The sequence below is a fragment of the Leucoraja erinacea genome, chromosome 4 (assembly GCF_028641065.1).
Source record: "Leucoraja erinacea ecotype New England chromosome 4, Leri_hhj_1, whole genome shotgun sequence".
NCBI classification, from domain to species: Eukaryota; Metazoa; Chordata; class Chondrichthyes; order Rajiformes; family Rajidae; genus Leucoraja; species Leucoraja erinaceus.
The window spans coordinates 58,744,464-59,203,762 of record NC_073380.1 but is presented as its reverse complement, the minus strand read 5'-3'; the positions used below and the strand labels follow the sequence as shown (position 1 = coordinate 59,203,762).

Genomic DNA, 459,299 nt, shown 5'->3' with positions numbered 1-459,299 from the left:
CAGGCTCACAACATTGGCCTTTAAAAGACCCTCCCCTTGGCATGCTGAAGCAACACTAACTATGTTCTTACCTGGTCTGACTGGTGTCCATAAATGTAAAGTCTCTTAACTACGCCCTCAGGTGAGGGGTAACAAGAACATCATTAAGAGTTGGGATTCCCATCAAGAGCAAAATTCCTGAAGGACAAAAATTAAAGACACTTATCCAAACTTTCCAAGCGACAATCCAGTAAAACATAGAATTGGAAAGAGCAGTTTTTTTTTTTGTTTTGTTTATTTTATTAGAAGTTAATACAGTACAAAACAATACAGTGGAACCTAATTTTAGGTGCCAACTATGTCATACCGTAATCCATTCTATGTACAACCTCTAGTTTTATGTTTTGAGAAGGAAGTAAGCAAGACAAGAAAAAGAAAACAATGGAAAGGGGAAAAAGAGGAAAAATAGATGGTAGAGAATAGAAAAACGTGAAGTGTGTATATAAAAAAAAAAGTGGAAAGTAGAAATAGGAGAGAAGGCCCCTTAAAAGAGAAATTTTCAAATCTTTATTCCGAGATGTAGATCTATCCACGTCATGAACTGAAATCAGCAATCTTTACGGTACCGCTGCATCACATGATTCCAAAAAGTTGATGAAAGGAGACCAACTCCTTAAGAATTGTTCATATTTATCTATTAGTCGGAGTCTCATTTCTTCAAGGCGTGCTATGTCCATCATATTCCTAATCCACATTTTAACAGTTGGTATAGCTGTATTTTTCCAAAATTTAAGTATCAATTTCTTTCCAATTATTAATCCATAATAAAAAAAACGTTTTGGTCTTTATTTAAATTGGTATCTTCTACTATTATTCCAAATATAATCCATTCCGGTTTAGGTTCTATTCTTGACTTGAAAAGCTTTGTAAATATATCAAATATATCGCTCCAAAATGTATTCAGCTTTGTACATCCTACAAATGAATGTGTTATATTAGCGTTTTGAAACAAACATTTATCGCATCTGGGAGAGACGTTTGGGTAAAATTTATTCAACCTCGTTTTTGAATAATATAGTCTATGTATAATTTGAATTGAATTAAATTATGTCTTGCATTAATGGAACAATTATGTGTGTTCATCAGATACTTTTCCCATCTATCCTTCGAGATCTTTATCATTAGCTCATGTTCCCAATCTTCTCTTAGTGCTTCTGTTGAGGGTAATTCTCTATTTAATATATTATTATAAAAGTATGATATTAGTTTTTGTGAATCAGCCTTAATATTCATTGCTTCTTCTAAAGGGTCTAAAAATATAGTTTGAAATCTATGTGTATATTTCTTCATAAAGTCACATATCTATATATATTTAAAATATTGATTATCCTTCAGTTTAAATTTTAATTTTAAATGTTGAAATGATAACAGTTTGCCCAATTCATACATATCTCCCACTTTCCTAATCCCCAGTCTATCCCAATGTTGATATATTTTGTTGATGAGAGATGGTTTGAATGCGGGGTTGTTCAATAGTGGGGTTAGTACTGATAGATTATTTAATTTCAAGGATACTTTTATTTGTTTCCAAATTCTTATTGTATTGTGAATAATTGGGTTCTTCTTATATATTATACTATTCAATTTTATCGGTGAGAGCAAGATCGTTCCTATATCGTACGGATAGCACTCCTCTTTCTCCATTCTTATCCACTACAACTGCTGTGGAACTATCCAACCAGTACATTATGTTCTTAATATGCACTGCCCAGTAGTAATACATGAAGTTAGGTAGTGATAAACCCCCAACTTCTTTAGGTTTACACAAATGCTTTCGTTGAGTTCTGTGTGCTCTGTAGTCCCATATAAAATTAGTGATAGTAGAATCTAGTTTTTTGAAAAAGTATTTTGGAATATATATTGGGATCGCTTGAAACAAATATGTTAATTGTGGTAAGAAAGTCATTTTTATAGCGTTAATTCTACCTATCAATGAGAGCGGGAGCGTTTTCCAAAATTTAATCATATCATTCAGTTTATTTAATAGTGGCATAAAATTGGCACTAAATAATGATTTGTGTCTTCTCGTAATTTGAATACCCAGATACTTGAATTTTTCTGTTGCAATTTTGAAGGGGAATTTTAATAAGTGCCTCGAATCTTGAAGTGGGAGTCATTTGACAGCATTACTGCAACATTAACATCAAAACTGCTCTCAGGATTTCATTACAAATGCTGACCAGCAAAACATAAATAGCAACCAAAGACAAACTTTAGCACTATTTCAGGTTTAGATAAGTTTATTGTCCAATACACTAGGGTACAATGAAAATTTCTAGTTCACATGAAGTTCACAGTGTACCGAACCTTCCCTGCACATCCTGGGCAGCACAGTGGTGCAGCAGCAGAGTCGCTGCCTTACAAAGCCAGAGACTCGGGTTCAATCATGACTACAGGTGCTGTCTGTACAGAGTTTGAACATTCTCCCTGTGTCTGTGTGAGTTCTCTGGGTGCTCCGGTTTCCTCCCACACTCCAAAGACGTAGTTTTGTAGGTTAATTGGTTTGGTAAACTTGTAAATTGTCTCTAGTGTGTAGGATAGTGTTAGCTTACAAGGTGATTGGTGCAGTCAGTAGGCCAAAGAGCGTGATCCTGCGTAAAGCCTAAAGCCATGTACCTAACTAAAAGCTTCTTAAATGCCACCATCATATCACCACCCCTGGCAGTGCATTCTGGGCACCCACCACTCTGTGTAGAAAAACTTGCCCCGCAAATCTCCTTTAAACATTGCCCCTCTCACCTTAAAACAATGCCCTCTGGTCTTTTGACATTTCCACGCTGGGGAAAAAAAGATTTGACAGTCTGCCGTCATTTTGCCTCTCATACTTTTATATATTTACATAGAATCTAAGACTATATGGAATCAGATGTTCTGCTCACACCCACAGTATAAAAAGCTAAGACATAAAGGACTATTTTACAACCTTCCGCTTCCATTATTTGCTTAAGGTGGATAAATGAATGAACAAACGTACAACTTCGAGAAACATTGAACGCTCCCCTCTGCATGTTATTGTACCATGCCAATGAACTTGGTCAATGTCACACGCGAATAGGAATGCAAGGTGCACCAAAGCAATCTAAACTAGGTCAGTTGCTTGGAGAATTTCAAACGCATTACAACATTGTTTCAGGGGAAAGAGTACAGTAAATGGCAAGCCCTAAACAACAGCGATTTGCAGAGAGATCTTGAGGTCTAAATCCATTGTCACTGAAAGGGGCAACACAAGTAGATAGAATGGTAAAGGAAGTGTATTATAAGGTTGCCTTTACGTGTTAGGTGATCGAGTACGAGTCAGGAAATCACATTGCAGCTTTATAAAGCTTTGGTAAGGCTTCATTTGGAGTATTATGTGCAGTTCTGGTCACCCTATGACAGGAAGATTGTGCAAGTTTTGAAGAAGTGCAGAAGAGGTTTCCCAGAATGTCGCCAGGATCAGAGGGTATTAGATACAAGGAGAGTTTGAATACACTTGGATTGTTTCTCTGGAGTGCTGTAGGCTGAGGGGAAACCTGGTGTAAGTATATACAAGTATATAAAGGAAAGATAGGATATTTTGTCAGAAACTTTTTCCGCAGGGTGAAATCTCAAAGACTTGACAGTATAGCTTTAAGGTCCAAGAGCAAAATTTTAAAGATGTGTGGGACAAGTTTTTTTTGTTACACAGAGGTGTGGAAAGCACTGCCACAAGTGGCAGTGGAAACAGATACAATAATGTCAGATGTTAAGACAGACACACAACCTGGCAAGGAACTCCAAGATAGGATCAGGAGCAGGCAGAGTAGACTTCAGGAAGTCCAGAGGACACGCATCAACTCCACAATCAAAAAGGACGGAGGACGAACGTGCTTCTAGCAGCAGGTTCCTGGGAGTCAACATCTGCCACAGACCTCTCTTGGTCCACAATACTATACTGATCAAGAAGGCTCATCAGCGTCTCTTCTCCCTGATGGTCTGAAGAAGGTCCATCAGCCACCTCAGCACGACACCTGGACCGCTGCACCATCGAGAGCATCCTTCAGCTGAGACTGCATCACAGTTGGTTGGCAACTGCTCTGTCTCCGACAAAAGGCATTGAAGGGTGGTGAAAATGCCCACACCGGCAAGGGCCCCTCCAGGAAGCGAAGCAGGTAAGAGGGTCATCTCTGACCCTCACCCTGGCCACAAACTCTTTGAAGCCTTTCCCATCTGGAAGGCGACTGCAGACTGTCAAAACCGAACACAGCAGACATAAGGAACAGCTTTGTTCCGTCGGCAGTCACTCTACTCAATAGCCAAAAGTCTCGTAGACTGCCATTTTGCTCTGGTATTTTATTTCACACATATTATTATGCATTTTTTTTTTAATTATTCTTAATCGTAACTATGTCGCTCTTTACTTACGGACGAAGCTAAATGCAAATCGTTGTCTCTGTGTGTACATACTGGCCAATAAACTTAATCATTCATGAATTTAGGATCATTTTTGGCACAGTTTTTCTACAGGGTGGGCTCTCAAAGACTTGACAGTATTTTTTTAAGTGTTCAAGAGCATTCTTTTAAGATGTGCTTACAGTTTTTTTTGTGGAAACAGAGGTTCCGCTAATCGCTGCCACAAGTAAAAGTGGAAACAGAAAAATAATGGCAGAGTTAAGACAGACACATAAATGTGCAAGGAATCGATGGATATGGATCAGGTGCAGGCAGAGAAGATTAGTATCATAGGACATCAACTCCACAATCAAAAAGGCCCAACAGAGGATGTGCTTCCTGCAGCAGCTGAGAAAACAATCTGCCACAGGCAATGATGGTTCAATTCTATACCAGCCACAGTCTGTCATTCACCAACTTGCCATCATGTCATTCTGGTATTGGCTCAGCCACCATTCTTTCACCTCCAGCCTGCAACGAATCGTCTCAAAGCTGAGAAGGGAAGGTTCCAACCTTCCCCAAATGCGAGGAACTGTACACTGACGGGGCCAGGAAGCGAGCCGCTAGAATCATCTCTGACCCCTCTGGCCGCAGAGGACAAAGACTTGGTGGGCCGCCCTCTGCCACGGCGGCTGCAGACTGTCAAAACCGAAGAAGCCAGGCATAAAAACTCCTTGTACGGCAGTTGAAACTCAGAACCCCTGTAGCCTCATTTTGCTTAAGGTAGGGAGCATTCACTGTTTAAACTGACGTTTTAAGAGTGGTCTTATAGGAGAGGGACTGGGGTTTTGCCTCCATTGTCTTACTTTCAAGGTCGGCTGCAGGAGACGATGACCACATACTTGGCCAATAAACCTAATCATTCATTCATTTAAGATCATGTTTGGCACAGTACTGTGGGCTTCAGGGCCTATTTTTTTCAGTGTTCATACCATTCTACGCACAACTTTAGAGACTCAAGGTGGAAATCAACACGTTCCGCTAATCAACCATACTAAAAGTGGTTTTTATTTCCAATATTGTTTTCCTCCCTCCCCCTGAATTCTCTGGCACTTTCAACTTCTTTCTCTTTTTTTATTTCTACCTATCCCAGCCACAGCCTGTCATTCACCAACTTGCCACCGTGTCATTCCATTATTCCTGACCGCCATTCTTTCTCATCCAGCCGCCCACCTTTCTCAAAGCCGGAAGGGAAGCTTCCGCGATGATCTGCGAGGCCGTACAATGACGGACCCAGGGGGCCGCTGAGAACAAGGACCGACCCAGCTGGCCGCAGAGGACAAAGACCTGGTGGGCCGCCTACAGCCACGTGCGGCAGCGGACCTGGTTCACCGCTGCGAAGAAGGCCCGGCGGACCCCTCCCTGTAGGCTGAAACTCAGAACCCCTGGATACTGGCGAGTTAAGGAGGGAGCCGCTGTTGACACCAGACGCGAAGAGTGGTCTGATAGGAGAGGGAGTGGGGTTTTGCCTCCAGCTTTCAAGGTCGGCTGCAGGAGACGATGACCACCCCCCACCCCCCCACCGGGATACAGAGGTGGTTTGGAGAGGAGATGGACGTCAGGCCATGGGCCTGTAGCAGCCTGGGGATTACCTGGGTTTAGATGGATCGGGGGAGCCCCACTACTTCTAACATGCGGACTGGACTTTGGACTTTTTACTTGTAAACAGCAGCAAAATATGGCGGCTATGCATTTGTGGATTGTGAAAATGAATTTCACAATGCTGTGCATAAGTGACAATAAAGAACCATCAAACCTTTCTCTACAACTTTAAACTTTTCTTTCAATCTCTCATTGCTCCCACATCTTTAAGGATTTCACTTTAAAAATAATACGCTAATTTTCCCTCCACAGATGCCGAGTACTTACCAGCATTCTCTTTACTTTTGATTTCCAGAATCTACAGGAACTTTTCTGAAGACATTAACTTTGACTATGAATAAAATGTCAAGGGTTTGTAAATATAAGCTTTATTTTGTAGCAAAATATTTTATATATTGTAAAAAAAATTATAAAACAATCTCCATAGATTATGTTTTAATAAATACACACATTTAACGAGAAAGATGTACAATAGGATTTCAGCGTCTTGTTCGGTGAGAATTGGATTGGGTTTGAAAAGATACCATCCAGCAGGTGCCCATTAGGGAGGAGCAACAAGGAACCAGTTCCATTGCTGGCATCCACCAGCAGTGAAAGCAGCACCATCTGACAGCGCCGTGCATCAGAGAACTGAACGGTACTTGCATGCAAACATTATCCAGACTGCACAAGCAGACTCCGGGTACGGATACACTCGCACTCGGACAGCAAGTCGCACCTGGTCTCCCCGACAGCAAATTATTTCATCACAGAACGGAGATCTGAAATGGAAAGAGGGAGAAAGGATTAGTCACTCAACGAGTGGGGTGGGAGATTGCAACCTTTAGAATGTTTCAACTAATGCAATCAACCCGGCGTGCACAAACAAATAGATCAAGGTAGAACAACTTTAGGCTGTGCATGCCATACGCAAGAAGATTCAGTGAGTAGCACCTTTACCTATGTTAGCTTGTGTTCAAGTCACATTCAAGCTGATGGATTAGCTTGTCACATACACTGAGGTACGGTGCAAAGCTTGTTTTGATTGATTGATTGAAAGATTCAGTATGGAAACAGCCTTTCAGCCCATGCCGACCATTGATCACCCATTCACATTAGTTCGCATTTTCTCCCTACGCATTAGGGGTGATTTACGGAAGCCAGTTAATCTATCAACCCACCTCTTTGGGAGGAAACTGGAGCATCCGGAGTAAAACCCATGCAGTCACAGGGAGAACTTGCAAACTCCACACAGACAGCACTCAAGGCTAGGATCAAACCCGGGTCTCTGGTGCTGAGAGACAACAGGTCTGCCAGCTGCGCCACTGTGCCGCCCCCTTGTGTACCAAATCTAGGCTAATGCTCCAATTCCAGTGGATTGTAGAGTGCTGCATTGTGTAACATTGGTGCGGTATTAAAACCTTCTGAGAGATTGTAGGGTATGATTGCAGAGCTCCTCTAGGTGCCTTGGCCAACCAATGTAATGTAGATTATTTGGTAATGACCACACTTTTGTTCATGAGCCATGGATGAATGGTGCAGAAGGACAAGATCGATATTTCTGCTCCTTCTCTTTATCTCTATGGCAGCTCATAGAAAAGGCCAAAGATAGACACAAAATGCTGGCAGCGGGTCAAGCAGCATCTCTGGAGCGAAATAGGATATTCCTATAGGAAAGAATATTCTGTTTCTCCAGAGATGCTGCCTGACCCACTGACTTACTCCAGCATTTTGTGTCTATCGGTGTAAACCAACATCTGCAGTTTCTTCGAACTCGTAGAAAAGGCCCTTTCCCTCGAGCCCAGTCAGTAATATTGATTTATACATGGTTTGCCTTGTGACTTTCCTTTCTCTTGTTCGAGTTCAGAATTTTAACTACTTTAGAAATGAGGATTGGCACTCGGCCCTGTGAAAAGAGTCTAATATACTGATCTTCAGACAACACTGCAACAGTTTGGGAACAACTTTCAGTTCACAGGCTGTCAGATTGATTGACAATGTTCCAGGATTGGTCATGCAAATTACCATTTTTAGAATTTGTATCTAGTAATTAAATATTGCAGTCTTACTCCATGAACAAGCTACTGTTGTGCCAGTTTTTGCATATGGGCATCACATTAAACTTTTTTGCTGCTTTATCTCCAATCGTATTTATTAATTTTACTGGTCAGAAATGTTGTTATTACTGTAATCAGATGAATCTTAAAAGTCAGCTCAAGAGCACCCTGAACAGTACAACCCCTTTATTCAAAAATGCCAGAAATAAATCAAACAAATGGGTTAAAGTGAAGGTCAGTGGATAATCAATGGGACAAAGGGATCGCATGATACAAGTCACTAGAATCTAGGGTTAAGGTTAGTTAGGTGAGCATGTAAAACATAGCAATGAATCCCAACACTTAAGGACAAAGTGATGGAGTGACTCAGCAGGTCAGGCAGCATCTCTGGAGATGTTCCGAACCTACTTCCAGTGCCACCCCCCCCACCACTTTCAGTCTGAAGAGTCCCGACCCAAAACCTCACGCATGATGTTTCTAGAGATGCCGTCTGACCGGCTGAGTTACTCCAGCACTTTGTGTCTATCTCTGGAGAACATGGATAGGTGACATTTTGGGTTGAGATCCTTCAATCCACAGCATGTGATTTTGTTTCTACAGTCACAACACTTAGTATGTATATGATGATACCAAATATTGAAAGTAGGGATAGATCATGGAGTCCTTGTGTCTGCCATTCAATATCATGGCAGATTCTGTACCTCAACTCCATGGTCTTTCTCAACCCTTTTATATTATGTTTAAAAAAATGTTTTATAGTTTCTTGGAATTGTAAGACCTCAAATTTCAAAGGTTTCTGCCACAGTCTCGTCTGCTCTCACTTTACAGATGCGTGTCAGAGTGCATAAAACATTAACACTGGTGCTAAGCTTGGGCAGGGGTAGACACTTAACATTGTTTAATGCCCTCCCTGCACCAAGAAACAGATCTGAATTCAGAGATGGCCATGCGCATATGTTTACCTTAAGCACGTTGCAAAAGCTCTCCTAGGATTTCGATGCACAAAGTGAATTGGGAAACCTTTGAAGGTATGTCCGTCGGGCACCGCTCGCTTGATGGCATCTTGGAACTCCTCATTGCCCGTGGACACCCCAGTTGTGCGCTCAATCTCATACGCAGCAAGTGCCGGCGATAGCAAGTAAGACAGATGATCATCCCACACAGTGGCCAGGCTGAGATCCTGTTGAGGTGGAATCAGGACTAATGAAAGGTCACCGACATATTAAATGGCAAATGGCAACAATCCTATTATTGATTAAGATCTCAGGAGAGGACATTCTTAACATCATAATTTACTGATACTGTATTTGTAACTGATTTAGCATTTTCCTAGCTGTACTGCCAAAGAACAAAGGGTGGCACAGTAGTAGAGGTGCTGCCATACAGCGCCAGAGACCCGGGTTCGATCCTGACTACAGACGTCGTCTACACGGAATTTGTACGTTCTCCCCGTGACCTACCTGGGTTTTCTCCAAGATCTTTGGTTTCCTCCCACACTCCAAATACAGTACTGGATTTTAGGCCAATTGGCTTGGTATAAATGTAAAATTGTCCCTCGTGTTAGTGTGCTGGGAACGCTGGGCACTGCGGGCTCGATGGCCCGCTAATCTAGTCCAGCACTCTGTATCTTCTAAATTAGTTATCTTCGGCAAGTCCCTTTCAGTTCCCTTGGATTGTCCATAAGGGCTGCAGAAAGGCTAATGGGATGGCATTATTTAAAAGGGCAACTGGGAAACGGCAGGCATTTTAGCTTGAGGTGTTATAGGGAAGATGGTTGCTAGATATAACCAGAAATACATTTGTCCAGAGATTTACTGATGGAGATTTTTAATGTGAATTATGAAAAAAAGCTTAGACATTACTGCGAGGAAACTATCACAATGACAGAGTATTGAGGTCAAAGGCAAAAGGGACCTTTAGATACGATCTGTTGGAGGAGGATGGGAGGAAACACATGAAGATAAATGTCAGCAGTGACAAATTGGCCTGTCACAATAAGTAACATATAATATGTGCATAATATGTTATTTATTACAATAGAGCCCTCAGGAATTAGTGGTCAGATTTTAGATTTGATCATTTTTTTGAGGCAACTTTATGGACAGAGGCAGTCAATGACACTGGCTTTGTGTGCAGTTCTACAGGAGTAATATCAAAGATTCATCAGCGATCAGGGTGAACGCACTGGGGAAACTGCCCACAGGTCTGCAACTGAAAACAATTATTTGTGATAGTAATAAGACCTTAAACAGCAAAGCAATGTTATTGGCAAATTTAATACTTCTGACAGTTATTATTCAGTTTTAATAAATGTCGTGCTGTGCAACACGTGACAAACACGGAAACAGGCCCTTAACACTATCCTAGGGACAATTTACAATATTTTCAAGCCAATTAACTTACAAATCTGTATGTCTTCGCAGTGTAGGAGGAAACCGGAGCTCCTGGAGAAAACAGACACAGGTCACGGGGTGAACATACAAACTCCATACAGGATCAAACCCAGGTCTCTGGAGCTGCACCACCGTACCCATATGCACAGTGCCCTCTATAATGTTTGGGACAAAGACCCATCATTTATTTATTTGCCTCTGTAATTTAAAAAAAAAATCACATATGGTTAAAGTGCACATTGTCAGATTTTATTAAAGACCATTGTTATACATCTTAGTTTCACCATGTAGAAATTACAGCTGTGTTTACACATAGTCCCCCCATTTTAGGGAACCATAATGTTTGGGACACATGGCTTCACAGGTGTTTGTAATTGCTCAGGTGTGTTTAATGGTTTCCTTAATGCAGGTATAAGAGAGCTCTCAGCAGTTAGTCTTTCCTCCAGTCTTCCCATCACCGTTGGAAACTTTTATTGCTGTTTATCAACACGAGGACCAAAGTTGTGTCAATGAATGTCAAAGAAGCCATTATGAAACTGAGAAACAAGAATGAAATTGTTATATACATCCATCAAACCTTAGGCTCACCAAAATCAACTGTTTGGAATATCATTAAGAAGAAAGAGAGCACTGGTGAGCTTACTAATCGCAAAGGGACGGGCAGGTCAAGGAAGACCTCCACAGCTGATGACAGAAAAATTATCTCTATAATAAAGAAAAATCCCCAAACACATGTCCGACAGATCAGAAAACACTTCAGGAGTGGAGTTGTCAATGACCACAGAACACCTCATGAACAGAAATACAGAGGCCACACTGCAAGATGCAAACCACTGGTTAGCTGCAAAAATAGGATGGCCAGGTTACAGTTTGCCAAGAAGTACTTAAAGAGCTACTACAGTTCTGGAAAAAGGTCTTGTAGAAAGATGAGATGAAGATTAACATATCAGAGTGATGGCTAGAGCAAATTATGGAGAAGAGAAGGAACTGCCCAAGATCCAAAGCATACCACCTCATCTGTGAAACACAGTGGTTATGGCCTGGGCATGTATGGCTGCTGAAGGTACTGGCTCACTTATCTTCATTGATGATACAACTGCTGATGTTAGTAGCATAATTAATTCTGAAGTGTATAGACACATCCTATCTGCTCAAGGGGAAACAGGGACTATGTATAAACACTTCTACATGGTGAACCCAAAATGTATTAAAATGGCTTTATTAAAATCGGACAATGTGCACTTTAACCACATGTGATATTTTTCTATTACAAATCTAAAACTGCGGATTACAGAGGCAAATAAATAAATGATGGGTCTTTGTCCCAAACATTATGGAGGCCACTGCATATATGGGTACGGTGGTGCAGCTTCAGAGACCTGGGTTTGATCCTGTAAGGAGTTTGTATGGTCACCCCATGACCAGTGTGTGTTTTATCCAGGAGCTCCGGTTATCATGTATATATACCAATTTTTAACTTTATGACAATTGCAACCCTTTAAGGCAGCTTGAACAGAAAAACTGCTGGAGGAACTCAGCAGGTCAGGCGGGATCTGTGGGAGGATCAATTTGCTTTTTTCACCTTGTAGCCCAAAGGCAATTCTTCTTACGAGTAATCAACATCATAGAAAACCTTCCACTGTGGTTCATAGCAAATTGTGAAGCTTTGATCGGTTTCAAGGTTGTTCCTTGCCTCCTGCTATCAAATTATAGGCAACAAAATTTGCATCATATCTTTTTATTAAATAAAGAAAAGGTTATTGGAATAAAACATTTCCATCTCCGTTTAGTTAGAACTCCGTTTAAGAGGCTTTTAGATAGGCAAATGTATATTAACAGAATAGAGGGACTTTGATCACGTGCACGCAGATTATCGACATTATGTTCAGCACAGACATTGTGAGCCGAAAGGCCTTCCCCTGTGCTGTTCCATGCTGTACATCAGAAGGTGCAACTCCAGAGCCAATAAGATCATGGGAGACCCCTTCCACCCCTGCAACAGACTGTTCCAGCTGCTACGATCAGGCAAATGCCTCAGTTACCATGCTGTGAGAACGGAGGTTGAGAAGGAGTTTCTTCCCAGAGGCCATTAGGACTGTAAACTCCTACCTCATCAGGGACTAACTTTACTGTACCACTCTACTGTTTTTTTTTTAAATTGCTGTTTTTTTCCCTTTTTCATTCCTCCCACAATATGTAATATGTAAAAGAATATGTGATTCTGTTCCATTCTGTTTGTAGTTTATTTGTTTGTTTGTTTGTTTTTTGTACAAAGTCCGTGAGCATTGCCACTTTTCATTTCACTGCACATCTCGTACGTATATGTGACGAATAAACTTGACTTAATCTCCATAAAATAGTGCCATTCAATTATAGTGTGTGTGTGTGTGTGTGTGTGTGTGAATTGACAGAAATATGGTCACATTACTCTTTTTTGAGATCTCCCAAAAAAAGGGGGGGGGGGGGGGGGGGGGGGGGGTCAGTGGTGTAGCTGATGAAGCTGTTGCCTCACACCACCAGAGACCCAAATTCAATCCTGACCTCAGGAGCTGTCTGTGAGGAGTTTGCACGTTCTCCCTGTGACCGCGTGGGAGCTGCGCATTCTTCTCGTATCCCAAAAACACTCCCTTAAATTGTTCCTGGCATGTGGGGAGTAGATAAGAAAGTGGGATAACACAGAACGAATGTGGGTGGGTGGGTGATCAGTGGTCAGCTTGGACTCAGTGAGATGAAAGGCCTGTTTCCCAAACAAAACACATTACCTCCATTCATTTCCTTACCTTCCTATGCTCAGAAATCAGACCCCTCAAAACCAGTTCAATCTCATTGCTTGCAGCTGCTGCATCAATCACTGGAGCACACAAAGGTGGAAATGGTGGCAATGAAGTCGATGAGCCAGGAGCACACACAGATTTTATGGCCTCGGTACTCATGGGTTTCCACTTCGATTCGTCATTCAGGTCAAAGTGGCTCAGTTCAACTGTGTCAGATGGCTGACAATTTGCATAAAAGCTCTGGTGATTGAAGAGGCAGCCGATTGAACAATATGGATACGCTCTCTTCGGTTGCTCTACTAATGGTGGGTCATCAGGGTTAACTGGCCTGTGGATGTATCTATACAAAAACAGGAACAAAGTCTACTTTAGAAACATCCCTTGGTTTAGAAAAGGATTCTCAATATCAGCTTTGTGTTAAATGCATCAAACATTGACTAAATTTATGTTATACTTTGTGACAAAATGGTCGATGTGCAATTAAGAGAAGCAGTAGATATATTCAGCCAATGATTAATTTAAACAAATGAAGTCAAAATAAACATTGACAGAATCTAATGTTTCTCTTAATCTAAATGAAAAAATTATGCATCAACCACATTCTCAGAATTTGAATAGTAAGTTGTAAACAGTTACTTCCCACAGCAACAAAGAGCATAAGCATTAGAAACAAGGAAAGGCAATTAAGTCCCTCAAGCTTGTTCCATCCTTTGGGATTATGGCAGTTCTGATCCTTGGCTTCAAGTTTACTTTAGTGCAGGGTACAGAATTCTCAATCACTTGTGTTCAACAATGTATCCTAGCCTTGAATGAATCGGTATCCACAGCTCTCGGGAGTAAAGAATTCCAACATATCAAAAATCAGAAGAAATTCCCCATCACCTAGATCTTAAGTGGTCGACTAATTCCATGGCCCTTAGTCAGAGACATTGATCTCCAGGGAATATGTTACCCCACATCTACCCCAACAACCTTCCTCGTAATCATCAATAAGATCACCTCAGCAATCCAAACTCCAGGGAGTAAATGTTGGGTAATTCTGACTAGTTTTTCTCACAATGCAGTCTGAGAAGGGATCCAACCTGAAAGATGCTACCTGACCCACTGAGTTACTCCAGCACCTTGTATCTACCTTTGGTATAAACCAGCATCTGTAGTTCCTGGCTTCTACAACTGATCGCAGCAATCAACCTGGTACACATTAGCTGCAAAACCCCATGCAGTACTCCAGGCATGGTCTTATCAAAGTCCTGTACAATTGTTGCCAAACGTCCCCACCGTTGTACTTGATCCCTGTTGCAATGAACGATGACCAATATTCCAAAAATTATAAACTTTGTTTAATTTACAAGCTGTGTCAGTCCCTGAACACAGTTTAACAGTATCACACCATTTAAATAATATTATTTTTCTGTTCCATATACTAAAGTGGAAATTATCACCTGCCATCTTCCTGCCCACACACAAAGCCTCTGTAGAGATGGTGCACTCTCCACAATGTCTAATGATACCAATCACAATACATCCGCTAGCAGAGATATAATGAGCTTGATTCGGTCACGAGTCATTAATGTACATTGCAGTTAGTGAGACCACTGAACCAATCTAACAGATCAGTTAAGGCTTGAAAATGGCCCTTTTATCTATATTCATTGTTTTCTGCCTGAAAACCAATCCTCTAATCATAACACGTTAAACCAATGAGCCCTAACTCAAGCAGTAACCTGTATTAAAAATGAGCTGCAATGGCTGGTTTATACCAAAGATAGACACAAAATGCTGGAGTAACACAGCAGGCCAGGCAACATCTCTGGAGGAAACAGATAGGTTTGAAGAAACATCCCGACCCGAAACTTCACCTATCCAATTTCTCCAGAGATGCTGCCTGATCCGCTGAGTTACACCAGCATTTTGTATCTATCACTCAGCAACCTTTCACAGTTAACACAAAACAGTACACAATAGCAGGCCCTTCGGCACACAATGTCTGTGCCGAGCGTCATACCAAGTGCCGCCTATCTAAAACCCTATCAGGTTTCCACTCAGCCTCAATCAAGATGCTTAATGATAATAATCCAAGTTTGTCTAACCTCTCATAACTAATACCCTTGAATCCAGGCAGCATTATGGTAAAATTCTTCCACACCCTTTCCAAAGCCTCCACATCCATCCTGTTGTGGGGTGTCAAGAACTGGAATCTATACTCCAAATATGACCAAGCCAAAGTTTCATGCAGATGCAACATGATTTCCTGACTCTTGTGCTCATTTGGAAAGTATTAAAGTTCAGCAAAGGACAACAAAGCATTGAAAGGAAAAGGAAAAGGAAAACATAGAATAGTCTAGCATGAAACATAAAATACTCAAGACCTCAATTGCCTTGTAAAAAGGAAAAATATTAATATTAAAGTAATATTAGTTAATAAAAATATTAATTAAAGTTAATACTTATCCCTTACAGGATGGGATGTAAAATTATGTTGAGAAAATAGGAAAAATGCAGATAAATTAAACTCCTTTGGGTCTATCTTCATAGAAATCACATAAAACTTCCAAGAAATAATGGAAATATCCAAGTAAATATGGGTGGCCGAAGTTTGGTGGCAAAAAACGGGAAGGGACAGCAGATATGATCTAAATGGGGGCCGAGGGGGGGAGATGCAGCGAGACCTGGGTTCAAGAAATAATGGAAATATCCAAGTAAATATGTGTTCAAAGGTATTAGGCATTAATAAAAATAAAGGCATTGGAGAAAGTAATGAGACTGAAAGCCAATATACCTCCATTCTAAGATTTTGAAATAAATGTTTATGGAGATGAATTTGATGTAATCTTCCAAATTTCCATAGATTCTATACTGATTCCCAAAGATTTATACAGCAAATTTAACCCCACTATTTAAGAAAAGAGGGAGAGAGAAAACCAAAGTTAGAAACTGGCCTGGCATCTCGGAAAATGCTGAAATATAACCAGAGTCATACAGCACGGAAACAGGCCCTTAGGCTCACCTCATCCATGCCGACCAAGATGCCCCATCTAAGCTAGTCCCATTTGTCTGCATTTGTCTCAACATTTCCTATCCATGTACTAGTCCAAGTGTCGTTTAAATGCTGTTTTAGTACCTGCCTCAACTACCTCCACTGGCAAAGTTGCCCCTCAGGCTCCTATAAAATCCTGCCCCTTTCACATTAAAGCTATGTTGTCCAGTTTTTGATTCCCTGCTCTGGGTAAAATGCTCTGTGCATTTACCCTATCTATTCCATAGGAAGCAGTAGCCAGACAATCTTTTAAAATAATGCTAATAAAAATAATAATTATTATTATTAAATCGTTGAAAACATTAGCGACGCAGTGGTGCTGGTTTCCATCTTTTATAAGGTTCCACAGGGATTATTGAACAAAAACCAGTAAATGTATCATTTTCCATTTGGAAAGTTATGACTGATATTTACTTTCAAGGGCACCAGCTGTTTACAAGCTATATCAATGATTTGAATAAGAGGAACATAAGTAACATATACAAATTTGATGATGATGCAAAGCTGGAAGTGTAGACTGTGAAAAGGTTACAGAGTTATTTCAGGAAAGACGTAAATGAAGAGTCAAGGACATGGCAGAGGGGAAAATCGCATGGTTATCTCTTTCAGTGGAAAAAAATAGAAAGATGGAGTAATATCTATAATGGTGAGAGTCGGGTATTCATGGCAACTTTGATGTCCTTGTACACCTAACAGAGAATGAGCATACAGATTAAGCCATCAACTAGGAGGCAAATGGTATGTTGGCCTTTATAGCAAAAGGGTTTGAGTACAAAAGATGTCTTACTCAATTATATAGGATTGCTGATAGCACATCCAGAATGAATGTCACATATCTGACCTACCTTCCAAATGAAGAGTACATTTGAGATCAAGAGATTGTCAAAAGTTGACCAGACTGACTCGTTTTGTGAGGACTGGCCCCATACTGTCAAATTTAAGAGAAAGACTGTGGATGTCTTTAAAATGTACAAAATGGGCCATGACAGGAATAGATGTAGGGATGTTTCACCTGGCTGTGTATGGAAACTGTGCTCACACTTTCAAAATAAGCCAAGGTTGAATTTTCTTCTTCCTGAAGTGAGTGATCCCTTGGAATTCTCTATCCTAGAGGGCTGTGAAGCATGTTTTTTTTTTTGAAGAGCAACAACCGATTTTTGGATAATAGGAGAATTGAGAGATATGGGTTAGTGCAATTAAATGGCACTATAGTTAGAGATTAGTCATGATATTGTGGAATGAAGGAACATGCACGAGGAACTCAATGGCTTGTGTGTCTTTCTATTTCTGATGGTCTACAAAATTTGTAACTTGGCTTAAAGTTAACGATTTTCTCAAAACAAATAGATGAACACAACACTTAAACCAGTTAGAGCATGGTTCCAAGATGGTAAAACTTTAAGAGGATCTGGTTAGGGAGACTGCCTAAGCTCTCTCTCAGAATTGCACCTGAGAATCAGGATATAGAACACTGCGGTAGAAAAATACAATGGTAACACTGCATAGTTAAATGATGGATCGATCTGCTGTATGCAAGGCATTTTGTTCATTGTTCAGATTGCACACACATTGCTTTCACCTGTGTCCAGTTAAGCTCTCCCAGAAAACGACGTCTCCACTTGTTCCATGTGCCATCACCCAAGTGTGCGGCACCCTTCTTGCTTTTGTTCCAACACACACATAGGCATCCAATCCAAAGCCCAGCAGCAAACTGCACAGCAAGGTGGCATGGTCTTCACAGTCTCCCTGTGGGTCACCAACAGTTGATTATGCTGTTTCTCGACAATGGAAAAATCACTCACCTCAACCCATCATAGTGTAAAAACATTTATGTACACTAAAGTGTTTTTCTTTTGGCTCTTGCCCAATTTTATCTTCCCTTACTTACCATCTCACCTTTGATCAGTTAATCAGCAAAGGACAAGATGGATTCAACAGTGGCTGAATGGGAGATGCCAGAGAGTAATGGTGGATGGCTGTTTGTCAGGTTGGAGGCCAGTGATTAGTGGGGTGCCACAGGGATCTGTGTTGGGTCCACTGTTGTTTGTCATGTACATCAATGATCTGGATGATGGTGTGGTAAATTGGATTAGTAAGTATGCAGATGATACTAAGATAGGAGGGGTTGTGGATAATGAAGTAGATTTTCAAAGTCTACAGAGAGATTTATGCCAGTTGGAAGAGCAAACTGAAAGATGGCAGATGGAGTTTAATGCTGATAAGTGTGAGGTGCTACATCTTGGCAGGACAAATCAAAATAGGACGTAAATGGTAAATGGTAGGGAATTGAAGAATGCAGGTGAACAGAGGGATCTGGGAATAACTGTGCACAGTTCCCTGAAAGTGGAATCTCATGTAGATAGGGTGGTAAAGAAAGCTTTTGGTGTGCTGGCCTTTATAAATCAGAACATTGAGTATAGAAGTTGGGATGTAATGTTAAAATTGTACAAGGCATTGGTGAGGCCAATTCTGGAGTATGGTGTACAATTTTGGTCGCCTAATTATAGGAAGGATGTCAACAAAATAGAGAGTACAGAGGAGATTTACTAGAATGTTGCCTGGGTTTCAGCAACTAAGTTACAGAGAAAGGTTGAACAAGTTAGGGCTTTATTCTTTGGAGCGCAGAAGGTTAAGGGGGGGACTTGATAGAGGTCCTTAAAATGATGAGAGGGATAGACAGAGTTGACGTGGATAAGCTTTTCCCACTGAGAGGAGGGAAAATGCAAACAAGGGGACATGACTTGAGAATTAAGGGACAGAAGTTTAGGGGTAACATGAGGGGGAACTTCTTTACTCAGAGAGTGGTGGCTGTGTGGAATGAGCTTCCAGTGAAGGTGGTGGAGGCAGGTTCGTTTTTATCATTTAAAAATAAATTGGATAGTTATATGGACGAGAAAGGAATGGAGGGTTATGGTCTGAGCGCAGGTATATGGGACTAGGGGAGAATACGTGTTCGGCATGGACTAGAAGGGTCGAGATGGCCTGTTTCCGTGCTGTAATTGTTATATGGTTATATGGTGGCACAGCAGTAGAGTTGCTGCCTTACAGCAACAGAGACCCGGGTTCGATCCTGACTACTGGTGCTGTCTGCATGTAGTTTGTTGGTTCTCTCTCTGACCACATGTGCTTTCTCCGGGTGCTCCAGTTTCCTCCCACAATCCAAATCCAAAGACAGTTTGTAGGGTAATTGGCTTCTGTAAATTGTCCCTAGTGTGTAGGATAGTACTAGTGTATGGGGTGATCACTCCGGTATGGATTTGACGGGCCTGTTTCCACGCTGTATCTCTAACCTAAATTAAACTAATGGAAGAATAGAAAATAATTTGCCCGCCTACACAACAAAGATCAATCAGAAATAGAAAAACACACAAGCCATTGAGTCCCTCGTGCTTGTTCCTTCATTCCACAAAAGTAAATGCTTGGATATAGAAAATATGTTCAAACATCCCAAGAATATAATAAACTTGTTTACTTATTACAATACAGGGGGAGGTTATTCATTCCATTGGGTTCATGCCAGCTCTCACAAGCAATCCCTTCCACCCAATTCCCATCTGCTCTTCCCTGGGTTCCAGCAACATATGCTCCTTCATTTTCCCATCAACCCTCATATGATTCTATTGGCACTTATCTACACTAATGGGTAACTAACCTACCAGCATCTCTCTGAGATGTGGAAAGAAACCGGAGCACTCAACAGAAACTGCCACAGAAGGTGAAAGACATGCAAATTTCACCAAAAGCAAATAGAATCAGGACTGAATCCAGATCTCTGGAGCTGAGGAAGCAATGCTTATGGCAATACCACCATGCCATCCTTAAACTGCAGCATGTGCTAAACCTTTCTTATAATTTACAAATACCCTCAGAAGTTTGTCCCTAATGAATCTGTAAAATATTTAATGAAGTAGGTTGCAATTGCCAGATTCAGGAAAAGCTTCCACATTTATCAGATCACAATCTCTCATAAGCTTGGGTTTGCCCCCGATCTCCCGATCTCCCAATCTACCTCATTTCAGCCCTTGCGCTTTTAAAAAAATCTGTATTTTCTCCGTAATTATAATGCCATAATTTTATAACATTATATTCTGCTTCTAGGTATTTTTCTTTGTACTGTTGTACATGTGTATGGCTTGATTGTACTCATGTATAATACAATTTACTGGATAACACGTCATCCATGTTTTGCCACTATATCTTGATACACATGACAACAATAAACCCATTTAGTAGTGCTCATTCAAACATTTTCAAAAAAATATTGTGGGACCAAAACAAGATAAAGCAATTCTGGAATAAAAATGAGTGTGAATAAGAATTCCCACAGAAGGCTGTGGAGGCAGTTGATGGATATTTTTAAGGCAGAGATTGATATATGGATTCATTAGTATGGGTGTCAGGGGTTATGGGGAGAAGGCAGGAGAATGGGGTTGAGAGGGAGAGTTAGATCAGCCATGATTGAATGGCGGAGTAGACTTGATGGGCCAAATGGCCTAATTCTTCTCCTATCACATGAACCACATACTTAATGGTGATAAATTAGAAGTAAACTGGATACTGGACATCTGAAAAATGGGAATATTGGAAGCATTAAGCTAATCAGACTATCTGTGGAAAGAGAAACAATTAATTTTCAGGTTTATGATCTTTCTGGGAGGAATTTGAGATTTGGAATTTAAGAATGCAGAGGGCAAGTGGGGATAGAACTAATGGGTGGAAGATAGAAATGCTTAAATGACGAGGAGACAACATGGCAAGGTGGAAAAGTGACAAATAAGCAGCAAAAGAAGAAACAGATTTGTTGTCTTGGATTGAGAGTAAAGGGTAATTAGCCACGGGACAATAAGGGGAACAGTTTTTTAGTTTTGATTTAGAGACACAGTGTGGAAACAGGCCCTTCGGCTCACTAAGTCCACACGACCATCGATCACCCGTTCACACTATTTCTATCTTATACCACTTTCTCATCCTTTCGTTACACAGTAGGGGCAATTTAGAGGCCAATTAACCCGGATGTCTTTGGAACGTGGAGGGAATTCGGAACACCCGGAGGAAACCCATGTGGTCATAGGGAGAAAGTGCGAACTCCACACAGACCGCACCCGAGGTCAGGATCAAACCCAGGTTTGTGGCGCTGTGACGCTATGAGAATGATTTAGATTAAAATCTAGAATTCAAATTTCCAAGTCGCAGACAAACCCTAAACTTGAAGTGGTTGCAGATTGGGCGAGGCGGGGCATGGATGGCAAAGGATCAAAAATGACAAGAACTGTAAGAGATTACTATAGGTTTAGGTTAATTATTGTTACGTGTACCAAGGCACAGCTAAAATCTTTGATTTAAATGCGACCCAAATCAAATAATACCATACATGAATACAATCACATTAAACTCAATTACAACAGGTAGAGAAAAGGGAAAAATAGTGCAGTATATAGTTTTCAGCATTGCAGCACGATAAAATATGTTCGCAATGGGATAGAGGTGAATCAGACGGTGCTTATGGCATATGGAACAGGTTTTAAAAGGCTTTCCAAATGGGCAACTAGTTAGGAAATGAGCTCAAGAGAGATAACTGCACGGTTGCCTATTTTGTATGAAGAGAGTGGTAACTTTGAAGATGAAAGTCTTGGGAAAATACCAGAAATCTGAAATGAAACAAAAATGCTTGAAATGCTCTTAATCCATGACATAACATTTTTTATGTTTACGTGGAAGCTTGTCATATGCCTCGTCTGAAGCATAACATTTGCAAGCAAAATATAAATTAGAACAAACTTATAAAATCAAATAAGGGTCAGTGACGAGTCATTTTGACAAAATGTGGGAGTTATGAAATGGCTTGATACAAAATAAAATCAGATATATCATGGAAGGACAGTAATTTGAGGGGGGGTTACCCCAATGAGTGATGGGGTACAGGCAGCAGGAAACAAGATGTTTTAAGTTACAACAAGGGTGAAGGGTGGAAAGAACAACGGGAATTTGTTTGAAAGAGTGTGGATTGGGAGAGACTGAATGCACGTTTTTCTTAATGTGTCCAAAACATTAGGAGCATAATGGACACGTCTGTACATTTCATACAGGATTGGATGTGTGGAAGAAGGAGGAAAAAATTCACCCATTCTTGGATGATTACCCACCTTATCAAACATTTTCTCCTTTTCTCATTCCCTCCTCATTTATTTTTTTTAATTTCTAACTTTTACAAAGGAATAGTAGAATCTGAGCAGTTGATGAGAATGTGTTATAGGGAGATTTATTGAGGAATGGGATTGTTCTAAGAGCCAACAGACTCAATGTGCTAAAACCGACTCCTCTATGTCATAAAAAAATGAGAACATTCTAATGTAGACACAAAATGCTGGAGTAACTCAGCGGGACAGGCAGCATCTCTGGAGAGAAGGAATGGGTGGCATTTCAGGCCAAGATCCTTCTTCAGACTAATTTTGATTTAAAATATCTAATTTATCTTTAATCAATCACCTAATGAAGTTAGAACTGAAAATTAAAAGTAATGCGAGGGCTGTACCTTGCCTCTGCATAGAAAACTCAGGAGAGTGCACCATTGCTCTTGTTTGGATCCACCTCCAACCATGGCTGCTCTCTCATAGCCGAGAACATTAACAAATCTAGCAGCTTGTCTCGGTGTGTCCAAAAGCCTACCAGCTCGCAAGGGTCTTACGTAGGAGCATACTGGATGATTTACACTGTTTTCATCCTGAGACAGGAGAGGAAAGGAGAAAATGGTCAATTGTTTTAGCAAGTCAGTTTCTATTTCAGAAGTTTTTTAGCAAAGTGTATCACTCTAACTATTCTCCCCCCCCCCCACCGCGCCAAACACCCGTGTTTGATCCTGACTATGGATACTGTCTGTACGGAGTTTGTACGATTTCCCTGTTACCATGCAAGTTTTTTCTGGGTGCTCTGGTTTCCTCATGCACAGACGTACAGGTTTGTAGGTTAATTGGCTTTGGTAAAATTGTAAATTGTCTCTAGTGTAGGATAGTGCTAGTGTGCGGGGTTATCGCTGGTTGGCATAGACTTGGTGGGTCGAACTGCCTATTTCTGTTCTGTATCTTTAAAGTTTAATGTTAGTTATAGAGTAATACAGAACAACACAAGCCCTTCAGCCCATAATGTCCATGCTAACCATCGAGTACATAGCTTTACAAATCTCATTGAGCAGTCTTCTATGGCTTGGTAATTTAAGTGCTGGTCGAGTAACTTAATTGTTGTTAAAGCACCACCGTCCACTCAGGCAGTTCATTCAAGTTTTAGGTAGCATATAAATTGAGCCATAGAAACAGAAAATAGGTGCAGGAGGAAGCCATTCGGCCCTTCGAGCCAGCACCGCCATTCATTGTGATCATGGCTGATCGTCCCCAATTAATAATCCGTGCCTGCCTTTCCTCCATATCCCTTGACTCCACTAGCCCCTAGAGCTCTATCTAACTCTCTCTTAAATCCATCCAGTGATTTGTCCTCCACTGCCCTCTGTGGCAGGGAATTCCACAAATTCACAACTCTCTTGGTGAAAAAGTTTTTTCTCACCTCAGTCTTAAATGGCCTCCCCTTTATTCTAAGGCTGTGGCCCCTGGTGCTGGACTCGCCCAACATTGGGAACATTTTCCCTGTATCTAGCTTGTCCAGTCCTTTTATAATTTTATATGTTTCTATAAGATCCTCATCCTTCTAAACTCCAGTGAATATAAGCCTAGTCTTTTCAATCTTTTCTCATATGACAGTCCCACCATCCCAGGGATCAATCTCATGAACCTACGCTACACTGCCTCAATCACAAGGATGTCCTTCCTCAAATTTTGAGACCAATACTATACACAATACTCCAGATGTGGTCTTACCAGAGCCCTATACAACTGCAGAAGAACCTCTTTACTCCTATACTGAAATCCTCGTGTTATGAAGGCCAATATTTCATTAGCTTTCTTCACTGCCTGCTGTACCTGCACGCCAACTTTCAGTGACTGGTGTACAAGGACACCCAGGTCTCACTGCACCTTCCCCATGCCTAACCTAACCCCATTGAGATAATAATCTGCCTCCTCGTTTTTGCTGACAAAGTGGATAACCTCACATTTATCTATATTATACTGCATCTGCCCACTCACTCAACCTGTCCAGCCATTTAAAAATAAAGTAAGGATCCACCCTCACGTTGTGCACTTAGCCAGTTCCAACTAGGACAGCAATATCTATTGTGGGAGGTAGCAGAAGAGAAAAAAAAATGGTCATCAATGATTTTACAGGAAAACAACTATAGGGTCATGAGGTACAGAAAAGAGTCATTCAGAACAGAAATGGCCCTTTCAACCCACCACATCCATGCCAATCTTTTGCCCACCTATGCTAATCCCATTTGCCACATAAATCTTAATCCTCCTATAGGCCCTGCCTATTTAAGTGTTCAATTAAGCGGTTAGAAGTCTGTTCCATATCCATTCACCCACACTGGACAGTGTTTAGTTAAGAGATACAGCGGGGAAACAGGCCCTTTGCCCCACCGAGTCTGCGCCGACCACCGATCCTCGCACACTAACACTATCCTGCACACACAAGGGACAACCTACAATTTTACCAAAGCAAATTAACATACAAATTTGTACGTCTTTGAATTGAGAGGGGAAAACAGAGCACCTGGAAAAAACCCATGATGGTCACAGGGAGAACGTACAAATTCTGTACAGGCTGCACCTGTAGGTAGGATCGAATCCTCCACCGCTGCACCACCCTGCCGTGTTTGCAGATATTTATTGAGATGGAACACTTAGTTTCAGTTTCAATATCTTTGCAATGAAATAACCTGCTAACATTTGCTGCATTCATATTTAATTTGGACACCTTTTGCTCTTCCCTTATTAACCCACTAATTTACTTTAATGTATTTAAATAATTCAAAAGAAATGCTTCTAAACAAAGATCAACTCAGTTTGCCAGCATCCAACAATCAAATGGAGACACAAAGAACTGTGGATGCTTCTTTAGCAAAAAAGACACAAAGTGCTGGAGTAACTCAGAGGGTCAGGCAACATCCCTGGAGAAGATGAAGGTAGGCATGCAGGTGCAGCAGGAAGTAAAGAAAGCGAATGGTATGTTAGCTTTCATTGCAAAAGGATTTGAGTATAGGAGCAGAGAGGTTCTACTGCAGTTGTACAGGGTCTTGGTGAGACCACACCTGGAGTATTGCGTACAGTTTTGGTCTCCAAATCTGAGGAAGGACATTATTGCCATAGAGGGAGTGCAGAGACGGTTCACCAGACTGATTCCTGGGATGTCAGGACTGTCTTATGAAGAAAGACTGGATAGACTTGGTTTATACTCTCTAGAATTTAGAAGATTGAGAGGGGATCTTATAGAAACGTACAAAATTCTTAAGGGGTTGGACAGGCTAGATGCAGGAAGATTGTTCCCGATGTTAGGGAAGTCCAGGACAAGGGGTCACAGCTTAAGGATAAAGGGGAAATCCTTCAAAACCGAGATGAGAAGAACTTTTTTCACACAGAGTGGTGAATCTCTAGAATTCTCTGCCACAGAGGGTAGTTGAGGCCAGTTCATTGGCTATATTTAAGAGGGAGTTAGATGTGGCCCTTGTGGCTAAGGGGATCAGGGGGTATGGAGAGAAGGCAGGTACGGGATACTGAGTTGGATGATCAGCCATGATCATATTGAATGGCGGTGCAGGCTCGAAGGGCCTACTCCTGCACCTAATTTCTATGTTTCTATGTCTATGTTTCTATGAATAGGTGACATTTTGGGTCGGGGTCATTCTCCAGCAATTTGTGCCTCATTTTCCAACACACATTTGAGATGTAGTCATGCACTATATTGCACAGTGTATATTAAACACATTGTAATAGCATTGTACAAAACCATATGTAAGTTGGAGTTATTTGCAAAACCAGTACAGTATCTGAAATATGACTTTAAATAATAATTTAGGACCTGTCCTTAGAGACACACCTGTGCAAAGATTTTCACAAGTCTGGTGTTATGTGAAGGTCTGATCTGAAGATACTCTCTCCACCACTGTTTGGCATATATAAGGTACAAGCGTTCTTTTTCTGCAGTCTTTTGGCGTTCTAAGATTAGCTGCAAATTTCAAGATAAAAAACGTGAAGCAAAATATGGACACCGCGGCATGACAAATTTCTTACAGAGCAGAGGTATTATGTGCTATAATTGCGATTTCAATGTGGCAGATTTTAAATGTATTTGTAAGGTCACGAGTGTTTTTATTATGGCAATTTTATATTTCTTTAAAAAAAAAAGCAGCGATTCTTGCCACAGAAGATCACCATCATACACACTTCCTTGTCAATGTGATCGTGTTGCAAGAGTTCATTGCTGCCATCTCCCGCATTTTGAAGTGACAATCGGCTGCAAGTGGTGTAGTGAAGCCTCACATGTGCCTCGTTTACAGAATTCTAGTAATTCTACCCATTATTCAAGAACATATATTTAAGCTGGGTTAACAAATGACCTGGTATACATGCTGGATGGAAATTATGTTTTGGGATCATATTTTGGGAACAGTTGCGATGAAGCTGTAGATATGTGTCGCCATTTGCTGCGTCGTTTGTACAGCAGCAACATTCCATCGATGTTTAATTAATGGACAAGATCGGTGCCACAAGCTTCTGCCCATAAAATTCAAACTTCAGATAAACATGGAAAGCTGCCATTGGTTAACAAGAGGAAGACTTTGTCACATGTCATGACTTCAGGATCACTTTACATTTGTCTATCGTGAAGTTGCAGTGAACCACGCAACTGATGGTTCAATGGCGTTTTATTCGTCAAATGGGCAACTGCACAGTGAAATTCCTTTTGCATACTTACACAAAATTAAGCATTTTTGAACTGTAATCAGTGTTCTTGTACAGTAAACAAGACAGCAAGATCTCACAAACAAGTTGATTACATTTGGATGTAGACAAAAATGGTGGAGAAACTCATAGGGTGAGGCAGCATCTATGGAGAGAAGGAATAGGCGACGTTTCCGGTCGAGACCCTTCTTCAGACTGAAGGGTCTCGACCTGAAACGGCGCCTATTCCTTCTCTCCCTAGATGCCACCTCACCCGCTGAGTTTTTCCAGCATTTTTGTCTACCTTCGAATTTTCCAGCATCTGCAGTTCTTTCTTAAACAATTACATTTGGATAATCTGTTTTTTAAGTAGTCCAATATTAGTTAAGACACTGAGGAATTATTCTCATATAATACTACTTGGTCTCTTTCTCATATAATATCACTTGGGCCTTGGTTTAAGTCCTCATCCAAATAGTTGTTTTTTCCCCAGTCTCAGTAGAGATGGGTCCAAGGAACTGTCAGGCAGTAAGAGGCAGAAGCTCTCTCAATTTCTAGTTAATGAGCAGGCTGAGATAATCCAAACCAGGGCAAAAACTCACAATGTTACGATACCGTGAAGAAGTGTGGCACAGTGGTGCACGAATAGGGATGCTGCCTTAAAGCGCCAAAGACTCGGGTTCAATCTGGACTACGGGTGCTGACTGTACGGAGTTAGTACTTTCTCACCGTGACTTGCGTGGGGTTTCGCCGGGATCTCCAGTTTCCTCCCACACGCCAAAGACATATAGGTTTGTAGGCTGATTAGCTTGGTATAATTGTAAATTGTCTCTAGTGTAGGATAGTGTTAGTGGTTGGGGACGGGTGGCTGGTGGGAACTTGATGGGTTGAAGGGCCGGATTCCGCGCTGTATAAACTAAACACATTACTTGTCATCTTGACTTGTGCCACTTTATAGAGTCTACATTGTGGCAGTGAAGCAGGATTAAAGGAAGTGATATGACCAGTAAGGTGTCCATTGATCCAGTCACTCTCAATAATCCAGGATCACCAACATGGGAGATTAGCTTCTAATATAGGTATATTGTTTTGTTGTACAAGGAGTAGTTCACTGGAAAAAATATCTTCTGTTCATTCATTTATTCTTTCAAATTAAAATTTACAATCAGCTAAATTCACTGGAAAGCAATTGGCTCCATCTTCTGGACAAGCAAGAGAATCCAATGCAAAATCAAAATGTAGATAAAAATCAGACAATCTTGGCAAATGCCTCAGGCTGTGCTATCATTTAATAGTTGGTTGTCATCCTACTGTCTATGGGAGATGATGAACATTCAAATATCAATTTTTGGTCAGAGATTACATCATGGAACACATTTTGTTGATGATTATATAATCCAATTCTGAAAAGATTAGCCTGCTAATGTCAGGCAATGGTTCAGAGCCCTTGCTGGCATCTACTGGGGAGCCATTGAAACTATTTATAGCATGGCAGCAATATATATACACACACACACATATATATATATACATATACACATACACATATATATATATATATACACATACATATATATATACACACACACAGACATATACACATACATACACTTACATATATATATATATATATACACACATACATACATATATACACACACACACCCGACACCATAGCTTGCAGCTATATCGTCCTAGTTATTATTAGTGCTGGAGGCATTTATATCACTATTATAACATCTTTAATTGGATCTTTGGACATCCTCCTGGTCATTTATTTTTCATCCTGCATTGACCAAGAAAATGGATAACAAGGACGCTTATTCTATCCAAGGAGAGGATGCAAAAATTTAGTTTGACTGTCCAGAAAGACCTGCAAAAAAAACCCAAAACTATAAGGGAACTAATGCAAACCAACTACAAGAGTGTTGAAATGAGGTTACAAATCTGAAATCAAAGTGCTGTAAATGTGAAGGGATCTCTGGTACCGATGAAGGATGTTGACCAGAAATCTTAACTCAGCTTCACTCCACACCGCCGATTGGATCTACCAGAGAAGCTGGATGCCCAATTTCACCCCAGAACATGATATTCTAAATTGTGGCAATTGGAGATCATTAAATATGATCAAACTATTTAAGACGAGGAAGATGGAAACGAGCATCTACTATTTATTCAACCCAGCAATGATGGTAGTAGAAATACTGGAATCTATAATTAAAGAGTAATTATAGAACATCTCAAGAAAGATAACAGAGCAGAGCCACCATAGAATTATGAAGGGAAATTGTATTTGACCAATCTAATGGCGTCTTTGAGGATAAGGGGAAGTTAGTTTGGAATATCTCAGCTTGTTCATTATCTAGAGAAATGAGAGATTCTGCTCGTTGCTGCTTTATTTCCCTGGATCACCACCTTTATTAAGACTTGGAAGGATCAGCCTTCTGGATCGGAGCAATATATTGGTTCTGTCCCAGAACTAATTAATAAAAAGCAAAGTAAATAGGTCTCTCTCAGATTGGCAGGCTATGATTAGGGTCACGCAGCTGTGAACCTCAGTGTCTGAGACTCTGTTCGAACCTTTTCTGAACCTCAGTGTCTGAGACTCTGTTCGATGCTGACCTCGGGTGTTGTTTCTATGGAGTTTGGAGAAACGGGAGAACTCAATGTTCATACTGTTGTGCTCCAAGCAACTAAAGTGGAATGCGAGGTGCTGTTCATCCAGTTTGCATGTGGTCTCACTTTGGCAATGGAGGAGGCCCAGGGCAGAAAGGGTAATTTGGGAATGGGAGTTTAAAATGGTCATCAACTAGGACAATATATTTAACCAGCACAGGTGCACAACCTTTTATCCGAAATTCCAAATGACGAAAAGCTCCGAATAGCGGACATTTTTTCGGTCCTTGAAGACGTTCACCGAGGGCGGCCCGCAGAGGTGACAGCTATGTATCGTGAGTCTACCGTGGGAACGTTTTAACTCAGCGGGAAGGCAGCAGCACATTGTCGCTCCCTTCAGTTTCACCCCACCTACACCCCTCTGCTTCACGGCCATGTGTGTGACCCCTTCCCTCCCCTCTCCAGCTCCCCGCCCATTGCAGCGGCGCGGGGGCTTTGCACCGTTTTCACGTCGACGATGCCAGCAGGTCAGTGCCTGTCACTGGAGACGTCAGGACCAACGGGACACCGACTCCCAGGCCCACTGCAAGCACGGAGATCCCAGAGACCCACAGCCAGCAGCAACTCTAGCCCCGCCCCACCCCAACTCCAGAGGAACCCGGGTTGTGGATGAGGGGGGCGCAGCTCGGGCTGTGGGCAAACTGCCACTTGTCACCGTAGCGGCCCATCGGGGAGCGGGTTCCTGTTGGTCCTGACGTCTCCGGCCACCCCCCTGGACAGGAGCTGAGACTGGAAACTGTCCCGCCCTTGCCCCCTCCCTCTGGAACTGCAAACAACCCCACTCTCCTGCAAGGGCGGTACAGTTCCCAATCTCAGCTCCTGTACAGGGGGGTGGCTGGAGACGTCAGGACCACCAGAAGCCACTCCCCGATGGGCTGCTACTGTGACAAGTGGCAGTTCGCCCACAGCCCGAGCTGCGCCCCCTCATCGGGACACCGACCCCCAGGCCCACTGCAAGCACGGAGATCCCAGATCAGCAACTCCAGCCCAGCCCCAACTCCAGAGGAACACGCTAGGGACAGAAGCTGATGGTGTGCAAGGTACGTCTTGTTCTTGGGGTGGCGGATATTGCGTGGGAGGGGGTTCCTCTGGAGTTGGAGGGGGAGGGGGGTATTGTGCTGTTTGATCGCCCCTGCTATCCCAGGGACAGGGTGACACAGCGGCTTTTGAGAATGGTGGGCAATCACTTCAAAAGTTCTGACCACACAGTCAGTTACCTCTCCTACACTTGTCTCCCGCACTAAGATCATCTCGCAGATAATGATCCCAGCCTAACCCTCCCTTACTACATTGAAGACTCAAACTCGCGATCGAGTAACTGCCGGGATCGAGGCGCAAACTTACGACCTTGCGGATATGAGCTGAGCACTCTACCACTGAGCCAGCTGTTAAAATCTACGCCAAAAATCTTCCATTCCGAAAGCCGAAAAATTCTGAATTACGAAAAGTGTCTGGCCCCAAGGCTTTCGGATAAAAGGTTGTGCACCTGTACTAGGTATAAGATTTGCAAATATGACAAATGCTTATATTTCCACAAAATTATGGAAAGGAGGAGGAGGACTCAAATGCTTATATTTCCACAAAATTATGAAAACATTGGAGGAGGACTCAACCAACACCAATCACCATCAGGGGCACTGAGGTGGAGGTGGTTGCCAACCACAGGTACCTTGGTGTGCAGCTTGACAGTGAGCTGGACTGGAAGAGTCATATGGAGGCGGTGTATAGGAAGGGACAAAGTAGACTGTATTTTTTAAGGAGGCTAAAGTCATTTAATATCTGTCAACCCCTACTGTGCAGTGTCTACCATTCAGTGGTGGCCAGTGCTCTGTTTTTTGCTGTGGCCTGTTGGGGAGAAGGCGCCCGAATAGCGGACAAAAACAGACTGGATAAGCTGATCAGGAAGGCCGGCTCAGTGGTTGGGGCAGAGCAACTAACGGTCAAGCAGGTGGCAGAGGCCAGAACTCTGAAAAAACTAGGCTCAATAATGACCAACCCCACTCACCCACTCCACGCCCTGAAGGTGATCAAGTGCAGCATCTTCAGTCAGAGACTGATTGCACCAATGTGCAAAACGGAGAGACATAGGAAGTCTTGTATACCAGCTGCTATAAGGTTTTATAATGCACAAAAATTTTAACTTATTATGTATTGAAGATATCTGTTGAAATGTGTGGTGTTATGTCTGTCTTGAAGCTGTTGTGGCACTGTAATTTCCTATAAAGGATTATTAAAGGTTATTCTATTCTATTCTAGAAATAATCTGGATAACAATTTCTCCAAAATGTTGAACCAAGCAGCACAATAGCTGCCTTTTCTGAACTTTCTATTTTCACTGATTGGAAAATAATTAGAGCAGCATAAGCAGATTTTTTATATACAGCACTTCTGCACGTGCTCTTATTTCAGGGTTAGTTATCTTCCAATTCATTGTAAAATCAGGAAATTATACCCAAGTTTGTAATAGATACATTACCTGAGTGTCAACTATTTCTTTGCTCAGTGGCTGAGTCAGATGAGGATATATTTCAAGTTTTAGATTTAAAACTCCAACTGGAACTTTAGACTCTGTGCCTGAAAGAATGTGAGTAAATGGTGAGTAAACGGTGTCATAAGTGTGTTCCAAAGCTATGGTCTTCATACCAATTAAACTTTGGATTCATAAACAAAAACAACATACAATGTTATCATCAAGCCTCTGAGACTAAAAACAGATTAAGATGCGTGGGATAGGTGTGGGGTGCGAGACGGGGTGCGTGTAGGCTAGGTTTGAGACCCCCCCGCGATGTGCCAGTTAAACAAAACATGGCTATTTTCGCTTCACAGCACATCCAGGATCAGTGTTTTTTGTGCTAATTTAAAAGACAAGATAATGCAAATTCATCCTTCATTTTCTTTTGTTGCAGATATCTTCATTTATATAATGATATATGTCATATTCAAAGAATGTTTTTGTCACTAGTGAAATGTGTTCCACGATGGAGATTAAAAAAAGCCAAAGTGGAAATACCTCCTATATTACTTTCTTTCACGTATATAATCAGACTATTGGGGATATAGAGGCACAAGACAAAGGTGGCAACCATTCAACCGGCCAAGCCTTAACTAGCTTTATAAAATAGCTACCCAATTTTTTCCAGAACCCGGTGTACTTATTATGTAAAATGAATTAATCTACAATGTAATTGATCAGCAAATCATCCAAAGCCACATTTACACTGACTTTTCGGAGTCGTCCCAATTGATTGCAGTCTGTGCCAGCTCTATCGACAGTAAAAATCAACCCACAAGCTCTAGAATTGTTGCTTTTGTTATTTATCTATTTACTTTTTCATTAAAGATAACAACTCAAAAATGCAAACTGTGCGTTTCTGAAAGTTTAAACGTGCACACCAAAGTATGGGATGACAATGCACGGAATGGAATGGGATTTGTGAGGAGGATGCAGAGAGATGTCAGAGCTAATGGACGAGGAGACACAAATTAAATATGAAATGAAAAATAAGGTTATCCTTCTTGGCAGAAAACACAGAGCAGCAGCACCTGTGGTGGTAGGTTAATGACAAGATATAATTCCAATGGAAGCTTGGCTTCATAGTAGCTCATTCATTTGGATGAGAAGGTCATAGGTGGATTCAAGCCTCTCTCCAGTATTTGACCACATTAACTGGGTTGACACTACATTGCACCACTAAAGAAGTGCGGCATTGTTTCAAAGGGGGCAGATTAAGTTTCACTACCATTTGCTCTCTGAAGTGAGCACACACAATTCAAACGTCGTTGTCTAAATTACAACAGGAAGGATTTCCAGGTTAATATATATTCTTCGTCTTAAGACAGTGTGGATATTGATTGGTTATCTATTACCATTTGTGGTATTGTGTGTGTAAATTAATTGCACTCTGCCTAAAATAGTGAACAGCAACCACACTTCAAAAGTAATTCTTAGGCTACAAAGCTGGTTGGAGCTGTTCAGAGGAGAAAGGTGGTGTTATTGGAATACATTTCTTCTTTTAATGCCTCAACCATGGTAAATTCATAGATTTACATATGATTTGAATATTCAAATGATTCTAATTTTTTTCACAGGCCAAGTATATAAGTATACATGGGGAAGGAATCTAAAAAAGATATGTTAAAACTTTTTCAAAATAGTGTAATTCCTGCTATTTTGTCAACCATATTGAAATTATTGCTTGTATGCCATACAAGAAAAATGTTTGAAAAATGTTAAAGCCATATTCCGGTAGTTAATTATTTATACAGTGATCTCCGTGTTGGAATTTATGCCAGCGGGCATTGATGGGAGAGGCAAAGTTTAGAGAGATGTGTAGGACAAGTTTTTTTTTTACACAGAGGGTGGTGAGTGCCTGGAATATGCTGCGGGGGCTGGTGGTGGAAGCAGATACGTTAGTGGCATTTAAAAGGCTATTGGATAGGCACATGGATATGCAGGGAATGGAAGGATATGGGTAATGTGCAGGTATATAGATGATAGCCTTGGTATCATGTTCGGCACAGAAATTGTGGGCTGAAAGGTCTGATCCTGTGATATTCTGTCTGTTCTATATCCTTTCCTCTGGTCAATGAAGCACCTACATAGTAAAATCTGGTGGTGTCACACTCCATTTTTAACCAAACTTCCACAGAAATAACATGTCAGGGTGCCTGTCAAAGCAGATCCTGCGAGCAAGTGTACAGTTCAGAAATTGGACTAAAGAGCCGGACAGATTGTGCAATCCAACAGCAAGTGGTCCATTTAGACACTGATAAAAGCCAATCAAATATTAAATTAAAATATTTAATCAAAGTAACAAAAAGATCTTACCTACACCCAATAATTCTACAGATATGCTCATTTTTCCATCTGGCGAACTCAGCACAGACCGCCATTCCAAGTAGTGCGATGCAATCAGTGTTTTCTCACTAGAAGTATCTGTCTTTATAAGAACCAGGTGCACAGGATCACAGATTGATAATAAAGTTGTTGCATCAGCCATCCTACTGCCATCACCTGGACATGATCCGATAGCAAGATAAAAAGTCGGATCACATAAATGCAGGCCATATTTTCACAAAGTGCGCAGGTCATTTGGCCCATCAAATGTATGCCAGCACTCAAAGCAATCCCACTTTCCCCCACATATCCCTGTAATGTATTCACTCCCACATGCTCAATTCGCCCATCAGCCATCTACATTAGGGTAGACTTAGACTACCAACCCCCTTATCTTTGGGAATTGAGAGGAAAATGGAACATCCAGCGAAACCCAAGCAAGCACAGGGAAAATGTGCAGACTCCACACAGACAGTCCCAGAGGTCAGCATTGAACCTAGGCCGCAGGAGCCAAGGCAACAGCACTACCTGCTTCCCAGCTGGGACACTGTGTTACTGCAATAAGAATTGTGATTAATGTGAAGTAAAATCTGTTTTTATTACAGGTAGGATGTAGTGTAGACAACTTTTAAAATCTAATAAAGAAATCTGCAACTTAATAAAAACTTTCCACCATTAATAACTCTATTGTCCTCAGGCTTCTGCCATTCCTTCAAAGTTTGGAGTGTACTCTCTTTTGAGAGAGAGCAAAGTTTACAAGTTACAGCATCGGAGAGGGTGAAAGCCTAAGGAAATTCCCAGCAATTTCTTTGGATCCAAAATGAGGTACCAATGGAATTCTAAACACAAGGGGCAATGTTCACATAGGTTCACATGGTTTCCCCAGTTTAAAAGCACTTTTCATACAAATCCAGAAATAAGGTAGTGCTTTCAAGAGTAGAGAATTTTACTTGTTAAATCTTTCCACTATCACCTCCTTTAATGTGCTATTTGACTGAAAAAATCTTCAAAACAATTGGATATTGAGGATTTTTTCATATCAAGAAATATTGCTACAGATCATGAAATTATGAAACAGAAATGTTAGCTGGATTATTGAAAACATATCACAAGGAGCTGGAGGACCACGGTTTGTATTTTTATGGACAGTGTTATTGAAAAGGCATCAGTTTTGTTTTAGTAGAACACAAGTACTGGAGTAGCATCTCTGGACAACATGGATAGGTGACGTTTCAGGTTTTAGTCAAACAAAGTTGCCCCTAGGAATAGCAGATGCAGAAATCTTGTGTAAAACACAAAGTGCTGAAGTAACTCAGCGAGTCAGGCAGCATCTCTGGAAGAAATGATTATGAAGAAGGGTCCTGACCTGAAACACTATCTATCCAAAATCATCATGTTTTCAGAAAGCACTGACGCATAGTGGTGCTGTTGGTTAAGAAGAGCAGGCAGTTAGAACAGCAACCCTAACCAGCTTTCTTCTTGACTAATTTGGGACACTCGAACCTTTCACAGACTAACTATTACTCCTGTAGATACTTGACAACATACAGACCTTGCAATGTACCCAGGATCTTATGCCTACATAATTCAGTATCAGAGGCCCATTCATTAAACATGTGGCACACAGAAGAGCTGCTGCCTTACAGCGCCAAAGGCCCAGTTTTGATCCTGACTGTGGGTGCTGTCTGTAGTTTACATGTGCCCCCTGTTATCATGTGGGGTTCCACCGGGTGCACCGGTCACATCTCACATTTCAAAGATGTGCAGGTTTGTAGGTTAAACACATAATGCTGGAGTAACTCAATGTGACAGGCAACATCTCTGCATAGAAGGAATGGGTGACCCTTCTCCAGTCTGAAGAAACGTCATTCATTAACTCTATCCAGAGATGCTGCCTGCTTTTTGTGTCTACCTTCAGTTCAAACCAGCAACTGCAGGAGTTCTTCCCTACTGGTTTGTATGTTAATTTACTCTGCAAATTGTCCTTGTGTGTAGGATAGGAGTGTACGGGCAATCACTGGTCGGCGCAGACTCGGTGGGCCGAAGGGCCTGTTTCCATGCTGTATCTCTCAACTCAATTAAAGCACGAGCCAATGAAGGGAGCCCAACTAATTTTTTGTGGGTGTACTCCCCCTGAATAGATTATAAAAACTATATATATATATAAACAAACCTTTGGTATCACTCACCCAAGCTGTCTTTGTGAACTTCCAACAGAAACCCATCTTGCAGATCAGGTTCACAGGCACATGCTGCAGGCTTGGAACGGAAGCGTTGATTTCGGAAATGCAAGTAAAGTGTAAAGGTGGCGCACACTTGCCCTGGTAGCGGCAGCGGTTCCTGTAAATGCTCCAGGAATGCTCGACCACCCAAAACCTGAAGGTACAGGTTTCTTCTCGTGGGGTCAATTTTTGCTAAAATATGAATGGCAAAACATAAACATCTCTGCTCTACTTAAAGAATTTGCATTTAATTATTACCATTCACAAGTTCACAATGACACAAAGTGCTCCACAGCCAATAATCTAAGTTCAAAGTGAACTGTCATTGTATTGCCTTGTAATCCAAATCACTAGTCAAATTGCATAGACTGATATCATAAAATGCAATGAGATAATAAGCAGTTAATTTGCTATCATCTGCCTAAAATGTTATTTCTTTCCACAGATGCTGCTTGATCAGTTAGTTTTTTGTTGTTTTAGAGATAAAGCATGGAGATACAGTATGCCGTTCGGCCCACCGAGTCCACACCGACCACCAATCACTCGTTCACACTAGTTTTATGTTATCCCACTTTCACATCCACTCCCTGCACACTAGGGCAAATTTATAGAGGTGGGATGTGGGAGGAAACCCATGTGGTTACAGGGAGAACGTGTAAATTCCAAACATTCAACACAGAGGTCAGGTACGAACGGGGACTATGGCTCTGTGAGGCAGTGGCACTACGGTCTGTGCCAAGTGCTGCCCTCATTTTTATGTTTTGTTTTTAATCTAATGTTGGTTTGCTGAAAGATAATGGCTGAGAATATATGTGGGACATCTTTCCTATTCTTTTCTGTCCATTTGATATAGCAGACAATGATTCAGTTTAATGCCTCATAGTAAAGATGCCACCTCAGACAATGGAGCACTTCACCTGCACTGCACTAGAGAGCTAGTATAGATGTTATGTTCAGACCTCAGGAATGACAGGGATATAGTTACTAATGCATTAGCTTCCTTCTTTAAATAAGACATTCAACACTGTAACAGTACTCCACAAATCGTCTAGGCAAACCACCACCCTTGTAATAGACAATAAGATTCTATTAGCTTTACTAATTACTTGCTGCTCCTGCAGACTAGCCTTAAATCAACCATGCTCAAGGATTCACAGATCCTCCCCCATTCCATCTCAGAGCTCCTCAATCTACCACTTGAAAATGTGCTTCCTTTTAAATTGCAATAAATGACTTGTTTTCACGATGTAACTTCAAATGATTTAATGTTCTCAAATTCTGCCGCACTCAAAGTGGTCTAATTTTGACTTCTAGATCGTGTCCTAGAATCCGATTCTAGTTCTCTAGTTCAAAGTGCTTTAGAATCCGCTTAGCAACATTAGAAAATTAGATTACAGATCTTCTCTCAGTGCCCCTGTTGAAACTGTCAGAATGCATCCAAATCAGAGGCTGAGGGGAGACCTAATAGGAAGTACCGTATTTCCCGGCAATGAAGACGCACCTCCAATTTAAATTGCTAAAATTTGAGAAAAGGATGGCGGAACAGGATCAAGGGTTTGGTTTAGTCCAGGGGTCAGCAACATCGCCTGCGTGCCCCGGGACTAGCTGAAGTTCCCAGATCCCTCATGTCCCCAGGACTGGCTTCAGTTCCCAGATCCCTAGCTGCAGTCCACAGTCTATCTTTCTTGACTAACAACCTCCAAGACGCAGGTAAATTCTCGTGCCTTATTTTTGGGTGAAAAATAGCGTCTTCATTGCCGGGAAACATGGTATATAAAATGATATGAGAACATTTGAGGAGAAGGGGCAGGACAAAGCCTGGTGAGTTATAGGTGGATACAGGTGATGGGAGGTTTTGATAGGCGCATGGTTGGGCAAAGGTCAAAAATGAAAAGGCACAAGGTGAGAGATAAGGATAGAAGAAGTATGAAGCGAGAAAAAGGAATGTAGATTTAATGGAAGGCCGAGGAGAGAAACAGGTGCGCATCCAGGTGAGGCACAGGAAAGGGGGGAAGGGGAGGGGGTAGTGAGAAAGGGGTTTGATGCTTCTTGACCTAAATATTGGAGAATTCAATGTTCATACCATTAGCTCGTAAGCTCCCCAAGCGGAATACGAGGCTCTGTTCCACCAGTTTGCTTGTGGCCTCATTCTGATAAAGAAGGCAGCCCAGGACAGAAAGATTGGTCAGCAGGGAATGAGAAGAGGATTTATAATAGTTAGCAACCGGGAGATCCTGTAGGCGTCGGCGGACAAGGCGCAAGTGTTCGGCGAAATGTTTGCTGAGTCTACGTTTGGTCTCGTCGATGTGAAAGAGACCACATCAGGAGGTGAAGTTCAAGGAGGTGCAAGTGTACCTCCGTCACACCTGGAAGGACTCTGGGGTCCCTGGATGGACACGAGGGAGGAGGCATTGGAACGGGTGTTCCATCTCCTGCAGCTGCAGGAGAAAGTACTTGGGGAGTGGTTTGAGTGGGAAGTGATGAGTGAGCTAAGGAGTTGTGGAGGAAGTGGTCTCTGCGGAAGAGGAAAGGGGAGTGGATGGGCAGTTGTGACTGGTGGTGGGATCATGTTGAAGATGGGTGAAATGTTGGAGAATGATGTGTTAGATACAGAAGCTGGTGGAGTGTAAGGTGAGTGGACCATGGGAACTCTGTCCTTGTTCCATCCGGAGAGAGGGAGATCAACACATTCACCCCACATTCCTCCAATTTCAGATAATTACTCTCCATTTTGCCCTCCTACAGACTAATTTTTCCATTTCGTATTAACAGACATTTAGCAGACAAGGTTAGGGTTTTAATATGGCAAATAGGCAGGTAACCAGAGGTCAGAGATTAACAAGTAAAGAACAAGATGGGAATCAAGGTGGAATTTTGTCAGTCAGTAAGTCTGTGAAATTCTCGGCTGCACTACCCAAAACACGAAAAATAAATAAATTCCACAGCAACTTTCAAAATCAAACTGGATTTATGCTTCAAAACGTGGAATTCTAAGGGGTATAGAGTGGGAAAGCTGCGCAATGATATTAGACTGCTTAACTGCTTTAAGTCTTGGGACAGACACTATGACCAAAAATTCAACATTATTCCCAATTCAAACAACAATGAAATTAAATTTCTAATTACAAAGTTGTCTTTTTAATGTAAAGTGTTCAAATTAATAAAATACCAGAACCACTCACTTTTTTTTAATTCTGCTGGCTCTTTGTCTACAAAATGTGTGGCTGGCTTTGAACTGGTTGTAGCTTCTTTGTCCTGCACCTCCTGGAAATTAAAAATAGTTGCAATGCAATTAATTTCACATAAAGGAAACAGCACTGTACGATTTCCAGCTTCTAAATTGGAAATTGCTTTTTCTGTACGAAACACAAAGAAGGCAACAAAGATTACAGATCAGTGAGAATGTGATGTACACAATACGAAAAGGATAATGGAACATAAATTAGCAAAAACATTAGATGTCCAAGTTTCAAAATTGTCCACTGAATTTGCATAACTCGGTTTCACAGGCAGGTGACATGGGGCAAATTACTTAAGACAGATGTGCCATTCCAGTTAATGTTTTGAATTAAATTCATTCACTGAATTGTTTTCTTTCAAATAAAAAACCTCACTTGGGTATGAAAAAAATACATGGCTTATATAAAAAAAGAGACACTACAATATCCTCATCTTTGGTGTATTCTAGTATCCCGACACTAAAGCCCATGTGACCCCCCCCAAAAAAATATGTAGCACTGTTTCTCCAGAGCTGAAACAAGCTTAGTTTGGCCATTTAAACTTGTTCCTCAACTAAATAAAGGGCCTGTCCCACATGGGCGTCATTTACTCGACATCATTTACTCGTCACGACGCACACGTGATGCGCGCATGGCATGCATTACGCGCGCATGGTGCGTGGTGACGTAGGCAGTGACTTTCCAGGATTTTGGAATTCACAAAATCTTCGCTCGCCACCTGCGTGACGTGCAAATGACACCCAAGTGGGACAGGCCGTTAAGGCTATAGTTGATTTTTTTCATTCTGCACAATTTTCCTACATTCATCCCATTTTGCACTCCCCAAGTCTCTAAAGGTCTATCGAAAACTGTCATGAATATGTATAGTGAGTGAGCCCCCAGATCATAGCGTAGAAAACGCAAAAGATTCACTATCCTCAGAAGAAATGTTTCTATTATGAATTGCTAGCCCCTTAAGTTGTGAGAGTATCCTAGATACCCATGCCAGGGGAAACATCAATTTTGTGAAGCCCTGAAAGGATTTTGTACTTTTCAATGAGAATGCTCATTCTTCTAAATTGAGATAGCAAGGGTCCAATATGTCAAGGGTCAAAAGACAAATCCTCAAACCCAGAAATGAATCTGGTGAACTTTCATAGATAAAAGACCTGTTCAGTGCACAATATTCATGATTAGTCTTTACAATCGAAGCAAGGCATTTTAATCCTTGCTAATAATCCAACAAATGGTGTGTCTTAATTGCCTGTCGCACCTGTACATTGACGCTGCGCTTTGTTTACAAGGATCTCCATCTGCCTCTGAGCAACACCTTGCAATCGTTGAAAATACACTGCATGTCCACATTTCCTCTCAAAGCCATCCTTTTCTGCATTAAATTATATCCATTGAATTATCACTATTCTTGTCTATATATATTTGAAGCCTGGATTTGACGGGTCTCATCACTCGCCCCGCTGATACTTATGGCCTGTCCCACTTAGGCGACTTTTTAGGTCACTACAGGAGACTATGTGGTCGCCACATGGTCGCCAGGATGTTGCCTGTATGGTCGCGAGTAGTCTACTCAGTGGCCCAGAGTCGTAGCGTCTTTCTGGTCGCCAAATTTGATTTAACGTGTGGAGAGATTTTCACCGACAGTGGCGACCTTGGGTTTGATGCCAAATGAGCATAGCTTGACGTAGGTGCTATCGTAGGTTGTCGCCAGGTTAATGTAGGCAGTCGCCAGGATGTCGTCAGTTGTCGACGTTGCTGACTTCGATGAATTTCAATGTCATATTCGCCGGCAGTCGCCAAAAAATCGTCTAAGTGGGACAGGCCCATTAGCATCAGTAAAACACAGATATTATTACTTAATCCTCTCATCTAAGCCAATAATGTAGGTGTGAACGACTTGTTCTGAACACTGATCCATCATAATCCCATCATCAACGCTTCACGCCGCCTCAGAAAAACAACCAACATAATCAAGATGCTTTTTTACCCCAGTCATTCCCTCTTCTACCCTCTCTTTACAGGCAGAAGATACAGGCATTTGAAAGCATACATCATCAGGCTCAGGAACAGCTTCTTCCCCTCTTATCAGCTAGGGTGTAGTCCCAATCCTCCAACCTACCACATAGTCGACATTGGACTTTTTCCTCTGGAACTGTAATGGTACAATGCTACAAAACTATATTCTGCACTCTGGTTGTGTACATGATACTTCATACTACTCCTTTGCACTTGTATATGGCTTGATTATACTAATGTATAGTATTATAATGTATAGTATTAGTGATTCAATTGCATAGCACACAAACAAAAACTTTTCACTGTATGTTGGTACATGTGACAATAATAAACCAATACTAATGCTCAACATACATTTGGCTCATTTTCTCCTAATTTGTTTTTATGTTCAACCAATATACCAGCATATTATCCCTAATCCTGTGCTCAAATTTTGCTTATTCTGCTGTGGCACCCACTTAAAGGCAGCCTTCTGAAGACAGACCACGTAATCTGTTTTTCTTTATGTTTTTTCCATGAGTTACATCAAATAGTTCCAATAGCTATGTCAAGCATTATTTCCCTTTCGTAAATCTATGTTGACGCTACTTTATCTAATTTATATTTCCCCAAGTTCTTTGTTTACCATTTCATCAATAATACCCATCTTGTTTGGATTAATGTTTGTTCAACTGATCTGTAATCCCACAATTTCTCTCTCTACCTTCTTAAATAGTAAGGTTACATTTGCAAACTTCCAATCGGTAGGAACCATTCTAAAGTATTTCGTATTTTGAGAATTGACAAGTAATGCATCATTATCTCCAGAGCTATTCTTACAAAGCTTTGGAAGTAAAGTCATTTGGTGGGGATTTATTGACTTTTTTTTTGTTATCTAGTGTGTATTTCTTTGCACTCCTCATTCACTGTTTTCATCACTATGTCAGGATGTTTGTGCTGGCTGTGTGAAGACAAATAAACAATGTTTAATTTATTTGCCATTCTTTATTCCACAATATAATTTCACTTGTCTCAGGCTGTAATGGGTCCACCATGTTTAACTAATCTTTTCCTTTTTAAATAGCTTAGTTTAGTTTAGAGACACAGCATGGAAACAGGCCTTCGGCCCACCGAGTCCATGCCAACTATCGATCACGTTCACACTGGTTCTATGTTGTCCCACTTTCTCACCCATTTAGGGGCAATTTACTGAGGCCGACTAACCTAAATATACATCTTTGGGATGTGGGAGAAAACAAATGAGGGTCACAGAGAGAATGTGCAAACATTTTTTTCATTTTATTAAACTGTACTGTGGTCATTACAGTTGGGAGATTACAATATCAGGATTTAATATCTGAATAGTCTGAAGGGTCTCGACCCGAAATGTCACCCATTCCGTCTCTCCAGAGATGCTGCCTGACCCGCTGAGTTACTCCAGCATTTTGTGTCTACCTAGGATTTAATATCCATTCGTTTATGTACCTTTGACATCCCGACTCTTCAGTAATCTCATAGAATTTCAACTTTTAGTTTGCCATCATATCACAGAGAAGTGTTAAGAAACTGAAATACCTCACAAATCAATATCACAGCACTACAAAAACTTGGCAAGGAACCAAATCATAATGTAATTAACTTAGCAGTCATCCACTTTAAAATAAGGCATTCTATCATGATCATTTTTGGAAGCAAAATCAATCAAAATGGCTTATGATCAAACAGTTTCACAACAACCTTGCGGTTTTACTACCGCAATACTCAAGGTGTATTTTAGAATCCCGCAGAATTACAAAATTGAACCCCTTAACAGAATCATCCATTTTATTCGCTGCTCTCTCCTTGCAATTTCTGACATTTCCTCTTTCTAGTATTTACCTAACCTACCACTCGTGCGAGCTTCACAAATACATTTGACAGTGATTTCCATCAGCTTCAGGATATACGATTATCACCATCGTTTTTCTTATTTTTCGCTTTCCTCTTTCATCACTGTCTGCCATTCATCAACGCTTTTCCCACACCCGAATTTTAGGAAAGTTTTATTAATTTACAGTGACAGAGACCCAGGTTCGATCCTGACTACGCTTGCTGTGTGTACGGAGTTTGTACGTCCTCCCCGTGACCTGCCTGGGTTTTCTCCAGGATCTCCGGCTTCCTCCAACACTCCAAAGACATACAGGTTTGTAGCATAATTGGCTTTGGTAAAATTATAAGTTGTCCCTAGTGTGCAGGATAGTGCTAGTGTGCGGCATAATCGCTGGTTGGCACGGAATCGATGGGCCGAAGGACCTGCTTTCGAGTAGCATCTCTAAAACTAAACTAATTGTGATCAATTGAAGGTAGATAAAAATGCTGGAGAAACTCAGCGGGCGAGGCAGCATCTATGGAGCGAAGAAAATAGGCGACATTTTGGTTCGAGACCCTTCTTCAGACCAATTGAATGTAGTCCTAAACAATCAGCCGTTTCACATTTTATCGCTTAAATCTCTGTTCAGTCAAAACCTCACACATCTGTTGTTATCATGAATTCCATTTGCAATATATTTCCAGTGTTTGGATGCTTCCTACACTAACGGATAGCAGATGCTAACTATAGTTTAACCAATAATTACCACTGTCCTTTTATACTCGTACAGCCCAGTTCAGAAAAGGTAGGATCAAATATCCTAACACAGATTCTCCAGAGATATCACTATTATTTATCACGTCCACACAAGATCAATGATTATTATGATTCTTTTCAATTCCCTATTGTTGACTTTTACATTGTCACACTTCCTTTATTATCACACTCTTTAATTTCAGATCACCAAGAAGCATTTTACTATTCCCCCTCCCCCCCCAAATTTATCTTTGCTAAAGCATTCCCATTACCAATATGGTTACATTTTCATGAAAAGGTAATAGAAATATGCCCTTCAGCCCAGCATCTCCATGCCAAACATTAACATTCTACACTAATCTCGTTTTTGAGAATTTGGGCAAAAGCGTTCTATACTGTGGCAATTTAAGTGGCCATCCAAGTACTCAATCAATGTTATGAGAGTTCCTGTCTCCACCACCCCATCGTCACTGCAATCCAGTTCAAGCAAAACATTGAGTGAAAATATCTTCGTCAGAACACCTCATATGTCTTACACTAAACCCATGTCCTCCAGTTGTAGACACCCCAGCAATTGGGAAAAATCTTCCATACATCTACTGTATCTCTGCTCAGTTTTGTGTACCATTTTCACGTTTCCCCCCTCCTCCTTTGCCCCACCCCCCCCCCCCCCCCCCCCCCCCCCCCCCCCCCCCCCCCCCCCACCTCAGCCTCCACTGCTTCGAGAAACAACCCATCCTCTCCTCAACTGAAATGTTCCATCCAGTTAACATCCTGGTGAACCTCCTCTGCACCTTCTGCAGTCCAATGGCAAGTTCCACTAGGGCGATGAACAGAACTGTTGTCCACCTGCTGTGGTTTACCTTGTTTTATAAAGCTGTAACACAATCTTTATATTCTCTGCCGCAGCCAAGTGAGGTTTTCTTCACCACCCAATCTACCTGTGCAGCCACCTTTTTTGTTAAAAACAATTATGCTATTTGCTCCTTATTTATCCAAAAATAATCAAAAACTATTAAAACTATTAAATAACTTAAAAATAATCAAAAACTAAGACTAGCTTAGTCTTTCCAGGTGAGGCAGAGGTTCACTTGCACCTCCGCCAACCTCATCTATTGCATCCGCTGCTTTAGGTGTCAACTGCTCTCCATCGGTGAGACCAAGCGCAGGCTTGGCGATCACTTCGCCCAACACCTCCGCACAGCATGCATTAACCAACCTGATCTCCCGGTGGCTCAGCACTTCAGCCCCCCCCTCCCATTCTGAATCTGACCTGGGCCTCCTCCATTCCCAGAGTGAGTCTCACCGCAAATTGGAGGAGCAGCACCTCATATTTCGCTTGGGCATTTTACACCCCAGCGTTATGAACATTGACTTCTCTAATTTTAGGTAGTCCTTGCATTCTCCCTCCTCCTCCTCCCCAACCCAGCTCTCCCACAGCCTCCGCCTCTTCTTTTCTTCTTCCCGGACCCCTCTCCCCCCCCCCCCATCAGTCTGAAGAAGGGTCTCGACCCAAAACGTCACCTATTCCTTCGCTCCATAGATGCTGCCTCACCCGCTGAGTTTCTCCAGCATTTTTGTCTACCAAAAACTATTAAATATCCCTTAAGAGGACACAACAGGTGATGAAAAAATAATGCGGTCTTTGTCATAATTTAAAAGAAACACTGTACACTAATAGCAGTGACAACAAATCAACAATGTTTTCAAATTTTAGTTTTTAAGTCAGACTCGTACGTTGTGTAAACAAGCACTTCGCCCCAACTTACCCACGTCGACCAACATGCCCCATCTACACTAGACACTAGCCTGTGTTTGGCCCACTAAACCTATTATATCCCTCTAAACCTATTATATCCATGTGTCGGTCTAAATATTTTTAAACATTGTGATATTACCTGTTTCAACTACCTCTTCTGGCAGCTTGTTCCATGCAACCGCCACCCTTTGTGTAAAAAATGTTGTCCCTCAGGTTCCTATTAGATCTTTCCCCCTTCACCCCAAACTTAAGTCCACTGGTTCTAGATTCCACAACTCTGGGTAAAATACAATGCATTTACCCCATCTATTGCTCTTATGATTTTGTACACCTCTATAAGATCACCTCTCCTCCTCCTGTCCTAGCCTGCTCAACCCTCCCTATCGCTTTGGTCCTCAAATCATAGCGTAGAACACACGTAGAAATATTTTCTGTACACTTTCTAGCTTCGCAACATCATATATTTTGCTCAGATTAAATATGCCATTGGTTGCAGTAAAATACTCACTGTTAAGAATTTGAGTTCCTTCATGACATCATCTACAATGCCCCGGCGTTGTAAAGCTTGTATAAGATCTGCCTCAGACAAACCTTGCGAATTCTTGCCCAATTCCTCCCGGACTGACTCCGATAATATATCCCTGATTTTTCCATGGACGTTCATCTGGTGAAAAAATATTCAGCAAGCTACTACCATAGGACATTTTCAAATCTGATTCCCAGTTTAAAATTAACATTAAAATGAACGAACAAGAAGTACGTTATCTTTCAAAGCTTCTTCAAAAATGTCATATCATGACAAGTATACTCTTCCCAATCTACAAAAACTGAAAAACAAGCACTAGAAAGGCAAGTAAGTGCCAACGCCTCCCTCTGCGTATTGTGTATTTGTATTTACAAATGTCACAAAGGAAGCAAATACATAGTTTAGTTTAGAGATACCACGCGGATACAGGCCCTTCCGCCCATCGAGTCCGCGCCGACCAGCCATCAACCGTACACTAGCACTATGCTACACATTAGAAACAATTTACCATAGCCAATTAATCGACAAGTCTGCATACCTTTGGAATGTGGGAGGAAATCGAAGCAGTCTACGCAGTCACGGGGAGAACATACAAACTCTGCACAGGGAACACCTGTAGTCGGGTTCAAACCCTGGGTCTCTGGCGCTGTAAGGCAGCAACTCCACCGCTGTGCCAGTACTTCTACTATGGACCTCAAAACCTGACCAGCCCGTTGAAGCGAGAGAATAACTTATTTCTAGTAAATTTCAATCCCAAGGTTACTGATGTTTAAAATCACCTTGTGGATGCTTCACTGTCTATTCTTTCACATCTGAAACGTCCTATCACCAACTAGGGGGTGACCCTGACGTTCCATCTACCTCATTGGAGAACCTCGGACTACCTTTAATCAGACTTTACATTTAGAATAGTTTATCTTGCAGCAAAGTGCTTACATTACACATCCAAAGGGACATGGATAGCGTTAGTAGGTGGACATGTAGCAGATGGGCTACAACACCCATGATGGGCTAAAAATATGGAATTATTCAGTTTGGAAGATAGAATGAAAAATAAAACTATTTAAAAAACTGAAAGGACATAAAGCGCTGGAGTGACTCTGCAAGACAGGCAGTATCGCTAAAGAATATGTTCTCCAGAGATGCTGCATGATCCGACGTTCCTCCAGCACTTTATTTTTTTCCTCGTAAATTAGCATCTGCAGTTCCCATGTCTCTACTTTTTAAACTATGCAAGATAACAAAATATTGTGGTACATTGAGATTTTATCCCTAAGAGCTCAATCTAATTCCCCTTGAAAACATCCAGTGAATTGGCCTCCACTGCCTTCTGTGGCAGAGAATTCCACAAATTTACAACTTTCTGGGTGAAAAGGTTTTTCCTCATCTCAGTCCTAAATGGCCTACATCTTATTCTTAAACCGTGACCCCTGGTTCTGGACTCCCATAACATGGGACGCATTTTTCCTGTATCTAGCCTGGCCAATCTCTTAAGAATTTTATATGTTTCTATAAGATCCCCTCTCATCCTTCTAAATTCCAGTGAATACAAGCCCGGTGGACCCATTCGGTCATCATATGTACAACTGCAGCAGGACCTCCTTGCTCCTATACTCAAATCTTCTTGCTATGAAGGACAACATGCCATTTGCTTTCTTCACTGTCAGGGACAGGTGTACAAGCACACTCAGGTCTCGTTGCACCTGCCCTTTTCCTAATCTGACAGAAAATTCAGATAATAACCTGTCTTCTTGTTCTTGCCACTAAAGTGGATAAACTCACATTATATTGCATCTATCTGCCCACTCACCCAATCAAGTCACCCTGTAACCTCATAGCATCCTCCTCGCAGCTCACACTGCCACCCAGATTTGTGTCATCGGCAAACTTGGAGATGTTACATGTAATTACTTTGTGTAAATAGTTAACATATATTGTAAATAACTGATGTTCCAGCACTGAGCCTTGCGGCACCCCATTAGTCACTGCCTGCCATTCTGCAAAGGACCCGTAAATTCCTACTCTTTGCTTCCTGTCTGCCAAGTGCTCTAATTTTGCACAGTAATCTCTTGTGTGGGACCATGTCAAAGGCTTTTTGAAAGTCCAGATACACTACATCCACCGGCTCTCCCTTATCCATTCTACTTGTTACATCGTTATATACATGATTAGACAAAATCTGGAGAAGGTTGGAGTAACTCAGCGGGACAGACAGCCCTCATTCTCCAGAGATGCTGCCTGAGCCGCTGTGAGTTTCCAGAACTTTGCCCCAGTCCCTCTGGCACTTTTCTTGCGGACCCCAGGCTCGGCCAGGCGGCCGACAGCAGCATCGGGGGACGGGTTCACCTGCGATAGCTGGTTGCGAATGATCTGTTTCAGCTCGGAGGCTTTCTCGGGCGGCAGCGCCATGCCAGCCAGCGCGCGGCCTTTGCCCGGGTGTAGCGGCGGCTCTGGGCGGGAGAGGCGGCGGCGGCGGCGGCTCCACCGCGTCTCCACGGCCAACAGGCCCCGCCCCCGCTGACATCGTCGACCCCTGAGGCCACGCCCTCCGCACGTCACGGCCCTTCGTCATCAAGCCCCGCCCATATCCCCCAAGACAGGCCTCCGCTTTGACGTCACTAACCCCCTTCACCAATCGCACGACGGCGTGCCAGAGACCACGCCCCTCTGCCGAAGTTACACGTCGGTCAGACGTCATCAGGCCCCTCCCCCAAACGCTCGCCGCTGCACAAGCCACGCCCCTCCGCTAACGTCACTGCCCCCCCGTGCGTCACTCTCACGTGACGTCAGGACCCGCCGCTCCCAACCGTCGCGTGGTCTCGCTCCGCGTTCAAAACTGGCGCCAAAACCGGGCGGGAACCGCCGCTTGCAACGCCTGATTGATTCGTTTAGTTTAAATTAACCCAAATACACCCTCGGGATAAAATCCGTACAGAATCACCCCCTGAATCTCACCTGCATATCAGCCCCTGAATAAATGTCGTCAGGCAGGGGGAGTAGGGGCCCAGAGCGGCGCCGGATAGCCTGAGGTCGCCGGGTGCAATGACAGGACCGCGGGCGCGTCATCAGGGAGCGACGGGTCGTCAGGATGTCGCCGCTGTTCGTGGCGCGCGGGGCCGCCGTTAACCTGCGGGGCCTCGTGCTGGTCATGGTCAATATACGTTATATTATATATGTACCCGCTCACCCCCTCACCCCCTCACCCCTCACCCCCCCCCCCTCACACCCTCACCCCCCCCTCTCACACATCCTCACACCCCCCCTCCACACACCCCCCCCCCTCACACCCCCCTCACACACCCCCCCTCACACCCCCCCCCCCACCACCCACCTCCCCCCCCACCCACCCCACCCTCCACACACCCCCCCCCACCCCACACTCCCACCCCCCCCTCCACACCCTCCCTCCCCCCCCCCCACACACCCTCACCCCCCCACACCCCCCCCCCCCAACACCCTCCCCCCCCCCCTCCACACCCTCACCCCCCCTCCACCACCTCACCCCCCCCCCCCACACCCTCATCACACCCTCACCCCCCCCCCCCTCAACCCCTCCACCCCCCCCTCCCCACACCCTCACACCCCCCTCCACCCCCCCTCCCACACCCTCACCCCCCCCCCCCACCCCCCCTCACCCCCCCCACCTCCCCCCTCCACACTACCCCCCCAGCCCCTCCACACCACCCCCCACTCCCCCCCTCCACACACCCCTCACCTCATCCCCCCCTCCCCACACCCTCACCACCCCCTCCACACCCACACCCCCCCCCCCACCCCTCACCCCCCCCCTCACCCACACCCCCTCACCCCCCACCCCCCCTCACCCCACCCCTCACTCCCCTCCTCCCACCCCCCTCACCCACCCCCCCCCCCCCCCTCACCACAACCAAACCCCCCCCACCCCCCCCCCTCCACACTCCCTCACACCCCCCCTCCACACCACCCCACCCCCCCTCAACCCCCCCCACCCCCCCCTCCACCACACCCAACTCACACCCTCACCCCCTCCACACACCCTCACCCCCACCTCCCCCCCCTCACCCCCCCCCACCCACCCTCCCCCCCCACCCAACACCACACCCCCCTCCCCTCACAACCCTCACCCCCCCTCTCTCCCCCACCCCCCCCCCCTCCTCACCCCCCCTCCACCCACCCCCACCACCCCCCCCCACCACACACCCCCACCCCTCCCTCCACACACCCTCACCCCCCCCCTCCCTCCCTCACCCACCCCCCTCACCACACTCCCCCCCCCCCCCCCCCCACCCCCCTCCCCCCCTCCACACACCCTCCCCCCCCCTCATACCCCCCCCCCCGCCTCCCCCCACCACCCCCAAAGCCCACCCTCAACCCCCCCCCTCCCCCCCTTACCTCACCCCCCCCCCCCTCCACACCCTCACCCCCCCCCCCCACCAACACCCTCACACCCCCCCCCCCCTCACCCCCCCTCCACACAACACCACCCTCCCCCCCCCTCCTCATCCTCCACACGACCCTCACCCTCCCCCCCCTCCACCCACCCACCCCCCCCCCACACACCCTCACCCCCCCCACCACACCCCCTCATTCCCCCCCCCCCTCCTCACCCCACCCCTCCACCACACCACCCCCACCCCCCCCCCACACACACCCTCACCCCCCCCCACACCCACCTCCGGGTCCCCCCCCCCCCACACTCCCCCCCCACACACCCACCCCCCCCCCCCTCACCCCCCCACCCCCCCCCCCCCCTCCACACCCCCCACCCCCACCCCCCCCACCCCACTCCCCCCCCCTCACACCCCCCCCACACACACCCCACCCCCCCCCCCCCACACCCTCACCCCCCCCCTCCCACACACCCCACCCCCCTCCCCTCCACCACACCCCCCCCCCCCCCCTCCTCAATCCCACACACCCTCAACCCTCATCCCCCCTCCACACACCCCACCCCCCCCAACACCCCCCCCACACACCCTCCACCCCCCCCCCCCACCCCCCCACCTCCCCTCACCCCACTCCCCCCCACCTCCCCCACCCCACACCCCCCCCCACCCCACCCCCCACCCCCGATCCCCCTCCACACAACCCTCACCCCCCCCCACACACCCTCACACCCCCCCTCCACACCCTCACCCCCCTCACACACCCTCCCCCTCATCCCCCTCACACCCCACCCACACCCCCCTCCACCCCCCTCCCCCCACTTCCCTCCACACACCCACCCCCCCCCACACACCCCCCCCCCTCACCCCCCCCCCCCCCCCCCCCCCCCCCCCCTCCCCCCCCCCCCCCCCCCCCCCCCCCCCCCCCCCCCCCCCCCCCCCCCCCCCCCCCCCCCCCCCCCCACCCCCCCACCCCCCCCCCCCCCCCCACACCCCCCCCCCCCCCCCCACACACAAACCCCAACACACTTTCTTTCCCCCCCCCACCCCCCCCCCCCCCCCCCCCCCCCCCCCCCCCCCCCCCCCCCCTCACCCCCCCCCCCCCCACCCCACACCCCCCCCCACACCCCACCCCCCCTCCCACACACCCCACCCCCCCCCCCACACCCTCACCCACCCCACCCCCCCTCACACCCTCCCCCCCTCCTCCCCCACACCCCCTCCCACCCCCTCCCCCCCCCCCCCCTTCCCGCCTCCCGTCCCCCCACCCCCCTCCACCCCCCCACCCTCCCACACACCCCCACACCCCCCCACACACCCCCACCCCCCCCACACACACCCTCACCCCCCACCACACTCAAACCCTCACCCCCACCTCAACAACCCTCACCCCCTCCCCACACCCTCACCCCCCCTCTCACCCACCCTCCCCCCCCCTCCACCCCCCCCACACACCCTCCCCCCCCCCCTCACCCCCCCCCCACCCCCCACCCCACCCCACACCCCCCCCCACCCCCCCCCACACCCCTCACCCCCCCCCACCACACACCCTCACCCTCACCCCTCACCCCCCCCACACCCTCACCCACCCCCACCCAACCCCTCACCCCCCTTCACACCCTCACCCGCCCCTCACACCCCTCACCCCCCACCCCCTCCACACCCTCACCCCCCTCTCACACCCCTCACCCCCTCCACCACACACCCCCCTCCACACACACACCACCCCCCCCCCACCTCACCCCCACCCACACCCTCACCCCCCCTCCACACACCCTCACCCCCCCCCCTCACCCCCACACACCCCCCCCCCCCCCTCCACACACCCTCACCCCCCCCCTCCACACCACCCTCACCCCCCCTCCACACACCCTCACCCCCCCCTCCACACACCCCCACCCCCCCACCCCCCCCACTCACCCCCACACCCCTCACCCCCCCTCCACACACGACTCACCCCCCCCCCACTCACACCCCTCCACACACCCCTCACCCCCCCCACCCACCACCCTCACCCCCCCCCCCACACACCACACCCTCACCCCCCCCCCTCACCCCCACACAACCCTCACCCCCCCTCCACACACCCTCACCCCCCCTCCACACACCCCCTCCCCCTCCACACCACCCCTTCACCCTCTCCCCTCATCCTCGTGCTGGTCCAGAATGCATCCGCCCGACTCATTACCCACACCAATCCTGGCACCACATCACCCCAGTCCTCAAAGAACTTCACTGGCTTCCCATTTCCCACCGGATCATCTACGAAATCCTGGTCCTCGCCCTACAAAGCCCTCAACCACTTGCCCCCCCCCCCCCCGATCTCACTGACCTCCTCTCCCCCTACCAACCCTCACGGTCCCTCAGATCCATTTCAGCCGGTCTCCTCTCCATTCTGAAATCCAACCTCTGCACTTTTGGAGACAGAGTCTCCCCTCCCCTCCCCTTCACCACCTCACTCTCCTTCCCTTCAACCCCCTCCTGGTCATGGTCAATATACGTTATATTATATATGCACCTGGTAACACCCTCAACCCCTCCCCCCCTCCACACACCCTCACCCACACCCTCAATCCCCTCCCCTCCTCCACACACCCGCAATCCCCTCCCCCCCCCCCTCCACACACCCCTCAATCCCCTCCCCCCCCCATCACACCCCCTCACCCCCCGCCCGTTCACCCCCTCCCTCCCTCCACACCCCCGATAGCACCCGCACCTTCTCCACCCCCCCTCACCCACTCCTCTCACCCCACCCCAACCCCCCCTCCTGATCATTTTCATATACATCCGTCTGAAGAAGGGTCTCGATCCGAAACCTCGCCCATTCCTTATCTCCAGCGATGCTGCCTCACCTGCTGCTTCATTCCAGCCTTTTGTGTCTACCTTTGATTTAAACCAACATCTGCAGTTCTTACTTATACATTATATACACACAAACACACCCCCACACACACCCCGGCCGAGAAACACCACCTCACAGACCCTCACCCCTTCTTCTTCTATATAGTGTTTTTTGGCGGTTGGCAAACAACTTTTTTGGTGCATTACCGCCACCAACTGGCATGGAGTGTGGATCAAACAACACCATTACATATTCTAATAACCTATATCCTTCCGAACAAATTGGTTACCCTAAGAAAAAGCATCAGGATTTGATAGCACTTATTTGAACTCCCTTGCAAAATATCTACCAAATCAAATTGTACTCCTTCTTTTCTGAACTGCTCACTCATCCGTTCTCTCTCCTCCTCATACCTCTCACAATGTACAATGACATGCTCTATCGTTTCCTCTTGCCCACAGTATTCACATCTGCCTGTATTATGCTTGCCCATTACAAAAAGTGTACTGTTCAGACCAGTGTGTCCAAATCTAATTCTTGAAATCACTGTCTCCTCTTCTCTGTTCTTTCCTGCACATCTCATCTCTCCCACTTTCCTCTGGACTCTGTAGAACCACCGTCCTTTCCGCTCTTCCTCCCATTGCTTTTGCCATCTTTCCTTCAGTCTTTGCTTAATAATGTCTTTGATTTCAGTTTTACCTATGTTAATACTTAAATCAATCTTACTTCTTTTTGTTACCTCTTTTGCTACCTTATCTGCCATTTCGTTTCCTCTAATGCCAATGTGTGCTGGTACCCATAAAAATATGACTGTAAGCCCCATCATTTGAATTCTGAATAGTGTTTGTTGTATTTCTATCAAAATGTCTGGTCTATTGCAGACCCTCACCCCTCCTGGTCATGGTCGATATATACCCCCGCTGAGGACCTCTGCCTCCCCCTCCCCACACACCCTGACCCCAAACACCTCCCCCCCCCCCCCCCCCCCCCCCAACCTTCCTCACCCATTGTTCCACCCCTCCTCTCCCCCTCACCCCTCTTCTCCACCTCACCCTGTCCTCTCCCCCTCACCCCGTCCTCGATACGATCGTGTTTGTGCAGCGCCCGTTGCATCCCCACTCGCGGTGGGAAAGGGTTGGCGGTCTTTTACACAGCAAGATCTCACCTTTTGAGGTCATCAGCAGAGACCAACAGCTCGAGGAAAGATAGACACAAAATGCTGGAGTAACTCAGGAAGAGGTGACGTTTAGGATTGAAAATCCTTCTTCAGAGAGTTAGGGGAGAGCAGACGAAAGATATAGTCGGTGATGTAGAGAGATATAGAATGAATGAAATATATGCAATAAAGTAAGATGATCAAGGAAAAGTGGAGCCCACAATAGTCTATTGTTGGCTGTGGGGTCGATGTTAATGAGCTATACAGACAATGAAGCTCACCAGGATGACATTGAAACTAGTATGACCACCCAGGTGGGAGAGGAATAGAGAGAGAGGGGATGCAGGGGTTACTTGAAATGAGTGAAATCACCATACACCTGGGTTGTAAGTTGCCCAAGCGAAATTGAGGTGCTGTTCCTCCAGTTCACCTACTCAGCAGGTGGGCAGCATCTGTGGAGGAAATGACAGAGGAGCAGCAAGGTGAAACTCGGTCCTTTGTCCACAACTGAGAACTAAAGAGGAAAGAAGAAGCACATGTAATGTAGTGTGCAGTTTAATATGCCAAAGAGGACTGTGTTTGCACTCGCATTTTATTGTTGAGCAACTGGAACTGTGCACAAGGCTCGGAAAGATGTAATTACAAGCTAAACACTACTTCGCTGCATATGATTAGATTACAGAAGGATTGATGCAACTGATAAAACCACCTCCTCAGTGCAATAGACCTGGGTTTGATCGTGATCTCGGGTGTGTTCTGTGTGGAGTGTAGTTTAGTTTAACGAAATGTTAATGGTTAATTTGCACATTTCTCTGTAACTGAGTGGGTTTCACCCAAAGAAGTGCAGCTTGGCCTCTTGTGTGAGAGGAATGGATGCGAACGTGGAGTAACAGAACTAGTGTGATTGATGGCTGGTGTAGAGTGAAGGCCTGATTCTATGCAGTATCTTTAATCTAGAAAAAAGTAAAGGGTTCCACCAATAACATTACTTATCCATTTCCCTCCACATATGTTGCCTGATCCGCTGAGCTCCTTCAGCACCTTTTTTTCAAGATTCAGGCATTTGCAGTCTCTCGTGCCTCCAAGATCACCTGATAACCTTGTGCTGTTTATTGGTGGGAAAAACGATTAGTTAGGACACTGAGAACTATCTTTTTCAAGCAAGTGCCATGGATTCTGAGAGGGCAGGCGAGTACAGGAATGTCAGCCACAGGAACGTCACCGACAGATCTGCCTTTCTGATGTTCCTGGGAAGTGTGACCCCAGCATCTAGTCCATGACTGCTGGGCCAAAGTTTAAGAAACATTTAGACAGTTGCATGTAGAGGACAGTTTTAGAGGGATATGAGCCAAATGCTGGTGGGTGAGACTAGTGTAGATGGGACATGTTGGTCACTGTGGGTAAGTGGGGAGGAAGAGCCTGTTTCCATGCTGTATGGCTTGTTCCTATAGTCTTTGTCTTTGTTCACACACTTTTCATGGAGCCATATACGTTGGGCTTGAGTCTAATGATATCCATAACAATATCTATCATTTTGTGAGGGGGCAGTGTAGGTTAAGGAGTAATTAGGATTTGGCTCCAAAGTAATTGCATAATACGCTGTTTTTCAAAGTTATGGTGAACTGATCTTTTGTGGTTGCAGCCAGTTGTTTCTGTGGGAAATGTTGGCCAATTATCAGTGGATCTGATCATCTCCACACTTGGTCTGCCACGGGTCGGTTATATCCACAGTGATGGCCTTGTACCAGTGGTGGGAAACGATCCGTATGCAACGACTTCTGAGAACTCTTCAGAAATGTGCACCAGCTGTGAGGGTGAGTGGAGTAACTTTCTGCATTGAAAAAAGCAAAGAGATTGTGGCCGATTTTAATGTAAAAGTTTGAGTAATGTGCCTGGAGAACTGGAAATTCTGGATATTTTAATACATTTTTTAGATTATGAAAAGGAAGACCGACATTGGGGCAAATTTCTTGCTGAGCACAAAGAGGCCCCATTGGGACCAAAGATCAGCTCTGCTCTATGACTTTGATTGGGACTTCAAGATACATTTATTTGTCACATGTGCCAGTTGGCACAGTGAAATGTGTGATCACCATACAGCTATACAATAAAAATAAAGAACACAACACATGATAGAGTTCAACATAAAACATTCCCACCCAGCAGAATCAAAAGTTTCCCACTGTGAGGGAAGGCACCAAAGTCAGTCATCTTCCTCTAATGTTCCTGATGTTCACCTGTGGTCAGGGCCTCCCGAGCCCTTCGCTGTCGCCGCTCCGGGCGGCCCGAATGCTTTGTAACTTTGTTGGCACCCTATACATAGCGACTCTGCGTACCTTGTGTACAAAACAAAGAATTTCACTGTGACATGTCATGTGATAATAAAAATACAAATCTGAATGAACAACTAAGCATATCTTGAATCTTATGAACGTTTATCTAAAACATTTCTCTCCCCACAGATGCTGCTTGACCTGCTGAGTATTTTAAACGTTTTCTTTTTTAAATTTAGATTTCCAGACTCTACTGAATGTGGAAGTCTCTGCTGCTGAGAAATAGTGTATTTGTGAGGTAGTTGAATGTAATAACTGGTCATTTCTTTCAAATGTATTAGATTACTTTATGAGCATAAATTATTTTTGAAAATAATTTGATTATAATTTCAAAACCTCACTATAAAAACGATAGCCTCATGTGTTGCTATTTTCATTTAACAGTTTATGCATCGGCAGACCGGAAGTTGGCTGTCCTACAGATCCGATCGCCAATTGTTCAGGTATTTAGAGCTATAAAATCAGAAAGATACAAAATGCTGGAATAACTCAGCGGGTCAGGCAGCATATCTAGATAAAAGGAATGGGTCATGTTTCGGGTTGAGACTCTTCTGATATAATCGGAAAGGTTGTTTGTCTTTGCTGAATTCAATCTGTTGAAATCTACAGGAAACTGTTCACCAATATGGAATTGGGGCCTAAGAGACACCCCAAATGACTTATTTGAACAAAAAAGTAGTTTTGATTCAAAGGGTTAGTTTTAATGTATACCGAGTGAAACATGGCATTCATACATTTACCAAGTCTTTGAAACCCAAGGACACCAGAGTGACTAATTGGAGTTGATTAAACTTCAGAAGCCTTTCACACCAATAAATTACGTTATTTTCTATCATTTTTGTCTTGAGATCCAAGCTCCACATTAAGAATAACTGAAAAATGAAGCAATCAGTTGTCTGGCAAAGGTCATTCCAAAATATTGTCATTTATCAATCTGTGAAATCCATAATAGAGAAATGTCTCCCCTTTGTGGATGAATTTACAATAATTTCTCTTTTTTCCACTGCTTCTAAGTGATGCTCTGTCTGATTTAAATTATAATCTGAGAGATGCACCACCCTCTCTGAGAAGAGATCTACCATGGACTCTTACCTTGTGCACCTGCCCTTTACGTGGTACCTTGTTCTTTAATCTGCTGGAAATCCACATATGCAGGTTTCCCTCTATCGACCCTGTTCCCAACATCCTTTGAAGAACTTCAGCAAATTTGTCAACTATAATTTGCCTTTCATTAGACCACATTGACTTGATTTGATTACCTTAAACTTTTTTAAAATTAAAAAGGCAAATGCTGTGTTAGCCTTTACAGTGAAGGGATTCAATACAAAAGGAAGGAACTTGATGTACATTTAATTCAGAGTGTGCTTGAATTTTGATCGCTGGACCCAAAGAAGGGTACATTTGACGGGTCAGGCAGCATCTCTGGAGAAAAAGGATGGGTGACGTTTCAGGTCGGATCCGGACCCTTCTTCAGACTGACAGTAGAGGGGAGGGAACTGGAGGTAAGAAAAGGTCTGACCCGCTGAGGTACTCCAGCACTTTGTGTCTATCTATGGATAGGTGATGTTTAGAGTCAGGACCCTACTGAGAAGGAATGACACTGTGAAATATGAGAAACACAGAAAATAGGTGCAGTAGTAGGCTATTCAGCTCTTCAAGCCAGTACTGACATTCAATATGATCATGGCTGATCATCCAAAATCAGTACCCTGTTCCTGCTTTCTCCCACATCCCTTGATTCCATTAGCCCTAAGAGTTATATCTAACTCTAACACATCCAGTGAATTGGCCAGAGAATTCCACAGATGCACAACTCTCTGGGTGAAAACGTTTTTCCTCATCTCAGTCCTAAATGGGCTACCCCTTATTCTTAAACTGTGACCCCTGGTTATGGACGCCCCCAACATTGGGAACATTTTTCCTGCATCTAGCCTGTCCAATTCCTTAAGAAGTTTATCTATTTCTATAAGACGCCCTCTCATCCTTCTAAATTACAATGAATACAAGCCCAGTCGGCCCATTCTTTCATCATATGTCAGTCACAAAATTGACAACTGATGATCAAAGAAAGGTGGAGCCCATAATGACGCATTGTTGGCTTGGGAAGAGGTGATAATGAAGGGATACAAGGGCGTGAACAGTGGAACTAGTAGGATAATTTGGGTGGGAGAGGGAGAGGGAATGGAGGAGGTACTTGAAATTGGAGAAATCAACCTGGGTTTGATCCTGACTACGGTGCTATCTGTACAGAGTTTGCACATTTTCCTTGTGACTGCATGAGTTTTTCCGGGAGCTCCGGTTTCCTCCCACACTTGAAAGACGTATAGGTTTGTAGGTTAATTGGCTTAGGTAAATTGCCCCTAGTGTGCAGGGAGTGGATGACATTCAACTAGTGTGAACAGGTGAACGTTGATCGATGCAAACTCTGGGCTGAAAGGCCTGTTCCCACACTATCTCCAAACTAAACAAAACTCCAGTGTGCATGTGTAAATTGACCTGTTTCCTTTTGAAATGTTGATGTTGCAGCCAGTGTTTCTGCTGCCTTTTGTAGGGGAAACAGCGCTCATTCCGACAGCAGATTCTATCGTGGATTAAGGAGAGCGAGTTCAGTCGGGTTGTTGTCCTGTCCAGCAGCTTTGCCCATCACCGTGTTGACCAGCAGCTCGTTGGGTAAGCTTGGCATCTTGCATAACATTTAACACTTGGGAACGCTAACATTAACCTTCAGTAGGCTCAGTGGATGAACAGTATCCTGAGCCTTGGAGCTCAGTTCTGATCCAAGCAAGGACTTTGGCAGCTTCACTACATCTCCGGCTGGATTCTGAAGGGTGTGGGTGACATTCTTTCCAAAAGGACTTAAAAGTCTGGATTTCTGGATAGGAAAATGGTTTTGAACATAGACCATAGAACAGGGCCTGTTCCTGTGCGCTTTACTTCGGCCCACATTGTTTGTGCTAATATGATGCCGTTAAACTGATCTCATCTGCTTGTACATGACGCTTATCCCTCCATTCCCTGCAGTTCCATGTGCCTTTTAAAAGCCTCTTAAATACTACTATCTTATCTACCTCCATCACCACACCTGGCATTGTGTTTCAGATCCTCACCTCTCCGCTGAACTTGAACTTGTTTAAAAAAAACTTGCCCCCGACATCTCCATGAAACATTTCTCCCTTCTGTAGAATTTTATTCGTCACATGCATCCGAAGGTGCAGTGAAATGAATTTGCCAGCAGCGATACACTTAAAAAGAACACACAATATACAATAAGATTTAACACAAACATCCACCACAGCATTCTGAACTGTGGTGGAAGGCAACATGGTTTAGCCAGTCCTCTTTAGTTCACCGGTGGTCGGGGCCATAACCCCTCCGTAGTCGCTGCTATGGACGGCCCGATGTACAGGCCCTCTCGTCGGGATGATCAAACCTCCGACGTCGGAAACACACTCCGCGGCTTGGAGGTCCCGAATTGGCACTTTCCTACCGGAGACCGCGGCTTCAGAATGTTATAGGCCGCAGGCCGGCGGTCGGAGCTCTCTTCTCTGGCGATCCCCGGCAAGGGATCCCAGACTCCGGATGGTAAGTCCATGCCCTGCCCGCGGCTAGAAGCTCCGCAGACCACAGCCTCATGATGTCAAAGTCACCGGGCCAGCGATCGGAGCACTCCTCTCTGACAACCCCCGGCAAGGGTTTGCCCCGCTCCGCGATGGAAAAGTCCACGCTGCGCCTGCTGCTGATGTTCCGGGCCCGATTCCGGGAAAGGCCGCTCCAATCCATGCTGTTAGGCCACGATGGAGGCGACATGGAAAAAGTCACCTCTCTGTTGAGGAGCTGACCGAAAGCGGACCCCCCTTCCACCCCCCACACAAGACACAATAGGAGACACCTAAACTAACTTTAGACATGCCCTTTAATGTTGGATATTCCACCCTGTGGAAAGAAGGTGCTGACTGTCTACCCTATCTATGCCTATGTTATTATGGAACTCCAACATAGTTTTAAGTTCTTGCACCGTTTCAATTACTCTTGGTGTTCAGTTTTAACCCTGAAGGCTAATACGGCAACACTCAATAATTTTTCAGATAATATCTACCTTGTATTTTTGTTTATTGATGAGAACTCTTTTTTGTGAGCACTTGTAAAAATATGCAACACCTGTTTTCCATAAATCTATTCTGGTTATAACCTCAAAACTCCAACAGATTTGTCAAATGTGATTTTATCTTTGGTAAATCATGCTGGCTCTGCCCATTCCTGTTATCTGCTCAGTGCCCTGGTGTCACTATCTGAGTAATACATTTCTGCTTTGCTATTGCAGTCACAGTTCATGAGAAACATTTAATCCTACAAACCTGACCTTGCAACGATGTTTATGGCTTGTTGACTTATTCAGTTCTGACTTTTTTTTTTAGAACAAACTGGGGATAGAAATGCTTTTAGTAAGAAACCTTTGCAATTACAAGTGTTCAGAGAGTTTATCAATTTTGAACCTTCAGAAGAGGTGATGGTGGGGAGAGGTTGCAATGCAGCTAAGGGGTTAAGATGTGGTAGTATAGACTACCACATCTTAACCAATAGTCAAGGTTGCTTGACTAGCTGCCAGAGTTCTAGGGCCTAGATCAGGATCTGAAGAAAGTAAACCCAAGTAGAGTCGCACCGCATGGAAACCGGCTCTTCGGCCCAACTTGTCCGCGTTGACCAAGAATTCTCATTCAAGCTAGTCCCATAGAAACATAGAAAATAGGTGCAGGAGGAGGCCATTCTGCCCTTTGAGCCAGCACCGCCATTCATTGTGATCATGGCTGATCGTCCCCAATCAATAATCCGTGCCTGCCTTCTCCCCATATCCCTTGATTCCACTAGCTCCTAGAACTCTAACCCCCTCTTAAATCCAACCAGTGATTTGGCCTCCACTGCCCTCTGTGGCAGGGCATATAGGCCCTGGCCCATATCTCCCAAAACCTTCCTGTCTGTGAACCCCAAATGTTTTGTTTGGAAAGGACAGTGCTGGAGTAACTCAGCGGGCTAGGCCACATCACTGGAGAACATGGATAGATGACATTTCAGAGCGGGATGCTTCTTCAGTCGATTGTCTTGTGGGAAGAGATGGGGGGGAGAAAGCTGGACGAGAGGTGGGGCGGGTAAATGCCTGGCAAGTGATAGATGTTATCATTTACGCAGGGTGAACATGCAACGGAGACAGAGATAGTCTGCAAACACTCCACACTACCACCCGACGTCAGGATCAAACCTGGGTCTCTGGGGCAGCAGATCAAACGTTGTCACTGTCGTGAAAATTAGCATTTGATTGCTGCTTGAATTTAGATGAAAAATCTGTGTGAAACTTAAAATGCTGTCATGCTGAATAGAATTTAAAATTGTCTTCCAACTTCTATGAAAGGAAAAGCAAAAATTAATGGTTTGTCTGATCTTGTATTAGAACTTTGAAGTTATAAGTAGAACAAATTTTAAGTAGCAGAAAAAGTCGGGTAAGCAAAGGTCAAAATGGAATATCTGAGAGGATGGAGCGGATCAAATATTTCAAAATCTGTGGAGGACTCAAAGTGCTGGAGTAACTCAGCGAGTTAGGTAGCATCTCAGTAGAACATGGATAGGTGACGTTTTGGTTTGGGACCCTTCTTCATTCAGAACCTGTTCCATCTTCACAGCACTCCACTACGATATTTAGCAACGCCTGCTCTGCAGAACATCATGGAAAATGAGTTCCAGATCCTCAAATGGAAAGAAATGGAAAAGGTGGCAGCCTTCCCGGGAATCAGCGAGGTGGAACAAGAGCTCTCTATCCCAGGCGGAGGGATCACAAAGTCACTCTATACTGACAGGTAGGGGATATAAATTCAAAGTGCTGAAACTGAGTTCTAACAGTGTTCACTGAGAGAGGTTCAGAGCCCAATTAACCTACAAAGTCTGGTATGTGGGAGCCCGGAGGAAACCATGCGGTCACAGCGAGAACATGCAAACACCACACAGCACCCGAAATCAGGGTTAAACCCAGGTCTCTGGTAATGTGTGGCAGCCTCTCTCTAAATGTTTACTGATCTTTGATCTCCATGCCAATGACTGGTACAATCTTCTGTCGTTTCTGATTGTAAAGATTAATTTGTAAAATTGTAAATCATAAGTTATTAACTTGCATTCTTGAGACGTTCACACTTGGAAAGGCGCAGTGTGTTCTGGCTGCTGAAGATATTCTCAACACTCCTAGGTTTATTTTACACAGAGGGTCTTTTGAAGAAAACTGGGAATCTGGCCAGGAGGGTTAGGAGAGGTGAACAACAACTTAATTGAGACAATGTGTCTACTTGCAAAGACAGAGTAGTGAATTAAAAGGATTTTGTGCAAAATCTCCAAATACGAAAGGAACTTCAAGCTGTCGCGGAGAGTGTTGAGCTGAGTTTAATTGTCACGTGTACAGACGTACAGTGAAAAGCCTTTGTTGTGTGCTAACCAAAGGAAAGTGAGCGGGCGATCGAAGGTCAGCATCGACTCGAAGGGCCAAAGGGACTGCTTCCTTGCTGTATGAAGAACAATGGAGGACCCGGCATGGAGGGGGCAGGACAAAGGAGGAGCCGGCTGGGGTACTTTGTAACTATGTCAGCACTGTATGTGGTGACTATTTGCATAATGCAAGCAAAGAATTTCACTGTGCCTTGTCACATGTGACAATAAAGTGCTCCATTCCTATCTCTCAAACTGAGAGAGAAGGGTGGTTGGGATACCAGTCAATGGGTTGAAGGGCAAGGATGCCACAGATGGACAACAGATTTGTAGGCACAGTTAAGGAATGCTACCACATAATGAGGAGAGGGAGACATGAGGAGCTACAGATGCTGGAATCTCGAGCGAAGCACGTGCTGCTGGAGGAACTCAGCGGGTCCGGCAATGTTTGTGGAGGGAATGGACAGGTGACATTTTTATTACATTGTGGGTTCGTTTGGTTAGGAGAGGAGTCTGGTACAGGTCATGTTTCATCGACTTTCCACAGATGCTGCCTGACCCACTGAGTTATTCTGTAGCTTGTGCTTTGTGCACTGTGGGGGGGGTGTCTAGTGCCGGTCAGGTTTGGATGATTTAGAATTTGTACATGTTTGACACTAAAATAGATATTTCAGAGGTAGTTGACTTGAGAGAGGTAAAGCTGTTTTTCAGTGATTGAAGACTTTTGATGTTTTAGAAACATGTAATCCTTGCAGTGGTCTGAAAAGTAGTTGAAAAGAGCACTAGGACTATAGCCTAATTCAGCCCATGTCAGTAGCTGCAGTTAATGAAGAAGGGGTTACATTTTTGTCGTGACTTTGGTCTCTTTCGCCAATTGTCAGAGGTTTTGGCTTCTGTCTGACAGGATGTTCTCATGTGTAGGAATGAACTGCAAATGCTGGTTTTACACCGTCGATAGATACAAAATGCTGGAGTAATTCAACGGGACTGGCATCATCTCTGGAGAGAAGGAAAGAAGAATTGTCTCGACTTGAAACGTCACCCATTCCTTTTCCCATTAAGCTAAGTTTGGCAAGAAGTTTGGTGGAAACGGAGGTCCTCCGAGATTTTGTTTTTCGGCCTTCGAGAGCTCCTGACCATTAGGTCAGGAATTTATAGAAAGCAAGATGTTAATGGTGGTCTCTCTTCTATTTAGAAATGGAGGGATATAGATCACGTGTAAGCAGAGGAGATTAATATAATTGACATTGTGTTCAACATAGACATTGTGGACTGAAGGTAGACTGAAGGTTCCTGTGCTGTAATGTGCGCTCAAGACTGCATTGTTTTGGGGCACTTCCCAGCTGGATCACCAGAGGGAGCCCTTTGTTACAAAACCTTTTAAGGGTACTACCACATTCAAACTCCTACAAGAGGGAATATTGACAGTTCCAAATAGCCTCTTTGGCCTGCTAAACATGGTATTAATTATGATTAAAGGGCTGCTTTACTTGGTTAGAACAAATAAATCTGCAGCAAGATGAAATATTCCTGCAGCTTGTGCTGATTTTCATGGTTGTTCTCGTTATCCAGTTGCGCTGAAGGTATCCCATTGGCAGTGCTGCTTATTTTCTGTTCCGAAGGGGATAATATTCCAGATGCATTGAAGCTTCTCAATTTCCTGAATGAGTGGATCCAGCTAATAGCAAAACCAGTAAGTGGTGTAGCTGCAAGTTACGACTCACAAGATTGTGTGCACATTATCAACAATTGCAATGTGTTATTTGTTACTTTTGTGTTGACAAATATTTAAGTTTAAAGAATGCTGTCCTCTCATACAAGGCCACTGCATGTAGTAAAAAAAAAAAATCTTTCTGGAAGGGTTTGGGCACAAGAGGAGATGAAGCCTGGGGCAGGTCAGCCATGGCTTCTTTGAATGTCAGGACAACCTACTCTTGCTCAAATCTTATGTTCCCTGATAGGCACAACACTGGCATCTACCCAAAAACTGGGTGGTAGATTGTATATGTATCCCAACTAGAAAAAGCAGGGCCACTCCTAATTTCTCTCTGATCATCAGCTTGATGGAAAGTGTGTTTTGCCTGGACCTTTAGCGTTCTGACCTCATCACAATCGGGTCTAATTGTGAAATGAAGAGCTGAATTCCTAAGGTGAGGTCAATATTTGACCAAATGTTGCAACAGTAAAACTGAAATTGGTGGCATCAAGAGTAGGGGAATCGAGAACCACAGTACATGGGTTTAAGGTGAGGGGGGAACATTTAATGGGAACTCAAGGGTAACTTTTTATTACACAAAGGGTGATGGGTATATAGAACTGCCGGAGAAAGTGGTTAAACCAGGTACTATCTCAATGTTTAAGAAGCATTTAGATGGGTACATGGATAGGATAGGTTGAGAGATACGGGACAAACGTAGGCAGGTGGGATTAGTATAAATGAGATATGTTGGTCAGTGTGTGCAAGGTAGGCCAATGATCCTGTTTCCATGCTGTATGACTTAAGAGGAAAATACTGCAATGGTTGGAGTCACTCTCTGCACAATGGTTGTTAGCGGTCAATCATTTCAGCTTTTGGGTATCTCTGCAGGAATTCATCTGGAGAGTATTCTGGGCCATGTTTAGCTGCTTCAATGACCTTCCTTTCAAGTGCAGGGATGCATTTGCAACTCTTCAGCATAAGAATCAGTTTATGGCTGCCCACAGCAAGGCAGACAACATTAACAACATGACTGATAAGTGGCAAATAACATTGTCCCTGCAAAAAATGTCAAGTGATGACCAATCCCATCTAGCCACCTAACTTTTGATGTTCAATGGCATTACCATCAGTAAGTTCCCCACCGTCTGGTCACTGGGGTTCCTGTTCACCAGAAACCCAACTGGACCAGTAATAGATTTACATGGATTTACATGGATAAAAGGACGTAACTTTTAGAAAGGAGATGAGGAATTTATTTAGTCACGGTAATGAACCTGGAATTCATTGCCACAGAAGGATGTGGAGGCCAAGTCAATTGTGTTTTAAGGTGTAGATTGATAGGTTCTTGATTAGTACGAGTGTCAGGGGCTATGGGGAAAAGGCAGACGTATTGGGGTTAAGATAGATAGATCAACTGTGATTGAATGGCAGAGTCGACCTGATGGGGTCCAATGGCCTAATTTTGTTCCTAGAACTTAAGAACATGGCCCCAGGAGGAAGTCAGAGGCAGGGGGCTAATTCACTACCTAAGCCTTTCCATGATTCAAAAAACACAGGTTCGTACACAGAACACTCTACAGTTGAGATCAGCCCCAACAAACCTGATAGCTTGCAGGATATTTGAATTTGTTTTACCACCAGTACATGTGGTTGGAGTATGAAGTGAGTGCTTTGTATGAAATGCATAAAATCACATTCTTCCATTGTTGTTGGGTTTAAAATTTGGAGTGCTCTACGCATTAAAACTGGGAGTACCTTCTCAAGGAGGATTTTAGCCGATCAAGAAGGTGCCTCATTATCATCATTTTGATGGGTAAATTGTGCTTGTCTCCAAGCAATATCCACATCCCAAGAAATCAATAATGGAGGTGTGGCTTGTGTCATTTATGAAGGAGATATTCACGCTAGCTCTGGGCTCTGGGCATGGAAGATGCTGCGCAAATTGCAAATTTTGCTTCTCTGCATGAATAGCATCTTGAACTTGACTTCATTACTTGACTTTCATTAAAATTTGCCGGATTTGCACACAATTGTCATGAAATTATGCTGAAAGCTGGTGGCTTATTAATGGCGCATGAAACCTTTTTTTATGCATGCACAATCAATTTTTGCAGACCAGAAAGAAAACATTCTAAACTGTTCTTACAGCAGTATTACAGATTTAAAAATCTTCTAAAAATAGTATTTTTTTCACTCTTTTTGGTTCATTTCTCAGTCTTATTTTTTCTCTGTCTTAACCTGATTATGAATTCAACTTGCTTATACTTCATTTCTCTTGTTCCTGAACCCATTTGAAACCCATTTGGTAACATGCTCTTATGGTGATGTCCCACTGTACGAGCTAATTCAAGAGCTCTCCCGAGTTTCCCCTGATTCGAACTCCGAGAATTACAGTAATGGCTGCTCGTAGGTACTCTGGGTTCTCGTGAACATTTTACAACATGTTGAAAAATCTTCACGAGTCTTCCCGAGCTTACCGCGTTTCCCGAGTACCTGCTGTTAGTGTTACGAGCCGCTAAGAGACATCCCGAGCGTCCCCACTCCGTACATTCTATGTGCTTACTTCTAGTTCGATTTTTTTTTTAAACTCGGAAGAGCTCTTGAATTAGCTCGTACAGTGGGACAGCCCCTTAAGTCATACTATTCACTAATATGGGTCTTTGTTTTGCCCTTCTAACTTTGAAGTATAAGCCCATTTTATGTAACTTGTCCTCATAATTCAACACTTTCAAATCCTGTACCATTTTCAACATATCTTTCCATTTTGAAGTAAAATAGATTTAAACTTCCAATAGTGGAGCCATTTAAACTGTTGTTCAACTCGCCTTATTGCTATTTACTCGGGCAAATCTGTGCCGTTTGCATATTTTCTTTATTCTCCCTTTGTTATAATTTGCCTTGCACAAATTCCTTGTATGTGAATACTTGGCCAATAAACGTATTCATTCATTCATTCATTATAATACGTGAGCATACTACTTTCACATCATGGATGATCAGCCATGATCATATTGAATGGCGGTACAGGCTCGAAGGGCCGAATGACCTCCTCCTGCACCTATTTTCTATGTTTCTATCTGCATTATTTTCCATTGTCTTGCATTCAATGTTGGATCTCATTTATTTGACAGTTGCTTATCTTGAGAAGATGTTGGGATGGGGTAAATACATTACTAGATAACACGCAGCAAAATTAATGCAGGTTAGGTATATCACAGTTTTTTTGGCTGAGGTTTTGAGATGAATGTGATAACGTTTCTACTTCCAGTTGTTGGCAACTGTTTCTTTCAGAACTTGAATGTTACTGAACCCACCAACTTTATTTATTTATTTATTTATTTGAGTTCTGTTCATTTGAAATGAATCACGTTGTCATCCACTCTTTGAGAATGCTTCATCCTAATTGTCAACTGTCAAACTTATCCTGTCACTACTAGGTAGTGCATTTGTTTTGCTAATGCTTGGAAATTTAATGCTGCCTTTTCAATTCTAAGAACTAAGAGCACAACATTCCTTGTGTTGGATGAGCAGTGGGAAAAAATATCTGCCTCAACAGATAAAATCTTGGAGTCAGTGGTCTTTGGATTGTTAGTTAACATTGGTTTAACATTTTTAAATTCAAAATGGGGAATGATTTGTTGTTCTGTTGTATATTGATTGGATGGAACTGTTTCATTAATGATGATGCTTCTCCCCTTCAGAATGATCAGCAGCCCATGTCTCAGCCGCAGTGGAAGATTCCAAGTTCTTGGCGATTACTATTTGGCAGTGGCATTCCACCGGCGCTCTTCTGATCTTGCAGATCCAACAAGTTGAGTGTGGATTACCCTTTAAAACGATGGTGGCTTCATGACAGAAAGATTTTAAATTCTGCGTTGAGGACTTATTTTCACAGATGATGATGTGAAGGGGCGATGTTCACTAAAGGCTCAGTAAATTACAGTTGCAGCACATACTTGGTTATGTAAGAAATGAGTTTCCAGAAGTACTAATAGATATTGTGTTTTTATTTGTGTGAATTTGGTCTTTAATTAAAAAAATATTTTTAAATAGTATTTTTGTTGCCAAAAAACTTTGTTATTGATAGTGTTCATAAATGTTGACTGAATTGGAGCATATCAATACTCATCTAACATACAAATATAAAAATGTGTAATACAGGCAGCAGATAAGTTGAATCCTGACTGGTGGACAGGGGCATTTCAAAAGGAAATCCTGCTTTTGGCCTGATATGACTGATACGGTGCCCTCCATAATGTTTGGGACAAAGACCCATCATTTATTTATTTCCCTCTGTATTCCACAATTTGAGATTTATAATAGAAATAAAAATCACATGTGGTTAAAGCGCACATTGTCAGATTTTAATAAAGGCCATTTTTATACATTTTGGTTTCACCATGTAGAAATTACAGCAGTGTTTATACATAGTTCCCCTATTTCAAGGCACCATAATGTTTAAGACACAGCAATGTCATGTAAATGAAAGTAGTCATGTTTAGTATTTTGTTGCATATCCTTTACATGCAATGACTGCTTGAAGTCTGCGATTCATGGACATCACCAGTTGCTGGGTGTCTTCTCTGGTGATGCACTGCCAGGCCTGTATTGCAGCCATCTTTAGCTTATGCTTGTTTTGGGGGTTAGTCCCCTTCAGTTTTCTCTTCAACATATAAAAGGCATGCTCAAATGGGCTCAGATCGGGTGATTGACTTGGCCACTCAAGAATGGACCATTTTTTAGCTTTGAAAAAACTCCTTTGTTGGTTTAGCAGTATGTTTGGGATCATTCTCTTGCTGTAGAATGAACTGCCTGCGAATGAGTTTTGAGGCATTTGTTTGAACTTGAGCAGATAGGATGTGTCTGTACACTTCAGAATTCATTATGCTACTGTAATTCCGGTCCTAATCTTACCCCCCCCTAGTCTGGTTCAGTCAAACACCGAATACGAAACATTGGAATCTAACTCTCTTTATTGCACAACACCAATACAATACCTAGTCCAATACCGTGGGTCCGATCCTTGTCTCTACTCATTCGAGCCCATCAGCCGCGTGCGAATAGAACAACTCCAGAAGATTAGCACACTTCAATGCACTATCTCAGAAGATTGGCCACCCCAATGTGCTCTCCCCTTTTTTATACCCTTGCAGACCCTTGGCACGGAAATATATGGTGGACGGAGGGGCAACCCCTACAAGCCAATTATCAATAAGGATTACAAACATTAAATGACAGTTCCCTAACCCAATCACAAAACATCACATAACATAGTTTTGATATGTGATATCATAGGTTTGCAGCCCAGGCCACCCTTGATTCTCACACGGACATTGATTCCTATACATCCTCTGTTCTGGACTTTATAAACTCCACCATCAATAGTGTCACCTCCCTCAAACAGGTGACCATATACCCGAATCAGAAGCCATGGATGAACAGCGAGGTCAGGCTACTGCTGAAAGCACGGGACACCGCTTTCAGGTCAGGCGATGCTCGAGCCTACAGTTCATCCAGGGCTAACCTGAAGAGGGGCATCAGGAAGGCCAAGCACTGCCATAAGCTCAGGATTGAGGAGCACTTCAACAACAACTCCGACCCCCGACGCATGTGGCAAGGCATCCAGGCCATCACGGACTACAGACCCTCCAACATCACCCCCACATCCAGCGACGCCTCCTTCCTTGAGGAGCTTAATCACTTCTATGGCCGCTTCGACAGGGACAATCTAGAGACAGCCATCAAGGCTGTGCTACCTGCCGATCACCAACCCCTCACACTCACCCCCTACGATGTGTACGTGGCACTGAGTAGGACTAATGCACGTAAGGCTGCTGGCCCTGACGGCATCCCCGGGCGCGTGCTCAGTGCCTGTGCTGCGCAGCTGACAGACGTCTGGACTGACATCTTCAACCTGTCACTTGCCCAAGCAGTTGTCCCCACTTGCCTTAAAGCCACCTCCATCGTGCCAGTGCCAAAACACTCCACTGCGGCAAGCCTCAACGACTTCCGCCCAGTTGCACTTACCCCCATCATCACCAAGTGCTTCGAGAGGCTGGTCCTGGCACACCTCAAAAGCTGCCTACCCCCCACACTGGATCCCTATCAGTTTGCCTATCGCAAGAACAGGAGTATGGAGGATGCCATCTCAACGGCACTTCACTCCGTCCTCTCCCACCTTGACAACAGAGACACTTATGTAAGAATGCTGTTCATCGATTACAGCTCAGCATTCAACACCATTATTCCATCAAAACTGATCACCAAACTCGGTAACCTGGGCATCGACCCCTCCCTCTGCAACTGGATACTGGACTTTCTAACCAACAGACCCCAGTCTGTGAGGTTAGACAAGCACACCTCTTCAACCCTCACCCTGAACAACGGCGTTCCACAGGGCTGTGTGCTGAGCCCCCTCCTCTACTCCCTCTTCACCTATGACTGCACACCTGTACATGGTACTAACACCATCATCAAGTATGCAGATGATACAACGGTGATTGGCCTCATCAGCAACAACGATGAGCTGGCCTACAGGGAGGAGGTCCAGCACTTAGCAGCATGGTGCGCTGACAACAACCTGGCCCTTAACTCCAAGAAGACCAAGGAGCTCATTGTAGACTTCAGGAAGTCCAGAGGCGGCACGCACACCCCCATCCACATTAACGGGACGGAGGTGGAACGTGTTTCTAGCTTCAGGTTCCTGGGAGTCAACATCTCCGATGACCTCTCTTGGACCCACAATACCTCTACTCTGATCAAGAAGGCTCATCAGCGTCTCTTCTTCCTGAGGAGACTGAAGAAGGTCCATCTGTCTCCTCAGATCCTGGTGAACTTCTACCGCTGCACCATCGAGAGCATCCTTACCAACTGCATCACAGTATGGTATGGCAACTGCTCTGTCTCCGACCGGAAGGCACTGCAGAGGGTGGTGAAAATTGCCCAACGCATCACCGGTTCCACGCTCCCCTCCATTGAGTCTGTCCAAAGCAAGCGCTGTCTGCGGAGGGCGCTCAGCATCGCCAAGGACTGCTCTCACCCCAACCATGGATTGTTTACCCTCCTACCATCCGGGAGGCGCTACAGGTCTCTCCGTTGCCGAACCAGCAGGTCGAGGAACAGCTTCTTTCCGGCGGCTGTCACTCTACTAAACAACGTACCTCGGTGACTGCCAATCATCCCCCCCCGACACTTTTTTTTTTTTTTAATTCAAATCGTTTGCTATGTCGCTCTTCAAGGGAGATGCTAAATGCATTTCGTTGTCTCTGTACTGTACACTGACAATGACAATTAAAATTGAATCTGAATCTGAATCTGATAGAAAACAATCAGCACAGATTTTCCGTATTTTGTACGGAAATGCAATTAGAATACGGATTAACGATTTTGTGTTGTTAATTACAGATTTTAAATATGGAGTTCAGTTCAGTCTGAAGAAGTCTCGACCAGAAACGTCACCCATTCCTTCTCCCCAGAGTCGCTGCCTGTCCCGCTCCAGGTTTAAACAGAGCACTGTTAGTTTAATGCGTGGGAATTTATATGAAGAGCTGTCGGCTATAGCGCTATGAGTTCTAAAAATAGCGCTACCAGCTGGAGCACTACGGGAGTTAAATATTGCGCTATGGGCATTACACATAGAGCTATGGCCACGGCGCTATGGGTCACAGACTGTTCAGGAAAATTCCTGTATAACAATGACTGGAATTCTCTTTCTCAGTGCTAGTTGAGCCTTTGATTATTTTCCAGGCAGTGGTAGAATTCTGGATACGCCTGGTGGTGAAAGGATTGCAGTTACATTGGGATTGGCCTTGATTTTACAGAACGGTGGGTGGGTTCAAGGGGGGAGAGGATGGAGGGAGGGAGAGAGGGAGGAAGGGAATAAGAGAGGGAGGGAGAAAAAAAGAGGGGCAGAGAGAGAGGGAGGCTTCCAAAATGGCTTCTACATCATCATCTCTTGCTAAAAGCAGGAAGCAGTCGTTCAAACAGCAATATACAAAGAGATGACAATGAATGCACTGTCAAGTAAGGTGCCTAGAAGACATGTCAATTGGTAGCAAATTTATGCATTCTTGTACTCTTGTATGACTGCACATAAAAACAACTTTTTTCAGCAAAATGACACTAAAAATACTGATTTCCTCAGCAAAATACTGATTTCAGGTACTAGAATACTAAAATGCTCTGACAAAACTTGGCAGCTCTGACAGTGGGAAACAATTCTATTAAGTAAAGAAACATTATACCAGGTGAAGTAAACAGTTTGGGCAAGGCCCTTCTCCTTGACCAATCACAAGTAACTGCGCGAAGACCATGCAACATTATTGTAACCCATTATTTCCCACCCAATCCCAAGCATGCATTTACAACAGGACCTAGCTCCTGCAAAACCTCACACATATTAACAATTAAAGGCCATCTGGACATCAACCTGCATTCAACCTCGTCCCAGGCTACAGACACTCTGGAGCCATGATCCTCATGGTCTTTGCAGCTTTTGCAAAAGATGACACCATGTAAAAATACTGATTTCAGGTACTAGAAATATAAAATACTAAGATACTGACAGGATATTCCCTAGGACGTTGAGGGAAGTTAGTGTAGAAATAGCAGGGGCTATGACAGAAATATTTCAAATGTCATTAGAAACGGGAATAGTGCCGGAGGATTGGCGTACTGCGCATGTTGTTCCATTATTTAAAAAGGGTTCTAAGAGTAAACCTAGCAATTATAGACCTGTTAGTTTGACTTCAGTGGTGGGCAAATTAATGGAAAAGATACTTAGAGATAATATATATAAGCATCTGGATAAACAGGGTCTGATTAGGAACAGTTAACATGGATTTGTGCCTGGAAGGTCATGTTTGACTAATCTTCTTGAATTTTTTGAAGAGGTTACTAGGGAAATTGATGAGGGTAAAGCAGTGGATGTTGTCTATATGGACTTTAGTAAGGCCTTTGTCAAGGTTCCTCATGGAAGGTTGGTTAAGAAGATTCAATTGTTGGGTATTAATGGTGGAGTAGCAAGATGGATTCAACAGTGGCTGAATGGGAGATGCCAGAGAGTAATGGTGGATGGCTGTTTGCCAGGTTGGAGGCCGGTGACAAATGAGGTGCCTCAGGGATCTGTGTTGGGTCCACTATTGTTTGTCATATACATCAATGATCTGGATGATGGTGTGGTAAATTGGATTAGTAAGTATGCAGATGATACTAAGATAGGTGGTTGTGGATAATGAAGTAGATTTTCAAAGTCTACAGAGATATTTAGGCCATTTGGAAGAGTGGGCTGAAAGATGGCAGATGGAGTTTAATGCTGATAAGTGTGAGGTGCTACATTTTGGCAGGACAAATCAAAATAGGACGTACATGGTAATGGTAGCGAATTGAGGAATGCAGTTGAACAGAGGGATCTAGGAATAACTGTGCATAGTTCCCTGAAGGTGGAAATTCACGTAGATAGGGTGGTAAAGAAAGCTTTTGGTGTGCTGGCCTTTATAAATCAGAGCATTGAATATAGAAGTTGGGATGTAATGTTAAAATTGTACAAGGCATTGGTGAGGCCAATTCTGGAGTATGGTGTACAATTTTGGTTGCCTAATTATAGGAAGGATGTCAACAAAATAGAGAGCGTGCAGAGGAGATTTGCCTGGGTTTCAGCAACTAAGTTACAGAGAAAGGTTGAACAAGTTAGGTCTTTATTCTTTGGAGCGCAGAAGGTTAAGGGGGGACTTGATAGAGGTCTTTAAAATGATGAGAGGGATAGACAGAGTTGACGTGGATAAGCTTTTCCCATTGAGAGTTGGGAAGATTCAAACAAGAGGACATGACTTGAGAATTAAGGGACAGAAGTTTAGGGATAACATGAGGGGGAACTTCTTTACTCAGAGAGTGGTAGCTGTGTGGAATGAGCTTCCAGTGGAAGTGGTGGAGGCAGGTTCAATTTTATCATTTAAAAATAAATTGGATAGTTATATGGACGGGAAAGGAATGGAGGGTTATGGTCTGAGTGCAGGTAGATGGGACTAGGGGAAAACAAGTGTTCGGCACGGACTTGAAGGGCCGAGATGGCCTGTTTTCCGTGCTGTAATTGTTATATGGTTATATGACAAGCAGGTTTTACAGAAGCAGAAATCCTCCATTTTGTCAAGCACCCAAAATGCGTGATATTATCATGCCCCTCTTTTATCCTATATGATAACATACAAAGTAAGGACACGGTTCCTGTTATACAATTTAACAATGATGGCGATGTAATTTATCAGAACTCTTAAGTAACTTCCCGAGTTTTCATGGACCTAGTTTCACGATTTCTGACTGACGAGTCTCCATCTCCCGAGTTTCCATGGGCATGAATCCTCTTTGTCCATCTTGTTAGCTTAATGTACTCTTGACTCTCGATGGGTACGATATTCCTATACCTAAGAAATTCCTTGACGAAAACAAGTTAGCAGCTCACTCTTCTACTAATACTCTTACAATGGTGAAGATGGACCCTTGCATTCCTTCCTTCTTACCTAACCGCAGTTGGAGTCATCAGGAGAACCTGCTAAGGTCCCTCCCACCGAGGCTCCAAACCTTTCCTTATCCAATTCTTCACTAGTACATAATCACGAGGCTTGACTTTAATGGAAGAAACCAAAGGAGTAATTCACTATATGCTGCTCGCACCATAGAATGCAATTCCCTTAGTGCCCGAGTCAAGGCCAGAACGTAATTGGTCATCTCCATAGTCATGTGATGGAAGCTTACGACCTTTGTGGCATTTTGGTTCCACGGGGTTCTTAAAGGATGTCCATAAACAATTTCAGCTGGGCTCAGTCTCGATTTCCCTGCAGGCGTGACACACATATAAAACGAAGCTATAGGGAGTAATTTGATTCAACTAATTCCCATCTCCGCCTTCAGGTTTTCCGGGTCTGATTTGTCCTTTTTGACAAGTCCAGCAGCCTGTGGTCGATAAGCACAGTCCAGTTGCTGTTGGATGCCCAGCGGTTCACAGAATTCTTTATTAATTTGCCCAATAAAATGAGGACCATTGTCAGAACAAAGCCGAATTGGGATACCGAATCTAGGGATAATTTCTCGCATAAGCACCTTGACAACAGTAGCTGCTTTGTTATCAAGTGTTGGATAGGCATCGATCCATCTGCTGAATACTTCGACAATAACAAGTACATATCTATATCCTTGGCACTTCTCTAGCTGGATATAACCCATTTGAAGCGTTTCAAAAGGACCCATGGGCAAAGGTGTTCTTCCATCTTCACAACCTTTCCCAGGATTATATTTCTGACAAATGATACAGCAGCTACTCACTTTCTGGGCCAATAATCTTGGGTGCCACCAAGTAGCTGAAAGAGCATCGCCGCACCACAGCGAAATGCATGCACTCCACAAACCAAACTGCAAGAGGATCTGACATACAAGTCTGCCCTGCCAGAGTAACCCACAATCCCGAAATGCAATCTATTGTACATCCAAGCTGTTTCCATAATCTTATATCCCCTTCAGAAGCTTCTTCCTGCAACTGAATAATTTCCTGGATGGTTGGCATTGGCTTTTCCGAGGGAGACTTGTTACTGAACTTTTTATCTGCCTCATCATTTTTGGCACCACCACCTTACGTTCTCCGGATAATTCCTTGGCTGCTTGATCAGCACATCATTCCCTATGTCTATCAGTGCCTGTCTCTTTGTCTGAGGGCTACACTTCATCACTGTCTAGGTAGCAGCAGAGCCTTCAATAGATCAGTCAACAATTGCTGCCGAGGTTGCTGTACCAATTGCTATTCCTCCACAGCTGTCCAAAGTCATGTCCTACTCCGAATGCATATCTCAAATCTGTATATGTTTACCCTTAAATCTTTCCCAACAATACATGCTCTGATTAAAGCGAACAGCTCAGCCTGTTGTGCTGAAAAGGGTGACTCAAAAGCAGCTGCCTCTACACTGTTCCCATCCTGGTCCACAATAGCGTATCCAGAAAATTTCTCTCCCTGGGGCCCAATGGATGCACTCCCTTCCACGTATAGTGTCATGTCTGGGTCTTCTATAGGAGCGTCTTTTAGATCCTCCCTTACAGATGTTTCTTCTTGTATTATGAACAAACAGTCATGTCCTGATTCTGACTGTTCCTCTGGAGGTGAGATGTAGAAAGATGCCGGATTAATAGTACAGTGTCTGAATTTGAGTTTTGGATTGTTCAATAGATAAATTTCATATTTGTTTTGACGAGCCATTGTCAGATGCTGAGTTTGCAGTTGTCTCAACAAGGCTGCCACCAAATGGGAACTGTACACGACTTTCTCCTGCTGATGGGTCAGGTTTGCAGCAGACTGTAGACTATTACAGATTGCTGTTAAGATCTGGGTGCATAGTGGGTGCCCCCTCGTTACTGGGTCGAGCTTTGAAGAATAATAAGCCACTGGCCTGTCCTTATTCCCATGTTTTGGGGTGAGGGCTGCAGCTGAACATTCAGAAAGGGTGTTACAGTAAGGTTGGAAGTGTCTATCGTAGAGTGGCCTTCCTAGTGCTGGAGCTTGCATTAAAGATCTCTTCAAATACTCGAAAGCTTTCTGAGCTTCTTTGGACAACTGAAATTCGCCCTCTAGGCTAGTATAAGGAGTTAATTCCTTGGTGTCTAGTGCAATATTAGAGATCCAGGGTCGGCAGTAGTTCACCGTACCGAGCCACTGTCTCACCTGCTTCGCCTTTTTTGGTACAGGAAACTCGCAAATTGGTTCAAGTCAAGTCTGCTGTATAATAAGTACGGTCATTAAAATTGGTAAAAATGTATGACGACAATCAAAGGAAAATGGGAGGAGTCACACTATGTAGTTGGAATATAAGGGGTATTAATAAACCTATTAAAAGGGGCAAGATACTAGCTCAGTTGAAAGCATACAACACGGACATTTCGTTCCTACAGGAAACTCATCTTAAACATCAAGATCAGACGAGATTGAGGGCTAACTGGATAGGCCAAACATTTCACTCTTCATTCACTTTTAAATCTAGAGGTACTGCAATTATTATCCGTAAAGGAATTCCATTTAAATCAAAGAATACTATTTCAGATAAGGAAGGGAGATATCTTATAGTAGCAGGAGAGATCAATAATATGCCAATTACGCTGGTAAATATATATGCGCCCAACTTTGATAACCCTCAATTTTTTAATAAAATTCTGAATAAAATTGCCGAATTTAATTATCAAAATGTTATAATCGGAGGAGACTTCAACTATGTTTTAGACCCTTATTTAGATAAATCGATACAAAAACAAAAAGGTAATATGAAATCTAAAACCAGTGAACTCTTACATACATATATGGAAAAACACAAATATAGCAGATGTATGGAGGATTGCAAATCCGACGGGAAGGGACTACTCGTTCTATTCAACGGTGCATAAAACATATTCACGGATAGATTATTTTCTTGTGGATACAAAATTAATTACACACACTATGAATCCTAAATACCACATTAATGCGATTTCAGATCACTCTCCTTTAACCTTTGTTTTAAAATTAGAAGGAATGTCTATGAATAAATCGTTCTGGAGGTTTAATTCGCAACTTTTAAAAGACCCACAAGGGAGTATATATCTAAAAAAACAGATGGACTTATTCTTTGAGATAAATGATACACCAGATATATCCCCCACGCTATTATGGGAATCCTTTAAAGCATTTATTAGAGGAGTCATTATTTCATTTCAAGCTTACCAAAATAAAAAGAATAAGAAAGAACAAAGACATTTAGAAGAACAAATAAAACAATTAGATACAGATAATGCTAAAGATCCAACTATGGATAAACATAATAAAATCCTATTATTGAAATTCAAGCTGAATAAATTATTGTCAGAGAAAGTTATAACATTATTCCAAGTTACAAAACAAGAACACTTTGAATTCGGGGACAAACCCCACAAACTCTTAGCACGCCAGTTGAAAAAACGGGAAAAAGAGAATGCAATACTAAAGATTAAATCAGATAGTGGGGAATTATTAACACTACCCAAGGATATCAATAAAAGATTTGCTCAATTCTACGAAAATCTATATACATCTAAAACGTCAATAGATAATAATAAAATTTCAGAATTTCTGGAAGATTGTAACCTTCCAAAATTAGAATTGAGGGAACAAGAGGAACTGGGAGCAATAATTACTTCTAAGGAGATAGAAGACACAATAAAAACACTAAAGAATGGTAAAACACCAGGACCAGACGGATTCAGTAGTGAATTCTATAAAGCCTTTTATGATATAGTTACCCCACGATTACAGAAAATGTATACACACGCTTTTAAAGAGCAAAGCTTACCCGAAACATTAGCAGAATCAACGATCACATTAATACTTAAAAAAGATAAAAACATAGAAGAACCAGGCTCATATAGAGCTATTGCTTTGTTAAATACGGATCAAAAAATAATAGCGAAAACACTAGCCAGTAGATTAAGCAGGTACGTTAGTAGATTAATAAATGGAGATCAAACAGGATTTATACCTAAGAGACATTCATTCAATAATTTGAGACGTTTGCTTAACATAATGCACTCACATAAACCTCACGACCAAGAGTTATCTATTATCTCACTGGACGCAGAAAAGGTGTTTGATCAAGTAGAATGGGATTATATGATTAAAGTATTGCAAAAATTCCAATTGGGAGAAAACTTTATCGCATGGATAAAACTATTATATAACAAACCTACGGCTAGAATATTAACTAATAATATCTTATCCTCGAAATTTGAACTATCAAGGGGCAATAGACAAGGATGCTCATTATCACCGCTGTTATTTGCTTTGGTAATTGAACCCCTTGCTGAAAAAATAAGAACACATCCGGATATTTATGGTTATAATACAAAATACTCAAAGAATAAAATATCCCTATATGCCGATGATGTACTACTGTACATCACAAAACCACAAATTAGTATACCAAACATATTAAACTTAATTGAGGACTTTGGATCCTTTTCAGGATATAGAATAAATTGGAACAAAAGTGAAATTATGTCGATAAAACCAAAAGACTCAACACAGCTTCGGAAATTTCCCTTTAAAATAGCCACAGAAAAATTCAACTATTTGGGAATTGAAATTACTAGAAATTACCAGGATATGTTTAAAGCCAATTATAATCCTTTACTCAAGAAATTGAATAATCTGATTAAATTCTGGAAAACACTTCCGATGTCCTTAATAGGCAGAATAAATGCTATTAAAATGGTTTTCTTACCACAAATTCTATACCTATTTCAATCAATACCTATATACCTCCCAAAAAAATTTTTCAAAAAATTGGACTCAGACATTACAAATTTTATATGGGATTATAAATCCCATAGAATACAAATAGCACACCTTAATAAACGAAAAGAGCTGGGGGGTCTAGCGCTCCCTAATTTTATGTATTATAACTGGGCAGTAAATATTAAAAATATGATTCACCTGCTGGACAATTCTGCACAGCAGGCGGACTGGATGGTAATGGAAAAAGGGGACTGCTCCCCGAGTAATATAGGAGCGACCATCCTCTCACCAACAAATTTGAATAATAAAAACTATAATAAAAATCCAATTATACATAACACAATAAGAACATGGAAACAAATAAAACAGACTTTAAAATTAAGAAACCTATCTCTTTTAATACCAATAGTCAATAATCCATCGTTTAAACCATCAATCATAGACAAATCATTTATACAATGGGAAAGAATGGGAATTAAAACGCTCGAAGATCTGTATGAATTGGGGAATTTACTATCATTTCAACAACTACAACTGAAATATAATTTGAAAAATAACCAATATTTTAAATATCTTCAAATTTGTGATTATCTGAAAAAACACACAAAAGACTATCATAATATGTCTTCCGACTTATTGGATGAAGCAATGAAGACCAAGGCGGAATCAGCTAATTTAATATCGTACCTATATATCATTTTAAACATAGAAATACCCACAACAGATGGAATTAGAAAAGATTGGGAACAAGAATTAGCTATAAAAATCTCAAAAGAGACCTGGGATAATCATTTACTACAGGTGCATAAATGTTCGATCAACGTACGACATACGCTCATCCAATTTAAAACATTACATAGATTATATTATTCAAAAACTAAATTAAATAAAATCTTCCCTAATGTTTCACCAATCTGTGATAAATGCCTATGTCAAGAAGCTACCATAGCGCACTCTTTTGTTTTTTGTACAAAAATCCAAATATTCTGGTATGAAATATTTGATATTTTTTCAAAATTGATCAAAATAAAACTGGTACCAAAACCAGAATGGATTATCTTCGGAATATCGGAAGGTAACCCTGAATTAAACGTGTTTCAGAAGAATTTATTTAATTACGGGCTAATAATGGGAAAAAAGCTTATACTTAAATTCTGGAAAAATGCGCCGACACCAACAATAAAAATGTGGATATCAAATATGTTTGAAACATTACATCTGGAAGAGATGAGATTCCTCCTAGCAGGTAAAGCAGACCAATTCCAAAAGACGTGGTCTATGTTTCTGGACCTATTACAAGTATGAGGTGCAATAGTAATCTAAAAAAAACAAATATATAAATAAGCGGAATCAGGACCTGGTAACGGGAGGTAAAATAACAAAAACAGACTTGGTTGGTAGTCCCCTTTCTGCGGAGTTTAATGTTATAATAGAGCGATTGTTTCTATTTTCTCTTTCTCTCTTTTCTAGGGTCTATTTTCTCACTTTACTTCCTTCTCTAACTTCTTTCCTAAGGGGCTTTCTTTTCCTTACACTCTTGCACTGCACGACTCTCTTGCACTTTCTTTACTTTCCTTACTTCTACCTTTTTCTTAAAGCTCAAAAAAAAAATGAAGCGGTACAAAAAATGTATTAAGATATATGTGTTGTGTAGTATTGTAATTTACCGTACTTCTAATAAAAATAAAATTAAAAAAAAAAAAAAAAAAAAAAAAAAGTCTGCTGTTTTTCTAGACTTCTCTCTGTAGCCAAAATTATTACTCCCAGAAATGTTACTTTCTGTTGAGCCATTGTTACTTTGGACTGAGAGACCACATATCCTAAGGGTTGCCAAGTGGTTCAATAATTCAGCAGTATCCTCACGATTGCTCTGCTCATCTACAATATCCACTAACAGTCCACACAAGTCATCCATATACTGCACTAAAGTGGATTTCCTTTTAAAACTTAAGGTGCTTAACTGTTCGTGCATACATTGAGAAAACAAGGTAGGCGAATCAATGAATCCCTGAGGTAGTCTTGTCCACGTATATTGTTGTCCCCTGTAAGTAAAGGCAAATAAATACTGGCTGTTTCTGTGCAGAGGCAATGAGAAGAAGGCATGTGGCAAGTCTACAATTGAAACAATCTTCACTTCCGCTGGAATCAAAGCTAAAATATGAGCCGGGTTTGGCACCAAGGCATGGAGCGGTTCTACCACTGCATTGACAGATTTAAGTTCTGAACCAGTCTGTACTGGCCCTCTTTCCCTGCCTTGGGCACTGCAAGGATTGGTGTGTTGGAAATAGATGGCACTTCACTAAGATGTCTTGTTCCAGCAATGCCCGATTCAGCTTGTCTAAACTAGGAATTGCCTGTTGTTTCAATGGTTACTACTGTATCGAAGGCAGTGCCACTCCTTTCTGGAGAGCTACCTGGATGGGATCAATGCGCACACATCCTACCTGAGTTGCATTTTCTGCCCACACTTGCGGGTTCGCATACTCACATACCTCACTCCCCAGATGCTGGCGTAGCTGGGCAACAATTGTCCTCTGGGTCTGATAAAACGTAACAGTACATTGGTTAGACAAGTTTTGTTATTCATATATGTTCGGATCTGCCAGATCAATTGCTTTTGGCACCATTGCTCCCAAGTCTTTCGTATTTGCTGGAAAATTCACCTTCATCATGATGTGTGGAGCAACCTCCGAAGCTCGTTTCCATATGTCTAGGGGGTATTTTAACGTACTCTGCAGTTCTTTCTTGTCCTGTTACCAGTGCCAAAATATTCACATTCCATTCATAAGGTCTGAAAAATGTTCCTAATTCTTTATTTTTGCCACTTCTATCATAAGCCAATGTAATATGAAGTGGAGGCTCTTTATCTAAGTCTAAGGACCCCCCATTGGTGTCACTGTTAAATAGCATTGCCTTCAGGAACCCATGGTGTCACTATTATTCCACCGTCGCTGCATTCAATTTTCAATGAAATGCGCAGAGCAAATCTCTAGCCATTAAATTGCAATCCAATCCAGTTTGTATTACGAATCTATGTTTTATTGCCTTGCTCCGATACACCTCTTCAATTGGCTTAGAGATGGGATACTCGCACACTTATCCCTGAAATCCGGACAGGCTCTGAAATTCATTAGACTGGGGAAGGTTATAAATTGATTGAAGAGATGACATGGGTGCCCCTGTATCGACCAAAAAGGTGCATATCCTTCCTTCTACTCGCAATGACATTACAGGTTCTTCATCTGATTTGCATCCGTTCAACACCAAGTTAACTAATCAGGATTGTGAGAATGGATGATTTTGAGAGAAGTTGTGTTTGTCTTCTCTGCCCCCGATTTCTTTTCCAGTTCCCTCTTTGCTCTCTCTGTTGGCCCCCTCCTTCATGTTGTTTTCATGTCGGGCACCCCCTACTCCAGTGACCTAATCCATCGCAAGTATAACATTGGTTTGGTCCTAATACTATTCCCTTTCCAGTGTTGTCTTGGGGAAATTGGTTCTAAGGAAGGTGGTTCTTCAGGGTAACCTGGAAAATCGGGTTCTGGCACCCTTGCCCAATCTGGCGCATCATGCCTTGCTCTTGCTGAGGACTATTGCATGAGTCTAAATTACATCTTGGCGCATCCTTTTTCGTTACATATTCAGTTTTTGCCTTAACTACGGGCTGGTTCTCTTGTTTTCTAATATCTTTCCAGTGACACCCAAATGCACAAGCCATTTGACTTGCACTGTTCTCTGACCAATCCATGTTGTTTGTCTTGATTGCTTCAGCTACATTAGTTGGCAGACAGTTTAACAATATTGCGACGTACTGAGGAGAATTCGCCCCATTACGAAAATTTTAATCTCCTGACTGATCCATATATAGTTCAGAGAGAACCTTTCTAAAAACTCATCTGCTCCCTCTCCTTTCTTTGGTCTAATATCCAGAATCCTAGCGATGTCTATTGGTTTTTGGAGGGTAGTGGCAAGGGTACACGAGGTGCTGGATATGGAGGTGGCAGATAGGGAGCACAAAGGGAATAAGGTTGAGGCTGCAAACTTCTCTTAATTAGAATACTCTCCCAATCTTCCAAATATTCTTCATCTCCCCCTTCGAAACCAAAGCCAACCAACGAGTCCCTCAACTCTAATTCTACAAGTGCTAGTTTCCCTTCTGGAGTCGTCTTTGTCTCCCGTTCCCTATATTCTTTATAAGCACATCCACATTCCTTCTTTAAGGTATCTAGAGGTTTGTTTCCTTCATCATCTTTCAATTCTATTCCAAGCTTCAAAGCTGCCTCCTGCCAATTTGACATTATTGCAGCCTCTCTGCATTCTCTTAATCCTTCATAATATTGTCTCCACAGCCCAATAAGTTCCTTTGCGACTTCACTTTGGCTACATTGCCATATAATCCTCTCACTATATCTCACACCCTCCAGGGTTCCAACCCCTCCTTCAGGCCACAACTCATCTAAATTTTTATTCAAAGTTCCTGAGAAATGTTTCAATCTTTCTGCTTCTTTAGGGAACTTACTGCAAACTAGTTTGTAAAGGAGACCTGTCTGACACACTGTAACTTTACTGAGTCTTTAATAAAAGCACATGTCAAACACGCCCCAGTACTGACTGCATCTAGTCTTCAGGCGTACTGGAACCGAGGGAGGAGCAAGGGGAAGATATCACAGTTATACTGAGTGGACTGGGCGTGGTTAGTGGTATTGAGGTAGCTACATTATAGGTTGCATGCATAAACCATCTACATCCTTTCCCTTAGAAATCTAAAATTGAAGTTAGAACAGTGGCAGTGTGATTATACAACACATGCAAATTTAAACGAAATCACCGTAGCGGACAGGAGGTTTGACAACCCGACCCGAGTGTGTGCGTATAGCACCATCACCCTCCCCACCAGATAGAAGAGGAGGCGGAGCAGTAGCAGCCGGGAAGGAGAAAGTCGACGGAGACCCAACCGGGAATGCGGGAGGTGACCCAACCGGCACGGGTGATCCAGGAGGAGGAGACGGGGGAGAAGGAGGAGAAGGAGAACGAGCAGGGGAGGAGATCATCTGCCCGAAACCAGGAAGCACAGAGGGAGGAGAACGCGGCAAGTGAACTGACCGGGGCATGCAGGGAGCTGTGGGGTAATTAGTAATGACAGGCTTGAAACGCAACGGAGGAGCGTAGGGATCCGCAGGAGGAGGCAGAGGCTCGTTAATGGCCAACAGGTGCTGGCGGCTCCGGCGGTAGACAGTTCCATCAAAGTCCACCAGGTAAGATCTCGGGGAAGTGTCCACACCAACAACGGTTGCGAGTCGGGAGAATCCGGTGGCTGTCTGCATGCGGACGACCTGGCCAGGCAGTAGTGGTGAGAGCGGGCGGCAGGACTTGTCGTGAGAGCGGCGCTGTACCTCATGCTTGTGAGCAATCCGTTGCTGGACGGCGGCAGGCTGGAGGACCTTGGGCACCAGGGATTGTTGGGCGATCGGCATCGGTGGGCGAAGCACGCGGGACATCAGACGCTGGGCAGGGGATCGCATGGTAGGGTCCCGTGAGATGTTGCGAAGGTTTAGTAGACCCAGGTAGAAGTCACCATTGGAGAGACGAGACTGCTCGAGCAAATTCTTGGCACTGCGGACAGCTCGCTCGGCCAGGCCGTTGCTCTGCGGGTATTCGGGGCTGCTGGTATAGTGAGTGAAGTTCCACTTCACAGCGAAAGCCTGGAATTCTGCACTGGTGAACTGACGGCCGTTGTCGGTCTGTAAGCGGACCGGGGACCCAAAGGTAGCAAAGTGTCTGCGCAGCTTACTGATGACCATTTCAGAGGTGATAGCAGGGAGAAGGTCCACTTCGAACCAGTTGGAGTATGAATCAACCAACACCAGGTAGTGCTTGCCTCGCCATTCGAATATGTCAGCAGCCAGCGAGGTCCAGGGCATGGCAGGCGCAGGCTGCTGCAGAAGTGGCTGGCGCTGCTGATGTGGGGCAAGAGTGTTGCATTCAGGATAGGAGGCTACTCGGGCTTTAATGTACTTGGCCATGCCGGGCCACTAGTATTGTTCTTGGGCATGTGAGACGGTGGCATTGGCTCCGGGATGCCCCATGTGGGCAGCGTTGTAGTACAAGTCGTATAGGGAGGCAGGGACGACCACCTTGTGACCCTTGATGATGATGCCGTCCCGGAGCACAAGCTCGTCGCGGACCAGAAAGACGGGGTGGGCCCCCGCAGGCAGCGAGGTGCGTCTGCTGGGCCACCCCCGCTGGATGACAGCAGCGAGCTGTTGCAGGTCGGGGTCGTTGGCGGTGTGCTCAACCAGGCACTGCAGCTGCTTAGAGGGAACAAAGTTGACAGCACCTGCAGATCCTCCTGCTAGTAGGGGTGCCTGTCACAGGAGGACCGGGGGGCCCGGGACAGCGCGTCGGCCACATGCATCTCGGTGCCCCTCTTGTACACAATCAGAAAGTCGAACCGCTGGAGCTGTAGCATCATGCGCTGGAGTCTAGCTGGAGCGATGTGGATAGGCTTATTGAGGATGGTCACCAAGGGTTGATGATCCGTCTCGACGGTGAACCTGGTACCGAAAAGAAAGTCCTTGAACTTGGAGCAGGCGAATACAACCGCTAGAAGCTCCTTCTCGATTTGTGCATAGCGCTGCTCAGTGGCTGTCATGGTACACGAGGCATAAGAAATGGGCTGTAGCGAGCCGTCATCATGGAGTTGCAGGCAGGCAGCACCGAGTCCGAAGCGGGAAGCATCACACGTAACTACAATTGGACGTTGCGGATCGAAAAATTTGAGAGTCGGGGTGCCAATCAGCTTAGTTTTGAGAAGGTCGAAAGCCTGCTGGTGTTGGGGAAACCAGGACCAGGCAATGTCTTTTTTCGTCAGTTGCCTCAGGGGTGCGCTCAACTCGCTGACGTCGGGGATGAACTTTCCCAAATAGTTGACCATGCCCAGGAAACGCTGCAGGCTGGTCACGTCGGTCGGGGCAGGCAGCTCAGAGATAGTGTTGGTCTTCTGCGGATCAGGTTTCAGCCCGTGGGCTGTGAAGGTGTGGCCAACATAGGGTACTTCAGCTACACGGAACTTGCACTTTGACGGGTTAAGTTTTAAGTTGATCTGGCGAGCGCGGTCTAGAATTCGTTGGAAGTTGTGGTCGTGCTCAGCGGCATCTTTCCCATAAACAAAGATGTCATCCACGATAATGGCATACGGCAGACCAGCAAACAGTTGCTCCATGGAGCGTTGAAACACTTCGCTAGCAGAGTTGATGCCGAACGGCATCCGCAAAAATTTGAATCTTCCGAAGGGGGTGCCAAAAGTGGTTAAGTCTGAGGAGTGTTTGTCTAGAGGTATTTGCCAGAATGAGCTCCTGGCATCAAGGACAGAGAACACCGTGGCCTGACCGACCTGGGCAGCAACATCTTCTACAGTCCTCATGGGGTAATGAGGACGTCTTATTGCCAGATTTAAGTCTTTGGGGTTGATGCACACCCGTATCTCGCTCTTACCCTTCTTCATGGTGGTGACCATGGTGGAGACCCACTCGGTGGGTTCGCTGACAGCTTCAAGCACTCCCATGTCAACCATGTTCTTCAGCATGGCATCGACCTTGCCCTTCATGGCAAATGACACCTTGTGTGGAGCACGGACCACTGGTACAACCGACGGGTCAGTTGCGATCTTGTATACAAGGGGCAGCTTACCCAGATCATCATCGAATAGGTCAGGGTACTCGGAGAGTGGATTCAGCATCACCTGCACTTCGTGGACAGTACGGTCAAAGGGCACCAGCCCGAGATCCTGACATGCCTGATTGCTCAACAGAGTCACACAGTCGCAGTCAAGAATGAAAAACGACAGGTCACGCGAAGATTTCTTCAGCACACAGTGGAAGGTGGCCCTCCCCACAGGTTTTAGCTCCTCTCCCCCATAAGCACGCAATATGGAGCGATCAGCAGTTAACAGCTCATTATTCCTTATCTTCCTGAACAGGGGTGTTGACATAACATTCACCTTTGCCCCCGTGTCCAGCTTAGCAGTGAAGGACTTGTTGTTGACAGTGACAAGCACAGAAGGATCGGGGAGGTGAGATTGATTATGAAGGAGAGAATAAACACTGGCATCTCCCATGGAAATACTGGACTCAGAGTCGATGGCAGTGTCGACAGAAGACTGGGAACCGAATTCGTTATCAACTTGTTGAAGGTTGTTTAAAACTTGTCTGGGAGCTGGAGGAACGTTCCCACGGGAGCGACAGGCAGCTGAGAAATGGTTCATCTTCTTACAGAAAATACAAGCTTTACCAAATGCTGGGCACTGCGACTGCATAGAGTGGACATAATTGCAGTCGGGGCACTTCTTGACAAGCGGGACCCAAGCGGCATAAGTCAGCCGCGGTGCAGGGCGAACGTTATTGCTTGCGACGGGGCATAGCAACACCAGTCAGATTAATAGCCCGATTGTCAGATCCCCTCTGCCCATATAGCGGGGCAACCACCTCAGCTATTCGGCATGCATGCATAGCCTCAGTCAGGGTGAGATCTGGTCTTCGTAACAGCTCTGCTCGTAGCTTCTGATCTAGCATGCCGGTGACCAAAATATCTCTGGTGAGCTGATCACGCATGTTCTCGAGATGGCACCGCTGAGCAAGGTAGCGCAGGTCAGCGATAAAACATTCAACAGGTTCATCAGGCTGAATCTAGCCCGCTCCAATATACGGTTGGAGGGCAAGTCACAAATCTCCGCAAACTTGCGTAAGAGACATACCGGGTCGTTGGCAGATTCCGCCGGCTCCACGACCTGGTCGTTGTCATCCAGGACCGCTGGATTATAAGTGAAAGCCTGAGCACGCTTCATAGCATCGGGACCGGCAAGGTTCAGCAGGAGTGAGACTTTGACTGCATCAGGGTCGTTTCGGTGCACGATGTTGATGAAGTGGTTGTAGTCCATCACGAAAGTAGCCCATTGCTCCGCAATGTCAGCATCAAAGACAAGGGGAGAGGGCTTGCGGCACGAGAATGCCATAGTAAATAGGGGATTAAACACTAGTAAAAACTAGGAGCAAATAAAACCCGATAAACAGTAGGCGCGCGTTTAACTTACTGACACCATGTAAAGGAGTCCAGTCTGATACACTGTAACTTTACTGAGTCTTTAATAAAGGCACATGTCAAACACGTCCCAGTACTGACTGCATCTAGTCTTCAGGCGTACTGGAACCAAGGGAGGAGCAAGGGGAAGATATCACAGTTATACTGAGATGACTGGGCGTGGTTAGTGGTATTGAGGTAGCTACATTATAGGTTGCATACATAAACCATCTACATAGTTGTAATGGGTTTTCGGGGTCTTCTACAGTAGAAGATCCCGAAAGCCCATTTGATTCTACAGTATCGATTTCAATTGGTTTCCCATTGTCACTTACAATGGAAACAATAGCTCAAGCTATTCATACTTCACTCGCAAAATTCCTAAGAACAAGTTCGCTCACAAAACAATGGCCTAAAGTTCTTCAATGCACTAGTAAGTCTCCCACACAATCAATCTCTCTCCTTTCAACCGGGTACCCAAGAATCTTTCACGCAAATCTCAAACACAGAAATCACACAAGCTTTTAAATCGGTAAACACTCTCAGCTCAAGGTGGGGACCACCTTTTCAACGGAAGAATCAAACACACTTCAGCAGCAAATCTCCTACACTTAAATACTTCAATCCAAACAAAAGCAGATACGGTAACACTCAAGCAAAATCACGCTTGAACAAGAAATAATACCACTAATAACTATCATGCAAAAACAATGGAAACAGGATGAACCTAACCTCAATTTTGAGTGTCATAGCAAAGTGTCTGAATACTTATGTAAATGTGATATTTAAGTTATTTCTTTTTAATTACTTAACACATGTTTTCGCTTCATTCTGGGGTATTGTGTATAGATTAATGATTAAAAAAAAAGAATGTAATCCATTTTAAAATAAGGCTGTAACATAGCAAAATGTGGAAAAAGCGAAGGGGTCTGAATACTTTCTGAATGCACTGTAAGTTAATCTTTGTCTCATCTCTCCACAAGACATTTTTCAAGAACTGTTGTTGCTCTTTGAAGTACTTCTTGGCAAACTGTAACATGGCCATCTTATTTTTGCGGCTAACCAGTGGTTTGCACATTGCAGTGTAGCCTCTATTTCTGTTCATGAAGTCTTCTGCGGAGAGTGGTCATTGACAAATCCACTCCTGAAGAGTGTTTCTGATCTGCTGAACAGGTGTTTGGGGATTTTTCTTTGTTTCTTTATGGAGAGAATTCTTCTGTCATCAGCTGTAGGAGCTCTTCCATGGCCTGCCAGTCCCTTTGCAATTAGTAAGCTCACCAGTGCTCTTTCTTCTTAATGGTGTTCCAAATAGTTTATTTTGGAAGCCTACGGTTTGGCTGATGTCTCTAGGTTTTCTATTACAAATTGTGTAACATTGTATCAGATTGTTGAGTACAGAGGCAACTAAATAAACGACGGGTCTTTCTCCCAAACATTATCGAGGGTACTGTATGTGTGCTTCAATTTTCCTTCATTTCCATTTTGTCCTTTGATCAGGAATGCCACCCATTGTGGCAGTACTTAAAGTTATAATAAATAGTATGACCTCTGCATTTAAATTTGCATTCAAATGTATAGAATAAAATCCATGCATTGATGGCACAAGTTTCTTGATGAAACAAATTGGGCAAGTATTTTGAGGCGGGGGGAGCAGCATAACTAAACACTACACAAAATGAAAATCTCACTTTAATACTGACAACAGAACATTTATTTGGAATTGCATGATGCTACACTTGCCACGGGGAAGGTGCAAAACTTAATTTCCCTCTCCACTGCAGTCATTCACGATTTGAAGAATCTAATGAGGCAGAGCTGGAATTTGGGATGCGCAGAGTACATGTAATGTGCCTTTGTGTCATATTTCCCCAAAATTAACATTATAAAATGTATTTGCCTTTTCAAAATGTTTACAGATTAAATCAATCTATTACAAAATCCTCAAATCCTGTAATAATTGAATTTAATGAGTCAGTTCTTCACAGGCATATTGTCAACAAAATGACATGTTAAGATGGGATCATGTGGATAGAGTAACATTTGAGTTTCATTCAACAAAAAATGAAAAGATAGCCAGAATTTATTTATTTTAATTTTAGCTGTGCTCTGATCACAGCACAGTAAGCGGAAAATATTTTTGACTTACAACAGCACTTAGCAACATGTTCTGTAAAGTATTGCAATACCAGACCTCGCGTCAATGAACTATGACACAACCATTGCTTAATTAAAAATAGGCATATACACAAGTTTTTCTGCGGATAGTGGTGATACAGAAATAAGTAAATAACTTTCTTTAAAGTATCCATACACAAAGTTTCCATTTTAAGTTACATAAGTGACTAGGTGTACAGTTCCATCGTAGTTAACCTTTCTGCCAGCATTCTTTTGTGATAAAACTCAATTAAGGACCATTCAACTAGTTGAGATATTGATGTACAAACACCATTTGTTTTGGTCAGTAATTAACGAAATCAGGGTATATGACGGCTTAAAAGTCACAGTACAATGTACTATAGCTGAGGCACCAATGCTGGAATAAAGCCTGCTATAACTCGAGCATCTAGCAAGCTGGCAGCTGTATTTGATCTATGCAGCACTGCTATGTTTTTTTTTAAAAACGTCTAAATATAAATTATTTTTTATTGTCTGCAAAAAACAATTAGGATACTTATTTTTTTAAATGCTAACATTTAAAGAAACTCGTTTATTACTAGGAAAGAACTAGAGATGCTGGTATAAACCAAAGGTAGACACAAAATGCTGGAGTAACTCAGCAGGACAGGCAGCATCTCTGGAGAGAAGGAATTGGTGCGTTTCGGTTCGAGACCTTTCTTCAGATTTGTTCATGTCAACAGATGGCAGGGTTTTAGTGTCAATTGCTACAAAATGTTCAAATGCAGTTATAACATTTCCTATATTTCAGATGTTTAATACTCCCACTGCATTTTGCATCAAATTTAAATATTGGGTATGAATACAAAAATCAATTGGTCACTCCTTTGGAAAGGCTTGTGCTGTTTCACCCTCTTCCAGACACATCTAGGGACTTAGAGGAATAATAGTTATTCCCCTCTCCCCTTCATCTGACCATTATGGTTTTGTAACTCAAGAACACAAGACCACATACAAAATAACTAATCCCCATATATGTGTAATTGTACCTGTAGCTCACTGTACTTGAAATAGATGTTTCGTAATTAAGTGTTTTGTGAATGTAACTGATTAATTGTTTTACAGTGGGCTGTTTTTGAATGTTATATTCTTTCTCTGCATTTAAAAAAAGCGTGTATCTTAGATTTTCCTCTTAGTAACTAAAAGAGCAAAGGAAATATAAACATAAATGATTTTTTTAATCAATTCTGGGTGGAAACCAAATGATAGGCAAAATAAATTGTGAATATACTATTGCGTTTTAATGCCGACTTTGCAAGTCTTCACGGAAAGATTACATTTACAACGGAGAATTCTACTGCATACAAACCACTAATTACCCCCAATTCAGGGGCCATTATCAAGCTTGTATTTTTAGCTTTTTACTTTAACATTACAGGATAATCATTTTTAGGAAAATAAACTAAGTAGATATTCTTTATGTATTATTTTGCAAACCTTTGTTTACAGAAAGGACAAAGCACATGGTAGGCATTCAAATTCTATGCCATTGTTAAAATTTGTCATTTATACATTATCATACATTATTAACAAATGTCTTTTTTCTACCCATTGGGTAGGATATGTGCATAATATATTCAAGTTATATACAGCACCTTACAAATAAACATAAAAGATACACAACAATAGAAGCACCATATTTAAGTGAGGCACAACAAAGGTGGGAGCTCAGAGTGCAAGGGATTCCTATATCTGCTCAAACCTGAAAATGAGGCACCTTATCTGTTCACATACTAGAAACATGCAAACCTCCTCAAAATATATATAGATCAGTTTCTACCAGAGCTGACAAAACAAGCCAAGATAGAAAGCATAAAGAGGCTACTTTTTGAACCGGGTCTTATGATATAGCACATGATTATTATGTGACATACAAATTATTGAAAGCAATAGCAGCAAATAGAAGCAGCAGCAACACCACGGTACAAGTTAACTGCCAGTCATTGAAAATCAAACAGCTTACATTACAAAAAAACTCTCAAGAACCAAGGAAACACGACTACTAAGATTTATCTTTCGTTCAGGAGTCATACAGGATACTGCAAGGTAAGAGGAAAGGTCATATATGAATTATCTTTTAAGTAGCAAAAGTGCAATATCGCCTATTTCTATTCCACCAGGGTTAAAAAAGTAAGATTGTTTGAGAGTACCTCATGCATTCTTAATTTGCGTCTAAGCAATGGGAGAAGGCTAGTTGGAGACACAATAGTTGGATCCTTCATAGCCCTTCAGAAAATGGGTGATTGATAAATTTACAAGTGATCGCATTAGTCTGTAGAATGTGCTCTCTCAAGATACATTACTTATTAGTAATACCTTTATAAACATTAAAAACAAGTCTATAAACTGGTGGGACAACTAGGGATTTGCAGGAATAACCAGTTTTAACCATTCACCATACAAATTTTCAGTTATCTACATCAATTATAATGTCTCACTTTAATTATGTTATTTGATAGAAAAGCTGCCTCCATATCATTAGCTAAGGCTTTCCCTTTATATTGCAAATGGCAGTGTATTAGATATTCCATGAGATACCAAATGCATATTTAGGCCAATATGTTGTCTACGGGCTAATGACCCATCATTCACATGGTCATGCTTGGTTTCACGGATGGCCCTTTCAAAGCACAACTTTGTATTGTGTGCAGTAAAGCTCTGAATTTGTGTTTGCCACATTACAGCTCCTGCAAGAGGAAAAGGAGGTGGGTGTGTAACAAGGATGGGAAAGTACGCCTTTATTGTGTGGATATACGCAAAGCACTTTCTGGTGCCAAAATAGGTCACTCACAACACTGCTGCTTGGAAGCTGCCATAAGAGAGCTGTGCCAAATTATTTGGGGGGGAAATTCCACCATAATCTGCAAGGGTTGCAAGTTATAATAATGGACGTATCTCACATGTTGTAGTTTGTTTTGAAGCCATCAATTATTTTATACAATTTTTATAACCAACTATGAAGTCCATATAAAAAAGTCAACTGCAAAATAAAAACTATTGTATTTCATTCACTACAAAGTTAATATCTTCTACTCTCATTGTAATATTCATCAGGTAATAATCTGTAACCACAGAACTGAAATATCTAAGCATTGCTTTTCGAATACATATTGCTTGCTGCTAAATATCATGTATCTCAAGATTCAGTCACTTTGTAAAAACAAATTCTGAAAGCAGGACTCCCAAATGTTCCAAGTGAAAACTTTTTCTGTATGTTTTCCATGAGTTGTAAAAGCACACAAATCAAGTAGTGAAAAACACTGCAGAAATTCCTGCAATTGTTGTTTTTAATGAAAACTTCCTGAAGGGCTAAGAAAAATTGACTGTGAAAGTCAATAAAGTTTCAAGTATTTAGTTTACAAGTAATTTCATAAAGTAGTTTGAAAACATAAAGAAATAAAATAATTTTAACAGTTTAGACTGAGGAATGCACTCAACAGGGTTGTACTTTTGTGTCACTATTGAAAACTCAGTGGCTTTCTGTACACCCATGGCAATATTTCATGTGATGTTAACTGACACATATAGAAATGATCACACTGAAAATAGTATGTTCAAAATTTATAGAAAAGGGCTTTAGCTTAAGTATCTTGCACATGCTCAATCTCAATTTTTGATCAAAATGGGCTGTAAATGTTCGAAATTTTCCAAAAGCAATAGGCAGTAAATAGCTGAAATAGCTAGATATTAATTTATATTTTCAGTTAAAAAAAACATCAGTAGATCCATGAATAAAAGTAACAGAGATCTTAGTCACTGCATATTTAGACTGAACTAGAAAGAATCTAAATTCTAAATTCCACCTCTGGAATTTAAATCTACACATTTATGTTTTCTCTACAGAAATGCAACTGGCCAGTTCCAACACATATTTGCAAATATTAAAAATTTACAAAGTACAAGAGTAACATATACTCTACATAATGCTTTTTAACTAATTGCAATGTACTTGGAGAGTAAGGGTTAATCAAGTGCAAATATGCAAAAATCTTTGAGCAGTTGTAAATATGAATCATTGTTCATTCTAAGCAGCTGCAAACTGGGAACAATTGAACTTTAAACTATCTTCCACCTGGCAGGCGTCTAGATCATCATTTTCATAATTATGGTATTCCTTAGATTTATTGCGATTACAGTTAACATTTTGTGTCCCTGCATTTTCCATAATATGTGTGAATAGGCATTAGGCTGGAACCAGAAATCACTTTGGAAACAACTCCATCCTCTGAAAATGCTAGTTCCCGACATCCTTGGTAATTCTGTTCAGTTCCACTGGTGTAAAGACAAAAGTTGGGTTACATTTTCCCCATAAAGCAATTTTCATTTTCCCTCCCCAAACAAGAAGATAGTGCAACATTTCAATTTTTCACAAACTAGTTAAACATTGCGTTTTTTTCTTCCACCTTTTTGTCGGCACTCAAGAGGGATTTCAGTTTGTTGTTTGACAATATCACAAAATTGGCCAAAAACACTTTTCAATTAAATGCCTTATGCATCCACCTTGGGTATCTCAGTCACTATAAAAGAATCTACAAGGCATAGATTAAATTTGTTAAGTCTCTTTAAATTGTTAGAATTAACATATCATGCACTCCCTTAAAGAAAACAACACATTTCATGTTTGGTTTTACCAACCAATTCCCACAAAGTAGCACCTTGTGCCACCAGAGTACAGCTCGATATTGCTGTACCTAATTCAGTTCAAGCATTCACAGAGACAGTCACACAATTTTCTCTGTATGCGAATCCTTTCCTTGAAATGAGATGGACCTATTGTCCTCATTGTTCTGCTGAAAGTGGAGTCTGTTATTGGCCTGTGAGGGTGGCATGTTCTGCTGATGATGGAAGAACGCTGACCCTGGGTAGTGACCCATAACTTCACTGTAAGTGGGCGGTGGTCCTTCCATCCTTCCATTGCTGCTATAATTAGTTGCACTAATGCCAGAATTGCTGCTTGGTGGCTGTGGTCCTCCATTATACACAGAGACGTCAATCAAATCACTATCAAAGATAGTTCTGTTAGGTGGAGCCCTGACAGACTCACGATTGAGTTCCATTTGTTGTTCTGGATCTCGAAGTTGCAATGTGCACAACCCCTGATATGGAGGAGGCTCCTCTCCATCTGATAGTGAAATGGTGGGAGGAAGATCAATTTCATGTTGTGCGTAAGGATACGTAGGTTGGAAGCGGCTAAAGCGCTCTCTCTGCATGAAAGATGGGGCTGAAAATCTGTCCCTCGATCTTGGAGAATACATCGGCTGAAAGCAAGAGAAAACGTTTTAATAGGGTTTTAACTAGTATTGAGTTTTTATATTGCATTTTTAAAATACAGTTACCATTTTATAACCATATACCCATATAACAATTACAGCACGGAAACAGGCCATCTCGACCCTTCTAGTCCGTGCCGAACACGTATTCTCCCCTAGTCCCATATACCTGCGCTCAGACCATAACCCTCCATTCCTTTCCCGTCCATATAACTATCCAATTTATTTTTAAATTATAAAAACGAACCTGCCTCCACCACCTTCACTGGAAGCTCATTCCACACAGCTACCACTCTCTGAGTAAAGAAGTTCCCCTCATGTTACCCCTAAACTTCTGTCCCTTAATTCTTAAGTCATGTCCTCTTGTTTGAATCGTCCCTACTCTCAGTGGGAAAAGCTTAATCACGTCAACTCTGTCTATCCCTCTCATCATTTTAATGATCTCTATCAAGTCCCCCCCTTAACCTTCTGCGCTCCAAAGAATAAAGCCCTAACTTGTTCAACCTTTCTCAGTTGCTGAAACCCAGGCAACATTCTCGTAAATCTCCTCTGTACTCTCTCTATTTTGTTTACATCCTTCCTATAATTAGGCGACCAAAATTGTACACCATACTCCAGAATTGGCCTCACCAATGCCTTGTACAATTTTAACATTACATCCCAACTTCTATACTCAATGCTCTGATTTATAAAGGCCAGCACACCAAAAGCTTTCTTTACCATCCTACCTACATGAGATTCCACTTTCAGCGAACTGTGCACAGTTATTCCCAGATTCCTCTGTTCAACTGCATTCTTCAATTCCCAACCAATTTACAAATTAAAGATATTTTTGAAGATGATTACAAGAATGCAACAGTTTAATGTATTTCATCTTTATAGGAATTAATATTAAGCACCTGTATGTTATGTTGAAAGCATAATTATAAAAATAGTAGATGGATTTAAAAGCATCAATACAGAAGTGGCTCTAAATGTGGGATATGTGAACTTTGAGATATGGCTTGTGCAAAATCACAAATCATAACCGGAAGAGAAAAGGGTAATCTCATCTAATAATAAAACCTACCAATTTGGGTTTTGCAGCCATGGTATTATTTGAATCTCGCAGTTGCACACAACACAGACTAACCCAGGATCAACATCTGCAATATTATAATGGTCATGCAGTAAAGCTCAGGCTAATGTTAAAATAATTTTAGGAATGAATTTCGAGTATTAACATATACCTGTAGTTAGATGACGTACAGGGCAAGTTACAGTACCAGAATAAAAATTGATTGAAATAGAAGGGTAAAATCATAAAAGATTAAATTTTCAAGCTACTGTGGTTGAAGTTTAGAAATATGTAGTTATTTTATTAAAAAAGTAAGCATATCCAGTTATTCCTTGAGTAAAATGACAGTGATGGAGTAACTTAGCATTGTTTAAGAAAGAACTGTAGATGCTGGAAAAATCGAAGGTAGACCAAAATGCTGGAGAAACTCAGCGGGTCCCCCTGTCACATAATATGGGGTGGTAGGAATAAACATGGCATTATTGGATTAGGGAAGATAATTACAAGAAAGCAAGAAGGAGGTGTTGGGCCCCATCCGCCAATATCCTATCTCAATGATTTGGATGAAGGGATAAATGCCATGTATCCTGACGAGATTAAGTTGTCTGTGGGCTGTAATGAGGATTCAGAGAAGCTTGAAGGGGGCGCTGACAGATTGTGAATGGGAAATGACATGGTATGTAGGATTGTCCATATTGGGAGAAAAAACATTTGAGTATGCTATAAATGGTGAAGGTTTGAAAGGTGTCCATGTTCAGGGAGTCTGAATGACCTCATAGATAATATGCACTGTGGCGGCACAGTGGCGCAGCGGTAGAGTTAATGCCTTACAGCGCCAGAGACCCTGGTTCGATCCTGACAATGGGTGCTGTCTGTATGGAGTTTGTATGTTCTCCCTGAGACCACTTGGGTTTTCTCCAGGTGCTCTGGTTTCCTCCCACACTTAATTGTGGGAGGAAACGTTTGTACGTTAATTGGCTTCGGTAAAAAACTGTAAATTGTTCCAAATGTGTAGGATAGTGCTAGTGTACGTTGGTCGGTGCGGACTTGGTAGGGAAAAAGGGCCTGTCTCTGGGCTGTATCTCTAACGTCTAAAGGTCCAGCAAAAATTAGGAAGGCAAACAAAATGTTGTTCTTCAGTGCAAGAAAATTTGAGAACAAGAGCAGAGGTATCTTGCTGCAATTATATGGGGAGCTGGTGAGAACCAAGAAAGAATGTGCACAATAGAGGTAGTGCAACAAAGGTTCACCAGATTGATTCCTTGTAAAGGGCCTGTTCCACTGTATGAGGTAATTCAAGAGTTCTCCCGAGTTTCCCCTCATTCGTACTCAGAGAATTACGGTATTAGCCGTTCGTAGGTACTCGGGGACACTCGTGGACACTCTCCCCACTGTTGAAAAATCTTTGCGAGCTTACCCCGTTTCACGAGTACCTGCCGTCATCGTTACGAGCCGCTAAGAGACGTCCCGAGCTCCGATGTACCCGCTACGTACTTACCACGAGTTTGATTTTTTTTTAAACTTGGGTAAACTCGTATAGTGGGACAGGCCCTTTATATGAGAAATTCATAAAACGGGTGGGGCAATACCCTCCATAGTTAAGGTTAAGAAGTTATTAATTCATATGAAACAGCATTGTTATTTGATCACAGCGAAAAACAGAAATGCCGGGTCTTCAACTTGGAATGTTAACTGGCATCTCTTCCTACAGATTCTGTTTGATTGGCTGAGTTCTTCCAATACTTAAGAGTCAGGAAGTTGTGTTGCAACTTTAAAAAACTTGGTTCAGCCACATTGAAGCACTGTGTGCAATTCTGGTCACCCATTACAGGAAGGATGTGAAGGCTTTGGAGAAGGTGCAGAAGAGGTTTACCAGAATGCCTCCTGGATTATCTACAAGGAGAAATTGGATAAACTTGGAATATTTTCCCTGGAACATCAGAGGGCGAGGAAAGACCTGAGAGAAGTTTATAAGATTAAAAGAGGCACAGATAGGGTAACATTAATAACATTATTTCTCAGCATGGAAGTATCAAAAACTAGTGGGCATAAGTTTAAACGAGATATGTGAGACAAGATTTCTTTTTACACGGTGTGTGGTGAGTACCTGAAATACACAGCGTGGGGTGGTGGTGAAGGAACCATATTCGATAGTGGTATTTAAGAAGCTTTTAGGTAGGCACATGAATATGCAGTGGACGATGTGATATGGATCACGTACGGGCACAGAAGATTAGTTTGATTTGGCGACATGTTTAGCACAGACATCGAAGGCCGAAGATCCCGTTCCTATGCTGCATTATTCTATGTTCAATATTATATTTCTGTTTCTGTTTCCAACTCGTTTTGCTTCCGACTTGTTTCTGATTGTGTGATATTCTGGTCACCTAGCATCAAGAAGGAGGTCATGAAGTTTGGAAGAGTGCAGAAGAGATTCACCAGAATGTCACCCCCACCCCTCCAAACTTGCAAACTTGAGTTATAGTGAGAGGTGGGATAGGCTGGGATTTTTTCCTTTGAAGCAAAGGAGACTGAAGGGTGATCTTAATGACGTGTATAAGATCATGAGAGGCATACAGTGCTCTTCAAAATGTTTGGGACAAAAAAACATAATTTATTTATTTGCCTCTGTACTCCACAATTTGAGATTTGTAAAAGAAAAAAAAAACATGTGGTTAAAGTGCACATTGTCAAATTTTATTAAAGGGTATTTTTATATATTTTGGTTGCACCATGTACAAATTACTGCTGTATTTATACATAGTCCCCTCCACTTCAGGGCACCATAATGTTTGGAACACATGGCTTCACAGACGTTTGTAATTATTCAAGTGTGTTTAATTTCCTGCTTAATGCAGGTATAAGAGAGCTCTCAGCACCCAGTCTTTCCATCACCTTTGGAAACTTTTATTGCTGGTTATCGACATGAGGACCAAAGTTGTGCGAATGAAAGTCAAAGAAGCCATTATGAGACTGAGAAACAAGAATAAAACTGTTATAGACACCAGCCAAACCGTAGGCATACCAAAATCAACTGTTTGGAACATCATTAAGAAGAAAGAGAGCACTGGTGAGCTTACTAATCGCAAAGGGACTGGCAGGCCAAGGAAGACCTCCACTGCTGATGACAGAAGAATTCTCTCTATAATAAGGAAAACTCCCCAAACACCTGTCCGACAGATCAGAAACACTCTTCAGGAGTCAGGTGTGGATTTGTCAATGACCACTGGCCGCAGAAGACTTCATGAACAGAAATGCAGAGGCTACACTGCAAGATGCAAACCACTGGTTAGCCGCAAAAATAGGATGGCCGGGTTACAGTTTGCCAAGTACTTAAAAGAGCAACCACACTTCTGGCAAAAAAGTTCTTGTGGGCAGATAAGACGAAGATTAACATATCAGAGTGATGGCAAGAGGAAAGTATGAAGGAGAGAAGGAACTGCCGCCAACTCATCTGTGAAACACGGTGGTGGGGGTATTATGGCCTGGGCATGTATGGCTACTGAAGGTACTGGCTCACTTATCTTCATTGTTGATACAACTGCGGATGGTAGTAGCATAATGAATTCTGCAGTTTATAGACATATCCTATCTGCTCAAGTTCAAACAAATGCCTCATAACTCATTGGCTGGCAGTTCATTCAGCAGCAAGACAATGATCCCAAACATACTGCTAAAGCAACAAAGGAGTTTTTCAAAGCTAAAAAATGGTCAATTCTTGAGTGGCCAAGTCAATCACCCAATCTGAACCCAATTGAGCATGCCTTTTATATGCTGAAGAGAAAACTGAAGGGGCTAGCCCCCAAAACAAGCATAAGCTAAAGATGACTGCAATACAGGCCTGGCAGAGCATCACCAGAGAAGACACCCAGCAACTGGTGATGTCCATGAATCGTAGACTTCAAGTAGTTATTGCATGCAAAGGATATGCAACAAAATAGTAAGATTAAACGAGAACTTACCAGTTTGAAGTTTGATCTTTATTTTATGAGGAGGAACGTTGAGGGAATACGTGAAGAACCCCGCTTACGACGCATGCGTGTCATCCTTCAAAGCAGCGGTGTGAGGTCACAGATACACTATAATGACCTAAGATAGTAAGATTATTAAAGAGATACCAGTTTAAGATATGACCATACGAGGGTGGGAGCGGAGGGCACGTATTCCCTCAATGTTCCTCCTCATAAAATAAAGATCAAACTTCAAACTCGTAAGTTCTCATTTAATCTTACTATTTTACTTCGGAGTCACGTGAGTGACTACGTGAAGATTTCAAAGCTCTGTGACCTCATGCCGTGGAACGAGTCCATGCTTCACAACTGCCTTGGTAGTTTGGGAGAAATTGTTAATGATATTCAAAAACATTCATACCAATTATTTAACGTAAATGATAAATAATATTTTATTAATTCAAATCATAACCCTTGTATTCTTCAGGGATAAATTATCATACAGAACTTAAAATTTTCCCGAAAACGTTCCTATACTCCTAATTGGTTTGTTATAAAATTTCTGAAACGTTTTCTCCGACGACCATCCTGCAATTCTGAGGATTTGGTCCATGGATCCATCAAGGCGTTTTGCTGCGGATGTAGCTGCAGCCCTGGTGGAGTGGGATTTAAATATGTTAGTGTCCACTCCCGCCTTTCTTAACCCATCTTTCAGCCACTGCAAAATGGTCTGAGTTGACACTCTACGGTACAGTTTCTTATGGCTGATTAAAAGAGCCATTTCCTTGCCTCTGATAGCCTTTGTCCTTTCAATGTATAACAAAATGTGCTTCACTATACAGAGGTGTTCGTCCTCCGGGTAGGCCATAAATTCTATGACTTGCCCCGCTGATCCTGGTCTATTTTGTTTGATAAGGTCCTGAATCACAAAAACCAAACTTCCTGCCGCCATAGTCAAGCGATCCAGTGTTAATTTTTGCAATGACTGGACCCTTTGCGCTGTGACCAGCGCCATCAGCATTACCATTTTTCTAGTTAGTTTGTCCAGAGTTAATGCTGTAGCCGGCGACCAATTCCTTAGCATGGTCAGGACCACACTTACATCCCAGATTTGGTTGTATCTTGTTTTGGGTGGCTTGGTGTTAAAGATGCCTCTTAAAAGCTTAACTACCAGAGGATGTGATCCCACAGACTGTCTTTCTGTTCCTTGCCACAAATAACTTGACAATGCACTTCTGGCACTATTCACAGTGCTGTAACTAAGTCCTTCATAGTGCAGGCTGGTGAGAAACTCTAGCACCGCCGGAACATCCTTATTTCTGTGGTCCAGATGGTTATTATGGCAGTAATTAGTCCATTTTCTAATATGACCTAAATACTGTTTTTGTGTAGACCTTCTTTGTGCTGCTGTGATCATGTCCACAGTTCTTTTTGATAGCCCCATGTCCCGTAGCGGGTCTTTTAGAGTCTGCAACCCAATAAATCAATATTTTTATGGCAGGGGAGGCTATCCTGAGTTACTGGATGCACTAGCAACTTAGGACTATGTCTTAAAGTTATACATGGTTCCAGCACCATGTCTTGTATCACCGAGAACCATAGTTGGGTAGGCCAATCAGGTACTATGAGAATCCCAGATGCCGAATCCTGTTGAATTTTCCTTAGTACCCGATTGATGAGGCAGAAAGGAGGAAATGCATAAATTAACCATTTCCCCCAGTGCAGTGAGAATGCATCTGTAGCTTCTGCCCCAGGATCTGGTTCCCATGATACATACCTCGGCAACTGGTGATTTAACCTGGATGCAAAAAGATCAATATCCGGCCTTCCATACTTTACTGTGATTTCAGCAAATACCGTTCTATCCAACATCCATTCAGTATTTTCATTAAAAGTTTTGTGACCTGGCGTCTGCCACTGAATTTAGTATCCCTGGTAGATACGTAGCCGATAACCAAATATTCCTTTGGACGCACCATTGCCAAATTGAGTTTGCCAATTCATCACAAGATGTTGATATATTTCCACCCATATGATTTATATATGCCACCACCGTGGTATTATCTATCTGCAATCTAACATGCTGCTGTTTCATTCCTGAGCAATAAGATTTTAGCCCATAAAACGCACTTAACATTTCTAAGTAATTTATATCCTTAGTGTTAAGTAGGTTAGCTTCTTGTATATTCCATCTCCCTCCACAGCTCGAGATGGTATCAGTTGCACCCCAACCAATTGCACTGGCATCTGTTTGTAATACCACAGACGGGTTGTCAATAACTATTGGGTTGGAGCAATACTTAACATTGTGTTCCCACCATTGTAATTCTTTTATGGCTTCAATTGTTAGCTCCATTGGCCGATCAAAATGGCCTTTATTAATTTTGAGTGCTCTAATTTTCTCTCTCTGTAAATTTTGGTAATGTAATGGCAGGAAATTGTATGGCAGGAAATGTGGCCACAATTTTTCCAATCATCCTGGCTACCCGTCTAATGGATGGTTTAAAGGTATTAATAAGCTCTCTGCAATCCTTTCGTAACTCTGTGGCTTTCCCTATTGGTAAAGTCACTAACATATTAATTGTGTTAATGGTGAACCCCAAGTAATCAATATTAGTTGATGGTGTTAATTTTGACTTAATTGGATGGATAATGAATCCCAGATCTTCAAACAATTGTTTTGTGGCAACCACTGCCTGACATGCCAATTCATAAGTTTTTCCCACAATAAGTATATCATCCAAATATGCCATTACTCTATGTTTTTGTTGTCGCAGTAATGCCAAAGCTGGTTTAAGAATTTTTGTAAATAATCTGGGGGCTGACATTAGCCTGTTTGGTAGCGCCTTATATTGCCAAAGCTATCCCATCCAGTTAAATTTCAAAAACCGCCTGTGTTTACCTCTGATGGGTATTGTATAGTAAGCATCTTTAAGATCAATAGTTGCCATAAAGTAGCCTGCTGAAACTAACTCTTTAGCAGTGCTAAAAGTATCCATTTTAAAATGAACATATTGCACAAAATTGTTAAGCGTTGATAAATCAATAATAATACGGCAAACCCCATCTTTCTTATTTCTAATAAATATGTTTGAGACAAATTCCTGTTGTTCATGTTTGGTTTTTCAATTACTCCTTTAGTGAATAATCTTTGTAGTTCTATGTGAGCTTTAGCTTGTTCCAATTTAGTAAGCATGTATATTCTGTCCGGTGTATGTTGTACTGGAGGGTTTTGTTTGTGTATAAACTCTACCAGATATCCCTTAATACTGCTAAGGATATATCTGTCCATAGTTATATTACACCATGCTTCCAAATGAAGTTGCAATGTCCCTCCAACTTCCGTGCTCCCTATTAATTCTTGAGCCCCAGATTCACCTACCTCCATGGTTATCGGTGGTAACCGAGTTATTTTCTTGTTTTCATTCGTGGTTGTGGAGGGCCTTGAGGTTGAGGTTGGGGTAGATGCTGAAGTAGAGGCTTTTGCATCTTCCACAGTGGTCGTCCCGGGCCAAACCCTAAAAAAGGACGCTGCTGCTGGGTACCTCTAGCCTCTCTCCACCAAATCTTTAACCTGTTTGGACAGGTCTCCCCCAAATAACAGGGTTTGAGATCTTATAGCCCTTTGCTTACACAGTATAGCAAACTTAAGATCTAGAGCTGGCTGAATGGCCCCCTTTCTAATATTATTCAGTTCAAACTGCACGTTGCAGAATAGTGCTAAGGCATCCTTGTGGTCACTAGTCATGTCCACCTTTTCTAACATGCGGGCCAAGGCTATTATGCCCGTCGTGAGACCTTTCAGGGCATTTCGGATTTTAATATCCTGACTCCTAATGGCTTGCCCAACATGTCTCCAAATGGACCGGTTGACACTGGCTACATTAAGAGCACCACAATTGCCCGGGGGTAAATGCCTTGCCAACACTTCAGCAAAAGTATTGGCTTGAAGTTGATGGGTGGACATATATTCAATACTGGCAGCCATCCTGGCCTCGAGATCCTTCCCAGTTTGTTCCTGCTGGAAGTACTGGCCCACCATGTCCAGCAGGTTGTTTTTCTCCCCTTCAATAGGGGAAGGTGGCTCCATCTCCTGCTCAGATTCTGACCCAGTCAGACCTTCAATACCCTCCTCAGAGGAGTATGATATTTCATGCAGCCCTTTATGGGAATCTGCTGTGGGACTTATATTTTGCCCACTGTGGCTATCCTCCATATCCCGGGTCCTGCCACTCTGGAGAATTTACTCCAGCAACCGCTCCAGCCGACTTTCATGCTCTCGGGCACTAGTCGATCGCGGGTGCTTTAAATTATACGACCGCTCCTGCCGACCTTGCGACCTCCAGTCACACGCGGTTTCTCCTGCAGCCGGTCCCCATGCCTAAGGGCACTGGTCGCTCCCGGCTGCCCGATATAATCATGCCGCTCCTCATGGTCCCGGTACTCACGGGCACCTGTCGCTAGCGGCTGATCATCCTCCAGCCACTTGTACCGATTTTCCAGCTCCGTAAAACTGGCCGCTCCTGGCTGCTCCATGACCACATCACTTTCATAGTGATGCAATTTTCACTTTACCTTCCTGCCCGGCCGAGAAGTAGATTTTGCCGGCGCGGGGTTTAAGTCGGGCACAGCTGGTTCCTCCATAGGAATCTCCTGTGCCGTCGGCTGCTGCTGCAGGTCCCCGGCTCCTTCCCGACTTACGTCCTGCACCTTCCTCACAGCCTTTCTCCAAGTTACTCTGTCCATTTCCTACAAAGGTTTGAAATGCAGAGTCACTTACCTGCCGTTCGTCGGCTATTTCTCTTCTCCCGTTCAAGGGGACGTCCTCCCCAGGTGTGACTCGTTGCAATGCGTGTAGCGATATGACACGCATGCGTCGTAAGCGGGGTTCTTCACGTAGTCACTCACGTGACTCCGAAGTAAAATACTAAATATAACTACTTTCATTTACATTACATTGCTGTGTTCCAAACATTATGATGCCCTGAAATGTGGGGACTATGTATAAACACTGCTATAATTTCTAAATGATGAAACCAAAATGTATAAAAAAACCCTTTATTAAAATCTGACAATGTGCACTTTAACCACGTGATTTTGTTTCTATTACAAATCTCAAATTGTGGAGTACAGAGGCAAATAAATAAATGATGGGTCTTTGTCCCAAACATTATGGGGGGTGGGACTGTAGATTAGAAGATTCTAAAACTAGAGGTTATAGGCTTAAGTTGAGAGGCGAGAGATACAAAAGGGGCCTCAGGGGCACCATTTTCACTCAGAGGGTAATCTGTATCTAAAGTAACTTGTCAGAAGAAGCTGTTAAAGTGGATGCAATTATTTTTTAAATTTATTTGGTAAACTATGTGGATAGAAAGGGTTTAACCATATAACAATTACAGCACGGAAACATGCCATCTTGGCCCTTCTAGTCCGTGCCGAACACTTATTCTCCCCTGGTCCCATCTACCTGCACTCAGACCATAACCCTCCATTCCTTTCCCGTCCATATACCTATCCAATTTATTTTTAAATGATAAAACTGAACTTCCCTTCACCACTTCCACTGGAAGCTCATTCCACACAGCTACCACTCTCTTAGTAAAGAAGTTCCCACTCATGTTACCCCTAAACTTCTGTCCCTTAATTCTCAAATCATGTCCTCTTTGAATCTTCCCTACTCTGAATGGAAAAAGCTTATCGTCAATTCTGTCTATCCCTCTCATCATTTTAAAGACCTCTATCAAATCCCTTAACCTTCTGCGCTCCAAAGAATAAAGACCTAACTTGTTCAACCTTTCTCTGTAACTTAGGTGCTGAAATCCAGGCACATTCTAGTAAATCTCCCCTGTAATCTCTCTATTTTGTTGACATCTTTCCTATAATTTGGCGACCAAAATTGTACACCATACTCCAGAATTGGCCTCACCAATGCCTTGTACAATTTTAACATTACATCCCAACTTCTATACTCAATGCTCTGATTTATAAAGGCCAGCACACCAAAAGCTTTCTTTACCACCCGATCTACATGAGATTCCACCTTCAGGGAACTATTCAGAGTTATTCCTAGATCCCTCTGTTCAACTGCATTCCTCAATTCGCTATCATTTACCATGTACGTCCTATTTTGATTTGTCCTGCCAAGATGTAGCACCTCACACTTATCAGCATTAAACTCCATCTGCCATCTTTCAGCCCACTCTTCCAAATGGCCTAAATCTCTCTGTAGACTTTGAAAATCTACTTCATTATCCACAATACCACCTATTTTAGGATCATCTGCATACTTACTAATCCAATTTACCACACCATCATCCAGATCATTGATGTACATGACAAACAACAGTGGACCCAACACAGATCCATGTGGCATCCCACTAGTCACCGGCCTCCAACCTGACAAACAGCCATTCACCATTACTCTCTGGCATCTCACATTCAGCCACTGTTGAATCCATCTTGCTACTCCACCATTAATACCCAACAATTGAATCTTCTTATCCAACCTTCAATGTGGAACCTTGTCAAAGGCCTTACTGAAGTCCATATAGACAACATCCACCGCTTTACCCTCATCAATTTCCCTAGTAATCTCTTCAAAAAATTCAAGAAGATTAGTCAAACATGACCTTCCAGGCACAAATCCATGTTGACTGTTCCTAATCCGACCCTGTTTATCTAGATGCTTATATATATTATCTCTAAGTGTCCTTTCCATTAATTTGCCCACCACTGATGTCAAACTAACAGGTCTATAATTGCTAGGTTTACTCTTAGAACCGTTTTTAAACAATGGAACAACATGCGCAGTACGCCAATCCTCCAGCACCATTCCCGTTTCTAATGACATTTGAAATATTTCTGTCATAGCCCCTGCTATTTCTACACTAACCTCCCTCAATGTCCAAGGGAATATCCTGTCAGGACTTGGATACTTATCCAATTTTATATTTTTGAGAAGTGTCAGTACTTCCTCTTCTTTGAATCTCATAGTTCCCATAGCTACTCTACTTGTTTCCCTTAACTCACATAATTCAATATCCTTCTCCTTGGTGGATACAGAAGAAAATAAATTGTTCAATATCTCCCCCATCTCTTTTGGCTCTGCAGATAGCTGTCCACTTTGACTCTCTAATGGACCAATTTCATCCCTCGTTATCCTTTTGCTATTAATATAGCTGTATAATCCCTTTGGATTTACTTTCACCTTACTTGCCAAAGCAACCTCATATCTTCTTTTAGCTTTTCTAATTTCTTTCTTAAGATTCTTTTTACATTCTTTATACTCCTCAAGCACCCTTGAAAACCATGGCTTTTTCCAATTATTACTATTTCCTTTCAACCGAATAGGGACATAAAGATTCTATACTCTTAAAATTGCACCTTTAAATGTCCTCCATTTCTCTTCTACATCCTTCCCATAAAACAAAATGTCCCAATTCACTCCTTTTAAATCCTTTCGCATCTCCTCAAAGTTAGCCTTTCTCCAATCAAAAATCTCAACCCTTGGTCCAGTTCTGACCTTCTCCATAATTATATTGAAACTAATGGTATTGTGATCACTGGACCCGAAGTGCTCCCCAACACATACCTCCGCCACCTGACCCGTCTCATTTCCTAACAGGAGGTCCAGCACTGCCCCTTCTCTAGTAGGTACCTCTATGTATTGCTGCAAAAAACTATCCTGCACACATTTTACAAACTCCAAACCATCCAGCCCTTTTACAGAATGTGTTTCCCAGTCTATGTGTGGAAAATTGAAATCTCCCACACTCACTACCTTGTTCTTACTACTAATATCTGCTATCCCCTTACATATTTTCTCTTCCAATTCTCGCTCCCCATTAGGCGGTCTATAATACACCCCTATAAGTGTTGCTACATCTTTCCCATTTCTCAGTTCCACCCAAATAGCCTCCCTAGATGAGCCCTCTAATCTATCCTGTCAAAGCAATGCTGTAATATCTTCCCTGACAAGCAATGCAACACCTCCACCTCCTGCCCCTCCAATTCTATCACACCTGAAGCAACGAAATCCTGGAATATTTAGTTTCCAATCACAGCCCTCCTGCAACCATGTTTCACTAATCGCCACAACATCATACTTCCAGGTGTCAATCCAGGCTCTAAGCTCATCCACCTTTCTTACAATGCTCCTAGCATTAAAATATACACATTTAAGAAACCCACCACCTCTTCTCTGTTTATTATCTTTTTCTTCTTTCTCCCCTACATGTTGGGTCTAAGTGCTTCCCTTCTCTGCCTCCTGCCTCACACACTGTCTACTAGCTTTCTCTATTTGAGTCCCTCCCCCCGACCGTTCTAGTTTAAAGTCTCCCCAGTAGCCTTTTCATATCTCCCCGCCAGGATATTGGTCCCCCTCGGGTTCAAGTGCAACCCGTCCTTTTTGTACAGGTCACACCTTCCCCAAAAGAGGTCCCAATGATCCAGAAACTTGAATCCCTGCCCTCTGCACCAGTCCCTCAGCCACGCATTTATCCTCCACCTCGCTCCATTCCTACTCTCACTGTCGCGTGGCACAGGCAGTAATCCTGAGATTGTTACTTTTGCGGTCCTTCTCCTTAACTCTCCTCCTAACTCCCTAAATTCTCCTTTCAGGACCTCTTCTCTTTTTCTACCTATGTCATTGGTACCTATATGTACCACGACCTCAGGCTCCTCTCCCTCCCATTTCAGGATATCTTGGACACGTTCAGACACATCCCAGACCCTGGCACCAGGGAGGCAAACTACCATCCGGGTCTCCTGACTGCGTCCACAGAATCGCCTATTTGACCCCCTAACTATAGAGTCCCCTATTACTATTGCCCTCCTCTTCTTTTCCCTACCCTTCTGAGCAACAGGACTGGTCTCTGTACAGGTGGCCCGGCTGCTGTCGCTACCCCCAGGTAGGCTGTCCCCCCCAACAGTACTCAAACCGGAGTAGTTATTGCCAAGGTGTACTCTCTAGTCCCTGCCTCTGCCCCTCCTCACCATGACCCACTAGTAGGCAAATGGGTCTGGTGTGCCAATTTGTTTGGCATCAACAAGGTAGGCCAATGGGTCTGTTTCCGTGCTGCATTGATCTATTACTCTCTCTAGGAATCCAGCATATTTTATCATTATTCTATAATTTACCTGTGATTTATACATTTCATTCAAAATATTTATCTCACATTCATATTATAGAACATTCAGTTGGTCCATACCTCTGAAGCACCGTGGCGTGATACTGTGCTGCTATCTGATGGACATAGACACCCTTCCTATTGAAAAGATAAGTAGTTTATAAATGAATAACATTTCACAAAAAAAACATACAAATTTAAATTTATTGTCTCCCTTTACAGTTTAAGTTTCCTAGGTTATGCAGTGGAAGTCCAAACATCAATACTGTATTTAGTTTGCAAACAATGCATTCAAACTACAACATCAAACACTGACTCAATATCAGGCACAGAGATAATTAATAAACAGATTAATATGACAAATGAAATGCATACTCTATGCATGGCATGGTGCCTTTTACACAAGTTTCTCTTGTAAAGCTAATTAGGCGCAAGTTCAGTGAATCAGTATCCCAGCACAATTGTCAATCTGGCTGTCTACCTTTGATTAATTTAATGCCATGCATGACTGCACTATGTTCCAAGCTCTTCAAACCTGATTTATTTTTAGGCATAGCTACTATTATAATGTTGAAAGGGCTACGGATATAAATCACGTTTTGTTTTGCAAATTTCTGGTTGGAGAGAGCGAGACATGGAACCAATGTAACTTTCAACTCTTTCTATCATTGGATGCATTTTCTCCCCTCCTCCCACCAGCATTCCCACCACTCTTCCATCCCTACCAATACGTGGCCTCCTTCACACGGCCCCAGCTATTTACAAGATGTATTAATGATTTGGATGAGGAGATAATATATTATAGATATGATGATATAAATAATATAATAATATAGGATGTAATACTGCAGCAGGATATAAACAGGTTGGTGGAATGGACAGATACCAGGACCCTGCAAACTGAAAGAAAAGCTCTGCAAAGCCCACGTCCATCTGTGTTGTGTTTTTCCAATGTAGAGGAGACCACATTGTGATAGCATTATCCAGACTGGAACAGGTGCAGGTGAATCCCTGCTTCAGCTTTGGTCTACACCATCAAAATCCCGGTCTGAGTTGATAAGGGAAGGAATGATTATTATCGTGTCATGTGTCCAACAAGAGATTGTATCTACTTCTCCTGAAGCACAATGGCGTTAATGTTGCTAAATCACCACAGGCAAGAACCCAGAATTTTAATTAGATCCACCACAAACAAAAACAAGAGCAGGATCGGAGCAGGGCAATGCATAAGTGAGTTACCTCTTCACTATCTACAATCATACTATCAACCTGTTACATTAGCAGTTGGGCGGAAATCGCTTTTAAAACATATATAGTGAGGCCTAACATCTAGGATAGGGGTCGGCAACCTACGGCCCATAACACAAAATCATCCGGCCCGCAGGCATATTTTTTTACAATTAGTTTTCGCGACCTGGGAACTACAGCCAGTCCCGGGGCAAGTGAGCCAACCTGGACTCTACTGCCAGACCTGGGGCAAGCGAGCTGACCTGGGAGCTACAGCCAGTCCCGGGGCAGGCGGGCCGACCTGGGAACTACAAGTCCTTTGACCCACCATGTCCGCGCTGACCAGCAATCACCCCGTACACGATCACCATCCGACACACTATAGGGGCAATTTAAAATTTACCAAAGCACTTAACCTACAAACCTGCACGTCTTTGGAGTGTGGGGCAGGTAAGCCGACCTGGGCGCTACAGTCAGTGTCACACTATCCAGGGACAGAGCAACCCACTCAAATGGGCTTTCGTCTGCACCCTCAAGCACTATGGCTCTCCAAAATTGGCCCTATATAGCTGTCTAACTGTTTTTGTCACCTGATCAAGGTTCACCAACTGAAAACATTAACTCTGGACTTTACCTCCACAGATGATGTGTGATCTGCTGATTTTTTATTTTTTTTTAATCACTTTTTTGCTTTTTGATAGCTGTAATATTTACCATTCCTCAAGATGCATTGCAGCAACGTTCCTGCTCATTAACTCCACCATCCAAAAGGACAAAGACAGTAATCACCACTATTTCCCATTTATATTCCAGATCTTCTGACAGAAATATATTGCTATTCCTTCATCTTTGCTGGGCAAAACTCCTGGAACTCTCAACCTAACATCACTTAGTACCTTTGCAACATAGATTACAGCGGTTTAAGTAGGTGGATAACTGCCACCAATTACGGATGAGCAATAGCTACTGGCCTTGTCAGCCATACCTTCATCTCATTAACAAACAAACTGAAAAGAATATCCGTGTCTATTTTAAAAATCTGGTCATAAGATCCAAGAACTTATTCATGGTACCTTCTCTCAAACATTTATGGTCAAACCAATCCCATAACCAAGTAGAATAATTACCTTGCATTCCAATGACTTCAAATATTAACTAATAGCACCGTTTATGTATCCTTATCAAATGCTTTTTGCGAGTCCAAACATTCCTGCATCCAAAACTGTAGTTAAATTTCCCCAAGTGCTCAGTCACTCTGGTCCTTAATTACACATTTTAGGAACTTCTCTACAATAGATTATAGACCAACGGATTTGTAATTAACACAAAATTAAAAGCATATGCAAAATCACACTCCTGCAGTACTGTTTAGTCAAAACAGTCAGGTTAAGGCATGGAAACAAAATTATAAGCACCAACAATAGCAATTATCCAAATAACTCTCCTTTTCCTCATGGGATTTGTTGGTTAGTAAAATATTTCTACTATTTAAGACTTAAAAACACATTTATTGTAAAAGTGTGACATCCCTTGCACTTGGTTTACTTCTATCAGATCTCGAATCGGCCTTTTCTAAAGTTAACTCGTCAGCCTCTATAAATTTTAATCATCATCAATTCATGTCTAAAATCCATTGATCTAAACAATCTAAAAATGTTTAAGTACTTGTGCGACTTTTAAAGAATAAGAATTAATTCCAGTCTAGATGACAGGTCTATGACCTGAAACGTCAATTATCGTTTCCCTTCCACAGATTCTACCTGATCCACTTAGTTTTCACCTCCTTTTTTACTTCAGATTCCAGCATCTGCAATCTTGTGTACATTAAAGAATTCATGGGGGTTTTATATTCAGATTTTCAAGAAGGTATGTGTGACATTTAGTTCAGATCTTCAGTGGGAAACCCAGCTTTACTTTGAGCAGGCTGCAAAGAAAAGGCTTTCAGATCATCTAACCTAAATTGGTACTTTTGCTCTGCATGAGTCCCTTGATTTCTAAACCACATGTATCTTTGCATAATGTTGAGCTTCTGCTGTTGGAATAACTTAAGTCATACACCATGATTAAGATCCAAAGACTATATTAACGTTACAGCATAGGTAACTTCATCATAGCACATTACTCTAAAAGTGAGAGAGTAAGGGCAGGGAGGCTTTCTGTTAAACTAGTGGGTGTAGCTACAAAGTGTGACGCATAACATCAGTCACTGACCTACATCCGCCCTCTTAAAGAATTCAATGTCAGTACAAAACCATTGACTAAATAAGGCATGCACAGCAATTGATAATAAGCTGGAAGAAAGTCAAACATAGCCCGGGTACTTCACGGTGGGCTTGCAAACACGACCAGCACGTGTGCGATATAAACCATCTCCATTTTCCCCACCGGGGAAAGAGCCGGTGGCTTCACAGGTGACGGAGACTGAACCAGCATTCCCGATGATGAAACGGGACTATGGCGCAGGCAGAGGGGGCATCGCCACCCACTCGCAAATAAGCCGTTGCAGAAGTGGGTTGTTGTGCTGGTGGAGGCGGATTAATGCTGCTGGACACGGACGGAAGTACACGTGTACTGTCTGGATAATACGTAGGTGGAGTGGCTCATTCACAGGCAGGATATGTTGTCTGTTACGCCTGTAGGTGCTGCCATCGGCACTGACCAGATATGAACATGGCTCAGAAGCAGTTCCAGAAATTACACCAATACGGTCATGGCCTTGGTCAGTCCGCAAACGAACCACCTGCCCCTTGGTTAATGGTGGCAGTAGCCTACTTGTTTTGTCATACCACTGTTTTTGAATGTCACGCGTTTGTTGTAACCTGGACTGGACTTCCGATGGTGGAACCACCTGTGGGATCAATACGTGATCCGCCACAGGCACCGTGGCTCGGGTCTGCCTCGACAATAAACGTTGAGCAGGTGAACCCAAAATGGGGTCATGGGAGATGTTGCGTAAGTTGAGTAGATCCAGGAACACGTCTGAATTAGCTCTGTACAAACGTTCCATGAGCTGTTTGGCACTCTTGAAAATCAATGTCAAACCATCCTGAATACGAATCGACAAGTACCAACTACTGTTTGCCATGCCACTCGAATATGTCAGTTGCCAATGTAGACCACGGGAGTACAGGAGCTGGATGTGAAAGAAGTGGTTGCTTTTGTTGATGAGGTGCCAAGCTGTTGCACACTGCACAGGACGCCACATTCTCGGTGATGTATTCGGCCATGCCAGGCCAGTAAAACATGTTTCTCGCCCGTAGGACGTAGGACGGTAGATTCAGCGCCTGGGTGCCCTGCGTGGGCAGCGTTTAAATACGTGCTGTGCAGCAAAGCAGGGACCACAGCCTTGTGTCCTTTTACAATAATGCCGTCCTGCAGCACAAGCTCATCACAGAAGGCAAAGAAAGGCCGAATTGGCAGCGGAACATTGTAGTTTTGTCAGGCTTACCACGCTTAATGACGGAGGCAAGTGACCGTAAAGTACTGTCAGCAGCAGTGTGGGCAACCAAGTCCTCCATGCTGGACGAGGGAATAAAAGTCACAGTCATTACGACAAAGTCATCATCTGGCGAGGGCAGACCCTCGCAGGTTTTCCGGGGTGCATGCACGAGAGTGTCAACCAGGTGCATATCCATACCACGTTTGTAGATCAGAACAATGTCATATTTTTGAAGCTGCCGCAGCATCCGCTGTAGGCGCCCTGTAGAGGCATGAATCGGTTTGTAAAAGATGCTGATCAGAGGTTGGTGGTCAGTTTCAATCGTGACCGTTTGTCCGAAGATAAAGTTGTTAAATTTCTTGCATGCGAAAACAACCGCCAGCAGCTTTTTCTCAATTTGGCGGAACCGCAGCCAGACCCGGGGCTCGCAGGCGACCTGGGAACTGCAGTTAGTCCCGGGTCTCACAGTCGACCTGGGCGCTACAGCTAGTCCCGCAGGCGACCTGGGAACTGCAGTTAGTCCCGGGGCTCGCAGGCGACATGGGAACTACAGCCAGTCCTGGGGCTCGCAGGCTAACTGAGCGCTACAGCTAGTCCCAAGGCTCACAGGCGACATGGGAACTACAGCTAGTCGCGGGGTAGTGAGGCATCTGGGAACTGAAGCCAGTCCCGGGGCACGCAGCCGATCTGGAAACTGCAGAAAACTAATTGAAAAACAAGTGAAAACTATTATTAGTAGTATGTATTATTACTAACTTATGTATTATTAGTATATATTATTATTAATTACTAATTTAGTTAGTATGTATTATTACCTCCATTTATTAACTATGGCGATAGATGTGGCCTGCCATCCGCTCACAAATATGCAATAAAGGTTGCCGACCCCTGGACTAAACCAAACCCTTGATCCTGTCCCGCCAGCCTTTTTTTTAGAAGTTAGCAATTCAAAATGGGAGTGTGTCTTCGACGCAGGTGCGTTTTCATTACCGGGAAATACGGTAAATTTGAAAGGGGCTAGAGCAAAAGAAGTACAGGTGCACAACCTTTTATCCGAACATCCAAATAACGAAAAGCTCCGAATAGCGGACATTTTTTCGGTCCTTGAAGAAAGGTCCTTGAAGACATTCACCGAGGGCGGCCCGCAGAGGTGACAGCGGAACCTCGGTCGGTCCTCGAAGAAAGGGGAACTAAATCCCCATTCATAAAAGAGAAGGTGTGGGTATATTGCGCGGGAGGGTTAATAATTGACAATCTGCTGCTGCCTGCCCGCTGAGTTAAAAAGTTCCCACGGTAGACTCACGATATACAGTGTATACAGTGTATCGTGAGTCTTGCGTGGGAACATTTTAACTCAGCGGGCAGGCAGCAGCAGATTGTCGCTCCCTTCAGTTTCACCCCACCTACACCCCTCTGCTTCCCGGCCATGTGTGTGACCCCTTCCCTCCCCTCTCCAGCTCCCCGCCCATTGCACCGGCGCGGGGGCTTTGCACTGTCTTCAGGTCGGCGATGCCAGCAGGTCAGTGCCAGTCACCGGAGACGTCAGGAACAACTGGACACCGACCCCCAGGCCCACTGCAAGCACGGATATCCCAGAGACCCACAGCCAGCAGCAGCCCAGTCCCATTCCAACTCCAGAGGAACACGCTCCCCGTAGGGACATAAGCTGATGGTGTGCAAGGTGCGTCTTGTTCTTGGGGTTGCGGATGAGGGGGCGCAGCTCGGGCTGTGATGTCTCCGGCCACCCCCTTGTACAGGAGCTGAGACGTCCTGTACAGGGGGGTGACCGGAGACGTCCTGTCAGCTCCTGTCCAGGGGGGTGGCCGGAGACGTCAGGACCAACGGGACACCGACTGCAAGCACGGAGATCCCAGAGACTCACAGCCAGCAGCAACTCTAGCCCAGCCCCGCTCCAACTCCAGAGGAACCGGGTTGCGGTTGAGGGGGCGCAGCTCGGGCTGTGGGCGAACTGCCACTTTTCGCTGTAGCGGCCCATCGGGGAGCGGGTTCCTGTTGGTCCTGACGTCTCCGGCCACCCCCCTGGACAGGAGCTGAGAGATGTCAGGACCACCAGAAGCCGCTCCCTGATGGGCCGCTACGGCCACAAGTGGCAGTTCGCCCACAGCCCGAGCTGCGCCCCCTCATCGGGACACCGACCCCCAGGCCCACTGCAAGCACGGAGATCCCAGATCAGCAACTCCAGCCCAGCCCCGCTCCAACTCCAGAGGAACACGCTCCCCATAGGGGCAGAAGCTGATGGTGTGCAAGGTACGTCTTGTTCTTGGGGTGGCGCAGCTCGGGCTGTGGGCGAACTGCCACTTGTCGCCGTTGCGGCCCATCAGGGAGCGGATTCCTCTGGAGTTGGAGGGACAGGGAGACACAGCGGCGTTTGAGAATGGTGGGCAATCACTTCCAAAGTTCTGCCCACACAGTCAGTACACCTCTCCTACACTTGTCTCCCGCACTAAGATCATCTGCAGAGAATGATCCCTAACCCTCCCTATTGTCTCCTATTCTGCAAGAAAAAACTACATTGAAGACTCAAACTCGCGATCGAGTAACTGCCGGGATCGAGGCGCAAACTCGCGACCTTGCGGATATGAGCCGAGCACTCTACCACTGAGCCAGCCGTTAAAATCTACGCTAAAAATCTTCCAATCCGAAAGCCGAAAAATTCCGAATTACAAAAAGTGTCTGGTCCCAAGGCTTTCGGATAAAAGGTTGTGCACCTGTAGTACAATTTCCAAGTTGAAACCTGGGATGAAAGGCAGGTCTGACACAGTAAATAGCTGCAATAAGTATTGCAACTTAAAGTAATAGTGTGAGATCTGTAGGATAATAAAAGACACATATACTGAGAAACTGTTGGAAAAATAAAAAAGATAGAGGAAGCAACCTTGAACTACTCTGCCATAACTCATCCCAGTTAGAAGAGATACCTAAAATGTAATGTAATTAGGGATGATTGGCGCCATCTGAGACCACTGGGAATGAAATTACAAGAGGATTGAAAGAATCTCTATGCACATACATTTTTAAAATAAACATATTAAAATAAATTATGTTGTATCATGCCAATACATACTTCTTAATCAGTATGTGGTTAGCAATATCATTATTAAAACGACTTCACAAAATTGTTTCCTGGTGTGGCTACAAAATACGGCTTTATATTTTATACTCTTCACTTTTAATCTCAGTTAAATATTTTCCACTTTCTCTTTTAAATTGTTGAGTACCTTTTATTCAAAAAAGCGAGCCAATGTTCTTGTAGTAGGATGCAATATCATTGTAGTGAGTAAAGGTGCATGTTGGGGCATGAGGTTTGAGAACTGCACAGATGAGTGGAGTTGTGTATGGTCAGTTATTTGGGACACAACAGATACTTCGTTAATTGCATAACAACGTTTTTTAAAATTTCATTGATGTTAATAGAACCATAGAGCTAAGCAGCACCGAAATATTCCCTTCATCCCGCCACATCCATGCCATGTTGCCTAACCGTGCTCGTCCTACTTGCCTGTGCCTGACCCATACCCCTCCAAACCTTTTCAATCCTATCTTTGTCTTATCTGCCAGTTTCTAATAGCACATTGAATAGAATTCATTCCAAAAAAATATGTTGAATAGAATTCATTCCAAAAACCAAAATAAATAAATAAATAAATATCTGTGCATTTAGTCTCATCTTGATCACTTCCTGTTTGCACTGCATATTGATTTTAGAAAAAAACGCTACCACTTACGGCTGCGATTTTTGGGCATCTTACTCAGAGTCCCTCTCCACCGCGCAGGACAAGAGGATTTTTCCCATCGATGAAAAATAAAAGACTTATTAATGTTTAAAAAATGTTGAGATTCTCTCTCCTGTCAATCAAGCCATGAAGGCCACGCCTCTTCCGGTGGGATGGACTATAAAACCCGGAAGTGTGGGCGTGGCTTAATCTCTGCAAGATGCGGGAGCGACAGGTCACGACTCGCTGTCTGATCTGTGAATCAATTGAACACATTGAATGTCTGATCTGTGAGTGTGGTTTTTATATGGTTTTGTGGTGTTTAATGTGTTTTTATGGTGGTTTCACCCTGCTTGAAATGGTATGAGATTGCATATGAATTTGGTGGCCTTGCAGCCTGCTTGAAATGGTATGAGTGCATTTGGATTTGGTGGCCTTGCACCCTGCTTAAAATGGTATGATACTGCATTTGAATTTGATGGCCTGGCATCCTGCTTGAAATGGTATGAGTTGCACCCTGCTGAAATGGTAATTTGGTGGCCTTGCACCCAGCTTGAAATAGTATTTCAAGGAATAGCCATGAGTTAACTGCCAGCCCACCAGCCGAGAGTGAGTGAGCTGCCAGCACACCAGGCTTGAGTGACTGAGCTGCCAGCTGAAGAATCCATTCAGCCCACAATGTCCATACTAGCCCTCTGGAAATGAGTCCCTTCAGCCCACAACACCCATACTAGCGCTTCAGAAATTCCCCCTCCCACTGGCCACCAATATTGGAATTGGTGGGGAGGTGGAAAATTACGTTGGGGGATCAGCCCCTTCCCATGTAAACATGGAACCCAACGGGTCCCCCTTAGTCTGGTATATATATATATATATTGTAAATGCTAATTAATGATTTTTTTGCTTTACAGAATCCAATCTAACTTCTTTTTTAGAACGTGACAACAGTTTAGAAATTCACCCTAGACACACACACACACACACACACACACACACACACACACACACACACACACACACACACACACACACACACACACACACACACACACACACACACACACACACACACACACACACAAAACACACAGGAGGCACACACACACCACATCAACGATTGCACATCTGATGCTGCCGTCCATATCGCTGCTGACATCAAGGGTAAGTACAGTGACCAACACTTCCTGATCCTCAGCAACATCTTTTTTGACTCTATTCAATCTAAGTTTTGTGGATATTCTGAAGATATTAACACATCCCGAAGGATCAAGAACATCTTATTCCATGTGAAATTTGAGACTGAGAGCAAGTATAGAGCCATGGTACAAACGGCTACCCCAACCCCAACAACTAGAGTAGCTGAACTACTATCTATCTACACCTCATTGGAGAATTTGTGCACCTATCCCCCCCCCCCATCTCCCTTCTGTTTTTTTGTTTTTTTTCTGTTTCTTGTTTTTTTGTGCTGAATTGTATGTATGCACTGAGTACGAGCAACCTATCTATCTATATCTACCTCCAGAATGAAACTGCTGGATTTGCTTTAGCAAGGTTAAGTAAGTGACCACAACATTTTTTTCTCTATTTTAAGTTTTGTGGATATTTGCAGAAAAACGTTATTCACATCTTATTCCTGTTTATAGTGTACCTACACTGTGAATGGCTTGGTTGTAATCATGTATCGTCTTTCTGCTGACTGGTTAGCAAGCAACAAAAGCTTTTCACTGTACCTCAATACACGTGACAGTAAACTCAAACTCAATTGTATTCCTGACAACTCCAACCACCTGAAAATGCCCAGTTAGTCAGGTGCAACCTGAGGAAGTAATCAATGAACTGCAGGTTTTTGCCAGCCAAATACCTGGAAGTGTGAGCTGCTTTCTTCTTCAAATGGTTAACCCTAAAATCGATAAATCAGCCTGTGGATAATCACGAGTTGACTATATTTCTTAATCAGCGCCATATGATTAATTCCTTGTGCAACTGATTTTTCATCACCTGCCTAAGCCTGTACCACATATTCAAAGAATTTTAAATTACACCTAGTCAATTCAGTTAAAAGTTAATTCAAATGACTCAAATCAAACAATTTCCTAACCTAGTGCATCCTATGATTTTTGTGATGTATGTTACCAAGAGGAACCTGAAGATGGTCCAGCAGCTTTATAGATTTGGATATGCAATTATGAAGTTCCTGTCTCCAGGAGTTTCTACATTTCACTTATAAAAGTTACAGATTTAACACAATGTCCATCATGGGTACTGAGCTAAGTTGCTGTCTCAAAAAGGCAGCCAGCATCATCAGAGACCCAACACCACACTGCCTACACTCTCATTGAAGGTGTAGGAGCTTGAAAACTAATGTCCAGGTTCAGGAGCAACTTTTTCACCCAACACCAATCAGGCTATTAAACGCTACCACTTCCAACTAAGCAAAATGGATGAATATTTTGCAAAAATGAAACATTTAAAAAAATCCATATACCTGGCACACTTAAGCTTCCTGAGAATTAAGCCAAGCTTGTGGGCATTCATTAACTTAATAAACCAATTCAACATCAGTGAATAAAGTAGTTAATAAAAACAAAGATCAAAATATTTGAAGGTTTTTTTTGATTGGTGCTTTAAACTATTTCTGTATTTTATTTTGCAAAAATAGTTTCCATTTTCATAAGAAGGGTACTAAATTAAACTTACAGGATGCAGTGTTTCCTCTTGGCGTCTAGCTTGACTCTGTCGATTTATGAAAGACCGTGTTAAAAGCTTGTAGTGGTTCAGCAGGCATATGATTACAACCACCATCACAGTCATTACTGCAACTATGATGATTATCTTGACAAATTCTTGTTCAGCTGAAATGACAAAAGAACAATGTAACTTGTTTAAAATGTTCAGTACCATTATACAACATTGATGCGATGAATCTAATTAGCGACTACCCTCAACATTTCCTTTGCTGTGACAATGGTTTGAGGACCTATTTTTAAAAATCTTGAGTCCGGCGAGTTTTGAAGCAGTTAAATAGTAACACATTTTAAGAAATGACTCTAATGCAAAACAGAACAGTCATATAAACTTTTTTTTTGTTGCACCTCTTCTCTAAAGAAAAACATCTCTTTCAACATTTCTGTTGAAATATCAAACCATCGTCCAATTTTCTGTTTCAGGAGGATGCAAAAAGTCCCTATTTTTAAGACCCGATGATTTCTCTCAGAGTTCTGGTCAATAATGAATAAAGATCACAGTTATTTGATCATTATCACATTGCTGTTTGTTGCAGCATGCAGTTCACAACTTGGTTGGCTAAATTGTCAAGTATTTCATTAGCTGTAAAACACTTTGGGGTATTTTGCGATTTTGAAAGATGCATGTAAATCAATGCAAGTCTTTGTTGTTCCTTTTACCTTTTCCCCAAATCCAGCCATTTGATTGCACAACCTTGACAGTGGTGACATTCATTTCATCATTCTGCATGATAAAACATCGATTTTACAATGTAGAGCCAGCTGCACTTGACCATGTTTCTTGAGGTGAAGTGACTTCAATGGTAGACAGAGAGAAACGGAACAGTGTTGTTGCACTGCAGATATCACAAGTACCCAGGTGCTAGACTTAAAGACAGCAGCATGATAACCATGAATCAAATGAAATCACTGGTAGAAAACATATGCTGTAGCAGGATGTTGCACGTGGAAACATAACCATTCTTAGCCTTGCTACTTTTGTTTGACAAAAGCTTTCTTGCCAATTGTTTACTGAAGTTAAATAAACAGGAAGAGAACTAGACACTTCAATTTGAATCCTTCAGCCAGTTTACCGCAAGGGAAACTGGAACAAACAGTGTGAGTGTGCTATGTCTAACAAATCGATGGGACAACACCCAGCAGATCAAGAGAGGATTTGTGCTTCTTGCCTTACTAATCTGGCTTTTAAAATATCATCTTGTAATAGATATTATCTTCACATATATTTTTGTTAATTTATAATGCAGTAGGATTCCTTTATTTGGAATTGAACTATATACACAAACACACAGATCCCTCCATGACATTGGGATAAAGACCCATCATTTATTTTTTTGCCTCTGCACGCAATTTGAGATTTGTAATGGAAATAATCACGTGGTTAAAGTGCACATTGTCAAATTTTAATATAGGCCATTTTTATACATTTTAGTTTCACCATGTAGAAACCACAGCAGACCCCCCATTTCAGGGAGCCATAATGTTTGGGACACAGCAAAGTCGTGTAAATGAGAGTAGTCATGTTTAGTATTTTGTTGCTTGGATGTGCTTGGATTTGTTGCAAGATGTGGCCCTTGTGGCAAAAGGTATCAGGGGGTATGGAGAGAAGGCAGGTACAGGATACTGAGTTGGATGATCAGCCATGATCATGTTGAATGGCGGTGCAGGCTCGAAGGGCTGAATGGCCTACTCCTGCACCTATTTTCTATGTTTCTATGTTGCATATCCTTTGCATGCAACGACAGCTTGAAGTCTGCAATTCATGGACATCACCAGTTGCTGCGTGTCTTCTCTGGTGATGCTCTGCCAGGCCGGTATTGCAGCCATCTTTAGCTTATGCGGGTTTTGGGGGCTAGTCCCCTTCATTTTTCTCTTCAGCAAATAAAAGGCATGTTCAATTGGGTTCAAATAAGGTGATTGACTTAGCCACTGAAGAATTGACCATTTTTTAGCTTTTATAAACTCCTTTGTTGCTTTAGCAGTATGTTTAGGATCGTTGTCTTGCTGCAGAATGAACCGCCAGCCAATGAGTTTTGAGGCATTTGTTTGAACTTGAGCAGATAGGATGTGTCTATACACTTCAGAATTAATTATGCTACTACCATCAGCAGTTGTATCATCAATGAATATAAGTGAGCCAGTACCTTCAGCAGCCATACATGCCCAGGACATAACACCTCCACCACCGTGTTTCACAGATGAGGTGGAATGCTTTGGATCTAGGGGGCGCCGTCCCGTATGGTATGGCTGCCCAGCCTGCAGCTGTCCGTTTTTTCTCTCTTTTTTAAAATTTTTAGTTAGTTGAGTTTTTTGTTCTGGAGTTCTAGCCTTTTTTATGTGGGGGGAGGGGGAACTGCTTTTCTAGGGTCCCTACCCGGTCGGAGAGGCAGCTTTTCTCCGGGCTGCACCGTCGACCCGTCCTCGTGGCCTACCAGCGGGCCTGGAGCGGCGTTTCCTGTCGGGGACCGCCTAGAACCTCGGCTTCAGCACAGCGCTGGAGCGCTATCGTGGAGCGGGCAATGCCCTGCCCGGGTCGCTGCGCTGGAACTCCTGTGAGCTGAGACCGCCGATAAAAACATCGTGGAGCTGCGGGTCTGAGGAGCGGCCAGCTGACTTTTCATTGAGAGCCTGGGATCTCTCAGCGAGATCACCAGTTGTGGAGCTCCATCCGGCGCGGCCTTGTTGGCTTCGGAAGCCGCGGCCTCCAGTACTGAAGCGGCTGTTCCAGGTGTCCCATGCCGCTGTGAGGATTCTCCCGACGCCGGAGCACCATCACCCGGCGAGAACGGCCTGGAACATCGGGCCTCCGTGGAGGCAACTGTGGAGGCCTCAATAGGCCCGACTATGGGTGAACTGGGGATGGGGACTGGATATTGTGCCTTCCCTCATAATGGGAACCATTGTGGGGGGATGTTTTTATGTTTAAATTTCTTTATTACTGTTATGTCTGTATTCTTTCTTTATGTGCTGCATGGCAAGAAACATTTCACTACACCTAGGTGTATGTGACCAATAAAATAACCTTTGATCTTTCTCACCTCCATACTTTCCTCTTGCCATCACTCTGATATAAGTTAATCTTCGTCTCATCTGTCCACAAGACTTTTTTCCAGAACTGTGGTTGCTCTTTTAAGCACTTCCTGGCAAACTGTAACCTGCCCATCCTATTTTTGTAACTAACCAATGGTTTGCATCTTGCAGTGAAGCCTCTGTATTTCTGTTCATGAAGTCTTCTACGGACATGGTCATTGACAAATCCACACCAGACTCCTCAATTGTGTTTCTCATCTGTTGGACAGGTGTTTGGGGATTTTTGTTTATCTATATTACTAAAAGTAATATCTTGACCACTTCCTGTTTTTCTGTTACATGATTTTTGAAAAAACGCTGCCACTTACGGCTGTGATTTTTGGCCATCTTACTCAGTCCCCTCCGCTGCGCAAGACAAGAGGATTTTTCCCATCAATTAAAAATAAAAGGGTTATGAATGTTTAAAACATGTTGACATTCTCTCTGCTGCCCTGCTGGTGGGTGGGAAGGGACTATAAAACCCGGAAGTCTGATACCTCACTCAGTCTCTACAAGATGCAGGAAGCGAGAGGGTCACGTCTCTCTTAGCTGTGAATAACACTGAACACATGTACACTCAACTGTGAATGCCCTTAATGTGGTTGCTTTGAAATGCTGCAATGCAAAATGGTTGTTGGTGGTGGTAACTGCTTTGAAATGCTGCACTGCAAATGGTTGTTGGTGGTGGTAACTGCTTTGAAATGCTGCACTGCAAATGGTTGTTGGTGGTAGTAACTTGACAACTTCCTGTTTGCACTGTATATTGATCTTAGAAAAAACGCTACCACTTACGGCTGTGAATTTTGGTCATCTTACTCAGCCCCCGTCAGCTCATCAGGTGCAGATAATTCTTCCCATCAATGCAAAATAAAAGTGTTATCAGTGAAAAATGTTGAGAATCTCTTGCCTGTCAATCATGCCATGAAGGCCACACCCCTTCCAGTGGGAGGGGGAGGGATTATAAAACCCAGAAGTGTGGGTGTGGCTCAGTCTTTGCAAGATGGGGGAGGGAGATGTCACGACTCTGTCTGAGCTGTGAATCAACTGAACACACTGAATGTCTACTGAACGGTGAGTGTGGGGTTTTGTGTGGTTTTATGGTGGTTTCACCCTGCTTGAAATTTTTATGAAACGGCATTTGAATTTGGTGGCCTTGCACCCTGCTTGAAATGGTATGAGGCTGCATTTGAATTTGGTGGCCTTGCACCCTGCTTGAAAGCATTTCAAGGAATAGCCATGAGTTAACTACCAGCCCACCAGCCGAGAGTGAGTGAGCTGCCAGCACTTGAGGCATTAACAGCACTAGCATTTGGAGGTCTTGCATCCTGCTTGATGTTTCATGAAACCGCACTTGAGTTTGGTGGCCCTGCACCCTGCTTGACGTGGTAGGAAACTGCAGTTGAGTTTGGTGGTCCTGCACCCTGCTTGGAGTGGTATAAAACTGCACTTGAATTTGGTGGCCTTGCACCCTGCTTGGAGTGGTATAAAACTGCACTTGAATTTGGTGGCCTTGCACCCTGCTTGGAGTGGTATGAAACTGCACTTGAATTCGGTGGCCTTGCACCCTGCTTGAAATGGTAGGAAACTGCATTTGAATTTGGTGGCCTTGCACCCTGCTTGAAATGGAATTTCAAGGAATAGCTGCGAGTCAACTGCTCGCCCACCAGCCGTGGGTGAGCTGCCAGCACACCAGGCTTGCGTGACTGAGCTGTCACCCCAAGAATCCATTTGGCCCACAATGTCCACACTAGCCCTCTGGAAACCAGTGCCTTCAGCTCACAATACCCATACTAGCCTAAGGTTTGCCTGATGTCTCTAACAGTTTTATTCTTGTTTGTCATTCTCATAATGGCTTCTTTGACTTTCATTGGCACAACTTTGGTCCTCATGTTGATAAACAGCAATAAAAGTTTCCAAAGGTGATGGAAAGACTGGAGGAAAGACTAGGTGCTGAGAGTTCTCTTATACCTGCATTAAGGAGGCAATTACACACACCCGAGCAACAGCAAATGCCTGTGAAGCCATGTGCCTGAAATGGGGGGACTACGTATAAACACAGCTGTAATTTCCACATGGTGATACCAAATATATAAAAATGGCCTTAAATAAAATCTTACGACTTCCGGTTGCGCCATGCTGGACTAGCAGTCGCAACTTTTAGCTCCGCTGCTGTAGAAACGTGATTTTTCGCGTTAAAATCTGGTCTGGAAGTCGGGACCAATTCAAAAACTCACCGGAGCCCCGGGACGTCGTGCCGATGACGTCATCAGTAAGCGCCGCAATTTAAAACGGAAGAAAAAGCACTTTAAATGAAAAAATCGTCTCCAGCTCAGAGCCCTCAGAGAAACATCTCAAAACTGCTGAAAACACAGAAAACTGAAGAACAGACCTCTGAGGTGGATTATGGAATGGCTACAAGATCTAAGACTGAGATGACTACTAAGGAGAAAAATGAAATGGAGGAGATAAAGAGCTCGGTAAGAGATTTGAGAAAGGATATTGAGGCTGGAAACTCAAAAATGATGGAAAATATGAACGTTAAATCAATGGAAAATATGGCAAACATTAATGCTGGTAATCAAAAAATTATTGACTGCATTGGCATTATACAAAAAGGAATTGAGGATGTGCATGAAAACCTAATGGGGAGAATTAAGAAAGGCGAAGAAGAAACTGAGAAGAAGTTTGAGGCTGTGAATGTAATTGTTTCTTCACATGGAACTGAAATAAAAGACATGGAAACAGTGGTTGAACAAATGGCTGAAGATATGCAGGGAATGAAGCTAGAACTAGACAGCCTCAAGAGTCAACTGGCGAAAGTCTCAGATAAATGCCTTGATCATGAAGCTCACTTACGATGCCAAAATCTACGAATATTGGGACTAACAGAAGGGGCAGAGGGGAACAATGCTCGTGAGTTCACTACCAACCTAATCAAACATGTACTCAATCTACCTGTGGAACCGGAAATCGAAGTGGCACATCGAATACCTAGTTTTAAGCCAAGATCTCAAGCAGATCCAGCCCACCCACGACAGATCATAGTCAAACTTCGGGACATTTCAGCACTTGAAGAGCTGATGAAAAAAATCAAATATGGAGGGAAAATGACCTTTGGAAAAGACACTATCAAACTCCTCCGGGATTATCCCTATGAGATCGTTCAAAAGAGAAAAAAGTTTGAACAGACAAGACAGATTCTCTATACAGTTAAAGATGTTGGATGTGGCGTTTTTTATCCGGCCAGAATGCGCATTACTTTCAAGGGAAAAGAGAAAACTTTCACTAACTCGGACGCATCTGATAAATATGCCAAAGAGATTGTGGCAGTGGCAAAAACAGAAGATTAACCACACAAGCGGGATGATATGGACAGTTTCTTGCCTTTTATTATCTCACAGAGAACACCCGAAGACAAGGGAAGAAATAATATTCACTAAAAGTTTAAAATGGAAGAAATTTTCCACGTGCGTTTGTCTAGACATTTTATCTCCTTTGGACGCCTTGGAATTTAACTCAAGGACATCCTTTGTTCAAAATGAAGGAAAGACTGATAAACTAAACCAAAGATGAACAGCAGAGCCGAATGTGGAAACATTACAGGGATGAATGGCGAATTAAGATTTTAAAACAGTTTTACAAAATATAGAGAATTAATAATAATAATAATAATAATACTAATATAGAAATATAATGGAAACTAACCTGAACTATATAATGGGTAAAATGTAATAATCTGCTAATAAGACTGACTAGCTCGTATATAGAGATGACACATTTTAGAATTAAAGTAGATAATACTGAAAGGTTAAGTGTTATGTAGTTCTTGTGAAGAAGGGAGGAGACTCAGGTACCTGGCATAATTCCAGGAGCCTGTTTCTGGTTAACCCTTACAGCTAACTGCTTACTTTTATCAAATATATAACTAACTATAAATAATTAGTAGATGATAGTGTTAGATAAATATATAAAGTGTTGGATAAATAAATTTCACAATAGTTGAACACAGATCGGATAATGTCTGAATGAAATATATATATATATATATATATAGATATATATATATAATGTAATTGGGTGAAATATTGCTGATTTTGAAATGGCACCGCCTTCTTAGGGATAGAGTAATAAAAGGAGCGGAGCTAACAATACATCATCAATTTCGGAAGTCGAATAAATGTCGGACCCCACAGACGCGTGGGACACGCATTAGTGTCGAATACTTCAGACACTGTAATTTTACCTGTCAAATTTTTTTTTTTATCACAATATGTCACTATTATGTGGTTTTTTTTTCAAGGAAAATCGCAAAAGGGATCTACCAAGGAAGGTAATAATATAAACGCCCCCCAACTATCCAGAGTCCTGAGGTACGGATGCACCGTAGTAAATAAAGGTACTAAAATCAGAGAAAATGCAAGATAACATACAAAAGAAAATGGGAGGAATCACACTGTGTAGCTGGAATATAAGGGGTATTAATGAACCAATTAAAAGGGGCAAAATACTAGCTCAGTTGAAATCATATAACACGGACATTTCTTTTCTACAAGAAACGCACCTTAAACATCAAGACCAGATGAGATTGAGGGCGAAATGGATAGGCCAAACATTTCACTCCTCATATACATCGAAATCCAGAGGCACCGTATTATTCGCAAAGGAATACCATTCAAATCAAAGAATATTATATCAGATAAGGAAGGGAGATACCTTATAGTCACAGGAGAGATTCATGCTACGCCAATCACTTTGGTAAACATATATGCGCCCAATTTTGATAATCCTCAATTTTTTAATAAAATCCTGAATAAAATCGCAGAATTCAACTACCAAACTACCTATAATTGGAGGAGACTTCAACTGTGCTTTAGATCCGTACTTGGAAAAATCGATGCAAAAACAAAGAGGTAATATGAAATCTAAAACTAGTGAACTCTTAAATACATATATAAAAAAATACAAATATAGCAGACATTTGGAGGGTCGCGAACCCGACTGGAAGGGAATACTCGTTTTATTCAATGGTACATAAAACATACTCACGTATAGACTATTTCCTAGTGGATTCAAAACTAATCCCTTATACTATGAACCCTAAATACCACACCAATACGATTTCAGATCATTCCCCGCTAACTTTTGTTTTAAAATTGGAAGGAATCTCTACGAACAAATCGTTCTGGAGGTTTAACTCGCAAATTCTGAAAGACCCACAAGGGAGTATATCTAAAAAAGCATGGATCTATTTTTTGAGATAAATGATAACCAGATATAGCGCCCACTTTATTATGGGAATCCTTCAAAGCATTTATTAGAGGAGTCATTATCTCGTATCAAGCATTTCAAAACAAAAAGAATAAAAATGAACAAAGACAATTAGAAGAACAAATCGGCCAACTAGATATAGATAATGCTAAAGATCCAACTATGGATAAACATGATAAAATTTTAATACTGAAATTTAAGCTAAATAAATTATTATCAGAGAAGATTATAAGATTATTCTAAATTATTAAACAAGAACGTTTTGAATTTGGGGATAAACCCCATAAACTTTTGCACGCCTACTGAAAAAACGGGAAAAAGATCATGCAATTTTAAAGATTAAATCAGACAGAGGGGAATTATTAACACTACCTAATGATATCAATAAAAGATTTGCTCAATATTATAAGAATTTATACACATCGAAAACGCTAATAGACAATAATAAAGTTTCAGAATTTTTGGATGATTGTAACCTTCCAAAACTAGAATTGAAGGAACAAGAGGAACTGTGAGCACAAATTACAGCTAAGGAAATAGAAGACACAATAAACACACTTAAGAATGGAAAAACACCAGGACCAGACGGATTCAGTAATGAATTTTATAAATGTTTTTACGACACAGTGACCCCACGTCTACAGAAAATGTATACATACGCTTTTAAAGAACAAGCCTAACCTGAAACACTAGCAGAATCAACGATCACACTAATACTTAAAAAAGATAAAGATAGCGAAGAACCAGGATCATATAAAGACTGTCAATATGTCAGTAAATTAATAAATAAGGATCAAACGGGATTCATACCTAAGAGACATTCATTTAATAACCTGAGACGTTTGTTTAACATGATGTACTCCCACAAACCTCAAGAACAAGAGTTATCTATCATTTCATTGGACGCAGAAAAAGCGTTTGATCAAGTAGAATGGGATTATATGATTAAAGTATTGCAAAAATTTCAAATGGGAAAGAGCTTCATCGAATGGATAAAATTATTATATAACAAACCCACGGCTAAAATATTAACTAACAATATACTATCTACGGAATTCCAATTATCAAGGGGTAATAGACAAGGATGTTCATTATCACCGCTGTTATTCGCTCTGGTAATTGAGCCTTAGCTAAAAAAATTAGAACACACCCGGACATTTACGGTTATAATACAAAATATTCAAATAACAAAATATCCTTATACGCAGACGATGTACTACTATATATCACAAAACCCCAAATCAGTATACCAAACATATTAAACCTAATTGAGGACTTCGGATCTTTCTCAGGATACAGAATAAACTGGAACAAAAGTGAAATTATGTTGATAAAACCGAAAGACTCAACACATCTTTTGAAATTCCCCTTTAAAATAGCCACAGAAAAATTTAAATATTTAGGAATTGAAATCACTAGAAATTATCACGGTATGTTTAATGCCAATTATAGCCCCTTACTTAAGAAATTAAATAATCTAATTAAATTCTGGAAAACGCTTCCAATGTCTTTAATAGGTCGAATAAATGCTATAAAAATGATCTTTTTACCACAAATCCTATATTTATTTCAATCAATTCCAATATATCTTCCAAAAAATGTTTTCAAAAATTACTCCGACATTACAAACTTTATATGGGATTATAAATCCCACAGAATACAAAGAGCGCACCTTAGTAAACCAAACGAGATGGGAATCAGTGCATGTTCCCTTAACCATAGTGACCTCCCCACTACTAACCACTCCCCATTGTCTCCAGTATAATTGTAGTGTCCCCACCTCTAGCTCGCTCTCTAGCTCCAGTGATGACCACGGACAGCTACAGCCTAGTGTAAAGTCTCAGTTTAATAAACAGTTACAGTAAAAAGACTTGTGTGTGCAGTAAGTCATTTTACATGGTGTCACAGCGGTAGACCTGCGTCTCCTGTTTATCGGTTTTTATTTTATTATTTCTTTCTCCCAGTCCTTCCCTCCGTTCGTTTTGTCATGTCCCACTCCTGTCGTCGACCTGACACGTTGGTTTTCGACACGGACATTGTCCATCGCTGGACCGTGTTCCAGCGCGATTTCGAACACTACATCGCTATTGCCCATCCTGATGCCACTCCTGCCATACAGGCTCACCTGCTGCTCAACCTCGCGGGACCTGCAGCAATGGATCAATATGCATCGTTCCATTTCGCCGCCGGAGAGGACCGTCATGACCCGGTATGTCTCATGGCTAAGTTCACTGCCTTCTGTGATATCCCCACCAATAACATTATAGAACGCTTTAAATTCTTCCAGAGGCAGCAGTTGCCAGGCGAGCATATCGACGCTTATATTGCTGCTTTGCATCACCTGGCTCGGCGCTGCCGCCTTGAAACAATCACCACAGAAGAATTAATTAGGGACGTCCTCGTTCATGGTCTCCGCAACGAAAGACTGCGTGAGCAGCTCCTCGTGAAACCCGATCTGACTGCGGGATGCAATGTATGCCGCCCGCATGTCCTCAGCCGTTGGTTCCGTGTCCCGACCGGCTTCCCAGGACATTAACTTTACCGGTGCAGCCGGTCGCCAGACTACACGACGAAACCCCGCGGCTTTCCCCATAAAGGTCGCCACCTCAACTGCCCCGCGCCGTTGCCCTAACTGTCATTTCACATCACATCCATCAAACGTTTGCCCTGCACAGGGCAAGATCTGTCTTTCCTGTGGCAAACTCAACCATTTTTCTGCCGCCTGCCGTTCCCGTGGGAAGCCAGTCCCGGCTCCGAGGAGGAGTCTAAACAACCTCGCAGATCTAAACAACCTTGCACTCCCTGATAGCGCTCTGCTTTCCCAGTACGAGCTGGAGGAGCTCCCAGACTCTGATGCAGCCTCCTCCCATGAAGATCCAACGGTGTTTTTCGCTTTTGGGTGCACCTGCTCTGATTACAGATCCCTCTGTGCATGTTACTGTGAACGGCCATTCCTTTTCTGCCAAGGTCGATACTGGCGCTTTCGCCAATGTTATGTCAATAAGCCTTTTCCAGCAGATCAGATCTGGTGAGAAAGTTCTTCCTGGTGACACCTGCCTCCATGCCTATGGGGGGGGCGTCCTGGTTCCCGTGGGAAAGGCAACTCTTATCTGTACAGTTCTAGAGACCTCTCGGCCCCTCACTTTCCACCTGCTGGACTCTGACAACGTCACCCTGCTGGGCGCCCGTGCGTGTCAGGACCTGGGGTTAGTCTCATTCCACCACAGCATTCACCTGGTGCAAGCCCCCATGGACCCCCTGGCCGAGTACCCCGACCGCTTTGATGACGTTCTGGGCAAGCTGCCCTGCGACTATAAGATTGTTGTCGACCCGAGCGTCGACCCGGTGATTCGGCCGGCACACCGCGTCTCCTTTGCAATGAAGGGCCGCGTGGAATCTACTCTGCGTGATATGGTGACCATGGGCATCCTCAAGGAGGTGAGCGCTCCCACCAGGTGGGTCTCCACCATGGTCGTCGCCGCCAAGAAAGACAAGAGCGAGATCCGGATCTGCATCAACCCCAAGGACCTAAACCTTGCCATCAAGCGCCCCCACTACCCCATGAGGACGGTAGAGGACGTTGCTGCACAGGTCGGCCCTGCCACTGTCTTTTCTGTCCTAGATGCCAAGAGCTCCTTCTGGCAGATCCCTCTGGATGAACGCTCCTCATTTCTCACTACCTTCAGCACTCCCTTCGGCCGGTTCCGTTTCCTCCGCATGCCGTTCGGGATCAACTCAGCTAGTGAGGTTTTCCAGCGCACCATGGAACAGCTGTTTGCCGGATTACCATGCGCCATCATCGTAGATGACATTCTGGTGTACGGGAGGGACGTCGCTGAGCACGACCTGAACCTCCGCAAAGTCCTGGACAGGGCGCGGGTGATAAACCTTAAGCTTAACCCGAAGAAATGTCGATTCCGGGTCCCGGAAGTCACTTACGTTGGCCATGTCTTCACGGCAGGGGGTCTCAAGCCCGACCCCCAGAAAACGTCGGCGGTCACAGATATGCCCGCTCCTACCGACGTCCCTGGCCTGCAGCGCTTCCTGGGCATGGTCAATTACCTGGGTAAGTTCATACCCGACCTCAGCGAACTGAGTGCCCCCCTGCGGGAACTAATCAAAAAGGACTCCGCGTGGGTCTGGCTCCCGCATCACCAGTCGGCCTTCGTGGCTCTGAAATTGAAGCTTGCCGCTACTCCGACTCTGAAATTTTTCGATCTGCACAGACCCATTGTCCTCACTTGCGATGCCTCCAAGTTCGGTCTCGGTGCCGCTTGTCTGCAGCTCTATGACGACCTTCAGCTGCCCGTCTCTTACGCTTCTCGCACCATGACCCCTGCCGAGCAGCGCTATGCCCAGATTGAAAAAGAACTGCTTGCCGTGGTCTTCGCTTGCTCCAAGTTCAAGGACTACATCCTCGGCAACTCTTTCACCATCGAGACTGACCACCAGCCGTTGGTGACGATCCTGAATAAACCCATCCATGTTGCTTCTTCCCGGTTGCAGCGCATGATGCTGCAACTCCAGCGTTTCACGTTCCAGATCGTCTACCGTAAGGGCAAAGACATGTTTGTAGCTGACACCCTGTCTCGTGCTCCGCTGCCTTCCGTTGCCCGTCACCCCTACGAATCGTCGGATCTTCTGGTACTGAACGTTAACATTGTTCCTTCACAGCAGATGCAGTCCCTGGTGCAACACACTGCTGATGATCCTGCCCTGCAACAACTTGCGGACGTTATCCGCCGTGGTTGGCCTGACCGACGCTCCGAACTGCCTGCTGGCGCTGTACCTTACTTCCTGGTTCGTGATGAACTGGTGCTGCACGCCGGCGTGGTGGTGAAGGGTCACAAAGTCGTTGTGCCTGCCGCTCTGCGGGATCATTACTTCCAGTCTGCTCACAGCGGCCACCCCGGGGTGGAAGCTACTTTGTCCCAGGCCCAAAGCCAATTCTACTGGCCAGGTATGGCTCAAGACATCCGTGACAGGGTCTCCGCTTGCGCTGCCTGCAACACCCTGCACCCCCATCAGCAGCACCAGCCTCTCCTGCAGCCGCCGGCTCCAGAGCTCCCATGGATGGCCGTTGCCACTGACCTATTCGAGTGGCGCAGAAAGCACTTCCTGGTCCTGGTGGACTCCTACTCCAGCTGGTTCGAGGTCGATCAGCTGACCTCCATCACTTCTGCCACTGTCATCGGGAAGCTTCGCCGCCACTTCTCCACCTTCGGCTCCCCGGTGACCCTCCGGTCCGACAACGGCAGCCAATTTTCCAGCGCTGAGTTCCATGCCTTTGCTGCCCGTTGGAACTTTCACCACATCACCAGCAGCCCCGAGTATCCTCAGAGCAACGGACTTGCTGAACGGGCCGTACGTAGTGCCAAGGAGCTGCTGGAACACTGCTGCCTTTTCCGTTCTGATTTCCACCTTGCCCTGCTTAACCTCCGCAACATTTCCCGCGACCCCGCGCTCGGTTCCCCTGCCCAGCGCCTCATGTCCCGCACCACCAGACCTCCCCTGCCGGTCTCTCAACAGTCCCTCAAACCCTCGGTCCAGAACCCTGCCACTGTCACTGAGCGCATTGTCAAAAAACAGGTCATCCAGAAGCGCTCCTTCGACAAATCCGCCCGGCCCCTTCCACGTCTGTTCCCGGGGCAGGTGGTCCGCATGCAGTCCCCCTCTGGCCATTACCGCCTGGCCGTCGTGGTCGGTGACGCCGGTTCGCCGCGTTCCTACTTCGTCGACTACGAGGGGGCTATCTACCGTCGCTCCCGCCAGCACCTGTTGCTCGTGAACGAGCCCACTCCGCCTCCCGCGGATCCTTCTCACCCCCCCATTCCTTCTCGCACTCCCGTTGCCCCGCCAGCCCCGACAACACCTCGCATGCCGCGCACCCTACCCTCCCAACTATCGGTCCCCCGGTCGCCGAAGCCCCGTTCCCCTGCCTCCTCGCCCGTCAAACCTGCCTCGCCTCAAACCAAACCGGTTTCCCCGCCCGGAGCCCCGCGATCTCCCCTCCTTCCGCCGCCCGCCTTTCCTGCCGATGCCCCGGCTGCTGTCCCTTCTGTTCCCGACGAAGAGGAGGAGGGCGGTTTACGCACCCGCTCTGGCCGGCTGGTCAAGCCGCCTGTCCGCTACGGGGAGTTCGCATAGTTTTATACTGTTGCCGGTGCGGTTTGTGTTCGTAGCGTATGAGCCGTGGTCACTCTGTATATTACCTGCCATGCTTTTATTTCTAAGAGGAAGGATGTAGATCAGTGCATGTTCCCTTAACCATAGTGACCTCCCCACTACTAACCACTCCCCATTGTCTCCAGTATAATTGTAGTGTCCCCACCTCTAGCTCGCTCTCTAGCTCCAGTGATGACCACGGACAGCTACAGCCTAGTGTAAAGTCTCAGTTTAATAAACAGTTACAGTAAAAAGACTTGTGTGTGCAGTAAGTCATTTTACAGTCTAGCGCTCCCTAACTTTATGTACTATAATTGGGCAGTAAATATTAAAAATATGATTCACCTGCTGGACAACCCTGCCCAGAAGGTGGATTGGATTGTAATGGAGAGAGAGGACTGCGCTCCGTGTAATACAGGAGCGACTCTCCTCTCACCAACGAATCTGAATAACAAAAATTATAATAAAAATCCAATGATACATAGTACAATTAGAACTTGGAAACAAATAAAACAGAACTTAAAATTAAGAAATCTATCTCTGCTAATGCCAATAGTCAATAACCCTTTGTTTAAACCCTCAATTATAGATAAATCATTTACACAATGGGAAAGAACGGGAATCAAAACGCTCGGAGACTTGTATGAATTAGGAAAATTATTATCATTTCAACAATTACAACTGAAATATAATTTGAAAAATGTTTTAAATATCTTCGAATCCGTGATTATTTGAAAAAATACACAAAAGAATATAACATGTCCCCAGACATATTGGATGAAGCCATGAAGATAAAGGCAGCATCAGCAAATCTAATATCATGCCTATATAATATTATTTTGAATATAGAAATACCTACAACCGATAATATTAGAAGAGATTGGGAACAAGAACTAGCTATAAAAATTTCAAAAGAGAGCTGGGATAAACACTTACTATATGTGCATAAATGCTCGATCAACGTACGACATACTCTAATCCAATACAAAACATTACATAGACTATATTATTCAAAAACTAAAATAAATAAACTTTTCCCCAATGTCTCACCCATTTGTGATAAATGTCAGTCACAAGAAGCTAACATAGCGCACTCTTTTGTTTTCTGTATAAAAATTCAAAAATTCTGGAACGAAATATTTGAAATCTTCACAAAATTATTTAAAACAAAACTGCTACCAAAAGCAGAATGGATCATTTTTGGAATATCGGAAGGTAACCCAGAATTAAATATGTTTCAAAAGAACTTACTTAATTATGGGCTAATAATGGGAAAAAAGCTTATACAGGTGCACAACCTTTTATCCGAAAGCCTTGGGACCAGACACTTTTCTTAATTCAGAATTTGTCGGTCTTCGGAATGGAAATTTTTTAGCGTAGATTTTAATGGCTGGCTCAGTGGTAGAGTGCTCGGCTCATATCCGCAAGGTCGCGAGTTTGCGCCTTGATCCCGGCAGTTACTCGGTCGCAAGTTTGAGTCTTCAATGTCGTTTTTTCTTGCAGAATAAATGTCTGTATGAAATGCAGTGTGTTGAATGAATTCCTGAATTTGTAAATGTGACCGCAGCATTGAATCACCTCTCGCACTCATATCACCCTAGCGGGGCTACATGCATGAGTCTACCGTGGGAACTTTTTAACTCAGCGGGCAGGTAGCAGCATATTGTCAATTATTAACCCTCCCGCGTAATCCGGTAGGCGGCGCGGCTCTGGCCAGCAGCGGCCTCTGCAGCCTGTCCGCGTTTTTATTATTTTTTGTCTGTGTTTTTATGTAGTGTTTGTTATTTTATGTTGGGGTGTGTGTGTGGGGGGGCGGGGGTGGGGGGAAACTTTTTGAATCTCTCCCTGCACTGGAGACCCGACCTTTTCTCGTCGGGCCTCAGTCGTCGTTGAGGCCGCAACGAGGAGCGGCCTCCAACAGGAAGAGACCGGGGACTCAGGTGTCGACTCACCGTTGCCGTCGCGGAGCTGGCCGGGTCCGGAGCGGTGGAGGAGCGCTGCTGCTGCTGATGCTGCTGCTGCTGCTGCTGCTGCTGCTGCTGCTGCTGCTGCTGCCGGAGAGTCGGAGGCTCTCTACAGGTCTGTGGACGACGGCGCCGGGAGCCCACGGCTCCCTGGAGGGAGACCGCTTTTCGGGGCATCTGCGGCGGCGACTTCTCCGGCCCGAGTTGCGGGGTCGAAGAGCTCCTGGAGCGGGGCTTGACACCACTGCCCCGCGCGGCTGGAATGGCCGCGGACTCTGCGAGCGCACACCGGGGGCTCCAACACCAAGACCCGGTGTGCGACCTCGCACCACCCGGCGTGGCTTTAATGGCCACGGGACAATCGCCATCGCCAGCCGGGGGCTATGACTTTGACTCTGACATCGGGGGGGGGGGGGGGGGGGAGAGTGCAGTGGAGAGAGAAGTTTATTTGGCCTTCCATCACAGCTATGTGATGGATGTTTATGTTAAATGTAATTATGTTGTGTCTGGGGTCTATTTGTGTGTAATGTATGGCTGCAGAAACGGCATTTCGTTTGGACCTCCAGGGGTCCAAATGACAATTAAATTGACTCTTGACTCTTGACTCTCTTGACTCTAATATACCTTCACCTTCTCTTTTATGAATGGGGTTTTAGTTCGCCTTTCTTCGATGACCGACCGGAGGTTCCGCTGTCACCTCTATGCCCTCGGTGAACATCTGTCTCCCTGTCCCTGGGATAGTAGGGGGTGATCAAACAACACAATACCCCCCTCCCCCTCCAACTCCAGAGGAATCCGCTCCCCGATGGGCCGCTACGGCGACAAGTGGCAGTTCGCCCACAGCCCGAGCTGCGCCACCCCAAGAACAAGACATCCTTTGCACACCATCAGCTTCTGCCCCAGAGTTGGAACGGGGCTGGGCTGGAGTTGCTGATCTGGGATCTCTGTGCTTGCAGTGGGCCTGGGGGTCGGTGTCCCGATGAGGGGGCGCAGCTCGGGGAACGGCTTCTGGTGGTCCTGACGTCTCTGGCCAGTTTGCAGTTTTCCTCTGGAGTTGGAACGGGGCTGGGCTGCTGCTGGCTGTGGGTCTCTGGGATCTCCGTGCTTGCAGTGGGCCTGGGGGTCGGTGTCCCGTTGGTCCTGATGTCTCCGGTGACTAGCGCCGATGCAATGAGCGGGGAGCTGGAGAGGGGAGGGAAGGGGTCACACACATGGCCAGGAAGTAGAGGGGTGAAACTGAAGGGAGCGACAATCTGCTGCTGCCTGCACGCTGAGTTAAAAAGTTCCCACACAAGACTCACGATACACTGTGTATCGTGAGTCTACCGTGGGAACTTTTTAACTCAGCGGGCAGGTAGCAGCATATTGTCAATTATTAATCCTCCCGCACAATATACCCTCACCTTCTCTTTTATGAATGGGGATTTAGTTCCCCTTTCTTCGAGGAACGAACGGAGGTTCCACTGTCACCTCTGCGGGCCGCCCTCTGTGAACGTTTTCAAGGACCTTTCTTCAAGGACCGAAAAAATGTCCGCTATTCGGAGGTTTTCGTTATTTGGATCTTCGGATAAAAGGTTGTGCACCTGTACTCAAATTTTGGAAAAATGCTCCAATACCAACAATAAAAATGTGGATTTCAAACATGTTCGAAACATTACACTTGGAAGAGATGAGACTCCTCCTAGCAGGCAAAGCAGATCACTTCCAAAAGACGTGGTCTGCAGTTATGGAACTATTACAAGCATAAGGTGCAATAGTAAGTTAAAACATAAAGGGTACCAGGATCTGGTAATGGGGTGTATAAAATAAATTTTTAATAAAAACATGGTTGGTAGATCCTTTTTTGTGGAATTTTGTGTTACAATAGAGCGATTGATTTTCCTTTCTTCTCTTTTTTTTCTTTTCTTCCTAGGGTCTTATTTCCTTTCTTTACTATCTTCTCTAATTCTTTCCCTAAGGGGCTTTCTTCTCCTAACACTTTCCTGCACCTTCACGATTCTTGCTTACTTTCCTTACTTCTTTTATTTCTATCTTTTTTAAAGCTCAAAAAAATGAAGTGGTACAACATAATGTAATAAGATATATGTGATGTATTAATGTAATTTACTGTACTGCTAATAAAAATAAAATTAAAAAAATAAATAAATAAAATAAAAAGCTCTTCTACATATTTTTAAATGTATTTCCCTGGCACGTCACTGAAGAATTTCGAGTGCTTAAGTAATAGTTGTTCAATTCTCAAAAGTCGCATTTAAATCTGCAGGCCAGTCACACAAGGGAATAAGCAGCATTTCCTCTTTCATCAACAAAGCCTTCACTCTGAGCAGTTCTGCTAGTATATAATCAGAATGAGGACTGTGAAGACATCTTTCCTGAATAAAAAATTTCTACGTATCTGTAGGAAGCAGATACTGAAATCATTGTTTCATGTTTTATATTCGCATGTTGCTAAAGTAGGTGACAATGGCAAGTTACAATGCTTTTGTCCCATTTCGCTTTTGCTGCAGTAATCATAAAGGATGCATAGGCCACAGTGATGCCTGTCACCATCAGGATCGTGGATGCTACCTTGGTGAAGTATGGCTTTGTTCGTCATTTATTTACTTTTCCTACATGCAGTTTTACCAATTTGCTACAGTTTCAGTCAGATACTGTTATGCTTAAATTACGTAACTGTATGATATTTAATTACATTAAATACAATTTGATAAGTCAAATTTTCTCACATAAAAATAATATAGTCATTGAATGAAATGAAACACGAACATGTTTTATGATACCATCCCGAACATCTTTGAGATTTGAGAGGAAGCTCATACAGTTATAGGGAGATATAATGCAAACTTTACACATCCAGCACTCGAGGAAAGGGTAGCTGGTACCAATCTCTGGTACTGTGTGGCAGAGGTCTAATAGCAGTGCCACTGCACGACTCATCTTATTTTCCTTTCCTGTTGGGTTTGGGTCCAAAATAAAATCAATTTAGAAGTCCTGGGTTTTGTTCCAACAGGTCATGGTTCGTTTAAGTTTTATTTTTTTCCCTAAGCAGATCTCTGATGGTTGGGTGCCTAACCAATGTTTTGTAAAGTCGCAACTCTTAGACATTTTATCCTGACCTATATAGGCAATTTGCAGTATGCCTTCTTTACCATCCTATCCACTGTAGCCACATTCAGGGAACTATAGACTTCAACCCAAAGGTTCCCCTGTTCATCAACATTGTCTGGAGTCCGTCCATTTACTGTGTATGTTCTACCGTTAACTGACTTCCCAAAATGCATCATCTCACATTTGCCAGGATTAAACTTCATTTTTCCATGTGTGCACTTAACTTTCCAATTTATCTACATTTAAAGTCTGTTGTAAATTGAGCAAAATCCTATTGCAAAGAAGAAAAGCAATTACTGTATTATGGAATCTCAAAGGATCCTTGGGATTCATTTCAACAGGAGGTTGTAATAAGGAATTGAACAACATAAGGATATTTAACATGCCTCAAATCCAAGCACATGTCCTGTCCATCATTGTTTGGGTAATTTAAGCATGCATTAAAATAAAGATTACAATAGTAGATGACCTATCAGCTAATAATTTACATTATTAAAAACCTCATAGCAATCCTAACCTGCCGACAGGTCTTCCTTCCATGCATTTTGCATTCCTACATTCTTTTGTCTATGTTTATTTAGAATAATTTTATTGTCACATTTCCAATACGTATGACAATTAAACACTCTTGATTTTGTTTGTGTTCCCACTCTCTAACTGCTCCCATTCACTCACTGACCAGATATAAAGTACTGTTGGAACAACGGATCGGGTAACATCACCCACTGAGTTGCTCTATCACTCTGTGTTTCGCTCAAGATTTCAGTATCTGCCTCCATTTTATAGCTTATCCTCATGGTCACCCTAGTTTTACATTACCAGATGCATTCTTACTTCCCTGTCCTTCCTGCAGTTTAACCAGTTCTTGTTGTCTTCCCAGTTCTGACAAAGAGTCTTCAACATGAAATGTTAGCTCTGTTTCTCCCCCCACAGATGTTACCTGACCTGCTGAATTTTTGCAACTCTCTTCCTCAAAAGCTGTGGCGACTTTGAATGTTTTTAAGGCAGATGTTGATATATACTTAATATCAAAGGGGTGCCAAGTTATCCTGGGTAGAGTGGAATTCAGAGTTGATCAACCATAATCTTAGTTTAGTTTAGAGATGCAGCATTGAAACGGGCTCTTCGGCCCACCGAGTCTGCATCGTACACTATTCTATCCTACAACCTAGAGACAATTTACAGAAGCCAATTAACCTACAAACCTGCTCATCTTTGGAATATGGGAGGAAACTGGAGCACCTGGATGAAACCCATGCAGTCACAGGGAGAACGTATAAACTTTGTACAGACAGCACCCAGGATCGAACCCAGGACTCTGGAGCTGTAAGTCAGAACTCTACCACTGCGCCACCAATTGAATGGTGATTCAATGAATCTCATTGAATGGTGGAGCATATGAAGGACTTAGTGACCTACTAACTACCTACCTACTAAGGACTTACTACCCCTCGTAATTCATGTTTTAAAATAGGAAACTAATGATTAGAATTATGTTTTACGAAGTATGTAATAAAATGGTAAGTGATTAGGGTCTAGAAATTTTGGATAAAGAGAGTTCAAGGATAGAAAAAATATGAAATATAATTCAATAAATTTGGTGATTTGAAAAAAAAATGCCATAACCTAGCTGAGGCCTCGAGTACGCGGAGACCACTCTCGAGCATGAAGGAGAGTTACGAAGACCTCCTACGACCTTGTGTCGACCATGCTGCAAGTCTGAGTCGAGGATAAACTCGCCAGAACTCACGGATTAGGCCGCCCAAGTTGGTCAGGCCCGTAAGGATGTCACAAAACTGAAAAGAATACAAAGATGGAGGGTGAGTTGTAAGGAGATGCTGGATAGGCTGGGTCTTTTTACCCTGGAATATAGCATGCTGAAAAGTGACCGTATAGATATTTATAAAATTATGAGGAGGATTCATCAGGTAAATAGCCACAGTCTTTACCCTTGGTAGGAGTCTAAACCTAGAGATCAGATTTAAGGTGAGAAGGACAAGGTTTAAAAGAGACCTGAAGGGCAAACTTTTCACACAGAGGATAATACGTATATGGAATTAGCTGTCAGGGTAACTAGTAAAGGCAAGTACAATTGCAGTCTTTAAAAGACATTTGGATAAACAGATGGATAGAAAAGGTTTGAAAGGATGTGGGGTAGGCACAGGCAAGTGGGACTAACTTGGTTAGAAACTTGGTTGGCAAGGATGACCTGGCCCTTAGAGTCTGTAACCATGCTCTAGAGCTATATCTACTCTGTAAATTATTAATTTTAAAGAATGGCATAACTTAGAATGTCGTCAAATTATCTTACAATATTCATCTTATCCAAATTGATCTGAATATTCATTATGGGTGATTATTTTTATCTCAAAATCATGGAGGTGGTGGAAGTAGTCATGTTAAATATTCACCTATAATGCAAATAATTATCTGAGTGCTCCTGTACACAGCAATATTGACATGGGATTAGCCACAAGGGGCATTAATAATTTTCATTTGGGTTTTCTTACCAAGCAATGACAAAGCAAAACTATACAGCTCCAGAGGGCTGATGTATTGGCTAGACAGTCAAGTATAAGACACTCAAACAGTCTGGATGTTATGAAAATCTAATTGTGTTATTGGCTGCTGTCTATGTGACAAGGCAGCGTAAGGCTCATTTTCATTCCACCCACAAGATCGTGTTTGTATTAGTATCTGAGTGGTTGGCATATTTGTCAGCTCAAACTCATCAATTATACAATTTTTACATTATCTATAGCAATTCATCAGGTAGTGCAATGCAAGGATACGAATAAGCAAACAGCCTGTGCAGATATAATCTTGAAATCTGTCAACCCTACAGAAACGACATCATCAGGAACTGTTGGAGTTTTAACAGTTTTACGTCTGTTGCATTTCCTTCAGCAATACCTAAGGAATTCTCTAATATAGGAAAAATCCTGCTATTATTGTTCTTCTTAGGCTGTCCCACAGGTGAGCCAGCAGAGCCTGATAGGATGCAAAAAGGTGTAGCTTGAGGGGCGCTGGTCTCTTTCCATCATTTATATTGAGACTTTGTTTGCCCTATAAATGTACATTCACAATGATTCATCTCCGTGTTGAGTGATCTTGTGCCACAGATTCCCACAGGTAAATGAAAATGTAGCATATTTTCAAAATGGTTTTGAGAATGTCCTCATTTGTTTTGTTTTGTTCAGTTGGTAATCTCACCCTATATGGTGTCAGCATGTAAACAATGTGGTCATCCCAGCAGAAGCCACCAAGCATCCATGTTCCCCTGAGATGCTGTCTGACTCACTGAGCTACTCCAGCACTCTGTCTGCATCAAGTATAAACACGGATGAATGATGAGCCTGTTAGCTTTGGAGAGGATGCTTTTATCGATTTGCTAATCATGGCTAAAGATTTGGTAGCCTCACTGTTGTATATCTCAGAAGTATATAGAAGGAGGATCATTTCTGCCAGGTAGACTATTAGCTTTGGGTTAGAGGTCTTGCTCTGTAAAGGCTCTCTCCGTCAGATGACCAATGTATATGTTGTTGCCTTGAAGGTGATGGTGAGTTTGATCATCCATTTCTGCTTTCACTGAGAGGTAGTTCCCAAAACATGAGCATCGACAGGTTATTAGAAGTCATTTGCCGTGTGGAAATAAGTGCAAGACATCCTCTTGCTGACTTCCATGAAAGAGTGAACAAAGATTAGAGCTCAGCCACTGAATGTAAGAATCTTATACTAATTGTAGCATGACTTACTAAGGTTGGGGTGATCTTTGTTGTGACGTTGAGATGAGTTAAATGAAACAGTTTCTCATTAGTCAAGCAGGTAGTTTCATTCCAATGGTAAATTTGCTGGATGTGAGGTGAAATAGTGCAACAAGAAACATTGAGAGAATGTCAGGGCAATGACGCAGCCTTGCTTGACATCAAACTGAGATTGATTCAGTTGATCAGAGTCATAGCTTTCATGACATATTGAAGCAGATATAAAATAGAGGGAAACTTTTACAGGCAGACAAATTTAAGAATTGTTGTCAATAGTCCTTTCCAAATAATAGTCAAAGTCGTTAGTGAGGTCGAGTACAGTGGTTGGTGTTGCTCCTGCATGTCTCTTGGTATTGTCACATAATGAAGGTCAGGTCCATTGTGTCTCTAGATGGACAAAATTCAGAATTCAATCCACCAAATGGTTGAGGAGGATCTTGACTCAACCTATTCATCATGGCTTGGCCACTACTGATGGACAAGAGATTGAAAAGGCTATTTGCCAGCTCTCAAGATTGGTGGTTCCCTTGCTGAAGTTATAAAACTTAAGAGTTGAATAACATTGTGAACACCTGGAAAGTGAAGGTTATTCCAGGTGAGCTCAATAATGTTGTAATCATGACCTTCTCCAGGAAAGGAGACAAACCTGAATGTGGTAACTATGGACAGATAACTGTGCCATCTCTGCCATAGAGTCCACCTCAACTGTCTTCTCCCTGTGACTGAATAACTGCTTATCTGGCATTGCCCATCAGTATTACAGGTGCACAACCTTTTATTCGAAGTTCCAAATAACGAAAAGCTCCGAATAGCGGACATTTTTTCAGTCCTTGAAGAAAGGTCCTTGAAGACGTTCACCGAGGGCGGCCCGCAGAGGTGACAGTGGAACCTCCGGTCGGTCCTCGAAGAAAGGGGAACTAAATCCCCATTCATAAAAGAGAAGGTGAGGGTATATTGCGCGGGAGGGTTAATAATTGACAATCTGCTGCTGCCTGTCCGCTGAGTTAAAAAGTTCCCACGGTAGACTCACGATACACAGTGTATCGTGAGTCTTGCGTGGGAACTTTTTAAACTCAGCGGGCAGGCAGCAGCAGATTGTCGCTCCCTTCAGTTTCACCCCACCTACACCCCTCTGCTTCCCGGCCATGTGTGTTACCTCTTCCCTCCCCTCTCCAGCTCCCCGCCCATTGCACCGGTACGGGGGCTTTGCACTGTCTTCACGTCGGCAATGCCAGCAGGTCAGTGCCAGTCACCGGAGACGTCAGGACCAACGGGACACCGACCCCCAGGCCCACTGCAAGCACGGAGATCCCAGAGACCCACAGCCAGCAGCAGCCCAGTCCCGTTCCAACTCCAGAGGAACACGCTTCAGTAGGGACATAAGCTGATGGTGTGCAAGGTACGTCTTGGTCTTGGGGTTGCGGATGATGCGGCGCAGCTCGGGCTGTGACGTCTCCGGCCACCCCCCTGTACAGGAGCTGAGACTGGGAACTGTGGGGTTGTTTGCAGTTGCAGAGGGAGGGGGCAAGGGCGGTACAGCTCCCAGTCTCAGCTCCAGTCCAGGGGGGTGGCCGGAGACGTCAGGACCAACGGGACACCGAATGCAAGCACGGAGATCCCAGAGACTCACAGCCAGCAGCAACTCTAGCCCAGCTCCGCTCCAACTCCAGAGGAACCCGGGTTGCGGATGAGGGGGTGCAGCTCGGGTTGTGGGCAAACTGCCACTTGTCGCTGTAGTGGCGCATCGGGGAGCGGGTTCCTGTTGGTCCTGACGTCTTCGGCCACCCCCCTGGACAGTAGCTGAGAGACGTCAGGACCACCAGAAGCCGCTCCCCGATGGGCCGCTACAGCGACAAGTGGCAGTTCGCCCACAGCCCGAACTGCGCCCCCTCATCGGGACACCGACCCCCACGCCCACTGCAAGCACGAAGATCCCAGATCAGCAACTCCAGCCCAGCCCAGCCCCGCTCCAACTCCAGAGTAACACGCTCCCCATAGGGACAGAAGCTGATGGTATGCAAGGTACGTCTTGTTCTTGGGGTGGCGCAGCTCGGGCTGTGGGCGAACTGCCACTTGTCGCCGTTGCGGCCCATCAGAGAGCGGATTCCTCTGGAGTTGGAGGGACAGGGAGACACAGCAGCTTTTGAGAATGGTGGGCAATCACTTCCAAAGTTCTGCCCACACAGTCAGTACACCTCTCCTACACTTGTCTCCCGCACTAAGATCATCTCTCAGAGAATGATCCCAGCCTAACCCTCCCTATTCTCTCCTATTCTGCAAGAAAAAACTCCATTGAAGACTCAAACTCGCGATCGAGTAACTGCTGGGATCTAGGCGCAAACTCGCGATCTTGCGGATATGAGCCGAGCACTCTACCACTGAGCCAGCCGTTAAAATCTAAGCTAAAAATCTTCCATTCCGAAAGCCGAAAAATTCTGAATTACGAAAAGTGTCTGGTCCCAAGGCTTTCGGATAAAAGGTTGTGCACCTGTATTACCAACTGAATTGAAATATCTAATCAAATTTAATGAAAATAAAGGATCTAAGAGACCAGGTAATTGACTTCCAAATTGTCTTGGGCAAAGTGCTATTTGACCCTGAGTGAATGAATAGTAATTTGCCAAGTTCTACCTACAAGCACATCTACCTGCACCCTCCATACCTTTCACCAGGGGGATCAAAGTGAATTTCTAATGAAACAATGTAATTAATATCTCAGTTTTCACAAATAATGGTCAATAAATCTATTTTCTTCCAGTTTCACTTTGATATTTAGAAATTGAATTTAAGATGCACATTTTTTAAAAGTGGCTGTTGTGTGAGATCAGATGGGAAAAAGCCCAAATTGTACATCATTCTGAAGGATTTTCAAACAACAATAAAATAAAATAAATTTTAACAATCGTTTTGCAGAATAAACGATGGATAACTGCAACTGAGCTGCAAAGATTAAAAAAAAAGATATATTCAGATGAAACTATTTTACTTCAAACAAATTCTGTGTAAAATTTAGATTAGTAGGCATAATCTCAAAAGACTGGAATCTTTACCAAAATTGATATCTTGATCCACCAAACATCTTAAAAGGGCTGTGCACAAAAAGGTTAATCAGATGGGAATTCTTAACAAATTCTTAGTTGATTCTTAACTGCCCTTTGAAGAGAACTTGTAAACTTTTCTGAAAATCAAAAAACACTCACCTTCTTAAGAACAAACAGCATTATCTTACCAGTGATATCCATAATCTACAAATAAATCAAATAGTAAAATTCTATAATACACACGGTATAAATGAAATGAGTGGAATTACAATATTACAGGACTATTTAATGAAATGGGGCAGAATCGTGTGTAAATTTACCCTGACAAAATGATAAAACAAGGATAAAAAACATAAAGATTTCAGCCACAGCATTTAACTGGACTGGCGTAAAGATCTTTGTGAGGATAGTCACTACTGGCAGCTCGCGTTTCTTCTTTTCAATTGCGTTGTTGCTTCTGGGATAGATACAAAAAGCTGGAACTCAGGCAGCATCTCTGGAGAGAAGGAATGGGTGATGTTTCGGTTTGAGACCCTTATTCGGACTAATGCTTCTGGGAAATACATTGTTCATGGACTAGAAGAAATATAAATCATTTCCACTCTTTTATAATTTATAATCTGCAATTATGTAAGAAATGTGGTAAATTTTCATATTTAATCTGATTGATCAGGTAGATCAGATTAGGATGAAATTGTTCAATGTAACATATTCTAGCAGAATCTGTTAGCAGTATTATAGCCTACCCTAATTAAATTGAGAATATAATAAACTCATTCAACTATCAGCATCTTATAGAAACTAATTTGCCTAGATGGCGTCAGAAATGTTATGTACATATATCGCTACTGTGAATAATTGTTCGATAATCAATGATATGAGTACAATATTATTAACAAAGCCAATGTGACAGTAGTATAACATTACAATAGCTGAATAGGATGAACAGCTGAACTTTCAACAGATGCACCAAGCATCAGTATGCTTCTCCAATATTGTCCAAACCCAAACATTTTTGTTGAAAGAGTTTGAAAGAAATGTATTTGTTCATAGCAAATATAATAATGCTATTTCCTTTTTGACAAATGTGCGCTAAACTTGGTATACAACTAGCTTCACCAATCATAAGCAGGAATGTACATTCTGCTGAAGAACAGTTACCATCATAACTGCTGGCACTTGTGGTTGCCCATCAGATTGCCAGAATCTCTTGCTGACAAAGCAGGTGCTATGCCACTGAACTGCAAGCAAGAAATCTATGAGTTTTTTTACCAAATGAGACCACAGGAGTGAAATGAATCTCAGGCTCATTTGGGGGTTCAGTGTGCAAATTTCATTATTAACTGAAATCTTTTAACAGATTTTAAAGATTTTCAAGCAAGACGAGGATCAGCATCTACCTTAATGTAGGCAAAGTTCTGAAAACTCTTTACCCCAGCACTTCCTATCCTGTTTTTCAACCAGCTTTCTCCCCATTATTCCATCAGTCTGAAGAAGGGTCCAGACAAAACATTTCCTTCCACAGATTCTGTCTGGCCTGTTAAGTTCTTCCAGTAGATTTGTCTTTTGCTCAGCAAAACATTAACTCTCTAAATATAAAAAATCAGCACAAGATGTTTGGGCAAAAGAAAGAGATTGTAAAATTGCTTCTGTGGAATAATTTAAGAAATATTACATACTGTAATGGTATTGATGTTAAAAAAAAAATATATTAATATAATATTGGCGTTGTGTAAATAATTCAACTGAGCCGCTGCAAGTGACTTTCTCTCTCTCTCTCTCTCTCTCTCTCTCTCTCTCTCTCTCTCTCTCTCTCTCTCTCTATTTGTTATAATTATTATTTCTGATTCGTCTGATGTGCTTTTGATGCCATCCATTACAATACTGTGTCAAGGATTACCATATCAAGTGATTTTTATGGACAAAATTTACTTCATGTCTGTAAAATCGGAATGAGTTCATTACCAGGAGATGGCCTGTAGCAGGAGGAAGCCAGGATGGATTATCCATTAGGCACTTCTGGCTGAACATGGTTGTAAATGCTTCAGCCTTGTAATTAGCGCTCGCATACTGGGCCCTGCCATCTCTTAGGATGGGATATCTTTGAGATCCCTTATCACATTAGCTGTTTAGCTGACTAGAGTAGTCCAACTCTATATACAATTGACATGGTGGGATTGCAGATCTTTGATCTGATCCACCATCTGATGAGCAATGGGTTAATAAATGTTCAACAACATTAACGGTATTGACCACAATGGTCACCTTGGGATCTTGCTGTTAACTGTCCCATGTTACAAAAGTGAGTATATTTCAGAAGTGTCTCACAGACTAAAACAATCTGAAGCCATGAAAGTGTTTTATAAATGCAAGTCTTTTCATTCACATTTCACTAACATGCAAATCTATTCATATTATTCTATTTAATAGAGTATGTGCAGATATTACAATCTTGCCAGATAAAAACGTCATTTTACAAATGAATTCCTATCTCATAATTTCACGGTCATCTTGAATTACCTATGGTACCAGACATCCTCTACTCTCTGACAGACCCTCAGATTTAAGGTCACACAGGACACCAACACCAGACATGTCTAGACACCTTGCATTTCAAACTTCTCTGTTTAATTATTTAGCATATATGTAATTATACTGACAAACCCAGGTCAGACCAGCTATTACTGAAGCAGACTTTAATTCAATACTCAACACCTTTCTATTTAGTTACTCCAAACTGATTTACAACGGCTTATAGGCAAGGATGGTAATGAATACAAACACAACAATTGCTCAACTGGAAAAGGGAAAGACTTTCCACCAACCTTTCTTAATAACATGCGATAAACTTCATCCATGATTTCACTCACAGAATTGAAATTGCTGGAAGCTGTAATAATCAACACAATTGTCTAACTTTTAATTTTACAATTCTAAGAATGAATCACAATTAACTTGCTGATTAAGGTAGACTGCTAATTAGATTATTGTTCAATAACTGGTATATTTAGGTCAGATACAATATAAAACTAAGCTATATATTATTTTTCACAAAGCACAGCGTGACTAAAATTACAAATCAACAAGGCTTGGTTTTTTAATTGTTTAAGAGGGAACTGCAGATGCTGGAGAATCGAAGGTTACACAAAAAAGCTGGAGAAACTCAGCGGGTGCAGCAGCATCTATGGAGCGAAGGAAATAGGCAACGTTTCGGGCCGAAACCCTTCTTCTGGAAGAAGGGTTTCGGCCCGAAACGTTGCATATTTCCTTCGCTCCATAGATGCTGCTGCACCCGCTGAGTTTCTCCAGCTTTTTTGTGTAACCTTTGGTTTTTTAATTACCTCACTCCAACTATAACTGGATGACAGAAGGCCAACTCATTACCCTACCTTCTGGTCTGCCATCTATTAGCCAATATAATTGATGAGCGCACAATTCTCCCTGACAGAGACTGTGCCTGTGACGATATTCCATGTTGACATCTCACCAGCACAATAGTGTAACATTTCCAGTCTTAATAACTAATTTTTCGTGCTAAAAACTTTAGAATTTTAAAATATAACTTTCAAAACATCTGAAAACATCAGAATAAATACATAAATTAGTACATCAGCACCAGAGTGGAAATTTGGAAGTTTTGTACATCAAGATGCGATCTCATAATATCAAAATATCAGTATAATTTGATAAATCAATAATTTATCAAAAACTTCCTTAGCAACAGTGTGCTTATTGAATGCACTGGTACAGAAGTTTTTATTGTTCTAAATGGAGTATCAAGGGAACAAAATAAAGGCTTAATAAGTTTGTAAAATTGAACAATGGATCAAGAACTATTAACAGAAAGTGCTGCAAAATTAGGTCAAGCAGCATCTGTGGTAAAAAAAAAGAGATAATGTTTTAGATCAAAAATCTTTAATCAGAACTGGGGACGCCCTACCCGGGTCGCCGTGCTGGAACTCCAGTGAGCTGAGACCGCCGATAAAAACATCGCGGAGCTGCGGGTCTGAGGAGCGGCCAGCTGCGGGTGGCATCACTGACTTTTCATCGGGAGCCTGGGATCTCTCAGCGAGATCACCAGTTGTGGAGCTCCATCCGGTGCGGCCTTGTTGGCTTCAGAAGCCGCGGCCTCCAGTATGGAAGCGGCTGTTCCAGGTGTCCCAAGCCGCTGTGAGGATTCTCCCGACGCCGGAGCACCATCGCCCGGTGAGAACGGCCTGGAACATCGGGCCTCCGTGGAGGCAACTGTGGAGGCCTCAATAGGCCCGACTATGGGTGAACTGGGGATGGGGACTGGACATTGTGCCTTCCCTCATAATGGGAACCATTGTGGGGGATGATTTTATGTTTACATTTCTTTATTACTGTTATGTCTGTATTCTTTCTTTATGTGCTGCATGGCAAGAAGCATTTCACTACACCTAGGTGTATGTGACCAATAAAATAACCTTTGAACCTTTGAGAGTGCAGGGACAGGTTGGGGGAGTGGGCAGATGTATGGCAGATTAAGTTTAATGCGGATAAATGTGAGGTTATCCACTTTGGTAGCAAAAACAGGAAGGCAGATTACTATCTAAATGGCGTCAGGTTGGGAAAAGGGGAAGTACATCGGGATCTGGGGGTCCTTGGACATCAGTCTATGAAAGTAAGCATGCAGGTACAGCAGGCAGTGAAGAAAGCGAATGGCATGTTGGCCTTTATAACAAGTAGAATCGAATATAGGAGCAAAGAGGTCCTTCTGCAGTTGTACAGAGCCCAAGTGAGATCACACCTGGAGTATTGTGTACAGTTTTGGTTCCCTAATTTGAGGAATGACATTCTTGCTATTGAGGGAGTGAAGCGTAGGTTTACAAGGTTAATTCCTGGGATGGCGGGACTGTCATATGCTGAGAGAATGGAGCAGCTTGGCTTGTACACTCTGGAGTTTAGAAGGATGAGAGGGGTTCTCATTGAAAAATATAAGATTGTAAAAACTTTGGACACGCTAGAGGCAGGAAACACGTTCCCGATGTTGGGGAGTCCAGAACCAGGGGCCACAGTTTAAGAATAAGGAGTAAGCCATTTAGAAGGGAGACGAGGAAACACCTTTTCTCACAGAGTGGTGAGTCTGTGGAATTCTCTGCCCCAGAGGGCGGTGGATGCGGGTTCTCTGGATGCTTTCAAGAGAGAGCTAGATAGGGCTCTTAAAAATAGTGGAGTCAAGTGATATGGGGAGAAGGCAGGAACGGGGTACTGATTGGGGATGATCAGCCATGATCACATTGAATGGCGGTGCTGGCTCGAAAGGCCAAATGGCCTACTCCTGCACCTATTGTCTATTATTTATTGTCATTGATGCTTTGTCTATTTGCATTATTGAAATTCATGCCTGAGAATTTCACCTCTTCTAGTTAAGCTTGCTTCATACTGGCAAAAAATGTTTTTCTGAAAACACTAAAGGATTCTGAAACACCAATACATTTTTCACCAACTGAATACTAGTTCATATTAAATATTGAAGTCCATCCTCATTACCGTCCTGTTGTCATCACACTTGTCAAAAATTTGCTCTCTCTCACTTGGATAGCTTGGAGATCTACAGAACACTCCTATGTGTGGTTCAATACCGAGGGGTGACGATTCATCAGCTGATATTGAATGTGGTAATTTTCAGAGGGTTCTTTAATGTTTTATCTGATGACATGAGGTTTTTGGGCTCCGTAATCAATGTTGAAGGCAACCAGGCCCCTACATCAACACTTGCAGACAATTGAGACACAATCTCTTGTGGTTCACCCACTAATGTGGCACAGCCAAACCAGAGACTGTGATGGGGGATATGAACTGTAAGGAACAACTTTGTTGAATGGCTTGATTAATCTGTTCTACAGCTCTTCCAATTTAAATACTTGTTCTAATGCTCCTGAGAGAATTTACAAGATCAACTGGGCTGTGAATGCATACAGGGCAATTTTATGTCATAGCCCTTAGCGGCAAAACATTGATGAACCATCATAAAGACCAGCTTTTATTTCTAATTTAATCACAGATTACTTAATTAATTGGACAAACTCCCTACATAGCATGATGTGATTTGATCTCATGTCTCTGAATCAATAGTCTGGATTCCTAGATTATTTGTTCAAGCCTCTTTATGATTAATACCCATATTTCAAAATGCATTACTTAGTTATCCCATAATCAGTTTTATTCTGAATTTTTTTATTGAGAAAAGTTATTTTATAAATGTCAAAGTGAACGACTAAAGAGAAAATTAAATATAGCCTTATAACCTATATAAACCACATGAACCATATGTATTTCATTTGCAGTAAGTTATTTGAAACTAAGCAAAAGAGTACCAGATAAAATCAGATAAGTGCAATAAATCTGAGGTTAGTGCATATATGATGGGCCAAATTTCATGTGAAATTTCTCTACATTTTTTTTTTTACATCAGTCACATAACACATTAGCTACAAGAGTGTATTACTGACCAGAAATCAGCATTTTAAAAAACTTCTTATGGGGAAAATGCAATTTATATATATTGTGAACCTTTAAATAGACAAAAAATGGGAAATAGGTTTTGTGATTGTTTGCAGTTTGTTTCTTCAAATTGATTCCGCATAAGGATCTGCCCAGCAGGTTTCCACTAGAAATAGATTTCAATCACGTACTTTCATTTATTGCATTTTAATTTGTGGCTCAGATTATAAACTCGTTGAAGAATAGTGATATAGAGGAGGGATAACTCAGAAAAGTTATTAAAGTGGTGTCAGAATTATGCTAAAACACTTGAGGTTAAACATGGAAATATATTTGAGGCAAGTAAAAACAACTTGAGTTTTGAGATTTTCCATATTACGCCAATTAAGGAAAAACAACTTATACAACAACTAAATTTTCACACCAATTGCCACAGACTAGTCAATTTCCAGGCCTTAAACAGTAATTTTCAATTCTTGTTGCTGTTTTCTCTTCAGTCATTCATTTTCACATTTTCATCATAAGACAGAATAGTCAGGGATAATGATCATAATGAAAACTAGATTAAGTGGAACCCGTTTGGTCCCATGTTCACACCGGAGGGCTGGTCCCCAACACAATATTCCACCTCTCCACCAATTCCAATATTGGTGGCCAGTCGGGGCGGGGACTAGTATGGGTGTTGTGGGCTGAAGTGACTGGTTTACAGAGGGCTAGTATGGACATTGTGGGCCAAATGGATTCTTGGGCTGGCAGCTCAGCACAGTCACTCAGGCCTGGTGGGCTGGCAGCTCAGTCACTCAGGCCTGGTGGGCTGGCAGTTCAGTCACTCAGGCCTGGTGGGCTGGCAGCTCAGTCACTCCGGCCTGGTGGGCTGGCAGCTCAGTCACTCAGGGCTGGTGGTTGGCAGCTCAGAAACTGCCAGAAATTCTGCCCAAAACAGGTGAGAGAGAAGGGGGAGAGGGTGGAGAATCAATTTTAGACATTTTTCATCTTTTTCTGCAGATCACAGAAGGAGGAAAGTCTATCCTGGCCTGGATCCCACAGGGAGCCAATGAAGGGAGGGAGAAAAATACTGGGGTGACGTTTAATATTTGCAGGGGGAATATTACTGATGGGTCGAAGGGACTCCTCCTGGGTGAGTACAAGCCTGATGGGTCAAAGGGGCTCTTTAAAAAAAAAATATGAGTGAAAGGCACTTTTTCTGGACTTTTCCTGGCCTGGCACGGGCTGTTTGGGCGAAAATGCTCCTCCTGGACTAATGCAGGCATTTGGGGCGAAAGAGACTGGTTTCTTGGCTAATAGGGGTCCTGTGGGCAGAAATTAGTGGTTTCAGTCAGGCCAAACAACTCATTCAATTTCAAGCACAGGGCAGGCCAAACAACTAATTTCATTTTCATTTCATTTCCATTTCAATTTCAAGCACAGGGCAGGCCAAACAACTCATTTCATTTTCATTTCATTTCCATTTCCATTGCAGTTTCAAGCACATGGCAGGCCAAACAGCTCATTGCATTTTCATTTCATTTCCATTTCCATTGCAGTTTCAAGCAGAGGGCAGGACAAACAACTAATTGCATTTTCAATTACTTTCCATTTCCATTGCAGTTTCAAGCACAGGGCAGGCCAAACAACTAATTGCATTTTCATTTAATTTCTATTTCCATTGCAGTTTCAAGCAGAGGGCAGGACAAACAACTAATTGCATTTTCAATTACTTTCCATTTCCATTGTAGTTTCAAGCACAGGGCAGGCCAAACAACTAATTGCATTTTCATTTAATTTCTATTTCCATTGCAGTTTCAAGCACAGGGTAGGCCAAACAGCTCATTGCATTTTCATTTCATTTACATTTCCATTGCAGTTTCAAGCACAGGGCAGGCCAAACAGCTCATTGCATTTTCATTAAGAGCTAACAAATCATTTATTGCAAGTACATTGCAGACTCATAGTTCAGTTGATTCATAGCTAAGAATCAGTTGTGGCCTCTCGCTCGCCATCTTCCAGAGTGACTGACTCATGTCCAGGCATCTGAGGTTTTATAGTTCTGCCAGCCCCCGGAAGGGGTGTTACCTTCACCATGGTGATTGACAGGCGAGGGGACCAATCAGCTGATCTTTCGATTTTTTAAACACTCATAACTTTTTTATTTTTCATCGATTGGAAACATCCTCAGGGCTCCTTCAGCGGAGGAGGACTGTAAGTAAGATGGCCAAAAATCATAGCGATATAGGGTAGCGTTTTCTCTAAAATCAATATACAGCGCAGACACGAAGTGGTCAAGATGAGACTTTTACTTATATAGATGAGAATGTTTACTGTACGTTAACAATGAAGTCAGATTTTCATGAACTTCTTTGCTCAAAATGTTCTGGAATTTGGAATATATTACGCATATAAAATAATTGATACCAAACTTAAAAATTCAAACCCTCCATTTTGTGAGCTGATTTAAAGTTATTAAAAGTTATTTTCTGGCTATAAATTTAATGGCCATATCAGATTGGCTCATTCAACGTAAACTATATTTTTGAAAACATAAATATTCCTAGTCTCAATCGCATCATAAAATATATTATTTGCCAGTAGAAACAAGGAACTGCAGATATTGGTTTACGCAAAAGGATACAAAGTTATGGAGATGAAGTTTCGGGTCAGCACTGGAGAAGGCTCCCAACTCGAAAAGTCACATCCATTTTCTCTAGAAATGCTGCCTGACCCTCTGAATTACTCCAGCACTTACTGTCCTTTTATATTATATGCCTGCAAAAAGCTCCTCTCTTCCGACAGTCATACCCACAGGACCACAGTCAGACTAAGTTTAGAATTTGATAAAACTATTTTCACTATTATTTTTGAGAATCTACATAGTAAGGCCAATGCTTCAAGCTTGAATAATTTTTTTTTAAAAAAGCTCCTTGTTGCCATCAATAGCGAGCAAGCAACATTGAATGTGCAATTAAGACATTGGACAACGTCATGCAGCACATTTAATGAAGGGTTTGCTAAATATTTTCCTTCCAATATTTTTCAATGAAATTAGTGTTAAACTTAATTGTTTTAACAGGTTAGCTAAATAAATATAAATCTTAATAAATATTGAAAGAGATCACTTGCGGCTTATTAAAAGAGGTCCAGTATCGAATAAGACATCAAAAAGAAAATTTTGTAAATGCCCTTAAAAATGGGTGGATCTGATCTATATACAAGAACTAAATATGATTGATGTCTACTATACCACATAAACAACAAAATATATAGAACGCTATCCAACAATCTTTCTGTATGTCCATAACGAGAAAGTCAGATTACCAAGACAGGAAAAATGTTCCCGATGTTGGGGGAGTCCAGAACCATGGGTCACCGTTTAAGAATAAGGTGTAGGCCATTTAGAACTGAGATGAGGAAAAACCTTTTTACTGAGAGAGTTGTGAATCTGTGGAATTCTCTGCCACAGAAGGCAGTGGAGGCCAATTCACTGGATGTTTTCAAGAGATAGTTAGATTTAGCTTTAGGGCTAAAGGAATCAAGGGATATGGATAAAAAGCAGGAACGGGGTACTGATTTTGGATGATCAGCCATGATCATATTGAATGGTGGTGCTGGCCCGAAGGGCCAAATGGCCTACTCCTGCACCTATTTTCTAATTTTCTAACAAATGATAATGAGTTCTGTGCAGACAAGTAATGCTTGATTTCACTTGCAAACTATTCTGAAAAAATTGTATGGGAATGGGTGCACAAAAAGACACTGCAAATTCAGAGCTGAGAAAATATTGGGGGGGGGGGTATATAGGGGGGGGGGGGGGGGAGAGGGTGAGGGCATATATACGGGGGGGGGGGGTAGAGGGTGAGGGCAGAGAGAGAAGGGGCAGAGACAGAGAGAGAGAGACACACACAGAGAGAGAGGAGGAAGAGGGAGAGGGGAGTGGAGAGGAGGAGAAGAGCGGTGGGTGAGGGGGGAAAGTTGGGGGAGGAGGGGAGGAGAGAGAGGGTGTGAAAGTGAGGGGGAGAGAGAGGGGTGCTGAGGAGGGGGGGTGAGGGGGAGGGGTGGTGGGGGGGGAGGGGGAGGTAGTGGGGGTGGGGAGGGGGAGAGAAGAGGGTTGGGGGTGTGGAGGGGAGGGGGTTTAGGGGGAGAGGGAGGGTGGGGATGGGGGGGAGGAGGGGAGAGAGAGAGGGGGAGGAGAGAGGGGGAGAGGGAGGAGAGAGCGGGAGGGGGGGGGGGAGGACGAGAGAGGGGGAGGAGAGAAGGGAGAGAGGGGGGAGGGGGGTGAGAGGGGGAAAATGTGGAAGAGAGAGGAAAGGGGAGAGAGAGGGTGCTGAGAAGGGGGGGGAGAGGTGGGGAGCAGGGAGGGGGAGGGAGGGTGGAAGGAAGGGTGTGGGGATGTGTGGGGGGGGGAGGGGGGTTTAGGGAAGGAATGGTGGGGGAGGGGAGGGGGGGGGGAGAGGGGGGAGGGAGGAGAGGGCGGGAGGGAGGGGGGGGAGGAGAAGGGGGGGAGGAGAGGGGGATAGAGGAGAGAGGGGGAGAGAGAGGAGAGGGGGGGAGGGGAGAGGAGAGGAGAGGAGGGGAGAGGAGGGGGGGAGAGGGAGAGGAGAGGGGGGGGAGAGGAGAAGGGGGGGGGAGAGGAGAGGGGGAGGGGAGGAGAAGAGGGGGGGGGGGGGGTAGGGGGGAGGGGGGGGGTAGGGGGAGGGGGGGGGGGGGGGAAGAGGGTAGGGGGTGTGGAGGGGAGGGGGGGGGGTTTAGGAGAGGGAGGGAGGGTGGGGATGGAGGGGAGAGGAGAGAGAGGGGGGGAGGAGGGAGAGAGGGCAGGAGAGGGGCAAGGGGGGGAGAGGGGGAAAGGGGGGGAGGAGAGAAAGAGAGGGAGAGAGAGAGGAAAGAGGGGGAGAGAGAGGGTGTGCTGAGAGGGGAGGGGGAGAGAGTGGGGAAGCAGGGAGGGGGAGGGAGGGTGGAGGGAAGGGGGGGAGGGGTGTGTGGAGGGGGAGGGGGATTTAGGGGAGGAATGGTGGGGAAGGGGAGAAAAAGAGGAGAGAGAGAAAGGGGGGGGAGAAGAGATGAAGGGGAGAGGAGAGGGGGGAGGAGAGGTGGGGGAGAGAAGAGAGGGGGACAGGAGGGGTGAGGTGGGGAGGGGAGGGAGGAGGAGGGAGAGGGGGAGAGGAAGGGGGGGGAAGGGAGGAGAGGAGAGGGCGGGAGAGAGGAGAGACGGGGGAGGAGAGGGGAGGGGGGGAGGGGGGAGAGGAGGAGGGGAGGGAGAGGAGAGGAGGGGAGGGAGGAGAGGGGAGGGGAGAGGAGAGGGGGAGGAGAGGAGGGGGGAGGGGGAGAGGAAAGGGGAGAGGACCTAAAAAACATTTTAGGGGGGGTGGGATAGGAAACATTTTAGAACCAAAAGAGAGGCAAAGGGGGGAGAACCAAAAAACATTTTAGAACCAATAGACACATTTTGCAAGCGTTTTAGAACCACTAAGGCCACTTACATTTGAGTAGACATGTGTTCAGTGTTATTCACAGCTCAGAGAAACGTGACCCTCTGCCTTCATCCATCATGAAGAGAATGTGAGGCACACTACTTCCTGGTTTTATAGTCCCTCCCCCCTGCCGCCAGCAGGGGCAGCAGAGAGAATGGGGAATTTTGTAAAAACATTAATATCTCTGTCATTTTTCATCGTCGGGAAAAGTCCTCGGCACACATACGGCGGAGGGGGGCTCTGAGCAAAGTGGCCAAAAATGACGGCCGTAGGTGGCGGCGTTCTCTCGGAAATCGCAGCACAGATGGCCAAATCCGGTCAAGAACAGATTGGGATGGGAAGGAGGAATACAAACAGAGATCTACATATTTCAGTTTTTGTATTGCTGAACTTCCTTTGCACCAGTAAAATACATATTATATATCAGCAGAAGAAGCATTCTCCATCAAACAGGTAAATTGTAATGAGAACTTCTGGTATACACGGTGAGCGGAAACTTTTGATATTCTTGGAGTAACATGTCAAGATTCCAATTTTCCCACCTTAAGCAAACAAAAGGAAATTGCTGGCCTTATATGTAAAATATAAAGGAGATTTATATGCCTCATAACCAGAGACTCTCTTTTATGATGCCCAAGGCAAATAAATTATATTTGAATTATCTGCTTGAATCACAAACTTTAGTATTCGCCTACCATTCAGCATACAATAGAAATGCCTTACTCTGCCTTATTAATTTGGTTTTGAATCAGCTGAGGCATAATTGCCATGCAGAACAAATTTAATGAATTGAAGACACAAGATACTGTGGATGTTTGCTTCAACCACGGACATTCCATTCCATCCATCTGCTCACTACCACGCTCTGCCCCCCCCTCACTCGCGTCACCCCCCATCCCAGCTGACCGCACGCACTGTCAACCGGGACAACCTCAGATCTCTCCAGCCTGCCCCATCCCTCCACCCTCTCATAATGCCAACTTTGCCCTCCTCAACACCAGGTCGCTCAACAACAAAGCCCTTGCCCTCCATGAACTAATCCTTGACAACACTCTGGACTTCCTTCTGCTCACTGAGACCTGGCAACAACCCAATGACTTCTTCTCTCTCAATCAAACATCCCCCCCTGGTTTTAACACCATCTCCAAACCCCGCCCCTCCCGCCATGGAGGTGGCCTCGCCGTTATTTTCAATCAGAACTTCCAGATCACAGAACTCACCTTCCCCCCAGTAGCATCATTTGAATTCCTCGCCTTCAAAGCCCTTTCCTCCATGACAGTCATCCTCATTTATCGGCCACCTAAACCAAACCCCTCCTTCCTATCTGACTTCACTGAACTCCTCACACTTGCCTCATCCCTCTCCCCACGTCTGCTGCTACTTGGTGACTTAAATATTCACATGGACTCCCCCACCTGCAAGCTCGCATCTGAATTTGCCTTTTTACTGGACAACTTCTCTCTCACTCAGCACGTCACCTTTCCCACCCATGACAAAGGTCACATCCTTGACCTGGTCTGCTCCACAAATCAACCGGTACTCGACCTCCATCCTTGCCTCTTCCCCCTCTCTGATCATAAGCTTATACGGTTCACCATCCCTTCTCTGACATCTCGCCCCCGCTTCCTCCGAGAAATCATCTTCCGTAATCTAAAATCCATTGATCCCCACCATCTCTCTGACCTGTTCTCCACCACTCTCCCCTGGACTCAACCCCCATCTCACCTGATGATCTCACAAACCATCTCAACTCCACCTTGTCTACCTCCCTCAACACTCTGGCCCCCCCTCAAAACAAGAACCGTAACTTTCAACACATCTTCACCCTGGTACACACCTGCACTTCGTAAACTGAAACAGACTGGTCGCTAACTCGAACGACTTACAAATAAATCATCTCTCACAGCCCACCTTGAAGCTTACAAAGTCCACCTCACTGACTACAAAGATGCTCTCATTGCTGCAAAATCTGCCTACCTCTCCTCCATATTCACCGATCCCTGCCTAAACCACAGAACCCTCTTTTCCACAGTGGGCAACCTCCTCAAGCCTCGAACCAACACTCTCCCTACCTCTACTCCGGATCTCTGCAACTCATTCCTCCACTTTTTCGCTGATAAAATCAGCACCATCTATCAATCCTTATCCCCTGTTCCCGACTCCCCAGCATCTACTCCACCACCTACCAAGGCCCCTCCTTTCAACATCTCCACTGACCTCCTTACCCCTCCTCCACACTGCTTCCTCTCCCAGTTTGACCTGGTCACCCTATTGAAATCTCCAAACTCATCAGTTCTTCCAAACCCACTACCTGCTCCCTCAACCCTCTCCCCACTCCCCTGTTGAAGTCCTGCCTCCCCGTTCTCTGCCCCTCACTAATCTCTTCAACTCCTCATTGTCCCAAGGAATTGTCCCCTCCGCTTTCATAACTGCTGCTGTTACACCAATCTTACAGAAACCTGATCTTGATCTCTCCTCTCTCATTAACTACCGCCCAATCTCAAACCTCCCCTTTCTTTCAAAAACCCTGGAGTGTATCATTGCGTTGCAACTTCATTCCCACCTCCTTGCGTATAACCTACTTGAACCCCTCCAATCTGGCTTTTGCCCCCTCCATAGCACAGAAACTGCTCTCCTCAAAGTCCTCAACGACCTCCTCACCTCTGCTGACACTGGTTCCCTCAACATCCTCATCCTCCTCGACCTGAGCGCAGCCTTCGATACAGTGAATCATAACATCCTGCTCACCAGACTCAAAGACCTAGGCATTGAAGGCTCTGCACTTAGCTGGCTCAGTTCCTACCTTTCCAACAGATCCCACTTCATCTCTCTCCACAACCACACCTCTGCTACAGCCACAGTCACTCAAGGCGTTCCCCAAGGCTCCGTACTCGGCCTCCTCCTCTTCATCATCTACATCCTCCCCCTTGGTCAGATACTCTGCCACTTCAATCTGGACTTCCACTGTTACGCTGATGACACCCAGATCTACCTTGGCACCTCCCCAATCCCCCACAGCCCCCCCCCCCCCCACCCCCCCCCCCATATCAACTCCTGTTTGTCAGCTATAAAAACCTGGATGCAATATAATTTCCTCAAACTCAACAGCGATAAGACAGAATTCCTCCTCATAGGCTCCAAAGCCACACTCAGCAAAATCAATAACCCCACTCCCACCATCGACGGCACCACTGTCTCCCCATCTCCCCAGGCCCGCAACCTTGGCGTGATCTTTGATTCCACCCTCTCCCTTGAGCCTCACATCCGCCATGTCATTAAAACCTCCTTCTTTCATCTCCGCAACATCGCCAAACTCAGACCCTCTCTCACACCGCCCGCTGCTGAAAGACTCATCCATGCCTTCATCTCCTCCCGACTGGACTATTGCAACTCACTTCTCCTTGGCATCAGCTCCACCTACATCAACCGACTCCAACTGGTCAAGAACGCAGCCGCCCGACACATCACCCATACCAAATTCTGGCATCACATCACTCCAGTCCTCAAACAACTTCACTGGCTTTCCATCTCCCACCGGATCACCTATAAAATCCTGATCCTCACCTACAAAGCCCTCCACCATCTGGCCCCCCCCATATCTCACTGACCTTCTCTCCCCCTACCAACTGTCACGGTCCCTCAGATCCACATCAGCTGGTCTCCTCTCCATCCACAAGTCCAACCTCCGCATTTTTGGGGACGAGCCTTCTCCAGGGCAGCTTCCAGGCTCTGGAACTCCCTCCCCCAACTGATCCGCAATTCCGTGTCCCTCACCATCTTCCAGTCCCGCCTCAAGACCCATCTCTTCACCTCTGCCTATCCTTAGCCCCACGTGCCGTCCCTTTTCATCTGTGCATTAATTGCCTCATACTGTGTTTTGTATTGAATTCTGTATTTACTTTGTGTACTAGTCATGTCTCTACTATTTATTTCATTCCCCTTACATGTTTTTCCTCTACCTGCTAAATTTTTGTAAGGTGGCCTTGAGACTCTTGAAAGGCGCCCATAAATAAAATTTATTATTATTATTATTATAGAGATCATGGGCAAGAAACAAAGTGCTAGAGCAATTCAGCAATACAGGCGACATGTGTGAAAAGAAATGGACAGATGCGTTTCGGGTCGGGATTCTTCAAATTGATGGAGAAAGGTGAGGAGGAACTTAACAATCTGTTATAACAATTCAGTCTAAGAGCTCAAAGTAGCAGCATTCTCCTCGAAAATAAATAATGGGTGTATAATTTCAGATACTCTCTACTTTTCTCAGAAAATCTCAGCTTCCTCAACATTTGAATTTAAAATAAACAAGGAAGTTATGTTAACCTTTACAATCACCAAGTAGACCTTAAACCAGTAAGTACTTTGTTCTATTGTGGGCACCACATTCTCGGAAGGACGTGTGAACCTTGGAAAAAATACAAATAAGATTTACCAAATAAATAAAGCATTAAGACTTCAATTGTCAGGGTGGCTAAAAATAATTCAGAATTATTCTCCTTAATCCGAATCCTGGACTCCAGCTCATTAATTGATGCTGCAGATACTTAATCTGCTTGGATTCCAATGGTTTTCATAATCTCCCACACACAACAAATGCAATGCATAACGTAGAAACAAAGAACTGCAGATGGAGAAAATAGATGGGTGACATTTTGTGACAGGACCCTTCTTCAGACTGAAAGTAGGGGGTGGGGTGGGGGGAGGGGTTCAAGAGCTCGAGCAGGAACAATCCGGGTCAGTCACAAATAACCTCCAGAAGGTTGGTGCCCTGGTAGGCCTATTGTGGGCTAGAGAAAGTGTGATCTCAAGAAGGATACAATGTGTAACTGGATAGGGTGGAGGAAGGAGGCAAGGGGAGAGGGTGAAGGGGAGGGGTGTAAGGTAGAAGTTGCTTAAAATTAGAGAATTAAACTTTCATACCGCTGGGTTTTAAGTTTCCCAAGCAAAATATGAGGTTTTATTTTGTCCAATTTGCGTGAGGCCTCATTCTGGCAGCGGAGGAGGTCCAGGACAGATTGGTCAGTATGGGAAGGGGAGTTGACATAGTTGTCGACTGCGAGATCCCATAGGCCTCGGTTTACTGAGCTTAAGTGTTTTGCGAAAGGTGATTAATATGGAAAGTGGAAAGGGGTGGGATTGAGAAGACTTGACTGGTGGTGGGATCACATTGAACCTGGCTTCTCTTCCCACAAATGTTGCTTGATCTATAGTTCTTTAGTCCTGCATGTTACAATTTAATATTCATTTTCTGTGTTCACGCCTTCTATATACCTAATTTCATAGCTTTTATCAGTAAAGAACTATATTCTTTCCTCCTAACTAAATGGACCAGATTACCTTCTTTACAGTTTACCCCAAGTGCAACAATGGCTTTACTATTGATCAAACTATCCCTCCCCCACTTTCCCTACAATTTAATACCAATTTATATTACTCCTTTCCTAGTTCCATTAACTCTGGTTCTCTTATCCGATGCTGCCTGGCCTTCTGAGCGTTTGTAGCATTTCTAATTCTAATTTATATTAACATGGGGAGTATTCTTTTCTAGCTTGTTGACAAACACTGAAACCAAAGCATATATATTTTGCATCTGAAGAAGGGTCTCGACCCGAAACGTCACCCATTCCTTCTCTCCAGAGATGCTGCCTGTCCTGCTGAGTTACTCCAGCATTTTGTGTCTATCTTTCATATATGTTGGACCATGTTCAGAGACAAGATTGTTATGGTGTGATCCAGTGGCCTGTTCATTCAGGAGAACATTGCTGCTAAGTATCGGAAAGAACTGCAGATGCTGGTTTAAATCGAAGGTAGACACAAAATTCTGGAGAGAGATGGAAAGCAAGGGCTATTTGAAGTTAGAGAAGTCAATACTGCTGGGGTGTAAGCTGCCCAAGCGAAATATGAGGTGCTGTTCCTCCAATTTGTGCTGGTCCTCCCTCTGACAATGGCGAGGCCCAGGACCGAGAGGGCAGATTGGGAATGGGAGGGGGAGTTAAAGTGCTGAGCAACTGGGAGATAACCATATAACAATTACAGCACGGAAAAACAGGCCATCTCGGCCCTTCACGTCCGTGCCAAACACTTATTTTCCCCTAGTCCCATCTACCTGCACTCAGACCATAACCCTCCATTCCTTTCCCATCCATATACCTATCCAATCTATTTTTAAATGATAAAATCGAACCTGCCTCCACCACTTCCACTGGAAGCTCATTCCACACAGCTACCACTCTCTGAGTAAAGAAGTTCCCCCTCATATTACCCCTAAACTTCTGTCCCTTAATTCTCAAGTAATGTCCTCTTGTTTGAATCGTCCCTGCTCACAATGGGAATAGCTTATTCACGTCAACTCTGTCTATCCCTCTCATCATTTTAAAGACCTCTATCAAGTTCCCCCTTAACCTTCTGCGCTCCAAAGAATAAAGACCTAACTTGTTCAATCTTTCTCTGTAACTTAGTTGCTGAAACCCAGGCAACATTCAAGTAAATCTCCTCTGTACTCTCTCTATTTTGTTGACATCCTTCCTATAGTTAGGCAACCAAAATTGTACACCATACTCCAGAATTGGCCTCACCAATGCCTTGTACAATTTTAACATTACATCCCAACTTCTATACTCAATGCTCTGATTTATAAAGGCCAGCACACCAAAAGCTTTCTTTACCACCCGATCTACATGAGATTCCACCTTCAGGGAATTATGCAGTTATTTCTAGATCCCTCTGTTCAACTGCATTCCTCAATTCGCTACCATTTACCATGTACGTCCTATTTTGATTTGTCCTGCCAAGATGTAGCACCTCACACTTATCAGCATTAAACTCCGTCTGCCATCTTTCAGCCCACTCTTCCAAATGGCCTATATCTCTCTGTAGACTTTGAAAATCTACTTCATTATCCACAACACTTTTTCACCCAGAGAGTTGTGAATTTGTGGAATTCCCTGCCACAGAGGGCAGTGGAAGCCAAATCACTGGATGGATTTAAGAGTGAGTTAGATTTGGCTCTAGGGACTGGTGGAATCAAGCGATATGGGGATAAGGCACGGGTTATTGATTTGGGACAATCAGCCATGATCACAATGAATGGTGGTTCTGGCTGGAAGGGCCGAATGGCCTCCTCCTGCACCTTTTTTCTATGTTTTTAAATGACTGGCCCCCTATTTTAAAGCTACGTCCCCTTGTTCATAACACTCCCAAGAGTGAAAACATCTTCCTGTTGACACTGTCAAGCACCCTTTGGATCTTATATGTTTGAATAAGGAATACGGACCTAAGTTTGCACAAACATGTAAACCCCCTGCTGTAATCTGGTTTTAAAAACTCAAATGCTTCCCAAGGTACAACACTGAAATTTACAGAAAATCTGTTTATGCATAAAATATGTAAATACATAAATAAAATGAGCACGAGGATATATGTTCATTGTACAACAAATGTCTCAGCGTTGTGACTGTGCATATTCTTATGTTATTTGGCATTGCAGTACATGATCAATCCACCCTCCCACCCCCAATATCTCAGCTTTATAATTCACAACCATGGGGGATGGAAATGCATCATTGACATTGGACAGATCTTGAATTTTTCAAACAGATTACAAATGCTATCTTTGTTCTTTCTACACGGTCTGTGACAAATCTACATCTTAATTCACACAATTAAAAACTGCTAGAGAGACAGATTTACATTGTTTCAAGTCAGTAGCATAACAGATTCCAAGAGGAATACATTACATGGAGACACAAGAAACTACAGATGCTGGAATCTTACTCAGGAATGCAAGTTTTTTTTCCAAAATACAGTATTTGTTGTATATTACGACAAAAGTTCAAACCAATCAATTCATATTTTTTATTAATTGTGTGAAATTGTGAGATTATTTTCATCTCAGTGGCCCAGAATATGAATTTCTCTAACTTCAGGTAGCCTCGGCATTCCCTCTCTCGCTATCCCTCCCCCACCCAAGTCGCAATAGCTTCTCGTTTTTACGTAACAAACAGCTAACAATGGCCTGTTTCCTTTATCATTATTACTTTGTTGCATATCTTTCATTCATTGTTCTTTATCTCTCTACATCATCTCCTATCCCTTTATCCCTAACCAATCTGAAGAAGGGTCACGACTCGAAACGTCACCCATTCTTATTGAAACACAACCACATGTCCATCGGGCTTGATGGATCTGGTGGCGATGATCCGGTGGCAGAGCAGACTGCCCAGCTTGTCTGGCAAAATGCCTCATCGCCAGAACTCACCAACAAGCACCAAGACCTGGCTTGGCTGGCGGTGAGGAGAGCCCTCCCAGTAAGATCCTTCCTGCACCGTCGGAACCTCACTGCCAGCGCACGCTGCCCTCAGGACAGCTGCTATGGAGAGGAGATAGTTGCCCACCTCTTCGCAGAGTATGGATTTGCAAAGAGAGTCCGGAAAAGTATGCAGGTATCTCTGGCACGCTTTATCCCGAACAGCTCCGTCACAGAGGACTGTGATTTACGGACTGTTCCCAGGGACACATTCAGAGACTGACATCGAGTGCTGCTGGAAGGTCATCAACTCGGTGAAAGACGCCCTTTGGTCTGACCGAGCGTTGTTCACCACCCGGCAGAGCGAGATGTCCATCAGGGAATGTTGCCGACTGGCCGGCTGCAGACTGCAGGAGTATATGCTGAGGGACGCACTGAAGCTCGGTGCAGCCAACGCCAAGGCTCGGTGGGGGAGGACCATAGTCTAGGGTTCTTCCGCTGCTGGAGGGGGGGGGGGGGGAGGGTGGTGGTGGAGATGCCCCTCAAAAAAAGGGAAGTCAATAGTCAAAAGTCAATAGTCAATTTAATTGGCATTTGGACCCTTGAAGTCCAAATGTGGGTGGAGGTGGAGATGCCCCTCAAAATAAGGGAAGTCAATAGTCAATAGTCAATTTAATTGTCATTTGGACCCCTTGAAGGTATCCCCCGCCAGGGGGCCACATGAGTGGCACGGGTGGGGGACAGATTCGTAAAATTTGTGCAATTATATAGACTGTATTGAACAATTTGTAAAGCCTCCAAAAATGTCGGATTAATTTTTCGCACGGTTCATGTATTGTATATATTTATTACCTGAATAAAGTCTATTTTGAAATTTAAAAAAAAATTCTTATTGATTATAAGATATTTAAGACATAAAAGATTATTAAGGTTTTGAACACGTTAGAGGCAGGAAACATATTCTCGATGCTGGGGAGTCCAGAATCATGGGCCACAGTTTAAGAATATGGGGTAAGCCATTTAGAACGGAGATGAGGAAATACTTTTTCTCACAGAGTTGTGAGTCTGTGGAATTCTCTGCCTCAGAGGGCAGTGGAGGCCGGTTCTCTGGATGTTTTCAAGAGAGAGTTAGATAGGGCTCTTAAAGATAGCGCAGTTAAGGGATATGGGGCAAAGGCAGGAACGGAATACTGATCGTGGATGATCAGCCATGATCACATTGAATGGCGGTGCTGGCTCGAATGGCTGAATGGCCTACTCCTGCACCTATTGTCTATTGTTATTCCTTCTCTCCAGAGATGCTGCCTGTCCTGCTGAGTTACTCCAACTTTTTGTGTCTATCATAAGTTTAAACCAACATCTGACACAGAACTGTATTCATGATGGCTGGAATAGTTCTGAACCAGCAGAATAAAGGCAACTGTTTAAGATATCATAAATTTTCACCATTGGTTACGTTTAATCATGTGTAGAGAGGAAAACAAATGGGTTAGACGGTAGCTATCATTAATGTTGCCAGTGGATGTTCAAATACTAAATGGACCGAGTACTCAATTTATGCCATTTCATTTTCTTCAAGCACAATTGTATGAAGTTGTGAGGTATAAAGTACAAATACAATAGATTTTATGACTGAAAGGTCACATTGGTTAAAATGCAAACAACAGCCAAATGGTTCCACCCGCATCTTCCACAATGCTTCTTTCTTCACTTCTCCCCCGCTGCCCACACCAACTACTCCCATTTCCATTACGGGGCTTGAGACAACACTGATCTGTTCTATGCCCAGAAACACTCACTTAACCAAGCCAGTACAGCTGCACAGACTAAACAGAGCAGAAATTTCCAGACAAGCATTTCAACTGAACCTAAATTGTCTGCTTTAAATGGTATTTTATATTTTGCTTTCTGTCTGCTAATTCAAATTTAGAAGTAAAATGAAATATTTCAGTGGCAAACCAGTTGCACAAAAAAGTTGTGCTGGTATGGATTAGTGTTTAAAAAAGTAGAGAAATGTAACAACTACAGTATAGATCAAATTTAGAGGCAAAGAGTCATACAGCTCTTGGAAATAGACTCTTCAGCCCACTTTACCCAGGCTGACAAAGATGCCACATTGATACTGTCCACTTGCAGCCCATACCCTTGTAAACCTTTCCTATCAATGTACCTGTCCATATATCTTGTGGATGTTATTAAATGTACCTGCCAGAACTACCTCCTCAGGCAGCTCGTTCCATATACCCACCACCCTCTGTGCGAAAATGTTACCCCTCATGTTCCTATTAAATCTTTCCTCTCTTACCTTAAACCTATGTCCTCTCGTTCTTGATTTCCCTACACAGGATTAACGATTCAGCGCATTCACCCTTTCTATTCCTCTCATGATCTTATACAACTCTATAAGATCACCTCGCACGCTCCTGTACTCCAAGGAATAAAGCCCCAGGCTGCCCAACTTCACCCTATCTCAGACTCTCAAATCCTGGCAAAATTCTTGTAAATTTTCTCTGCACTCTTTCCAGCTTTAACAACATCCTTCCTATTGCAAGGTTGCCACAACTAAACAATTCTCCAAATGCGGCCTCACCATCGGCTTATACAACTGTAACATAGCATCCCAACTTCTATAATCAATATGTTTAAGAAGGAACTGCAGATGCTGGAGAATCGAAGGTACACAAAAAAGCTGGAGAAACTCAGCGGGTGCAGCAGCATCTATGGAGCGAAGGAAATAGGCAACGTTTCGAGCCGAAACCCTTCTTCAGTCTGAGTTTCTCCAGCTTTTTTGTGTACCTTCTATAATCAATACCCTGACTGATTAAGACCAATGTATCAAAAGCCTACTTGACCACCCTTTCTACCCGTGATGTCATTCCCAGATATATATCCCAGTTGTATAGACTTTTAATCATATTGAGTTTTTCCACTGACTGGATAGCTTGTAACAAAAATAGCTTGTCACTGTACCTTGGTACACGTGACTAATTAGATCCCTTTTCTCAACGACACTCCCCAGGGGGCTGGCATTCATTATGAAGGTCCTGCCCTGGTTTGACATCCTAAAATGCAACCCCTCGCACTTCTGTATTAAACTCCATTAACCATTCCTCAGCTTACTAGCCCAATCGATCAAGATCTTGCTGTAATGTTTGATAACCATCTTTGCTATTTACGATACCATCCCCCTTTCATGAAGCCAATTCTCTATCCACGGATAGCTCTCTCTGGATACCATGCAAGCTAACTTTCCAGAGTAGCTGACCACGCGGAATCTCATCAAATGCCTTGCAGAAGTCCACATCATAGACAATGTATTTTCCCTCATCAATCTTTTTAAGTCCACATAGACAATGTATTTTCCCTCATCAATCTTTTTAGCTACATTCAAAAAACTCAATCAAATTCATGATTTCCCACATACAAAACCATGTTGATTATCCCTAATCAGCCCATGTTTTTCAAAATGCATATTTACCTTATCCTTCAGCATCCTCTCCAGTAACTTGCCGACCACAGATGTGAGATTCATTAGCCTATAGTTCCCAAGCTTTTCCCTAGTTTTCCCAAGTTCCCTGTTCTTCATCTCTTTCTCAACAGAGGAGTAATCCACATTGAGGACCTGCTCTTCTGTGGTTACACACAGAGATGTTCACTTTGGTTTCTGGGGCCCCATTCTCTCTCTAGTTACCCTCTTTCCCTTAAAGTAATAAAATATCTTTGGATTTTTCTTAATATTGTCTGGCAGACCTATCTCCTACTCACTTTTTGTCCTTCTGATTTCCTTCTTAAGTATGCTCATCAGTTCCCAAAGCTCCTTCATGTATACACTTGATCCTAGCTGCCTATATCAATCCCATGAATTATTTTACCTGGCTAGAGCCTCAATTTCTCTTGTTATCCAAGATTCCTTATTCCCACCTGCCTTGCCCTTCACGCTAACATGAACATGCATGCCCTTAACATGTCATTACACTTTTAAAAGCATCCCACTTTCCATGCGTTCCTTTGCCTGAAAACAGCCATTTCCCATCAACTTTAGATTTGTTTAATTGGATACACACTTCACCAATACTTACATGCAAAAATTTAATTCCACCAGTAAATCTTTATTTGAACCCAATTAACCCCTTTGTTGGGGTTATGGCATTAATTTTCACATCTTCTGTCCATGTGAATACATACATTTTAGGGAATTAATAACCATTTTCATGATAATATTCGCTGCTGAATTATGTCTTCACCAAGTGTATACTAGTTCCCTCTCTAATCTTCATCAGTACCCCCTTATTTTCCTATTCGTCTAATCAAGCCATCCCTGTACCATGCTGTTCTACCTTTGATCTCCACCTCTATTCCTGTTAAGTATTACGCGATTACGCGATCAATTACACCCGCTCTAATCCTTCCCGCTTATTGGCCATTAGCATTTCCTGCCCACAACCCGACACTCTGCTTGAGATTGTTGGCGAAGCTACCTCGTCTGGGCACTAACACAGTTGCAACATTCTTTCTTTCTTCCATTAGCTTCACTTTCATTCCATTCTATACCCTCAACTATCCATCACTCAATACTAGGGGACATGGGTTTAGGATGAGGGGTGAGGATTAGAAGAGTTTTTTCACCCAAAGAGTACTCTTGAGAGAGTTGTGTACGCAGATGCTTTCACTTTTTTTAAAAAACATAGAACATACGATGCCAAGTTAAACTGATCATTTCTGTGTGCCTATCCAAAAGCCTTTTAAACACTACTATTGATTTTGTCTCCACCACCACTCCTGGCCAGGCCCTCACCACTCTCTGTATAAAATAAACTTGCCCCACACATCTCCACTACTTTTCCCCCCATCACCTATGCTAGCTATGCGCTCTAGTATTGGACATTTCCATCCTGGGAAAAAGGTTCTGACTGTCTACCCTATCTATGCCTTTAATAATGATATATACTTCTACTAAGCCTCCCCTAAGCCTCCGACGTTCCAGAGAAAACAATCAAGGTCTATAGCTGAAACACTCTAATACAGTCAGCATTCTCGTAAACCTCCTCTGCACCCTCTCCAAAGCCTATATATCTATCCTCTTATGGGGCAGCCAGTACTGCACGCAATACTCCAAATGCAGCGTAACCAGTCTTATAGAGCTGCGTCATGAATTCCTGACATATTCAATGCTCCTAGCAATGAAGGCAAGCATACCACACACCTTCTTAACTACCCTATCTACTTGTGCTGCCACCTTCAGTGAGCAATGAACTTGGACTCCCTCTGCACATCAATGCTGTTAAGGATCTTGTCATTATATTCTCTCCTTACGTTCAACCTCCCAAAGTACAACACCTCACACTTCCTTGGGTTAATCTCCATCTGCCATTTCTCTGTCCATTTCTGTAGTTAGTTTGTATCCAAAAGTAGATTCTGACAGCATTCCTCACAGCGCCGCAAACACTCGCAAGTCCCGGCTCCTCGCATCTGTTCCCGCCGCTGGTTCTGCTCCCATCCCTCCCGCAGCCCCTGCTCTCCAACACCCGCGGACCAGGCAGTTTATCCGAGTTTTGAAATTTTCGTTGATCACAACATTTCTCAACACTGAGCGTGAAAAATTTCTGATGAGCGTGAGGGCGTGAGAGTTTGCTTGAGGGCATGAGTCTCACGCTCAAAGCGTGAGAGTTGGCAGCCCTGATCTAGGTCATTTATTTTTTATCACAAACAGTAGAAGTCCCATCAGAGATCCTTACGGAACTCCACTGGTCACAGATCTCCAGCCAGCATATCTGCCTTCTGCTATAACCTTCTGTTTTCTGAATCCATATCATTGTGAATCCTGTACATCTTAATCATCCGGATCTGCCTACTAGAGGGGACCTTATCAAAGGCCTTACTGAAATCCATGTATACAACATCCACCGGCCTGCCTTCATCAATCTCCTTCATCACATCATCAAAAAACAATCAAGTGAGACACAACCTGAAATGTACAGTTCTCTGGGACCTCACTTGTGGCTAAAGTAGAAACAAAGATCCTCGGCAAGGGCCCCACAATCTCCTCTCTTGCCTTCCTCAATAACCAGGGATAGATCCCATCAGGCCCTAGGGACATCCACCTTAATGAGCCGAATATCTGTACTTAATGGTTAAAAAAATGATTTAAAAGTGATAATATTGAATATAGTAGATCCTTCTCTGGGAAGGGCACGCAAGGAGTCACTACCCTCTGGTGCCATATTGGAGGCTATCTCATTGAAACATACAATTCTTACAAAAACATGATGAGTTGTTGCTATTTCTGATTATGATTTTGGAAACCTGGAATCACAGGCTCAAAATCAGCGGTGGCCATTCAAGACTGTCAATAAGAAGAAATGTCTTCATCCAGGAACTTTGAACCCTGGGAATATTCAACTGATGAGAAATGTGAAGTTCAGTTGCTCAATATATTCAAAATTAGCATTGATAGGTTTTTAAATTTTGGGGAATCAAGAAATATAGGATTATTATAAGAAATTAAACTGAGGAAAAAAGATCAATCATGATTTTACTGAATGGCAGAACAATTACAAGTGATCATGCAGCCTAGTCATTTCTATTTCAAATGTTCCATTCAAAGAAAACATAAATTATTCATTAACTTCCACCAAATACCTCATACACAGAATTAAACATCCTTGTGATTGGTCAGAGACTTTCAGTAGTGGACAGGTTCACTTACTTTTGCCACACTTTCTCAGGATCAGCCAACATTGCTGACAAAATCAACAACAAAAACAGCTCTGTTTTAGTAAGTAAAATGTGGGAATAACAGATATCAGTTAAAGACCAAGCTGAAGGTCTATCATGCTGTTGTCATACCTATGTTGTCATTCTATGCTCGCCAGTTATGGACTTTCCCTTACCCCTGACCAGTCTGAAGAAGGGTCTCGACCCGAAACATCACCCACAGTCAACCTGGGCCTGCACTTCATCCTCCAGCACCAGGAGACCTATGCAAGGATTTTGTTTGTTGATTTTAGCTCTGCATTCAACACCATTGTGCCAGAGCTACTACACTCCAAACTTTCCCAGTTGACTGTGCCTGAAACCCACTCTCGATGGATCACCAGCTTCCTGACAGACAGGAAGCAGCATGTGAGGCTGGGAAAGCACATCTCGGACCCGCAAACCCTCAGCATAGGAGCACCGCAAGGCTGCGTACTCTCCCCTCTCCTCTACACCAATGACTGCACCTCCACTGGCTCCTCTGTCAAGCTTGTGCGGACGACACAACCCTGGTATGGTCTGGTTTGGCTCAGCCACCAAGCACGACATGGCTGCAGCAAAACGTCCGATCAGCTGAGAAGGTTATTGGCTGCAACATTCCCTCCATTGACGAACTGTACACTGCAAGGGCTAGGAAGCGAGCGGGTAAGATCTTCTCTGACCCCTCTCACCCTGGCCACAAACTCTTTGAATCACTTCCCTCTGGAAGGCGACTCTGGACTGTCAAAGCAGCCACAGCCAGACATAAAAAACAGCTTTTTTTCCATGAGTAGTAGCTCCACTCAACAACCAAAAATCTGTAGCCTCCTTTAGCTCTGATATTTTATTTAATTCACATGTTCAATCAATAATGTTTTATTATTAATGTTTAATGTTTTATGTATCATTCCTAACTGTCACTGTATGTCATGTTGTCACTTGCGGGCGGAGCACCAAAACAAATTCCTTGTATGTGAATACTTGGTCAATAAAGTTATTCATTCATTCATTCCTTCTCGCCAGAGATTCTGCCTGTCCTGCTGAGTTACTCCAGCTTTTTGTGTCTATTATGGACTTAAATAATATGGATAATGCCTGGAAAAGGTATACATGCTACTTAAAAGACGTGCTGTCTTTCATATTCTGGCTTGAACACCTTGTCTCAGACCATTTAAACATTGGAAAGACGCAAAATACTGGAGTAACGCAACAGGTCAGGCAGCATCGCTGGAGTACATAGATAGGTGCCGTTTCGGGTCAGGACCATTCTTTTCACTGGGGAAGGATCCCGATGCAAAATGTCACCCATCCATGTTCTCCAGGGAAGCTGCCTGGCCCACAGAGTTACTTCAGCCTTTTGTGTCTTTCCTTAGTAAACTACCATGTGCAGTTGCATGTTTCCACATTTAAACATTGGAAAAGGTCTACTACTTTCTTTCCTGCCACCATCTTTCACAATATAAAAAATTTCTAATGCATTTTCCATTAATATTCAAATCCCAATCACATTAAATTCATCCAGCCATCTTTCTTAATATTCTAGTATTTTAACTGTTATTTATTTTCTGTTTCTTTTAATCTTCATATTTAGTTACTCTATCTCTTTTTGTTATATTGTCGACATATTAAATGCACCATTCCTTTCAGCTCATGACATACTTTAGTATACATTAAGTAAGATATTTGATACATATTTGTGAAATATATTAAATATAATATGTTAAGTATATTAAATATAAAGACTGGAGCAGAAATCTGGGAATTACAAAGAAAAATGCAAAAATTGGGCTGGAACGCTGAGAAATCTTGGCATTCCATAGTACAGGCATCATGATACTGCATTGATGCCTAACAGTGAACCATGAGTTTTCTACTGTTCCCCCACTTACACTGCGTGATCTGTCATCAACTCTGCAACAGGTGAAACAAGCAGCAAAAACAGTCGTCCATTCATTTCAGTGGAGATGAAAAACCTCAAGGATCAAAAAGTGGTATTAATTACTTTACAATTTTCCATTAATTAGTTATGTATTTAAATGCTTCCATTTTTTTAAAATTAGTTTTCATGTTTTAACTATTTTATGAATTTTTGTGTTTTTGAATGTTTCTAAACATCAGAAATTCAAAGCTAAACAATCGGCCCGAAATGTTGTCTATTTCCTTCGCTCCAGCACTTTTGTCTACCTTTGATTTTCCAACATCTGCAGTTCCTTCTTAGACAGAAATTCAAAGCTGGCTGGATGTGGCTATAACTGAAGTGCGACTTAGATGCTTTGAGGGTCAAGTTTCTTCGGATATGGGACAGAATTATATTGCACAAGGCCATATCGTTTTGAACCAGAATGGATTTGGATAGCAAATGCACTCTGGTGAAAAGATAAATTAATTTTAAGATTAAAATTAAGATTTATCGCAGTCGCTACATCAAAAAGGCTGGCAGTATCATCAAAGACCCACACCATCTTGGCCACACACTCATCTCCCTGCTACCTTCAGGTAGAAGGTACAGGAGCCTGAAGACTGCAACAACCAGGTTCAGGAATAGCTACTTCCCCACAGCCATCAGGCTATTAAACCTGGCTCGGACAAACCTCTGATTATTAATAACCCATTATCTGTTATTTGCACTTTACCAGTTTATTTCTTAATGTGTGTATATATTTATATTATGGTATATGGACACACTGATCTGTTTTGTAGTAAATGCCTACTATGTTCTGTGTGCTGAAGCAAAGCAAGAATTTCATTGTCCTATCAGGGACACATGACAATAAACTCACTTGAACTTGAACTAATATTTTCCATATAGGTCAACGGCAAGCAAGGACAACACTTGCTGGAAACAAGTTCTGGTATAAAAACCATGTTCCTCTTCACAATTATATTTTCATGATAATTAATCCTACATCCATTAAGAATATACAATTTAAAAGGTTTTGTCAAAAGGTACGATCAAACCATTCAGGTACTATGTCTTTTTCCATGAACCCAACAATGAACATTCCGTGGCACACCTTACATAGGATTAGTTTTAAGCCACTATCTGTGGCTGAACAACTAATCATCCAGGTATTTAGCTATTTATTTCTGCAAACTTGCTTAGCATAGAAATAGGATGTCAGCCGAGGATAATGAGGTAATGTCTAGGTTTCAAGCCAAACTGTAGAACTGGTAAAGACACTGCTGGGAAATATTGTCCTACAAATGGTGAAATTTACTTTATATAAATTCAATTATACATTTATTTTAAGTTTCCAGCTTACAACACAATTTTAATAATTTATTCAGTAATTCCACATAAATTAAATTACATCTATAAATTACATAAATGATTGAATTATTGCATCTGAGAGATATGATACAGCCAATAATGACATAAACTGAAAGTAAACCTTATTTTTCTTCAGTTAAATGCAAATTTTAATATAATTTTAATTTCCTCTTGAAAATGCCCTTTCTTCGTAGCATGTTTACTTCAACCCTCAGAAATATTACAGTGAACATGTGAACTTAAATGATAACCATCATAGAGGGATACAGCGTGGAAACAGGCCCTTCGCCCCAACTTGTCAAGTCAAGTCAAGTCAAGTCAAGTCCAGTTTATTTGTCACATACACATACGAGATGTGCAGTGAAATGAAAGTGGCAATGCTCGCGGACTTTTGTGCAAAAGACAAACAAAACAACCAAACAAATTATAAACACAATCATAACACACATATTCTTATTCATAATAAATAATGGAAGGAAAAACGTTCTGTAGAGTTAGTCCCTGGTGAGATAGGCGTTTACAGTCCGAATTGCCTCTGGGAAGAAACTCCTTCTCAACCTCTCTGTTCTCACCGCATGGCAACGGAGGCGTTTGCCTGACCGTAGCAGCTGGAACAGTCCGTTGCAGGGGTGGAAGGGGTCTCCCATGATTTTGTTTGCTCTGGAGTTGCACCTCCTGTTGTATAGTTCCTGCAGGGGGGTGAGTGAAGTTCCCATAGTGCGTTCGGCCGAACGCACTACTCTCTGCAGAGCCTTCTTGTCCTTGGCAGAGCAATTCCCAAACCAGATGGTAATGTTCCCGGACAAGATGCTTTCCACCGCCGCTGCGTAGAAGCACTGGAGGATCCTCGGAGACACTCTGAATTTCCTCAATTGCCTGAGGTGGTAAAGGCGCTGCCTTGCCTTACTCACGAGTGCTGAGGCGTGTGATGCCCATGTCATATCCTCAGAGATGTCAAGTCAAGTCAAGTCAAGTTTATTTGTCACATACACATACGAGATGTGCAGTGAAATGAAAGTGGCAATGCTCGCGGAACAACAAAACAACCAAACAAATTATAAACACAATCATAACACACATATTATTTTACATAATAAATAATAGAAGGAAAAACGTTCTGTACAGTTAGTCCCTGGTGAGAAAGGCGTTTACAGTCCGAATTGCCTCTGGGAAGAAACTCCTTCTCAACCTCTCCGTTCTCACTGCGTGGCAACGGAGGCGTTTGCCTGACCGTAGTGGCTGGAACAGTCCATTGCAGGGGTGGAAGAGGTCTCTCATGATTTTGTTTGCTCTGGAGTTGCACCTCCTGTTGTATAGTTCCTGCAGGGGGGTGAGTGAAGTTCCCATAGTGCGTTCGGCCGAACGCACTACTCTCTGCAGAGCCTTCTTGTCCTTGGCAGAGCAATTCCCAAACCAGATGGTAATGTTCCCGGACAAGATGCTTTCCACCGCCGCTGCGTAGAAGCACTGGAGGATCCTCGGAGACACTCTGAATTTCCTCAATTGCCTGAGGTGGTAAAGGCGCTGCCTTGCCTTACTCACCAGTGCTGAGGCGTGTGATGACCATGTCGTATCCTCAGAGATGTGGACCACCCTGGCAGCAGAGTGCTAGATCAGCCACCTCCTCCCGGTAGGCCCTCTCATCATTGTCTGAGATCAGGCCCACCACCACAGTGTCATCAGCAAACTTAATTATTGAATTGGAGCTGAACCTAGCCCCACAGTCATGTGTGTACAGGGAGTACAATACAATAGGGGGCTGAGGACGCAACCCTGGGGCGATCCTGTGCTCAGGGTGAGGGACTTCGATGTATTCCCTCCCATCTTGACTACCTGGGGCCTGGCGGTGAGAAAGTCCAGGACCCAGGCACACAGGGAGGTGTTGAGCCCCAATTCCAGTAGCTTCCCGGCCAGTCTGGTGGGGACTGTGAGGATGTGGACTCCCAGATATTTAAAACAGTTCACCCTATCCACAGGATCCCCATTTATCCTCAATGGAATGTACGTCCTCGGATGATGTGCCCTCCTAAAGTCCATGATCAGCTCCTTTGTTTTTTTGATGTTATACTGGCACCAGAGTCCACACCAGACAACATGCCTCAGCTACACTAGCCTGCGTTTGGTCCATATCCCTCCAAACCTGTCCTATCCATGTACCTGTCTAATTGTTTCTTAAACGTTGGGATCATAAAAATTAAAAAATACCTGCAGATATTGGAAATCTGAAATTAAAACTGAAAATACTGGAAACATTTAGCTGGTCAGGCAGCATCCGTGAAAAGAGAAATAAGGTTTACATTACAAGCCAGTGACACTTTGCTCAGGGATCATCATAGCCCACGGAAATACAATGCTCATCAACGTCAGATAAAAAGACACAGACATATAATTTTCCAGTATCAGTCACTGCATAGTTAAGCACGCAGGCGTTCTTACTCTTTCCCTTACCAATATCACATTTCCAGTCTAGTGGCACAAGACATTCATTCATTATAAATGGTGCTAAGGATGAGATGAGTTGCTCAAGCCAAATTTAGAAATTTTGGAAAGAGAAAGGTAGAAGGGAGATGGCAAAGGGTGAAAAAGGGAAGAGGAAATAGGCAAGGAGGGAAAAATGAAACACCCACGTATGGGTAAGTACAGAGACAGAAGAGAAGGGAAGCACAGAGAGCATGGGGAATGTGGGTGAGCAAGGTCCAGAGAGGGAGATTGGTGGGTATATGGAAATGCTCAGTCGGAGGAACGAGGTTCAGAGAGTTAGGGCTATCAGAGAGGAGCATGCGGGTAGAGGTTGTCAGGAAAGGAGGTCATAATGCATCTTGCTACTATGCCCTCATTGGATGTGTTCTGGATTCCAAGCAACATTTAGATTTAAAAAAACACCTTCTGGTTTTATTTCAGATTTCCAGCATTTGATTTATTTTGACCTTCATTTTGATAGCCTTTTATTTTGATCTTCATCACCATTTGCCAAATCCTGCCAGATGATATTGAAATTGTCCTACCCCCAATGCAGGACCTAGGCTTTGTGCCAAGAACCTGGGTTGGGGAGGGGGCGGGGGGTATAGAATGTGGCTGGATATCTCTCCCTGTGTTGGTGCAGACAATATAAACTCTCATTTTTAAAGCACACTTAAACAATGTTTTGTCACTGTGCCATTTAAGAAAGATGAGAGAGGGAAGACCAAACAGTGGTGCACCAATTAGCCTAATGCTCCTTAATCTGCTATGCTTAAGAATTGAGTAGTACCACACTGTTAAATTCTCCTGCCTATTGGGTGTTATTAGCAATTAATACCCCAGCACATTTTTAATTTACCTTTTTCAAGATGATATTCAGTATTGTAATACATTTTCCAGTAAACCAAGTAGAGTTCCCCGAACTCGACCTCTGCTACATCGACGACTGCATTGGTGCTACCTCCTGCACCCACACACAACTCACTGACTTCATCCATTTCACACTAACTTCCGTCCTGCACTCAAATGCACCTGGACAATTTCCGACATTTCCCTACCATTTCTAGACCTCACTATCTCCATCACAGGTGATTGACTACTGACCGACATCCACTATAAACCCACTGACTCCCGTGGCTATCTGGACTACACTTCTTCCCACCCTGCTCCCTGTAAAGGGCCTGCCCCACTTTCACGACCTAATTCGTGACCATTTTTAATCTTGGACATTTTTCATCATGTTAGAATAAACGCCCGACCTACTTGATGCCGTAAGTACCTATGACTAGCATCACGGCCTGCTACCACCTACATATGACCTCCTACGACCTCGTGATGACCATGCTGCGAGTATGAGTTAAGGGCAAAGTCGGCAGAGGTCGTGAATTGGGTCGTGAAAGTGGGACAGGCCCTTAAGGACTCCATCCCCTACTCCCAATTCCTCCGTCTACGCCGTATCTGTACCCAGGATGAGGTGTTCCACACCAGGGCATCGGAGATGTCCTCATTCTTCAGGGAACGGTGGTTCCCCTCTTCTACTATAGATGAGGTGATCACCATGGTCACTTCTATACCCCGTAACTCTGCTCTCACTCCCCATCCCCCCACTTGTAACAAGGGCAGAGTTCCCCCTTGTCCTCACCTTCCACCCTACCAGCCGTCACATGCAACAAATAATCCTCTGACATTTTCGCCACCTCCAACGGGATCCTGCCACCGGCCATATCTTCCCATCTCATCCCCTGTCTGCTTTCCGCAGAGACCGCTCCCTCCGTAACTCCCTGGCCAATTCGTCCCTTCCCACCCAAACCACCCCCTCTCCTGGCACTTTCCCTTGCAACCGCAGGAAATGCTACACTTGTCGCTTTACTTCCCCCCTTGACTCCATTCAAGGACCCAAGCAGTCTTACCAGGTGCGGCAGAGGTTCACCTGCACCTCCTCCAACCTCAACTATTGCATCCGCTGTTCTAGGTGTCAGCTGCTCTACATCGGTGAGACCAAGCGTAGGCTTGGCGATCGCTTCGCCTAACACCTCCGCTCGGTTCGCAATAACCAAACTGATCTCCCGGTGGCTCATCACTTCAACTCGCCCTCCCATTCCGAATCCGACCTTTATGTCCTGGGCCTCCTCCATGGCCAGAGTGAGGCCCACCGTAAATTCGAGGAGCAGCACCTCATATTTTGCTTGGGCAGTTTACACCCCAGCAGTATGAACATTGACTTCTCCAATTTCAGGTAGTCCCGAGTTTCTCCTCCCCTTCCCAGCTCTCCCTAAGCCACCCACTGTCTCCGCCTCTTCCTTTCTTCTTCCCGCCCCCTAACCTCACATCAGTCTGAAGAAGGGTCTCGACCCGAAACGTTGCCCATTTCCTTTGCTCCTTAGATGCTGCCTCACTCGCTGAATTTCTCCAGCATTTTTGTCTGACCACATTTTGCTACACTATATTCCATCTCTGCCCATGCTCCCAACCTGTCCAAGTCCTTCTGCAGAGTCCCTGCTTTCTCTACGCTATCTGCTCCTCCAGCTATTTTCGTATCATCAGCAAACTTTGCCACAAAGCCTTCAATCTCCTCGTCCAAATCATTAATATTCAATATTGTTTGGGTTGAAGTAAAAATGCACTGCAAATGGTTGTTTGGGTTGAAGTGAAAATGCACTGCAAATGGTTGTTTGGGCGGGTTTTGGGTTGAAGTGAAAAGACACTGCAAAGGGTTATTTGTCTAAACAAGACAACTTCCTGTTTGCACTATATTGATTTTAGGTAAAACGCTACCACTTACGGGTGTGATTTTTGCCCATCTTACTCAGTCCCCCTCAGCTGATCAGGTGCAGGGATTCTTCCCATCAATCAAAAATAAAAGTGTTATTAGTGTTTAAAAAATGTTGAGAATCTCTCTCCTGTCAATCACGCCATGAAGGCCACACCTTTTCCAGTGGAAGGGGGAGGGATTATAAAACCCGGAAGTGTGGGTGTGGCTCAGTCTCTGTATGATGGGGGAGGGAGAGGTCACAACTCTGTCTGAGCTGTGAATCAACTGAACACACTGAATGTCTACTGAACTGTGAGTGTGGTGTTTTGTGTGGTTTTATGGTGGTTTCACCTTGCTTGAAATGGTATGAAACTGCATTTGAATGTGGTAGCCTTGCACCCTGCATGAAATCGTATGAAACCATTGGAATGTGGTGGTGTTGCACCCTGTATGAAATGGTATGAAACTGCACTTGAATTTTGTGGCCTTGCACCCTGCTCGAAATGGTAGGAAACTTCATTTGAATTTGGTGGCCTTGCACTCTGCTTGAAATGGAATTTCAAGGAATAGCCGTGAGTCAATTACCAGCCCACCAGCCGTCAGCGAGCTGCCAGCACATCAGGCTTGAAGGACTGAGCTACCACCCCAAGAATCCATTTGGCCGACAATGTCCATACTAGCCCTCTGGAGCCCAGTAGTCCCTGCAGCCAACAACACCCATACCAGCTCTCCAGAAAGCCCCCCACTGGCCACCAATTGGTTGAGAGGTGGAATATTACGTTGGGTGACCAGCCCTCCCGTGTGAACATGGGACCCAACGGATTCCACTTAGTCTAGTAATCTCTAAAGCCACCTCTTTCAGAATCCTATGGTGCAGTCCATCAGGCCCAGGTGACTTATTCACCTTCAGCCTGCTCAGCCTGCCAAGTACTTTCTCCCTGGTAATAGTCGCTCCACTAACTTCCATCCCATAACTCTCTTGAATTGTAGGCACGTTGGTGGTGTCTTCCACTGTGAAGATTGATGCAAAAAAGTTATTCAGCTCATCTGCCATTTCTTTATACCCCATTATCACCTCTCCAGCATCATTCTCCAGCAGTCCAACGTCCACCCTTGCCACTTTCCTGCTCTTTATATAACTGAAGAAACTCTTGCTATCCTATTTTATATTATTGCATAGCTTACCTTGATATTTCATTTTTTCTTCCCGTATTTTCTTTTAAGGTACCCCTTGTTGTTCTTTAAAAGTTCCCAATCCTCTGGTTTCCCACTAATCTTTGCTATGTTATACACCTACTCTTTTGGTTTTATACTGTCCTTGACTTCCCTTGTAAGCCACTGTCTCCTCTTTCTCCCCCTAGAATCTTTCTTCCTCTTTGGAATGAAAAGATCCTGCATCTTCCGATTATTCCCTGAAATTCCTGCCATTGCTGTTCCACCGTCATCCCTTTCCAGTCAAGTTTGTCAAGCTCCTCCATCATGCCTCTTTAGTCCTTTGGCCAGCTGCAATACCAACAATCGGTGAAACTAAGCGTAGTCTCGGCAACCGTTTCACCGACTTGGGCCTCTTTCATTGTCACAGTGAGGTCAAATGCAAACTGGCGGAACAGCACCTCATATTTCGCTTCGGTAGCTTACAACCTGACAGTATGAACATTGAATTCTCCAATTTTAGGTAGCTAACCTACAAACAACCCCCCTTTTTTTCTATCCAAAATCTAATTTCAACAAAAAGATAGTTGTGCGTCTCTGTATTATATCATGCTTTTATAGAGAAACGTAATTATTTTACTATGCAGTTACACGCTTGTGCTTTAAATCTTTAAAAAATATATTTTACAGCAATTTAACAAATGCAACAGTAAGTAACAAGCTACCCAACGCTCATTACAACACAATCGGAAGCAATTTAAGAGGAATTCTGTGGAATTCTCTGCCTCAGAGGGCGGTGGAGGCAGGTTCTCTGGATGCTTTCAAGAGAGAGCTAGATAGGGCTCTTGGTTCTTGGTTCTTGGTTTCTTGGTCCTCCAAAATATTCCAAATGGAATTTAAACTGGAGGCCGTGAAGGGAGGGATTAAGCCAAAAAGGGTTATTGGGAAGAAAGAAAGGCTCTTAAAAATAGCGGAGTCAGGGGATATGGGGAGAAGGCAGGAACGGGATACTGATTAGGGATGATCAACCATGATCACATTGAATGGCGGTGCTGGCTCAAAGGGCCGAATGGCCTACTCCTGCACCTATTGTCTATTGTCTAAGAGGAGGTTGTGGTAGTTCATACCTTAATAATAATGATTTCTGCACTCTTGTGGAAGATTGTATCAATTAATTGATCACAAGGAACTATTGATCGCATAAAATAAATCTAGACCCCTTGCAATTTGCATACAAGAAAAATAGGTCTGCAAGACTAAGTCCCTTGCACTACAAACCTAAACTTTAGGACATTTGCCTTGGGGCCTCCATCACCAATTGGCTTCTGGACTTCCTGACCAGTAGATCTCAGTCGGTTAAAATTCGGCATAACATTTCTTCCACTCGGACCATCAACACTGGAGCCTCTGAGGGTTCTGTGCTCGGTCTCTTGCTCTATTCCCTTAACCATGTGGCCAAGAAAGTAAAATCGATCATTAAGTTTGCCCATGGTACCAGAATTGTCGGCCCAATCAACATCAACGAGACAAAGAACAAGAGAGTGAAAATGTTGTGTCGTGATGTCAGGACATCAACCTATTTCTTAATGTCAGCAAGCCAAAAATTGGTTGATAACCAAAAGAAACGAGGAAGTCAAATCAGCCCTGTTTTCATCAACAGAGCTACCGTAAAGATGATCGACAACTTCAATTTCCTAAACATAGGTATCACCAGCAGCCTATCAAGGTTCCTTTGTACTAATGCAGTGATCAAGAACATGCATCAGCTCATTTACTAACTTAGGTGCCTGAGAGGATTCGACATATCCTTAAGGATGCCATGCTGCAAAACATATTGATTCCATTGGATGCAACAAAGCAAGATCAATTAATGTATTCCCCATGCTACAAGATTTTTATAAATATCTAGTCCATAGTATATTAACTCAAATTGGACAAAGAGAATCTACAAATGCAACAATTGCCTGAGCTGCTTGTCTTTCTATGGATTCTGGCCAAAAAGTAATTTTGTGCAGCAGGGTATAGCTAATTAAATAAATTATCCATCAAGTAGCATGGCTGAGGGCTACAACGTATTTCAGATAATGCAAATCAATGATTGTCAGTATACATTACAAAGATAATACGCACCAAAAGCCTTTTAAGATTTCTAAATTGGATTCTGTGTAGAGGGGTTCCCTGGGTTACAGAGGACTTACCTTAAGGAAATGTGATTATGCAAATTATTTCATGAATCAGTTGATGTTCGGAAGTGCATGTTTTGTTAGGCTAACAAATAATATGCAAATGTTTTGTAGTGTTTGGTAGAAGAATTGTCTGAAAGTGCATGGACGAGAGGTTAGTTTCTGCAAACCATTCCCTCTCAAACTGAGGCCTTGCTGGACTTCAAACTTCAAATGAATTATGACGTATCAAAGAAAATCACTACTGTCTGATATATTTTCAGATTGGTCTTTGTCATGTTCATCTTACAGATGGTAGAAACTGAAACTGGCAAGCCATGGAAGTGTTATGCATTTTTTGTGACATCCAGTAATATCCAGCAGAGTGTATTACGGATAATAAGCCACAATAATCAAAATACACAGATCATTATGAGATTAAATATTTACATATTGTTGCAGGGTTTAATATTGGTCTCAGCTGTCAAATACAGGTGGTGGGTCACTGTCATCACCGATAAAATGGCCTAATATGTACAAATATTCCAGTTTCCGCTGCAATATTTATACAGGTCATAATCCTAATCAAAATTTATATGTCTCCTAAATCAATCAATTGAAATTTCAATAATCGCTCATTAGCGTTTTAATCCTTATACAAACAAATGGAATTTACTGTTAACATCACATGCTCACTTGGTTTTTAACATCCTATGAATGAATGAATGATTGTCATTGCACATGGTACAACAAAATTTAAAAGTCAATCCCACGGTGCGATTCACAAGAGCAATTTTAAATATATAAGAAAAGGTAAAAATATATACATATTTAAAAAAATTACAGATAAATAACAATAGCAGCTGAGGTCGAACCATTCAGTTGAATGTGAGTGTTATTTCTTATTTTGCATTGTTATGTTCACGTATGGCTATGGGGTAGAAGCTGTCCCTCAGTCTGTTTGTGCGAGTTTTGAAAGACCTGTACCGTCTGCCAGAGGGCAGCAGGTGGAACAGGTTGTGTCCAGGGTGGGAAGGGTCCTTCAGGATGTTGGCTGCCCTGCCAAGGCAGCGAGAGCTGAAGATGTCCTTCAGGGAGGGCAGTGGGCAGCCAGTGATTTTTTGTGCGGTGTTGATGACCCTTTGAAGGGCCCCTGTCCGCTGCAGAGCAGCTGGCATACCATGTGGTTATACAGTACGCCAGCACACTCTCGATGGAGCAGCGGTAGAAGGACACCAGCAGCTTCTCCTCCAGGTTGTTTTTCCTGTGAATCCTCAGAAAGTAGAGTCGCTGCTGGGCCTTCTTGACTGCTGTGGTGGTATTTGTAGTCCAGGAGAGATCCTCCGTAATTTGTGTGCCCAGGAATCTGAAGTCTGAGACCCTTTCCACACAGTCCCCATTGATGAATAGGGGTTTGGGGGCTGCACTGTTCTTACGGAAGTCTATGATAATTTCCTTTGTTTTTGTGGTGTTTAGGATGAGGTTGTTGTCTGAACGCTGCCAGTCTTTGGACTTCCTCCCTGTCTTATCAGCTGGATGGGGAAATCTAAGGAAAAGAGTATCATTTCTCAATCTAGAAGGGGAGGCCCAACTATTTCAGGCAGGTCAGGCAGCATGGAGAGGTGACAATTTGGGCCGAGACCCTTCTTCAGACTGGTTTTGGGGGAAATTATTTCTAACTTACAGTAAAATTGGTTTGTGGAGAGTTCTCAGGAATGGAACCTTTATGTACCTGTCGCTGATAAAAACGTAGCAGCAGAGAAATAGTAACTTTTCAGAGCACTGTGTACCAAAGATGTAACAACAACTGCTCAAAGACGTTGAATAAAGTAGGTAAGAGCAAAGATACTAGAGGAGCTCCTCTAGTATCTTTGGGTAAGAGTGATCTATCCAAGATTATATATATGATGATTTGTAACCCTAATCAAAAGGAAAATACATTATAGATTACACCCTTTCTGCCCATATGTCTGGTAAATCAATCCTTCTCCTGTGGAAACCCACATCATACAATTGTTGGATTTAATTGGAATTAAATACCCTTAATTATTTCACATATGATCAACAAACTTTACATCAAACCAGGATTCTAATACAACTTTCATTCACATCCACCAGCACTGGTTCAGACCTGCAATATTTCAATTTTAAAATTATCATTTGCAGATGTCTCTATAATTTACCCTCTAAAGGTGACGTAATTAACAATTTTGCTGTTCACATACTCATTTAAATCAAGCCAAGCCCCACTCATCCATCACACATTGTGTGCGGACGCGGCGCCGACAGACAAGAGGCCGAAACAAAGAAGCCGAAGCTAAAGAACCGAATAGAAACAAGGCTGAAACGCCAATGAACCGAAGAGTCCGAAGATGAAACGCCTACTAACCTGAAAGGATGGGACGCCTAAATGCAAACTAACCGAAAGAGCGGGACGCCTAAACGCCAACCAACCGAAAGGCTGCGTCGTCTAAAAGCAAACTTACAGAATGGCCGCTCAGTCGAAACGACACCTACCCGAAAGGCGGCGACGCCTACAGGCCAAAGGACCGACTGCCGCTCAACAGAAAAGTTACTTGACGTTGCCGGGGGGCGGGACTTGTCAGCGATTGGTCTAGACCCCCGCGTCCATCACATCACTGTGAAGGCATGAACATTGCCCCAAACCTCCGCTCCACCCGACCCGCAGCCCTTGGAGGGTGGCCGTGGGAGAGTGGGGGCTGTCCCGAGGAATGCACACCTTCGGCCGTTTTCAACTTGGTGCTTGGGTTCAGATTGCCCAGTCACCTATGGCTTGTGTGGGAAAATGAACCCCACGCTCCCGTATCCCCCTTCTCTCTCCTCTCTTCTCTCTCTCCTCCTCTCTCTCTCCCCTCTTTTCATAAAATCTGTGCTCTCATCCGAGCATCTGTGCTGACTCTCATCGCATCTGGTCAATCTCATTAGCCAGCTTTTCCCCTAAATCTCTGCAAATGTTTATCACCAAATTCTCAAATAGTTTACCTTCAAATATTTATCCAATTTCCCTTTGGAAATAGTTTACCTTCAAATATTTATCCAATTTCCTTTTGGGCAATTGATAATTTTACATTAACGTCAGACTTTGTGGAGTGGAGTGCTGCACTGGATAAGCATCACCAAACATCCCACATGGAGCACCTGAGCAGACCTAAAGAAGTTCCAGTAAAACTGAGACAGCAAAGCCACACTTCCATTTCTGCCCTATGTTTAAGAGGTCACGTTTTTGGTGGAGTGCTTCTGAACAATATTTAGGTGCTAGTTCTTGACCAATTACCTCAGACTGAGTAATATGTAAAGATGTCTTTGAATAATTAAAATAAAACATTCTGACAAAAAGAACTTGACCTGAAACATCAACCCACAGATGCTACATGCCTCGTTTACCTCCAGCATGCTCTATTATTTTGTTAAAATCTAAAATTTCTTATTGTGGATAATAACACCTGAAATTTGGTTGAAAATGATTGAAACAGTGCTCCACTGTAAAGAATATTACATTTGAACTGCACCATACATGGCAGTCAGTGGTGAATGAACACTTGCACCCACACAGAGGCAGATTATTTGAAGCCTTTCATTATGGATTCTGGAATAGCAGCACGCATCTCCAATCATGAAATTGTAAAACATTTAAAAATACTTTAAAAGTTCAAACCAGGAAACATAAATGTTCAGTGCATAAAGGTTCAGTGCAAAATATACAATTAGAAAAATGGGAGAAATTAGGCTGTAGTGGAGAGTTGACTTTTTAAAACTTAAATCTTGTGACTAAGTCAGTGTTGGCACTCCTTACTCACTGTTTAATGTATACATTAACAATTTGGATACAAATGTAGAATACAAAAATGAGCAGTTTTGTTGATAAGAGGATAGTCATAGGCTATAAGATGATATTGATCATTTGGTAAGATGGGCAGAACAGTAGCAGATAAAATGTTATCTGATAAGTGCAAGGTGATGTACTTCGGGAGGACTAATAAGGTAGGACATATAAAATGAATGTCAGAAAATTAGGGAGCACCTTGGTGTAAGTGTCCAGGATCCCTGAAGGTGGCAGCACAAGAAGTTATGGTGGTGAATAAAGCAGGGATACTTTCCCTTATTCAGGCATAAGAAAAGGAGTAAGAGGTTTTGAGGAATCTGAAGAAGATTTTTTTTCACCCAAATGATGTTGGAATATGGAATGCATTGCATTAGTGGATAGCAGAGGTAGGTAGTCTCACAATATTTAAGTATTCGGATGAAGATTGATTCACCAATATATAGTCGGTTCAAGTGCTGATAAATGGATTAGCGTAGACAAAGACATGATAGCCAAAGGACACGTTTCTGTGCTTTAAGATTCTCGGAAAAGAATAGTAAAAGTTAACAATGATCCTCAACAAACTGCAACAGGAGAGATTATACTGGGGAATAATGAAATGAATGAGAAATTGCATCCCAAGATTTTGAAAGTGGTTGTAATGGAGAGAGTGAATGCACTGCTTATCATTTTCTAAAATCACATGCCTGACAACAGTAGTTGGGAAAATAGTGAAATCTATCAAGGAAGAAGCAACAGGTGGCTTAGAAATTAATAACAGGATTGACAAAGTTAACATGAATTTATGAAAGTAATATGATGTTTGATGATTTTGTACAGAATTTACTGATGTTAAACTAGCAGAATAGATAAGTAGGGAATCAATGGACTACACAGATTCCTGTTGAGATAATACTTGAAACAGTGTGTACAGGTCTGGTCTCCCTGCATTCATAAGAATATCCTTACAATAGTTCAACAAAGATTTCAAAGATTGATTACTGGTAGGAAATAGGTGGGGATGGAATTATCCAACTAGGAGAAATTAAACAGACTGAGCCAATACTGTCTAGACGTTAGAAGAATGGGAGGTAACCACATTTAAACATACAGTACATGATCCTTATGTGGTTTTAGTGTGGATAAAGGAATGTTTTCTCTGGTTGGGTGGTGCAGAACCTGCAAGCTAACATTCGAAGCAGCATTCAAACACAATGATAAATGAAGTAAACAATTTAAAAATGTTTAAATTAAGACAATATAGGATTTTAAGCCACCTAAAAGCACTTTCTGTTTCATCTCCCTTTATGAATCACTTATTTGTTTCCCTTGATTTAACCCCTTGTATATCTCACTCTGAACTGTATGTTCAAATTTATCATTCCTGGTTTTACTTTGAATTCTAAGGATTGGTGAAGATTGGTTACCATTGATAAGGATTCTTCAGTCTATAGGGTTGAAGATGTTTGCTTAATTTGCCTTTAACACAAACTACAAAATTCCCTGTGGAAAGCTTCAGATTATATCAGTCTCTATTACTACAAATGTCAGCACAAGAATGTGTGAGGACATTTTATTCACTGCTAACAGCCATTGATACAGCCAAATTAAAAAGCAATATTAAAAATCAAAATATTGCAGATGCTGGAAATAAAATCATAAAATGCGTGAGACACTCAGCAGGCCAGGCAGCATCTGTTGAATGAGACAGTTAAACATTCCTTTTCTTTCACTTCCCACAGATATCACCCAACCTCCTGAATGTTTCTAGCATTTTCTGTTTTTGTTAAACTGTAGTATTATTTGCGAGTCAAACTGCAGTAGAGCAAAATTTCTGCTGCCATTTCCTGTTAACTTTGACCCACCTTCAGACATTCGCATTCACAACCACAATATGACGTGTATTTAAATTTTTCAATGATAAATCATTAAAAATAAAAGCATCAGGGAACATCTGTGGAAAAAGAGAATCAGTTAATGTGTCAAGTCAGGCTTCTTTTATCAGATCAAACTATGCAAACACATCCATCACACTCATTTATTGCAGTTGTCAAGAGTTTTGAAACTGGCTGATAAATATGTTGAAGTTTAAAAAAAGTAACTATGGACGTTCAAAAGATTTTGACCAAGATTCACAAGGGTCTATACAGCTGTTAGAATTAAGAATTCATTTTCGAAATTGATTTTTTTTAAATGTTCTGAAGATCCAGTAAACAATAAATAGGAGCAAAACTGGAACACTATGGAACAAGCTTGACAAACAAGTGACAAGATCAATAGCAAATCAAATTCAGTGGTCAGAGAAAGAAGCAAGTTCCCTCAAAGGCTTAATGATTGCCTTTGAATACTCTGAACACATTGGAGCCTAAGCTGACTCCATGCTCAATCCATGCAAAACAACAATCAACCAAGAATACTTGGGCGAGGAACTAATGAACAAAAGAGAAATTATGAGAAAACTGCGAGAAATTATGAACAAACTGCAACAGGTTATACCGTAGTCAAATTACACATTGAGAACTATATTTACATCATAAGGTCATAAGGAATAGGAGTAGAGTTAAACCCCTTTCTCACGGGGCGACTTGACGCAAGAGTCGAACATCGTGGAAACCTCTTGCGATAACCGTACGGCATTCGTGGACCACCGTGGCGCTAACGGCAGGTACTCGTGTAACTTGGTGACTCGGGAGAAAATTCAAACAAGCTTGAATTTCTCCAAGAGTGATTTGTACACTTGTGGTTGAACATTGCAACATTATATGCACACAGTGGCCAGTGCGATATCCGTACTGACTCTTGCGTGTACCGTGGGAACTCCTGCGAACGGTGAACCTGGAAGCTGGACAGAGGGGACAGAAGGTGAGTAAAAATTGTCTTCTGTGGGATTGAATTTAAAAAATAAAGATTTACATCCGCATATGGACATCAACCTATTCATGAGTTATGTTAATGAGATTCAAGAAAATAACTATAATCTTTAAAAGGGACTTTACTGAAAGGTCCCGCATTTTTATGGTCCGTGAGAAATTTTTCACATGTACTTCTTTGAGAGATACAGCTCGGAGTCATCGCCGACCAGCGATCGATGCCTTTCCGAAGCAGGGTCCAATCAATGTTCTCCAGAGACCCGTGTAAAGGAGTGAACTGCACATGCTGGTTTAAAACAAAGACAGACACAAAAAGCTGGAGTAACTCAGCGAGTCAAACAGCATCTCTGGAGAAAAATAGGTGATGTTACGGGACGAGACACATCTTCAGACTCAATTCCTATAAGGATGTCTGAAGAAGGGTTCCGATTCGAATCACCACCTATTCTTTTTCTCCAGAGATGCTGCCTGACACGCTGACTTACTCCAGCTTTTTATGTTTTTCTTCCCAGATCTGACTTACCTGCTGAGTTACACCAACATTTTGTGTCCTTTTGTGCATATTAACCAGCATCTGCAGTTCCTTTAGACATTACCTAACTTCAGATTTTAGAGATATAGCGCGGAAACAGGCCCTTCGGCCCACCGAGTCCGCGCTGACCAACTATTCTTATACACTCCAGGGACAAGTTTACAATGTTACCGAAGCCGAATAACTTACATACCTGTAATCTCTGGAGTGTGAGAGGAAACCGATGCACCCATGGTCAGGATCGAACCCCGGTCTCTGGGGCTGTTAGGCAGCAACTCTACCACTGTGCCGCATGTAGTCAAATTTAATAAATTGCTCGTGTTGCTTCCAAAGACAGAGGCACTTATAATATTAGATCAGAATTGCATCTTTCGGCTAATAGTCAATTATTAGTCAATTAATGATATAATCAATTATTGTTGGTGACATTTCACCTACGAATATCAGACTATTTTCGCAGAGGTAAGGGCCAATTAGGCATAGCAAAAGGTATGAACACTTTTAAAGGTATGAACACTTTTAAACACATTTTTTCCGACTATTTTGTCAAATGCAAATACAGGGAGAATGATCAAAGTGCTCACATGGCTCACTCTGTTAGAAGCGTTCTGAGTTTAAATGTTCCGTGTATTCCTTCTTAAAGTATAAATTTTTGTGTGGCCAGGGGTGCGATTGAGAACAGCTGGGAAAGGGCGGAGGGGGCGTCACGAATAACAGCGTTTCCCTGGCCATATTATGGCCCATTCCCCAACCGTAACATTAATCAAGCTCTGTCTAACTCCGCCTTCACACCATCCCCCTGTGACATGGGTTAGTCATCGCTGGGCGAGCTGTGGGCCGAATGGCCTGCCAACGGGAGTCAGAGACTTGACACTGAGATCCATTGTGCAGGAAGGAACTGCGGATGCTGGTTTTTACCGAAGATAGACACAAACGCCACCTGTTCATTTTCTCCAGAGATGTTGCCTGACCCATTGAGTTACTCCAACATTTTGTGTCTGTGTTCACTATGAACATTGAATTATTTAATTTTAGGTAACTTACACTCTCTCTCTCCCTCGCCCACCCCCTCCTGCCCCCCTCCCTCCCCCATGCAGTAAATGTTGGTTAACCAGTCCAAGGTTTGCAACGATGGTTCCCTCTTGGGATCACACTATCCCTAGCCAACAATTGGCCTATCAGGGAACCAAATATAGACATAAAGTGCTGGAGTGACTCAGTGAGTCAGGCAGCATCTCTGGAGGAAAGGGTTAGGCGACATTTCGGGTCGGGACCCCTCTTCAAAATACCCTGCTGAGGTCATCTGTTGTTGGCCCTGATTTGTCCCGGTCTTTTATTGCTTCCAGTTCCCCCCTACAATCATCCCGAAGAAGGGTCCCAACCAAAAATGGAATCTATTCCTTTTCTCCATAGGTGTGATAGAATTGGAGGGGCAAGAGGTGGAGGTGTTGCATTGCTAGTCAGGGAAGATATTACAGCAGTGCTTTGGCAGGATAGATTGGAGGGCTCATCTAGGGAGGCTATTTGGGTGGAACTGAGAAGTGGGAAAGGTGTAGCAACACTTATAGGGGTGTATTATAGACCGCCAAATGGGGAACGAGAATTGGAAGAGCAAATATGTAAGGAGATAGCAGATATTAGTAGTAAGCACAAGGTAGTGATTGTGGGAGATTTCAACTTTCCAAACATAGACTGGGAAACACATTCTGTAAATGGGCTGGATGGTTTGGAGTTTGTAAAATGTGTGCAGGATAGTTTTTTGCAGCAATACATAGAGGTACCTACTAGAGGAGGGGCAGTGCTGGACCTCCTGTTAGGAAATGAGACGGAACAGGTGGCGGAGGTATGCGTTGGGGAGCACTTCGGGTCCAGTGATCACAATACCATTAGTTTCAACATAATTATGGAGAGGGTCAGAACTGGATCTAGGGTTGAGATTTTTGATTGGAGAAAGGCTAACTTTGATGAGATGCGAGATGATTTAAAAGGAGTGAACTGGGACATTTTGTTTTATGGGAAAGATGTAGAAGAGAAATGGAGGACATTTAAAGGGGAAATTTTAAGAGTACAGAATCTTTATGTTCCTGTTCGGTTGAAAGGAAACAGTAAAAATTGGAAAGAGCCCTGGTTTTCAAGGGAAATTGGACATCTTGTTCGGAAAAAGAGGGAGATCTACAATAATTATAGGCAGCATGAAGTAAATGAGGTGCTTGAGGAGTATAAGGAATGTAAAAAGAATCTTAAGAAAGAAATTAGAAAAGCTAAAAGAAGATATGAGGCTGCTTTGGCAAGTACGGTGAAAGTAAATCCAAAGGGTTTCTACAGCTATATTAATAGCAAAAGGATAACGAGGGATAAAATTGGTCCATTGGAGCGACAGAGTGGACAGCTATCTGCAGAGCCAAAAGAGATGGGGGAGATATTGAACAATTTTTTTTCTTCGGTATTCACCAAGGAGAAGGATATTGAATTATGTGAGGTAAGGGAAACTAGTAGAGTAGCTATGGATACTATGAGGTTCAAAGTAAAAGAAGTACTGACATTTTTGAAAAATATAAAAGTGGATAAGTCTCCAGGTCCTGACAGGATATTCCCTAGGACATTGAGGGAAGTTAGTGTAGAAATAGCCGGGGCTATGACAGAAATATTTCAAATGTCATTAGAAACGGGAATAGTCCCCGAGGATTGGCGTACTGCGCATGTTGTTCCATTGTTTAAAAAGGGTTCTAAGAGTAAACCTAGCAATTATAGACCTGTTAGTTTTACTTCAGTGGTGGGCAAATTAATGGAAAAGATACTTAGAGATAATATATATAAGCATCTGGATAAACAGGGTCTGATTAGGAACAGTCAACATGGATTTGTGCCTGGAAGGTCATGTTTGACTAAAGAGGTTACTTTGGAAAAGTGGATGGTCTGAAAGATGACAAGGTTCAGATGGAGTTTAAAATGCAGGAATGCTGATAAATGTGAATGTAATGCTACACCTTGGAGGCAGGACAGTGGGGTGCCTCAAAATAGGACGTACATGGTAACATCAATGATCTGGATAGGGAATTAAAGAATACAGTTGAACAAGATAGGGGGTCTGGGAATAACCGTGCATAGTTTAATGCTTTGAAGGCTGGAACATCTCATATAGATAGGGTGGTAGGGAATAAAGAACAGCTTTTGGGATGGGAATAACTAGCCTTTATAAGGTGGAATCAGAGCATTGAGTATAGAAGCTTTTGGATGTAATGTTTATAAATCATTGTACAAAGCATTGTTGAAATTGTACAAGGCATTGGTGAGGGCAATTCTGGAGCATGGTGTACAATTTTGGCCGCCCAATTATAGGAAGGATGTCAACAAAATAGAGAGTACAGAGGAGATTTACTAGAATGTTGCCTGGGTTTCAACAACTAAGTTACAGAGATAGGTTGAATAAGTTAAGTCTTTATTCTCTGGAGCGCAGAAGGTTAAGGGGGGACTTGATAGAGGTCTTTAAAATGATGAGAGGGATAGACAGAGTTGATGTGGACAAGCTTTTCCCTTTGAGAATAGGGAAGATTCAAACAAGAGGACATGACTTCAGAATTAAGGGACAGAAGATTAGGGGTAACATGAGGGGGAACTTCTATACTCAGAGAGTGGTAGCGGTGTGGAATGAGCTTCCAGTGGAAGTGGTGGCGGTAGGTTCGTTGGTATCATTTAAAAATAAATTGGATAGGCATATGGATGAGAAGGGAATGGAGGGTTATGGTATGAGTGCAGGCAGGTGGGACTAAGGGAAAACAAGTTGTGTTGGCACGGACTTGTAGGGCCGAGATGGCCTGTTTCCGTGCTGTAATTGTTATATGGTTATATGGTTATATGCTGCTTGGCCCGCTGAGTTACTCCAGCATTTTGTGTCTAACTTGCTGATTCAGACAGTTTTTGATTATCAAGGATTCTGCGCTGACTCTTTACTCTGAAACACACGTTGGAAATTTAAACTTGGGCGCAACTAACATCGTCTTACTACCGTGGGAACTCTTTAACTCAGCGGGCAGGCAGCAGTTAATTGTTGTTCCCTTCAGTTTCCCAGGGGGTCGGGACGGGACTGGAGTTGGGAGGGAAAGGTGGGGGAGTCGAGGGAGAAGAGGGGGAGACAGATGGGGGTGTCTTCATTTACTGGCGGCGGGTGTCTGTCACTGCAACAGGCAGGTGAGATTTCACATCCACCTTGTGTGTGCCTCCCTCTCTCTCCCTCCCTCCCTCTCACACAGGCTGAGAGACTCTGCCTCTGTGAGTGTACGTCTCTTTCTCCCCCTCTCCCACACACAGTAAGACCGAGGTACTGTGCTCAGTCCATCTGTGTCTCCCACATACACAGTAAAACTCTGCTTTGTGTGTGTATATACGTCTCCCCTCATTTCTCTCTCTCCCCTCACCGCTCTCTTTCTCCCCCTCCCCCACCTCTCTCTTTCTCCCCCCCACACACAATAAGACCGATGTATTCTGCTTAGTCTCCGATGTATTCTGCTTAGTCTCTCTTCGCTCCCACACACACAGATCGACCAAGGTCATGTGCGCTCTTTCGCTTCCGCCAGTCACCCCGAAGTACATGACACTGCCTCTGTGCCTCTCTCTCTGTCTCTCTCCCCCTCTCTCCTAATGTGGCATCTTCCTGCAGTAAAGTCAAGGCATTAGTACAGGCCTGTCTCCAAATGAACCAATTCAACCAAGGGAGGATATTTATAGTGTGTGAAAAAAAAAAGTTACATCATTTGTGCCACGTGATGATTTAATTACACTTGACAGTTTACAATGTTCATTCAAGATTTAACGGGAAAGCTCGGGAGACGGACAAGTCACTCGCACAAATAATAGAAATGCCGAGTACCGTGGGAACTCTTTGTCTACCCCCCCGTTATATCGTGTGATATCGTGCTAGACCACGACCACTTCACTCTGGTTACATCTTGCGTCAAGTCGCCCCGTGAGAAAGGCCTATTAGGCCATTCAGCCGATCAAGTCTACTCCACCATTTATTCATGAACCCCATTCTCCTGCCTTCTCCCCATAAACTCTGACACATGTACTAATCAAGAATTTATCTACAGTGCATTCAGAAAGTATTCAGACCCCTTCACTTTTTCCACATTTTGTTACGTTACAGCCTTATTCTAAAATGGATTAAATTATTTTTTTTTAATCAGCAATCTACACACAATAGCCGACAATAAAAAAGTGAAAACAGGTGTTTAGAAATTTTTGCAAAATAATTAAAAATAAATAACTGAAATATCACATTTACATAAGTATTCAGACCCTTTACTCAGTACTTTAGTGAGGCACCTTTGGCAGTGATTACAACCTCAAGTCTTCTTGGGTATGACGCTACATGTTTCACACACCTGTATTTGGGTAATTTCTCCCATTCTTCTCTGCAGATCCTCTCAAGCTCTGTCAGGTTGGATGGTGAGTGTTGATACACAGCTATTTTCATGTCCCTCCAGAGATATTCGATCGGGTTCAAGTCTGGGGTCCGGCTGGGCCCCTTACGGACATTCACAGACTTGTCACAAAGCCACTCTTGCGTTGTCTTGGCTGTGTGCATACGGTCGTTGTCTTGTTGGAAGGTGAACCTCCGCCCCAGTCTGAGGTCCTGAACGCTCTGGAGCAGGTTTTCATCAAGGATCTCTCTGTACTTTATTCCGTTCATCTTTCCCTCGATCCAGTTCCTGCCGCTGAAGAACATTCCCACAGAATGATGCTGCCACCACCATGCTTCACCGTAGGTATGGTATTGGCCAGGTGTTGAGCGGTGCCTGGTTTCCTCCAGACGTGACACTTGGCATTCAGGCCAAAGAGTTCAATCTTGGTTTCATCAGGCCAGGGAATCTTGTTTAGGTGCCTTTTGGCAAACTCCAAGCGGGCTGTCATGTGCCTTTAACTGAGGTGTGGCTTCTGTCTGGCCACTCTACAATAAAGGCCTGATTGGTGGAGTGCTGCAGATATAGTTGTCCTTCTGGAAGTTTCTCCCATTTCCACAGAGGAACTCTGGAGCTCTGTCAGAGTGACCATCGGGTTCTTCGTCACCTCCCTGACCAAGGCCCTTCTCCCCCGATTGCTCAGTTTGGCCAGGCGGCCAGCTCTATGAAGAGTCCTGGTGGTTTCAAAGTTCTATTTAAGAATGACGGAGGCCACTGTGCTCTTCGGGACCTGCAATGCTGCAACAAATGTTTTATACCCTTCCCCAGATCTGTGTCTCGACACAATCCTGTCTCGGAGGTCTACAGACAATTCCTTTGTCTTCGTGGCTTGTTTTTTGCTCTGACATCCACTGTCAACTGTAGACAGGTGTGTGCCTTTCCAAATCATGTACAATCAATTTAATTTACCACTTGTGGACTCCAATCAAGTTGTAGAAAAATCTCAAGGATAATCAATGGAAACAGGATGCACCGAAGCTCAATTTCGAGAGTCACAGCAAAGGGTCTGAATACTTACGTAAATGTGATATTTCAGTTATTTATTTTTAATTATTTTGCAAAAATTACCAAACACCTGTTTTCGCTTTTATATTATGAGGTATTGTGCATAGATTGATGATAAAAAAAATGAATGTAATCAATTTTAGAATAAGGCTGTAATGTAACAAAATGTGGAAAAAGTGAAAGGGTCTGAACACTTTCTCAATGCACTGTATCTATCTCTGCTTTATAAATATCCACTAACGGCCTCCACAGCCTTCTGTGGCAAAGAATTCCACAGATTCACCACGTGTCATAACACAAGCCACTGTATAGATGGGGAGGGGGTTACGAGAGGACGTGGCTGATTAGTTATTAGAAGCAGAAGATAAGAGGTATGAGAAATAAGGAAATATTTGAACTTTTCTGTCTGGATTTAAGATATATTCAAATCAAAGTATGCAAGGTACCTGGCAGAAATGAAAAAGTAAATTTGGAATGTTTCTTCAATCTACAATGCCAGAGTACAAGAAGGGAAACTAGACTGAAACTAAAAATCATAAAATTAGACTTGATTCTTAATTAAGAATCACTAATGGTTTAAAAAAAACCCAGATAAGAGTAATCATCTAATTCTGAAGAAATATTTGAAATTAGCAAAACAGAAATGTTGGGATCTTCCTGCAGAATTGCTTTTTTTTTTAATCCACAATTTCTGCTCCTATATCTTATGAACTAGTTAACCAGTATCAGAAATTGGGAAATATGGAGATCTCTGTATAAAAATGTTCTTACAAAATTAATTTTGATGACTTGACAGGGGAAAGCTTATAGCAACTTTCAACATTTTCCAGAGCATTAAAAATGTCAGCTAATCATCGCTTCTAACCTTTTAACCAGAGATGATACTTTCAAGCAACTTCACTCCTTTCATGTAAGTTCTATAAGCATTTTAGAAATATGCGACCACCACTGATGGAAGTGAAATGAAACAAATGATCTTTTAATATTCCTTTTTAAAATGTACTAGACCAAGTGCAGACCCTTTGGGTCTGTTCCCCCAACGAGCGAGGGGGGTGGGGGGTTAGAGGGCGTCACACACACACACACACACTTAACCACCCCCCACACACACTAACTACCCCCCGCACACATGCGAACTACCCCCCTTGATATTATATTCATTTGCTCCTTTTACCCCATAACCACCTTATCCACTGACGCATAGCCCCCAACTCGCAGGCACGTCTAGAGAGGGATGGTGTGTTAGAGAGTGAGGGCAGAGAGAGAATGGGGGGGCAGAGACAGAGTGGGGAAGAGACAGAGCGAGGAGGGGGGGAGTGGAGGGGGGGGTGGAGGAGAGGGAGGGTGGGTGAGGGGGGAGGGGTGGGGGAGGAGGGGGAGCGGCGGAGGGGGGAGGAGAGAGAGGGGGGGGAGAGGGGGGGAGAAGTGAGGGGGAGAGGTCAGGGGACGGGTGGGGGGAAGGAGTGGGGGGAAGGGTGGGGGGAAGGGGGGGGGGGGGGGGGGGGTGGGGGCTGCCGCCATGTTCTACGATCGGACGGGGGGGGGGGACGGAGAGGATTCAGAAGCAAGCCGGTGGCCTCCGGCTGTGAGTGAATGGCTGTGAGCAATGCCTCAAGCCGCAGCCGTTGATAACTGCCAAATTACAACAGCCCTTTAAAGCCGCTAAGGCAAGACGTGTTCGCCCAGGAGCGAGCGTTCACAGCATAGAAACACCGGCTTCTGACTCTCTGGAAACCCACAGCTGGGGATTGGAGGGGAGCACAGGCGGGCGGGGCTTCGCGAGCTGCGCCAGCTGTGAGGAGAGAGTTCAGCGGAACTTATGAGAAGAAATTCAGCACGCGAGGAGTCACTGCCCCGAGATCTCTAGAACAAAGAAGCTATAGTGGAACGCAGCTGTAGAATCTATGTTCTGCAGAACTTTCTCGATATTTCTGCGCCTTTAATCCACAGCGGCGGGGGGACGGGGCCTGGAGGCAGGTGGGCCTGGATTGGTCGGCATGTGGGCATTGTGACGTCAGCAGCTGGTGAGCGCCATTTATATTTTAAAATTTGAGTTTTGTGATCAATTTAATTCAAAATTTGGGGAAATAATTGACCAAAGAGTGGATTACTGAACTCATGTTAAATCCCTACCGAAATGGCAAAAATCTCCACGTTTTTTGTGTATGGTTTTCGAGGAGATATGTTTCACATGTAAAATAACACACACACACATACACACATAGAGTTTTAAAAGTATACCAGACCAAGTGCAGACCCATTGGGTCTGTTCCCCCAACATGCGGTGGGGGGGGGGGGGGGACAGCATGCGGCGTCACACACATTAAGCACCCCCATCCACACACACACTAACTACCCCCCCCCACACACGCTAACTACCCCCTTGTTAATATATTAATATTATTAATTTGCTCCTTTTACCCTATCTACTGACGCATAGCCACCAACTCGCAGGCGCGTCTAGAGGGTGAAGTGGGCGAGCGGGCGTGATCCCGAGTGAGCCTGCGGGCCGCCAGTAAGGACGGCGAAAAGCAGCGGGGGGACCAGCCAATCTGTGGCTTCCGCCAGCGTGACAGAGCCGGGGGGGGGGGGGGGGGGGGGGGGGAGTGGAGGAGCGCCGGGCGGGCGCAGCAGCCGTTATCGTTGCGTGGGGCACGCGATGAGAAGTTGGCCAGCGGGAGGCGAAAAAATGACTGAGTGAAGGATTTCATTAAAAATGTGTACATAAAAATAACTAAATTTAATGAGGAGTGGATTTGCGAATGTAAAAGTAAAATCGATAGCGAAATGGTAAAAATCTCGGCGTTTTTGCGTCTGGTTTTCGCAAAGTAACGAATCAAAGGCAAAATGACATACACCCATACACCCACAGAGTTTTAAAAATAGACAGACAGACAGACAGACAGACAGACAGACAGACAGACAGACAGACAGACAGACAGACTGACTGACTATCAAGCCATAGAAGGAAATGACTGGCCAGGCACATCTGTTCAATGTTGAAGTTATCCAGCTCGATATGACAGTATTTTTTTTTTAACTTAACAAACCCTGCCTCATGATCAGAGTTTTCTCCACATCCTGTCACACCAAGCCACAATGTTCTGTCATTGGAATAACAAGTCAAGTCAAGTTTATTTGTCAAGTCAAGTTTATTTGTCACATACACAGACGAGATGTGCAGTGAAATGAAAGTGGCAATGCTCGCGGACTTTTGTGCAAAAGACAAACAACAAAACAACCAAACAAATTATAAACACAATCATAACACACATATTATTTTACACAATAAATAATGGAAGGAAAAACGTTCTGTAGAGTTAGTCCCTGGTGAGATAGGCGTTTACAGTCCGAATTGCCTCTGGGAAGAAACTCCTTCTCAACCTCTCCGTTCTCACCGCATGGCAACGGAGGCGTTTGCCTGACCGTAGCAGCTGGAACAGTCCGTTGCAGGGGTGGAAGGGGTCTCCCATGATTTTATTAAATGTAACATGTTACATTGTAGATCCCTTTATTTATTTAATGTAACATGTTACATTGTAGATCCCTTAAGTTATGGATAGATATGAAAAGAATTCCTGTAGTTTTCCTAAATGTAGTTATCTTAATCATCTCTTGGCACAAACATAAATCAAACATAAAAATCAAAACAACTTGTACATATGGAACCAAATAAATTTACATGCTGGACATTACAAGTCAGGACATTACTCTCAATGAATCAGCAGAGACAATTGAGTGCTAGAAAATGGAATAAATCAATAAAACAACCCTTTCCCAGCACAGGTAGTCAGCTGGAGCTAATACTTTTCGTTTGAAATTACACCACTCACATGTTTTCACATTTCAATTGTTTTTTCCTCTTTAAACTCAAGAGAGTTATATAATCATGTAAATCAAATGGATTTATATCCATTTATAAAAAAATAATACAATTGCTGCTCCCATACAATAGAGAAATTTTGGCAGAATTTTGTGAGGAAATGTCAATGTTTACACAAAGGGCTAAAGCAGCAGCCAAGCTTTCCAAGCACCTTTCCCCTGAGCATGCTTCAATTAACTAGGTTCCTTATTATTTGCAGCAATTCAGCACAACTTGTGGTGGGAACGTGGTTCAGGGACTGCTTCAGCATGGATTTCAACAGAGGAAAATGGCTACAGCAGACTAAATTATATATATTATGTATATATGTTTTAGTTTTGATAACTTTAACTGTTTTAATGTTTCAGCAGAAATTTTTGGAAGCTGGAAACTTGTAGTGTTTTTTTTAACAGGTTGGCACCTAGTAGATACAAAAGTATTTCAATAAATTTCAAGTTTTATTGAATGGGGGACATTGTTCTAGCACCCATCTACACAATCCCGTTACACAATAAAAAGCCCCTTCTACGGACGGGATCTCTTAATAAAATAACTGCACTTGAACAAAAGAAAAAAACATATTTTTCAGACCCAAAAACAAAGTGCTGAAGGAGCTCAGCGAGTCAGACAGTATAATTGGAGTGAATGCACACACAGCGCTTTGGGCCGACACCCTTCTTCAGACTGATGGAGTGGGGGGGGGGTGCCTGACAAGTGATAGGTAGAGATAGATGAGGGTGACTGGCAGAGTGGTGCAGTAAATGAAAGATTAGATGTAAAGAGGAGTCAAAGTGTCAGATGTGAAAAGAAGAGGTGTGAAATTTAAAGTCGGATATGGGTAGGGGACAGGGGTTAGGGGAAAGAGGGGGGAACAAAAGGAAATATGGGACTCAGGAATGGGAGATAAGGGTACAGGATGAAACAATGGAGTAAGGTGGCTGGGGTGGTTGGAGATGGTGGGGGAAATGGGTGCCTTACAAGGTGCGAGTGACAGGGGGAAGAGAGGTGGGATAGGGGGATATTACTTGAAGTTAGAGAATTCAATATTCATACTGTTGGGTTCTGTTATGCAAGCGGAATATGAAATGCTCTTCTTCCAGTTTATTCAGACACCTTTTCTGGAACTTACGCACCGCCCAGTACATCACAATTTTGGTTTTGTGCATGATTGTCAAAAATTTGCACTTAAAATTCATGATGAGATCCTAACTGCAAATGCGACTTTTTCTTCGGTCGTATTCCCCACCCCCGTCTCTGTCTACGCCGAGGCCTAATGGCGGAGCTGGCGGCATCGGAGCTGTAGCAGCGGCAGCAGCAGTGGCAGCTGAGACCCGGCTCGGCCCTGGAGCGTGGCGGAGGCAGCGGAAACCCGACTCGGCCCCGAAGCTGTAGCGGCGGCAGCAGCAGCAGTGGCAGCGGAGACCCGGCTCGGCCCTGGAGCTGTGGCGGCGGCAGCAGCGGAGACCGACTCGGCCCCGAAGCTGCAGCGGCGGCAGCAGCAGCAGTGGCAGCGGAGACCCGGCTCGGCCCTGGAGCTGTGGCGGCGACAGCAGCAGCAGCGGAGACCAGACTCGGCCCCGAAGCTGTAGCGGCAGCAGCAGCAGTAGTGGCAGCGGAGACCCGACTCGGCCCTGGAGCTGTGGCGGAGGCAGCGACCACCCGCGGCGTTTGAGCCGTCGCCTCGGCGCAGAGGGAGAACAAAGAGGGAAGAGACATAGACTTTAAGATTTTGCCTTCCACCATAGTGAGGAGGTGTTTGGTGAACTCACTGTGGTGGATGTTAAATTTGTGTTGATTGTGTGTTTTTGTCATTTTTTAAAATTATATGTATTACTGCAGGGAAACAAAATTTTGTTCAGACCGAAAGGTCTGAATGACAATAAACGAATCTAATCTAATCTAATCTAACCAGAGGAATCAAACAAATAACAGGGTTACAGACTACATGGGAACTGTGCAATAATTTTAACCAGTCTGTTTCCATCATGCAGGTAAGATTAAATTTGCGTTTTAATTTCAGATTTTAAAACAAGCATCTTAAGAACTGAATATTTAGTCAGAAGTGTTAATTACAGAATATCATCAGTTTGCAGACAACACAAATTGGAGTCTAAGTCAACATGTTATAATGTGCATTTTTGTTTGCTCAGAGCAAAATAATGCAAAATTTCAAACCAAGGTAACTACTGACCTGTTATATAAAACACCAAACTTTTCCCAATTCTAGGCTAATATATGCATTGATTGGCAGTGGATTAGATGAGAAAATGTCCTTACATTTCCAATTATCTAAACCAGCTCTCACTGTTATGTCCTAAGAGACCACAGTTTCACTTGGGCATAGTCTGTCTAGACAGTATTCATGATCATCCATCTGCTTGTACAGCCAGGATGATGACAAACACTATTAGAATTCAAAGACTTTCAGTGTGCAAGTCGGTAATCCTACTCTGAAAATTACTATCATTGTTCAAGCTCTTAAAATAGCATGATCCATTTCATTAACATCTGCACCAGACTACTAAATATTTAATGAACTTAATAAATTTCACCTCCACCCAAGCCACTGCATAAAAATGCAGAATCTAACCAAATTTATTCAGCTGGTTTCCTCATTCTTCAAAACCAGACTCTAGTGTTGATAAAATATTAACTATATCTATAAAATAATTTTATTATGCAAAGAACTTTCATAACCTCATGACATACCAAAGAATTTCAATGCCAATGACGAAGTTGAATACAGGCACCAAACAGAAATAGCAGCCAATTGTCATGGAGACATACATCATAGAAACAGGCCCTTCGGCCCACCATATCTATGCCGACCACCTAGTACCTTTCTAAACGAATCCCATTTATCAGCCCTTGTTCCATGGCGATTCAAGTGCTTGTCAAGACAGTTCATAAATGTGATCTAAACACATCAACCAACCTACTCAATCATGTTTTCAAGTCACAGAAATGTGATTTGAACCAATACATTTGATTCCAGAGCAAATATCCTACAATTATATCAGGGTTTTTACAGTTGGTTTGAAACAAAGCCATATCATACCAGTTTACCCAGGGGAACTGAGAAACGTTTGGAATAGGAATAGAAGTCTAGTTAACATATCCAGCTTGTTTCACCTATCAGTAATCTATATATTAACTATAAAAATTTGCCAAACCATATGTACATTTATATTTATAAAATTCTTGCGAGTCCTGAAGTTTTTAATTTATCAGAATAATTTTATGGAGCCTCCCCCACTTGGCTCCATCTGCCCACCAAGCCCTCATCTGGATCCACATATCGCTTTCCAGCATTTGCCTTATCCCTGCCCCTCAAGTAGCTATCTCCTTTTTACATACGTAGTCCTGAAGCAGGGTCTTAATCCATCCTTTTGCCTTCTCAGAGGATGCCTGACACACCAAGTTCCCCAGCAGCTTATTTCAGCAGCTGCAGTCTCTTGTGTCTCAACTTAATTTATTAGCCTTTTGAAAACCATCTTCTTCACTCCTTGGAACTTTTAACAACAAACCTTGAAAGTATAACTTACTATTCACGTCTAATTCATCTAATTGAATAGCTATAGCTCCAAAGTAGATCCCATTTAGTAACAATAGCCATATCCTGCCAATATGACTACATTCCCAAAAATCTTCACTAACCCCTAACACTTTGGCAATTCCCCAAACAGGTCAACTACTTGCATTCAATGACTTCAACTACAACCATTTCTAATGAGGAACCATCAAATTTCTGCAGTCAATCCATATAAATGGCTTTTCCCAAATTCTCTAACGCGCTACATCTTCAAAATATTTGGCCAGTTTTGTCAAGTCTGACTAAGCCTCTTAAACCCAATGCTGCTTCCTTTCAACAGCTAAAATAGTAAAAACTGAAAATGCTGAAAACACTCAGCAGGTAAAGCAATATATGTGGAGAGAGAAGAAATGTTAACCCACACAGGAGTTAACATTAAATTCAACACTTTCAGATAACCTACCTTTCTGGTTTGAATCAGATATGATAGGATAGTTTAGAGGGCCAAATGAGGCAGATGGTGCATGTTGGTCGACCAGGGTAAGTTGGGTCAAAGGTCCTGTTTCCATGTTATATGATTCTATAACAGACGGTCACAATTTTGAGGATTCTCTACTTTCTCACTGATGGTATAACCAAAATGAGAGCATGACCAGGGTAGAGTGGGTCTTTGATGATATTGGCTGCCATTTTTTCCAACCAGAGTCTCCTCTAGATCCCTTTGATAGTCGGGAAGTCAGTACCTGTGATGAACCAGGCAGTGTCCGCCATTCTCTATAAATTCCTTTGTTCCTGGCATACAAATTGCCAGGCCGTGATACAAGCAGTCATTGTGCAATCTATTGTACATCTGAAGATGTTCAATAGAGCATTTGTCAACATGCCAACTGCTCAATCTTAAGGAAATAGAGGCTTCGATGTGAAGGCTGTGGCAGAGATATTTGCATCATGATGAAGTTCTAAAAGATTGGAGGATGGCTGATGTTGTACTGTTATTTAAGAACATAACAAGAACTATAGGTCAGTGAGCCTGATGTCAATGGTGATAGGCAGGGATTGATTAGGGATAGTCAGCATGGCTTTGTGTACGTGGGAAATCACATCTCACAAATCTAAAAGTTTTTTGAAGAGGTCACCAGGATTATTGTGGAAAGAGCATTAGACATTGTCTATATGGACTTTAGCAAGGCCTTTGGCAAGGTCCCATATAGTAGGCTAGTCTGAAAAGTTAGATCACATGGAATTCAAGGTGAGCATGTCATTGACATTAACAGTTTGGTAACATGGTATCAAAATGACAACCTCTTCCTCAACGTCAACAAGACAAATGAGCTAGTTACTGACTCCAGGAAGCTGGTGTACAACACACCCCATTCAGCATCAACCCATTCAGCATATTGAAGTGGAGATGGATGGGAGCTTCAGCTTCTTAGACAAAAATATCACCAACAATTCATCCTGGATCAACCACACTGACGCTACAATCACACCAACCTATAACTGTAACACTAAAACGCTATAACATTATACTCTGCACACTGGTATTTTTCTCTTTGTATTACATGTTAAATGTGTATAGCTTGGTTGTATTCATGTATAATATGATTTGACTAGAAGCACTCAAACATTGTTTTTCACTGTATTTTGTTACATGTGACAATAATATACAATTACCAACTGGATTCAAAATTGGCTTCATAGTAGGTGTCAATGGATAGTTGTGGAGGGTTATTTTTCTGGTTGAAGGCCTGGTGTGCTGCAGTGCTTGGTTTACTGTTTGTTATCTATATTAACGATTTTGATGACAATTTAAGTAAATTTGCAGATCGGACAAAACTTGGTGGTATAGTGGACAGAGAGTAGGATATGCATGTTTTTAACAGGATTTAGGTCAATTGGGAAGGTGGTCCATCAAATGGCAAATGGTATTTAACTCAGACAAGTGTGAGGTGTTGCACTTTGGTGTTTCAAACCAGGGCAGGACTTACTCAGTGAATGACTGAGCCCCAGAAAAAGTTGCGAAACAAAGAGATCTGTAAATACAGTGGAATATAGTGGTTCGGATGGAACGGTGATGAAGGTATTTGGCAAATGTCTTCATTGGGAAGAGTTAGTTGGAACATCATGATACAGTTGTACAAACCATTATTTATACTAGACTTGGAGTACTGTGTGCAGTTCTAGTCGCCCAACTACAGGAAGGATGTCAACGGAGTTGGAAACAGTACAGGAGAGATTCACTAGTTTGTTACCTGGACTTGCGGGCTCGAGTTATAGGAAGAGGCCGAATAGGCTGACATTTTTTCTTGGGAGTATGGGAGGCTGAGGAGGTGACCTAATAGAAGTATTCAAAATCATGAGATGCATAAATAAAGCGAATGCTCAGACTTTCAACCAGAGAAGTGGATTCTAACACTAGATGTCTTAGGCTTAAGGTGAGAATGGCTAAACTTAAGGGGGACCTCAGAAGAACCATTTTTCACTCAGATGGTAGTCCGTATCTGGCTTTGTGGATCTTGGGTGAAAAGTAGTAAATAAATCAACACAAAATATATTTCTAACTCGTGTTTCTTGACGCATGCACAAATGACATGGCTTCATGTTACGGAAAAATCGCAACAGGCCTCATATTCTGGAAAAGCTTCCCCCCCCTCACGCATGAGTCATCTGTATTAAATGTAAATATACCATAGCTGTTTTAAGACACATGTTCATACAGTTGGACTGCTATCTAAATCAGAAACAATACTGAATGTCATATGGCCGGGTCTTGAATACATTGTTGAAGCAAACCAACTCAATCACACTCTAGAAACTGTTTATCTTTTAGACATGAGGAAGTCAGCTCATGCCATTCTATGTGAAAATTTCAATCAACTGAGCGGCACAGTGGCACAGCGGTAGAATTGCTGCCTTACAACCCCAGAGACCCGGGTTCGATCCTGACTACGAGTGCTTGTCTATACGGAGATCGTACCTTCTCCCCGAGACATGCATGGGTTTTCTCTGGGTGCTCTGGTTTCCCCCTGCACTCCAAAGATGTACATGTTTGTAGGTTAATTGGCTTGGAATAATTGTAAATTGTTCCTAGTGTGTGTAGGATAGTGTTAATGTGCAGGGATCGCTGGTGATTCGGTAGGCCGAAGGGCCTGTTTCCGTGCTGTATCTCTAAACTAAATTGAACCATATTACCTTTGCTAAAGAATGCATTCCCATTTATGCATTCTTCTACTTCACACTAGCTGCCCTGTGGCCAGCGGGATGAGTGGCATATCAAAAAGTCACTATGAATTTGAGCTCAGCTGTTATGGCAGCTGGTGCTAGTTCATACCAGTGTGACAACTGTAGTTTTAATAAACAGTCACATTCCATTCTGACTTGAAAATACTTTGTAGGTCCTTTATCATCACTGGGTTGAAATCTTCACCCCCTCAGTGTTGAGAGAATACGTCCATGAGAAGGATAGCAGTGTTTCAATGTGACAATTGAACATTACAATCTTGAGAGCAATTAAGAGTTCAAGCTGAAGTAATTTTGCACAAAACCAGGTTCCTTGACACACCATGCACGCAGCGCATATATTTAAGGTAATGGGTAGGAGGAGATATCTGAGAGTGATTTTTTTTCACCCAGAGAGACATTGAAATTTGGAATGCACTGCATGAAGTGAAGGCATAGACACACTGCATTTTAAAAGTATCTGCATCACAACATAGAAAGTTATGGGTCTAGTTAGCCTGAGATGGTGGATCGAGGGTCTTACCCTGGATAAAATGGAAATGGGTGAAAAAAGAAAAATACTCAACTTCTGATTTCTCCCCACCTCCCTCCTCCCCCCGGTGCACACAACTTTCGCCCACAAATCCCTTCACTGTTCCTTTCCCCTCTTTGCATGCATCTCCCACCCCGTACTCCATTCACCCATTTCTTTATCACCCCTCTTTATCCCCACCCCCCATCCCATCTCCTTCCACCCATATCCCTCTCTCTGGCTTTACATTTCACTCTTCCTTCCTATCTGACACTCTTTTTACTCCATTGTACCTCTACATTTTGTCATTATCTGCACCCATTTGCCAATCACCCCTCTGCACCTGTATCCACCTATCGCTTGCCAGGCTTTGCCCCAACCTAATATTTATTTTCCAGCTTTCCCACTCGCCACTCCATCAGGCTGAAGAAGGGTCACAACCCAAAACATCATCTGTCCATTCCCCTTCACAGATGTTGCCTGGCCTGCTAAGTTCCTCCAACACTTTATTTTTTTCATAAGATTCCAGCATCTGCAGTCTCTTGTGTCTCCAGATATGTAAAATAGTTTTGAGCTCTACTTCGGAAACTTAAGAATATTGTAATCTGAATAACAGACATTTCCACACTCTGTTTGCAAAGGGAACAAATAACATTCACAAGAGCAGAGATCAGTATAGAAGCTGGGATGTAATGTTAAAATTGTACAAGGCATTGGTGAGACCAAATCTGGAGTATGGTGTACAATTTTGGTCGCCCAATTATAGGAAGGATGTCAACAAAATAGAGAGAGTACAGAGGAGATTTACTAGAATGTTGCCTGGGTTTCAACAACTAAGTTACAGAGATAGGTTGAATAAGTTGGGTCTTTATTCTCTGGAGCGCAGAAGGTTAAGGGGGGACCTGATAGAGGTCTTTAAAATGATGAGAGGGATAGACAGAGTTGATGTGGACAAGCTTTTCCCTTTGAGAATAGGGAAGATTCAAACAAGAGGACATGACTTTAGAATTAAGGGACAGAAGTTTAGGGGTAATATGAGGGGGAACTTCTTTACGCAGAGAGTGGTGGCGGTGTGGAATGAGCTCCCAGTGGAAGTGGTGGAGGCAGGTTCATTAGTATCATTTAAAAATAAATTGGATAGGCATATGGATGAGAAGGGAATGGAGGGTTATGGTATGAGTGCAGGCAGGTGGGACTAAGATTTTTTTAAAGAAATACCTTTTACTAAATTTAATGTGCATAAAATGAGGAAACAACTAGTACGCTGGATTTTATGATAAAATTTGGATGGCATTTATTGCCAATGCAGCTGAAATAATAAAACTCTCCATTTTTTTAAGTGTAATCTTCCTAATTTATTTCTGTACCTATATGGCAATTTATTATTTTGTAAACAAGGACACCAACATATCACATAATCTTGCAAAAATTTGCCCACTAACTGAACCTATCAAAATCCATTTGCAAACTGTAACTTCCTCTTAAATTACTTTCAAATCTATCTTTATATCTATATTACTAAAACTCTGTTCTTGACCGGTTTCGGCTTTCTGTGCTGCGGTTTCCGAGAGTACGCCGCCACCTACGGCCGTCATTTTTGGCCACCTCGCTCAGAGTCCCCCTCCGCCACGTGTGTGCCGAGGATTTTTCCCGTCGATGAAAATTGACAGAGATATTAATGTTTTTACAACATTCCCCATTCTCTCTGCTGCCCCTGCTGGAGGGAGGGGGAGCGACTATAAAACCAGGAAGTGGTGTGCCTCAATCAGTCTCTGCAAGTGGTGTGCCTCAATCAGTCTCTGCAAGTGGTGTGCCTCAATCAGAGCTTTGAATGACACTGACAAATGTCTACAGCACTGTGAGTACCCTTAATTTGGTTTGAAATTGAAAATATGGATAGAGGTAAAAAAGCACTGCCTGCAAATAGTTGTTTGGGTTTGGGTTTGGGTTGAAGTAAAAAGGCACTCTCTCTCTCTCCCCCCCCCCCCCCCCCTCCCTCTCCCCCCCCCCCCCCCCCCCCCCCCCCCCCCCCTCCCTCCCCCCCTCTCCCCCCCCTCTCCTCTCCTCTCCTCTCCCCCCCCTCCTCCTCTCCTCTTCCCCCCCTCTCCTCTCCTCCTTCCCCCCCCCTCCTCTCCTCCTCCTTCCCCCCCTCTCTTTCCCCCCCCCTCTCTTCCCCCCTCTCCTCCTCCCCCCCCCTCTCTCTCTCTCTCTCTCTCCCCCCCCCCTAGCGTGAGTTAGCGGGGGGGGGGGGTAAGTTAGTGTGTGATGCTGCATGCGGCCTCCCCCCCCACAACCACACGTTGGGGGAACAGACCCAACGGGTCTGCACTTGTCTAGTCTATCTATTATATATTAAAACTGTGTGGCTGCCGCCTGCCTGGCGTCCGGCTGCCTTTCTGCCTTTTCATTCGCTGCTCCTTCCTATCAGCTTCCAACACACTTCAAAACAAAGTTGCAAGACAGGAACACTCTGAACTTTTCACCTAAATGGGATATCACAGCAAGTGCTTCAACAGGAGGGGGAGGGCCAATTGGTATTGCAATTGGAACTGCTGCAGCAGGCAGGGCAGGTGAAATTGGAGGGTTTTTTAAATCCACTGCTGAGGGAGGCAGGGGAGTGCTGGAATCTTACATTTGGGAACAGGTTCAGTTCCGTTAGAGGAGACGGGTGCATGGTGGAATATTGGGTTGGGGGATCACACCATTGGGGGAGCAGACCCAACGGGTCTGCACTTGGTCTAGTAGCCAATAAATGGTTATAATTCACTTGGCTCTTTTAAACAATAGACAATAGGTGCAGGAGTAGGCCATTTGGCCCTTCGAGCCAGCACCGCCATTAAATGTGATCATGGCTGATCATCCACAATAAGTACCCCGTTCGTGCCTTCTCCCCATATCCCCTGACTCCACTATCTTTCAGAGCCGTGTCTAGCTCTCTCTTGAAAATATCCAGAGAACCAGCCTCCACCGCCCTCTGAGGCAGAGAATTCCACAGACTCACAACTCTCTGTGTAAAAAAGTGTTTCCTCATCTCCGTTCTAAATGGTTTACCCCTTATTCTTAAATTGTGGCCCCTGGTTCTGGACTCACCCAACATAGGGAACATGTTTCCTGACTCTAGTGTGTCCAATCCCTTAATAATCTTATATGTTTCAATAAGATACCCTCTCATCCTTCTAAATTCCAGAGAATATAAGCCCAGCCGCTCCATTCTCTCAGCATATGACAGTCCCGCCATCCCGGGAATTAACCTTGTGAACCTACGCTGCACTCCCTCAACAGCAAGAATGTCCTTCCTCAAATTTGGAGACCAAAACTGCAAACAATACTCCAGGTGTGGTCTCACAAGGGCCCTGTACAACTGCAGAAGGACCTCTTTGTTCTTATACTCAACTCCTCTTGTTATGAGGGCTAACATGCCATTCGCTTTCTTCATTGCCTGTTGTACCTGCATGCTTACTTTCTGCAGTTCCTTCTTGAATGCTTACTTTCTTTCGCTGATGAACAAGGACCCCCAGATCGCGTTGTACTTCCCCTTTTCCCAACTTGACACCATTTAAATAATAATAATCTGCCTTCCTGTTTTTGTTACCAAAGTGGATAACCTCACATTTATCCACATTAAACTGCATCTGCCATGCATCTGCCCACTCACCAAACCTGTCCAAATCACCCTGCATTCTCATAGCATCTTCGTCACAGTTCACACTGCCACCCAGCTTTGTGTCATCTCCATATTTGCTAATGTTACTTGTAATCCCTTCATCTAAATCATTAATATATATTATCCAAATTGTCATCATATACCGCTTATGATTGAGGACCCAGCAGTAGTTATTCTTTGCCAACCTGCAAATAACCAATTTATCCTGGCCCTCTTTCTGTTATTTGTCAATCCAAGTTTGTTTATTATCTTCAGTACAATAAGGTCTTCCCTTCTGAGGTAATCTTGACGGGCAATTTTATCAAAGCCTTCTGGAAATACAAATGCACATTATCTACAGGTTCCCTTTGTCATTTTTCTCATTATATTCTCGAAGGACATAAGTTTACCACATAGACTATACAATAATACTGTATCATGATTTTCTGAATATCCTGCTGATTCTTCTTAAAAAAAGATACCAGCATGGTAAAATAACAGCAAACAGGCCAGCTAGATTATTGTTCCCTGCTTTCTGTCTCTCTCCTTTCTTGAATAGAGATATTCATGTATGGCTTTGCAATCTAATGTGTCCTGTGCAGAATCGGAGGGGGATTTTAGAAGATCAATACTAACTTAGATAGGACAGCAGCTCAGAGACAGCACAGTTGTTCAAGTAGTAGAAATGCTAACTCACAGACCCAGAAACCCAACTTTTCCATTTTTAATTGCTCATCTTCTCCAGGACCAGATTTTACCTTACTTCTTCTTAATATGATTATGCTGTCTTATTTTTAATTGTTTCTAGCAAGCTCATTCTCAATTAATTCTTAACCTTCAGCTTTTTTTAGTTATTGTTTGCTCGCTTGTAAAATGTTCCCAATCTTCTGGCCTCCTACAAATCTTCACAAGATCATAAAACCTGTTTTTCAAGTAGTTATCAGTCCTAACATCCAGAATTAGCAACGGTTGTTTCATCCTCGAGAACATTAGTTTCAGACTTGTTTTTCATTTACAAATTGGATATAAAACCCTACTGTGTTATGCTTGCTCTTCTCCAGAAAAACCTTTGCAAGACATTTCATTAATCCTGTCTTACTAAAAGTAACCAGATTGAAAATAGCCTCCGCCCTGCTTGGTTTCACAACAGCTCATGCTCAGAAAGGCCTAGACCAGGGATGGGGAACCTGCGGCCTTCTAGGCCATTAAGTGTAGCCTTTTGAGTGAATCCAAATTTTGTAGAACAAATCCTTTTATTTTTATTCATATGTTTTTCTTCGTCTTTATTTTAATCTTAAAATGAACGTATTTAAAATACCAAAGAGTAAAAGAAGATTCAACTAAATAATCCTCCCCTACTGACGGCAACAATTAAATTATTGTAAGTCATGAGGGCTATTTTAACACCTGTCTTGCACATGATTTAGTTCTAATGCGACTCTAGAATGTACGTTAACCTCCCTGCCTGACTGGCGCCACTACCGCCTAACCCAAATCAAAACGCCCTTAAGGTCACAAATGATGTATACCGATCTAGAAGATCAGCTGAAACTGCGTACCTCCATGTTGCAACCAAATATTCAAATGCTTTCCCACAAAAAGCCGTCACAACAAAGTAATCAAAAGGTTAGTAAACTTTAGAATTAACATTTTTTTTTCATTTTCTTGAAGTTAGTACATAGTAGTTAGATTTTTACAAGATAATGTACATTTTGAAGTATATCTAATTGAAGTTTCTTGGATGGAAAGATCCCAGTATTCAGCGGCATAAAGAACTGCCCAAGGTTTTGTCTTCTTGTACAATGACACTTATATTATTATACTTTACTTCCCCACCCCTTAGACATACCATATGAATAACCTTTGCCAATTTTGTTTGGAAGATGAAAGCTACCTGAATTTATTTTCATACTTTCCTTTTGTAAGATGGCCATTCCTTTTTACACTCGGCTGGCCAAGGCCTATCATTGCTCATTTCGCGTTTTTACCTTTACCCTACACCACTGGTATGCCCTTCTTTAACTTTCTAAATTTCTTCTCAATAGAACTCTCCTCCAATATCAAAATTAAAGCACTGAATGTAGCCCTAGTTGTTTCATTCATCAAGACACTTGTCCAAGGCCAGTTCAAGCAAGGCCCTTCTCCAATGGAAACGCAACAGTTGCCAGTGAGAGGTCATGCATTGCTGCCTCTCAAAGACTGAACGGTTCACTTGACGAATACATGTTTCCAGGGACACCCAGAGTGGTGCCCTTCTATATATGCCAGTCAATCAATCTGTAATAGGATCTCACCCTTTAGGTTTAAGCAGCTTCTGTACAATTCCATAACATTTAAAAACATTTAGCTTCCAGAAACACCTGGATTATATTTCTAATGGCTATTAATTTGTCTTTGTGCAGGATCAGTTTATGGAAATCCCGTATTCAAAAGAGCCTTTAGTTTTGTAAATACTTTACTTCACTTACACTGTAGCTAGTACAGTGGGTATTCCTTTCACACTCTGGCCATCATTGCATAGGACCCTGACCACTGTTGGGTTTTAACTTCAAATTTCCTCAATAGAACTGCTGAATGTAGACTTCATCAAGTCGTGTAAGTGCAATCAAGACACTATGACGAACTCCATTCCGACCAAATCAAACTTTGAGCTCAACATACTGACCTTGTTGAACATGTGCAACTCACGTGTGATGCAGATGGATTGGAAATAATCCAGAGGTTATCACCTGTGGATTCAACTTTTTTCCTCTGCGGAAACTCGTACTTCATCTACTTGCATCACACTTGCACCACAAGCTACACAACAACCGGATATTTACTCCCCTCACAAAATTCCTCTCCAGACATTTAGAAGATTGGGCCACAGTTTATGAATAAGGAGCAAGCCATTTAGAACGGAGTCGAGGAAACAATTTTTCTCACAGAGAGTGGTGAGTCTGTGGAATTCTCTGCCTCAGAGGGCGGTGGAGGTGGGTTCTCTGGATACTTTCAAGAGAGAGCTAGATAGGGCTCTTAAAATAGCAGAGTCAGGGGATATGGGAAGAAGGCAGGAAAGGGGACTGATTGCGGATGATCAGCCATGATCACATTGAATGGAGGTGCTGGCTCGAAGGGCCGAATGGCCTACTCCTGCACCTATTGTCTATAAGATGTTCTGAACACTGGCAGTAGACAGACATGGCATACTTTGGAATCCATACACATAGCTGTAGAGAACAGTTTCAGTGAAAAAAAAAATTCCAGGTTCAACCGCAAAATATTTTTAATTTGATAAAACTGAAAATTTCAAGCTCCATTCATCCTCATATGAATGACAAGAAATACAAAAAGAATCGTTGTTCTCCGTCTGTTCATGGCAATATAAAATATAAACAGGGTTCAAATTCAACACTTACAGTTAAAAATTGTTGGAGGTGGGTGTTCAGTTACGAGCAAACAGTTTTCTTCGTCACTATTATCGCCACAGTCATTTAGTTGGTTGCAAATCAAGTTTCCAAATTTCAAACAGTTGCCATTGTTGCAGTGGAATTTGCACTCTGCAAAAGAGCATATTATTTGCTTTTAAGGATCTTCAAAATGTCAGAAAGAACTTGCTAAATTAACGTTCATAGACATTTACACAAAATTTAAAAAAAAGTTATTTTCCACTTTGAATGTTTTGAAATATTAGTGGGTCAAATTGCAAGTTACTAATATGATGTTGTCCACAATTGATTACAAATAATTGTTATCCTTTTGTTCTTCCCTAGAAATGTGGTTACCAGTACGCAAGAAATTACCTGAACAATTTGTGTACAGAAAATTAATACAAAACAAACAAGGCCACATTATGTGAACTGGAACATCATCCCTTTCATTCATTGTATTGAGAAAGGCTCATGAAGCACAATGCCTATCACCATTCCTAGATTTGTGTTGTGAGATTAACCATTGTCTCAGTTAACAGTAACTGGAAAGGCAATTTCTGAAACCCATTGAATTTCCACTGAATTACTGTATATTTGAGTAGAAGGTTGGGGTGGGAGATTGCAACCTTCACGTGGTCCACCCTGTCTTGACAAATGCAATCAACCTGGCGTGCACAGAAGATCAAACAGAACAAGTTGTCTTACAACTTTAGGCTGTGCATGCCATACGCCAAGAAGAAAAAAAGCACAAGGTTAAATTCTTACCTTTTTATTTGAGGTAAAAGATGTATTTTGTCACAAAAGATGTAGGGATATTTTTTATAATTCTACAGAAAAGATGAGACAGCTTTCAGATGCCAGGGACCAAATCTTGGGCAACAAACCTGAGCTACATCCCCAGTTAACAGTTTATGATTTCTAAGTTTACGTGCTCATCTTCCTCAAGATTCTACCCACTGCAGTCTCTTGTGTCTCCGCTAGGTAAGTCACATAGCTAAATATGCACAGGATGGATGAAAATCATTTATTTTAATAACTTCCTCCACACCCTCACACCCATCCCCCATTCTAGGAAAACAGTACATGTTTCCTCCTGCTCTACCTCACTGTAATGTATCAGATTATTTGGCACCATCTCAAACAAATGAACCGAAGGTTCTTCCATTGAAGTAAAACATAAAGACATAAAGTAATTGGTGGGCATTCCATGAAATTTGCTAAGTTAAAACAATACCAGCAAAGTTAGTTTTAAAATCTATTCGTTAACTTACTCCCTAAACAGTTGGCTACCACATCAACTGCTACCATGCCACAACAATTTTCAGCTTGTCATATCTGCTACATTCATCTCAAACTCACCTCTTCCTGACATCTATAATTTATAAACACACAGAAGTATGATAGCTTCCAATTCAAAACCTCAATTAAAATCATAACCAGGCTAAGTACACCCAGAAGGGAGAACATTTTCATTAGTTTCCAATATTAATGCTGCTGTTCAAATTGACTGATTCGCCTTACCAATTACATTAATCAGCTACAATCATTCCGACTCATGGAGTCATACAGCACAGAAATTGGCTCTTTGGCCCACCATGTTGACCTTTTTGTCCATTTACATTAATCTCATTACACCATACCTTTCTTTGCTTTGGGGTCAGTGAACAAAGAGCTACCTTTTCCATGATCATGCAAAGGCCTCTTTTGTGATCCGAAACCCCATGCACATCCCCTCAGCCATGTCCCGCAGCAAATGTCAAGTTCCCCAATAGTTATTTCACAAAACCTAGTTCTGGAAATCACCATTGAGGACTTTGACAGTTACTGCATGGAGCAGTGCTGAGAGGACTCTGCTTCTGCATGATCTTCTTTGTTTCAAACTATATGTCAGTGACATAAGTTATGTTGATGCTGCCTGCCCAGAAGCACACATCATTGACTCAGCCAGGGGCAAGTTCATCACTAGAGGAAGCTGCGAGTTATCAGATCATTTGTTTGTTTTGTGTCCTTTTGAAACTGTTAAGACCACTTGTTTACGTCTTCGCTTGTAGTATGCACTAGTTGACAATTGACAACATCTCATCCATCTTTCCAGATTAACCTCGGCATTAATTGTCTGGCACTTATTTGGATCTTACAATATGTTTGACTTTTGACTCTTGCCTACTATTCGTGCTGTCTGCAGGCCAGACAAGGTCAGCTAATAACATAAGAGTACGAAGGAACAGCACCGGTTTACACTGAAGATAAACACAAAATGCTGGAGTAACTCAGAGGGACAGGGAGCATCTCTGGAGAGAAGGAATGGGTGGTTTTGGGTCGAGACCCTTCTTCAGACTGAGAGTCAGGGGAGAGGAAGTCTGGAGATATGGAGGGGTAAAGTGTGAAAATGACAGATCAAAGTAGACATTGATAAGGAAATGTAGAATGTAGAATGGTTCATTGTTTAGCTATGGGGAAGGTGACAAGGAAGCACACAATCAGTAAAATTAATCAGAAGCACCATGAAATTAGTCGTAGAACTAGGGGGGAGAGAAGGAGAGAGAAGGAAGGTAAGGGTTCAGAGAACTTAATATTTATACTACTGGGTTGTAAATAAGCCTAGCCGGACTGAGCAAAGATGTCCAGTGAAACAATCGCCGAGCCTGCGCTTGGAGTCCACATCTGGAACAGCGGATACAGTAGATGAGTTTGGAGGAGCTGCAAGTGAACCTGAAAGGACTGCCGGGGTCCTTGGATGGAGTCGAGGGAGGAGGTATAAGGGCAGGTGATTTATTTCCTGTAGTTGTAGTTGCAAGGGAAAGTACCTGGGGAGGGGATGGTTTGGGTGGGAAGTAATGAGTTAACCAGGGGGTTGCAGAGGAAAGGTTCACAGAGGAAAGGAGTGGAGATAGGAAGATGTAGCTAGTCGTGGGTTCCCGTTGGAGGTGGTGAAAATGTCAGAGGATTATGTGCAGCATGCGACAGGTGATGGGGTGAAAGATGAGGACTGGGGGGGACTCCGTCCCTGTTGCGACTGGGGAGAGGGGGAGCAAGAGCGGAGCTGCGTGATATTGAGGAGACCCATGTGAGGGCCTCATCTATGATGGAAGAGGGGAACCCCCGTTCCCTAAAAAATGAGGACCTCAGATGTCCTAGTATGGAACACCTCATCTTGGGCGCCAATGCGGCGTAGACAGAATAATTGGGAGTGGGGGATAGAGTCTTTGCAGGAGGCAGGATGGGAAGCAGTGTAGTCCAGCTAGCAGTGGGCGTTAGTAGATTTATAAAAGATGTCCGTCGATAGTCTATCTCCTGTGATGTAAATGGTGAGATTAAGAAAGAGAAGGAAGATGTCAGAGATGGTCCGTGAATTTGAGTGCAGGGTGGAAATTGGTAATGAAGTTAATGAAGTCCATGAGTTCTGCGTGGGTGCAAGCGGTAGCCCCGATGCAGTTGTCAGTCATAAACTTACCAGTTGTCAGTCGGAAAGCAGAAAGGTGTGAAGATGGGAAGATGTGGCCAGTAGTGGGTTCCTGTTTTTTTTTGTTGTTATATTTTTTTTGTTTTGTTTCATTCCGCTTACATGTTTTGTAATCTGCTTACTAAATTTTGTAAGGTGTCCTTGAGAGTCCTTGAAAGGCGCCCATAAGTATAATGTATTATTATTATTATTATTATTATATGTTAATAACATAATTATCTGAGAACTTAAAAAACACACGTAAATCTGAAATAAAAACATTAAAGTTGGAACTATGCAGCAGGTCAGGCAACACATATGTAGAAAGAAATAGTGTTAATGTTTTAGGTTGATGAATTTTCTCAGAACCGGGAAGATGTTGAAAATATATATGTTTTGAGCTGCAGAGAAAAGATCGACAAGTGGCGCTGGGAGTAGGTACCAAGCGAATCTCCCAGTAGACATCAATCTGCATCATTAAGATCTCTTGCTCTTCCTCCTATCACAGACATTCCCTTCACCTCCACCTCAATTGTAACTAAAATCCAAAGTTCTGAAAAAGGCTTGTCAATTTGAAACATGGATTAGAGTTCTCTCTCCGCATAACGTGCAACTCTGGTTGACCCATTGCATTGTGGGTAGTGGGAAAGAACTGCAGATGCTGATTTAAATTGAAGTTAGACGCAAAATGCTGGAGTAACTCAGCGGGACAGGCAGCATCTCTGGAGAGAAGGAATGGGTGATGTTTCGGGTCGAAACCATTTTTCCGACTGATGTCAGGAGAGTGGGCGGGACAGATAGAATGTAGTCGGAGACAGTAAGACTGGTGGCAGAACTGGGGAGGGGATGTAGAAAGAGGAAAAGCAAGGGCTATTTGAAGTTAGAGATCAATGTTCATACCGCTGGGGTGTAAGCTACCCAAGCGAAATATGATGTGCTGTTCCTCCAATTTGCACTGGGCCTCACTCTGACAATGGAGGAGACCCAGGACAGAAAAGTCAGATTGGGAATGGGGGGGGGGGTGTTAAAGTATTGAGCAACCGGGATATCAGGTTGGTCTCGCCGATATACAGGAGTTGACACCTGGAACAGCGGATACAGTAGATGAGGTTGGAGGAGGTGCAAGTGAACCTCTGCCTCACCTAGTGAGACTGTTAGGGTCCTTGGATGGAGTCGAGGGGGGAGGTAATGGGACAGATGTTGCTACTCCTGCGATTGCAGGGGAAAGTACCTGGGGAGGGGGTGATTTTGGTATGAACGGACGAGTTCACCAGGGAGTTATGGAGGGAACGGTCTCTGTGGAAAGCAAAAAGGTGTGAAGATGGGAAGATGTGGCCAGTAGTGGGCTCCCGTTGGTGGTGGCAAAAATGTTGGAGAATTATATGCTGTATGAGACGGCTGATGGGGTGGAAGATGGGGACAAGGGGGACTCTTGTTACGAATGGGGGGAGTGGGAGCTAGAGCGGAGCTGCGGGATATCGAGGAGACCTGAGTGAGAGCCTCACCCAAAATGGAAGAGGGGAAGCCCCGTTCCCTGAAGAATGAGGACATCTCCAATGACCTGTTTGGGCAAACCTCATCCTGGGAGCAGATGCGGGAGCATAGAATTGGGAGTTGGCGATGGAGTCTTTACAGGAAGCAGAGTGGGAAGAAGTGTAGTCTAGATAACAATGGGAGTCAGTGGGTTTGTAATAGAATGTGATGGAGACGGTGAGATCTCGACGGTAGGGAGATGTCGGAGATGGTCCATGTGAATTTGAGTGCAGGATGGAAATTAGTCGTGGAGTTGATGAAGTCAGTGAGTTCAGCAAGGGTGCAGGCAGTAGCACCGTTGCAGTCATCAATGTTGCGGAGGTAGAGTTTGGGGATAGGGCCAGTATACGCCTTGCACAGTGATTGGTCGACGCTTTCCCTCTCTCTCCATCCCCTCCTCCATCCCAGTTCTCCCACCAGTCTTACTGTCTCTGACTACATTCTATCTTTGTCCCGCCCACTCCCCTGACATCAGTCTGAAGAAGGGTCTCACCCCGAAACATCACCCATTCCTTCTCTCTAGAGATGCAGCCTGTCCCGCTGAGTTACTTCAGCATATTGTGTCTACATTGTCGGTAGTTCCAGCTTCTCCATTACAGGAAAGTGTAGGATTTGGAGAGTCTGCAGTAAACCTTTACCAAAAGGCTGCATGGATTAGAGGGTATTAGCTCGAAGGAAAGCATATGAAAAGCATAGACTGTCAGAATCTTTCTCCCAGCATGGAAATGTAAAAAATTACAGCATAGCCGTCAGATCAGAAGGAGACGTTTAGAATAATTGTGCAGAGCAAATGTTTTTTTGTAAACACAAGGAGTGGTAGATACCTGGGAAGTGCTGCCAGGATTTGTGGTGGTATAAGATAGGATAGTAGTGAATAAGAGACTTTTGGATGAACATATGAAAATATGCAGGGTAGGGAGCAATATGGAGCACATGGAGAAAGGATTAATTGAATTTGACAATATTTTGGGCAGACATCATGGGCCAAAGATCCTGTTCCTGTACTGTTCTACTACCCAACCCTTCACCTGAGGAACAGGAATAACGATAGCTTGAAATGGCTGGAGCAGAGATCATTACCATGGCTTTGTCAACCAATCTTGTCAAACTATCTGATTGAAATGTTTGAGGAATGTTTTGAGGGGATGTGTGCAGTAGGTGGGTATCTTACATGAACTTCAGTAAAATACCTTTGTCACTGCGCTACATGGGACATTGGTCCAAAAAGTTACTCAAGGAATCCTGGGAAACTTGGTAAAATGGATCCAAAATTGATTTGGCAAAAGAGGATGATGGAAGGTTTCCAGTGATAGTCATCAATGTAGTGGGCCAAATGGCCTATTTGATGCTGTATGACTATGAAATCATGTACCTCTAAAGACACATCTCAGCAAAGGCATACTTGGATGATGAAATGCACCATCACCTTTAATTCACCAACAAAGTCTTTGGTTGAATGAGGTAAAAAGCAATTGGAAAATCAAGGCCTCAAACCCTGCTGCAAAACATGGTTTACCATGCAGCTCTAATCCCTTTATGCTTCTGAGAACTGAATTACCTACAACAGGCGCAGCAAGCCATTGCAAAGATACGACCATCAATCTCTGTTCAAAATCCTCCAAATTCACCAGATTAAGCAAACTAACAGCAGTTTCTACTTCCAGACTGCACTCTCAGCATTGTTACACTCAGTTAGCTTGGTGAGCAGGCCACAACTGTTCAACTGCCCGACACCAGATATTCAAGCAATAGGAAGAGATTAACAGAGGAGGGGGGGGAGGGGAGGATGTAGAAGAAAAGATTCAAGTATGTACTCATTTCTTTGAAACTGTTAGAGATTATACATTTTCAGAACATAACTGGAATGGTAGAATAAAATGTGATTGTATTGTTTTAAAAGAAGCACATCATGAAAATTCAACCAACTACAACCTGCACAAACCACAAAAACAAAATGATAGTGAATGCGGTAGCCCATTCATGCAAGTATTTCACTGATTAATTACTACATTTAGTGAAATAAACACCCAATCAATACATTTATAGAGCAGCAGGGAACAACAATTGATAATGGAGAAATCAGCACTATAAAATTGAAACCAACAAGTACACCAAATCAATCACAAGGCGCCAACCAATTAACAAGTTAATAATTATATGTGAATTAATAAAAACCTGAATGTCTCGCACAATAAATCAATATGAATTTCACAAAAGATAAAGGGGTAGCAGGCACCCAGGAGTCAACAATAGTAGTGCAGTAGGCATCAGCGAATCAATAAATCAAAATGAATGGCACTGTGGGTTTACTAAGAATTTAATAGATGAATATCTTTGTGGAGCAGCTTACACTTCTAGGTCCAATAATGGAACAGTGGAACACCATAGAAATTAGTGAAGCAACAGGAACCTAAAATTAATACACAAATGGGGCCAGAGGCATTAAGAATTGATAAAAAAAATCATGGAGCAACATTAAAGTTTGGATGATGTGGCCACAAGGTTGCTTGTGAGAAAACAAAATAGCTAAGCATACAAGAGAAAAATATTGGCAAATGTCTGCAATGCTCTGCATTATAACACACCATGTAGTAGACAAACCAAATTAATGAATGTGAAATAGGGCACATAAATTCATTTATATTTAAATAATATAAAATAAAAATAATCTTATTTATATAGCACATTTTCAGTCAACTTGCATTGACCCCAAAGTGCTTCACATAATTACATTACATTACACACAGGCAAAGGTGGGTGAAGTGTCTTGCCCCAAGGACACAACGACAGTATGCACTCCAAGCGGGATTTGAACCGGCTACCTTCCGGTCGCCAGCCGAACTCTTAGCCCATTGTGCTATCTGTCGTCCCACCATTTATTTATTGTAAGAGTTTCTTTCTATAATAATTGAACATACATTTTTTTAATTGATTTTTTCCTTTCAGGTCAATGAGCTTTCAATTTTTAGAGATACAACATGGAAACAGGCCCGTCGACCCACCGTGTGGGAGGAAAACGGAGCACCTGCAGACAACCCACGTAGTCACAGGGAGACCGTGCAAACTCCTTCCAGTTGCACCCGTAGTTAGGATCAAAACCCAGATCTGTGGCCCTGTAAGGCAGCAACTCTACCACTGTGCCAGCCAGTCTTTTATTAACATTTATTAAAATTAGAAACATAGAAAATAGGTGCAGGAGGAGGCCATTCAACCCTTCGAGCCAGCACCGCCATTCATTGTGATCATGGCTGATCGTCCTCAATCAATAATCCGTGCCTGCCTTCTCCCTATAAATTGCTGTAAGTCTTTAGACTTTAGAGACACAGCGGGGAAACAGGCCCTTCAATCCATCGCGTCGACGTATACCCCGTAAACTAACACTGTCCTAAAAACCAGGGACAATTTACAATTTTACTGAAGCCAATTAACCTACAAACTTCACGCCCTTGGAATGTAGAAGGAAACCGGAGCACCTGGAGGAAACCTACGCAGTCACAGGGAGAACGTGCAAACTCTGTACAGACAGTACCTGTAATCGAGATCAGATCCAGGTCTCTGGCGATGTGAGGCAGCAGTTCTATCGCTGTGCCACTGTGCTGACGGGCTGGCTTGTTCAAAAAAATTACTTCCATCACTTCCTCAAGGAGGATACAAGGGGTTCAGGGATCCTCCCTTCCCCAGGTCACCAAGCAACCCCGTCTCGGCACCAAATCACTTTGCAAACTCTCCGCCCCCCACTTAACATCATACAGCATGGAAACCGGCCATTCTGCCCAACTCGTCCATGCCGACCAAGATACCTCATCTACACTTGTCCAAACCCTTCCTATCCCTGTACCAGTCCAATGTTGAAATGTTGTGATAGCACCTGCCTGAATCACCTTTGGCAGCTCGTTCCATATCCCCACCATCAGGGTGTAGAGAAGATTTATGACTTGAGGCCCTGAGCTATAGGTAGAGGTTGAGTAGGCTAGGACTCTATTCCTTGAAGTGCGGGAGGATGAGGTGTGATATTATAGAGGTGTACAAAATCATGATAGGAATAGATGAGGTCGACACACACAGTCTCTTGCCCATTATAGGGGAATAGAGAACCAGAAGACATAGGTTTAAGGTGAGGGGGGAAAGATTTTATGGAAACTCGAGGGCAACTTTGTCACACAAAGCATGAGGGGTGTATGGAACAAGCCACCGCACCGCAGGAGGCAGTCATTGACAAGAAAATGCTTGGTTTCTTATCCACAGATACTGCCCAATCCTCTGAGACTTTATAGCTTTTCTGTTTTATATCAAATTTCTGATGTTAAGTTTTATAGGAATTCCTAATTTTCAAGTACTGTAACAACTGTGTCAGCATATATTTTATTAATAAACTATGAAGTTTGTGATGCAGATACAACCACTTGAATTTGCACAGACACATTTGCACTTTAGACTGTTTTGACTGTTTTACTGTTCTTTTTATAAATCATGTTTCTCGGGGTATCTAAATCTAAATTTTATTAGTTGTTTAAGTTATGACATCGGATGGAAACTGCATACCAAATCTCGTTGCACATATGTGCAATGACAATAAAATATATTATTATTATTATTATTATCATATGAGAAAAAATCAGAATATTATTTGGCATATTTTGTAGTGTTGGAGGAATTGCAACCCTTAAATATGTGGATCATAACATAAGAATTCCAAGAACTAGTATATTCCTTACACGAACATTAGATATAGACTATGGAAGTTGTTAAGCAGTCAATTCATTAACAATGCTAATAATATTCAGCTGTTTTGTTGGATAAATGTTTACATCTTCACTGACTTAGTTATAAGGCCGTGTTTTACCCAACAAATGAAGTTGAGAAACAGCTCGTTCAGCCCATCTCTTTCGCCAGCACCATTAGTCCATGAGGTTTCTCATGTAACCCAATAAATGGGAAAGCAAATGGGTACATAATTAAGTAAAAGAGAGCTATCTGTCATAAGAAATGTTATAATGTTCCTTTATTTCAATGTTCTGCACGCATAGAATGATTTCAAGTGTTCATAGTACACCAAAGGAGTTTGTCATTCATCTCAGCATATTTCGATTAGTTTGTTCAAACAGTTATTCTAATAATCTAACTAAGCAGCTTATTCTTCTTTGTCCCTTTAAATGTTTGCTTTTAATGTAATATTTAATATAGGAGTAAGATAACTTCAGACAAACCTTTGAGATAAATATATTTCAGTTTGTTCTTGGTAATTTGACAATTTGTTTAATCCATGTTGGCTGGTCACCATCCATTTGTTAGCTGAGTTTCTTATGGACTACTCAGATTCAAAGTGACTTAAATTCAAAATGCAATCAAATGACAATGAAATCTCTCAATTTTTAAATAATTTCTTGTCCAAAAGCTACATAGACATTGTTTAGAGATATTTCAATGGGAAACTCTCCTATTATGAATCTAGTATAAATACATACCATTTAAAGCATTTGTAGCTTGAAAACCAGCTTCCTGCATACTGTTTTTCAAGCAATGCTTGCAATTCCAAATTCAACCTGCCCTTACTGGGCAAAACTGAGCAGGAAGCAGCCAGGACACCTCCACTTCAGGTCTTGACAATCCATTTCTAAATATATTCTGTGTCATCTGCAAACAATCTTTAGAAGCAAGTGTACAAATAAATGTTGATGATCCAAACCGATAAATATGCAAGTGGACAATTATCCACTAAACCACAAGAATGTTGCCGTTGTCAATTTGAAAGTCACAGTGGTAAAAAGAACCATTCCAATCGATGTTTTCAAGAAGTTATCAACATTGTCTTCGTCAAGATTTGGTAACAAGCATTTTCCATTCCTTTGTACTTTTGGCAAATTCCTGAAAAAAAAAAAAATTCATTACCTATGGATGTGAAAATTGATTTGAGAGAGTTATATTACAAAGCCCCCCCCCCCCCCCCCCCCCCCCCCTCCCCCCCCCCCCCCCCCAAAAAAGTAAATGCAAATCTCAAAGGCCATAATTTAGTTGACTTTGCCGTACCGGATAAATAATGGTATACTCACAAAAATGTCACCAATGCTTAATATTCAGTATTAAATGAATCATGTACAGCATGTACTATTTGAGTGGTTTTGGTGACATTATTTAGTGATATAATCAGTGCTTCAATTTATCAACCAAATTTCAACACTTAGAACTTTGAAATGAATGGCTTCTGCCATAGGAAAGTCTAATAGAAACATAGAAATCAGATGCAGGAGTAGGCCATTCGGCCCTTCGAGCCTGCACTGCCATTCAATATGATCATGGCTGATCATCCAACTCAGTATCATCCGTACCTGCCTTCTCTCCATACCCTCTGATCCCTTTAGCCACAAGGGCCACATCTAACTCCCTTTTAAATATAGCCAATGAACTGACCTCAACTACCCTCTGTGGCAGAGAGTTCCAGAGATTCACCACTCTCTGTGTGAAAAAAGTTTTTCTCATCTCGGTTTTAAAGGATTTCCCCCTTATCCTTAAGCTGTGACCCCTTGTCCTGGACCTCCCCAACATCGGGAACAATCTTCCTGCATCTAGCCTGTCCAATCCCTTAGGAATTTTGTAAGTTTCTATAAGATCCCCTCTCAATCTCCTAAATTCTAGAGAGTACAAACCAAGTCTATCCAGTCTTTCTTCATAAGACAGTCCTGACATCCCAGGAAGCAGTCTGGTGAACCTTCTCTGCACTTCCTCTATGGCAATAATGTCCTTCCTCAGATTTGGAGACCAAAACTGTATGCAATACTCCAGGTGTGGTCTCACCAAGACCCTGTACAACTGCAGTAGTACCTCCCTGCTCCTATACTCAAATCCTTTTGCTATGTATGCTAACATACCATTCACTTTCTTCACTGCCTGCTGCACCTGCATGCCTACTTTCAATGACTGGTGTACCATGACACCCAGGTCTCGCTGCATCTCCCCTTTTCCTAATCTTAATAGAGGACGCAGAGAAAAAATGTCTCTTAACAATAGAAACTGGAAAAAGGACGTGAAAGGAACATTCCAACGCCAACACAATTATATTCAGGATCTATATGGATCATATGCCCAATAATTTTGTGGTGAAGAATTTAATGAGGATATTTAAATTGTTTCAGAAAATTCAATGTGAAATAATTCAGTCAAATTGTTAAACTTGAAACAAACTAATGACTCTAATTAAACATTAACAAGGACTTTTTTAATAGGTTGAAATAGTTGAAAAGCCAACACAAATCCGACATAATCACAAATTCTCAGATGCATTCTGTGAGATGTAAATTATCAGAAAAAACTTCCATTGCTGCCATCTCTGAAATAATTTCCATCATGAATCAACAAGACAAAATAGTCATCAACTGTAATATAAAAGCTGCTGATTAGACAAAATTCAATTTTCCACAGTTGAAATGTAATTTTATATTATTTCATCAATTATTTTTTATTATCACAGCTATAGTTGAAGACTCTAAGAAGTGCTTCATGAGTGTTTCTGACAGTGCACAATATATTTTAGAGAAATAAATCTTACAAGCTTTCATGAATGCTAGTTTTTTTGCATCCCACACAATTACTTTAATTACAGGAGATTAATTTGTGAACAATGCAAGTTTTGCAAGACAGATAATTACACAAAAAGCCCACAATGTTTAAAAAAATATTATTTCTTTTCTAGCTGGATTCTCATCAGGGAGAACATTTCTTTGTAATTTCCCTAGTTTCATTCATCTTCACAGAGCAGTTTACCACATATAACATTATGGAGCAGTACAAAACCTTCCACCCGCCATTTCCATGCCAAATATTTTCCCCAACTGTACTTATTCCTATCTGACCAAATAAGGGCCGTCTCCTTCTACACCTTGCTATAAAGTTAGGTGACATTAAATATCAGAATACATTCATGATGCCAAGATCACTTTAGATACTTAATGGTGGTTCTGTACCTGTTACAATTTTTATATATTCTCCATTTCTTCTGTTCACATGGAAGATCTTTAAACTGAAGTTGAATGTATTATTCAACTGCTTGTAACAACATCACTATATTAATTCTGACAATATCCCTTAGTTACACAATTCTATTCATATTTCAAAATATAGAAGTGCTGTCTTACTTTTAGCCTAGTTCAAGACAAAGTAATGCCTAGCACTTTTACCAGTAAATATGGTAAGCGAGATCAGCAGTCTATCAGCAATTTAGAGACTTTCCATGTCTGTTCAGTGAAATAAAATGGAGAGGTATATTTCTACAGTTACAGAGCTAGTATATACTTCACTATATAAATCTGTGCATAATTCGTAAGAACCATAATATGGGCCTATTGTATTTAAATTTATTAAAATGCCGTTTTCTCCTGCCTGTCGGAGGTGGATTTCCTCAGGTTGCTAGTTGCCGAAGAATAATCGATCCGACTTCCGTTCCCAATATATATTTTTTAAATCGCGAGACAATTTAATAATTTGATTAAAATAAAAAGCGACTTTTAATGCCCTCAAGGCCTACAACGTGACAGATTGCAAGAACGGGACAAAACAAAGTGTACGTCGTCTATCTTCTATATTACTAAAAGTCTGTTCTTGACCGCATTTGGCCCTATGTGCTGCGATTTCCGAGAGAATGCCGCCACCTTCGGCCGTCGTTTTTGGCCACCTCGCTCAGTGCCCCCCCCCCCCCCCCCCTCCCCCGTGCCCCCTAATGTTTTTAAAAATGTTGCCATTCTCTCTGCTGCCCCTGCTGGAGGGAGGGGGGGGACTATAAAACCAGGAAGTGCTGTGCCTCACTCAGTCTCTGCAAGATGGAGGAAGCCATTTCTCTGAGCTCTGAATAACACTGCACACATGTCTACTCAACTGTGAGTGCCCTTAATGTGGTTTGAAAATGAAAATATGGTTGGTTTAAAGTAAAAAGGCACTGCCTGCAAATGGTTGTTTGGGGGGTTTGGGTTGAAGTAAAAAGGCACTGCCTGCAAATGGTTGTTTGGGGGGTTTGGGTTGAAGTAAAAAGGCACTGCCTGCAAATGGTTGTTTGGGGGGTTTGGGTTGAAGTGAAAAGGCACTGCCTGCAAATGGTTGTTTGTCTAAACTTGACAACTTCCTGTTTGCACTATATTGATTTTAGATAAAACGCTACCACTGCGGCTGTGATTTTTGGCTATCGTACTCAGTTCCCCTCCTCTCATCAGGTGCAGATGATTCTTCCCATCAATGAAAAACAAAAGTATTATTAGTGTTTAAAAAATGTTGATAATCTCTCTCCTGTCAATCACGCCATGAAGGCCACACCTTTTCCGGTGGGAGGGGGAGGGATTATAAAACCCGGAAGTGTGGGTGTGGCTCAGTCTCTAAATGATGGGGGAGGGAGAGGTCACGACTCCGTCTGAGCTGTGAATCAACTGAACACACTGAATGTCTACTGTGTGGTTTTATGGTGGTTTTTATGGTGGTTTCACCCTGCTTGAAATAGTATGAAACTGCATTTGAATGTGGTGGCCTTGCACAAAATGATATGAAACTGCATTTGAATGTGGTGTCGTTACACCCTGCATGAAATGGTATGAAACTGCATTTGAATTTGGTGGCCTTGCACCCTGCTTGAAGTGGTATGAAACTGCACTTAAATTTGGTGGCCTTGCACCCTGCTTGAAGTGGTATGAAACTGCACTTGCATTTTGTGGCCTTGCACCCTGCTCGAAGAGGTAAGAAACTGCATTTGAATTTGGTGGCCTTGCACCCTGCTTGAAATGGTAGGAAAATGGATTTGAATTTGGTCGCCTAGCACTCTGCTTGAAATGGAATTTCAAGGAATAGCCGTGAGTCAACTGCCAGCCCACCAGCCGTGAGTGAGCTGCCAGCACATCAGGCTTGAGGGACTGAGCTGCCACCGCAAGAATCCATTTGGCCCACAATGATCACACTAGCCCTCTGGAGACCAGTAGTCACTGCAGCCAACAACACCATACCAGCGCTCCAGAAAGCCCCCCCCCCCCCACCCCACTGGCCACCAAAATTGGAATTGGTGGAGAGGTGGAATATTGCGTCGGGGGACCAGCCCTCCCGTGTGAACATGAGACCCAACGGGTCCCACTTGGTCTAGTTTTACATGTAAACCTGCTTCTTGGGATGGCTTTAATCTAATTTTAAGTTGCCAAAATGTGATTTGGGCCCCATACGAACCAACAGTGTTTTTCCTGCCGATATGGGGTTCACATTTACTGCAAATGCAACGTTCCAATCGATCGCGTTCCAGAAAATCCCATTCGCAAGATTTAAATGCTTTTTTTTTTGGGACAATCATGTCATAAGAGCATCTGAATCATCTATATTTTGTGTTATTGTCTACCCATAGTCAATATTTTTATATTAAACTAGACCAAGTGCAGACCCGTTGGGTCTGCTCCCCCAATGGTGTGATTCCCCCAACTCAATATTCCACCATGCACCCGTCTCCTCCAATGGAACTGAAGCCGTTGCCAAATGTAAGTTTCCAGCACTCCCCTGCCTCCCTCAATTGCACCTCCCCTGCCTGCTGCAGCAGTGAAAAGTTCAGTGTTCCTGTCTTGCAACTTTGTTTCGAAGTGTGTTGGAAGCTGATAGGAAGGAGCAGCCGTCAACGAATCAAAAGGCAGGAAGGGATCCGTACTGCAGGCGGACGGACGGATTTGAGTTTTATATATTAACTAGACCAAGTGCAGACCCGTTGGGTCTGCTCCCCCAATGGTGTGATCCCCCAACCCAATATTCCACCATGCACCCGTCTCCTCCAATGGAACTGAAGCCGTTCCCAAAAGTAAGATTCCAGCATTGCCCTGCCTCCCTCAGCAGTGGATTTAAAAAAAATCCAATGGCACCTTCCCTGCCTGCTGCAGCAGTGAAAAGTTCAGAATGTTCCTGTCTTGCAACTTTGTTTCGAAGTGTGTTGGAAGCTGGCATGTAAATGGAGAAGCCATTTTATTTTTGAAATACTGGGGGGTGGGTAGGGGGGGGTGAGAAGGATTTGATTAAAAAACGTGTACTTCAACACGACGAAATGAAATGAGGAGCGGATACTTAGAAAGAAAAGCGAAATCTCTACCGAAATGGAAAATATCTCGGAGATTGAGCGTCTGGATTGGGCGTGGCAATGAATCAAAGGAAGAAATGCAGCCGGCAGCCGTACATGCAAATTAATCCATTCCGATTGGACATCTGCGAGCATCGGCCATTCCGATTGGACATCTGCGAGTATCGGGCATGAATCGAAAGGCAGGAAGGGCGCCGGTCGGCAGTCGGTCGGATGGCCCCAGAGTTTTATAGTTATAGAGATAGATATCAGTTTTAGTCCCATGTATTGTGCAAAAAGATTAAAAAAATGATTATATTGAAAGTGGATGTTTCCAGATTAATTTATGGGAATTAAACATTAAATTCCTTTCATCTGGCATGTAAATTCATGACTGTGAGATTTAAAAATCATGTTATATTGTAAATTCTTGTGTGAATGGGGTTAGTTTGTTATTTGGATACAGGCTAATAAAAACATATATCATTTTCTTAAGAAATTGAATCTACAGGACATTCTTAATGGGAAAGGCATGACAGAAAGGCATGTCATGTGTGGTTTGAAGAGCAAAAACTTGGAGTTTACAATGCCAAAATTGAAAGGTTGAGGAAAAACAAGGTGTACAGAGTTGTTTATTGATTACAATCTGAGGAGTATGGTGATGCTACTGATTATGATATGCCAAAGTACCAGCTGGCAACTGATCTTCATAAAGACTTGGTCTATTGCTAGAAATTGTAATTTATTTACCTATCTGTTATGGACTTACAGCATATAATACAATAATATTCAAGTTCTGATCTTGAGAATATCACATTTTTGAATTTTCATGGCAGTCTGGGTGTTTATTACTATTTCCGTCACAACGGTCAATTTTGTAATTAGCTACAATTAGGTAATTAACTAATTATATGCTTTAATTTCAGGTCATCCAAGTAAGATGTTTTATATTTGTTTCAGAATGCTTCAATCTATAATAAGTGAAAATTTCATTGAGTTTTCTTAATTTTTAAGAAAGTTATGGGCTTTTGACTGTCTTCGATCACAGCTTTTGTGTTAGGGAACAATAGTATTTTCATACTCGGAAATTAGCATCTTGTTCCCTATTGATTTTCTATGGACAAAACAAAAAAGCTGTGATCGTGGACAGTCAAAAGCCCATAACCTTCTTAAAAATTAAGAGAACTGAATGACATTTTCAGTTATAATAGATTGAAGCATTCTGAAACAAATATAAAATAATCTTACTTGGATGACCTGAAATTAAAGCATATAATTAGTTAGTTACCCAATTGTAGCTAATTTCAAACTTCAATTACGAGATCTAAACATCTATCCATTTCTTAATAAATGATTAACATTTTTAAATAGCCCAAGTGTCCAAATAATTTTCACAAATAATTCACAATAAAACATGATTTTTAAATCTCATTTACATCAATTTATAGGCCAAATGGAAGGAATTTAGTGTTCAATTGCTGTAAATTAAAGTCAATTTAAATCGGCTTTCTAGTGGGTTCCTGTGAACGCGCTGGTTTAGAACGTTCACATTGCGCTGGATTTGTGCCCTCAAGTGCCCAGAAAAATACTGCGGGATATAAAGAGCCCAAAATGAACTACTCGCTATAGAAAACTTTATATACAGGGTTATTAAGAAGCCCCATTTAATGTAAAAATAAGGTACATACCTTTAATTGTTTGCTTTATAAAACCCTGGGGCTGCGAGAGGTTGCGAGTTTAGAGAGTGATTTTTAAACTACTATAACTATTATACAAGGCCATAAAAACTAATAATACCTTTTGCGACGGGGTCTTTCAGCGATTTTCCGTTAATGATTTACTAGGCTGAACATTTTCGATTGCAACAGCCTAGTAAAAATCGCGTTTTAAACCCGCCCCCTCTAAACAGCGCCAAAATCGCGCACACGGGGTAGGGCAGATGCTCAGCCACGATTCAGGCAGGTTTTGTAACATACCTACAATAGGGAACAAGATGCTAATTTCTGAGTATGAAAATGGCCATAACTCTTTTAATACTAAAGATATGAAAGTGAATTAGGTGTCAAATTAAACTTCTTTTTATGCTTTATCAGATGGGCTGATGTTTTGATGTTTTAAATCTTGATGTTTTAAATCTCAAAATGTTGTAACGTTGCTACATTATGCTTCTTTAACCATATAACCATATAACAATTACAGCACGGAAACAGGCCATCTCGGCCCTACAAGTCCGTGCCGAACAATTAAAGGTGTTGTGTGCTGCTAACAAAGCCAAGCAACATGTCCAAGAGGCCAGGAAGACAAAAAAATTGTGCCAAAATAATGACAAGCAGGGCTGACCTCCGAATATGTTGGCTACATTAGCACTGATACAATGGTTTTTGTCACTCAATAATACTTTCTCCAGTTCTCACATGTACATTCATCATATTTTAAGGCCCACTGGTATGGTTTCTTCTTCATTACAACAGTTGGAAGTTGATTTATTATAGGTCTTCTGACTGTACGACCGAGTTCAATAAGGCAACAGCACACGGTGCTCGAAGTTATTGAGACTTCACAATGCTGAATACAGAAGCTTGGATCACCCCAACCAACTTTGCGATCTCTCGCTGTGACTTTGTACAATGTTGATTCTAGGTTATGATGTTTGGATTCATATCTATTTTGTAAATTACAGACAATAGATAATAGACGATAGGTGCAGGAGTAGGTTATTTGGCCCTTCGAGCCAGCACCGCCATTCAATGAGATCATGGCTGATCATCCCCAATCAGTACCCCGTTCCTGCCTTCTCCCCATATCCCCTGACTCCGCTATTTGTAAGAGCCCTATCTAGCTCTCTCTTGAAAGCATCCAGAGAACCTGCCTCCACCGCCCTCTGAGGAAGAGAATTCCACAGACTCACAACTCTCTGTGAGAAAAAGTGTATATTCGTCTCCGTTCTAAATGGCTTACTCCTTATTCTTAAACTGTGGCCCCTGGTTCTGGACTCCAACACTGGGAACATGTTTCCTGCCTCTAGTGTGTCCATGCCCTTAACAATCTTATATGTTTCAATGAAATCCTCTCTCATCCTTCTAAACTCCAGAGTGTACAAGCCCAGCTGCTCCATTCTCTCAGCATATGACAGTCCCGCCATCCCGGGAATTAACCTTGTAAACCTACACTGCACTCCCTCAATAGCAAGAACGTCCTTCCTCAAATTAGGGGACCAAAACTGCACACATTACTCCAGGTGTGGTCTCACTAGGGCTCTGTACAACTGCAGAAGGACCTCTTTGCTCCTGTATTCGATTCCTCTTGTTATAAAGGCCAACATGCCATTCGCTTTCTTCACTGCCTGCTGTACCTGCATGCTTACTTTCATAGACTGAAGTACAAGGACCCCCAGATCCCGTTATACTTCCCCTTTTCCCAACTTGACGCCATTTAGATAGTAATCTGCCTTCCTGTTTATGCTACCAAAGTGGATAACCTCACATTTATCCGCATTAAACTTCATCTGCCATGAACCTGCCCACTCCCCCAACCTGTCCAAGTCACCCTGCATTCTCATAGCATCCTCCTCACAGTTCACACTGTCACCCACCCAAATTGGTTGATATTAATTTTATGAATTGCTTGAGTTCCTCTCAAATGATGATGAAACAGTGGGGAGATGACAGGGCACTAGTGCAAGCTTGTTATTTTATCTTTAATTTATTTTGAATGTTATTGGTTTTGCTTTTGCTTTGTTTTTATTTCCAGTCACATGTTAAATCGTAGCCATCGTTGTTTACCATTTCATCCATACATTTCGCACATCTTTATTTGCATAATGTCCAGACCATCCTCATCCAGGTGTGTTCATGCATTCCATCTTCACATCTGATTCTTTTGTTGTTGCTCATTATTATTCCAGTCACCTCCCATTGCTTATTGGTTATTTTTGTAAATTAGGTTAATTTATTTCTGTTGGATTCCTCCATTCCCTTGTTCTGATTTGCTGCTGTACAACACTTATTATTTTTTTCTACACCAGCCTCTCCCTGTAGCCAATATTTCCTAATCATTCTGGTAAACCTCCTCTGCATCCTTTTCAAAGCCTCCACATCCTTCCTGTAATGGGGCGACCAGAACTGCATGCATTACTCCAATCACGCTATGTTTAAATGGAGTAAAGAAGGTTGTCATCAATGATGTGATCATTCTTTCATTTCTATTTTCTACCGTTAACGCCATACCTTTAGACACATCTCCATAATAACATTCTTTGGGAATAAGGACATGATTATGATCTTAGACTATAATAAACTGAACGTAGTTTGGAACGGCAATGCCACACCTAGAAATAGTGTATCTAAAGTTTTAGTTACAACATTCAAACAAAGAATAACCTTTAAACTATATATATGTGGGTACTATTTTTAAATCAACGTACAATAGGGAAATAAAACTTGCTTATTGTTCCGAGCAAAAATATTTAGCTGCACATTTAGAAAATATTGAATTAGTTTCTCTTTGCCACACCCCATCCCACCAGCTATCACCCCTCTACTCCATCTGGGTCCCAACCTGAAATATTGCCTGTCCAATTTTCCTCCGTAGATGATGCCTGACCTGCAGACATCCCTGAACCCAATAGCCAATAACTGAGCAGCTGCACCACTCACTAGTGGGCACATACATGTGAATATCAAATCATTGCTATGTGGGATACCAGAGTACTAACATAAAAGCTCCATCTCGCATATCATTATGCAGAAGTAGGTTATAAATTATATAATGTTCAGAACTTACCATTACAAAACATTGTAATTGATGGTAATTTCAGTTTTTGCAACCCTATGATTCATTTCATAATAAATGTTTTACTATAAATTAACAATTAATCTGGGATACAATGAAAATTAGCAAACTAGCTTGCAGAATAAAAGTAAGAAACCAAATAACATTGTCTGTCTAGCTTCCAGACACGTGTCAAAAGCAAGACATATCGTTCTCAGCATGTTTCTTTCATTTGGTAAAACTAACCATTTTAAAAACAGCCTTGTCTAGACAGAAATGAATAGTACAATTTCAGAAGATATAAGCCAAGGTAATGTCAAATCTTTTTTTTTAATTAACAGGTTGATAATTACCATTACTTTGGTTTTAGAATGGCTCCAACTATTATGCACATGTCAATGCAGTTGTACCAATGTTCTAATTGTTTCCATTTGCAAGTAATTTAAGTATATATCAGATCTAATCCCCCGATGAACCAATGTGCCGCAATGAGTACCACTTGGAGTTTGACAAATCAAGGCAAGTGCATGATAGTTTCCAACTTATTCAAAAAGCTAGTTTTTTGTATTGCCGAGTACAATATTTACATGAAAATATCTTCAAAATGGATTGTAACTGCATGCATTTTTTATTTACACTTCAGAGAAAAAAGTGCAGCAATATTGAATTTATACTCTCAGAGCTTAATACACTTCAAATACTCAGCACAAAATATTTTTTAAATGTGCATACAGACTAAGAGGCCTCTTAACATTCATTTTCTCTCATCCTTTACCATACAGTCATTTAAAACGATCTAAATCACAACCAAAGTAAAGAATATTTATGATAATGGTTAGAGACACTGAACATAAAAATACTTAACCCAAGATGATACTTCCTTAAATCCAAAGTAAAATATTTAATCATATTTTTAGCCATTACCCTGACAGAATCACTTCTGCATTTTAGTCAACTAAAATTACAGCACCAATTTGAAGCAACTTCCATTAAATTTCAACCATTCGGGGGAAATAAATGGAATATGCATTAATGTTAACAGTAAAGCTAAAATAAACAAACAGAGCTGACAGGCAGAACAAACGTACTGCATTAGTGTGAAAACTGAATGCTGGCACTTCCATTGAAGCCTCAAAGAAGAACTGATAGTGCAACACTGAAGTGGGCAGTTGCAAGGCAAGTAACGAAACAGAAGTAAAACATCAGTGGTAGAGACCTCTTTGGGGAAAATACCATGAGGTACAGGATTATATTATACTTGGAAAGTAAGGAAAAGTCAAAATCATCATGGCTTTATTAGAGGGAGATCTTCTCTGACCAAGTTGATTCAAATTTTCAAAGATGTTACAAAATATATTGATAAGGATATTTCAGTTGATGCAGTAAGGCCATGTGTGATTCAAGGCAATGCAACACATAATTCTCCAACAGTTCCACTTCTTTCAACATGATCTCACTTCCAGCCACATCTCCCGTCTCGACCCCTTCCCGCTTTCCACGTAAACTACTCCTTCTACATAAACGACTCCTTCCACATTTACTTGGTTCACTCATGCCTTCCCACCCAACCCATCCCCTCCCTACCAGCCATCTTATTCTTCCAAAATCTGGTAAATACAGCCCTAGTTGACTCAGCCTCTCTATATACAAATGTTCTGTAGTCCCAGGATTCAGTCTGAAAAACCACTGCAATCCCTCTTTTGGCTAGTTTATCCTTTCTTCAGCAACAAGACCAAAATTGCACAAAATGCTCCAGCTGTGGTTCACCACGCCCCGTACAATTATAGCAAGACATTCTTCCTCCTACATTATGTCATGTAATTTTGCCTTTTAACTGTTTGCAGTACCTGGTTGCAGTGATTGGTGCACAAGAACATCCAGAACCCATTGTAATTAATATTTCCCTATCTCTCATCCATTAAGTAATACACTACCTTTCTACTTTACTCACCAAATTAAATTATATCCTATTTATCTACATTATAATGCATCTGTCACGTATTTGCTTATTCACCTAACCATGTTCTCCAGGGATGCTGCTTGACCGGCTGAGGCACATTAGCACTTAGGCCCTGCTCACCCTTCGTGGATCTGAGTCGTCCCAAGCCACCGGCGTTGACGGGAACCACACCACCGAGAGCGAGATGGACTGGTGAGAGCATTGGGGGGGACCCGGCGATGTGCCGCAGAGAACAATGGGGGAACTGGCGGGAGGGGGGGGCCTGCTGCCACGTGCGGCTGCAGGCAGTAAATAAGACCGTTCAGTACTTTTGTAACTTTGTCAGCGCCAACACGTGGCGACACTTGTGTACTGCCTAGATTGAATGCAAAACAAAGCTTTTTACTGTACCTAGATACATGTGACAATAAAGTATCATTCATAAAGTATCATTCATTCATTCATTCAATTTGGCCTGAAGTCCCTTTGCATCATTCTCACAACTCACAATCACAATTTGTGTCATCAACCAACCAAAGTATTTCATCTGATTCATTGATATACAGAATATCTATGATCAAAGTACTGGGATCTTGTGGATACCCCACTGCCACCTAGAGAAAGTCTAATTTGTCAACTCATTATCAACCCCCGCACCTCTAAATCCACATTCTGTAATTCTGCATACTAACCTTTTAAATAGGATTTTATCAAAGACTTTCTGAAAATCCAATCATACCACATCTACTGGTCCCCTTTAACTATTTACCTTGTGCATCTTTAAATATCTCCCCAGAACTGCTAGAAATAAGCTTTTGGGATATATAAAGAAGCTGATGGAATGCGTGGATAGGTAGCAGATGAAATTTAATGTTCAGAAATGTGAAGTGTTACAGTTTTGTTGGAGGAAGCAAAATAAACTTGAGGACACAATTCTAAAAGGGTGCATAAACAATAAGTTCTGGGAGCGGGTATAGTTTGCAAAAGGGGGCAGGGTAGGTTGGGGAAAAATGATTAAAGTATTCTGAATTTCATAAATAGAAGCAAAGAATAACAGAGCACCTGTCACGAAGGACCTTTCTAAACACTGGTTCTGCCACAATTGGAATATCAGTTCTAAGTGTCACTCTTCATAAAAGATGTAAAATTTGCAGAGTACATTGCAGCTTTACTGAATTAATTTCAGCCTTTAGTCGTGTGGCTGAATGGCACAGCTGGAAATTTTTGCTTAGAAAAGATGAGGTCGCAAGGGATCACTGCTCTGGATAGAGTAAAAAACAAACTGCTGGAGGAACTCAGCGGGCCAGGCAGCATCTGTGGAGGGAATAGAAAGACTGTTTCGAGTCAGGACCCTTCTTCAGGCTGTCGATATTTCAGTATTCAAAGAATGGTACAGCACAGTAAATGGTCCTTCGGTCGACAATGTTTGTGCCACAAATTATGCCTGGTTAAACTGATCTCAACTGCCTATTCCTCTATCCATATCCCTCCATTCCTTGTACTTCCATGTGCCTACCTAAAAACCTCTTAAAGGCCACTGTCGTATCTGCCTCCACCACCTCCCCTGGCAATGCGTCCCAGCCCCCCACCACTCTCTGTGTAAAAAAAACTTGCCCCGCACATCTCCATTAAACTTTCCGCCTCTCACCTTATGGCTGTGTCCATGAGTGCTGGACATTTCCACCATGGGAAAAAGGTGCTGACTGTCTACCGTGTCTATTCCTCTCATAATTACATTTGGTTCTATCTTGTCTCCCCTTAACCTCTGACGGTCCAGAGAAAACAATCCAAGTCTACCCAACCTCTCCCTGAAGTTGAAACTTTCTAAACCTTCTATACAGGCAGAATTTTGGTAAACCTCCTCTGCACTCTCTCCATATCTTTCTTGTAATGGGGTGACCAGAACTGCACGCAATACTCCAAATACAGCCTAACCAAAGTCCTATAGAGCTGCATCCTCACAGCTGAGATGCCCGTCAAACTTTGTGTTATTGCAAACTTTTCCAGTAAACTCTTGCTGTAAAGGACCACACAAGGGGAGATGGTGCAAGTTATTACCAATTGTCCACTGTAACCGAATAAGGGGGTTAATATATACAGTACTATTGGAAAAACAGTCAATAAACATACACTACACAATAAACAGTAAAGGACACAAAATACACAGTACCTTGGGACAGCACAGTGGCGCCACGATAGAGTTGCTACCTTAAAGCGCCAGAAACCCAAGTTCAATCCTGACCTCAGGTGGTCACTGTGGCAGCGTGGGTTTCCTCCAGGTGCTCTGGTACACTGGCTTTATCCTAAATGTTGTGAGTTGTTTTAGTGTGTGGGATGGAACTGTGTGCAGGGGCGCCCGGGGGAGGGGGTCACTGGTCAGCCTGGACTCGGTGTTCACATGCTGTATCTCCAAACTAAACTAAGCTAAAATGGTTCAAATATATCATTCGCTCCAAGTGGTCATTTCATGAAACAATTAAGTTGATCTACAACAGATTCAGTCCGCTATAACCAAAATTGAATATAAAGAGGTCTGTTAAATATCAATATCAAAAATATTACTTATTAAGTAAACTCAATGCTAGCATTTATTTCAAGAGGGCTTGTATACAAAAACAGGGATGTAATGTTGAGGCCCTATAAGGCCACATTTGGAATATTGTGAGCAATTTTGGGCACCATATCTGAGGAAGGATGTGCTGGCTCTGGAGAGGGTCCAGAAGAGGTTTACAAGAATGATCCCAGGAATGAGTAGGTCAACCTATGATGAGCATTTTTCGGCACTGGGCCTATACTCACTGGAGTTTAGAAGAATGTGGGGGGACCTCATTGAAATACAGAATAGTGAAAGGCTTGGATAGAGTAGATGTGGAAAGGATGTTTTCACTAATGGGAGAGTCTGGGTCATAGCCTCAGAATTAAAGGACGTTCTTTTACGAAGGAGATGAGGAGAACTTTCTTTAATCAGAGGATGGCGAATCTGTGGAATTCTTTGCCACAGAAGGCTGTGGAGGCAGTTAATGGATATTTTTAAGGCAGTGATAGATAGATTCTTGATTAGTACAGGTGTCAGAGGTTATGGGGAGAAGGCAGGAGAATGGGGTTAGGAGAGCTAGATCAGCCATGATTGAATGGCAGAGTAAACTTGATGAGCCGAATGGCCTAATTCTAGTCCTATTCTTTATGACTTTATGATCTAAATCATGAATATACATTGCACATAGCTGTATCCCTACAGTACCCTGCTTGTCACTACCTGCCAGGATAGAAAAATACCCATTTAATCCTGCATTTTGTTTCTTGTCTGCCAACTGGTTTTCTACCAGTGACAGTACATTACCCCTAAGCCTATGTGCTTTATTTTCTGCATGCTAACCTCTGCTGTTGGACATTATCAGAAACCAGCAATCGCCTGTACACTAGTTCTATGTTATCCCAATTTCGCATTCTACATACTAGGGGCACTTTAGAGAAGCCAATTAACCTACAAACCTCTCCAGGTGCTCCGGTTTCCTCCCACATTCCAAAGAAATGTAATTTCTTTGGAATGTGGGAGGAAACCGGAGCACCCGGAGAGAACCCACATGGTCATAGGAAGAATGTACAAACTCTGTACTGACATCACCCACAGTCGGGTCTCTGGCGCTGTAAGGCAGCAACTCTACCGCTGTGGTGCCACTGTGCTGCCCAATAGAATAAGATGAACAAGGATGGAGGAAAAGACAAGAATTTAATTTAAAACTGCTACATTGTTTTAAAAACCATCTACTAACTTTCAATAGAGAGCCCTGCCAACCTTCTAGACTGTTTCTCTATGTGCCTACTGACCCACAGCAATATGGTTGACTGAAAGATCATTTAAAAGGCCCAGTATAGTACTCTATTCAGAGGCATTTAGATATGGGCAATAAATGCCAGTGATGCCCTCATCCCAAAATTGATAATAAATCCCAAAGGGTATGTGGCGCAGTGTTAAAGACATCCCCTCAGGGCTGTTGGGGAATTTAGTAGGAGGGTGGGAGAGATCTAGTTGTTATAGTCCATCTGACAACTAAGAACAAAAGACACGTGTGGCGATGTTAAGCAAATATGAGTTGACAGAATCCAAATTAAAAAGCAGAATCACAAAGATAATTATCTCTGGATCATTACGTGAGCCACTTGCAAACTGGCATTGGGCCAATCAGATCAGATAACTGAATGTAGCTTAAAGACTGGAATGGAAGTAGGTGGTTTTCAATTCATGAATCACTGAGACTGGGACTGGTAACAAGAATAGGCTTCATTTGAATCAGGCCACAGCCAGCGTCCTGCTGAATCAAATAAATTGGGTTGCACATAAGAATTTAAACTAAATTGACACAAAAACTGGAGATGCTGGAATACTTTGGAAATAGATATAAAAGTCAAAAATTAATTGGTTCAATCTGAAACCAAGTTACCATAGCTGAACAAAGCAAGGCATAAGAAGCGAAGGTACACAAAAAAGCTGGGGAAACTCAGCGGGTGCAGCAGCATCTATGGATCGAAGGAAATAGGCAACGTTTCGGGCCGAAACCCTTCTTCAGAAGCGAGTTGGGTATGTGTATTGTGTATCTTCAACGCGCTGGCTGTGGGCTGCCTTTAGCCGCCCCCGGCCGGGGGTGGGGCTCTCGGGGGGGGGGGGGGGGGGGGGGGGGAACACGGTCCAGTGGCGGTTCGGCAACGCTTGTGGCACCGGAGACACGGGTTCGATCCTGACTGCGGATGAGGCGCAGGTCTGTGTGCATGCAGGAGCCGAGAGTGTTTATCGCAAGTGACCTTTGACAAATCCCATGATTCCTTGCGTTTTTCGGAATACCGAACTTGCTTATTCTCTCAATCCCTTAACCAAAATCCTGTGAACGCTCTCAGCGTAAATGGTAAAAATATACTCAATTTTTCTTGTCTTTGCGCAAAACGAGAAAGAATGCAAATTATTTCCAAACAAATTTAAACTGCTTTTTTGTTTAAAAGTGTAGTCACATATTATGAGGCAGAGCCAGTCTGCACTATTTTCACAGACAGTAGCAACATTTCATAATAATATATTTGTTAATTAAAACATTATCTGGATGAAACTGCTCATGGTAAAAAAAAAAACTACAGTAGGGAATCTCCAGATATGTAACAGGAATTTCCAGAAGGTAGAAAAGTATACTTTGAAACAGAAGATGTCAAAAACATGGAGATATAAACCTTGGAGAATATGGATTGGAAGTTTTGGGTCGGGACCCTTCTACGGATTCCAGCATCTGCGGTTCCTTGCGTTTACATTCAACAATAAATACCCTATCAGAAACATTACAATCAACTGTCGTTGCCACCATTTCTAGCAGATGGCTAAATTTAAAAGATCAATGTTGTTTTGGTTATACTATATGCAATACTATATATATATTACCTCCAAATGTTTAAAAACATAAGCATAGATAACAAGGTTGACGTTTACTACCATTCAAAGGTAAATATAAGCCACCTTTAAGAAAAGCTGCAGTTTCTGTGGTGAACAATCTAAATGTTGAGAATGATTTCGATCCTGACTTATTTCCACATAGCATGAAATATGAAGAAGAATATCCAGATAGTGGTATTCCCAGGAGCCTGCATCATTGTTCTTCTGGGTGGTAGACAGTGATGATTTGGGAGGTTATTACAAATACCGTGACAGGTTGCAGGTGCAGATGCAGTGACAATGTACGGTGGTGACAAAAGTGAATGTTTAGACTGAAGAGAATGCCAAACCACAGGTTTTTAAAGATAGACACAAAAAGCTGATGTAACTAAGCAGATCGGGTCGAGATCCGAAACACAGGGCTGCCAACTCTCACGCTTTGAGCGTGACACTCACGCATTTCAGCCAATTCTCACGCCCTCACACTGAAGACGGAATTCTCACGCTGACAGGCTGTCGTCAGTCCCTGCACAGCAATTATCCTATAACGGAGCTCTGCGCTTCCGGCTGCCGCGGCAACCTCGCGCCCTCCCTCCCTCCCTCCCTCCCAAAGATCTTATAGCTCCGCTATAGGATCTTTGCTCCTGCCCTTCAACTCACACGGCAGCGGCAGCGCCACCAATCCACGCTACACCCTGCCCGCCAGACTCCCAATTGGGCGGCCCTGGAAAGAGTGGGAGGGAAGAAAGAGAGAGAAAGAAAAAAAGGGAGGGATGGAGGCAAAGAGAGACAGGGGGAGGGAATGTAGAAAGGGGATGAAGGAAGGGAAGGAGAAAGCAAAGATCCTATAGCCGAGGATCTTTGGGAGAAAGGGGAGAACGAGGAAGCGTGGGGAAAAAGAGGGAGGGTGAGGAAAGAGAGGGAGGGGGACGAGAGAGGGGGGAAGGAAAGGTGTGTGTCTGTTTCCCTGGGTGTGTGTGCCTCCCTGCGTGTGCCTCCCTGTGTGTTTGTGTGCCTCCCTGAGTGTGTGTGTGTGTGCCTCCATGTGCGTGTCTCTGTGTGTCTCCCTGTGTGTGTGTCTGTCTCCCTGTGTGTGTGTGTTTGTGTGTGTGTCCGTGTGTGTGTGTGTGTGTGTGTGTGTGTATGTGTCCCTGTGTGTGTGTCTCCCTGTGTGTGTGTCTCCCTGTGTGTGTGTCTCTGTGTGTGTGTGTCTCTGTGTGTGTGTGTGTCTGTGTGTGTGTGTGTCTCTGTGTGTGTGTGTGTCTGTGTGTGTGTGTGTGTGTGTGTGTGTGTGTGTGTGTGTGTGTGTGTGTGTGTGTGTGTGTGTCTCCCTGTGTGTGTGTGTGTGTGTGTGTGTGTGTGTCCCTGTGTGTGTGTGTGTGTGTGTGGGTGTGTGTGTGTGTCTCCCTGTGTGTATGTATATTCCTGTGTGTGTGTGTGTGTGTCCCTGTGTGTGTGTGTGTCTGTGTCTCCCTGTGTGTGTGTGTGTGTGTGTGTGTCTGTGTGTGTGTGTGTCTGTCTCCCTGTGTGTGTGTGTGTGTGTGTGTGTGTGTGTGTGTGTGTGTGTGTGTGTGTGTGTGTGTGTGTGTGTGTGTGTGTGTGTGTGTCTGTCTGTCTGTGTGTGTGTGTCTCCCTGTGTGTGTCTTCCTTTGTGTATGTGTCTCCCTGTGCATCTGTTGTCACATCCTGGCCTTAGACAGGGCTGCCAACTCTCACGCTTTGAGCGTGAGAGTCACGCATTTCAGCCAATTCTCATGCTGTCTTCAGTCCCTGCACAGTTGGTCTTTTTGCACCATATCACAACGATCTGTGTGGTCTGGGGAAGCGCGTCAGTTGGCGGCTTTGAGTGACGTTGCATCTCTTCTCTTCTTTCTTGGTTGGATGTGCAACCGCTGACAACATGAAGCAGCCGGAGATAAAACTAACCAGGTGAATCGGTTGTAAAACATGGGGAGGACCACAATGAGGCCAAACATCTAGGACAGGGTTCGGCAACCTACGGCACACGGGCTGAATCCGGCTCATAACCCGAAAAACCACTTTTTTTTCCAATTCGTTTTCGCAAGGGTCGGGGCAGGCGAGCCGACTTGAGAACTGCAGCCAGTCCCTGGGACGCAAGCTGATCTGGGAATGGCAGCCAGTCCCTGGGCACGCAGAATGCCAACTTGATCATTATGGACAAATTGGGCCAGCCACGTACATGTTGTATAACTCTGACTCTATGAAGATCTGAATGGGCTTAGAATGACCATTTAAGCAAAATTGCCCCCACTTTCCCCATTTTGATTCTTGAGATTAATATCCCTTTGCTCTGTTAACAGCGTTAAAGTACTTATGAGGTCGAGTCAGGAAAGGGAACATGTTATTTCTTTTTAGTTTGCTTTAATTTGTTAGTTGATTGTTTGTTGAGTGCCATCATTTCTGAAATAGTCTTAAAGTAACTTAACTGTTATAAAGCAGTAATAAGTGATTTTTGTCCAAACAATTGGAACTTGCATAAAATGTTTGCATTATTAGCAGGACTGCCAACTCTCACGCATTGAGCGTGAGACTCACGCATTTCACAAAATTCTCATGCTCTCACGCTGATCACAAAATTTCTCACGCTCAAATATCTGCGGGTGCTGAAAGTTCAAAATAAAGCAAAAATTGTTTTAGAGGTGAGTAAAAACCATGAGGGGAATATCAGGTGAATACATAGTCTTTTTCCCAGAATATGTGATTCAAGCAGGGCTATCAAACTACCGGCCTGCCGGATGATTTTGAGGGGATAAAAAGTAGTTTAGTTTCTCCCATGCAGATGTGATAGGTGAGACACAACCGCGGTGGTCCGAGCCCCCTTCCTCCCTGAGGCACGGCACACACCTCCCACCCTCACCTCCGGTGGCTCTATGTCCGTCGACCGCTCTGTCCACACCCCATGGAGTTTTAACCCTGGCCCGGAGCCAGGAGCAGACCGGGTGAGTGGGGGCGTTGGTGCCGCCTCCAGAGCCTACTATGGGAGGGGGAACACCCTCTCCCACACCCTCTCCCCATCGGTTGCTACGCTCTCCCTCGCAATTTCTTACTCTCAACTCTCACCCAATGTTGGCAGCCCTGGAAACATCATCTATTCCTTTTCTCCAGAGATACTACCTGTCCCACTGAGTTACTCCAGCTTTTTGTGTCCATCTTCAGTGTAAACCAGCATCTGCAGTTCCTTCCTACACACAGTTGTTTTAAACTCTATTTGGTGTCAAGCTTTTTGATTGTTGTGGAAATACAAGAGACTGCAAATGTTGTAAAACAAAATGTTGGAGGAACTCAATGCGTCAGAAAGCATCTGTGGAGGCAAAGGGAAATTCTATATTATGAGTCCTGATGCAGAGTAGAGAAACAAAATGACAACTATCTTTTTGCCTCCACAGAAGCTACATGACCCGCCATGTTCCTCCAGCAGTTCTTTCTTTGTTCTGGATTGTTATGAGAACTAACCCTTCCCTAGCAATTTGGAGGTACTTTTTTTATTTCTTATTTATCTATACAATGGTAACTAATTTAGAAATTGGATGATATTAAGCATAAATGAGGCAACTCCATGGGAAAGAAAAACATGCATCAAAACAATCAAACAATAAGTCAAAAGCCACACTTAACCAAGCTTTTAACTCACTAATCAGAACAAGTACTTTACTTCATCAATCAATATCCTTAAACACAGAATTGCAATTTACTCTTTGCAACATTTAATCTTTTTTTTTTTTTACAAAAATTGAAGATAAAATTCCTATTTTAGACAAATAAGCCTGAAAAAATTAAAATATTTCCTCAAATGCAAACTTATTTCACTGAACTTTTGTCAAAATAGAATTCTGACATTTGAGATTGGGATTAAAACAAATTTAAATTTGACATAAAATTGGTTAATAAAATATTTTCCACTGCAGATCTATGAGATCACTTCAATAAAGTTTTTAACAAGGAACTGCAGATGCTGGAGAATCGAAGGTACACAAAAAAGCTGGAGAAACTCAGCGGGTGCAGCAGCATCTATGGAGCGAACAAAATAGGCAACGTTTCGGGCCGAAACCCTTCTTCAGACTGAAGAAGGGTTTCGGCCCGGAAACGTTGCCTATTTCCTTCGCTCCATAGATGCTGCTGCACCCGCTGAGTTTCTCCAGCTTTTTTGTGTAACTTCAATAAAGTTGTTATGCTTACATAAATTTACAAACTCTCCTGAAAGGATGCTAAAATCAATTTTATTAAACATTAAATTAATATATGTCATGAAGTGTGAAAATGTGATGTTCCCATTAACTTTACAGAAAATGTAATTAATTCAATGGCATTCAGTGGGTCGAGCAGCATCAGTGGGTAGAAGGGAATGGTCAACATTTAGGGTCAAACCCCTGCATTAGAACCTGATGCAAGGTTCTGACCCCTAAACGTTGACCATTCCTTTCTACCCACTGTTGCTGCTCAACCCTTGGAGTTCCTCCAGAAAATATTTTGTTGCTCTAGATTCCAACATCTAGTTTCTTGTGTCTGTAGAAGGAACATATTTACAAACATTCAATGTAGATTTAGGAGATTCAGTTGAAGAACAATTAATTTATTGGCAAAATGTATTTTGTACAAGTTTTATATGTTAGCCCCTGTGTGTGATGGTGGAGGGAAGTTAAAATTTATTGCAATAGACATGGCAAACAAATTGGCTGCTTTGATTATTTGGTGACCTTTACTTGGATATGCACAAAGTCATCACCTGCTTCACATAACAACGTATAAAACTGTAGGAGGGAGAAGCCAATCTGTCCTTCGGCATGAATAAGGCATTTGATTCAGATTCAGATTCAGATTCAATTTTAATTGTCATTGTCAGTGTACAGTACAGAGACAACGAAATGCATTTAGCATCTCCCTTGAAGAGCGACATAGCAAACGATTTGAATAAAAAATAAATAATAAGTGTCCGGGGGGGGGGGGGGGGTGATTGGCAGTCACCGAGGTACGTTGTTTAGTAGAGTGACAGCCGCCGGAAAGAAGCTGTTCCTCGACCTGCTGGTTCGGCAACGGAGAGACCTGTAGCGCCTCCCGGATGGTAGGAGGGTAAACAGTCCATGGTTGGGGTGAGAGCAGTCCTTGGCGATGCTGAGCGCCCTCCGCAGACAGCGCTTGCTTTGGACAGACTCAATGGAGGGGAGCGTGGGACCGGTGATGCGTTGGGCAATTTTCACCACCCTCTGCAGTGCCTTCCGGTCGGAGACAGAGCAGTTGCCATACCATACTGTGATGCAGTTGGTAAGGATTCTCTCGATGGTGCAGCGGTAGAAGTTCACCAGGATCTGAGGAGACAGATGGACCTTCTTCAGTCTCCTCATGAAGAAGAGACGCTGATGAGCCTTCTTGATCAGAGTAGAGGTATTGTGGGTCCAAGAGAGGTCATCGGAGATGTTGACTCCCAGGAACCTGAAGCTAGAAACACGTTCCACCTCCGTCCCGTTAATGTGGATGGGGGTGTGCGTGCCACCTCTGGACTTCCTGAAGTCTACAATGAGCTCCTTGGTCTTCTTGGAGTTAAGGGCCAGGTTGTTGTCAGCGCACCATGCTGCTAAGTGCTGGACCTCCTCCCTGTAGGCCAGCTCATCGTTGTTGCTGATGAGGCCAATCACCGTTGTATCATCTGCATACTTGATGATGGTGTTAGTACCATGTACAGGTGTGCAGTCATAGGTGAAGAGGGAGTAGAGGAGGGGGGGGCTCAGCACACAGCATTTGTTGCCTATTCAATGAGATTATGGTTGATTATTTTACTTCAGCACCACTTTCCTGCACACACAAGATTACCTATACCATGTTACTTTAGACTTGAGAGATAAAGCGTGGAAACAGGTCTTTCGGCCCAACGAGTCCATGCTACCCATCCTATACACTAGGAACAATTTACAATTTTTACCAAAGCCAATTATTCTACAAATCTGCACGCCTTTAGAGTGTGGGAGGAAATTGGAGCACCCGGGTAAAACTCACATGGTCCAAGGGAGAATGTACAAACTGCGTACAGACATCACCCGGTCAGGATCAAACCCATCTCTGGCGCTGTAAGGCAGCAACTCTATCGCTCCACCACTGTGCTGCCCCAGGGGTCAGAGCTATGTACTGTTAGGGGTTATGTAACATGCTCTTGCAGGCATATTTTTCTGTGTAGAATTAGGTAAGTCTCTGGGCTATAACAAATTCCTCCCCTTCGCATCCTACCCAGGCCATTATTAAGATATCTGATGAAAGTAATGTCATGTAAGGTTAAATTCTCTCTTAGTATATTATTATATATCATTATTTGCACCATGTATCAACTCAAAATATCATCTGGGTTTTATTAAATGAGGGTGTGGACAGTGGCTAGGATAAGCCCCACAAACAATGGCACCAATGTCTTGGGTCCAATATTCCTAGCCTTCAGTAATAGGCACTGCATGAAAGTGTATTCCTCTCTTGTTGGTGCCATCACTTTGCAGAGCCATTAAGAATGCCAAGAGGGAATTCCGGACTAAACTGGAGTCTCAAGGCAAGACACAAATACCCATAGATCGTGACAAGGTGTGCATGCTATGACAGGCCACAAAGCTAAGGTGTGCAGTATCGCTGAGAACAGTAGGTCCCTCCATGATTAACTCAATGCATTCTACACCTGCTTTGAGCAGAAGATTAGTGGTGGAATGCCACCCCCCGCCTGTCTTGGATGCGCCCGTACCAAAGGTTATTTAGGCATACGTAAGATTAGCTTTCCTGGAAGCGAATTCATGGAAAGCAACTGGTCTAGATGTAGTCTCTGGACGTGTCCTCGGGTCCCATGCGTATCGGGTAGCAGAGGTATTCACCAGACATCTTTTACCTCTCATTACATTTCATCAGCAAGGCTTGGATAGACTGGATGTTGGAAAGGATGTTTCCATTAGTGGGAGAGTCTATGACCATAGGTCATAGCCTCAGAATTAAAGGACGTTTCTTTAGGAAGGAGATGAGGATGAATTTCTTTAGTCAGAGGGTGGCGGATCTGTAGAACGCATTGCCACAGAAGGCTGTGGAAGCCATCAATGGATATTTTTAAGGCAGAGATAGATAAATTCTAGATAAGTACGGGTGTCTGGGCAGGAGAATGGGGTTGAGAGGGAGATAGATCAGCCATGATTGAATGATGGAGTAGACTTGATGGGGCCGAATGGCCTAATCTTGCTCCTATCACCAAGGAATAGGCTTTTGAGTAACATAATCAAATCACATGATCGAGAATGATGGCTTTTGTAACAGGTATATAAAAAAACAAATGAAGAAAAATGGGCATGGAATTCCAAACTTTGGATCTGCTTACATGCATAGCCATCAGTGGTTGGGAATGGATGGAGTAAATAATATACAAGAGGCCAGTTAGAGGTGGAACATTTACAGAACGGTTAGGCATCAGGAATGAGAAAATATGATAAATAATTAAAGGACTGAAATGCAAGAATGATGATTTTATGACATTAGTGTATAGCTGCATGGAATGACTGTTATTCAGCGGGTGTCTTTCCAAACCAAAAACCTTTTCGGTTTTCATAGTTTAACTGTTGTGTGCTTGATTACAGTTTAAAATTAGCAAAAATAAGTAACAAATTAATTTTAAATTCCTGGGCATTGTGACCACATTTCTGCCTCTTTCCTCTTTTAATAAATGTTTTGCATATTTTTTTTTTAAACATCTTGAATGCTATATAAACTTGGTGGTGGGGTTATGTAAAGTCAGAGAATGTACTTAGGAGAAAGATCTTGTTAAATATAAGGATGGAATTTCCACTAATTATATCAGCAGAATCTGGGTGAAATCAGCTGGGACAGCAGAAGAAATGAGGGAATTTAAAACATACCCAAATTACACAGAATATATATCCATGTAACTAAAAGTCTCATCTTGACCACATCAGGTCTGAGCTACCCTATATCGCTATGATTTTTGGCCATCTTACAGTCCTCCTCCACTGAGGCAGCCCCGAGGATTTTTCCGATCGATGAAAAATAAAAAAGTTATGAATGTTTAAAAAATCTTGAGATCAGCTGATTGGTCCTCTCGCCTGTCAATCACCATTAAGAAGGTAACGTCCCTTCCGATGGGGGGGGCAGGGGGGGGGGGGGGGGGACTAAATAACCCTGGATGCCTGGACATGAGTCAGTCACTCTGGAGGATCGCGTGGGAGAGGCCACAACGGTGATTTTTAGCTGTGAATCAACTGAACTGAGAGTGTGCAATGTACTTGAAATAAATGATTTGTTATCCCTTAATGAAAATGTAGTGAGCTATTTGTCCTGCCCTCTGCTTGAAACGGCAATGGAAATGGAAAGGAAATGAAAAGGCAATGAGTTGTTTGGCCTGCCCTGCGCTTGAAACTGAAATGAAAATGCAATGAGCTGTTTGGCCTGCCCTTGCTTGAGACTGCAATGGAAATGGAAATGGAAATGAAAATGAAAATGCAATGAGCTGTTTGGCCTGCCCTGTGCTTGAGACTGCAATGGAAATGGAAATGGAAATGAAAATGCAATGAGTTGTTTGGCCTGCCCTGTGATTGAAATTGAAATGGGAATGGGAATGGAAATGAAATGAGTTGTTTGGCCTGCCCTGGGCTTGAAATTGAAATGGAAATGAAATTAGTTGTTTGGTCTGGCCTATGCTTGAAACTGCAATGGAAATGGAATGAAGTGAAAATGAAATGAGTCGTTTGGCCTGCCCTGTGCTTGAAACTGCAATGGAAATGGAAATGAAATGAAAATGCAATAAGCTGTTTGGCCTGCCCTGTGCTTGAAACAGCAATGGAAATGGAAAGGAAATGAAAATGCAATGAGTTGTTTGGCCTGCCCTGTGCTTGAAACGGAAACGGAAATGAAAATGCAATGAGCTGTTTGGCCTGCCCTGTGCTTGAAACTGCAATGGAAATGGAAATGAAAATGCAATGAGCTGTTTGGCCTGCCCTGTGCTTGAAACTGCAATGGAAATGGAAATGAAAATGCAATGAGCTGTTTGGCCTGCCCTGTGCTTGAAACTACAATGGCAATGGAAATGAAATGAAATGAAAATGCAATCCATTTGGCCTGCCCTGTGCTTGAGACTGCAATAGAAATGAAAATAAAATGAAAATGCAATGAGCTGTTTAGCCTGCCCTTGCTTGAGACTGCAATGGAAATGGAAATGGAAATGAAAATGCAATGAGTTGTTTGGCCTGCCCTGTGCTTGAAATTGAAATAGAAATGAAATGAGTTGTTTGGCCTGCCCTGTGCTTGAAACTGCAATGGAAATGGGAATGAAATGAAAATGCAATGATTTGTTTGGCCTGCCTTGTGCTTGAAACTGTAATGGAAGTGGAAATGGAAATGAAAATGAAATGAATTGTTTGGCCTGCCCTGTGCTTGAAATTGAAATGGAAATGAAATGAGTTGTTTGGCCTGCCCTGTGCTTGAAATTGCAATGGAAATGAAATGAGTTGTTTGGCCAGCCTGAAACCACTAAATTTGGCCCACAAGGCCCCTATTAGCCGAGAAACCAGTCCCTTTTGCCCAAAATACCCTTAATAGCCCAGGAGGAGCATTTTGGCCCAAAAGGCCCATGCCAGGCCATGAAAAGTCCAGAAAAAGTGCCTTTCGTTTTAAACCCCCTTTGGCCCATCAGGCCTGTACTAGCCCAGGTGGAGTCCCTTCGGCTCATCAGTAAGTATTCCCCCTCACCCCAGTATTTTTCTCCCTCCCTTCATTGGCTCCCTGTGAGATCCAGGCCAGGATAGACTTTCCTCCTTCATTGCTGTGATCTGCAGAAAAATATGAAAAATGTCTAAAATTGATTCTTCACCCTCTCACTCACCTCTTTTGGGCAGAATTTCTGGCAGTTTCTAAGCTGCCAGCCCACCAGGCCTGAGTGACTGAGCTGCCAGCCCACCAGGCCTGAGTGACTGAGCTGCCAGCCCAAGAATCTATTCGGCCCACAATGCCCATACTAGCCCTCTGGAAACCAGTCCCTTCGGCCCACAAAACCCATACTAGTGCTCCAACGGGTCCCACTTAGTCTAGTTTATTATGTTTAGTGCTTACCGTGATGTTTTATATCAATTCAAGATTTAATTTCACCTGATCAAACCTGACCCACAACCTTCAGTGCAAAACTGCAAGATTCTGATTATACTGGTTTGTGAAGAGTAAAGTAACACTTACTTTCTCAAGTAGTTGAAAGTACATCTTCCTAATTTCCACAAAGTTTTAAGTTTACCAACAAATTCCAAACAATTGTATTAAATTATTTCCCGAAGCTTTAAAACATTTTCAGAAACTTTAAAATCAGGTTATTCATGAAGGTGTTAGGAGAGGTGGACGAGAACAGGACAACCTAATTAAAATTGCTATTACTTGCTGATAAACCTATTTTCAGTTCTATTAATAAACTTTAAGTTATAGATATAATATGAAGGAAAAAAAACATGATGATATAGCCCGGATCATTCCATACAATTTCCAGTACATGTTGGCAATTTTTCCACTACATTGCAACCAATTTCACGAAGAGCAAATATGTATTCATTGTCTTGCGGAGATTTGTAGAACTTTTTTCTGTGCAATTTAGCAAGTATGTTTAAAAAAAATAGTAATCACACTTTGACTGTGGGCAGAGAATCAATGGGCTGACTGTCGTCTTAAATCGTAAAGGAACAAAACAAATTTGAGAACTTCCAAATTTTGCATAAAGTGGGAAACGTACCCCGATGTGTTTTTCTGTTTAAGACTTAAAACGGCGAGCGAAACTTACATAAACATGAAATAAAAACAGAAAATGCTCCAAAGACTCAAAAGATCAGGCGGAATCTGTGGGAAGGATAAAACTCAAGATTTTGTTGCGTTCCTTTTGAACATTGTCAAATATTAAAATCAACGACTGTTTTACATGGTTCCAATTTTGTCTCTATCAATGAAACTTGATAGATAAAACATTTTTATGAACACTATGGTGTTTGAATTTTCCCCACTTGTTGTTGCTTTCTTTTTTTCCTTCTTTAAATACAAAGGTATTTTTTACATGACTAATTGTGCCTGAACGTGGCTCTTGAAAATTGTGCCCTAGGTTTTCCACAAACTGTGTCAGAATAAGACACTAAAGTGCTGATGATGTGTTCTGGAATCTATGCATCATATTTTAGGTTCTGTCTTCAACGTCACAGTTCAGGGCCAAAATGTTAAATTGAATACCAAGCTTTTGAAAATTCCAATGTTATTGAGGAGTTAAAAGATACATTCATAGTTAATTATGATCTGATTAACATGAAATATTTTCAATAACACACTTATTAGCATCAATTACACTGGAAAAAGTTCCAAGTTAATTTAAAGAAGTATTATCAAATAAAAATGAACAACAAACCATAAGAACATATGAGCAAAAGAACTCAAAATAATAGATACAGCTTTAGGGCTGTCAATGTAGTGGACAGCACACCATCAATAGTGAAAAATAATGAGGTGGTCAGAATGGAAAAAAGAGCATTTTCAATGCCACGTCTTTTTTTCACTGAACCACCTTGGTCCTTTTAGAAAGCAATCAGTCGTTTAGTCAGTTTACAGACTTTTAGTTTGCGTTTTCCCCTTCTCTTCAACTTCAATGCAGTTTTTATTTTACATCAAAGACAGACCAAAATATTGTTTAAAGTGTGAAATTACAAAAACATCAATACTCTCACATGGGAATTGTTCACAATGCCAGTGGTACATTTTATATCAACATCAAAGTATGTAACTACAAGATGTCAGAAAGCAGCCCTAACATGATTCAGAGAGCCTACACTAACTCCACACGATTAAACCATCAGTGGTCAATCGTGCAATTCATGTCAGCCTTCCTTTAACCAAAAGACAACAAGATCTTTTTGTAGGGTATGTAGAACAATCCTTGTTCGAGGCGTACCGTGGCCCTATCCCCGAAATCTACATTGAAGACTGCATTGCTGCTACCTCCTGCACCCATGCAGAACTCACTGACTTCATCCATTTCACCACAACTTCCACCCGGCACTCAAATTCACCTGGACCATTTCCGACATCTCCCTACCGTTTCTAGACCTCACTATCTCCATCACAGGTAACAGACTACTGACCGAAGTTTACTACAAACCCACTGACTCCCATGGCTATCTGGACTACACTTCTTCCCACCCTGCTTCCTGCAAGGACTCTATCCCCCTACTCCCAATTCCTCCTTCTACACCGCATCTGCACCCAGGATGAGGTGTTCCAAACCAGGGCATCGGAGATGGCCTCATTCTTTAGGGAACGGGAGTTCCCCTCTTCGACTATCGATGAGGCTCTCACCAGGGTCTCTTCTATATCCTGTAGCACTGCTCTCACTCCCCATCCCCCCCACTCGTACAGAGTCCCCCTTGTCCTCACGTTTCACCCTACCAGCTGTCACATACAACAGATAATCCTCCGACATTTTCGCCACCTCCAATGGAATCCCATCACTGGCCACATCTTCCCATCTCCTCCCCTTTCGGCTTTCCGCAGAGACCGTTCCCTCCGTAACTCCTTGGTCAATTCGTGCCTTCCCACCCAAACCACCCCCTCCCCTGGTACTTTCCCTTGCAACAGCAGGAAATGCTACACTTGTCGCTTTACCTCCCCCCTTGACTCCATCCAAGGACCTAAGCAGTTTTTTCAGGTGAGGCGGAGGTTCACCTGCACATCCTCCAACCTCATCTATTGCATCCACTGCTCTAGGTGTCAATTGCTCTACATCGGTGAGACCAAACGCAGGCTTGGCGATCGCTTCGCCCAACACCTCTGCACAGTTCGCATTAACCAACCTGATCTCCCGGTGCTCAGCACTTCAACTCCCCCTCCCATTCCGAATCCGATCTTTCTGTCCTGAGCCTCCTCCATGGCCAGAGTGAGTCCCACCGCAAATTGAAGGAGCAGCACCCCATATTTCGCTTGGGTAGTTTACACCCCAGCGGTATGAACATTGACTTCTCCAATTTTAGGTAGTCCTTGCTTTCTCCCTCCTTCCCCATCCCAGCTCTCCCACACAGCCCACTGTCTCCGCCTCTTCCTTTCTTCTTCTCCCCCGCCCCCACATCAGTCTGAAGAAGGGTCTCGACCCAAAACGTCACCTATTCCTTTGCTCCATAGCCTCACCCGCTGAGTTTCTCCAGCATTTTTGTCTACCTGAGATAGTTTGTATCAATGGCTCAATCCTTGATCAGAAAGCACAGATTTAATTTATAAAGTATCTTTTTTTCCCAACACCTGATGGTCACAAGAAGCAGAGTGAGGGAGAATTACATACCTTGTTCCTATAAGCAGCATTGCTAGTTTTCTAAAACATTGCATCTCCAGGAGCAGAAGTAACACCTGACAATATTACACTTCAAGAAACATGATAAAATTGAAATAAAGTTTGTGTCTTATATTTCAGGAAAATGTAAAAACACAGATGTTGACATAAACCAGAAGAGAAATTTGACTGAAAGGGACAATAATTTTTTCTCTGGATATCTTTTATCTGAGACAGATGCAAAAAGGAATTACATGGTGCAGCTATTTAAAGCTATTCAGCACAGAAACAGATCTATTGGCCCATCATGTCCATGCTGACCAAGTTACTTAACTGAGCTAGTCCCATGTGCTTGCATTTGGACCATATGCCTCTAAACCCTTCCTGTCTAAATGCCTTTTAAATATTGTGATTGGATCTGCCTCTAGCACTTCCTCTGGCAACTCGTCCATATACACACCACCTTCTGCGAGACAAATTTATCCCACAGGTCCCTATTAAATCTTTCCCCTCTCACCTTAAACTTTACCCTAGAGTTTTGATTCCCCTAACGATCCTGTAACGATTCACCTTATCTATGCCCCTCATGATTTTACAGAGATCCGCAAGATCACCCTACAGCTTCCTACACTCCAGGGGAAATGCCTTTGCTTTTCCAGCCTCTCGTTATAACTCAAACCCTCCAGTCCAAATAACATCTTCGTAAATCTTCTTTGCACCCTTACCAATTTAATGACATCCTTCCTATCAAAACTGTAGTGCTGCGGACAGGAAGGCACTACAACGGGTGGTGAAAACCGTGCAGCACATCATCGGTGCCCCGCTCCCTGCTATGGATGCCCTCCACCGAAAACGGTGTCTGAGACGGGCTGGGAAGATCATCAAAGACCCCTCACACCCCAACCATGGACTGTTTGCCCTCCTCCCATCAGGGAGGCGGTACAGGAGCCTCAGGTCACGTACTAGTAGGATGAGGAACAGCTTCTACAACAACACAATCACATTGCTGAACTCGGAGTCCCGCCGATAGATTTCTCTGGTCCCTCCGTCCCCATTGTTTAATTATTCTGTATTTCTTGATTATTCTGTATCTTCTCTCTTTCTATTTTTTTTTTCCTTATGTACAACTACTACGGACTGACGCAAAACTGCATTTCGTTGTACTCATACTTGTATTTGTGCGATGACATTAAAGTTGAATTGAATTGAATCAATTGAATTGAATTAGTTTACCAAATGTGGCCTTATTAATGTCTTGTCCAACCTTGTAACATGACATCCCAACTTCTGTGTCACCACTTTCAAACTACCTCACATTTATCTGAATTAAATTATGTCTACTATTGCTCAATATCAAGTTGATCAAGATCCCATTGTAATCTTATATAACATTCTTCACTGTCCAAAATAACATAATTTTAGTGTTATCTGCAAATTTACTAACCATGTCACGTACATATTCATCCAAATTGTCAATAAAAATATCAAACATTTTACCCCTAAAATAATAATGTTACTATTATTCAATAGTATGATCCAGGCTATAATTTAAAAAAATATTAATACTGCCTTATACGTCCAACAACATAATGTACGCAGACACAAGAAACAGCTGATGCTGATTTACAAAAAAGGGTACAAAATGCTGGAGTAACTCAGCAGGCCTGGCAGCATCTCTGGAAGAGATGGATAGGCAACATTTTAGAGTTTAGAGTATGAAGAAAGGTCCCAACCTGAAATGTTGCCTATCCATGTCCACTAGAAACGCTGCCTGACCTGCTGAGTTACTCCAGCAAATGGTGGGGTTTTTTTTAAACATAAAATACTGCTTGGATGTGAGTTTGTAACTATGAGCTGACAGAAAAGAAACACCAAGTATGGAGAGAGAATTAATCTGCAACTAATATTTAATCAGAGTTTCACAGAAATCACTGCACATTTTCATTTTAACAAAACACAAAAGGAAACTCAAAAATTCAAATTCAAATTCTGCCCTTTTGAAACTTTAAGCCGATTTAACACAATTGTTTTAATTGCATATTCTATTTATCCCCCACACATAATGCAGTACAGCATTCTGCGGTTGTCCTTATTTGCAAAATGAAGTACAATAGTTGCACTGTGAAATAATTTCCTTCATCTATTTCAACATTGAAAAAATAGTCTGCGCAAAGATTAGTGCTTACTCCACCACTAACTTTGAGTTGTCCTTCACAGTTATTCCATTAACAAAAACAACTGATATCCAACATCATCTTCTTATCGAATCAAATGAGGTAAAAAAGGATATGCTCCCATACTGATTTGGGTGGTACAGTGGTGCAGTTGGCACGGCTGCTGCCTCACAGCACCAGAGACCCAGGCTCGATCCTAACTCAGATGCTGTCTGTGTTGAGTTTGCACGTTCTGTCATGTGGGGCTTCCCCAGGGTACTCCACCTTCCTCTCGCATCCCAAAGACGTGTGGGTTTGTAGATTAATTGGATTCTGTAAATTGCCCCATGTGTATAGGGGGTGGATGCAAAAGTGAGATAATATAGTCATCATGGACTTGGTGGGTCAGTTTCCATGCTGGATCAATGCTGGATGCAATAGGGCAGATGGATATATTATCTGGAATGATGTGTACTTCTTCCATTTGACCTCTATGCTCTTGTCATTTGGGCTTACGGTGTTTTGTGCTTTTCTAGATAGTCCTCTATTTTGATTTGTCTCTGTGCCAAGGATTCCCATACGGCGTTGAAGATGCTACGTCTTTTCATGTCCTTGCTTTGACATATTTCAAGTAGACAACTTCCACCACCCATCAGTCTGAACCAATTTTGTTAGCCTTTGCTGTCTCCTCCCCTTCCTCAGCCCTCGGGCTGTCTCCTCCCATCCCTCAGCCCTCGGGCTCCTCCTCCTCCTTTTTCCTTTCTTCTCAGTCTGAAGAAGGGTTTCGGCCCGAAACGTTGCCTATTTCCTTCGCTCCATAGATGCTGCTGCACCCGCTGAGTTTCTCCAGCATTTTTGTGTACCTTCGATTTTCCAGCATCTGCAGTTCCTTCTTAAACACCTTGTTTCAGGAGTTTGGTGTTAGAAACAAATAATGTGACCAACCCAGCAAAGCTGGTTGACTGTTAGCACTGGGAAACTGGTCTGGTGTACAACACTGACATTGGTTCACCAATCCTGCCAATGGATTTTGAGAATTTTCAAAAGACAGATGTAGTGCTTTGAGGTACCTACTGTAGGCTGTTTATGTCTCTAAAATATATAGAGCAAAGATCACAACTGTTTAGCAGACCATGAGCCTGGTACCAGATCTGTGGCCTTGGTTTTCAAAGAGTTTGGCTTCAAAGAGCCAAATGCTGTATCAGCATTGATGTCTTCAATATCAACGTAGTGTAAATAGAACCCAGGTTATAGAACACAATCCACACTTTCCAGTTTTCTGTCATGGATCAGCCATGATTTCATTGAATACAGTGGAGTAAATTTCGGAGGTCAACTCCTTCTCTTAGTGTTCTTCTAGATCTTAATTATTGAGGAATGGTGTTGAAAGGTCAATGGTATCTTTGTCTTTTAGATATTTAGCTTAAGATCCATTCTCAGTTAAATTTAGCAAAGGAATCAAGGATGACCATGCCAGAGTGAGGACCACCGTAAATTGGAGGAGCAGCACCTCATATTTCGCTATGGGTAGTTTGCACCCCAGTGGTATGAACATTGACTTTTCTCCATGGCCATAGTAAGAGTCACCGTAAATTGGAGGAGCAGCACCTCATATTTTGCTTGGGCAGTTTGCACCCCAGCGGTATGAACCACTTTGGTATGAACATTGCCCTCTAATTTCAGATAGTCCCTACTTTTTCCTCCCCTTCTCACCTGGCTCCTCCTCTTCCTTTCTTCTCCCCGCCCCTCACTTCAGTCTGAAAAAGGGTTTCGTCCTGAAATGTTGCCTATTTTCTTCGCTCCATTGATGCTGTCACCTGCTGAGTTTCTCCAGCATTTTCGTCTACAAAGGATCATTTGGAATTTGATCTCCATGTGTGCGAATGCACAATATGGATTGACACCAGCGAACTGATGATTGAAGGTGGTTTAATGGTAGTTCTGGAGTGGAAATGAAGGTTGAATAGTTTTCCATGCATCCTGGAGATCAACTCTACTCCAATGGAGAATTTATTGGAGATGCAGTGAGGTTTGTAACAACGAAGAGCCCCGAGTTATGGAGGAAGCACTGATTTGGATCAGTTTGCATATCATCACATCACAGACATAAAATGGAAATTAATCTCAGAAAGACGACCCGTCCTAAAGCACCCTCTGTCATAATTTACATTTGCAGCAACTCACTTATTTAAAAAATAAAAGTTGCACTCTTCATATATTGGAAGCATCACTTTCAAATTATAGCATTTAACGTAATCATTACACATTTCACGTCTTTTTTTTTACATTGTCCCGTTTACTAAGTAACACAAACTAAGTGGATGTAAACGACCCAAAATGTCAATAAATAAAATTCGCACAAACCTAGCTGAGCATAAGTAACTGCATTCAAGTTAGTCCCCCCTCCCCCCTCCCTTAAACGCTATAATACACTGTGCAACTACCAAAGGCGAACTTCCATACTTTAAATGGCTTTTATTTTGCTGTCACAAGGTGATTCGGTTGATGGTGTTAGGCTTATGTGATTTATTGTGCTGTTGACTTTAAACTTGGGCCTGTCTGGCCAGCGCACAGACAACACATTCTGTGTGACTGCCCCAGTCTAGCTGCAACTCTCCTCCCTGTCTGGCTTCTATAGGAACACAAAACACACGCGCTCTCCGCACCACACAAAAAAAAAGAGCCATTTCACAGCCATCCTGTTGGAAATAATAAATATATTTAAACACACGGGCAGAAACAACTTAACGTCCCCACCTCCGCTCCTAATCGTGAATAAATGACAGCGAGTCTCACTCACCCCCTGAGGCAATTGTCTGGCGCGGTGTCAGTCACCGACTGACTGTCTGGGCGGGCGACGCTCGAGCTCGATCTCGCCCCCTCCCCCCTCCTCCTCCCAACCGCCAACCGTCCGTCCTAACCGTCTCTCGCAGCCGCAGCCGCAGCCTCCGCGGCGCGGCCGCCGCCGCCTCCTATCGTCAATCCCCTGCCCGCTGCCCGCTCGAGCTCCATCCAGGCGGACGCACGGGACAAGAGCATTAGGATGGAGGGAGGGAGGGAGGGAGAAAGAAGAAGGAGGAGGAGGACTTCAGGGAGGCAGGGAAGCCAGCAACATATAAAGAAGAAAGAAAGAAAAAAACCCTCCCCGGGCTGGTGTGGCGCCTCTCGCTTTGCTTCGCGGCCGGCAGCAGCTCCACCTGCAGGGCTGCATGGAAGGCGGCTCGACGGGAGCAGCGAAGGCAAGATTCAAGTCAATAGTCAAGCGTGCTTTAGTGGAATATTGCGTTGGGGGAGGGGTACCCAACGGGTCCGCGCTTGGTCTAGTATATAAATAAATAAATACACACACAGACACAGACACAGAAGGGTCTCGACCAGAAACGTCACCCATTCCTTCTCTCCAGAGATGCTACCTGTCCCGCTGAGTTGTTGCAGCATGTTGTCTATCTTCGGTTTAAACCAGCATCTGCAGATCCTTCCCACACACATTTATATGCACATTATACATACACATACGCATACACATGAAAACAAACAAACAATAATAGTGCAAAAAGCCAAAACCAATGCCCCCAAGTCTATGTAGCTCAGAGTTTATTTGGAAGTTGCAGTGTTTAATAGCCTGATGGCTGTAAGAAAGAAGCTGTCCCGAAACCTGCACGTTTCAGTTTTCAGGCTCCTATAACTTCTTCAAGTGGAGAGGGCGTGGAGGAAATGAGCAGGGATTTGTTTTCCTTCTCAGTGTGAAAGGAAAGAAAGAGGGAAAGAGAGGGAGATCTCGATCTCTGGCAATTGAGTGCCGAACATTCTCCATACCGCTGCCATCGCCATACAGTCTAAACCCCCCTCAGACAGATGTCAAGCTAGCAGTTGTGGAATTGAGTGCCACGATCAACAAGCACAAAACAGCGTACCACAAGACCTTCCACATCATAGCTGGGGACCAGAAAACTATAACTACGATCAACACATCACCTTAAACACCGGAGGACTCAAAACACTCATCCACTGCTATACCATTATCAGGAATGGCAACAGCTCCATCTCTCACCCGCACTTCGTAAAGTTTTACCACCTGGCTGTGCTTCTTCAGGCATACAGGCATAGACTGAAAGGCATCTCACTAGCTAAGGGGATTGCAAAGCTCTGGCCATGAGAGGCGGAGGTACCCTTTCAGGACTACGTTGACTTGATGGACTAGGCTATTAGGTTCAAGGATTCATTAGCAGACCAGAATTAATATGCCACAATCGTTACCAACTTCATAAAGAAATGTGTGAATGAATGTGGACAGCACACCACCAATAGTGAAAAATAATGAGGTGGTCAGAATGGAAAAAAGAGCATTTTCAATGCCACGTCTTTTTTTATTTGGGACCTGGTCCAGTTCAGCAGGAACGTATTCATTGTCGCTGCCTCAAAGTTTGGTTTCATGCGACATGTGATTTGAATATAGGAGCAGGGAGGTTCTACTGCAGTTGTACAGGGTCTTGGTGAGACCACACCTGGAGTATTGCGTACAGTTTTGGTCTCCTAATCTGAGGAAAGACATTCTTGCCATAGAGGGAACCAGACTGATTCCTGGGATGTCAGGACTTTCATAGGAAGAAAGACTGGATAGACTCGGTTTGTACTCGTTAGAATTTAGAAGATTGAGGGGGGATCTTATAGAAACTTACAAAATTCTTAAGGGGTTGGACAGGCTAGATGCAGGAAGATTGTTCCCGATGTTGGGAAAGTCCAGAACAAGGGGTCACAGTTTAAGGATAAAGGGGAAATCTTTTAGGACCGAGATGAGGAAAACTTTTTTCACACAGAGAGTGGTGAATCTCTGGAATTCTCTGCCACAGAAGGTAGTTGAGGCCAGTTCATTGGCTATATTTAAGAGGGAGTTAGATGTGGCCCTTGTGGCTAAAGGGATCAGGGGGTATGGAGAAAAGGCAGGTACAGGATACCGAGTTGGATGATCAGCCATGATCATATTGAATGGCGGTGCAGGCTCGAAGGGCTGAATGGCCTACTCCTGCACCTATTTTCTATGTTTCTATGTCTATGTTTCTATACATCGGTACGTGGTGATTTAATTGAAATACAGGGAAATCGATATCTGGTGTTCCATATTGCTTTGTAATTTCAGCAAATACTTTGGTTTAATATGTCTGTTTACAGTATGTGGCTCACCTGGTAGGTAAGTTTGCTGATGGTCGAATATGTTTGACGACATACGGTTACCAATTGTTAAATAAATTGTCACATGATATTGATTTTATTCTGCCCAAGTGGTTGGTATATGCTACCACCGTGATGTTGTTAATTTATAAACGAACATGCAAAATGGTGCACTACTGAATAATATGCTTTTACCAATAGAACGTACTCAATATTTCCAACTAGGTTTTATGCCCAGTGTCTATAGTGATGACAACTCCAGATTAGTCCATTTGCCACCATGTTCTGGATATGGGTATTTAGTTTAAACATTAGCACCTTAGCTCTAATGGAAAGGTTCAAGTTAAGTAGCTGGTAATGCTGCTACTAACTCCCAATTACTCTAGCCACTTATTGATTGGTTGGTTGATACCATTAATTGTTACAGGTTGTGTCATATGCTGACTCTCCTTATGGCAATGTTATAGATGAGTGGGTAGAGTTAATTGAATACCAGATAGTCAATAGTTGTGGATGGTGTCAACATAGATCTATCTGGATTGTGTGACAGAGCCCAGGCTAAATAAGTTTAGTAGCTAATGCTGCTGATTAGCTATTCCCATGGATTTGTCTGTCGTTAATATCATAGAGACATGCCATGACGATATGTTCCTTAATAGTGTCAGGGCTGGTTTGAATATCTGGAAACAGTTTTGGCTCATATTAGCCATTGTCAATAATTTATACTGCCATAGTTACCCCATCCAGGTAAATTGTGGTATCTCCGAAAATTTTATGCATGGGTATAGTATAGTATAGTAGTATAGTATATCTTTATTGTCATTTTCCTGAGTACTCACATACCCAGCGGGAAACAAAAAAGTTGCTCAACCAGTATTATAATTGGGCAGTAAATATTAAAAATATGATTCACCTGCTGGACAACTCTGCCCAGCAGGTGGACTGGATTGTAATGGAAAGAGGGGACTGTTCTCCGTGTAATATAGGAGCGACTCTCCTCTCACCAATATATTTGAATAACAAAAATTATAATAAAAATCCAATTATACATAGCACAATTAGAACATGGAAACAAATAAAACAGAATCTAAAATTAAGAAACATATCTCTTTTAATACCAATAGTTAATAATCCATCGTTTAAACCATCAATTATAGACAAATCATTTATACAATGGGAACGAATGGGAATCAAAACGCTCGAAGATCTGTATGAATTGGGAAAATTACTATCATTTCAACAACTACAACTGAAATATAATTTGAAAAATAATCAATATTTTAAATATCTTCAAATTCGTGATTATCTGAAAAAATATACAAAAGACTATCATAATATGCCTACCGACTTACTGGATGAAGCAATGAAGACAAAGGCGGAATCAGCTAATCTAATATCGTACCTATATAACATCATCTTAAACATAGAAATACCCACAACTGATGGAATTAGAAGAGACTGGGAACAAGAATTAGCTATAAAAATTTCAAAAGAGAGCTGGGATAATCACTTACGACAGGTGCATAAATGTTCGATCAACGTACGACATACTCTCATCCAATTCAAAACGTTACATAGACTATATTATTCAAAAATTAAAATAAATAAACTATTCTCTAATGTCTCACCCATCTGTGATAAATGTCTGTGTCAAGAAGCTACCATAGCACATTCTTTTGTTTTTTGTACAAAAATCCAAAAATTCTGGTATGAAATATTTGATATCTTTACAAAATTAATCAAAATAAAACTGGTACCAAAACCAGAATGGATCATTTTTGGAATATCGGAAGGTAACCCTGAACAAAACGTGTTTCAGAAGAATTTACTCAATTACGGGCTAATAATGGGAAAAAAGCTCATACTTAAATTCTGGAAAAATGCACCCACACCAACAATAAAAATGTGGATATCAAATATGTTTGAAACACTACATCTGGAAGAGATGAGATTCCTCTTAGCAGGTAAAGCAGACCACTTCCAAAAGACGTGGTCTACGTTTTTGGAACTATTACAAGCATGAGGTGCAATAGTAATTAAAATAAAAAATAAATAAATAAATAAATAAATGGTATCAGGATCTGACAACGGGGGGTAAAACAACAAAAACAGACTTGGTTGGTAGTCCCCTTTCTGCGGAGTTTAATGTTATAATAGAGCGATTGTTTCTACTTTCTTTTTCCTTCTTTTCTAGGGTCTACTTTCTTTCTTTACTTCCTTCTCTAACTTCTTTTCTAAGGGGCTTTCTTTTCCCAACACTCTCTTGCACCTTCACGACTCTTGCGCACTTTCCTTACTTCCTTTACTTCTATCTTTTTCATAAAGCTCAAAAAATGAAGCGGTACAAAAAATTTATTAAGACATATGTGTTGTGTATTATTGTAATTTAGCGTACTTCTAACAAAAATAAATTAAAAAAAATTAAATTAAAAAAAAAAGATGCAATCTGTCCCTTTTGTACAGTTCCCCCTTACTCCAAAACAGATCCCAGTAATCTAAGAATCTAAATCCCTGCCCCCTGCACCAGTTCCTCAGCCACACATTCAGGTCCCGTATCTCCCTGTTCCTGCTCTCGCCAGCATGAGGAACTGGAAGCAAACCGGAGATAACAACCCCGGAGGTCCTGCTTTTCAGTATTTTTCCGAGCTCTCTAAAGTCACGCTTCAGAATATTCATCCCCTTCTTTCTGACATCATTTGTGCCGACATGCACTACCAGTTCCGGCTGTTCCCCGTCGCCCTGGAGCATTTTCTGCACTCTGTCCGTGACATTCTGGATCCTGGCACCAGGAAGGCAGCACACCATCCTCGAATCCCGTCTGTTGCCGCAGAAACCCCTGTCCGTACATCTCACAATGGAGTCTCCAACTACAATGGCGTTGCCTGACGTTGGCCTCTTTGGTTTTGGCTCAACAGTCCTTTTTGCTTCGCAAGCCAGTCCGCCGCTCAGTGTGATAACGTCTTCTGTCCCGACAGCTTCTAAGTGGGCGAATCTGTTCACAAGAGGTACAACACCCGGGGACCTTTGCATTCCAAGTTTCCCTCCCTTTCTCACCGTCACCCACTTTCTCTCTTCCAGTACCTTAGGTGTAACAATCTTACTGTGGGACTTGTCGAGGAACGACTCAGTTTCTCGGATGAACCTGAGGTCATCCATTGCTTCTCCCGTTCCCCAACACGGTCCTTCAGGAGCTGTACCTGGATGCACTTCTCACATTTGTAGCAGCCAGAGGCACCAGCAATATCCTTGACCTCCCACATACTGCAAGCATCACACTGAATCAGCTTGCCTGACATCTCCTTCTTTTGTCTCTCCTTCTCCAGCATTTTGCGTAGCCACCTCTCCTTAGCCTCCTCGCCAAAGACTCGCACTTCTCTCACAGGGCACGTCCCTCACTGCCACTCCCTAAGAGACGCCTTGCTTATATTGACAGAAGAATTGCCTAATTTACCAATCTACAAACCAAATTCCTCAGTTTTCAACTGTTTTCCCCCTCTGACTCACTTCTAACTCTCCTCCCACTCGGGCTAGAGCCAATCAGTGTTTTCTCCTGCTTCTCTTTGTTGCTGTTGCTTCAAAATCCACGGGAGCTCTGAGTAATCCACGGGACCTCGTCCTCTCAGCCTCTGAGGCATCCAAAAAGATTTATCTCTTTCATGGATTATTTGGTTATCCCTCCTCAAATCTTTTTCGTTACCGTGCATCGCTTTCAGTCTGATTGTATGTCTATAAAACACATAGGTTATTTTCCATGACCAATTAAATGGTTTACATATGTACATTATTCTGTTTCATGAGCCCCAGAAATTAGGTGGATAAAGTGCTTCAGACAGTGTAAGCCATTGGCATTTCTGCAAGTTCAGCACTAAATTATATCCCCTGCAGTATCTTCAATATAATTTATGGGTTTATAACCTTCAGTAATTGTATCTTATGTTCGAAGATGCACCATAGTAATAAGCTGTATTTCTATCAGTATGACACTACCCTGATTGCATATCAGTAATTTATTTTATCTGGTTATTGTTTACTGTCCACATCAGGGAAGGCATATTCAATCCATTATGTTACATAAAGAAGGGACATGAGAAATAGAGGGCATGCTTCAGTGAATGTGAGTTACAGTAGTTCTTTCATGAGAAAGAAAGAGCCATAATTCTCAGTACAAGCTTTATGAATTATGATATTTTGCATGAATGAACAATGCAATGTTCACAGTCAGTAATATGATGTTCTGGATCTTAGAAGCTGTTTTTCTATAAAATATTTTCTTAACAACATAAGTGGAGAAAGATGGGTAAGATCACTATTTTATCTTTGCAAATTTCTATATTTGATAGCAATGAACATTAAATCTATTTATAAAGTACCCTAACTATATCCTATGACTCGATGGAATTATTTATTTAATATGCTTTCAAAAATGCACTCAACATTATAGGACCCAGGAAAAGATGGAGATACCATTCTTCCTCCTTATGAAGGTAAAGTTTTGGAAGCTCTAAATGACATTATTCATAGGTAGAGAACTACAGATGCTGGAATCGTGACCAATACATTATGTATTTATAAGAGTCTAAAGACAAGTCCCAACCCAAAATCTCGCCTATCCACTCCCTTCACAAATGCTGCCTGACCCACTAAGTTATTCCAGCACTTTTTGTTATTCATTGATAGATGAGCTGGTTAATGAACAGGGTTTTCTATGCTGTTAACTTGCCAGTTAAATTTAAAAAAAAGCTTTTGAAATAATCTTGTTTATAACCTTTGACTCTGGTCACCATGAACATTAATGCTCATCATCATTAATGCTGATTGACAGTAGTATGTCCATTTGCCCCATTTACTATTGCCCATTTAACTTATGCTCATCATTTTAAGTAACATGCTCCATTCATGATTATTCTTCAACTGCTTGCTCACTGCACTTATATATGTTCACTAATTATTTGGTTGTGTATGCAGTTAATTGCAGTGATTGTTTATTAGCATTAAATCTGATTTCAAAACATGAAACCAGGGAAACTGACAAAAAGTCCCCAAATGCTTATGATCATAAAATGTCCAGCACAAAATGTGGTAAATAGGTGCAATCATTCCAAAATATGTTTAATCTGTGTGAATAAGTAAACATATTAAAGAGTACCTACATAGGAATGGTTGAACAGTTACAAAATGCAACTAGGAGGGCAATTATCACAAGAAGTGGATAATGTAAGGTTAATGCAGGTGGAGCACACACACACTGTCCAGAATAAAATAAAATCAAACCTCAATGCTGATGGTGGTGGTAATTTCAACAGATAGAATCTGGGGAGAGTTGACAAGAATGAAGGGAGATTAAAAAAAAAAATGTGATTAATGTAGGATTAGTCTAAATGGGTACTTGATGGCCGGTGTAGATTTGATGGGCCAAATAACCCGTTTCCATGCTTATCTTTCTATGACTATATTCTGCCTGCAATATTTAAAAGTGCTACCTCTTGACTTTGCCATTGAATGCATGGCAGTTTGCGAAGTATAAATTGAAATGACATGATTCCAGCTCCAGTACTTTTGTATGATTCAAGGGAGCTAAATGGTTTATTATTATATAGTTCCTGTGATCAATTTGTAGACAGCAGTTTCCAAATGTGGACTAAGTGATTGCACTCCGCTTTTATAATGGCTCACTTAAGTACTCTTGAGAGAAATAAGTTACGGAAGTGAGAAACTCTTCCCCAGCAAGGGTTGAACGAAACTTGTTAGTGCAACAAGGAAGATGTGGCCAACTGGAGACAAGCTGTCCCAGAGGGGAAGTGGGAATGATTGCCCTGACTTCAACAGTTTTTTGTCAAGTGTGTGTGATAATTGCTCTTTTCTAAGCTTCCCCCCAGTCTAGTTTCAGTAAAAACACTGAATCAAGCACTTGAAACAACTAAATTTTATTTTACCAAAAGTATTTTTACAGTTCAACTACTGTACCTATCCCGCCGCGGGTTCGAAACCCGTGTCTGCTTGTTCAAGGATTCTAGGCCTCGCTCAGACAGAGACAGTCCAGAAGTTCACGCAGTCCCAAGCGTTTTCCCAGAAGATCGACCCTGAGCCTCGTGATCGCGGACTTTTATATATCCCGGGACCACGAGGGGCTGAACCACACAGAGGTGGTCTCTTAATAACCCAATTACAGATATCGATTAACCTCATACATAACAGGCATTCCCTAATCCAATGATACAACAGCTCAATGCATTGTATTCAAAACGGAATTCGAGAGGAAGCCAACTTAGAAACATTTACCCTGATTTACAGAAAACCCAGACAAGGCTCAACACCTTATCCAATCAACACTTGGCAAATTCAAACTCTGCAACATTATTTACAATTATTTACAAGGTGTATGTCTGGTTTGCAGCCATCTATGCATTTGCACCAAATTGACAGGGTTTGCAGATATTCCCATTCTTAGCTTACAAATTTGTATCTAAGCTCCAGACACTCTGGCACCTCTCCACAGCTTGTCCCAGTCCTGCAAAGAGCAACTCCAATTTGACCAAATCTCCCAGCAATCCTGAACCTTTACCCCATTTTGAAGTCCTAGCTGTTCCAATTTAGCCAGGATTAACATTCCTTCCTTTTATCATAATGATAACCCATCATTAATGATAACCAATGTGGCTCAATAATCAGCTAACCAGATAAACATAACTGTGCTTTACATTTCCCATCTATCAGTAACACAAGATGATAATGTTTCTTCACAGAATCTTGTCAAGCGTCCCGAGTTTTCATGGGCATAACTTCAGAAGTTCTGTCTGAGGAGCCTTCACCTCCCGAGTTTTTGTGGGCGCGAATTCCCTCCATCCGTGTTCCTGCCCAGTCTTCCATCACCTTCCACAGTCGAACCTAAACCCTAGAAAATCCTAAGAAGCTTGGGACAAAGCAAGTTACCATCATGCACTCATGCTTTCCCATCCATTTGGTAGGCGGCGCGACTCTCGTCAGCAGCGGCCTCTGCAGCCCGTCTGCGTTTTATTATTTTTTGTCTATGTTTCTATGTAGTTTTTGTTATTTTTTGTTGGGTGTGTGTGTGTGGGGGGGGGTGGGGGGGGGGGGGGAGGGAGGGAAGGAGGGGGTAACTTTTAAATCTCTCCCCGCACGGGAGACCCGACCTTTTCTTTGTCGAGTCTCCGTTGTCGTTGGGGCTGCAACAAGGAGCGGCCTCCAACAGGAGAAGACCGGGGACTCTGGTGCCGACGACTCACCTCACCGTCGCGGAGCTGGCCGAGTCCAGAGCGGGTGGAGCGGTGGTGGAGTGCTGCTGCTGCTGCGGCCCGACCTCCGGAGATTTGGAGGCTGCAACTGCGGGTCTGGCGGACGGCGGCACCGGGAGCCCGCGGGTCCCTGGAGGGAGACCGCTTTTCAGGGCTCTCGCAACGGCGACTTCTCCCGCCCGAGTTGCGGGGTCGAAGAGCTCCTGGAGCGGGGCCTGACATCACCACCCCGCGCAGCTTGGAATGGCCGCAGGACTCTGCGAGCGCACGCCGGGGGCTCTAACACCAAGACCCGGTGTGTGACCTCACACTACCCGGCGTGGCTTTAATGGCCGCGGGACAATCGCCATCGCCAGCCGGGGGCTTTGACTTTGACTTTGACATCGGGGGGTGGGGGGAAGAGTGCAGTGGAGAGATAAGTATTTTTGGCCTTCCATCACAGCGATGTGATGGATGTTTATGTAAATTATGTTGTGTCTGGGGTCTATTTGTTTGTAATGTATGGCTGCAGAAACAGCATTTCGTTTGGACCTCAAGGGGTCCAAATGACAATTAAATTGAATCTTGAATCTTGACATTTGCCATTTCTATTTCACTTGAACCCATTCATATTCAATTATCTATTGAACCTATTATATTGTGTTCTATTACTATATCCCTATTCCTATTCTGTTCCCTAATATACTCTTTATCATTCCAGGATTTACACTAATTATCCTTCTTCATAGTCACATGATATTATAATATGTATATCTGATGATGGGTAATCATATAAATTTCAGCTGGGTTCAGTCCAGATTTCCCTAGAGGCATGACTTTATTTTGAAGCAAACCATGATAAATGTTCGAATTTAAGCAAATTCAGTCTCAGCCTTCAATTTAATATTTTACATTTCAATGCCCATTTCATCTTTCTCATTCCACAGCATTGTAGCCGATAACACAATTCTAATTCCTGTGGAATTCCCAGCTGTTCAAATTTAAACAATTAATTTCCTTTGCTATTAATTTTATGCTAAGTCCAATCAAAAATGCCAAATCCATGGACAATTTCTTTCCACCTTGATAATATGCCTCTTTTACATCAAGGGTTAAACAATTCAAATCCATCGGGCAAATATGCATCGGCTCTGCTATTCCCAATACAATTCAAGTTTCCCCCTACAGTTAACCAAGTTTTTCCTCCAGTACCTCCTCTTATGCACTCCTCACTATGGTAACTCATAACTAGAGCCAGGATGTTTAGGCACTAAAAAACTCTGAAATAGGCAGGCAAAGTGTGCAGCATAGTAGAGTACAGCAGAGTGCCATGTACCCCCACCTAGTCAAAACGGGCAGATGAGGTAGCGGAATCTCGGATGCCATTTCCTTGAACAACTGCACACGTGACGGTGCTTTGAGGGAGATTTTCTTGACATTGGAAACTAGGCGATCGACATTTGGAAACAAGCTATGTATGTGCATGGCAAATGTAACATTTTGTGAATAAAACGGTAAGAGCACAAGCAGCTTTTTTCATGTACAGAGTTGCATCAGTCACAAACGGAAGAACATTCTACTGTTTTATACCTTCTGGCCAAAGTACAGCAAGTGAAGATGTAAACAACTGAGCAATAGTTGAGCTGTTTGACTTCTCCAATGCCTTTAATGTCAACAAATGCTCCTTTGATGGTTGACCTGCCTCCAGTGTATCGATGACCACATTGGCAACATATCTCACCACAGGTAGACAAAAATGCTGGAGAAACTTAGCGGGTGAGGTAGCATCTATGGAGTGAAGGAAATAGGCGACGTTTCGGGTCGAGATCCTTCATCAGACTCCATAGATGCTGCCTCACCCGCTGAGTTTCTCCAGCATTTTTGTCTACCTTCGATTTTCCAGCATCTGCAGTTCCTTCTTAAATATCTCCCCACAGCATCAGTTGTCTCGTCTATTGAGATCCATATTTTGTTGCATGCAACTTCATCTCTAATTTTCTGCACAACAATGTTAAAGTTGCTGTCAACATCATTTTTCCGTAATGATGACTCGCTTGGTATAAGTTTCTCTGTGGATTTCTCTAAAAAACCTCTGAGAGATTTGTTTTCCAATATCCACAGTGGAATTCCAGCATTAAAGAATGCCTTGCACAGATCGCTCGAAAACTCAGATTTGCGACTGGAGCCAGCAGTAAATGTAGTGAGGAGACAAGCTTTGGTATTTCGCTTGGGTAGTCTACACCCCAGCAGTATCAACATTGACTTCTCTAATTTTAGCGCTTGTCTTCTCCCTCCTCCACTCCGCCTTCCCAGCTCTCCTTTTAGTCCCACTGTCTTCGCCTCTTCCATTCTTTTTCCCATCCCCCCCCACATCAGTCCGGTATTGGGGGTTCAATATTGATGTGGATAGAGAACTGGCTGGCAGACAGGAAGCAAAGAGTAGGAGTAAACGGGTCCTTTTCACAATGGCAGGCAGTAACTAGTGGGGTACCGCGAGGCTCAGTGCTGGGACCCCAGCTATTTACGATATATATTAATGATTTGGACGAGGGAATTGAATGCAACATCTCCAAATTTGCGGATGACACGAAGCTGGGGGGCAGTGTTAGTTGTGTGGAGGATGCTAGGAGGCTGCAAGGTGACTTGGATAGGCTGGGTGAGTGGTAAAATGCATGGCAGATGCAGTATAATGTGGATAAATGTGAGGTTATCCACTTTGGTGGCAAAAACAGGAAAGTAGACTATTATCTGAATGGTGGCCGATTAGGAAAGGGGGAGATGTAACGAGACCTGGGTGTCATGGTACACCAGTCATTGAAAGTAGGCATGCAGGTGCAGCAGGCAGTGAAGAAGGCGAATGGTATGTTAGCATTCATAGCAAAAGGATTTGAGTATAGGAGCAGGGAGGTTCAACTGCAGTTGTACAGGGTCTTGGTGAGACCACACCTGGAGTATTGCGTATAGTTTTGGTCTCCTAATCTGAGGAAGGACATTCTTGCCATAGAGGCAGTACAGAGAAGGTTCACCAGACTGATTCCTGGGATGTCAGGACTTTCATATGAAGAAAGACTGGATAGACTCGGTTTGTACTCGCTAGAGTTTAGAAGATTGAGGGGGGATCTTATAGAAACTTACAAAATTCTTACGGGGTTGGACAGGCTAGATGCAGGAAGATTGTTCCTGATGTTGGGGAAGTCCAGAACAAGGGGTCACAGTTTAAGGATAAGGAGAAATCTTTTAGGACCGAGATGAGGAAAACATTTTTCACACAGAGAATGGTGAATCTGTGGAATTCTCTGCCACTTAAGGTAGTTGAGGCCAGTTCATTGGCTATATTTAAGAGGGAGTTAGATGTGGCCCTTGTGGCTAAAGGGATCAGGGGGTATGGAGAGAAGGCAGGTACAGGATACTGAGTTGGATGATCAGCCATGATCATATTGAATGGCAGTGCAGGCTCGAAAGGCCGAATAGCCTACTCCTGCACCTATTTTCTATGTTTCTATGTAAGAAGGGTCTCGACCCGAAATGTCGCCTATTCCTTCTCTCCGTAGATGCTGCCTCACCCGCTGAGTTTCTCCACCATTTTTTGTCTACCTTCGATTTTTCCACCATCTGCAGATCTTTCTTAAATAGATCTTGGAGAAGACTGAACCAGCGGGCAGCGGCATGAACGAATGAATGACCGACGGTGGCTCCCCCGGTTTCGCCCCGGTGGTGGAAATTTTCTTGTAACTTATACTATGTTAACACATTAATAATAACATTAATATTAACGTGTTAACATAGAAAAAGTCATTGTAATCACGGTGCAACTAGAGAAAATAGCACGACCTTTTAGCAAAACGGCAAAAAAAGGCTGATTTAGGCATTATTCTGGTGAAATCATCAAAAAAGGCATGAAAAGGTACATGGCATTCATGCTAAAATCTTGGTTCTATTCATAACTATGTTGATTCTCTACTATGTTGGTTCTTTACTCTATTAGTTCTTACTATGTTGGCTTTGTTCTCTGTCTAGGGCTTCTCGCTTGTAATATTTCTTAACTACTGAATAATTTCTCAGTGCGGTCTCTCAAAGGGAAGTCCTACTACTCACAGTTCCTCTTTTGACCATTTTCAATTATAACTCCAATTCCAATTTCAATTCCCATTTTAATTTTCAAGTTTAATTCCAATTTTAATCCCGATTTTAATTCCAACTCTCATATTCTATGTTACCAGATCTTCTCAAGTTCCATCCTTCCTGGTGCCCTTTGAACAATCCTTTCCATTTTTGTCCGCCTTTCTGAGGATGAGATAATAACAATGTCAGTTAATAATCAAACTCCAATTAGTCCTAAGTCAGATTCCAAATCAAGTCTATTCCAAATCTAGAACATTTTAAAGTCCCTCCAATTCATCACCATACAATTTCAAGAGCAAATCCAAAATTTATAAATTTAGTTCTAAAACCCATAATTTAGATGCAATTCAGATATTTTACTCCAAACGACAGAGAAATGTTTTATTTGAAATCAGTCCTTTAAAGTGCAGTTTGTCCCAGAAGTCAATATGTTGGCAGTGTTGTTTCTTTCAAGGATGATTAAAGTGTCCTTTGTGCTTCTTCCTTTTCTTTCTCCAGTAGCTAGGTGATATTAAAGTTGGGCACTAGGTTAGGTCCTTTTCTTCTTCCTTTCTGATGATGGTTTCAGTTACTAGGGAGTGGAGATACTGAGGAGCATGTTGCTCTGCCTGCTGGCCTTCCCAAATGTCTTAAAGGAGCAGGACAGTATCAATTCTTCCTGCTGGTCACCTTTTTCTGGGGAGCTACATTATCTTTCGCTGTGTTCTTCTCGCTTTTAGGGGTCTACATTCTTTTACCTCACTCCCCAGATAGTCTCTTGTTGATATACTGTCTGCAGGGACAAAACTCAGCAATACTGTGAGGGTTCTTTGTGAGTCGGATTCTATGTATCTTCTCCTACTTGGAAGGGGTGGTGTTCCTGTTTAATGTACAGTGCCGTTTCTCAGGCCATGTGAGGACGCCTTTTAATTTTAACAGATGGAATTGCTGCTAACTGGCAGGTCAGGGCTACTGAAATGGGTTGGATTGTTGGTATGTCCCTTCTCCCCTGATAGTGTCCCCATCCTCTACTTTCAGGATCCCAAGAGTCTCGGTACCCTCTTGGAATCCATCGGTCTCCATGACCCCGTGGCCGCCTTCGCTGCCCCCTTGCTTCCTGATAATATTCTCTCATGGGACACGACCAACTCCAGTGACCTAGTCCCCCACAACTAAAACACTGATCGGACCGGATTGCTCTACAACCTCGCCAACCAAACCTAGGAAAGGTTGGATCTTTAAATGGGAGATCGATCCAGGACTTGAGGTCTCCTGCCTTCTTATACTCATCTGTTCTTATTTATTTTATTCGGACCTCTAATCTCCGGGCTGCCGTTGAACCAGGCTGCCTTGATGTCTGACCATCTGTGGTCTGGGGGACATTTATACCTGATGCGGGCATCTCCCTACAAACACATTGTCTACGGCGAGTTCTTACTAAATCCTCTTCCGTGGTGAATTATTCTGACATAATAATATTATCTATGTCCGGACCAATCCATCCATATTCTCCCCTTAGCTCACCCCCTGGAAGGCTATTTGTTTTATGCCGGTACTTCCAGAAGGATTCTTTTATTCTTTCGCTACTGGAATCCCTAATTAGTTTTGGCTCCCATGTCGGTGAAGTCTTCTTTCTATCTCCTTGATTTCCCCTATTGTCCTCCACCTGTGGGGCAATCCTAGTAGAAAGAAGATCTCTCCCCGATGTCTCAGTGTCAGATTTAAATTTCGGGTGAGGAGCCGAAGATAACGCTGACTCCTCCCATGTGCCCCGCTCGCAGACTGCGCACGGTTTCTCCGAATTGGGAACATAGAATAGAATGCCTTTTATTGTCATTCAAACAGCTTGGATTGAACGAAATTGCATGTTTTACAGTCTTAACAATTAGAAAAAAAACCATTACCGACACTTAACACACTTTACACAGACATCCATCACAGAATCTCCAACACCTCCTCACTGTGATGGAAGGCAAAAGTCTTATCTCTTCCCTTGTTCTTCTCCCGCGGTCCAGCAGTCCAACTGCAACTTTGAGGTGAACTGGGGCTCCCGATGTTCAAGCCCCCGGCGGGTGACGGTAAGTCCCGCGGCTGTTAGGCCCCGCACCGAGTCCTTTAAACCCGCGATTCCAGCGGGGGAAGTTGCCGTTGGGGGAGCTCCGAAATGCGGTCTCCCACTAGGGACCTGCGAGCTCCTGATGTTACCGTCCACCGGGCCTGCGGCCGGAGCCACCGAAGCACCGAAGTCGGGTCGCAGCTGCGCGCCACCACAAGACGCCACCACACGCTGCGCGCCTCCCGCTCCGAAGACGGCCATCTCTGCGATGGCAGATCCACAGGCTCCGCAGCTGGAGTATTCAGGTTAGTTCTGGTCGGTGGCCACCGCCAGCTCCACGATGTTAGGCCCAATGACATCGGGGACCCGACAGAGAAAAAGTCGGGTCCCTGAACAGGGACGAGATTTAAAACGGTTTCCCCAACCACCCCCCACCCCACACATATACACCAAAATAATAAAACTAGAATCAAACATACATTTAATGAGACAAAAATTTAAAAAAGACAGACGGACTGCAGTCGAGCCGCCACACCACACCCACATGAGAGTTCTGTGAGGAATACTGTGGCTCTACTCTACTCTGAAGAATTCTGCACACCCTGGCATATAATAAATATCTCTCCCTTCAAGATGTGCAGACCCTTTCTCATTCTTACTGAATTTCCCCGATTTAATTTTGGTCGACACCTTCCCTTTAAGAGCCTTCTCAGCAGTCTCCCTTCCGAAAGATGACACTCTCTCCTGCTCCTGCTCCTGCTCCTGCTCCTGCTGTTGGCTTACTAATTCTCCTTGTCCCTGCTCTGAAAAGTCCTGAGAAGGATCAGTTCTATCATTTTCTCCTATTCCCAATTTCCAAGCTGCCATTCTTAGGGTGGACAGTAAAACAATTTCTTTATTTATTTTTCTTTTAGTGAAGAATATCTTCCCCATCTCAATTAACTCGTTTGCTTCCTCACTAGTCCCATATTTTTTAACGATCGTCTCTATGTAGTTTATCCCGATTAAAGACTTTATACCCCCCAATGGCCAAAGTTGGTCTTTCAAAATTGCATTTAATTTCCCCGATAATCCTCTCAGTCTATCCTCTTCATTTCGAAGCACCCTGCAAATTACCATCATCGGGCTTTCTAATATGTTTGATCGATCCTTCTCAGAGACATTCCCCATTCTCGGAACAATGGACAAAACACAAATTGCAAAATAAAGGTTCTAGACACTAACACCTCTTTCTCTCACTACTCCTCTCAGACTCCAGGGTCAATGGAATCTCTCCCATACAATGGTCAACGATCTTTCCGATTCACACTTACTCTAGCAATCGCTTCCTTTCAACTGTCTCCCAGTCACTCCTATTCAATCACTCTTGCTTAATTATGGAAACCACTCGCTCCTATTCCGTCTCTCCCAACTCTCTTATAAGTTAAATCACAATCACTGCATTCAATTCCAAACTTTCAAACAAAGGGTCTAACTCCCACTCGCAGTCTCTCAAGCATGTCTCTCTCTCACATAATTAACTTTAAGTTTACACAGATGAACCCAAACCACGCTAACAAAACTAATTAAGAATGAAAATATTTCCCTGATTAGCAATAACCCAAAACACACTCCAATACAAAATATAAGCATCCAGTAAACCCCACTCTAATTAATCTTCCTCATGGCGCAATCAATCAGCGGGATGACTCCTCCCCCGACACAGCGATTGAAGGAACCACCCTGATTCAGATTCTTACAAAACAATCTTAAACAAATACGAATATCTAACTTAAACACACTCTCACTTCCAGTTTTAAATCTGTATACACTCGCACAAGCAGCAACACAAATTACGGTCCGCAGACTTAACATGACCTAAATCTTAACTTTTAATTACTCTAGGTTTATTTACATACAAAGAATTTTTACAAAATCCGGAACCTATAACAATACTGAAAGCTAGATTTTTACAATTTATAAAATGATTTAAAACACTAGCGCACAATTCACGAACACTCGATCTTGACGCCGCGTCACGCTGTTATCACGCAGTGAACCTCTCCCTCTGATACCGAAGATTTTCCCCTTCCTAGTTTACTCTTTGCTGAGGGGTACTATTCCTTAAATGATTACTTTTCCTCCTGAATGCTACTATCCCTCTGCTAAGACTGGACTTCTATAGGGGGACCTCTATCCCTCCTCAATAAGTTCGACAGAATTAGGGGTACCCTTCACTATTCGGATTACTTTTCATCAAGTAAGGAGGCTCCCGTCTCTCAGGTACTCTTCGCTATCAGGTACTAGTCAACAATCAACCCAAGGGTTACTATTCACTGTTGATCAGCCGCTATTCGGAATCGATCACGGACATGCACTAACTTCGAAGTTCTATATACAGAAATTCAAATTCCACCTTACTGACAGAACTTCAATATGAAATCCAGTATTTGAAAATTTGGCTGTAAATATACTCAGAATCAAACTCGATCCCTTAATTTTTAGTGCGTATATCTCTTACTATGCGGGCTCTCGAATCACCTAAAATTGCCCAGTTAATTTCTTGAACGAACTGGAGTATTCTGGCCAATCTATACTCTGTTCGCCCAAGCCCAGTACCTTTTTGAGGCTCTTCGTCCGTCACTTCAGGGAGAGACTCAGATACCTACACACAGATACACCCTTCTGCTAAGTACCAAGGATCCTGCGCCTAGCTGCTTCGCGCTGTAAATTATCGATGCTGTTTTTCAGAGCGCACCTTTTCAATTCGTGCTCCCGGCAACGATCCGATCGAAGGCGAGACCTGTCTTTTAATACCCCACCAATTCGGATACCAAGTCTAACCCTGGGCCACTCCTCGCCCGATGAAGCGCATTTGGCTCTCGTTCAGACAGCGGCAGTTTTGTGCCTCTAACCCAACCCCACAAGGGCCACTAACCCCAGCCTGGTTTTATGGGCCTCCAACCCAAAGACTTTCAAAGAAACATAGAAAATAGGTGCAGGAGTAGGCCATTCGGCCCTTCGAGCCTGCACTGCTATTCAATATGATCATGGCTGATCATCCAACTCAGTATCCTGTATCTGCCTTCTCTCCATACCCCCTGATTCCTTTAGCCACAAGGGCCACATCTAACTCCCTCTTAAATATAGCCAATGAACTGGCCTCAACTACTTTCTGTGGCAGAGAATTCCACAGATTCACCACTCTCTGCGTGAATTTCTTTTTTCTCATCTTGGTCGTAAAAGATTTCCCCCTTATACTTAAACTGAGACCACTTGTTCTGGACTTCCCCAACATTGGGAACAATCTTCCTGCATCTAGCCTTCCCAACCCCTTAAGAATTTTGGAAGTTACTATAAGATCCCCCCTCAATCTTCTAAATTCTAGCGAGTACAAGCCAAGTCTATCCAGTCTTTCTTCATATGAAAGTCCTGCCATCCCAGGAATCAGTCTGCTGAACCTTCTCTGTACTCCCTCTATGGCAAGAATGTCTTTCCTCAGATTAGGAGACCAAAACTGTACGCAATACTCCAGGTGTGGTCTCACCAAGACCCAGTACAACTGCAGTAGAACCTCCCTGCTCCTATACTCAAATCCTTTTGCTATGAATGCTAACATACCATTCGCTTTCTTCACTGCCTGCTGCACCTGCATGCGTACTTTCAATGACTGGTGTACCACGATACCCAGGTCTCATTGCATCTCCCCTTTTCCTAATCAGCCACCATTCAGATAATAGTCTACTTTCCTGTTCTTGCCACCAAAGTGGATAACCTTACATTTATCCCCATATACTGCATCTGCCGTGCATTTGCCCACTCAACCAACCTATCCAAGTCACCTTGCATCCTCCTCACAGCTAACCCAGCCCCCCAGCTTCATGTCATCCGCAAACTTGGAGATGTTGCATTCAATTCCCTCATCCAAATCATTCATATATATTGTAAATAGTTGGGGTCCCAGCATTGAGCCTTGCGGTACCCCACTAGTCACTGCCTGCCATTCTGAAAAGGACCTGTTTACTCCTATTCTTTGCTTCCTGTCTGCCAGCCAGTTCTCTATCTACATCAATACTGAACCTCCAATACCGTGTGCTTTAAGTTTGCATACTAATCTCTTATGTGGGAACTTGTCGAAAGCCTTCTGAAAGTCCAGATATAACACATCCAATGGTTCTCCCTTATCCACTCTACTAGTTACATCCTCAAAAAATTCTATAAGATTCGTCAGACATAATTTACCTTTCATAAATCCATGCTGACTTTGTCTAATGATTTCACCACTTTCCAAATGTGCTGTTATCACATCTTTAATAACTGACTCTAGCATTTTCCCCACTACCGATGTTAGACTAACTGGTCTGTAATTCCCCGTTTTCTCTCTCCCTCCCTTTTTAAAAAGTGGGATTACATTAGCTCCCCTCCAAACCTCAGGAACTACTCCAGAATCTAAAGAGCTTTGAAAAATTATCACTAATGCATCCACTATTTCTAGGGCTACTTCTTTAAGCACTCTGGGATGCAGCCTATCTGGCCCTGGGGATTTATCGGCCTTTAATCCGTTCAATTTACCTAACACCACTTCCCGACTAACCTGGATTTCACTCAGTTCCTCCATCTCAATAATCTCCAGCAGATTATTTATGTCTTCCTTAGTGAAGACAGAACCAAAGTAGTTATTCAATTGGTCTGCCATGTCCTTGTTCCCCATGATCAATTCACCTGTTTCTGACTGCAAGGGACCTACATTTGTTTTAACTAATCTTTTTCTCTTCACATATCTATAAAAGCTTTTGCAGTCAGTTTTTATGTTCCCAGCCAGTTTTCTTTCATAATCTATTTTCCCTTTCCTAATTAAGCCCTTAGTCCTCCTCTGCTGGACTCTGAATTTTTCCCAGTCCTCTGGTAGGCTGCTTTTTCTGGTTAATTTGTACGCTTCATCTTTTGTTTTGAAACTATCCCTGATTTCCCTTGTTATCCACAGATGCACTACCTTCCCTGATTTATTCTTTTGCCAAACTGGGATGAACAATTGTTGTAGTTCATCCATGCGGTCTTTAAATGCCTTCCATTGCATATCCACCGTCAACCCTTTAAGAATCGATTACCAGTCTATCTTGGCCAATTCACGTCTCATACCCTCAAAGTTACCTTTTTTTTAAGTTCAGAACCCTTGTTTCTGAATTAACCTCTCCATCCTAATGAAGAACTCAACCATATTATGGTCACTCTTGCCCAAGGGGCCACGCACAACAAGACTGCTAACTAACCCTTCCTCATTACTCAATACCCGGTCTAGAATAGCTTGCTCTCTCGTTGGTTCCACTACATGTTAGTTTAGAAAACTATCCCGCATACATCCCAAGAAATCCTCTTCCTCCAGATTTGCCAATTTGATTCACCCAATCTATATGTAGATTGAAGTCACCCATTATAACTATTTTACATTTGTTGCATGCATTTCTAATTTCCTGTTTGATGCCATCCCCAACTCCACTACTACTGTTAGGTGGCCTGTACACAACTCCCACTAGCGTTTTCTGCCCCTTAGTGTTTCACAGCTCTACCCATATCGATTCCACATCCTCCAAGCTAATGTCCTTCCTTTCTATTGTGTTAATCTCCTTTCTAACCAGCAATGCTACCCCACCTCCTTTTCCTTTCTGTCTATCCCTCCAGAATATTGAATATCCCTGGATGTTCAGCTCCCAGCCTTGGTCACCCTGGAGCCATGTATCTGTGATCCCAACCATTTCATATTCATTAATAACTGTCTGCAGATATTGATTAACCCCATAAATAACAGGCATTCCCCTAACCCAATGATACAACAGCTCAATACATTGTATTCAAAAACGGACTTCGAGAGGAAGCCAATTTAGAAACATTTACCCTGGTTTACAGAAAACCCAGACAAGGCTCAACACCTCATCCAATCAACACTTGGCAAAGTCAAACTCTGCAACATTATTTACAACTATTTACAAGGTGTATGTCTGGTTTGCAGCCATCCAATCCATTCTATGCATTTTGCACCAAATTGACAGGGTTTGCAGATATTCCCATTCTTTGCTTACAATTTGTATCTAAGCTCCAGACTCTCTGGCACCTCTCCTCAGCTTGTCCTAGTTCTGCAGAGAGCAACAATTTGACCAAATCTCCCAGCAACCCTGAAGCTTTACCCCATTTTGAAGTCCTAGCTGCTCCAATTCAGCCAGGATTAACGTGTGTGATCCACAATGAAGTCAAAGAGAATCAATGAAGAAGACCTGCTTAAAAAACTACCTGGAGCGATATCTATCCGCGATGAAGTTAATTGTTCTTAATGGAGCCCAGTCATTCTCACTGCAGGAGTTCCTCAGGGTAGTGTCTAAATCCCTGCCATTTTCAGCTACTTTAAAAATAACCCCTACCAGCATAGAAGTGGGAATATTTTTTGATAATTATGTAGAGTTAATTTCCATTTGCAGTTCCTCAGAAAATGAACTATCAGATGTCACCTGCAGCAAGATCTGGCATTTAGACATAGACTGACAATTGATAAATTATATTCAATGATCATTTCCAACAAGAGAGAATGTAGATGCTGGTTTATACTCAAGTCTGAAGAGTTAACCCGCTGAGTTACTCCAGCACTATGAGTCTATCTCCAACAAGACTGAGTCTAATCATCTGCCTTTGACATTTAACAGAAATGCTGTTTCTGGGTCCCTCACCATCAACATCGTGTTGTCACTATAGCCTAAGTTAAAGTGGGCAAGCTACTTTGACCACAAGAGCAAGTAAGAAGCTGGATATTCTGCAGAGAGACTGATTACCAGACTTCCAACTACACTGTGCACAACCCACCAGAAAATCCTCGATACATCTAGAATGATCTGGAAGCCAAAGGAAAGGGTTAAGTTGAACACTTTGCACAGAGATTAAGGATAGATCTAGCAATGGATGGTTATCAGATACACGCAAGTCTGCATCACTTACCAAATAGAGGCCACTTTTGACATTAGCAAGTTTATATTGTTGTTTTTAGAAACGTTTGATTCTTAATTATTGTAGCTGAACATTATGCATCTGTCAGCATTTTGCCTGGGTAACAATAGATCTGTCAATATTCATCTTGGGCAACATAGGAATCTTCCAAATCTTTAGGACAAAAAGCTGATGTTCACATATATGATAATGGTAACAAGGGGACTACTACTGAATTTCAGTTCTGTTACTGAATGTTAATGAATTCAGAAAATTACATACCCACTTCCACATTCTTGATGGTGATGGCAATGGGAAGTCAAAGAAAAGGGAAACTAAACAAAACAGCTAAATATTTTAAAATTGGCATTTAATTTTTTTTAATGAAATGGAGTAAAACATTTCAATAATGTAGCAGCTAATTGTTGGGAAATTCTAATGTTCTGGCATTTAGCTTGCTCATTAATGATCTTGAATGCAAGAGGGATGTGCAGTCGGAGCCACCGGTGATAGTTTAGAGTTGGAACTAGAGTCTGGCATGCTTGTATATTACCTGCAGAGTATAAACTCACCTGGTTCATTGGTAAATTTATTGTACTGCCTCGTGAGACGTGAATAAAGTAATTAGAATATGTTTGGGCATCCAGAAAATCTGCTGGGCCGGCACAACCAAATTTCCCCAGAGGGCCAGATTATCAGCGTTTTACTGCATTGCGGATATTGGAAATCTGAAATAAAAATAGAAATTACTGTAAATACTCAGAAGGTCAGGCAGTATCTGTCGGTACAACGTTCCCAGTATTTCCAGAATGTTCTGTTTTTATTTTAGGCTTTCAAAATGTTTGCTTGTTTGTGCAATTTGCCAGTCCAATAGAGAAGAGAGAGGAAGAGAGAGAGGAAGAGAGAGAGGAAGAGAGAGAGGAAGAGAGAGAGGAAGAGAGAGAGGAGGGAGAGGGAGAGGGGAGAGGGAGAGGGAGAGGGAGAGGGAGAGGGAGAGGGAGAGGGAGAGGAGAGGGAGAGGGAGGGGAGAGGGAGAGAGGAGAGGGAGAGGGAGAGGGAGAGGGAGAGGGAGAGGGAGAGGTTATTATCAGGAGAGAGAGAGAGAGAGAGAGAGAGAGAGAGAGAGAGAGAGAGAGAGAGAGAGAGAGAGAGAGAGAGAGAGAGAGAGAGAGAGAGAGAGAGAGAGAGAGAGAGTCTGATAATTACTGTCATTATCAATCTAAGAGTCTGAAATCAAGGTGAACACATGAGTCTGTGCAACTAATCGTCATGAGACAACTTGGCTCAAACCCAGGCAGGGCATTAGGGAATAACAACTTTTGCAACACAAACCGCAATCTGAGCACATAAACTAGCATCGACACCACAGTTCCTGATAAAAATTGTTAGGATGCAACAGTACAACACCTCCAATCTCTATGTAAATGTTTATGAGTAAGATTTTGGAGTGAGTGTTTACTGATAATATAAAGACAGATAAGAAAGTAAAATATGGGAGTAAAGGCAAGGGGATAAAGACAGATTCACTGATTAGAAGAAAAATATGGCAGATGGAGGTTAATGTGGGGAAATGTAAGGTGTTGATATAAATATTAGAAATGCAAAGAGATCCCAAATCCTTGTTATTCCATGAGACATTATCCCTGGATCTGGTTCAATTGACTAAACTGTTGGCAATGCTCAGGCAAAGGGACGTTGGAACACATCCTGAGCTGCTGCCCAAATGCTCTTGTACACCTGGCGTCATGACCAGGTTAAAATCCATTGCAGAAGCCATCAGCATGGGAATCAGCAGCTGCAGCCGAGCACGGCCCACCACCCAGATAATCCCCTTCGTGAAGGCCGGAGTGGAGCTGCCATGAACCACAGCAGCCAGGAAACTGACAGGAATCCTGGTGACTGCGCAGGACTGGCAGCTTTCTGTACACCTGGTGAAACAGCTGAAGTTCCCACGGCACATTGCCACGACCACCCTGAGGCCAGACATCCTCCTGGTCTCAGAGGCGACCAAAAACATTGTCTTGTTGGAACTGACAGTGCCGTGGGAGGACCGTCTGGAGGAGGCCCACGAGAGGAAGATGGCCAAGTACGAAGAGCTGGTCATAGACTGCCGCAAGCAGGGCTGGAAGGCAAGGTGTATGCCCATAGAGATTGGCTGCAGAGGTTTTGCAGGGCAATCGCTCTACAAAGCCTAGAGTGCACTGGGCATCAACGGAGTGGTGAGGAGAAGGGCCATCAAGAATACCACAGAGGCAGCGGAGAAGGCCTCGAGACGGCTCTGGATCAGGAGAGGAGGTCCATGGGGAGGGGCGAATGCCACCTGAACACAAGTCGTGGTCTGATCAACCACAGTTGGGTCGCCTGGGTGGGGGTGTCTAATGTTGAAAGACCCGAAACACCTAATGACCCAAGATTACATCACTGATGATGTGTTCAGGAACATCAATAGATGTTTTTTTTTAATCAATCAGACCCTTTGCTATGTCACTCAAAATTGAGCTTAGGTTCATCCTGTTTCCATTGATTATCCTTGAGATGTTTCTACAACTTGAGTCCACCCGTGGTAAATTACATTGATTGGATATGATTTGGAAAGGCACACACCTGTCTCTATAAGGTCCCACATTTGACAGTGCATGTCAGAGCAAAAACCAAGCCATGAAGACAAGGGAATTGGCCGTAGACCTCCGAGATAGGATTGTGGTGAGACACAGATCTGGGGAAGGGTATAAAATGGCCTCCGTCATTCTTAAATGGAAGAACTTTGGAACCACCAGGACTCTTCATAGAGCTGACCGCCCAGCCAAACTGAGCAATCGGGGGAGAAGAGCCTTGGTCAGGGAGGTGACCTAGAACCCGAAGGTCACTCTGACAGAGCTCCAGAGTTCCTCTGTGGAGATGGAAGAACCTTCCAGAAGGGCAACTATATCTGCAGCACTCCACCAATCAGGCCATTATGGTAGAGTGGCCAGACGGAAGCCACTCCTCAGTAAAAGGCACACGACAGCCTGCTTGGAGTTTGCCAATAGGCATGATAAACAAGATTCTCTGGTCTGATGAAACCAAGATTGAATTATTTGGCCTGAATACCAAGCGTCACGTCTGGAGGAAACCAGGTACCGATCATCATCTGGCGAATACCATACCTACGGTGAAGCATGGTGGCGGCAGCATGATTTTCAGCAGCAGGAACTGGGAGACAAGTCAGGATCGAGGGAAAGATGAACGGAGCAAAGTACAGAGAAATCCTTGATGAAAACCTGCTCCAGAGCGCCTGGGCCTCAGACTGTAGGCTGAGTTCACCTTCCAACAGGACAACGACTCTAAGCACACAGCCAAGACAATGCAGAAGTGACTTTGTGGCAAGGCTGTGAATGTCCTTGAGTGGCACAGCCAGAGCCCGGACTTGAACCCAATCGAACATCTCTAGAGGGACGTGAAAATAGCTGTGCTTCGACACTCCCCATCCAACCTGACAGAGCTTGAGAGAATTTGCAGAGAAGAATGGGAGAAATTATCCAAATACAGTTGTGCCAAGTTTGTAGTGTCATACCCAAGAAGACTTGAGGCTGCAATCGCTGCCAAAGGTGCCACAACAAAGTACTGAGTAAAAGGTTTGATCAATCTGAAGAAGGGTTTCGGCCCGAAACGTTGCCTATTTCCTTCGCTCCATAGATGCTGCTGCACCCGCTGAGTTTCTCCAGCTTTTTTGTGTACCTTCGATTTTCCAGAATACTGAGTAAAGGGACTGAGTACTTATGTAAATGTGATATTTCAGTTATTTCTTTGCAATTACTTTGCAAAAATGTCTAAACACCTGTTTTCGCTTTTTTATTATGGGGTATTATGTGTAGATTGATGATTAAAAAAATAAATTTTAGAATAAGGCTGTAACGTAACAAAATGTGGAAAAAGTGAAGGGGTCTGAATACTTTCTGAATGCATTGTATGAAGGCAAAGATAATGTTATTTTTTATTGCAAGGAGGTTGCCAAAAAGGATGTATACAAGAGTAATGAAATCTCACTCTCACCATACAGGGTTTTGATGAGACCACACCTGTAGTTCTATTTTATTTTATTTAAGCCTTCATGGTCTTATAGCCCGAGATACACTATTTCATAGCTTTCTGATGACCTTGCACTCTTACATTCCTTTACACAAACCAAAGTCCTCAATTCCTTTCACCTGAGTTATTTGTACATTACCTCCTTTGCTTTGACCCTTCATTAGTACCAAATCCTTTTTGTGACTAGTTGTAACCGCCTCCTATTTTACTGCCACATCATTACTATCAATCCGTATTTCTGTTGGATAAAGTGCTAAATCCTCTCAGATGGAAATAAAGGATTCTATGGCACAAGAGCAGATAAGTTCTCTTGGAATTCTGGCCAATATTTATCTCTCAACCATCATCATTAATATATTAGTAGATCAGGAGCTTGTTGCTCTTTATGAAAGCTTGCTGTCTATGAACTTGCTGTTTCATTTTCCACATTACATAAGTGACTATGCTTCATAGAGTAGTTCATTGTCATTAAATTGCTTTGAGACAGCCTGAGGTCATGAGACAGTGGATCACCAGATACTCCTAATTTATTATTCATACTGGTGAAATATTTTGGGATTATTTTGTTAAAGACTTTAGATAAATGGAAATAGAAATTGTCGTGATAGGTTCAAGTTTTCATTCCACCTACTGCTGAAGTGTAAGCTCTAAATGCATACAAGGAACTGCAGATGCTGGTTTACAAAATCTTTACATCACCCCTAAAACTATCCCTGGTTTGAAACCTGTTCTGTGGACCTTGAAGCTCGCACTGACTAATGGGAACAGATCCTTACTTACCCAATCTTACGAAAGTATAGATAAAATGGATAAACATGGAGATACTGGCGGATGCTGGTTTACCAAAAAAAGACACAAAGTGCTGGGGTAACTCAGTGGGTCAGGCAAGCATGTTCTTGAGAACATGGTTAAGTGAGGCTTTGGATCGGGACCCTTCTTCGGACATTACAAGGATACTGTTGTAGTTCTCCCAAATCTGCCCCCACCATTCCATAGCTGACCCGTCTCATCTCCTCTTCTGTGTTAGTTCCCCCATAGCCCTCAATTCTCTTGTCTTTCAAAACTTTATCTACTTTCTCTTTAAGTACCTGCAATAAGCAAGCCTCCATAAAACTTTGGGATGGAGAATTCAAGAGATTAACCATTCTCTGCAAGATGGTCCTTCGCATGTCAGTTTTAAATGACCACCTCCTTAACCTTGTAACTATATACCTCATTTGTGTTTCTCCCAATAGTGGAAACACTTTATGTTTCTATTTTCTTTTTATCTTCAATTGAAACCTGTTTTGCAAAGCTGGCCTAATCCTGCAGAGCGAGTTCATGTGGCTGTTTGACAAACTGTGGATCCCATTTTAACATTACATTCTCAGTAAAACAGTGGCACACTGGGAATAATTCATTCTTTATTCAATCTCCATCTGTGTGCACTGCAGCTGCTGGGCTGGAAAACAAATCCCATTTTAAAATGACATCATGAAAATGTAACAATGAAGAAACACTGACTGGAATTTGTGAATCCTCTTTCAACTTCTATATTTTCTGTAACATTCAAGAGGATCCCACCAAAAGTTTTCTTATGCTTTCGCATTTAATGTAGCAGCTAAATAGTTCATGTTGAAAATTTCAAATTAATAGTTAAAAATCCTTTACAGCTAATTCAGCGTGGGTGAAGCAGCATCACTGGAGAGAAGGAATGGGCGATGTTTCGGGTCAAGCCTGAAGAAGGGTCTCGACCCGAAATGTCGCCCATTCCTTCTCTCCAGAGATGCTGCCTCACCCACTGAGGTACTCCAGCATTTTGTCTCTACCTTCGATTTAAACCAGGATCTACAGTTCTTTCTTACTCCTTTTCAGATAGTTTTCAGGTAAAACTATCAAAGGTAAAGATATTGGTTGAGGGATAATTATTAGACAGAATGTCAGAGAAAACATGCTTCTTTTGTTTCCATGGTTTAGTTATGTCTTCACATTTCTCTCTTCTTGAGTTATCTAAAAAAAATAACAGCTTTCTTCGGAGTTAGATATGGCCCTTGTGGCTAAGGAGATCAGGGGGTATGGAGAGAAGGCAGGTACGGGATACTAAGTTGGATGATCAGCCATGATCATATTGAATGGCGGTGCAGGCTCGAAGGGCCGAATGGTCTACTCCTGCACCTAATTTCTATGTTTCTATGTTTCGTCAACATTTTTGCACCAAATTTATTTTGAGGAATTAGTCTAGGTTCAGTTGTAACATTCCCATCCAAGTCAGAAGATAACAGACATATCTATAATCAAGACGACCACTTCCTTACAATTTATTTTAATTTAGTTTAGAGATACAGCGTGGAAATAGGCCCTTCAGCTTACCTAGTCTGCGCTAACCAACAATTACCCATTCACTAATTCTATCCTACACATTCGGGATAATTTACAGAAGCTAATTAACCAAAAAACCTGCACGTCTTTGGAATCTGGGAGGAAATTTGTGAAATCCTCTGCCTCAGAAGGCAGTGGAGGGCAATTCATTGGATGCATTCACATTAGATAGAGCTCTTAGAGCTAGCGGAATCAAGGTATATGGGGAGAAAGCAGGAACGTGGTACTGATTGTGAATGATCAGCCATGATCATATTGAATGGCGGTGCTGGCTTGAAGGGCCGAATGGCCTACTCCTGCACCTATTTTCTACATATCTATGAAACCAGAGCACCTGGAGAAAAGCACGGGATCACATGTAGAACATACAAGCTCCTTACAGATAGCACCCATAGTCAGGTTCAAACCCGGGTGAGGCAGCAACTCTACTAATGTGCCACTGTGCCACCCTCTTTCAACAATATTGAAAGAATGCACCAATATCTGCCCTCTCAGATGGGCATAAAGGTCTTCCAACTTTCTGGAAGACACGTGAGTTTTTCTTGGCATTCTGTCCAATAATTATCCCTTAACCAATATCATTGGGAATTATAACAGAATACGTACATATAGGCATGGTGAATAAAGTTAGATTGCTGCAAATCCAAATAGCTAAGTGGGATTATGATGTCTCACAAAGGGAGAGTGTTAGCCAGTTAATATTCTGAACAAGATGTTCAGTAAAGGAGAAAATAGAAGTGGAGCAGACGTACTAATTAAGGTATTACAGGAAGGGTGCAGAAAAGGTCTTTGGATGCAGAAAAGGTTTAACAGAATGCTGCCTGGATCAGAGGGTATTACCTATAAGGAAAGATTGGACAAACTTGGATCGTTTTCTCTGGAGTGTGGGAGGCTGAGGGGACACTTGATGGAAGAATGTAACATTTTTCCAAGTGTGGAAATGTCAAAGACTAGCTTTAAGGTAAGAGTAGGTATGTTACAAAACTTACATGAATCGTCATTGGGAATCTCAGCCATGTCCGCGATTTTGGCGCTGTTTGGAGGGGGCGGGTTTAAAACGCGATTTTTACTAGGCTGTTCTAATCGCAGATGTTCAGCCTAGTAAATCATTAACGAAAAATCGCTGCAAGACCCGGTCGCAAAAGGTATTATTAGTTTTATAGGCCTCGATAATATAGTTATAATAGTTTTTAAATTACTCTCTGATTCCGCAACCTCTCGCAGCCCCAGGGTTTTATAAAGCAAACAATTAAAGGTATGTACCTTATTTTTACATTAAATGGGGCATATATATAACCCTGTAATTAAAGTTATCTATAGCGAGTAGTTCATTTTGGGCTTTTTATATCCCGCAGTATTTTTCTCGGCATTTGAGGGCACTAATCCAGCGCGATGCGAACGTTCTAAACCAGCGCGTTCACATGAACCCACTAGAAAGCCGATTTAAATGGGCATTTATTTACAGCAATTGAACACTAAATTCCTTCCATTTGGCCAATAAATTAATGTAAATTAGATATAAAAATCATGTTATATTGTGAATTATTTGTGAATAATCTTTGGACACAGGCTATTTAAAAATGTTAATCTTTCCTTAAGAAATGGGCTTTTGACTATCCAAGATCACAGCTTTTTTGTAATGTCCATTGAAAATCAATAGGGGACAAGATGCTAATTTCCGAGTATGAAAATGGCCATAACTTTTTTAATACTTGATATATGAAAGTGAATTTGGTGTCAAATTAAACTTATTGTTATGCTTTATCTGATGGGATAAATTGCAGACTTGATTTTTAGGAGTACAAAAAATTTGGTAACATTGCTAGTAAGAGGGGCAAAATTTAAAGGAGATGGGCCAGGCAAGTATTTTTACACAGAGGGTGATGGGTGTCTGGAACATGTTGCCAGATGTGGAGGCGGATACGATAATGGCGTTCAATGAACTGTTGGATATGCACAGGGACATGCAGGGAATTAAAGGGTATGGATCATGTGCAGGCAGATGAGGTTAGTTTAGCTTGGCATCACATTCGGCATGAACACTGGGCCAAAGGGTCTGTTCCTGCCATATACTTTTCTATATTCTATGTATATGCTATAGTATGCTGGTATCCTGCTTGGCACTAATCTATAGACCGCTGATTGGTTAAATCAAGCTCACTTTGCCCTGGAGTCCAAGCATTTACAGGTATAAGCTGCAATCTTCACTTTAAACAAGGCATCAGTTCAGGTTGCAGGCTGTGCACTCTTGTGCCTGGAACAAATGCCTGCATTGGTTTGGAGTAAAACGTCAGAACGATTCAGAGGCTGCCTGTGAAGGCTGGTATTGGCGACATGGATGAGCAGTATACCAGTGCGCAGGGAAGTGGGACTTAGGACTGCTCCTTGGTAAATCAGTGTAGACAATTGCTAGGGACTGGCTGAGGTACAGCCCTGAACCCCATATCCTCCCAGCACCTGCTTCGTACATCGACACTCCACCCAGATCTGATGGTCACTCTCTTGTCATTGGATTCCTCATGCTATCAATCAGAAAGGAGAACATAAAAGTTCAGTGTAAATGGTGGAAGATGTATCAAACTGCCTCGTCAAATACTTCCTCATCCACAAATTGCAGTGTCTAGAGATCCATTGACCACCTCAGAAACCCTCAGAACAATCAATGGTGAGACCATACTAGGAGTACTACGTGTAGTCCTGGTCGCCTAGCTGCAGGAAAGACATCATTAAATTGAAAAGGGTGCATAAGAGATTCACCAGGATGTTATCTGGGCTTGTGGCTTGAGTTATAGGAAGAGATTGGATATGCTGGGACATTTTTCTTCGGAGCATAGAAGGCTGAAGGGTGAACCTATCAAGGGGCATGATCAAGGGGCATGGAAAAGTGAGGTGTACAAGATCATGAGAGGCATGAACAAAGTAAACACCCACAGTCTTTTCTCCTAGTATAGAGGATTCTAGAGGGGATAGGGTTAAAATGGGAGGGTGGAGAAATTTTAGACAGACCTCAGGGTAAATGTTTCACTGAGAGGATCACTCGTATCTGGAACAAGCTGTCAGTGGAAGCTATAGAAGTGGATATAGCTTTTTAATTACGACTGTTAAAAGACATTTGAATGATAAATGATTAGGAAGGGTTTGGAGGGCCATGGGCCAAATGCTGGCAAATGGGACTAGCCCAGAATGCCAACTTGGTTGACATGGGCAAGGTGGGCCAAAGGGCCCATTTCCATTCTGCACGGCTCAGACTTTAACTGGAGTGAAGCAATTCAACCTCAACCATGAGGGACTGCTTGAGAAGCAGGGATGTCATCAGCATGGACTTTCAGAAGTCATTTGATATAATTCCACACTAAAAGGCTGTTTTGCAAAAATGAGGTCCATGGAGTTAAGGGATCACAATAGTCTGAAGAAGAATTTGGCTTTAAGGCAAAAAGTAGAGATAGTGAATTTCCAGTCTGTATGATGCTGATTGGTGGTTTCCTGAGGTCAGCACTGTTTCTATTAATTACTCTTGAAAATACAGAATTAGGCACGTTTGTGTGTGGGGTAAAATTTCCAAATGAATGGTTGACGTAAAGCTTGAAACATCAAGTACACCATCTCACCAACCCAGCTTGTTTAAAAAAAGGTAATAGTCAATCACAGAGTCAAACAGGAAGTCAACTTGCACCCCATCTACACTAGTCCCACCTGTCTGCGTTTGGCCCATATCCCTCTAAACCTAACCTATCCTATCCATGTATCTGTCCAAATGTTTCATAAATGTTGTGATGGTACCTGCCTCAACTACCTTCCCTGGCAGCTCGTTCCATAGACCTACCAACCTTTGCGTAAAAAAGTTGCCCTCCGGTTCCTATTAAATTTTTCCCCCCTCACCTTAAACCTATATCCTCTAGTTCTCGATTCCCCTACTCTGGATAAAGGACTGTGCATTTATCCTGTCTTTTCCTGTCATGATCTGAACATCTCTACAAGATTACCACTCATCTTCCTGCTTAACTACTCCCTATACCTCTGGCCCTTGAGTCATGCCTTTTCTTCACTAAACCACATTCTATGTTCCTCACCCTATGGTTATTATTTCACTGCTATAATAATATGTGATGGACAAAATGGAAAGTGGATATACAATAACATTGAGCACAGTTCTAAAGACTGCTCTGTATCGTTATTGGTTGTAATAGGGTGGCACAGTGTTGCAGCGGTATAGTTGCTGTCTTGCAGCGACAGAGACCTGGGTTTGATCCTTACTATGGGTGCTGTCTGTATGGAGTTTGTAGATTCTCCCTGTGACTGTGCGGGTTTTCTCTGGGTGCTCCAGTTTCCTCACACATTCCATAGATGTGCAGTTTTGTAGGCTGATTGGCTTCTGTAAATTGGCCCTGGTGCGTAGGATTGAACTACTGTACGGGGTGATCGTTGGTCGGTGTAAACTCGGTGGGCTAAAGGGCCTGTTTCTATGCTGCATCTCTAAACCAAACTAAACTAATGCATGTTAAGCCATCAAGGTCATGAAAGCCACATTATAAACATTTAAAAAATTCTAACCTTCATAGGTTTCTGCACATCATAACATTTGTGAGCTTTTAATTCCTGAATTAAATCACCTAGTTGCATGTCCATATATTACTGTAGGAATATGATAGAATGTCTTTAAGTTTATTCACCAAGAATCTTCCCAGAGTTGCAACAGATATAAAATAAAGGCCAGAAAGTGGTTGCAATGGTCGGTCGGTCGGTCAGACAGCATCTGCACAAACAAATTAGACGTTGTGCTTCAGGTTGATTATGTGCAAAAGCCATTTGCATGTTGCCCACTGTGTATTTTTAGCATTTCCTGCCTTTATTCATAACCTTGCTTTTTCTTTTAAAAGTGTAAATTAACATCATACTTTGCTTTACATTTAAAAAGTGCTGACTCAGTGTGCTGTCTCAATTACTCTGCCTGCTCTTTGATATATCAGCCCGACTTATACATGTCTAGACAGTGATAGCTGCCAAAACTGTACTGTGACAGCTTTTTAACTCAGATCAATGCTGCCTGTATTGATTGTATCTAAGATTTTCAGGTTAGGGTCACCGGATAGTGTTTGGGAACAGCAGTAATTGCATAATTCTCCGGCTGGCTATAGTGGAGAAACTTAAGTGTTGTTCGGCATGGACTAGTGTCAGGGCCAGTGATCAAAGCCAAGGATATCTGATCAATCTGCTTCCTCAACACACCAACTGATTCATTGTGGAAACATACCAGCTCTGTTTTCAAATGTCAATACACCTTCAAAGAATGTTCTGAAAGTACTGATATAAATCAAGACTGTTGCGTGATTAAAAATACAAGATAATTATTGTTTTGATCAGTCTGTTGAACAGCAACAAAATACTAATATTTTTGAGTAATCCATAAGAACTGAAATTCATGCTGAATTTCCCCCCCTTTTTTCTGATAAAAAGTGGTCACTTTTAATTTAATTTTGAAATATTTTGTAAATATTAAAAGGGATAATTAACACATTCACATCTACCATATAAATAGCAATTAACATATAGCAATACATTTTATACCAAACAGCAAAGTCTGAAGAAGGGTCTCGACCCGAAATGTTACCTATCCATGTTCTCCACAGATGCTGCCTGACCTGCTGAGTTACTCCAGCACTCCAGGTTGAAGAAATTGATCATATATTTGATAGACTTTAGGAGAAACAATTGAATGATTGCATTTGGGACCCAGCTGGTGGTGTTAATAAGTTTAATACTTATGACAAATAGATGTACTGTTGATTTTCTGGGTGAAATTAATGCATCAATTAATGTGTAATTGCTTCGGCTGAAGGCTAAAAATTGATTGCCGAAAACAAGTAATTTGTGGTAGAAATCTATCATCATTTTACATAAAAGAGGCACAAAGCACTTTGCCATTTGGCAAATCAAAACCCTGTAGATGCTGAAAATCTGAAATAAAAACAGAAAGTGCTGGAAATACTCAGTAGGACAACTAGCACATGGGGAGAGAGAAAATCAGCATTGATGTTTGAGGTCATCAAATGTGAATGACTGCACCAATTTGCACAATCGTGGATCTGTAGGTTGGGGTCAGTGTTAACTTCAAAATGATGTACCGAGTTGATGTACAGACACATTGGCCAAAGAGTTCAGTACAAATGGGTAAAATAGGGTCGAGAAATTTACACCAACTTACCAGTGGAACTTTAGGTTACAGGTTTTTCTTGGTTAACAAGTATTCACTTCACAAATCTTCGCTATAACATAGGGTGTTAATTACAGCAATTTGTGATTTAACTAAAATTTCAGATTCACTGCAACAAAGAATGGAGAACACATTTGGACACCATCTTTCCGACAGAGTAGCAGGAAATCTGACATTTAATAGTCTTTTTGATGAGATGAATGGGAAGGAGATTGTGAAATAAAACAAACAACTCTCGGGCATTTGCCACTAAGTTAGTTGGCAATAATCGTCCTTGGACTTGAAGTTTCAACGTGTCCGATTCAACTTCATCAAGGTTTAGAAACATAGTAACATAGAAAATAGGTGCAGGAGTAGGCCATTCGGTCAAAGCCAGCACCGCCATTCAATATGATCATGGTTGATCATCCAAAATCATGACCCCGTTCCTGTTTTTCCCCCCTTTTCTTTGATTACGTTAGCCCTAAGAGCTAAATCTAAATCTCTCTTGAAAACATCCAGTGAATTGGCCTCCACTGCCTTCTATGGCAGGGAATTCCACAACTCCACAACTTCCACAACAGATTCACAACTCTGGGTAAAGAAGATTTTCCTCATCTCAGTCCTAAATGGCCTACCCCTTATTCTTAAACTGTGACCCCTGGTGCTGGACTCCCCCCATCATGGGGAACGTTTTTTAAGGCTATTGGCCCTATTACAAGGGTTTACTGATTTTTAACATAAGGCAATGAGAATTGGAAACATTTGTTACATTTCCCAAATGTAGATTAAGGTTCGAACCCTTGTTGAATCTTTAAGGAAAAGGAGTGGTTGTGCTGCGCTCACAGATCTGATGTATCTCATTCAGTTTCATTATTAACTAAGGGCATCTGAGACATTTGTCTCCATTCCCTTGCAATGGCTTATAATCAAAAGTCTTACAGCGTGGAAACAGGCCCTTCGGCCTAACATGCCCACACTGGCCAACGTGTCCCATCTACACTAGTCCCACCGACATACATTTGGCCCATATCCCTCTAAACCTGTCCTGTCCATGTACAGTGCCTGTCTAAAAGTTTCTTAAACGTCGCAATAGTACCTGCCTCAACTACCTCCTCCAACACTTTGTTCCATAGACCCACCACCGTTTGTGTGAAAAAGGTACCCCTCAAGTTCCTATAAAATCTTTCCCCCTCACCGTAAATCTATATCCTCTGGTTCTCGATTCCCCTAATCTGGGCAAGAGACTCTGTGAGCCTACCCGATCTATTCCTCTCATGATTTTCTACACCTCTATAAGATCACTCCTCAACCTCCTGTGCTCCAAAGAAGAGAGTCCCACCATATTCAACCTCTCCCTATAGCTCAGGCCCATAGATCAGTCGTGGGCTACAACCATCTCAGTAATGGCTCAGGTCATTTATTATCCTAAAGTGCTTTGCGTCTTCTTTTGTAAACCAGCATCTGCAGTTCCTTGCTCCTTCATTCCTCACCCAGTTGCCTACTTTTTCTCTAGAATGGTTATATGCAACGCTGTAAACTACATTCTGCATTATGGTATTTTTCTCTTTGCATTACATGCTGTACCTGTGTACAACTTGATTGCACTCATGCATAGATTTAATCAGATAGCACGCATTTTTTTTCACTGTACATCAGTACACATGACAATAATAAACCAATACCACCATTAACTGGCCAAAGATACAAATCAATGCCTTGAATTTTCCTTCATTCTTGGGACATGCCCAACTTCCAGAAACTAAATGAGACTTTAAGATCACCATAGACACAAAAAGTTGGAGTAACTCAGCGGGACAGCCAGCATCTCCAGAGAGAAGGAATGGGTGATGTTTCGGGTCGAGACCCTTCTTCAGATCACCAACTACCTGTTATGAACTGATGGAAAATACCAATTACTACCACTGTGTCAATTCCTTCAAATAACTGAGAACATCTCAAAATTACCCCTAGGATCTAACAAGTGTCATATATTGCTAGGAGCATGTGTATTTAAAACCTTAAATATCCACAAAATAGAGCTGAGGCTATATTATATTTACCCTACCAGTGACTTAGAAACATAGAAATTAGGTGCAGGAGTAGGCCATTCGGCCCTTCGAGCCTGCACCGCCATTCAATATGATCATGGCTGATCATCCACTCATTGATCCTTTACCTGCCTTCTCTCCATACCCCCTGATCCCCTTAGCCACAAGGGCCACATCTAACTCCCTCTGTCATATAGCCAATGAACTGGCCTCAACTACCCTCTGTGGCAGAGAGTTCCAGAGATTTACCACTCTCTGCGTGAAAAAAGTTCTTCTCATCTCGGTTTTAAAAGATTTCCCCTTTATCCTTAAGCTGTGACCCCTTGTCCTGGACTTCCCCAACATCGGGAGCAATCTTCCTGCATCTAGCCTGTCCAACCCCTTAAGAATTTTGTAAGTTTCTATAAGATCCCCTCTCAATCTCCTAAATTCTAGAGAGTATAAACCAAGTCTATCCAGTCTTTTTTTCATAAACAGTCCTGACATATCCAGGAATCAGTCTGGTGAACCTTCTCTGCACTCCCTCTATGGCAATAATGTCCTTCCTCAGATTTGGAGACCAAAACTGGACGCAATACTCCAGGTGTGGTCTCACCAAGACCCTGTACAACTGCAGTAGAACCTCTCTGCTCCTATACTCTAATCCTTTTGCAATGAAAGCTAACATACCATTCGCTTTCTTTACTGCCTGCTGCACCTGCATGCCTACCTTCAATGACTGGTGTACCATGACACCCAGGTCTCGCTGCATCTCCCCCTTTCCCAATCGGCCACCATTTAGATAATAGCCACCATTTAGATAATGAGTTATGACTTATGAGTTATAGTGGGTAGATTGTATGTTTTATCATTATTGTGTGCCTTGCTTTTTCAAAATAACAAACATGAGACACTTCCACTTTATTGACCTTTTAGCTAGTTCTGAAACTGACCAAATTGTTGAGCAGAATTTATTGTGGCTGTTAAGTGCACTTGTCATTCACTAAATTTGGCCTTGTCACTTAATTTTCATGAACATTTACACAAATGCTCCTGTGTGAGAAACAGTGCCCTCTATAGGGGTGTGTTTGGATCCAATTGAACCTCAAGCCAAACAGGTAAGCAAAACACAAAGTGCTGGACGAACTCAGCTGGTCAGGAACCATTTGTGCAGAGAATAGACAGACGTTTCAGGTTGATACACACTGCTGAAAGGTTCTGATCCAAAATATCATCCCTTCACATATGCTGCCTGACCTGCTGTAAACCTCCAGCACTTTGTGTTTTGCTCAAATATTCCAGTATCTACAGTCATTGGCGGACTGCGTCTAAAAATATTGGCTGCCAGGTGACAAAGGGGGCCCACTTGATATAGGGGGCCCACTTCATCAGGGGCCCACTTGCCATCGGGCAAGCTGACACCCTGGCCAGTCCGCCACTGTCTACAGTGTTGTTTCACCTAACAGGTGAGAATTGGGAAAGTCAGATGAAGGGTCGCGACCAGAAACATCACCTATCAGTATTATCCTGCTGCGAGATGCTGCCTGACCCGTTGTGTGACTCCAGCACTTTGTGTCTTTAAAATTTTTTTTTAATTAAAGTATGGTTTCAATCAGATCGGAAAGATGGAATAGAGAATTCTACGGTAAATTAGGCCCAGGGATCAATAATGTGGAAGGGCTAAGAAATGCACTTTAAAAAGTGATTTATTGTTATCATTTAGTTTAGTTTAGAGAATAGGTCCTTCGGCTCAACGAGTCCACACCAATCAACAATCACCAGTACACTAGTTCTATCCTACACACTAGGGACAATTTACAGAAGCCAAATATCTATCTTCTATATATTAAAACTCTGTGTGTGTGTGTGTGTGTGTTTCTGCCTGACGTGGGTGCCAGTCTTTGATTCGTTGCTACACCAACACCAGAAGCAGAAATGCCGCGATTTTTTCCATTTCTGTAGAGATTTCACTTTTCATTCCAAGTATCCACTCCTAATTAAATTTAGTTGTGTTTATGTACATATTTTTTTTCCCCTTCACCCCGACTCCACCCCCCCCCCCCCCCCCCCCAAACCAACTGACTAACATTTATGCAATGAGTCGCCTCCTGCTCTCCAGGGAGGATAACGCTGCTGGCGCCTGCCTTTTCAAGCCTCAAATACCTACCTATTCTAAAAACAGCCGCGCTGCTGAGTGCTGGAATCTGTATGTTCGGAAACGGCTTGAGTTGAAGGACCACGTCTCCCGTATACTTATAAAACTCTGATCTTGGATGTGGATGTATTTGTTTATGTACTTGTGTGTTTTTCTGTGATTCACATCCCTCGAAAACCCGACGCGTGAAATTTTTAAATATTCGGGTAGAGATTTACCTCATGATCACAAAAATCGCCTCATCTGAAAATTTGATTCATTATTTCCCGAATTATTTCTTCAACTTGTTCATGAATCTGAGATCTTTCTTAAATCTAACGAGCTGGATGACGTCACAATGCCTCTGCTCCTCGCGGCCCACTGCGAATAGTTTTAAAAGCACAGTCTGCTGGGCACTGTTTTTGCATGAGCTGCGAGTTATGTTAACCCCCACCCCCCCCAAACGCGCAGCCATTTAGTCGCTGGATTGATGCCGCTGAACATGCAGCACGCTCGCGCCTCGAACCCGAGAGATGCCGAAAGGAGCTGCCCGATGCGCACTCTTTTCCATGCTTGTGCATTGACTCGGCTTTCTCGTGAGCAACTGAGAGTTGCCAAGGAGCACCCGAATGATGACATCACACACTGCAGCCCAGCCTCACTCCCCCCCTCCCCCCCCCCCCCCGCCCTACCTCTCTCCCCTCCCCCTCCTCTCCCTCAACACCTCTCTCCCCTCCCCCTCCTCTGACCCCTCCTCTCCCCTCCCCCTTCTCCATCTCCTCTCACCCTCTCTCTTTCTCTACCTCACTCTCTCTGCCCCTCGAGATAGGGCAGGGATGGGGTAAAAGGAGCTAATGAATTATATCAATATAATATCAAGGGGGGTGGTTAGTGTGTGTGCGTGTGTGGAGGGGGTGGTTAGTAAGTGTGTGGGGGGGGGGTTAGTGCGTGTGTGACGCCGCAGGCATCCCCCCCCCCGCAACTTCACGTTGAGGGGATGGGACCCAACGGGTCCCCCTTGGTCTAGTAACCTAAGACCTGCACGTCTTTGAAATGTGGGAGGAAACTGGAGAACCTGGAGAAAACCGACACGGTCACAGGTAGAACATACAAACTTCGTACAACAGCACCAATAGTCAGGATCGAACCTGGGTCTCTTGTGCGCCAAGACAGCGACTCTACTGCTGTGCCACCCATAATAGACAATAGACAATAGGTGCACGAGTAGGCCATTCGGCCCTTCGAGCCAACACTGCCATTCACTGTGATTATGGCTGTGATAATATCACTCATTCGTTTATTTACTTTATATACAATTTTTCACTTTGCTGCAGACCTATCAAACACTCGCATCATCAGAATGCAACACTTTCCTTTCCATCACCTCCCTTCCAACCATCCAAAACGTCAGATTTTATTCAAGTGAATCAATTTGCACTTTTCCCATTTAGGCATTGTGCTCATAGTGCACATAGTGGATAAACAAATGTTGCCTGGGCAACCATTTTACACAACAACTCATTCCACCCACAACGGTTATCCTAATCTTCCAATTGCCCAATCCTTCACTGCTCCATTTTCATTTCAACCTCTTAAACCATTTAAAGCTTATGGTAAGCTTTAATGGAACACAAAAAGACAAATTATACCCATCATGACTGCTTCCATGGACAGCTCATTCCACATACCCACCACGCTGGAAAAATGTGGAAAAACGTGATCCCGAGGTCTCTTTAGATTTTTCCGTTTTCCCCACTATCCACTTACCTCTGTGGTTCATTCTGAAGCAAAACGACTGACCATTCTCAATGAAGTCATTTCAACTACTTAATTGTTTACTACTCAATGTTAAATCAAATGTATTAAAGGACACATCATAAAAACATACACAATTATCATTATTTCAAATATACATTAAAATGACCACATAAATAAGTTAAACAATATTGCAGGGGAGGATAGAAAGTTCCTTTCCACAGTAAGCTGGCTTTTCTTATTCAATATGTATAAATATCTATCTATCTATATATAAAACTCAAATCAGTCCGCCTGCAGTTACGGATCCCTTCCTGCCTTTCGATTCGTTGACGGCTGCTCCTTCCTCAGCTTCCAACACACTTCGAAACAATGTTGCAAGACAGGAACACTGAACTTTTCACTGCTGCAGCAGGCAGGGATTTTTTTTTAAAGAGGCAGGGCAGTGCTGGAATCTTACTTTTGAGAACGGCTTCAGTTCCATTGGAGGAGACGGGTGCATGGTGGAATATTGGGTTGGGGGATCACACCATTGGGGGAGCAGACCCAACGGGTCTGCACTTGGTCTAGTATATTATAATATTCTTCCTCCCAAGATTAAGTGGTTTCAAATCAAACTGGGACCAGTTTTTATGAAGCTCAACTTACAAAATGCAGACAAGTACAGAAATGCAAATCACTGTACAGAAAAGATTGCTACACAATGCTGGTCATTTTTAATTTTCCACCAGGGTTCAATACAGCACATCATTTACAAAACATCAATGTTTCTGTTCTTTATTAATGGCTACACCAATACGTCGAATATAAAGCTTTCCACAAATGTCAGTCTGTATGTCGAGGAGTTCCTCAAATCTTCCCTCCGAATCCGGTTTGAAATGCACAAGTAAATTGATGTAGTGTTGAGACTTACAATAATCAGAAAGACAAAGGTATTGAACCAAACTGGAATCAATTTTTCACCAGTGAGAAAATCAAAATACTTGTTCCTTAACATAATACAGAAATATTATATACAGTAACATTTTCTGATAAAGACAGCATATGGGACGTGTCATTGGTTAGGATATCGAGAACAGGAGTCAGGAAGTCATGCTACAGCTGTTTAAAGGTTTGGTTGGGAAGCAGTGTGTGCAGCTCTGGTCTCCTCTTTACTGGAAGGATGCGGAGGCTTTGGAGAGGATGCGGAGGTGCAGAAGAGGTTTGATCCAGGTATCATTGCCAGAATAAAACCTAGATTAGAGGTCAGACAAATTGAGATTCTTTTCTCTGGAGTGTTAAAGATGGAAGGGGGGTCTGAAAGGATATAAAATTATGAGGCATTGTTAAGACAGTCAGAAGCTTCTCCTCCCTTCCCTCCCTCCCTCCAGAGTGGAAAGGTCAAAGACTAGAGGGCATAGCTTTAAAGTCACGGGGGGAGGGGTCAAGGAAATACGCAGGCTTGTTCTTTTTTATATAAACAGTGTGGACAGTGCCTAGAACACACTGCTGGTAGGTGGTGCTGGAAGCAAATAGGATCGTGGTTTTCAAGAAGCATTTAGATAGCCACATGGTTCTGCAGGGAAGTGAATCACATGCAGTCAAAGGAGATTATTTTATATTGGCACATTGTTTGGCATTGATATTGTGGGCCCAATGTGCAATGTGTCAATGCTAAGACGTTTCCAATGGAAGGTGCATAATAATATTGGAGAGAGTAGGAACAGCAGATTCCCAAAAACAAAAAGCTGTAAAAGTTGGGGGAATATCAAAGCAAAGTGAAAATAGTCAAGAAGCTGAAGATTAGCATTCTTGGTTTGACTCATTGGAGTAGTGATACTGCTAACAATCAAATCAAATCCCCACCAAGATTTTATGTTCTGATGAATGAGGTTTAAAATATTGTTTGCCCAGTAATTCCATTCCCAAGGACTTGCTTTCATATTAGATTCTTGTTTACCACTCACTGTAGTGCGTAATAGGTGTACTTGATATAAAATGGCTCTCTGGGGTTTATAAACTTCAGCTGTAAATCAACATCAAAAGCATGAGTAAAGCTGCTCACAAGTGAAAGAAAATTCAATTTTTAAAGCTAATGGATTGAAAAGCAATTTTAGTCACCACCAACTGACTCAAATGTGATGAGTAGGGACATTTTAACCACTATTCCAGCTTACAGCACAAAGCAAGGATTAACTTTAAAGTCACAAGGACTGTTTTAAGTTGGCGGCATGAAGTAATATCATTGTATGATTTCCTTCACAGTGATCCAGGATGGAAATAGACTCAAGTGTGAGGAAGTGATGAGACTAATTGAACTTTACTAGGCTTTACACAGTCAATCATTAATTCCACTAATGTTTTGCCCAAATTAAAACAATCTGCTTTAAAAAGCATTTAAAAAGCACAATTTACTGTTTGTGAGCTAGCTGTGTGTTTCCAGCACAGGCGAGATACTCTTGCTCAAGGTGGAGTTTAATTTCATTAGAATCCCACAGACAGGCAAGGATCTAGGAGTGGAAAGGTGGACTGAAAGAGCAAGGGTCTTGTCAGAGCAAGGGCCTTTTATACCTTCAATTCAGTGTCACTAGTCCAGTCCAACAACGATTCACCAGCCCCTTCCCTGACATGTGTAAATTGCGGTGACCTAATTGGCGAGTTTAGAAAAGTTTGCCCTCGACTCATACTCGCAGCATGGTCGACACGAGGTCCTAGGAGGTCTTTGGAACTCTCCTTCATGCTCGAGAGTAAAATCACAGCCGTAAGTGGTAGCGTTTTATCTGAAATCAATACACAATGCAAACAGGAAGTTGTCAAGTATAGACTTTTAATCATTTGCTATTTCAAGCCAACCATTTGCTGTGCTTTATTTCAAACCAACTACATTTTCATTTTCAAACCACATTAAGGGCACTCAAGGTCAGTAAAACCACACTCAGTTTAGTAGACATGTGTTCAGTGCTATTCACAAACTGAGAGACGTGACCCTCTCGCTCCCCCATCTTGCAGAGACTGACTGAGGCTCTCAACACTTCCGGGTTTTATAGTCCCTCCGGAAGGGGAGTGGCCTTCACGAGAGAGAATTTCAACATTTTTGAAACACTAATAATTATTTTATTTTGTATTGATGTGAAAAATCCTCTTGTCCTGCACAGCGGAGGGGGACTCTGAGTAAGATGGCGAAAAATCACAGCCGTAAGTGGCAGCGTTTTGTCTAAAATCAATATACAGAATAGGAAGTGGTCAAGATCAGATTGCTACTCTGACGGCACGTGCCTGAAAGTAGTGTAGTCGAGATAGATGTGGGAGTCAGTAGGTTTCTAATATATATCAGTTGATAATGTATCTCCTGTGATGGAGACGGTGAAATGATCCAAGTGAATTTGAGAACAGGATGGAAATTGGTAGTGAAGTTAATGAAGTCTGTGAGTTCTGCACGGGTGCAGGAGGTAGCCGTGATGCAGTAGTCAATGTAGCAGAGATAGAGTTCTGGGATAGGGCCAGTGTACAAAGAGACCGGTATAGCTGAGGTCCATATGAGTGTCCATGGCTACACCTTGGATTTGGAGGAAGTGGGAGGAGTCTTTTACTGTCATGTGTCCCAGATAGAACAATGACATTTTTACTTCAAGAGTCAAGAGTGTTTTATTGTCATATGTCCCGGTCGGGACAATGAAATTCTTACTTGCTGCAGCACAACAGAATATGTGAATATGTAAACATAGTGCATAACGGGAAAGAAAAGAAGTTCAATATATAACAAATATAGTGTAAATAACAAATAATAATATAGTCTTTTGCAGTTCAGAGCTCATTCGTTGTTGTGTTCAATAGCCTGATGGCTGTAGGGAAGAAACTGTTCCTGAACCTGGCCGTTAGTTTTCAGGCTCCTGTAACTTCTTCCTGATGGCAGTGTTGAAATGAGTGTGTGACAGGATGGTGTGGGTCTTTGATGATTTTGGCTGCCTTTTTGAGACGATAGATCCCTTCGACGGTGGGGGGGGGTCAAAGCCAGTAATGGACTGGGCAGTGGTAACAACCTTTTGTAGTCTTTTTCGCGCCTGGACCTTCTATTTGCCAAACCAGGCCACGATGCAACCAGTCAGAATGCTCTCTACCATGCACCTGTAGAAGTTTAGGAGAATCCTCTTCACCAATATAACAATATTTAAAAGACATTTGGACAAGAACATGGATGGGATAGATTTAGAGGGATACTAGACCAAGTGCAGACCCGTTGGGTCTGCTCCCCCAACGCAGCCGTTACCTACCTGTAGCCCCCATGGGAGACGTGGTCCTCCAACTCAAGCAGCTCAGGAATCAGCAGTGCGGCTGTTTTTAAATGGCGTCTTTGAGGCAAGGTGCGGGCACCAGCAGCCGTTATGGTCGCTGGCCAGCAGGAAGCGACAAAATGAGTGAGTGGGGGGGGGAGAAGGATTTGATTAAAAATGTTTACATAAACACGACAAAATTTAATGAGTGGTTACTTGGAATGAAAAGTGAAATCTCTACCGAAATGGAAAAATCAGGGCGTTTGTGGGTCGGGTGTTGTCGTGACAACGAATCAAAGGCTGGCACCCACAGGCTGGCAACCACAAGTTAGGCAGAAAGCCAGCAGCAGGCACACAGTTTTATATATAGATAGCTAGATAGATAGACAGATAGATATATGCCAAATCTGGGCAGGTTTGATTAGTGTAGATGGAGCATCTTGGTCGGCATGGGCGAGTTGGGCTGAAGAGCCTGTTTCCATGCTGTGTGACTTTATAACTATAAAATATTGCCAGGAATGGCATCTATAGAAATTTAATAGATGCATAACCTTTCTGACCTGGCTTGCTAAATATAGCTATTACATTTGTGTAAGACACATTTTGCCCTGAGATTACCATTCATATAAATATGAATCTGAGAAATTTCTCAGATTATACCTAGAGATGACACCAGGCCTCAGAGCAACCCCATTCCCTAAATTATTTCTCGGCAATCTTTCCGGTTCAAATGCCCAATTTTCCTACCCCTCCTTTTCCTGTTCTCTCACCGCCTACCTGTACTTTGGAAAATTTGCAACAGCCAATTGACCCACCAAACCAAAGGCACAGCTCGGTGAAAGTTTCCGACTCTGGCAGCCCTTTGAAGCATAATCAGTCCTGCATGGTCAGCAAGCGCTGACAGAATGTTAACCATCGGCTGCATTTTAAATAAGAATTACATTCTGCACATGATAGACACAAAGTGCCGGAGTAATCCAGTGAGTCAACAGCAATTCTGGAAAATGGTTCAATGGTGATTTCTTTGGCACAATTACATTTTTTTTGCATATATTACACATGCTGAAAAAGGATTGACATTTCGGGTCGGGATCCTTCTTCAGACTGGAAGCAGGGGGGGGGTGAGAAAAGAAAAGACCAGGGCCAGTCACAAATGTCCTCAGGCAGCACCTTGCCAGGTAGTTCCATTGTTGGCTCGTGAAGGTGTGATCCGAAGAGCAACAATGTGGAGAACTGTGGAACTGGTTAAACCAAAGATCTTATAGCTCTGCTTTGGGTTAAACAACTAGGGAGGAGGAAGGAGGAAAAAGGCAAATCGGGAGGGGGTGCATAAGATGAAATTACTTAAAATTAAAGAATTTAAAATGTATACAGCTGGGATGTAAGATAGCTAAGCAAAGTATGAGGTGCTGTTCCACTAATTTGCATGTGGCCTCAGGCCAGCAATGGAGGAAGCCCAGGACTGAAAGGTGAGTATGGGAATGCGAGTTGAAATGGAAATCCCGTGGACAGAGGTGGACTGAGCGTAACTTTCCAGGTGAAAGGGCTTTGGGTAGAAATGTGGAATGGTGGTTACTATTTCCTTTGCCAGGATTAGTTCTCGGAGGTTGGATAAGGGAACAAACCCAAAGATTTTCTTGTTAGCGTGACTCGTACAACATACGTGGTCGATTTGCCAACAGAATCTTTGTGGTAGAACACCAGTTCAGTTTCCAGAATATCTCAAGGGTCTCTTGGAAAGCAGGTACAAAGGAGTACTGGAAATCCAAATGCATTGTAACTATTTTTTTGGGCTGTATCAGTGTTGTCTGTACCCAATTTGCATAGGTATGGATTCACTTTGGCACAGCTAGTGGAAAGATCAGGCAGGCATCCTGTTGCTCACTGGAACTCACTCCGAATCGACCGCGGACTCTGGTAGGAAGTGGCCGATTCGGATGTCCAAGCCGTTGAGGTTGGCCTCCAGTCCTGACGTCGGAGTTCCAACATTGCGGCGAGCGTACCTGTGCGGCGGGCTGCCCGTAGCTGTTGATAATGGGCGGGACAGAGTGCGAAAGGACAGACTACATGACCGAATTCTGTAACATCAAAGTATTATAAATCTTTACGTGTTTGATCGACCCATCAACAAAGGCTCATTCATGAACAATGCAAAGTATTTGTGCAGCATTCAATTAAAAAAAAAAGTAATGTGCAACTGCAAACTATTAATTCTATTGGATTACACACTTCAACTATTAAAAGACGAACATCTAAACAATGCAGGTCTATATACAATACTAACTTTATTTCAAATATACATCAAAATATAAAACCAGCCACAAAAATAAAGCTTGTGCAAATTGATTAGTTATACAATACTGAAGGAAAGGGCAGAATCAGTATAGTCCTGCCACAATACCCTGGGTTTCTATTTAGTATGGTACAAATGTTTACCAAAATATTTTTCTCCTTTTCAAACGTCACAGTGGAGTTGTTGAACCAAAATGGCACCAGTGTATAAATAGCTTAAATTTACAAATTGCAATATTAAAACGTACAGAAAAGGTGCTTTTTCAAATTGTTACAAGATTTCTACATTTTGCTAGTGAGGTTAGTTCTGTAATCGGGTACTTCCGTTGATAAAGCAGCTCTATTTCGTGAAAACTTTTGCAATAGCTTCACCAACAAGTCGAATAGGGATACTTCCACACGTGTCTGTTAGTACCACGAGCAATGCCTCGAATCTTCCCTCGCACTCTGGTTTGAACTGGACAGGCAGATTGATGTAGTGTTGAGCACTGGACAGGAGAAACACAAAGTCATATGAACAGAACAAGCAGCAAAGTACTTTGTGCCTACTTTCAGACACATACAATATCCCTAGATCTACTCCCAAAGAAAAGAGAGACAGAGACAGGGAGAGGGACAGGGAGGGGGACAGGGACAGGGAGAGGGACAGGGAGAGGGAGAGGGAGAGGGAGAGGGAGAGGGAGAGAGAGAGAGCTGCAAGAACGTGTAGCAATCAATAAAGGGCTATAGGCCTATTGCAAGTTTATGTAAAGGGACATATCTATCCATGCACTGTATACTTGTATTTATACTGATGCATTTCAAATATGTATGTCATGTTTTATACTTTGGCAATATAACAATGTTTTTTTATCATGCCAATAAAGTTTTAAAATTGAAATTGAAATTGGAGAGGGAGAGGGAGCGGGAGAGGGAGAGGGAGAGATGCAGAGAGATAAGAAAGAGTGCTGGAGTTGGGTCATGCAGCATCTCACGAGAACATGGATGGGCAACGAAAGAGGCAGAGGGATGCAGAAAAAGAGATAGACAGGCAGGAAGAGAGAGAGAGATGGTTATTTATCGGACAGTGAAAGTAGGGGTTGAGTGACATACAGCCTTTTAATTATCACTGAAACCCATTCTGTATGTCCTTACAAACATGAGAAGTCTTGGAAACAACGAGAACCATTTGGTTTAGAAATACTACTGGAAGAGTTTAATTGTGTATTGTTCTGTGGTAGAAAGCCAGGGACGATGGAGAAACAAAAAACTTTGGAGGTTCATGCCTAGAAGCCCCGTCAAGAAAAAAGAAAAATGCTGAGTTACTCTTGCACTTTGTGTCCCGTTGTGCAAATGAGCATCTGCAGTTCCTTGTCTCTACAAGGCAAAGATGGGGCTGCTTTGTTAGAAGCTAGCTTGTACCTCATGGATTGAAGGGCCTCTGATACTGTAATAAACAGGTGAAAGGAACCCTTTAGATTGTTTCTCATCACAAATGCCACATGAGCAAATTAGTGATAAAATGAAATTGAACTGTCAGAGAACACTGTGTAGGAAGGAACTGCAGATGCTGGTCTACACCGAAGATAGACACAAAATGCTGGAGTAACTCAGTAGGACTGGCAGCATCTCTGAGGAGAAGGAATGGGCCTATCTGTCAGAGAACACTATCGCCCTATGATAGTCACCTGAAGGCAAATTTATCTTGCGATTACATTCTTAATCAACTTCCAAACATGAAAAATAATAGAATAAACATTTGCTTTACACATCCACAAAGTATTTCAAATCACTTCACAATTAAACCATTTGGAAGTGCCCAATTCCTTTACAGGCAAACACTCTTATTAGGAAGATGATAAATTTATCCGTGTTATTTGGTAATCTCAATCTGATTTGTTAATGCTTGTTACTTCAGAAATCATGTCCCAAAGAAAGGCAATAAAAACATGTTATAGAATCAATTTCATGAAAACAAATTGTTTTGATTAGTGTTTGCAGTCAAACTCAAAATATTAGAGCAATTCTTCCTCTACACTCCTTTTGGCCATTCAGTCACTGGCGTGCAGGCACACAGTTCCATGAAAGTGGTGACACAGGTGGACAGGGTGGAAAAGGTGGCATTTGGCATGCTTGACTTCATTGGTAAGGGTATGGAGAACAGGAGTTGAGATGTCATGTACAAGACATTGGTAAGGTGACATATGGATATCGTGAGCACCTCTGGTCGCCTGCTATGGGAAGGATGTAATTAAACCAGAAGGGCTGCTAAGAAGATTGGTATTGGGTCTGGAAGGTTTGAGCTGCAAAGAGAGGCTGGGTATCCCTGGAGCATAGGAGACCGTGTGGGTGACCTAATAAAGGGTTATACAATTATGAGGGATAAGGTGAATAGCCAGTCTTTTCCCCAAGGTAGGGCAGTCTAAAACCAGAGTGCATAGGTTTAAGGTGAGAGTGGAATGATTTAAAGGAAACTTGAGAGGCAACATTTTACACACAAATGTAGGTGTATATATGGAATAAGCTGCCAGAAGAAGAGGGATGTGCAATTACAACATTTAATGGACACTTGGACAGGTATATGGATAGGAAAGATTCAAGGATATGGGCCAGATACAGGCAAATGGGATTTAGTTAGGTAACTTGGTCAGCATGGACGAGTTGGGCCAAGGTGCCTGTTTCCACACAGTCCATTTCTATGACCTACTCAAATTGAATTTTCTCAGTCTTGGAGGCCATTTTGTCCATCGGCTTTAATCAATGGTGCATGTGAAGGAGGAATTATCATAGATGTGCACGTTCTTTGTATTCAGTTTCCTTGCACACTGAAAGATGCATTTGGTTCTGTAGTGAAAGCATGAAGACTTAGCCTAAGCGGTAAAAACAGGAAAATAACCCAAATCTTCTGTGCAGCAGTGCAAATGGAAGCTTTTAAATTTATTTGCCTCAAGTATTTGTGCCATTATTGTATTGTGTTTTGTATTGGGTCACTCACCGCAATGAATAATTGGAATGCTTGATATAAAATGGCTCGCTGGGGTTTACAAACTGCAGCTGCAAATTAACACCAAAATCATTACATAGCCGCAGGCAAATACCAACATGCTCAACACAAACATTTGCTTTAAAATTACTGTTTCATCTAATAATAGGCAGCAAAGGAAACAAACTTAATCTGAAAAGCTTTTAAACAATGTTTTAGTTGTTGGCGTGAAGCACAAATGCAAATCAAATGCACATGCATCACTGCAAATTATCCCAGCATTTACAGTTTCTCATGTCATTTGTTCTTCCATTTTAGATCACTTATGTGCAGGAAAGAAACCTAGGCTAAATGTATTTCTTGATTTAATTGTAATTTTCAACTATTCTCAATAATGTAATGCATCATGCAAAATTCTGATCAAGATGCTTTTTGAAACAAAATGTAAATAAAAGTTTATAACTAATCAATAAGGACCAACAATGCAGGTCTTTGGCCTGCATTATAAATCAATGGAAGCTATGGGCAAATATAAGGAACGCAGAACCTCATCTTTATACCTTGTTATTTCCCTTCTTTGTCCAACACCATAATCATATGCTAATCCTGTCAAACTCTACCCTCTTACCCCAATACTTCCATGACTCTTTCTGTGCTGCTAATATAGAACATACATGTTCTAGTCTTAAAAAGATTAATCATGTCACAGCACCAGCTGCTTCGGAGATTACCTCCAAGAAATACTCTGGATTCCTTCAACAATAATTTTCTATGACAAGTAAACACAGCTTACTTGTACTTAGCTTCCAAAGTGATTTAAATACATGCAATTTTCATCAAGATTTTAAAATATTCCAAGTTCCCATTAACTTTTGATGATGTATATTAATTTGTTATTCCCTTCTGTGGTGTAGAATCAGTCAAGAAGCTGAAATGTGAACTGTTTCTTTCCATTGTTGCGGCCTGACCAATATTTCCAGCACTTTGTATTTATTCTAGAATTGGGGGTTGGATATTTATTACTGACAAAGGAAGTTGTGTCTTTGTGCAGAAGATTCTACTTCTTTGGAATTCTCTGTAGAGGGATGGAACAATTGAATAGAGTGAAGACTGTTTCAACACCCAAAATAAATCAGTCAATGTTTAGAGAGAACGAGTTCTCGTAAGATCCATAAAGTTTGATAACATAAGTTATAGGAGCAGAATTAGGCCATTCAGCCCATCAAGTCTACTCAACCATTCAAACATAGCTGATTGATCTGTCCCTCTCAACCCCATTCTCTGGTCTCCTCCCCTTAACTTTTGACACCCTTACTAATCAAGAATCCACCAATCTCTGCTTTAAAAATCCCACAAGTCGTGTCTCCACAGCTGCGGCAATGAATTCCACAGATTCACCACCCTCTGGCTAGAGCAATTCCTCCTCATCTGGAAGGAACAGAAAAGACAGGCCACGTGATCATCACCGATCCACCAACCTGCATGAAAACCCTCTTGTACACTTGTACACCATGACTGCAAGGCACACCATCTACAGCATGCACTTCAGCAACATGCATGGATACATAATCAGCAAAACATCCTAACCTCCATGACCTCAACAAGCAGCAGGTGTTTGGGAAGTTGCGTATAATTTGAAGTGGAAACATATCACCATTCCTGTAACGTTTCGTTCAAATCTTAGATCTCCTCATTCATCATTTGGCAGATGGCAGCAATTCAAAGGGCGAGGGTTACCATGCTGTGAGAGATCGGCTTTGTCAGCAATATCTCAATTCCAAAAATGATTTTTTTTTTTTAAATGGAGTCAATCTTCATCTAGCATTTCCGTTTATCCACTGCACAAAGTTTACCTAGGCTCCACTGAGAAATTCTGAAATAGCAGATGAGTCAGTACTTGACATGAGAGTTTGGTTAGCCCAGTGTGTAGGCTAAGGGATTGGATGTTGCTGCAGTCCAATCATCAACATGCTCACATCACTACGCTATTTTAAACCGCAAGCCAAGCACTATGCTCTCCACTCAGCAAAACACACAATGACATACTGTAGCTGGCCAACACACTTCACTCTCTGCAGAAAGATGCCAACATGAGATGACTGGGAACTTCCAGTACTTTAGGGTGTCATGTAATGAATTATTCATATGGTTAAATAAAAGTCAATGATTGAGTCAGTTAGTGGGTCAGGCAGCATCTCTGACGAATACAGATTAGGCGACGTTTTGGTTCGGGACGCTTCTCCAGACTGCAGCATTATATTAATCTGTTAACCAGCATCTGCAGTTCCTTGTTTCTACATATTCTTATGGTAGTTACTCAAGCGAATAAACATTATGTTTGTCTCTGTATGTTGCAAACCCGTTTTACAAACTTGGAAAATATAGAGTCGAGATTTGCTTTTCAAAATCTAAATGTTTACAAGAATGAATTGTGCAATCTTATTTTTGTACTATGTTTAAACTTACAGTCGAAAACACTCACCGAATGTGCAACACAACTATTATTGCGTAAATGAACCTTTATCGTGCCTGATTGCCGAACAGGAATTGCAGGGAACGAGTATGAATCTTCAGGAGCATATACACCCTTGTTTGGAAACTCTCGGCTGAATACAACAGATGAATAATTTAGCACATTATTCACATACAGTTAGGCTTTAGCAATGCATTCATCTTCAAACATAATTTTCAGAGCAACAATAAAACAGAACTACAAAGTCCTGCACAGGCAATGCATTTTCTCTCAATTAATGTAAAAATTATGGCATTTTGACAGAATTCAGTTTCAAGCAAAGTCAAAAATGGTGGTAACAGTGTAGATGCAATTTGAATGGACTTCCTTATAAAGACTATTTTCGAAACAGAAATTCAAGGAATAAAACAGCATTGGTTGAAAAATAATTGGCTTAAATATGGAACACAGTTGTGATTGGCAAAAAAATAATTCCAGATTATAGACAATAGGTGCAGGAGTAGGCCATTCGGCCCTTCGAGCCAGCACCGCCATTCAATATGATCATGGCTGATCATCCACAATCAGTACCCCATTTCTGCCTTCTCCACATATCCCAACTCCACTATAATTGGATTGGAATGAAATAGACAGTAGACACAAAATGCTGGAGTAACTCAGCGGGACAGGCAGCATCTCTGGAGAGAAGGAATGGATGATGTTTCGGGTCGAGACCCTTCTTCAGACTAATGTCAGGGGAGTGGGCGGGATAGAGATGAAATGTAGTCTGACAGTAAGATTGGTGGGAGAACTGGGAAGGGGGAGGGGATGGAGAAAGAGGAAAAGCAAGGGCTATTGAAGTTAGAGAAGTCAATGTTCATACCGCTGGGGTGTAAGCTAACCAAGCGAAATATGAGGTACTGTTCCTCCAATTTGCACTGGGCCTCATCATGACAATGGAGGAGGCCCAGGACAGAAAAGTCAGCTTGGAAATGGGAGGGGGAGTTAAAGTGCTGAGCAACTGGGAAATCAGGTAGGTTAAGGCTGAGCGAAACAATCGCCGAGCCTGCGCTTGGTCTCGCCAATATACAGGGGTTGACACCTGTAAATGAGGTTGGAGGAAGAGCAAGTGAACCTCTGCTGCACCTGGAAAGACTGTGGATGGAGTTGAGGGGGGAAGTAAATGGACAGTTGTTGCATCTCCTGTGGTTGGAGGGGAAAGTACCTGGGGAGGGGGTGGTTTGGGTGGGAAGGGACGAGTTGACCAGGGAGTTGCGGAGGGAACGATCTCTGCAGAAACCAGAAAGGGGTAGAGATGAGAAGATGTGGCCAGTAATGGGATCCCATTGGAGGTGGTGAAAATGTTGGAGGATTATATGCTGTATGGAATGGCTGATGGGGTGGAAAGTGAGGACAAGGGGGACTCTGTCCTTGTTATGAATGGGTGGAGGGGGAGAAAGAGCAGAGCTGTGGCTGGATATAGAGGAGACCCTAGTGAGAACCTCATCTATAATGGAAGAGGGGAACTGTCTCAGATAAAAGACGGACGGGGGAAGAGCCATGGGGTAGAGTGCGGCATTACGGGGGAAGGGGGCAGGAGCCAGCGAGGGGGACCAGAGGGGAAGGAGTTGAGGGTGCGATGGGGACACACAGCGGGTGCTAGTCGCTTCGCTGGTCGCTCTCCTCTGCCAGGAGTCTCCACTTTCCATTTGGCGACATCGGCGCCATCTCCGACTCCGCGCTGGCTGGACTAGGTCGGGCCGGGCCGGGCCGGGCTGGGCCATCCAGAGCCTCCCGCAGCTGCAGTAAAGACGCGATGGCACAGGAAGGCGCAGACCGTCTCACGGTGCGACAATAGAAGGGACCAATCCACGGAGCGCTGAATGGCAGGAGTGGCAATCGATGTTTGATGGATGCAATTTTAATCATTACATTCAAAAATAAATTAGATATATTTAAAGGTAAAAAGATCTACTAGGTATTCGGCAGGAAAATAAACAGAATGGATTGCTCAACAAAAGCACCCACAGACAACAGTGAACAACCTCCACCTGTCCTGCAATAATAGTGAGATTCTAAAAACCTATAACCTATTAAATCTTGATTTATTTTGGCCAAATGTTACACAATGTATATCAACAAAGCAGCAGAATGCAATAGGGCCCCAGAATTCGTCCTGCTTCACTGATATTAAAAGACTGGGTTTCATCCTCTTCACAGGAGAGCGCAGTGCCTGCTACAGTTAGTCAGGATATGTGTGAATATCATACAATCTTTTTAACAGAGGGATAATTCAAAATTTGTATCTCTAAACAGCTCATCATTTATCTGCCTTAGAAGCATCATTTATCAATCTCTAAAATGTCACCACAATTTAAAATAATTGTCAAATTAAAAACTAGAATGTCTTCACCCAAAGGTTCGGAAGTGCGTTTGATGATTAAGAAGTATGTGTACCAATTAATTTTCAATTCTCAAATTCTTACTTTCAAAATGACATTTAATAAGTTTATGAAGGAAGCTGAGGAATAAAGAGCATGGATTGATAACTGCATGCAAAGAAACAGCAGAAGGGAATGGTTGATCACCATGTGGAGCCAAGTGCAGTAGCAGTACTGGGACCATAGCTGCTCCTAATATCTATTAATTGCTTGGGCGTGGGTGGTTCAGTGGGAGAAATGGGTACGCGGGGTGCAAAGGAAAGGGAGGAGGGCAATAATGGATAGGAGGACTTAACTAAAGTTGGATAATTCAATGTTCATACCATTGGATAAAAGCCACCCAGCGGAATACAAGGTGCTGTTGCTCAAGTTAGTGTGGCATCATTTGGGCAATGGAGGAGGCCCATGATTGTAGACAGTAGTGTTCACAATAAACAAGTGTTTCACATTGAGTCAACTTCACTTGGTGCATCTGGCATGAAGAAACAAACCTGAATATTGCAGCCGAGAATACCATGTTTGTAATACTGCACAGAGAAATAACTTGAATGAGACCAAAGTCCGACCCCAAGTTAATAACTTACAAACATTTTCGTACTGACCCAGTTTTGGTTATTCTTTCTGACTTTCTTGGTTTCACTGCTACTTCAGTTTTTACCAGTTCCGTGGCTGAATCAGTTTCCTTGGAGCACACTTTGGCTTTTGTTCCCTTAAAAAAAGTGATTATTACTCGAGTGTTTGCAATGAACCAGGAAATTGTACCCACAATCGCATCGATAAATAAAAATTACAGCTTTTCCATTCCCCTTCATCCAACTTTAGTCACGCTCAATGACTGATAGAATTTAACTGAGACAGGTACTAATAAATGCATGGTGGGTTGTTAAATGAACACAACATTTAACAAGATCGGGGTATATGGAAGGAGCTGGCAGACGGTGGTAGAGGCCGGTCCAATTTCACTGCTTTAAACACATTTGGACAGGTTCGTGCACAGGAAATGTTTAGAGGGATACGAGCCCATTCCAGGCAAGTGGAACTAGCTCAGGAAGACATCTTGGTCAGCGTGGACAAGTTGGATCAAAGAGCCAGATTCCAGACTGTACGATTATGTACTACCAGTATTTCACTTCGCAGATGCATTATCTCACAAATGTCCAAATTAAATTACCCTCCTGTCTCTGCCTGTTCATCCCACTGCACTTGACAGTTCTACTTTGTTAGCACAACAGATGGAGAGGCTATCATTTTGGCTTCCACCTCTATGATTCATTAGTTTAAACCCTCCCAAAGAGCAGTAGCAAATCTCCCTGCAAGGAGAATGGTCTCCCTTCATTTTGGTGTAACAGATCTTTCTTGTATACCTCACCCTTCCCTGACCACCCCCCCCATCCCAGAAGAGATCCTCACAAACCATACACGTGCTAGCCCTCCCTCCTGCGCCAGCTTTTTAGCCAATGCATTCATCTGTCCTATCTTACTATTTCTGTACTTACTACAATGTTACAGAGAGCAATCTGAGATTACAATCCTAGAGGGCCTGCTTTACAACTTCCTACCCAAAGCCCCAAATTCCCTATGGAGTATCATATTCATAGTCTTGCAGTGTGGAAGTGGCCACAAATCAGCCCAAATTGCCCACATCAGCCAAAATGTCCCATCTACACTAGTCTCACCTGCCTGCATTTGGTCCATATCCCTCTAAACCCATGTACCTGTCCAAATGTTTCTTAAACATTGCAATAGCACCTGCCTCAATCTCTCTTTCACATCTCTCTTATAATCTATGTTAATTTCCACACTGCAAAATTATCCACTCACCTGCCCAATAGATCTGTTGCTCAGTCAAAGCACTCACTGATTATACAATATATATATTTGTATTAAAGTTAGATAAGATTAAGTAGAGGCTATGATTTTCACTTACCACACCATGAAGTTGAAACTGAACCTTGTCCTTCATATGTGGCTCTGCAACCAGACGATATTCCAGATCCCAAAACTGAGCATAGTCCCCCTTATCTCGAGGCATAAAATAGACAGGCAACTAGAAGAGATCATATAAAATAATTTCATTAAGCGCAGTAGCTAATAATTAATAATTCTACTCGTTTGAGTTTTAGCCATTCAGAAATGTTGTGAAAAAGAATGGAATTCGATTGCAACCTTTTTCTGAATGGCGTTGAAGGTCTGGAGCAGTTTCTTGCAGGGGACTTTGGCAGATGCCTTCTTGAAATTCACAGACCCATCAAATGCACTGTCCTATATTGAGGAGGGCAATGCAGTTGGAGTCTATGTGGACTTCAGTAATGCCTTTGACAAGGTCCCAACTGGAAAAATAGTCCATAAGGGCAGGTTGGCAAATTGGGTCAGAAATTGCATTTGTAAAGTGGTCATGGTAACAACGAATGATGAAGAGTTGATTTTATGATTGGTTTATAGTTTAGTTTATTGTTATGTGTACTGAGGTACAAAAAAAACCTTTTGTTGCGTGCCATCCAGTTAGCAGAAAGACAAAAAGACATGATTGGAAGCAGTGTATTCATGATTGGCAAGCCTGCCTAACCCTGGGCAATTGAGTATTTTGGATCCTCCAGTTTAAGTAGCGGGCGGTTATAGCATCTTGGAGATTACCATCTGAATGAAGGACAAATGCTCTGCATAGTTCGGCCGTATGGGAACTTCACTCACCCCCCTGCAGGAACTATACAACAGGAGGTGCATGGCAAACAAAATTGAGAGTGGCAACAGACTGTTCCAGCCGCTACGGTCAGGCAAACGCCTCCGATGCAGTGGAACGGAGAGGTTGAAAGGAGTTTCTTCCCAAGGCAATTCGGACTGTAAAGGGTGATAGTGAACGTGATTATGAAAATAATGCAGTTTGGTCAAATTTTTTGTGGTGGAAGGATTTTGCCACTTTCATTTCTCCAAATCTCGTATGGTATGTGACAAATAAACTTGACTCGACTTGACTTGACTTTTGAAAGTATTATTTTGGAGATAATGAAGCAAATGATTTGTGAGCTACAGATCCTGTGGTGCTCTCTGGGGAGTAAAGTAACAAGTAGAGGGTGATATGCTGGATAATGAAGACTTGACGGTTACTTGCCTGTATATGGCAGGACATACTTATAGGGAAGGACACAAAGTGCTGGAATAGCTCAAGGGCTCAGGGAATATGTCTGGGGAAAATGGATGGACAACCTTTTGGGTTGGGACACTTCTTCAGATTGATTTGGGGAGGGAGGGGGGTAGAAAGCTGGAAGAGAAGACAAAACATGGTAGGTAATAAGTTGACAAAAGCAAGGGGGGTTTTGATGTGCAGATGGTTGTAAGAAAGTCCAGACAAAAGCAGGTGGTGTGAAACAGGATTGAAGAGTTGAGAATTGTGAAGCCAGAGGAAGGAATATTGGAGATGGAGGGACAAAGGTGAGTTATGGAGAAAAAGGGGAGGCGGAGGATGGGGTTGTTAGTCCTGTAATAACCCCCCCCTCACCCCCCACACTGCCATTAATCCCTTCTCTCCACTGTGCCCCACCTCACAGCTATTTCTCCTCCTACATTTCTGCTTCTCAAAAACTGGTGTTTCTGTATCTATCACCCCAAAACAAATTTGCAGGAATTATAATATTTGAAAACATTTATATAACTTTATTCACTACAGTATATCATGAATGTAATCAGAAGCATCTCGTTTGGTTATACAGCGTGGAAACGGGCCCTTCGGCCCACTGAGTCCGTACCAACCAGGGATCCCGGTACACTAGTACTATCCTACAAACTAGGGACAAATTACAATTTTTTTAACGAAAGCCAAATTGGCCGACAAACCTATACATCTTTGGAGTGTGGGAAGAAGCCAGAGCATCCAGGCAAAACCCACACAGTCACTGAGAGAACTAACAAACTCCGTCCAGATAGCACCTGTTGTCAGTATCGAACCCAGGTCTCTGGCACTTTAAGACTACAGGTCTACCAATGTACCACCGTGCCATCCAATGATCAGAGAAATCCATTAGCATGAAAATAGGTTCTTACCTCTTCATTGGTGTGCCCCTGCAATGTACCAGACACTCTAGACCATCGGAAGGCTGAGTAGGTTGCTCTGTATACGTCTCCACTATCATCTACCCACTGTTGGATAGAACAAAGTCTTATAGAGAAATATTTGCCAGTATCAATACAAACTTTAAAAATAAAATAACTGCAGACATCTGTGCAGCTCACCGAGTTACAGCAGTTCATTACAATACATCATTACAGAAAACAGCAGCTGTATACAAAGTAATTCATGATAAAATAAAAAATGCTAGAAGTACTCAGATCAGGAAAGAAACTAATGTAACATTACAGAGCTGAAACATTAAGGTAAATTCTCTTCACGGATGCTACCTGATTCACTAAAAGTTTACAGCAAGTTAGAATTGGATGGAGGGCAGAACAGATTATTAAAAATAAGAAGTCTTTAGATGATTTTTCTAAAAGAATATAGACCACAAATTCCACAATACAGCTGAAGGTCACTATCAAGGAAGGAGAGAGAGGAATGAAGAAAAGCCAAGGACAACAATGAAGGATGTAACATGGATTTGTAATACAAGTCAGGGCAGGTTAAAGTCAAAGGAAAAAGATAAAGGCAAGGAGTTTAAATCCATTACAGATGGAAATAAAAGATGCCACAACACTTTTTGGAATTTAAGCACAGGGATTTACTCAGCCACTATCGTATTGTTTTCCTATAAATCTACTTACAATAACCTACAGGGCTAAAGACTTGGAAGATAAGTCAATTTAGTTTAGTTTAGAGATAGTGCCGAATCAGGCTCTTCGGCCCACCGAACCCCACACACTAACACTATCCTACACACACACTAGGTACTATTTACAATTATATCAAGTCAATTAACCCTTAAGCCTGTTCGCCTTCGGAGTGTGGGAGGAAACAGAAGGTCACGGGAGAACGTACAAACTCCGTTCAGATAAGCACCCGTAGTCAAGATCGAACCCGGGTCTCTGGCATTGTAATGCAGTAAAAGCCCTGTCCCACGGTACGAGTTCATTCCAAGAGCTCTCCCGAGTTAAAAAAAAATCAAACTCATGGTAAGCACGGACAATGAATTTAGCGGGAACGTCGGAGCTCGGGGACGTCTCTTAGCGGCTCGTAACGCTAACGGCAGGTACTCGGGAAGACTTGCTAATGGCAGGTAAGCAAGGGAAGACTCGTGAAGATTTTTCAACATGAAGAAAAATGTCCACGAGAGCCCCGAGTACCGACGAGTGGCCATTACCGTAAACCTCCGAGTTCGAATCAGGGCAAACTCGGGAGAGCTCTTGGAATGAACTTGTACCGTGGGACAGGGATTTAACTCTGCCGCTTCACCACCGTGCCATGCATAGCTCCTTTCCACCAGGCATTTACATGTTGGAGTAAAGGTCTCTTTCTGTGCCATAAACTTGGCACGAAATGCTGGAGCAACTCAGTGGGTCACACAGCATCACTAGAGAACAAGAATAGGTGACATTTCCAGTTGGTACCCTTCTTCAGATTGCTACTTTGTTGTATTAGATTACTTATTCGCAACTACTTACATTAGCAGTCTGAAGAAGGGTTCCGACCCAAAACGTCACATTCATTTTTTCCCCCAGAGATGCTGTCCGACCTGCTAAGTTACTCCAGCATTCTGTGTCTACCTTCAGTATAAACCAGTACATCAAGTTCCTTCCTACCCATAAATGCAAGACTCTTATGGGATTCATTGTCTTCCTAAACATCATTATTGATGCAGTTAATTTTGCTAAAAAAAATTAAGTTATTTGTAACTGTCAGTGAATTAGGTAGCAACTTTCCTTTAAATCACAATAGCTATAGGAATCTTGGTTGAAAACAAGGCTAACTTACAAGGTTTAGCAACATTGTTTTACAAGCAGGTACAAATTTAAAAATGCAGAAAATCACTAATATTCACAATTGTGAATTATTTTGGGTCAACTTACCTTTACATAGGGAGGTGCAAATGATGATAAAAACCATTGTATAGTTTCTCCTCCAGCATTTTCAATTTCCAATAATGATTCTGTGTTGAAATTAAAATTTGTTTAAATCTTTTTAACTTACAAGGCCAAAGGATTTACACCATGAGAGTACCAAAACAGATAGGCAGGGTGATGAAGGCAGCATTTGGCACACTTTCTTAATCAGTGAGGTAATTAAACATCAAGTTGTAGCAGTACATGGTATTGGTAGGCCACATTTGGGGTACTGTGGACCTGTGGAGTTCTAGTCTCCCTGCTATTGGAAGGATGTCATGAAATTGGAAAGAGTGCAAAAAAGATGTATGAAGATGTTACCAGATCTGGAAGGATTGAGATTATAGGGAAATGCTGGATAGGCTACAAGTTTTTTCTTTCTCCTGAAACAGAGGCGGCTGAGGGGTGACCTTATCGAGACTTGTAAAATCATGTGGGGGCATAGATATGGTGATGAGCTAGAGCCTTTTCGCTAGAGTAGGGGAATCAAAGATTCTCGGGCACAGGTTTAAGATGAGAGATGAAAGATTTAAAAAGGGCAAATTTTCCCAGTGTGTTGGGTAAATGGAATGAGCTGGCAAAGAAGTAGCTGTAGGTACAACATTTTTAATATATTTGGACAGTTGGGAAAGGCTGAGAGGGATATTGGCCCAGCGCAGGTCAACTCGAATTAAGCAGTTCAACAACTTGGTGGACATGGGCAAGTTGTACAGAATGGCATAAATCAATGCTGTATATCCCGATGACTAAAGTCGCAGAGAGGCAAACAAAACAAGTTTATCTACCACTGCATGGTCTCTTCTAATCAGGTGAACCTGGTTACTGTCGGGAAGTAGAGGCGCTGATGGTGTGGAAGATCAGGTGATGGAAAACATGCATTCAGATTTTAGGCTGCAGTTTTCCAATTATCGATAAATAATATATTGACCAGGCAACTACATACATATGGTTTAATTTAGAGATACAGTTTGGAAACAGGCCCTTTGGCTCACCGAGTCTCTGCCGACAAGGGATTCTCATACACCGGGACTATCCGACATATGCTTGGGACAATTTACAATTTTTAACGAAAGCCAATTAACCTACAAACCTGTAGAACTGTACATGTTGGTTTAAATTGAATATAGATACAAAATGCTGGAATAACTCAGACTGAAGAAGGGTATCGACCCAAAATGTTACCCATTCCTTCTCTCAAGAGATGCTGCTTGTCCTGCTGAGTTACTTCAGCATTTTGTGTCAACTTACAAACCTGTACGTCTTTGGAGAGTGAGAGAAAACCAGAGCACCCGGACAAAACCCACTCGTTAACGCGGAGAGCGTACAAGTCAAGAGAGTTTATTGTCATGTGTTCCAGGTAGGACAATGAAATTCTTGCTTGCTGCAGCACAACAGAATATTGTAGCACAACAGAATATATACACACACATAAATAAACAGATAAAGTGCAATAGGCTGTTATAGTTCAGAGTTTGTTTGTAGTTGTGTTAAATAGTCTGATGGCTGTGGGGAAGCTATGCCTGAACCTAGATGTTGCAGATTTCAGGCTCCTGTACCTTCTACCTGATGGCAGCGGAGTGATAAGTGTGTGGCCAGGATGGTGTGGGTCCTTGATGATGTTGGCAGCCTTTTTGAGGCAGCGACTACGATAGAGCCGGTGATGGCCAGGGCAGTGTTTACAACTTTTTGTAGTCTTTTCCGCTGCTGGACGTTCAAGTTGCCGAACCAAGCAACGATGCAACTGGTCAGCATGCTCTCTACTGTGCACCTTTAGAAGTTCGAGGGAGTTCTCCTTGACATACCTACTCTCCGCAATCTTCTCGGGAAGTAGAGGCGCTGATGTGCTTTCTTTATAATTGCATCAGTGCGCTGGGACCAGGAGAGATCTTTGGAAATATGTACGCCCAGCAATTTGAAGTTCTTGACCTTTTCCACCATCAACCCAATGATATCAATGGGATTGTGGGTCCCTATCCCACCCCTTCCAAAGTCCACAATCAGTTCCTTGGTTTTGCTGGTGTTGAGGGCCAGGTTATTGTGCTGGCACCATTTGTTCAATCGGTCGATATCACTTCTATACTCTGACTCGTCCCCATTAGTGATAGTCCTACAACAGTGGTGTCGTCGGCGACCTTTATGGAGTTCGCACTATGACCGGCTACGCAGTCATGAGTATAGAGTGAGTACAGCAGGGAGCTGAGCACGCAGCCTTGAGGTGCTCCCGTGCTGATTGTTATCGTGGATCACACATTTCCACCAATACGGACAGACAGTGGTCTGTGAATGAGGAAGTCGAGGATCCAATTGCAGAGGGATGCACAGAGACCCAGATCTGAGAGCTTGGTAACCAGCTGGGAAGGGATGATGGTATTAAATGCCGAGCTGTAGTAAATGAATAACAGCCTGACATATGAGTTTTTGTTGTCCAAGTGGTCCAGAGCGAAGTGGAGAACCAGCGAGATCGCATCCACCGTTGATCTGTTGTGGCGGTGGGCGAACTGCAGTGGGTCCAGGTTCTTGTCGAGGTAGGAATTGATATGCACCATGATCAACTTCTCAAAGCACTTCAGCACCACAGGCGTTAGTGCCTCTGGTCGATAGTCATTGAGGCACGTCACCTTACTCTTCTTGGGCACCGGTATTATTGATGCCCATTTAAAGCAGGTGGGAACCTCAGAAGTGAGAGGTTGAAAATGTCCATAAAGACTCCAGTCAGTTGGACCGCACAGGTTTTTAAAACATGACCAGGTATACCATCAGGTTCAGACGCTTTCCGAGGGTTCACCCCCCTAAAGGATTTTCTGACGTCGGCCTCTGTGACTATGACTGAAATACCATCACGGCGAATGGGGGCTCGGGAAGGCACATTAGTGTTCTCCCTATCAAAGCGTGCGTAAAACGTATTGACTAGTCAGGGAGTGATGCTTCGCTGACATTCGATCTGCCTCCTGATTTCGCCTTGCATTGCATTCAGGCCCCACCACAGCTGCCGAACATCTGTCTCATCCTCCAGCTTAGAGCAGAAGTCCCTTTTGGCCTTTTTGATGGCCTTACCAAGGTCGTATCTGGACTTCTTACAGACTTCTGCATGGCCAGACCTGATGCCTGGGATCTGGTCTTCAGAAGAATGTGGATGTCATGGTTCATCCAAGGCTTCTGGTTAGGAAACACTCGGAAGGTTTTTGTAGGGATGCAGTCCTCCACACATTTCTTTATGAAGTCTGTAACATCTGTGGCATATTCATTCAGGTCTGTTGCCGAGTCCCTGAACATTACCCAGTCTACAGACTCCAAACAGGCCTGGAGTCCAAAGAAACCCCCCCCCCCCCCCCCCCCCCCACCAGCTCTGTACAGTCCTCACCTCTTCAATTGTTGCCTGTGGGCAGGAAGAAGCAGCACCACAGTATGGTTGGATTTACCAAAGTGAGTGCGAGGGATAGAGCGATAGGCATCTTTGATGGTCGTGTAGCAGTGGTCGAGGGTGTTTGGTTCTCTGGTGCTGCAGGAGACATGTTGGTGGAAGTTAGGGAGTGACTTCTTAAGGACCTGTCCCACTTGGGTGTCATTTGCGCGTCATTTATGCGACATCATTTACGCGTCATGACGAGGTGTGGTGGCATAGGCAGTGACGTGGGTCACGCGCGGCTCCCCAGGAGTTTGGGATTCACAAAATCTTTGTGCGCCACCTGCGTGACGGCAAGTGACGCCCAAGTGGGATAGGCCCTTTAAGGTTGGCTTTGTTTAAATCCCCGGCAATGGTGGTGAATGCCTCGGGGTAAACCGTCTGGTGCAGCTCTCCCAGTACCAGATGAACATCTGCCTGGGGAGGGATGTGGACAGGTCAGGATGATGGAGGTGAATTTCCTCGGTAGGTAGAAGGGACGGCACTTCACAGCCAGGTGTTCCAGATGTGGAGAGCAGGAGTTAGATAGGACTGCCATGTCTGAGCACCACGCAGAGTTGACCATGAGGCAGACGCCCCCCCCTTTCCCTTTCCCAGATGCCAGGGTACGGTCCATACGGTTGATGGAGAAACCTTCAGGCTGGACCGCTGAGTCTGGGGAGCTAGGGGTGAGCCATGTCTCTGTGAAACAGAACACAGAGCATTCCCTCAGCTCTCTTTGGTAAAGCAGCCTTGCTCTTTAGTCGTTCAAGAAGGAACTGCAGATGCTGGAAAATCGAAGGTAGGCAAAAGTGCTGGAGAAACTCAGCGGGTGCAGCAGCATCTATGGAGCAAAGGAAATAGGCAATGTATCGGGCCGAAACCCTTCTTCAGACTTTTTAGACATTAGTTTTGTCTACCTTGCTCTTAAGTCCTCCACTTTATTTTCAAGGAACTGTACATTGGCCAGTAGGATAGTAGGGAGAGGGGGTCGATGTCCCCTGCGCTTCAGTCTGACCTGAAGTCCTGCTCGTCGGCCACGTTTCCGGACACAATGGAGGCCTCCCCGTTGTTTCCAGGTACTGTACTTACTGTACCTGCTGCTTCTGCGAACCTGCGCTGGAACGGGGATTCCTTTGCAGACGGCAGCTCCAGCTCCGTTGCGATCGGGGGTTCCCTCACAGAAGGCAGCTCCAGTTCCGTTGTTCCTGGGAAAAATCTTGCCTGTCGGCTCCGGAGGTCTACCCGGTGTTTCCAGGTACAGTACCTGTGATCCTCAGTCGGGTCGGGTGTTCTCCAGCGATCGAGGGAACGCTTGCAGTCGGGGGCTCCCGCAGCTGCGGCAAATCGCGATATCGCTAGTGCCTTCAAATGCACTAGCAGCTTGTCCATTACGGCGCCGATAACTGCCGTTTCTCTAATCCAGGTGAGTTGAGAGAACCTGTAATTAATTATCTTCTGTTGAGCTGCTGGCAAAATGTCACCACAGGCAGGCTCCATCTTCAGTCAGCACCCGTAGTCAGGATCGAACCCGGGTCTCTGTCGCTTTAAGGCAGCAACTCTACTGCTGTGCCACTGCGTTGCCCTATAATAGCATAAATTAACAAATATTAGCTTACCCGAGCTAGACCCAGCTTCTGTAGAGGGAAAATGTGCAGTGCGACTCTTTATCTTTAGTATCGCAGGTGGAGAGTTTGATGGAATGATTGAATGATGTAGGTTAGGTGTCCAAGGTTCTGTGTCTGGTATCACATTTGGACTTTGTACAGCTACAGAAGCGTCCATCGTGACATCTTCCCGAATTTGTACTTTAATTAACTGGAAAACAACATTAGTCAAGAACATTGGACAATATGGAAACAAAAGGATATTATAATTGGGCACAATTGATTATTAAAAGTGTCAAATAATTTTGTTTATTCTGCCAATACTACAGTTTTAACCTTTAAGCTACCAAAATAAGAATGTGAATTTATTTAAAATAAAAGTGCAAATGCCACGCAGTGCTCAAACTTTGGGTATTCCTTTATTCGTGGCAGGGTTATTTCCCCAATATCTGTCCAAATGAGTGTTAGTTGCAGCGATTGTAGCCGACTCCAGAAAGTTCTAGATATCATTCATGCTAAAAAGACTTCCCTCAAATTTTCCTCACCTTAAACTATGCCCTCTTAATTTCAGATAGTCTACCATGGGATTTGGATTCTGGTGATCTACCTTATCTATGCCAGGTAGACATGTCGGAAATGGTCCAGGTATATTTGAGTGCCGGAAAGAAGTTAGTGGTGAAATGGATGAAGTCAGTGAGTTGTGTGTGGGTGTAGGAGGTAGCACCAATGCAGTCGTCGATGTAGCGGAGGTAGAGTTTGGGGATAGGGCCCTGATACGCCTCGAACAAAGATTGTTCAACGTACGCTACAAAGAGGCAGGCATAGCTAGGGCCCATGCGCGTGCCCATAGCTACGCCTTGTATTTGGAGGAAATGGGAGGAGTCAATCGAAAATACGTTATCAATGCCAATTACTTCATGTACTTCTATCAGATCATTCAAGCCTCCATTGTTCAAGGGAAAATAAGCCCAGCCTATCCAATCTCTCACCATAACTCCTCCAATCCAACATCTTGGTTGATATCTCTTTGCAACCACATCTTTCCTATGGAGTAGTGCCCAGAATTGCACAAAACACTCCACGTGTAGTCTGGACAACATAGTGATAGAGTTGCTGCCTTACAGTTTCGACTCTGACTATGGGTAATGTCTGTATGGAGTTTGTATGTTCTCCCTGTGACCATGTGTTTTTTTCCCGGCTGCACTGGTTTCCTACCACAACCCAAAGATGTGCAGGCTTGTAAGTTAATTGGCTTTTATAAATCGACCCTAATGTGTAAAATAGAACTAGCGTATGGGTGGTCGTTGGTTGACGCAGACTTGGTGGGCTGAAGGGCCTGTTTTCACTCTAAACTAAAGTAACCTATCTCTATAGAGTATCTCTATAGAGTATCTCTAAACTAAAGTAACCAGTGTTTACATTCTCTGTTCTGTCCTATTTAGGCAAGCATGCCTTCGTTACCATCTCTTCTACTGGTGCTGCCATTTGTAGGGAAATATGGATTTGAATTGAATGTCCCACTGTTCATCAACATTCCATCCTATATATGTTTAGCTTAGTTTAGAGACACAGCACAGAAACAGGCCCTTCGGCTCCCGAGTCAACACTAAGCAGCGATCCCAGTACACTAACACTATCCCACTAACACACACAAGGGACAATTTACAATTATACCAAGCCAATTAACCCAGAAACCTGTACATCTTTGGAGTGTGGAAGGAAACAGAGAAAACCCATGCAGGTCATGGGGAGAATGTACCAGCTCCATACAGACAGCACCTGTTGTCAGGATCTAACTCAGGTCCCTGACGCTGTAAGGCAGCAACTCTATGCCGAGTCATGTGCCGCATATCCCTATTTGATTTTCCAGGATGTATCACCTTGCACTTTGGGATTAAGTTCCACTTGCAAAAACACTGCCCTAATTTCCATTTGATCCACATCCTGCTGTAGCCTTAAAAACAATCTTTCTCGCAATCTACAACTGTCATCAGTCCAGGTGCAATTAGAAAAGGACAAATAATACCAATATTAATAGCAACTCCCACATCTTGTGAATGAATACAGAAAATCCTTCATCTTGTATGTCCATACTTCCACCTACACCACTTAATTCTGCACTGTAACATGCAGAAGTCACCTGAATAAAATGGGAGGTAGACAAAAATGCTGGAGAAACTCAGCGGGTGAGGCAGCATCTATGGAACGAAGGAAATAGGCGACGTTTCGGGTCGAGACTTCTGCTACTCAACGACTGCATTGGTGCTACCTCCTGCACCCACACACAACTCACTGATTATATCCATTTCACCAGTAGCTTCCATCCGGCACTCAAATACACCCGGACCATTTCCGACATTTCCCTACCATTTCTAGACCTCACTATCTCCATCGCTGGTGATAAATCTTCACTTAAGAATAAAATGGGAAATCGCACATTTAAAATTAAATAACACCAAACGATATCCATTTCTTACCTGCTGCTGATTATCACATTGTACATAAATCTTCCCACTCCATGGCACAGCAGAAGGTTTAGCAACAAGAGAAGGATTTGGACTCACAAGAATTAATAAGTGACTCCTTATGGAAAAAAAAGTAGAGCGTAGATTTCAGTTACATTGCATCATTTTTGAATTAACAGGAACATTTTCAATGCACTCTAATTCTTATTAATTCTGTTTTAAAGTAATAGTCGCATTCCAAAGAAACATCACATAATAGAAAGTTGTGTTAGAATACGAATTGTGGCTTTTTTCTTGCGCTACATTGTGGGAAGCAGCAGTGGCCATGCTCCTTGACGTTCTCCACTCCCACCATGGCACTGCGCTTTAACCCATTACCTCCTGAACTCTTCCTGCACCAGCTTTCTCCCAACAAACCAAATCCCATCGCTTTTCCTGACATCACCATTAACTCTTTGCTAATCCACAAATTTGGCACATCAGAGAAAATGCTTTGCGGATGAAGAGTACAGCAACACTGTCCACTGTGACATATGTTTATGTTCTCACACTCATCCCTTAATTCATTGCCTCTTTCTAAATGTCCCAAATATTCCTGATGCATCTGCTTCCACCACTTTGCCGAGCATCACATTCCAGGCACCTCTCACTTTCTGTGTATATGACAAAAAGTAGAGTATCCTTTATTGTCACCTTTATTAAAACTTGCCTCCGTTAAACTTTACCCATCTCACCTTAAACCTACGCCCTCTGGTATTTGATATTTCTACCCTCAAAACAATCTATCAACGCTGTGTGCATCCATAACTTGATATACTTTTATCAGGTCGCTCCTAAGCTTCTGCAACTCCGGAGAAAACCACCCAAATTTATACAATCTCTTTCATGCGATTGTGTAAAAATCACAAAACTATAGTGTAGGAAGTCAAATTACTACAATCAGCACCATCAAATTTCCTATGCCTCTTGACCCACTGAGTTACTCCAGCACTGTGTCTTTTTTTGTAAATCAGCATTTGTAGTTCCTTCTTTCGAACTATACATTTGACCTGAAATTGGCAATAGTAATTAATAGTGAAGCCATCTGCATTCACTATTATTATGAAATAAAGTGGTAAACAATTTCCAATATCTAAATATGCAATTAATTATCGATATCCAGGAGAGACAGATTCATGTCATCCAGTTATTAGACAAACTTTGCAACACTGGTACTTGGATGTTTAACATTAAAATACTTGTGACCCTGCAGCACCTAAACATGAAACATGGGAGAAATAATACAAGCAACTGCAGTTAGGTAGACTTTTAACTGCATTAAAGCTTAACATGGCATAACAACATTTAACCAGTACTGAGCCTATAAGTTAATTAATGGATTAAAAAAATCTTATAGAAACCCTCCAATTTTTTTTAGTCATTAACATTACACTACAGAGGAGAGTATTTGCTACCCAGCCCTGACAAAGTTTTTTTCTCAACTCCACTACAAAATGACCTGAAGGTTCTCCTGACATGTTAGTTGAGAGTTCATAGATTCTGAACTTTATTGTGGCATGATTTCATATCAAATTCAGTGAGGATAATTTACTTGACGAGACACACTATGACATGCCCTGCGCACAATGATCTCCTGTCAAAAGGTATTATTCTGTAAGGATATCTTGCACTGATAAAGTGCATTTCTCAGTCTGTGCAATGATGCGGGCACTTGCAGAGCTAGAAAACAAATTGAGCAGTCGGTTTGAAACTACCTCAAAGATCTTCAAACAAGTAAAATTGGAACTTATGCATCTGATAGGCCTTGTGCATCAAATAATGTAAAATTCCCATCACATTTAAGTACTAAACAAGTTTATACATACTCTGGGTCAACAACTCCATGTTGGGGCGTCACCGTTAAGGTGTGCGCTGGCCAAGTGAGCTCGAAAGACAAAGACCGAGTGGAGTGGTTTCTAATCTGTACCCGTCCAGTTGGTACTGATCCATCTAGAAAATGAATGACAAATTACAACTGCAAGAAACAAAACAGAATGCATCCAATTTTCAAATCTCCAATGAAGGTACATGAAATCCTTGTTATCCATGATTTTCCATATATGCATGTGACCAAAAAAAGCGATTTTGCGGTTCCAAGGCAACTACTCTACATTCTTATAACACGCAAATAGATCAAGAATCCACCACCATGCAGCAAGTCTATAGTTAATTCTTCCATCAAGTGCCTGATGAAAACCCCTCTCCAATATTGTCTAGCAAATTAACTGGAAAGGGTAAATCACATCTACGGCCACCCGGCTTCAATCACGATCTCCAACGTCAACTGTGTGAAGGATGAACACAAATTGTCTACCTTTCAGGAGGTGACTAATCAGGAGAGATCTTCCTTTATACCTTGCCTCATTCTTAACTTCAAGGAAACAACACTGCCACATCACTCACCAGTTGATGCCACCGTAAGAATCAAATGCTCAGGCCGCACTGTCCATGAATACTTGGGCTTGGGTGATTGGCTCTGCACTTGACTAGAATTATGCAAAAGCAATGGAGAGCCTTGTGGTCCCCTTACTGGAAGAACATCCAGTGATGCATTAGATGGATTTCTTTCCGAATTTCCAAGGACGCTACAATGCAAACAGCACCAGATTATTTATTCACTTTAACATTTAATAATTGTTCATTGAAAAAAAGTTGTTTATTTCGAGCTAATTATTAAATTTTATTTTTACACACAGGTTACTGCTTAATAGTTTTCATTTTAAGTTCAGTTCAAATGAAACTTAATTACATGAATAAAGCAAAAATACCAACTGCTAAATAACCCGAGTAAAATGTAATTCAGAAACTTCAGACACCTTTCAGAAGCAACATTCATCCCTTGAGAAAATGAATCCAAGTCTTCTGTATTTGGCAACTCACGGAATGTAGATCTTGCAGTTACAGAAAGCATCACTTTTTTCTGATTCCCATAGAAAATATGAACATCTTTTGGCCCCTTTGGTATGTCGTAGACTACACAGAAGCAAATCACAAACAGTAACTTAAGATTCTCTGTTATAAGATTTTTGTGATTATTTTCCTTTTAATACGTTTGCCAAGTTGAAAGCTATCAAACAAATTTATACTTTTATATACAGTGCAACCAGTATAATTATCAACATCTACCTTCATCAGATCCAAAAGCTTGAAAGCACATACCACCACATTCAGGTACAGTGGGCAGCACAGTGGCATAGCAGTAAAGTTGTTGCCTTAAAGCACCAGAGACCTGGGTTTTTTTCCTGACTACGGGTGCTGTCTGTATGGAGTTTATGCTTTCTCCCTGGGACTGTGTGGGGTTTCTCCGGTTGCTCCGGTTTCCTCCCACAATCCATACAGCATTGTAGGTTAATTGGCTTCTGTAAATTGTCCCTAATGTGTAGGATAGTGCGAGTGTACAGGGTGATCACTGGTTGGTGTGGACTCAGTGGGCCGAAGAACCTGTTTCCACGCTGTCTCTCTAAAGTCTAAAGTAAAGACTAAAGTCTAAAGCTTCTTCCCCGCTGTTGTCAGTCTCTTGAAAGGACCTCCCATAAGCTAATGACAGTCATGATATCCCAATCTACCATGTTATGAACCTTGCACTTTATATCTGTACTTACTATGAAGTTGCAACACGATATAGTGCACTGTTTATTTTCTCCTTGCACTACCTGTTGTACTTGTCTATGGTTTGATTGTAATCATATAAGATTTGATTTGCTTGGACGACATGCAAATCAAGGTTTTCCACTGTATCTCAGCACATGTGACAATGACAAAACCAACATCAACATATACCCAACCTTCCATTATAGGAAGCAGAATCCATTTGTAAAACCTGTGGGTATTGGAGTTGTCCTCAATGATTTGGTTGATATCAGTTAACTCACTGAATGAAGCCCGACTCCTCTTGCTCACCACTGTTCAGGTTCTTGCTGCCTTTGCGACAAGATACTGCCAGTGATGCTTAACATTACACAGAACGAAAGTTAGACTTTTTAAATCCTTACTTAACTGACTCAAACTCTCATGAATAGCAAGAAGTAGAGAAACACAAATGCAAGACCTTCTGTATTCTATATGAAACTTGTTCATATATTTTCATACAAATTAAAACCAAAGATCATAAGATAAAAGTAATCTTTTAAAAAGTATACTTTTCACCAAATATAAAATGGCCGATCAAAATTATTTTGTAAATTACAAAAATTAACAGGCAGTAATTTTGAGCATTCAGTGTCAGTAACTGCAGTGCACATATTAAAATTACAAAATGTGACAAAAATCAATCTGGAATTTAAATACAAATTAAAAAAAAAAATCAATACCTTCTGATACCAATTCTTCACCAGAAAACGTTTGAGTGAAGTCTATCTTTTGAAGTGGATTATCTCCACGCATGATCTGCTCGAGAGCCTGACGATTGTGGGCAAGTGCTCTGTGATAAATGCAAGTGTTTGAATGCAAAAGAAGAATTTAGATTTAATGCACCTGCTTAAACATTTATTTTTTAAGTGTATCGCTAAATAAAGCTCTCATTTCGGCCTCCCAAGATGCCTCAAAATGGCATACGATTGATTAAAATTCCCACTGCTTCATTAAGCCTAATCACATAAACAAAACATACACGCAGAAGTAAGCCCTTGAACTTGCTTTGTGATTGAATAACATCAACACTGATCCTGTGAGTGCAGTATAATGTGGATAAATGTGAGGTTATCCATTTTGGTGGCAAAAACAGGAAAGCAGACTATTATCTAAATGGTGGCCGACTAGGAAAAGGGGAGATGCCTTCGCTCCATAGATGCTGCTGCACCCGCTGAGTTTCTCCAGCTTTTTTGTGTAACCTTCGATTCTCCAGCATCTGCAGTTCCCTCTTAAACATTGAAAGTAGGCATGCAGGTGCAGCAGGCAGTGAAGAAAGCGAATGGTATGTTAGCTTTCATAGCAAAAGGATTTGAGTATAGGAGCAGGGAGGTTCTACTGCAGTTGTACAGGGTCTTGGTGAGACCACACCTGGAGTATTGCGTACAGTTTTGGTCTCCAAATCTGAGGAAGGACATTATTGCCATAGAGGGAGTGCAGAGAAAGTTCACCAGACTGATTCCTGGGATGTCAGGACTGTCTTATGAAGAAAGACTGGATAGACTTGGTTTATACTCTCTGGAATTTAGGAGATTGAGAGGGGATCTTATAGAAACTTACAAAATTCTTAAGGGGTTGGACAGGCTAGATGCAGGAAGATTGCTCCCGATGTTGGGGAAGTCCAGGACAAGGGGTCACAGCTTAAGGATAAGGGTGAAATCCTTTAAAACAGAGATGAGAAGAACTTTTTTCACACAGAGAGTGGTGAATCTCTGGAACTCTTTGCCACAGAGGGTAGCCGAGGCCAGTTCATTGGCTATATTTAAGAGGGAGTTAGATGTGGCCCTTGTGGCTAAGGGGATCAGGGGGTATGGAGAGAAGGCAGGTATGGGATACTGAGTTGGATGATCAGCCATGATCATATTGAATGGCGGTGCAGGCTCGAAGGGCCGAATGGACTACTCCTGCACCTAATTTCTATGTTTCTATGTGACTTCAGTTTCACACTAATTCCTGGTTTCCTGAGGTTCAGTAGTTTGATTACAATTATAGCTGCCCTGATGCAGAGAAATACAACTGTAATCTAGGGATACATTATCCATTCCCCAGCATTTTTAAGGGCCTGTCCCACTGTACGAGGTAATTCAAGTTTTCCCCTGATTCGAACTCGGAGAATGTCTGTAGCGGGTCCGTAGGAGTTTGTGGATGTCTCGTAGCGGCTCGTACGAGTAAAAAGTAATAATTTTTTTCATCATAAGTATTTTTTTACTTACAGTGTCGAAAATACATCATGAGTTTACAGGATTTCCCGAGTACCTGCCGTTACTCGTACGAGCCGCTATTCAAATTTTGCTAATCAAATTTCACTGCACCAAACAAGAAATAAAATTTGCAGGCTCATGAATACAAAGGATTAAAAAAAATGGAAGTCACTTGCCTTCTAAGCTGCTGCCGTGCCACCTCATCGCCACAAAAGAAGCAAATTATGCTCAGTAGCGCTGAATCAGTTTCAGACTGAAAACACTCTCTTGGAGTGGCATGGTAGGTTACTGTGATTGCCTGAAAAGAGATAGAGAAACTTTGGGTGGAATGAAACAAAGACATTTTGCAGGTCAAATGGTCTGTGTTGAACAAAGGCAAGAAATTCATTTAAATTTCAGCAGTCATATAAACAGCACGAAGGAAAACTTCAATATCCATCAAATGCAACACCAGCACAATACAAAAAAAGGTCACAAAGTGTTTGAGTAACTCAGTGGGTCACCTACTTCCTCTCTCCCTCCACACCCCCACCCCCATGCCCCACCTGGAGTTGTTGCGAGAAATCCAAATTAAAGAGAATGGTAGAAATACTGACCAGATTAGGTAGACGGAGGGAAAAACCCAAGTTTTAGGTGGATAATCTTAGAACACAATTGGGCAATTCTGATACAAATAGCAAAACCAGATTATCTGATATTGTTGAATTTAATGTCAAGTACTGAGGGCAGCAATGCATTGATGGAGAAAATATGCTGTTTCTTAAGCTGCAATGGAACCGTTTAGAAAACTGCAGGCAGAAGGCTGAGATAGAAAAGAGACAGATGACAAAGGCAAAAGTCAGCCTTGCACGAGAATGGATTTCAAAACAATGATCCGTTCTCCATTTGGTTTCTCCAAAGCAGAGAAGATAACATTGTGAGCAGTCAAAAAAAAATGAGCATGTGAATTGCAGCTTCCTTTGTAAAAATGCTCAGATTTTACTTGATCCCTTCTCACTCAAATAGGGAGAATATTTGATAGAGATGGGAGAGCAAACCAGGGAGTTGAAGCGCATGGTCCCTTCAGAATGCTGAATGAGATGGGACGGGCTAAAGCTGATCAGTAAATTAAAATACATTTTGTTACATCAGAAATAAGCTGCGATCTTCTTTAAGAAACCACCTTTACCTGTCGAGTCCGTTCTTTGAGTACAAATTGCGCTGGAGAAACTTTGATATCTTCAGTAGTCATAATGTTTTTTATCTGTAAATCCTTGAAACAAGCTGCCTTGACATAAGCAGCTCGAGAACCGGTATTTCTCATGTAGAAACTGATCTTGCTCACTTTGTCTGGCGCAATATCATTTAAATTCAGCACATAGCTGCCTGATGTCTTTTTTACATCTTCCAGTATGATGTTGCTTGTTCCTCCATAACCTGAAAGTGGAATCTGGGAGAAAGCAAAATGCTTAATTATCACCATTTTGTAAAACTTGGACAGTTTTATATCAGGCAGATTATTAACTTGTGCGCCAATCCCAATTAAGTCAAACGTGCAGATAAGCGCATGCTGTTTTCATCTCAAGAGACAAACTGTCCCCCGACTCCCACAACCACCATAACTGCATCTCTTCCTTGTAAGGATGTTATTGTTTCTTCCCAATTCCTGTCTTTAGATTTTACTTTAGACTTTCAAGATACAGAGCGGAAACAGGCCCTGTGGCCAGTGATCTACTCATACACTAACAATTTGCTACATAGTTGGGTCAATTTTACAACTTACCCAAGACAATTAACCTATAAATCTTTGGGAGTGTGGGAGGAAACCGGAGCACCCAAAGAAAACCTATGCGGTCACATGGGATCCCCAACCCCCCCCCCCCCCCCCCCCCCCCCCCCTCCCCCCCCTTTCTATCTTCATTCCCTGCTCTGCTCAGCTCTACCAACATCTTTTCTTAATACTTGGCATTGACCCAGAAACCTCACGCTGCCTCGGCAAGGCCAGCAGCATAATCAAGGACGAGTCGCACCCTGGCCAATCCCTCTTCTCCTCTCTCCCATTTGGCAAAGGGTATAAAAGTGTGAAAACGCACACCCCCAGATTCAGGGACAGTTTCTTTCCAAATGTTATCAGGCAACTGAACCATTCTACCGCAACTAGAGAGCAGTCCTGAACTATTATTTACCTTATTGGGGACCCTCGGACTATCTTTGATCGGATTTTACCTTGCACTAAATTATATTCACTTATGTATCTGTGCACTGTGAATGGCTCGATTGTAATTATGTATTGTCTTTCCGTTGACTGGTTAACACACAAAAGCTTTTCACTGTACCTTGGTACACATGACAAACTAAAACTGAAACTGAACTGAAACACTAGGACGTGCAATACTTGTTTCTACAACTTCACTCTCACCACAGCCCTTCCAGAGGAAGCAAAGATTCAAGTACACCTCATCCAATAAATTTGGTGCTCTCAATGTGGCCTCCTCCACGTTGGCGAGAGTGCTGACTAGGGGATTAATTTGTAGAGCACCTGCCCTGTCTGCAATAGTTATCTTAAACAGCAGCTGATCACCCTCTGCCTCTACCCTTATACTTCCCTCCCCAAATTGGCTATATCTACCTCTATTAATCTCCTTATCAGCTTCGAAATATTACCCATCTGCATCTGTCTCTCAACAACACTCCCTTGTGGATCCTTCAAATCATTCTCTCTCACTTCTCCTGATTGTACCCTACCATCTACTGGCCTCTCACCGCACCTCCACTTTTTGCCGGCTATCTTTCCTCTCCACTCAGTCATGATTCATGGTCTCAATCCATAATTATGATAATTCCACCCCCCCCCCCCCAAGATCTGTTTATCCAAGTTTAATTTGTTTTGCAGATTCCTGTATCAGCACTCCCTAGCATCAGATGTAGTCCTAGCTTATTGATCATTTGAAGAGCCTACTACACTGGTACGATCACATTGTAAGGTTAAATTTCATGCGAGTCACGTTATTGCTTAATTACAGAAACAAGTTTTTTTGTTGTGTAACAGGTCAAATTTAATATTAGAAAACCACTGCTTTCTGCTCTGTTCATGAACATATTTGAACACACTTATTTTCATTTTATCTTGATCGATTCCATGACTTTATTTTAAGTATAACTTGGACATGGCCCATCTGGTTTTAATACATTTGCTAATGCCCTCTACACTATATTTAAGAGCAGAATCTAATAGTTCTGAGTTTTTGGCACATATTGGGGAAGTAATTTAGGATTATTAGTCCCTTCGACAATGGAATGAAACCCTTCGACAATGGAATGAACAAATCCAAATCATTTAAATAATCCATTATACAGCTCTCTTTGCTCGCTTTGTTTTACTTAATCTGCCACCACATACGTACTCTGAATTTTACTCCTGACCGAGTTGAATGTATCCCCAATTGCTTAATTTCAAGACTTGCCAACATGCAAGCTACCCGTGTTGGTGCAAACAAAAGATGCACACGGACATCTTCGTCGGGACAAACCATCAATTCACGATTATTGGTCAACCTTTCTTCAGGGCCAAATGTACTCTGTAACTACAAAGACAGACATTCAATAACATTTCAATTTTAGACATTGAATGAATATAAAACAGCGCAGCATAGAAATAGGCCCTTTGACCCATGACATAATGATACAATGCCACTTTATTTATCCCAGATGGGAAATTGATCTGCCACCAGTCAAAAGTTAGTTACAAGGTACATTTATGCCGAACATAATGCTAAATTAAAGTAATCTCATCTGCTCATACATGGTCTATATCCATCCATTTCCTGCCTGTTTATGTGGCTGTCTAAATGCCTCAAACATTACCATTGTATCTGCTTCCACCACCTCTTGGCAATACATTCTAGGCACATCAGTCTTAAAAAATAAAATGCCTCGTAAATCTCCTTCGAAGTGTTCTCCTCTCACATTAAAACCATGATATTTCTATCCAGCGGAAAAAAAAATCTATCCTACCTGCGCCTCTTGTAATTTGATACAGTTATCTAAAGTCACCCCATATCCTCTGATGCTCCAGTGGAAACAATCCCAAGTTCTCTTGGTTGTCCAAGTTGTCCAACCTCTTCTTACAGCTAATACCCTTTAATACAGCATTCTGGTGAACATCTTCTGTACCCTCTCTAAAGTCTCCACATCCTTCCTGTAATGTGACGACCAGAATACTCCAAATGTGGCCGAACCAAAGATGATTTGAGGTTCACCTGCCTACAATTTCCTAGTTTGTCGAACAGCACTGGCTGGGAACTCACTGTGGCTAAAGAAGATACAAAGATCTCCCCAGCAATGTCTTCCATTGCCTTGCTCAATAACCTAGGATAGATCCTATCAGGTCTTGGGACCTTATCTACTTAATGCTCTTCGAGATCCGCCAGCTGTTCGCCTCCGTCATATCAAAATGTGCAAGAATACTATTCCTTGATCTCATTATCCTCCATGTCCTTATCCTTGGTGAATACTAATGAAAAATACTCATTTAGTACATGAACCCCTTCCTCTGCCCCCAGGGACAAATGCACCCCTTTGTCCTTAAGTGGAGCTACCCTTTTCCCCAGTTACCATTCAATTTTTAATGCATGTATAAAATAGCAAGGACATGTCATGCTCTTTCAACCCGTTGGTTTATTATTGCCATATAAACCCTGTTTAAGTCCTTTCTTGCTTCCTTAATATCCCTCAATGCCTTTGCCCAGTTTCAGCTTCCTAACCCTTGGTTATGGTTCCTCGTCCTTTTTAACTAAACTTACATCATCTCTCATCATCCGAGGTTCTGAACCTTGCCATCCTTATCCTTCTTTCTCACTGGAACATGCTAATCCTGAATTCTGGCCAAATACATTTGACAACCATTGCAATATCTTCCAAATTGCACTAATTTTCCAACAAAGTGGATTTAAAACAACCATGGATGATCTTCCGCAAGTTATTTATTTAAAAATCATTACTGAGTTGCGATAGCGGTTCCAAAGTGAAAATGTCATCCATAAGTGACCATAAGAAAAAATGTTATGGCATTTTAGATTTTCAGCCCTTAGAAACATAGTTAATCATCTTTGATCGACAGCAATTACCTTTGGTTTCCAAGTGCAACTATAACAGGATTTGAATGAAAACTTACCTGAAAGCAGTCTTGATCTTGACCTTTGATCAACAGGCGTAACTGCTGTGTAATAGTTGAAGAACTATTTCTAAGGATGAGTTTCTGATGACTGCAAGTTGTAAGAGAAGTTCACTGATAAACCATGCAAGCTAATTAAAAAACTAAATTTAAAAAGGTGTCTAACAAATATTTCACAGATGATCTCAAGATCCATTTCTTTATATGATTATCTACAGATCATCTAATGAAGGAGTGGCTCAGCGACTTACTATATCATCTGAATTAATACGATTAATGCAAGAGATTTAATAAGCGACAACAACATAAGAAAAAAGGGAGCAATACAATCATTTAAAATAGGTTGACCATTTGGTTTCTTACACAGACTTTTTTTCATTTCCTCAGTCCCTAATATAATCATCCCTCTATCAGTCAATAAGATACATATATCTTGGCATATATTTTCTTCAAAAAGGACACCTGGAGAAGATTTCACAGTCCATTTGTGCTTTGCTTGGTCATGGATTCAACTCTTTTCATAGCAGTTTTATGGAGTTCCTTTGCCGATTTCTAAATTCTCTCAATTCGCAGGCCCATTGGTCATTGGAACAACATACAGTGTCCTCCTTAATGTTTGGGACAAAGACCCATCATTTATTTATTTGCCTCTGTACTCAACAATGTGACAATGACAGTCCAGTGGTGGTTTGGCAGCTCTTGCGGCATGGGGACCCGGGATCGATTCTGGCTGCAGATGAGGCGCGGTTCTGTGCTGCCGAGAATGTCTCTGACGGTCCAGTCTCTCCCTGTCTCCCACTCGCATTCGTTCGCTTTTTCTTTATAGCGAGTGACCTTTGACAAATCCCATGATTCCCTGCATTTTTTGGTATACCAAACTCGCTTATTCGAGACAGATTACTGGGTTTGTAGGGTATGAAAGGGATGTGGATTAATATAGTGAAGTGGTGGCAAAGTTAAAGATTATCCATTATCATAAGATATACCAGAGCAGGAATAAGGGGCCCTATAGAATGGTGTGGTTCTGTTGCAAAAAATCAAAATGTCTCTTTAGAAAGTAAAACTTTTTTACAAAGTTCCCATGAAGTGCAGCAAACAGAATCAAACCACCTAACTTCCAATAAAGCAGTGCCACCTCCAGCCATAATTAGTGAGGATAATTATACGAGTATAAAAAGCTAAACCAGTCAATTACATTTGCGACTAAGAAAGACATGTGTAGCAGTGGCTCAACAGGTAGAGCTGCTGCCACTCAGCTCCAGCAACCTAGATTTGATCTTGTACTCCCACGCTGCGTATGGAATCTGCTCGTTCTTCATGTGACCTGGGTTTTCCCCGGTACTCATTCTTCCCACATCCTAAAGACATACTGGCTACTGTAAATTACCATGTATATACATGGCTGGTCAGAGAATCGGCGTGGAGTTGATGGGCATGTGAGAGAGTATGGTTTCAGGGAGATAAGAGGAGGATTGCAACAGCTGGCTCTGAGATGAATTCAAGATAGGCTTGATGGATCAAATTACTAGCTCCTAGGTCACATGAAAAGTGATAGTAACCGCACTATCGTGTTCGACTGTAGCTGAAAATAATGATGCAAATGTGGAAAGCATCTTTCACCAGAGAATTTACTGAACATGGTACTTACACTGTCCTTCCCAGAGAGACGCCTCCCCATGCCATAAATTGCTTGTTGGACAGAATTGGCGGTATCTCCACCGAGGAACTTGAAGATGAAGAGATGGATTGATCCAATTGAGGTTTCCAAAGCAATCCTTTTAAGCCAACTTCATATTGGGGACCAAAAGGCTGAACTAGAATAACCAATTGGCTACAAAGAGAATAATTCTATTGTTATGCGTAGCATTTGTAATGATCTTACTGTCAAGCATCTTATCAATTTGTTCACTTAAAGACAAAGCTGTTTTTGTATGTATGTATAAAATCACTGGGATTAAAATGGTCACATAATTAAAAAGGTAAAACATTGCAGTCATCATAAATCTCAACACAGTTAATTTTAAGCAATATCTGTGGAGAAAAAAAAAGTAATATTTATACAGAACGTAAACAGGCCTTTGGGCAACCAAGCATCCACTTCAACTAGTCCCATTTCCTATATATGAACCTTTCTAAGTTTCTTCTAAACTTTGTAATTGTACATGCTTAAACCACTTCTAACAGCTCATTCCATATCCTCACCATTTGTGTGAAAATGGTTTCCTTCTCAGGTTTTGTGATTGGCAAATAGTTGGACAGAGGCCAGATATGAAAAGAAAGAGAGATAAGGATAGAAGATGTGCAAATTGTAAAGAGGAAGGACAGGGGATAGGGGACAGGGAGGAGGAAGGGTAGTAATTTACACCCAGAAAGTTGTAAATCTGTTGAATTCGCTGTCGGAAGACAGTGGAGGCCAATTAACTGGGTGTTTTCAAGAGAGAGTTAGATTTAGCTGTTAACAGAATTAACAGTTAATAGAATCAAGGGATATGGGGAGAAAGTAGGAACGGGATACTGATTTTGGATGATCCCAGAAAGTGTGTGGATGGAAGTATGCAATCAGAATAAGGATACGTAAATTGATCATGATGCTAATGGCCTTGACAAACCAGGAGCAATTATTGAGGAAGAGTAGAAACAAAGTAGAATTTGTACAGGGTCTTGGTGAGACCACACCTGGAGTATTGTGTACAGTTTTGGCCTCCTAATCTGAGGAAATACATTCTTGCCATAGAGGGAGTACAGAGAAGGTTCACCAGACTGATTCCTGTGATGTCAGGACTTTCATATGAAGAAAGACTGGATAGACTCGGTTTGTACTCGCTAGAATTTAGAAGATTGAGGGGGATCTTATAGAAACTTACAAAATTCTTAAGGGGTTGGACAGGCTAGATGCAGGAAGATTGTTCCCGATGTTGGGGAAGTCCAGAACAAGGGGGTCACAGTTTAAGGATAAGGGGGAAATCTTTTAGGACCGATGTGAGGAAAACATTTTTCACACAGAGTGGTGAAACTCTGGAATTCTCTGCCACAGAAGGTAGTTGAGGCCAGTTCATTGGATATATTTAAGAGGGAGTTAGATGTGGCCCTTGTGGCTAAAGGGATCAGGGGTATGGAGAGAAGGCAGGTACAGGATACTGAGTTGGATGATCAGCCATGATCATATTGAATGGTGGTGTAGGCTCGAAGGGCCGAATGGCCTATTCCTGCACCTATTTTCCATGTTTCTATGTAATCAAGATTGATAATCAATTGTAGCCAAAAAAATTGAAGTTGTACCTTTGTATTTCACTTTGTGTATCCTTTGGTGTATGTGAAACAACTACTTCGGATTCTTCTCCAGGCCGAATGTGAATATTTTCTGGCTGCACTAGAAAACAGCTAGAATCTGCAGCCTGAAGGAAAATTAAGGATTAAATATTAATTATATAAATAATCAAAATATTTACTCAAATATTTCAGCGGACAAGCTCCTTTTAATGCTTGTGGTTAAAGGAATGAATTTATATTGATTACAAATTAACAATTTAAAATGAGCTGGAAATCTTAAATTTAAAAAAAATACCGAAACAAACGCAAGGCGAGACAGCATCTGTTTGAAAGAAGTAAAGAGTTACCATTTTAGATCACAGATCCTTCATCAGATTTGGGAAAGAGAGAAATGTTAGTTCTGAGCTGCAGAGAGGGTGGGAGAAGGATTGATAGGGCAAAGGGAATGTTTCTGGTCATATCCAGGGTTGCCATGGAGATACACTATTGCTGAAGCAAGCAAATAAATGAGAGTAAAGGAGATACAGAGACTACAAGCAAAATTTGAATACTGAGAAAGAGTTTCAGAGAATGCCTATCGTCAGCCAATACAAGTAGGGGGTACACATTTGAATTAATGTTACAGAGGGATATCAGTTCTAATTCCATAGCAAATTACATGAAGCTACTGAAATAACTGTAGAATCCAAAAAGCTGTAATGTGCTATTCCTAAAGTTTACCTCGACTTGTTTATAACAATGTGGGAAACTACCCACAGATAAGTCAGTGGCAGCGAGATGGAACATTCAAGTAGCAGACAATGGCAATGAGAGCCGTTCTTCAAAGCCATCACCAAATCTGTGTTTGGCTTCCTCAAAGTAGAAGTGTGCACATTATGAGCATTAAATGCCGGTTACTCGATTGGTTGAAGTGCAAGGGAATCACGACTTGACTTGGAAGGAGTGTTAGAGTTCCAAAATGGTGGGAAGAGATAAAAAGATAGCTACTGCATATCTTGTGGTTTTGTGAATAAGTATTTAGACTTTAGAGATTCAGTGTGGGAACAGGCTCTTCAGCCCACGCCGACCAGCAATCACCCCGCAACACTAGCACTATTTTTTTTCACCAAGGACAATTTACAATTTTACCAAAGCCAATTAACCTTCGAACCTGTACGTCTTAGAATGAGAGAGGAAACCAGAGCACTCGGAGAAAACCCAAGATGTCACAGGGAGAATGTTCAAACTCCGTACGGACAGCAACCGTTGTCAGGATCGAACCCAGGTATGTGGTGCTGTAAGGCAGCAACTCTACAGCTGTGCCACTGTGCTGCCCTTTGATACACAAAGGGAATGCAACCTTCTGAAAGCTGGGAGTGGAATCAAAGCGAAGGTGCTGAAAACTGTAATTTGAAGGTGGTGAGAACTAGATATACCCATGGAGCTCTATCCTTGCTCTATCAAAACAGAGAGAGTGAGTGCAGAGGTGGGGTGAAGGGTTCAGATGACCTTTGTAGATGTGGCACACCTCAAGACAGAACAAAGGTTGCAGTGCATGCAGATCAATTAGCGACATGGAAAATCATCTTCCAGTACTGTGCATTCCATTCCTCGTCAGATATAAAATTATTTCATGGATTAACGATAAATACAACGGAGAGACAATTCAGAATTAGTATTTTCCATTTGTAGCTCAACCACCATTCACAGGTGGAATTCCTACAACATGGTCCAACTGAAATCAGATTTCACCAAAATGAGAAAATATAACGCAAGACTATGCCATCTGATTTTGCCAATAACTAGTGTTGTGTATGCACTTGGCTGACCAAGGTTTATGTTTCTATTCCTAACAAGGATTAGTGTTAAAATGGAAACATTAGCACAGCAAATTGAGCTAAGCAGTCTCGTGGTGCTGCAAAATTCTGAGAGTCTCCGACTGATTGCAATTACTTCCACTGTAGTCATTTCGGTAAAAAACAGACTGCAGCAACCTGACCAACAGAAGAAAAAAAAATGCACTAAATTGTAGATATGAAATGAAAGAAAAACTGGATAGGCATCAGGAGCTCCCTATCATAAAGGCAATAACGTTGAGAGTCAATTGTAGACAATGAACATGAATGCATAAACATGGAATTAAAAATAACAGGATACATTTTGAACACTTTGGGACAGAGTTGGTAATTACCTGACTAACAGTGTGAACATGGGATTTTACATCAGAGCACAATTTAATGCTATGTCAGTAAACAACTATGAAGGTTATCTTAATTCCCCACAAAATTGTTCTCAAAGCCAATTGACAGCTTACCTGAATATTCAGCTCTGCATTGATATTTCCTGCATTTTTTAGAAGTAGAATTTGTTTAGCTGTTACACCTGCTTCAGAAGACATTACGAGTGTCTAAAGGCAAAGCATAAAACATTTCAGTGTATCGAATACTGAGATAGCAATAATGACAGTAGTACCACAAAAACAATATGACCTATTGTGGTGAAACAATAACAAGGTCCGTAAACATATTTTTGTCATGCATATCATTTTTCATTTTTAAAAAGACTGCGCTGGACTGGCTCACCGGGGTAGGCAACATCTCTGGTGCAAATAGATAAGCAACATGTTGGGCTTGGACTCTTGCAGTACAGTGGGTGGGGGCGGGGCAGTTGGGAGGCAACAGGACAAAATCTCGTGAGTAATACACAAATACAGGTGAGGGGGGTAGACCTGAAAGCTGGAGTAACTCAAAGGGTCAGGCAGCATCTCCAGAGAAAATGAATACGTGTCGTTTTGGGTTGAGAGACCCCTCTTCATCTAATGCTCGTCTCTAAAGATTCTGCCTGATCTGTTGAGTTACTCCAGCTCTTAGTGTCTATCTTCAGTTTAAACTAGCATCTGTAGTTCCTTCCTACACAGGCAAGAGGGTTTTTGATTGGCAGATGGTTTGGACAAAGACCAGAGATGAAAAGACAGAACTGAGGTAAGGAGTTAAGGATAGAAGAGGCACGAAATGTGAAGCCAAAGGAAGGATTATACGTGGATGGGTACGGGAGAAGTGGTGAAATGTAAATTTAATCAGACTTCCATGATTTACCACCTTCAATTTCACATTTGAGATGGAAATTAAGGGGTACAAAATGTACAGTGCCCAACCCCACATCAATTGCAATTGTAGTGAAAGAATTATGCTGAGCAACTGTTTGAACTGGAACCCTTAAATCAAGGATGCTTGGCAATACCAATATCTCAATTGATTCTGAAAAGTATTGCAGTTCTTGAAGCTGCTGTACAAAAGCACAAATTTACATTTTCCAGCATTTGGAGCTTCTGTTTCTTTCAACGCCATCAATTCATGCTAAGAATCAAAAAAGGGATGGCAGCCGTGGAAGTGATTGAGAATTAACCATTGCATTAATTTGGCATACCCTGGCTCCCCAAACTGTTATGAAACCCAAAACATAAATCCTTCAAATACTTATGCCAGCATACTTGCTGGTTTTTGGGAGCGTGTATTCTGACAATTCCAACTCGGGAACAGAGGTGTATGGAGTTTATAACATTTCTGGGGCCAGGAGTGTCAACTTCGACACTTATCCTTCCGAGGTAGTCCTCTGCTGCACCCAAGGGATCTGAAACCAAAAATTAACTTTTACATAAGTAAATGCTGCAATGTTTCAGAGGGCGAGTAAAATTATGATTTAATAGAATAAATAACAGAAGAAAGCATTGCTGCTCAAATCTTTACTTGGTTTCTAAAACTAATTTCACCAATTTATTCCTATAACATCTAATAATACAAATTATTTATACCCACCACTATCATAAGAGGGCATTTCTAACAATCTCCTACATTAAATTAACTTCCTTTATTCTTTAATTAAAAAAAAAAAGCTTCATGGTAACAAACTCATTACCCTGAAAGAAGCGATGTACAAATATCTCCAAGTTTGCGGATGACACTAAGCTGGGGGGCAGTGTTAGCTGTGAGGAGGATGCTAGGAGACTGCAGGGTGACTTGGATAGGCTGGGTGAGTGGGCAAATGTTTGGCAGATGCAGTATAATGTGGATAAATGTGAGGTTATCCATTTTGGTGGCAAAAACAGGAAAGCAGACTATTATCTAAATGGTGGCCGATTGGGAAAGGGGGAGATGCAGCGAGACCTGGGTGTCATGGTACACCAGTCATTGAAGGTAGGCATGCAGGTGCAGCAGGCAGTAAAGAAAGCGAATGGTATGTTAGCTTTCATTGCAAAAGGATTTGAGTATAGGAGCAGAGAGGTTCTACTGCAGTTGTACCCTTGGTGAAACACCTGGAGTATTGCGACAGTAAAAGCTCCAAATCTGAGGAAGGACATTATTGCCATAGAGGGAGTGCAGAGACGGTTCACCAGACTGATTCCTGGGATGTCAGGACTGTCTTATGAAGAAAGACTGGATAGACTTGGTTTATACTCTCTAGAATTTAGAAGATTCAGAGGGGATCTTAGCATTTTAAGGGGTTGGAAAGATAGGAAGTTGTTAATCCATTTCAGATTGAAATCCTTACCCAGACGAGAAGAACTTTTTTCACACACAGAGAGTGGTGAATCTCTGGAAATTGCCACAGAGGGTATTTTCTTCCTGCATAACTTGGTTGTCCAAGGGGACAGTATGTCAGTGGTCAAAATGAGTTGATTTTCAATGATCTTTGAAAGGCTCGAAGGGCCGCTAGATGCACTAATCAATGTTTCAAATTAAAATATTAAAAATCTGGCTTGAAACATAATATTGCAAATAAGGGATAGGAAAGAATTAGGCCATTCAGCCCATCAAGTCTTCTCTGCCATTCAATCATGGTTGATCAATTTCTCCCTCCCGACCCCATTCTCGTGCCTCCTCCCCATAACCATTGACATCAGGTTATGGCTCAAAACTACTTGCATCTAAGCCTGTCAACTCAATATTAAACTAACATCAACAACTAACTGATTTAAATTATCAAAAAAATGACAGCTAAAATTTGCTTTTTGAGTCAGGATGTATGCGAGTCAAATTGTTAAAAGATACACAAGCTTCTTCAATTGCTCACATGTAAGAAACTGTTTGTATAAACATAGTGTATGCAGCAAAGCTTTCTTTAAAAGAGGACATCATACAGATCATTTCTTCAATACAAATTAATTAATCCCAGTTACGTTCCTTGAGATTCACTACAATCAATCTGGACGAATTCGGCAAATACCCATTCCATGTAGCCATTCAGTAATCCCTGCAGCCCAGATACAAGTATAATGCTGGTCAAAGATGTCTATTGATATTTACTGTCTGTGTAGATATTTACCATCTGTGCTGTAAACTCCATGGCGGTCTCTAATCTACTTTTACAAGAAAAAATGCCATTATGTACCAATATACTTCAAATGCCCATGGGATGGTGCTCCAACGTGCATCATATGAAGATAAACCTATTTTGTACAAACACACCTTGCCCTTTTCTGGAAGAAATTTCAAATTTGGCTGGAGCATTACTTAACCATTAACTTCAAACATGAATACACACATACCTGTATTATGGATGAACTTCTGAGGTGCTTGAAAACGAACCCACACAACAAGACTTTCAGCATCCTGATGAATAGAACAGAAATTATCTTAGATAATCTTAATTTAATTATATTCTGTATACAATACTGATTAAATCAGTATTGTATACTAAATTACTGAAACAATAGGTACACAGATTGGAAAATAATTAAAATGTAGGATCACCCAGACAGAATCTGTACTCAACCAGAAAAGCTCATCAATATTTGCTGCCATACAAGATCCTGCGATAATCTTAGATAACCTTCTTCACAGTCTACTAATGTTACAGGCCTTTAGCCTGATAAACAACCTCTACCATCTCCCCCGTCTTGTATCTTCAAGCCAAGTTTGTGTCCAAATAGCGAGAGTGTCCCTAATCTGAAAAGATCAAACCTTCTGGATCAGCCGATCATGCAGTACCTTAAAGATCTTGTTAATGTCTACAAAGACAACATCTACAGCATTTGCCTTGTCAGTCTTCTCAGTCATCTCTTCAAAAAAAATCAAATTCACGATGCATGCTCTCCCATGCACACATCCACAATAGAGGATTAAAAATAGTTTTCTGCCAACTGAGAAAATTGTAGGAGTTGCTTTTGTTATTCTACACTAAGATCAATTAAAAACTGAACTAGTAAATTTAACACTAGGAACGTCAAGAAACGCATTTCGATCCAAATCATCACCAATTCCTATCCAGAGCTGCTGCCTATCCCACTGAGTTACTCCAGAATTGTGTGTCGATCTTGAGCGTAGACTCTGTTAATACTATCATCCCCACCATCCCAGGACTCACTGCACCCCTTTCCATGGGGAAAGTATCCTTTCTTGGGCAAGGTGACCAAAGTTGCATAGTAGTCCATCTGTGGTCTCTGCGGATATTCGGGGCTGCTGGTATAGTGAGTGAAGTTCCACTTCACAGCGAAAGCCTGGAATTCCGCACTGGTGAACTGACGGCCGTTGTCGGTCTGCAAGTGGACCGGGGACCCAAAGGTAGCAAAGTGTCTGCGCAGCTTACTGATAACCATTTCAGAGGTGATAGCAGGAAGAAGGTCCACTTCGAACCAGTTGGAGTATGAATCAACCAACACCATGTAGTGCTTGCCTCGCCATTCGAATATGTCAGCAGCCAGCGAGGTCCAGGGCATGGCAGGCGCAGGCTGCTGCAGAAGTGGCAGGTTAAATTTTAAGTTGAACTGGCGAGCGCGGTCTAGAATCCGTCGGAAGTTGTGGTCGTGCTCAGCGACATCTTTCCCATAAACCAGGATGTCATCCACGATAATGGCATACGGCAGACCAGCAAACAGTTGCTCCATGGAGCGTTGAAACACTTCGCTAGCAGAGTTGATGCCGAACGGCATCCGCAAAAATTTGAATCTTCCGAAGGGGGTGCCAAAAGTGGTTAAGTCTGAGGAGTGTTTGTCTAGAGGTATTTGCCAGAATGAGCTCCTGGCATCAAGGACAGAGAACACCGTGGCCTGACCGACCTGGGCAGCAACATCTTCTACAGTCCTCATGGGGTAATGAGGACGTCTTATTGCCAGATTTAAGTCTTTGGGGTTGATGCACACCCGTATCTCGCTCTTACCCTTCTTCATGGTGGTGACCATGGTGGAGACCCACTTGGTGGGTTCGCTGACAGCTTCAAGCACTCCCATGTCAACCATGTTCTTCAACATGGCTTCGACCTTGCCCTTCATGGCAAACGACACCCTGTGTGGAGCACGGACCACTGGTACAACTGACGGGTCAGTTGCGATCTTGTATACAAGGGGCAGCTTACCCAGTTCATCATCGAATAGGTCAGGGTACTCGGAGAGTGGATTCAACATCACCTGCACTTCGTGGACAGTACGGTCAAAGGACACCAGCCCGAGATCCTGACATGCCTGATTGCTCAACAGAGTCACACAGTCACAGTCAAGAATGAAAAACGACAGGTCACGCGAAGATTTCTTCAGCACACAGTGGAAGGTGGCCCTCCCCACAGGTTTTAGCTCCTCTCCCCAATAAGCACGCAATATGGAGCGATCAGCAGTTAACAGCTCATTATTCCTTATCTTCCTGAACAGGGATGTTGACATAACATTCACCTTCGCCCCCATGTCCAGCTTAGCAGTGAAGGATTTGTTGTCGACAGTGACAAGCACAGAAGGATCGGGGAGGCGTGATTGATTATGAAGGAGAGAATAAACACTGGCATCTCCCATGGAAATGCTGGGCTCAGAGCCGAGGGCAGTGTCGACAGAAGACTGGGAACCGAATTCGTTATCAACTTGTTGAAGGTTGTTTAAAACTTGTCTGGGAGCTGGAGGAACGTTCCCACGGGAGCGACAGGCAGCTGAGAAATGGTTCATCTTCTTACAGAAATTACAAGCTTTACCAAATGCTGGGCACTGCGACTGCATAGAGTGGACATAATTGCAGTTGGGGCACTTCTTGACAAGCGGGACCCAAGCGGCATAAGTCAGCCGCGGTGCAGGGCGAACGTTATTGCTTGCGACGGGGCATAGCAACACCAGTCAGATTAATAGCCCGATTGTCAGATCCCCTCTGCCCATATAGCGGGGCAACCACCTCAGCTATTCGGCATGCATGCATAGCCTCAGTCAGGGTGAGATCTGGTCTTCGCAGCAGCTCTGCTCGTAGCTTCTGATCTAGCATGCCGGTGACCAAAATATCTCTGGTGAGCTGATCACGCATGTTCTCGAAACGGCACCGCTGAACAAGGTAGCACAGGTCAGCGATAAAACATTCAACAGGTTCATCAGGCTGCTGTTTCCTTGTAAAGAATCTAGCCCGCTCCAATATACGGTTGGAGGGCAAGTCACAAATCTCCGCAAACTTGCGTAAGAGACATACCGGGTCGTTGGCAGATTCCGCCGGCTCCACGACCTGGTCGTTGTCATCCAGGACCGCTGGATTGTAAGTGAAAGCCTGAGCACGCTTCATAGCATCGGGACCGGCAAGGTTCAGCAGGAGTGAGGCTTTGACCGCATCAGGGTCGTTTCGGTGCACGATGTTGATGGTTGTAGTCCATCACGAAAGTAGCCCATCGCTCCGCAATGTCAGCATCAAAGACAAGGGGAGAGGGCTTGCGGCACGAGAATGCCATGGTAAATGGGGAATTAAACACTAGTAAAACTAGGAGCAAATAAAACCCGATAAACAGGAGGCGTGCGTTTAACTTACTGACACCATGTAAAGGAGTTAAGTCTGACACACTGTAACTTTCCTGAGTCTTTAATAAAAGCACATGTCAAACACGTCCCAGTACTGACTGCATCTAGTCTTCAGGCGTACTGGAACCAAGGGAGTAGCAAGGGGAAGATATCACAGTTATACTGAGATGACTGGGCGTGGTTAGTGGTATTGAGGTAGCTACATTATAGGTTGCATGCGTAAACCATCTACACTATGCAAGTAGCAGGGCTCAAAATTAGCAGTTGCCCAGGTGCCAATGACCACCCAAAGTGCTGCCGGGCAAACTAAATGCCGAGTCATTTTGCCCGGCTTGGCACTGCAGATACTGGTTTATACCAAAGATAGACACGAAAAACTGGAGTAACTCAGTGTGTCAGACAGTATCTCTGGAGAAAAGGAACGTGACGTTTCGTGTGGTGGCGAGGAGATATAAACTGCCTCCCCCTTTGGCGGCTGCACCTGGCGGTGGACAGGGCAGTGGGTCGATGATACCATCCCTGGGCGATGAGCGCTGACCTTCCTTCCCGCCCCCCCCCCACCTCTCTCTCTCTCTCTCTCTCTCTCGTATGCCCTCCCTTATCCTGGGACCACTGATCCCCATTCCCGCCTCTATTCAGTCCTCACTGACATCACCTGTGCTCCCCTCCCCATCTACCCACCCCCCCATCTATTCATCCTGCACTGATCTCCCTATCCACCTCGCATTGATTGACCTACGTCCTCCCCATCTATCCTACACTGGTCCCCCAATTAATTCTGTACTCACCCCTTTTCCCATCCATCCTGCACTGTCTCCACCCATTCATCCTGTACTGATCCCCTCATTCATCCTGTACTGAACCCCCCAATCCATCCTGTACTGATTCCCTCATTCATCTTTTACTGAATCCCTTTCATCCTGTACTGCTCCCCCATTCATCTTTTACTGATCTCCCCATTCATCCCATAGAGATCCCCCCCATTCATCCTGCACAGACCCTCCGATCCACACTGCACTGACCCCCTCATTCATCCTGTACTGATCCCCATCCATCCTGTAACAATAACGCCATTCATGCTGTACTGATCCCCCATTCATCCTGTACTGACCCCCCCCCCCCCCGTCAATCCCGTACTGATCCACCCCATTCAACCCCACTGACATCCCCCGCGTTCTGCCCTCACAATTTTACCTATTCCAACCAACACGCACTAATTGCCCTGCCTCAATCCATCCATCCTGCACCTTGCCTTCTCACCCCCCCCCCCCCCCCCCCCCGCATCTATCCATTCCGCACTGATTCACAGCGCCCCCCCCCCCCCGACCCTACTGTGCTGGAAATGTCTTCAGAGCGAAAATTGACTGTTTGATAATGGAATGCAATCAAATGTGTTTTAAATCCCAATGTTATTATTTGTTTTAATCCATAATGATGGATTAATTAAATTGTGAACACGTGAAACATTAAAACCGCAGTGTTCGATTGTCACTGCTACTGTTGACACATTATTACAGAATTCATTTTAACGGCAAATCAATGCTCTTAATATGGAGTATCAGTACTATTATTTAATGAGCAACATTCACAACTATACGTTGGATTTATCCAGGTTTTACTTTTACAGTCAGTCATATACATCACAAATTTGGTCAGGAGATATTTCAGTTGAAATTTTAACATTAATTCTGAAATGGGAATGGTGGAAACAGCGTTTATCAATAATTTTTTTTTAAATCGGGTGCGTACAAACTGGGTATCTTCATTGCTGTTCACAACACATATATTTAATCTGAATGTCCGGTAATGTGGCGTTTTGACACCTTTAAACATATTACCAAAAGAACATTTGCTGCAGTTATGTCCTTTGGTCATCTCTTGTTAGTTAGTGTAATGTTTAACCTGTCAGATGGGTATAGTCGGTTTTAACAGCTATTATTATAAAATGCCTTTAGAAATTTCCTTGCAACCTGTATATTTTGTTGTGGATAAATTATGTGGGAAGCGAGAGTGTTTCTGTACCAATAGCAATAACGACCTATGCTATGGCCATGTCATAATTTTCAGTCCTTCACAGAAAACATGCTTGCATCAATCTGTAGTGTGCATGGTTAAGCATATATGTTACCATGGTCCAGGATTTATTGACACAGGTTGATCATACGCTGAATAATCCAAACATATTTTTGCTGGGAAGTGGAAAGAAATAATAGAAATTGCATTAATTGCAATGTGTAAAAAGGGTTGAGATACTGTATTGTAACTTTGCTGCATGTCATTGTGGTATATATTATGTCTTGATTGGTGAATATGTTTAGTTTGTGACTTTATTTGAAACAGAAATAATGTGTAAATGCTTCATTGAGCATAATTCCGACTGGTAACTACGCACTTCGTTTGAGCACATTATCGCACGCATCATGCAACCCGTCTTAAATTGACCACCTAAACTGTCATTTGGCAACCTAAAAAGCTGCCTAAGTTGCCTGGCTGGCAACAGGGAAAAAAAGTTAAGTGTGAGCCCTGAAGTAGTTAACTTCACATTTATCTACTTCACACTGTATCAGAAATCAAAAAGTTGAGTATCAACATTACAGAATGCATTGGGGTGGAGTTTCTCATTACCTCTCCTTCGTAACTTGCTTGCAGCACATGATTCAAGAGCAATGGGCCATCAAATTGAGAGTGTCTTTCAGTCTGCAGTGCTTTGTCTGACACCGTGTCAGATTTGGCAAACGTAAAACATCTCCATGCAGCAGCATTCTACGTAGACCAGAAATAATTAGAATAAATATAAATAATTACCTTTCCAATTACATACAATAATTACATATAAAAAGTACAGGAGACAGGATGTTATGGGTTGGGACCCTTTCTAAGAGCAGGGATATGCAACTCAGCTCTTCAAGCCATCTTTTAACAAGGATATGTATTTCCCTTTATCTGATATAACCATTAATTCCCTTTGTTTATCAATTACCTATTTACCTATGTTCTTAACAACATCAATAAATTATCTTCTGCCCATGGAGGAATAGAGTTCCAAAACATATGACCCCTAAAGAATTTGCCTTCTCTGTCATAATTGGATTGATTACATATTCCATAAAATGTATTACTACCCCCAAGGAGAAACATTAGGTTATCTTTAGATGAGTTACATGGATGGATAAAAATAATTATACTCTATGTATTCAACACTGGAGAAATCAATTTGGTTCTTTGATAGTATTCTTTGCTTATACAAATACTTTACTCATACTTAACTCCGAACAAAAAAAGTGTAAATTCAATGGAACATTTGAGACCCAGGTTGGGAGATTATTAAATGCCAGATCAAACAGTAGGGATATCTACTCACATCAGAAAAGCTCAACAATGCATAAAGTATAATTGTATCAATTTATCCTCACTGATTTCATCTGAAGGAAAGTGGTAACTAATATGGTTTTGGCGAATGCTTAAATCAGGCTAGTTATCTTGAAACCAATACCAACAATCAACAGATGCAAGTTCAAATCCCCCTGCGATACTTGTGAATTCAAGTTCCATTCATTAAAAAAAAACTGGAATTTAAAAAAAGCAGGATCATTATTCATGGTTATCATAAGACTAATGGATTGCTACAAAATCCAATCCGATTCATTAATGTTCTTTAGGAAAGACAATCTGCTATTCTTAGTCTGGCCTTTATGCAACTTAGAACCAACAGCATTTGGTTCACTATTAACTGCCTCCTGCAATATGCATGCACAATATCCAGTTGTATCATCACCATAACACTTCTGCAATGTTTTAAGGAGCAAGTAAGGACAGGCAATTCTGCTCTTGAAATCTGCAAAATGAGAAAGCAATAAGTTATAATGAATGTTAGATAAGAGTCAAAATCAATGTGAAGAAAAAAAAACTTACTGCACTGATAACAAGCCGGATAGGAATGGTAGCACGAGTTTCATTGACCAGTTTGAAAGTGAGTGTTCTACCACCACCAGGTACAAAGTCACCAAAATCCAAGCATCCATTTTTTTCTGCTAAAATCTGGAATTGGGCATTAAACATATTGTATTTTATATTTTGCAAAATTATGTTTTTGTATTGCAGAGAATTATTTGTGATACATTACTAAGACAGACTTCAACTTTTCTACAAGCATTATGAATTCCAAAGCAAATTTATTATTATTATTTTTTTAATTAAAAGCACATGTACAAATAGTTTAGAGTTCTTCCATAGCTTCAATTTTTAAAGTTTTTTTTTTAAAAGAAAAGAAATAAAGAAAGAGATAAGAGAAACTATAAACTAATAGAAAGAAAGAAAGCAAGAAAGAAAGGAGATTACAAATATAAAGATTGTGGAGATAGATCCGGGAGATATTGAGTATAGTTGTTCATCCAACCCTAAACTCAAGTTTTGACTTTAATTTTGTGTTAAACCAGTTTACTTTTTTTTAAAAATTCAATAAATGGAGACCATATTTTAAAAAATAGTTCTGGTTTGTCAATTAAGACAAATCTTATTTTTTTCCAAATGCACGGTCTTGGTCATTTCCGTAATCCACATTTTAATTGTGGGGTAGCTGTTTTTCGCCCAAAATGTGAGTATTAATTTTTTCGCTGTTATTAAACTGTAATCAAGAAAGTGTCTGTGGCTTATCGTAACGTTTGTGCTTTGTTCTGATAATCCTAATGTTATTAATTTTGGATCTGGGTCCAGTTGATTATCGATAACTTTAGAGATAATTTTTTAAAATGTCCGGTCAAACAATTTGCATTTTTATACGTTACAAAAGTGTGAGTGGCTTCAATTGGCTTCTGAAAATTGACATTTATCACAGAGAGGGGGAATACTTGGGAAGATCCTGTTTAATTTTGTCTTTGAATAGTGTAATCTATGTAATATTTTAAATTGTATTAAGGAATGTCTAGTGTTTAACGAGCAATGATGTATAAATTGTAAACTTTCATCCCATGTGTCTTTCATTATGGGTTGAGCCAGGTCATCCTCCCAGGGGGCTTCAATATGGCAGTGAATGCACTGAAAGAGAAAGCTCAAAGAGCTTTGTATGCAATAGAAAGAAGAATCTAAGATCCAAATTCCAAATAAAATCTGGCTAAAAATATTTGACAGTGTAATCCAGCCTATTGCGCTTTATGGTGGTGAAGTATGGGGTCACCATAATTATATTAAATGGGAAAAACATAGAACGGAGGCCCTGCATGCGGAATTTTGTTGGAACATCCTCCGTATCCAAAGGAAAACACCAACAAACGCATGTAGGGCGGAATTAGGCAGATACCCACTGATAATAAATATCCAGAAAAGAGTATTACATTTTTGGAATCACCTTAAATCTAGTCCCCCCAGATACACTCCAGTTTAAAGCCCTTAAAACACAGAGAGAGGATAGCCCAGAAAAGAGTTCCCTGTGTCAGTTGGTACTGAGACTAACTACCCCTATTCAGTTAAACCCTGACCAGCCTCAGATCAATACTGATCCCCAATCACCAGTTAGAGTGAACCAAATTATCAAACAATGTAAAGAAACGTATTTGGAACATTGGGATAAAGAAACCAAAAGCCAAAGCAGATTAGAATGTTACCGTGCCCTAAAAAGAGATTATAAATTGGCAGACTATCTCTCAAATGTTAGAGACATAAAGCAGAGACAGACCCTCACCAAATACAGGTTAAGTGACCACTGTTTGGCAGTTGAAAAAGGAAGACAGAAGAGATTCTGGCAACCAAGAGAAAGTAGAATATGCAGCCACTGTTTGACAGATGAGGTCGAAACAGAGGTACACTTCCTCCTAAAATGCAAAAAATTTGACAAAACAAGAAAACCATACATTGACAAACTCAGTCTGGCAACCCCTGATTTCAAAGAACTAGATGATACATCAAAACTAAGAATAATCCTTGGTGAAGGAAATACGGCACATCTTGGTGCACAATAGGTAAGAGCATGTCATAACCTGAGAGACGGTGAATGACCAATAGGTACATATGCACGCACACACTAATTGACATTAACTGACACAAAAAAATTAATATTGAATTGCTAAACTCGCTATTCTGTTGTACTGCTTACAGCTGAAAGAACATGTAGCAATCAATAAAGGGCTATAGGTCTATTGCGAGTTTATGTACAGGGACATATCTATCCATGCACTGTATACTTGTATTTATACTTATGCATTTTAAATATGTATGTCATGTTTTATACTTTGGCAATATAACAATGTATTTGTTATCATGCCAATAAAGTTTTTTAAAAAATTGAGAGAGAGAGAGAGAGAGAGACACAGAGAGAGACACAGAGAGAGAGAGAGAGAGAGAGAGAGAGAGAGAGAGAGAGAGAGAGAGAGAGAGAGAGAGAGAGAAGAGAGAGAGAGAGAGAGAGAGAGAGAGAGAGAGAGAGAGAGAGGGGAGGAGAGAGAGAGAGAGACAAGGAGGGAGAGAGAGAGAGAGAGAGAGAGAGAGAGAGAGAGAGCGCAGAGAGGGCAGAGAGAGAGAGAGAGAGGGAGAGAGAGAGAGAGAGGAGAGAGGGAGAGGGGAGAGGAGAGAGAGAGAGAGAGAGAGAGAGAGAGAGAGAGAGAGGAGAGACAGGGCTGCCTGAAATGAGAGAAATCAATATTCCTACCACTGGGCTGTAAGTTGACCAAATGTAATATGATGAGACGCTGTTCCTCAAATTTACGTTGAGCTTGACTCCGACAATGGAGAAGATCGAGGACAGAAAGGTCTGTGTCGGAATGGGAAGAAGAATTAAAGTATCCAGCAACCGGGAGATCAGGTTGGTTCACATGGACTGAGCGAAGGTCTTCTGCGAAAGGATCGCCCAGTCTGCATTTGGTCTCGACAATGTATAAGAGCCCACATCTTGAACAACGATACAGTAGATGAGGTTGGAGGAGGTGCAAGTGAATCTCTTCCTAACCTGAAAGGACTGTCGGGGACCCTAGACAGAGTTGAGGGAGGAGGTATAGCGACAGGTGTTGCATCTCCTGTGGTTGCAGGGTACCTGGGGGTGGCATTGTCAGAGTGAGGTTAAACCCAAAATTGAGGAACAGCATCTCATTTCGACCGGAAACGTCACCCTTCTCTCCAGAGATGCTGCCTGTCCCACTGAGTTACTCCAGCTTTTTGTGTCTATCTTCGGTTTAAACCAGCATCTGCAGTTCCTTCTTACACTATACAGGATCCCTTCTACTGCACCATTTCAATTGTACTTTCAAACAGTTCAGATTGAATACACAACAGATACAGATCATTTGGCACAAACAGTACATGCTTTTATAATCTGAGTTGCTCCCTTCTACATATTTTTTTAACAAGTTACTTCTAAAATTCCGATGGCTATTTTGTAACCAATTTATTTACGGCCTCATTATCCTCAAATGGAAATAATTTGTGTCTCTTTCGAGATTTTTAGAATCTTAAATAATTTAAATACTTAAGTCTCTACGTAGCTTCATCTTTTCAAGTAAGAGATACCAGTGTACTCATCCTTCTCCATGTATATCTCTATAACTTTAAACCGTGTGTGTGTGTATTTTCGCCAAAACCTATGTGGTAACGATAAAAATTTACATATTTTGACTCGCATTTCCCCCTCTAAGCTATGATCAGTTTCACAAGATTTGATGCTATATTACACAACCTATTGGTGATTAAAGTTTAAAAAAGACAAAACTGCAGCGGCACCAAATGTGGTGAATAAAGGTGAGGCGTCAGGCCGGTTCAAACAGTCGTTTATTCAGTGGTGACACGTTAGGTTGGTGCGCTAACTATAATAACAGTTTTGCTGTAGCTGAGCGAGGTTGTTCAGACGCTCAGCTACCGGTTGACTACCTTAAGGTATCGAGGTGAGATGACCTTAAGTACCAGGACACTCCCTCTAGCCCATGACGTCACGTGCCCACCCTCATACCTCCTGACGAGGGTTCGAGCATGTGGCCCGTGTATAGGCTGACGTCACAGGACCCCGACCCCCCAGAACCAGAGGAAGGAATAGCATAGTCGAGGGCGGCTCCTGCATGTGGGTCTGGGACACCCCGGGCGCGGGTCGGGACGTTGGGCCCAAAGGCGCAGTGACGCTCTGCTTGGGTGATCTCAAGGTACCGAGGGGTGCGAGGAGTCCGATGCAGAAGCTGCCGAATGAACTGCCTTTTAAGCTTCAACTGATGACGTCACAATGAGATGGGCGGCCACAATGGCTCGGGTCGGCCCCCGTTTCACACACAGAATTTTCCACGAGCTTCGAATGACGTCAGGGAAGGGCCGCATTTAAATTAACGTTCCCCTTTTTTCCAACCCAGGCTTCTACCCGCGACACCCCGGCAAGGAGGCATCGAGACCACAGCAGTGAGGCCTCGCGATGGTGAGGCATCGCGAATGGTGGGGCCTCTCGGCGGCGGTGGGGTTTGGGCCTGTCGGTTGGCCCGGCAGCAGTTGAGCTGGGGTTGCCGCTTCTTCTCCACGCTAGCTGTGGGCCTGGGGCCGCTGGTGTCGTCGGTCCGGAGCTGTTGGTTGGCTTGGCGGGAGTTGAGCTGGGGTTGCTACTTCTTCTACGCACTGGCTGTGGCCCCCAGGCCCACAGCCAGTACGGAGAAGCGGCAACACCAGCTCAAAAAGGCAGCCAACACCCCCCTTGGTTATTCACCGGGACCCCCTGCCCCCCGTTCCACCCCCCGCTGCCTCAAAAGGTAAACCTTCCAGGTTTATTCACAACCCCCGCCCCTCCCCGGTTTTTTCACACCCTCGGGATTACTCACCCCCCCCCCCCCCCCCCCCCCCCACCGACACAGAAAGGCAGCCCACCAGGCACAGAACATATTGTGACCACATTCTACAGTGAGGCCATCAGGAGTGAAACTGTAACGTCCAGGCAGGAATAGCTACTTCCCTACAGCCAACCAAGGAATTTCATTGTCCTATCGGGGAATATGACAATAAAACACTTGACTCTTGACCCCTGCACCCCCCCCCCCCCCCCCCCCGCCCGCCCCGCTTTGGAGGATGGGGCCCAATGGGTCCCACGGTCTATCTCTCTCTAAATCTCTCCTTGCCTCCCGTGGAAGCTATGAGTCTGTGTGTTGTGGTCATTGTTGTTTGGGGGACCAGGTTGGCCCGGCAGCAGTGACCCAACGGTTGCCGCTTCTTCTCTACGCTAGCTGTGGGCCTTAAAAGTCGTCGGTCCGGAGCTGTTTGGCTTGGCTTGAGCTGGGGTTGCTACTTCTTCTACGCACTGGCTGTGGCCCCCAGGCCCACAGCCAGCACGGAGAAGCGGCAACACCAGCTCAAAAAGGCAGCCAACACCCCCCTTGGTTATTCACACCCCCTGCCCCCTTCCACCCCGCTGCCTCAAAAAGGTAGCCAACACCAGTATCAAGTTTCTTCACATTTGATGTTAATTTCACAAGTTATTGATATTTCAAGGTTTTAAAAAGCCAACTTCAACAAGATTTTTAGTGTTAAAATACTTCCTGCCAACTTTTAACAGACTTTGATACAAAGTTGCAATATAGGAAGACTCTGTGCTTCCACCAACTTTTCACCTGTATGGGATATCACAGTCCTCCACCTGACATTTGCAACAATGTTGCCATCATACAACACTTACTCCAGCTCCTGGCAGGACAGGAGGGCGAGGGTGAATTGGTATTGCAATTGAGAAAGTGCAAATTGATTATTTTTTTAATCCAGTGCTGGGGGAGGCAGGGGTGTGCTGGAATCTTATGTTCGGCAACGGGTTAAGTTGGGGGATCATGCCTCCCATGGGGGCGACAGGTTAGTGGTGCTATATTATGTTGGGGATCGGGTTGCGTTGGAGGACCAGGCCTCCCGTGTAACAGGGACCCAACGGGTCTGGGTTGGTCTAGTTAGATATAAACTTGTAGACCAAGCACTTCAGGAGGGGGAAGTTGGGGATCCATGAACATGATTACATGATTTCATCAATTGATTTCACACTTCACTCTCAGCATGCCTTGGAGTTCACTTTTATTTCCAACAAGATTAATTATTACGTAGAATAATTTCTCTAAACGTGGTTGATATTAATATTATTAATTCCATTCAAAGTCACTCCATTGACCCTCCTACAGTCTCCTCATACTGAAGCATAAGTACTGCTTACTTGCATAACCAAACAGCACCTCGGGCATCCAAAATAACCCGATGCGCAAAATGTTAAAGGTGGAAAATTTTTAAAGACCATAGAAATGAGAACATAATAACAGGTGATGCCACATTGGACTGGATTAATTTAACAGCATAGGATTAATTCATATTCAACATAAATGCCTGGTGCATTTAAACTATGTTAAATAGTACTTCACCTCAACCAAAGGATCTTCTGCCACAGCTGTAACAATCACTCTGACTGCAAGTGCTTCTGCTCTGGCAAATGTATTGGCATCTGCTGAAACTGAATGCGAGGAGACAGATAACACACACTGAAAAACTCCAGGGTGACGTGGAAGGAACATCAGTTTTAAATCTTCAGTGACATGAGGGCCAATTATGGTTTTGTTCTTGAATATCCAACACTGATGAGCAAATGTATCCATCTGTGAAGTACAAAATAAATGTGAATCAAATAGTTAAATGTAGCTGATCCGCTACATCACAGGCTAGAATTGCTTTACTTAAAATAGATTTCAAACCTTCCTAGTCACGGAATGAAGATACAAATGCACTTTCTAACTTAAAGGGGCGGCACAGTGGTGCAGCAGGAGATTGTTGCCTTACAACACCAGGGACCTGGGTTCGATCCTGGCTGCACGTGCTGTTTGTATGTTCTGCCTGTGACCTCATGGGTTTTTCCTCGGTGCTCTTTCTTCCCACATTCGAAAGACTGGCAGGTTTGTATGTTTTAGGCTCTCTAAATTGTCGCTAGAATGTAAGATCGAATTAGTGTACTTGTTGTAGCGGCATATTTTTATATCGTTTTATATCGAGATTATTCCCTCTAGCCACTTAAGAAACTACATGGCTTTAGAAGAATGTTGTAATACGCATGTGAGCTCTCCGTGAGACCTTTAGAGCTTCTCAACAGTTAAATCTTCATAGTCTTTTGATTAATAGTTTCTTTATTGTTGAAGAAAAACAATAAGATATTCTTCCGACCTTCTACTCTGACTCGTGCATTTTACATCCGTCAAACTCCAGCATATCGCTTTTAAACATTAGAAAACTCCTCGTGTCTCGGCAAAACCCCACATGATTGAAGGGTGTTCCTCTAAAACTGAACTAAAACTAAGCTTCTGTACAAGAAACCCGGCAGCAAGCACACCCCTGACTACGTAATAAATCCCACCCACATAATTACGGGCAGTCTAAAATGTAAAGACAAATGCCATAATTAATGACACACTAAATAAGCCAAATGGCCACTACACGGGTGATCACTGGCCAGCGCAGACTCAGTGGGCCAAATGGCTTGATTCCACACTGTGTCTCTCAACAAAACGAAAATTTTAGTCACCGAAAGTTGACTCATAATGACATTTCCAAGTTAAATTGTTATCCTGACATTGGATGCATAATGACCTAATATGGCCAGCATTCAGGTTGAGTACAGTCATTTGATAGCCATGTAGCACTTTTAAATCACCAGGTTTTCACTAGATTGCAAGTTGTAGAGGAAAAGGGAAATGCTTCATGAATGGAAATCTGGTCACAGCTTAAAAACAGTTTATTTCTCCACCCCTCACAAAAAAAGTCATACTTCTCTATTGACTGGTTAGGCATCTGAAATTAGTTGTAATTAATGCATATCAGCCTTTAAAATAAGAAAATACCCAGATGAGTGGGGAGCTACATACAAGATTTTTGATCAGGAAAAAGTAATGATGGATTCCTCTTTCACATAAAAGTGGCTTGGAAAGGAACTTGGAACATTGGAATATATTTAACCAATACTGAAATGCATTAAGATGGGTGTATAAAATACAAGGAAAACTAAAAATTATTTCCAGTATTCCCAAAAGCAGTAGCAACAATCTACCAGATGAATCACATAAATAGTTTAGATGTAGAAACAAGGAACTGCGGATGCCGGTTTATAAAAGAAAGACATAAAGGACTGGGGTAATTCAGCAGGTCAAGCAGCATCACCGGAGAACATGGGTAGATTCTCCATGGATAGCACTTTGTGAATAGTTTAGAAGCATCCGAGAGGATGGAATCCAGGCAAGAATGAGGGAGAAAGCAAGAGGGGAGCACTGATGCACTTGGACAAGGAAAACTTGGAGGTTTCAGCGGGTCACCAATGCAGATTGTTTACAGATTGAATAACCTTTTCCTGTCCCGTACATCCCATAAACCTATGTTAAATGCAAATCCTAATAACACTAATGCAGTGATCTCAATGATCTACAAATTATTAATCTTATAAAATTATTAACAAAGGAACCCATTTGTCCCATTATATTTATGCTGGTTGATAAAGAGCTGATACCAAGTCTGTGGTCTTCAATAGAAACAGTGCCCTCCGTAATGTTTAGGACAAGACCCATCATTTGTTTATTTGCCTCTGCATTCCACAATTTGACATGTGTAATAGAAAAAGAAATCACATGTGTTCATTGTCAGAATTTAATAAAGGCTATTTTTACACATTTTGGTTTCACCATGTAGAAATTGCAGCTGTGTTTATACATAGTCCCCCCATGAGGTGGCATGCTTTGGATCTTGGGCAGTTCCTTCTCTCCTCCATACTTTGCTCTTGCCATCACTCTGATACAAGTTAATCTTTGTCTCATTTGTCCACAAGACCCTTTTCCAGAACTGTGGTTGCTCTTTTAAGTACTTTTTGGCAAACTATTGGCTATCCTATTTTTGCGGCTAACCAGTAGTTTGCATCTTGCAGAGTAGCCTCTGTATTTCTGTTCAGATTCCGATTCAATCTTTATTGTCATAGTGCAGTGTACAGTAAAATGTACAGCAAAATGCAGTTAGCATCTCACCCAGAAGAGCGAACATAGAATAATGGAACAGTAATATATATATATATATGTACATATAGTAGCAGTAGTGCAATTTTTCTGGGGAAGGAGTGTCCGGGCTGGGGATGACTGGCAATCACCAAGGTGCAGAGTTAAGTTGTGTAACAGCTGCAGGGAAGAAGCTGTTCCTGAACCTGCTGGTCCAGCTATGGAGAGACCTGTAGTGCCGCCCGGATGGGAGGAGGGTAAACAGTCTGTGGCTGGGGTGAGAGCAGTCCTTGGCGATGCTGCGCGCCCTCCGCAGACATCGCTTGCTCTGGACAGACTCAATGGAGGGGAATGAGGAACCGGTGATGCGTTGGGCAGTTTTCACCATCCTCTGCAGTGCTTTCCGGTCGGAGACGGAGCAGTTGCCATACCATGCTGTGATACAGTTGGTAAGGATGCTCTCGATGGTGCAGCGGTAGAAGTTCACCAGAATCTGAGGAGACCTTGGACCTTCTTTAGTCTCCTCAGTAAGAAGACGCTGGTGAGCCTTCTTGACCAGTGTTTGAATTAGTGTGGGTCCAAGAGAGGTCATCAGAGGTGTTGACCCCCAGAAACCTGAAGCTAGAAACACGTTTTCCACCTCCGTCCTGTTAATATGGACCAGGGTGTGCGTGCCACCCCTAGACCTTCTGTAGTCCACAATGAGCTCTTGAAGTCTTCTGCGAACAGTGATCATTGACAAATCCACACCCGACTCCTGAAGAGTGTTTCTGATCTGACGGACAGGTGTTTGGGTTTTTTTTCTTTAGACCTCCACAGTGAAATAATTCACTGTGGAGGTCTAAAGGGTTCTTCCTTGGCCTGCTAGTCCCTTTGCGACTAGTAAGCTCACCAGTGCTCTTTCTTCTTAATGATGTTTCAAACAGTTGATTCTGGAAAGCCGAAGGTTTGGTTGATGTCTCTAACAGTTTTATTCTTGTTTCTCAGTCTCATAAGGGCTTCGACTTTCATTGGCACAACTTTGGTCCTCATTTTGTTAAACAGCAATAAAAGTTTCCAAAGGGGATGGAAAGACCGGAGGAAAGTCTAGGCGCTGAGAGCTCTCTTATACCTGCATTAAGGAGGCAATTAAACACACCTGAGTAATTACAAACTCCTGTGAAGCCACGTGGTGAGCTTACTAATCCCAAACATTATGGTGCCCTGAAATGGGGGGACTATCTTTAAATACAGCTGTAATTTCTACCTGGTGAAACCAAAATGTGTAAAAATAGCCTTTAATAAAATCTGACAATGTGCATTTTAACCACATGTGATTTTTTTCTATTACAAATCTCAAATTGTGGAGTATAGAAACAAATAAATAAATGATGGGTCTTTGTCCCAAACACTACGGAGGGCACTGTATGACATCTTCAAATCATTTATTTTGCTAAAGGCTCTGAAATGTCTGTAGTGGTCAAAAAAACTGAAGACTTCAAAAGGACACAAATGTTGGAGTAGCTCAGCAGGCCAAACAGTATCTCTGGAAAAAATGGGTAGGTGACATTTCAGGTCGAGACACTTCTTCAGACTTTCTACTTTCACACAAATCAATTATAGCAAGATGTTGTGCAAGTGGTATAGCAAGTGGTTGTGTTTAAAATAATAATTTTCAACTTAAGCAAAGCATATCTTTCTTTAAAAAAATTAGTGCTGAACATAAGTGGTAGCAATTTAAAATTTCCATTTAGTGTAGGGTTTAATTATGGATCTGCACAACAGTACCACTCCGAACTTAGCCAGAAGGAAACGTTCAAGATTAGTGATGGCTGAAGGACAGCCAAATAGAATAAAAAAACTTAAAATTTATCCAAAAGCAAAATGTGAATACATCTTGGGTAAAATGAACCACTGGTAGCTGTAAAGCATAATTTTGCTCAAATTTTACAATACAAACCTTTTCCCCATTCAGTGCAACACTAACTACTCCAATCGATACTTGCATCCATCTCTCGGTTGGATTGAACATGCTGAGTGATGTTTGTGATGCTATTCCAACACAGCATGAATTTGGAAACCTCAATTCCTCAGGGAGCAATATACAACCTAAACCAAAAATTAAGATTTAAGAGAAAAAATACAAAATCCATCAGTAAATAAAATGATTAAACCACAACATTCTTTCTAATATGCGAGTTCAGTATTCCGACTCCGCATGCCCTGGTCATAGGTCACTCGCGATAAACATTCTCAGCAACTGTGCTGCTGCATGTTTACAGACCTGCATTTCTTCCATAGTCAGGATCAAACCCGGGTCTCCGGCATTGCCAATTAGTCACTGGATCAACCCCGTCCCCTCTCAAGTGCCCTAGGCGGCCGGGGCGACCCTGGACCGACGGGTGTCAGACGGGAGCCAGTGCGGAGAAGAGCCAGGCCCACAGCCAGTGCGGAGAAGAGCCAGGCCCACAGCCAGTGCGGAGAAGAAACTTCTTATACACATATATATATATATACACACACACACACACATATATATATATACACACACACACACATATATACACACCATACACATATATATACACACACACACACACACATATAGTTATATATTAATATATAAATGTAAACTGTTTTGTTTTCTCGTTTATAACATTGTTTACAGAGTACTATGTTTACATATTCTGTTGTGCTGCTGCAAGTAAGGTTCATTGATCTAACTGGGACGTGAGAAAATAAAACACTCTTTACTTACGTTGCTAATGTGTGGGATAGAACTAGTGTACGGGTGATCAGTGGTCGGCTGGACTCGGTGGGCCGAAGGGCCTGTTTCCATGCTGTATCTTTAAATTAAACTAAAAACACTAAAACCAGAGGGAGTCTAAAGAAGGGTCTCTACCTGAAACGCCACCCAATGTCTTCTATCCAGAGATGCTTCCTGCTCCATGGAGTTCCCCTGCACAATTAAAGCATGGAATAGTCTTCACGCTACAATAGTTACCCAATCAGACGCACCTAAATTTAAGGTAACTCTTTTTTCCCCCCCAAGAACCCTTTTTTTTTGCTTAAGTCTAAGTTAAGAGTCAAGAGGGTTTTATTGCCATGTGTCCCAGATAGGACAATGAAATGCTTGCTTGTTTCAGCACAACAGAATATGGAAACATAATACAGAACAGGAGATAAAAGTTCAGTATGTCTATATACCATAGACCATATTGTTCAGAGTTTGGAGTTTGGTGGTGGACCCTCCACCATCTCCAGTTTAAATTCCATTTGGAATATTTTTGGAGGATCAGGAAACCAAGAAACAAATTACTCCAGGGAGTTACACAATCTCGGACCCACAAAACCTCAGCATAGGAGCACCGCAAGGCTGCGTACTCGCCCCTCCCCTCTACTCTCTCTACACCAATGGCTGCACCTCCACAGACTCCTCTGTCAAACTTCTCAAGTTTGCAGACAACAACCCTGATTGGACTGATCCAGGATGGGGAGGAATCTGCCTACAGACAGGAAGTGCCACAGCTGACGTCCTGGTGCCATCACAACAACCTGAAGCTCAATGCTGTTAAGACAGTGGAATTGATTGTGGACTTTAGGAAAGCTCCCCCTCCCCTCACCCAGTCACATCTGTGGAGTCTTTTAAGTTCTTTGGAACCATCATCTCCAAGGTCCTGAAATGGGGGGGGCCATCATCGACACATCGACAGTCAAAAAGGCCTAACAGAGGATGTACTTTCAGCGACAGCTGAGGAAACACAATCTGCCACAGGCAACGATGGTCCAATTCTATAGTGCTATCGTAGAGTCTATCCTCACCTTTTCCATCATGGTCTGGTTTGGCTCAGCCACCAAGCACAACATCCGGTGGCTGCAGCGAATCGTCCGATCAGCTGAGAAGGTTATTGGCTGCAACTTTATTTCCATTGACGAACTGTACACTGCAAAGGCCAGGAAGCGAGCGGGTAAGATCATCTCTGACCCCTCTCACCCTGGCCACAAACTCTTTGAATCACTTCCCTCCGTAATGAGACTGTCAAAGTTGCCACAGCCAGATATAAAAACAGCTTTTTTCCCATGAGTAGTAGCTCTATTCAATAACCAAAAATCTGTAGCTTCCTTTTGCTCTGGTATTTTATTTAATTCACATGTTTAATCGATAATGTTTTATTATTAATGTTTAGTGTCATTCTTAATTGTCACTGTATGTCATGTTGTTACTTGCGAGCGGAGCATCAAGGCAATTCCTTGTATGTGAACATACTTGGCCAATAAACTAACTCATTCATTCATGTGTGATAGAATACTCCCAATTTGCCGAGGGGAATTGAGCTTGAGCAACTGCTTAATAACATCGAGGATAATTCGATTGGTATCCATTAACCGCCACAAGTATTAAATCCACGCCCAATAGTGCACACTGGCTGCCATATCTATCATCTAAATAATGCAAGATGCAGTTACTTGCCCAAGCAACTTTGTCAGCATCTCCCAAACCAAATCAAGTTTATTGTCATATGCACAAGTACGCTGTGATACAAGTACCAAATGATCACTATCACTGAAGATGTTTACGTGTAAATGAGAACACCACCACATGTCAGTTTCCCTCCAAGGTGCACACTCCGCTGACTTGGAAATATTGCCACTCCTTGATCAGTGCTGGGTTTGAATCTTGCAACTCCTTATCCAACAGCACTCTGGGAGTAAATGTTATTAAAAACTTCAGTGATTTAAAGCAGCGACACAACACCAGCTTCTCAATCAAGGGCAATGAGGAATTGGTAGATTAATAAAAACATTAGTTTCTTGAGAAATTAATAAAACATAATTCAAGAAGCAACAATCTTTAAAACGTTTTGAAAAATAAAATACCTACCGACATCACTCATGTGAGGACCGCCTGACCAATGATCAAGCATGCCGATTCTCGAAGGCTGATAACCAACAGACTGCATTTGAAAATTAGGTTCCTGTGGTATACTATGTGCATTGTAGAACTGAGCTGGGTCTTGGATCCTCATTCCCAATTTTGGATCAAGTCGAGTTCCAAAAGCTTGAACATTCCCCATGAACAAATTAGCAGCAGGCAAACTACCTGGAAGCCTGTATATGTTTGATGACAAAGTGTTCCCCAAGTAACATGAAGTCAAAGGTACATTTAGGCAATTGGTGCTGGTGGTGAGATTGTTCAGATATTGCTGGGCCAGTGGAGTTGTTAATAATGAATTTGCAGTCAGTAATGTCGGAACTGCAGGTATATCTGACACAGCTCCATGAGGTTGAAAACTCAAAATAGGCATCCATTTGTCACCCAATCCATTGGTATTTGTGGAGGCTGCATCCAAGGATTCCATGCAATGCAGTTCATTCATCTTGCTCTGTGAAGGTGCACCAACATTATCAGTTTTGTGTTGTGCAGGTGATCCTTTGTATGTTATTGACTTGCTTGACACTGATGGAGAAGAATCCAATTGCTGTATCTTCACATTCTCAGATTGTGAAGAAGGTAACTTGTTAAATTTTAAGTCCAGTCTACTTTCATGTTTACCTACAGAATTTCTGTTTTCATTTTCTTGCTGCTCATCTTTGCACAATTTCCTTGGTTGTGAATTAGTATTGAAATAATCATTTGTACATCCATCCAATGACGTCAGCTCGCTTGTATTAACTATAGTTTGATCTGGTGTTGCTGTTGGACTTGCTCGAATAATTGTGGTACTTAGTTCAATAATTTTGTCATTCTGTGGAAGAAAATTTTTTCTTAGGAAAAATATACGAGTTAAATTGCAAGATGGATAATAAAATATAGTTGAGAAACGAAGGGCTGTCTATAGCAATAGCATGAACTGTTCTCACTGGTTCCCATGACTTAACACGAGCTTAATCTAACTGGTCACACACTGTCACACTAACTAGCTTGACATTGTTTGATCTTCTGGGGCTTGGGAAGTCAAGACCTAATCTTAAAAAAGTTCATTTCTGAACTCCGGGTGATTTTGCATGACCAATTATTTACACAAATGCAAATTTTAAATGCACAAAGGTTCCAAAGTGATAACTAGCAAATTGAAAATGCTATGGTTTAGAAAGCTGCTAAAGAAGAACATTTAGGTTGTGGGCCGAGCATCAAAAATGTGTCTAGAAATGGGATTTTGTGACCCAAGTCACCAAACTACATGAAATTTTCACATATTGTGCAAAAAAAATTATATAAATCACCCCTGAAACTCGATATGAAGAAGACTTGCACATTTTTTTTTATTAAATTAGAGAAAAAACGGAAAATTTTCGGGTAATTTTTAGTCCAATCAAAGCACGTTTAACATTGATTTGTCTGCCAGTTGGCCAATCACGCGCTTTGCTTCAGGCTAGCACACAAAATGGCTAAGGGGGCTTCAAAGATGCCTGTTTTACTGGAGATTCCGATTTGTTGTTCTGTGGAATAAACGTCGTGGAAACTTGCAGCAGGTAATTGTATTTAGTGGGAAAAGCATTAAAAAGGCTGAAGAAAGTGCTGATAAGTGGATTCAAGTGCAAGAAAGCCTTGAAAGCAAAGTCCCTGCTGAGGTCCTGGAACACAAAGATTTAGATAGTCAGGAACCAACTCTAACTAAAAGGTAAGATCTAACGTCTGAATTTATGAAAATCTATCTGTATAGAGTTTAATTAATTTAATTGCACCCTTTTATAATGTGAACAAATTAATTCATTCATTCACTTACTTCATTCATTCACTTACTTCATTCATTCATGAAATAATGCCAGCCTGTTGTAGAGTAATAAGCGGCCGATTCGCGAACGCGGAGCCGAGGATCATCTCCGCGGGCGGGTGGGGGGGAGGAGGCTGTACATAGTGCCGTCTATAGCGGTCGTTTTCAGACCCCAAAAACGGGAAAATTACCCGAAAATATTCAGTTTTTTCTCTAATTGAATAAAAATGTGCAAGTCTTCTTCATATCGAGTTTCAGGGGTGATTTATATATATTTTTTTACACATTATGTGAACATTTCATGAAGTTTGGTGACTTGGGTCACGAAACTACAGAATAAAGCTTATCGGCCCACAGCCTAATTTGTGTGTGAAGATTTTTTTTAAATCCTGGGAAAAGTGGTGCAAACATGCCTTGGAATAAGGAGACATTATGTTAAAGATGAGTGTGCTTAAAGATTACAGGAACCTTAAAATAGATAAAAGGACAAGAAATTTATAGAGAAAATAACAGTGAACAACAGTGCTACATCAGCAAAAATATCAAGCCAAAGATGCAGATGCTGCAAATCTGCAATAAAAAATAGAAAAAGCTGGAAATGTTCAGTAGGCCAGGCAACATCTGCAGAGTGAAACAGAGGTATGGTGCAAATCTATATCTATCTATCTATCTATCTATCTATCTTCTATCTATCTATATTACTAAAAGTCTGTTCTTGACCGGTTTTGGCCATCTGTGCTGCGATATCCGAGAGAAACCCACCACCTACGGCCGTCATTTTTGGCCACCTCGCTCAGAGCCCCCCTCCGCCGTATGTGTGCCGAGGATTTTTCCCGTCGATGAAAAATGACAGAGATATTAATGATTTTACAAAATTCTCCATTCTCTCTGCTGCCCCTGCTGGCGGCAGGGGGGAGGGACTATAAAACCAGTAAGTGGTGTGCCTCAATCAGTGTCTGCAAGCTGGAGCAAGGCAGAGGGTCACGTTTCTCCGAGCTGTGAATAACATTGAACACATGTCTACTCAAATGTAAGTGTCCTTAGTGGTTCTAAAACGCTTGCAGAATATGTCTATTGGTTCTAAAACGGTTGCAAAAAGTGTTTATTGGTTCTAAAATGTTTGCAAAAAGTGTCTCTTTTGGTTCTACAATGCTTGCAGAATGTGTCTTTTCTGGTTCTAAAATGTTTTTTAGGTTCTCCCCCCCTTTCATCTCCCCCCTTTCATCTCCCCTCCTCTCCTCTCCTCTTCCCCCCTCTCCTCTCCCCCCCCCCTCCCTCCCCCCCCCCCTTGCAGAATGTGTCTTTTTTGGTTCTAAAAATGTTTTTTAAGTTCCCCCCCCCTCCTCTCCCCTTTTTCTCCCCCCCACCATTCCTCCCCTAAACCGCCGCCTCCCCTCCACACACACCCTTACCCCATCTCTCCCCCCTCTCTCTTTCTCCCTCCCCTCCCCCCACCATTCCTACCCTAAACCCCCTCTCCTCCACACACCCCCTACCCCCTTCCCTCCACCCTCCCTTTCCCCCCTCCCTCCCCTCTCTCCTCTCCCCCCCCCCTCTAACCCCCCCCCCCCTCTAACCCCCCCTCTCTCTCTCTCCACCCCCCCTCATTGATCAGAGCCCAGGTCTGCCATCCTGGACCAGAGTATCCATCGATGAAAAATCAGAGAGAAATCAATGTTTTTTTTAAACATTCACCATTCTCTCTGCTGCCCCCCTGCTGGAGGGAGGGGGAGGGACTATAAAACCAGGAAGTGGTGTGCCCCAATCAGTCTCTACAAGATGGAGGTCTGCGCTCTGAATGACTGAACAAATGTCTACACAGCTGTAAGCACCCTTAATTTGGTTTGAAAATGAAGTATAGTTATGGTCACATTTTTAAAGCACTGCCTGCAAATGTTGTTTGGGGGTTTGGGTTGAAGTACAAAGGCTCTCTCTCTCTCCCTCTTCCTTCCCCCCCCCTCCTCGTTCCCCCCCTCTCCCCCCCCCCCTTCCTTCCCCCCCCCCCGTCCCCCTCCCCCCCCCCCTCCCTGGTGCCCTCGATTCATCTCTCCCCCTCCCCCCCTCCCCCCCCTCCCCGTCTCTCCCCTAAACCCCCTCCCCCCCCCTCCCCCCCCCCCCTCCCTCCCCCTCCCTGCTCCCCACCTCTCCCCCTCCCCTCTCAGCACACCCTCTCTCTCCCCCCCCCCCCTCCCCCCCCCCTCCCCCTCCCCGATCTCTCCTCCCCCACCTTTCCCCCCTCACCCACCCTCCCTCTCTTCTTCTCCTCCACCCTCCTCCCCTCTCTGCCCCTCTCTTTGTGTCTCTGCCCCTTCCTCTCTGCCCTCCCTCTCTCTACCCCTTCCCCCCCCCCCCCCCCCCCTCTAGATGTGACTGCAAGTTGGGGGCTATGTGTCAGTAGATAGGGTGGTTATGGGGTAAAAGGAGCAAATTAATAATATTAATATAACATCGAGGGAGGTAATTAGCTTGAGTGCCCCCTTAGTTAGTGTTGTGACGCTCATGCCGCCTCCCCCCCCCCCCCCCCACAACCGCCAAGATCATGTTTGAAATATGAGATTTAAAATGGAAATATTGGAAATCTGAAATGGAGTTAGTTATACAGCGTTGAAATGGGCTATTACAATACAGGATGAAATGTCAATTCTAAATGTTTGTTATGCTTGTAGAAATTATAAATTGTCTTGTTTAAACAAGGTTTTGAATATTGTGTAAATAATTGGCTTCTTACAAAGAAAGTCTGAAAGCGTGGAAACTGGTATTTTTGCTCCACCGAGATTGTGGCAACAATCAAGCATCCATTTGGACTAATCATAATTTATTATCTCCACAACTCCAACTGGATTCTATCACTCATCGACATGAGGGGCAATATTCAATGGCCAATTAACATGCCTATAATCATGTCTTTGGGATGTAGGCAGAAATTAGTGAACACAAACGAAATCCAGTTACATGGAGAACGTGCCAATTTAAGATGTACAGTAGCAGACATTAGAATTGAAACAAGTTTGCTGGAGCTGTGACGCAGTAGCTATACTAGCTGCACCACTGCATAAACACAATAAATACTCATTTGCATTAATTCTTAGGATGGCAGATAATTCTAAGAAGAGACAACAACTTGTACTAACGATAAATTGTCTTGTTCAAACAAGTTTTTGAATACCCGTAAATCCTTCTTACAAAGAAAGTCCAAAGCGTGGAAACTGGTTTTTTGCTCCACTGAGATTGTGGCAACCAATCCAGCATTTTTGGACATCTTCTTTTTAAACCAGTATCTGCAGGATTCTTCCTACATCAACTTGACTAACACTATTTTCCCAATTAACATTTACAATGTCTTTGGGATAAGGCACTTAAACATTAGTGAACACAAACGAAATCCAGTTACATGGAGAACGTGCCAATTTAAGATACCTAAGAAGCATCATTAGAATTGAAACAAGTTTGCTGTGCTGTGAAATGATACCACCTAATACTCTCCTGCAATGACACTGCATAAACACAATCATACCCTTTGCATTAATCTTAGGATCCATATAATTCTAAGAAAAAACAACTTTTAAATGGACCCTATCATATATTTCTCCAGTACCCCCCTGGCTCTCCAAAGAGTTGCCTGTCCCACTGACCACCACTCTTTGTGACATTGACCCCAAACCAGTATCTGCAGTTCCTTCCTACACAACTTGACTAACACTATTTTCCCTAGCATTTACAAGGATGAGAATAATCACATTAAACATTTTCTGGAACTTCAACAAAGAACATAGAAATAAATACCTAAGAAGATCAGGCCCTTTGGTCCACAACGGCTGTGTGAAAAATGATACCAACACCATCTCCTAATGACCTGCACGTAACACATATCCCTTCATTGTCTGTCCCATCCTCTCCCTTTAGCTAATACTCCTTAAACCAGTCATCATTGTTGTTACGTTTCAGATGGGAAAATATTTTCTTTGACTGTTACCAAGCGTCACCACCACAAGTTAAGGAGTTGGCCTTGGACTCAAAAATGACTGAAAACCTTGGAAACATCTTCCAAGAGGATTGTGGATGCTTGTTCTGAAAGTATTCGAGACAGAACCCAATAGGTTTTTGGATTCTGAGGGATACAATAATCGGTAGACTTCAGGTAGAAGTTTGGTTTCATGTGGAAGATTCATTATGCAAATAATCATTAGTGCTAATAAACAGATAAAAGGCATTGACCTTTCCTCAGGCTACCCGACTTGCTGCATATTTCTTCAAACATAATTGAAAGATTGCATTGGGTTTATAACCTGTGATCCCTGAAACCGGTCTCCTGAAATTTGGTACCACTAGATTTAACAATTTCAACCCTTCTCCGTCCGGTCAGTCTCCAAAACTGCAGCTCAAGTTCTGAAACACAAACTTTAAATCTCACTAACATCCATTTACCAAGCATCCTATGCTTGTTGTAAATACACAAACTTAAAAAGAAAAAATTCTCAACCTGGCTCACAAATCTCTTTTTGGCATTGTCCCCAAAGGTCTTGCGATCTCCTCCATTGCTTCAGCCATTGAGCGTTAATACACACTTCAAATTCTGACAACTTCTACACCCAACTTTCAATATTCCCTTCTGATGCCAATGCTTTCAACTTTTCTCAACTTGGGTGTTCTGGAATTCTTTTCCTAAATATCAGTTTCTATTCATCTTCCTTATGCATCTCATAGTTGATCGTTTTTGTGAAGCAACATGGGATAGGGTCTTGTGATTATATTAAAAATAATGTTTTCAGCCAATAATTCTGTTTGAATTTCATAAGCTTTTCCTACCTTAGTATTCACTGGACCATAAATGGCTGTGCTATTCTGTAGTGTTGCATCAATACCAGAAATATAACTCAGTCTACTGAGATTTGAGCTGGAGTACATCAAAGAGGATGAACTGCTGGAGAAAAAGTTATATTTTCAGACATTAGGATTAGCGCTGCAGTCAAACAGACACACATTCACAGCAAGATCATTGCAGAAATCTGGCAGTTTTCTTTCCTGTTCTCAAGGCATTCCCCAGTTCTATGGTTACTTTGACACCAAACTACCTCCAGTAGTTACCCACATGGCTATGGTTCACGAGTATCATGAGACAATGATGATCAGGTCACTACTGAACCACGTAGGATGCCAAAACCCCCAAACTGAACCTCACACTTGGACAAAGTGCACATTTTCTATGAAGACAACTCTGACGTTCTAATACTAATTCAGTTGTGACCAGTTGGCTCATCTCACCAGAAATATAATTGGGTTCTGATCAATTTGGTTTTATTCTACACTAGGCACCACGTTGAAGTTACGGCCAAGAACGCACACACAATGCTTCCACTTCCTCAGAAGACTATGGAATTTTCACATCTCCAACAACTCTTGCCAACTTCTACAGATGCACTATACAAAGCATTCTATCGGGATTGGGTTTGGCAAAAGCTCTATTCCAAGACCGCAGGAAATTGCAGTTGTGGATGTTGTTCAGTCTCCCCCCTCCTCTCTCCCCCCCCCCTCCCTCTCTCCCCCCCTCCCTCTTCCCCCCCCTCCTCTCTCCCCCCCCCCCTCCTCTCTCCCCTCCCCCTCTCTCTCCCCCCCCCCCCCCCCTCTCTCTCCCCCCCCTCCCTCCTCTCCCCCCCCCCCCCCCCCCTCTCTTCCCCCCCCCTCCTCTCTTCCCCCCCCCCCTCCTCTCTCTCCCCCCCCCTCCCCCTCTCCCCCCCCCCCCCCCTCCTCTCTTCCTTCCCCCCCCCTCCTCTCTCCCCCCCCCCTCCTCTCCCCCCCCCCACCCCCCCTCTCCCTCTTCCTCCCTCCCCCCCCCCTCCCCTCTCCCCCCCCCCCCCCCCCCCCCCCCCCCCTCTCCCCCCCCCCCCTCCCCCCTCCTCTCCCCCCCCCCCCCTCTCTCCCCCCCCCCCCCCCTCTCTCTCTCCCCCTCCCTCTCTCTCTCTCTCCCCCTCTCTCTCTCTCTCTCCTCTCTCCCCCCCCCCCCCCCTCTCCCCCCCCCCCCCCCTCTCCCCCCCCCCCCCTCCTCTCTCCCCCCCCCTCCCCTCTCCCCCCCCCTCTCTCCCCCCCTCCTCCCCCCCCCCCTCCCTCCCCCCCCCTCCCTCCCCCCCCCCCCCCCCCCCCCCCCCCCCCCCCCCCCCCCCCCCCCCCCCCCCCCCCCCCCCCCCCCCCCCCCCCCCCCCCCCCCCCCCCCCCCCCCCCCCCCCCCCCCCCCCCTCTCCACCCCCCCCCCCCCCCCCCCCCCCCTCTCTCTCTCCCCCCCCCCTCCTCTCCTCCCCCCCCCCTCCCCTCCACCTCCCCCTCCTCCTCCCTGATCATCATTGCAGTTGTGGATGTTGTTCAGTCTCTCCCCCCCCCCCCCCCCCCCCACCTATCATAACCCCATCTGCACCTGACACCAGTTCAAGAAAAACAGCCAATCAAGGATAATCTTTACTCCGTTCATTCCCTCATCTGGGGATGCTGCCTGACCTGCTGATTTTCCTTGATAAATCAGCATCTACAGATGTGCAAGAGGATTTTTTTTTACCTTGTGGCGGTTGGTAGCTCTGTGACATTGGTTGGTGATGAATGAATCAATGGAGAAGTTGTTGGTCTCAAATTTAGCTGATCTGCTTCAGATACATGTTCTACAATGAAAGACATGATAATTACTGAAAATAATAAGCACACTTGCATTAATGTTTTAATCACAGCACTCGGTTCCATTATGAAGAATAATGGCACTTGGGTAAAGGAACATATTTTACATAGCTCCCCATGCTCTGTCTGATCATTAATGAATTACACTGAAATTACAAAAAAACTGTCAGACATAGCAATTAAAAAAAGTGACTACAAAAGTAAACTAGCAAATAATAGAAGAACAGTTGGTAGGAGCTTATACATGTATTTAAAAAGAGTGATATTAAAGTAAACATTGGTAAACAATTCATCACATAACTTCCATTGGATTGTTTCTAAAAGGTACCGTTGAAAACTGGTTATTGCATAAATTAGTTAGTGTGGTCACCAGTGCTTTTTACGTAGTAATAAAGGTGCCAAGCTAAATTAAAATTATGCTACAATTATCAACAATATCCTTTCCATCAATATACCCATTGTTGGACACCCTTGAACTTGTAATATAATAGAAACTTTTAGATAAGCACATGGATATGCAGAGAACAAGATATGAATCGTCTGGAAGCAGATTAGGTTATCTTGGCATCATGTTTGGCACAGGCTTTGTGGGCCGAAGGGCCTGTGTTGTGCTGCTCTACGTTCTTAATAACTGAAGAAATCTAACAAATTAAATGTTCTAATTTATTCACTTGAGTTATCCATTAGCCATACAATAAATATGCATCACATTAGAGGTGTCAATATGTCATACTGGTAAATACCATCACAAAAAAACCCACTGGTGGACATTATCATTTTGAACACTTGATTTATCGATAGCTCACCAGATTTATAGTCTTTAGGTGTAGCTGGAGTGCAATTAGACTGCACAATGTTGTCTTTCTTTGCCTTTCCATGGAGATCGGGAGTTTCCTGCACATCTCTTCCTAAATGCGGTGTTGCAGTTTTAATTATTGCTCTATCGTTTTCATATATTTTTGATCCTCGAAATCTTTGCTCCACAGGTCCAACATTTTGCATACTTGGGCATGACAAACTGGAATCAGTTCTCATTGCATCTTGAACAGCTGAGGACTGAGAAGTAGCAAACACTTGAGTTATATTTTGATCTGACCTGGACACACTTGCCGATATCCTTTCTGAAGACTGCCCTTCTCGGAGTTGCGTCATTCCTGCTCCACCTTGAGTTCCTGTTTTACATTGAATTTTGTCCAAACTTGATTCATTATCACTTGAATAATGAGCTTTGATTTGTTTTGCTGTTCTTATGGTGGTGCCATTCATGGCTGGCATTTCATGGACGTTTCCAACACTTGATACAGGTGCACGATCACAATAACTTTTATTTACCACCAAATTCGGATCAGTCAATTTACTACTATTATGTTTGGAAAAAGATGGATTTTGAGTCTCAAGTGCACAGGTTTCATTGCGCGCATTTTGACTGTTGCATCTGATTTCACCCTCAACCGGTCTGAGTGAATTGGCCATTTCAACATTTCCTTTCTGAAACTTCTCTTCGGAATGCATAATATGCTTATTTTTCTGCTTGCTTGTGCCATTCGATATGGATTCCATTGAAAATGAATTTAACATGCTTTGAGGATTCCTGGAACTTTCAGATAAAACAGAAGAAACAGATTTAGACAACAGCTTGAGTTCAGATTTGGGTATCTCACTCTTAGTGGCCTCTGGGATTTCAAGGTTTTTTGCCATGTTATTGATCACATGGCTTTTTCTGGCTCTTCACACGAGTGGGTTCTCCACTCATTGCTTGCGGCTTATTTTTCTTCCGGTTTTTATTAGAAAGTTCCAAAATCATAGATGCCAACTGAGCAGGGTCAGCACTTACTGAAGCATCAGCTATAGCAGAAGCAATTGTACTTATGCTCAAGATTGAATCTGTGTTCAATTTAGTTTCCTCAACCTTCAAATTTGCACTTAATCCTGTATTCTAAGAAAGAAAAATAGATCTCAGTAATCTTTTCAGTACAATTTAAACTAAACATGCAAATTATATTCTCAGAATGCAACACCACTTCCCAAACTGTCTACCCACCCCCATCAAACATGTTTGTCCAACTGTGGAACCTGTAGGCAGGCTTATTCATACAACGTGGAAACCATAGAACTCTAGCGGAACTAGCTCATTCTTAACCCCGTTCAGATTAAAGCTTTCACTGGATTTAAACTTAGGTTAAATATAATTGCACTTTAAATATGCAAGATTCAGATAATACCGTTACTGACCATACTTTCTTTCGTTTGAATGTTTGAACTTGGTTCCTTGTGATCTTCAGTCTGCTTATCAACCAGAAATGCAGTTGAAAATTCCGCAGAAGTTCCACAAAGAGTTTGATCCAGATCGTCTGCATGAAAATTAAATCTTTGTTGCATCATTAAATATCATGTAAAATGAGAAAATATCAGCATAATGAACCAATTGGTAGCAGCTATTAAGTGTAATATTGTTTGTAGATGTGTTCCAAACAAACAATAAACACGTGAAATGTTCATCACGCAATACAAAATTATCTAACACAATGAGTTGAATGAAAACAGATTTGACAATTTAAAGCAAGTCAACTTAAAATGTCTCCAAATTAACAATTCGATGGAGATTAAGATGTATGGGATAAATGGTGACTTAATAGTTTGGATTCATAACTGACAGAGGGTGGTAGTGAAAGGGTGCTATTCTGTTTGGAGGTCTGTGACCAGCAGTATTCCACAGTGATCAGTGTTGGGAACTTTGTTTGTGATCAGACATTGATGTAAATGTAGATGGTTTGGTTAGTATGTTTGCAGACAACACCAAAATTGGTGGATTTGTGGACAGTCGGGTAGGCTATCAAAGGATACAGCAGGATATATATCAATTATAGATATAGTTTGAGAAATGTAGATGGCATTTAATCCAAGTATGAGGCATTTATGAGGGTGAATACAAGAGGAAAGTATGCAGTTGATGGCTAGATTCTTAGCTGAAATGGTGTACAAGAGGGATCTTGGGGAATGTCCGGAAAGTGGCAGCACAAGTGGAAATGAGTGGCAAATGGTATGGTATTCTTGACTTGGTCGAGGCATTGAATATAAGAGTCAGGAAGTCACCACGCAACGTTAGTTGGACTGCACTTGGAGCATTGCGTGCAGTACAGGATGTGGAGGCTTTGGAGAGGGTGCAGGTTTACCAGAATGTCGTCCAGTTTAGAACGTATTAGCTATGTCAGATAAACTTTGATTGTTTACTCTGTAACGTTAGAGTTTGAGGAAATCAGATAGAAGTATATAAAATTCTGAGGGGTAGAGACAGGGTAGAAATGCCAAAGACTAGAGGGCAGAGCTTTAAAGTGTGAGGAGGAAGGTTAAAAGGAGATATGTGGGGTAAGTGTTCAATATTTAAAATTACCTGAACAAAGTGTATCATCCTTGAGCAGTTGTTTGCCTTCTTCCTGGATTTCTGACAAATCAGAAGGTCGAATTAAAGCCACTGGTGTTCTCCTTTTTGGTGATATTATGGCATATCCAAACGAAGGCTATGAAATTTGGAAATTACATGGAATGTTATCAAAAAATATTCAGCAAAAAATGTACAGATGTTTAAATGTATGCTTTTAATTTTGCACAACTCTCTACTCAAGGACCTCTTGTTCACCAAAATTGGGTGACACAGCTGATACAGCAGTTGCCTCACAGCGCCAGAGACCTGGGTTCAATCCTGATCTCAGGTACTGTCTGTGTTCAGTTCACAAGTTATAAGAGCAGAATTAGGCTATTTGGCCCATCGAGTCTACTCCGCCATTCAATCATGGCTGATCTCTGCCACCTGATCCCATTTTCCTGCCTTCTCCCCATAACCCTTGACGCCCGTTCTAATCAAGAACTTGTCTATCTCTGCCTTAAAAATATCCACTGACTTGGCCTCCACAGCCCTCTGTGGCAATGAGTTCCACTTAACTCCCCTCTAACTAAAAAAGTACCTCATCACCTCCAGTTTAAAAGAGTGCCCTTTAATTCTGAGGCTATGACCTCTGGTCCTAGACTCTCCCACCAGTGGAAACATCCTTTCCACATCCATTCTATCTATGCCTTTAGTTTCCACATTATACTGATTTGACTGTGTGGGTTTCCTCTGGGTGCTCCAGTTTCCTCCCACATCCCAAAGACGTGCAGGTCTGTAAATTGCCCCCTAACTTGTCGGGAATGAAATAAAAATGAACTGGTGTGAATGGGTCAGCATGGACTCGGTGATCCGAAGGACATGTTTTCATGCTGATTTACTAGACTAAACATTGCACATGGAAAATTAACTGAAAACATGAAATTGTGTTTTTAAAAAAAACATTTGTCTATTCCAATCTGGAACTCACTCGTTTTATTTTACTATTTTGTTCACCAAGACATCCAAGTGCCTCTGATCTTTCACCAAAGAAATCTCCTGGAGTGAGTTGAAGGTAATTCTGATCTTCTTGCACAACGTCAGGTGTGGTTGATGATCCTGCAAATTTCAGACTAGAAGACATCTTCCATGAATCATTTCTAAGTGACTCATCAGCGCATTTCACTTCCATTTTATCCTCCTGCAGGAATTTGAACAAAGACTTAAACTTTGCAGCATGTTTGGCAATTTTGCCAAATGTTGATTCAATTCTAATTATGCACAAATACCAGGCCATAATGATTAAGAAGGAACTGCAGATGCCGGAAAATCGAAGGTAGACAAAAATGCTGGAGAAACTCAGCAGATGAGGCAGCATCTATGGAGCGAAGGAAATAGGCGACGTTTCCGGTCGAGACCCTTCTTCAGACTGATGTGGCGGTGGGTGGGGGGGGGGCGGAAAGAAGAAAGGAAGAGGCAGTGATAGTGGGCTGTGGGAGAGCTGGTATGGGGAGGGGAAAGAGGGAGAAAGCAGGGACTACCTGAAATTGGAGGTTAATTTTCATACTGCTGAGGTGTAAACTACCCAAGCAAAATATGAGGTGCTGCTCCTCCAGTTTACATTGGGCCTCACTCTGGCCATGGAGGAGGCCCAGGCCAGAAAGGTCGGATTTGGAATGGGAGGGGTGTTGAAGTGCTGGGATACCTGGAGATCAGGTTGGTTATTGCGAACTGAGTGGAGGTGTTGGGCGAAGCGATCGCCAAGCCTACGCTTGGTCTCACAGATGTAGAGCAGCAGACGAGGCTGGAGGAGATGCATTAGACGAGGCTGGAGGAGATGCAGGTGAACCTCTACGCACCTGGAAAGATGGAGTCAAGGGGGGGGGGGGAGGTAAAGTGACAAGTGTAGCATTTTCTGCGGTTGCAAGGGAAAGTACCAGGACAGGGGGTGGTTTGGGTGGGAAGGGACAAATTCACCAGGGAGTTACGGAGGGAGTGGTCTCTGCGGAAAACCAACAGGGGAGGAGATGGGAAGATGTGGCCAGTGCTGGGATGCCATTGCAGGTGGCGAAAATGTCAGAAGATTATCTGTTGTATGTGGCAGCTGGTAGGGTGGAAGGCGAGGACAACTCTGCCCTTGTCACGTGTGGGGGGGGGGGGGGGGGGGGGGGGATGGGAAGTGAGAACAGAGTTATGGCGTATAGAAGAGACCCTGGTGAGAGTCTCATCTATAGTAGAAGAGGGGAACCCCCTTTCCCTAAAGAATGAGAACATCTCCGTTGCCCTGGTTTGGAACACCTCATCCTGGGTGCAGGTGCGGCGTAGACGGAGGAATTGGGAGATGGGGATGGTCCTTACAGGAAGCAGGGTGGGAAGGAGTGTGGTCGAGAGCCATGGGAGTCAGTGGGTTTATAATAGATGTTGATCAGTAGTCTGTCACCTGCCATGGAGATAGTGAGGTTTAGAAACGATAGGGAGATGTCAGAATTGGTCCAGGTGTATTTGAGTGCCAGATGGATGTTAGTGGTGAAATGGATGAAGTTAGTGAGTTCTGCATGGGTGCAGGAGGTAGCCCCAATGCAGTTGTCGATATAGTGGAGGTAGAGTTCAGGGATAGGGCCACGTAATGTCTCGAACAAAGATTGTTCGACGTACCTTACAAATAGGCAGGCATAGCTTGGCCCATAGCTACGCCTTGGATTTGGACGAAATGGGAGGAGTCAAATGAAAAGTTGTTAAGGATAAGGACCAGCAGGCAGAGGAGAATATCGGTAGACGGGGATTGGTTGGTTCTGCGGTCAAGGAAGAAACGGAGGGCTTTAAGACCCTCCTGGTGAGGGATGGAGGAGTAGAGTGACTGGGCATCCATGGTGAAGATGAGGGAATGGGGGCCTGGAAAACAGAAGTCCTGGAGTTGACGAAGATAGTGTGAGGCGTCTTGAACATAGGTAGGGAGGGATTTAACCGGGGGGGGGGAAGGGGGAGATAGGACGGAGTCGAGGTACGTGGAAATAAGTTCAGTGGGGCACGCACAATGCAGGAACAATGGGTCTACCAGGACAGTCAGGTTTGTGGATTTTGGGGAGAAGGTAAAATCGGGCCGTGCGGGACTGGGGAACGACGAGATTGGAGGCTTGGGAGGGCAGGGAGCCGGATGTGATGAAGCCAGTGATAATGTTAGAGATAATGGCTTGGTGCTCATCTGTAGGGTCATGGTCCAAGGATAAGTAGGAGGGGGTGTCTGAGAGTTGGTGCATGACCTCAGACTTGTAGAGATCAGCTCGCCAGAGTACAACGGCACTCCCTTGTCGGCAGGTTTGATCACCCAGTCTAGGTTGTTGCGGAGAGAGTGGAGGGCTGTATGTTCAGGGGAGAGAGGTTGGAGTGAGAAAGTGTAGTGGAGAAGTTGAGGCGGTTAATGTCCTGCCGGCAGTTTAAAATAAAAAGGTCTAACGCAGGTAGATGGCCATGAGGGGGAGTCCAAGAGGAGTGATCCGTTGGAGACGGGAGAAGGGGTCATCAGTGGGAGGTGAGGACTCCTTCCCATGGAAAAACGCTTTGATGCGGAGGCGACGGAAGAAGAGCTCCACATCGTGGCGGATGCGGAACTCATTGAGGTGGGGACGGAGGGGAACAAAGGTGAGGCTTCTGCTGAGGACAGATTGTTCTGTATCAGAGAGAGGGAGGTGTCAGGGAGGATGGTGAGCACACGGCAAGGATGGGGGTTGGAGCCGGAGGAAGGCAGGTGAGTGGACGTAGACAAGAGGCGATGTCTGGTAGGGGGGTGGAGGGTAGTCAGGGAGGAGGGGGGTATGAGGACTATAGTGTGGGTGGGGTCAGGGGAAGACCCAGAGGAACAACCACTGAGGTTCCCTGTGTTAGGGGGGGAGCACTAGGACCCAGCACAGTTAGACCACGTGATGTTAGAGTCTACAGCGTGGAGACTTCAGGCCGGTGCTGAGCCTAGGACTCAGGTAAGGCGACGGCTGTGGCCTGCTGGAGGGCAGTGGAGTGGCGAGAGTCGGTAGAGTCAATGGCGGAGGCCCGCGGGGAGTGGAGTCTGGGTCAGCGGGCGAAGCATAGGAGGTCCCGGTCAGCGGATGGCCGGTGAGGCAGCGAAGTTCCTGCTGGAGGGCGGTGGAGTGGCGAGAGTCGGTAGAGTCAATGGTGGAGGCCCGCGGGGAGTGGAGTGTTTTAACACTTGGTAATATTGGCTTTAGAAGTATATGATATTTGTAATTATAATTCTCAAAATGTGGTATTTTGCTGTAAAAACTAAAAACCATGAGGCTGCATTTCATTGTCTCTGTACTGTACACTGACAATGACAATTAAAGTTGAATCTGAATCTTAGCAGTGGAAAGCTTGAACAATTAATGATTTCTTGACAGGGATAAAGGGGTATGTGGAGGGAGCAAGAATATGCTACCATTAGTTTTGCTGTAATGCAGGTTTCCATAAGCCTAACTTGTTACAATTAATTGATGAATATGTGTTACACAGACTAACCACAAATTCGATAGGAACCAAAAGATCCAATTTAATGGTACTTTGGAAACTGACAAGCAGAGAAAATGCCTTAGCAAAATAAGGCTTGCTGACGAAAGAATTTTCAGATACCATTGGCTCAAGAACAATGCTGGATGGCCATTGAAAGTGTCCATTGACATCTGTGCAATGATACTCTACTAAAAGTAACATGCAGCCTTTAGTATCTTTAGCTTGCAGTAATGAAAAAGCATTAAAAACTTAATTCTGAAAATGCTGCAGGGAAAAATAATAATGTCTGAAATTAATTGCACATGCACACACAAGCCTTGCAGCCAACTGACTGACGTTAATAAGGCCACACAACTTAACAAAAAGGGACCTGAAAATCTCTCCATCCCTCCATCCTGTAAAAGGCCATCTATTCCAACTGTTTTCATGCAAGTCCATTTTCAATTCAAAATATCAATGGCACAAGGGTACAGGAAATCTTCAATTTGGTGCTTCTAGCAACAATGACTAGCTCTGCCCATGAAAAGTTCAGCTCTATTCTTAACACTAATTGTTTGGAGTCAAGGGTGTTTGAAACCTTACAATAAAAGGACATCACTTCAGAACGGAGATGGAGGAATGTATTTCTTCAGAGGGTGATGAATTTGTGGAATTCAATGCCGTGGAGGCCAAGTTAATGAATGTTTTAAAGGTGGAGATTGACAGATTCTTGACTAAAAAGGGTGTCAAAGAGGTTTTGTGATGAAGGAAGGAGAATTGGGTCAAAAGGGAAAGATAGATCAGCTGTGATTGAATGGCAGCGTAGACTTGATGGGCCGAATGGCCCAATTCTGCTCCAAGAACTTATGCTCCAGTCATCCGCAAGGTGCGAGATCTCCTACACTCTTTCAACCATGTTGTCCAAGGTCACAGGCATTTTTATGTTGGCTCTCAGCCTCCATTTACTTATTTGCTTTCAAAGCCTAGTTCCCTAGATCTTAAAAAGCTTCTACACCTGCCAAGTTTACATGAATAACCTTCTCAAACCTGAATAAACTTGTGGTCTTCCTCAAATTCTTCTTGATCTTCTTCAATTAATGCAGCAGCTTTGTCTGTAGATAGCACCAAAACAAAATTAGGACAATCATTTGAAAATTTCTTGAAAAATATTTTACAATTGACAAAATCGTACCACCACTTATAAAATCTTCTTCTTGAATACTATGAGAGAGATCAGTTGGCAAATGGAATTGATCCTGTTCTTGATCCAATGAATAATAATAAGCCAGATCAGTCACCCAGCAACCTTCTTCATTTTGGTAAACCACACCAGATTTCGCCTCTGCAAAATGAGTGAAGAGGTGACCCAGTTTAAGTCTCTCCATGACTTTATCTAATTCATATGTTCAATCTCAAGAACACTTTAATTGACAGAAATATAAGTGAATTAGTCCACTCACCTGACATGACACGTGCATTATTGGATCTATTCGGAAGCAATAGGCCTGACCAATAATCTGCCATCTATTTCAATTGTATTTGTAGTCAGTTCTAATGCAGGGAATTATAGAACACAGCCTCACATGATGGTAGAGAAGCTATTGGAATTGATCTTTGGCGAAAGGGTTGCACCCATTTGAACGAGAAAGGGCTAATTAAGGACAATCAGCATGGGTTTGTGCAGGGTTTGTCATGTCTTACAAACTTGAGAGTTTTTTCAAGAGGTGACTAAGTAGATTAATAGAGCAATGGATATTGTCTTCATGGCTTCATGGAAAGCTGATCCAGCAGATTAAGTGGGATCCAGTGACCTGGCAGTTTAGGATTCAGAACTAGTTTACCTTTGGTAAATGGGTCATGATGGAGGGTGTCATTTTGGCTAGAGGACATGGCTAATGGTATTCCACAGAGATCAGTGCTGGGATCTCATTTACAATATGTACAAATTATTTGGCCGAAACTGTAGCTGGGTTGGTTAGTGAGGTTATGGAGAACAGAACATTTGGTGGTGTTGCAGACAGTGAAATATATAAATTAATCATAGATAAGGGCAGAGAATTTGGCAGCTGGAGTTTAATCCAAGCAATGACAAGTACCAAGACAAAAATCACACGATTATTTAACAGATTAAATAAACTGTTGACAATTAAAATTGTGACTACTTATAGAAATAGCAATTACAACTAGTACCTTTATTATTCATTGTGGAGTCACCCATGCTGCATTCAGCTTCCTGTTTGTCATAAAACAGGATATCTTTCGAGGAATTTTGCCACAAGTCGCTTTCATCTTGATAAGCAGGGGACAAGTAGACAGCTGCAAGAGGTGGGCCTGAACCTGCATTTGAAGACTGGTCAGCAACATCGCTATTTTCCATAGCATACGTCTGTTCTGCTGTCGCGACGCCACAAGGTCCGTCTCTAAGCCCCAAACTGTTATCACCACTTAGCGAGCTGGTGATCTGTGAAAGACGTAGAGGCATGGAAAGTGTCTGATTGGTTGCGGTATTATTACCACCGCCAGAGCGAAAATATACAGAATCCAGCTTCATGTCATCGTTCAAACCAGTGTCCAAAGTATCCTGTAGAACAAAATAGTTGTCTATTGATGGTTCAAACACTTGTAAGAGTGGGTAAAAGTTATAAAATGCCTTCAAATGCACCAAGCGAAATAAGACAATCAATTGGACACAACGATTTCTTAAAAACTAAAGCAAGGTTATTGCAAGATCCACTAAATTTTGATTTAGTAAACTGAGCATCTAAAATAATTAAGAACATGTATCAAGACTGGATGACAACCTACTGCACAACCCTGTAGGCTGTGGGCCGAGGAGCTTTATTCCAGTGTTTCGTGACCCAAGTCACAGAACTACATGAAATTTTCACATATTGTGTAAAAGTATTATATAAATCACCCCTGAAACTTGTCATGAACAAGACTTGCATATTTTAATTAAATTAGAGAAAAAAAAGATATATTTTGGGTATTTTTAGTCCAATCAAAGCATGTTTAACATTGTATGCCAGTTGGCCAATCACGCGCTTTGCTTCAGGCTAGCACAACATAACTGAGAGGACTTCACTGATGCCTGTTTTACTGGAGATTCAGTTGAAGGTTATTTCTAGTTCTGTGGAATACATGTCGTGGAAGCTTGCAGCAGGGTAATTGAATTGTGAGAAAAGCATTAAGAAGGCTGAAGAATGTGCTGCTAAGTGGATAGAAGAGGAAGAAAGTCTTGAAAGCAAAGTCGCTGCTGAGCTGCTGCAGTCAAACTTTGTGAATCAACTGGAAATGAAATGTAAAGTCAGAATTTATGAAAATTAATCTGTATGGACTTTAATTAATTTAATTGCACCCTTTTATAATGTGAAAAATGAGATTTGGAAGCTGTACATTCACTCATTCATTCATTCATCCATTCACTCACTCACTCACTCACTCGGCTAGCATGCAACCCGGCCTCGGAGCTGGGGCAGCAGCAGCGGCCACCTGGCTTCGGAGCTGGGGCAGCGGCGACCCGGCCTCGGAGCTGGGGCAGCGGCAGAGGCAGCGGCGACCCGGCCTCGGAGCTGGTACAGTGTTCCGGCGGCCACCCGACCTGACCGTGGGCCCAGTGGACGACATTGTCGGGAGCAGGTTGGTGACCTGTTCTCCGGAGCTCCCGCAACAACAGCTGCGTCCGCTGGACTGGAGGGCCGCAGCTTCGCCCACCCCGGGTCGCAACTTCGACCACCCTGGGCCGTAGAGTTGAAACGGCCCGTTCGCGGAGCTCGGATTCAGCCGCGGGACTGACATTACTTACCATCGCCCCGCGGGGTCACAACATCTGAAGCCTGGATCGCCTCCGCGCAGTGGGAGAATAAGAAGGGATGAGACAAAGACTCATGGACTTTTGCCTTCCATCACAGTGAGGAGGTGCCTGGTGAACTAACTGTGGTGGATGTTAATTTGGTATCTATATTACTAAAAGTCTGTTCTTGACCGGTTTTGGCCATCTGTGCTGCGATTTCCGAGAGAACGCCGCCACCAACGGCCGTCATTTTTGGCCAGCTCGCTCAGAGCCCCCCCTCCGCCGCATGTGTGCCGAGGATTTTTCCAGTCGATGAAAAATGACAGAGATATTAATGATTTTACAAAATTCCCCATATTCTCTGCTGCCCCCGCTGGCGGCAGGGGGGATGGACTATAAAACCAGGAAGTGGTGTGCCTCAATTAGTCTGCAAGCTGGAGGAAGGCAGAGGGTCACGTTTCTCTGAGCTGTGAATAACACTGAACACATGTCCACACAACTGTAAGTACCCTTAATGTGGTTTGAAAATGAAAATATGGTTAAAGTAAAAAAGCACTGCCTGCAAATGGTTGTTTGGGGGGTTTGGGTTGAAATAAAAAGGCACTCTCTCTCTCCCCCCCCCCCCTCTTTCCTCCCCCCCCTCTCTCTTCTCTTCTCCCCCCCCCCCCCTTTCTTCCCCCTCTCTTCTTCTCCCCCCCCCTCTTCTCCCCCCCCCCCCACCCTCTCCTCTCCCCCCCTCCCCCATCCCCCTCTCCTCTCTCCCCCCTCTTTTTCTCTCCCCCTCCTCCCCTAACCCCCATCTCCTCCACACACCCCTAAACCCCTATCCTCTCCACACACCCCTACCCGCCACCTCCCTCCCTGCCTCCCTGCTCCCCACCTCTCCCCCCTCCCCTCTCAGCACAGGGTCACGTTTCTCTGAGCTGTGAATAACACTGAACACATGTTCACACAACTGTGAGTACCCTTAATGTGGTTTGAAAATGAAAATATGGTTAAAGTAAAAAAGCACTGCCCGCAAATGGTTGTTTGGGGGGTTTGGGTTGAAATAAAAAGGCACTCTCTCTCTCCCCCCCCTCTCCTCTTTCCCCACCCCCCCCTCTCTTCTCCCCCCCCCTCTCTTCTCCCCCCCTCCCTCTTCTCTCCCCCCCCCTCTTCTTCTCTCCCCCCCCCTCTCTTCTCTCCCCCCCCTCTTCTCTCCCCCTCTCCACTCCCCCCCCCCTCTCTCTCCCCCCTCTTTTTCTCCCCCCCTCCCCCCCCCCCACCGTCCCTCCCCTAAACCCCCATCCCCTCCACACACCCCTAAACCCCCATCCCCTCCACACCCCCCTACCCCCTTCCCGCCATCCCCTCCACCTCCCTGCTCCCGCTCCACCTCTCCCCCTCCCCTCTCAGCACACCCCCTCACTCCCCCCCCTCTTTCTCCCCTCTTTTTCTCCCACTCCTCCCCTCCCCCAGTCCCTCCCCTAAACCTCCCTCCCCTCCACACACCCCTACCCCCCCCTTCCCTCCACCCTCCCCACCTCTCCCCCACCCCCTCTCTCTCCCCTCACTCTCACCTTCCCTCCACCCCCACCTTTCCCCTCTCCTCCTCCTAACCACCCCCTCTACTTCTTGCCCCTCTCTCTGTGTCTCTGCCCCTTCTCTCTCTGCCCTCACTCTCTCCCCCACTCTAGATGTGACTGCAAGTTGGGGGCTATGCGTCAGTAGATAGGGTGGTTATGGGGTAAAAGGAGCAAATTAATAATATTAATATAATATCAAGGGGGGTAATTAGCGTGAGTGCGGGGCGGCAGTTAGTGTGTGTGACGCTGCATGCCACCTCCCCCCCCACAACCGCACGTTGGGGGAACAGACCCAACGGGTCTGCACTTGGTCTAGTAATAATATAGTTCAAATGGACTGCAACACGGAAATAGGCTGCCCATGATGTAATATGGGCATTGGCCACTAGATGGCGCTTACTTTCCAGATTTCATTTCCTAATTAGTTTAATTAATTAATGTGCAACTTTTGGCAATGACGAGTTATGAGGTAAAATATCTAGGGTATATTATTACAGAACAAATGACAGATGATGAGGATATTTATAGCAACGACGCATGCTGTATGTACAGGCGAATATTCTCTTGCGTAAATTTGTTGCATGTGCAGATGTGGTGAAGATGTCGCTATTTAGAGCATACTGCACACCACTCTACACTGCGCACCTGTGGTCGAACTATGGAAAGACAAGTTTGCAGAGACTAAAGGTGGCATATAACGATGCCATGAGAACACTGCTAAGGAAACCTAGATGGTGTAGTGCCAGTAGTATGTTTGTGGCTGCAGCAGTCAGTACTTTAGAAGCTATCCTAAGACATCACCTGTATAAATTCATTTGCAGGATAAATGACTAAAAATGTAATTATTGTGGCCTTGTCAAACATAAGGGTTAGCACTACACGCTACGAATCCCAGCTGTGGAGACACTGATATCGTTGTCTCGGTGTAGGACATTGATCATTCTTTTTAATCTGGATTTTTAACTTATGTATTGTGGTTTTTTTAAATATAATTTATGATGCTTTTATCAGTGATATACCAAGATTTTATATGCATTTCATGATATTTAATATGCAATGAATTTTTTTAATGTAATGTTGCCCTTTGTCTGGACCTCGAGTCCGTAATAAAGTTTATTATTATTATTATTATTATTATTATTATGACATCCTTCTCAATTATATCTATATTACTAAAAGTCTGTTCTTGACCGCTTTTGGCCTTCTGTGCTGCGATTTCCGAGAGAACGCCGTCACCTACGGCCATCATTTTTGGCCACCTTGCTCAGAGCCCCCCTCCGCCGTATGTGTGCCGAGGGTTTTTCCCGTCGATGAAAAATGGCAGAGATATTAATGCTTTTACAAAATTCCCCATTCTCTCTGCTGCTCCTGCTGGTGGGAGGGGGAGGGACTATAAAACCAGTAAGTGGTGTGCCCCAATCATTCTCTACAACACGGAGGGCTGAGCTCTGAATGACTGAACAAATGTCTACACAGCTGTGCGTAAGTACCCTTAATTTGGTTTGAAAATGAAAATATGGTTATGGTTAGTTTGAGGAAAAAAGCACTGCCTGCAAATGGTTGTTTGGCGGGTTTGGGTTGAGTAAAAAGGCATTCTCTCTCTCTCCCTATCCCTCTCTCTTTATCTCTCTCTCCCCCCTGTCTCTCTCCCTTTCTCTCTCTCTCCCTTTCTCTCACTCTCCCTTTCTCTCTCTCTCTCTCTCCCTCTCTCTCTCTCTCTCTCTCCCCCACCTTTCTCCTCTCTCTCATCTTCTCCTTCTCCTCCCTCCTCTCTCCCTCTCCCCCCCCCCCCCTCTCTCCCCCCCCCTCCCCTCCGCTCCCAACCGCCTCTTCCTGTCTCTCTCCTCCCATCTCTCCGTCTCTGCCCCTTCTCTCTCTGCCCTCACTCTCTACCCCCGCCCCCACCCCCTCTCTAGATGTGACTGCAAGTTGGGGGCTATGCGTCAGTAGATAGGGTGGTTATGGGGTAAAAGGAGCAAATTAATAATATTAATATAATATCAAGGGGGGTAATTAGCGTGAGTGCCGGGGGGGGGGGGGGGGGGGGTGATAGTTAGTGTGTGTGACGCTGCATGCCGCCTCACCCCCCCAAAACCACATGTTGGGGGAACAGACCCAACGGGTCTGCACTTGGTCTAGTTTCATCTAAATCTGTGGAAAATATCATGTAGTTTGGTGACTTGGGTCACAAAAAACGATTTCTAGAAACATTTTTGATGCTCGGCCCACAGCCTGTGTTTAATTTGGGTTTAATTCATCCCAGGTTATTGAGATATGGCAAAGTGACTGCACTTGCAAGGGTCCTTCCCTACAAGCATATTGCCAAATCTCCATACACATCCAATTTCACAGATCCATGAAATTATTCCAAAAACACAGTACTTCAATTGTTTTACCAAGATAACAAGTACACAACAGAGGGGAGTACTCTCCTCGCAAAGATCGTAGCACACTGGGAAAGGAAAGCCAACCCTATAATCTCACTCACAAACGGAAATGAACAATCCAGTGCCATTCCTTCCTAAAATAAACAGAGATAATTTAATGGTAATGTGGGGCGCAGGGTTTTTTTTTTTTTATAAACAGAGTGGTGGGGGGGCTTGGTACTGCCAGAGGTGGTGGCAGAGTCAGATATGATAGCAGAGTTAAGAGGCTTTTAGACAGGCACATGGAAGGCAGGGCATAGAGGGATATAGGATCATGTACAAGCAGATGAGATCAGTTTAACTTGGCATCATGTTCAGCACACATATTGTGGATTGAAGGACCCATTCCTGTGCTGTACTGTTCTATGTAATGGTAAATGAAATGTGATGATTCTGAAAAATTGATCAATACAATTCAAATCAGATGCATTCTAAAGTTTAGAAAATCAAGTTATTTTCTAAACTTTAGAATGCATCTGATTTGAATTGAATTGTCACAAGACGACAGAAAATGGGAAACATTTTGTTTTCTTACCTCATTCTGACCAGGAATACATTCTCTATTTCCTTGTAACGGAAGTGTACCAAGCATTTGATCTTGTCCGGCTACGTTCCTATCCACTATTCGGAGGCCTTGGAAATGATCAGATATTGCATTATTAGAAGATAGATTTGCCGTACTATCATGGTCATCGCCTCCTGTTATATTTCTGTCCGCTATGTCACGTCTCCAGCGACTGGAGGTTGCAGATGGACGAGTTGACACACCAATTCCATCATCTTCATTCCCACTGCTGCCATCTCCTCCATCACCTGAAACATCAGTGAACGTTTATATATCAATATTAACACATACACTATTAATTAATGCACAATCACAAGTTCATGTGAAAATGAGCTCAACTGGATCTAATGGTGCTTTAAACAATTAGTAGAGCCCAATATCTCCATTATCACACACATTCTGACTTGGCAACTGCTCTGCTCTTGACCATCTGAACTTGAGAGAATGGTGAACACAGCCTAGTCCATGTCAGGCATGTTACTTTCTTCCATCCACTCCTTCTTCATGGTGTGCTGCATCAAGAAGGCTGGAAATAGAATCAAAAGTGCCTGCCACTTCGGGAAGATATGACATTAACTTAACAAAACAGATAAACGTTTTGACTTTTAACCATCATTATCTCTGCAGGAATTTTACTTATTAATGCTTCTTAGCTGAACCACTTTTGGAGAAGTGATGCCTTTTACATTGACTATTTGGCCCACATAAGCAGCTGCCTGAGAGTTAATCAGGATATACGAAGGTAGACAGAGAAAATGTAATGATGTGCATGGCAGGGTTTTGTGTATCTTTGTGCACGGTCCACTTTGGGAAGACAGCAACTCAAAACCCTGGATGTCAAGACTTTAGAATAGTTTCTTCCTCGCTGCTATTGAACTCCTGAACCAATCATCTCTTTCACAACCCTTTCCCGGAGGTGTTGTCCGTATTCTTACCTTGTTTAGTTATTCCGCTATTGTGCCTTGATATTTTCTATTGTACATTCAAATAGCACTACAATCATGCACCATTTTGCACTACTCATTGCTGCATGTATACCGATTACTGTGAGCTAAATGTGAACAAGGACTTTAATTGCACCCTGGTGTACATGACAATAAACTAACCTGAAAATGAAATTACCTTCAACACAACAAGGTGGTGGCAAGTGGAGGGATAAAATGTGCCGGTGGGTAGTATATTTGAAGATGGACTGGTTCACAACACAAATGACAGCAACATAATTCAGGTCATAGTAATGGAGAAGGAAGTCATTAGTTTTCACTCCAGTCAAAGTGTCTTTCAAGATGCCTTCAAGAGGGAGTTAGATAGAGCTCTTAAAGATAGCGGAGTCAAGGGATATGGGGAGAAGGCAGGAACGGGGTACTGATTGTGGATGATCAACCATGATCACAGTGAATGGCGGTGCTGGCTCAAAGGGCCAAAACGCCTACTACTGCACCTATTTTCTATTGTTTAAATACAAGAATGAATGGAAGCAAATTAAATTATCCCGCCCATTTCTCAGAGGGAGGCAAGGACAGGCTCTTCAGTCCACAATGTCTGTGCCAAACATGATGCCAAGACCAACTCTTAGCTGCCTGCACATAATCCATATCCATGTGGCTATCCATAAGTCTTTTAAATGCCACAATTGTATCTGCCTTCACCACCACCCCCAGCAGCTCCATCCAAGCACCCACCACCCCATTTAAAAAAAAAAAACTTGCCCCACAGTATTGGGGCCACAAGAACTGCCAGTCATACTTCCAAAGCAGCCCCAAAGTCCTGTAAAGCTGCATCTTGACAACCTGACTCTAACACTCAATGCCTCGACCTATGAAGGCAAGTATAGTTTGTTCTGCAAGTTCTTCTGTAAAGAAGTTTGGGAATCCATAACATGCATCCATCAGAAATGTCATGCAAATAAAAGCACACTGATGCCCATCATCAATGTCAGCATCAATTATAGTCAAGGGAGTATAATAATCCCTGTAATCTTTATTAAAGAACATTGCTAGTTGTTTTACATGATGTAGTCAATAATGTGCTCACCTACAATTGGGGAGTTTATGACTCGACCCTCTACTGATCTTCTGAATTCAAGTCCAACCTCATTTAGTTCATCAAGTGGCCCAATGGACTCGTCAGAACTACCACCTTCCAATCCTGGTCGAAAGCTGGGCTGATTGCTCTCTCCAAGCTGCAAGAGAAATTCATGCAAAGTTCACAAATTATATTTTGGATCCAACTAGCTTTTTACCCCTAATGAGCGATTGGGCTTCTGGCCAACCATAGTGTGACAAGAAAGTGATTTTTTTTTTAATTCTTGTGGCAGGTTATTGGTACTATAAGATTTTTAAGAGCCAACTTCCGGTGGTGTCATGCTCTGCTAGCAGTCGCAAATTTTTTAGCTCCGCTGAAAAAAATCGCTATTTTTTCACGTTAAAATCGGGACCGTTTTTAAAAGCTTACCGGAGCCCCGGGTCGCTGTGCTGATGACGTCATCAGTAAGCGTCTATAATTTAACGGAGGGAAAGGCATTTTAAATGAAAAACACGTCTCCAGGTCAGAGCCCACAGAGGAGAGATACAAAACACCTGCTGAAGACTCAGAAACATCAAGAAACTGCAGAACTGACCTCTGGAGTGGTCTCTGGAATGGCTACACGATCTAAGACTGAGATGGCCACAAAAGAGAAAACCGAAATGGAGGAGATAAAGAACTCGGTAAGAGATTTGAAAAATGACATTGAAGCTGGAAACTTAAACTTGATGGAAAACATGCAAACCATTAATGCCGGTAATCAAAATATTCTTGAGGGCATTGGTGCTATGCAAAAAAGAGTTGAGGATGTGCACGAAGAACTAACGGGGAGAATTAATAAGGTGGAGGAAGAGTCCACAAAGAAGTTTGAGGCTGTGCATGAAACTGTTTCTGCAAATGTAACTGCGGTGAAAAAACATCCATGGATAACAAGGGAAATCAGGGATAGTATCAAAGCGAAGGATGATGCGTACAAATTAGCCAGAAAAAGCAGCATACCGGAGGACTGGGAGAAATTCAAAGACCAGCAGAGGAGGACAAAGGGCTTAATTAGGCAAGGAAAAATAGATTATGAAAGAAAACTGGCAGGGAACATAAAAACTGACTGCAAAAGTTTTTATAGATATGTGAAAATAAAGAGATTAGTTAAAACAAATGTAGGTCCCTTGCAGTCAGAAGCAGGTGAGTTGATCATGGGGAACAAGGATATGGCGGACCAATTGAATAACTACTTTGGTTCCGTCTTCACTAAGGAAGACATAAATAATTTGCCGGAAATAGCAGGGGACCGCGGGTCAAAGGAGTTGGAGGAATTGAGTGAAATCCAGGTTAGCCGGGAAGTGGTGTTGGGTAAATTGAATGGATTAAAGGCCGATAAATCCCCAGGGCCAGATAGGCTGCATCCCAGAGTACTTAAGGAAGTAGCTCCAGAAATAGTGGATGCATTAGTAATAATCTTTCAAAACTCTTTAGTTCCTGAAGATTGGCGGGTAGCAAACGTAACCCCACTTTTTAAGAAGGGAGGGAGAGAGAAAATGGGGAATTACAGACCAGTTAGTCTAACATCGGTAGTGGGGAAACTGCTAGAGTCAGTTATTAAAGATGGGATAGCAGCACATTTGGAAAGTGGTGAAATCATTGGACAAAGTCAGCATGGATTTACGAAAGGTAAATCATGTCTGACGAATCTTATAGAATTTTTCGAGGATGTAACTAGTAGCATGGATAGGGGAGAACCAGTGGATGTGGTGTATCTGGACTTCCAGAAGGCTTTCGACAAGGTCCCACATAAGAGATTAGTATACAAACTTAAAGTACACGGCATTGGGGGTTCAGTATTGATGTGGATAGAGAACTGGCTGGCAAACAGGAAGCAAAGAGTAGGAGTAAACGGGTCCTTTTCACAATGGCAGGCAGTGACTAGTGGGGTACCCCAAGGCTCAGTACTGGGACCCCAGCTATTTACAATATATATTAATGATCTAGATGAGGGAATTGAAGGCAATATCTCCAAGTTTGCGGATGACACTAAGCTGGGGGGCAGTGTTAGCTGTGACGAGGATGCTAGGAGACTGCAGGGTGACTTGGATAGGCTGGGTGAGTGGGCAAATGTTTGGCAGATGCAGTATAATGTGGATAAATGTGAGGTTATCCATTTTGGTGGCAAAAACAGGAAAGCAGACTATTATCTAAATGGTGGCCGATTGGGAAAGGGGGAGATGCAGCGAGACCTGGGTGTCATGGTACACCAGTCATTGAAGGTAGGCATGCAGGTGCAGCAGGCAGTAAAGAAAGCGAATGGTATGTTAGCTTTCATTGCAAAAGGATTTGAGTATAGGAGCAGAGAGGTTCTACTGCAGTTGTACAGGGTCTTGGTGAGACCACACCTGGAGTATTGCGTACAGTTTTGGTCTCCAAATCTGAGGAAGGACATTATTGCCATAGAGGGAGTGCAGAGACGGTCCACCAGACTAATTCCTGGGATGTCAGGACTGTCTTATGAAGAAAGACTGGATAGACTTGGTTTTATACTCTCTAGAATTTAGAAGATTGAGAGGGGATCTTATAGAAACTTACAAAATTCTTAAGGGGTTGGACAGGCTAGATGCAGGAAGATTGTTCCCGATGTTAGGGAAGTCCAGGACAAGGGGTCACAGCGCAAGGATAAAGGGGAAATCCTTTAAAACCGAGATGAGAAGAACTTTTTTTCACACACAGAGAGTGGTGAATCTCTGGAACTCTCTGCCACAGAGGGTAGTTGAGGCCAGTTCATTGGCTATATTTAAGAGGGAGTTAGATGTGGCCCTTGTGGCTAAGGGGATCAGGGGTATGGAGAGAAGGCAGGTACGGGATACTGAGTTGGATGATCAGCCATGATCATATTGAATGGCGGTGCAGGCTCGAAGGGCCGAATGGCCTACTCCTGCACCTAATTTCTATGTTTCTATGTTTCTATGAAAGATATGGAAGTTGTTGTGGAACAGATGGCCGGAGATACGCAGGCGATGAAGTTAGAATTAGACAGCCTCAAGAGCCAACTGACAAAAGTCTCTGATAAATGTGTCAACCTCGAAGCTCGCTCAAGACGCCAAAATATACGAATACGTGGAGTAACAGAGGGAGCTGAGGGGGACAATGCCTGTGAGTTCACTGCCAATCTAATCAAACATGTACTCAAGCTACCTGAGGTACCTGTAATTGAAGTAGCACATCGACTACCCAGATTTAAACCAAGATCACAAGCAGACCAAACCTATCCACGACAGATCATAGTCAAACTTCGGGATATCTCAACAGTAGAAGAGCTGATGAAAAAAATTAAACACAGAGAGAAGATGATGTACAGAAATGATTCTATCAAACTCCTACGGGACTACCCTTACGAGATTGTGCAAAAGAGAAGAAAGTTCTCAAAGACAAGAGAAGGTCTTTACGGTGTTAAGGATGTCATATGTGGAGTGTATTATCCGGCCAGGATGCGTATTACTTTCATGGGAGTTTCAAAAACATTCACTAATTCGGTAGCATCTCTTAAATATGCTCAAGAAATCGTGGCAGAACTCACAGCGTAGGAACAGAAGATTAATCACGGCACCAGGACGTTATGAACAAACTAATTTGCTTATTCCCCCAACGAGAATATTAGAAGAAAAGAGAAATAACACCAATCTTTAAAAATTATTAAATGCAACAGCTTTTCCACGAGAAGTGTCTAGACATTATTATCTCCCCTCGGACAATGTGGAATCCAACTCAAGGACACTTTGTGTTCAAACGAGGAAAGACTGATAAACATGGGAGTGAAGATCTGCTGAGCTGAAAGTGGAAAACATTACAAGGACAAGTGGCGCTTTACGATCTTACATAGTTTCACAAAATATAGAGAATTAATAATTAATAACTAACAATACTAATATAGAAATAGTAATGAAAACTGACTTGAGGTATATAATGGTAAAAATTGTAAAAAATGCGTTGCCTGCTATATAACGCAGACAACACTGTAATCTCATGTGTTTTGCAGCCCGAGTGGGGAGGGGAGGAGACTCAGGCACCTGGCATAATTCCAGGAGCCTGACTCTGGTTAACCCTTTCAGTGAACAGCTCACTATTAACAAAGCTAAAACCAATTATAAATAGTTAATAGATAAAGAGTGAGGAATATATGTAATTGAATATATGATTAGATTTGATAAGTCGGAATGAAACATATATATATATATATAGTCCAACTGGGTGAAATAGAACTAATTTGGAAATGGTACCGACCCCCTAGGTTTAGGGTAATAAAGGCAGTGGGGCTAACTTCATAACATCTACACCGGAAGCTGTATTGAGGTTGAATCCCACAGTGAGTGGGACACTCACTACAGTGTTGAATACTCAGACACTGTAAATTTACTTGTTCTATTTTTTTTTTTTTATCGCAATAGGTCACATCTATGTGTTTTTTTTTTCAAGGAAAATCGTAGAAGGGAGCTACCAAAGAAGTCTATAATATAAACGCCCCCCAAATAACCAGAGTCCTGAGGTATGGATGCACCATAATAAATAAGGTCATTAAAATTGGTAAAAATGCATGACGACAATCAAAAGAAAATGGGAGGAATCACACTATGTAGTTGGAATATAAGGGGTATTAATGAACCTATTAAAAGGGGCAAGATACTAGCTCAGTTGAAATCATACAACACGGACATTTCGTTTCTACAAGAAACGCATCTTAAACATCAAGATCAGACGAGACTGAGGGTGAACTGGATAGGCTAAACATTTCACTCTTCATTCACTTCTAAATCTAGAGGCACTGCAATCATTATTCATAAAGGAATACCATTTAAATCAAAGATTATTATATCAGACAAGGAAGGGAGATAACTTATAGTAACAGGAGAGATCAATACTACGCCAATTACGCTGGTAAACATTTATGCGCCCAATTTTGATAATCCTCAATTTTTCAATAACATTTTGAATATAATTGCAGAATTTAATTATCAAAATGTTATAATTGGAGGAGACTTCAACTGTGTTTTAGACCCTTATCTAGATAAATCGATGCAAAAACAAAGAGGTAATATGAAATCTAAAACCAGTGAACTCTTACATACATATATAAAAAACACAAATATAGCAGACGTTTGGAGGATTGCAAACCCGACGGGAAGGGATTATTCATTTTATTCAACGGTACACAAAACATACTAACGTATAGACTATTTCCTAGTGGATACAAAATTAATTCCGCATACTATGAACCCTAAATACCACATCAATGCGATCTCAGATCACTCTCCGTTAACTTTTGTTTTAAAATTAGAAGGAATGTTTATTAATAAATCGTTCTGGAGGTTTAACTCGCAAATTTTAAAAGACCCACAAGGGAGTATATATCTAAAAAAACAGATGGACCTATTTTTTTAGATAAATGATACACCAGATATATCCCCCACGCTATTATGGGAATCCTTCAAAGCATTTATTCGAGGAGTCATTATTTCATTTCAAGCTTTTCAAAATAAAGAGAATAAGAATGAACAAAGACATTTAGAAGAACAAATAAAACAATTAGATACAGATAATGCTAAAGATCCAAATATGGATAAACATAATAAAATTCTACTATTAAAATTCAAGCTAAACAAATTATTGTCAAGAGAAAGTTATAACACTATTTCAAATTATAAAACAAGAACATTTTGAATTTGAGGACAAACCCCACAAACATCTAGCACGCCAATTGAAAAAACGAGAAAGAGAATGCAATACTAAAGATTAAATCAGATAGAGGAGAATTATTAACACTACCCAAGGACATCAATAAAAGATTTGCTCAATTTTACCAGAATCTATACACATCTAAAACGTCAATAGACAATAATAAAGTTTCAGAATTTCTGGATAATTGTAACCTCCTTCAATTAGAATTGAGGGAACAAGAGGAACTGGGAGCACAAATTACTTCTAAGGAGATAGAAGACACAATAAACACACTTAAGAACGGAAAAACACCAGGACCAGACGGATTCAGTAATGAATTCTATAAATCCTTTTACGACATAGTTACTCCACGCTTACAGAAAATGCATACATATGCTTTTAAAGAGCAAAGCTTACCTGAAACATTAGTAGAATCAACGATCACATTAATGCTTAAAAAAGATAAAAATATAGAAGAACCAGGATCATATAGAGCTATTGCTCTGTTAAATACGGATCAAAAAATAATAGCGAAAACACTAGCCAGAAGACTAAGCAGGTATGTTAGTAGATTAATAAATGAGGATCAAACAGGATTTATACCTAAGAGACACTCATTCAATAATTTGGGACGCTTGCTTAACATAATGCACTCACATAAATCTCATGACCAAGAGTTATCTATCATTTCACTGGACGCAGAAAAAGCGTTTGATCAAGTAGAATGGGATTATATGATTAAAGTATTGCAAAAATTCCAAATGGGAGAGAACTTCATCGCATGGATAAAATTATTATATAACAAACCCACGGCTAGAATACCAACTAATAATATACTATCCACGAAATTTGAATTATCAAGGGGTAATAGACAAGGATGTTCACTATCACCGCTGTTATTTGCTTTGGTAATTGAACCCCTTGCTGAAAAAATAAGAACACACCCGGATATTTATGGTTATAATACAAAACACTCAAATAACATAATATCTTTATACGCCGATGATGTACTATTGTACATCACAAAACCACAAATTAGTATACCAAACATATTAAATTTAATTGAGGACTTTGGATCCTTCTCAGGATATAGAATAAACTGGAACAAAAGTGAAATTATGTCGATAAAACCCAAAGACTCAACACACCTCCGGAAATTCCCCTTTAAAATAGCTACAGAAAAAATCAAATATTTGGGAATTGAAATTACTAGAAACTACCATGATATGTTTAAAGCAAATTATAATCCCTTACTTAAGAAACTAAATAATTTGATTACATTCTGGAAAACACTTCCGATGTCCCTAATAGGCAGAATAAACGCTATAAAAATGATTTTTTTACCACAAATCCTATACCTATTTCAATCAATACCTATATATCTCCCAAAAAGGTTTTTCAAAAAATTGGACTCAGACATTACAAATTTTATATGGGATTATAAATCCCATAGAATACAAAGAGCACATCTTAATAAACGAAAAGAGTTCGGTGGTCTAGCCCTCCTTAACTTTATGTATTATAATTGGGCAGTAAATATTAAAAATATGATTCACCTGCTGGACAATTCTGCCCAGCAGGTGGACTGGATTGTAATGGAAAGAGAGGACTGCTCTCCATGTAATATAGGAGCGACTCTCCTCTCACCAATACATCTGAATAACAAAAATTATAATAAAAATCCAATTATACATAGCACAATTAGAACATGGAAACAAATAAAACAGAATCTAAAATTAAGAAACCTATCTCTTTTAATACCAATAGTTAATAATCCATCGTTTAAACTATAAATTATAGACAAATCATTTATACAATGGGAAAAAATGGAAATCAAAACGCTCGGAGATCTGTATGAATTGGGAAAATTACTATAATTTCAACAACTACAACTGAAATATAATTTGAAAAATAATCAATATTTTAAATATCTTCAAATTCATGATTATCTGAAAAAATACACAAAAGACTATCATAATATGCCTACAACTTACTGGATGAAGCAATGAAGACAAAGGCGGAATCAGCGAATCTAATATCGTACTTATATAACATCATCTTAAACATAGAAATACCCACAACTGATGGAATTAGAAGAGACTGGGAACAAGAATTAGCTATAAAAATTTCAAAAGAGAGCTGGGATAATCACTTACTACAGGTGCATAAATGTTCGATCAACGTACGACATCCTCTCATCCAATTCAAAACATAACATAAGACTATATTATTCAAAAACTAAAATAAATAAACTCTTCCCTAATGTCTCACCCATCTGTGATAAATGTCTGTGTCAAGAAGCTACCATAGCGCATTATTTTGTTTTTTGTACAAAAATACAAAAATTCTGGAATGAAATATTTGACATCTTTACAAAATTAATTAAAATAAAACTGGTACCAAAACCAGAATGGATTATTTTTGGAATATCGGAAGGTAACCCTGAACTAAACGCGTTTCAGAAGAATTTACTCAATTACGGGCTAATAATGGGAAAAAAGCTCATACTTAAATTCTGGAAAAATGCGCCTACACCAACAATAACCATATAACAATTACAGCACGGAAACAGGCCATCTCGGCCCTACAAGTCCGTGCCGAACAACTTTTTTCCCTTAGTCCCACCTGCCTGCACTCATACCATAACCCTCCATCCCCTTCTCATCCATATGCCTATCTAATATACTTTTAAATGATACCAACGAACCTGCCGCCACCACTTTCACTGGAAGCTCATTCCACACCGCTACCACTCTCTGAGTAAAGAAGTTCCCCCTCATGTTACCCCTAAACTTCTGTCCCTTAATTCTGAAGTCATGTCCTCTTGTTTGAATCTTCCCTATTCTCAAAGGGAAAAGCTTGTCCACATCAACTCTGTCTATCTCTCTCATCATTTTAAAGACCTCTATCAAGTCCCCCCCTTAACCTTCTGCGCTCCAGAGAATAAAGACCTAACTTATTCTACCTATCTCTGTAACTTAGTTGTTGAAACCCAGGCAACATTCTAGTAAATCTCCTCTGTACTCTCTCTATTTTGTTGGCATCCTTCCTATAATTGGGTGACCAAAATTGTACACCATACTCCAAATTTGGTCTCACCAATGCCTTGTACAATTTTAACATTACATCCCAGCTTCTATACTCAATGCTCTGATTTATAAAGGCTAGCATACCAAAAGCTTTCTTTACCACCCTATCTATACGAGATTCCACCTTCAAGGAACTATGCACAGTTATTCCCAGATCCCTCTGTTCAACTGTATTCTTCAATATCCTACCATTTACCATGTACGTCCTATTTTGATTTGTCCTGCCAAGGTGTAGCACCTCACATTTATCAGCATTAAACTCCATCTGCCATCTTTCAGCCCATTTTTCCAAATGGCCTAAATCACTCTGTATACTTTGGAAATCCTCTTCATTATTCACAACACCCCCCATCTTGGTATCATCTGCATACTTACTAATCCAATTTGCCACCCCTTCATCCAGATCATTGATGTACATGACAAACAACAAAGGACCCAACACGGATCCCTGAGGCACCCCACTAGTCACCTGCCTCCAACCCGACAAACAGCCATCCACCATTACCCTCTGGCTTCTCCCATTCAGCCACTGTTGAATCCATCTTGCTATTCCTGCATTTATACCCAACAGTTTAACCTTCTTAACCAACCTTCCATGAGGAACCTTGTCAAAGGCCTTACTAGAGTCCATATAGACAACATCCACTGCTTTACCCTCGTCAATTTCCCTAGTAACCTCTTCAAAAAATTCAAGAAGATTAGTCAAACATGACCTTCCAGGCACAAATCCATGTTGACTGTTCCTAATCAGACCCTGTTTATCCAGATGCTTATATATATTATCTCTAAGTATCTTTTCCATTAATTTGCTCACCACTGAAGTCAAACAGGTCTATAATTGTTAGGTTTACTCTTAGAACCCTTTTTAAACAATGGAACAACATGCGCAGTACGCCAATCCTCGGGGACTATTCCCGTTTCTAATGACATTTGAAATATTTCTGTCATAGCCCCGGTTATTTCTACACTAACTTCCCTCAATGTCCTAGGGAATATCCTGTCAGGACCTGGAGACTTATCCACTTTTGTATTTTTCAAAAGTGTCAGTACTTCTTTAACTTTGAAACTCATAGTATCCATAGCTACTCTACTCGTTTCCCTTACCTCACATAATTCAATATCCTTCTCCTTGGTGAATACCGAAGAAAAGAAATTGTTCAATATCTCCCCCATCTCTTTTGGCTCTGCAGATAGCTGCCCACTCTGTCTCTCCAATGGACCAATTTTATCCCTCATTATCCTTTTGCTATTAATATGTGTAGAAACCCTTTGTATTTACTTTCACCTTACTTGCCAAAGCAACCTCATATCTTCTTTTAGCTTTTCTAATTTCTTTCTTAAGATTCTTTTTACATACTCCACAAGCACCTCATTTACTTCATGCTGCCTATAATTATTGTAATCTCCCTCTTTTTCCAAACAAGATGTCCAATTTCCCTTGAAAACCAGGGCCCTTTCCAATTTTTACTGTTTCCTTTCAACCGAACAGGAACATAAAGATTCTGTACTCTTAAAATTTCCCCTTTAAATATCCTCCATTTCTCTTCTACATCTTTCCCATAAAACAAAAGTCCCAGTTCACTCCTTTTAAATCATCTCGCATCTCATCAAAGTTAGCCTTTCTCCAATCAATAAATAAATAAATGGTACCAGGATCTGGCAACGGGGGGTAAAAAAACCCCAAAAAAACAGACTCGGTTGGTAGTCCCCTTTCTGCGGAGTTTAATGTTATAATAGAGCGATTGTTTCTCCTTTCTTTTTCCTTCTTTTCTAGGGTCTACTTTCTTTCTTTACTTCCTTCTCTAACTTCTTTTCTAAGGGGCTTTCTTTTCTCAACACTCTCCTGCACCTTCACGAACTCTTGCGCACTTTCTTTACTTCTATCTTTTTCTTAAAGCTCAAAAAATAAAGCGGTACAAAAAATGTATTAAGACATATGTGTTGTGTAGTATTGTAACTTACCGTACTTCTAATAAAATAAAAAATAAATAAAAAAAAATAAAAGATTTTTAAGAGCTATCTGGTTAAAGATGAACAAGGGCACTTAGAGACAAATTAAATCAAAAATGCAGAGCGGAATAATTTACCTAACCTGGGTAACCAGGTAAAAGGGAAATCAACCTAGAACAGGACAATGCTCATATCTCATAAGATTAATTCATCTGTCCATACTTAACATTAAGGCTGCCAAAAGCTTCAAGTATCAACTGCACTTTAACTCCAAAACATTGAGGAGAAACTGTCCCATCCGAGATGGATTAGTTATAGCGAAGAAAATATCTGGTATTAATAAATTAAAATTCAGAAAACTGCCAAAAGTTGCATCTGGATAAGCACAAAACCAAGGAAGTATATGGTTGGGATAGTGGAATGGAGTGAAGATTCACCGGACTCCTGGCATGATGTTTCGTCATGAAAATTTAAGCAGTTTGGATACATATCATCCAAGTTCATAAGAAACACAATTGATCTCATTGAAATATACAAAACTCAACGGGATTGAAAGGCCAGATACAACGTTAATATTTCTCCTACATATAATACCAAGAACCAGGTAACATACCCTCAAAATAAGGGGTCAGCTATTCAAGACAAAGACGAGAAGAATCTTTGAAATTCTCTCCAAGAATTTTGTGGAAGTTCAGTATTTTCAAGACTGAAATAGATAGTATATTTATTCATTTGGGAATCCAGTTGTGGGGTGCAGGCTAGCAGCACTCAAGCAGACTATTAAATAATGAGAGAATAGGCACAAGAGGCTGGGTATTATGCTCCTGCTTTGATATAAAGAAAATAAATAATTTCTTAATACATTAATAGCTTTTATTCTTCAAGTATCAACTGCACTTTAACTCCAAAACATTGAGGAGAAACTGTCCCATCCGAGATGGATTAGTTATAGCGAAGAAAATATCTGGTATTAATAAATTAAAATTCAGAAAACTGCCAAAAGTTGCATCTGGATATGGCCCTTGTTGCTAAGGGGATCAGGGGGTATGGAGAGAAGGCAGGTACAGGATACTGAGTTGGATGATCAGCCATGATCATATTGAATGGCGGTGCAGGCTCGAAGGGCCGAATGGCCTACTCCTGCACCTAATTTCTATGTTTCTATGTTTATAACTTTTGCAGTTCTAGCAACACATAAATTAATATTGACTATCTCGCTCAACCCTCTCCCTGCCAACACTTCAAAATAAGTTAGAAAATACACACCATCTCCCTGGCTGCATGGGATAATGCCACTCTTGGCAAAGTACTCTGTTTCTGAATAGCCTCCAACTCATCTTCTGTATCCTCGCCACTTGAAGGTGCAGAATCCATTCCAGTTGCTGCTTGCCGAACAGGTGGCATTTGAAAGCCATCCTAGTGCAGAGGTATAGTCAAAATAATCCTTTAAATAGGCAATACTTTAAAAAATGTCAAAATCGTCATTTTAAAGTATTAACAGAATTTAAGCATGCACATAACTATGCAAATATGAAACCAATAAAAATATGAAATAAGGCAAAAAATTCCAGGAACTCTCATGTCGTGTAGGGTTTGTGGAAAGAGTTAATGATTTAGGTAGAAGATTCTCAATCAGAATTTGGAAATTGAGTAAATTATTTTAAGTTGCAGAGAAGGTGGGGTTTAGATCAATCAACAGCACGATTTCTGATAAGATGGGGGCAGAGCTATCCAGGTGATTCCAATGATTTTAAGAGCCATCTTGTTAAAGACAAACAAGGGCATTGAGAGACAGAGTCAGGCTAAATCTGTGAAAAACAGAGCGGAACTCTTTTTGAACTTGAAACCATTTGACGAATACTGGAAATGCCTAGCATGTCAGGCAAATTCTGTGGAGAGGGGAAAGCAGAGTTAACATGACAAATGGATAACCGAATACTTGACCTGTCAAATTCTGCAGCCACAATCTCTTCAACAATTATATTATGATTCAAGTGAGAGGAAAACATTTCAGGAGAACCTGCGTGGGGATTCTTATAATCAGAGCAGAAAAGCAGCAGGGTGTGAAGAGGTATAGTCAAGATAACAATGGGACCATGTTGGCTGTCAATCGGTGATTACTCCCACCTCTCCCCACCACTCCATCGAGATAGGACAGAGAAACCCAGAAAGGGAAGAGCCAGAGATGGACTGTGAAACTGAGACCAGGGTAAAAAGCACTGTAGTCACTCACCGAGGCAGCTCTACCTAACTTTGAACTCGACAAGGACAAGTCTTCAGACATATTTGAACACCATGTTCCCATTCAAGTAATTTTATCTCCAGTCTAAATCTTGGTAATCCATTTCTCAAAACTACTAGCAATATCTTCCCATAATGACTGCAGCAGTTCACATAAACGTTCAAGGGGATTTAAGGAAAATGCCAATATGCAGGCCTTCCCAGTGACATAAAGATCCCAAAAAAAGATTAAATGACTCTTTGCAGGATAGAAATAGAAAATGTCCACTGTCCTCCACAAATGGAAGCGTTATCTCACTGCATTCCATAGTAGCATCACAATGTGATCTTCTCTACATCTGTAAGACCAGTCCTAGCGACTATTTTGAAAAACACCTGCACTCAGTCTGCAACAGTCATCGCAAGCTTTCAGTTCATGTCATTTCAACTCCCCTTCGTATTCCCACACCGACCCGTCTGCCCTCTGTCTTATCCACCTGCACATATTGGGACCTCTTCCTCCTTTATTTCATGACTGGCCAAGATGTATGCAGAATCAGAGAGAGCGAATTTCTGAATGAAAACCAATTGCATATAAATTGAAATTTAAAATCCGTGCAAGATATAAGCATTAAATGAGCAGTAGTATATTATAGACAGTAACATTGCCTACATTATCTTTTATGGATCCTACTTTGAATTATCTTTTTTGGCTCCTCCATTATGGATCCTACTTTGGTCTCACTGTCGCATTCCTAAGGGAATCTCTTAGATCATCCTCAGACACTATTTTAGCTTTAAAATATTTTAATGTTAAATTATTTGCAATGTTTTAATTATTTGTAATATTAATTACAATATTATTAACAAGTTCCCAGTGGTGCTGATTTTTGAGTTGCCTCGTTTTAACCCACCTGGCTGGGTTCAAGCAGATAATAGGCATCAGGAGGACTTGCTATGCATTTCCATTTGATTCCCATTTAACTGCACACCAACTAACCAGGTTCTTCAGACAGTGCAGACATAACCACTCAATAGAAAGTAATATGAACATGATGTGATAATTGTATTCAAAATATTTTCATTTGTGGAATGATTCTACCTATGATAGCATTTGGGAGGGGAAAGGGCTATTTTGGACTGCATGCCTTATTAATTTTACCTGTGAGAGATTTATTTAGTTTCCTTAGAACATTTTGAATTGAAATTAAAAAAAAAAAATCAGTTAAACCTTCATTGAATAGCCAAATTCCCTACCTCATCACAATCCAATGGCTGCAAAGGAGCTTTGCCTAATTTCCCCAAATAGGAATCCAATTCATGCTCATTGATCTCCTAAAACAGAAAAGGTAGATTGAGAATTCTTGGTTCAAAATCTTCACTTCCATGCAGTACGCCATTGCAGATGTTCTCAGACACATCTGTTTGTTGCGCAGGGCTGTACTAAACAAATAGCAAAAGAAACAATACATTCTACACTTTACAATGTAGTGTCACAGTAAAATGGTCTGCAGAGCTTGAAAAATAAAAATGACAGGTCGTTTGACAGAACTTGAGAGAGGCAACAGTTATTTGTCTACTGATATATTGATGAAAAATAGGGTGATAATGTCCATAATATGCTACATATACACGAGTTATGTGGTATTCAAAGGTTGAACAAAAGGATGGGTGGTGTATTCATAACTTTCTTCAGTCAGAAAGATTTGTCTTGCTACAGTTCAAGGTGACTTAAATTATTTTGATTTATTTTCTGGGCTTGCTGAGTTTGTCACATTTACCAAGGATTATTGATGGAAAATATATTAGCAATAGGGGTGGCATAGTGAAGCAGTTCATAGAGTCGCTATCTCATAGCACCAGAGACCCAAGTTCGATCCTGACTTTAGATGCTGTCTGTGTGGAGTTTGCATGTTTTCCCAGTGATCGTAGAATTTTCTCCAGATGCTCCCACATCCCAAAGATATACGAATTTGTAGGTTAATTGACCTCTATAAATTGCCTCTAGAATGTAGGGTGTGGATGTGAAAGTGAGATCACATAGTAACGTGAATGGGCGAATCATGGTCGCATGGAGAGGGCCTGTTTCCAAGCTGTATCTTTCAATCAGAACCAAAGAATTTCTGTAAAACTGTCAACAAGTATTTTAATGGGACATAACTAAATCAAATCTTGAAGTCTGTTTAGCCATTTAAAATTCAACAATTAGTACAAGAAATGAGTGAAAATGTTAACTTCAGTGAAATATTTTAAAGATAATGTGTATACAATTGGGACCTTGGAAAATGAGTGGCTCAGTCTCATTGGGAAGATCAACACACTAACCTGTGGGAATTGCTGCATAAATGTAACCTGAAAAATATTGGACCTTTACCACTCAAACTTTCAGCCAATGAGGGATATATATATATATTTTTTTAATTAAAAAAAAAACTTTTGAGGAGGTAAATGCTCTTGATGATTTGCATTACCACAAGACCAGCTAATATCTTGACCCAGTGTTTAACGAAAGCAAATTACATTTTATTTTACACTTTAAAAATTGGGCATAGATGTGCAGCATGATTACAGTTTTTTCCCTGGTGACACCTGGCTGAAGGCTTACTTACTTAGGATATCAGTCCAAATTATGAATTGACAAATACATTTATTCAGCACTCTCAACAGAAGGCGATCTGGATCGGGATCGCGATTTTGATCGTGAATGAGACCGGGATCGAGAACGAGATCTTGGACTTGCGGATTACCTGAACTGTAGAGTGGACTTCAGGAAGCTCCTGTCCTTCAATATGACCCCTCTGCATTTCTAATGGTACCAACTTTTTGAAATATGCTTCCAGTCTATCATCCCGAAAGACATCTGCATCAAACTCATCATCTGTTGGAATAAATACAGTGAAAACATGCGCAGCCAAAGATGATGTATACATGTAGCTGACAAACTGCGAGGTGAAGAGAACATTTTTACATTTTGAGTTATGATAAAGAATGGACTCAAAAATATGTTAAAAATACAAGTAGCAAAATATTTGCACTAACAGCGAAGAAAATGCAAGGGAAATAGGGCAAGTGGTCATACAGTACAACTATGATGGTTTCATATTTGATGATTTGATGGTGTGGTATTTGACTCACCTGGCTTGATTTCCCCATGTTCTCTTTAAACGCATTACCGGGCTCGAAATTAACGGTTGCCCGGGTGCCACAGACCACTCAAAGTGCCGCCGGGCAACCTAAACGGCGAGTCATTTTGCCTGGCTTGGCAACTTGGTTTATACCGAAGATAGACACAAAAAACTGGAGTAACTCCGCGGGTCCAGCCGCTGCTGCCACTCCACCACGGCGCTTCCAAAACAGACCATTGGAGGAGGGAGGTGTCGGTCAGAGGCGGAAGTAGAGTAGTAGGGAGGAGGGGCTGAGGATAGAGCGCGATGATTGGAGGAGAGACGAGCCAAAACACTCTCGGCAGACCTGCACCGCAGCCAGGAGCGATCCCGGTCTCCGGCGCTGCAATCGCTGCCGAACCGCCACTGGACCATCCCCGTCCCGTCCCCACCCGAGAGCCCCATCCCCGGGGGTGGCCAATTAAACCACAATCACCTTGTTTTTAAAGTGGTTTACGTATATTACATTTCACATTTTTACGGCTTAATTATAAAAAGGGGAAGCAAGGCGACTTGTTTGTGCACTATACCTGTGGACAGCTCTTCTAAACTTGCCAGTGATAGGAGCTTTTCATCTTCTAACAAACTAGTTAGGCTGCCACTGCGTTGCTCCGTGCCAAGTGCCACACCTGTTCGTCTTGAGGCAGGACAGTTCACAGATTCCCTCATGGTAGCAACCTAGTGAGTGTGGAACAGACCATTAGATATTCAAATTTAGAGTAAAACTTCTGATAATCTGGTACCCTTTAGTTTTGAGGTGCCAGAATAGCAGATGTTTCAGATTACTGGATGTTACATCCATCAATACCACAATTTCATTTTGTTTCACTTTTATTTTGACACAATAAAATTTTCAGTGAACTCAGTGAGATCAAAGAGAGCACTTGTTATTCAGGCTCTCTGGACCTCTACCACAGCACAAACATTGGCTTAGTTATCCCAATCCCTCACTTTGCCCTGCAACTGAAAAGCTGTTCTTGCAGACTGTACTCAGTGGATGCAAGGACATTATCATGAAACAAATTCTACTACTTTCTCTCGCTCTCACTCCACAGATGATGCCTAATTTGCTAAATATATCCATTTATTTTAAATTACCAGGATTTGGATTTAAAGTAGACAATGCTACATTTCCTGAAAAATTATGGCATTTTCTGTAATTACCTCATTTTTCTTTTTGCTGGGCTGATCAGTCAAAGTATTTGACCCAGAAGAAATCTCTGCAAAAAGCAAGCAGTTCATGTTAATCATCAACATTTTATCCAATTTTCAAACATGTCAAGTTACTCTCAGAATGAAGTTGCAGTGTGACAAGTCCAGAGGTTATTGGCTATTTTTAAGGAAGGTGGTAGTTGACAACTTTCTTTAAGTGCTGCAGCTTGAGTGGTGAAGGTGCACCACGATGCTATAAACATGGAGGCAATTTGTTGCATTTAGTGGTTTGGTGAATCGCTGAGGCAGCCATATTGGGGAGATCTGAAATCACACGGGACAACATCATTCGTAGACTTAAGGGCCTGTCCCACTTGGCTGTCATTCGCGCGCCATTTACGCAGCCTGCTAGCGCATGGAGTTGTGTTTAGGAGTGTGGAGTGGTGTGGAGGAGTGTGGACTTCGCCCTCAGCAACATCTTCACTTGCCACCGGCCTGTCGCGTAACTGACGGACGGACAGGCCCAAGACCTTGGCGTGGCGCAACGTCTCACCTCCAACAGCAGCAGAAGCAGGCAAACGATCGCCAAGCTCAGCCCGGGGCTCATGGCCGTTGCGGATCCGGATCCACCCCCCCCAGGGCTCGAAATTAAAGGTTGCCCGGGTGCCAATGACCACCCAAAGTGCCACCGGGCAACCTAAACGCCGAGTAATTTCGCCCGGCTTGGCACGCAGATACTGTTTTATACCGAAGATAGACACAAGAAACTGGAGTAACTCTGTGGGTCAGGCAACATCTCTGGAGAAAAGGAAAATGACGTTTCGTGTCGGCGGCGGCTGTATTGCAGGACAAAGATACTAGGTGCGTGGTGACGAAGGGTCGGAGCGAATGACGGGCCCCGAACAGCGGCAGCAGTGGCCCCGAACAGAGGCTCCATCTCCTCCTCCCGCACCCCACCCGCCCTGATAGCGGCCGCTGCTTGCCACTCTGCCAACGGTGCTTTAAAAAAAAAAAACTCCCGCACGCCAAGGCCAGGAGGAGGGAGAGGCCTCCATCCGCCGTCTGAAGCAGCTGCACCAAAGATCCTATAGCTATAGGATCTTTGAGCTGCACCGCTCGGTCCCGCACATTGCTGTTGGCTGGCGGAGGAGGCGAGAGCGGTGGCGAGGAGATCCCAACCGCCTCCCCCTTTGGAGGCGGTGGACAGGGACGGCCAAGGCAGCGGGGTGATGTTGTCCGAGGAGCGCCGACCTTCCTTCCTCCCCACCTCCTCGGCTCCTTCCCCCCCCCTCTCTATCGTACGCCCCCATCCACCTCCCTTATCCTGAGACCCCTCCTCTCCATCCCGCATTGATCCCCATTCCCGCCTCTATTCAATCTTCACTGATATCCCCTGTGCTCCCCTCCCCATCTACCCCCCCCATATATTCATCCTGCACTGATCTCCCTATCCACCTCGCATTGATTCTCCTGCCACCCCCCCATCCATCCTACATTGGTCCCCCAATTCATCCTGTACTGACCCCCCTTCCCATTCATCCTGCACTTATCCCCCCATTCATCCCGTACTGACCCACCTGACCATTTACCCTGCACCGACCCCCCCCCCCCCCCCCCATCCATCCAGTAGTGACCTCCCCAATCTTCTTTTACTGATCCCTCCATTCATCCTGTACCGATCCCCTCATTCATCCTATACCGATCCCCTCATTCATCTTTTACTGATCCCCCATTCATCCTGTACTGATCCTCCCCCTCCATTCATCCTGCACAGACCCTCCGATCCACACTGTACTGACCACCTCCATTCATCCTGTACTGACCACCCCCTATTCATCCTGCACTGATACCACCCCCATCCATCCTGTACTGATCCCCCCCATTCAAGAAGAATTGTGGGAACAGTCTGAAGAAGTGTCTCGACCCGAAACGTTGCCTATTTCCTTCGCTTCATAGATGTTGCCTCACCCGCTGAGTTTCTCCAGCACTTTTGTCTACACCCATTCATCCTGTACTGGTTCCCCATTCATCCTGTGCTGAACCCATCCCATTCATCCTGTACTGATCCCCTCAATCATCCTGTAGTGATCTCCCATTCATCCTGCACAGACCCTCCGATCCACACTGTACTGATCCCCCCCATTCATCCTGCACCAATCCCCCCCCCCCCCCCCCCATTCATCCTGCAGTAACCCCCCCTCCCCATTCATCCTGTACTGATCCCCCGCCCCATCCAAATACCACTGACATCCCCCGTGCTCTCCCCTCACAATTTTACATACTCCAACCAACACGTACTAATTCACCTGCCTCAATCCATCCATTCCGCACCGACTGACTTCTAAACCCCCTCTCCCCCCGCCATCTATCCACCCCACACTGATTCACACCCCCACCCCCACCCTATTGTGCTGGAAATGTCTTCCGAGCGAACATTGACTATATTTGATAACGGAATGCAATCAAATGTGTTTTAATTCCCAATGTTATTATTTGTTTTAGTTTTAGTCCATAAAGATGGATTCATTAAATTGTGAACACGTGAAACATTAAAACCACAGTGTTCTATTGTTACTGCTACCGTTGACACGTTATTACAGAATTCATTTTAACTGCAAATCAATGCTCTTAATATGAAGTATCAGTACTGTAGTTATTTAATGAGAAACATTCACAACTATACGTTGGATTTAACCAGGTTTTACTTCTACAGTCGGTCATATACATCACAAATTTGGTCAGGAGATATTTCGGTTGAAATTTTAACGTTAATTCTGAAATGGAAATGATGGAAAAGCGTTTATCAATTATTTTTTTTTAATCTGGTGCGTACAAACTGGGTATCTTGATTGCTGTTCACAACACGTAGATCCAATCTGAATGTCCGGTAATGTGGCGTTTTGACACCTTTAAACATATTACCAAAAGAACATTTGCTGCAGTTATGTCCTTTGGTCATCGCTTGTCAGTTAATGTAATGTTTAACCTGTCAGATGGGTATAGTCGGTTTTAACAGCTGTTATCATAAAATGCCTTTAGAAATGTCCTTGCAACCTGTATATTTTGTTATGGATAAATTATGTGGGAAGCGAGAGTGTTTCTGTACCAATAGCAATTACGACCTATGCTATGGCCATGTCATGGTAATTTTCGGTCCTTCACAGAAAAGATGCTTGCATCAATCTGTAGTGTGCATGGTTAAGCATATAATGTTACCATGGTCCAGGATTTATTGACACAGGTTAATCACACACTGAATAATCCAACCACATTTTTGTTTGGAAGTGGAAAGAACTAATAGAAATTGCATTAATTGCAATGTGTAAAAAGAGTTGAGATACTGTATTATAATTTAGCTGCTTGTCATTGTGGTATATATATCATGTCTTGATTGGTGAATGTTTAGTTTGTGACCTTATTTGAAGCAGAAATAATATGCGAATGCTTCATTGAGCATAATTCCGACTGGTAATTACGCACTTTGTCCGAGCACGTGTCATGCAAGCCATCTTAAATGACCACCTAAAATGTCATTTGGCAACCTAAAAAGCTGCCAATGTTGCCCAGCTGGCAACAGGGAAAAAAGGTTAAGCGAGAGCCCTACATTAGAAGCATTAAACAATTATACGCATAATTCTGACTGGTAACTACGCACTTCGTCCGAGCACATTATCGCATGCGTTATGCAAACCGTCTTAAATGACCACCTAAACTGTCATTTGGCAACCTAAAAAGCTGCCAAAGTTGCCCGACTGGCAACAGGAAAAAAAGTTAAGTGAGAGCCTTGCACTCCTAGAGCGAGGCCAAGACGATTCGAGATAGACACTAAATGCAGGAGCAACTCAGCGGGACCAGCAGCATCTCTGGAGAGAAGGAATGGGTGACGTTTCGGGTCGAGACCCTTCCTCATACTGAAGAGTCTCGACCCGAAACATCACCTATTCCTTCTCTTCAGAGATGCTGCTGGTCCCGCTGAGTTACTCTTGCATTTTCTGTCCATCTTCAAATGACGTCACCCGCTCCAGGCGGCAAATGACAGCCCAAGTGGGACAGGCCCTTTAGACATGGAAAATAGGTGCAGGAGTAGGCCATTCGGCCCTTCAAGCCAGCACCGCCATTCAATATGATCATGGCTGATCGTCCAAAATTAGTACCCCGTTATGGTCTTTCCTCATATCCCTCGATTCCCTTAGCCCTTAATTATCAATCAATCAATTACCCTTATCCTGTAACTGTACAATGTGAACGGCTTGATAGTAATTATGCAGTCTTTCTGCTGACTGAATAGCATGCAAAGAAAAAGCTTTTCACTGTACCTTGGTACACGTGACAATTATAAACTAAACTAGGAGGTCACAAAGGGAAAGGCCTGTTTCAGCTTATGACCAAGTGCACCCCCAGGAAAGCTGCACTAAGTTAGAGGAGATCAGTAATATTCACCTTATTAATTTGGCCTGGAATGATGCAAATATTTAATAGACATTTGTGTTTTTAGGTGAAGATAAACTGATTTAATTTGAAATGTATTTGAATCAACATTAAAAAAAAGGAATTGATTTTATTATGAAGCAGTACATAATGAGTACTTAAACAATGACGAGCTTTGTGTTCTATTGCATGGTTGTTTCATTCGAATCCTTGCTCAAGTGCAGGATTCACATAAAACAGCTTGAACTTCGCTGCAGCTAACATCTGGTTGCTAAGCAGATGTCATATTCTAAGGTACACAAAAAAGCTGGAGAAACTCAGCGGGTGCAACAGCATCTATGGAGCGAAGGATAGGCAACGTTTCGGGTCGAAACCCTTCTTCAGACTGGCAGCTTGAGAGAATACTCTGTCAGTCGTACCACCTGGACCTACACAAAGTGCCAAATGGCAATTGCTAAACATCCACATGGCACAAGCTAATCTTTGACATAAAAATATGTACATTGCATTTATTTACACTGACAAGGCAACCTTCAAATGATGAAAATATGTAAGGAACACCAGCCGAGGTATTTAACTAATGGAATAGCTCAACATCAAACAAGCAATTTCAGATATAAACACGTTTTTTAAAATAGTCGATTTTGGTATTTTAAAATATTCTTTGATAACCACATAAATCTACATTGGAGGTTTCTCCTGAGATGGCAACTTTGCCTGGGTCAGTTGCAATTAGAATGCATTTTGTGGATAAGGAAACAAGGAACTGCAGGTGTTTAAGAGGGAACTACAAATAAAATGAGCATGCTGAAGTAACACAGTGGGCCAGGCAGCGTACTGTGGATGCTGTTTAGTGAAAGCTAGGCTAATACGTATGAGAACTTGTGAGCAAAATTGCTGCAAAGTATTTGCATAACAGGTCATGCAATCGATAGACAGATGGTTGGACAAAAGCCAGAGATGACAAGACAGAAGGTGCGAGACAAAAGGCTTGAAGAGTTGCCAATTGTGAAGCTGGAGGAATGAATGCCAGGGGAAGAGAGAAATAGGTGCCAGTCCAGGTGGGCCAGAGTAGATAGGGTGGTTTGGGCATTTGGTTACCTAAAATTGGAGAATTAAATGTTCATGCTGTTGGGTTGTATGCTATCCAAATGGAATGCGAGGTGTGCAGGAAAGAGCTGCAGATGTTGGTTCAAATCGACACAAAATGCTGGAGTAACTCAGCGGGACAAGCAGCATCCCTGGAGAGAAGGACTAGGTGACTTCCCAGGTCGAGAAGAAGTCTCGACCCGAAACGTCACCCATTCCTCCTCTCCAGAGATGCTGTCCGTCCCGCCGAGCCACTCCAGCACCATGTGTCTATTTTCGGAATACAAGGTGTTGTTTATCCTGTGTGCGTGTGGCCTCACTCTGGCAATCGAGGAGGCCCAGGACAGAAAGGTAAATGGGAATGAGAAGACGAGTTAAAATGGTTAGCAACTGGGAGATCCAGTAGACCCAGGTAGATCAAACGCATGTTCAGCATAACGGTCGCGGCCACGTCAGGATCCTCCTATATCTCCTGTTCCTTCCTCTAGCTTCATAATTCACAACTCTTCAATACCTCTTTCTCACACTTTGTCGTTTCAATCTCTGGCCTTTTCCCCCCCTCCCTGCTCCGACCTCATCTGTATACACCTATTACTTAAGATCGATAAAAAAAGTGATGGAGTACCCGAGCGGATCAGGCAACATCTCTGGAGAAAAAGGATGGGTGACATTTTGGGTCGGGACCCTTCACACTCAATAAGGATGGGTAACCAACCCAAAGCATCACCCATCCTTTTTCCCCCCAAGGAATGCTGCCCGACCTGCAGAGTTTCTCCAGCCCTTCATGTCTAGCTTTGATGTAAATCAGCATTTGCTGTTCTTTGTTTCCGTGTATTACTTGCAAGGCTTTGTCCTGCCCCTCTTTCTGTAAATTTGTGTACTATATTTCTTCAATCGATATTACTTTTGTTACCAAATTAGAACCGAATTAAAACATTTCCAAACCATGGTGGATGGGCTTATTTTCTAGGTCAGTGAAAGCCTTTGGATTATTTGCATAAGAAGGAACTGCAGATGCTGGTTTAAACCGAAGAGACACAAAAAGCTGGAGTAACTCAGCGGAACAGGCAGCAGCTCTGGAGAGAAGAAATGGGTGACGTTTGAGGTCGAGACCCTTCTTCAGCCTCCAGAGATGCTGCCTGTCCCACTGAGTTATTTCCGCTTTTTGTGTCTACCTTTGGATTATTTGTCCACTCTTATAGCCACTGCCATGTGGTACCTTAATGACTTCTGATTTTGAAACAATTCAATCACTCAGTAGTAAAACACAGACATGAGGAACCGCAGATGCAGGAATCTTGAGCAAAACAAAGTGCTGGAGGGAATGGATGACATTTTGGACTGGGACCCTTTTTCAGATTCATTGTAGTGGGGGTGGGGGGGGAGAAGAGAAAGCTGGAAAAGGGTCACGGGAGTGTGACAAAGTCTAGCAAGTGATACGAATCGACAGTGCAGTCAAATGTTGAGGGAATACACATGGCTGCAGTAGCAAATCTGGGTCAGAACATGGTCAAATAGCAGGAATCATAGATGGGTGAGTAGCGAGAGGGGACCACAAAAGGAATGTCTATCCATTCCCTCCACTAATGCTGGCTGATCTCCAACACTGTATTGCGCTCAGTAACGCTATACTAAGTGCACCAGATGTTGGTGGATTATAAAATTTCAAGCTGTACCTTAGTCTGCCTTTCGATGTTGGCAGCATAAAGAACACTAATGAGTCTCATCATTGGGCATTAAATCAAACCAAGATCAAGTTTTCAATTTCTGGTATCTGATCACTGCTGCTGCAGATTAAACAATTTACCATGGTTTAGCTTTTAGAGATAACAAATGACTTACCAGGTATGGTATTGTCAGGAGGAGCTGTCAATACATCAAATTATTAAACCCTCCAAAACAAAACATATTCTGCAGCAGGTTACTTTGCACACAATATTGTACCAGTCGAATCAGTTTACTTGATTTGAGGGATCGTTTCTGCACACATGGTATGATTTGGTTCACCAAGCTGGTGTCCATTGTCTGTGCAAGCCAGTCTGCTTAAGTCTGATATTTTCTCCCAATAGCATAGTCCCAATTACAATAAAAGAGCATTTTAACTTAATGTCCATTTGCAAGTATGTATTGAAATAATTTGTTATTGTTATATTTTCCCTTATAATTCAAATTTAATTTTGGTTACCATAATTTCAATTAACTTTGTTGAATGAATTTGCTGTAAAGTTTATTTATTATACTCAAGGAATAAAACAAGTCTAGTTTAAAGAGCATGTATTTCCAGCGACCCCAACATACCATCAAGACTTTCAATAGCTATCCTGGATTTGGCACCACGACTGTGGTGGAACTGGCTTGATAACCCATGTTGTGCATTTCCTTCTGATGCAGAAGAATCAAGTTCATCCATGCGAGCACCAATGAAATCATCGAAGGTTTCTCTACCAAGAAACAAATGAATGAAATTACAGAAAAGGCAATGACATAACAATATTTTAAACGTTCTTTATTTATTTGGTAATATGAGGATATAAGCCACCATCAATTTAATAACAATTTATCCTAAATACTACCAACATTTTTTTTTAAAGGTTTGTCCAAAATGTAATCCTTGCCTCAAATCAAAATGATAAATATCAATGATTTTAATCAAATCAGAATACACAACCTACAGGATATTTCCGAAAGATCCTACAGCAAAATGCATCAGGTTTGCAATTGCACTTAATTTCACAATTGAGATTACCAAATTACTCCAAAGCATTCCAACTACTTTGCACCCCAGCGGTATGAATATTGACCTCCAATTTTAGATAGTCCTTGCTTTCGCCCACCTTCCCCTCCCCCCAGCTCTCCCACAAGCCTACTTTCTCAGCATCTTCCTTTCTTTTTCCCGACCCCCCCCCCCACGACAATCTGAAGAAGGGTCTCGACCCGAAACGTCGCCTATTCCTTCTCTCCATAGATGCCGCCTCATCCGCTGAGTTTCTCCAGCATTTTTGTCTACCTTCGATTTTACCAGCATCTGCAATTCTTTCTTAAACTTTAATGAAATATATTGTTTTGGTAACTGTAATATACAGGATAATTGTTTCTGCATTTGAGTGACAGTTGAGACAATCAATGAACATCCATGATTTGACTCTGGGCAAATTGACAATTAAATTGACAAGCAGGATGTTTTATTTTGAAGTTTCGTGTTCCACAAAGACAGTCATTCTATTTTGGTAGAATTTGTTTCAAGAATATGCTTGCGTCTTTTGTTAAGATGCACCACAACGTCTTCAAATACATTTAGAAATACCTCTGCATATATATATTTTTTTTAAATCAGGACTATATATAGAAGCTGATGGAGTGGAGAAAATCAATGTGGATACATGTCTGAGAGCAGAAAACAGAGAGCTAAAACACAGTAAACACATGAGATATGAGAGAAGTGATGTGACCCAAGGGTCACTGTGTTTATATAATCCAAATTGCACTGAACTTGGTTGCGAGAAAACATAACACAAGTTCATAGATAACGCAAAACGTTCAATTATAATTACAACGAGAAAGATATCAGACCGCACCTGGCAGACAGATTGATGAAATGCGCAGAAAGATAAGTATGCAAATTTAATGTAGAAAATGATTGTTAATGTTGTCACAAGCTTACGTTTTTCATTTTCCATGAGAGTTTTTCTTAGGTTGATAGGTTGGCATTTATGTTCTCAATGCAAATGCTAAGGCTTGTCAGCATTATCTGATGACAGTACATATCAAGCCTAATATCAACTGAATACTTACAAATCATCTTTAAAACTAAGGACAAATCTTTTACAGGTTTCAGAATTTGAAACACGACGTTGATGTGCTTCCATGACAGAAAGCCTTCCTTCTTCCAAGTATGAAGTTTGTGTATCTGGAATTCTGCAAGAAAAATACAAATTCCTATGTAAATTGCATAATCATCTGTTTGCTGAGGAAACAATAATGCTGTCATTTCAATAGCCTGATACTTTTTGAACTTGTCTCCCAAAGATTGTAGACTTAACTAATGTGTCCATAAGTCATAGGAACAGAATTAGGTCATTCGACCCAATGAGTCTAGTTCACCATTCAATCATGATCTATCTTTCCCTCCGAACCCCATTCCTCAGCCTTCTCCCCATAACCTTTGACATCTTTACCAAACAAGAACTTGCCAACCCCCACTTTAAAAATACCCAATAATTCATATGTGAAAAGATGAGTTTCCTCGACAATAGCAGCTCTGCACGGTTTTGTAAGGCAGGCGAGCATTCCAGTTGCAATCAGGTTACATGGAAGTGCCCTGAAGATGCCCTATCAAAAACAAACAGCTGCAAAAACAGACAGTCCGCAAATACATTCCCAGCATTGCCATCTACTGAACTTGTTCTTCTTCCACCACCAATGCTTCTTAAATGTACGTCATCCCATAGCTTAAAAGTTATAAGCAAAAGATGTGGAATTGCTGACCTCATGACAGAGCAAAATGGGAACATATTTTTCAGTCAGATTCCTCACTAAGTTCATGTTCTGCTATTGGGACTTTACACAAGGTCCAGTGGCACAGCGCAGGATGTCTAAAACTACAGGGCACAATTTTAAGGTATGGAGGGAGATTTTAAAAAGATACATAGCTGTTATCTGGAATGAGTTGCATGAGATGGTAGAAGCAGGAACAATAACATCATTTCAGAGGTGTCTTTACTCACACTTGAATGAGCAGTTAACAATAGTACATTTGGAATTTGTCAGAGATATCTTTAAGCAAGAGAAGCAGATAGGGTAGGATTTTTTTCTCTCACATAGGAAGGGCATCAAAATAGAGACCAAAGGTTTAAGGTGAGAGAAATGAGTTTTACAGAGGATTTGAGGGGGACATTTTCCTTGCCCCAAAACAATTGGATGCTATCTAAAACTTACTGCCAAAGTGGTGGTAGAGTCAGATGCAATCACTATAATGTAAACTTTCATACCAGATATTTAAATAGGTAAGGCAGAGAAGGATGAAGATCAAATGGGATTAGTGTAAATGGGCATAGAGATGAGACATGGTGGGTCAAAGCACCTCTTTCAGTGCTGCAGAACTCCGACTCTGGATATAGGGAAAAGGGAGCTTCATATGGAATTATTGGAGATCTGTACAGACTTAACGGGCTAAATGCTTTTCCTGTTCCCATATATAAAATGTTTATTTAGACAAAAACCTCACCTACTACCCATATCATATTTTTTAGCAACTGTTGAGGCAGCCACAGGAAGTCCAAAATTTGAAGTAACAGTGACATTTTCCAGCATTTCACTGCTATCGCTCCTGACAGACTGCAACAAAAAACTTGGAAACGTCTCATCTTCCAGGTTCCTGACACTTTCCATTATGTTCGGGGCATTTGATTGTCACCTGAAAGCAAAGTAGAAATAAACATGTTAAATACATGCAAAACAATGTATCTTCAAGTTTTGATTACATGTGTCACTTCAGTTCAGATGTAGCCCTTCTGACCAAGTCAGAAATAACAATGTAATAATAAATAAACAACATTTCAAAATAACACACGTTCTCTTTGGTAATCTTCACAATGTCCATTTCTGGAAAATGATTACAAAACAAATTTCTGTTAAAAAACCCTCAATTCTATTGAGCAGGTTAGGTACTATCTTCCGAGTAAGAAATGTAACTTTTCAGGTTAATGACTGTTCTTCAGAACTGAAACAAAAACAAAACAAATCCTTGCTGCACCTCCTCACTGCCAAATCTATGGATATGGAGACCAAATGTGTACCTGTTATTCCAAAAACAGCCACAATAAACACCTAGATACAGGAGACTCCCACATTACTACAGTTCAGGTAATAGAAATTTGCTCTTGTGGAATTCATAAATAACTTCCAAAAAGTCTTGGGTACAGAATAAAAATTCACTTACAAAATTGAAGGATAAAAAAAATGTCAGGAACACTGGGGCCAATATGTTCAAAACAAATTGCTGTGGTTTTGTCAATAATATTAACATTTATTCTAAAACTTTTGAAATAGTTTTTAAACATTTCAAATCCTCATAATAAAAACACTCAATAATACAATCAGAACTTTACACAGCTAAACAAGTTGCAATTATTTTGTGAAGGAATTACGATACAATACAACTTTATTCATCCCCGGAGGGAAATTGGTCAGTACATACATTGAAATAAATATGAAGTCTGAAGGATCCAACCCGAAACATAGAATTTCATGCAAGACCCATTACCTCCACAGATGCTTCCTGACTCACTGAGTCTTTTAAAATGTTTATTTATTGTATCTTTTGAATGCTGTTTACAAATCTGCTTTGTTTCTGTAAGTAAGAATTTAATTGTTCCCTTTCAGTACAATCTTGACACTCCAACACTGTGTTTTGCTTGCAAGAAACGTCAAATTGAGTTGTTTGTATAAACATTAGTGAGGTACAGGTGGAGTGAAAATTTTGTTTGCAGCAACATCACAGGCACAGACAACACACAAAAAATAATTCTATAAAAATTCTAGGAGTGAAAAGAGAAAGAAAGCAGAAAGTATGACATTAATGTAGAAATACACAATGAGAAAACAAGTCTATGGTAGCGCAAGAGGTGGCGTTTCGCGTTCTGTTGTCGAGCGCTTGTAATCAAATATTCGTTGTATACAAATACCTAAAAACTATCTCTATTATAACATTAATAATAAAAACAATCGCAAAATAACATCGTACAAGAGGACCTGGCCGTTTTAATCCCTCATCTATTCGCTCTCTCCTCACATCTCTGCAGGTTTATGATTCAAATATTTATCCAGTTCCATGTAAAATGCTATTAATGAATCGCCTTCCACCAATCCTTCATTGCAACCACCAACTACACCAATTATAAAGAGGATTGCGCTTCAGCATCTAAACTTTTCCTTTCTATGTGACACACCAAAAAACTTTTCAGCAGCTGCTTGAGGGGAATAAACGCAAACTTCCTGCGATATAACAAAGTCTGGACAGGTTACGGATTAAAGATCGTTGTTTTTAAACTTGAAACGACGTACATGTGATAATTAACGGCGGGTGGTGGGAGTTTGCGGAGCGCCAGCACGACGGGCGAGTCCTGGCGTAGTCGGTGTAGGCCTAGGCCGAGCGCTGAGGCAGCTGCTAGCGGGAGAATCAACTGCAACAGTAGACAGACAGACAGACGGGCGGGCGGGCACGAACCACAACTGGTGTGCGGGCGGGCACGCACCACAAAGATTAAAGGGGTGCGCTTCCGGCTCGCGCATGCGCAGCACTGCTCATCTCAAAAGAAAACGGTCGCCTGAAGCGCGGGCTGCCGTTGGCGTGGCGTTACGTCACCGCGTCCAGGGGGGCGTCCCATGGGTTGGTGGGGGGCGCGCCCGCGCGAGAGCGAGCACGTCCTCGTCGTTCGACTCAAAGATACTATTCGGCAAAGGTAGTATCTTTGCTATTCAGACATCAGTCTAAAGAAGGGTTTCGGCCCGAAACGTTGCCCACTCCCTTTGCTCCATAGATGCTGCTGCACCCGCTGAGCTTCTCCAGCATTTTTGTGTACCTTCGATTTTCCAGCATCTGCAGTTTCCTTCTTAAATACTATTGGTCCCACTCGTCCGCGATGGCGGACACGCGCACGCGCGCTCGGGCCGGGGCTTGAGCACCAGCAAACCGCCAAAAGTCGTTGGGGAGGCGCTGCCCGAATTAGACCAGAGATCTTTGAATGAAACAGCTGAAAGATACAATATATCTGGAGAGGAGGAATGGGGGATGTTTCGGGTAGAGACCCTTGTTCAGACTAGTTGGGGATAAGGGAAACGCGAGGTATAGACTATGATGTGGAGAATTAAAGAACAATGAATGAATGAAAGATATGCAAAAAAGTAACTATGATAAAGGAAACAGGTAAGCTGTTTCTTGTAGTAGCAATGTTACAAAATTTTGAGATTTAAAAAATCAAGTCTGCAATTTATCCCATCAGATAAAGCATAACAATAAGTTTAATTTGACACCTAATTCACTTTCATATCTCAAGTAATAAAAAAGTTATGGCCATTTTCATACTCGGAAATTAGCATCTTGTTCCCTATTGATTTTCTATGGACATAACAAAAAAGCTGTGATCGTGGACAGTCAAAAGCCCATAACCTTAAAAATTAAGAGAACTGAATGAAATTTTCAGTTATCATAGATTGAAGCATTCTGAAACAAATATAAAATAATCTTACTTGGATGACCTGAAATTAAAGCATATAATTAGTTAGTTACCCAATTGTAGCTAATTTCAAACTTCAATTCCTAGATCTAAACATCTATCCATTTCTTAATAATTGATTAACATTTTTAAATAGCCTAAGTGTCCAAATAATATTCACAAATAATTCACAATAAAACATGATTTTTAAATCTCATTTACATCAATTTATAGGCCAAATGGAAGGGATTTAGTGTTCATTTGCTGTAAATTAAAGTCAATTTAAATCGGCTTTCTAGTGGGTTCCTGTGAACGCGCTGGTTTAGAACGTTCACATTGCGCTGGATTTGTGCCCTCAAGTGCCCAGAAAAATACTGCGGGATATAAAGAGCCCAAAATGAACTACTCGCTATAGAAAACTTTATATACAGGGTTCTTAAGAAGCCCCATTTAATGTAAAAATAAGGTACATACCTTTAATTGTTTGCTTTATAAAACCCTGGGGCTGCGAGAGGTTGCGGAGTGAGAGAGTGATTTTTAAACTACTATAAATATTATACAAGGCCATAAAAACTAATAATACCTTTTGCGACGGGGTCTTTCAGCGATTTTCCGTTAATGATTTACTAGGCTGAATATTTTCGATTGGAACAGCCTAGTAAAAATCGCGTTTTAAACCCGCCCCCTCTAAACAGCGCCAAAATCGCGCACACGGGGTAGGGCAGATGCTCAGCCACGATTCAGGTAGGTTTTCTAACATACCTACTTGTAGGGCGAAAATGAGAAGCTTGTGCGACTTGGGTGGGGGAGCGATAGAGAGAGAGGGAATGCAAGAGAATGCTGAATGATAGAGCCATAATGTATTACAGTACCCCAAAGTCCACCAAACCAAAGGTATGGCTCCCAGTTCAATAGTATCCCAAAGTACATCAAACCAATGGTATGGCAACCAGTTCTCACTCTCTTCATTGACAACGATCCTGATGAAGCTTGTTTAGGATCAATGGATCAGGTGCCACCTGTAGGCAGTGTAATCCTTTCGGCCGATATTGGGGTTGTACCATAAAGTTTGCACCTGTCCGAGGGTGTTGCCAGTCTCTTTGTAGATCGTTGTACAGGTGTGTCCCCCCCCCCCCCCTCTTTCAGCGCGTGGTGGGGTTGAGCTAGACGCTAGCGTATAGGACAGCTTCCCTTCCCAGTAGGTTTGGGTGACCTGCTTCCACATCACCACGTAGAAGAGGCTGCTGGACTGGAAGCCAAAGACAAAGCCACCGTAGATTGTGGTCTATGTTGACGTAGAAGGTACCACTGAAATTGATGTTGTTGAACTCCTTAAATCCGACAGCAAGGCCAGGGTCAGAGTTTGCCGTTTCTGCAGTAACTCCCTGCCCTTGTTGCTCACTACCCAGTTAGGAACGATCTGCATCGTCCCCTTTGGAACGTCGTCAGGTCAGCCTCACTGACCTCATAGATGTCTGGGATGGTATCAAAGTCCTTGCAGGTGTCTCTTCTTCCAGATCACCATCCGTATCAATCTGGTCAGGGTTGGGAACAAAACAGCAATTGTCCGTCTCATCAGAAACGCCATAATTGCCATCCTCATCAATGTCCTGATTGTCATCACACTGATTACCCACACTGATTACCCATTCTTTCTTCTGTATGGATCAGCTTTACATGGCACTGCAGGTAGCGATCAATCACCAACACCTAGTTACCTCCTGGGTGGGGCAAGGTCTTTCACACTCCTCTTCATGCTGCTCTTTTATATGTTTCTTAAGTCCACCAATTCCTCTGTAAACAGCACAGCAACCCTTACACTGACATCGATACACGGTGGAGAAATCTTTCCTTTCCAAGTTTGACTTTGGTTTCCGGCCACGTTTCTGTCCAGATTGTTTCTTCACATCCTTAATATTGCACTTCTTAACTGGTAACTTACTCTTCTTCCAATATGGTTGAAAAGACTCATCTGAAGCCATTCTTAACTTTTATTTCTCTGTCATATTCACTTGATAAATACCTTTTAGAAAGATCACTGGACTCCAATCCATCACAACATCATTTTTTTATAGAACAAGATGCTTCATTGCAGTTAACTTTTTTTTTCACATTTAATGGTTGAGTTGCATGTTGTACCTGAACTTTTTCCCAAGAGCACTCTGTATATTCAGGATCTGGGCACAAGAACATATCCTTCTTCAATGGGGATTCCCAGTTGTCCACATCCACCGACCGCGAAGTGGCTCTACTGCATGTACAAGGCTGAAAGTCTGCTAACACTGGGACAGGTTGATACTTCACAACATTATCACCCTTTTGGCGAGTCGAGACAGTGAGTGAATTCAAAGGGTTTTATTTTGAAACTGCAAAACAATGAATAAACTCTGGTCGATAAGACAGCCAACAAATACAATGTTACTTCCACGAGTGTGGCACTAGAATGACAGTTACTGACAGATACAGCAAGAACAAACTGCCAATAGAACATCTGCGCTCATGAGACTCCCTCAGCCAACCCCTAGGGTTCGATTACCACAAGGCACCACCAGGTACCACTACAGGAACCCCCCCCAGAACCCGAAGTACGGAACCGAGTAGGGACCTGGCGGCTAGAACGTGTGGTCAGCGGAGGCGGGGTGGGCGTAACAAGAGGGACAGGCCGAACAGCGCCAGGAGACCGTAAGGGAGCGGGCGTAACAAGAGGGACTGGCCGAACAGGACCAGGAGACTAACGGGGCGGAAGGAACGGGTACAACCGGGTCGGGGGAAACAGGCAGAACCGGTGCGGCTGGATCGGCCGGCGGACGACCTCTACGTCGGGGCTGCGTGACCACCACTGGGCTGTCAACGTTGACATGGGCAGGCTTGAGTCGACCGACGGAGACGATCTCCTCCCGGGCCCCCACGTCCAAGGTGAAGGTGGCGACACCAGACCGCAACACCCAGAACGGCCCCTCGTAGACTCGCTGCAAGGGGGATCTTTGAGCGTCCCTGCGAACGAAAACAAAGGTACAATGCTGCAGAGCCGACGGCACGTGCACCGCCGGCAAACTGTGCCGCGAAATGGGGACTGGAGCTAGCCCGCTCTCGGAGGGTCGTCAGCAACGCCGGGGCAGAGTCCACCCGCCCTCGGATGGCAGGGAGAAAGTCCCCAGGCACCCGCAGGGCTGAGCCGTACACAAGCTCGGCGGAGGAAGCGGCTAAGTCCACCTTGGGGGCAGCACCCACGGCAACTGGTCCACCCAGTCCGGACCTGTGAGGTGGCGGTGAAAGCGCTCAACAAGTCTGTTGGCCTGTGGGTGGTAGGCGGTGGTGTGATGTAGAGCTGAGCGAGGGAAATCCATGAAGCAGAAGTGAATTGGGCCGCCGGTCGGTGGAGATATCCGACGGGACCCCGAACCGGGCAATCCAGTTAGCCGCCAGGGCCCGAGGGCAACACGCGGCGGAGGTCCGAGAGCGGGATAGCTTCCGGCCACCTTGTGAAGTGGTCCACAACGGTGAGTAAATGGGTGACACCACGGGATGTTGGCAACGGGCCCACCAGGTCAACATGAATATGCGGTGGAGATATCCGACGGGGGCCGCACGTGCCGAACCGGGCAACGGGCTCAGGCTTAGACCGCCACACAAATTTATCCGCCCGCGGAGGTCAACACCATGCGGCGGAGGTCCGGGACAGAGCGTCAGCGACGGTAGAGCTTGCCGATGTGCTGAACCTTGTGAAGTGGTCCACCAAGACCTTACCCAGGGCAAACGTGAGTAAATGGGCAAGTCGAATGTCGGCGAAACATCACATGAGCTCAATGTGTTTGATGTTTGATAGCAACACTGATGTGCCCGACCCCCAGGCTGTGATGGTATTTCAGTCACAGTCACAGAGGCCAACGTCAGAAAATCCTTCAGAGGGATGAACCCTCGAAAACGCCTGGACCTGATGGTATACCTGATCATGTTCTAAAAACGTGTGCGGACCAACTGGAGTTTTTACTGACATTTTCAACCTCTGAGGCCTGAGGTTTCGCCTGCTTTAAGAGGGCATCAATTATACCGGTGTCCAAGAAGAGCAAGGTGACGTGCCTCAATGACTATCGACCAGTGGCACTAACGTCTGTGGTGATGAAATGCTTTGAGAGGTTGATCATGGCGCAAATCAACTCCCACCTCGACAAAAACCTGGACCCTCTGCAGTTCGCTTACCGCCACAGATCAACGGTGGATGCGATCTCGCTGGCTCTCCACTCTGCTTTGGCCCACTTGGACAACAAAACTCATATGTCAGGCTGTTATTCATTGATTACAGCTCGGCATTTAATACAATAATCCCCTCCAAGCTGGTTACCAAACTCGCAGAACTGGGTCTCTGCGCATCCCTCTGCAATTGGATCCTCGACTTCCTCATTCACAGACCACAGTCAGTTCGTATTGGTGGAAATGTGTCAGCCTCAATAACAATCAGCACGGGAGCACCTCAAGGCTGCGTGCTTAGCCCCCTGCTGTACTCACTCTATACTCATGATTGCATAGCCGATCATACAGGGAGGAAGTAGAACAACTGGTGGACTGGTGCGGCAAAAATAACCTAGAATTGAATGTCGACAAAACTAAGGAGATGGTTGTCGACTTCAGGAGGGCGCAGCCAAAGCATACACCCCTCAACATCAGTGGCACTGCAGTGGAGAGAGTGGAGAGCATAAAGTTCCTCGGTGTGCAAATTACGGACAGCCTCACCTGGTCCAGGAACACCACTGGGACCGTCAAACGGGCCCATCAGCGACTGCACTTCCTGAGGAAACTAAAACAGGCCTCACTCCCCACCAACATCCTCAGGACTTTCTACAGGGGCACGGTGGAGTCTGTACTCACGTACTGCATAAATACGTGGTACTGCACCTGCAACTGCTCGGACAGGAAGGCTCTGCAGAGGGTAGTGAGGGGAGCAGAGAGGATCATTGGCGTCTCCCTACCCTCGGTACAAGAACTGTTCCAGAGCCGCTGTCTGAAAAAAGCTCAGAGAATTGCTAAGGACAAACTGCACCCCCTCCACATACACCTGGATCTCCTGCCATCAGGCAAGAGATATCGAAGCATCAAAGCCCGGACTACAAGACTGCTAAACAGCTTCCTACCACAGGCTGTGAGGCTGCTAAACAGTCACTCTGTACTCACAGTCACTTGATTCTGCGGCTGGCACAGACACTTTAATAACTGGCACTGGCCACTCAAATCAGCGGCCCCGGACATTTTTTTTATGATTGGTTTATTGTATTTTAACATTGTGTTTTTACCTGCTTTTAACTATTTATACTGTTCCATCAGGGACTGGATTGTTTTTTAGTGTTATTATGTGTGGAATGTTTTAAATTTCATGTGCGATGCTCCGCTATTCACTGGGAAACGTCTTTTCATTTTGCACTGTACAACTGTTGCTTGCAAGATGACAATAAAGATTGATTGATTGATTGATTGATTGAGTTGATTGATAGTGCAAACGCCATCATCAAGTTTGCTGACGATACCACTGTTGTGGGACGTATCACTGATGGGGACGAGACAGAGTACAGAACTGAGATCGGCCGACTGACCAAATGGTGCCAGCACAATAACCTGGCCCTCAACACCAGCAAAACCAAGGAACTGATTGTGGACGTTGGAAGGGGTAGGATGGGGACCCACAGTCCTGTTTATATCAACGGGTCGATGGTGGAAAGGGACAAGAGCTTCAAATTCCTGGGCGCAGTGGCGGACTGGCCAGGTTGTCAGCTTGCCCGATGGCACGTGGGCCCCTGATGAAGTGGGCCCCCTATATCAAGTGGGCCCCTGATGAAATGGGCCCCCTTTGTCTCCTGGCAACCAATATTTTTAGACCCAGTCTGCTACTGCCTGGGCGCGCACATCTCTGAAGATCTCTCCTGGTCCGAGAACACTGATGCAATCATAAAGCACATCAGCGCCTCTACTTCCTGAGAAGATTACGGAGAGTTGGTATGTCAAGGAGGACTCTCTCTAACATCTACAGATGCACAGTAGAGAGTATGCTGACTGGTTGCATCGTGGCTTTGTTCGGAAACTTAAGCGCCCTGGAGCGGAAAAGACTACAAAAAGTGGTAAACACTGCCCAGTCCATCATCGGCTCTGACCTCCCGTCCATCAAGGGGATCTATCACAGTCGCTGCTTCCAAAACGCTGGCAGCATCATCAAGGACCCACACCATCCGGGCCATACACTCATCTCCCCACTACCTTGAGGTGGAAGGTACAGGAGCCTGAAGACTGCAACAACCAGATTCAGGAACAGCGTCCTCCCCACAGCCATCAGGCTATTAAACACGGCTTGGACAAAACTGTGAATATTAATAGCCAATAATCTGTTTATTTGCACTTTATCAGTTTAATTATTCATGTGTGTATATATTTATGCAATGGTATAGGGACACACTGATCTGTTCAGTATTTGTGTGGTCAATATTCGTATGTACTGTTGTGCAAAAGCAAAGCAAGAATTTCATTGTCCTATCAGGGACACATAGAAACATAGAAATTAGGTGCAGGAGTAGGCCATTCGGCCCTTCGAGCCTGCACCGCCATTCAATATGATCATGGCTGATCATCCAACTCAGTATCCCGTACCTGCCTTCTCTCCATACCCTCTGATCCCCTTAGCCACAAGGGCCACATCTAACTCCCTCTTAAATATAGCCAATGAACTGGCCTCGACTATCCTCTGCGGCAGAGAGTTCCAGAGATTCACCACTCTCTGTGTGAAAAAAGTTCTTCTCATCTCGGTTTTAAAGGATTTCCCCCTTATACTTAAGCTGTGACCCCTTGTCGTGGACTTCCCCAACATCGGGAACAATCTTCCTGCATCTAGCCTGTCCAACCCCTTAAGAATTTTGTAAGTTTCTATAAGATCCCCTCTCAATCTCCTAAATTCTAGAGAGTATAAACCAAGTCTATCCAGTCTTTCTTCATAAGACAGTCCTGACATCCCAGGAATCAGTCTGGTGGACCGGCAACCTTCTCTGCACTCCCTATATGGCAATAATGTCCTTCCTCAGATTTGGAGACCAAAACTGTACGCAATACTCCAGGTGTGGTCTCACCAAGACCCTGTACAACTGTAGTAGAACCTCCCTGCTCCTATACTCAAATCCTTTTGCTATGAAAGCTAACATACCATTCGCTTTCTTCACTGCCTGCTGCACCTGCATGCCTACTTTCAATGACTGGTGTACCATGACACCCAGGTCTCGCTGCATCTCCCCTTTTCCTAGTCGGCCACCATTTAGATAATAGTATGCTTTCCTGTTTTTTGCCACCAAAATGGATAACCTCACATTTATCCACATTATACTGCATCTGCCAAACATTTGCCCACTCTCCCAGCCTATCCAAGTCACCTTGCAGTCTCCTAGCATCCTCCTCACAGCTAACACTGCCCCCCAGCTTAGTGTCATCCGCAAACTTGGAGATATTGCCTTCAATTCCCTCATCCAGATCATTAATATGACACATGACAATAAAACTCTCTTGATCTCTTGGTCAGTGAAGGCAAAGAAAATGCGACCTTCGAGAAAGTAGCAGAAGTGCCTGATGGCCAGGAACAACGCCAGGAGCTCTCTGTCAAAGGCGCAGTAGTTGTGCTCGGGAGCTCGTAGCTGATGGCTGAAAAAGGTCAGCGGCCGTCAACGACCTGCTCCAGGACGCCGCCCACAGCCGAGTCCGAGGCGTCCACAGTGAGGGGCGTTGGGGCTGAGGCCTGCGCGTGGACCAACATGGTTGCATTGGCCAGGACTGCCTCGAACGCCATGTCCGCCTCAGAGGACCATTCGAGCTCCCGCGGCTTACCCGCGAGGCTCTGGAAAAGGGGTTGCATGATGTTGGCAGCTACCGGCATGAAACAGTGGTAAAATGCCGACAATTCCTGCAAGCCCTTTACCGTGCGCAGCCGGGGAAACTGCCAAATGGCCTCCACCTTTGAGGGTAGAGGGGCGGTGCCTTGAGTTGTGACGGTGTGCCCCAGAAAGGAGATGGAACGGAGGCCGGACTGGCACTTGGCGGGGTTGATTATGAGGCCGTGGTCGAGGAGGCGCTGGAAGAGAGTCCGCATGTGCACGATGTGCTCATCCTGGGTGGGGCTTCCGACAAGGGTGTCATCGAGGTACAGTGCATTCAGAAAGTATTCAGACCCCTTCACTTTTTCCACATTTTGTTACGTTACAGCCTTATTCTAAAATGGATTAAATTCTTTTTTTTTATCAACAATCTACACACAATAGCCCACAATAAAATAAGTGAAAACAGGTGTTTAGAAATTTTTGCAAAATGAATTAAAAATAAATAACTGAAATATCACATTTACATAAGTATTCAGACCCTTTACTCAGTACTTTATTGAGGCACCTTTGGCAGTGATTACAACCTTAAGTCTTCTTGGGTATCACACTACAAGCTTGGCACACCTGTATTTGGGTAATTTATCTCATTCTTCTCTGCAGATCCTCTCAAGCTCTGTCAGGTTGGATGGGGAGTGTTGATGCACAGGTATTTTCAGGTCCCTCCAGAGATGTTTGATCGGGTTCAAGTCAGGGCTCTAGCTGGGCCACTTACGGACATTCACAGACTTGTCACAAAGCCACTCCTGCGTTGTCTTGGACGTGAGCTTTAGGTCGTTGTCCTGTTGGAAGGTGAACGTCTGCCCCAGTCCGAATTCCTGAATGCTCTGGAGCAGGTTTTCATCAAGGATCTCTCTATACTTTGCTCCGTTCATCTTTACCTCGATCAGATTCGGAATCAGATTCAGATTCAATTTTAATTGTCATTGTCAGTGTACAGTACAGAGACAACAAAATGCATTTAGCATCTCCCTGGAAGAGCGACATAGCAACTGATTTGAATAAATAATAATAAGTGTCCGGGGGGGGGGGGGGGGGGGGGGTGATTGGCAGTCACCGAGGTACGTTGTTGAGTAGAGTGACAGCCGCCGGGAAGAAGCTGTTCCTCGACCTGCTGGTTCGGCAACGGAGAGACCTGTAGCGCCTCCCGGATGGTAGGAGGGTAAACAGTCCATGGTTGGGGTGAGAGCAGTCCTTGGCGATGCTGAGCGCCCTCCGCAGACAACGCTTGCTTTGGACAGACTCAATGGAGGGGAGCGAGGAACCGGTGATGCGTTGGGCAATTTTCACCACCCTTTGCAATGCCTTCCGGTCGGAGACAGAGCAATTACCATACCATACTGTGATGCAGTTGGTAAGGATGCTCTCGATGGTGCAGCGGTAGAAGTTCACCAGGATCTGAGGAGACAGATGGACCTTCTTCAGTCTTCTCAGGAAGAAGAGACGCTGGTGAGCCTTCTTTTTAGGTTAGATTAGATTTGTTTATTGTCATTCAGACCTTTCGGTCTGAATGAAATTTTGTTTCCCTGTAGTCATACATATAATTCTTTTTTTTTAAATGACAAAAACACACAGTCAACACTAATTTAACATCCACCACAGTGAGTTCACCAAACACCTCCTCACTGTGGTGGAAGGCAAATTCTTAAAGTCTCTGTCTCTTCCCTCTTTGTTCTCCCTCTGCGCCGAGGCAACCGTTCAAACTCCGCGGGTGGTCGCTGCCTCGCCACAGCTCAGAGGCCGAGTCAGGTCTCCGCTACCGCTGCTGCTGCTGCTGCCGCCGCCACAGCTCCAGGGCCGAGTCAGGTCTCCGCTGCCGCTGCTGCTCCGCCACAGCTCCAGGGCCGAGTCAGGTCTCCGCTGCCGCTGCCTCCGCCACAGCTCCAGGGCCGAGTCAGGTCTCCGCTGCTGCTGCCGCCACAGCTCCAGGGCCGAATCAGGTCTCCGCTGCCGCTGCTGCTGCCGCCACAGCTCCAGGGCCGAGTCAGGTCTCCGCTGCCGCTGCTGCTGCCGTCACAGCTCCAGGGCCGAGTCAAGTCTCCGCTACCGCTGCTGCTGCTGCTGCTGCCGCCACAGCTCCAGGGCCAAGTCAGGTCTCCGCTGCCGTTGCTGCCGCCACAGCTCCAGGGCCGAGTCAGGTCGCTGCTGCTGCTGCGCTGCTGCTGCCGCCACTGCTACCGCCATGGCTCCAGGGCCGAGTCGGGTCTCCGCTACCGCTGCTGCTGCCACAGCTCCAGGGCCGAGTCAGGTCTCCGCTGATCAGAGTTGAGGTATTGTGGGTCCAAGAGAGGTCATCGGAGATGTTGACACCCAGGAACCTGAAGCTAGAAACACGTTCCACCTCCGTCCTGTTAATGTGGATGGGGGTGTGCGTGCCGCCTCTGGACTTCCTGAAGTCTACAATGAGCTGCTAAGTGCTGGACCTCCTCCCTGTAGGCCAACTCATCGTTGTTGCTGATGAGGCCAATCACCGTTGTATCATCTGCATACTTGATGATGGTGTTAGTACCATGTACAGGTGTGCAGTCATAGGTGAAGAGGGAGTAGAGGAGGGGGCTCAGCACACAGCCCTGTGGAACGCCGGTGTTCAGGGTGAGGGTTGAAGAGGTGTGCTTGTCTAACCTAACAGACTGTGGTCTGTTGGTTAGAAAGTCCAGTATCCAGTTGCAGAGGGAGGGGTCGATGCCCAGGTTACCGAGTTTGGTGATCAGTTTTGATGGTTATAATGGTGTTGAATGCTGAGCTGTAATCGATGAACAGCATTCTTACGTAAGTGTCTGTTGTCGAGGTGGGAGAGGGCGGAGTGAAGTGCCGTTGAGATGGCATCCTTCGTACTCCTGTTCTTGCGGTAGGCAAACTGATAGGGATCCAGTGTGGGGGGTAGGCAGCTTTTGAGGTGTAACAGGACCAGCCTCTCGAAGCACTTGGTGAAGATGGGGGTAAGTGCAACTGGGCGGAAGTCGTTGAGGCTTGCCGCAGTGGAGTGTTTTGGCACTGGCACCTGACTGGTCTCCCAGTTCCTACCGCTGAAAAACATCCCTACAGCATGATGCTGCCACCACCATGCTTCACCCTAGATATGGTATTGGCCAGGTGATGAGCGGTGCCTGTTTTCCTCCAGACGTGACACTTGGCATTCAGGCCAAAGAGTTCAATCTTGGTTTCATCAGGCCAGGGAATTTTGTTTAGGTGCCTTTTGGCAAACTCCAAGCGGGCTGTCATGTGCCTTTAACTGAGGAGTGGCTTCTGTCTGGCCACTCTACAATAAAGGCCTGATTGGTGGAGTGCTTCTGATATAGTTGTCCTTCTGGAAGTTTCTCCCATCTCCACAGAGGAACTCTGGAGCTCTGCCAGAGTGACCATCGGGTTCTTGGTCACCTCCCTGAATATGTTAGTAAGTCTCTATCCTATGGCCCTTCTCCCCCGATTGCTCAGTTTGGCCAGGCTCTATGAAGAGTCCTGGTGGTTTCAAAGTTTTATTTAAGAATGACGGAGGCCACTGTGCTCTTCGGGACCTGCAATGCTCCAAAAAATGTTTTATACCCATCCCCAGATCTGTGTCTCAACACAAACCTGTCACGGAGGTCTACAGACAATTCCTTCGTCTTCATGGCTTATTTTATGCTCTGACATGCACTATCAACTGTGGGACCTTATATAGACAGGTGTGTGCCTTTCCAAATCATGTACAATCAATTTAATTTACCACTTGTAGACTCCTATCAAGTTGTAGAAACATCTCAAGGATAATCAATGGAAACACGATGCACCAAAGCTCAATTTTGAGAGTCACAGCAAAAGGTCTGAATACTTACGTAAATGTGATATTTCAGTTATTTATTTTTAATTATTTTGCAATAATTACTAAACACCTGTTATCGCTTTTATATTATGAGGTATTGTGTGTAGATTGATGATAAAAAAAAATGACTGTAACCTATTTTAGAATATGGCTGTAATGTAACAAAATGTAGAAAAAGTGAAGGGGTCTGAATACTTTCTCAATGCACTGTAAATGAATACGAACGGCAGACCCTTCCCTACCCTGTCCATAAGCCTTTGGAACGCCTGAGCGGCGTTGTTTAACCCAAAGGGTATACGCAGCCATTCGAACAACCTGAACGGGGTGATTGTCGCGGTCTTGGGGACGTCGGCCGGGTGAACTGGAATCTGATTATAGCCACGGACAAGGTTGACTTTAGAGAAGAAGGTGGCACCCTCGAGGTGGGCAGAAAAATTCTGGATGTGGGGCACTGGGTAGTGGTCCGCAGTTGTCTGGGCGTTCAGACGCCGACAGTCCCCACATAGTCTCCACCCCCCAGATGCTTTGGGGACCATTTTTAGCGGTGATGTCCACGGGCTGTCCGAGCGCCGGGTGATCCCCATGTCCTCCATGAGCTGGAACTCCTCCCGGGCGATGTGCAGCTTGGCCGATGGAATACGGCACCAGGTCCCACAGTGGGGATGTGGTGGACAACCCCATGCTGGGTGCTGCCGCGCTGAAATGGGGAGTGAGGAGCTCAGGGAAATTGGTGAGGAGGGAGGCATAGGGGCCATCGACCTCGCAATGGCGCTGACCTGTGTGTTGGGTGGAGTCGAGGGCCGAGGGCTGATGCCAGAACCATTCGCCTGCCCCTCTCATCGACTAGGAGGGAGTAAGCCCGCAGGAAGTCGGCACACATGAGCGGTTGAACGATATCGGCCACTATGAAAGTCCACTCATATGGGCGGGAATCAAAGGAGAGCGAGCAGGACCGCGTGCCATAAGTGTGAATGGTATTTCTATTAACGGCCGTGAGCACAGGGCCCTGCTTACCAGCACAGGTGTCACGTCCGGTCGGCTAACGATGGTCCTGGAGTTGACGAGGAAGCGCCTGCCGGAGTGATGGTCACGGACGTAGAGGCGGTTGTTTGGGCCGATCGCGATCGCCTCCACAGACGATCGGCCATGGCATTTCCCTGAAACGAGCACGGTTGACAGCAGCGTCGGGCTTCAGCACCCCAGCAGAGTTTGTAGAGCGAGTGGCTGTGGCTCTGCGATGTAAGCAGTGGGCGGGGGCGTCGCCGCGGTCCTGCTGAGGCGACTGGCGCGGAGACCCGGTTGATGGAGCCGCCATCTTGCTATTTTGCTAGCCAGAGTTCATCAGCCTTCTCGGCGAGCTGTATGGAGTCAGCAAAATTGGCACTGGTGAGCATGAGGCGGATATTGCCAGGCTCCTGTGTGATCGCGCCAACGACATGGAAGTATTTGGTGTCGTCTACCACGATGTACCGGAGATGGAATTGCGCTTCTACGTGGGCGAACCAAACCTGTGGCTGTTGGTCCCAGAACACAGGTAGTTTGAGGCCAACGGTATTCTGCTGAGCTTCGGGAATGGCGGCGGCTTGCATTCTTGGCGTCCAATATATGGGTGGACGCGCCGGGGTCACCAGTTTGGCGAATCGAGACAGTGAGTGAATTCAAAGGGTTTTATTTTGAAACAGTAAATCAATGAATAAACTCTGGTCGATTAAGGGCCTGTCCAGGGCATGTGTCTAGCGCGACCAAACGTGGTGGCTTGAGGCGTACGGCCTCGCGGGCATCATACTCACCAATCAGCTGGGCAGGAGGCGGGCCGACTGAATTTGGACGTCGTACGGCATCGGGCGGTGACATCATCATGCAACGGCACGCCGGTCGTTACGTAATCGCACAACGCCACTCGCTAGGCTTACGCTGTCAAGAAGCTGTATACGGCGTCAAGACGCTGCGTACAACGTTGAGACATTGCGTACACCCGTCAAGAAGCTGCGTACGGTCTCAATGCGGCTGCGGGCCGACTGGCCGTTGTCGAGCTGGATCTTCGGGCAGTGCAAGATTTGTGGAGCCCAATGTCGGGATCAGCCCCGCACAGCTTCATACGCCTCCGCCGATCGAAGTGGAACCGGCCCCGCGAGGCCGTACGCCTCAAGCGACCACGTTTGGTCACGTTAGACGCATGCAATCACATGCTGGTGGGACAGGCCCTTAAGACAGCCAACAAAAACGATGTTTCTTCCACAAGTGTGGTCCTAGAATGACAGTTACTGACAGTTACAGCAAAAACAACCAACTGCACTGGCACCCCGACCCCCCCCCCCCCACCCCCACCCCCCCCCCCCACCCGGTCACCCTGACCCCCCCCCCCCCCCCCACCCCCCCCCCCCCCCCCCCCCCCCCCCCCCCCCCCCCCCCCCCCCCCCCCACCAGCACCCTGACCCCCCCCCCCCCACGTGGGGACAAACAGCCCCCCCCCCCCCCCCACGTGGGGACCCGCCGCGAGTGTGGAACCAGTCAGTGTGGAGTCCGGATGCTGGGACAGAATACGTGCACTGTAATGGCAGCCATAGTATGTGCTTACCTTACGTTCACCGCTTATACTCCGGAAGGCGTTCTTTGGCAACAGTACGGGTCATGGGTCGTGACCTCGACTACCGTGCAACCTCCCTATTGATTTTCACTCATTTGTGTTAGGCCTCACACCGACAGTGGAGGAGACCCAGAACAGAAAGGTCAGTGTGGGAAGTGTGTGAATGGAACTGAATACTTTATTATCACATGTGTCATGTCACAGTGAGATTCTTTGTGTTTCATACACAAGTAAAAGTCGCCCACATGTAGGGCACCAAAGTAACCCCAAAGTCCATAAAAACAACTGTCCTGGCAGACCCATTGTTTCTGCCTGGTCCTTCCCACTGAAATGATTTCCACGTACCTCGACTACATCCTATCCCTCCTGGTCCAATCTCTTCCAAACTATGTCCAAGATACCTCATATGCCCTCACTCCCTCATCTTTACTATGTGTCTTTTTAATTTGTATTTTTCCACTATAACATTCCATATTTCTAACGTAAATGCTACTATTGGATCCATAGCAAGTCTCAAAGCCCCTCTCAGATATTTGTCTCCCACCAAAATCTGGGTCTGGTAACCCTGTATCTCCCTTTCCATTTCTTTCCTTCGAGATTCATAATCAGGTCTACACCAACAAGCCAGAGGTCTGAGTTGAGCTGCATAAAAGTATTTCCTCAGATTTGGTAAAGCCATTCCACCCTTGCTTTTCGGCAGTTGAAGTGTTGTTAGTTTTATTCTTGGTTTTTTGCTATTCCAAATGAATCTAGAGATCATTTTATCCCAGGCTATGAATTTATCTCGGGGAACATTAATTGGGAGAGATTGGAATAAATATAGTAGTTTAGGTAGGATATTCATTTTTACCGTTTGTATTCTGGCACTGAAGTCTAGAGGAAGGGTCGACCACCTCTCAACATCCTTTTTGATGTTTTCTTCAATTTTGTTATAATTAGTTTCAAACAAGTTGGAAAGTGTTTTGGTTATAGTTACACCAAGATACTGCATCATTTTAGAGTTCCATTTCAGATTATATGCATCTCTGATTTGTTGGGATGGAGAATAATTGAATGAAATAATTTGTGTTTTTGTTATATTCAATTTATACCCTGAGTAGTATCCATATGTTTCAAATTGGTTCATTAGATTTGGGAGACATATATCTGGTCGTTCAAGAAAAATAATGATATCATCAGCGAAAAGACCAATTATATGTTCTTTCCCCCTTATTTTGACCCCCTGCAGGTCTTCTCTCTGCCTTATTGCTTGTGCTAAGGGTTCAATATACAAAACGAAGAGAGTAGGAGAAAGACAGCATCCTTGCCGTGCCCCTCTCTAACTGGATCCTTTTTGATATGTTTCCATTTACTGTAGGCTCCTGATATATTGTTTTAATACACCGAATTGCATCTTCATTGAAACCAAATCTCCTCAGTACTTCATATAAGAATACCCAACTAACACTATTAAAGGCTTTTTCTGCATCTAAAATGACCAGGACCATATTTGTATCCTTTTTTTGAGCATTATCCACAATGTGGAGGGTTTTTCTAATATTATCCTGTGTTTGACGCCCCCGAATAAATCCAGTTTGGTCTTCATTAATCAGATCTGGTACAAAAGTCTCGAGTCTTTTGCAAATGATTGAGGTAAATAGTTTGTAGTCTACATTTAAAATTGAGATTGGCCTGAAATTTTTACATTGCTCTTTGTCTTTGCCTTCCTTGGGTAAAATGGTAATAATTGCTTCCTTCCATGATGAGGGAGCCCTGCCCTCTTTAAGTGTCCAGTTAAAGCAAGACAGGAGCAGAGGTGTTAGCTCTTTCTTAAAGGCCTTGTACCATTCTGGTGGAAACCCATCGCTGCCTGGTGATTTACTAGCCTTGAGTCTACTGATTGCAGCTTCCAGCTCCTTAACCGTAAATTGTGACGTAATGGCATTATTTTGTGTGTCACCAATGGATGGCAGATCAAGTGAGTTAAGAAAACTTCTCATTGTCCTTTCGTCAGCTGATGGTGGTTTAGAATAGAGTTTCTTATAGTATTCTTCAAATATTCTTTCTATCTCATCTGGCTCATGTGATAATTGATTGGTTTTAGGATCTCTTATTTTATGAATTGTATTAGAGGTCTGCTGTTTACGCAGGCGTCTGGCCAGGAGTCTAGTTGCTTTTGGACCTGCTTCATAATAGGTCTGCTTTACGAATCTTGCCTTTTTTTCCATATCTCCCCTGAGGATCTCATCTATCTCCCCCCTTTTTTCCTTAATCTGTTTTAGTACCAACTGATCCTGTATGTTTTTATGTTTTTTCTCCAATTCTTTCAGTTTTTCTACTTTATGTTCATACGTAGCTAGCCGGGCCTTTTTTTGTGATGATGTCAGAGCGATCAGCTTTCCACATATAACTGCCTTCATAGCATCCCACGGTACTACAGGATCCACATCCCCGTTATCATTCTCTTCTATGTACCTTTTTATCTCTTCCCTTATTTGTTCCACATTTGCCTTATTATTCAAAATACCCACATTGAGCCTCCAAACAGTATTTCCTTTTCTACTATTCAGGTGTACTGTCAAGCTGATCGCACTGTGATCAGATACATCTGCCACCCCGATTTTACACTCTGTGATCCTGTGACTTTTACCTGTATTCATTAAAAAGTAGTCAATCCTGGAGTAGACTGAGTGAGGTACTGAATAGTGTGTGTAGTCCCTTTCTAAAGGGTGAAATTCTCTCCAAACATTAATTAGGCCCATTTCCTGTACTGATGTGTTAATAAACTTGGTCAGATGCATCTTGTTTTTTTTTTTAGGCTTGTTGTATCCAAATTATGATTCATGACCACATTGAAGTCCCCTCCACATATCAAAATACCTTCAGTCTCTAAAGCAATAATGTCAAACAGAGTTTTGAAAAAACATTTGGTACTCTCTGGGGGGGCATATACATTGATCAGTGTCACGACTTTGTTTTCCAACTTTCCTTTAACTAATACATACCTTCCCTCTTTGTCCCTGATTTCTTTATGGCATTCAAATTGGCCTGCATTTGTAATAAGGATAGCCACTCCCCTCTTTTGGCTAGTTTTATAGGAACTATAAAATGCATTTCTAAAGCCAAAGCGTTTTAGTTTCTCATGTTCTTGTTGAGGCAGGTGGGTTTCTTGTAAAATTAGTACCTGGGCCTTTTCTTTTTTCAGTTTAACCAGGACCTTGCTCCTTTTAATAGGATTATTCATCCCATTTACATTGAGTGACACCAATTTGATAGTATTACGTGACATTTAATTTACCTACTCCTATCTTGCATTCACAAATCTTCTGATAACTTGAAACTGTGCAGGTCTGAACATCTGGACAACATGTGCCAAATAAAAAAAAAAAGAAGAGAAAAGAAAAAACAGTTGACTTCCAAGTAAGGGTGATTCCTATCCACCCTAAGTCCCCGTTGGCAGGTATAGGGGAAAGCCTCCTCCCAGAGGGCCCCTCACTAGAGGTGAAACACTCCATTTCACGCATCCTAGTATCGTCCAACGTCATCCGACAGCACTTATTTTTTAGTCCAAAAGAATTTGTGACACAATAAAAGCTAGTTGGATGGGGTCTGCTCAGACTCTTGTAGTCGCTTTCTTGCTGTCTCACTCTCATCTTCGCTCCTCTTTCTAACTCTCTGCCATGTCAAAGCCTGGAGAAGACGCTCCATCTCTGGGTCCGCCAGCTCCTCAGCGCTGTAATCAGGTGTCTCCATGGAGTAGCCTCTCCTCCTCAAGTCCTGCGCTGCATCTTGTGCACTATGATATGTGCATGTTCCTGAGTCCCAGTGAATACGCATCTTGTCCAGCGGGGTCTGGAAGCGGACACCTCTCTCCTTCAGGGCCCTCTTTATTCCCTTATATGCCTTGCGCTTCTGGACAACCTCCGTTGCATAGTCGTGGTCAAATGATAGACGTCGCCCGTCAATCATTATCTTCTTTCCCCAGGCCTTTTTCAATACCATTTCTTTGGTATTAAACTCCAGGAAATTTACCACTATAGACCTAGGTGGTGAATTACCTTCCGGTTTGCGAGCCAAAGCTCTGTGCGCGCGCTGGATCCGTACGTTGGTGTCCGTTGTTATTACGAGTTCAGTTTTTAAAAGTTGCTCCACAAATTCAGACATAGATTTGCCTTCTTTCTCTTCAGGTACGCCGTAGATGCGAATGTTATTTCGTCTAGACCGTCCTTCCAAATCAGTCAGTTTTTCTTGCATGGCTTTCTGTTTTTTCATAGATTTAAACAGCACATTTTTCACAGCCATGTTAATTGTCTCAGCCTCTTCAATACGTGCTTCAGCTTTGTTTAGTCTAGTTTCATGGGCGTGGATTTGTTTGGAGTTTGCAGAAAGTTTATGATAAATTTCTTGCTTCACTACTCTGAGTTCGGTTTTCATGTCTTCTTTGATTTCTTCTTTAAATTTATGTAAGTCCACTTTATATTCAGTCCTGAAGTCATGTATTTCCTTACTGATATTGTTTAGCATTGAGCGCACGGTTTCTGCTGTCATCTTTTGAGCTTTGAGCTTTGTCCATCTCCGGTGAATTCTTTCTTTCTCGTCCGTCACGTTTCTTTTGACTTCTAGCTGTCGCTCCCGCACTCATTCCAAAACAGAAAACTGTGAATTATGTAGCAATTAGTGAATTAAGGGAGGCTAGTTTTAAACTTGCTATCGGGAGCTTGAAATTAAGCAGCCATCTGCTCGCGTCGCCACCGGAAGTCCCCATGTGGAGCCTTCTAACATTGATCAGTCTGGATGAATGTCCTACTGTTTAACTTTGACAATAAAGAAAATATCAAGAGTGTATTTGAAGATTTATCTTTCGATGGCTTTGAAAGTCTCTTGGAGAGCTCCCATGCGTAAAACGACACTATCTCCCGACCCCGTGTTTTCTCATAGTGGCTAGAGGGCTGCAGGGTGTCAGGGACATCACTGACTACAAGAGCAGCCCCGCCTGCCCCCACGGTGATATCACACTGGCCAACGAACTAAACACCTTCTTTGCCCGCTTCGAAACTGGCAACACCACCAGGAGTGGAATAACCCCGGCCATGGAGGAGGGACAGGCCTTAACACTGAGCACTCAGGAGGTACAGAGCGCTCTGCGTAGGATCAATCCACGCAAGGCTGCAGGCCCGGATTGATTCCAGGGAAGGGTACAAAAGGACTGTGCTGTACAGCTGGCGGAGGTATTCACGAGAATCTTCAATCTATCTCTGGCAGGGAACATAAAAACTGACTGCAAAAGTTTTTATAGATATGTGAAAAGAAAGAGATTAGTTAAAACAAATGTAGGTCCCTTGCAGTCAGAAACAAAGATCCTAGAGGAGCAGAAGCAACTTTGATTTAAATAATCACTATTAATTTATTTGTCTTGTAAGATGATATACATAAACCATAAAGGCAATTATATATATAATTATATAGTAATAATATATATATGCATATATATATATTTATACACACATATATATACACATATATATATACATACATATATATATATACACACATACATACGTATACACATACATATGCACACATACAAATACACGCATTACATTTATATGCATACATGCACATATATAAACATATATATACATACATAAATACACACATATACATATACATGCATATATACACATACATGCATATATACACATACATATATATTTATACATATGATTAACATGTAGAGGAACCAACGAGAGAGCAGGCTATTTTAGACTGGGTATTGAGTAATGAGGAAGGGTTAGTTAGCAATCTTGTTGTACGTGCCCCCTTGGGCAAGAGTGACCATAATATGGTTGAGTTCTTCATTAGGCAGGCAGTGACTAGTGGGGTATCGCAAGGCTCAGTGCTGGGACCCCAGCTATTTACAATATATATTAATGATCTGGATGAGGGAATTGAAGGCAATATCTCCGAGTTTGCGGATGACACTAAGCTGGGGGGCAGTGTTAGCTGTGAGGAGGATGCTAGGAGACTGCAAGGTGACTTGGATAGGCTGGGTGAGTGGGCAAATGTTTGGCAGATGCAGTATAATGTGGATAAATGTGAGGTTATCCATTTTGGTGGCAAAAACAGGAAAGCAGACTATTATCTAAATGGCGGCCGACTAGGAAAAGGGGAGATGCAGTGAGACCTGGGTGTCATGGTACACCAGTCATTGAAAGTAGGCATGCAGGTGCAGCAGGCAGTGAAGAAAGCGAATGGTATGTTAGCTTTCATAGCGAAAGGATTTGAGTATAGGAGCAGGGAGGTTCTACTGCAGTTGTACAGGGTCTTGGTGAGACCACACCTGGAGTATTGCGTACAGTTTTGGTCTCCGAATCTGAGGAAGGACATTATTGCCATAGAGGGAGTGCAGAGAAGGTTCACCAGACTGATTCCTGGGATGTCAGGACTGTCTTATGAAGAAAGACTGGATAGACTTGGTTTATACTCTCTAGAATTTAGGAGATTGAGAGGGGATCTTATAGAAACGTACAAAATTCTTAAGGGGTTGGACAGGCTAGATGCAGGAAGATTGTTCCCGATGTTGGGGAAGTCCAGGACAAAGGGTCACAGCTTAAGGATAAGGGGGAAATCCTTTAAAACCGAGATGAGAAGAACCTTTTTCACACAGAGAGTGGTGAATCTCTGGAACTCTCTGCCGCAGAGGGTAGTCGAGGCCAGTTCATTGGCTATATTTAAGAGGGAGTTAGATGTGGCCCTTGTGGCTAAGGAGATCAGAGGGTATGGAGAGAAGGCAGGTACGGGATACTGAGTTGGATGATCAGCCATGATCATATTGAATGGCGGTGCAGGCTCGAAGGGCCGAATGGCCTACTCCTGCACCTAATTTCTATGTTTCTATTATTTTCCAACGATCAATAGATTTACGATCAGTTCCTGTGGATTGGAGGGTAGCTAATGCTATCCCACTTTTCAAGAAAGGAGCGAGAGAGAAAACAGGGAATTACAGACCAGTTAGCCTGACTTTGGTGGTGTGAAAGATGCTGGAGTCAATTATTAAAGATGTAATAATGGGGCATTTGGATAGCAGTAAAAGGATTAGTCCAAGTCAACGGATTTATGATTTTACAATGCATTTAAGCCTCTCCCATTGTTATGAGATGAATTCCTGGAATATGTAGGAAGTTTATTGTAACCTAGTGCTACTTGCCTGAACAATGGATGATATATCACTTAAATGCAATTGTTTTCAGTTGTGTGGAGAGACCTGTATATTGAAAATGCGTTTTGCCTTTAATATGTCAATTTACCTTAAATGTAGAAGAGCTTATTAAAATCTTCTTACAAAGACCATTAAGTATTTTCTTTCTATCCTCTTTTGGACCCAAGGCATAGCAGAGCTGCCAACTCTCACGAAGAGGTAAGGGAGGGAGAGATGGAAGGGAGGGAGAGAGGGAAGGGAGGGAGATCGCGAAGAGAGGGGAGAGAGAGAGAGAGAGAGAGAGAGAGAGAGAGATCGAGAGAAGAGAGGGGAGCGAGAGATCGAGAGGAGGGGAGAGAGAGATCGAGAGAAGAGAGGGAGAAGGGGGAGAGGAGAGGGGAGAAGGGGGAGAGGGAGAAGGGGAGAGGGAGAAGGGGGAGAGGGAGAGGGGGGAGAGGGAGAAGGGGGGGGAGAAGGGGAAAGGGGGGACAGGGAGAAGGGGGGAGGGAGACGGGGGACAGGGAGAAGGGGAGAGGGAGATTGGAACGATAGCACATTATAACACGCAGCCGTCCCATTCCGATCAAAGATTATAGAGCAGAGCTCCACTAGTATCTTTGATTGCGGCCGCCGCCACCGAACCCCCCCGGCCCACCATTGCACCAAAGATGATAGAGCAGAGTTGTATAATATTTGATTGCACCCTTCTTCACGGCGGGCTTGTGATCTTTGCTTGTGATGTCTTGACAATTCGAGGAATATAATGGGTAACAGCCGCCCATTCTCGGACTTGAATCTGAGCTCGAAAAATCTCCTGGTCACTGGACCTAATGTGTCCGCGGGCCATATTGTGGAGACCAATCCCTTACAAGAACAAAACCAAAAACGTACAGAAGTGTTAAAATTGTCTTTATTATTATGGTAAGTAAAGAACTATTAAAAATAAGTCTAATAACTTTCTAATGTACCGACAAACCCAGTTTCCCAATGGCCGTTGATGGGAGAACAGAAAATAACATTTTCACGACAGAATATCGACTGAAAATAATAAAAATATTTTCTCACCTTTCTTTTTTATTGGGGAACCTAAAGAATGACAGGTCGGGTCGTTTAGATTTACGATTAGAATACTTGATAGCAGAGCAGTGAGATGAAATTTAGATAAGGACGCCATGACAGTGTGGGGGAAGCCCAATAAATGCCTCGAAAAATGGCGTCGACGATCACACACGTCATACTACGCGTTTTTCGAGGAGTGGTCTATCTTGCTCCTCTAGGATCTTTGGTCAGAAACAGGTGAGTTGATCATGGGGAACAAGGATATGGCGGACCAATTGAATAACTACTTTGGTTCCGCCTTCACTAAGGAAGACATAAATAATTTGCCGGAAATAGCAGGGGACCGCGGGTCAAAAGAGTTGGAGGAATTGAGTGAAATCCACGTTAGCCGGGAAGTGGTGTTGGGTAAATTGAATGGATTAAAGGCCGATAAATCCCCAGGGCCAGATAGGCTGCATCCCAGAGTACTTAAGGAAGTAGCTCCAGAAATAGTGGATGCATTAGTAATAATCTTTCAAAACTCTTTAGATTCTGGAGTAGTTCCTGAGGATTGGCGGGTAGCAAACGTAACCCCACTTTTTAAGAAGGGAGGGAGAGAGAAAACGGGGAATTACAGACCAGTTAGTCTAACATCGGTAGTGGGGAAACTGCTAGAGTCAGTTATTAAAGATGGGATAGCAGCACATTTGGAAAGTGGTGAAATCATTGGACAAAGTCAGCATGGATTTACGAAAGGTAAATCATGTCTGACGAATCTTATAGAATTTTTCGAGGATGTAACTAGTATCGTGGATAGGGGAGAACCAGTGGATGTGGTGTATCTGGACTTCCAGAAGGCTTTCGACAAGGTCCCACATAAGAGATTAGTATACAAACTTAAAGTACACGGCATTGGGGGTTCAGTATTGATGTGGATAGAGAACTGGCTGGCAAACAGGAAGCAAAGAGTGGGAGTAAACGGGTCCTTTTCACAATGGCAGGCAGTGACAAGTGGGGTACCGCAAGGCTCAGTGCTGGGACCCCAGCTATTTACAATATATATTAATGATCTGGATGAGGGAATTGAAGGCAATATCTCCAAGTTTGCGGATGACACTAAGCTGGGGGGCAGTGTTAGCTGTGAGGAGGATGCTAGGAGACTGCAAGGTGACTTGGATAGGCTGGGAGAGTGGGCAAATGTTTGGCAGATGCAGTATAATGTGGATAAATGTGAGGTTATCCATTTTGGTGGCATAAACAGGAAAGCAGACTATTATCTAAATGGTGGCCGACTAGGAAAAGGGGAGATGCAGCGAGACCTGGGTGTCATGGTACACCAGTCATTGAAAGTAGGCATGCAGGTGCAGCAGGCAGTGAAGAAAGCGAATGGTATGTTAGCTTTCATAGCAAAAGGATTTGAGTATAGGAGCAGGGAGGTTCTACTGCAGTTGTACAGGGTCTTGGTGAGACCACAGCTGGAGTATTGCGTACAGTTTTGGTCTCCAAATCTGAGGAAGGACATTATTGCCATAGAGGGAGTACAGAGAAGGTTCACCAGACTGATTCCTGGGATGTCAGGACTGTCTTATGAAGAAAAACTGGATAGACTTGGTTTATACTCTCTAGAATTTAGGAGATTGAGAGGGGATCTTATAGAAACGTACAAAATTCTTAAGGGGTTGGACAGGCTAGATGCAGGAAGATTGCTCCCGATGTTGGGGAAGTCCAGGACAAGGGGTCACAGCTTAAGGATAAGGGGGAAATCCTTTAAAACCGAGATGAGAAGAACTTTTTTCACACAGAGAGTGGTGAATCTCTGGAACTCTCTGCCGCAGAGGGTAGTCGAGGCCAGTTCATTGGCTATATTTAAGAGGGAGTTAGATGTGGCCCTTGTGGCTAAGGGGATCAGAGGGTATGGAGAGAAGGCAGGTATGGGATACTGAGTTGGATGATCAGCCATGATCATATTGAATGGCGGTGCAGGCTCGAAGGGCCGAATGGCCTACTCCTGCACCTAATTTCTATGTTTCTATCTCTATCTCTGGCAACGGTCCCCAAGTGCCTGAAAACAGCCACCATAGTGCCGGTGCCGAAAAAGTCTAAAGTCACTAACCTGAACGACTACCGTCCGGTTGCCCCAACACCAATCCCACTGAAGTGCTCACCACCAAACTCCACCAGCTAGGCCTCAGCTCGCAGATATGCGATTGGATCCTGAACTTTCTGACGAAGTGACCGCAGGCAGTGAGACTGGGCCCGCACCTGTCCTCCACTATCACCCTGAGCACCGGCACTGCACAGGGCTGTGTACTAAGCCCCATGCTCTACTCCCTCTTCACTCATGACTGTCGGACTGGTGCGCACATAACAACTTGTCACTAAACACCTCCAAGAACAAGGAGCTGATTATTGACTTCAGGAGGTCCCATAATGGAGAATACGCCCCAATCTCCATTTACGGGGAAAGTGTGGAGAGAGTGTCCAGCTTTAAGTTTCTGGGCACTTACATTTCAGAGGACCTCACATGGTCCACCAACACCGCTGCGCTGGTCAAGAAGGCACAGCAATGACTGTTCTATCTGAGGACAGTAAAAAAGACTGGTCTGCCCCATGAGCTGCTGACAACGTTCTACCGCTGCACCACAGAGAGCATATTAATGTATGGCATCTCTGTGTGGTATCTCAGCTGCACAGAGGCGGAGAGGAGAGCTCTTCAGCGCGTTGTCCACAGAGCAGAGCCACCCGTGATGTTTCTTTGATGGCCTGGCGTAGGGCTTCATCAGTCCTTCATCAGTCTTGTGGTTGATGTTGCCACGAATCCTTGACATCCAACTTCTACCGGGCAGATCTTAACTCTCCAGCCCCTCT

At 43.0% G+C, this 459,299-nt stretch overlaps 4 protein-coding genes across 5 annotated transcripts; 1 reads left to right on the top strand and 3 right to left on the bottom strand.

Annotated features, from left to right (window-relative positions):
- Window positions 1-6,405: 6,405 nt before the first annotated feature.
- cep76 (centrosomal protein 76) lies at window positions 6,406-49,494 on the bottom strand. The gene is made up of 12 exons (XM_055634364.1): window positions 49,317-49,494; window positions 46,953-47,108; window positions 40,035-40,116; window positions 36,820-37,044; window positions 34,622-34,807; window positions 32,270-32,367; window positions 26,273-26,401; window positions 22,824-23,012; window positions 17,871-18,037; window positions 13,261-13,594; window positions 9,050-9,267; window positions 6,406-6,812 (listed from the first exon to the last, which is right to left on the bottom strand). The coding sequence occupies exons 1-12, from the start codon at window positions 49,377-49,379 to the stop codon at window positions 6,674-6,676; spliced, it is 1,986 nt and encodes a 661-aa protein (XP_055490339.1). The 5' UTR covers window positions 49,380-49,494; the 3' UTR covers window positions 6,406-6,673.
- Window positions 49,495-49,952: 458 nt separating this feature from the next.
- Window positions 49,953-69,881, top strand: psmg2 (proteasome (prosome, macropain) assembly chaperone 2). The gene is made up of 7 exons (XM_055634365.1): window positions 49,953-50,121; window positions 56,975-57,146; window positions 58,050-58,108; window positions 60,217-60,335; window positions 63,338-63,511; window positions 65,700-65,820; window positions 69,528-69,881. Exons 1-7 carry the CDS (start codon window positions 50,059-50,061, stop codon window positions 69,618-69,620), a joined length of 801 nt encoding a protein of 266 aa, XP_055490340.1. The 5' UTR covers window positions 49,953-50,058; the 3' UTR covers window positions 69,621-69,881.
- A 22,363-nt stretch (window positions 69,882-92,244) lies between these two features.
- Window positions 92,245-266,694, bottom strand: ldlrad4a (low density lipoprotein receptor class A domain containing 4a). Of its 2 annotated transcripts, none has more exons than XM_055634362.1 (6): window positions 266,409-266,694; window positions 230,307-230,706; window positions 219,855-219,995; window positions 122,850-123,004; window positions 111,834-111,890; window positions 92,245-97,605 (listed from the first exon to the last, which is right to left on the bottom strand). In XM_055634362.1, the coding sequence occupies exons 2-6, from the start codon at window positions 230,344-230,346 to the stop codon at window positions 97,069-97,071; spliced, it is 930 nt and encodes a 309-aa protein (XP_055490337.1). In that variant the 5' UTR covers window positions 230,347-230,706; window positions 266,409-266,694; the 3' UTR covers window positions 92,245-97,068. The 2 variants fall into 2 exon arrangements, with proteins under 2 accessions (XP_055490337.1, XP_055490336.1); XM_055634361.1 differs by having other exon boundaries at window positions 266,288-266,691.
- Window positions 266,695-314,044: 47,350 nt separating this feature from the next.
- cep192 (centrosomal protein 192) lies at window positions 314,045-432,952 on the bottom strand. The gene is given in 48 exon segments (XM_055634360.1): window positions 314,045-314,558; window positions 317,045-317,103; window positions 319,515-319,638; window positions 322,528-322,634; window positions 323,853-323,972; window positions 325,964-326,059; window positions 327,920-327,999; window positions 332,954-333,152; window positions 335,419-335,524; window positions 337,272-337,395; window positions 337,849-338,030; window positions 338,262-338,418; window positions 339,756-339,865; window positions 341,450-341,571; window positions 342,442-342,702; window positions 344,657-344,836; window positions 346,426-346,516; window positions 348,074-348,256; window positions 349,705-349,820; window positions 351,989-352,081; window positions 353,165-353,304; window positions 355,220-355,283; window positions 361,049-361,186; window positions 362,336-362,461; window positions 368,764-368,994; window positions 373,301-373,449; window positions 376,223-377,087; window positions 382,863-382,977; window positions 384,601-384,700; window positions 385,520-386,432; window positions 386,434-386,649; window positions 386,946-387,064; window positions 388,105-388,231; window positions 389,066-389,275; window positions 393,601-393,665; window positions 393,746-393,895; window positions 394,744-395,134; window positions 400,873-401,150; window positions 402,937-403,084; window positions 414,933-415,082; window positions 417,144-417,221; window positions 418,634-418,764; window positions 419,581-419,728; window positions 420,215-420,270; window positions 428,018-428,160; window positions 429,512-429,634; window positions 430,944-431,132; window positions 432,782-432,952. Coding segments are annotated over 47 exon segments (8,196 nt in total). The 5' UTR covers window positions 431,108-431,132; window positions 432,782-432,952; the 3' UTR covers window positions 314,045-314,410.
- Window positions 432,953-459,299: the final 26,347 nt, after the last annotated feature.

What these genes read in the sequence shown, in the direction of transcription:
- ldlrad4a (XM_055634362.1), bottom strand. Translation starts at nt 230,346, where the DNA reads ATGCAGGAAGCTGGTTTTCAAGCTACAAATGCTTTAAATG. An exon ending in AGCTACAAATGCTTTAAATG is followed by an intron (nt 219,996 to 230,306) that starts GTATGTATTTAT and finishes GCTCTTTTGCAG; the next exon opens with AGTGCAAATTCCACTGCAAC. An exon ending in AAGAGGAAACACTGCATCCT is followed by an intron (nt 111,891 to 122,849) that starts GTAAGTTTAATT and finishes TCTTTTCAATAG; the next exon opens with GAAGGGTGTCTATGTCCATC.
- psmg2 (XM_055634365.1), top strand. Translation starts at nt 50,059, where the DNA reads ATGTCGCCGCTGTTCGTGGCGCGCGGGGCCGCCGTTAACCTGCGGGGC. An exon ending in AAGTCACTCTATACTGACAG is followed by an intron (nt 63,512 to 65,699) that starts GTAGGGGATATA and finishes CTCGTTATCCAG; the next exon opens with TTGCGCTGAAGGTATCCCAT. An exon ending in TCCAGCTAATAGCAAAACCA is followed by an intron (nt 65,821 to 69,527) that starts GTAAGTGGTGTA and finishes TCTCCCCTTCAG; the next exon opens with AATGATCAGCAGCCCATGTC.
- cep76 (XM_055634364.1), bottom strand. Translation starts at nt 49,379, where the DNA reads ATGGCGCTGCCGCCCGAGAAAGCCTCCGAGCTGAAACAGATCATTCGC. An exon ending in AGGAACTCAAATTCTTAACA is followed by an intron (nt 40,117 to 46,952) that starts GTGAGTATTTTA and finishes TTTAATTTCCAG; the next exon opens with GAGGTGCAGGACAAAGAAGC. An exon ending in TGATTTCTGAGCATAGGAAG is followed by an intron (nt 9,268 to 13,260) that starts GTAAGGAAATGA and finishes CCACCTCAACAG; the next exon opens with GATCTCAGCCTGGCCACTGT.